At 44.3% G+C, this 576,716-nt stretch overlaps 1 protein-coding gene across 12 annotated transcripts; it reads left to right on the top strand.

Moving 5' to 3' along the window:
• Positions 1–147,948: 147,948 nt before the first annotated feature.
• OLFM3 (olfactomedin 3) lies at positions 147,949–555,259 on the top strand. 12 transcript variants are annotated; one of them, XM_068240008.1, is made up of 11 exons: positions 147,949–148,327; positions 189,400–189,547; positions 204,094–204,171; positions 254,254–254,336; positions 257,736–257,832; positions 261,202–261,315; positions 522,670–522,816; positions 536,574–536,729; positions 539,374–539,593; positions 545,593–545,699; positions 554,553–555,259. In XM_068240008.1, the coding sequence occupies exons 8-11, from the start codon at positions 536,583–536,585 to the stop codon at positions 555,228–555,230; spliced, it is 1,152 nt and encodes a 383-aa protein (XP_068096109.1). In that variant the 5' UTR covers positions 147,949–148,327; positions 189,400–189,547; positions 204,094–204,171; positions 254,254–254,336; positions 257,736–257,832; positions 261,202–261,315; positions 522,670–522,816; positions 536,574–536,582; the 3' UTR covers positions 555,231–555,259. The 12 variants fall into 12 exon arrangements, with proteins under 12 accessions (XP_068096109.1, XP_068096110.1, XP_068096113.1 ...); XM_068240009.1 differs by lacking the exon at positions 254,254–254,336; XM_068240012.1 differs by lacking the exons at positions 254,254–254,336; positions 257,736–257,832 and adding an exon at positions 191,952–191,978.
• Positions 555,260–576,716: the final 21,457 nt, after the last annotated feature.

Genomic DNA, 576,716 nt, shown 5'->3' with positions numbered 1-576,716 from the left:
TTGGGGGAAGGGAGTGTGAGAGGTATTTGGGATGGCGGTTTTGAAGAGGGATAAGGGGGATAGGTGGTCATCATGGGTACCACTCCTACACCCCCAAGTGAAAAGTCTGGAAACACGATGACCACCTGATAAATAATTGGGATCCATCTGGTTCCCTTTAGGCCTGGTTCAACATTGGGATCGCAAAAGGCAAATCGCAATCGCCTATGGAGTGTGATTGCATTTTTACCAAACAATTGTGGCTCCATGTTGCAGTGATTACGTTTTTCGAGTCTCATTCCACAGAATGAGAATGGCACTCTAACTGCCACTGAAATGTTGCACGCAGTGCACCTTTGCGATATAAGCACACTTCAGGCACTGCAAGGATTTACCACAGTGCTTTGCTGAATACCGGCTATCAGCAAAGAGCAGAAACGCTCCCCACCAAAAGCACACCAAGTGTGAACTGGCCCTTGAGAGAATTTGATTGGTGCCTAATACAAGATGTCCCTAATTAATTGATCTCCCTCTAAGATAGTTTATTATATTCTTTTTTGGTAGAGTACTTTGGCTAATCCAATTGGCTAAAAGTAAATCACATTTTGGCCAATAGGATTGTAAGCCGGCCCACCATGGCAAGGTAGACTCTTAGGGCGGGTTGGGGGAAGGGAGTGTGAGAGGTATTGGGGATGGCAGTTTTGAAGAGGGATAAGGGGGATAGGTGGTCATCATGGGTACCACTCTTACACCCCCAAGTGAAAAGTCTGTAAACACGATGACCACCTGATAATTAGTTGGGATCCATCTGGTTCCCTTTAGGCCTGGTTCAACATTGGGATCGCAAAAGGCAAATCGCAATCACCTATGGAGTGTGATTGCATTTTTACCAAGCAATTGTGGCTCCATGTTGCAGTGATTACGTTTTTCAAGTCTCATTCCACAGAATGAGAACGGCACTCTAACTGCCACTGAAATGTTGCACGCAGTGCACCTTTGCGATATAAGCACACTTCAGGCACTGCAAGGATTTACCACAGTGCTTTGCTGAATACCGGCTATCAGCAAAGAGCAGAAACGCTCCCCACCAAAAGCACACCAAGTGTGAACTGGCCCTTGAGAGAATTTGATTGATGATTACAAATTGTTGCAACCTGCAGTGTAGAACTCAGGAGCATATTTAAAATGATTTAAATATACCCCCAAGTTCTACTTATGGCCTCCTCCTCCCCACAGCCATACCAATCCTCACCAAAAAGTTACAAAGCACAAAAGCGCAAACAAAACAAAAAAGATGCAGGCCGACAATTGTAATTCTGGAAAATACCAATTGCACTAGCAAAAACCCGGCAATGTAATTTACATGTTCATGGCCTTGCTGTTGCTATTGCAAAATGGGCATGATACACTTTTTGAATATAACCATGCCTAATACAAGAGGTCCCTAATTAGTTGATCTCCCTCTAAGATAGTTTTATTATATTATTTTTTGGCAGAGTACTTTAGCTAATCCAATTGGCTAAAAGTAAATCACATTTTGGCCAATAGGATTGTAAGCCGGCCCACCATGGCAAGGTAGACTCTTAGGGCGGGTTGGGAGAAGGGAGTGTGAGAGGTATTGGGGATGGCGGTTTTGGTGAAGGAAAAAATAAATAGGTGGTCATCATGGGTACCACTCTTAAACCCCCAAGTGAAAAGTCTGGAAACACGATGACCACCTGATAAATAATTGGGATCCATCTGGTTCCCTTTAGGCCTGGTTCAACATTGGGATCGCAAAAGGCAAATCGCAATCGCCTATGGAGTGTGATTGCATTTTTATCAAGCAATTGTAGCTCCATGTTGCAGTGATTACGTTTTTCTTGTCTCATTCCACAGAATGAGAACGGCACTCTAACTGCCACTGAAATGTTGCACGCAGTGCACCTTTGCGATATAAGCACACTTCAGGCACTGCAAGGATTTACCACAGAGCTTTGCTGAATACCGGCTATCAGCAAAGAGCAGAAACGCTCCCCACCAAAAGCACACCAAGTGTGAACTGGCCCTGGAGAGAATATGATTGGTGCCTAATACAAGAGGTCCCTAATTAGTTGATCTCCCTCTAAGATAGTTTATTATATTCTTTTTTGGCAGAGTACTTTAGCTAATCCAATTGGCTAAAAGTAAATCACATTTTGGCCAATAGGATTGTAAGCCGGTCCACCATGGCAAGGTAGACTCTTAGGGCGGGTTGGGGGAAGGGAGTGTGAGAGGTATTGGGGATGGCGGTTTTGAAGAGGGATAAGGGGGATAGGTGGTCATCATGGGTACCACTCCTACACCCCCAAGTGAAAAGTCTGGAAACACGATGACCACCTGATAAATAATTGGGATCCATTTGGTTCCCTGTAGGCCTGGTTCAACATTGGGATCGCAAAAGACAAATCGCAATCGCCTATGGAGTGTGATTGCATTTTTACCAAACAATTGTGGCTCCATGTTGCAGTGATTACGTTTTTCAAGTCTCATTCCACAGAATGAGAACGGCACTCTAACTGCCACTGAAATGTTGCACGCAGTGCACCTTTGCGATATAAGCATACTTCAGGCACTGCAAGGATTTACCACAGTGCTTTGCTGAATACCGGCTATCAGCAAAGAGCAGAAATGCTCCCCACCAAAAGCACACCAAGTGTGAACTGGCCCTTGAGAGAATTTGATTGGTGCCTAATACAAGATGTCCCTAATTAATTGATCTCCCTCTAAGATAGTTTATTATATTCTTTTTTGGTAGAGTACTTTGGCTAATCCAATTGGCTAAAAGTAAATCACATTTTGGCCAATAGGATTGTAAGCCGGCCCACCATGGCAAGGTAGACTCTTAGGGCGGGTTGGGGAAAGGGAGTGTGAGAGGTATTGGGGATGGCAGTTTTGAAGAGGGATAAGGGGGATAGGTGGTCATCATGGGTACCACTCTTACACCCCCAAGTGAAAAGTCTGTAAACACGATGACCACCTGATAATTAGTTGGGATCCATCTGGTTCCCTTTAGGCCTGGTTCAACATTGGGATCGCAAAAGGCAAATCGCAATCGCCTATGGAGTGTGATTGCATTTTTACCAAGCAATTGTGGCTCCATGTTGCAGTGATTACGTTTTTCAAGTCTCATTCCACAGAATAAGAATGGCACTCTAACTGCCACTGAAATGTTGCACGCAGTGCACCTTTGCGATATAAGCACACTTCAGGCACTGCAAGGATTTACCACAGTGCTTTGCTGAATACCGGCTATCAGCAAAGAGCAGAAACGCTCCCCACCAAAAGCACACCAAGTGTGAACTGGCCCTTGAGAGAATTTGATTGATGATTACAAATTGTTGCAACCTGCAGTGTAGAACTCAGGGGCATATTTAAAATGATTTAAATATACCCCCAAGTTCTACTTATGGCCTCCTCCTCCCCACAGCCATACCAATCCTCACCAAAAAGTTACAAAGCACAAAAGCGCAAACAAAACAAAAAAGATGCAGGCCGACAATTGTAATTCTGGAAAATACCAATTGCACTAGCAAAAACCCGGCAATGTAATTTACATGTTCATGGCCTTGCTGTTGCTATTGCAAAATGGGCATGATACACTTTTTGAATATAACCATGCCTAATACAAGAGGTCCCTAATTAGTTGATCTCCCTCTAAGATAGTTTTATTATATTAATTTTTGGCAGAGTACTTTGGCTAATCCAATTGGCTAAAAGTAAATCACATTTTGGCCAATAGGACTGTAAGCCGGCCCACCATGGCAAGGCAGACTCTTAGGGTAGGTTGGGAGAAGGGAGTGTGAGAGGTATTGGGGATGGCGGTTTTGGTGAAGGAAAAAATAAATAGGTGGTCATCATGGGTACCACTCTTAAACCCCCAAGTGAAAAGTCTGGAAACACGATGACCACCTGATAAATAATTGGGATCCATCTGGTTCCCTTTAGGCCTGGTTCAACATTGGGATCGCAAAAGGCAAATCGCAATCGCCTATGGAGTGTGATTGCATTTTTATCAAGCAATTGTGGCTCCATGTTGCAGTGATTACGTTTTTCTAGTCTCATTCCACAGAATGAGAACGGCACTCTAACTGCCACTGAAATGTTGCACGCAGTGCACCTTTGCGATATAAGCACACTTCAGGCACTGCTAGGATTTACCACAGAGCTTTGCTGTATACCGGCTATCAGCAAAGAGCAGAAACGCTCCCCACCAAAAGCACACCAAGTGTGAACTGGCCCTGGAGAGAATATGATTGGTGCCTAATACAAGAGGTCCCTAATTAGTTGATCTCCCTCTAAGATAGTTTATTATATTCTTTTTTGGCAGAGTACTTTAGCTAATCCAATTGGCTAAAAGTAAATCACATTTTGGCCAATAGGATTGTAAGCCGGTCCACCATGGCAAGGTAGACTCTTAGGGCGGGTTGGGGGAAGGGAGTGTGAGAGGTATTGGGGATGGCGGTTTTGAAGAGGGATAAGGGGGATAGGTGGTCATCATGGGTACCACTCATACCCCCACAAGTGAAAAGTCTGGAAACACGATGACCACCTGATAAATAATTGGGATCCATTTGGTTCCCTGTAGGCCTGGTTCAACATTGGGATCGCAAAAGGCAAATCGCAATCGCCTATGGAGTGTGATTGCATTTTTACCAAACAATTGTGGCTCCATGTTGCAGTGATTACGTTTTTCTAGTCTCATTCCACAGAATGAGAACGGCACTCTAACTGCCACTGAAATGTTGCACGCAGTGCACCTTTGCGATATAAGCACACTTCAGGCACTGCAAGGATTTACCACAGTGCTTTGCTGAATACCGGCTATCAGCAAAGAGCAGAAACGCTCCCCACCAAAAGCACACCAAGTGTGAACTGGCCCTTGAGAGAATTTGATTGGTGCCTAATACAAGATGTCCCTAATTAATTGATCTCCCTCTAAGATAGTTTATTATATTCTTTTTTGGTAGAGTACTTTGGCTAATCCAATTGGCTAAAAGTAAATCACATTTTGGCCAATAGGATTGTAAGCCGGCCCACCATGGCAAGGTAGACTCTTAGGGCGGGTTGGGGGAAGGGAGTGTGGGAGGTATTGGGTATGGCGGTTTTGAAGAGGGATAAGGGGGATAGGTGGTCATCATGGGTACCACTCCTACACCCCCAAGTGAAAAGTCTGGAAACACGATGACCACCTGATAAATAATTGGGATCCATCTGGTTCCCTTTAGGCCTGGTTCAACATTGGGATCGCAAAAGGCAAATCGCAATCGCCTATGGAGTGTGATTGCATTTTTACCAAACAATTGTGGCTCCATGTTGCAGTGATTACGTTTTTCTAGTCTCATTCCACAGAATGAGAACGGCACTCTAACTGCCACTGAAATGTTGCACGCAGTGCACCTTTGCGATATAAGCACACTTCAGGCACTGCAAGGATTTACCACAGTGCTTTGCTGAATACCGGCTATCAGCAAAGAGCAGAAACGCTCCACACCAAAAGCACACCAAGTGTGAACTGGCCCTTGAGAGAATTTGATTGGTGCCTAATACAAGATGTCCCTAATTAATTGATCTCCCTCTAAGATAGTTTATTATATTCTTTTTTGGTAGAGTACTTTGGCTAATCCAATTGGCTAAAAGTAAATCACATTTTGGCCAATAGGATTGTAAGCCGGCCCACCATGGCAAGGTAGACTCTTAGGGCGGGTTGGGGGAAGGGAGTGTGGGAGGTATTGGGGATGGCGGTTTTGAAGAGGGATAAGGGGGATAGGTGGTCATCATGGGTACCACTCCTACACCCCCAAGTGAAAAGTCTGGAAACACGATGACCACCTGATAAATAATTGGGATCCATTTGGTTCCCTGTAGGCCTGGTTCAACATTGGGATCGCAAAAGGCAAATCGCAATCGCCTATGGAGTGTGATTGCATTTTTACCAAGCAATTGTGGCTCCATGTTGCAGTGATTACGTTTTTCAAGTCTCAATCCACAGAATGAGAACGGCACTCTAACTGCCACTGAAATGTTGCACGCAGTGCACCTTTGCGATATAAGCACACTTCAGGCACTGCAAGGATTTACCACAGTGCTTTGCTGAATACCGGCTATCAGCAAAGAGCAGAAACGCTCCCCACCAAAAGCACACCAAGTGTGAACTGGCCCTTGAGAGAATTTGATTGATGATTACAAATTGTTGCAACCTGCAGTGTAGAACTCAGGGGCATATTTAAAATGATTTAAATATACCCCCAAGTTCTACTTATGGCCTCCTCCTCCCCACAGCCATACCAATCCTCACCAAAAAGTTACAAAGCACAAAAGCGCAAACAAAACAAAAAAGATGCAGGCCGACAATCGTAATTCTGGAAAATACCAATTGCACTAGCAAAAACCCGGCAATGTAATTTACATGTTCATGGCCTTGCTGTTGCTATTGCAAAATAGGCATGATACACTTTTTGAATTTAAAGAGAACCCGAGGTGTGTTTAAAGAATGTTATCTGCATACAGAGGATGGATCTGCCTATACAGCCCAGCCTCTGTTGCTATCCCAAACCCCCCTAAGGTCCCCCTGCACTCTGCAATCCCTCATAAATCACAGCTGTGCTGTGAGGCTGTGTTTACATCTGTAGTGTCAGTCTCAGCTGCTCCCCCGCCTCCTGCATAGCTCCGGTCCCTGCCCCCATCCCTTCCCTCCAATCAGCAGGGAGGGAAGGGATGCAGGCAGGGACTGGAGTTCTGCAGGAAGCAGGGAGAGCAGCAGACTGACACTATAGAGATAAACACAGCCAGCTCTGACAAGCTGTTTGTCAGCAGCATGGCTGTGATTTATGAGGGATTGCAGAGTGCAGGGGGACCTTAGGGGGGTTTGGGATAGCAAAAGAGGCTGGGCTGTATAGGCAGATCCAGCCTCTGTATGCAGATAATATTCTTCAAACCCACCTCGGGTTCTCTATAACCATGCCTAATACAAGAGGTCCCTAATTAGTTGATCTCCCTCTAAGATAGTTTTATTATATTATTTTTTGGCAGAGTACTTTGGCTAATCCAATTGGCTAAAAGTAAATCACATTTTGGCCAATAGGATTGTAAGCCGGCCCACCATGGCAAGGTAGACTCTTAGGGCGGGTTGGGAGAAGGGAGTGTGAGAGGTATTGGGGATGGCGGTTTTGGTGAAGGAAAAAATAAATAGGTGGTCATCATGGGTACCACGCTTAAACCCCCAAGTGAAAAGTCTGGAAACACGATGACCACCTGATAAATAATTGGGATCCATCTGGTTCCCTTTAGGCCTGGTTCAACATTGGGATCGCAAAAGGCAAATCGCAATCGCCTATGGAGTGTGATTGCATTTTTACCAAGCAATTGTGGCTCCATGTTGCAGTGATTACGTTTTTCTAGTCTCATTCCACAGAATGAGAACGGCACTCTAACTGCCACTGAAATGTTGCACGCAGTGCACCTTTGCGATATAAGCACACTTCAGGCACTGCAAGGATTTACCACAGTGCTTTGCTGAATACCGGCTATCAGCAAAGAGCAGAAACGCTCCCCACCAAAAGCACACCAAGTGTGAACTGGCCCTAGAGAGAATATGATTGGTGCCTAATACAAGAGGTCCCTAATTAGTTGATCTCCCTCTAAGATAGTTTATTTTATTCTTTTTTGGCAGAGTACTTTAGCTAATCCAATTGGCTAAAAGTAAATCACATTTTGGCCAATAGGATTGTAAGCCGGTCCACCATGGCAAGGTAGATTCTTAGGGCGGGTTGGGGGAAGGGAGTGTGAGAGGTATTTGGGATGGCGGTTTTGAAGAGGGATAAGGGGGATAGGTGGTCATCATGGGTACCACTCCTACACCCCCAAGTGAAAAGTCTGGAAACACGATAACTACCTGATAAATAATAGGGATCCATCTGGTTCCCTTTAGGCCTGGTTCAACATTGGGATCGCAAAAGGCAAATCGCAATCGCCTATGGAGTGTGATTGCATTTTTACCAAACAATTGTGGCTCCATGTTGCAGTGATTACGTTTTTCGAGTCTCATTCCACAGAATGAGAACGGCACTCTAACTGCCACTGAAATGTTGCACGCAGTGCACCTTTGCGATATAAGCACACTTCAGGCACTGCAAGGATTTACCACAGTGCTTTGCTGAATACCGGCTATCAGCAAAGAGCAGAAACGCTCCCCACCAAAAGCACACCAAGTGTGAACTGGCCCTTGAGAGAATTTGATTGGTGCCTAATACAAGATGTCCCTAATTAATTGATCTCCCTCTAAGATAGTTTATTATATTCTTTTTTCGTAGAGTACTTTGGCTAATCCAATTGGCTAAAAGTAAATCACATTTTGGCCAATAGGATTGTAAGCCGGCCCACCATGGCAAGGTAGACTCTTAGGGCGGGTTGGGGGAAGGGAGTGTGAGAGGTATTGGGGATGGCAGTTTTGAAGAGGGATAAGGGGGATAGGTGGTCATCATGGGTACCACTCTTACACCCCCAAGTGAAAAGTCTGTAAACACGATGACCACCTGATAATTAGTTGGGATCCATCTGGTTCCCTTTAGGCCTGGTTCAACATTGGGATCGCAAAAGGCAAATCGCAATCACCTATGGAGTGTGATTGCATTTTTACCAAGCAATTGTGGCTCCATGTTGCAGTGATTACGTTTTTCAAGTCTCATTCCACAGAATGAGAACGGCACTCTAACTGCCACTGAAATGTTGCACGCAGTGCACCTTTGCGATATAAGCACACTTCAGGCACTGCAAGGATTTACCACAGTGCTTTGCTGAATACCGGCTATCAGCAAAGAGCAGAAACGCTCCCCACCAAAAGCACACCAAGTGTGAACTGGCCCTTGAGAGAATTTGATTGATGATTACAAATTGTTGCAACCTGCAGTGTAGAACTCAGGAGCATATTTAAAATGATTTAAATATACCCCCAAGTTCTACTTATGGCCTCCTCCTCCCCACAGCCATACCAATCCTCACCAAAAAGTTACAAAGCACAAAAGCGCAAACAAAACAAAAAAGATGCAGGCCGCCAATTGTAATTCTGGAAAATACCAATTGCACTAGCAAAAACCCGGCAATGTAATTTACATGTTCATGGCCTTGCTGTTGCTATTGCAAAATGGGCATGATACACTTTTTGAATATAACCATGCCTAATACAAGAGGTCCCTAATTAGTTGATCTCCCTCTAAGATAGTTTTATTATATTATTTTTTGGCAGAGTACTTTAGCTAATCCAATTGGCTAAAAGTAAATCACATTTTGGCCAATAGGATTGTAAGCCGGCCCACCATGGCAAGGTAGACTCTTAGGGCGGGTTGGGAGAAGGGAGTGTGAGAGGTATTGGGGATGGCGGTTTTGGTGAAGGAAAAAATAAATAGGTGGTCATCATGGGTACCACTCTTAAACCCCCAAGTGAAAAGTCTGGAAACACGATGACCACCTGATAAATAATTGGGATCCATCTGGTTCCCTTTAGGCCTGGTTCAACATTGGGATCGCAAAAGGCAAATCGCAATCGCCTATGGAGTGTGATTGCATTTTTATCAAGCAATTGTGGCTCCATGTTGCAGTGATTACGTTTTTCTAGTCTCATTCCACAGAATGAGAACGGCACTCTAACTGCCACTGAAATGTTGCACGCAGTGCACCTTTGCGATATAAGCACACTTCAGGCACTGCAAGGATTTACCACAGAGCTTTGCTGAATACCGGCTATCAGCAAAGAGCAGAAACGCTCCCCACCAAAAGCACACCAAGTGTGAACTGGCCCTGGAGAGAATATGATTGGTGCCTAATACAAGAGGTCCCTAATTAGTTGATCTCCCTCTAAGATAGTTTATTATATTCTTTTTTGGCAGAGTACTTTAGCTAATCCAATTGGCTAAAAGTAAATCACATTTTGGCCAATAGGATTGTAAGCCGGTCCACCATGGCAAGGTAGACTCTTAGGGCGGGTTGGGGGAAGGGAGTGTGAGAGGTATTGGGGATGGCGGTTTTGAAGAGGGATAAGGGGGATAGGTGGTCATCATGGGTACCACTCCTACACCCCCAAGTGAAAAGTCTGGAAACACGATGACCACCTGATAAATAATTGGGATCCATTTGGTTCCCTGTAGGCCTGGTTCAACATTGGGATCGCAAAAGACAAATCGCAATCGCCTATGGAGTGTGATTGCATTTTTACCAAACAATTGTGGCTCCATGTTGCAGTGATTACGTTTTTCAAGTCTCATTCCACAGAATGAGAACGGCACTCTAACTGCCACTGAAATGTTGCACGCAGTGCACCTTTGCGATATAAGCATACTTCAGGCTCTGCAAGGATTTACCACAGTGCTTTGCTGAATACCGGCTATCAGCAAAGAGCAGAAATGCTCCCCACCAAAAGCACACCAAGTGTGAACTGGCCCTTGAGAGAATTTGATTGGTGCCTAATACAAGATGTCCCTAATTAATTGATCTCCCTCTAAGATAGTTTATTATATTCTTTTTTGGTAGAGTACTTTGGCTAATCCAATTGGCTAAAAGTAAATCACATTTTGGCCAATAGGATTGTAAGCCGGCCCACCATGGCAAGGTAGACTCTTAGGGCGGGTTGGGGAAAGGGAGTGTGAGAGGTATTGGGGATGGCAGTTTTGAAGAGGGATAAGGGGGATAGGTGGTCATCATGGGTACCACTCTTACACCCCCAAGTGAAAAGTCTGTAAACACGATGACCACCTGATAATTAGTTGGGATCCATCTGGTTCCCTTTAGGCCTGGTTCAACATTGGGATCGCAAAAGGCAAATCGCAATTGCCTATGGAGTGTGATTGCATTTTTACCAAGCAATTGTGGCTCCATGTTGCAGTGATTACGTTTTTCAAGTCTCATTCCACAGAATGAGAATGGCACTCTAACTGCCACTGAAATGTTGCACGCAGTGCACCTTTGTGATATAAGCACACTTCAGGCACTGCAAGGATTTACCACAGTGCTTTGCTGAATACCGGCTATCAGCAAAGAGCAGAAACGCTCCCCACCAAAAGCACACCAAGTGTGAACTGGCCCTTGAGAGAATTTGATTGATGATTACAAATTGTTGCAACCTGCAGTGTAGAACTCAGGGGCATATTTAAAATTATTTAAATATACCCCCAAGTTCTACTTATGGCCTCCTCCTCCCCACAGCCATACCAATCCTCACCAAAAAGTTACAAAGCACAAAAGCGCAAACAAAACAAAAAAGATGCAGGCCGACAATTGTAATTCTGGAAAATACCAATTGCACTAGCAAAAACCCGGCAATGTAATTTACATGTTCATGGCCTTGCTGTTGCTATTGCAAAATGGGCATGATACACTTTTTGAATATAACCATGCCTAATACAAGAGGTCCCTAATTAGTTGATCTCCCTCTAAGATAGTTTTATTATATTAATTTTTGGCAGAGTACTTTGGCTAATCCAATTGGCTAAAAGTAAATCACATTTTGGCCAATAGGACTGTAAGCCGGCCCACCATGGCAAGGCAGACTCTTAGGGCGGGTTGGGAGAAGGGAGTGTGAGAGGTATTGGGGATGGCGGTTTTGAAGAGGGATAAGGGGGATAGGTGGTCATCATGGGTACCACTCCTACATCCCCAAGTGAAAAGTCTGGAAACACGATGACCACCTGATAAATAATTGGGATCCATCTGGTTCCCTTTAGGCCTGGTTCAACATTGGGATCGCAAAAGGCAAATCGCAATGGCCTATGGAGTGTGATTGCATTTTTACCAAGCAATTGTGGCTCCATGTTGCAGTGATTACGTTTTTCTAGTCTCATTCCACAGAATGAGAAGGGCACTCTAACTGCCACTGAAATGTTGCACGCAGTGCACCTTTGCGATATAAGCACACTTCAGGCACTGCAAGGATTTACCACAGTGCTTTGCTGAATACCGGCTATCAGCAAAGAGCAGAAACGCTCCCCACCAAAAGCACACCAAGTGTGAACTGGCCCTGGAGAGAATTTGATTGGTGCCTAATACAAGAGGTCCCTAATTAATTGATCTCCCTCTAAGATAGTTTATTATATTCTTTTTTGGTAGAGTACTTTGGCTAATCCAATTGGCTAAAAGTAAATCACATTTTGGCCAATAGGATTGTAAGCCGGCCCACCATGGCAAGGTAGACTCTTAGGGCGGGTTGGGGGAAGGGAGTGTGGGAGGTATTGGGGATGGCGGTTTTGAAGAGGGATAAGGGGGATAGGTGGTCATCATGGGTACCACTCCTACACCCCCAAGTGAAAAGTCTGGAAACACGATGACCACCTGATAAATAATTGGGATCCATCTGGTTCCCTTTAGGCCTGGTTCAACATTGGGATCGCAAAAGGCAAATCGCAATCGCCTATGGAGTGTGATTGCATTTTTACCAAACAATTGTGGCTCCATGTTGCAGTGATTACGTTTTTCTAGTCTCATTCCACAGAATGAGAACGGCACTCTAACTGCCACTGAAATGTTGCACGCAGTGCACCTTTGCGATATAAGCACACTTCAGGCACTGCAAGGATTTACCACAGTGCTTTGCTGAATACCGGCTATCAGCAAAGAGCAGAAACGCTCCCCACCAAAAGCACACCAAGTGTGAACTGGCCCTTGAGAGAATTTGATTGGTGCCTAATACAAGATGTCCCTAATTAATTGATCTCCCTCTAAGATAGTTTATTATATTCTTTTTTGGTAGAGTACTTTGGCTAATCCAATTGGCTAAAAGAAAATAACATTTTGGCCAATAGGATTGTAAGCCGGCCCACCATGGCAAGGTAGACTCTTAGGGCGGGTTGGGGGAAGGGAGTGTGAGAGGTATTGGGGATGGCAGTTTTGAAGAGGGATAAGGGGGATAGGTGGTCATCATGGGTACCACTCTTACACCCCCAAGTGAAAAGTCTGGAAACACGATGACCACCTGATAATTAGTTCGGATCCATCTGGTTCCCTTTAGGCCTGGTTCAACATTGGGATCGCAAAAGGCAAATCGCAATCGCCTATGGAGTGTGATTGCATTTTTACCAAGCAATTGTGGCTCCATGTTGCAGTGATTACGTTTTTCAAGTCTCAATCCACAGAATGAGAACGGCACTCTAACTGCCACTGAAATGTTGCACGCAGTGCACCTTTGCGATATAGCACACTTCAGGCACTGCAAGGATTTACCACAGTGCTTTGCTGAATACCGGCTATCAGCAAAGAGCAGAAACGCTCCCCACCAAAAGCACACCAAGTGTGAACTGGTCCTTGAGAGAATTTGATTGGTGATTACAAATTGTTGCAACCTGCAGTGTAGAACTCAGGGGCATATTTAAAATGATTTAAATATACCCCCAAGTTCTACTTATGGCCTCCTCCTCCCCACAGCCATACCAATCCTCACCAAAAAGTTACAAAGCACAAAAGCGCAAACAAAACAAAAAAGATGCAGGCCGACAATCGTAATTCTGGAAAATACCAATTGCACTAGCAAAAACCCGGCAATGTAATTTACATGTTCATGGCCTTGCTGTTGCTATTGCAAAATGGGCATGATACACTTTTTGAATATAACCATGCCTAATACAAGAGGTCCCTAATTAGTTGATCTCCCTCTAAGATAGTTTTATTATATTATTTTTTGGCAGAGTACTTTGGCTAATCCAATTGGCTAAAAGTAAATCACATTTTGGCCAATAGGATTGTAAGCCGGCCCACCATGGCAAGGTAGACTCTTAGGGCGGGTTGGGAGAAGGGAGTGTGAGAGGTATTGGGGATGGCGGTTTTGGTGAAGGAAAAAATAAATAGGTGGTCATCATGGGTACCACGCTTAAACCCCCAAGTGAAAAGTCTGGAAACACGATGACCACCTGATAAATAATTGGGATCCATCTGGTTCCCTTTAGGCCTGGTTCAACATTGGGATCGCAAAAGGCAAATCGCAATCGCCTATGGAGTGTGATTGCATTTTTACCAAGCAATTGTGGCTCCATGTTGCAGTGATTACGTTTTTCTAGTCTCATTCCACAGAATGAGAACGGCACTCTAACTGCCACTGAAATGTTGCACGCAGTGCACCTTTGCGATATAAGCACACTTCAGGCACTGCAAGGATTTACCACAGTGCTTTGCTGAATACCGGCTATCAGCAAAGAGCAGAAACGCTCCCCACCAAAAGCACACCAAGTGTGAACTGGCCCTTGAGAGAATATGATTGGTGCCTAATACAAGAGGTCCCTAATTAGTTGATCTCCCTCTAAGATAGTTTATTATATTCTTTTTTGGCAGAGTACTTTAGCTAATCCAATTGGCTAAAAGTAAATCACATTTTGGCCAATAGGATTGTAAGCCGGTCCACCATGGCAAGGTAGATTCTTAGGGCGGGTTGGGGGAAGGGAGTGTGAGAGGTATTGGGGATGGCGGTTTTGAAGAGGGATAAGGGGGATAGATGGTCATCATGGGTACCACTCCTACACCCCCAAGTGAAAAGTCTGGAAACACGATGACCACCTGATAAATAATTGGGATCCATCTGGTTCCCTTTAGGCCTGGTTCAACATTGGGATCGCAAAAGGCAAATCGCAATCGCCTATGGAGTGTGATTTCATTTTTACCAAACAATTGTGGCTCCATGTTGCAGTGATTACGTTTTTCTAGTCTCATTCCACAGAATGAGAACGGCACTCTAACTGCCACTGAAATGTTGCACGCAGTGCACCTTTGCGATATAAGCACACTTCAGGCACTGCAAGGATTTACCACAGTGCTTTGCTGAATACCGGCTATCAGCAAAGAGCAGAAACGCTCCCCACCAAAAGCACACCAAGTGTGAACTGGCCCTTGAGAGAATTTGATTGGTGCCTAATACAAGATGTCCCTAATTAATTGATCTCCCTCTAAGATAGTTTATTATATTCTTTTTTGGTAGAGTACTTTGGCTAATCCAATTGGCTAAAAGTAAATCACATTTTGGCCAATAGGATTGTAAGCCGGCCCACCATGGCAAGGTAGACTCTTAGGGCGGGTTGGGGGAAGGGAGTGTGAGAGGTATTGGGGATGGCAGTTTTGAAGAGGGATAAGGGGGATAGGTGGTCATCATGGGTACCACTCTTACACCCCCAAGTGAAAAGTCTGGAAACACGATGACCACCTGATAATTAGTTGGGATCCATCTGGTTCCCTTTAGGCCTGGTTCAACATTGGGATCGCAAAAGGCAAATCGCAATCGCCTATGGAGTGTGATTGCATTTTTACCAAGCAATTGTGGCACCATGTTGCAGTGATTACGTTTTTCAAGTCTCATTCCACAGAATGAGAACGGCACTCTAACTGCCACTGAAATGTTGCACGCAGTGCACCTTTGCGATATAAGCACACTTCAGGCACTGCAAGGATTTACCACAGTGCTTTGCTGAATACCGGCTATCAGCAAAGAGCAGAAACGCTCCCCACCAAAAGCACACCAAGTGTGAACTGGCCCTTGAGAGAATTTGATTGGTGATTACAAATTGTTGCAACCTGCAGTGTAGAACTCAGGGGCATATTTAAAATGATTTAAATATACCCCCAAGTTCTACTTATGGCCTCCTCCTCCCCACAGCCATACCAATCCTCACCAAAAAGTTACAAAGCACAAAAGCGCAAACAAAACAAAAAAGATGCAGGCCGACAATCGTAATTCTGGAAAATACCAATTGCACTAGCAAAAACCCGGCAATGTAATTTACATGTTCATGGCCTTGCTGTTGCTATTGCAAAATAGGCATGATACACTTTTTGAATATAACCATGCCTAATACAAGAGGTCCCTAATTAGTTGATCTCCCTCTAAGATAGTTTTATTATATTATTTTTTGGCAAAGTACTTTAGCTAATCCAATTGGCTAAAAGTAAATCACATTTTGGCCAATAGGATTGTAAGCCGGCCCACCATGGCAAGGTAGACTCTTAGGGCGGGTTGGGAGAAGGGAGTGTGAGAGGTATTGGGGATGGCGGTTTTGGTGAAGGAAAAAATAAATAGGTGGTCATCATGGGTACCACTCTTAAACCCCCAAGTGAAAAGTCTGGAAACACGATGACCACCTGATAAATAATTGGGATCCATCTGGTTCCCTTTAGGCCTGGTTCAACATTGGGATCGCAAAAGGCAAATCGCAATCGCCTATGGAGTGTGATTGCATTTTTATCAAGCAATTGTGGCTCCATGTTGCAGTGATTACGTTTTTCTAGTCTCATTCCACAGAATGAGAACGGCACTCTAACTGCCACTGAAATGTTGCACGCAGTGCACCTTTGCGATATAAGCACACTTCAGGCACTGCAAGGATTTACCACAGAGCTTTGCTGTATACCGGCTATCAGCAAAGAGCAGAAACGCTCCCCACCAAAAGCACACCAAGTGTGAACTGGCCCTGGAGAGAATATGATTGGTGCCTAGTACAAGAGGTCCCTAATTAGTTGATCTCCCTCTAAGATAGTTTATTATATTCTTTTTTGGCAGAGTACTTTAGCTAATCCAATTGGCTAAAAGTAAATCACATTTTGGCCAATAGGATTGTAAGCCGGTCCACCATGGCAAGGTAGACTCTTAGGGCGGGTTGGGGGAAGGGAGTGTGAGAGGTATTGGGGATGGCGGTTTTGAAGAGGGATAAGGGGGATAGGTGGTCATCATGGGTACCACTCCTACACCCCCAAGTGAAAAGTCTGGAAACACGATGACCACCTGATAAATAATTGGGATCCATTTGGTTCCCTGTAGGCCTGGTTCAACATTGGGATCGCAAAAGGCAAATCGCAATCGCCTATGGAGTGTGATTGCATTTTTACCAAGCAATTGTGGCTCCATGTTGCAGTGATTACGTTTTTCAAGTCTCAATCCACAGAATGAGAACGGCACTCTAACTGCCACTGAAATGTTGCACGCAGTGCACCTTTGCGATATAAGCACACTTCAGGCACTGCAAGGATTTACCACAGTGCTTTGCTGAATACCGGCTATCAGCAAAGAGCAGAAACGCTCCCCACCAAAAGCACACCAAGTGTGAACTGGCCCTTGAGAGAATTTGATTGATGATTACAAATTGTTGCAACCTGCAGTGTAGAACTCAGGGGCATATTTAAAATGATTTAAATATACCCCCAAGTTCTACTTATGGCCTCCTCCTCCCCACAGCCATACCAATCCTCACCAAAAAGTTACAAAGCACAAAAGCGCAAACAAAACAAAAAAGATGCAGGCCGACAATCGTAATTCTGGAAAATAACAATTGCACTAGCAAAAACCCGGCAATGTAATTTACATGTTCATGGCCTTGCTGTTGCTATTGCAAAATAGGCATGATACACTTTTTGAATTTAAAGAGAACCCGAGGTGTGTTTAAAGAATGTTATCTGCATACAGAGGATGGATCTGCCTATACAGCCCAGCCTCTGTTGCTATCCCAAACCCCCCTAAGGTCCCCCTGCACTCTGCAATCCCTCATAAATCACAGCTGTGCTGTGAGGCTGTGTTTACATCTATAGTGTCAGTCTCAGCTGCTCCCCCGCCTCCTGCATAGCTCCGGTCCCTGCCCCCATCCCTTCCCTCCAATCAGCAGGGAGGGAAGGGATGCAGGCAGGGACTGGAGTTCTGCAGGAAGCAGGGAGAGCAGCAGACTGACACTATAGAGATAAACACAGCCAGCTCTGACAAGCTGTTTGTCAGCAGCATGGCTGTGATTTATGAGGGATTGCAGAGTGCAGGGGGACCTTAGGGGGGTTTGGGATAGCAAAAGAGGCTGGGCTGTATAGGCAGATCCAGCCTCTGTATGCAGATAATATTCTTCAAACCCACCTCGGGTTCTCTATAACCATGCCTAATACAAGAGGTCCCTAATAAGTTGATCTCCCTCTAAGATAGTTTTATTATATTATTTTTTGGCAGAGTACTTTGGCTAATCCAATTGGCTAAAAGTAAATCACATTTTGGCCAATAGGATTGTAAGCCGGCCCACCATGGCAAGGTAGACTCTTAGGGCGGGTTGGGAGAAGGGAGTGTGAGAGGTATTGGGGATGGCGGTTTTGGTGAAGGAAAAAATAAATAGGTGGTCATCATGGGTACCACTCTTAAACCCCCAAGTGAAAAGTCTGGAAACACGATGACCACCTGATAAATAATTGGGATCCATCTGGTTCCCTTTAGGCCTGGTTCAACATTGGGATCGCAAAAGGCAAATCGCAATCGCCTATGGAGTGTGATTGCATTTTTACCAACCAATTGTGGCTCCATGTTGCAGTGATTACGTTTTTCTAGTCTTATTCCATAGAATGAGAACGGCACTCTAACTGCCATTGAAATGTTGCACGCAGTGCACCTTTGCGATATAAGCACACTTCAGGCACTGCAAGGATTTACCACAGTGCTTTGCTGAATACCGGCTATCAGCAAAGAGCAGAAACGCTCCCCACCAAAAGCACACCAAGTGTGAACTGGCCCTAGAGAGAATATGATTGGTGCCTAATACAAGAGGTCCCTAATTAGTTGATCTCCCTCTAAGATAGTTTATTTTATTCTTTTTTGGCAGAGTACTTTAGCTAATCCAATTGGCTAAAAGTAAATCACATTTTGGCCAATAGGATTGTAAGCCTGTCCACCATGGCAAGGTAGATTCTTAGGGCGGGTTGGGGGAAGGGAGTGTGAGAGGTATTTGGGATGGCGGTTTTGAAGAGGGATAAGGGGGATAGGTGGTCATCATGGGTACCACTCCTACACCCCCAAGTGAAAAGTCTGGAAACACGATAACTACCTGATAAATAATTGGGATCCATCTGGTTCCCTTTAGGCCTGGTTCAACATTGGGATCGCAAAAGGCAAATCGCAATCGCCTATGGAGTGTGATTGCATTTTTACCAAACAATTGTGGCTCCATGTTGCAGTGATTACGTTTTTCGAGTCTCATTCCACAGAATGAGAACGGCACTCTAACTGCCACTGAAATGTTGCACGCAGTGCACCTTTGCGATATAAGCACACTTCAGGCACTGCAAGGATTTACCACAGTGCTTTGCTGAATACCGGCTATCAGCAAAGAGCAGAAACGCTCCCCACCAAAAGCACACCAAGTGTGAACTGGCCCTTGAGAGAATTTGATTGGTGCCTAATACAAGATGTCCCTAATTAATTGATCTCCCTCTAAGATAGTTTATTATATTCTTTTTTGGTAGAGTACTTTGGCTAATCCAATTGGCTAAAAGAAAATAACATTTTGGCCAATAGGATTGTAAGCCGGCCCACCATGGCAAGGTAGACTCTTAGGGCGGGTTGGGGGAAGGGACTGTGAGAGGTATTGGGGATGGAAGTTTTGAAGAGGGATAAGGGGGATAGGTGGTCATCATGGGTACCACTCTTACACCCCCAAGTGAAAAGTCTGGAAACACGATGACCACCTGATAATTAGTTGGGATCCATCTGGTTCCCTTTAGGCCTGGTTCAACATTGGGATCGCAAAAGGCAAATCGCAATCGCCTATGGAGTGTGATTGCATTTTTACCAAGCAATTGTGGCACCATGTTGCAGTGATTACGTTTTTCAAGTCTCATTCCACAGAATGAGAACGGCACTCTAACTGCCACTGAAATGTTGCACGCAGTGCACCTTTGCGATATAAGCACACTTCAGGCACTGCAAGGATTTACCACAGTGCTTTGCTGAATACCGGCTATCAGCAAAGAGCAGAAACGCTCCCCACCAAAAGCACACCAAGTGTGAACTGGCCTTCGAGAGAATTTGATTGGTGATTACAAATTGTTGCAACCTGCAGTGTAGAACTCAGGGGCATATTTAAAATGATTTAAATATACCCCCAAGTTCTACTTATGGCCTCCTCCTCCCCACAGCCATACCAATCCTCACCAAAAAGTTACAAAGCACAAAAGCGCAAACAAAACAAAAAAGATGCAGGCCGACAATTGTAATTCTGGAAAATACCAATTGCACTAGCAAAAACCCGGCAATGTAATTTACATGTTCATGGCCTTGCTGTTGCTATTGCAAAATGGGCATGATACACTTTTTGAATATAACCATGCCTAATACAAGAGGTCCCTAATTAGTTGATCTCCCTCTAAGATAGTTTTATTATATTAATTTTTGGCAGAGTACTTTGGCTAATCCAATTGGCTAAAAGTAAATCACATTTTGGCCAATAGGACTGTAAGCCGGCCCACCATGGCAAGGCAGACTCTTAGGGCGGGTTGGGAGAAGGGAGTGTGAGAGGTATTGGGGATGGCGGTTTTGAAGAGGGATAAGGGGGATAGGTGGTCATCATGGGTACCACTCCTACATCCCCAAGTGAAAAGTCTGGAAACACGATGACCACCTGATAAATAATTGGGATCCATCTGGTTCCCTTTAGGCCTGGTTCAACATTGGGATCGCAAAAGGCAAATCGCAATGGCCTATGGAGTGTGATTGCATTTTTACCAAGCAATTGTGGCTCCATGTTGCAGTGATTACGTTTTTCTAGTCTCATTCCACAGAATGAGAAGGGCACTCTAACTGCCACTGAAATGTTGCACGCAGTGCACCTTTGCGATATAAGCACACTTCAGGCACTGCAAGGATTTACCACAGTGCTTTGCTGAATACCGGCTATCAGCAAAGAGCAGAAACGCTCCCCACCAAAAGCACACCAAGTGTGAACTGGCCCTGGAGAGAATTTGATTGGTGCCTAATACAAGAGGTCCCTAATTAATTGATCTCCCTCTAAGATAGTTTATTATATTCTTTTTTGGTAGAGTACTTTGGCTAATCCAATTGGCTAAAAGTAAATCACATTTTGGCCAATAGGATTGTAAGCCGGCCCACCATGGCAAGGTAGACTCTTAGGGCGGGTTGGGGGAAGGGAGTGTGGGAGGTATTGGGGATGGCGGTTTTGAAGAGGGATAAGGGGGATAGGTGGTCATCATGGGTACCACTCCTACACCCCCAAGTGAAAAGTCTGGAAACACGATGACCACCTGATAAATAATTGGGATCCATCTGGTTCCCTTTAGGCCTGGTTCAACATTGGGATCGCAAAAGGCAAATCGCAATCGCCTATGGAGTGTGATTGCATTTTTACCAAACAATTGTGGCTCCATGTTGCAGTGATTACGTTTTTCTAGTCTCATTCCACAGAATGAGAACGGCACTCTAACTGCCACTGAAATGTTGCACGCAGTGCACCTTTGCGATATAAGCACACTTCAGGCACTGCAAGGATTTACCACAGTGCTTTGCTGAATACCGGCTATCAGCAAAGAGCAGAAACGCTCCCCACCAAAAGCACACCAAGTGTGAACTGGCCCTTGAGAGAATTTGATTGGTGCCTAATACAAGATGTCCCTAATTAATTGATCTCCCTCTAAGATAGTTTATTATATTCTTTTTTGGTAGAGTACTTTGGCTAATCCAATTGGCTAAAAGAAAATAACATTTTGGCCAATAGGATTGTAAGCCGGCCCACCATGGCAAGGTAGACTCTTAGGGCGGGTTGGGGGAAGGGACTGTGAGAGGTATTGGGGATGGCAGTTTTGAAGAGGGATAAGGGGGATAGGTGGTCATCATGGGTACCACTCTTACACCCCCAAGTGAAAAGTCTGGAAACACGATGACCACCTGATAATTAGTTCGGATCCATCTGGTTCCCTTTAGGCCTGGTTCAACATTGGGATCGCAAAAGGCAAATCGCAATCGCCTATGGAGTGTGATTGCATTTTTACCAAGCAATTGTGGCTCCATGTTGCAGTGATTACGTTTTTCAAGTCTCAATCCACAGAATGAGAACGGCACTCTAACTGCCACTGAAATGTTGCACGCAGTGCACCTTTGCGATATAAGCACACTTCAGGCACTGCAAGGATTTACCACAGTGCTTTGCTGAATACCGGCTATCAGCAAAGAGCAGAAACGCTCCCCACCAAAAGCACACCAAGTGTGAACTGGCCCTGGAGAGAATTTGATTGGTGCCTAATACAAGAGGTCCCTAATTAATTGATCTCCCTCTAAGATAGTTTATTATATTCTTTTTTGGTAGAGTACTTTGGCTAATCCAATTGGCTAAAAGTAAATCACATTTTGGCCAATAGGATTGTAAGCCGGCCCACCATGGCAAGGTAGACTCTTAGGGCGGGTTGGGGGAAGGGAGTGTGGGAGGTATTGGGGATGGCGGTTTTGAAGAGGGATAAGGGGGATAGGTGGTCATCATGGGTACCACTCCTACACCCCCAAGTGAAAAGTCTGGAAACACGATGACCACCTGATAATTAGTTCGGATCCATCTGGTTCCCTTTAGGCCTGGTTCAACATTGGGATCGCAAAAGGCAAATCGCAATCGCCTATGGAGTGTGATTGCATTTTTACCAAGCAATTGTGGCTCCATGTTGCAGTGATTACGTTTTTCAAGTCTCAATCCACAGAATGAGAACGGCACTCTAACTGCCACTGAAATGTTGCACGCAGTGCACCTTTGCGATATAAGCACACTTCAGGCACTGCAAGGATTTACCACAGTGCTTTGCTGAATACCGGCTATCAGCAAAGAGCAGAAACGCTCCCCACCAAAAGCACACCAAGTGTGAACTGGTCCTTGAGAGAATTTGATTGGTGATTACAAATTGTTGCAACCTGCAGTGTAGAACTCAGGGGCATATTTAAAATGATTTAAATATACCCCCAAGTTCTACTTATGGCCTCCTCCTCCCCACAGCCATACCAATCCTCACCAAAAAGTTACAAAGCACAAAAGCGCAAACAAAACAAAAAAGATGCAGGCCGACAATCGTAATTCTGGAAAATACCAATTGCACTAGCAAAAACCCGGCAATGTAATTTACATGTTCATGGCCTTGCTGTTGCTATTGCAAAATGGGCATGATACACTTTTTGAATATAACCATGCCTAATACAAGAGGTCCCTAATTAGTTGATCTCCCTCTAAGATAGTTTTATTATATTATTTTTTGGCAGAGTACTTTGGCTAATCCAATTGGCTAAAAGTAAATCACATTTTGGCCAATAGGATTGTAAGCCGGCCCACCATGGCAAGGTAGACTCTTAGGGCGGGTTGGGAGAAGGGAGTGTGAGAGGTATTGGGGATGGCGGTTTTGGTGAAGGAAAAAATAAATAGGTGGTCATCATGGGTACCACGCTTAAACCCCCAAGTGAAAAGTCTGGAAACACGATGACCACCTGATAAATAATTGGGATCCATCTGGTTCCCTTTAGGCCTGGTTCAACATTGGGATCGCAAAAGGCAAATCGCAATCGCCTATGGAGTGTGATTGCATTTTTACCAAGCAATTGTGGCTCCATGTTGCAGTGATTACGTTTTTCTAGTCTCATTCCACAGAATGAGAACGGCACTCTAACTGCCACTGAAATGTTGCACGCAGTGCACCTTTGCGATATAAGCACACTTCAGGCACTGCAAGGATTTACCACAGTGCTTTGCTGAATACCGGCTATCAGCAAAGAGCAGAAACGCTCCCCACCAAAAGCACACCAAGTGTGAACTGGCCCTTGAGAGAATATGATTGGTGCCTAATACAAGAGGTCCCTAATTAGTTGATCTCCCTCTAAGATAGTTTATTATATTCTTTTTTGGCAGAGTACTTTAGCTAATCCAATTGGCTAAAAGTAAATCACATTTTGGCCAATAGGATTGTAAGCCGGTCCACCATGGCAAGGTAGATTCTTAGGGCGGGTTGGGGGAAGGGAGTGTGAGAGGTATTGGGGATGGCGGTTTTCAGGAGGGATAAGGGGGATAGATGGTCATCATGGGTACCACTCCTACACCCCCAAGTGAAAAGTCTGGAAACACGATGACCACCTGATAAATAATTGGGATCCATCTGGTTCCCTTTAGGCCTGGTTCAACATTGGGATCGCAAAAGGCAAATCGCAATCGCCTATGGAGTGTGATTTCATTTTTACCAAACAATTGTGGCTCCATGTTGCAGTGATTACGTTTTTCAAGTCTCATTCCACAGAATGAGAACGGCACTCTAACTGCCACTGAAATGTTGCACGCAGTGCACCTTTGCGATATAAGCACACTTCAGGCACTGCAAGGATTTACCACAGTGCTTTGCTGAATACCGGCTATCAGCAAAGAGCAGAAACGCTCCCCACCAAAAGCACACCAAGTGTGAACTGGCCCTTGAGAGAATTTGATTGGTGCCTAATACAAGATGTCCCTAATTAATTGATCTCCCTCTAAGATAGTTTATTATATTCTTTTTTGGTAGAGTACTTTGGCTAATCCAATTGGCTAAAAGTAAATCACATTTTGGCCAATAGGATTGTAAGCCGGTCCACCATGGCAAGGTAGATTCTTAGGGCGGGTTGGGGGAAGGGAGTGTGAGAGGTATTTGGGATGGCGGTTTTGAAGAGGGATAAGGGGGATAGGTGGTCATCATGGGTACCACTCCTACACCCCCAAGTGAAAAGTCTGGAAACACGATAACTACCTGATAAATAATTGGGATCCATCTGGTTCCCTTTAGGCCTGGTTCAACATTGGGATCGCAAAAGGCAAATCGCAATCGCCTATGGAGTGTGATTGCATTTTTACCAAACAATTGTGGCTCCATGTTGCAGTGATTACGTTTTTCGAGTCTCATTCCACAGAATGAGAACGGCACTCTAACTGCCACTGAAATGTTGCACGCAGTGCACCTTTGCGATATAAGCACACTTCAGGCACTGCAAGGATTTACCACAGTGCTTTGCTGAATACCGGCTATCAGCAAAGAGCAGAAACGCTCCCCACCAAAAGCACACCAAGTGTGAACTGGCCCTTGAGAGAATTTGATTGGTGCCTAATACAAGATGTCCCTAATTAATTGATCTCCCTCTAAGATAGTTTATTATATTCTTTTTTGGTAGAGTACTTTGGCTAATCCAATTGGCTAAAAGAAAATAACATTTTGGCCAATAGGATTGTAAGCCGGCCCACCATGGCAAGGTAGACTCTTAGGGCGGGTTGGGGGAAGGGACTGTGAGAGGTATTGGGGATGGCAGTTTTGAAGAGGGATAAGGGGGATAGGTGGTCATCATGGGTACCACTCTTACACCCCCAAGTGAAAAGTCTGGAAACACGATGACCACCTGATAATTAGTTGGGATCCATCTGGTTCCCTTTAGGCCTGGTTCAACATTGGGATCGCAAAAGGCAAATCGCAATCGCCTATGGAGTGTGATTGCATTTTTACCAAGCAATTGTGGCACCATGTTGCAGTGATTACGTTTTTCAAGTCTCATTCCACAGAATGAGAACGGCACTCTAACTGCCACTGAAATGTTGCACGCAGTGCACCTTTGCGATATAAGCACACTTCAGGCACTGCAAGGATTTACCACAGTGCTTTGCTGAATACCGGCTATCAGCAAAGAGCAGAAACGCTCCCCACCAAAAGCACACCAAGTGTGAACTGGCCTTCGAGAGAATTTGATTGGTGATTACAAATTGTTGCAACCTGCAGTGTAGAACTCAGGGGCATATTTAAAATGATTTAAATATACCCCCAAGTTCTACTTATGGCCTCCTCCTCCCCACAGCCATACCAATCCTCACCAAAAAGTTACAAAGCACAAAAGCGCAAACAAAACAAAAAAGATGCAGGCCGACAATTGTAATTCTGGAAAATACCAATTGCACTAGCAAAAACCCGGCAATGTAATTTACATGTTCATGGCCTTGCTGTTGCTATTGCAAAATGGGCATGATACACTTTTTGAATATAACCATGCCTAATACAAGAGGTCCCTAATTAGTTGATCTCCCTCTAAGATAGTTTTATTATATTAATTTTTGGCAGAGTACTTTGGCTAATCCAATTGGCTAAAAGTAAATCACATTTTGGCCAATAGGACTGTAAGCCGGCCCACCATGGCAAGGCAGACTCTTAGGGCGGGTTGGGAGAAGGGAGTGTGAGAGGTATTGGGGATGGCGGTTTTGAAGAGGGATAAGGGGGATAGGTGGTCATCATGGGTACCACTCCTACATCCCCAAGTGAAAAGTCTGGAAACACGATGACCACCTGATAAATAATTGGGATCCATCTGGTTCCCTTTAGGCCTGGTTCAACATTGGGATCGCAAAAGGCAAATCGCAATGGCCTATGGAGTGTGATTGCATTTTTACCAAGCAATTGTGGCTCCATGTTGCAGTGATTACGTTTTTCTAGTCTCATTCCACAGAATGAGAAGGGCACTCTAACTGCCACTGAAATGTTGCACGCAGTGCACCTTTGCGATATAAGCACACTTCAGGCACTGCAAGGATTTACCACAGTGCTTTGCTGAATACCGGCTATCAGCAAAGAGCAGAAACGCTCCCCACCAAAAGCACACCAAGTGTGAACTGGCCCTGGAGAGAATTTGATTGGTGCCTAATACAAGAGGTCCCTAATTAATTGATCTCCCTCTAAGATAGTTTATTATATTCTTTTTTGGTAGAGTACTTTGGCTAATCCAATTGGCTAAAAGTAAATCACATTTTGGCCAATAGGATTGTAAGCCGGCCCACCATGGCAAGGTAGACTCTTAGGGCGGGTTGGGGGAAGGGAGTGTGGGAGGTATTGGGGATGGCGGTTTTGAAGAGGGATAAGGGGGATAGGTGGTCATCATGGGTACCACTCCTACACCCCCAAGTGAAAAGTCTGGAAACACGATGACCACCTGATAAATAATTGGGATCCATCTGGTTCCCTTTAGGCCTGGTTCAACATTGGGATCGCAAAAGGCAAATCGCAATCGCCTATGGAGTGTGATTGCATTTTTACCAAACAATTGTGGCTCCATGTTGCAGTGATTACGTTTTTCTAGTCTCATTCCACAGAATGAGAACGGCACTCTAACTGCCACTGAAATGTTGCACGCAGTGCACCTTTGCGATATAAGCACACTTCAGGCACTGCAAGGATTTACCACAGTGCTTTGCTGAATACCGGCTATCAGCAAAGAGCAGAAACGCTCCCCACCAAAAGCACACCAAGTGTGAACTGGCCCTTGAGAGAATTTGATTGGTGCCTAATACAAGATGTCCCTAATTAATTGATCTCCCTCTAAGATAGTTTATTATATTCTTTTTTGGTAGAGTACTTTGGCTAATCCAATTGGCTAAAAGAAAATAACATTTTGGCCAATAGGATTGTAAGCCGGCCCACCATGGCAAGGTAGACTCTTAGGGCGGGTTGGGGGAAGGGACTGTGAGAGGTATTGGGGATGGCAGTTTTGAAGAGGGATAAGGGGGATAGGTGGTCATCATGGGTACCACTCTTACACCCCCAAGTGAAAAGTCTGGAAACACGATGACCACCTGATAATTAGTTCGGATCCATCTGGTTCCCTTTAGGCCTGGTTCAACATTGGGATCGCAAAAGGCAAATCGCAATCGCCTATGGAGTGTGATTGCATTTTTACCAAGCAATTGTGGCTCCATGTTGCAGTGATTACGTTTTTCAAGTCTCAATCCACAGAATGAGAACGGCACTCTAACTGCCACTGAAATGTTGCACGCAGTGCACCTTTGCGATATAAGCACACTTCAGGCACTGCAAGGATTTACCACAGTGCTTTGCTGAATACCGGCTATCAGCAAAGAGCAGAAACGCTCCCCACCAAAAGCACACCAAGTGTGAACTGGCCCTGGAGAGAATTTGATTGGTGCCTAATACAAGAGGTCCCTAATTAATTGATCTCCCTCTAAGATAGTTTATTATATTCTTTTTTGGTAGAGTACTTTGGCTAATCCAATTGGCTAAAAGTAAATCACATTTTGGCCAATAGGATTGTAAGCCGGCCCACCATGGCAAGGTAGACTCTTAGGGCGGGTTGGGGGAAGGGAGTGTGGGAGGTATTGGGGATGGCGGTTTTGAAGAGGGATAAGGGGGATAGGTGGTCATCATGGGTACCACTCTTACACCCCCAAGTGAAAAGTCTGGAAACACGATGACCACCTGATAATTAGTTCGGATCCATCTGGTTCCCTTTAGGCCTGGTTCAACATTGGGATCGCAAAAGGCAAATCGCAATCGCCTATGGAGTGTGATTGCATTTTTACCAAGCAATTGTGGCTCCATGTTGCAGTGATTACGTTTTTCAAGTCTCAATCCACAGAATGAGAACGGCACTCTAACTGCCACTGAAATGTTGCACGCAGTGCACCTTTGCGATATAAGCACACTTCAGGCACTGCAAGGATTTACCACAGTGCTTTGCTGAATACCGGCTATCAGCAAAGAGCAGAAACGCTCCCCACCAAAAGCACACCAAGTGTGAACTGGTCCTTGAGAGAATTTGATTGGTGATTACAAATTGTTGCAACCTGCAGTGTAGAACTCAGGGGCATATTTAAAATGATTTAAATATACCCCCAAGTTCTACTTATGGCCTCCTCCTCCCCACAGCCATACCAATCCTCACCAAAAAGTTACAAAGCACAAAAGCGCAAACAAAACAAAAAAGATGCAGGCCGACAATCGTAATTCTGGAAAATACCAATTGCACTAGCAAAAACCCGGCAATGTAATTTACATGTTCATGGCCTTGCTGTTGCTATTGCAAAATGGGCATGATACACTTTTTGAATATAACCATGCCTAATACAAGAGGTCCCTAATTAGTTGATCTCCCTCTAAGATAGTTTTATTATATTATTTTTTGGCAGAGTACTTTGGCTAATCCAATTGGCTAAAAGTAAATCACATTTTGGCCAATAGGATTGTAAGCCGGCCCACCATGGCAAGGTAGACTCTTAGGGCGGGTTGGGAGAAGGGAGTGTGAGAGGTATTGGGGATGGCGGTTTTGGTGAAGGAAAAAATAAATAGGTGGTCATCATGGGTACCACGCTTAAACCCCCAAGTGAAAAGTCTGGAAACACGATGACCACCTGATAAATAATTGGGATCCATCTGGTTCCCTTTAGGCCTGGTTCAACATTGGGATCGCAAAAGGCAAATCGCAATCGCCTATGGAGTGTGATTGCATTTTTACCAAGCAATTGTGGCTCCATGTTGCAGTGATTACGTTTTTCTAGTCTCATTCCACAGAATGAGAACGGCACTCTAACTGCCACTGAAATGTTGCACGCAGTGCACCTTTGCGATATAAGCACACTTCAGGCACTGCAAGGATTTACCACAGTGCTTTGCTGAATACCGGCTATCAGCAAAGAGCAGAAACGCTCCCCACCAAAAGCACACCAAGTGTGAACTGGCCCTTGAGAGAATATGATTGGTGCCTAATACAAGAGGTCCCTAATTAGTTGATCTCCCTCTAAGATAGTTTATTATATTCTTTTTTGGCAGAGTACTTTAGCTAATCCAATTGGCTAAAAGTAAATCACATTTTGGCCAATAGGATTGTAAGCCGGTCCACCATGGCAAGGTAGATTCTTAGGGCGGGTTGGGGGAAGGGAGTGTGAGAGGTATTGGGGATGGCGGTTTTCAGGAGGGATAAGGGGGATAGATGGTCATCATGGGTACCACTCCTACACCCCCAAGTGAAAAGTCTGGAAACACGATGACCACCTGATAAATAATTGGGATCCATCTGGTTCCCTTTAGGCCTGGTTCAACATTGGGATCGCAAAAGGCAAATCGCAATCGCCTATGGAGTGTGATTTCATTTTTACCAAACAATTGTGGCTCCATGTTGCAGTGATTACGTTTTTCAAGTCTCATTCCACAGAATGAGAACGGCACTCTAACTGCCACTGAAATGTTGCACGCAGTGCACCTTTGCGATATAAGCACACTTCAGGCACTGCAAGGATTTACCACAGTGCTTTGCTGAATACCGGCTATCAGCAAAGAGCAGAAACGCTCCCCACCAAAAGCACACCAAGTGTGAACTGGCCCTTGAGAGAATTTGATTGGTGCCTAATACAAGATGTCCCTAATTAATTGATCTCCCTCTAAGATAGTTTATTATATTCTTTTTTGGTAGAGTACTTTGGCTAATCCAATTGGCTAAAAGTAAATCACATTTTGGCCAATAGGATTGTAAGCCGGCCCACCATGGCAAGGTAGACTCTTAGGGCGGGTTGGGGGAAGGGAGTGTGAGAGGTATTGGGGATGGCAGTTTTGAAGAGGGATAAGGGGGATAGGTGGTCATCATGGGTACCACTCTTACACCCCCAAGTGAAAAGTCTGGAAACACGATGAACACCTGATAATTAGTTGGGATCCATCTGGTTCCCTTTAGGCCTGGTTCAATATTGGGATCGCAAAAGGCAAATCGCAATCGCCTATGGAGTGTGATTGCATTTTTACCAAGCAATTGTGGCACCATGTTGCAGTGATTACGTTTTTCAAGTCTCATTCCACAGAATGAGAACGGCACTCTAACTGCCACTGAAATGTTGCACGCAGTGCACCTTTGCGATATAAGCACACTTCAGGCACTGCAAGGATTTACCACAGTGCTTTGCTGAATACCGGCTATCAGCAAAGAGCAGAAAAGCTCCCCACCAAAAGCACACCAAGTGTGAACTGGCCCTTGAGAGAATATGATTGGTGCCTAATACAAGAGGTCCCTAATTAGTTGATCTCCCTCTAAGATAGTTTATTATATTCTTTTTTGGCAGAGTACTTTAGCTAATCCAATTGGCTAAAAGTAAATCACATTTTGGCCAATAGGATTGTAAGCCGGTCCACCATGGCAAGGTAGATTCTTAGGGCGGGTTGGGGGAAGGGAGTGTGAGAGGTATTGGGGATGGCGGTTTTCAGGAGGGATAAGGGGGATAGATGGTCATCATGGGTACCACTCCTACACCCCCAAGTGAAAAGTCTGGAAACACGATGACCACCTGATAAATAATTGGGATCCATCTGGTTCCCTTTAGGCCTGGTTCAACATTGGGATCGCAAAAGGCAAATCGCAATCGCCTATGGAGTGTGATTTCATTTTTACCAAACAATTGTGGCTCCATGTTGCAGTGATTACGTTTTTCAAGTCTCATTCCACAGAATGAGAACGGCACTCTAACTGCCACTGAAATGTTGCACGCAGTGCACCTTTGCGATATAAGCACACTTCAGGCACTGCAAGGATTTACCACAGTGCTTTGCTGAATACCGGCTATCAGCAAAGAGCAGAAACGCTCCCCACCAAAAGCACACCAAGTGTGAACTGGCCCTTGAGAGAATTTGATTGGTGCCTAATACAAGATGTCCCTAATTAATTGATCTCCCTCTAAGATAGTTTATTATATTCTTTTTTGGTAGAGTACTTTGGCTAATCCAATTGGCTAAAAGTAAATCACATTTTGGCCAATAGGATTGTAAGCCGGCCCACCATGGCAAGGTAGACTCTTAGGGCGGGTTGGGGGAAGGGAGTGTGAGAGGTATTGGGGATGGCAGTTTTGAAGAGGGATAAGGGGGATAGGTGGTCATCATGGGTACCACTCTTACACCCCCAAGTGAAAAGTCTGGAAACACGATGAACACCTGATAATTAGTTGGGATCCATCTGGTTCCCTTTAGGCCTGGTTCAACATTGGGATCGCAAAAGGCAAATCGCAATCGCCTATGGAGTGTGATTGCATTTTTACCAAGCAATTGTGGCACCATGTTGCAGTGATTACGTTTTTCAAGTCTCATTCCACAGAATGAGAACGGCACTCTAACTGCCACTGAAATGTTGCACGCAGTGCACCTTTGCGATATAAGCACACTTCAGGCACTGCAAGGATTTACCACAGTGCTTTGCTGAATACCGGCTATCAGCAAAGAGCAGAAACGCTCCCCACCAAAAGCACACCAAGTGTGAACTGGCCCTTGAGAGAATTTGATTGGTGATTACAAATTGTTGCAACCTGCAGTGTAGAACTCAGGGGCATATTTAAAATGATTTAAATATACTCCCAAGTTCTACTTATGGCCTCCTCCTCCCCACAGCCATACCAATCCTCACCAAAAAGTTACAAAGCACAAAAGCACAAACAAAACAAAAAAGATGCAGGCCGACAATCGTAATTCTGGAAAATACCAATTGCACTAGCAAAAACCCGGCAATGTAATTTACATGTTCATGGCCTTGCTGTTGCTATTGCAAAATAGGCATGATACACTTTTTGAATATAACCATGCCTAATACAAGAGGTCCCTAATTAGTTGATCTCCCTCTAAGATAGTTTTATTATATTATTTTTTGGCAGAGTACTTTAGCTAATCCAATTGGCTAAAAGTAAATCACATTTTGGCCAATAGGATTGTAAGCCGGCCCACCATGGCAAGGTAGACTCTTAGGGCGGGTTGGGAGAAGGGAGTGTGAGAGGTATTGGGGATGGCGGTTTTGGTGAAGGAAAAAATAAATAGGTGGTCATCATGGGTACCACTCTTAAACCCCCAAGTGAAAAGTCTGGAAACACGATGACCACCTGATAAATAATTGGGATCCATCTGGTTCCCTTTAGGCCTGGTTCAACATTGGGATCGCAAAAGGCAAATCGCAATCGCCTATGGAGTGTGATTGCATTTTTATCAAGCAATTGTGGCTCCATGTTGCAGTGATTACGTTTTTCTAGTCTCATTCCACAGAATGAGAACGGCACTCTAACTGCCACTGAAATGTTGCACGCAGTGCACCTTTGCGATATAAGCACACTTCAGGCACTGCAAGGATTTACCACAGAGCTTTGCTGTATACCGGCTATCAGCAAAGAGCAGAAACGCTCCCCACCAAAAGCACACCAAGTGTGAACTGGCCCTGGAGAGAATATGATTGGTGCCTAATACAAGAGGTCCCTAATTAGTTGATCTCCCTCTAAGATAGTTTATTATATTCTTTTTTGGCAGAGTACTTTAGCTAATCCAATTGGCTAAAAGTAAATCACATTTTGGCCAATAGGATTGTAAGCCGGTCCACCATGGCAAGGTAGACTCTTAGGGCGGGTTGGGGGAAGGGAGTGTGAGAGGTATTGGGGATGGCGGTTTTGAAGAGGGATAAGGGGGATAGGTGGTCATCATGGGTACCACTCCTACACCCCCAAGTGAAAAGTCTGGAAACACGATGACCACCTGATAAATAATTGGGATCCATTTGGTTCCCTGTAGGCCTGGTTCAACATTGGGATCGCAAAAGGCAAATCGCAATCGCCTATGGAGTGTGATTGCATTTTTACCAAACAATTGTGGCTCCATGTTGCAGTGATTATGTTTTTCTAGTCTCATTCCACAGAATGAGAACGGCACTCTAACTGCCACTGAAATGTTGCACGCAGTGCACCTTTGCGATATAAGCACACTTCAGGCACTGCAAGGATTTACCACAGTGCTTTGCTGAATACCGGCTATCAGCAAAGAGCAGAAACGCTCCCCACCAAAAGCACACCAAGTGTGAACTGGCCCTTGAGAGAATTTGATTGGTGCCTAATACAAGATGTCCCTAATTAATTGATCTCCCTCTAAGATAGTTTATTATATTCTTTTTTGGTAGAGTACTTTGGCTAATCCAATTGGCTAAAAGTAAATCACATTTTGGCCAATAGGATTGTAAGCCGGCCCACCATGGCAAGGTAGACTCTTAGGGCGGGTTGGGGGAAGGGAGTGTGGGAGGTATTGGGGATGGCGGTTTTGAAGAGGGATAAGGGGGATAGGTGGTCATCATGGGTACCACTCCTACACCCCCAAGTGAAAAGTCTGGAAACACGATGACCACCTGATAAATAATTGGGATCCATCTGGTTCCCTTTAGGCCTGGTTCAACATTGGGATCGCAAAAGGCAAATCGCAATCGCCTATGGAGTGTGATTGCATTTTTACCAAACAATTGTGGCTCCATGTTGCAGTGATTACGTTTTTCTAGTCTCATTCCACAGAATGAGAACGGCACTCTAACTGCCACTGAAATGTTGCACGCAGTGCACCTTTGCGATATAAGCACACTTCAGGCACTGCAAGGATTTACCACAGTGCTTTGCTGAATACCGGCTATCAGCAAAGAGCAGAAACGCTCCCCACCAAAAGCACACCAAGTGTGAACTGGCCCTTGAGAGAATTTGATTGGTGCCTAATACAAGATGTCCCTAATTAATTGATCTCCCTCTAAGATAGTTTATTATATTCTTTTTTGGTAGAGTACTTTGGCTAATCCAATTGGCTAAAAGTAAATCACATTTTGGCCAATAGGATTGTAAGCCGGCCCACCATGGCAAGGTAGACTCTTAGGGCGGGTTGGGGGAAGGGAGTGTGGGAGGTATTGGGGATGGCGGTTTTGAAGAGGGTTAAGGGGGATAGGTGGTCATCATGGGTACCACTCCTACACCCCCAAGTGAAAAGTCTGGAAACACGATGACCACCTGATAAATAATTGGGATCCATTTGGTTCCCTGTAGGCCTGGTTCAACATTGGGATCGCAAAAGGCAAATCGCAATCGCCTATGGAGTGTGATTGCATTTTTACCAAGCAATTGTGGCTCCATGTTGCAGTGATTACGTTTTTCAAGTCTCAATCCACAGAATGAGAACGGCACTCTAACTGCCACTGAAATGTTGCACGCAGTGCACCTTTGCGATATAAGCACACTTCAGGCACTGCAAGGATTTACCACAGTGCTTTGCTGAATACCGGCTATCAGCAAAGAGCAGAAACGCTCCCCACCAAAAGCACACCAAGTGTGAACTGGCCCTTGAGAGAATTTGATTGATGATTACAAATTGTTGCAACCTGCAGTGTAGAACTCAGGGGCATATTTAAAATGATTTAAATATACCCCCAAGTTCTACTTATGGCCTCCTCCTCCCCACAGCCATACCAATCCTCACCAAAAAGTTACAAAGCACAAAAGCGCAAACAAAACAAAAAAGATGCAGGCCGACAATCGTAATTCTGGAAAATACCAATTGCACTAGCAAAAACCCGGCAATGTAATTTACATGTTCATGGCCTTGCTGTTGCTATTGCAAAATAGGCATGATACACTTTTTGAATTTAAAGAGAACCCGAGGTGTGTTTAAAGAATGTTATCTGCATACAGAGGATGGATCTGCCTATACAGCCCAGCCTCTGTTGCTATCCCAAACCCCCCTAAGGTCCCCCTGCACTCTGCAATCCCTCATAAATCACAGCTGTGCTGTGAGGCTGTGTTTACATCTGTAGTGTCAGTCTCAGCTGCTCCCCCGCCTCCTGCATAGCTCCGGTCCCTGCCCCCATCCCTTCCCTCCAATCAGCAGGGAGGGAAGGGATGCAGGCAGGGACTGGAGTTCTGCAGGAAGCAGGGAGAGCAGCAGACTGACACTATAGAGATAAACACAGCCAGCTCTGACAAGCTGTTTGTCAGCAGCATGGCTGTGATTTATGAGGGATTGCAGAGTGCAGGGGGACCTTAGGGGGGTTTGGGATAGCAAAAGAGGCTGGGCTGTATAGGCAGATCCAGCCTCTGTATGCAGATAATATTCTTCAAACCCACCTCGGGTTCTCTATAACCATGCCTAATACAAGAGGTCCCTAATTAGTTGATCTCCCTCTAAGATAGTTTTATTATATTATTTTTTGGCAGAGTACTTTGGCTAATCCAATTGGCTAAAAGTAAATCACATTTTGGCCAATAGGATTGTAAGCCGGCCCACCATGGCAAGGTAGACTCTTAGGGCGGGTTGGGAGAAGGGAGTGTGAGAGGTATTGGGGATGGCGGTTTTGGTGAAGGAAAAAATAAATAGGTGGTCATCATGGGTACCACGCTTAAACCCCCAAGTGAAAAGTCTGGAAACACGATGACCACCTGATAAATAATTGGGATCCATCTGGTTCCCTTTAGGCCTGGTTCAACATTGGGATCGCAAAAGGCAAATCGCAATCACCTATGGAGTGTGATTGCATTTTTACCAAACAATTGTGGCTCCATGTTGCAGTGATTACGTTTTTCGAGTCTCATTCCACAGAATGAGAACGGCACTCTAACTGCCACTGAAATGTGGCACGCAGTGCACCTTTGCGATATAAGCACACTTCAGGCACTGCAAGGATTTACCACAGTGCTTTGCTGAATACCGGCTATCAGCAAAGAGCAGAAACGCTCCCCACCAAAAGCACACCAAGTGTGAACTGGCCCTTGAGAGAATTTGATTGGTGCCTAATACAAGATGTCCCTAATTAATTGATCTCCCTCTAAGATAGTTTATTATATTCTTTTTTCGTAGAGTACTTTGGCTAATCCAATTGGCTAAAAGTAAATCACATTTTGGCCAATAGGATTGTAAGCCGGCCCACCATGGCAAGGTAGACTCTTAGGGCGGGTTGGGGGAAGGGAGTGTGAGAGGTATTGGGGATGGCAGTTTTGAAGAGGGATAAGGGGGATAGGTGGTCATCATGGGTACCACTCTTACACCCCCAAGTGAAAAGTCTGTAAACACGATGACCACCTGATAATTAGTTGGGATCCATCTGGTTCCCTTTAGGCCTGGTTCAACATTGGGATCGCAAAAGGCAAATCGCAATCACCTATGGAGTGTGATTGCATTTTTACCAAGCAATTGTGGCTCCATGTTGCAGTGATTACGTTTTTCAAGTCTCATTCCACAGAATGAGAACGGCACTCTAACTGCCACTGAAATGTTGCACGCAGTGCACCTTTGCGATATAAGCACACTTCAGGCACTGCAAGGATTTACCACAGTGCTTTGCTGAATACCGGCTATCAGCAAAGAGCAGAAACGCTCCCCACCAAAAGCACACCAAGTGTGAACTGGCCCTTGAGAGAATTTGATTGATGATTACAAATTGTTGCAACCTGCAGTGTAGAACTCAGGAGCATATTTAAAATGATTTAAATATACCCCCAAGTTCTACTTATGGCCTCCTCCTCCCCACAGCCATACCAATCCTCACCAAAAAGTTACAAAGCACAAAAGCGCAAACAAAACAAAAAAGATGCAGGCCGACAATTGTAATTCTGGAAAATACCAATTGCACTAGCAAAAACCCGGCAATGTAATTTACATGTTCATGGCCTTGCTGTTGCTATTGCAAAATGGGCATGATACACTTTTTGAATATAACCATGCCTAATACAAGAGGTCCCTAATTAGTTGATCTCCCTCTAAGATAGTTTTATTATATTATTTTTTGGCAGAGTACTTTAGCTAATCCAATTGGCTAAAAGTAAATCACATTTTGGCCAATAGGATTGTAAGCCGGCCCACCATGGCAAGGTAGACTCTTAGGGCGGGTTGGGAGAAGGGAGTGTGAGAGGTATTGGGGATGGCGGTTTTGGTGAAGGAAAAAATAAATAGGTGGTCATCATGGGTACCACTCTTAAACCCCCAAGTGAAAAGTCTGGAAACACGATGACCACCTGATAAATAATTGGGATCCATCTGGTTCCCTTTAGGCCTGGTTCAACATTGGGATCGCAAAAGGCAAATCGCAATCGCCTATGGAGTGTGATTGCATTTTTATCAAGCAATTGTGGCTCCATGTTGCGGTGATTACGTTTTTCTAGTCTCATTCCACAGAATGAGAACGGCACTCTAACTGCCACTGAAATGTTGCACGCAGTGCACCTTTGCGATATAAGCACACTTCAGGCACTGCAAGGATTTACCACAGAGCTTTGCTGAATACCGGCTATCAGCAAAGAGCAGAAACGCTCCCCACCAAAAGCACACCAAGTGTGAACTGGCCCTGGAGAGAATATGATTGGTGCCTAATACAAGAGGTCCCTAATTAGTTGATCTCCCTCTAAGATAGTTTATTATATTCTTTTTTGGCAGAGTACTTTAGCTAATCCAATTGGCTAAAAGTAAATCACATTTTGGCCAATAGGATTGTAAGCCGGTCCAACATGGCAAGGTAGACTCTTAGGGCGGGTTGGGGGAAGGGAGTGTGAGAGGTATTGGGGATGGCGGTTTTGAAGAGGGATAAGGGGGATAGGTGGTCATCATGGGTACCACTCCTACACCCCCAAGTGAAAAGTCTGGAAACACGATGACCACCTGATAAATAATTGGGATCCATTTGGTTCCCTGTAGGCCTGGTTCAACATTGGGATCGCAAAAGACAAATCGCAATCGCCTATGGAGTGTGATTGCATTTTTACCAAACAATTGTGGCTCCATGTTGCAGTGATTACGTTTTTCGAGTCTCATTCCACAGAATGAGAACGGCACTCTAACTGCCACTGAAATGTTGCACGCAGTGCACCTTTGCGATATAAGCATACTTCAGGCACTGCAAGGATTTACCACAGTGCTTTGCTGAATACCGGCTATCAGCAAAGAGCAGAAATGCTCCCCACCAAAAGCACACCAAGTGTGAACTGGCCCTTGAGAGAATTTGATTGGTGCCTAATACAAGATGTCCCTAATTAATTGATCTCCCTCTAAGATAGTTTATTATATTCTTTTTTGGTAGAGTACTTTGGCTAATCCAATTGGCTAAAAGTAAATCACATTTTGGCCAATAGGATTGTAAGCCGGCCCACCATGGCAAGGTAGACTCTTAGGGCGGGTTGGGGAAAGGGAGTGTGAGAGGTATTGGGGATGGCAGTTTTGAAGAGGGATAAGGGGGATAGGTGGTCATCATGGGTACCACTCTTACACCCCCAAGTGAAAAGTCTGTAAACACGATGACCACCTGATAATTAGTTGGGATCCATCTGGTTCCCTTTAGGCCTGGTTCAACATTGGGATCGCAAAAGGCAAATCGCAATTGCCTATGGAGTGTGATTGCATTTTTACCAAGCAATTGTGGCTCCATGTTGCAGTGATTACGTTTTTCAAGTCTCATTCCACAGAATGAGAACGGCACTCTAACTGCCACTGAAATGTTGCACGCAGTGCACCTTTGCGATATAAGCACACTTCAGGCACTGCAAGGATTTACCACAGTGCTTTGCTGAATACCGGCTATCAGCAAAGAGCAGAAACGCTCCCCACCAAAAGCACACCAAGTGTGAACTGGCCCTTGAGAGAATTTGATTGATGAGTACAAATTGTTGCAACCTGCAGTGTAGAACTCAGGGGCATATTTAAAATGATTTAAATATACCCCCAAGTTCTACTTATGGCCTCCTCCTCCCCACAGCCATACCAATCCTCACCAAAAAGTTACAAAGCACAAAAGCGCAAACAAAACAAAAAAGATGCAGGCCGACAATTGTAATTCTGGAAAATACCAATTGCACTAGCAAAAACCCGGCAATGTAATTTACATGTTCATGGCCTTGCTGTTGCTATTGCAAAATGGGCATGATACACTTTTTGAATATAACCATGCCTAATACAAGAGGTCCCTAATTAGTTGATCTCCCTCTAAGATAGTTTTATTATATTATTTTTTGGCAGAGTACTTTGGCTAATCCAATTGGCTAAAAGTAAATCACATTTTGGCCAATAGGACTGTAAGCCGGCCCACCATGGCAAGGAAGACTCTTAGGGCGGGTTGGGAGAAGGGAGTGTGAGAGGTATTGGAGATGGCGGTTTTGAAGAGGGATAAGGGGGATAGGTGGTCATCATGGGTGCCACTCCTACACCCCCAAGTGAAAAGTCTGGAAACACGATGACCACCTGATAAATAATTGGGATCCATCTGGTTCCCTTTAGGCCTGGTTCAACATTGGGATCGCAAAAGGCAAATCGCAATGGCCTATGGAGTGTGATTGCATTTTTACCAAGCAATTGTGGCTCCATGTTGCAGTGATTACGTTTTTCTAGTCTCATTCCACAGAATGAGAAGGGCACTCTAACTGCCACTGAAATGTTGCACGCAGTGCACCTTTGCGATATAAGCACACTTCAGGCACTGCAAGGATTTACCACAGTGCTTTGCTGAATACCGGCTATCAGCAAAGAGCAGAAACGCTCCCCACCAAAAGCACACCAAGTGTGAACTGGCCCTGGAGAGAATTTGATTGGTGCCTAATACAAGAGGTCCCTAATTAATTGATCTCCCTCTAAGATAGTTTATTATATTCTTTTTTGGTAGAGTACTTTGGCTAATCCAATTGGCTAAAAGTAAATCACATTTTGGCCAATAGGATTGTAAGCCGGCCCACCATGGCAAGGTAGACTCTTAGGGCGGGTTGGGGAAAGGGAGTGTGAGAGGTATTGGGGATGGCGGTTTTGAAGAGGGATAAGGGGATAGGTGGTCATCATGGGTACCACTCTTACACCCCCAAGTGAAAAGTCTGGAAACACGATGACCACCTGATAATTAGTTGGGATCCATCTGGTTCCCTTTAGGCCTGGTTCAACATTGGGATCGCAAAAGGCAAATCGCAATCGCCTATGGAGTGTGATTGCATTTTTACCAAACAATTGTGGCTCCATGTTGCAGTGATTACGTGTTTCAAGTCTCATTCCACAGAATGAGAACGGCACTCTAACTGCCACTGAAATGTTACACGCAGTGCACCTTTGCGATATAAGCACACTTCAGGCACTGCAAGGATTTACCACAGTACTTTGCTGAATACCGGCTATCAGCAAAGAGCAGAAACGCTCCCCACCAAAAGCACACCAAGTGTGAACTGGCCCTTGAGAGAATTTGATTGGTGATTACAAATTGTTGCAACCTGCAGTGTAGAACTCAGGGGCATATTTAAAATGATTTAAATATACCCCCAAGTTCTACCTATGGCCTCCTCCTCCCCACAGCCATACCAATCCTCACCAAAAAGTTACAAAGCACAAAAGCGCAAACAAAACAAAAAAGATGCAGGCCGACAATTGTAATTCTGGAAAATACCAATTGCACTAGCAAAAACCCGGCAATGTAATTTACATGTTCATGGCCTTGCTGTTGCTATTGCAAAATGGGCATGATACACTTTTTGAATATAACCATGCCTAATACAAGAGGTCCCTAATTAGTTGATCTCCCTCTAAGATAGTTTTATTATATTATTTTTTGGCAGAGTACTTTGGCTAATCCAATTGGCTAAAAGTAAATCACATTTTGGCCAATAGGACTGTAAGCCGGCCCACCATGGCAAGGCAGACTCTTAGGGCGGGTTGGGAGAAGGGAGTGTGAGAGGTATTGGGGATGGCGGTTTTGGTGAAGGAAAAAATAAATAGGTGGTCATCATGGGTACCACTCTTAAACCCCCAAGTGAAAAGTCTGGAAACACGATGACCACCTGATAAATAATTGGGATCCATCTGGTTCCCTTTAGGCCTGGTTCAACATTGGGATCGCAAAAGGCAAATCGCAATCGCCTATGGAGTGTGATTGCATTTTTATCAAGCAATTGTGGCTCCATGTTGCAGTGATTACGTTTTTCTAGTCTCATTCCACAGAATGAGAACGGCACTCTAACTGCCACTGAAATGTTGCACGCAGTGCACCTTTGCGATATAAGCACACTTCAGGCACTGCAAGGATTTACCACAGAGCTTTGCTGAATACCGGCTATCAGCAAAGAGCAGAAACGCTCCCCACCAAAAGCACACCAAGTGTGAACTGGCCCTGGAGAGAATATGATTGGTGGCTAATACAAGAGGTCCCTAATTAGTTGATCTCCCTCTAAGATAGTTTATTATATTCTTTTTTGGCAGAGTACTTTAGCTAATCCAATTGGCTAAAAGTAAATCACATTTTGGCCAATAGGACTGTAAGCCGGCCCACCATGGCAAGGCAGACTCTTAGGGCGGGTTGGGAGAAGGGAGTGTGAGAGGTATTGGGGATGGCGGTTTTGGTGAAGGAAAAAATAAATAGGTGGTCATCATGGGTACCACTCTTAAACCCCCAAGTGAAAAGTCTGGAAACACGATGACCACCTGATAAATAATTGGGATCCATCTGGTTCCCTTTAGGCCTGGTTCAACATTGGGATCGCAAAAGGCAAATCGCAATCGCCTATGGAGTGTGATTGCATTTTTATCAAGCAATTGTGGCTCCATGTTGCAGTGATTACGTTTTTCTAGTCTCATTCCACAGAATGAGAACGGCACTCTAACTGCCACTGAAATGTTGCACGCAGTGCACCTTTGCGATATAAGCACACTTCAGGCACTGCAAGGATTTACCACAGAGCTTTGCTGAATACCGGCTATCAGCAAAGAGCAGAAACGCTCCCCACCAAAAGCACACCAAGTGTGAACTGGCCCTGGAGAGAATATGATTGGTGGCTAATACAAGAGGTCCCTAATTAGTTGATCTCCCTCTAAGATAGTTTATTATATTCTTTTTTGGCAGAGTACTTTAGCTAATCCAATTGGCTAAAAGTAAATCACATTTTGGCCAATAGGACTGTAAGCCGGCCCACCATGGCAAGGCAGACTCTTAGGGCGGGTTGGGAGAAGGGAGTGTGAGAGGTATTGGGGATGGCGGTTTTGGTGAAGGAAAAAATAAATAGGTGGTCATCATGGGTACCACTCTTAAACCCCCAAGTGAAAAGTCTGGAAACACGATGACCACCTGATAAATAATTGGGATCCATCTGGTTCCCTTTAGGCCTGGTTCAACATTGGGATCGCAAAAGGCAAATCGCAATCGCCTATGGAGTGTGATTGCATTTTTATCAAGCAATTGTGGCTCCATGTTGCAGTGATTACGTTTTTCTAGTCTCATTCCACAGAATGAGAACGGCACTCTAACTGCCACTGAAATGTTGCACGCAGTGCACCTTTGCGATATAAGCACACTTCAGGCACTGCAAGGATTTACCACAGAGCTTTGCTGAATACCGGCTATCAGCAAAGAGCAGAAACGCTCCCCACCAAAAGCACACCAAGTGTGAACTGGCCCTGGAGAGAATATGATTGGTGCCTAATACAAGAGGTCCCTAATTAGTTGATCTCCCTCTAAGATAGTTTATTATATTCTTTTTTGGCAGAGTACTTTAGCTAATCCAATTGGCTAAAAGTAAATCACATTTTGGCCAATAGGATTGTAAGCCGGTCCACCATGGCAAGGTAGATTCTTAGGGCGGGTTGGGGGAAGGGAATGTGAGAGGTATTGGGGATGGCGGTTTTGAAGAGGGATAAGGGGGATAGGTGGTCATCATGGGTACCACTCCTACACCCCCAAGTGAAAAGTCTGGAAACACGATGACCACCTGATAAATAATTGGGATCCATCTGGTTCCCTTTAGGCCTGGTTCAACATTGGGATCGCAAAAGGCAAATCGCAATCGCCTATGGAGTGTGATTGCATTTTTACCAAACAATTGTGGCTCCATGTTGCAGTGATTACGTTTTTCGAGTCTCATTCCACAGAATGAGAACGGCACTCTAACTGCCACTGAAATGTTGCACGCAGTGCACCTTTGCGATATAAGCACACTTCAGACACTGCAAGGATTTACCACAGTGCTTTGCTGAATACCGGCTATCAGCAAAGAGCAGAAACGCTCCCCACCAAAAGCACACCAAGTGTGAACTGGCCCTTGAGAGAATTTGATTGGTGCCTAATACAAGATGTCCTAATTAACTGATCTCCCTCTAAGATAGTTTATTATATTCTTTTTTGGTAGAGTACTTTGGCTATTCCAATTGGCTAAAAGAAAATCACATTTTGGCCAATAGGATTGTAAGCCGGTCCACCATGGCAAGGTAGACTCTTAGGGCGGGTTGGGGGAAGGGAGTGTGAGAGGTATTGGGGATGGCAGTTTTGAAGAGGGATAAGGGGGATAGGTGGTCATCATGGGTACCACTCTTACACCCCCAAGTGAAAAGTCTGGAAACACGATGACCACCTGATAATTAGTTGGGATCCATCTGGTTCCCTTTAGGCCTGGTTCAACATTGGGATCGCAAAAGGCAAATCGCAATCGCCTATGGAGTGTGATTGCATTTTTACCAAGCAATTGTGGCTCCATGTTGCAGTGATTACGTTTTTCTAGTCTCATTCCACAGAATGAGAACGGCACTCTAACTGCCACAGAAATGTTGCACGCAGTGCACCTTTGCGATATAAGCACACTTCAGGCACTGCAAGGATTTACCACAGTGCTTTGCTGAATACCGGCTATCAGCAAAGAGCAGAAACGCTCCCCACCAAAAGCACACCAAGTGTGAACTGGCCCTTGAGAGAATTTGATTGGTGCCTAATACAAGATGTCCCTAATTAATTGATCTCCCTCTAAGATAGTTTATTATATTCTTTTTTGGTAGAGTACTTTGGCTAATCCAATTGGCTAAAAGTAAATCACATTTTGGCCAATAGGATTGTAAGCCGGCCCACCATGGCAAGGTAGACTCTTAGGGCGGGTTGGGGAAAGGGAGTGTGAGAGGTATTGGGGATGGAGGTTTTGAAGAGGGATAAGGGGATAGGTGGTCATCATGGGTACCACTCTTACACCCCCAAGTGAAAAGTCTGGAAACACGATGACCACCTGATAATTAGTTGGGATCCATCTGGTTCCCTTTAGGCCTGGTTCAACATTGGGATCGCAAAAGGCAAATCACAATCGCCTATGGAGTGTGATTGCATTTTTACCAAACAATTGTGGCTCCATGTTGCAGTGATTACGTGTTTCAAGTCTCATTCCACAGAATGAGAACGGCACTCTAACTGCCACTGAAATGTTGCACGCAGTGCACCTTTGCGATATAAGCACACTTCAGGCACTGCAAGGATTTACCACAGTACTTTGCTGAATACCGGCTATCAGCAAAGAGCAGAAACGCTCCCCACCAAAAGCAAACCAAGTGTGAACTGGCCCTTGAGAGAATTTGATTGATGATTACAAATTGTTGCAACCTGCAGTGTAGAACTCAGGGGCATATTTAAAATGATTTAAATATACCCCCAAGTTCTACTTATGGCCTCCTCCTCCCCACAGCCATACCAATCCTCACCAAAAAGTTACAAATCACAAAAGCGCAAACAAAACAAAAAAGATGCAGGCCGACAATTGTAATTCTGGAAAATACCAATTGCACTAGCAAAAACCCGGCAATGTAATTTACATGTTCATGGCCTTGCTGTTGCTATTGCAAAATGGGCATGATACACTTTTTGAATATAACCATGCCTAATACAAGAGGTCCCTAATTAGTTGATCTCCCTCTAAGATAGTTTTATTATATTATTTTTGGCAGAGTACTTTGGCTAATCCAATTGGCTAAAAGTAAATCACATTTTGGCCAACAGGACTGTAAGCCGGCCCACCATGGCAAGGCAGACTATTAGGGCGGGTTGGGAGAAGGGAGTGTGAGAGGTATTGGGGATGGCGGTTTTGAAGAGGGATAAGGGGGATAGGTGGTCATCATGGGTACCACTCCTACATCCCCAAGTGAAAAGTCTGGAAACACGATGACCACCTGATAAATAATTGGGATCCATCTGGTTCCCTTTAGGCCTGGTTCAACATTGGGATCGCAAAAGGCAAATCGCAATCGCCTATGGAATGTGATTGCATTTTTATCAATCAATTGTGGCTCCATGTTGCAGTGATTACGTTTTTCTAGTCTCATTCCACAGAATGAGAACGGCACTCTAACTGCCACTGAAATGTTGCACGCAGTGCACCTTTGCGATATAAGCACACTTCAGGCACTGCAAGGATTTACCACAGAGCTTTGCTGAATACCGGCTATCAGCAAAGAGCAGAAACGCTCCCCACCAAAAGCACACCAAGTGTGAACTGGCCCTGGAGAGAATATGATTGGTGCCTAATACAAGAGGTCCCTAATTAGTTGATCTCCCTCTAAGATAGTTTATTATATTCTTTTTTGGCAGAGTACTTTAGCTAATCCAATTGGCTAAAAGTAAATCACATTTTGGCCAATAGGATTGTAAGCCGGTCCACCATGGCAAGGTAGACTCTTAGGGCGGGTTGGGGGAAGGGAGTGTGAGAGGTATTGGGGATGGCGGTTTTGAAGAGGGATAAGGGGGATAGGTGGTCATCATGGGTACCACTCCTACACCCCCAAGTGAAAAGTCTGAAAACATGATGACCACCTGATAAATAATTGGGATCCATTTGGTTCTCTGTAGGCCTGGTTCAACATTGGGATCGCAAAAGACAAATCGCAATCGCCTATGGAGTGTGATTGCATTTTTACCAAACAATTGTGGCTCCATGTTGCAGTGATTACGTTTTTCGAGTCTCATTCCACAGAATGAGAACGGCACTCTAACTGCCACTGAAATGTTGCACGCAGTGCACCTTTGCGATATAAGCATACTTCAGGCACTGCAAGGATTTACCACAGTGCTTTGTTGAATACCGGCTATCAGCAAAGAGCAGAAACGCTCCCCACCAAAAGCACACCAAGTGTGAACTGGCCCTGGAGAGAATTTGATTGGTGCCTAATACAAGAGGTCCCTAATTAATTGATCTCCCTCTAAGATAGTTTATTATATTCTTTTTTGGTAGAGTACTTTGGCTAATCCAATTGGCTAAAAGTAAATCACATTTTGGCCAATAGGATTGTAAGCCGGCCCACCATTGCAAGGTAGACTCTTAGGGCGGGTTGGGGAAAGGGAGTGTGAGAGGTATTGGGGATGGCGGTTTTGAAGAGGGATAAGGGGATAGGTGGTCATCATGGGTACCACTCTTACACCCCCAAGTGAAAAGTCTGGAAACACGATGACCACCTGATAATTAGTTGGGATCCATCTGGTTCCCTTTAGGCCTGGTTCAACATTGGGATCGCAAAAGGCAAATCGCAATCGCCTATGGAGTGTGATTGCATTTTTACCAAACAATTGTGGCTCCATGTTGCAGTGATTACGTGTTTCAAGTCTCATTCCACAGAATGAGAACGGCACTCTAACTGCCACTGAAATGCTGCACGCAGTGCACCTTTGCGATATAAGCACACTTCAGGCACTGCAAGGATTTACCACAGTGCTTTGCTGAATACCGGCTATCAGCAAAGAGCAGAAACGCTCCCCACCAAAAGCACACCAAGTGTGAACTGGCCCTTGAGAGAATTTGATTGATGATTACAAATTGTTGCAAACTGCAGTGTAGAACTCAGGGGCATATTTAAAATGATTTAAATATACCCCCAAGTTCTACTTATGGCCTCCTCCTCCCCACAGCCATACCAATCCTCACCAAAAAGTTACAAAGCACAAAAGCGCAAACAAAACAAAAAAGATGCAGGCCGACAATTGTAATTCTGGAAAATACCAATTGCACTAGCAAAAACCCGGCAATGTAATTTACATGTTCATGGCCTTGCTGTTGCTATTGCAAAATGGGCATGATACACTTTTTGAATATAACCATGCCTAATACAAGAGGTCCCTAATTAGTTGATCTCCCTCTAAGATAGTTTTATTATATTATTTTTTGGCAGAGTACTTTAGCTAATCCAATTGGCTAAAAGTAAATCACATTTTGGCCAATAGGATTGTAAGCCAGCCCACCATGGCAAGGTAGACTCTTAGGGCGGGTTGGGAGAAGGGAGTGTGAGAGGTATTGGGGATGGCGGTTTTGGTGAAGGAAAAAATAAATAGGTGGTCATCATGGGTACCACTCTTAAACCCCCAAGTGAAAAGTCTGGAAACACGATGACCACCTGATAAATAATTGGGATCCATCTGGTTCCCTTTAGGCCTGGTTCAACATTGGGATCGCAAAAGGCAAATCGCAATCGCCTATGGAATGTGATTGCATTTTTATCAAGCAATTGTGGCTCCATGTTGCAGTGATTACGTTTTTCTAGTCTCATTCCACAGAATGAGAACGGCACTCTAACTGCCACTGAAATGTTGCACGCAGTGCACCTTTGCGATATAAGCACACTTCAGGCACTGCAAGGATTTACCACAGAGCTTTGCTGAATACCGGCTATCAGCAAAGAGCAGAAACGCTCCCCACCAAAAGCACACCAAGTGTGAACTGGCCCTGGAGAGAATATGATTGGTGCCTAATACAAGAGGTCCCTAATTAGTTGATCTCCCTCTAAGATAGTTTATTATATTCTTTTTTGGCAGAGTACTTTAGCTAATCCAATTGGCTAAAAGTAAATCACATTTTGGCCAATAGGATTGTAAGCCGGTCCACCATGGCAAGGTAGACTCTTAGGGCGGGTTGGGGGAAGGGAGTGTGAGAGGTATTGGGGATGGCGGTTTTGAAGAGGGATAAGGGGGATAGGTGGTCATCATGGGTACCACTCCTACACCCCCAAGTGAAAAGTCTGGAAACACGATGACCACCTGATAAATAATTGGGATCCATTTGGTTCCCTGTAGGCCTGGTTCAACATTGGGATCGCAAAAGACAAATCGCAATCGCCTATGGAGTGTGATTGCATTTTTACCAAACAATTGTGGCTCCATGTTGCAGTGATTACGTTTTTCGAGTCTCATTCCACAGAATGAGAACGGCACTCTAACTGCCACTGAAATGTTGCACGCAGTGCACCTTTGCGATATAAGCATACTTCAGGCACTGCAAGGATTTACCACAGTGCTTTGCTGAATACCGGCTATCAGCAAAGAGCAGAAATGCTCCCCACCAAAAGCACACCAAGTGTGAACTGGCCCTTGAGAGAATTTGATTGGTGCCTAATACAAGATGTCCCTAATTAATTGATCTCCCTCTAAGATAGTTTATTATATTCTTTTTTGGTAGAGTACTTTGGCTAATCCAATTGGCTAAAAGTAAATCACATTTTGGCCAATAGGATTGTAAGCCGGCCCACCATGGCAAGGTAGACTCTTAGGGCGGGTTGGGGAAAGGGAGTGTGAGAGGTATTGGGGATGGCAGTTTTGAAGAGGGATAAGGGGGATAGGTGGTCATCATGGGTACCACTCTTACACCCCCAAGTGAAAAGTCTGTAAACACGATGACCACCTGATAATTAGTTGGGATCCATCTGGTTCCCTTTAGGCCTGGTTCAACATTGGGATCGCAAAAGGCAAATCGCAATTGCCTATGGAGTGTGATTGCATTTTTACCAAGCAATTGTGGCTCCATGTTGCAGTGATTACGTTTTTCAAGTCTCATTCCACAGAATGAGAACGGCACTCTAACTGCCACTGAAATGTTGCACGCAGTGCACCTTTGCGATATAAGCACACTTCAGGCACTGCAAGGATTTACCACAGTGCTTTGCTGAATACCGGCTATCAGCAAAGAGCAGAAACGCTCCCCACCAAAAGCACACCAAGTGTGAACTGGCCGTTGAGAGAATTTGATTGATAATTTACAAATTGTTGCAACCTGCAGTGTAGAACTCAGGGGCATATTTAAAATGATTTAAATATACCCCCAAGTTCTACTTATGGCCTCCTCCTCCCCACAGCCATACCAATCCTCACCAAAAAGTTACAAAGCACAAAAGCGCAAACAAAACAAAAAAGATGCAGGCCGACAATTGTAATTCTGGAAAATACCAATTGCACTAGCAAAAACCCGGCAATGTAATTTACATGTTCATGGCCTTGCTGTTGCTATTGCAAAATGGGCATGATACACTTTTTGAATATAACCATGCCTAATACAAGAGGTCCCTAATTAGTTGATCTCCCTCTAAGATAGTTTTATTATATTATTTTTTGGCAGAGTACTTTGGCTAATCCAATTGGCTAAAAGTAAATCACATTTTGGCCAATAGGACTGTAAGCCGGCCCACCATGGCAAGGAAGACTCTTAGGGCGGGTTGGGAGAAGGGAGTGTGAGAGGTATTGGGGATGGCGGTTTTGAAGAGGGATAAGGGGGATAGGTGGTCATCATGGGTGCCACTCCTACACCCCCAAGTGAAAAGTCTGGAAACACGATGACCACCTGATAAATAATTGGGATCCATCTGGTTCCCTTTAGGCCTGGTTCAACATTGGGATCGCAAAAGGCAAATCGCAATGGCCTATGGAGTGTGATTGCATTTTTACCAAGCAATTGTGGCTCCATGTTGCAGTGATTACGTTTTTCTAGTCTCATTTCACAGAATGAGAAGGGCACTCTAACTGCCACTGAAATGTTGCACGCAGTGCACCTTTGCGATATAAGCACACTTCAGGCACTGCAAGGATTTACCACAGTGCTTTGCTGAATACCGGCTATCAGCAAAGAGCAGAAACGCTCCCCACCAAAAGCACACCAAGTGTGAACTGGCCCTGGAGAGAATTTGATTGGTGCCTAATACAAGAGGTCCCTAATTAATTGATCTCCCTCTAAGATAGTTTATTATATTCTTTTTTGGTAGAGTACTTTGGCTAATCCAATTGGCTAAAAGTAAATCACATTTTGGCCAATAGGATTGTAAGCCGGCCCACCATGGCAAGGTAGACTCTTAGGGCGGGTTGGGGAAAGGGAGTGTGAGAGGTATTGGGGATGGCGGTTTTGAAGAGGGATAAGGGGATAGGTGGTCATCATGGGTACCACTCTTACACCCCCAAGTGAAAAGTCTGGAAACACGATGACCACCTGATAATTAGTTGGGATCCATCTGGTTCCCTTTAGGCCTGGTTCAACATTGGGATCGCAAAAGGCAAATCGCAATCGCCTATGGAGTGTGATTGCATTTTTACCAAACAATTGTGGCTCCATGTTGCAGTGATTACGTGTTTCAAGTCTCATTCCACAGAATGAGAACGGCACTCTAACTGCCACTGAAATGTTGCACGCAGTGCACCTTTGCGATATAAGCACACTTCAGGCACTGCAAGGATTTACCACAGTACTTTGCTGAATACCGGCTATCAGCAAAGAGCAGAAACGCCCCCCACCAAAAGCACACCAAGTGTGAACTGGCCCTTGAGAGAATTTGATTGGTGATTACAAATTGTTGCAACCTGCAGTGTAGAACTCAGGGGCATATTTAAAATGATTTAAATATACCCCCAAGTTCTACCTATGGCCTCCTCCTCCCCACAGCCATACCAATCCTCACCAAAAAGTTACAAAGCACAAAAGCGCAAACAAAACAAAAAAGATGCAGGCCGACAATTGTAATTCTGGAAAATACCAATTGCACTAGCAAAAACCCGGCAATGTAATTTACATGTTCATGGCCTTGCTGTTGCTATTGCAAAATGGGCATGATACACTTTTTGAATATAACCATGCCTAATACAAGAGGTCCCTAATTAGTTGATCTCCCTCTAAGATAGTTTTATTATATTATTTTTTGGCAGAGTACTTTGGCTAATCCAATTGGCTAAAAGTAAATCACATTTTGGCCAATAGGACTGTAAGCCGGCCCACCATGGCAAGGCAGACTCTTAGGGCGGGTTGGGAGAAGGGAGTGTGAGAGGTATTGGGGATGGCGGTTTTGGTGAAGGAAAAAATAAATAGGTGGTCATCATGGGTACCACTCTTAAACCCCCAAGTGAAAAGTCTGGAAACACGATGACCACCTGATAAATAATTGGGATCCATCTGGTTCCCTTTAGGCCTGGTTCAACATTGGGATCGCAAAAGGCAAATCGCAATCGCCTATGGAGTGTGATTGCATTTTTATCAAGCAATTGTGGCTCCATGTTGCAGTGATTACGTTTTTCTAGTCTCATTCCACAGAATGAGAACGGCACTCTAACTGCCACTGAAATGTTGCACGCAGTGCACCTTTGCGATATAAGCACACTTCAGGCACTGCAAGGATTTACCACAGAGCTTTGCTGAATACCGGCTATCAGCAAAGAGCAGAAACGCTCCCCACCAAAAGCACACCAAGTGTGAACTGGCCCTGGAGAGAATATGATTGGTGCCTAATACAAGAGGTCCCTAATTAGTTGATCTCCCTCTAAGATAGTTTATTATATTCTTTTTTGGCAGAGTACTTTAGCTAATCCAATTGGCTAAAAGTAAATCACATTTTGGCCAATAGGATTGTAAGCCGGTCCACCATGGCAAGGTAGACTCTTAGGGCGGGTTGGGGGAAGGGAGTGTGAGAGGTATTGGGGATGGCGGTTTTGAAGAGGGATAAGGGGGATAGGTGGTCATCATGGGTACCACTCCTACACCCCCAAGTGAAAAGTCTGGAAACACGATGACCACCTGATAAATAATTGGGATCCATCTGGTTCCCTTTAGGCCTGGTTCAACATTGGGATCGCAAAAGGCAAATCGCAATCGCCTATGGAGTGTGATTGCATTTTTACCAAACAGTTGTGGCTCCATGCTGCAGTGATTACGTGTTTCAAGTCTCATTCCACAGAATGAGAACGGCACTCTAACTGCCACTGAAATGTTGCACGCAGTGCACCTTTGCGATATAAGCACACTTCAGGCACTGCAAGGATTTACCACAGAGCTTTGCTGAATACCGGCTATCAGCAAAGAGCAGAAACGCTCCCCACCAAAAGCACACCAAGTGTGAACTGGCCCTGGAGAGAATATGATTGGTGCCTAATACAAGAGGTCCCTAATTAGTTGATCTCCCTCTAAGATAGTTTATTATATTCTTTTTTGGCAGAGTACTTTAGCTAATCCAATTGGCTAAAAGTAAATCACATTTTGGCCAATAGGACTGTAAGCCGGCCCACCATGGCAAGGCAGACTCTTAGGGCGGGTTGGGAGAAGGGAGTGTGAGAGGTATTGGGGATGGCGGTTTTGGTGAAGGAAAAAATAAATAGGTGGTCATCATGGGTACCACTCTTAAACCCCCAAGTGAAAAGTCTGGAAACACGATGACCACCTGATAAATAATTGGGATCCATCTGGTTCCCTTTAGGCCTGGTTCAACATTGGGATCGCAAAAGGCAAATCGCAATCGCCTATGGAGTGTGATTGCATTTTTATCAAGCAATTGTGGCTCCATGTTGCAGTGATTACGTTTTTCTAGTCTCATTCCACAGAATGAGAACGGCACTCTAACTGCCACTGAAATGTTGCACGCAGTGCACCTTTGCGATATAAGCACACTTCAGGCACTGCAAGGATTTACCACAGAGCTTTGCTGAATACCGGCTATCAGCAAAGAGCAGAAACGCTCCCCACCAAAAGCACACCGAGTGTGAACTGGCCCTGGAGAGAATATGATTGGTGCCTAATACAAGAGGTCCCTAATTAGTTGATCTCCCTCTAAGATAGTTTATTATATTCTTTTTTGGCAGAGTACTTTAGCTAATCCAATTGGCTAAAAGTAAATCACATTTTGGCCAATAGGACTGTAAGCCGGCCCACCATGGCAAGGCAGACTCTTAGGGCGGGTTGGGAGAAGGGAGTGTGAGAGGTATTGGGGATGGCGGATTTGGTGAAGTAAAAAATAAATAGGTGGTCATCATGGGTACCACTCTTAAACCCCCAAGTGAAAAGTCTGGAAACACGATGACCACCTGATAAATAATTGGGATCCATCTGGTTCCCTTTAGGCCTGGTTCAACATTGGGATCGCAAAAGGCAAATCGCAATCGCCTATGGAGTGTGATTGCATTTTTATCAAGCAATTGTGGCTCCATGTTGCAGTGATTACGTTTTTCTAGTCTCATTCCACAGAATGAGAACGGCACTCTAACTGCCACTGAAATGTTGCACGCAGTGCACCTTTGCGATATAAGCACACTTCAGGCACTGCAAGGATTTACCACAGAGCTTTGCTGAATACCGGCTATCAGCAAAGAGCAGAAACGCTCCCCACCAAAAGCACACCAAGTGTGAACTGGCCCTGGAGAGAATATGATTGGTGCCTAATACAAGAGCTCCCTAATTAGTTGATCTCCCTCTAAGATAGTTTATTATATTCTTTTTTGGCAGAGTACTTTAGCTAATCCAATTGGCTAAAAGTAAATCACATTTTGGCCAATAGGATTGTAAGCCGGTCCACCATGGCAAGGTAGATTCTTAGGGCGGGTTGGGGGAAGGGAATGTGAGAGGTATTGGGGATGGCGGTTTGGAAAAGGGATAAGGGGGATAGGTGGTCATCATGGGTACCACTCCTACACCCCCAAGTGAAAAGTCTGGAAACACGATGACCACCTGATAAATAATTGGGATCCATCTGGTTCCCTTTAGGCCTGGTTCAACATTGGGATCGCAAAAGGCAAATCGAAATCGCCTATGGAGTGTGATTGCATTTTTACCAAACAATTGTGGCTCCATGTTGCAGTGATTACGTTTTTCGAGTCTCATTCCACAGAATGAGAACGGCACTCTAACTGCCACTGAAATGTTGCACGCAGTGCACCTTTGCGATATAAGCACACTTCAGGCACTGCAAGGATTTACCACAGTGCTTTGCTGAATACCGGCTATCAGCAAAGAGCAGAAACGCTCCCCACCAAAAGCACACCAAGTGTGAACTGGCCCTTGAGAGAATTTGATTGGTGCCTAATACAAGATGTCCCTAATTAATTGATCTCCCTCTAAGATAGTTTATTATATTCTTTTTTGGTAGAGTACTTTGGCTATTCCAATTGGCTAAAAGAAAATCACATTTTGGCCAATAGGATTGTAAGCCGGTCCACCACGGCAAGGTAGACTCTTAGGGCGGGTTGGGGGAAGGGAGTGTGAGAGGTATTGGGGATGGCAGTTTTGAAGAGGGATAAGGGGGATAGGTGGTCATCATGGGTACCACTCTTACACCCCCAAGTGAAAAGTCTGGAAACACGATGACCACCTGATAATTAGTTGGGATCCATCTGGTTCCCTTTAGGCCTGGTTCAACATTGGGATCGCAAAAGGCAAATCGCAATCGCCTATGGAGTGTGATTGCATTTTTACCAAGCAATTGTGGCTCCATGTTGCAGTGATTACGTTTTTCTAGTCTCATTCCACAGAATGAGAACGGCACTCTAACTGCCACTGAAATGTTGCACGCAGTGCACCTTTGCGATATAAGCACACTTCAGGCACTGCAAGGATTTACCACAGAGCTTTGCTGAATACCGGCTATCAGCAAAGAGCAGAAACGCTCCCCACCAAAAGCACACCGAGTGTGAACTGGCCCTGGAGAGAATATGATTGGTGCCTAATACAAGAGGTCCCTAATTAGTTGATCTCCCTCTAAGATAGTTTATTATATTCTTTTTTGGCAGAGTACTTTAGCTAATCCAATTGGCTAAAAGTAAATCACATTTTGGCCAATAGGACTGTAAGCCGGCCCACCATGGCAAGGCAGACTCTTAGGGCGGGTTGGGAGAAGGGAGTGTGAGAGGTATTGGGGATGGCGGTTTTGGTGAAGTAAAAAATAAATAGGTGGTCATCATGGGTACCACTCTTAAACCCCCAAGTGAAAAGTCTGGAAACACGATGACCACCTGATAAATAATTGGGATCCATCTGGTTCCCTTTAGGCCTGGTTCAACATTGGGATCGCAAAAGGCAAATCGCAATCGCCTATGGAGTGTGATTGCATTTTTATCAAGCAATTGTGGCTCCATGTTGCAGTGATTACGTTTTTCTAGTCTCATTCCACAGAATGAGAACGGCACTCTAACTGCCACTGAAATGTTGCATGCAGTGCACCTTTGCGATATAAGCACACTTCAGGCACTGCAAGGATTTACCACAGAGCTTTGCTGAATACCGGCTATCAGCAAAGAGCAGAAACGCTCCCCACCAAAAGCACACCAAGTGTGAACTGGCCCTGGAGAGAATATGATTGGTGCCTAATACAAGAGCTCCCTAATTAGTTGATCTCCCTCTAAGATAGTTTATTATATTCTTTTTTGGCAGAGTACTTTAGCTAATCCAATTGGCTAAAAGTAAATCACATTTTGGCCAATAGGATTGTAAGCCGGTCCACCATGGCAAGGTAGATTCTTAGGGCGGGTTGGGGGAAGGGAATGTGAGAGGTATTGGGGATGGCGGTTTGGAAAAGGGATAAGGGGGATAGGTGGTCATCATGGGTACCACTCCTACACCCCCAAGTGAAAAGTCTGGAAACACGATGACCACCTGATAAATAATTGGGATCCATCTGGTTCCCTTTAGGCCTGGTTCAACATTGGGATCGCAAAAGGCAAATCGAAATCGCCTATGGAGTGTGATTGCATTTTTACCAAACAATTGTGGCTCCATGTTGCAGTGATTACGTTTTTCGAGTCTCATTCCACAGAATGAGAACGGCACTCTAACTGCCACTGAAATGTTGCACGCAGTGCACCTTTGCGATATAAGCACACTTCAGGCACTGCAAGGATTTACCACAGTGCTTTGCTGAATACCGGCTATCAGCAAAGAGCAGAAACGCTCCCCACCAAAAGCACACCAAGTGTGAACTGGCCCTTGAGAGAATTTGATTGGTGCCTAATACAAGATGTCCCTAATTAATTGATCTCCCTCTAAGATAGTTTATTATATTCTTTTTTGGTAGAGTACTTTGGCTATTCCAATTGGCTAAAAGAAAATCACATTTTGGCCAATAGGATTGTAAGCCGGTCCACCATGGCAAGGTAGACTCTTAGGGCGGGTTGGGGGAAGGGAGTGTGAGAGGTATTGGGGATGGCAGTTTTGAAGAGGGATAAGGGGGATAGGTGGTCATCATGGGTACCACTCTTACACCCCCAAGTGAAAAGTCTGGAAACACGATGACCACCTGATAATTAGTTGGGATCCATCTGGTTCCCTTTAGGCCTGGTTCAACATTGGGATCGCAAAAGGCAAATCGCAATCGCCTATGGAGTGTGATTGCATTTTTACCAAGCAATTGTGGCTCCATGTTGCAGTGATTACGTTTTTCTAGTCTCATTCCACAGAATGAGAACGGCACTCTAACTGCCACAGAAATGTTGCACGCAGTGCACCTTTGCGATATAAGCACACTTCAGGCACTGTAAGGATTTACCACAGTCCTTTGCTGAATACCGGCTATCAGCAAAGAGCAGAAACGCTCCCCACCAAAAGCACACCAAGTGTGAACTGGCCCTTGAGAGAACTTGATTGGTGCCTAATACAAGATGTCCCTAATTAATTGATCTCCCTCTAAGATAGTTTATTATATTCTTTTTTGGTAGAGTACTTTGGCTAATCCAATTGGCTAAAAGTAAATCACATTTTGGCCAATAGGATTGTAAGCCGGCCCACCATGGCAAGGTAGACTCTTAGGGCGGGTTGGGGAAAGGGAGTGTGAGAGGTATTGGGGATGGCGGTTTTGAAGAGGGATAAGGGGATAGGTGGTCATCATGGGTACCACTCTTACACCCCCAAGTGAAAAGTCTGGAAACACGATGACCACCTGATAATTAGTTGGGATCCATCTGGTTCCCTTTAGGCCTGGTTCAACATTGGGATCGCAAAAGGCAAATCACAATCGCCTATGGAGTGTGATTGCATTTTTACCAAACAATTGTGGCTCCATGTTGCAGTGATTACGTGTTTCAAGTCTCATTCCACAGAATGAGAATGGCACTCTAACTGCCACTGAAATGTTGCACGCAGTGCACCTTTGCGATATAAGCACACTTCAGGCACTGCAAGGATTTACCACAGTACTTTGCTGAATACCGGCTATCAGCAAAGAGCAGAAACGCTCCCCACCAAAAGCACACCAAGTGTGAACTGGCCCTTGAGAGAATTTGATTGGTGATTACAAATTGTTGCAACCTGCAGTGTAGAACTCAGGGGCATATTTAAAATGATTTAAATATACCCCCAAGTTCTACCTATGGCCTCCTCCTCCCCACAGCCATACCAATCCTCACCAAAAAGTTACAAAGCACAAAAGCGCAAACAAAACAAAAAAGATGCAGGCCGACAATTGTAATTCTGGAAAATACCAATTGCACTAGCAAAAACCCGGCAATGTAATTTACATGTTCATGGCCATGCTGTTGCTATTGCAAAATGGGCATGATACACTTTTTGAATATAACCATGCCTAATACAAGAGGTCCCTAATTAGTTGATCTCCCTCTAAGATAGTTTTATTATATTATTTTTTGGCAGAGTACTTTGGCTAATCCAATTGGCTAAAAGTAAATCACATTTTGGCCAATAGGACTGTAAGCCGGCCCACCATGGCAAGGCAGACTCTTAGGGCGGGTTGGGAGAAGGGAGTGTGAGAGGTATTGGGGATGGCGGTTTTGGTGAAGGAAAAAATAAATAGGTGGTCATCATGGGTACCACTCTTAAACCCCCAAGTGAAAAGTCTGGAAACACGATGACCACCTGATAAATAATTGGGATCCACCTGGTTCCCTTTAGGCCTGGTTCAACATTGGGATCGCAAAAGGCAAATCGCAATCGCCTATGGAGTGTGATTGCATTTTTATCAAGCAATTGTGGCTCCATGTTGCAGTGATTACGTTTTTCTAGTCTCATTCCACAGAATGAGAACGGCACTCTAACTGCCACTGAAATGTTGCACGCAGTGCACCTTTGCGATATAAGCACACTTCAGGCACTGCAAGGATTTACCACAGAGCTTTGCTGAATACCGGCTATCAGCAAAGAGCAGAAACGCTCCCCACCAAAAGCACACCAAGTGTGAACTGGTCCTTGAGAGAATTTGATTGGTGATTACAAATTGTTGCAACCTGCAGTGTAGAACTCAGGGGCATATTTAAAATGATTTAAATATACCCCCAAGTTCTACTTATGGCCTCCTCCTCCCCACAGCCATACCAATCCTCACCAAAAAGTTACAAAGCACAAAAGCGCAAACAAAACAAAAAAGATGCAGGCCGACAATCGTAATTCTGGAAAATACCAATTGCACTAGCAAAAACCCGGCAATGTAATTTACATGTTCATGGCCTTGCTGTTGCTATTGCAAAATGGGCATGATACACTTTTTGAATATAACCATGCCTAATACAAGAGGTCCCTAATTAGTTGATCTCCCTCTAAGATAGTTTTATTATATTATTTTTTGGCAGAGTACTTTGGCTAATCCAATTGGCTAAAAGTAAATCACATTTTGGCCAATAGAATTGTAAGCCGGCCCACCATGGCAAGGTAGACTCTTAGGGCGGGTTGGGAGAAGGGAGTGTGAGAGGTATTGGGGATGGCGGTTTTGGTGAAGGAAAAAATAAATAGGTGGTCATCATGGGTACCATGCTTAAACCCCCAAGTGAAAAGTCTGGAAACACGATGACCACCTGATAAATAATTGGGATCCATCTGGTTCCCTTTAGGCCTGGTTCAACATTGGGATCGCAAAAGGCAAATCGCAATCGCCTATGGAGTGTGATTGCATTTTTACCAAGCAATTGTGGCTCCATGTTGCAGTGATTACGTTTTTCTAGTCTCATTCCACAGAATGAGAACGGCACTCTAACTGCCACTGAAATGTTGCACGCAGTGCACCTTTGCGATATAAGCACACTTCAGGCACTGCAAGGATTTACCACAGTGCTTTGCTGAATACCGGCTATCAGCAAAGAGCAGAAACGCTCCCCACCAAAAGCACACCAAGTGTGAACTGGCCCTTGAGAGAATATGATTGGTGCCTAATACAAGAGGTCCCTAATTAGTTGATCTCCCTCTAAGATAGTTTATTATATTCTTTTTTGGCAGAGTACTTTAGCTAATCCAATTGGCTAAAAGTAAATCACATTTTGGCCAATGGGATTGTAAGCCGGTCCACCATGGCAAGGTAGATTCTTAGGGCGGGTTGGGGGAAGGGAGTGTGAGAGGTATTGGGGATGGCGGTTTTGAAGAGGGATAAGGGGGATAGGTGGTCATCATGGGTACCACTCCTACACCCCCAAGTGAAAAGTCTGGAAACACGATGACCACCTGATAAATAATTGGGATCCATCTGGTTCCCTTTAGGCCTGGTTCAACATTGGGATCGCAAAAGGCAAATCGCAATCGCCTATGGAGTGTGATTGCATTTTTACCAAACAATTGTGGCTCCATGTTGCAGTGATTACGTTTTTCTAGTCTCATTCCACAGAATGAGAACGGCACTCTAACTGCCACTGAAATGTTGCACGCAGTGCACCTTTGCGATATAAGCACACTTCAGGCACTGCAAGGATTTACCACAGTGCTTTGCTGAATACCGGCTATCAGCAAAGAGCAGAAACGCTCCCCACCAAAAGCACACCAAGTGTGAACTGGCCCTTGAGAGAATTTGATTGGTGCCTAATACAAGATGTCCCTAATTAATTGATCTCCCTCTAAGATAGTTTATTATATTCTTTTTTGGTAGAGTACTTTGGCTAATCCAATTGGCTAAAAGTAAATCACATTTTGGCCAATAGGATTGTAAGCCGGCCCACCATGGCAAGGTAGACTCTTAGGGCGGGTTGGGGGAAGGGAGTGTGGGAGGTATTGGGGATGGCGGTTTTGAAGAGGGATAAGGGGGATAGGTGGTCATCAAGGGTACCACTCCTACACCCCCAAGTGAAAAGTCTGAAAACACGATGACCACCTGATAAATAATTGGGATCCATCTGGTTCCCTTTAGGCCTGGTTCAACATTGGGATCGCAAAAGGCAAATCGCAATCGCCTATGGAGTGTGATTGCATTTTTACCAAACAATTGTGGCTCCATGTTGCAGTGATTACGTTTTTCTAGTCTCATTCCACAGAATGAGAACGGCACTCTAACTGCCACTGAAATGTTGCACGCAGTGCACCTTTGCGATATAAGCACACTTCAGGCACTGCAAGGATTTACCACAGTGCTTTGCTGAATACCGGCTTTCAGCAAAGAGCAGAAACGCTCCCCACCAAAAGCACACCAAGTGTGAACTGGCCCTTGAGAGAATTTGATTGGTGCCTAATACAAGATGTCCCTAATTAATTGATCTCCCTCTAAGATAGTTTATTATATTCTTTTTTGGTAGAGTACTTTGGCTAATCCAATTGGCTAAAAGTAAATCACATTTTGGCCAATAGGATTGTAAGCCGGCCCACCATGGCAAGGTAGACTCTTAGGGCGGGTTGGGGAAAGGGAGTGTGAGAGGTATTGGGGATGGCGGTTTTGAAGAGGGATAAGGGGATAGGTGGTCATCATGGGTACCACTCTTACACCCCCAAGTGAAAAGTCTGGAAACACGATGACCACCTGATAATTAGTTGGGATCCATCTGGTTCCCTTTAGGCCTGGTTCAACATTGGGATCGCAAAAGGCAAATCACAATCGCCTATGGAGTGTGATTGCATTTTTACCAAACAATTGTGGCTCCATGTTGCAGTGATTACGTGTTTCAAGTCTCATTCCACAGAATGAGAATGGCACTCTAACTGCCACTGAAATGTTGCACGCAGTGCACCTTTGCGATATAAGCACACTTCAGGCACTGCAAGGATTTACCACAGTACTTTGCTGAATACCGGCTATCAGCAAAGAGCAGAAACGCTCCCCACCAAAAGCACACCAAGTGTGAACTGGCCCTTGAGAGAATTTGATTGGTGATTACAAATTGTTGCAACCTGCAGTGTAGAACTCAGGGGCATATTTAAAATGATTTAAATATACCCCCAAGTTCTACCTATGGCCTCCTCCTCCCCACAGCCATACCAATCCTCACCAAAAAGTTACAAAGCACAAAAGCGCAAACAAAACAAAAAAGATGCAGGCCGACAATTGTAATTCTGGAAAATACCAATTGCACTAGCAAAAACCCGGCAATGTAATTTACATGTTCATGGCCATGCTGTTGCTATTGCAAAATGGGCATGATACACTTTTTGAATATAACCATGCCTAATACAAGAGGTCCCTAATTAGTTGATCTCCCTCTAAGATAGTTTTATTATATTATTTTTTGGCAGAGTACTTTGGCTAATCCAATTGGCTAAAAGTAAATCACATTTTGGCCAATAGGACTGTAAGCCGGCCCACCATGGCAAGGCAGACTCTTAGGGCGGGTTGGGAGAAGGGAGTGTGAGAGGTATTGGGGATGGCGGTTTTGGTGAAGGAAAAAATAAATAGGTGGTCATCATGGGTACCACTCTTAAACCCCCAAGTGAAAAGTCTGGAAACACGATGACCACCTGATAAATAATTGGGATCCACCTGGTTCCCTTTAGGCCTGGTTCAACATTGGGATCGCAAAAGGCAAATCGCAATCGCCTATGGAGTGTGATTGCATTTTTATCAAGCAATTGTGGCTCCATGTTGCAGTGATTACGTTTTTCTAGTCTCATTCCACAGAATGAGAACGGCACTCTAACTGCCACTGAAATGTTGCACGCAGTGCACCTTTGCGATATAAGCACACTTCAGGCACTGCAAGGATTTACCACAGAGCTTTGCTGAATACCGGCTATCAGCAAAGAGCAGAAACGCTCCCCACCAAAAGCACACCAAGTGTGAACTGGTCCTTGAGAGAATTTGATTGGTGATTACAAATTGTTGCAACCTGCAGTGTAGAACTCAGGGGCATATTTAAAATGATTTAAATATACCCCCAAGTTCTACTTATGGCCTCCTCCTCCCCACAGCCATACCAATCCTCACCAAAAAGTTACAAAGCACAAAAGCGCAAACAAAACAAAAAAGATGCAGGCCGACAATCGTAATTCTGGAAAATACCAATTGCACTAGCAAAAACCCGGCAATGTAATTTACATGTTCATGGCCTTGCTGTTGCTATTGCAAAATGGGCATGATACACTTTTTGAATATAACCATGCCTAATACAAGAGGTCCCTAATTAGTTGATCTCCCTCTAAGATAGTTTTATTATATTATTTTTTGGCAGAGTACTTTGGCTAATCCAATTGGCTAAAAGTAAATCACATTTTGGCCAATAGAATTGTAAGCCGGCCCACCATGGCAAGGTAGACTCTTAGGGCGGGTTGGGAGAAGGGAGTGTGAGAGGTATTGGGGATGGCGGTTTTGGTGAAGGAAAAAATAAATAGGTGGTCATCATGGGTACCACGCTTAAACCCCCAAGTGAAAAGTCTGGAAACACGATGACCACCTGATAAATAATTGGGATCCATCTGGTTCCCTTTAGGCCTGGTTCAACATTGGGATCGCAAAAGGCAAATCGCAATCGCCTATGGAGTGTGATTGCATTTTTACCAAGCAATTGTGGCTCCATGTTGCAGTGATTACGTTTTTCTAGTCTCATTCCACAGAATGAGAACGGCACTCTAACTGCCACTGAAATGTTGCACGCAGTGCACCTTTGCGATATAAGCACACTTCAGGCACTGCAAGGATTTACCACAGTGCTTTGCTGAATACCGGCTATCAGCAAAGAGCAGAAACGCTCCCCACCAAAAGCACACCAAGTGTGAACTGGCCCTTGAGAGAATATGATTGGTGCCTAATACAAGAGGTCCCTAATTAGTTGATCTCCCTCTAAGATAGTTTATTATATTCTTTTTTGGCAGAGTACTTTAGCTAATCCAATTGGCTAAAAGTAAATCACATTTTGGCCAATGGGATTGTAAGCCGGTCCACCATGGCAAGGTAGATTCTTAGGGCGGGTTGGGGGAAGGGAGTGTGAGAGGTATTGGGGATGGCGGTTTTGAAGAGGGATAAGGGGGATAGGTGGTCATCATGGGTACCACTCCTACACCCCCAAGTGAAAAGTCTGGAAACACGATGACCACCTGATAAATAATTGGGATCCATCTGGTTCCCTTTAGGCCTGGTTCAACATTGGGATCGCAAAAGGCAAATCGCAATCGCCTATGGAGTGTGATTGCATTTTTACCAAACAATTGTGGCTCCATGTTGCAGTGATTACGTTTTTCTAGTCTCATTCCACAGAATGAGAACGGCACTCTAACTGCCACTGAAATGTTGCACGCAGTGCACCTTTGCGATATAAGCACACTTCAGGCACTGCAAGGATTTACCACAGTGCTTTGCTGAATACCGGCTATCAGCAAAGAGCAGAAACGCTCCCCACCAAAAGCACACCAAGTGTGAACTGGCCCTTGAGAGAATTTGATTGGTGCCTAATACAAGATGTCCCTAATTAATTGATCTCCCTCTAAGATAGTTTATTATATTCTTTTTTGGTAGAGTACTTTGGCTAATCCAATTGGCTAAAAGTAAATCACATTTTGGCCAATAGGATTGTAAGCCGGCCCACCATGGCAAGGTAGACTCTTAGGGCGGGTTGGGGGAAGGGAGTGTGGGAGGTATTGGGGATGGCGGTTTTGAAGAGGGATAAGGGGGATAGGTGGTCATCATGGGTACCACTCCTACACCCCCAAGTGAAAAGTCTGAAAACACGATGACCACCTGATAAATAATTGGGATCCATCTGGTTCCCTTTAGGCCTGGTTCAACATTGGGATCGCAAAAGGCAAATCGCAATCGCCTATGGAGTGTGATTGCATTTTTACCAAACAATTGTGGCTCCATGTTGCAGTGATTACGTTTTTCTAGTCTCATTCCACAGAATGAGAACGGCACTCTAACTGCCACTGAAATGTTGCACGCAGTGCACCTTTGCGATATAAGCACACTTCAGGCACTGCAAGGATTTACCACAGTGCTTTGCTGAATACCGGCTTTCAGCAAAGAGCAGAAACGCTCCCCACCAAAAGCACACCAAGTGTGAACTGGCCCTTGAGAGAATTTGATTGGTGCCTAATACAAGATGTCCCTAATTAATTGATCTCCCTCTAAGATAGTTTATTATATTCTTTTTTGGTAGAGTACTTTGGCTAATCCAATTGGCTAAAAGAAAATAACATTTTGGCCAATAGGATTGTGAGGCCCACCATGGCAAGGTAGACTCTTAGGGCGGGTTGGGGGAAGGGAGTGTGAGAGGTATTGGGGATGGCAGTTTTGAAGAGGGATAAGGGGGATAGGTGGTCATCATGGGTACCACTCTTACACCCCCAAGTGAAAAGTCTGGAAACACGATGACCACCTGATAATTAGTTCGGATCCATCTGGTTCCCTTTAGGCCTGGTTCAACATTGGGATCGCAAAAGGCAAATCGCAATCGCCTATGGAGTGTGATTGCATTTTTACCAAGCAATTGTGGCTCCATGTTGCAGTGATTACGTTTTTCAAGTCTCAATCCACAGAATGAGAACGGCACTCTAACTGCCACTGAAATGTTGCACGCAGTGCACCTTTGCGATATAGCACACTTCAGGCACTGCAAGGATTTACCACAGTGCTTTGCTGAATACCGGCTATCAGCAAAGAGCAGAAACGCTCCCCACCAAAAGCACACCAAGTGTGAACTGGTCCTTGAGAGAATTTGATTGGTGATTACAAATTGTTGCAACCTGCAGTGTAGAACTCAGGGGCATATTTAAAATGATTTAAATATACCCCCAAGTTCTACTTATGGCCTCCTCCTCCCCACAGCCATACCAATCCTCACCAAAAAGTTACAAAGCACAAAAGCGCAAACAAAACAAAAAAGATGCAGGCCGACAATCGTAATTCTGGAAAATACCAATTGCACTAGCAAAAACCCGGCAATGTAATTTACATGTTCATGGCCTTGCTGTTGCTATTGCAAAATGGGCATGATACACTTTAAGAATATAACCATGCCTAATACAAGAGGTCCCTAATTAGTTGATCTCCCTCTAAGATAGTTTTATTATATTATTTTTTGGCAGAGTACTTTGGCTAATCCAATTGGCTAAAAGTAAATCACATTTTGGCCAATAGGATTGTAAGCCGGCCCACCATGGCAAGGTAGACTCTTAGGGCGGGTTGGGAGAAGGGAGTGTGAGAGGTATTGGGGATGGCGGTTTTGGTGAAGGAAAAAATAAATAGGTGGTCATCATGGGTACCACGCTTAAACCCCCAAGTGAAAAGTCTGGAAACACGATGACCACCTGATAAATAATTGGGATCCATCTGGTTCCCTTTAGGCCTGGTTCAACATTGGGATCGCAAAAGGCAAATCGCAATCGCCTATGGAGTGTGACTGCATTTTTACCAAGCAATTGTGGCTCCATGTTGCAGTGATTACGTTTTTCTAGTCTCATTCCACAGAATGAGAACGGCACTCTAACTGCCACTGAAATGTTGCACGCAGTGCACCTTTGCGATATAAGCACACTTCAGGCACTGCAAGGATTTACCACAGTGCTTTGCTGAATACCGGCTATCAGCAAAGAGCAGAAACGCTCCCCACCAAAAGCACACCAAGTGTGAACTGGCCCTTGAGAGAATATGATTGGTGCCTAATACAAGAGGTCCCTAATTAGTTGATCTCCCTCTAAGATAGTTTATTATATTCTTTTTTGGCAGAGTACTTTAGCTAATCCAATTGGCTAAAAGTAAATCACATTTTGGCCAATAGGATTGTAAGCCGGTCCCCCATGGCAAGGTAGATTCTTAGGGCGGGTTGGGGGAAGGGAGTGTGAGAGGTATTGGGGATGGCAGTTTTGAAGAGGGATAAGGGGGATAGGTGGTCATCATGGGTACCACTCCTACACCCCCAAGTGAAAAGTCTGGAAACACGATGACCACCTGATAAATAATTGGGATCCATCTGGTTCCCTTTAGGCCTGGTTCAACATTGGGATCGCAAAAGGCAAATCGCAATCGCCTATGGAGTGTGATTGCATTTTTACCAAACAATTGTGGCTCCATGTTGCAGTGATTACGTTTTTCTAGTCTCATTCCACAGAATGAGAACGGCACTCTAACTGCCACTGAAATGTTGCACGCAGTGCACCTTTGCGATATAAGCACACTTCAGGCACTGCAAGGATTTACCACAGTGCTTTGCTGAATACCGGCTATCAGCAAAGAGCAGAAACGCTCCCCACCAAAAGCACACCAAGTGTGAACTGGCCCTTGAGAGAATTTGATTGGTGCCTAATACAAGATGTCCCTAATTAATTGATCTCCCTCTAAGATAGTTTATTATATTCTTTTTTGGTAGAGTACTTTGGCTAATCCAATTGGCTAAAAGTAAATCACATTTTGGCCAATAGGATTGTAAGCCGGCCCACCATGGCAAGGTAGACTCTTAGGGCGGGTTGGGGGAAGGGAGTGTGGGAGGTATTGGGGATGGCGGTTTTGAAGAGGGATAAGGGGGATAGGTGGTCATCATGGGTACCACTCCTACACCCCCAAGTGAAAAGTCTGGAAACACGATGACCACCTGATAAATAATTGGGATCCATCTGGTTCCCTTTAGGCCTGGTTCAACATTGGGATCGCAAAAGGCAAATCGCAATCGCCTATGGAGTGTGATTGCATTTTTACCAAACAATTGTGGCTCCATGTTGCAGTGATTACGTTTTTCTAGTCTCATTCCACAGAATGAGAACGGCACTCTAACTGCCACTGAAATGTTGCACGCAGTGCACCTTTGCGATATAAGCACACTTCAGGCACTGCAAGGATTTACCACAGTGCTTTGCTGAATACCGGCTATCAGCAAAGAGCAGAAACGCTCCCCACCAAAAGCACACCAAGTGTGAACTGGCCCTTGAGAGAATTTGATTGGTGATTACAAATTGTTGCAACCTGCAGTGTAGAACTCAGGGGCATATTTAAAATGATTTAAATATACCCCCAAGTTCTACTTATGGCCTCCTCCTCCCCACAGCCATACCAATCCTCACCAAAAAGTTACAAAGCACAAAAGCGCAAACAAAACAAAAAAGATGTAGGCCGACAATCGTAATTCTGGAAAATACCAATTGCACTAGCAAAAACCCGGCAATGTAATTTACATGTTCATGGCCTTGCTGTTGCTATTGCAAAATGGGCATGATACAATTTTTGAATATAACCATGCCTAATACAAGAGGTCCCTAATTAGTTGATCTCCCTCTAAGATAGTTTTATTATATTATTTTTTGGCAGAGTACTTTGGCTAATCCAATTGGCTAAAAGTAAATCACATTTTGGCCAATAGGATTGTAAGCCGGCCCACCATGGCAAGGTAGACTCTTAGGGCGGGTTGGGAGAAGGGAGTGTGAGAGGTATTGGGGATGGCGGTTTTGGTGAAGGAAAAAATAAATAGGTGGTCATCATGGGTACCACGCTTAAACCCCCAAGTGAAAAGTCTGGAAACACGATGACCACCTGATAAATAATTGGGATCCATCTGGTTCCCTTTAGGCCTGGTTCAACATTGGGATCGCAAAAGGCAAATCGCAATCGCCTATGGAGTGTGACTGCATTTTTACCAAGCAATTGTGGCTCCATGTTGCAGTGATTACGTTTTTCTAGTCTCATTCCACAGAATGAGAACGGCACTCTAACTGCCACTGAAATGTTGCACGCAGTGCACCTTTGCGATATAAGCACACTTCAGGCACTGCAAGGATTTACCACAGTGCTTTGCTGAATACCGGCTATCAGCAAAGAGCAGAAACGCTCCCCACCAAAAGCACACCAAGTGTGAACTGGCCCTTGAGAGAATATGATTGGTGCCTAATACAAGAGGTCCCTAATTAGTTGATCTCCCTCTAAGATAGTTTATTATATTCTTTTTTGGCAGAGTACTTTAGCTAATCCAATTGGCTAAAAGTAAATCACATTTTGGCCAATAGGATTGTAAGCCGGTCCCCCATGGCAAGGTAGATTCTTAGGGCGGGTTGGGGGAAGGGAGTGTGAGAGGTATTGGGGATGGCAGTTTTGAAGAGGGATAAGGGGGATAGGTGGTCATCATGGGTACCACTCCTACACCCCCAAGTGAAAAGTCTGGAAACACGATGACCACCTGATAAATAATTGGGATCCATCTGGTTCCCTTTAGGCCTGGTTCAACATTGGGATCGCAAAAGGCAAATCGCAATCGCCTATGGAGTGTGATTGCATTTTTACCAAACAATTGTGGCTCCATGTTGCAGTGATTACGTTTTTCTAGTCTCATTCCACAGAATGAGAACGGCACTCTAACTGCCACTGAAATGTTGCACGCAGTGCACCTTTGCGATATAAGCACACTTCAGGCACTGCAAGGATTTACCACAGTGCTTTGCTGAATACCGGCTATCAGCAAAGAGCAGAAACGCTCCCCACCAAAAGCACACCAAGTGTGAACTGGCCCTTGAGAGAATTTGATTGGTGCCTAATACAAGATGTCCCTAATTAATTGATCTCCCTCTAAGATAGTTTATTATATTCTTTTTTGGTAGAGTACTTTGGCTAATCCAATTGGCTAAAAGTAAATCACATTTTGGCCAATAGGATTGTAAGCCGGCCCACCATGGCAAGGTAGACTCTTAGGGCGGGTTGGGGGAAGGGAGTGTGGGAGGTATTGGGGATGGCGGTTTTGAAGAGGGATAAGGGGGATAGGTGGTCATCATGGGTACCACTCCTACACCCCCAAGTGAAAAGTCTGGAAACACGATGACCACCTGATAAATAATTGGGATCCATCTGGTTCCCTTTAGGCCTGGTTCAACATTGGGATCGCAAAAGGCAAATCGCAATCGCCTATGGAGTGTGATTGCATTTTTACCAAACAATTGTGGCTCCATGTTGCAGTGATTACGTTTTTCTAGTCTCATTCCACAGAATGAGAACGGCACTCTAACTGCCACTGAAATGTTGCACGCAGTGCACCTTTGCGATATAAGCACACTTCAGGCACTGCAAGGATTTACCACAGTGCTTTGCTGAATACCGGCTATCAGCAAAGAGCAGAAACGCTCCCCACCAAAAGCACACCAAGTGTGAACTGGCCCTTGAGAGAATTTGATTGGTGCCTAATACAAGATGTCCCTAATTAATTGATCTCCCTCTAAGATAGTTTATTATATTCTTTTTTGGTAGAGTACTTTGGCTAATCCAATTGGCTAAAAGTAAATCACATTTTGGCCAATAGGATTGTAAGCCGGCCCACCATGGCAAGGTAGACTCTTAGGGCGGGTTGGGGGAAGGGAGTGTGGGAGGTATTGGGGATGGCGGTTTTGAAGAGGGATAAGGGGGATAGGTGGTCATCATGGGTACCACTCCTACACCCCCAAGTGAAAAGTCTGGAAACACGATGACCACCTGATAAATAATTGGGATCCATCTGGTTCCCTTTAGGCCTGGTTCAACATTGGGATCGCAAAAGGCAAATCGCAATCGCCTATGGAGTGTGATTGCATTTTTACCAAACAATTGTGGCTCCATGTTGCAGTGATTACGTTTTTCTAGTCTCATTCCACAGAATGAGAACGGCACTCTAACTGCCACTGAAATGTTGCACGCAGTGCACCTTTGCGATATAAGCACACTTCAGGCACTGCAAGGATTTACCACAGTGCTTTGCTGAATACCGGCTATCAGCAAAGAGCAGAAACGCTCCCCACCAAAAGCACACCAAGTGTGAACTGGCCCTTGAGAGAATTTGATTGGTGATTACAAAATGTTGCAACCTGCAGTGTAGAACTCAGGGGCATATTTAAAATGATTTAAATACACCCCCAAGTTCTACTTATGGCCTCCTCCTCCCCACAGCCATACCAATCCTCACCAAAAAGTTACAAAGCACAAAAGCACAAACAAAACCAAAAAGATGCAGGCCGACAATCGTAATTCTGGAAAATATCAATTGCACTAGCAAAAACCCGGCAATGTAATTTACATGTTCATGGCCTTGCTGTTGCTATTGCAAAATGGGCATGATACACTTTTTGAATATAACCATGCCTAATACAAGAGGTCCCTAATTAGTTGATCTCCCTCTAAGATAGTTTTATTATATTATTTTTTGGCAGAGTACGTTGGCTAATCCAATTGGCTAAAAGTAAATCACATTTTGGCCAATAGGATTGTAAGCCGGCCCACCATGGCAAGGTAGACTCTTAGGGCGGGTTGGGAGAAGGGAGTGTGAGAGGTATTGGGGATGGCGGTTTTGGTAAAGGAAAAAATAAATAGGTGGTCATCATGGGTACCACGCTTAAACCCCCAAGTGAAAAGTCTGGAAACACGATGACCACCTGATAAATAATTGGGATCCATCTGGTTCCCTTTAGGCCTGGTTCAACATTGGGATCGCAAAAGGCAAATCGCAATCGCCTATGGAGTGTGATTGCATTTTTACCAAGCAATTGTGGCTCCATGTTGCAGTGATTACGTTTTTCTAGTCTCATTCCACAGAATGAGAACGGCACTCTAACTGCCACTGATATGTTGCACGCAGTGCACCTTTGCGATATAAGCACACTTCAGGCACTGCAAGGATTTACCACAGTGCTTTGCTGAATACCGGCTATCAGCAAAGAGCAGAAACGCTCCCCACCAAAAGCACACCAAGTGTGAACTGGCCCTTGAGAGAATATGATTGGTGCCTAATACAAGAGGTCCCTAATTAGTTAATCTCCCTCTAAGATAGTTTATTATATTCTTTTTTTGGCAGAGTACTTTAGCTAATCCAATTGGCTAAAAGTAAATCACATTTTGGCCAATAGGATTGTAAGCCGGTCCACCATGGCAAGGTAGATTCTTAGGGCGGGTTGGGGGAAGGGAGTGTGAGAGGTATTGGGGATGGCGGTTTTGGTGAAGGAAAAAATAAATAGGTGGTCATCATGGGTACCACGCTTAAACCCCCAAGTGAAAAGTCTGGAAACACGATGACCACCTGATAAATAATTGGGATCCATCTGGTTCCCTTTAGGCCTGGTTCAACATTGGGATCGCAAAAGGCAAATCGCAATCGCCTATGGAGTGTGATTGCATTTTTACCAAGCAATTGTGGCTCCATGTTGCAGTGATTACGTTTTTCTAGTCTCATTCCACAGAATGAGAACGGCACTCTAACTGCCACTGATATGTTGCACGCAGTGCACCTTTGCGATATAAGCACACTTCAGGCACTGCAAGGATTTACCACAGTGCTTTGCTGAATACCGGCTATCAGCAAAGAGCAGAAACGCTCCCCACCAAAAGCACACCAAGTGTGAACTGGCCCTTGAGAGAATATGATTGGTGCCTAATACAAGAGGTCCCTAATTAGTTGATCTCCCTCTAAGATAGTTTATTATATTCTTTTTTTGGCAGAGTACTTTAGCTAATCCAATTGGCTAAAAGTAAATCACATTTTGGCCAATAGGATTGTAAGCCGGTCCACCATGGCAAGGTAGATTCTTAGGGCGGGTTGGGGGAAGGGAGTGTGAGAGGTATTGGGGATGGCGGTTTTGAAGAGGGATAAGGGGGATAGGTGGTCATCATGGGTACCACTCCTACACCCCCAAGTGAAAAGTCTGGAATCACGATGACCACCTGATAAATAATTGGGATCCATCTGGTTCCCTTTAGGCCTGGTTCAACATTGGGATCGCAAAAGGCAAATCGCAATCGCCTATGGAGTGTGATTTCATTTTTACCAAACAATTGTGGCTCCATGTTGCAGTGATTACGTTTTTCTAGTCTCATTCCACAGAATGAGAACGGCACTCTAACTGCCACTGAAATGTTGCACGCAGTGCACCTTTGCGATATAAGCACACTTCAGGCACTGCAAGGATTTACCACAGTGCTTTGCTGAATACCGGCTATCAGCAAAGAGCAGAAATGCTCCCCACCAAAAGCACATCAAGTGTGAACTGGCCCTTGAGAGAATTTGATTGGTGATTACAAATTGTTGCAACCTGCAGTGTAGAACTCAGGGGCATATTTAAAATGATTTAAATATACCCCCAAGTTCTACTTATGGCCTCCTCCTCCCCACAGCCATACCAATCCTCACCAAAAAGTTACAAAGCACAAAAGCGCAAACAAAACAAAAAAGATGTAGGCCGACAATCGTAATTCTGGAAAATACCAATTGCACTAGCAAAAACCCGGCAATGTAATTTACATGTTCATGGCCTTGCTGTTGCTATTGCAAAATGGGCATGATACAATTTTTGAATATAACCATGCCTAATACAAGAGGTCCCTAATTAGTTGATCTCCCTCTAAGATAGTTTTATTATATTATTTTTTGGCAGAGTACTTTGGCTAATCCAATTGACTAAAAGTAAATCACATTTTGGCCAATAGGATTGTAAGCTGGCCCACCATGGCAAGGCAGACTCTTAGGGCGGGTTGGGAGAAGGGAGTGTGAGAGGTATTGGGGATGGCGGTTTTGGTGAAGGAAAAAATAAATAGGTGGTCATCATGTCATCATGGGTACCACTCTTAAACCCCCAAGTGAAAAGTCTGGAAACACGATGACCACCTGATAAATAATTGGGATCCATCTGGTTCCCTTTAGGCCTGGTTCAACATTGGGATCGCAAAAGGCAAATCGCAATCGCCTATGGAGTGTAAATGCATTTTTACCAAGCAATTGTGGCTCTATGTTGCAGTGATTACGTTTTTCTAGTCTCATTCCATAGAATGAGAACGGCACTCTAACTGCCACTGAAATGTTGCACGCAGTGCACCTTTGCGATATAAGCACACTTCAGGCACTGCAAGGATTTACCACAGTGCTTTGCTGAATACCGGCTATCAGCAAAGAGCAGAAACGCTCCCCACCAAAAGCACACCAAGTGTGAACTGGCCCTAGAGAGAATATGATTGGTGCCTAATACAAGAGGTCCCTAATTAGTTGATCTCCCTCTAAGATAGTTTATTATATTCTTTTTTGGCAGAGTACTTTAGCTAATCCAATTGGCTAAAAGTAAATCACATTTTGGCCAATAGGATTGTAAGCCGGTCCACCATGGCAAGGTAGATTCTTAGGGCGGGTTGGGGGAAGGGAGTGTGAGAGGTATTTGGGATGGCGGTTTTGAAGAGGGATAAGGGGGATAGGTGGTCATCATGGGTACCACTCCTACACCCCCAAGTGAAAAGTCTGGAAACACGATAACTACCTGATAAATAATTGGGATCCATCTGGTTCCCTTTAGGCCTGGTTCAACATTGGGATCGCAAAAGGCAAATCGCAATCGCCTATGGAGTGTGATTGCATTTTTACCAAACAATTGTGGCTCCATGTTGCAGTGATTACGTTTTTCGAGTCTCATTCCACAGAATGAGAACGGCACTCTAACTGCCACTGAAATGTTGCACGCAGTGCACCTTTGCGATATAAGCACACTTCAGGCACTGCAAGGATTTACCACAGTGCTTTGCTGAATACCGGCTATCAGCAAAGAGCAGAAACGCTCCCCACCAAAAGCACACCAAGTGTGAACTGGCCCTTGAGAGAATTTGATTGGTGCCTAATACAAGATGTCCCTAATTAATTGATCTCCCTCTAAGATAGTTTATTATATTCTTTTTTGGTAGAGTACTTTGGCTAATCCAATTGGCTAAAAGTAAATCACATTTTGGCCAATAGGATTGTAAGACGGCCCACCATGGCAAGGTAGACTCTTAGGGCAGGTTGGGGGAAGGGAGTGTGAGAGGTATTGGGGATGGCGGTTTTGAAGAGGGATAAGGGGGATAGGTGGTCATCATGGGTACCACTCCTACACCCCCAAGTGAAAAGTCTGGAAACACGATGACCACCTGATAAATAATTGGGATCCATCTGGTTCCCTTTAGGCCTGGTTCAACATTGGGATCGCAAAAGGCAAATCGCAATCGCCTATGGAGTGTGATTTCATTTTTACCAAACAATTGTGGCTCCATGTTGCAGTGATTACGTTTTTCTAGTCTCATTCCACAGAATGAGAACGGCACTCTAACTGCCACTGAAATGTTGCACGCAGTGCACCTTTGCGATATAAGCACACTTCAGGCACTGCAAGGATTTACCACAGTGCTTTGCTGAATACCGGCTATCAGCAAAGAGCAGAAACGCTCCCCACCAAAAGCACACCAAGTGTGAACTGGCCCTTGAGAGAATTTGATTGGTGATTACAAATTGTTGCAACCTGCAGTGTAGAACTCAGGGGCATATTTAAAATGATTTAAATATACCCCCAAGTTCTACTTATGGCCTCCTCCTCCCCACAGCCATACCAATCCTCACCAAAAAGTTACAAAGCACAAAAGCGCAAACAAAACAAAAAAGATGTAGGCCGACAATCGTAATTCTGGAAAATACCAATTGCACTAGCAAAAACCCGGCAATGTAATTTACATGTTCATGGCCTTGCTGTTGCTATTGCAAAATGGGCATGATACAATTTTTGAATATAACCATGCCTAATACAAGAGGTCCCTAATTAGTTGATCTCCCTCTAAGATAGTTTTATTATATTATTTTTTGGCAGAGTACTTTGGCTAATCCAATTGGCTAAAAGTAAATCACATTTTGGCCAATAGGATTGTAAGCTGGCCCACCATGGCAAGGTAGACTCTTAGGGCGGGTTGGGAGAAGGGAGTGTGAGAGGTATTGGGGATGGCGGTTTTGGTGAAGGAAAAAAATAAATAGGTGGTCATCATGTCATCATGGGTACCACTCTTAAACCCCCAAGTGAAAAGTCTGGAAACACGATGACCACCTGATAAATAATTGGGATCCATCTGGTTCCCTTTAGGCCTGGTTCAACATTGGGATCGCAAAAGGCAAATCGCAATCGCCTATGGAGTGTAAATGCATTTTTACCAAGCAATTGTGGCTCCATGTTGCAGTGATTACGTTTTTCTAGTCTCATTCCATAGAATGAGAACGGCACTCTAACTGCCACTGAAATGTTGCACGCAGTGCACCTTTGCGATATAAGCACACTTCAGGCACTGCAAGGATTTACCACAGTGCTTTGCTGAATACCGGCTATCAGCAAAGAGCAGAAACGCTCCCCACAAAAAGCACACCAAGTGTGAACTGGCCCTAGAGAGAATATGATTGGTGCCTAATACAAGAGGTCCCTAATTAGTTGATCTCCCTCTAAGATAGTTTATTATATTCTTTTTTGGCAGAGTACTTTAGCTAATCCAATTGGCTAAAAGTAAATCACATTTTGGCCAATAGGATTGTAAGCCGGTCCACCATGGCAAGGTAGATTCTTAGGCCGGGTTGGGGGAAGGGAGTGTGAGAGGTATTTGGGATGGCGGTTTTGAAGAGGGATAAGGGGGATAGGTGGTCATCATGGGTACCACTCCTACACCCCCAAGTGAAAAGTCTGGAAACACGATAACTACCTGATAAATAATTGGGATCCATCTGGTTCCCTTTAGGCCTGGTTCAACATTGGGATCGCAAAAGGCAAATCGCAATCGCCTATGGAGTGTGATTGCATTTTTACCAAACAATTGTGGCTCCATGTTGCAGTGATTACGTTTTTCGAGTCTCATTCCACAGAATGAGAACGGCACTCTAACTGCCACTGAAATGTTGCACGCAGTGCACCTTTGCGATATAAGCACACTTCAGGCACTGCAAGGATTTACCACAGTGCTTTGCTGAATACCGGCTATCAGCAAAGAGCAGAAACGCTCCCCACCAAAAGCACACCAAGTGTGAACTGGCCCTTGAGAGAATTTGATTGGTGCCTAATACAAGATGTCCCTAATTAATTGATCTCCCTCTAAGATAGTTTATTATATTCTTTTTTGGTAGAGTACTTTGGCTAATCCAATTGGCTAAAAGTAAATCACATTTTGGCCAATAGGATTGTAAGACGGCCCACCATGGCAAGGTAGACTCTTAGGGCAGGTTGGGGGAAGGGAGTGTGAGAGGTATTGGGGATGGCAGTTTTGAAGAGGGATAAGGGGGATAGGTGGTCATCATGGGTACCACTCTTACACCCCCAAGTGAAAAGTCTGGAAACACGATGACCACCTGATAATTAGTTGGGATCCATCTGGTTCCCTTTAGGCCTGGTTCAACATTGGGATCGCAAAAGGCAAATCGCAATCGCCTATGGAGTGTGATTGCATTTTTACCAAGCAATTGTGGCACCATGTTGCAGTGATTAAGTTTTTCAAGTCTCATTCCACAGAATGAGAACGGCACTCTAACTGCCACTGAAATGTTGCACGCAGTGCACCTTTGCGATATAAGCACACTTCAGGCACTGCAAGGATTTACCACAGTGCTTTGCTGAATACCGGCTATCAGCAAAGAGCAGAAACGCTCCCCACCAAAAGCACACCAAGTGTGAACTGGCCCTTGAGAGAATTTGATTGGTGATTACAAATTGTTGCAACCTGCAGTGTAGAACTCAGGGGCATATTTAAAATGATTTAAATATACCCCCAAGTTCTACTTATGGCCTCCTCCTCCCCACAGCCATACCAATCCTCACCAAAAAGTTACAAAGCACAAAAGCGCAAACAAAACAAAAAAGATGCAGGCCGACAATCGTAATTCTGGAAAATACCAATTGCACTAGCAAAAACCCGGCAATGTAATTTACATGTTCATGGCCTTGCTGTTGCTATTGCAAAATGGGCATGATACAATTTTTGAATATAACCATGCCTAATACAAGAGGTCCCTAATTAGTTGATCTCCCTCTAAGATAGTTTTATTATATTATTTTTTGGCAGAGTACTTTGGCTAATCCAATTGGCTAAAAGTAAATCACATTTTGGCCAATAGGATTGTAAGCTGGCCCACCATGGCAAGGTAGACTCTTAGGGCGGGTTGGGAGAAGGGAGTGTGAGAGGTATTGGGGATGGCGGTTTTGGTGAAGGAAAAAATAAATAGGTGGTCATCATGTCATCATGGGTACCACTCTTAAACCCCCAAGTGAAAAGTCTGGAAACACGATGACCACCTGATAAATAATTGGGATCCATCTGGTTCCCTTTAGGCCTGGTTCAACATTGGGATCGCAAAAGGCAAATCGCAATCGCCTATGGAGTGTAAATGCATTTTTACCAAGCAATTGTGGCTCCATGTTGCAGTGATTACGTTTTTCTAGTCTCATTCCATAGAATGAGAACGGCACTCTAACTGCCACTGAAATGTTGCACGCAGTGCACCTTTGCGATATAAGCACACTTCAGGCACTGCAAGGATTTACCACAGTGCTTTGCTGAATACCGGCTATCAGCAAAGAGCAGAAACGCTCCCCACCAAAAGCACACCAAGTGTGAACTGGCCCTTGAGAGAATTTGATTGGTGCCTAATACAAGATGTCCCTAATTAATTGATCTCCCTCTAAGATAGTTTATTATATTCTTTTTTGGTAGAGTACTTTGGCTAATCCAATTGGCTAAAAGTAAATCACATTTTGGCCAATAGGATTGTAAGACGGCCCACCATGGCAAGGTAGACTCTTAGGGCGGGTTGGGGGAAGGGAGTGTGAGAGGTATTGGGGATGGCAGTTTTGAAGAGGGATAAGGGGGATAGGTGGTCATCATGGGTACCACTCTTACACCCCCAAGTGAAAAGTCTGGAAACACGATGACCACCTGATAATTAGTTGGGATCCATCTGGTTCCCTTTAGGCCTGGTTCAACATTGGGATCGCAAAAGGCAAATCGCAATGGCCTATGGAGTGTGATTGCATTTTTACCAAGCAATTGTGGCTCCATGTTGCAGTGATTACGTTTTTCTAGTCTCATTCCACAGAATGAGAACGGCACTCTAACTGCCACTGAAATGTTGCACGCAGTGTACCTTTGCGATATAAGCACACTTCAGGCACTGCAAGGATTTACCACAGAGCTTTGCTGAATACCGGCTATCAGCAAAGAGCAGAAACGCTCCCCACCAAAAGCACACCAAGTGTGAACTGGCCCTGGAGAGAATATGATTGGTGCCTAATACAAGAGGTCCCTAATTAGTTGATCTCCCTCTAAGATAGTTTATTATATTCTTTTTTGGCAGAGTACTTTAGCTAATCCAATTGGCTAAAAGTAAATCACATTTTGGCCAATAGGACTGTAAGCCGGCCCACCATGGCAAGGCAGACTCTTAGGGCGGGTTGGGAGAAGGGAGTGTGAGAGGTATTGGGGATGGCGGTTTTGAAGAGGGATAAGGGGGATAGGTGGTCATCATGGGTACCACTCCTACACCCCCAAGTGAAAAGTCTGGAAACACGATGACCACCTGATAAATAATTGGGATCCATCTGGTTCCCTTTAGGCCTGGTTCAACATTGGGATCGCAAAAGGCAAATCGCAATCGCCTATGGAGTGTGATTGCATTTTTACCAAGCAATTGTGGCTCCATGTTGCAGTGATTACGTTTTTCTAGTCTCATTCCACAGAATGAGAACGGCACTCTAACTGCCACAGAAATGTTGCACGCAGTGCACCATTGCGATATAAGCACACTTCAGGCACTGCAAGGATTTACCACAGTGCTTTGCTGAATACCGGCTATCAGCAAAGAGCAGAAACGCTCCCCACCAAAAGCACACCAAGTGTGAACTGGCCCTTGAGAGAATTTGATTGGTGCCTAATACAAGATGTCCCTAATTAATTGATCTCCCTCTAAGATAGTTTATTATATTCTTTTTTGGTAGAGTACTTTGGCTAATCCAATTGGCTAAAAGTAAATCACATTTTGGCCAATAGTATTGTAAGCCGGCCCACCATGGCAAGGTAGACTCTTAGGGCGGGTTGGGGAAAGGGAGTGTGAGAGGTATTGGGGATGGCGGTTTTGAAGAGGGATAAGGGGATAGGTGGTCATCATGGGTACCACTCTTACACCCCCAAGTGAAAAGTCTGGAAACACGATGACCACCTGATAATTAGTTGGGATCCATCTGGTTCCCTTTAGGCCTGGTTCAACATTGGGATCGCAAAAGGCAAATCGCAATCGCCTATGGAGTGTGATTGCATTTTTACCAAGCAATTGTGGCTCCATGTTGCAGTGATTACGTTTTTCAAGTCTCATTCCACAGAATGAGAACGGCACTCTAACTGCCACTGAAATGTTGCACGCAGTGCACCTTTGCGATATAAGCACACTTCAGGCACTGCAAGGATTTACCACAGTACTTTGCTGAATACCGGCTATCAGCAAAGAGCAGAAACGCTCCCCACCAAAAGCACACCAAGTGTGAACTGGCCCTTGAGACAATTTGATTGGTGATTACAAATTGTTGCAACCTGCAGTGTAGAACTCAGGGGCATATTTAAAATGATTTAAATATACCCCCAAGTTCTACTTATGGCCTCCTCCTCCCCACAGCCATACCAATCCACACCAAAAAGTTACAAAGCACAAAAGCGCAAACAAAACAAAAAAGATGCAGGCCGACAATCGTAATTCTGGAAAATACCAATTGCACTAGCAAAAACCCGGCAATGTAATTTACATGTTCATGGCCCTGCTGTTGCTATTGCAAAATGGGCATGATACACTTTTTGAATATAACCATGCCTAATACAAGAGGTCCCTAATTAGTTGATCTCCCTCTAAGATAGTTTTATTATATTATTTTTTGGCAGAGTACTTTGGCTAATCCAATTGGCTAAAAGTAAATCACATTTTGGCCAATAGGACTGTAAGCCGGCCCACCAAGGCAAGGCAGACTCTTAGGGCGGGTTGGGAGAAGGGAGTGTGAGAGGTATTGGGGATGGCGGTTTTGGTGAAGGAAAAAATAAATAGGTGGTCATCATGGGTACCAATCTTAAACCCCCAAGTGAAAAGTCTGGAAACACGATGACCACCTGATAAATAATTGGGATCCATCTGGTTCCCTTTAGGCCTGGTTCAACATTGGGATCGCAAAAGGCAAATCGCAATGGCCTATGGAGTGTGATTGCATTTTTACCAAGCAATTGTGGCTCCATGTTGCAGTGATTACGTTTTTCTAGTCTCATTCCACAGAATGAGAACGGCACTCTAACTGCCACTGAAATGTTGCATGCAGTGCACCTTTGCGATATAAGCACACTTCAGGCACTGCAAGGATTTACCACAGTGCTTTGCTGAATACCGGCTATCAGCAAAGAGCAGAAACGCTCCCCACCAAAAGCACACCAAGTGTGAACTGGCCCTGGAGAGAATTTGATTGGTGCCTAATACAAGAGGTCCCTAATTAATTGATCTCCCTCTAAGATAGTTTATTATATTCTTTTTTGGTAGAGTACTTTGGCTAATCCAATTGGCTAAAAGTAAATCACATTTTGGCCAATAGGATTGTAAGCCAGCCCACCATGGCAAGGTAGACTCTTAGGGCGGGTTGGGGAAAGGGAGTGTGAGAGGTATTGGGGATGGCGGTTTTGAAGAGGGATAAGGGGAATAGGTGGTCATCATGGGTACCACTCTTACTCCCCCATGTGAAAAGTCTGGAAACACGATGACCACCTGATAATTAGTTGGGATCCATCTGGTTCCCTTTAGGCCTGGTTCAACATTGGGATCGCAAAAGGCAAATCGCAATCGCCTATGGAGTGTGATTGCATTTTTACCAAGCAATTGTGGCTCCATGTTGCAGTGATTACGTTTTTCAAGTCTCATTCCACAGAATGAGAACGGCACTCTAACTGCCACTGAAATGTTGCACGCAGTGCACCTTTGCGATATAAGCACACTTTAGGCACTGCAAGGATTTACCACAGTGCTTTGCTGAATACCGGCTATCAGCAAAGAGCAGAAACGCTCCCCACCAAAAGCACACCAAGTGTGAACTGGCCCTTGAGACAATTTGATTGGTGATTACAAATTGTTGCAACCTGCAGTGTAGAACTCAGGGGCATATTTAAAATGATTTAAATATACCCCCAAGTTCTACCTATGGCCTCCTCCTCCCCACAGCCATACCAATCCTCACCAAAAAGTTACAAAGCACAAAAGCGCAAACAAAACAAAAAAGATGCAGGCCGACAATCGTAGTTCTGGAAAATACCAATTGCACTAGCAAAAACCCGGCAATGTAATTTACATGTTCATGGCCTTGCTGTTGCTATTGCAAAATGGGCATGATACACTTTTTGAATATAACCATGCCTAATACAAGAGGTCCCTAATTAGTTGATCTCCCTCTAAGATAGTTTATTATATTCTTTTTTGGCAGAGTACTTTAGCTAATCCAATTGGCTAAAAGTAAATCACATTTTGGCCAATAGGATTGTAAGCCGGTCCACCATGGCAAGGTAGACTCTTAGGGCGGGTTGGGGGAAGGGAGTGTGAGAGGTATTGGGGATGGCGGTTTTGAAGAGGGATAAGGGGGATAGGTGGTCATCATGGGTACCACTCCTACACCCCCAAGTGAAAAGTCTGGAAACACGATGACCACCTGATAAATAATTGGGATCCATCTGGTTCCCTTTAGGCCTGGTTCAACATTGGGATCGCAAAAGGCAAATCGCAATCGCCTATGGAGTGTGATTGCATTTTTACCAAGCAATTGTGGCTCCATGTTGCAGTGATTACGTTTTTCAAGTCTCAATCCACAGAATGAGAAGGGCACTCTAACTGCCACTGAAATGTTGCACGCAGTGCACCTTTGCGATATACGCACACTTCAGGCACTGCAAGGATTTACCACAGTGCTTTGCTGAATACCGGCTATCAGCAAAGAGCAGAAACGCTCCCCACCAAAAGCACACCAAGTGTGAACTGGCCCTGGAGAGAATTTGATTGGTGCCTAATACAAGAGGTCCCTAATTAATTGATCTCCCTCTAAGATAGTTTATTATATTCTTTTTTGGTAGAGTACTTTGGCTAATCCAATTGGCTAAAAGTAAATCACATTTTGGCCAATAGGATTGTAAGCCGGCCCACCATGGCAAGGTAGACTCTTAGGGCGGGTTGGGGAAAGGGAGTGTGAGAGGTATTGGGGATGGCGGTTTTGAAGAGGGATAAGGGGATAGGTGGTCATCATGGGTACCACTCTTACACCCCCAAGTGAAAAGTCTGGAAACACGATGACCACCTGATAATTAGTTGGGATCCATCTGGTTCCCTTTAGGCCTGGTTCAACATTGGGATCGCAAAAGGCAAATCGCAATCGCCTATGGAGTGTGATTGCATTTTTACCAAACAATTGTGGCTCCATGTTGCAGTGATTACGTGTTTCAAGTCTCATTCCACAGAATGAGAACGGCACTCTAACTGCCACTGAAATGTTGCACGCAGTGCACCTTTGCGATATAAGCACACTTCAGGCACTGCAAGGATTTACCACAGTACTTTGCTGAATACCGGCTATCAGCAAAGAGCAGAAACGCTCCCCACCAAAAGCACACCAAGTGTGAACTGGCCCTTGAGAGAATTTGATTGGTGATTACAAATTGTTGCAACCTGCAGTGTAGAACTCAGGGGCATATTTAAAATGATTTAAATATACCCCCAAGTTCTACCTATGGCCTCCTCCTCCCCACAGCCATACCAATCCTCACCAAAAAGTTACAAAGCACAAAAGCGCAAACAAAACAAAAAAGATGCAGGCCGACAATTGTAATTCTGGAAAATACCAATTGCACTAGCAAAAACCCGGCAATGTAATTTACATGTTCATGGCCATGCTGTTGCTATTGCAAAATGGGCATGATACACTTTTTGAATATAACCATGCCTAATACAAGAGGTCCCTAATTAGTTGATCTCCCTCTAAGATAGTTTTATTATATTATTTTTTGGCAGAGTACTTTGGCTAATCCAATTGGCTAAAAGTAAATCACATTTTGGCCAATAGGACTGTAAGCCGGCCCACCATGGCAAGGCAGACTCTTAGGGCGGGTTGGGAGAAGGGAGTGTGAGAGGTATTGGGGATGGCGGTTTTGGTGAAGGAAAAAATAAATAGGTGGTCATCATGGGTACCACTCTTAAACCCCCAAGTGAAAAGTCTGGAAACACGATGACCACCTGATAAATAATTGGGATCCACCTGGTTCCCTTTAGGCCTGGTTCAACATTGGGATCGCAAAAGGCAAATCGCAATCGCCTATGGAGTGTGATTGCATTTTTATCAAGCAATTGTGGCTCCATGTTGCAGTGATTACGTTTTTCTAGTCTCATTCCACAGAATGAGAACGGCACTCTAACTGCCACTGAAATGTTGCACGCAGTGCACCTTTGCGATATAAGCACACTTCAGGCACTGCAAGGATTTACCACAGAGCTTTGCTGAATACCGGCTATCAGCAAAGAGCAGAAACGCTCCCCACCAAAAGCACACCAAGTGTGAACTGGTCCTTGAGAGAATTTGATTGGTGATTACAAATTGTTGCAACCTGCAGTGTAGAACTCAGGGGCATATTTAAAATGATTTAAATATACCCCCAAGTTCTACTTATGGCCTCCTCCTCCCCACAGCCATACCAATCCTCACCAAAAAGTTACAAAGCACAAAAGCGCAAACAAAACAAAAAAGATGCAGGCCGACAATCGTAATTCTGGAAAATACCAATTGCACTAGCAAAAACCCGGCAATGTAATTTACATGTTCATGGCCTTGCTGTTGCTATTGCAAAATGGGCATGATACACTTTTTGAATATAACCATGCCTAATACAAGAGGTCCCTAATTAGTTGATCTCCCTCTAAGATAGTTTTATTATATTATTTTTTGGCAGAGTACTTTGGCTAATCCAATTGGCTAAAAGTAAATCACATTTTGGCCAATAGAATTGTAAGCCGGCCCACCATGGCAAGGTAGACTCTTAGGGCGGGTTGGGAGAAGGGAGTGTGAGAGGTATTGGGGATGGCGGTTTTGGTGAAGGAAAAAATAAATAGGTGGTCATCATGGGTACCACGCTTAAACCCCCAAGTGAAAAGTCTGGAAACACGATGACCACCTGATAAATAATTGGGATCCATCTGGTTCCCTTTAGGCCTGGTTCAACATTGGGATCGCAAAAGGCAAATCGCAATCGCCTATGGAGTGTGATTGCATTTTTACCAAGCAATTGTGGCTCCATGTTGCAGTGATTACGTTTTTCTAGTCTCATTTCACAGAATGAGAACGGCACTCTAACTGCCACTGAAATGTTGCACGCAGTGCACCTTTGCGATATAAGCACACTTCAGGCACTGCAAGGATTTACCACAGTGCTTTGCTGAATACCGGCTATCAGCAAAGAGCAGAAACGCTCCCCACCAAAAGCACACCAAGTGTGAACTGGCCCTTGAGAGAATATGATTGGTGCCTAATACAAGAGGTCCCTAATTAGTTGATCTCCCTCTAAGATAGTTTATTATATTCTTTTTTGGCAGAGTACTTTAGCTAATCCAATTGGCTAAAAGTAAATCACATTTTGGCCAATGGGATTGTAAGCCGGTCCACCATGGCAAGGTAGATTCTTAGGGCGGGTTGGGGGAAGGGAGTGTGAGAGGTATTGGGGATGGCGGTTTTGAAGAGGGATAAGGGGGATAGGTGGTCATCATGGGTACCACTCCTACACCCCCAAGTGAAAAGTCTGGAAACACGATGACCACCTGATAAATAATTGGGATCCATCTGGTTCCCTTTAGGCCTGGTTCAACATTGGGATCGCAAAAGGCAAATCGCAATCGCCTATGGAGTGTGATTGCATTTTTACCAAACAATTGTGGCTCCATGTTGCAGTGATTACGTTTTTCTAGTCTCATTCCACAGAATGAGAACGGCACTCTAACTGCCACTGAAATGTTGCACGCAGTGCACCTTTGCGATATAAGCACACTTCAGGCACTGCAAGGATTTACCACAGTGCTTTGCTGAATACCGGCTATCAGCAAAGAGCAGAAACGCTCCCCACCAAAAGCACACCAAGTGTGAACTGGCCCTTGAGAGAATTTGATTGGTGCCTAATACAAGATGTCCCTAATTAATTGATCTCCCTCTAAGATAGTTTATTATATTCTTTTTTGGTAGAGTACTTTGGCTAATCCAATTGGCTAAAAGTAAATCACATTTTGGCCAATAGGATTGTAAGCCAGCCCACCATGGCAAGGTAGACTCTTAGGGCGGGTTGGGGGAAGGGAGTGTGGGAGGTATTGGGGATGGCGGTTTTGAAGAGGGATAAGGGGGATAGGTGGTCATCAAGGGTACCACTCCTACACCCCCAAGTGAAAAGTCTGAAAACACGATGACCACCTGATAAATAATTGGGATCCATCTGGTTCCCTTTAGGCCTGGTTCAACATTGGGATCGCAAAAGGCAAATCGCAATCGCCTATGGAGTGTGATTGCATTTTTACCAAACAATTGTGGCTCCATGTTGCAGTGATTACGTTTTTCTAGTCTCATTCCACAGAATGAGAACGGCACTCTAACTGCCACTGAAATGTTGCACGCAGTGCACCTTTGCGATATAAGCACACTTCAGGCACTGCAAGGATTTACCACAGTGCTTTGCTGAATACCGGCTTTCAGCAAAGAGCAGAAACGCTCCCCACCAAAAGCACACCAAGTGTGAACTGGCCCTTGAGAGAATTTGATTGGTGCCTAATACAAGATGTCCCTAATTAATTGATCTCCCTCTAAGATAGTTTATTATATTCTTTTTTGGTAGAGTACTTTGGCTAATCCAATTGGCTAAAAGTAAATCACATTTTGGCCAATAGGATTGTAAGCCGGCCCACCATGGCAAGGTAGACTCTTAGGGCGGGTTGGGGAAAGGGAGTGTGAGAGGTATTGGGGATGGTGGTTTTGAAGAGGGATAAGGGGATAGGTGGTCATCATGGGTACCACTCTTACACCCCCAAGTGAAAAGTCTGGAAACACGATGACCACCTGATAATTAGTTGGGATCCATCTGGTTCCCTTTAGGCCTGGTTCAACATTGGGATCGCAAAAGGCAAATCACAATCGCCTATGGAGTGTGATTGCATTTTTACCAAACAATTGTGGCTCCATGTTGCAGTGATTACGTTTTTCTAGTCTCATTCCACAGAATGAGAACGGCACTCTAACTGCCACTGAAATGTTGCACGCAGTGTACCTTTGCGATATAAGCACACTTCAGGCACTGCAAGGATTTACCACAGAGCTTTGCTGAATACCGGCTATCAGCAAAGAGCAGAAACGCTCCCCACCAAAAGCACACCAAGTGTGAACTGGCCCTGGAGAGAATATGATTGGTGCCTAATACAAGAGGTCCCTAATTAGTTGATCTCCCTCTAAGATAGTTTATTATATTCTTTTTTGGCAGAGTACTTTAGCTAATCCAATTGGCTAAAAGTAAATCACATTTTGGCCAATAGGACTGTAAGCCGGCCCACCATGGCAAGGCAGACTCTTAGGGCGGGTTGGGAGAAGGGAGTGTGAGAGGTATTGGGGATGGCGGTTTTGAAGAGGGATAAGGGGGATAGGTGGTCATCATGGGTACCACTCCTACACCCCCAAGTGAAAAGTCTGGAAACACGATGACCACCTGATAAATAATTGGGATCCATCTGGTTCCCTTTAGGCCTGGTTCAACATTGGGATCGCAAAAGGCAAATCGCAATCGCCTATGGAGTGTGATTGCATTTTTACCAAGCAATTGTGGCTCCATGTTGCAGTGATTACGTTTTTCTAGTCTCATTCCACAGAATGAGAACGGCACTCTAACTGCCACAGAAATGTTGCACGCAGTGCACCATTGCGATATAAGCACACTTCAGGCACTGCAAGGATTTACCACAGTGCTTTGCTGAATACCGGCTATCAGCAAAGAGCAGAAACGCTCCCCACCAAAAGCACACCAAGTGTGAACTGGCCCTTGAGAGAATTTGATTGGTGCCTAATACAAGATGTCCCTAATTAATTGATCTCCCTCTAAGATAGTTTATTATATTCTTTTTTGGTAGAGTACTTTGGCTAATCCAATTGGCTAAAAGTAAATCACATTTTGGCCAATAGTATTGTAAGCCGGCCCACCATGGCAAGGTAGACTCTTAGGGCGGGTTGGGGAAAGGGAGTGTGAGAGGTATTGGGGATGGCGGTTTTGAAGAGGGATAAGGGGATAGGTGGTCATCATGGGTACCACTCTTACACCCCCAAGTGAAAAGTCTGGAAACACGATGACCACCTGATAATTAGTTGGGATCCATCTGGTTCCCTTTAGGCCTGGTTCAACATTGGGATCGCAAAAGGCAAATCGCAATCGCCTATGGAGTGTGATTGCATTTTTACCAAGCAATTGTGGCTCCATGTTGCAGTGATTACGTTTTTCAAGTCTCATTCCACAGAATGAGAACGGCACTCTAACTGCCACTGAAATGTTGCACGCAGTGCACCTTTGCGATATAAGCACACTTCAGGCACTGCAAGGATTTACCACAGTACTTTGCTGAATACCGGCTATCAGCAAAGAGCAGAAACGCTCCCCACCAAAAGCACACCAAGTGTGAACTGGCCCTTGAGACAATTTGATTGGTGATTACAAATTGTTGCAACCTGCAGTGTAGAACTCAGGGGCATATTTAAAATGATTTAAATATACCCCCAAGTTCTACTTATGGCCTCCTCCTCCCCACAGCCATACCAATCCACACCAAAAAGTTACAAAGCACAAAAGCGCAAACAAAACAAAAAAGATGCAGGCCGACAATCGTAATTCTGGAAAATACCAATTGCACTAGCAAAAACCCGGCAATGTAATTTACATGTTCATGGCCCTGCTGTTGCTATTGCAAAATGGGCATGATACACTTTTTGAATATAACCATGCCTAATACAAGAGGTCCCTAATTAGTTGATCTCCCTCTAAGATAGTTTTATTATATTATTTTTTGGCAGAGTACTTTGGCTAATCCAATTGGCTAAAAGTAAATCACATTTTGGCCAATAGGACTGTAAGCCGGCCCACCAAGGCAAGGCAGACTCTTAGGGCGGGTTGGGAGAAGGGAGTGTGAGAGGTATTGGGGATGGCGGTTTTGGTGAAGGAAAAAATAAATAGGTGGTCATCATGGGTACCAATCTTAAACCCCCAAGTGAAAAGTCTGGAAACACGATGACCACCTGATAAATAATTGGGATCCATCTGGTTCCCTTTAGGCCTGGTTCAACATTGGGATCGCAAAAGGCAAATCGCAATGGCCTATGGAGTGTGATTGCATTTTTACCAAGCAATTGTGGCTCCATGTTGCAGTGATTACGTTTTTCTAGTCTCATTCCACAGAATGAGAACGGCACTCTAACTGCCACTGAAATGTTGCATGCAGTGCACCTTTGCGATATAAGCACACTTCAGGCACTGCAAGGATTTACCACAGTGCTTTGCTGAATACCGGCTATCAGCAAAGAGCAGAAACGCTCCCCACCAAAAGCACACCAAGTGTGAACTGGCCCTGGAGAGAATTTGATTGGTGCCTAATACAAGAGGTCCCTAATTAATTGATCTCCCTCTAAGATAGTTTATTATATTCTTTTTTGGTAGAGTACTTTGGCTAATCCAATTGGCTAAAAGTAAATCACATTTTGGCCAATAGGATTGTAAGCCAGCCCACCATGGCAAGGTAGACTCTTAGGGCGGGTTGGGGAAAGGGAGTGTGAGAGGTATTGGGGATGGCGGTTTTGAAGAGGGATAAGGGGAATAGGTGGTCATCATGGGTACCACTCTTACTCCCCCATGTGAAAAGTCTGGAAACACGATGACCACCTGATAATTAGTTGGGATCCATCTGGTTCCCTTTAGGCCTGGTTCAACATTGGGATCGCAAAAGGCAAATCGCAATCGCCTATGGAGTGTGATTGCATTTTTACCAAGCAATTGTGGCTCCATGTTGCAGTGATTACGTTTTTCAAGTCTCATTCCACAGAATGAGAACGGCACTCTAACTGCCACTGAAATGTTGCACGCAGTGCACCTTTGCGATATAAGCACACTTTAGGCACTGCAAGGATTTACCACAGTGCTTTGCTGAATACCGGCTATCAGCAAAGAGCAGAAACGCTCCCCACCAAAAGCACACCAAGTGTGAACTGGCCCTTGAGACAATTTGATTGGTGATTACAAATTGTTGCAACCTGCAGTGTAGAACTCAGGGGCATATTTAAAATGATTTAAATATACCCCCAAGTTCTACCTATGGCCTCCTCCTCCCCACAGCCATACCAATCCTCACCAAAAAGTTACAAAGCACAAAAGCGCAAACAAAACAAAAAAGATGCAGGCCGACAATCGTAGTTCTGGAAAATACCAATTGCACTAGCAAAAACCCGGCAATGTAATTTACATGTTCATGGCCTTGCTGTTGCTATTGCAAAATGGGCATGATACACTTTTTGAATATAACCATGCCTAATACAAGAGGTCCCTAATTAGTTGATCTCCCTCTAAGATAGTTTATTATATTCTTTTTTGGCAGAGTACTTTAGCTAATCCAATTGGCTAAAAGTAAATCACATTTTGGCCAATAGGATTGTAAGCCGGTCCACCATGGCAAGGTAGACTCTTAGGGCGGGTTGGGGGAAGGGAGTGTGAGAGGTATTGGGGATGGCGGTTTTGAAGAGGGATAAGGGGGATAGGTGGTCATCATGGGTACCACTCCTACACCCCCAAGTGAAAAGTCTGGAAACACGATGACCACCTGATAAATAATTGGGATCCATCTGGTTCCCTTTAGGCCTGGTTCAACATTGGGATCGCAAAAGGCAAATCGCAATCGCCTATGGAGTGTGATTGCATTTTTACCAAGCAATTGTGGCTCCATGTTGCAGTGATTACGTTTTTCAAGTCTCAATCCACAGAATGAGAAGGGCACTCTAACTGCCACTGAAATGTTGCACGCAGTGCACCTTTGCGATATACGCACACTTCAGGCACTGCAAGGATTTACCACAGTGCTTTGCTGAATACCGGCTATCAGCAAAGAGCAGAAACGCTCCCCACCAAAAGCACACCAAGTGTGAACTGGCCCTGGAGAGAATTTGATTGGTGCCTAATACAAGAGGTCCCTAATTAATTGATCTCCCTCTAAGATAGTTTATTATATTCTTTTTTGGTAGAGTACTTTGGCTAATCCAATTGGCTAAAAGTAAATCACATTTTGGCCAATAGGATTGTAAGCCGGCCCACCATGGCAAGGTAGACTCTTAGGGCGGGTTGGGGAAAGGGAGTGTGAGAGGTATTGGGGATGGCGGTTTTGAAGAGGGATAAGGGGATAGGTGGTCATCATGGGTACCACTCTTACACCCCCAAGTGAAAAGTCTGGAAACACGATGACCACCTGATAATTAGTTGGGATCCATCTGGTTCCCTTTAGGCCTGGTTCAACATTGGGATCGCAAAAGGCAAATCGCAATCGCCTATGGAGTGTGATTGCATTTTTACCAAACAATTGTGGCTCCATGTTGCAGTGATTACGTGTTTCAAGTCTCATTCCACAGAATGAGAACGGCACTCTAACTGCCACTGAAATGTTGCACGCAGTGCACCTTTGCGATATAAGCACACTTCAGGCACTGCAAGGATTTACCACAGTACTTTGCTGAATACCGGCTATCAGCAAAGAGCAGAAACGCTCCCCACCAAAAGCACACCAAGTGTGAACTGGCCCTTGAGAGAATTTGATTGGTGATTACAAATTGTTGCAACCTGCAGTGTAGAACTCAGGGGCATATTTAAAATGATTTAAATATACCCCCAAGTTCTACCTATGGCCTCCTCCTCCCCACAGCCATACCAATCCTCACCAAAAAGTTACAAAGCACAAAAGCGCAAACAAAACAAAAAAGATGCAGGCCGACAATTGTAATTCTGGAAAATACCAATTGCACTAGCAAAAACCCGGCAATGTAATTTACATGTTCATGGCCATGCTGTTGCTATTGCAAAATGGGCATGATACACTTTTTGAATATAACCATGCCTAATACAAGAGGTCCCTAATTAGTTGATCTCCCTCTAAGATAGTTTTATTATATTATTTTTTGGCAGAGTACTTTGGCTAATCCAATTGGCTAAAAGTAAATCACATTTTGGCCAATAGGACTGTAAGCCGGCCCACCATGGCAAGGCAGACTCTTAGGGCGGGTTGGGAGAAGGGAGTGTGAGAGGTATTGGGGATGGCGGTTTTGGTGAAGGAAAAAATAAATAGGTGGTCATCATGGGTACCACTCTTAAACCCCCAAGTGAAAAGTCTGGAAACACGATGACCACCTGATAAATAATTGGGATCCACCTGGTTCCCTTTAGGCCTGGTTCAACATTGGGATCGCAAAAGGCAAATCGCAATCGCCTATGGAGTGTGATTGCATTTTTATCAAGCAATTGTGGCTCCATGTTGCAGTGATTACGTTTTTCTAGTCTCATTCCACAGAATGAGAACGGCACTCTAACTGCCACTGAAATGTTGCACGCAGTGCACCTTTGCGATATAAGCACACTTCAGGCACTGCAAGGATTTACCACAGAGCTTTGCTGAATACCGGCTATCAGCAAAGAGCAGAAACGCTCCCCACCAAAAGCACACCAAGTGTGAACTGGTCCTTGAGAGAATTTGATTGGTGATTACAAATTGTTGCAACCTGCAGTGTAGAACTCAGGGGCATATTTAAAATGATTTAAATATACCCCCAAGTTCTACTTATGGCCTCCTCCTCCCCACAGCCATACCAATCCTCACCAAAAAGTTACAAAGCACAAAAGCGCAAACAAAACAAAAAAGATGCAGGCCGACAATCGTAATTCTGGAAAATACCAATTGCACTAGCAAAAACCCGGCAATGTAATTTACATGTTCATGGCCTTGCTGTTGCTATTGCAAAATGGGCATGATACACTTTTTGAATATAACCATGCCTAATACAAGAGGTCCCTAATTAGTTGATCTCCCTCTAAGATAGTTTTATTATATTATTTTTTGGCAGAGTACTTTGGCTAATCCAATTGGCTAAAAGTAAATCACATTTTGGCCAATAGAATTGTAAGCCGGCCCACCATGGCAAGGTAGACTCTTAGGGCGGGTTGGGAGAAGGGAGTGTGAGAGGTATTGGGGATGGCGGTTTTGGTGAAGGAAAAAATAAATAGGTGGTCATCATGGGTACCACGCTTAAACCCCCAAGTGAAAAGTCTGGAAACACGATGACCACCTGATAAATAATTGGGATCCATCTGGTTCCCTTTAGGCCTGGTTCAACATTGGGATCGCAAAAGGCAAATCGCAATCGCCTATGGAGTGTGATTGCATTTTTACCAAGCAATTGTGGCTCCATGTTGCAGTGATTACGTTTTCTAGTCTCATTTCACAGAATGAGAACGGCACTCTAACTGCCACTGAAATGTTGCACGCAGTGCACCTTTGCGATATAAGCACACTTCAGGCACTGCAAGGATTTACCACAGTGCTTTGCTGAATACCGGCTATCAGCAAAGAGCAGAAACGCTCCCCACCAAAAGCACACCAAGTGTGAACTGGCCCTTGAGAGAATATGATTGGTGCCTAATACAAGAGGTCCCTAATTAGTTGATCTCCCTCTAAGATAGTTTATTATATTCTTTTTTGGCAGAGTACTTTAGCTAATCCAATTGGCTAAAAGTAAATCACATTTTGGCCAATGGGATTGTAAGCCGGTCCACCATGGCAAGGTAGATTCTTAGGGCGGGTTGGGGGAAGGGAGTGTGAGAGGTATTGGGGATGGCGGTTTTGAAGAGGGATAAGGGGGATAGGTGGTCATCATGGGTACCACTCCTACACCCCCAAGTGAAAAGTCTGGAAACACGATGACCACCTGATAAATAATTGGGATCCATCTGGTTCCCTTTAGGCCTGGTTCAACATTGGGATCGCAAAAGGCAAATCGCAATCGCCTATGGAGTGTGATTGCATTTTTACCAAACAATTGTGGCTCCATGTTGCAGTGATTACGTTTTTCTAGTCTCATTCCACAGAATGAGAACGGCACTCTAACTGCCACTGAAATGTTGCACGCAGTGCACCTTTGCGATATAAGCACACTTCAGGCACTGCAAGGATTTACCACAGTGCTTTGCTGAATACCGGCTATCAGCAAAGAGCAGAAACGCTCCCCACCAAAAGCACACCAAGTGTGAACTGGCCCTTGAGAGAATTTGATTGGTGCCTAATACAAGATGTCCCTAATTAATTGATCTCCCTCTAAGATAGTTTATTATATTCTTTTTTGGTAGAGTACTTTGGCTAATCCAATTGGCTAAAAGTAAATCACATTTTGGCCAATAGGATTGTAAGCCGGCCCACCATGGCAAGGTAGACTCTTAGGGCGGGTTGGGGGAAGGGAGTGTGGGAGGTATTGGGGATGGCGGTTTTGAAGAGGGATAAGGGGGATAGGTGGTCATCAAGGGTACCACTCCTACACCCCCAAGTGAAAAGTCTGAAAACACGATGACCACCTGATAAATAATTGGGATCCATCTGGTTCCCTTTAGGCCTGGTTCAACATTGGGATCGCAAAAGGCAAATCGCAATCGCCTATGGAGTGTGATTGCATTTTTACCAAACAATTGTGGCTCCATGTTGCAGTGATTACGTTTTTCTAGTCTCATTCCACAGAATGAGAACGGCACTCTAACTGCCACTGAAATGTTGCACGCAGTGCACCTTTGCGATATAAGCACACTTCAGGCACTGCAAGGATTTACCACAGTGCTTTGCTGAATACCGGCTTTCAGCAAAGAGCAGAAACGCTCCCCACCAAAAGCACACCAAGTGTGAACTGGCCCTTGAGAGAATTTGATTGGTGCCTAATACAAGATGTCCCTAATTAATTGATCTCCCTCTAAGATAGTTTATTATATTCTTTTTTGGTAGAGTACTTTGGCTAATCCAATTGGCTAAAAGTAAATCACATTTTGGCCAATAGGATTGTAAGCCGGCCCACCATGGCAAGGTAGACTCTTAGGGCGGGTTGGGGAAAGGGAGTGTGAGAGGTATTGGGGATGGTGGTTTTGAAGAGGGATAAGGGGATAGGTGGTCATCATGGGTACCACTCTTACACCCCCAAGTGAAAAGTCTGGAAACACGATGACCACCTGATAATTAGTTGGGATCCATCTGGTTCCCTTTAGGCCTGGTTCAACATTGGGATCGCAAAAGGCAAATCACAATCGCCTATGGAGTGTGATTGCATTTTTACCAAACAATTGTGGCTCCATGTTGCAGTGATTACGTGTTTCAAGTCTCATTCCACAGAATGAGAATGGCACTCTAACTGCCACTGAAATGTTGCACGCAGTGCACCTTTGCGATATAAGCACACTTCAGGCACTGCAAGGATTTACCACAGTACTTTGCTGAATACCGGCTATCAGCAAAGAGCAGAAACGCTCCCCACCAAAAGCACACCAAGTGTGAACTGGCCCTTGAGAGAATTTGATTGGTGATTACAAATTGTTGCAACCTGCAGTGTAGAACTCAGGGGCATATTTAAAATGATTTAAATATACCCCCAAGTTCTACCTATGGCCTCCTCCTCCCCACAGCCATACCAATCCTCACCAAAAAGTTACAAAGCACAAAAGCGCAAACAAAACAAAAAAGATGCAGGCCGACAATTGTAATTCTGGAAAATACCAATTGCACTAGCAAAAACCCGGCAATGTAATTTACATGTTCATGGCCATGCTGTTGCTATTGCAAAATGGGCATGATACACTTTTTGAATATAACCATGCCTAATACAAGAGGTCCCTAATTAGTTGATCTCCCTCTAAGATAGTTTTATTATATTATTTTTTGGCAGAGTACTTTGGCTAATCCAATTGGCTAAAAGTAAATCACATTTTGGCCAATAGGACTGTAAGCCGGCCCACCATGGCAAGGCAGACTCTTAGGGCGGGTTGGGAGAAGGGAGTGTGAGAGGTATTGGGGATGGCGGTTTTGGTGAAGGAAAAAATAAATAGGTGGTCATCATGGGTACCACTCTTAAACCCCCAAGTGAAAAGTCTGGAAACACGATGACCACCTGATAAATAATTGGGATCCACCTGGTTCCCTTTAGGCCTGGTTCAACATTGGGATCGCAAAAGGCAAATCGCAATCGCCTATGGAGTGTGATTGCATTTTTATCAAGCAATTGTGGCTCCATGTTGCAGTGATTACGTTTTTCTAGTCTCATTCCACAGAATGAGAACGGCACTCTAACTGCCACTGAAATGTTGCACGCAGTGCACCTTTGCGATATAAGCACACTTCAGGCACTGCAAGGATTTACCACAGAGCTTTGCTGAATACCGGCTATCAGCAAAGAGCAGAAACGCTCCCCACCAAAAGCACACCAAGTGTGAACTGGTCCTTGAGAGAATTTGATTGGTGATTACAAATTGTTGCAACCTGCAGTGTAGAACTCAGGGGCATATTTAAAATGATTTAAATATACCCCCAAGTTCTACTTATGGCCTCCTCCTCCCCACAGCCATACCAATCCTCACCAAAAAGTTACAAAGCACAAAAGCGCAAACAAAACAAAAAAGATGCAGGCCGACAATCGTAATTCTGGAAAATACCAATTGCACTAGCAAAAACCCGGCAATGTAATTTACATGTTCATGGCCTTGCTGTTGCTATTGCAAAATGGGCATGATACACTTTTTGAATATAACCATGCCTAATACAAGAGGTCCCTAATTAGTTGATCTCCCTCTAAGATAGTTTTATTATATTATTTTTTGGCAGAGTACTTTGGCTAATCCAATTGGCTAAAAGTAAATCACATTTTGGCCAATAGAATTGTAAGCCGGCCCACCATGGCAAGGTAGACTCTTAGGGCGGGTTGGGAGAAGGGAGTGTGAGAGGTATTGGGGATGGCGGTTTTGGTGAAGGAAAAAATAAATAGATGGTCATCATGGGTACCACGCTTAAACCCCCAAGTGAAAAGTCTGGAAACACGATGACCACCTGATAAATAATTGGGATCCATCTGGTTCCCTTTAGGCCTGGTTCAACATTGGGATCGCAAAAGGCAAATCGCAATCGCCTATGGAGTGTGATTGCATTTTTACCAAGCAATTGTGGCTCCATGTTGCAGTGATTACGTTTTTCTAGTCTCATTCCACAGAATGAGAACGGCACTCTAACTGCCACTGAAATGTTGCACGCAGTGCACCTTTGCGATATAAGCACACTTCAGGCACTGCAAGGATTTACCACAGTGCTTTGCTGAATACCGGCTATCAGCAAAGAGCAGAAACGCTCCCCACCAAAAGCACACCAAGTGTGAACTGGCCCTTGAGAGAATATGATTGGTGCCTAATACAAGAGGTCCCTAATTAGTTGATCTCCCTCTAAGATAGTTTATTATATTCTTTTTTGGCAGAGTACTTTAGCTAATCCAATTGGCTAAAAGTAAATCACATTTTGGCCAATGGGATTGTAAGCCGGTCCACCATGGCAAGGTAGATTCTTAGGGCGGGTTGGGGGAAGGGAGTGTGAGAGGTATTGGGGATGGCGGTTTTGAAGAGGGATAAGGGGGATAGGTGGTCATCATGGGTACCACTCCTACACCCCCAAGTGAAAAGTCTGGAAACACGATGACCACCTGATAAATAATTGGGATCCATCTGGTTCCCTTTAGGCCTGGTTCAACATTGGGATCGCAAAAGGCAAATCGCAATCGCCTATGGAGTGTGATTGCATTTTTACCAAACAATTGTGGCTCCATGTTGCAGTGATTACGTTTTTCTAGTCTCATTCCACAGAATGAGAACGGCACTCTAACTGCCACTGAAATGTTGCACGCAGTGCACCTTTGCGATATAAGCACACTTCAGGCACTGCAAGGATTTACCACAGTGCTTTGCTGAATACCGGCTATCAGCAAAGAGCAGAAACGCTCCCCACCAAAAGCACACCAAGTGTGAACTGGCCCTTGAGAGAATTTGATTGGTGCCTAATACAAGATGTCCCTAATTAATTGATCTCCCTCTAAGATAGTTTATTATATTCTTTTTTGGTAGAGTACTTTGGCTAATCCAATTGGCTAAAAGTAAATCACATTTTGGCCAATAGGATTGTAAGCCGGCCCACCATGGCAAGGTAGACTCTTAGGGCGGGTTGGGGGAAGGGAGTGTGGGAGGTATTGGGGATGGCGGTTTTGAAGAGGGATAAGGGGGATAGGTGGTCATCATGGGTACCACTCCTACACCCCCAAGTGAAAAGTCTGAAAACACGATGACCACCTGATAAATAATTGGGATCCATCTGGTTCCCTTTAGGCCTGGTTCAACATTGGGATCGCAAAAGGCAAATCGCAATCGCCTATGGAGTGTGATTGCATTTTTACCAAACAATTGTGGCTCCATGTTGCAGTGATTACGTTTTTCTAGTCTCATTCCACAGAATGAGAACGGCACTCTAACTGCCACTGAAATGTTGCACGCAGTGCACCTTTGCGATATAAGCACACTTCAGGCACTGCAAGGATTTACCACAGTGCTTTGCTGAATACCGGCTTTCAGCAAAGAGCAGAAACGCTCCCCACCAAAAGCACACCAAGTGTGAACTGGCCCTTGAGAGAATTTGATTGGTGCCTAATACAAGATGTCCCTAATTAATTGATCTCCCTCTAAGATAGTTTATTATATTCTTTTTTGGTAGAGTACTTTGGCTAATCCAATTGGCTAAAAGAAAATAACATTTTGGCCAATAGGATTGTGAGGCCCACCATGGCAAGGTAGACTCTTAGGGCGGGTTGGGGGAAGGGAGTGTGAGAGGTATTGGGGATGGCAGTTTTGAAGAGGGATAAGGGGGATAGGTGGTCATCATGGGTACCACTCTTACACCCCCAAGTGAAAAGTCTGGAAACACGATGACCACCTGATAATTAGTTCGGATCCATCTGGTTCCCTTTAGGCCTGGTTCAACATTGGGATCGCAAAAGGCAAATCGCAATCGCCTATGGAGTGTGATTGCATTTTTACCAAGCAATTGTGGCTCCATGTTGCAGTGATTACGTTTTTCAAGTCTCAATCCACAGAATGAGAACGGCACTCTAACTGCCACTGAAATGTTGCACGCAGTGCACCTTTGCGATATAGCACACTTCAGGCACTGCAAGGATTTACCACAGTGCTTTGCTGAATACCGGCTATCAGCAAAGAGCAGAAACGCTCCCCACCAAAAGCACACCAAGTGTGAACTGGTCCTTGAGAGAATTTGATTGGTGATTACAAATTGTTGCAACCTGCAGTGTAGAACTCAGGGGCATATTTAAAATGATTTAAATATACCCCCAAGTTCTACTTATGGCCTCCTCCTCCCCACAGCCATACCAATCCTCACCAAAAAGTTACAAAGCACAAAAGCGCAAACAAAACAAAAAAGATGCAGGCCGACAATCGTAATTCTGGAAAATACCAATTGCACTAGCAAAAACCCGGCAATGTAATTTACATGTTCATGGCCTTGCTGTTGCTATTGCAAAATGGGCATGATACACTTTAAGAATATAACCATGCCTAATACAAGAGGTCCCTAATTAGTTGATCTCCCTCTAAGATAGTTTTATTATATTATTTTTTGGCAGAGTACTTTGGCTAATCCAATTGGCTAAAAGTAAATCACATTTTGGCCAATAGGATTGTAAGCCGGCCCACCATGGCAAGGTAGACTCTTAGGGCGGGTTGGGAGAAGGGAGTGTGAGAGGTATTGGGGATGGCGGTTTTGGTGAAGGAAAAAATAAATAGGTGGTCATCATGGGTACCACGCTTAAACCCCCAAGTGAAAAGTCTGGAAACACGATGACCACCTGATAAATAATTGGGATCCATCTGGTTCCCTTTAGGCCTGGTTCAACATTGGGATCGCAAAAGGCAAATCGCAATCGCCTATGGAGTGTGACTGCATTTTTACCAAGCAATTGTGGCTCCATGTTGCAGTGATTACGTTTTTCTAGTCTCATTCCACAGAATGAGAACGGCACTCTAACTGCCACTGAAATGTTGCACGCAGTGCACCTTTGCGATATAAGCACACTTCAGGCACTGCAAGGATTTACCACAGTGCTTTGCTGAATACCGGCTATCAGCAAAGAGCAGAAACGCTCCCCACCAAAAGCACACCAAGTGTGAACTGGCCCTTGAGAGAATATGATTGGTGCCTAATACAAGAGGTCCCTAATTAGTTGATCTCCCTCTAAGATAGTTTATTATATTCTTTTTTGGCAGAGTACTTTAGCTAATCCAATTGGCTAAAAGTAAATCACATTTTGGCCAATAGGATTGTAAGCCGGTCCCCCATGGCAAGGTAGATTCTTAGGGCGGGTTGGGGGAAGGGAGTGTGAGAGGTATTGGGGATGGCAGTTTTAAAGAGGTATAAGGGGGATAGGTGGTCATCATGGGTACCACTCCTACACCCCCAAGTGAAAAGTCTGGAAACACGATGACCACCTGATAAATAATTGGGATCCATCTGGTTCCCTTTAGGCCTGGTTCAACATTGGGATCGCAAAAGGCAAATCGCAATCGCCTATGGAGTGTGATTGCATTTTTACCAAACAATTGTGGCTCCATGTTGCAGTGATTACGTTTTTCTAGTCTCATTCCACAGAATGAGAACGGCACTCTAACTGCCACTGAAATGTTGCACGCAGTGCACCTTTGCGATATAAGCACACTTCAGGCACTGCAAGGATTTACCACAGTGCTTTGCTGAATACCGGCTATCAGCAAAGAGCAGAAACGCTCCCCACCAAAAGCACACCAAGTGTGAACTGGCCCTTGAGAGAATTTGATTGGTGCCTAATACAAGATGTCCCTAATTAATTGATCTCCCTCTAAGATAGTTTATTATATTCTTTTTTGGTAGAGTACTTTGGCTAATCCAATTGGCTAAAAGTAAATCACATTTTGGCCAATAGGATTGTAAGCCGGCCCACCATGGCAAGGTAGACTCTTAGGGCGGGTTGGGGGAAGGGAGTGTGGGAGGTATTGGGGATGGCGGTTTTGAAGAGGGATAAGGGGGATAGGTGGTCATCATGGGTACCACTCCTACACCCCCAAGTGAAAAGTCTGGAAACACGATGACCACCTGATAAATAATTGGGATCCATCTGGTTCCCTTTAGGCCTGGTTCAACATTGGGATCGCAAAAGGCAAATCGCAATCGCCTATGGAGTGTGATTGCATTTTTACCAAACAATTGTGGCTCCATGTTGCAGTGATTACGTTTTTCTAGTCTCATTCCACAGAATGAGAACGGCACTCTAACTGCCACTGAAATGTTGCACGCAGTGCACCTTTGCGATATAAGCACACTTCAGGCACTGCAAGGATTTACCACAGTGCTTTGCTGAATACCGGCTATCAGCAAAGAGCAGAAACGCTCCCCACCAAAAGCACACCAAGTGTGAACTGGCCCTTGAGAGAATTTGATTGGTGATTACAAAATGTTGCAACCTGCAGTGTAGAACTCAGGGGCATATTTAAAATGATTTAAATACACCCCCAAGTTCTACTTATGGCCTCCTCCTCCCCACAGCCATACCAATCCTCACCAAAAAGTTACAAAGCACAAAAGCACAAACAAAACCAAAAAGATGCAGGCCGACAATCGTAATTCTGGAAAATATCAATTGCACTAGCAAAAACCCGGCAATGTAATTTACATGTTCATGGCCTTGCTGTTGCTATTGCAAAATGGGCATGATACACTTTTTGAATATAACCATGCCTAATACAAGAGGTCCCTAATTAGTTGATCTCCCTCTAAGATAGTTTTATTATATTATTTTTTGGCAGAGTACGTTGGCTAATCCAATTGGCTAAAAGTAAATCACATTTTGGCCAATAGGATTGTAAGCCGGCCCACCATGGCAAGGTAGACTCTTAGGGCGGGTTGGGAGAAGGGAGTGTGAGAGGTATTGGGGATGGCGGTTTTGGTAAAGGAAAAAATAAATAGGTGGTCATCATGGGTACCACGCTTAAACCCCCAAGTGAAAAGTCTGGAAACACGATGACCACCTGATAAATAATTGGGATCCATCTGGTTCCCTTTAGGCCTGGTTCAACATTGGGATCGCAAAAGGCAAATCGCAATCGCCTATGGAGTGTAATTGCATTTTTACCAAGCAATTGTGGCTCCATGTTGCAGTGATTACGTTTTTCTAGTCTCATTCCACAGAATGAGAACGGCACTCTAACTGCCACTGATATGTTGCACGCAGTGCACCTTTGCGATATAAGCACACTTCAGGCACTGCAAGGATTTACCACAGTGCTTTGCTGAATACCGGCTATCAGCAAAGAGCAGAAACGCTCCCCACCAAAAGCACACCAAGTGTGAACTGGCCCTTGAGAGAATATGATTGGTGCCTAATACAAGAGGTCCCTAATTAGTTAATCTCCCTCTAAGATAGTTTATTATATTCTTTTTTTGGCAGAGTACTTTAGCTAATCCAATTGGCTAAAAGTAAATCACATTTTGGCCAATAGGATTGTAAGCCGGTCCACCATGGCAAGGTAGATTCTTAGGGCGGGTTGGGGGAAGGGAGTGTGAGAGGTATTGGGGATGGCGGTTTTGGTGAAGGAAAAAATAAATAGGTGGTCATCATGGGTACCACGCTTAAACCCCCAAGTGAAAAGTCTGGAAACACGATGACCACCTGATAAATAATTGGGATCCATCTGGTTCCCTTTAGGCCTGGTTCAACATTGGGATCGCAAAAGGCAAATCGCAATCGCCTATGGAGTGTGATTGCATTTTTACCAAGCAATTGTGGCTCCATGTTGCAGTGATTACGTTTTTCTAGTCTCATTCCACAGAATGAGAACGGCACTCTAACTGCCACTGATATGTTGCACGCAGTGCACCTTTGCGATATAAGCACACTTCAGGCACTGCAAGGATTTACCACAGTGCTTTGCTGAATACCGGCTATCAGCAAAGAGCAGAAACGCTCCCCACCAAAAGCACACCAAGTGTGAACTGGCCCTTGAGAGAATATGATTGGTGCCTAATACAAGAGGTCCCTAATTAGTTGATCTCCCTCTAAGATAGTTTATTATATTCTTTTTTTGGCAGAGTACTTTAGCTAATCCAATTGGCTAAAAGTAAATCACATTTTGGCCAATAGGATTGTAAGCCGGTCCACCATGGCAAGGTAGATTCTTAGGGCGGGTTGGGGGAAGGGAGTGTGAGAGGTATTGGGGATGGCGGTTTTGAAGAGGGATAAGGGGGATAGGTGGTCATCATGGGTACCACTCCTACACCCCCAAGTGAAAAGTCTGGAAACACGATGACCACCTGATAAATAATTGGGATCCATCTGGTTCCCTTTAGGCCTGGTTCAACATTGGGATCGCAAAAGGCAAATCGCAATCGCCTATGGAGTGTGATTTCATTTTTACCAAACAATTGTGGCTCCATGTTGCAGTGATTACGTTTTTCTAGTCTCATTCCACAGAATGAGAACGGCACTCTAACTGCCACTGAAATGTTGCACGCAGTGCACCTTTGCGATATAAGCACACTTCAGGCACTGCAAGGATTTACCACAGTGCTTTGCTGAATACCGGCTATCAGCAAAGAGCAGAAACGCTCCCCACCAAAAGCACACCAAGTGTGAACTGGCCCTTGAGAGAATTTGATTGGTGATTACAAATTGTTGCAACCTGCAGTGTAGAACTCAGGGGCATATTTAAAATGATTTAAATATACCCCCAAGTTCTACTTATGGCCTCCTCCTCCCCACAGCCATACCAATCCTCACCAAAAAGTTACAAAGCACAAAAGCGCAAACAAAACAAAAAAGATGTAGGCCGACAATCGTAATTCTGGAAAATACCAATTGCACTAGCAAAAACCCGGCAATGTAATTTACATGTTCATGGCCTTGCTGTTGCTATTGCAAAATGGGCATGATACAATTTTTGAATATAACCATGCCTAATACAAGAGGTCCCTAATTAGTTGATCTCCCTCTAAGATAGTTTTATTATATTATTTTTTGGCAGAGTACTTTGGCTAATCCAATTGACTAAAAGTAAATCACATTTTGGCCAATAGGATTGTAAGCTGGCCCACCATGGCAAGGCAGACTCTTAGGGCGGGTTGGGAGAAGGGAGTGTGAGAGGTATTGGGGATGGCGGTTTTGGTGAAGGAAAAAATAAATAGGTGGTCATCATGTCATCATGGGTACCACTCTTAAACCCCCAAGTGAAAAGTCTGGAAACACGATGACCACCTGATAAATAATTGGGATCCATCTGGTTCCCTTTAGGCCTGGTTCAACATTGGGATCGCAAAAGGCAAATCGCAATCGCCTATGGAGTGTAAATGCATTTTTACCAAGCAATTGTGGCTCTATGTTGCAGTGATTACGTTTTTCTAGTCTCATTCCATAGAATGAGAACGGCACTCTAACTGCCACTGAAATGTTGCACGCAGTGCACCTTTGCGATATAAGCACACTTCAGGCACTGCAAGGATTTACCACAGTGCTTTGCTGAATACCGGCTATCAGCAAAGAGCAGAAACGCTCCCCACCAAAAGCACACCAAGTGTGAACTGGCCCTAGAGAGAATATGATTGGTGCCTAATACAAGAGGTCCCTAATTAGTTGATCTCCCTCTAAGATAGTTTATTATATTCTTTTTTGGCAGAGTACTTTAGCTAATCCAATTGGCTAAAAGTAAATCACATTTTGGCCAATAGGATTGTAAGCCGGTCCACCATGGCAAGGTAGATTCTTAGGCCGGGTTGGGGGAAGGGAGTGTGAGAGGTATTTGGGATGGCGGTTTTGAAGAGGGATAAGGGGGATAGGTGGTCATCATGGGTACCACTCCTACACCCCCAAGTGAAAAGTCTGGAAACACGATAACTACCTGATAAATAATTGGGATCCATCTGGTTCCCTTTAGGCCTGGTTCAACATTGGGATCGCAAAAGGCAAATCGCAATCGCCTATGGAGTGTGATTGCATTTTTACCAAACAATTGTGGCTCCATGTTGCAGTGATTACGTTTTTCGAGTCTCATTCCACAGAATGAGAACGGCACTCTAACTGCCACTGAAATGTTGCACGCAGTGCACCTTTGCGATATAAGCACACTTCAGGCACTGCAAGGATTTACCACAGTGCTTTGCTGAATACCGGCTATCAGCAAAGAGCAGAAACGCTCCCCACCAAAAGCACACCAAGTGTGAACTGGCCCTTGAGAGAATTTGATTGGTGCCTAATACAAGATGTCCCTAATTAATTGATCTCCCTCTAAGATAGTTTATTATATTCTTTTTTGGTAGAGTACTTTGGCTAATCCAATTGGCTAAAAGTAAATCACATTTTGGCCAATAGGATTGTAAGACGGCCCACCATGGCAAGTTAGACTCTTAGGGCAGGTTGGGGGAAGGGAGTGTGAGAGGTATTGGGGATGGCAGTTTTGAAGAGGGATAAGGGGGATAGGTGGTCATCATGGGTACCACTCTTACACCCCCAAGTGAAAAGTCTGGAAACACGATGACCACCTGATAATTAGTTGGGATCCATCTGGTTCCCTTTAGGCCTGGTTCAACATTGGGATCGCAAAAGGCAAATCGCAATCGCCTATGGAGTGTGATTGCATTTTTACCAAGCAATTGTGGCACCATGTTGCAGTGATTAAGTTTTTCAAGTCTCATTCCACAGAATGAGAACGGCACTCTAACTGCCACTGAAATGTTGCACGCAGTGCACCTTTGCGATATAAGCACACTTCAGGCACTGCAAGGATTTACCACAGTGCTTTGCTGAATACCGGCTATCAGCAAAGAGCAGAAACGCTCCCCACCAAAAGCACACCAAGTGTGAACTGGCCCTTGAGAGAATTTGATTGGTGATTACAAATTGTTGCAACCTGCAGTGTAGAACTCAGGGGCATATTTAAAATGATTTAAATATACCCCCAAGTTCTACTTATGGCCTCCTCCTCCCCACAGCCATACCAATCCTCACCAAAAAGTTACAAAGCACAAAAGCGCAAACAAAACAAAAAAGATGCAGGCCGACAATCGTAATTCTGGAAAATACCAATTGCACTAGCAAAAACCCGGCAATGTAATTTACATGTTCATGGCCTTGCTGTTGCTATTGCAAAATGGGCATGATACAATTTTTGAATATAACCATGCCTAATACAAGAGGTCCCTAATTAGTTGATCTCCCTCTAAGATAGTTTTATTATATTATTTTTTGGCAGAGTACTTTGGCTAATCCAATTGGCTAAAAGTAAATCACATTTTGGCCAATAGGATTGTAAGCTGGCCCACCATGGCAAGGTAGACTCTTAGGGCGGGTTGGGAGAAGGGAGTGTGAGAGGTATTGGGGATGGCGGTTTTGGTGAAGGAAAAAATAAATAGGTGGTCATCATGTCATCATGGGTACCACTCTTAAACCCCCAAGTGAAAAGTCTGGAAACACGATGACCACCTGATAAATAATTGGGATCCATCTGGTTCCCTTTAGGCCTGGTTCAACATTGGGATCGCAAAAGGCAAATCGCAATCGCCTATGGAGTGTAAATGCATTTTTACCAAGCAATTGTGGCTCCATGTTGCAGTGATTACGTTTTTCTAGTCTCATTCCATAGAATGAGAACGGCACTCTAACTGCCACTGAAATGTTGCACGCAGTGCACCTTTGCGATATAAGCACACTTCAGGCACTGCAAGGATTTACCACAGTGCTTTGCTGAATACCGGCTATCAGCAAAGAGCAGAAACGCTCCCCACCAAAAGCACACCAAGTGTGAACTGGCCCTTGAGAGAATTTGATTGGTGCCTAATACAAGATGTCCCTAATTAATTGATCTCCCTCTAAGATAGTTTATTATATTCTTTTTTGGTAGAGTACTTTGGCTAATCCAATTGGCTAAAAGTAAATCACATTTTGGCCAATAGGATTGTAAGACGGCCCACCATGGCAAGGTAGACTCTTAGGGCGGGTTGGGGGAAGGGAGTGTGAGAGGTATTGGGGATGGCAGTTTTGAAGAGGGATAAGGGGGATAGGTGGTCATCATGGGTACCACTCTTACACCCCCAAGTGAAAAGTCTGGAAACACGATGACCACCTGATAATTAGTTGGGATCCATCTGGTTCCCTTTAGGCCTGGTTCAACATTGGGATCGCAAAAGGCAAATCGCAATGGCCTATGGAGTGTGATTGCATTTTTACCAAGCAATTGTGGCTCCATGTTGCAGTGATTACGTTTTTCTAGTCTCATTCCACAGAATGAGAACGGCACTCTAACTGCCACTGAAATGTTGCACGCAGTGCACCTTTGCGATATAAGCACACTTCAGGCACTGCAAGGATTTACCACAGAGCTTTGCTGAATACCGGCTATCAGCAAAGAGCAGAAACGCTCCCCACCAAAAGCACACCAAGTGTGAACTGGCCCTGGAGAGAATATGATTGGTGCCTAATACAAGAGGTCCCTAATTAGTTGATCTCCCTCTAAGATAGTTTATTATATTCTTTTTTGGCAGAGTACTTTAGCTAATCCAATTGGCTAAAAGTAAATCACATTTTGGCCAATAGGACTGTAAGCCGGCCCACCATGGCAAGGCAGACTCTTAGGGCGGGTTGGGAGAAGGGAGTGTGAGAGGTATTGGGGATGGCGGTTTTGAAGAGGGATAAGGGGGATAGGTGGTCATCATGGGTACCACTCCTACACCCCCAAGTGAAAAGTCTGGAAACACGATGACCACCTGATAAATAATTGGGATCCATCTGGTTCCCTTTAGGCCTGGTTCAACATTGGGATCGCAAAAGGCAAATCGCAATCGCCTATGGAGTGTGATTGCATTTTTACCAAGCAATTGTGGCTCCATGTTGCAGTGATTACGTTTTTCTAGTCTCATTCCACAGAATGAGAACGGCACTCTAACTGCCACAGAAATGTTGCACGCAGTGCACCATTGCGATATAAGCACACTTCAGGCACTGCAAGGATTTACCACAGTGCTTTGCTGAATACCGGCTATCAGCAAAGAGCAGAAACGCTCCCCACCAAAAGCACACCAAGTGTGAACTGGCCCTTGAGAGAATTTGATTGGTGCCTAATACAAGATGTCCCTAATTAATTGATCTCCCTCTAAGATAGTTTATTATATTCTTTTTTGGTAGAGTACTTTGGCTAATCCAATTGGCTAAAAGTAAATCACATTTTGGCCAATAGTATTGTAAGCCGGCCCACCATGGCAAGGTAGACTCTTAGGGCGGGTTGGGGAAAGGGAGTGTGAGAGGTATTGGGGATGGCGGTTTTGAAGAGGGATAAGGGGATAGGTGGTCATCATGGGTACCACTCTTACACCCCCAAGTGAAAAGTCTGGAAACACGATGACCACCTGATAATTAGTTGGGATCCATCTGGTTCCCTTTAGGCCTGGTTCAACATTGGGATCGCAAAAGGCAAATCGCAATCGCCTATGGAGTGTGATTGCATTTTTACCAAGCAATTGTGGCTCCATGTTGCAGTGATTACGTTTTTCAAGTCTCATTCCACAGAATGAGAACGGCACTCTAACTGCCACTGAAATGTTGCACGCAGTGCACCTTTGCGATATAAGCACACTTCAGGCACTGCAAGGATTTACCACAGTACTTTGCTGAATACCGGCTATCAGCAAAGAGCAGAAACGCTCCCCACCAAAAGCACACCAAGTGTGAACTGGCCCTTGAGACAATTTGATTGGTGATTACAAATTGTTGCAACCTGCAGTGTAGAACTCAGGGGCATATTTAAAATGATTTAAATATACCCCCAAGTTCTACTTATGGCCTCCTCCTCCCCACAGCCATACCAATCCACACCAAAAAGTTACAAAGCACAAAAGCGCAAACAAAACAAAAAAGATGCAGGCCGACAATCGTAATTCTGGAAAATACCAATTGCACTAGCAAAAACCCGGCAATGTAATTTACATGTTCATGGCCCTGCTGTTGCTATTGCAAAATGGGCATGATACACTTTTTGAATATAACCATGCCTAATACAAGAGGTCCCTAATTAGTTGATCTCCCTCTAAGATAGTTTTATTATATTATTTTTTGGCAGAGTACTTTGGCTAATCCAATTGGCTAAAAGTAAATCACATTTTGGCCAATAGGACTGTAAGCCGGCCCACCAAGGCAAGGCAGACTCTTAGGGCGGGTTGGGAGAAGGGAGTGTGAGAGGTATTGGGGATGGCGGTTTTGGTGAAGGAAAAAATAAATAGGTGGTCATCATGGGTACCAATCTTAAACCCCCAAGTGAAAAGTCTGGAAACACGATGACCACCTGATAAATAATTGGGATCCATCTGGTTCCCTTTAGGCCTGGTTCAACATTGGGATCGCAAAAGGCAAATCGCAATGGCCTATGGAGTGTGATTGCATTTTTACCAAGCAATTGTGGCTCCATGTTGCAGTGATTACGTTTTTCTAGTCTCATTCCACAGAATGAGAACGGCACTCTAACTGCCACTGAAATGTTGCACGCAGTGCACCTTTGCGATATAAGCACACTTCAGGCTCTGCAAGGATTTACCACAGTGCTTTGCTGAATACCGGCTATCAGCAAAGAGCAGAAACGCTCCCCACCAAAAGCACACCAAGTGTGAACTGGCCCTGGAGAGAATTTGATTGGTGCCTAATACAAGAGGTCCCTAATTAATTGATCTCCCTCTAAGATAGTTTATTATATTCTTTTTTGGTAGAGTACTTTGGCTAATCCAATTGGCTAAAAGTAAATCACATTTTGGCCAATAGGATTGTAAGCCAGCCCACCATGGCAAGGTAGACTCTTAGGGCGGGTTGGGGAAAGGGAGTGTGAGAGGTATTGGGGATGGCGGTTTTGAAGAGGGATAAGGGGAATAGGTGGTCATCATGGGTACCACTCTTACTCCCCCATGTGAAAAGTCTGGAAACACGATGACCACCTGATAATTAGTTGGGATCCATCTGGTTCCCTTTAGGCCTGGTTCAACATTGGGATCGCAAAAGGCAAATCGCAATCGCCTATGGAGTGTGATTGCATTTTTACCAAGCAATTGTGGCTCCATGTTGCAGTGATTACGTTTTTCAAGTCTCATTCCACAGAATGAGAACGGCACTCTAACTGCCACTGAAATGTTGCACGCAGTGCACCTTTGCGATATAAGCACACTTTAGGCACTGCAAGGATTTACCACAGTGCTTTGCTGAATACCGGCTATCAGCAAAGAGCAGAAACGCTCCCCACCAAAAGCACACCAAGTGTGAACTGGCCCTTGAGACAATTTGATTGGTGATTACAAATTGTTGCAACCTGCAGTGTAGAACTCAGGGGCATATTTAAAATGATTTAAATATACCCCCAAGTTCTACCTATGGCCTCCTCCTCCCCACAGCCATACCAATCCTCACCAAAAAGTTACAAAGCACAAAAGCGCAAACAAAACAAAAAAGATGCAGGCCGACAATCGTAGTTCTGGAAAATACCAATTGCACTAGCAAAAACCCGGCAATGTAATTTACATGTTCATGGCCTTGCTGTTGCTATTGCAAAATGGGCATGATACACTTTTTGAATATAACCATGCCTAATACAAGAGGTCCCTAATTAGTTGATCTCCCTCTAAGATAGTTTATTATATTCTTTTTTGGCAGAGTACTTTAGCTAATCCAATTGGCTAAAAGTAAATCACATTTTGGCCAATAGGATTGTAAGCCGGTCCACCATGGCAAGGTAGACTCTTAGGGCGGGTTGGGGGAAGGGAGTGTGAGAGGTATTGGGGATGGCGGTTTTGAAGAGGGATAAGGGGGATAGGTGGTCATCATGGGTACCACTCCTACACCCCCAAGTGAAAAGTCTGGAAACACGATGACCACCTGATAAATAATTGGGATCCATCTGGTTCCCTTTAGGCCTGGTTCAACATTGGGATCGCAAAAGGCAAATCGCAATCGCCTATGGAGTGTGATTGCATTTTTACCAAGCAATTGTGGCTCCATGTTGCAGTGATTACGTTTTTCAAGTCTCAATCCACAGAATGAGAAGGGCACTCTAACTGCCACTGAAATGTTGCACGCAGTGCACCTTTGCGATATACGCACACTTCAGGCACTGCAAGGATTTACCACAGTGCTTTGCTGAATACCGGCTATCAGCAAAGAGCAGAAACGCTCCCCACCAAAAGCACACCAAGTGTGAACTGGCCCTGGAGAGAATTTGATTGGTGCCTAATACAAGAGGTCCCTAATTAATTGATCTCCCTCTAAGATAGTTTATTATATTCTTTTTTGGTAGAGTACTTTGGCTAATCCAATTGGCTAAAAGTAAATCACATTTTGGCCAATAGGATTGTAAGCCGGCCCACCATGGCAAGGTAGACTCTTAGGGCGGGTTGGGGAAAGGGAGTGTGAGAGGTATTGGGGATGGCGGTTTTGAAGAGGGATAAGGGGATAGGTGGTCATCATGGGTACCACTCTTACACCCCCAAGTGAAAAGTCTGGAAACACGATGACCACCTGATAATTAGTTGGGATCCATCTGGTTCCCTTTAGGCCTGGTTCAACATTGGGATCGCAAAAGGCAAATCGCAATCGCCTATGGAGTGTGATTGCATTTTTACCAAACAATTGTGGCTCCATGTTGCAGTGATTACGTGTTTCAAGTCTCATTCCACAGAATGAGAACGGCACTCTAACTGCCACTGAAATGTTGCACGCAGTGCACCTTTGCGATATAAGCACACTTCAGGCACTGCAAGGATTTACCACAGTACTTTGCTGAATACCGGCTATCAGCAAAGAGCAGAAACGCTCCCCACCAAAAGCACACCAAGTGTGAACTGGCCCTTGAGAGAATTTGATTGGTGATTACAAATTGTTGCAACCTGCAGTGTAGAACTCAGGGGCATATTTAAAATGATTTAAATATACCCCCAAGTTCTACCTATGGCCTCCTCCTCCCCACAGCCATACCAATCCTCACCAAAAAGTTACAAAGCACAAAAGCGCAAACAAAACAAAAAAGATGCAGGCCGACAATTGTAATTCTGGAAAATACCAATTGCACTAGCAAAAACCCGGCAATGTAATTTACATGTTCATGGCCTTGCTGTTGCTATTGCAAAATGGGCATGATACACTTTTTGAATATAACCATGCCTAATACAAGAGGTCCCTAATTAGTTGATCTCCCTCTAAGATAGTTTTATTATATTATTTTTTGGCAGAGTACTTTAGCTAATCCAATTGGCTAAAAGTAAATCACATTTTGGCCAATAGGATTGTAAGCCGGCCCACCATGGCAAGGTAGACTCTTAGGGCGGGTTGGGAGAAGGGAGTGTGAGAGGTATTGGGGATGGCGGTTTTGGTGAAGGAAAAAATAAATAGGTGGTCATCATGGGTACCACTCTTACACCCCCAAGTGAAAAGTCTGGAAACACGATGACCACCTGATAATTAGTTGGGATCCATCTGGTTCCCTTTAGGCCTGGTTCAACATTGGGATCGCAAAAGGCAAATCGCAATCGCCTATGGAGTGTGATTGCATTTTTACCAAGCAATTGTGGCTCCATGTTGCAGTGATTACGTTTTTCAAGTCTCATTCCACAGAATGAGAACGGCACTCTAACTGCCACTGAAATGTTGCACGCAGTGCACCTTTGCGATATAAGCACACTTCAGGCACTGCAAGGATTTACCACAGTACTTTGCTGAATACCGGCTATCAGCAAAGAGCAGAAACGCTCCCCACCAAAAGCACACCAAGGGCTTGATTCACAAAGCGGTGCAAAGTGTTTGCACGCCTGTGAAAAGCCCTTTATCACGCCTAAACTCAGTTTAGGAGTGATAAGAAGAAACTCGCGCGATCTCCCGCGCGCAAAGTTTTGCGCGCGTAGCGCATCGCGCCGCGCGCCCAGTGTGCCCTGCTTCGCGCGCAGCGTCCATTGAGCCCTATAGGACTTTGCGCCCGCACCGCGGTGCGCTACGCGCGCAAAACTTTGCGCGCGGGAGCCTCGCGCGAAGAGCAGCACAAATCGGTGATAACTCAGCTTTGCACCGCTTATCACGCCTAAAGTCTTTTAGGCGTGATAACTGAGTTATCACCGCTTTGTGAATCAAGCCCCAAGTGTGAACTGGCCCTTGAGAGAATTTGATTGGTGATTACAAATTGTTGCAACCTGCAGTGTAGAACTCAGGGGCATATTTAAAATGATTTAAATATACCCCCAAGTTCTACCTATGGCCTCCTCCTCCCCACAGCCATACCAATCCTCACCAAAAAGTTACAAAGCACAAAAGCGCAAACAAAACAAAAAAGATGCAGGCCGACAATCGTAATTCTGGAAAATACCAATTGCACTAGCAAAAACCCGGCAATGTAATTTACATGTTCATGGCCTTGCTGTTGCTATTGCAAAATGGGCATGATACACTTTTTGAATATAACCATGCCTAATACAAGAGGTCCCTAATTAGTTGATCTCCCTCTAAGATAGTTTTATTATATTATTTTTTGGCAGAGTACTTTGGCTAATCCAATTGGCTAAAAGTAAATCACATTTTGGCCAATAGGACTGTAAGCCGGCCCACCATGGCAAGGAAGACTCTTAGGGCGGGTTGGGAGAAGGGAGTGTGAGAGGTATTGGGGATGGCGGTTTTGGTGAAGGAAAAAATAAATAGGTGGTCATCATGGGTACCACTCTTAAACCCCCAAGTGAAAAGTCTGGAAACACGATGACCACCTGATAAATAATTGGGATCCATCTGGTTCCCTTTAGGCCTGGTTCAACATTGGGATTGCAAAAGGCAAATCGCAATGGCCTATGGAGTGTGATTGCATTTTTATCAAGCAATTGTGGCTCCATGTTGCAGTGATTACGTTTTTCTAGTCTCATTCCACAGAATGAGAACGGCACTCTAACTGCCACTGAAATGTTGCACGCAGTGCACCTTTGCGATATAAGCACACTTTAGGCACTGCAAGGATTTACCACAGTGCTTTGCTGAATACCGGCTATCAGCAAAGAGCAGAAACGCTCCCCACCAAAAGCACACCAAGTGTGAACTGGCCCTTGAGAGAATTTGATTGATGATTACAAATTGTTGCAACCTGCAGTGTAGAACTCAGGGGCATATTTAAAATGATTTAAATATACCCCCAAGTTCTACTTATGGCCTCCTCCTCCCCACAGCCATACTAATCCTCACCAAAAAGTTACAAAGCACAAAAGCGCAAACAAAACAAAAAAGATGCAGGCCGACAATCGTAATTCTGGAAAATACTAATTGCACTAGCAAAAACCCGGCAATGTAATTTACACGTTCATGGCCTTGCTGTTGCTATTGCAAAATGGGCATGATACACTTTTTGAATATAACCATGCCTAATACAAGAGGTCCCTAATTAGTTGATCTCCCTCTAAGATAGTTTTATTATATTATTTTTTGGCAGAGTACTTTGGCTAATCCAATTGGCTAAAAGTAAATCACATTTTGGCCAATAGGATTGTAAGCCGGCCCACCATGGCAAGGCAGACTCTTAGGGCGGGTTGGGAGAAGGGAGTGTGAGAGGTATTGGGGATGGCGGTTTTGGTGAAGGAAAAAATAAATAGGTGGTCATCATGGGTACCAATCTTAAACCCCCAAGTAAAAAGTCTGGAAACACGATGACCACCCGATAAATAATTGGGATCCATCTGGCTCCCTTTAGGCCTGGTTCAACATTGGGATCGCAAAAGGCAAATCGCAATCGCCTATGGAGTGTGATTGCATTTTTACCAAGCAATTGTAGCTCCATGTTGCAGTGATTACGTTTTTCTAGTCTCATTCCACAGAATGAGAACGGCACTCTAACTGCCACTGAAATGTTGCATGCAGTGCACCTTTGCGATATAAGCACACTTCAGGCACTGCAAGGATTTACCACAGTGTTTTGCTGAATACCGGCTATCAGCAAAGAGCAGAAATGCTCCCCACCAAAAGCACACCAAGTGTGAACTGGCCCTGGAGAGAATATGATTGATGCCTAATACAAGAGGTCCCTAATTAGTTGATCTCCCTCTAAGATAGTTTATTATATTCTTTTTTGGCAGAGTACTTTAGCTAATCCAATTGGCTAAAAGTAAATCACATTTTGGCCAATAGGATTGTAAGCCGGTCCACAATGGCAAGGTAGACTCTTAGGGCGGTTTGGGGGAAGGGAGTGTGAGAGGTATTGGGGATGGCGGTTTTGAAGAGGGATAAGGGGGATAGGTGGTCATCATGGGTACCACTCCTACACCCCCAAGTGAAAAGTCTGGAAACACGATGACCACCTGATAAATAATTGGGATCCATCTGGTTCCCTTTAGGCCTGGTTCAACATTGGGATCGCAAAAGGCAAATCGCAATCGCCTATGGAGTGTGATTGCATTTTTACCAAACAATTGTGGCTCCATGTTGCAGTGATTACGTTTTTCGAGTCTCATTCCACAGAATGAGAACGGCACTCTAACTGCCACTGAAATGTTGCACGCAGTGCACCTTTGCGATATAAGCACACTTCAGGCACTGCAAGGATTTACCACAGTGCTTTGCTGAATACCGGCTATCAGCAAAGAGCAGAAATGCTCCCCACCAAAAGCACACCAAGTGTGAACTGGCCCTTGAGAGAATTTAATTGGTGCCTAATACAAGATGTCCCTAATTAATTGATTTCCCTCTAAGATAGTTTATTATATTCTTTTTTGGTAGAGTACTTTGGCTAATCCAATTGGCTAAAAGTAAATCACATTTTGGCCAAAAGGATTGTAAGCCGGCCCACCATGGCAAGGTAGACTCTTAGGGCGGGTTGGGGAAAGGGAGTGTGAGAGGTATTGGGGATGGCAGTTTTGAAGAGGGATAAGGGGGATAGGTGGTCATCATGGGTACCACTCTTACACCCCCAAGTGAAAAGTCTGGAAACACGATGACCACCTGATAATTAGTTGGGATCCATCTGGTTCCCTTTAGGCCTGGTTCAACATTGGGATCGCAAAAGGCAAATCGCAATCGCCTATGGAGTGTGATTGCATTTTTATCAAGCAATTGTGGCTCCATGTTGCAGTGATTACGTTTTTCAAGTCTCGTTCCACAGAATGAGAACGGCACTCTAACTGCCACTGAAATGTTGCACGCAGTGCACCTTTGCGATATAAGCACACTTCAGGCACTGCAAGGATTTACCACAGTGCTTTGCTGAATACCGGCTATCAGCAAAGAGCAGAAACGCTCCCCACCAAAAGCACACCAAGTGTGAACTGGCCCTGGTGAGAATATGATTGGTGCCTAATACAAGAGGTCCCTAATTAGTTGATCTCCCTCTAAGATAGTTTATTATATTCTTTTTTGGTAGAGTATTTTGGCTAATCCAATTGGCTAAAAGTAAATCACATTTTGGCCAATAGGATTGTAAGCCGGCCCACCATGGCAAGGTAGACTCTTAGGGCGGGTTGGGGAAAGGGAGTGTGAGAGGTATTGGGGATGGCAGTTTTGAAGAGGGATAAGGGGGATAGGTGGTCATCATGGGTACCACTCTTACACCCCCATGTGAAAAGTCTGGAAACACGATGACCACCTGATAATTAGTTGGGATCCATCTGGTTCCCTTTAGGCCTGGTTAAACATTGGGATCGCAAAAGGCAAATCGCAATCGCCTATGGAGTGTGATTGCATTTTTACCAAGCAATTGTGGCTCCATGTTGCAGTGATTACGTTTTTCAAGTCTCATTCCACAGAATGAGAACGGCACTCTAACTGCCACTGAAATGTTGCACGCAGTGCACCTTTGCGATATAAGCACACTTTAGGCACTGCAAGGATTTACCACAGTGCTTTGCTGAATACCGGCTATCAGCAAAGAGCAGAAACGCTCCCCACCAAAAGCACACCAAGTGTGAACTGGCCCTTGAGAGAATTTGATTGATGATTACAAATTGTTGCAACCTGCAGTGTAGAACTCAGGGGCATATTTAAAATGATTTAAATACACCCCCAAGTTCTACTTATGGCCTCCTCCTCCCCACAGCCATACCAATCCTCACCAAAAAGTTACAAAGCACAAAAGCGCAAACAAAACGAAAAAAGATGCAGGCCGACAATCGTAATTCTGGAAAATACTAATTGCACTAGCAAAAACCCGGCAATGTAATTTTTACGTTCATGGCCTTGCTGTTGCTATTGCAAAATGGGCATGATACACTTTTTGAATATAACCATGCCTAATACAAGAGGTCCCTAATTAGTTGATCTCCCTCTAAGATAGTTTTATTATATTATTTTTTGGCAGAGTACTTTGGCTAATCCAATTGGCTAAAAGTAAATCACATTTTGGCCAATAGGATTGTAAGCCGGCCCACCATGGCAAGGCAGACTCTTAGGGCGGGTTGGGAGAAGGGAGTGTGAGAGGTATTGGGGATGGCGGTTTTGGTGAAGGAAAAAATAAATAGGTGGTCATCATGGGTACCAATCTTAAACCCCCAAGTAAAAAGTCTGGAAACACGATGACCACCTGATAAATAATTGGGATCCATCTGGCTCCCTTTAGGCCTGGTTCAACATTGGGATCGCAAAAGGCAAATCGCAATCGCCTATGGAGTGTGATTGCATTTTTACCAAGCAATTGTAGCTCCATGTTGCAGTGATTACGTTTTTCTAGTCTCATTCCACAGAATGAGAACGGCACTCTAACTGCCACTGAAATGTTGCATGCAGTGCACCTTTGCGATATAAGCACACTTCAGGCACTGCAAGGATTTACCACAGTGTTTTGCTGAATACCGGCTATCAGCAAAGAGCAGAAATGCTCCCCACCAAAAGCACACCAAGTGTGAACTGGCCCTGGAGAGAATATGATTGATGCCTAATACAAGAGGTCCCTAATTAGTTGATCTCCCTCTAAGATAGTTTATTATATTCTTTTTTGGCAGAGTACTTTAGCTAATCCAATTGGCTAAAAGTAAATCACATTTTGGCCAATAGGATTGTAAGCCGGTCCACAATGGCAAGGTAGACTCTTAGGGCGGTTTGGGGGAAGGGAGTGTGAGAGGTATTGGGGATGGCGGTTTTGAAGAGGGATAAGGGGGATAGGTGGTCATCATGGGTACCACTCCTACACCCCCAAGTGAAAAGTCTGGAAACACGATGACCACCTGATAAATAATTGGGATCCATCTGGTTCCCTTTAGGCCTGGTTCAACATTGGGATCGCAAAAGGCAAATCGCAATCGCCTATGGAGTGTGATTGCATTTTTACCAAACAATTGTGGCTCCATGTTGCAGTGATTACGTTTTTCGAGTCTCATTCCACAGAATGAGAACGGCACTCTAACTGCCACTGAAATGTTGCACGCAGTGCACCTTTGCGATATAAGCACACTTCAGGCACTGCAAGGATTTACCACAGTGCTTTGCTGAATACCGGCTATCAGCAAAGAGCAGAAATGCTCCCCACCAAAAGCACACCAAGTGTGAACTGGCCCTTGAGAGAATTTAATTGGTGCCTAATACAAGATGTCCCTAATTAATTGATTTCCCTCTAAGATAGTTTATTATATTCTTTTTTGGTAGAGTACTTTGGCTAATCCAATTGGCTAAAAGTAAATCACATTTTGGCCAATAGGATTGTAAGCCGGCCCACCATGGCAAGGTAGACTCTTAGGGCGGGTTGGGGAAAGGGAGTGTGAGAGGTATTGGGGATGGCAGTTTTGAAGAGGGATAAGGGGGATAGGTGGTCATCATGGGTACCACTCTTACACCCCCAAGTGAAAAGTCTGGAAACACGATGACCACCTGATAATTAGTTGGGATCCATCTGGTTCCCTTTAGGCCTGGTTCAACATTGGGATCGCAAAAGGCAAATCGCAATCGCCTATGGAGTGTGATTGCATTTTTACCAAGCAATTGTGGCTCCATGTTGCAGTGATTACGTTTTTCAAGTCTCGTTCCACAGAATGAGAACGGCACTCTAACTGCCACTGAAATGTTGCACGCAGTGCACCTTTGCGATATAAGCACACTTCAGGCACTGCAAGGATTTACCACAGTGCTTTGCTGAATACCGGCTGTCAGCAAAGAGCAGAAACGCTCCCCACCAAAAGCACACCAAGTGTGAACTGGCCCTTGAGAGAATTTGATTGGTGATTACAAATTGTTGCAACCTGCAGTGTAGAACTCAGGGGCATATTTAAAATGATTTAAATATACCCCCAAGTTCTACTTATGGCCTCCTCCTCCCCACAGCCACACCAATCCTCACCAAAAAGTTACAAAGCACAAAGGCGCAAACAAAACAAAAAAGATGCAGGCCGACAATCGTAATTCTGGAAAATACCAATTGCACTAGCAAAAACTCGGCAATGTAATTTACATGTTCATGGCCTTGCTGTTGCTATTGCAAAATGAGCATGATACACTTTTTGAATATAACCATGCCTAATACAAGAGGTCCCTAATTAGTTGATCTCCCTCTAAGATAGTTTTATTATATTATTTTTTGGCAGAGTACTTTGGCTAATCCAATTGGCTAAAAGTAAATCACATTTTGGCCAATAGGATTGTAAGCCGGCCCACCATGGCAAGATAGACTCTTAGGTCGGGTTGGGAGAAGGGAGTGTGAGAGGTATTGGGGATGGCGGTTTTGGTGAAGGAAAAAATAAATAGGTGGTCATCATGGGTACCACTCTTAAACCCCCAAGTGAAAAGTCTGGAAACACGATGACCACCTGATAAATAATTGGGATCCATCTGGTTCCCATTAGGCCTGGTTCAACATTGGGATCGCAAAAGGCAAATCGCAATCGCCTATGGAGTGTGATTGCATTTTTACCAAACAATTGTGGCTCCATGTTGCAGTGATTACGTTTTTCTAGTCTCATTCCACAGAATGAGAACGGCACTCTAACTGCCACTGAAATGTTGCACGCAGTGCACCTTTGCGATATAAGCACACTTCAGGCACTGCAAGGATTTACCACAGTGCTTTGCTGAATACCGGCTATCAGCAAAGAGCAGAAACGCTCCCCACCAAAAGCACACCAAGTGTGAACTGGCCCTTGAGAGAATTTGATTGGTGCCTAATACAAGATGTCCCTAATTAATTGATCTCCCTCTAAGATAGTTTATTATATTCTTTTTTGGTAGAGTACTTTGGCTAATCCAATTGGCTAAAAGTAAATCACATTTTGGCCAATAGGATTGTAAGCCGGACCACCATGGCAAGGTAGACTCTTAGGGCGGGTTGGAGGAAGGGAGTGTGAGAGGTATTGGGGATGGCAGTTTTGAAGAGGGATAAGGGGGATAGGTGGTCATCATGGGTACCACTCTTACACCCCCAAGTGAAAAGTCTGGAAACACGATGACCACCTGATAATTAGTTGGGATCCATCTGGTTCCCTTTAGGCCTGGTTCAACATTGGGATCGCAAAAGGCAAATCGCAATCGCCTATGGAGTGTGATTGCATTTTTACCAAGCAATTGTGGCTCCATGTTGCAGTGATTACGTTTTTCTAGTCTCATTCCACAGAATGAGAAAGGCACTCTAACTGCCACTGAAATGTTGCACGCAGTGCACCTTTGCGATATAAGCACACTTCAGGCACTGCAAGGATTTACCACAGTGCTTTGCTGAATACCGGCTATCAGCAAAGAGCAGAAACGCTCCCCACCAAAAGCACACCAAGTGTGAACTGGCCCTTGAGAGAATTTGATTGGTGATTACAAATTGTTGCAACCTGCAGTGTAGAACTCAGGGGCATATTTAAAATGATCTAAATATACCCCCAAGTTCTACTTATGGCCTCCTCCTCCCCACAGCCATACCAATCCTCACCAAAAAGTTACATAGCACAAAGGCGCAAACAAAACAAAAAAGATGCAGGCCGACAATCGTAATTCTGGAAAATACCAATTGCACTAGCAAAAACCCGGCAATGTAATTTACATGTTCATGGCCTTGCTGTTGCTATTGCAAAATGGGCATGATACACTTTTTGAATATAACCATGCCGAATACAAGAGGTCCCTAATTAATTGATCTCCCTCTAAGATAGTTTATTATATTCTTTTTTGGCAGAGTACTTTGGCTAATCCAATTGGCTAAAAGTAAATCACATTTTGGCCAATAGGATTGTAAGCCGGCCCACCATGGAAAGGTAGACTCTTAGGGCGGGTTGGGGGAAGGGAGTGTGACAGGTATTGGGGATGGCGGTTTTGAAGAGGGATAAGGGGGATAGGTGGTCATCATGGGTACCACTCCTACACCCCCAAGTGAAAAGTCTGGAAACATGATGACCACCTGATAAATAATTGGGATCCATCTGGTTCCCTTTAGGCCTGGTTCAACATTGGGATCGCAAAAGGCAAATCGCAATCGCCTATGGAGTGTGATTGCATTTTTACCAAGCAATTGTGGCTCCATGTTGCAGTGATTACGTTTTTCTAGTCTCATTCCACAGAATGAGAACGGCACTCTAACTGCCACTGAAATGTTGCACGCAGTGCACCTTTGCGATATAAGCACACTTCAGGCACTGCAAGGATTTACCACAGTGCTTTGCTGAATACCGGCTATCAGCAAAGAGCAGAAACGCTCCCCACCAAAAGCACACCAAGTGTGAACTGGCCCTTGAGAGAATATGATTGGTGCCTAATACAAGAGGTCCCTATTTAGTTGATCTCCCTCTAAGATAGTTTATTATATTCTTTTTTGGCAGAGTACTTTAGCTAATCCAATTGGCTAAAAGTAAATCACATTTTGGCCAATAGGATTGTAAGCCGGTCCACCATGGCAAGGTAGATTCTTAGGGCGGGTTGGGGGAAGGGAGTGTGAGAGGTATTGGGGATGGCGGTTTTGAAGAGGGATAAGGGGGATAGGTGGTCATCATGGGTACCACTCCTACACCCCCAAGTGAAAAGTCTGGAAACACGATGACCACCTGATAAATAATTGGGATCTATCTGGTTCCCTTTAGGCCTGGTCCAACATTGGGATCGCAAAAGGGAAATCGCAATCGCCTATGGAGTGTGATTGCATTTTTACCAAGCAATTGTGGCTGCATGTTGCAGTGATTACGTTTTTCGAGTCTCATTCCACAGAATGAGAATGGCACTCTAACTGCCACTGAAATGTTGCACGCAGTGCACCTTTGCGATATAAGCACACTTCAGGCACTGCAAGGATTTACCACAGTGCTTTGCTGAATACCGGCTATCAGCAAAGAGCAGAAACGCTCCCCACCAAAAGCACACCAAGTGTGAACTGGCCCTTGAGGGCTTGTTTCCACTATCGCGAATCCGCATGCGTCCAACACATGCGGATTCGTACATGGTATGAAAGTGAATGGGCCTGTTTCCACAGTTGCGTTGGTGATGTGCGTTTTTTTGAGCGGTGAAAAAACGCACAAAAGAGCCAACGAATTCGCCTGAGAGTGGAATGCATGCGAATTGCATGCAATGTATTTAATAGGGAAATCGCATGCGTTTTTCCCATGCGTTTTTTGCCGGTACCGATGTAAATTCACACAGGCAGTGACATGGTTAAAATCGCATATACCCTCACCTATGCGAATTCGTATGCGAATTCGCGGCAAAAACGCATGGGGAATCGCATCCGCAAGCGATTTCATCAGCGGTGGAATCCAGGCGATTCTGCACTGCAATAGTGGAAACAAGCCCTGAGAGAATTTGATTGGTGCCTAATACAAGAGGTCTCTAATTAGTTGATCTCCCTCTAAGATAGTTTATTATATTATTTTTTGGCAGAGTACTTTGGCTAATCCAATTGGCTAAAAGTAAATCACATTTTGGCCAATAGGATTGAAAGCCGGACCACCATGGCAAGGTAGACTCTTAGGGTGGGTTGGGGGAAGGGAGTGTGAGAGGTATTGGGGATGGCGGTTTTGAAGAGGGATAAGGGGGATAGGTGGTCACCATGGGTACCACTCCTACACCCCAAAGAGAATAGTCTGGAAACACGATGACCACCTGATAAATAATTGGGATCCATCTGGTTCCCTTTAGGCCTGGTTCAACATTGGGATCGCAAAAGGCAAATCGCAAACGCCTATGGAGTGTGATTGCATTTTTACCAAGCAATTGTTACTCCATGTTGCAGTGAATACGTTTTTCGAGTCTCATTCCACAGAATGAGAACGGCACTCTAACTGCCACTGAAATGTTGCATGCAGTGCACCTTTGCGATATAAGCACACTTCAGGCACTGCAAGGATTTACCACAGTGCTTTGCTGAATACCGGCTATCAGCAAAGAGCAGAAACGGTCCCTACCAAAAGCACACCAAGTGTGAACTGGCCCTTGAGAGAATTTGATTGGAGCCTAATACAAGAGGTCCCTAATTAGTTGATCTCCCTCTAAGATAGTTTATTATATTATTTTTTGGCAGAGTACTTTGGCTAATCCAATTGGCTAAAAGTAAATCACATTTTGGCCAACATTATTGTAAGCCGGACCACCATGGCAAGGTAGACTCTTAGGGTGGGATGGGGGAAGGGAGTATAAGAGATATTGGGGATGGCGGTTTTGAAGAGGGATAAGGGGGATAGGTGGTCATCATGGGTACCACTCTCAAACCCCCAAGTGAAAAGTCTGGAAACACGATGACCACCTGATAAATAATTGGGATCTATCTGGTTCCCTTTAGGCCTGGTTCAACATTGGGATCGCAAAAGGCAAATCGCAATCGCCTATGGAGTGTGATTGCATTTTTACTAAGCAATTGTGGCTCCATGTTGCAGTGATTACGTTTTTTCGAGTCTCATTCCACAGAATGAGAACGGCACTCTAACTGCCACTGAAATGTTGCACGCAGTGCACCTTTGCGGTATAAGCACACTTCAGGCACTGCAAGGATTTACCACAGTGCTTTGCTGAATACCGGCTATCAGCAAAGAGCAGAAACGTTCCCCACCAAAAGCACACCAAGTGTGAACTGGCCCTTGAGAGAATTTGATTGGTGCCTAATACATGAGGTCCCTAATTAGTTGATCTCCCTCTAAGATAGTTTATTATATTATTGTTTGGCAGAGTACTTTGGCTAATCAAATTGGCTAAAAGTAAATCACATTTTGGCCAATAGGATTGTAAGCCGGCCCACAATGGCAAGGTAGACTCTTAGGGCGGGTTGGGGGAAGGGAGTGTGAGAGGTATTGGGGATGGTGGTTTTGGTGAAGGAAAAAATAAATAGGTGGTCATCATGGGTACCACTCTCAAACCCCCAAGTGACAAGTCTGGAGACATGATGACCACCTGATAAATAATTGGGATCTATCTGGTTCCCTTTAGGCCTGGTTCAACATTGGGATCGCAAAACTGAAATGTTGCACGCAGTGCACCTTTGCGGTATAAGCACACTTCAGGCACTGCAAGGATTTACCACAGTGCTTTGCTGAATACCGGCTATCAGCAAAGAGCAGAAACGTTCCCCACCAAAAGCACACCAAGTGTGAACTGGCCCTTGAGAGAATTTGATTGGTGCCTAATACATGAGGTCCCTAATTAGTTGATCTCCCTCTAAGATAGTTTATTATATTATTGTTTGGCAGAGTACTTTGGCTAATCCAATTGGCTAAAAGTAAATCACATTTTGGCCAATAGGATTGTAAGCCGGCCCACCATGGCAAGGTAGACTCTTAGGGCGGGTTGGGGGAAGGGAGTGTGAGAGGTATTGGGGATGGCGGTTTTGAAGAGGGATAAGGGGGATAGGTGGTCATCATGGGTACCACTCTCAAACCCCCAAGAGAAAAGTCTGGAAACACGATGACCACCTGATAAATAATTGGTATCTATCTGGTTCCCTTTAGGCCTGGTTCAACATTGGGATCGCAAAAGGCAAATCGCAATCGCCTATGGAGTGTGATTGCATTTTTACCAAGCAATTGTGGCTCCATGTTGCAGTGATTACGTTTTTCGAATTCTCATTCCACAGAATGAGAACGGCACTCTAACTGCCACTGAAATGTTGCACGAAGTGCACCTTTGCGGTATAAGCACACTTCAGGCACTGCAAGGATTTACCACAGTGCTTTGCTAAATACTGGCTATCAGCAAAGAGCAGAAACGCTCCCCACCAAAAGCACACCAAGTGTGAACTGGCCCTTGAGAGAATTTGATTGGTGCCTAATACATGAGGTCCCTAATTAGTTGATCTCCCTCTAAGATAGTTTATTATATTATTGTTTGGCAGAGTACTTTGGCTAATCAAATTGGCTAAAAGTAAATCACATTTTGGCCAATAGGATTGTAAGCCGGCCCACCATGGCAAGGTAGACTCTTAGGGCGGGTTGGGGGAAGGGAGTGTGAGAGGTATTGGGGATGGTGGTTTTGGTGAAGGAAAAAATAAATAGGTGGTCATCATGGGTACCACTCTCAAACCCCCAAGTGAAAAGTCTGGAAACACGATGACCACCTGATAAATAATTGGGATCCATCTGGTTCCCTTTAGGCCTGGTTCAACATTGGGATCGCAAAAGGCAAATCGCAATCGCCTATGGAGTGTGATTGCATTTTTACCAAGCAATTATGGCTCCATGTTGCAGTGATTACGTTTTACGAGTCTCATTCCACAGAATGAGAACGGCACTCTAACTTCCACTGAAATGTTGCACGCAGTGCACCTTTGCGATATAAGCACACTTCAGGCACTGCAAGGATTTACCACAGTGCTTTGCTGAATACCGGCTATCAGCAAAGAGCAGAAACGCTCCCCACCAGAAGCACACCAAGTGTGAACTGGCCCTTGAGAGAATTTGATTGGTGCCTAATACAAGAGGTCCCTAATTAGTTGATCTCCCTCTAAGATAGTTTATTATATTCTTTTTTGGCAGAGTACTTTGGCTAATCAAATTGGCTAAAAGTAAATCACATTTTGGCCAATAGGATTGTAAGCCGGACCACCATGGCAAGGTAGACTCTTAGGGCGGGTTGAGGGAAGGGAGTGTGAGAGGTATTGGGGATGGCGGTTTTGAAGAGGGATAAGGGGGATAGGTGGTCATCATGGGTACCACTCCTACACCCCCAAGTGAATAGTCTGGAAACACGATGACCACCTGATAATTAGTTGGGATCCATCTGGTTCCCTTTAGGCCTGGTTCAACATTGGGATCGCAAAAAGCAAATCGCAATCGCCTATGGAGTGTGATTGCATTTTTAACAAGAAATTGTGGCTCCATGTTGCAGTGATTACGTTTTTAGAGTCTCATTCCACAGAATGAGAACGGCACTCTAACTGCCACTGAAATGTTGCACGCAGTGCACCTTTGCAATATAAGCACACTTCAGTGCCTGCAAGGATTTACCACAGTGCTTTGCTAAATACCGGCTATCAGCAAAGAGCAGAAACGCTCCCCACCAAAAGCACACCAAGTGTGAACTGGCCCTTGAGAGAATTTGATTGGTGCCTAATACAAGAGGTCCCTAATTAGTTTATCTCCCTCTAAGATAGTTTATTATATTATTTTTTGGCAGAATACTTTGGCTAATCAAATTGGCTAAAAGTAAATCACATTTTGGCCAATAGGATTGTAAGCCGGACCACCATGGCAAGGTAGACTCTTAGGGCGGGTTGGGGGAAGGGAGTGTGACAGGTATTGGGGATGGCGGTTTTGAAGAGGGATAAGGGGGATAGGTGGTCATCATGGGTACCACTCCTACACCCCCAAGTGAAAAGTCTGGAAACACGATGACCACCTGATAATTAGTTGGGATCCATCTGGTTACCTTAAGGCCTGGTTCAACATTGGGATCGCAAAAGGCAAATCGCAATCGCCTATGGAGTGTGATTGCATTTTTACCAAGCAATTGTGGCTCCATGTTGCAGTGATTACGTTTTTCGAGTCTCATTCCACAGAATGAGAACGGCACTCTAACTGCCACTGAAATGTTGCACGCAGTGCACCTTTGCGATATAAGCACACTTCAGGCACTGCAAGGATTTACCACAGTGCTTTGCTGAACACCGGCTATCAGCAAAGAGCAGAAACGCTCCCCACCAAAAGCACACCAAGTGTGAACTGGCCCTTGAGAGCTTGTTTCCACTATTGCGAATCCGCATGCGTCCAACGCATGCGGATTCGCACATGGTATGAAAGTGAATGGGCCTGTTTCCACAGTTGCGTTGGTGATGTGCATTTTTTTGAGCGGTGAAAAAACGCACAAAAGAGCCAACGAATTCGCCTGAGAGTGGAATGCATGCGAATTGCATGCAATGTATTTAATAGGGAAATCGCATGCGTTTTTCCCATGCGTTTTTTGCCGCGAATTCGCATAGGTACCGATGTAAATTCACACAGGCAGTGACATGGTTAAAATCGCATATACCCTCACCTATGCGAATTCGTATGCGAATTCGCGGCAAAAAACGCATGGGGAATCGCATCCGCAAGCGATTTCATCAGCGGTGGAATCCAGGCGATTCTGCACTGCAATAGTGGAAATGAGCCCTGAGAGAATTTGATTGGTGCCTAATACAAGAGGTCCCTAATTAGTTGATCTCCCTCTAAGATAGTTTATTATATTATTTTTTGGCAGAGTACTTTGGCTAATCCAATTGGCTAAAAGTAAATCACATTTTGGCCAATAGGATTGTAAGCCGGACCACCATGGCAAGGTAGACTCTTAGGGTGGGTTGGGGGAAGGGAGTGTGAGAGGTATTGGGGATGGCGGTTTTGAAGAGAGATAAGGGGGATAGGTGGTCATCATGGGTACCACTCTCAAACCCCCAAGTGAAAAGTCTGGAAACACGATGACCACCTGATAAATAATTGGGATCTATCTGGTTCCCTTTAGGCCTGGTTCAACATTGGGATCGCAAAAGGCAAATCGCAATCGCCTATGGAGTGTGATTGCATTTTTACCACTATAACTGCCACTGAAATGTTGCACGCAGTGCACCTTTGCGATATAAGCACACTTCAGGCACTGCAAGGATTTACCACAGTGCTTTGCTGAATACCGGCTATCAGCAAAGAGCAGAAATGGTCCCCACCAAAAGCACACCAAGTGTGAACTGGCCCTTGAGAGAATTTGATTGGTGCCTAATACAAAAGGTCCCTAATTAGTTTATCTCCCTCTAAGATAGTTTATTATATTATTTTTTGGCAGAATACTTTGGCTAATCCAATTGGCTAAAAGTAAATCACATTTTGGCCAATAGGATTGTAAGCCGGCCCACCATGGCAAGGTAGACTCTTAGGGCGGGTTGGGGGAAGGGAGTGTGACAGGTATTGGGGATGGCGGTTTTGAAGAGGGATAAGGGGGATAGGTGGTCATCATGGGTACCACTCCTACACCCCCAAGTGAAAAGTCTGGAAACACGATGACCACCTGATAATTAGTTGGGATCCATCTGGTTACCTTTAGGCCTGGTTCAACATTGGGATCGCAAAAGGCAAATCGCAATCGCCTATGGAGTGTGATTGCATTTTTACCAAGCAATTGTGGCTCCATGTTGCAGTGATTACGTTTTTCGAGTCTCATTCCACAGAATGAGAACGGCACTCTAACTGCCACTGAAATGTTGCACGCAGTGCACCTTTGCGATATAAGCACACTTCAGGCACTGCAAGGATTTACCACAGTGCTTTGCTGAACACCGGCTATCAGCAAAGAGCAGAAACGCTCCCCACCAAAAGCACACCAAGTGTGAACTGGCCCTTGAGAGCTTGTTTCCACTATCGCGAATCCGCATGCGTCCAACGCATGCGGATTCGCACATGGTATGAAAGTGAATGGGCCTGTTTCCACAGTTGCGTTGGTGATGTGCATTTTTTTGAGCGGTGAAAAAACGCACAAAAGAGCCAACGAATTCTCCTGAGAGTGGAATGCATGCGAATTGCATGCAATGTATTTAATAGGGAAATCGCATGCGTTTTTCCCATGCGTTTTTTGCCGCGAATTCGCATAGGTACCGATGTAAATTCACACAGGCAGTGACATGGTTAAAATCGCATATACCCTCACCTATGCGAATTCGTATGCGAATTCGCGGCAAAAAACGCATGGGGAATCGCATCCGCAAGCGATTTCATCAGCGGTGGAATCCAGGCGATTCTGCACTGCAATAGTGGAAACGAGCCCTGAGAGAATTTGATTGGTGCCTAATACAAGAGGTCCCTAATTAGTTGATCTCCCTCTAAGATAGTTTATTATATTATTTTTTGGCAGAGTACTTTGGCTAATCCAATTGGCTAAAAGTAAATCACATTTTGGCCAATAGGATTGTAAGCCGGACCACCATGGCAAGGTAGACTCTTAGGGTGGGTTGGGGGAAGGGAGTGTGAGAGGTATTGGGGATGGCGGTTTTGAAGAGAGATAAGGGGGATAGGTGGTCATCATGGGTACCACTCTCAAACCCCCAAGTGAAAAGTCTGGAAACACGATGACCACCTGATAAATAATTGGGATCTATCTGGTTCCCTTTAGGCCTGGTTCAACATTGGGATCGCAAAAGGCAAATCGCAATCGCCTATGGAGTGTGATTGCATTTTTACCAAGCAATTGTGGCTCCATGTTGCAGTGATTACGTTTTTCGAGTCTCATTCCACAGAATGAGAACGGCACTATAACTGCCACTGAAATGTTGCACGCAGTGCACCTTTGCGATATAAGCACACTTCAGGCACTGCAAGGATTTACCACAGTGCTTTGCTGAATACCGGCTATCAGCAAAGAGCAGAAATGGTCCCCACCAAAAGCACACCAAGTGTGAACTGGCCCTTGAGAGAATTTGATTGGTGCCTAATACAAGAGGTCCCTAATTAGTTGATCTTCCTCTAAGATAGTTTATTATATTCTTTTTTGGCAGAGTACTTTGGCTAATCCAATTGGCTAAAAGTAAATCACATTTTGGCCAACAGTATTGTAAGCCGGACCAACATGGCAAGGTAGACTCTTAGGGTGGGTTGGGGGAAGGGAGTGTGAGAGGTATTGGGGATGGCGGTTTTGAAGAGGGATAAGGGGGATAGGTGGTCATCATGGGTACCACTCTCAAACCCCCAAGTGAAAAGTCTGGAAACACGATGACCACCTGATAAATAATTGGGATCTATCTGGTTCCCTTTAGGCCTGGTTCAACATTGGGATCGCAAAAGGCAAATCGCAATCGCCTATGGAGTGTGATTGCATTTTTACCAAGCAATTGTGTCTCCATGTTGCAGTGATTACGTTTTTCGAGTCTCATTTCACAGAATGAGAACGGCACTCTAACTGCCACTGAAATGTTGCACGCAGTGCACCTTTGCGGTATAAGCACACTTCAGGCACTGCAAGGATTTACCACAGTGCTTTGCTGAATACCGGCTATCAGCAAAGAGCAGAAACGCTCCCCACCAAAAGCACACCAAGTGTGAACTGGCCCTTGAGAGAATTTGATTGGTGCCTAATACATGAGGTCCCTAATTAGTTGATCTCCCTCTAAGATAGTTTATTATATTCTTTTTTGGCAGAGTACTTTGGCTAATCAAATTGGCTAAAAGTAAATCACATTTTGGCCAATAGGATTGTAAGCCGGTCCACCATGGCAAGGTAGACTCTTAGGGCGGGTTGGGGGAGGGGAGTGTGAGAGGTATTGGGGATGGCGGTTTTGAAGAGGGATAAGGGGGATAGGTGGCCATCATGGGTACCACTCCTACACCCCCAAGAGAATAGTCTGGAAACACGATGACCACCTGATAAATAATTGGGATCCATCTGGTTCCCTTTAGGCCTGGTTCAACATTGGGATCGCAAAAGGCAAATCGCAATCGCCTATGGAGTGTGATTGCATTTTTACCAAGCAATTGTGACTCCATGTTGCAGTGATTACGTTTTCGAGTCTCATTCCACAGAATGAGAACGGCACTCTAACTGCCACTGAAATGTTGCATGCAGTGCACCTTTGCGATATAAGCACACTTCAGGCACTGCAAGGTTTTACCACAGTGCTTTGCTGAATACCGGCTATCAGCAAAGAGCAGAAACGGTCCCCACCAAAAGCACACCAAGTGTGAACTGGCACTTGAGAGAATTTGATTGGTGCCTAATACAAGAGGTCCCTAATTAGTTGATCTTCCTCTAAGATAGTTTATTATATTATTTTTTGGCAGAGTACTTTGGCTAATCCAATTGGCTAAAAGTAAATCACATTTTGGCCAACAGTATTGTAAGCCGGACCACCATGGCAAGGTAGACTCTTAGGGCGGGTTGGGGGAAGGGAGTGTGAGAGGTATTGGGGATGGCGGTTTTGGTGAAGGAAAAAATAAATAGGTGGTCATCATGGGTACCACTCTCAAACCCCCAAGTGAATAGTCTGGAGACACGATGACCACCTGATAAATAATTGGGATCTATCTGGTTCCCTTTAGGCCTGGTTCAACATTGGGATCGCAAAAGGCAAATCGCAATCGCCTATGGAGTGTGATTGCATTTTTACCAAGCAATTGTGGCTCCATGTTGCAGTGATTACGTTTTTCGAGTCTCATTCCACAGAATGAGAACGGCACTCTAACTGCCACTGAAATGTTGCACGCAGTGCACCTTTGCGGTATAAGCACACTTCAGGCACTGCAAGGATTTTTCACAGTGCTTTGCTGAATACCGGCTATCAGCAAAGAGCAGAAACGCTCCCCACCAAAAGCACACCAAGTGTGAACTGGCCCTTGAGAGAATTTGATTGGTGCCTAATACAAAAGGTCCCTAATTAGTTGATCTCCCTCTAAGATCATTTATTATATTTTTTGGGCAGAGTACTTTGGCTAATCAAATTGGCTAAAAGTAAATCACATTTTGGCCAATAGGATTGTAAGCCGGCCCACCATGGAAAGGTAGACTCTTAGGGCGGGTTGGGGGAAGGGAGTGTGAGAGGTATTGGGGATGGCGGTTTTGAAGAGGGATAAGGGGGATAGGTGGTCATCATGGGTACCACTTCTACACCCCCAAGTGAAAAGTCTGGAAACACGATGACCACCTGATAAATAAATGGGATCCATCTGGTTCCCTTTAGGCCTGGTTCAACATTGGGATCGCAAAAGGCAAATCGCAATCGCCTATGGAGTGTGATTGCATTTTTACCAAGCAATTGTGGCTCCATGTTGCAGTGATTACGTTTTTCTAGTCTCATTCCACAGAATGAGAACGGCACTCTAACTGTCACTGAAATGTTGCACGCAGTGCACCTTTGCTGCAGTTCCCATAGAGGATGGTAGGCCTAGCGCTAGATAAATTTGGAGTGCACTCCTATTATTCAAGCATAAGCAACAGTTACCAATAGCATATTCCTTCGGAACCCCCTTTATGTAAACTCAGGATGCTATTAATCCTCTATAGGTATCCGGGTCATGTGCCATATGTCACGGATAGTGTATGATGAACAGACTTCAGCCTCTTACTTTAACTCCCCTTTTTATATGCAGAGCATACCCAGCAATTTTTCTAAGCAGACCGGCACTCGCCGGGACTCACCTGTCCTTTTGTAGAAGCGTATTACGCTATAATGGCGGGTACTTCCGGCATTAGCAACGTCCATATGCCAGGTTCCCTTGCGTGCCACTCTCTGCTGCCATCCGTTTATGTGCACTGGTTACTTCTGCCGTTCGGGCGTTTTGAAGCAGGACCCAGGACGCTGAGAAGAGAGAGCTAGGCCATACACAGAGATCCGTCACAAGATCGCAGCCTCACATGCCCGTTTCACCCGGCGTCGGGTTTCTTCACACAGGTAGGTACCTTCAATATAGGCTAGATAGGTAGCTGACCCCAGTATAGGTTAGATAGGTAGGTACCAGCAATATAACTTAGATAGCTAGCTGCCCCCAGTATAGGTTAAGGTTAGATAGGTAGGTGCTCGTAGTGCAGGTTAGATAGGTAGGTGCCACCCAGTATAGGCTAGATAGGGAGGTACCCCCAGTATAGGCTAGATAGGTAGGTATCCCCAGTATAGGCTAGATAGGTAGGTACTACAGTATAGGCTAGATAGGTAGGTATCCCCAGTATAGGTTAGATAGGTAGGTGCCCCCAGTATAGGCTAGATAGGTAGGTGCCCCCAGTATAGGCTAGATAGGTAGGTGCCCCCAGTATAGGCTAGATAGGTAGGTGCCCACAGTATAGGCTAGATAGGTAGGTGCCCCCAGTATAGGCTAGATCGGTAGGTGCCGCCAATATAGGTTAGATAGGTAGGTACCCCCAGTATATGCTAGATAGGTAGGTGCCCCCAGTTTAGGCTAGATAGGTAGGTACCCCCAGTATAGGTTAGATAGGTAGGTGCCCCCAGTATAGGCTAGATAGGTAGCTGTCCCCGTATACGTTAGATAGGTAGGTTCCCCCCGTATAGGCTAGATAGGTAAGTGCCTCCAGTATAGGTGAGATAGGTAGGTGCCCCCAGTATAGGTTAGATAGGTAGGTGCCCCCAGTATAGGCTAGATAGGTAGGTGTCCCCGGCATAGGCTAGATAGGTAGCTGCCCCATATAGGCTAGATAGGTAGGTTCTCCCCATATAGGTTAGATAGGTAGGTACCCCCAGTATAGGTTAGATAGGTAGGTGCCCCCAGTATAGGTTAGATAGGTAGCTGCCCCCAGTATCGGCTAGATAGGTAGGTACCTTCCTCCCCCCCATAATGGAGGGGGGAGTCAGCCGAGGGGAGAGCGACCCGACCTCTCCCTTCGTCTCCCCGGCCGCCCTCCGTGATCCCCCTCCGATGCTGAGTAAAGCGCAGCAGGAAGCAATGTAGAGAGCAACTCACCTGCCTGCGTTCTAATCGCCAGTCACTAACTGCTGGTCTCCTCCTCTGCATAGCCGCTTATACACACTATACTTTCTGCTAAACAGGTACCCCCAAACAGGAAGTATAGTGTGTATAAGCGGCTATGCAGAGGAGGAGACCAGCAGCTAGTGACAGGCGATTGGAACTCAGGCAGGTGAGTTGCTCTGTACATTGCTTCCTACTGCGCTTTACTCTGCATCGGAAGGGGAGCACGGAGGGCAGCACGGGAGAAGAAGGGAGGGAGAGGTCAGGCCGCTCTCCCCACAGCTGCAGCTCCCCCTCCATCACTGCGACCTTCCCTCCCTCAGTGGTCAGGGCGGCTGCACGGCCCTACAAAACGGGCCTGATCCTGACTCTATGGAAGGAGTTAATAAGCCTGATGTAGAGAATATAACCTTGTGAGACAATCATAAACATAAAGAAAAAGGAACAATAATAAGAAGATATAAGATGGAACAAAATAGGACACAACTATGTAAATAAAACTGTTCCCCATTGTAGAATGGAATCTCCACTTTCACACATAGCATACCGGTACTTGATCAGATAATGACTCAGATGCTTCCAGTTAGTTGTTATGCCTGGTACATACACACCATGCAATTTCCCGTCAGATAGACGGGTCCAATCGATGATTTCTGACAGGTCCTATCTGATTTTTCATCATTTTTCTGATGCATTTTTCGTAGAAGTGTTTAGAAAGTTGATTGGAAAAATGATCTGAAATCAGATTGGACCTATTGGAAATTATCGTTTTGATCTGTCTATCTGAAGGAAATTGCATAGTGTGCCCCAGGCATAACACCTATAGGATGTAGTCTTCCCAGTGAGTAAATCCTGCTACACACTTTCAATTATCTTTGGCCAATCACTACCTAACCTTACCGACTCCATGCACTATGTGAGCCAACAGATATTGGATTTAATGAGCAGATTGTGTAGGTAAACAATCATACTACATATAGGTCAGTGTTCTCCCCAGGCTCTTTTAGCCGGGTGCTCCACCTGGCTAGTTTTGGTGAGCACCCGACTGTCAACGGCTCATCTCCTCCTCTACTGTAAGCAGAGAAGCGCCGGCCCTGCATTCTGTCATATCACCCCACCCGGCTACTTTTTCATGCCACCCGGCTGGAAACATTTTCTGGGGAGAACACTGTAGGCTAGGTTCACACTTGGTCTGTTAACGTATCTGTGGCTCCGTTTTCTGGCCAGATCAAAACTGTAGCCACGGATACCAGTGTTAAAAGATAGCAGCTCTCTTCACCCATAAAAAAAAAATGGATCTGTCTGCGTTCAGGGGGGCCCGTTTTTAAAACCTGAACGAATGGTCCGGATTTGCAACATTTTCAAGGACCCCGAATACACGGAGGGGTAGTGAAAATCAATAAGAAAACGGATACCCTGCTACACAGGCAGTTTTGGACACAGAAACTGATCCGTTTTTGTGTCACAGTCTGTGGGTGAGAGGGGGCCACCATGCTAGAGGGGGAAGCAGCCATGACGGGGGTGGCAATGGGCAGCACCCCCCCCCCCTTCACCTGGGTCCCCCACTCCCGCTCTCCCTCCAGCTAGTAGTGATGCTCAAATACCCCTTTTCAAAATTCGAGTTAGGTCGAATTCGAATAGTAAATTATTCGAGGTCAGTCGAATATTCGAGTCGAATAATTTTTACTATTCGATTCGACCTCGGACTTCGAGCTCACTATTCGAGTCGGTATTCGAGCTCACTATTCGAGCTGACTATTCGAATTGGCCTTAAATAGCTTCCCAACACTTGTTTTGAGGGTTAATGATGCAAGAAACATATTTTTTTCCAAGTGACAACAGCAAGTGATTATGTGGGGATGTTCCTTTAAAAAAAAAAAAGGTGAAAAGAGAAGTTGTGTCCAGAATTTTGTTCAGTACTGTATATACTTCTTCTTCTTCTTCTTCTTCTTTATCTTCTATATCTTCTTCTTCTTCTTCTATATCTTCTTCTTCTTCTTCATCTTCTTCTTCTTCTTCTTCATCTTCTTCATCTTCATCTTCTTCATCTTCTTCTTCATCTTCTTCATCTTCTTCATCTTCATCTTCTTCATCTTCTTCTTCATCTTCTTCATCTTCTTCATCTTCATCTTCTTCATCTTCTTCTTCATCTTCTTCATCTTCTTCATCTTCATCTTCTTCATCTTCTTCTTCATCTTCTTCATCTTCTTCATCTTCATCTTCTTCATCTTCTTCTTCATCTTCTTCATCTTCATCTTCTTCATCTTCTTCTTCTTCTTCTTCTTCTTCATCTTCTTCTTCATCTTCTTCATCTTCATCTTCTTCATCTTCTTCTTCATCTTCTTCATCTTCTTCTTCTTCTTCTTATTCATCTTCTTCATCTTCTTCTTCTTCTTCTTCATCTTCTTCATCTTCATCTTCTTCTATATCGTCTTCTTCTTCACTTATTTCTCTTTTCATTTTTTTTTTTTTTAAAGAAATGCAGCTATTTTTGAGCGTAACAACAAATAGCTGGTGGCGCACGCATGTTGGAAGCGCCATTGTATGTGCTCCCTGGCAGTGGAAACACACAGACAGCAGGAGGTAAATTTAGCAGCAGGAGGAGGAGGATGAGTGTGTGGCAGCATGCAGTCAATGAGGCAGGCAGCGTGACATAATAGCCCTGGTACCTAGCGGTGATACCAGGGCCGTAAATAAACACAACAGGAGGTCCCAGACAGCGGTCGTGCAGCCCACATTGTGTCCAATACACAACTGGGACAACACAGTTTTCAACCCGGGCACCTCAGAAAAATTAAACCTTTTTTTGTAATGGTTTTGTAGTTTTGGTTTTACAACCAATTACACAGATATATAGCTATTTATTGACGTAATAGCTGGTGGCAGAGTGGCAGCAGAAGGTAAATCTGTGTACCCTGGCGGTGGGAAACACAGACAGACAGCAGCAGCAGCAGGAGGAGGAATGGAGGAGAGTAATTATGTGAGCAGCTATTGTTTGACGTAATAGCTGGTGGCAGTGTGGCAGCAGAAGGTAATTCTGTGTACCCTGGCAGTGGGAAACACAGACAGACAGCAGCAGCAGGAGGAATGGAGGAGTAGTGTGAGTGTGGCAGCAGGTAGGCAGCGTGACATAATAGCCCTGGTACCTAGCGGTGATACCAGGGCCGTAAATAAACACAACAGGAGGTCCCAGACAGCGGTCGTGCAGCCCACATTGTGTCCAATACACAACTGGGACAACACAGTTTTCAACCCGGGCACCTCAGAAAAATTAAACCTTTTTTTGTAATGGTTTTGTAGTTTTGGTTTTACAACCAATTACACAGATATATAGCTATTTTTTGACGTAATAGCTGGTGGCAGAGTGGCAGCAGAAGGTAAATCTGTGTACCCTGGCGGTGGGAAACACAGACAGACAGCAGCAGCAGCAGGAGGAGGAATGGAGGAGAGTAATTATGTGAGCAGCTATTGTTTGACGTAATAGCTGGTGGCAGTGTGGCAGCAGAAGGTAATTCTGTGTACCCTGGCAGTGGGAAACACAGACAGACAGCAGCAGCAGGAGGAATGGAGGAGTAGTGTGAGTGTGGCAGCAGGTAGGCAGCGTGACATAATAGCCCTGGTACCTAGCGGTGATACCAGGGCCGTAAATAAACACAACAGGAGGTCCCAGACAGCGGTCGTGCAGCCCACATTGTGTCCAATACACAACTGGGACAACACAGTTTTCAACCCGGGCACCTCAGAAAAATTAAACCTTTTTTTTTTTTTAATGGTTTTTTGGTTTTTGGTTTTACAACCAATTTAGCTATTTTTGGACGTAATAGCTGGTGGCAGAGTGGCAGCAGAAGAAGGTAATTCTGTGTACCCTGGCAGTGGGAAACACAGACAGACAGCAGCAGCAGGAGGAGGAATGGAGGAGTAGGCGAGCAGCTATTGTTTGACGTAATAGCTGGTGGCAGAGTGGCAGCAGAAGGTAAATCATCTGTGTACCCTGGCAGTGGGAAACACAGACAGACAGCAGCAGCAGCAGCAGGAGGAGGTATGGAGGAGCAGTGTGAGTGTGGCAGCAGGTAGGCAGCGTGACATAATAGCCCTGGTACCTAGCGGTGATACCAGGGCCGTAAATAAACACAACAGGAGGTCCCAGACAGCGGTCGTGCAGCCCACATTGTGTCCAATACACAACTGGGACAACACAGTTTTCAACCCGGGCACCTCAGAAAAATTAAACCTTTTTTTTTTTTTAATGGTTTTTTGGTTTTTGGTTTTACAACCAATTTAGCTATTTTTGGACGTAATAGCTGGTGGCAGAGTGGCAGCAGAAGAAGGTAATTCTGTGTACCCTGGCAGTGGGAAACACAGACAGACAGCAGCAGCAGGAGGAGGAATGGAGGAGTAGGCGAGCAGCTATTGTTTGACGTAATAGCTGGTGGCAGAGTGGCAGCAGAAGGTAAATCATCTGTGTACCCTGGCAGTGGGAAACACAGACAGACAGCAGCAGCAGCAGCAGGAGGAGGTATGGAGGAGCAGTGTGAGTGTGGCAGCAGGTAGGCAGCGTGACATAATAGCCCTGGTACCTAGCGGTGATACCAGGGCCGTAAATAAACACAACAGGAGGTCCCAGACAGCGGTCGTGCAGCCCACATTGTGTCCAATACACAACTGGAACAACACAGTTTTCAACCCGGGCACCTCAGAAAAATTAAACCTTTTTTTTTTTTAATGGTTTGTTTGGTTTCGGTTTTGCAACCAATATAGCTATTGTTTGACGTAATAGCTGGTGGCAGAGTGGCAGCAGAAGAAGGTCATTCTGTGTACCCTGGCAGTGGGAAACACAGACAGACAGCAGAAGGGCAGTACACAGCAGCCCACTGTAGGTGTAAAATGTGTGGCTGCAGGCGACGTAATAGTCAAAGTGAACCAGGCTGGCTTAGTGAGCAGGAGCCAGGAGGTGGTAAAGGGTGGTAAGGCACATTAACGATGGTTCCGGCAGCCAGTTCATGTCCCCCTCTCGCCGACAACAGGGGCCAGGAACTCGCCTTCCACCCACGCCTGGTTCATCTTGAGAAACGTCAGTCTGTCCACAGACTTGTGAGACAGACGTGAGCGTTTCTCGGTGACCACGCCACCAGCTGCACTGAAGCAGCGCTCGGACAGCACGCTGGAAGGGGGGCAGGACAGCACTTCCAGGGCGTACTGCGCTAGCTCGCTCCAGATCTCCATGCGCTTGACCCAATACTCCATGGGATCAACAGGGGCATCGCTGTCAAGCCCGCTGTATGACCCCATGTAGTCAGCCACCATGCGGGTCAGGCGCTGGCTGTGACCGGAGGAGGATGCTGCTGCATGCATCTCCTCTCTAGTCACTGCTGCCGGAGCCTCTACAGTCCTGTAGAGCTCGTGGCTGAGAGACAGCAGGTCTGTGGGGCGCTTGCTGCTGCTGGATGCAGGCACCTGCTGCTGCCTCTGTGCTGGCTGCTGGACAGTGGGGGTGGAAGGCTGGGGGAAGGCTTCCTCCAAGCGCTCAACAAGGGCCTGCTGCAAGCTCCTTATTTGTTGCGCTGGGTCTCCTCCTGCAGGCGGCAGGAACTGGCTCAACTTCCCCTTGAGGCGTGGGTCCAACATCATGCTGATCCAGATGTCCTCCCTCTGCTTCATCTGGATCACCCTGGGGTCCCTGCGCAGGCACGCCAGCATGTGCGCTGCCATTGGGAAGAGGCGGGCCACGTCTGCTGGCACATCGACGTCAGTGCTGTCCTCATCCTCCTCCTCTGCCGCCTCATCCTCTCTCCACCCCCGCACCAACTCAGCTGCGCTGTGCTGATCCCCCTCATCAGCAGCCAGGTCAGGGACCTCCACCAAGTCCTCCTCCTCCTCCCCCTCAGAGGTGGACTGCGCAGCTGGTTGCCGCTCCTGCTGGTCCAAGGCTGCCGCTCCCTGTTCCAGCAAACCATCGAGGGCCCTGTTCAGCAGAGAAACCAGGGGCACCCACTCGCAGACCATAGCATGGTCCCTGCTCACCATGTTTGTGGCCTGCAGGAAGGGAGCCAGCACAAAGCACACCTGCTGCATGTGCCTCCAGTCATCATCGGGGACGATGGACGGGATGTTGCTGGTCTTGTCCCTTCTCCGAGCGGCGGAAACAGTGGCCAGGGCAAGGTACTGGTTGACAGCGTGCCTCTGTTCAACCAGACGCTCCAACATCGCCAGGGTGGAGTTCCAGCGAGTCGGAACGTCAATGATCAGCCGATGGCGTGGCAGATCCAGCTCCTTTTGCACGTCTTCCAGGCTCGCACAGGCTGCAGCCGAGCGCCGGAAGTGACGCACAACATTCCTTGCCGTTTCCAGCAGTTCGCCCATCCCCTGGTAGGTGCGCAGGAACTTCTGCACCACCAGGTTCAGCACGTGGGCAAGACAGGGGATGTGGGTCAGGTTTCCCCTGTCTATGGCAGCAACCAGATTGGCCCCATTGTCGGACACCACCTCTCCGACTCTGAGGCCTCTGGGGGTCAGCCAAATCCTCTCCTGCTCCTGGAGTTTGGCCAACACGTGGGCTGCCGTCAGCTTGGTCTTGCCAAGGCTGACCAAGTGCAGCAGCGCTTGGCAGTGGCGGGCCTTCACGCTGCTGCTGAGGCGGGGGGTTTGGCCAGGTGTGGCGGAGGATGGCAGAGGATCGGAGGAACCCGCTGCAGTTCCCCTGACCCTGCGGGGTGGCACCACCCACTGTGTTGCTGCTGCTGCTGCTGCTGTGCCCGCTGCTGCTCTCCCATCCTCACCCCCTTCCACCAAGCTGACCCAGTGGACAGTGAAGGACAGGTAGCGGCCTGTCCCGAAGCGGCTGCTCCAGGAGTCCATGGTGACGTGGACCCTTTCACCAACCGCGTGCTCCAGCCCTCGCTCCACATTGGCCATCACAAAGCGGTGCAGTGCTGGAATGGCCTTGCGGGAGAAAAAGTGTCTGCTGGGGAGCTGCCAGTCTGGGGCTGCACAAGCAAGCAGCGCCCGCATGTCGCTCCCCTCCTGCACGAGCGTGTACGGCAGGAGTTGGGAGCACATGGCCCGTGCCAGCAAGCCGTTCAGCTGCCGCACGCGACGGCTGCTGGGAGGCAGAGCCCTAACCACCCCCTGGAAGGACTCGCTCAAAAGGCTCTGGCGTGGCCTTTTGCTGACACGGGAATCACCAGACACAGCGGAGGAGGCCACTGAGGACTGGCTGCCAGAACAGGCCTCAGTGTCGGCGGCAGGAGTTGCAGAGGGGGGAGGAGCAGTGCGTTTCCGCACTCCTGCTGGTGCTGCTGGAGGAGCAGGAGGGCGGGTGGCTGCTGTTGCTGCTGCTGAAGGCTGTGCAGTGATGGGTGTGGTGCCACTGCCAGCACCAGATGCCTTCAGCCTCTGGAACTCCTCATGCTGGTGGAAATGTTTAGCCGCAAGGTGGTTGATCAGCGAGCTGGTGCTGAACTTTAAGGGGTCTGCACCTCTGCTCAACTTCCGCTGACAGTGGTTGCAAGTGGCGTACTTGCTGTACACAGTGGGCATGGTGAAAAAGCGCCAGATTGGTGACAGAAACATCCCCCTACGGCATGGAAGCGCTGCTGCCTGTCTCCCTGTGGTGGTTGGGGGGGGGGCTTGGGTGCGGCTGGTGGTGGTACTGGCTGATGCTGCTGCTGCTGCTGCTGCTGCTGAGCCTGAGACACCAGCAGGCTGTGGGTCGCTGCCAATGCTTGCAATGATGCGCCTCCTTGCAAGGCCCACAAGCGCATCCTCCTCCTCCTCCGAGCTGCTGAGGACGACATCCCCTGGAGGTGGTGGCACCCAGTCTCTGTCTGTCACCGGGTCATCAACATCATCCTCCCCCTCCTCAAACATGTCCTGCTGGGATGATGACCCCCCAAACTCCTCTCCTGATGCATGGATGGGCTGCTTGACTGTCGCCACAGTCTTGCTGTCCAATCCCTCATCCCCCAAAGTGCCCATCAGCATCTCCTCCTCCAAATCGCCAACAACAGCAGACAATTGACTCATCATGCCTGGGGTCAAAAGAGTGCTGAATGACAGGTCGGCGACTGACGGTGAACTGGCCTCCTCCCCAGACCCTGCTGGGCGGCTGCTGCGAACAGGGGTGGTGGTGGTGGTGGTGGTGAGGGTGGAGGCCTCGGATGCAGAGCTGATGGCGGGCTGCTCATCCTCCGTCATGAGTTGCACCACAGTGTCTGCATCCTTTTCCTCAATGGGACGTTTCCGACCCGGCTGGAGGAAAATCGGAGCAGGTGCTACACGCTGCTGCTGCTGTGTCTCTGCAGCGTGAGTTGCAGATGCTCCTGCTGGGCGGCGCCCAAGGCGTCCACGGCCAGTGGCTATGGGAGGAATGTTAGCCACTGACGCTGCTGCTGCTGCTGCGGAACTGTGCATGGTGGCGCGCCCGCGGCCGCGGCTTGCCACAATGCTGCTCCCTCTCCTCCTGATTCCCTTGCTGCCCTTCCCCCTACCCAAACCGCGCTGGCTGCCACTTCCAGACATCTTCAATGTTTTGGGCGTATAGACAAAAGTTTTTTAAAAGGGCGGGTGAAAAGTGGGGTACTTTAATGGAGTGGGTTGGTTGGTGAGGTGACTGAGTGAGTGTCCCCTAGTACAGTAAGTAAGTAGTAACAGTCAGGAAGTAAAACTAGCAGTTACAATAATCAGTAGTAATCACAAGTAAATTTAGTGTGTGAACACTCAGACAGTGAGTGCACGCAGGCAGGAGCTAGTAGCCTATGAACACAGTGACTAAGTGTCCTAGACTCCTAGTACAGTAAGAGTAAGTAGTAGCAGTAAGAAGAACTAACTAATTACAATAATCAATCAGCGATCAGAAGGAAATGGAGTGTGGGTGTGTGTACACTCAGACAGTGAGTGCACGCACGCAGGAGCTAGTAGCCTATGAACACAGTGACTGAGTGTCCTAGACTCCTAGTACAGTAAGAGTAAGTAATAACAGTAAGTAGAACTAACTAATTACAATAATCAATCAGCGATCAGAAGGAAATGGAGTGTGGGTGTGTGTACACTCAGACAGTGAGTGCACGCAGGCAGGAGCTAGTAGCCTATGAACACAGTGACTGAGTGTCCTAGACTCCTAGTACAGTAAGAGTAAGTAATAACAGTAAGTAGAACTAACTAATTACAATAATCAATCAGCGATCAGAAGGAAATGGAGTGTGGGTGTGTGTACACTCAGACAGTGAGTGCACGCACGCAGGAGCTAGTAGCCTATGAACACAGTGACTGAGTGTCCTAGACTCCTAGTACAGTAAGAGTAAGTAATAACAGTAAGTAGAACTAACTAATTACAATAATCAATCAGCGATCAGAAGGAAATGGAGTGTGGGTGTGTGTACACTCAGACAGTGAGTGCACGCAGGCAGGAGCTAGTAGCCTATGAACACAGTGACTGAGTGTCCTAGACTCCTAGTACAGTAAGAGTAAGTAATAACAGTAAGTAGAACTAACTAATTACAATAATCAATCAGCGATCAGAAGGAAATGGAGTGTGGGTGTGTGTACACTCAGACAGTGAGTGCACGCAGGCAGGAGCTAGTAGCCTATGAACACAGTGACTGAGTGTCCTAGACTCCTAGTACAGTAAGAGTAAGTAATAACAGTAAGTAGAACTAAATAATTACAATAATCAATCAGCGATCAGAAGGAAATGGAGTGTGGGTGTGTGTACACTCAGACAGTGAGTGCACGCACGCAGGAGCTAGTAGCCTATGAACACAGTGACTGAGTGTCCTAGACTCCTAGTACAGTAAGAGTAAGTAGTAACAGTAAGAAGAACTAACTAATTACAATAATCAATTAGCGATCAGAAGGAAATGGAGTGTGGGTGTGTGTACACTCAGACAGTGAGTGCACGCACGCAGGAGCTAGTAGCCTATGAACACAGTGACTGAGTGTCCTAGACTCCTAGTACAGTAAGAGTAAGTAATAACAGTAAGAAGAACTAACTAATTACAATAATCAATTAGCGATCAGAAGGAAATGGAGTGTGGGTGTGTGTACACTCAGACAGTGAGTGCACGCACGCAGCAGCTAGTAGCCTATGAACACAGTGACTCAGTGTCCTAGACTCCTAGTACAGTAAGAGTGAGTAAGTACAAGTAGTAACAGTAAGTAGAACTAACTAATTACAATAATCAATCAGCGATCAGAAGGAAATAGAGTGTGTGTTGTGTGTGTACACTCAGACAGTGAGTGCGCACACGCAGGAGGTAGTAGTAGCCTATATGAACAGTGACAGTGAGTGTCCCTACGGGTACAGTAAGAGTAAGTAGTAAGTAAGTACAACTAACAATAATCAAACAGTAATGAGAAGGAAATAGAGTGTGTGTACACACAGACAGTGAGTGAGTGCACACACGCAGGAGCTAGCTAGTAGCCTATAAACAGTGACAGTCAGTGAGTGTCCTACTCCTAGTACAGTATAACTACAATACTATTAGTAAAGGACAGCAGAAATACTGGTATAGAATATGAGAGAAATAAACAGAGGACAGCTGCCCACAGAGGCAAGGCCCCCCTGAGGCCTAAACCTGTAAGCTTGCAGCAGCTGCCTGTCTCTAATGTAACACACAAGCTACTAACTAAAATACAATGTCTATCTAACTAACAACAATATAGGTGTATATGGCAGGTGTAGGTGAGCAAAAACGCTAGGTAAATGACCACAATAGAGCACTTGCTAAGCCAAAGCACAAAGGAGCAACTCTCTCTCTGTACAAGTCTCAGGCAAGCATGGAGAAACGGAACATGGCGGCCGCTATTTATAGGGTAGGGGCTGGCCAGGGTCCCCCTCTGTGATTGGCTGCCGTCAGAGGGCCTGGGAGCCCTCTGATTGGCTCTAAGGACATCAATCTGGGCTATGACGCTATTCGAGCTCGGTACCGAGCTCGAATAGCGCCGGGTGGCTCGAATAGCTCGAATAGTGAATGGGCTATTCGAGTGTACTCGGATAGCCCATTCGAATAGCTCCAGCTATTCGGAGCTCGAATACCGAGCTCGAATAGCTGAAAAAGAGCTCGAATATTCGAACTACTCGAATATTCGAGCTCTGCTGAGCACCACTGCCAGCTAGTTTAAAAAATGTATATGTAGCAAGCCCGAGCACGGAACTTACTTCCTTGCATCCCACCGCTGCCGCTTCACTTCCTGTAATGCCGTCCAAGGAATAACAGAGGACGGCATTACAGGAAGTGATGCGGCAGCGGTGGAACGCAAGGAAGTATGTTCCAGGGCTGTGGAGTCGGTACAAAAATCTTGACTCCTCAGTTTATGAAAACACGACACCAACTCCGACTCCGGGTACCCAAAATGGCCCCGACTCCTCGACTCCTTAGTCTAATACTTAACAGGGCTGTGGATTTTCTACAAAAATCATCCGACTCCGACTCCTCAGTTTATGAAACCACAACTCCGACTCCAACTCCGACTCCCCAAAATTGCCCCGACTCCTCGACTCCGACTCCACAGCCCTGGTAAGTTCCCTGCATGCCGCTTGCTACATTAGATTCATTTTAAATGATTTCAATTTTTGAAACTAGCTGGAGGGAGAGCGGGGGACCCAGGTGTGGGTGGGGGGGGGGGGGGGACGACAACCCACCACCCCGCTGACATTTCCACAGACTGGAAACATCCCCTGTGGCTACACCTTAGCCTCCATTTTGTTTAGAAAAAAAAATCAGATCCGTTTAAAACGGATTTGATCCTGAACAGACAAGTGTGGACCTAGCCATAGGTGGTATAATTGGTCAGTTATTGGCCAATCATAATTGAAAGTGTTTACCAGGCTTAAGAAACTAGTCCTTCATTCTAGTGGTAGCTCATGCCTACTCCGTTAGGTGGGTTCATAGCTGATATCCCAGTAGCCCCAGATATTCTGGAACCCGAACTCTTGTTCTTGTACTAAACATGTCAAACGTTCCATCGTTTTGCCATGATTGGCCCGCTTGGTGTTAGTAGTTTTCAGATCATCAAATCATTATATTTGTGATCTGTTTATATAACTTTCTATTTGGCTACTAATTACCATAGTTTCTGTGTACAGATCACAAAAATAATGATTCATTCTGAAATCTATTGGAAATCTGTTCCTAGTGTGTGGCACACATCAGATAGATTCCTGTCAGATTGGACTTGACAGGCATCTGCAAGAAATCTATCCGATGGTCAAATCTGCTGCAAATCTATAAGTGTATGGCCACCTTTAAGCAGGCCATACACTGGCTCGATTCGCGGCCGTTTCGACAGCAGATTCGATCCTGGGATCGAATCTGCTGCCAATCGTTCGCGGTAAACGCAGCCGCCGATCCGATTTCCTCCCAAAATCGGATAGGTCCGTCGATCGCGCCGTGCGGGAAATTACCCTCGATCGCCCGCGGGTAAAGTGCGTGTCGCTAGCGGTGGCCGATCCGATCAGGTATACATTACCTGAAGCTGGCTCCCGGGCGTCTTCTTCGCGCTGCACGGCTCTGTTCCGGCTCCATCCATCCCGGCGCTTCCTGTGTCATTGCAGTGACCAGGAAGTTCAAATAGAGGGCGCTCTATTTAAACTTCCTGGTCACGGAGTAACACAGGAAGCGCCGGGATGGAGCCGGAACAGAGCCGTGCAATGCGGAGAAGATGCCCGGGAGCCAGCTTCAGGTAATGTATACGGGGGGACAGGCGGCAGGAGCAGCTCAGCAGATGGTGAATCGGTTTCAGGCTGAAATCGATTCACAATCTGTTTGCAGTAAAGGCAGCCATACGATCCCTCTCTGATCAGATTCGATCAGATAGGGATCTGTCAGCTGGTCGATCTAATGGCACATCGACCAGTGTATGGCCACCTTTACACTCAGCTCATACTTAAGTTGGCCATACACTCATTAGATTAGCAGCAGATAGATCATCAGATAGATTTCTGATCTATCTGATGTGTTTAGGAACATTTTTTACTAGGAACAGATTTCCAATAGATTTCAGTATGAAATCTATTGAAAATCGATCTGATGGCATTTTTTTTGCCATCAGATTTCTATTAGGTCCCATGCAAAATAAGCAATCTCAACAGATCGACCTAGATTTTCCAGCATGTCAGATCGATTGAAATCCATCGAAATCGTCCGCAAATCGATCGATCGATCAATTGGCCGCTAATCGCCTCAGTTTATGGGCCCCTTCAGTGCTTAAAACTGACTGAGGCTGAGTGCACACATAACAGAGCGGGAAAGGTTGCATTTTCTGTTATGTGTGGGGTTTTTTGTGTGCATTTTTAGTACGTTTGCGTTTTTTCCTTGCAGATCCGTTTTTCAAGCGTTTTGTGTGCGTTTTTATGCGTTTGTGTTTCACATATACAAAACCCATATGCGTTTTGTATGCGCTTTTCAATTGCGTTTTATGCTAATCACTAGCTAACCACCAGGAAGTGGAAATACATCAGAATTTTTTTAAAAATAAAAACGCATATAAAACGCTTGGAAAACACATAAAAACCGCATTGACTTTTATTGTGTGCGTTTTTGAATATTATGCAACAAAACCTGCATTTGAAAAACGCATGTTTGAAAACGCATATGCGTTTTATATGACTTTTTTCCTGCGATTCATCGACTTCCATTAGCGACAAAAGCGCAGCGTTTGTTCTGCAATGATAGCGTTTCTGCTAAGTGTGCACCTAGCTTGTGTGTTCTCTATTCCATATACTTATTCTTCCTATATGCATCCTCTGTGTATAACCAGCTGAGTACTGTGAGGTCATCAGGTAATCCCAGCATCCTCTATACCCAGCTGAGTATTGTGAGGTCATCAGGTAATCCCAGCATCCTCTATACCCATCTGAGCATTGTGAGGTCATCAGGTAATCCCAGCATCCTCTATACCCATCTGAGCATTGTGAGGTCATCAGGTAATCCCAGCATCCTCTATACCCATCTGAGCATTGTGAGGTCATCAGGTAATCCCAGCATCCTCTATACCCATCTGAGCATTGTGAGGTCATCAGGTAATCCCAGCTTCCTCTATACCCATCTGAGCATTGTGAGGTCATCAGGTAATCCCAGCTTCCTCTATCTATACACATCTGAGTATTGTGAGGTCATCAAGTAATCCAAGCATCATTTATGTGTACCCAGCTGAGTATTGTGAGGTCATCAGGTGGGAAAAAACCAGCTGTAACAGTTTTCATCTTGAAAGACAATTTACAGCATGTCAGGACTGTATGCATATAATTGATCATCTATTCTGTACTAGGGATGTGATTATATTTACTTCTTTTAATAATTCACACTAATGTAATGCTCCCTGTGTGAGGTTTGTTGGCTTTTTTGTATATAATGACTTTGCATACATTTTCAATAAAACATTGAAGCAAAAAAAAGTATATATGTGACTCTGATATTTTTTAGCTATTTGACAGGTATATATAGCCATAATTTCTGATATCATTTGATATATCAGTTTACATTTTTTTCTCTGGCTACTATATATATATACAGCTTCATTGCCATACCGCTTCATTACCATAATTGCTGTATTGAAATCCTTAGGTGACTCTATGAATATTGTTTAAATAATTAAAAAAAAAACAATAATTACTAATACATTCCTTCCGTCTTCGGTTGTGGCATCGGAGCTGCGATCAGCGGCAGAGGCGCCCCGCTCGGCTCAGCGGTCTCCAGGCGAGTGCCTCCCTCCCGCAGCGGAGCTTTCTTATACAGCAGGCACATAGCGGACCACGTTGAGAACAGACACAGCCCCCGCGCGCCGCTGAGCCAGACTTGTGCTTCTTCTCCCGCCTTTTCGCGGGGTTTTCAGGCGATCGGCGACCCCCAAACCCGGGACCACCCGCATGTCTCCATCTCCGGACTCCCCCCAGAAGACCCGAACAGGAATCCCGGAGGAATGCCGCCGCTTTCATATGGAAATCCCCCGATCCATGGGCGCCCCCTGGCGGTCACAGCGCTAGCGGCGGGGAAACAGCTGTTTGGGAGCAGATTGCGGGGCTGAGAGGCGAGTTCGTTACTGGGGGTGGAGGAGGGGTCTCTGGCAGACACCTGTAATGCTATTCGGGGCCTCCAGGGGGCGGTGATGAGGAGCTATGAGGAGTAAAGTGTGACCGAAAAAGCACAGAGCCTGTCACGTGACCCCTGAGCTGTCGGAACTGTTGCTGTGACTCGCCGTAGAGGGTCACGTGCAGAGGGGAGGGGCTCTGGGACCACCCTCCGTTCCCCACACCACACATGCCTTTGATTATGTACAATAAAGGTCCCCTGTTGTCCGCAAGAAGCCACGCCCCCAGTCGCGAGAAGCTCCGCCCCCAGTCGCGAGAAGCTCCGCCCCCATCCAGGACACTTTGGAGAGGCAGCCCTGACAGGAATTTGGGAGCAGGTGAGAATGTGCATCCCCGATAACAGCACCCTCACTGATCCCCCCCCCCCCCCCCACACACACACACACACACAGCAGTCACCCACACTGACCCTCCCCCCAGCACCCACAGTAACTTCTCCCTCATCCACACACCCACATTGACATCTCCCTCCCCCAATTACCCACACTGACCATTCCCCCCGGCACCCACAGTAACTTCTCCCTCATGCACCCCCCCCCCCCCCCCCCCCACACACACACACTGACATCTCCCTCCCCAATCACCCAATCACACACAGTGACACCCCCAGCACCCACAGTAACTTCTCCCTCATGCACCCCCCCCCCCCCCCCACACACACACACACACTGACATCTCCCTCCCCAATCACCCAATCACACACACTGACACCCCCAGCACCCACAGTAACTTCCCCCTCATGCACCCCCCCCCCCCCACACACACACACACACACTGACATCTCCCTCCCCAATCACCCAATCACACACAGTGACACCCCCGGCACCCACAGTAACTTCTACCTCATCCACTTCCCCCCCCCCCCCCCGCCCCCACCATACACACACACACTGACATCTCCCTCCCCAATCACCCAATCACACACACTGACACCCCCAGCACCCACAGTAACTTCTCCCTCATCCACTCCCCCCCCCATACACACACACACTGACTTCTCTCTCCCCCAATCACACACACTGACACCCCCGGCACCCACAGTAACTTCTCCCTCATCCACTTCTCCCCCCCCCCCCCCATACACACACACACTGACCTCTCCCTCCCCCAATCACACACACTGACACCCCCGACACCCACAGTAACTTCTACCTCATCCACTCCCCCCCCCCCCATACACACACACACACACTGACATCTCCCTCCCCCAATCACACACACTGACACCCCCCCCCACCCCCGGCACCCACAGTAACTTCTCCCTCATCCACTCCCCCCCCCCCCCCCATACACACACACACACACTGACCTCTCCCTCCCCCAATCGCACACACTGACACCCCGCCAGCACCCACAGTAACTTCTCCCTCATCCACTCCCCCCCCCCCATACACACACACACACACACACACACACTGACCTCTCCCTCCCCAATCACCCAATCACACACACTGACAACCCCCAGCACCCACAGTAACTTCTCCCTCATCCACTCCCCCCCCCCCCATACACACACACACTGACCTCTCCCTCCCCAATCACCCAATCACACACACTGACAACCCCCAGCACCCACAGTAACTTCTCCCTCATCCACTCCCCCCCCCCCCCCATACACACACACACTGACCTCTCCCTCCCCCAATCACACACACTGACACCCCCGGCACCCACAGTAACTTCTACCTCATCCACTCCCCCCCCCCCATACACACACACACTGACCTCTCCCTCCCCCAATCACACACACTGACACGCCCCCCCACCCCTGGCACCTACCGTAACTTCTCCCTCATCCACTCTTCCCCCCCCATACACACACACACTGACCTCTCCCTCCCCCAATCACACACACTGACACCCCCCCACCCCCGGCACCCACAGTAACTTCTCCCTCATCCACTCCCCCCCCCCCCCCATACACACACACACTGACCTCTCCCTCCCCCAATCACACACACTGATGCCCCCCACCCCCGGCACCCACATTAACCTCTCCCTCATCCACTCCCCCCCCCCATACACACACACACACACACTGACCTCTTCCTCCCCAAACACACACACTGACACCCCCCACCCCCGGCACCCACAGTAACTTCTCCCTCATCCACTCCCCCCCCCCCATACACACACACACTGACCTCTCCCTCCCCCAATCACACACACTGACACCCCCCCCACCCCCGGCACCCACAGTAACTTCTCCCTCATCCACTCCCCCCCCCATACACACACACACACACTGACCTCTCCCTCCCCCAATCACACACACTAACACCCCCCCACCCCCGGCACCCAGAGTAACTTCTCCCTCATCCACTCCCCCCCCCCCCCCATACACACACACACTGACCTCTCCCTCCCCTAATCACACACACTGACACCCCCCACCCCGGCACCCACAGTAACTTCTCCCTCATCCACTTCCCCCCCCCCCCATACACACAGTGACCTCTCCCTCCCCCAATCACACACACTGACATCCCCCCACCCCCGGCACCCACAGTAACTTCTCCCTCATCCACTCCTCCCCCCCATACACACACACACTGACCTCTCACTCGCCCAATCACACACACTGACCACTCCCCCCGGCACCCACAGTAACTTCTCCCTCATGCACCCCCTCCCACACACACTGACCTCTCCCTCCCCCAATCACACACACTGACACCCCCCAGCACCCACAGTAACTTCTCCCTCATCCACTTTCCTCCCCCCCATACACACACACACTGACCTCTCCCTCCACCAATCACACACACTGACACCCCCCAGCACCCACAGTAACTTCTCCCTCATCCACTTCCCCCCACCATACACACACACACTGACCTCTCCCTCCCCCAATCACACACACTGACACCCCCCCCCACCCCCGGCACCCACAGTAACTTCTCCCTCATCCACTCCCCCCCCCCCCATACACACACACACTGACCTCTCCCTCCCCCAATCACACACACTGACGCCCCCCACCCCCGGCACCCACAGTAACCTCTCCCTCCTCCACTCCCCCCCCCCCCATACACACACACACACTGACCTCTTCCTCCCCAATCACACACACTGACACCCCGACACCCACAGTAACTTCTCCCTCATCCACTCCCCCCCCCCATACACACACACACTGACCTCTCCCTCCCCTAATCACACACACTGACACCCCCCACCCCGGCACCCACAGTAACTTCTCCCTCATCCACTCCCCCCCCCCCCCCATACACACACACACTGACCTCTCCCTCCCCAATCACCCAATCACACACACTGACAACCCCCAGCACCCACAGTAACTTCTCCCTCATCCACTCCCCCCCCCCCCCCCATACACACACACACTGACCTCTCCCTCCCCCAATCACACACACTGACACCCCCCCCCCCCCACCCCCGGCACCCACAGTAACTTCTCCCTCATCCACTTCCCCCCCCATACACACACACACTGACCTCACCCTCCCCTAATCACACACACTGACACCCCCCACCCCGGCACCCACAGTAACTTCTCCCTCATCCACTCCCCCCCCCCCCCCCCCCCCATACACACACACACTGACCTCTCCCTCCCCAATCACCCAATCACACACACTGACAACCCCCAGCACCCACAGTAACTTCTCCCTCATCCACTCCCCCCCCCCCATACACACACACACTGACCTCTCCCTCCCCCAATCACACACACTGACACCCCCGGCACCCACAGTAACTTCTACCTCATCCACTCCCCCCCCCCCCCATACACACACACACTGACCTCTCCCTCCCCCAATCACACACACTGACACGCCTCCCCACCCCTGGCACCTACCGTAACTTCTCCCTCATCCACTCTTCCCCCCCATACACACACACACTGACCTCTCCCTCCCCCAATCACACACACTGACACCCCCCCACCCCCGGCACCCACAGTAACTTCTCCCTCATCCACTTCCCCCCCCCCCATACACACACACACTGACCTCTCCCTCCCCCAATCACACACACTGACGCCCCCCACCCCCGGCACCCACATTAACCTCTCCCTCATCCACTCCCCCCCCCCCCATACACACACACACACTGACCTCTTCCTCCCCAAACACACACACTGACACCCCCCCACCCCCGGCACCCACAGTAACTTCTCCCTCATCCACTCCCCCCCCCCCCCCATACACACACACACTGACCTCTCCCTCCCCCAATCACACACACTGACACCCCCCCACCCCCGGCACCCACAGTAACTTCTCCCTCATCCACTCCCCCCCCCATACACACACACACACACTGACCTCTCCCTCCCCCAATCACACACACTAACACCCCCCCACCCCCGGCACCCAGAGTAACTTCTCCCTCATCCACTCCCCCCCCCCCCATACACACACACACACTGACCTCTCCCTCCCCTAATCACACACACTGACACCCCCCACCCCGGCACCCACAGTAACTTCTCCCTCATCCACTTCCCCCCCCCCCCATACACACAGTGACCTCTCCCTCCCCCAATCACACACACTGACATCCCCCCACCCCCGGCACCCACAGTAACTTCTCCCTCATCCACTCCCCCCCCCCATACACACACACACACACTGACCTCTCCCTCCCCCAATCACACACACTAACACCCCCCCACCCCCGGCACCCAGAGTAACTTCTCCCTCATCCACTCCCCCCCCCCCCATACACACACACACTGACCTCTCCCTCCCCTAATCACACACACTGACACCCCCCACCCCGGCACCCACAGTAACTTCTCCCTCATCCACTTCCCCCCCCCCCCCATACACACAGTGACCTCTCCCTCCCCCAATCACACACACTGACATCCCCCCACCCCCGGCACCCACAGTAACTTCTCCCTCATCCACTCCTCCCCCCATACACACACACACTGACCTCTCACTCGCCCAATCACACACACTGACCACTCCCCCCGGCACCCACAGTAACTTCTCCCTCATGCACCCCCTCCCACACACACTGACCTCTCCCTCCCCCAATCACACACACTGACACCCCCCAGCACCCACAGTAACTTCTCCCTCATCCACTTTCCTCCCCCCCATACACACACACACTGACCTCTCCCTCCACCAATCACACACACTGACACCCCCCAGCACCCACAGTAACTTCTCCCTCATCCACTTCCCCCCACCATACACACACACACTGACCTCTCCCTCCCCCAATCACACACACTGACACCCCCCCCACCCCCGGCACCCACAGTAACTTCTCCCTCATCCACTCCCCCCCCCCCATACACACACACACTGACCTCTCCCTCCCCCAATCACACACACTGACGCCCCCCACCCCCGGCACCCACAGTAACCTCTCCCTCCTCCACTCCCCCCCCCCCATACACACACACACACTGACCTCTTCCTCCCCAATCACACACACTGACACCCCGACACCCACAGTAACTTCTCCCTCATCCACTCCCCCCCCCCATACACACACACACTGACCTCTCCCTCCCCTAATCACACACACTGACACCCCCCACCCCGGCACCCACAGTAACTTCTCCCTCATCCACTCCCCCCCCCCCCCATACACACACACACTGACCTCTCCCTCCCCAATCACCCAATCACACACACTGACAACCCCCAGCACCCACAGTAACTTCTCCCTCATCCACTCCCCCCCCCCCATACACACACACACTGACCTCTCCCTCCCCCAATCACACACACTGACACCCCCCCCCCCCACCCCCGGCACCCACAGTAACTTCTCCCTCATCCACTTCCCCCCCCATACACACACACACTGACCTCACCCTCCCCTAATCACACACACTGACACCCCCCACCCCGGCACCCACAGTAACTTCTCCCTCATCCACTCCCCCCCCCCCCCATACACACACACACTGACCTCTCCCTCCCCAATCACCCAATCACACACACTGACAACCCCCAGCACCCACAGTAACTTCTCCCTCATCCACTCCCCCCCCCCATACACACACACACTGACCTCTCCCTCCCCCAATCACACACACTGACACCCCCGGCACCCACAGTAACTTCTACCTCATCCACTCCCCCCCCCCCATACACACACACACTGACCTCTCCCTCCCCCAATCACACACACTGACACGCCTCCCCACCCCTGGCACCTACCGTAACTTCTCCCTCATCCACTCTTCCCCCCCATACACACACACACTGACCTCTCCCTCCCCCAATCACACACACTGACACCCCCCCACCCCGGCACCCACAGTAACTTCTCCCTCATCCACTTCCCCCCCCCCCATACACACACACACTGACCTCTCCCTCCCCCAATCACACACACTGACGCCCCCCACCCCCGGCACCCACATTAACCTCTCCCTCATCCACTCCCCCCCCCATACACACACACACACTGACCTCTTCCTCCCCAAACACACACACTGACACCCCCCCACCCCCGGCACCCATAGTAACTTCTCCCTCATCCACTCCCCCCCCCCCCATACACACACACACTGACCTCTCCCTCCCCCAATCACACACACTGACACCCCCCCACCCCCGGCACCCACAGTAACTTCTCCCTCATCCACTCCCCCCCCCCATACACACACACACACACTGACCTCTCCCTCCCCCAATCACACACACTAACACCCCCCCACCCCCGGCACCCAGAGTAACTTCTCCCTCATCCACTCCCCCCCCCCCCATACACACACACACACTGACCTCTCCCTCCCCTAATCACACACACTGACACCCCCCACCCCGGCACCCACAGTAACTTCTCCCTCATCCACTTCCCCCCCCCCATACACACAGTGACCTCTCCCTCCCCCAATCACACACACTGACATCCCCCCACCCCCGGCACCCACAGTAACTTCTCCCTCATCCACTCCTCCCCCCATACACACACACACTGACCTCTCACTCGCCCAATCACACACACTGACCACTCCCCCCGGCACCCACAGTAACTTCTCCCTCATGCACCCCCTCCCACACACACTGACCTCTCCCTCCCCCAATCACACACACTGACACCCCCCAGCACCCACAGTAACTTCTCCCTCATCCACTTTCCTCCCCCCCATACACACACACACTGACCTCTCCCTCCACCAATCACACACACTGACACCCCCCAGCACCCACAGTAACTTCTCCCTCATCCACTTCCCCCCACCATACACACACACACTGACCTCTCCCTCCCCCAATCACACACACTGACACCCCCCCCACCCCCGGCACCCACAGTAACTTCTCCCTCATCCACTCCCCCCCCCATACACACACACACTGACCTCTCCCTCCCCCAATCACACACACTGACGCCCCCCACCCCCGGCACCCACAGTAACCTCTCCCTCATCCACTCCCCCCCCCCATACACACACACACACACACTGACCTCTTCCTCCCCAATCACACACACTGACACCCCGACACCCACAGTAACTTCTCCCTCATCCACTCCCCCCCCCCATACACACACACACTGACCTCTCCCTCCCCCAATCACACACACTGACACCCCCCCCACCCCCGGCACCCACAGTAACTTCTCCCTCATCCACTTCCCCCCCCCATACACACACACACTGACCTCACCCTCCCCTAATCACACACACTGACACCCCCCACCCCGGCACCCACAGTAACTTCTCCCTCATCCACTCCCCCCCCCCCATACACACACACAGTGACCTCTCCCTCCCCTAATCACACACACTGACACCCCCCACCCTGGCACCCACAGTAACTTCTCCCTCATCCACTTCCCCCCCCCCCCCCCCCCGACCCCATACACACACACACTGACCTCTCCCTCCCCCAATCACACACACTGACACCCCCCCACCCCCGGCACCCAGAGTAACTTCTCCCTCATCCACTCCCCCCCCCATACACACACACACTGACCTCACCCTCCCCTAATCACACACACTGACACCCCCCACCCCGGCACCCACAGTAACTTCTCCCTCATCCACTCCCCCCCCCCCATACACACACACAGTGACCTCTCCCTCCCCCAATCACACACACTGACACCCCCCCACCCCCGGCACCCACAGTAACTTCTCCCTCATCCACTCCTCCCCCCATACACACACACACTGACCTCTCCCTCGCCCAATCACACACACTGACCCCCCCCACCCCCGGCACCCACAGTAACTTCTCCCTCATCCACCCCCCCCCCCCCCATACACACACTGACCTCTCCCTCACTCAATCACACACACTGACACCCCCCCACCCCATACACACACACACTGACCTCTCCTTCCCACAATCACACACACTGACACCCCCCAACCCCGGCACCCACAGTAACTTCTCCCTCATCCACTTCCCCCCCCCCCCCCATACACACACACACTGACCTCTCCCTTCCCTGACACCCACACTGACCTCTCCCAGCACCCATCCTGACCTCTACCTCTCCCCAGCACTCACACTGAGTTCTCCCTCCTCTAGCACAAGTGGCATAGGAATCACAATAGGAGCCATAGTGGATGCTATGGTGCCCTATTCTCTTTTCCGGCGATTAGGGGGGGTGCTGCGAGCCTCATGGAGACCCATGGTGGTCCCCCTGAAGTGTACAGCTAGCAAAGGGGGGACATTTCACCCTGGGCCGGCTGCACCGATGCACTAGAAAATGCAGCTATAACACAACGACCACACGATTAGCTCCGCCCCCACATCTGTACCAGTCCACCTGGCTGTCATGCCTTCTTGCTGCTTTCTGTGTTGGGTGCCAGAGATGTGATGCTCCTGACATGCTCCTGCTATTTGCTGCTGTGGTGCTGTGCTCCACCCCTCCGTCCTGAAACTTTCAATTTGGAAACCGTGGTGCAAGTGCCACATGTAACATTGCTGCATTTTCCATATGGGATAAAGTGCTGCATTTTCCATACGGTCTAACGTGCTGCATTTTGTATATTGGCTAATGTGCTGCATTTTATATATGGGTCAATATGCTGCATTTTGTTTATTGGTTAAAATGCTGCATTTTATTTCAGGACTAACGTTGCTGCATTTTGTATATGGTCTAAAATGCTGCTTTTCCATATGGTTTAACGTGCAATGTGCTGCATTTTGTATATTGGCTAACGTGCTGCATTTTATATATGGACCAATATGCTACATTTTGTATATGTGCTAACATGCTGCATTTTGTATATTGGCTAAAATGCTGCATTTCATATCAGAGGTAACGTGCTGCCTTTTTCATATATCAGAGCTAACGTGCTTATTTTTTCATATGGGCTAACATGCTGCATTTTGTATATTGGCTAACATGCTGCATTTTGTATATTGGCTAACATGCTGCATTTTAATATATGGACCAATATGATCCATTTTGTATATTGGCTAAGATGCTGCATTTTATATCAGGGCTAATTTTATATATGGGCTGCATTTTGGGCTAACGTGCTGTATTTTGCATATGGGCTAGCGTGCTGTAATTTGTATATGGGCTAGCATGCTGCATTTTATGTATGGTTCAAGATGCTGCATTTTCTATGTGGGCTAATGTGCTGCATTTTGTACATGGTTTACGATGCTGCATTTTATATAAGAGCTAACATGCTTCTTTTTCTATATGGGCTGCATTTTCTATATGGGCTAACGTGCTCATTGTATTTTTGGGCTAACCTACTTATTTTCTATATAGGCTAATGTGCTGCATTTTATATATGGACTGCACTTTTTACATGGGCTTACGTGCTACATTCTCTATATGGGCTAACATGCTGCATTTTCTATATGGGCTAACATGCTGCATTTTATATAAGGGCTAACATGGTTCATTTTATATATAGGCTAACTAGCTGATGACCCGGCGTTGCCCGGGTATGTATTTGGCTGGTGTTGGCTCTCACCACTTTTTCTAACCCTAACACTCAATTGCTCAATTACCTAGTTTGTGAGCTTTGTGGTCTTTGACATCAATAATTTGCATTGAAATGAAACAAATCTTATTGAATTTTTTAAAATTGATTTTCTCAAAAACTACAAGTCCAATTTGAATTTTTTTTTGACTTGTTCCTATGGAAACACAGAATCCATGCCGTTCGTATCGGCAGGTCGTTCTGTATTCCCCTTGAAAATCATTAGGTGAATTTTGATTAGCTTTTGTAGGCTCCACCCACTTTTTTGAATATTAATCCCAGTCACTCGGTGACCAACTGGGCAGAGTTTCCGCGTTCCATCGTGCACTCCACTGACGTCACTTCCTGCAAGGCCGTCCACTTACAATGCAGTGGGCGGCGTTGCCGGAAGTGACGTCAGTGGAGCACGCGATGGAACGCGGAAGAGGTGAGTGATTCCCCCGCCCGTTGCCTCTTCATCATATGCAGGCTTGTACTTAACGCTGGAGGAGGAGCGCAGATCGGGGGACCCAGGCGAGGGACCCCTCTCCGCCGCTAGGCCCAATACCCCCTTTCTGCCTGCTACCCCTCTAGCTCAGCAGGCGGCCCCCAGCGTCCATGGACAGGCGGGTGCCGCCCCCCCAGATCTGCCGCCTGAGGCAAATGTTTCACCCCGCCTCATGAGCGGGCCGGCCCTGCCTGGCAGGCAGCACAGACATGGAGCTGTACATGAATTTTTTGAATTTTTAAGCTCTTGTTACTCTTTAAGTGTATGTTACATTAGGACAACACTGTTTGGTATCTAGAGTGTTTAAGCTAATGCTGAACTTCCTCTTCTCATTTGTCAAATATTCCTCTAGCAAAATAATTCCAAATCTAGGTGTGCAGTCCCTTAGTTCCATCAGGAAACAAAGAGAGCATATACAAGCATTTAGTAGCATCATGTATGAAAAAGGGTCGGGTTCAAGATATATATATACACACACACACACACACACACACACACACATATTATATATATATATATATATATATATATATATATATATATATATATATATATATGCATTGATCGCTTTATTTGCCTGGTTTTTGGTTTTATTGGGGTGTTGTGTATTTACAGTAATTACAATAGGGGGGCAGAGAGAGATGGTGTGTGGAAAGAGGGTGAGTTCTGTTTTACTCATGTGAAGAGTAAGAGAGACATGAAGGAAGAAACAGTGGATAGACAGTCATATACTCAAGACGGTGGAGTAAAAATCATGGTAGTGATGGCCGGACATCAAAATCCCATGCCAATATTGTTTGTGGAAATAATCATTTCACTTAGGGAGGAGGCTGGCACCTGGCAGTCCCCTTCTTGAAAAATCGGCTGGCAGGGAAAGGGCTAAATGAGATCCACTGCATAATCATTCTTGACTGGACTACCAGACAGAAACAAAGTTAAATTATCACTGGGTTGCCTATACATACTATTTATTTTTGAGTGGAAAGTGGCAAGACTATCTGACAGGTGTAGAAGTCTGGCAATAGAAGAAAAGACAGCGCTGGGCACTCAAGCTGATGCTTAAGGTTTATTTTCCACAGATACAAACAGACATTGCAGGCAGAGGGAGAAAAAAACGAAGTCTAACAGCCGTTTCACGAGCCTATAGCTCGCTTCCTCAGAGACCAACCATAGTACAGAACATGTCCCTTATTTATATGTAATAAATTTTACGTTTACTCACCGCCAGCCAGTCCGTTCAATGGGCGTCCACGAGCGCGCCGGGAGCCGCAGTGTTTAAGGTCCCGCCCCTTCCGGGTGCATGCCGGGCCACCGCCGTCCAATCAGGACCTTCGGATCTTGCCCAATCAGGAACCTAGGCTTTCGCCCAATCCGCTTACCCAGCCGCTGCTACGTAGATCAGGCTGGCGGATGTAAACAAAAAGGGAGCCGGGGAACGTTGCCATGGAGACACAGGCCGCTGCTAAATACAGCGGTTCCTGTGTAATTACTTTCCTCTCCACCAAATTGCACAAATATCACCCAAACTCCAGGGATTCATGTTCTGCAAGAAAAACAGAAAAAACATAGTTACACATAGGGAGTAATTACATTTAAAACATTCCATAATTATAAAGAGTTACAAAACCAGATAAAATCATTCATAAAAAACGACAGTGAGGCAGGCCAGCGGACCCCATAGAGCCTGGAAACTACCATTCTCCTAACTCTTAACATCAGCACACCTAATATCTTTCGAGGAAGCAATACAGTTCATTTCTTTCATTGAGTCCAAGTCGCCCACAGGCTTTTGATCGTGAGATAAACCTGGCTTCTTCCTGCCTTAACAACTTTTCATGGTCGCCTCCTCTATGTGGGGGGTCCACAGTTTTTAGACCCAAAAAGCGCAGTCTTCCCCTTACACCTCCATGTTCTTCCCACATATGATCGATCAACCGCCCGGCCCCCTTTTTTGACTTAAGGGATGCAACATGTTCCTGAAACCTTGTACACATTTGGCGAGTTGTCATGCCTATGTAGAAGCGGTTACAGGGGCATAGTACAGCATATACCACGAACATAGACCGACAGTGTATAAAATCCTTGATTTTAAATCTCTCCCCCCCCCAGGGTCACCTCTTTTCTCGGGACAAATTGGGAGCAGTGGTTACAATTTCCACACTTGAAATTTCCTGTCGGTCTTGATCTGGTGAGCCAATCTATTTGTTTCTCCTCTCTGAACTCGCTACGTACCAGCATGTCGCCAATGGTTTTTGGTCTACGAAAAGTCACTAGTGGTTTTTCATTGATCACCCCACTCAAATCTGAGGTACCTCTCAAATCACCCCAATTTTTTGAGATGCAAGTGCGGATATTACCTGCCATGGGGGAATAATCAAAAACCAGGGGCACAGCAACCCTATTGCCATCTTGCTTCCGATCCATAGCCCTTCTTCTCCTTCTTCCTCCCCCCTCTATCAGATCCAGCCTGGATCTTCCATCAGCCTTATGAAAGGCTTCAACAATCAGTTCAAGAGGATAACCCCGTGCCAAGAATCTCAGCCCGAGGTCATAACTCTGTTTCAGAAAATCATCCTCTTTGCTATTATTCCTTTTCAGGCGAACAAACTGACTGTATGGGATGGATTTGACCACATGTCTGGGATGGAAACTGGAATACAGGAGTAGGCTATTAGTGGCTGTTGGTTTGCGGTGCCCCTTACTCAGTAACTTCCCACCTTCTGAAAACAGGGTTAGGTCCAAAAATTCCAAACTTTTTCCACCCCACACCCCTGTAAATCTCATATTATAATCATTTTCATTGATCCAAACCAGAAATTCCTCAAAGCGACCTTTTGTATCCTTCCAAATCAGCAGGACATCGTCCATATATCTTAGCCAGGTCCCCATGGCGTGGCGATAGGGGTTCCTCTCATCATAGATTACTTTTTCCTCCCAAGCTGCCAAGAAAATATTAGCAAACGTTGGGGCTATAGATGTCCCCATCGCCACGCCGGAGGCCTGTCTATACCAGCGATCCTGAAACAAAAAGGCATTGTGGGTCAAGATGAAATGCAAACAATCACCCATATACTCTGCCCAATTATCATCTTTACCTCGATCAGTTAAGAATTTTTTCAAAACTTTAACCCCCAACTCTTGGGGTATACGAGTATACAGGCTTTCTACATCAATCGAGACCAGGTTAAAGTTCTCCTGCCAGTCCAACTGAGGCAATCGTCTCAGGACCTCCAAAGTGTCAGCCAAGTATGACGGAATGCCCTCCAAGAAGGGGTGTAATTTGTATTCCAAATATTTTGATAATGGTTCAGTAAGAGAACCTTTGGCTGACACTATTGGACGTCCTGGTGGTCTTTCCAAATCTTTATGGACTTTTGGCAGGAAATACCAAACCGGCCTCCTAGGGAAAGGTGGAAAAAGCCCATCCCCTATCTTCTTGGTAAACCAACCCTCCTCCACTCCCCTTCGTAATAAAGACTGTAACAATTTCTTGTATTGGACCAGGGGGTCCCTGGATAATCTTTCATAAAAAGCATTTGTCCCTTCCAACTGTCTTAAAGCCTCTTCCACATAATAAGTGCGGGACAAGATAACCAGGTTACCCCCCTTATCTGCCTTTTTAATAACCACCCTAGGGTTACTTTTCAACCATTTTAGGGCTCTTTGTTCTACGGGGGATAGATTTGACCTCTCGGTCGGATAAAGGAGGGCCTGCATTTCACTCTGTACCCTGATATCAAATTTATCAATGGCAGAGCCAGGTGTACTCAAGAATTCTCTTGTTGACTTACACGGTCTAAAGGGTTCACATTGTTGATCCATTTCCTCAGTCCCTTGTGTATCCATTGGGGTCAGTCCCTGCCCCTCTATACACAAGGATAACAATGTCTGTAGATTCGCTATGTCCTGTGTTGAAAAGTCTTTATTTGGAAAGAAACCTAAGTCTCCAGTTACTTCCACTGAAGTCGAAGTGTCCTCCTTCCACATATTCTGTTTGGAAGTGATATTCAATCTTCTAATTGCACAATACCAGTCCACCTCAAACTGGAAAGGATCAAAGGGTGTGTAGATGGCAAAGTTGAGGCCCTTTGAGAGTAGACTATGGCATCCCTCTGGAAGTGTTTCACCCGAGAGGTTGAGGATTTGAAGGTCCTCTTGCCGGCACATTGTAGCTATTTCTTCCGGTAATAACCCCTCCCACGGGTGTTTCTTCTCCAAGTCACTCTTTTCTCTTGAGACCTTCCTGCGCCTTCGGCCTCCCCTCCGGGTCCTTCTTCTAAAGGGACCTCTGTATGTACTTGACTCCTCTCCGTTTGTTTTAAGGCCGATTTAGGAGTACCTTTCTTAGATGAGGGCCCCTCAGAGCTAGAATCCGACCCAGAGTCGGTGGTCCAGTAGCCTCTGTTCTTCCTGTTGCGCTTCCTACCACGTGATCTAGCTCGTGGATTTTGCTGTCCCCAGTTAAAGATCAGGCCTTTGGCAAAGTCGTCTTGGTCCCTGCGAAATTTCGGCAGCTTCCTCTCTTTGATACTGTCTTGTAAGGGTGCTAATTTGTCATCAATTTTCTTAGTAATCTCCTGATACTGTTGCGGAGTTGTCAATTTGGCCAATTCCCTTTTTACAGTATCAATCTCAATTGTAGTTTTGTTGTATTCCACTTCCGTACGGTTCAATACAATCTTTTGGAGTTTAAGTGCATTATCGAGTTGTTGGTTATTCCAGAGCTTCATGAAATCCACATCTGATTGATATTCGGCCTTCTCACTGTAGTTGCGAAAACCTCTGGCAGCTATCTCTTTGTCGTCATACCGTTTCAACGTGGCCACAGTCCAAAAAAGTTTGACCTCACGTTCCGATATGCGGTGAAGTTTCTGTTCCACTACTTTAACTCCCAATGCCTTGCTAGCATCCGTTCCTTGTGCAGTGTCAGTAAGAAAAGTCAGCCAATCGGTTCTTCCAGCCAAGACCGCAGTGGAGCTCGGGAGTACCCCACTCACCGATGTAGCTGGTATAGACCCTCCACTATGTCCTGCGTCTTGCATTGGTGCCACGGCTTATAACAATATGTATTTCACCAGAAGGAGAGAGAATTCCAAGAATCGCCGGCACCCAACAGGCTGCTGCACAGTACCTGGATTCCAAAAGCTGGCTTGGTGCTCACAACAAAGACATCAATATGGCAATAGAAGAAAAGACAGCGCTGGGCACTCAAGCTGATGCTTAAGGTTTATTTTCCACAGATACAAACAGACATTGCAGGCAGAGGGAGAAAAAAACGAAGTCTAACAGCCGTTTCACGAGCCTATAGCTCGCTTCCTCAGAGACCAACCATAGTACAGAACATGTCCCTTATTTATATGTAATAAATTTTACGTTTACTCACCGCCAGCCAGTCCGTTCAATGGGCGTCCACGAGCGCGCCGGGAGCCGCAGTGTTTAAGGTCCCGCCCCTTCCGGGTGCATGCCGGGCCACCGCCGTCCAATCAGGACCTTCGGATCTTGCCCAATCAGGAACCTAGGCTTTCGCCCAATCCGCTTACCCAGCCGCTGCTACGTAGATCAGGCTGGCGGATGTAAACAAAAAGGGAGCCGGGGAACGTTGCCATGGAGACACAGGCCACTGCTAAATACAGCGGTTCCTGTGTAATTACTTTCCTCTCCACCAAATTGCACAAATATCACCCAAACTCCAGGGATTCATGTTCTGCAAGAAAAACAGAAAAAACATAGTTACACATAGGGAGTAATTACATTTAAAACATTCCATAATTATAAAGAGTTACAAAACCAGATAAAATCATTCATAAAAAACGACAGTGAGGCAGGCCAGCGGACCCCATAGAGCCTGGAAACTACCATTCTCCTAACTCTTAACATCAGCACACCTAATATCTTTCGAGGAAGCAATACAGTTCATTTCTTTCATTGAGTCCAAGTCGCCCACAGGCTTTTGATCGTGAGATAAACCTGGCTTCTTCCTGCCTTAACAACTTTTCATGGTCGCCTCCTCTATGTGGGGGGTCCACAGTTTTTAGACCCAAAAAGCGCAGTCTTCCCCTTACACCTCCATGTTCTTCCCACATATGATCGATCAACCGCCCGGCCCCCTTTTTTGACTTAAGGGATGCAACATGTTCCTGAAACCTTGTACACATTTGGCGAGTTGTCATGCCTATGTAGAAGCGGTTACAGGGGCATAGTACAGCATATACCACGAACATAGACCGACAGTGTATAAAATCCTTGATTTTAAATCTCTCCCCCCCCAGGGTCACCTCTTTTCCCGGGACAAATTGGGAGCAGTGGTTACAATTTCCACACTTGAAATTTCCTGTCGGTCTTGATCTGGTGAGCCAATCTATTTGTTTCTCCTCTCTGAACTCGCTACGTACCAGCATGTCGCCAATGGTTTTTGGTCTACGAAAAGTCACTAGTGGTTTTTCATTGATCACCCCACTCAAATCTGAGGTACCTCTCAAATCACCCCAATTTTTTGAGATGCAAGTGCGGATATTACCTGCCATGGGGGAATAATCAAAAACCAGGGGCACAGCAACCCTATTGCCATCTTGCTTCCGATCCATAGCCCTTCTTCTCCTTCTTCCTCCCCCCTCTATCAGATCCAGCCTGGATCTTCCATCAGCCTTATGAAAGGCTTCAACAATCAGTTCAAGAGGATAACCCCGTGCCAAGAATCTCAGCCCGAGGTCATAACTCTGTTTCAGAAAATCATCCTCTTTGCTATTATTCCTTTTCAGGCGAACAAACTGACTGTATGGGATGGATTTGACCACATGTCTGGGATGGAAACTGGAATACAGGAGTAGGCTATTAGTGGCTGTAGGTTTGCGGTGCCCCTTACTCAGTAACTTCCCACCTTCTGAAAACAGGGTTAGGTCCAAAAATTCCAAACTTTTTCCACCCCACACCCCTGTAAATCTCATATTATAATCATTTTCATTGATCCAAACCAGAAATTCCTCAAAGCGACCTTTTGTATCCTTCCAAATCAGCAGGACATCGTCCATATATCTTAGCCAGGTCCCCATGGCGTGGCGATAGGGGTTCCTCTCATCATAGATTACTTTTTCCTCCCAAGCTGCCAAGAAAATATTAGCAAACGTTGGGGCTATAGATGTCCCCATCGCCACGCCGGAGGCCTGTCTATACCAGCGATCCTGAAACAAAAAGGCATTGTGGGTCAAGATGAAATGCAAACAATCACCCATATACTCTGCCCAATTATCATCTTTACCTCGATCAGTTAAGAATTTTTTCAAAACTTTAACCCCCAACTCTTGGGGTATACGAGTATACAGGCTTTCTACATCAATCGAGACCAGGTTAAAGTTCTCCTGCCAGTCCAACTGAGGCAATCGTCTCAGGACCTCCAAAGTGTCAGCCAAGTATGACGGAATGCCCTCCAAGAAGGGGTGTAATTTGTATTCCAAATATTTTGATAATGGTTCAGTAAGAGAACCTTTGGCTGACACTATTGGACGTCCTGGTGGTCTTTCCAAATCTTTATGGACTTTTGGCAGGAAATACCAAACCGGCCTCCTAGGGAAAGGATTTCATCTTGACCCACAATGCCTTTTTGTTTCAGGATCGCTGGTATAGACAGGCCTCCGGCGTGGCGATGGGGACATCTATAGCCCCAACGTTTGCTAATATTTTCTTGGCAGCTTGGGAGGAAAAAGTAATCTATGATGAGAGGAACCCCTATCGCCACGCCATGGGGACCTGGCTAAGATATATGGACGATGTCCTGCTGATTTGGAAGGATACAAAAGGTCGCTTTGAGGAATTTCTGGTTTGGATCAATGAAAATGATTATAATATGAGATTTACAGGGGTGTGGGGTGGAAAAAGTTTGGAATTTTTGGACCTAACCCTGTTTTCAGAAGGTGGGAAGTTACTGAGTAAGGGGCACCGCAAACCAACAGCCACTATTAGCCTACTCCTGTATTCCAGTTTCCATCCCAGACATGTGGTCAAATCCATCCCATACAGTCAGTTTGTTCGCCTGAAAAGGAATAATAGCAAAGAGGATGATTTTCTGAAACAGAGTTATGACCTCGGGCTGAGATTCTTGGCACGGGGTTATCCTCTTGAACTGATTGTTGAAGCCTTTCATAAGGCTGATGGAAGATCCAGGCTGGATCTGATAGAGGGGGGAGGAAGAAGGAGAAGAAGGGCTATGGATCGGAAGCAAGATGGCAATAGGGTTGCTGTGCCCCTGGTTTTTGATTATTCCCCCATGGCAGGTAATATCCGCACTTGCATCTCAAAAAATTGGGGTGATTTGAGAGGTACCTCAGATTTGAGTGGGGTGATCAATGAAAAACCACTAGTGACTTTTCGTAGACCAAAAACCATTGGCGACATGCTGGTACGTAGCGAGTTCAGAGAGGAGAAACAAATAGATTGGCTCACCAGATCAAGACCGACAGGAAATTTCAAGTGTGGAAATTGTAACCACTGCTCCCAATTTGTCCCGGGAAAAGAGGTGACCCTGGGGGGGGAGAGATTTAAAATCAAGGATTTTATACACTGTCGATCTATGTTCGTGGTATATGCTGTACTATGCCCCTGTAACCGCTTCTACATAGGCATGACAACTCGCCAAATGTGTACAAGGTTTCAGGAACATGTTGCATCCCTTAAGTCAAAAAAGGGGGCCGGGCGGTTGATCGATCATATGTGGGAAGAACATGGAGGTGTAAGGGGAAGACTGCGCTTTTTGGGTCTAAAAACTGTGGACCCCCCACATAGAGGAGGCGACCATGAAAAGTTGTTAAGGCAGGAAGAAGCCAGGTTTATCTCACGATCAAAAGCCTGTGGGCGACTTGGACTCAATGAAAGAAATGAACTGTATTGCTTCCTCGAAAGATATTAGGTGTGCTGATGTTAAGAGTTAGGAGAATGGTAGTTTCCAGGCTCTATGGGGTCCGCTGGCCTGCCTCACTGTCGTTTTTTATGAATGATTTTATCTGGTTTTGTAACTCTTTATAATTATGGAATGTTTTAAATGTAATTACTCCCTATGTGTAACTATGTTTTTTCTGTTTTTCTTGCAGAACATGAATCCCTGGAGTTTGGGTGATATTTGTGCAATTTGGTGGAGAGGAAAGTAATTACACAGGAACCGCTGTATTTAGCAGCGGCCTGTGTCTCCATGGCAACGTTCCCCGGCTCCCTTTTTGTTTACATCCGCCAGCCTGATCTACGTAGCAGCGGCTGGGTAAGCGGATTGGGCGAAAGCCTAGGTTCCTGATTGGGCAAGATCCGAAGGTCCTGATTGGACGGCGGTGGCCCGGCATGCACCCGGAAGGGGCGGGACCTTAAACACTGCGGCTCCCGGCGCGCTCGTGGACGCCCATTGAACGGACTGGCTGGCGGTGAGTAAACGTAAAATTTATTACATATAAATAAGGGACATGTTCTGTACTATGGTTGGTCTCTGAGGAAGCGAGCTATAGGCTCGTGAAATGGCTGTTAGACTTCGTTTTTTTCTCCCTCTGCCTGCAATGTCTGTTTGTATCTGTGGAAAATAAACCTTAAGCATCAGCTTGAGTGCCCAGCGCTGTCTTTTCTTCTATTGCCATATTGATGTCTTTGTTGTGAGCACCAAGCCAGCTTTTGGAATCCAGGTACTGTGCAGCAGCCTGTTGGGTGCCGGCGATTCTTGGAATTCTCTCTCCTTCAGGTGTAGAAGTCTCATTGAAGTCTTTTCACTAGTGGGTAGTACATTTGAGTGCCCAGACAGTGTATGTAGATTTTACTGGATGTTACTTAAACTATGTCAAGGGCATTATGTAGTTTGCGCGAAGCACATTAGACACACATGTGTGCTGCTTGTGTAACTTACATTTTACAAACAGTGTAACCAGGGGCGTAACTAGAAATCCCCGGGCCCCCCTGCAAAAAAAAAAATCCCGGCCTCCCCCTGCCCGCTCAGGGCCTTTTGGGGGGACAGGAGGGGTCGTAACATAAGAGGAGAGTTTGGCAGATCAGCGGGGAGTGGGGACATTCCTCCCCCCTCCCTCACCTCGGTCTCTCCTCTTAGCGCTCCCCCTCCTGCAATCATTAGTGGCAGCGGGCGGCTGCGGCAGGCTGGATACATACCTCCATCGCGCAGGAGGTTTCCGATCAGTAAGAGCTTCATGCTACCAGCTGTTTACACAGGAAGTAACATGAAGCAATTACTGATGGGAACCTCCAACGCAATGGAGGTATGTATCCAGCCTGCCACCGCAACCCGCTGCCTCAAACAGGGCCGGTTCAAGTAACAATTGGGCCCTAGGGCAAGATTAGCCTGGGGGCCCCCCAACAGACACCCCGACCAAAAAGCATCATTAGAGGTCATTTGTTGCAGCCAAATTTCCCTCCTGGGCCCCTGAGCTGGCTGCTGACCCTCCCCCAATCACCTTCCAACTTAACAGACTCTGCAGAGTCCCTGGGGAGCAACGATTAAGATTGGGAGGGACACCTTGGGGGCCCCTACAGGCCCTGGGGCAATTACCAATTTTTTCCTATGGTAGCTCCAGCCCTGGCCACTAATGATTGCAGGAGGGGGAGCGCTAAGAGGAGGGGGGAGGAATGTCCCCCCTCCCCGCTGATCTGCCACACTCTCCTCTTATGTTGCGACCCCTCCTGCCCCCAAAAAGGCCCTGAGCATCCTCTATTGTTACGCCCCTGAGTGTAACGCACACTACATAAGCAATGCATGTGTCGGGTGTAGTGTGTGTATAACACAAGTTATACACATTGCGTAAGTGTGTAGCTCTCTGTAAAATTTGCATGTGCTGTCTGTGCATACAAATTTTAATCACCATTAGTGAATAAACCTCATTGGACCTAATGCATGAACCTATGGTAAAATTATCGTGCATTGCCTACACACAGCAATATTACCAGTACTAACACCAGCAGCGTACCAAACATTGCACAATTAGTGTGACCCACAGTACACGAGTAGTGTGATCATTGCTGTGATAACACACGTTAAACAAGGTACCCAAGTAATGTGGCTAAGGCCCGTTACACACTTGCGTTGGAATTGCAAATGAATCCATGAAAACGGATCTGATCACCGGTCGATCGGATCTGTTTTCACTCCGTTGCCACTCCATTTCCATTACGCTGCTGCCGTTCAGCTGCCCCACATCCCCACCAGACCCCCACCCCCAAAGTGTATTTTTCTATTTAGAACGGTCTTGTTTTCTCATTGCCCTTAATGCAGCACTAAAGCTTATGTTTCCCTTCTGCTGGGCTCATCGGTCTGGAAAATTTGGTGCTGCAAGAAACTTGCGTTCCATTCAGCGCATCGTGCGGAACGGATCCGTTTGAACGGACGTATGTGGATCCATAGGTTAACATTAGATCCATTAGAATCCGTTAGGATCCGTTCCGGGAATGGAACTTTTTTTTAACCATGAATGGGGCCTATTGCTAATTGTGCAACACATAGTACTCTGCTAGCGTTAGTACCATGCAATATTACTGTGGGTTCATGCATCAGGCCCATTGAGAGCTAAAGGATTCACTTGTTTGCACCACTTGCCTCTAATGTTTGTGCAATAAAATATTGGGTTAACAGCCACCCTTTTCTTTTTGTCTATGCAGTTTTCATTGTTGTATGATATATTCTGTTGAATCAAATCTCTAAAGCAATGTCTGATTACATTTTGAAACAGAGGGAGAAATCTATTCAGAAAACATCTTTTGATACTGTAGGGTATGGACAGACCATAGAAAAGAAAAAATGATTTTCATATAACTTGATTAAGGTTTTCTCCACTCTGTTTACTCTATAGACTTTTGTACGCTCTAACATGTACAGAAAACAGATGTACCTTTCTTACAGCACAATGTAAATAGATATTTACAATACATTAATGGAGAAAGGAGGAATACAGTGTACATCAATTTTAAGCTGGAAGTTAAATAAGCTGTACACAGTGAATTATTTTTATGTTGTAGATTACGTTTTTATCACATTTCACTTTGCACTGTCATGCTTAGGCCCAAGTGCAGGAAATGCAGTGTTTTATTTTTGTTGTTTTTTTTTTTTTTTTTTTAGATTGATTGAATCTTGCACAGGACAAAAGGAAAACATACAGAAATTCTCCCTGTATGTATTTAGAGAGTTTAGCCTGTTTATTTCCCCCTCATTTGTGTCTAATCACAAGTTGTAATTTGATCTCTCCCCTGTGTCACATGACTGCCATGGCAGAGATGGCAGATAATCTCATTGGAAAGCACAGGATGTTAAAAATATATCTGCTTCCGTGAATCGGGAAGTAGAAACCATACAGATTTATTTTAGGATTTGTATCAGCTGTAACAAAGAAACGTTTTTGTTTAACCACTTTACCCCCGCCAATACAGATTTCTCCGTCCCTTTTTCCATCCTTTAACCCCCAGGGCCGGAGAAATCCGTACTTTCCGCGCTCCCGCCGCTGCCCGCGCTCCCGCTCGTAAACACGCCGCCCGCCACTAGTAAACACGCCGCCGCCCGCTCGCCCGGAGATCAATGAACGGGAAAATCCATTCCCGTTTGTTGATCTAAGCCCCGCAATGATCCACTACTCTCCGATGGGCAGCGCGATCATTGTGAAAAAAAACAAACACTCACACCCTCCTAGTACTTCCTGCGAGCGTCCAGAAGGACGCTCGCAGGTCACAATAAACAAAAAGTTACTGTTGCCATCTTGTGACCAAATAGTAAAACTACACCCTAAGCATTTTTTACATATAAATAAATTAGTGTTACACAAAAAATTAACTCATTACCTCCCACACTACCCATTTTTTTTTTTTTTTTGTAATTAAAAAAAAAATTAAAAAAATTTACAATTAAAAAAAATACATAAATAGTTACCTTAGGGACTGAACTTTTTAAATATTTATGTCAAGAGGGTATCACACTGTTACTTTATAAACTATGGGCTTGTAATTAGGGATGGATGCAAAACTGAAAAAAAATGCACCTTTATTTCCAAATAAAATATTGACGCCAAACATTGTGATAGGGACATAATTTAAACGGTTTTATAACCGGGACAAATAGGCAAATACATTTCATGGGTTTTAATTACAGTAGCATGCATTATTTAAAAACTATAATGGCCGAAAACTGAAAAATAATAAAAAAATTTCCCACATTTTTCCTATTTTCCCATTAAAACACATTTAGAATAAAATAATTCTTGGCATAATGTCCCACCTAAAGAAAGCCTAATTGGTGGTGGAAAAAAACAAGATATAGTTCATTTCATTGTGATAAGTAATGATAAAGTTATAGACGAATGAATGGAAGGAGCGCTGAAAGGTGAAAATTGCTCTGGTGCTCAGGGGGTAAAACCCCTCAGTGGTGAAGTGGTTAAAGGATATTATGCTGTTGCTTATCTTTTAGAGAAAAGAGGACATTGTGAGTTCAGGTTCGTTTTAAAGGAAGCCTGAGATGGTAGATAGTGCAGCATTTATACTTACCTGGGGCTTCCTCCAGCCCTATGGGGTTCGTAGACTCCCACGCCATCCTCCTTGTCCGCTCTGATGTCCCTTGGTCACCCCCGTAGTTTGGACAGTCCTGGCCAATCACGCTTTTCTGGGCATTCGTGGCCCGGTTGCGTGCATACCTCTGCTACATGGTAGCAAGATAGGGGAATGTTGCAGACCGGGCCACGCATGCAATGAACAGCACAACTGGCTGCAACTGGCCAAATTACGTAAGGTTTCCGGGGAACAGTGTGGACTGGAGAACTCAACCGCTGCCCAGGACCCTCTTAAGTTTTGCATCCACACTCCCCACAGAGCTGATTCTCTGCCTCTAATACTTTTAGTCATAGTCATAGTCCTTCAGGTGGGTGATTCAGAAACTACTGATGCTTGAAAGATCAACATGCATTGTTTAAAAGGAAGTAAATATGGCAGCCTCCATATCACTCTCACTTCAGTTGTACTTTACTTTAAACAACTGCCCTCTGCTGACTTTACAGTAGGTTCAATTTCTTGCACTGCCTGGGCTAGGGTAACTGCATGTTAGGATAACTGACTAAAACTTTAAATAACCCTTAAAAAGTACCTGAGGGAGAAAAAGAAGCACCTGAGGGGGAAAAAAGCTTTACCCAGGCAAGACAAGGCCAAGTTTTAAGCATTTCCAAAATGTCAGTATGGCATTCATTAACCAGGATCAGATTTTGTAAGGCCCACATAGTCCAAGACCTGGGGTGGCTTTTGTAAAAGGGCTAGCTAGACATAGAAGAGGAGGGACTACATATATGTAAAATTGTAGCGCAACACATGGAAGAGGGGAGCTGCTACCCAAGAGAGCTTTACATGAAAGAGGGGGGCTGCTGTGCATGGATGTTACACATGGAAGGGGAGTCACAAGAAAGTGGGCTAAAGTGCAGAAAAATTGTAAATCTGGCCTTGCCCTCTACATTACTTTAGTGATCTGTGACTATTGCTGTGTTTTCTACTTGTGGACCCGTTTTATCTGCCTGTACATTTTCCTCTAGTTTAGTTGCCACAGCTGACCTTCAACGTAGAAGTAATCATACTGAGATTTTAAGCCTGTCAACATCTCTGAAGAAAATGCCACTATACTGGTATGACAGTTTTTGTGGTTTGATACCCTTTTATATTTGCCATAAAAGCGTCTTAAAGTTCAATTAAAGTAGCTAAGCTCAAATGCACACGTGCTACTTGCCACACATAGTGGTATTACTATAAATATGGCCACTAATGATCCAATCCTTTTCATCCAATTTACCAAATCTATGTAGTATAAGGGTAAATTGAGTGAATATATTGAATGGATAATTAAGGCAGTTCTCTTATATTACATAGAAATGGTAAGATTGCATGAAAAAGGTTGGATCATTAGTGATTACCTTTAGGGAACCTGAAGCAAGTAAAATTATTTAAAATAAACACATGACGTAGCTGCAAATTAATATTACATACTAACCTCATCGCCAGTTCCTCTCAGAAGCTCGCCATTTTCTTCTTACAGTGATCTCTAAAGGTAGCCATACACTGGTCGATTTGCCATTAGATCGACCAGCTGACAGATCCCTATCTGATCGAATCTGATCAGAGAGGGATCGTATGGCTGCCTTTACTGCAAACAGATTGTGAATCGATTTCAGCCCTGAATCTGTGGAGCCGCCGCTGCCGCCTGTCAACCCCCCCCCCCCCCCCCCCCGCGCGCATACATTACCTGACGCTGGCTCCCGGGCATCCTCCCAGCATCTTCTCCACGCTGCACCCGCTCCATCCCGGCGCTTCCTGTGTCACTCCGTGACCAGGAAGTTCAAATAGAGCGCCCTCTATTTGAACTTCCTGGTCACTGCAGTGACATGAAGCGCCGGGATGGAGCGGGTGCAGCACGGAGAAGATGCGGAGAAGACGCCCGGGAGCCAGCGTCAGGTAATGTATACCTGATCGGATCGGCCGCCGCTAGCGACGCGCTCCCTACCCGCGGGCGATCGAGGGTAATTTCCCGCACGGCGCGATCGACGGACCGATCCAAATTCGGGAGGAAATCGGATCGGCGGGTGCGTTTAGCGCGAACGATTGGCAGCAGATTCGATCCCAGGATCGAATCTGCTGTCGAAACGGCCGCGAATCGGGCCAGTGTATGGCCACCTTTACAGTTCTGACAATATTTTGTCAGAACTGAAATATACCAGTTGCTGTCAGTTATATACTGTATCAGTAGCTGTCAGTTACAACTGAATGTGCAAGGTAATGTCCATGTTTCCCTATGGCTCAAGTGGGTGATATTACAGTTTAAAAGTGTGCTGACCAGGAAGCTGTTATGGGGTAATGGCCATTTATAAAATGGAGGACAGAGATTTCCATTGATCACATTTAACAAACAGAACACAGGAAAGGAGAAAGAGATTGAGCTGTAGACTACACAGGATGTAAGTATGACCTGTGTATGGTTATTTTGACTTTTTATTTTCAGTTCAGGTTCTCTTTAAGGGGGGCAGTCACTGCAACGGAAGGAGGGCCTAAAGCTGTAGGGACCCCCGACTACTTACCCTACTCTCAATACAAACACAGAGACAAGGCACAGAATATTTACATTACTCTTTTCTCCTGGCGGACTCAAAGTACTCAAGCCACAGTCACTAGGGCATGCTCAGTACGCAGTTGCAGTGTTAGGGAGTCTTGCCCAAGGTCTCTGTACTGAATAGGTACTGATTTACTGAACTGGAAGATCCATACTCCAGATCACATGTGGCATATCTTATTATTGGTGGAAAGATCATGATGGCCATGCTTGTCTTTTGACCCCTGGCAGATTGTCTTCCAGGCTGTGGGGTCGCCAAGGGGAAATGAGGGTAAGTGTTGCAGTGATAGTAAATGAAAGCCACTAATAGCCAATTAATTAGCCAGCAGCTGTGAGATCAACATACTATTCTTCCATGGTTATTCCTGACAATATGCACTAATGTGCATTAATCCAATCTTACAATCTCCCAGGTGCATGTCATCACATATTCAAAATAACAGGATGATTTGCCATTGATTGAATGAGGAATAATCATGTCATAGAAAGCAATTCAGCTTCTCCTTTCATCATTTCAGAACAATATCAATGTGACATTATTTACAATTGGTTGTTAAGGAGCTCTTTGTATATTATCTTAATGAACAGAACTGTTTATTGGCCCTTTTCTGCCAAATACCAAAGGTCGTGCATGGCACTCAAGATTTCAGTTTAATACCATAGCAACTCCGGTACTGAAGTCACTATGGAGTTCAAAGAACAGATCTCTCTCCCCATCCTGAAAAATTCTCTGAGATTCTTAGATTCCTGACAACGCTTTGTATGTTATATAACAAATTCACAAGAAACCGGGATAAATTGTATATGCAATTGTATTAGTCATCCACCTTAAAACATATTACAAATACTACCCGTTTCCCACTATTGCACCAACCCAACCCACTAAACCCCCTATGTGGAACACCACCTGGCCAGTCCAAATTACCTAAAGCTTGTTTTCTTCGTTATTGGGCCCAACAACACTGATGTATTATTTCTTCATGTTTTCCATGTTACAGATATCTGCATAACGTTCTTCTTAACTAAGGATGATTACTTTCCAAAACACGTGTTGTATTCATCAATTTGGCTCAGTTACTCACGCTTCCTGGATCCTGGATTGGCTTATATGGTGTCCAAGGGTTTATCTTATGGCCATATGTGAAATCGTGTTCCCGACCTGTACACCGCAAATGATGTCACCTCATAGCTATCCACTATTACGCGGCCTTTACATGCGCCAGGGTACTTGTCACCTGTAGCAGTCCTTTGCCTTATGCCTCCAGGTGTTGCTTAGACCGGGATTGAAATTTAGGGGAATTTATCAATTGAAAATAAGCCCCAGGAGGGGGGATTTTGATAAGATACTCCTACAAAAGGAGTGTATGTGGATATACAAATGCAAAACATTATCCCCGAGGGGACTCAATGTAGACTGCAATTTAGGGGTGTTCCTATAAATGCATGTTCCCAGGCCCTTAAAATGAAAAAAATATGAATATAATTTGGATATAGGATGTCCTGTGTGTGGGGGGGTGGGTGCCGGGCTTTCTTTCAGTGGAGACCCTCCTCTCTCCGCAAAAAAAGTGTGAAGTGTAATAGAAAGGAAAATAAATGCAAACCCTATTAGGTTTAATAAGGTAAAAACAAAATAGTTCCATTACGATTCACAGGCTAGAAATAAATAAAAATTGGGTGAGTAATGCCTATTAAAACCACAAGATGGAGTAGGTGGACACCATATTAATATAGATTACAAAGTGATGGGAAATGGGACTGCTGTTATAAAAGGAACCACAAGAGGGAGCATTGAGAATTTTTGAATTTTTTGGTCTTGAGAAAGTCAGAAGGACTGATGAAATGCGTAGACCTATTTTAGCCCTACCTAGCCACCGTACCAGCGAAGAGGCAGAGTGATACCAGCGGCATCAGCCGCCATTGATGTCACAGCGGCGGCCAATTTCAAAGACGCACAGGGGGAAACAGAGTTGCCCGAAAGCCTCAGGAGGAGCGGGGACGCCCGCACCGGGCTAAGCAACACGTGGAGGCATAAGGCAAAGGACTGCTACAGGTGACAAGTACCCGGGCGCATGTAAAGGCCGCGTAATAGCGGATAGCTATGAGGTGACATCATTTGCGGTGTACAGGTCGGGAATACGATTTCACATATGGCCATAAGATAAACCCTTGGACACCATATAAGCCAATCCAGGATCCAGGAAGCGTGAGTAACTGAGCCAAATTGATGAATACAACACGTGTTTTGCAAAGTAATCATCCTTAGTTAAGAAGTACGTTATGCAGATATCTGTAACATGGAAAACATGAAGCAATAATACATCAGTGTTGTTGGGCTCAATAACGAAGAAAACAAGCTTTAGGAAAGTTGGACTGGCCAGGTGGTGTTCCACATAGGGGGTTTAGTGGGTTGGGTTGGTGCAATAGTGGGAAACGGGTAGTATTTGTAATATGTTTTAAGGAGGATGACCAATACAATTGCATATACAATTTATCCCGGCTTCTTGTGAATTTGTTATATAAGGTTTAAACTGTGCACAGCATAAACATTAGGTTTTTTAGAAGTAACGCTTTGTATGTGTTTGTGTGTGTGTATATATATATATATATAAAGTGGGATGCGAAAGTTTGGGCAACCTTGTTAATGTTCATGGTTTTCCTGTATAAATCGTTAGTTGTTACGATAAAAAATGTCAGTTAAATATATCATATAGGAGACACACACCGTGATATTTGAGAAGTGAAGTGAAGTTTATTGGCTTTACAGAAAGTGTGCAATAGTTGTTTAAGCAAAATTAGGCAGGTGCACCACAAAAAAGAAATGAAATCAATATTTAGTAGATCCTCCTTTTGCAGAAATTACAGCCTCTAAATGCTTACTGTAGGTTCCAATGAGAGTCTGCATTCTGGTTGAAGGTATTTTGAACCATTCCTCTTTACAAAACATCTCTAGTTCATTCAGGTTTGATGGCTTTCGAGCCTGGACAGTTCTCTTTAACTCGCACCACAGATTTTCAATTATATTCAGGTCTGGGGACAGGCAAGCAAATTTGAGTTCCAATAATTAGTTCTAAAGTTTTGGAATCAAAAAAATGACAACAGTGCCCAAATTTATGCACCTGCCTAATTTTATTTAAACAATTATTGCGCACTTTCTGTAAATCCAATAAACTTCATTTCACTTTTCAAATATCACTGTGTGTGTCTCCTATATGATACATTTAACTGACATTTTTTATCGTCACAACCAACGATTTATACAGGAAAATCATGAAAATTAACAAGGTTGTCCAAACTTTCGCATCCCACTGTATATATGACTGTAGAGGCTATAGAGACTGTACTGACTAGATCAGCCTTTCTCAACCTTTCTACCCTGGAGGAACCCTGCAAATAACTTTTGGATCTCAAGGAACCCCTGCAAACAATGTTTTGCTCTCGAGGAACCCCTGCATTTATTTCTTTAAAAGTATGTGTGGCTGTTTATTTCACTACCTCCATTACATTGCCACTCATTATACTGTCTCCTGAGCCCTCAATTTAGTGCTTCTTGTTACAGTATCACCTACTATAATGTGCTTTATTATACTTCCCCCCCACGATGGGGAAAAATGCCAAGGAACCCTGGTTGAAAAAGCCTGGACTAGATCATACAAAGGTAATTGTTGAAATTACAGCCTCAAAAAGCCCAACTCTATCAGGATCACAAGTTAAAATAGCTGTGTTGAAGCAAAGTGACTTACCAAATGTTTTTTTTATGTGCCAAATGCACTTGCTGCTGTGGTACAGAATAGCTCCAGCCCTTTCTGGATTTAAAAGTAACTTGAAGCTAGGGGTGTATGGAGGCTGCCATATGTATTTTCTTTTAAACAATACCAGTTGCCTGGCTGGCAGTAATGCTGATCTCTTTGGCTGCAGTTATATCTGATTTGCATATCTGAAACACTCTGAAACAAGCATGCAGCTAATCATATCAGATTTTGTGTCAGACACACCTGATCTGTATGCATGTTTAGGGTCTATGGCTAAAAAGTATTAGAGGCATAGGATCAGCAGGACTAAAAGGCAACTGGTATTGTTTAAAGGGGAACTGAAGAGAGAGGTATATGGAGGCTGCCATGTTTTTTTTTCCTTTTAAGCAATACCAGTGGCCTGGCAGCCCTGCTGATCCTCTGCTTCTAATACTATTAGCCATAGCCCCTGAACAAGCATGCAGCAGATCAGGTGTTTCAGACTTTAAAGTCAGATCTGACAAGGCTAGCTGCATGCTTGTTTCTGGTGTTATTCAGATACTACTGCAGAGAAAAAGACCAGCAGGGCTGCCAGGCAACTGGTATTGATTAAAATGAAATAAATATGGCAGCCTCCGTATACCTCTTACTTCAGTTCCCCTTTAAAAGAAAATTAATATGGAAACCTTTGTATACCTCTCACTTCAGGATTCCTTTAACTCATGGGTGGTTAAATCGGGGTTTGCAACGTAACATCCAAAGGAGACAGGACAATATATGTCTGACTACATGTTCCAGAATTCTTGCATTGTGGAAGATACCATCCATGTGCATGAAAAAGGTGGACTTTCAGTTTAGATGGCAAATGGCAAGCAATGGTAAGACCTCAATCCTGTAAGCGAAAGCTAGAAGCAGGAGACATATTAAAGCAGAACTGTAAACTTGTAAAAAAACCAAACTGTTTCACTTACCTGCGGCTTCCCCAGGACCCCAGCAGCCGTCCTGCTCTGCCCCGGCCCTGCACAATCCTCCGTTCTCCCATTGTGGCTATGTTTAATTACCGTTGACTTGTAAGTCGATGGCAACTTAGCCTGCATGCCCCGGGCTACGCAGAGCTTTCTTCGTGTTCCAGCACGCAATAGTGTCCTGTGCTAAACTTAATGGTGACTAAACTTATTCACCGCCGGAGAAGGGAGGACCGGCGAGGGACAGGACGGTTGCTGGGGGCTTGGGGAAGCTTTTTTTACAAGTTTACAGTTTTGCTTTAAAGGGAAGGTTCAGGGAGGGTGGGGAAAAAATAAAAATCAATTTCCACTTACCTGGGGCTTCCTCCAGCCCGTGGCAGGCAGGAGGTGCCCTCGCCGTCGCTCCGCAGGCTCCCGGTGGTCTCCGGTGGCCGACCCGACCTGGCCAGGCCGGCTGCCAGGTCGGGCTCTTCTGCGCTCCAAGTCCTTGTACTTCTGCGTCCCACGCCGGCGCTCTGACGTCATCGGACGTCCGCCGGGCTGTACTGCGCATGCATTAGTAATTTAATAAGTGTCATTAATTCTGAAATCACAACCACAATGGCACATTCTTCTGTGAACATAACATAAGGATAAATGGTGAGCACGTAAAAAGTATTACATGCAGGAAGTCCATCAAGAAGAGAGTGTCAGCAAATCTTTATAAGAGGAGAGCCCATCACCTCATTTATATTCAAGGCAATGTAAGCCCGGAACATTGAGATGTACCAAAATCCCTAAGACTGAATTAATTGGACCAGCACAATATAAGAAATGTCTGTAATATTTCTAGATTCCTAGCACTTTCCCTCTTTCATATACCTTTTAGTAATTCCTCACAACCCTGTATAGGCAATTAGAGAACTACTATTTGGGCATATAATGCAATGTAATGGGGAAAAAAGCAAAGACCCTCCTCTAGTCTAAAGAAGATTTGGTTGTGTTTTAAAGCTCCAGTTCAACACCAGATTTTATATGCATATAGGAGAACATTATTTTAATTAATAGTGTATACAATTTTTTGTAAAAGTTTTGTAAAAAAAAAAATGTAGTTTTGGGGAAAAACACAAACTACCTGCTTTACCATTCATAGATCCGCAGGGACTCATTATTGTCTGATCCCACCAACTCAGCCTGAAAACCTCCCCCTTTAGTCACAGGGTATGAGGTACTATTGTTTTCCTATACTTTTTCTTTTTAGTTACATTTCAGTTACATGGAGAAAGACCCATCGGGGGTTAGGTCTATTTTCTGACAAAAACGTGACCTACATATCTGAACAAGCTGTTTGCAATATTTCTGTATCTTAGGACATGGCCGTAGAAGCAGTGACATCACAAGGAGGGGCAGGGGGTGGGAGCTGTACCTGCATGTCATTGCTGAAGGGGTGAAACCCCAACAGAGGCGATTTCCACCACTCGACGGATTAAAGGGTGGAGCTACGGGCAAAGTAGGGGAGTCGCGAGGTGAAAGTGCGGAGCTGCGGGTAAATGAGCAATGGCCAGTCAGGTGAAGGGGAAGAGCTACAGCCAGGAGTCTCATTGTGCAGAGTGCAGTGCACATCTTGGGGTGAATTCTCCCTGTGCTGCAAACTCTGAGCTGGGGGTGCCCTCTATATTTGGTGGGGGTCACCTGGCTAGCTATACTGTGGTGAGGGGTCATCCGGCTAACTATAATGGAGCGGTCATAAGGCTACCTATATTGACATACAGTGTCACCCTCCCCACCCAGTGTCACCCACTTACCACCTATTGTCTCTTCCCCACTCAGTATCACCCTCCTCCCACCCAGTGTCACCCACCACCCACCTAGTGTCACCTTCCACACTCAGTGTTACCCTCCTTTTACCCAGTGTCACCTTCCTCCCACACTCAAGTGTCACTCTCCCCACCCAGTGTCACTCTCCTCCCACCCAGTGTCACCCACCTTCCACCTACTGTCAACCTCCCCACCAAATGTCAATTCCCACACTCAGTGCCACCTTCCTTTCACCCAGTGTCACCCACTCATTGTCATCTTCCCTACCCAGTGTCTCCTTTCCCACCCAGTGTCACCCTCCTCCCACCTATTGCCACCCACCTAATGTCACCCTCCCCATCCAGTGTCACCTTCCACACTCAGTGTCAACCTCCTCTCACCTAGTGTCATCCTCTTCCCACACTCAGTGTCACCCTCCCCACCCAGTGTCAACCTCGTCCCACCCAGTGTCACCCACCTATCACCCAGTGCAACTCTCCCCACCCAATGTCACCCACCTCTCAACCAGTGTCACCCACCTCCCACTTAGTGCCCCCTCCCAATCCAGTGTCACCTTCCACACTCAATGTCACCCTCCTCACCCACCCAGTGTTACCCCCCACCCAGTGTCACCCTCCCCACCCAATATCACCAGACACACACCCAGTGTCGCCCTCCTCTCACCCAATGTCACCATACACCCACCCAGTGTCACCCTCCCCACTCAGTGTCACCCTCATCCTAACCAGTGTCACCCTCCCCACCCAACATCACCCACCCAGCAGCGCCCAGTGTCACTCTCCCACCCCACTCAGCAGCTCCATCCCACCCCACCAGCACCCAGTGGAGGGATCATTTGATGCTCTTTTGTCTGAGGTAACATTTGCTGAATTTCAAATATGTAGGGTAATGTATGCGTATTTCACATGTGTCAGAGGTACTGTTTGCCGCATTTCACATTTGTTTCATTTCATGTGTGGGAGGTAATATTTACTGCATTTCAATGTGTGTGGGAGGTAATGTTTGCTGCATATTATGTGTCGGAGGTAACGTTTGTCTCATTGCAAGTGTCGGGGGTATCGTTTTCTACATTTCATATGCAGGAGGTAAGGTTTACCTCATTGCATGCGTGGGAGGTAAAGTTTGTAGCATTTTATGTGTCAGAGGTAACATTTGCCTTATTGCTTACATGTATCGGAGGTACTGTTTGCTGCATTTCATGTGTCAGAGGTAACGTTTTCCTCATTGCATGTGTGGTAGGTAAAATTTGATGTCTTTCATGTGTCGGAGTAAACATTTGCTTCATAGCATGTGTGGGAGATAAAGTTGGCAGCATTTCATGTGTTAGAGGTAATGTTTGCCTCATTGCATGTGTGGTAGGTAAAGTTTGCTGCATTTCATGTCTCGGAGTCAGAGGTAACGTTTGCCTCATTGCATGTGTCAGATGTATCGTTTGTTGCATTTCATGTGTCGGAGGTAACGTATGCCTCACTGCATGTGTTTGCTGAAACGTTTGCTGCATTGGGGTATTGTTGCAGAATTTGACATTTTGAGGGCTCATGAAACTAAATGGTATGCTAATAAATGAACCAAAAGAAATACATTGGCAAATTGATATGTTATGCTGGCCACTTTATTAGGTACATCTTGCTAGTACTGGGCTTGACCCCTTTTTTGTCTTTTAACCTGCCTTATTCTTCTTGGCATTCTTCAGAGATTTTGGTCCACATTGGCATGATAGCATCAAGCAGTGTCCACAGATTTATTGTCTGTACATCCATGATGATGAGAATCTGCAAAAGTATTGAAGAAAGGGAGCTCTGGGCTAACTTCCATATATATATAATTATTTAAGTTATTGGTAATTCATGATGCAAAAAAGACAGACAAACATTTAAAATGTTTGTCTGTCTTTTTTGCATCATGAATTACCAATAAATTAAATAATTATATATATATGGAAGTTAGCCCAGAGCTCCCTTTCTTCAATACTTTTGCATTGTCTGATTATTAAGGTGAGACGGGCGCTATATATTGTTATATAGTACTGGGTTTGATATCCTGTTTGCTGGTGTTGTTTTTTTGATGAGAATCTCCTGTTACACCACATGAGGGAAACACCGCTTTCTTCTGTGTTTGGGGAACATTGTCCAATTATCTTTATGGTCACTGTGCCCAATGTGATTTTGGAGGAAACACAGGACACTGCCTTACTACTACATTATTACATTACAGTAAGCACAACCCGCCTTATGTCATGGACACACCCATTTTTCACCCTGGTGTGCTTTACACGTTGTACTAACTCCTTTCCTTTTTGAGGGTGGGGGTGTGTGTCTGTAAATAATCAGCACCAGGTGTCAAATAGCCTAGCTATGCCACTGCATAGAAGGTGTAACTTTACACGTGGTGTGCTTTACACGTCGCACTCACTCCTCTTCTTTTGGGGGGATGGGGGTGGGGGTGTGTGTCTGTAAATAATCGGCACTGGGTGTCAAATACCCTAGCTACGCCACTGAATAGAAGGTGTAACAAAGTACCTTTGTTCCCACACCCTCGCCACTACCTATCATCTCACGTGCCATATATTAAAGCTAAGACAAGATCTCAAAATTCCCTTCCTGTACTCGAGTGTTAATGGACGAGCTGTCCAATAGCACTCGGATACAGGAAGACAATCTTAAGATCCCCCCCATCCCCCCCCCCCCCCCAATCCCCTCCACTGATTTAATTATTTAGGTTTGATTTTTATTATTTGCTTTAAAGTGAAACTGAAGAAAAAGTGATCTGGAGGCTGACATAGTTATTTCATTTTAGACAGTGCAGATTGCCTGGCTGTCCTGGTGATCCTCTGCCTCTAATATAGTTAGCCATAGACCATGAACAGGCATGCAGATCAGATGTTTCTGACTGAAGGCTGAGTGGATTAGTCATACGCTTGTTTCAGGTGTGTGATGCAGACACTTCTGATGCCAGAAAGATTAGCAGCAAGACTGTCAGACAATTGGTATTGTTTTAAAGGAAATGAATATATATTCCGTATCCGTCCCTTCCTCACACAAGATGCCACCAAAATGCTTGTTCATGCCTTAATCATCTCCCGCCTAGATTACTGCAACACCCTGCTCTGTGGCCTACCAAAAAACAGGCTAGCACCTCTCCAATCCCTTCTAAATTCAGCGGCCCGCCTCATTCACCTTTCCACACGCTCTTCCGATGCAGCCCCACTGTGCCATTCTCTCCACTGGTTACCCATTACCCAGAGGATCCAGTTCAAACTCCTGACTCTAACATACAAAGTCCTCCACGAGTTGTCTCCTCCATACATCTCCTCACTACTCTCAAGATATTGTCCCTCCCGCAACCTTCGCTCCTCCCAAGAAATTCTCCTGGCCTCTAAGCTGATCACCTCCTCTCATGCTCACATCCAGGACTTTACGCTAGCATCATCCCTTATCTGGAACTCTCTTCCACAGCCTGTATGTCATGCTCCAAACCTGGACATCTTCAAACGCACTCTTAAAACACACCTTTTCAGACAAGCTTATACCATTCTATAGCCCTTTATTTACTTATCTGTCACAATGTAATCAGAGGCAAAGAATCACTGCCTCATCCATCTTCCAACCCCTTACCTAGTGTGTCCCCCACAACCCATTAGAGTGTAAGCTCGCAAGGGCAGGGTCATCCTCCTAATGTTTACTGTTCTTGTAACAATATTTGTGCTGCTTGGAACTCTGCTGTACATTTGTTAGTTGTATCTATGTTCCCCTTGTCGTCTTATTGTGCTTTGTAAAGCGCTGCGGAATATGTTGGCGCTATATAAATAAAAAATTATAATAATAATACATATGGCAGCCTCCATATGCCTCTCACTTCAGGCTCCCTTTAAGAGTGAGTGAGGGCATTTCAATGACTTGCTGCAGAGTTTCATACTAGAGCTAGGTACACACATGCAATCACTGTAATCTTCATACAGCTCCATTTGTTAAGAGTTTGTAAATGTAGCAACTGTATTAACATATCAGAACAAAAGCATCCCTCTATGTGTCCTAATGAATAGTATAGCTTTCCTCTCTTTATGCATTTGAACTTGACTTTTCCTGACAAATAAATCAATGATACAAGAACTTCAAGGCAGGACCTAAAACGCTCATAAGTTGGTGAGGGAAAAAGAGCTATATATCACAATAGCATTATTGAAATAGAATTAATAGCTGTTCTGCCTCTGCTCCTAAATTTCCTAACAGCTTTCAGTTCCCTGAGTTGGCAGCCAATTAGACTGATGTGTAAATTACATACTAAATAGTTAATACTGATTTCTTTTCTTCTTAATAAATGCAAATTCTTCCTTGAAACTGGCAGGGGTATGGCCATAATTACAGCTTAGACACAGCATTTATAAATTATCCAGTTTTCACATGCATGTCAGACTGGATACCCCACACACATTCTCCCTTATAATAATCCCAACATCCTCTATTCATTCCAGAGTGGCCACAGTATGCTGGATGACATGAAAGGTTAGTATAGTCATTTCAAGGACCCTTAAGCCTTCACACAAGAATGCATAGCTAGCTTGCTTTAATGAAATAAATATCTGGTAGTTAAAGGGTAACTCCTCTGTTTCTGACAAAAAGTTAATCCCTTCAGTTTAGCTATATACATTGTATGAATTAATGGCAAGCTTTATTTCATCGTCCTTGTACATAAACATGAGGCTGGATGGTGTAATGGTTAAAGAGACTCTGTAACAAAATTTTCAGCCTTATTTCTTCTATCCTATAAGTTCCTATACCTGTTCTAATGTGGTCTGTTTTACTGCAGCCTTTCCTAGTTGCACAGTGGTTGTATTATCTCTGTTATATAATCTAGTCTTCTTTCCTCTGACAGCTTTGTCGAGCTCAGGCACTCAGGCAGGAATGTGCTGCTCTCCTTGTGATAGGATAGAAGCTATACACACCCTCTCCATGCCCCCTGCAGGCTATATTTGAGTCACAGACTGAGCTCCTCTCAGCCTATCGCATGCCATGTCTTTTGTTTGTAAACACTGCCTAAATCTGGTAATTACAAGCCAGGATTGCAGCAGGGAGTGGCAGAAGCAGCACAGAGTGGCCCAGGAGAACATAATGCATAGAATGGTATGCTTTTTATTGTAAGAATTTTAGAGTACAGATTCTCTTTAAGGGCTCTGCCTCTGACACAGGAGACCAGGGTTCGAATCTCGGCTCTGCCTGTTCAGTAAGCCAGTACCTATTCAGTAGGAGACCTTAGGCAAGTCTCCCTAACACTGCTACTGCCTATAGAACACATCCTAGTGGCTGCAGCTCTGGCGCTTTGAGTCCACCAGGAGAAAAGTGCAATAAATGTTGTTTGTCTTGTCTTGTCTAGAATTGTGTCAATGAAATCCTAACAAAGATGCTGATATGAGGGTGTCTCTGCTTGCTGCCAGTCAGTAGATTTGTGCAGGTGTGCAAAATGAGTAGCAGCCTCGTACTTTGTGCGGCTGATTACCAGTGTAGACAAATGGGTCCTTTCTCGACAGATTAGATTTTTATAAACAGAGAAAATGTTTCAGGCTTGCAAAGAGAAGAAATTCTAACTTAAATGAGTTTTGGAAAGCCACACATTAAATTAAAATAGAAATATGCAAGGCAATTGCACTTGAAAACATCAAAGCACTGATAGGTGTTTGTCGAAATTTTCTATAAAAAAGAGTTTTACTTTAAATACCAATTTTGTTTTACCACTTTGTCCTACTATCAGAAGTGGCTCTTCTTGGGTGTAGGCCTAAGAAAACACATGATCCTCCACAGGAAAAACTGAAAGGAGAGGAGCATTACCTCTGAGGGAACCAAATGATTTCACAGTTCCAGATCTATAATGTAATGAGGGACACTTAAAGGAGTTCTGTGGAGTAAAAAATAACAAAACAAAAACAGACACTTACCTGGGGCTTCTATCGGCCACCTGTAGCTGTCATGTTTCGTGCCGTCATCCTATGATAATCCGTTCCCCGCCGCTAGTCCCGGTCTAATTATCTCTTCAGCGAGGCTGCGCGGCCGTGGCTGAGCTCCTGCTCGCATCTCCGGGAGCTTACTACGCATGCGCAGTACGAGAAAACCTTGTACTGCGCCTGTACAGTAAGTTCCCAGAGACGCAAGCAGGGGCACGCATTCTTCGACTTGTTAGATGAATAATTCACCGGCGCCGGCGGAGGGGAATGAAGGATCGTAGGAGGACAGCGTGGGACATGACAGCTACAGGGGGCCAATAGATGCCCCAGGTAGAACCTCTTTAAGTGACAAGCCAATATACTCTGTGCACCACTGCTGAAGGTGTCTGTACTACTGTATATAAATACCAAATAATAATAATAGCATGGGATGCATCTTTAAATATTTTAAAATGTGCTTGCACAGAACACTGGAGGCCACAAGAGCGCAATTGCGAGTGGCGAAGCCGCACACTAGCGCACTCGCACAGGCACAGAAGATCCCGACCTGGCGAGTTTGCATCTTTAACAGAGGGGATCCTGGGACACCGGCGCTGCTGCGAGGGACAGATCGGCTGCCAGGGGCTGGAGAAAGATTATTAGTTGCCTGGGGGAGGTTTATTAGTTGCCAGGGGGAGGGTTATTAGTTGCCCAGGAGGAGGGTTATTAGTTGTGAGCGGAGGTTATTAATTGCCCAAGGGGGTAGGTTATTAGTTGCCAAGGAGGAGGTTAATAGTTGCCAGGGGAGCGTTCAGTGTGAAAGTAGGGAGAGGTTAGGTCATAGTGAAATATTTGCAAATATTGCTAATATTTAACTATATCAATCAGGTTGTAGAATATCACTAAATTTACCTTTATTCTACTACCACAATTAAATTGTAAATTATTGTGGTTTTTTGGTGTTGTTTAACGCCATGCCTAAATTTCAAATGTACTGCATTGTACTGTATGCCTCTATAAGCCCAGGAGGGTGATGAGTATTATTCTACATTCACTTCTAGGGCATATACCTGTGATTATATACACTATTTTCTGAAAGATTGGAAGCTGCTGTACATGTGACAAGCTGTCTAAATCCCTCTGTCATCTTGGTACTGATTTAGTTAATTTTTTCCTGAGTATTCTCCCAGGAGATGTTTCTTCATCTTATCTACAAAATACCTTTTCCGCAGCTAGCAGTGTAAAAGAATTACAAAGTAGGTGAGAAAAGTAATATCAGACTTAGGTTATTTAGAACAACTTATTTCAAGTACTTGTTTGCTTGCTGGGAGCTGGAAATGTATTTTATTAATAAGGTGTGAAAACACCTCCTGTGGGAAAACTGTGGAGAAAAGGTAATTAAATCAGGGCACTTGACTACCGATTAGTACCAGCAAAGCATGATATTGTTGGAAGATTCTTGAAACTAACCCTATCATAACAAGACCAGACTGAAAGCTCCTAATTTACACAATGAAAGTATGAACAGCAGGGAACATCCAGAGAATCCAAATTATCTTCCAAACCTTCATTCCAAAAACCGCATCAAAGACTACAGTTTACAAACCATACAGGTGATCCAGCAAACAACTCATTCATTTGATACATAAGAGTAAACAGCAGAAAGAGGTTACATAGTTTGGTTGAAGAAAAAAAAAAACATTTGTCCATCAAGTACAACCAGAAAAAAAATATAATATTGATGTGTACAATGCTGTACTGCACCCTCACATATCCTAATTGATCCAGATGAAGGTAAAAAAAAAACCCAAAAAACAAGGCTTGGGTTAATTAGTCTTAAAGTGTACCTGAGGCGATATGTGACATCATGATATAAACATGTATGTATGTATGTACAGTACAAAACATTAATAACCAGGCTGCGTTACTTGTTTTATTTTTCTGCCTGAAAGAGTTAACGTCTAGGCATGGAAGTGACAGCTACTGTCTTGTCGGCAGTTTGTCAGGAATATAGTAAACATCACTGATAAGCAAATTACAGCCATAAAAGTTTTCCTGGCAGAATACAGCTTCTGAGGGCAGGGAGAGATAAAATACATGAACTAGTGACCTTTTTCTAACTCGGGAACACTTAATAGGCTGCCACTGATTAGAGACCATAAAACATTCAACCTACTTTGTAAATGTTTAAATATACAAGAAAACCCTGGGATACATTAAAAAAGGTCATTTTTAGAAGTAGGAGGATACATATAATTATTTATCACATCAGTTTATTTTCACCTCGGATTCACTTTAAAAGGGGAAACAATTCCTTCCTGACTCAATCAGATAAAATTCCTTACTGCCATTGGCTGGGTACTGTGCAGAATAAAGTCTATACACAAAGATAAGTGCAGAATGTATAGAATACAGGATACCCTCCCCTTTAACAAAATACACTTCCCAAAAGCCTTGATACTCAACAGGGTAATAATAATGTGATGTGTGTACTTGTGTTTTAGATTCCAACATCTTCTCTGAGTGGACTCCATTGTCATTGAAGGATCCCTTTGACCCATTGTAGGGGGTGTGGCAAACACAAAATTCCCCATCTTCTCTTCCCGGGCTGGGGGGACAAGACAATCATCTTGGAAGCCGAGAGCCTTGTAGGTAAGTATTAGGGTGGCTTTGGGGTCGTTATAGATGCATTTTTTTTATTAGTTTATGTAAAGCGCTTTGGTATTCTACACATTTTCTTGACAATTCTGCTCAGGTTGCAGTAGAATTCTTCCATTATTATTACATGTTAGAGTGAAACATGCATACAAGAGTTTGAAGCTGATATTGCTGTTCACTGCCCCATTATGCTGTTTCTTTTTATAAACTCATTTATGGAATATTGTTGCTAACTGCTAAAGAAAGAAATGGCTTATCATCAGTCCTCATGTCTAAACAAAATCCCAAAGTACAGGAAGGACCAAATAATCTTTCTGTTCATTACATTATCTATTGAAAATGTTTCAGTTATTGGTAAACTGCCAACTTCGATTTACTCAGAACAAACTTGAATAATACAAATCAAGAATATTGTGCTTCGGAACGCCAGTTCAATGTACTGAAGACAAAAAAAAATATTTATATATACAAAGAGTTTTTGTGCCTTAGCTGGCGATGGACGCTAGGTTAACGGGGAAAGGATAAGTAGGATGCTGCAATATACCTGGCGGGGAGATGGTTATACTGTATGTAGAGCTGTATATTTGCAATTTTACATGCATGGGCATTACTGCTTTTATTATGTTTTAGTAATTAGGTGGTTTTACACACAATAGTCCTCTCTGAGGTTACCTGCAGAGTTGTGACCTAAAGAGCCCACTTGGCGGACATTGGCTGATGTAAAAAAGAGACATTCTAGTGAGCAGGAGAAATGAGGGGGAGCGCCTGACTGAGCCCACAGGTGGCGGACCTTCCTATAATTTTGCCCTCTCACTGGAAAGCAAGTGTGTCTGTCACAAAAGGGTGATACTATGGGTTGTCTTAGCTGCGCTATGGGTTGTCTTATGTTTATTTAAAGAGACACTGAAGCGAAGAAAAAATTATGATATAATGATTTGTATGTGTAGTACAGATAAAAAATAAAACATTAGGAGCAGAGACATAAGTCTAATATTTTTTCCAGTACAGGAAGAGTTGAGAAACTCCAGTTGTTATCTATTCAAAAGAGCCTTTGAGCTCCACGACTTTCAAAGTCACAGAGAGCTCTGTCTTCTGAAGCTTATTATCTCAAGTGTCTGTCAATGTATTTTCTTTTTTACTGCAGAGAAGGGTTCAAAAGTTCACTGGCCTGCTCTGTAAAATCATTTAGAATGCTGAATAGTGTGTAAACTGCAAATATTAGAGAATGATGCAATGTTATTAAAAAAACAACAACAAAAAAAACAACTATATAACTAAAAAATAAAAATATAAGAATATTTTCTTTGCTACTAATGTTCTAGTAATTATCTGTACTACACAACCAATTCATTAAATCACGTTTTTTTTCCGCTTCAGTGTCTCTTTAAAGGTGTTTCTCTATAATCAGGAAGCTACGTCTGATTAAGAGGACTGTGTGAGGATTTGGAGCTTGAGCGCTACTGTATACAACACTGGCTAAAAGAAAGGGATTGAAGTGATTTAAGGACAGTACGCTCCACTGGTAGTAAACATACATAGACAGGCCTTCTCAACAAAGGTGATAGGACAAGTTGAAGTGCAGCTTTATTTGTTATTTTTGTATCCAATTTTACATTAGGTTATACATATATTTGTAGTTTTGACTTGTAATGTATTGCTACTGAAGATTCAAAAGTAATGAGCCAATGAAACACCAAATATATTTTCCTTCAGGTTGCTATTATGCAAATGTGCGAAGTTTGCTGTACAAGTATGTTTAATTTACATATTCATTTATATTCAAGTGTAAACAATAAATATGAAATATAAAGTAATCTTCTGCATAGAATTCATCACTTCAGCATAAACTAATATACTTACCTCTGAATGAAAGCTAATATCCACTTATAATTCTTCCTCACCCCCATCTACCACTAAAAAGTGTTCCCACCTCACAAGAAATAACCCTCATACCCACCTAAAAAGGCCATCACCTTTGGCAAATCATGTGACATCCTGATCATGAGTGGATAGCATTCCTCCGGGAGTTTGGATGATGTCCTATCTTATTTGCCACACTCCTTTCACACAAGAATGGGGAGGATTGGTTGAACAACAGGCCAGCCTTGCCCATCCTAAAACTATTCCTCCTGTGCCACATTGTGGAAAGTCTAAGCTATTAACTTCCCCAAAACTGTCATTTCAAAGAAAAGGTAACATTTGAGAACATTGATAACTAAATATTGGATGGTGATATATTTAAATCTGTGCCTGAAGCTCAGTTTAAATTATAAATAAATTAAAATTGCACTAGTAATAAAACTAGTAAAATACTGAGATGCTTGCTTTTTTTTAACCTTTGAAATGAGAGTGGCTTTTTGACGTTTACCATAGGAAGCCATTATGTTTTCTTTTATAGTGTACGTCAGAACATTTCAGATCTAAGGTAATAACCTTTTGTCACTGGAGTTTATCTGAATTTTATACTTGTTTGAAGCGATTCATTTAATGCTGTTTATTCTGCATTGAATGAGTAATGTATGCATTTCTCTTATTTATTTGCAATGCCTCTATGTTAAAAAACTGTTTTATTTCATTAACTGGGCAATTACTCATGGCCTAAATATTTACATCCATATAGAGCAGTATTTTTGGTTTACATTCCTATTTCCTCCTTTTACTATGCATGTATGCATGTATTTGTTTATATGGTATGGAATATTAATACTGATTTACATATTAGTAATTCCAGAATGAATTAATAGAGCTGATGTATTAGTATAGGATATTTAAATTACTGTAATTAATTTGGAATGCATTTAAATATTTAGTGCAGCATAGCATAAAATCATTATATCGTCACCAGTTGAGAAAACTGTTTAGCATAACTGATACTATGTGATAAAGTACTGAGCATGATCACAAAAGATAACCATAAAGACCATAATGTGTTAAAAGAAAAAAGAAAAAAAAAAAAAAGGAAATTCAGAAACAAAAAAAAATGAAGTTCACAGCTGTTTGTTATTTTTAGTGCAGATGTGAGCCAGCTTGACAGTTGCACACACTGGTTGAATAAAGAATCTCCTACTAGTTCCATTGATCTTATGTTCCTTGCAATTTCATTATATATTTCCTCCTTCGTTTGTAGTCCCCATTACATTAAGATGCAGTGTGGTCCAGAGGTAAGACCTCGTATGACCGTACCAGGACTTCCGAATAATAGTCTAAACAAAACACAAAAGCTAAAAATTACATACTGGTAAACATAAATAAACCACATAAGGCTCTATCTGCTTCCCTAACTTGCCAGCGTTAAGGGCTGGTGAGTTTTAAAAACCTGATCCTATTCCACTTTGCACCTATCAGGGTGGTAGAAAAACTCACTTGGGCAATTTTATTTGCACCCAATCCGGAGCAGCACAGGTACCAAGCAGGCGCTAAAATGTCTCACATTTTAAGCCCCTAACGATTAAATGAAAAAAAAAATCTTTCTTCTGAATTCCTTTTTTTCATCAGTCGCCTTTTCTTTAGAAAACTGGCACTCCTGTGCTGGGCAACCCCCGGCGTCGCTCCTCACTGCAGCTCTGCTAAGCACCCTTGGCACTGTTGCAACTTGCCCCCACAGAATTGACACTGTCACGACCACCCTCTATTCATCACCAGGACTTCACTACACTACAATACAAAGAGCTCTGATGATGTATCTTTACACCTGCTACCAGGGCACCCCATTGGTCCACAGTCTGGACCAATGAGAATCGACCCTGATGAGGATTTTCATTGGTCATAATAGCTGACCAATGCGGATCCCACTCAGTTAAGATTCACATTGGTCCAGACTGTTCACCAATTTGGAGGCACGAAGGCTTGTTTAAAGATGCTTTGCCAAGGCTACTGAATTGTAGAGTGGCAGAGTCCACGTGAGGAGTGGTAAGATAGGGTGATAGCGACAGTTTTGGCTGGGATGTGTAGTGATGGGCCCGGGTATCTAGTGGCGGTGAACAGTGGCTTTGTAAGAGAGGGGAAATATTTCTGCCCCTTTCTTACAGAGCCTTCCATATCATGTACCGTGTGGGCTGGTATAGCTTAGTAAGGAGATGCCACACATGAATTGGTTCAGCCATCCTGACTATATCAGCATGCATGTGTGAGAAGAGCTGAATAAAAGCTTGGGGAGGGGGCTATATGTATTTTCTTTCTTTAATAAATTAAAAAATAACACGATTTACCTCCTTAAACTTTGATTTAAAGGGGGTTGTAACATCCAAAAGTAAAAAAATTGCCAAAAAATCGTTAGTGCCCCAAAAATATATGTAAACCCATTTTTTTTCTAAAATAAGTCCCTATAAGTCCTCCAATTTTTATTTTTACTTGATCTGAGTGCCTTTGCCTAACTGTAAGAACTGTGCAGTTTCAACCGGTTTTGGGAAACTGAACTTTTTTTTAACTACAGTAACAAGCTTATCTCAGCCTGCAAATAACAGAAAGTTTCCTATTTCGGATAAGATAAGACACTATGACCAGAAGGTAATTGAACCCCCCTCCCCTTTGGAGAGTTTACACAGGGATGTAAGCCTGTTGCCTAGGTGATGTTTGCTGTGGGAGGAACAGTGAGCTGTGGTAGTAGGGAGACGAAATTATCACTGAGCTGGGTTTAAAAAAGAAAAGGCCAGAAATGATGTCACATTTGGTATCACAGAAAAACAGTAAAGATGGAAACCAGCAGACATATTATTTTCTTTTTTTTCATATCACATTTTTCCTAAATCTGACAGTGTACAAAAGTAACATCATGATAGTCAAGCCAAATAAGTAATTTCTTAGTGGATGATTTGTTTGTTTGTTTTTTCAGTTAATATGGAGTTTCAACCCACTCTTATTTTCCCCTATGCAGGTTGGTACAGCCAGAATGCCTCAGCCATGTCAGCCTGCATGATCCATTATCTGACACATTTTCTTTAACAATTGAAAAAATAGGCTGTAATTTCCCCAGGGGATTCTGTGACCCCTAGCTAGCTGTGCAAGGATTTAAAGGACACCTGAACTAAATATAAACTGGCTATACCTGGGGATCTGTTTTAGTTCCTTATAATCTTCCTGTCCACATCTCTGTGCCAGCTGCCCTTTGTTTGTTCTGCTTCCCCTCCAGCACATGCTGTTTCCTCTCTTCTCATGCATGGTAGCTGTGGTCCAGTGCAACCTGGGCATGTACAGTTTGGAAAAAATTGTACATGCCCAGTAGAGATGTCGCGAACATAGAATTTTCTGTTCACAAACAGGCAAATCTGGCAAACTGCCATAGACTTCAATGGGCAGGCAAATTTTAGAACCTACAAAGACTGTTTCGGGCCACAAAAATTAATGAAAAAGTTTTTTCAAGGCATCTAACACCTGGACAGGGGCATGCCAGAGGGGGATCCATGCCAAAAGTCTCACCAAAAATTATGAAATTGATGCAAAATCGGGTTTCAATCCCTAAAGGGCAGGAATCACATTATGCACAGCTTTGGATGTCAGTGGACTGTGGAGTGTCACAAACAGAGAAATGCAATAGTACTATCAGAATACAGTAAAGTAATAATGCAGTGGAGTGGTTCTGTGTGTGTAACTTAATGAGGCAACAGCAGTAGTGTGCACACAGCTCTGGGTGTCAGTGGGCTGTGGAGTGTCATACAAAAAAAACAAAACACAGGAGACCGATGTGCTAGCCCTCAATAGGGCTGTTTGGAGTGCTTTCACGGCAAGTGAAGAACAAGAACACAGGCCTAGCTAATGCTTTCCCTACTTATCTGCAGCAAGTCTGTCCCTGCTCTCACTAACAGTCAGCAGCCAGCAGAGAATTGATCCAATATGGCGACCACAACTGCTTTTTGATAGGGGGGGGGGGGTCCAGGAAGGGGTGCTAGCTGATTGGCTGCCATGTGTCTGCTGACTGTGAGGTAAGGGGTCAAAGTTTAGCTCAATGATAATGTACGGGGGGGGGGGGGCGTATTGAACACGCCAAATGTACGCTGTTCACAGCATCTTCCCCAAAGCAACAAATATACAGCATACATTCTAACTGCATTTATCCAAGATTACTTAAAGTGATCCTTAAGCCCCCCCCCCAAAAAAAGACTTTTACTCACCTGTGGCTTCCAATAGCCCCCTGAAGCTGTCCGGTGCCCTCGCCGTGTCCCTCCGATCCTCGTGTCCCCGCCAGCAGCCACGTCCAGTTTCGCCGTCAGGAGCCCTCTATGCTGCTATATGCTTCATGCTATATGCTATAGCAGCATAGAGGGCGCAATTGTGGCTGGGAACACAAAGAATTACTCGCGTTCCCAGCCTGTCGGCTCCTGACGGCGAAACCGGAAGTGGCTGTCGGCGGGGACACGAGGATCGGAGGGACACGGCGAGGGCACCGGACAGCTGCAGGGGGCTATTGGAAGCCCCAGGTGAGTAAAAGTCATTTTTTTTTACTTAAGGATCACTTACTTCTGTAAAAGTATAATCACATGAATGTGACTTTAGTTGTGCATATTTCATCCTCCGGGTATAGCTTCCATTGACTCATTGAAAGTAGTCACCTAGTAGCCCCATCCCGGTAGGCACTGTGCTGTCACAGTGTGTGACAAACAGAAAGCTGCCATTGCAATGCATGCTATGGATCAGATTACAAAGCAGCTAGCAGGCTGTTTACTACTAGCACAATTCTAAATGTTTCTGAATTAGCATTATTTATATTGCCACATTTATGAAAGTGAACATAATAAGGAGATATCAGCTTTCTGTAGGGTCTTTGGTACCTCAGAAAAAAAGGTCCTCCACCCCACAGATAGTAGCATTAGGTTGCCTTTGCTCCCCCAAGATAGCAGCATCAGGTAGTCATAGTTTCTTCCCCCTAGATAGCAGTATTGGATGGTATTTGTGCCCCCCCCCCCTTCCTTGCCCCCAATTCCCTGCTGAGCGATGGTAGCAGAGAGTTTTCATCTCTATGGCCAGTTACTGAAAAATGGGGGAGTGTGCCAGCTGGACAGACGAGAACACTCTATTCATGAAATCGGGGCCAGGGCGCGCAGGGGCAACTTGAAGAGAACCCGAGGTGGGGTTCTAAGAATGATATCCGCACACAGAGGCTGGGTCTGCCTATACAGCCCAGCCTCTGTTGCTATGTAGTGTCCCCCCCAAGCCCCCCCCTGCGCTCTGCTATGCCCCCATAAATCAGAGCCGTGCTGTCGACATGCAGTGGGCTGTGTTTACCTATATAGTTTCACACTCACCACTCCCCCCGCCTCCTGCATAGCTCCGGTCCCCGCCCGCGTCCCTTCCCTCCAATCAACGCAGAGGGAAGGGACGCGTGCGGGGACCGGAGATATGCAAGAGGCGGGGGAGCGGCGAGAGTGACACTACATAGGTAAACACAGCCTGGGATTTATGGGCTCATAGCAGAGCGCAGGGGGGGCCTGGGGGGACACTACATAGCAACACAGGCTGGGCTGTATAGGCAGACCCAGCCTCTGTGTGCGGATATCATTCTTAGAACCCCACCTCAGGTTCTCTTTAACCACTTGCCGACCGCCTACTACCTATGGGCGTCAGCAAAGTGGCAACCCAAGGACCGCCTAACGCAAATCGGCGGCGGCACCTGGGGGACTGATCATCCGGGGATGCACGCGCATCTGCCGGCATTAGGCTCCGCCCACCAGCGACATCGACCCGCCGGCCAATTAGCAGGTTGTTAACCCTCGATCTGCCACTACAAAGTGTATAATACACTTTGTAATGTATACAAAGTGATTTATACAGGCTGCCTCCTACCCTGGTGGTCTCAGTGATCGAGGGACCACCAGGGTAGAAGGCAGCTGTGTATGTATGCACCCAAGCACACTGGTCCTGCCCCCTGATCGCCCACAGCACCCCTCAGACCCCCCTGATCACCCCCTCAGATCACTGTTTGCACCCAATCACCCCCCTAATCACCCATCAATCACCCCCTGTCACTATCTGGCAATGGTATATTTTAGATCAGGTCCTAAACTGCCCCCTGGGGGCTCCTGATCACCCCCCACACCCTCAGATCCTCCCCAGACCCCTCCCTGTGTACTGTATACATCTATTCTCCCCTGTAATCACCCACTGATCACCTGTCAATCACCCATCAATCACCCCCTGTCACTGCCACCCATCAGATCAGACCCTAACCTGCCCCTTGCGGGTACCTGATCACCTGCCCACACCCTCAGATCGCCCGCAGACCCGCCCTTAGATCACCTCACAAGTGCATTGTTTACATCTGTTCTCCCCTCTAATCACCCACTGATAACCCATCAATCACCCCCTGTCACCACCTGTCACTGCTACCCATCAGATCAGACCCTAATCTGCCCCTTGCGGGCACCCAATTACCCACCCACACCCTCAGATCGCCCTCAGACCCCCCTGATGACCTCCCCAGTTCATTATTTACATCTGTTCTCCCCTCTAATCACCCACTGATCACCCATCAATCACCCTGTCACCCCCTGTCACCACATGACACTGCTACCCATCAGATCAGACCCTAATCTGCCCCTTGCAGGCACCCAAACACCCGCCCACACCCTCAGATCGCCCTCTGACCCCCCCCCCCCCTGATCACCTCCCCAGTGCATTGCTTGCATCTATTCCCCCCTCTAATCACACCCTGAGACACCCATCAATCACCTCCTGTCACCCCCAGCACACTTACCCATCAGATCAGGCCCTAATTTGCACCGTGTGGGATCCTGATCACTCGGCCAAACCCCCAGATCCCCCTCAGACCCCCTTTCGATCACCTCCCCATTGCATTGATTGCATCTATTCTCCCCTCTAATCACCCCCTGAGACAACCATCAATCACTTCCTGTCACCCCCTAGCACTCCTATCCATCAGATCTGGTCCTAATCTGCCCCCTGCGGGCTTCTGATCACCCGGCCAAATCCTCACCCACCCCACCCCCCACCGCAGTGACAGAATTTTTTTTTCTGATCACTGCTGGTCTCTACGACTTAATTGTGGCTGAGACCAACCGCTATGCTGCACAATACGCAACCGCCAATCCAAGAAGCTACCATGCCCAGCCTTTTCGGTGGAAACCACTCCAAGTTTCCAAATGTAACATTTTTGGGGCCTTCTCCTTAACATGGGTCTAGTCAAAAATAATGTATTGCGGTCTTATTGGTCTACACACCCAATACATCACATGCCCATGTTCTCTGCTGCCATGTCCAGGTCACGATTTGAGAACATCCTGCGCTTCCTGCACTTCAGTGCCAATACAACCTGTCATCTAAGAGGCCACCCTGCTTATGACCGGTTCCACAAAATTTCGCCCCTCATAGACCACCTGTCATCAAAATTTGCAGATGCTTATACCCCTGAACAGTCATTTTGAGGCATTTGGTTTCCAGCCTACCCCTCGCGGTTTCGGGTCCCTAAAATGCCAGGGCAGTATAGGAACCCCACAAGTGACCCCATTTTAGAAAGAAGACACCGCAAGGTATTCCGTTAGGTATATGATGAGTTCATAGAAGATTTTATTTTTTGTCACAAGGTAGTGGAAAATGACACTTTGTGAAAAAAAAATAAAAATCAATTTCTGCTAACTTGTGACAAAAAACAAAATCTTCTATGAACTCACCATAATCCTAATGGAATACCTTGGGGTGTCTTCTTTCTAAAATGGGGTCATTTGTGGGGTTTCTAAACTGCCATGGCATTTTAGGGGCCCTAAATCGTGAGGAGTAGTCTAGAAACCAAATGCCTGAAAATGACCTGTGAAATCCTAAAGGTACTCATGGGATTTTGGCTGCAAAAAAGTGTCACACATGTGGTATCGCCATACTCAGGAGAAGTAGTATAATGTGTTTTGGGGTATATTTTTACACACACCCATTCTGGGTGGGAGAAATATCTCTGTAAATGGACAATTGTGTGTAAAAAAAAATAAAAAAATTGCCATTTACAGAGGTATTTCTCCCACCCAGCATGGGTATGTGTAAAAACACACCCCAAAACACTTTATACTACTTCTCCTGAGTATGGCAATACCACATGTGTGACACTTTTTTGTAGCCTAGGTGCGCTAAGGGGCCCAACGTCCTATGAGTACCTTTAGGATATACTATACTGCCCTGGCATTTTAGGGGCCCTAAACCGTGAGGAGTAGTCTAGAAACCAAATGCCTCAAAATGACCTGTGAAATCCTAAAGGTACTCATATGACGTTGGACCTCTTAGCGCACCTAGGCTGCAAAAAAGTGTCACACATGTGGTATCACCGTACTCAGGAGAAGTAGTATAATGTGTTTTGGGGTGTATTTTTACACATACCCATGCTGGGTGGGAGAAATGTCAATTGTGTGTAAAAAAAATCAAAAAATTCTCATTTACAGAGATATTTCTCCCACCCAGCATGGGTATGTGTAAAAATATACCCCAAAACACATTATACTATTTCTCCTGAGTACGGCGATACCACATGTGTGACACTTTTTTTGCAGCCTTTTTGTCACAAAGTGTCATTTTCCGCTAACTTGTGACAAAAAATACAATCTTCTATGAACTCACCATGCCTCTTAGTGAATACTTTGGGATGTCTTCTTTCCAAAATGGGGTAATTGGGGGGGGGGGGGGGGGGGGTATTTATACTATCCTGGAATTCTAGCACCTCATGAAACATGATAGGTGCTCAGAAAGCATCTCATTGCACCGCCAAAAACAGGCCTTCAGGGAAAACTGTGTTAGTACACGATGTTTCCCGTGTGGCCACCAGCCAAGCAGGAAGTGATGCATGCTCGCGGTCACTTCCTGCTTCAGGTATGTGGAAGCGTATTGTAAAAATATGCTTCCTCGCATGCGCACCGCAACGCCAACTTTAAAAGAAAAAGTGTCACCATAGACTAACATGACTTCTGGGCCGACACAGATCGCTATTTCGCACAGTAACGTAGCTTGGCGTGAGCGTTAAATTTGGCACTTCTGGCTCAGCATACCGGCACGTGGGAAATATGAAATCCCCCATAGGGTGTAGTGCATGGGGTGTTGAGACACCCTGGAAAGAAGAGACAAAACAAAAATCGGGAGCCCAAATGGTGTAGTATGTCAGTAACACTGAAAACAATATAACAATAAAAGGGCTACTCACAAAGGTGGGTTGTGGGGGGCAACCAAACACAGGAAGCAGGTAGAAATAATGAACCCGTCTCCACTCAGGGTGTCCCAGACTGGGACTGGTGGTGATCGCTTCTTCTTTAAAAGACAATAACTGCTTTACACATGGCCCGTTTTTTTAACCACAACAGGTGTGTGTGTGTGTGGGGAGGGGGGTCCTCACTAAGCACAATTAGGGTAAAGAAGCGCCCAGGAGTTTATAAACAACAGTAAAAACGATAAATGAGGTGGCTTACCTCATTAAGGACATTCTCATAGGAAAAAGAGAATTTTATTTTTGCAAAACTAAAATTCTCTTTTTCCTATGAGAGTGTCCTTAATGAGGTAAGCCACCTTATTTATCATTTTTACTGTTGCTTTTAACTCAGTTTTATAAACCCCTGGGCGCTTCTTTGCTCTCATTGTGTTGTTCCCCATAGGTTTACATTAGGCTGCGGTAGCAATGCTACACACAAAACTACATTACGCCATTTTAAAAATAATTTGGGTTCCATCTTTTGACGACACCCAAATTACTGCCTGAGCACCGCTATAGTCATAATTCACATTGCGGCCTATGGCAGCGCATGGTGCGCCCAAATTTCCCTGTGCCTTTAACAGCTCTGTTCTTTGCAATATTTGGTTCATTCAGCAAGGACTATGCAAGTCCCAAAACTTGCCCGGCCTATGACAAAATGAGATAAAGATTGTCGGCCGGAGTTATTGTCATTGGCCATTTTGGCCAACTTTTATCTAGTGTGTGTGCATAACCTTCAATGATTTGATTGACTTTCAATTTTCAATAAATTACCTGCCATTCTTCAATACACATTGTATATAGTGATGTCACTGCCAATTCCTTATCAGGTGGACACAAAGATATAAAAGTGTGTAAGTTTTCCTTGTTTACTTGATTCTGTACACAAGTTTGTAGAACATTATTTGGCCATACTAATAAGACTACAGTACTATAACATTAAAAATAAATGAACAAATAAAAGGTATGATGCCCTAAATGTTTTCTTGTACAGTCCTTTTTTATGAGGTTTTAACTGACACACATTTTTTATACAATAAATTGCATTTCAGGATTGTTTTTTCCATGTGGTTTGAGCTTCATACTATCTCTCGCACAATGTGTATATTTAGCTGTCCTTATAAAGGAAATAGCAGTGGTTTTGTGGTTAATGTAACATGTCATTGTGTAGCGCCGCGTGTGAAGCCAGTGGTTTCCTATGATCAATGATGATAGCTCACATCAGTGGATCATATAAGAGGGGGAGTGCAATGGCTCATCACTTCCAAGATGCAGGACTAGATAGTGAGGGAAACTGAAGACAATGCAAAAACTCAGCTTTAATAACTCAAAAAGCAGCGATGACAGCAGAAGTATTGTAAACCACAAAAAGCAATTAGTTATACCTTTCAGCTATGTAGACACCATTCAGCAATGTTACATTTTTGTTACTCAGAATTAGGCTATATTCACAGTGACACGTTGTGGTGTGTTGCGTTGGACAATACAATCACATTGCTAACGCGTTGCAATTATATCATAATGGTACGTACAAACACAAAGCACGAAGTTACACGACCGCTTATTGTGCATGGTAACAGTTGCAGTGAGGCATACTTTGCATGCGTCACATCACAAACACCCCATTGCCCATATGCAATTCAGTTTTTCTCCTGACCTTTCTCCTAGGAGATAATTGTTCAACTTCTTTTTAAAATAACGTTTCAGCACTTTGCAACTGAAAAAGTACCAAAAGTAGGTGAAAAGTACCATGAAAATTATTTTAAATATTTTCTTGTTTACTGATAGTTTAAAAGTTCTTATTATATTGGCAAGGTTTTAAAATATCGCCTAGGAGAAAAAGGTAATTGCATATGGGCCCAAGTGTTGTAACATGACCTCTCCATTGCATTACAATCCTGTTTTACAGGCTATTCGCCACGATATGTCACTGTGAACCTAGCCTTAAAGGGAACCTTAACTGAACAGGGGGTAAAGAGTTTCAATTACCTGGGGCTATTACCAGCACCCTGCAGCAGTCCTGTGCCCTCGGAGCCGTTCTGGAATCCTCCGGTCCCCCGCTGTCACTTAGTTTCGTTTTTGACGACTCACCAGTCGGCCGGCCGCCATGCGTATTATTGGACGCATTCCCTACTGCATTAGTACTGTTGCGGACCGCAACGCGCACAAAAATACGCGTTGCTGCATATCTACACGTGCGGAAAGCGGCAGCGCTAATTGCAGTAGGGAATGCGTCCAATAATACGCATGGCGGCCGGCCGACTGGTGAGTCGTCAAAAACGAAACTAAGTGACAGCGGGGGACCGGAGGATTCCAGAGCGGCTCCAAGGGCACAGGACTGCTGCAGGGGGCTGGTAATAGTCCCAGGTAAGTGAAACTCTTTACCCCCCCCCCCCCCCCCCCCATTCAGTTAAGGTTCCCTTTAAGCTTGGTACGCACTTTTAATTTTAATTGTCCAATGAGTGTCCAACTTTACCCTCCCCATGTAGTATGAGGGCAAACAAATTTTGAGTACTACAGACAGATTGTGTAGGTAAACTCTTATACTACATGGAGGTGGTAAATCTGACCAGTGATTGGCCAATCAAAATTGAAGACGTGTACCTGGCTTCAAAGCTTCAGTATACCTTCAGTTATGTGTAGGCTATTGTCATAACAATGTTCTGTCCCTACATTATTGAGTTATGTAAGTTTTGTTCTAAATATACTTACACTTGATTGTTCTTTGATTGTTGAGAGTTTTCCTCCTTACTAGCCTAATGGTCTCAGCAATGTTGTTATTGGGTTGGCCAAAAGATACTGTTTCAACTCTGTAACTGTTAGCTTGTTTGTGAAAGCTGACATTCCACTGTGCTATCGTGTATGATGTTCTTTATTTGAGGTTTTAATCATTGTATGCTGCTCAAGTGTTGTATACTTTGTAAAAAGTTTTCTTTTTTCAAATAAAAATTCAAAGTGAAAAAATAAAAAAAAGAATTGTTCAGAGTCGATTTGGGACATCAATGAGGTTAATTGGTATTTGGATCGCATTTATCTGATCGATCAGTCGATTCTTTAATAAAAATTGTACCGTTAGTAAGCACCTTTAGTCCATTCAGCTTCTCCACACTTTTCCAGGCACAAATCCATGATCCTGATTTGATTCATAGGAGGAGTAGGCCAGCAAAGATGATTGATTTCCAAAGGGAGACTTTTCCTGGAATGAGAATTCTTGAAAAGCATAGCACCAATTTGTCAAGCAATCAATTTGTATCTGTCTGATACAGGGTAACATCTCACTTTTGCTTCCTGTGTAGCCTGATCATAATCATCCAGTCAGGCAAGTAGAAATTAGTCACCAGATAAAGTATACACTTGTTTTTTTTTCATGCAGGAGAAGCTCTTATCGTAGAATTGATCATCTGTATGGTGAGATGTTTGGACAAAGTGAATAATCGCATGGGAACAGAAGGTGGGCCTAAACAGAAAGTATCCATTACATTTATTAAAAATAATACAGATATAGAAAATGCCATGCACATTTGTTTGTACAAGCCCTAGAGTAGATGCCAATAATCTATAAGCAGGAAAAGGTAGGTTTAAATGTCACATTGTCTGGTCACACTGTACTTCAATATGTTGAAACAGACATGCAGAAATGTGGCCACACTCCATACATTTTTTTTTAAATTTAAATTCAAGGATTACAATTAATTTTTTTTCTGATTGATTGTAACATTTGGAAAATCTGACCAATGTACCACACATGTGTTCACTGTTTCCCCAATTATGAAAACAAAAATGATTGAAAACTCTAGGGAAATTGCTTGGGTGTATTTATTAAGAAAATGACAATCTACACTACACCATGCAATTTTTATAAAACTTTATGAGAAAAATTCACCATTCCTGATCGAGTTATATAGAAGCAAAATGGGAAATTCAATCGGATTTCTTGCTCGCATAAAAAAAAAGTTTTAGATTTTTGGGAAGTCTAATCGTTTTTATCTAATTTCCGTAATTCAGATCATTTTGTTGTATCGTGTGTCGCCACCTTAAAGAACCCCGAGGGGGGGAGCGGCGCTAACAGACAGGCGAGAGGTAAACATTGTGCTGGCGACATGCTGCGTGTCGCCAGCACAGTGGGGGGTATAGGGGGGTCCTGGAGGCACACCATGGGGCAACAGAGGCTGGTGTTAGTGTGCACAACCAGCCTCTGTGCCCCACTAGCATAAGTAAATCCCACCTCGAGTTCTCTTTAGGAGTGGGATCTACAAATTTACAGTAAGAAGGACAAGGGAAAATACAAAGTAGGGCCTTTGTACTATCCAGAGCAGCAGTAGAAAAAAATCTTACATTATTCAGCCTTTTATTGTTGTGTTACATTACAGAACCAAAATACTGGTAGCAAAAATCACTGTTGCAATAAGAAGTATGTTTTCAAACAACTAGAAGGAAACTGTGCAATTGCAACTTGTGAAAAGCAAGAATACAATCGTAGCCAGTGAACAGAAGCTGTGCAATTGCAGTCAGTGGACAGCAGCAGTGTGATTATGGTGGGTGAAAAGCAGCTGTTCAAACTGCAGTCAGTGAACAGGAGATGTACATTTGCAGTCAGTGAACAGCAACAGTGTGATTGCGGTGACTGAAAAGCAACTGTCTGAACTGCAGTCAGTGGACAACAGTTGTGTGAGGACAGCAGCTGTGTGACTGCAGTCAGTGGACAGCAGCTGTGTGATTGCAGTCAGTGGACAGCAGTTGTGTGAGGACAGCAGCTCAGTGATTGCAGTCACTGGACAGCAGTTGTGTGAGGACAGCAGCTGTGTGATTGCTGTCAGTGAACAGCAGCTGTGTGATTGTGGTAAGTGAAAAGCAGCTGTTCAAATTGCAGTCAGTGAAGAGGAGATGTGCATTTGCAGTCAGTGAACAGCAGCAGTGTGATTGTGGTGAGTAAAAAGTGACTGTCTGGACTGCAGTCAGTGGACAGCAGCTGTGTGAGGACAGCAGCTGTGTGATTGCAGTCAGTGGACAGCAGTTGTGTGATTGCAGTCAGTGGACAGCAGCTGTGTGATTGCAGTCAGTGGACAGCAGCTGTGTGATTGCAGTCAGTGGACAGCAGCTGTGTGATTGCAGTCAGTGGACAGCAGCTATATGAATGCAGTCAGTGGACAGCAGCTGTGTGATTGCAGTCAGTGGACAGCAGCTTTGTGATTGCAGTCAGTGGACAGCAGCTGTGTGATTGCAGTCAGTGGACAGCAGTTGGGTGAGGACAGCAGCTGTGTGATTGCAGTCAGTGGACAGCAGCTGTCGGATTGCAGTCAGTGGACAGCAGCTGTGTGATTGCAGTCAGTGGACAGCAGCTGTGTGATTGCAGTCAGTGGACAGCAGCTGTGTGGTTGCAGTCAGTTGACAGCAGCTGTATGATTGCATTCAGTGGACAACAGCTGTGTGATTGCAGTCAGTGGACAGCAGTTGTGTGATTGCAGTCAGTGGACAGCATCTGTGTGATTGCAGTCAGTGGACAGCAGCTGTGTTATTGAAGTCAGTGGACAACAGCTGTGTGAGGACAGCAGCTGTGTGATTGCAGTCAGTGGACAGCAGTTGTGTGATTGCAGTCAGTGGACAGCAGCTGCGTGATTGCAGTCAGTGGACAGCAGCTGTGTGATTGCAGTCAGTGGACAGCAGCTGTGTGATTGCAGTCAGTGGACAGCAGCTGTGTGGTTGCAGTCAGTGGACAGCAGCTGTATGATTGCATTCAGTGGACAACAGCTGTGTGATTGAAGTTAGTGGACAGCAGTTGTGTGATTGCAGTCAGTGGACAGCAGCTGTGTGATTGCAGTCAGTGGACAGCAGCTGTGTTATTGAAGTCAGTGGACAACAGCTGTGTGAGGACAGCAGCTGTGTGATTGCAGTCAGTGGACAGCAGCTGCGTGATTGCAGTCAGTGGACAGCAGCTGTGTGATTGCAGTCAGTGGACAGCAGCTGTGTGATTGCAGTCAGTGGACAGCAGCTGTGTGAAGACAGCAGCTGTGCGATTGCTGTCAGTGGACAGCAGTTGTGTGAGGACTGCAGCTGTGTGATTGCAGTCAGTGAACAGCAGCTGTGTGATTGCAGTCAGTGGATAGCAGTTGTGTGAGGACAGCAGCTGTATGATTGCAGTCAGTGGACAGCAGCTGTGTGATTGCAGTCAGTGGACAGCAGTTGTGTGAGGACAGCAGCTGTGTGATTGCAGTCTGTGGACAGCAGCTGTCGGATTGCAGTCAGTGGACAGCAGCTGTGTGATTGCAGTCAGTGAACAACAGCTGTGTGATTGCAATCAGTGGACAGCAGCTGTGTAATTGCAGTCAGTGGACAGCAGCTGTGCGATTGCAGTCAGTGGACAGCAGCTTCGGGATTGCGGTCAGTGGACAGCAGCTGTGTGATTTCAGTCAGTGGACAACAGCTGTGTGATTGCAGTCAGTGGATAGCAGTTGTGTGATTGCAGTCAGTGGACAGCAGCTGTGTTATTGCAGTCAGTGGACAGCAGCTGTGTTATTTAAGTCAGTGGACAACAGCTGTGTGAGGACAGCAGCTGTGTGATTGCAGTCAGTGGACAGCAGTTGTGTGATTGCAGTCAGTGGACAGCAGCTGTGTGATTGCAGTCAGTGGACACAGCTGTGGGATTGCAGTCAGTGGGCAGCAGCTGTGTGATTGCAGTCAGTGGACTGCAGCTGTGTGAAGACAGCAGCTGTGCGATTGCTGTCAGTGGACAGCAGTTGTGTGAGGACAGCAGCTGTATGATTGCAGTCAGTGGACAGCAGCTGTGTGATTGCAGTCAGTGGACAGCAGTTGTGTGAGGACAGCAGCTGTGTGATTGCAGTCTGTGGACAGCAGCTGTCGGATTGCAGTCAGTGGACAGCAGCTGTGTGATTGCAGTCAGTGGACAACAGCTGTGTGATTGCAGTCCGTGAACAGCAGCTGTGTGATTGCAGTCAGTGGACAGCAGCTGTGTGATTGCAGTCAGTGGACAGCAGCTGTGTGATTGCAGTCAGTGGACAGCAGCTGTATGATTGCAGTCAGTGGACAGCAGCTGCGGGATTGCGGTCAGTGGACAGCAGCTGTGGGATTGCGGTCAGTGGACAACAGCTGTGTGATTGCGGTCTGTGGACAGCAGCTGTGTGATTGCAGTCAGTGGACAGCAGCTGCGGGATTGTGGTGAGTAAAAAGTGACTGTCTGGACTGCAGTCAGTGGACAGCAGCTGTGTGAGGACAGCAGCTGTGTGATTGCAGTCAGTGGACAGCAGCTGTGTGATTGCAGTCAGTGAACAACAGCTGTGTGATTGCAGTCAGTGGACAGCAGCTGTGTAATTGCAGTCAGTGGACAGCAGCTGTGCGATTGCAGTCAGTGGACAGCAGCTTCGGGATTGCGGTCAGTGGACAGCAGCTGTGTGATTTCAGTCAGTGGACAACAGCTGTGTGATTGCAGTCAGTGGATAGCAGTTGTGTGATTGCAGTCAGTGGACAGCAGCTGTGTTATTGCAGTCAGTGGACAGCAGCTGTGTTATTTAAGTCAGTGGACAACAGCTGTGTGAGGACAGCAGCTGTGTGATTGCAGTCAGTGGACAGCAGTTGTGTGATTGCAGTCAGTGGACAGCAGCTGTGTGATTGCAGTCAGTGGACACAGCTGTGGGATTGCAGTCAGTGGGCAGCAGCTGTGTGATTGCAGTCAGTGGACTGCAGCTGTGTGAAGACAGCAGCTGTGCGATTGCTGTCAGTGGACAGCAGTTGTGTGAGGACTGCAGCTGTGTGATTGCAGTCAGTGGATAGCAGTTGTGTGAGGACAGCAGCTGTATGATTGCAGTCAGTGGACAGCAGCTGTGTGATTGCAGTCAGTGGACAGCAGTTGTGTGAGGACAGCAGCTGTGTGATTGCAGTCTGTGGACAGCAGCTGTCGGATTGCAGTCAGTGGACAGCAGCTGTGTGATTGCAGTCAGTGGACAACAGCTGTGTGATTGCAGTCCATGAACAGCAGCTGTGTGATTGCAGTCAGTGGACAGCAGCTGTGTGATTGCAGTCAGTGGACAGCAGCTGTGTGATTGCAGTCAGTGGACAGCAGCTGTATGATTGCAGTCAGTGGACAGCAGCTGCGGGATTGCGGTCAGTGGACAGCAGCTGTGGGATTGCGGTCAGTGGACAACAGCTGTGTGATTGCGGTCTGTGGACAGCAGCTGTGTGATTGCAGTCAGTGGACAGCAGCTGCGGGATTGTGGTCAGTGGACAGCAGCTGTGTGATTTCAGTCAGTGGACAACAGCTGTGTGATTGCAGTCAGTGGATAGCAGTTGTGTGATTGCAGTCACGGGACAGCAGCTGTGTTATTGCAGTCAGTGGACAGCAGCTGTGTTATTTAAGTCAGTGGACAACAGCTGTGTGAGGACAGCAGCTGTGTGATTGCAGTCAGTGGACAGCAGTTGTGTGATTGCAGTCAGTGGACAGCAGCTGTGTGATTGCAGTCAGTGGACAGCAGCTGTGTGATTGCAGTCAGTGGACAGCAGCCGTGTGATTGCAGTCAGTGGACTGCAGCTGTGTGAAGACAGCAGCTGTGTGATTGCTGTCAGTGGACAGCAGTTGTGTGAGGACTGCAGCTGTATGATTGCAGTCAGTGGACAGCAGCTGTGCGATTGCAGTCAGTGGATAGCAGTTGTGTGAGGACAGCAGCTGTATGATTGCAGTCTGTGGACAGCAGCTGTCAGATTGCAGTCAGTGGACAGCAGCTGTGTGATTGCAGTCAGTGGACAACAGCTGTGTGATTGCAGTCCGTGAACAGCAGCTGTGTGATTGCAGTCAGTGGACAGCAGCTGCGGGATTGCGGTCAGTGAACAGCAGCTGTGGGATTGCGGTCAGTGGACAACAGCTGTGTGATTGCAGTCTGTGGACAGCAGCTGTGTGAATGCAGTCAGTGGACAGCAGCTGCGGGATTGCGGTCAGTGAACAGCAGCTGTGGGATTGCGGTCAGTGGACAACAGCTGTGTGATTTCAGTCAGTGGACAACAGCTGTGTGATTGCAGTCAGTGGATAGCAGTTGTGTGAGGAGAGCAGCTGTATGATTGCAGTCAGTGGACAGCAGCTGTGTGATTGCAATCAGTGAACAGCAGTTGTGTGTGGACAGCAGCTGTGTGATTGCAGTCTGTGAACAGCAGCTGTCGAATTGCAGTCAGTGGACAGCAGCTGTGTGATTGCAGTCAGTGGACAGCAGCTGTGTGATTGCAGTCAGTGGACAACAGCTGTGTGATTGCAGTCAGTGGACAGCAGCTGTGTGATTGCAGTCAGTGGACAGCAGCTGTGTGATTGCCGTCAGTGGACAGCAGCTGTGTGATTGCAGTCAGTGGACAGCAGCTGTGTGATTGCAGTCAGTGGACAGCAGCTGCGTGATTGCGGTCAGTGGACAGCAGCTGCGTGATTGCGGTCAGTGGACAGCAGCTGCGTGATTGCGGTCAATGGACAGCAGTGGCGGGATTGCGGTCAGTGGACAGCAGCGGCGGAATTGCGGTCAGTGGACAGCAGCTGTGTGATTGCAGTCAGTGGACAGCAGCTGTGTGATTGCGGTCAGTGGACAGCAGCTGCGGGATTGCGGTCAGTGGACAGCAGCTGCGAATTGCGGTCAGTGGACAGCAGCTGTGTGATTGCAGTCAGTGGACAGCAGCTGTGTGATTGAGGTCAGTGGACAGCAGCTGTGTGATTGCAGTCAGTGGACAGCAGCTGCGGGATTGCGGTCAGTGGACAGCAGCTGTGGGATTGCGGTCAGTGGACAACAGCTGTGTGATTGCAGTCTGTGGACAGCAGCTGTGTGATTGCAGTCAGTGGACAGCAGCTGCTGGATTGCGGTCAGTGGACAGCAGCTGTGTGATTTCGGTCAGTGGACAACAGCTGTGTGATTGCAGTCAGTGGATAGCAGTTGTGTGAGGATAGCAGCTGTGTGATTGCAATCAGTGGACAGCAGCTGTGTAAAGACAGCAGCTGTGTGATTGCAGTCAGTAGACAGCAGTTGTGTGAGTGCAGTCAGTGGACAGCAGCTGTGTGATTGCAGTCAGTGGACAACAGCTGTGTGATTGCAATCAGTGGACAGCAGCTGTGTGATTGCAGTCAGTGGACAGCAGCTGTGTGAGTGCAGTCAGTGGACAGCAGCTGTGTGATTGCAGTCAGTGGACAGCAGCTGTGTGATTGCAGTCAGTGGACAGCAGCTGTGTGATTGCAGTCAGTGGACAGCAGCTGTGTGAGGACAGCAGCTGTGTGATTGCAGTCAGTGGACAGCAGCTGCGTGATTGCAGTCAGTGGACAGCAGCTGCGTGATTGCGGTCAATGGACAGCAGTGGCGGGATTGCGGTCAGTGGACAGCAGCGGCGGGATTGCGGTCAGTGGACAGCAGCTGTGTGATTGCAGTCAGTGGACAGCAGCTGTGTGATTGCGGTCAGTGGACAGCAGCTGTGGGATTGCGGTCAGTGGACAGCAGCTGCGAATTGCGGTCAGTGGACAGCAGCTGTGTGATTGCAGTCAGTGGACAGCAGCTGTGTGATTGAGGTCAGTGGACAGCAGCTGTGTGATTGCAGTCAGTGGACAGCAGCTGCGGGATTGCGGTCAGTGGACAGCAGCTGTGGGATTGCGGTCAGTGGACAACAGCTGTGTGATTGCAGTCTGTGGACAGCAGCTGTGTGATTGCAGTCAGTGGACAGCAGCTGCAGGATTGCGGTCAGTGGACAGCAGCTGTGTGATTTCGGTCAGTGGACAACAGCTGTGTGATTGCAGTCAGTGGATAGCAGTTGTGTGAGGATAGCAGCTGTGTGATTGCAATCAGTGGACAGCAGCTGTGTAAAGACAGCAGCTGTGTGATTGCAGTCAGTAGACAGCAGTTGTGTGAGTGCAGTCAGTGGACAGCAGCTGTGTGATTGCAGTCAGTGGACAACAGCTGTGTGATTGCAGTCAGTGGACAGCAGCTGTGTGATTGCAGTCAGTGGACAGCAGCTGTGTGAGTGCAGTCAGTGGACAGCAGCTGTGTGATTGCAGTCAGTGGACAGCAGCTGTGTGATTGCAGTCAGTGGACAGCAGCTTTGTGATTTCAGTCAGTGGACAGCAGCTGTGTGATTGCAGTCAGTGGACAGCAGCTGTGTGAGGACAGCAGCTGTGTGATTGCAGTCAGTGGACAGCAGCTGTGTGATTTCAGTCAGTGGACAGCAGCTGTGTGATTGCAGTCAGTGGACAGCAGCTGTGTGGTTGCAGTCAGTGGACAGCAGCTGTGTGATTGCAGTCAGTGGACAGCAGCTGTGTGATTGCAGTCAGTGGACAGCAGCTTTGTGATTTCAGTCAGTGGACAGCAGCTGTGTGATTGCAGTCAGTGGACAGCAGCTGTGTGAGGACAGCAGCTGTGTGATTGCAGTCAGTGGACAGCAGCTGTGTGATTTCAGTCAGTGGACAGCAGCTGTGTGATTGCAGTCAGTGGACAGCAGCTGTGTGATTGCAGTCAGTGGACAGCAGCTGTGTGGTTGCAGTCAGTGGACAGCAGCTGTGTGATTGCAGTCAGTGGACAACAGCTGTGTGATTGCAGTCAGTGGACAGCAGTTGTGTGATTGCAGATGGTGAACAGCAGCTGTGTGATTGCAGTCAGTGGACAGCAGCTGTGTGATTGCAGTCAGTGGACAGCAGCTGTGTGATTGCAGTCAGTGGACAGCAGCTGTGTGATTGCAGTCAGTGGACAGCAGCTGTGTGAAGACAGCAGCTGTGCGATTGCTGTCAGTGGACAGCAGTTGTGTGAGGACTGCAGCTGTGTTATTGCAGTCAGTAGACAGCAGCTGTGTGATTGCAGTCAGTGGATAGCAGTTGTGTGAGGACAGCAGCTGTATGATTGCAGTCAGTGGACAGCAGCTGTGTGATTGCAGTCAGTGGACAGCAGTTGTGTGAGGACAGCAGCTGTCGGATTGCAGTCAGTGGACAGCAGCTGTGTGATTGCAGTCAGTGGACAACAGCTGTGTGATTGCAGTCTGTGGACAGCAGCTGTGTGATTGCAGTCAGTGGACAGCAGCTGCGGGATTGCGGTCAGTGGACAGCAGCTGTGGGATTGCGGTCAGTGGACAACAGCTGTGTGATTGCAGTCTGTGGACAGCAGTTGTGTGATTGCAGTCAGTGGACAGCAGCTGCGGGATTGCGGTCAGTGGACAGCAGCTGTGTTATTTCAGTCAGTGGACAACAGCTGTGTGATTGCAGTCAGTGGATAGCAGTTGTGTGAGGATAGCAGCTGTATGATTGCAGTCAGTGGACAGCAGCTGTGTGATTGCAGTCAGTGGACAACAGTTGTGTAAGGACAGCAGCTGTGTGATTGCAGTCTGTGGACAGCAGCTGTCGGATTGCAGTCAGTGAACAGCAGCTGTGTGATTGCAGTCAGTGGACAGCAGCTGTGTGATTGCAGTCAGTGGACAACAGCTGTGTGATTTCAGTCAGTGGACAGCAGCTGTGTGATTGCAGTCAGTGGACAGCAGCTGTGTGATTGCAGTCAGTGAACAACAGCTGTGTGATTGCAGTCAGTGGACAGCAGCTATGTAATTGCAGTCAGTGGACAGCAGCTGTGCGATTGCAGTCAGTGGACAGCAGCTTCGGGATTGCGGTCAGTGGACAGCAGCTGTGTGATTTCAGTCAGTGGACAACAGCTGTGTGATTGCAGTCAGTGGATAGCAGTTGTGTGATTGCAGTCAGTGGACAGCAGCTGTGTTATTGCAGTCAGTGGACAGCAGCTGTGTTATTTAAGTCAGTGGACAACAGCTGTGTGAGGACAGCAGCTGTGTGATTGCAGTCAGTGGACAGCAGTTGTGTGATTGCAGTCAGTGGACAGCAGCTGTGTGATTGCAGTCAGTGGACACAGCTGTGGGATTGCAGTCAGTGGGCAGCAGCTGTGTGATTGCAGTCAGTGGACTGCAGCTGTGTGAAGACAGCAGCTGTGCGATTGCTGTCAGTGGACAGCAGTTGTGTGAGGACTGCAGCTGTGTGATTGCAGTCAGTGGATAGCAGTTGTGTGAGGACAGCAGCTGTATGATTGCAGTCAGTGGACAGCAGCTGTGTGATTGCAGTCAGTGGACAGCAGTTGTGTGAGGACAGCAGCTGTGTGATTGCAGTCAGTGGACAGCAGCTGTGTGATTGCAGTCAGTGGACAACAGCTGTGTGATTGCAGTCCATGAACAGCAGCTGTGTGATTGCAGTCAGTGGACAGCAGCTGTGTGATTGCAGTCAGTGGACAGCAGCTGTGTGATTGCAGTCAGTGGACAGCAGCTGTATGATTGCAGTCAGTGGACAGCAGCTGCGGGATTGCGGTCAGTGGACAGCAGCTGTGGGATTGCGGTCAGTGGACAACAGCTGTGTGATTGCGGTCTGTGGACAGCAGCTGTGTGATTGCAGTCAGTGGACAGCAGCTGCGGGATTGTGGTCAGTGGACAGCAGCTGTGTGATTTCAGTCAGTGGACAACAGCTGTGTGATTGCAGTCAGTGGATAGCAGTTGTGTGATTGCAGTCACGGGACAGCAGCTGTGTTATTGCAGTCAGTGGACAGCAGCTGTGTTATTTAAGTCAGTGGACAACAGCTGTGTGAGGACAGCAGCTGTGTGATTGCAGTCAGTGGACAGCAGTTGTGTGATTGCAGTCAGTGGACAGCAGCTGTGTGATTGCAGTCAGTGGACAGCAGCTGTGTGATTGCAGTCAGTGGACAGCAGCTGTGTGATTGCAGTCAGTGGACTGCAGCTGTGTGAAGACAGCAGCTGTGTGATTGCTGTCAGTGGACAGCAGTTGTGTGAGGACTGCAGCTGTATGATTGCAGTCAGTGGACAGCAGCTGTGCGATTGCAGTCAGTGGATAGCAGTTGTGTGAGGACAGCAGCTGTATGATTGCAGTCTGTGGACAGCAGCTGTCAGATTGCAGTCAGTGGACAGCAGCTGTGTGATTGCAGTCAGTGGACAACAGCTGTGTGATTGCAGTCCGTGAACAGCAGCTGTGTGATTGCAGTCAGTGGACAGCAGCTGCGGGATTGCGGTCAGTGAACAGCAGCTGTGGGATTGCGGTCAGTGGACAACAGCTGTGTGATTGCAGTCTGTGGACAGCAGCTGTGTGAATGCAGTCAGTGGACAGCAGCTGCGGGATTGCGGTCAGTGAACAGCAGCTGTGGGATTGCGGTCAGTGGACAACAGCTGTGTGATTTCAGTCAGTGGACAACAGCTGTGTGATTGCAGTCAGTGGATAGCAGTTGTGTGAGGAGAGCAGCTGTATGATTGCAGTCAGTGGACAGCAGCTGTGTGATTGCAATCAGTGAACAGCAGTTGTGTGAGGACAGCAGCTGTGTGATTGCAGTCTGTGAACAGCAGCTGTCGAATTGCAGTCAGTGGACAGCAGCTGTGTGATTGCAGTCAGTGGACAGCAGCTGTGTGATTGCAGTCAGTGGACAACAGCTGTGTGATTGCAGTCAGTGGACAGCAGCTGTGTGATTGCAGTCAGTGGACAGCAGCTGTGTGATTGCCGTCAGTGGACAGCAGCTGTGTGATTGCAGTCAGTGGACAGCAGCTGTGTGATTGCAGTCAGTGGACAGCAGCTGCGTGATTGCGGTCAGTGGACAGCAGCTGCGTGATTGCGGTCAGTGGACAGCAGCTGCGTGATTGCGGTCAATGGACAGCAGTGGCGGGATTGCGGTCAGTGGACAGCAGCGGCGGAATTGCGGTCAGTGGACAGCAGCTGTGTGATTGCAGTCAGTGGACAGCAGCTGTGTGATTGCGGTCAGTGGACAGCAGCTGCGGGATTGCGGTCAGTGGACAGCAGCTGCGAATTGCGGTCAGTGGACAGCAGCTGTGTGATTGCAGTCAGTGGACAGCAGCTGTGTGATTGAGGTCAGTGGACAGCAGCTGTGTGATTGCAGTCAGTGGACAGCAGCTGCGGGATTGCGGTCAGTGGACAGCAGCTGTGGGATTGCGGTCAGTGGACAACAGCTGTGTGATTGCAGTCTGTGGACAGCAGCTGTGTGATTGCAGTCAGTGGACAGCAGCTGCGGGATTGCGGTCAGTGGACAGCAGCTGTGTGATTTCGGTCAGTGGACAACAGCTGTGTGATTGCAGTCAGTGGATAGCAGTTGTGTGAGGATAGCAGCTGTGTGATTGCAATCAGTGGACAGCAGCTGTGTAAAGACAGCAGCTGTGTGATTGCAGTCAGTAGACAGCAGTTGTGTGAGTGCAGTCAGTGGACAGCAGCTGTGTGATTGCAGTCAGTGGACAACAGCTGTGTGATTGCAATCAGTGGACAGCAGCTGTGTGATTGCAGTCAGTGGACAGCAGCTGTGTGAGTGCAGTCAGTGGACAGCAGCTGTGTGATTGCAGTCAGTGGACAGCAGCTGTGTGATTGCAGTCAGTGGACAGCAGCTGTGTGATTGCAGTCAGTGGACAGCAGCTGTGTGAGGACAGCAGCTGTGTGATTGCAGTCAGTGGACAGCAGCTGCGTGATTGCAGTCAGTGGACAGCAGCTGCGTGATTGCGGTCAATGGACAGCAGTGGCGGGATTGCGGTCAGTGGACAGCAGCGGCGGGATTGCGGTCAGTGGACAGCAGCTGTGTGATTGCAGTCAGTGGACAGCAGCTGTGTGATTGCGGTCAGTGGACAGCAGCTGTGGGATTGCGGTCAGTGGACAGCAGCTGCGAATTGCGGTCAGTGGACAGCAGCTGTGTGATTGCAGTCAGTGGACAGCAGCTGTGTGATTGAGGTCAGTGGACAGCAGCTGTGTGATTGCAGTCAGTGGACAGCAGCTGCGGGATTGCGGTCAGTGGACAGCAGCTGTGGGATTGCGGTCAGTGGACAACAGCTGTGTGATTGCAGTCTGTGGACAGCAGCTGTGTGATTGCAGTCAGTGGACAGCAGCTGCAGGATTGCGGTCAGTGGACAGCAGCTGTGTGATTTCGGTCAGTGGACAACAGCTGTGTGATTGCAGTCAGTGGATAGCAGTTGTGTGAGGATAGCAGCTGTGTGATTGCAATCAGTGGACAGCAGCTGTGTAAAGACAGCAGCTGTGTGATTGCAGTCAGTAGACAGCAGTTGTGTGAGTGCAGTCAGTGGACAGCAGCTGTGTGATTGCAGTCAGTGGACAACAGCTGTGTGATTGCAGTCAGTGGACAGCAGCTGTGTGATTGCAGTCAGTGGACAGCAGCTGTGTGAGTGCAGTCAGTGGACAGCAGCTGTGTGATTGCAGTCAGTGGACAGCAGCTGTGTGATTGCAGTCAGTGGACAGCAGCTTTGTGATTTCAGTCAGTGGACAGCAGCTGTGTGATTGCAGTCAGTGGACAGCAGCTGTGTGAGGACAGCAGCTGTGTGATTGCAGTCAGTGGACAGCAGCTGTGTGATTTCAGTCAGTGGACAGCAGCTGTGTGATTGCAGTCAGTGGACAGCAGCTGTGTGGTTGCAGTCAGTGGACAGCAGCTGTGTGATTGCAGTCAGTGGACAGCAGCTGTGTGATTGCAGTCAGTGGACAGCAGCTTTGTGATTTCAGTCAGTGGACAGCAGCTGTGTGATTGCAGTCAGTGGACAGCAGCTGTGTGAGGACAGCAGCTGTGTGATTGCAGTCAGTGGACAGCAGCTGTGTGATTTCAGTCAGTGGACAGCAGCTGTGTGATTGCAGTCAGTGGACAGCAGCTGTGTGATTGCAGTCAGTGGACAGCAGCTGTGTGGTTGCAGTCAGTGGACAGCAGCTGTGTGATTGCAGTCAGTGGACAACAGCTGTGTGATTGCAGTCAGTGGACAGCAGTTGTGTGATTGCAGATGGTGAACAGCAGCTGTGTGATTGCAGTCAGTGGACAGCAGCTGTGTGATTGCAGTCAGTGGACAGCAGCTGTGTGATTGCAGTCAGTGGACAGCAGCTGTGTGATTGCAGTCAGTGGACAGCAGCTGTGTGAAGACAGCAGCTGTGCGATTGCTGTCAGTGGACAGCAGTTGTGTGAGGACTGCAGCTGTGTTATTGCAGTCAGTAGACAGCAGCTGTGTGATTGCAGTCAGTGGATAGCAGTTGTGTGAGGACAGCAGCTGTATGATTGCAGTCAGTGGACAGCAGCTGTGTGATTGCAGTCAGTGGACAGCAGTTGTGTGAGGACAGCAGCTGTCGGATTGCAGTCAGTGGACAGCAGCTGTGTGATTGCAGTCAGTGGACAACAGCTGTGTGATTGCAGTCTGTGGACAGCAGCTGTGTGATTGCAGTCAGTGGACAGCAGCTGCGGGATTGCGGTCAGTGGACAGCAGCTGTGGGATTGCGGTCAGTGGACAACAGCTGTGTGATTGCAGTCTGTGGACAGCAGTTGTGTGATTGCAGTCAGTGGACAGCAGCTGCGGGATTGCGGTCAGAGGACAGCAGCTGTGTTATTTCAGTCAGTGGACAACAGCTGTGTGATTGCAGTCAGTGGATAGCAGTTGTGTGAGGATAGCAGCTGTATGATTGCAGTCAGTGGACAGCAGCTGTGTGATTGCAGTCAGTGGACAACAGTTGTGTAAGGACAGCAGCTGTGTGATTGCAGTCTGTGGACAGCAGCTGTCGGATTGCAGTCAGTGAACAGCAGCTGTGTGATTGCAGTCAGTGGACAGCAGCTGTGTGATTGCAGTCAGTGGACAACAGCTGTGTGATTGCAGTCAGTGGACAGCAGCTGTGTGATTGCAGTCAGTGGACAGTAGCTGTGTGATTGCAGTCAGTGGACAGCAGCTGTGTGATTGCAGTCAGTGGACAGCAGCTGTGTGATTGCGGTCAGTGGACAGCAGCTGTGTGATTGCGGTCAGTGGACAGCAGCTGTATGATTGCGGTCAGTGGACAGCAGCTGTGTGATTGCAGTCAGTGGACAGCAGCTGTGTGATTGCAGTCAGTGGACAGCTGCTGTGTGATTGCAGTCAGTGGACAGCAGCTGTGTGATTGCAGTCAGTGGACAGCAGCTGTGTGATTGCAGTCAGTGGACAGCAGCTGTGTGAGGACAGCAGCTGTGTGATTGCAGTCAGTGGACAGCAGTTGTGTGATTGCAGTCAGTGGACAGCAGCTGTGTGAGGACAGCAGCTGTGTGATTGCAGTCAGTGGACAGCAGTTGTGTGATTGCAGTCAGTGGACAGCAGCTGTGTGATTGCAGTCAGTGGACAGCAGCTGTGTGATTGCAGTCAGTGGACAGCAGCTGTGTGATTGCTGTCAGTGGACAGCAGCTGTGTGAAGACAGCAGCTGTGCGATTGCTGTCAGCGGACAGCAGTTGTGTGAGGACTGCAGCTGTGTGATTGCAGTCAATGGACAGCAGCTGTGTGATTGCAGTTAGTGGATAGCAGTTGTGTGAGGACAGCAGCTGTATGATTGCAGTCAGTGGACAGCAGCTGTGTGATTGCAGTCAGTGGACAGCAGTTGTGTGAGGACAGTAGCTGTGTGATTGCAGTCTGTGGACAGCAGCTGTCGGATTGTAGTCAGTGGACAGCAGCTGTGTGATTGCAGTCAGTAGATAGCAGTTGTGTGAGGACAGCAGCTGTATGATTGCGGTCAGTGGACAGCAGCTGTGGGATTGTAGTCAGTGGACAACAGCTGTGTGATTGCAGTCTGTGGACAGCAGCTGTGTGATTGCAGTCAGTGGACAACAGCTGTGTGATTGCAGTCTGTGGACAGCAGCTGTGTGATTGCAGTCAGTGGACAGCAGCTGCGGGATTGCGGTCAGTGGACAGCAGCTGTGTGATTTCAGTCAGTGGACAAGAGCTATGTGATTGCAGTCAGTGGATAGCAGTTGTGAGAGAGAGGACAGCAGCTGTATGATTGCAGTCAGTGGACAGCAGCTGTGTGATTGCAGTCAGTGGACAGTAGTTGTGTGAGGACAGCAGCTTTGTGATTGCAGTCTGTGGACAGCAGCTGTGTGATTGCAGTCAGTGGACAACAGCTGATTGCAGTCAGTGGACAGCAGCTATGTGATTGCAGTCAGTGGACAGCAGCTGTGTGATTGCGGTCAGTGGACAGCAGCTGCGTGATTGCGGTCAGTGGACAGCAGCTGTGTGATTGCGGTCAGTGGACAGCAGCTGTGTGATTGCGGTCAGTGGACAGAAGCTGCGGAATTGCGGTCAGTGGACAGCAGCTGTGTGATTGCAGTCAGTGGACAGCAGCTGTGTGATTTCAGTCAGTGGACAACAGTTGTGTGATTGCAGTCAGTGGACAGCAGCTGTGTGATTGCAGTCAGTGGACAGCAGCTGTGTGATTGCAGTCAGTGGACAGCAGCTGTGTGATTGCAGTCTGTGGTCAGCAGCTGTGTGATTGCAGTCAGTGGAGAGCAGCTGTGTGATTGCAGTCAGTGGACAGCAGCTGTGTGATTGCAGTCAGTGGACAGCAGCTGCGGGATTGCGGTCAGTGGACAGCAGCCATGGGATTGCAGAGTAAGTTACCTGATCTGCAGGGTTTAGAGGATCAGGTGGCCGCAAAAACCACCGCTCCCTGCCGCTCCTGTTGGTCGCAACGGCCCACGTTCACTTGCCTGACATATAGGTCACAATTCTGCCCTGAGAGACTGTGTGTCTCTCATAGCATGCAGGGAGGTGGGGGAGCTACAGGGGGTGCGGCCAGGGGGAGAGAGCTGCCCAATGGCAGCTCTGTAAACCCTGTAGAGAGCGGCGGTGTTGGGACACAGCAGCATGTCATGAGGCAGAGAACATGCCTCTGTGTCCCATCTGCACCACAAAGATCCACCTCGGGTTCTCTTTAAAGTCACAACGCAGCATTACAACGCAACGCAAAAAAAGTGGTAACGCACATTAACGCTGCATTACCATCGCATACAGTAGGTACAGGAAAGCATACAGGCAATGAAAAGTATGCTTTCCTGTACCTGTTAAAGTGTGCATTTAGAGGTAACGCACTGCAGCAGTGTGTTACCATAACGCTACACGTTAAAATGCGACACTAACGATGCACCGTGAACAACCCATAGGATTAGCATTGCAGTGCAGTAGGCTGCGTAATAAGACTTTATAAAGCAGCTCTGCAACGTCCCACTGTGAATAAGATCCGAAAGAGCCCTTAGTGTGAAATGGCCCTTATAATTCAATTTTTTCCCCCTCTAGATGTACAGAATCAAATCTAGACTCACGTAAATGATGAATTCACTGCAGGCAGTATAAGGAATTTTATCTGGAGATGTGAAAATGAGAATCTGTAAACTGTACATTATATAAATGTTGCCTTGGATGTGAAGCATAATTTGAATCAGTTGGAATATTTCCAAAATCCAAGCTGGCTGCAGATTGGAAGAGGAAAGTAATTTTTAATAACATTAAATGAGAAAATGGCTCATGAATCAGTGACATAAGGTATATAATGTTTTCAGCACAAGTAGAGTTAATCATTCAATAAATGAAGATGGCAGCAGCAATTTGATGCAATTGCTTTGACATAAATGGGGAAAATTTCCCATGACAATCTGACCTTTGTGGTGAACAGGTCTAGTGCAAGCTGCTGCTTACTATAAGGAAACGCTGCAGAAAACCCATCAAGAGATGGATAAGAAACCTCCAGATTTTCCTAACTCTATAGAACTGTTTCATTTTCCTGAATAATTTGCTAGTCACAACAGATGCCAATGAGAATAGACTCTTCTGAAACTTAGCTACCTACAGTATATTTGCATTATATGTTCATAGAGGGTAGGAACACACTAGGGAGAATCGCATATGCATTTTCCATAGCACATAGTGGGAAACGCATATGCGATTCTGCCTAGTGTGTTTCTACCCTTATGCTATGTACACACTTTTGTTTTGTTGTTTGCAAGAAACGATAATTACCAGATGAACAGTATTGGAACGATTGGAATGCAACAATGGAATACAGCAATCATCATACACATATTAACCTCCCTGGCAGTATGATTGCGGCCGCGGGAGGGTTTTTTTAACCTCTTTTTTTTTTTCTTAGCGCTAGGCTAGCTACATGCTTCCCCCCTCCCTGCGGCATCCCCCCGTACATTTTGATCGCCACGTATGTCCATCCGGAAATCCTGTTCTGAACGGGATTTCCATGAGGGCTTCCCCTGTCGCCATGGCAACGGGCGCGATGACGTCACCGACGTCATCGAAGTTGTGACGTCGGAGGGAGTCCCGATACACCCCTCAGCGCTGCCTGGCACTGATTGGCCAGGCAGCGCACGGGTCTCAGGGGGGGCACCCTCTGACGTGGCGGGTAGCGGAGGATCGGCGATAGTAAGTAACACACAGCTAGCAAAGTGCTAGCTGCATGTATAAAAAAAAAAATTATGCAAGTCGGCCCAGCGGGGCCTGAGAAATCCTCCTGCACGGCTTACCTCGTGTCCAGCACGGGGTTACCGCTAAGGCCCGGTTCACATTAGCGGTCGCCGTCCGGAATCGCCGTGCCGGAGCCGGACCGCATGCGGAATGGACGGAACGGACGCACGGCATAGCAATGAAAGTCTATGCGTCCGTTCACATGCGTCCGTTTCGTCCGGAGCCGGACCGGATCCAGACTCTGGCATAAGATCCAACATGCGCTATTTTTTGGTCCGGCTCCTCCGGCAGGCGTATCCGGAGCGGAGCCGGACTGTTGCATCCGGCCAATACAAACCAATGAGAACCGGAGAGCGCACAACACACTGGCTATAAAAACCGGACGTTCTACCCCACTTCCTATGCTTTTTCTAGTGGCCATTTTGGATGGGGACCACATGGGCCCAGCGTTCACAGAGTGGAGCAGCAGGGATTTAATGCTGGAGCTCTTTGGCAGCAACATGTCTGATGATATGTCTGATAACGAGGAGGTGAGGCCTTCTCCCCACATAGTAGTAGGTGAACAACAGGAAGGAGAGAATTCCCAGGTACGAGTAAAAAATGACTGGATCCATGGTCCCAACTGCAGTCTCTGTATCCACGGATGGTCTCCACACGTCCACCTGTCTCCAACAATGACCCCAGAGCTTCTGCTGACCTCCCAGACCCCAGGTATTTACAGGTTGTTATCTCTTTAAGAAACCGGATCCGGACCGCAACCGTGTTCATACCGCACGGAAAACGGATGCAAACGGACCGGATCCGGACCTGATCCGGATAGGAACCGTACGGATCCGGTCCGGATCCGGTCCGGATCCGGTGCGGTCCGTACATCCGTTCCGGTTTTTACAAAACCGCAAGTGTGAACGGGGCCTTAGGAGGTTAACGACCATTCTCGCAGAAAAGAACGATAAGAGGGAAAGTTGCGTATATATTTATATAAAATAAAATAAAAAAAACACAAACATGAGGCTACAACAGATAAAAATATAGGATAGTTAACTTGAAAACAGAGTTTATGTAAAATTTGTAATGTAACAATCGTTACGGGCCGCGCTACACAGGAACTACGGAAGCTGGACAAAATCCAATGCAGGCGCATTGGCCCTTGTAACGATCATGCTCAGCAGATAACTGTACACACCATACTTTTCTAAAGATTTTCGTTCGTTCAATATGATCCGTCCTGTTGGACTTTTCCATCATGCCGATATCGTTCTTTTGTCGTTATACATAATGATCGTTTGGTAAACTTCTTTACCCGATTGTCGGCAGACCGATCATTAAGCTGCTTTTAGAAGTGACCATAGTTGCAAGTGTGTACGTAGCATTAGACTGCAATATGTGCTCATTCAGACGATTGGTCTAAAAATGCAAATGCTAAGCAGTGGTTTTGCTGTTTAGTCACTAATAGGGATGATCAATGAGATGCAAATATTCCCAAGTTCATTTAGATTTATGTACATATTTATGCAAATATATGCAGCTTGAAAATGGACCAATCAATTTCAAGCTGTGTGGGATTTGATTGGTCCATTTTCAAGATGCATATATTGGCATACAAATTTACATAGTCCTACATTAACTCGGAAACATTTGCATCTCATTGATCATCCCTATTCACTAAGGCCCCATTCAAACTGGAATGAAAAAGTCACATCGTATGCTATGCGTACGTTGAGTCACATACAGTCAATGAAGAGTATGCTTAACTGCCACTGCCAACATGGGCATCATGTGGAAATGCATCCTATTCTCACACTAGCTGCATCTTTTTCTCACACTAACCTTCCCTGCATCTATGCCTAACACTAACCTTCCCCCTACCCAAGCCTAACACTAACCCAAACCATGCCTAAGGCCTGAGTTTACAGTGGGCTGTGTTTCCTGTAAAAATAAGAACACAATGAAACAAAAAAATGCAACGAACATGCTGTGTGCATGGCATAAAGTCAATGAAAAGTATGCTTCACTGCCACGGTTAATGCATGTGTTATATGGTAACGCACTGCATGCTCCGCATTGGGATACCACACTCTGTTAGATGGCACTGCACTAGACGCACTGTGAACATAGATTTAAAGAACAACTGTAGCAAGCAGTATATGGAGGCTGTCATATTTATTTCCTTTTAAAGGAATCATCAGCTAAAATAACAAAAATTAGCTTTACTCACCTGGGGCTATCTCCAGCCCCTTGCAGCTGACTGTCCCACGCTGACAGTTCCTCTCTCCGCCGCCATCCTGGGCTCCCCGCTCGGTGCAGAGGGCGACCTTGAGGTGTGAAGCGCCACTGTCAATCAAGGCCACGTTGTCCATGGCTTACTGCGCAGGCGGAGGGACAGTCATCGTGGGACAGTCAGGTGCAAGAGGCTGGAGAAAGCCCCAGGTGAGTAAAGCTGATTTTTGTTATTTTTGCTGATGATTCCTTTAACCACTTGAGGACCGCCCCCAGCCGATGGGCGGTGGCAAAGACTGGGCCTAAATGACCGCAATACGCCCATCGGCGGGGCTATGCGGCGATCGCGTCATTTGTGACATTGTAGCCCACCGGCCGTTCGGAAGCACCGGCGGGTTACTAGCTGCCCGATCGCCGATAACTAAATGTATAATAGGCTTTGTAATGTATACAAAGCCTATTATACAGGCTGCCTCCTGCCCTGGTGGTCCCAGTGTCCGAGGGACCACCAGGGCAGGCTGCAGCCACCCTAGTCTGCACCCAAGCACACTGATCTCCTCCCCCTTCCCTCTGATCGCCCACAGCACCCCTCAGACCCCCCCTGCCCACACCCCAGACCACTGTTTGTACCTAATCACCCCCCTAATCACCCATCAATCACTCCCTGTCACTATCTGTCAACGCTATTTTTTTATGCCCTAAACTGCCCCCTGCTCCCTCCTGATCACCCCCACCCCTCAGATTCTCCCCAGACCCCCCCCCAAGTGTACTGTATGCCTCTATCCCCCCCCCCCCCCCGTAATAACCCACCGATCACCTGTCAATTACTCATCAATCACCCCCTGTCACTGCCACCCATCAATCAGCCCGTAACCTGGCCCTTGCGGGCAATCTGATCACCCACCCACACCATCAGATCGCCCGCAGATCCGACGTCAGATCACCTCCCAAGTGCATTGTTTACATCTGTTCTCTCCTCTAAACACCCACTAATTACCCATCAATCACCCATCAATCACACCCTATCACCACCTGCCACTGTTACCCATCAGATTAGACCCTAATCTGCCCCTTGCGGGCACCCAATCACCCGCCCACACGCTCAGATTGCCCTCAGACCCCCCTTATCAATTCGCCAGTGCATTATTTACATCTGTTCTTCCCTGTAATAACCCACTGATCACCTGTCAATCACCTATCAATCACCCCCTGTCACTGCCACCCATCAATCAGCCCGTAACCTGCCCCTTGTGGGCAATCTGATCACCCACCCACACCATCAGACCGCCCGCAGATCCGACATCAGATCACCTCCCAAGTGCTTTGTTTACATCTGCTCTCTCCTCTAAACACCCACTAATTTCCCGTCAATCACCCCCTATCACCCACTGTTACTGCCACCCATCAATCAGCCCCTAACCTGCCCCATGCAGGCAATCTGATCACCCAACCATACCTTCAGATCGCCCGCAGATCTGACGTCAGATCACCTCCTAAGTGCATTGTTTACATCTGTTCTCTCCTCTAAACACCCACTAATTACCCATCAATCACCCATCAATCACCCCCTGTCACCACCTGTCACTGCTACCCATCAGATTAGACCCTAATCTGCCCCTAGGGCACCCAATCACCCGCCCACACCCTCAGAACGCTCTTAGACCCCAGCCCTGATCACCTCGCCAGTGCATTGCTTGCATCTTTCCCCCCCCTCTAAGCACACCTTGAGACACCCATCAATCACCTCCTGTCACCACCTGTCACCCCCTAGCACACCTACCCATCAGACCAGGCCCTAATTTGCCCCGTGTGGTCTCCTGATCACTCGCCAAACCCTCAGATCCCCCTCAGACCCCCTTCCGATCACCTCCCCAGTGCATTGATTGCATCTATTTTCCCCTCTAACCTCCCCCTGAGACACCCATCAATCACCTCCTGTCACCCCCCCTAGCACTCCTATCCATCAGATCAGGCCCAATACAACCTGTCATCTAAGAGGCCACCCTGCTTATGACCGGTTCCACAAAATTTGCCCCCTTATAGACCACCTGTCATCAAAATTTGCAGATGCTTATACCCCTGAACAGTCATTTAGACATTTGGTTTCCAGACTACTCACGGTTTTGAGCCCGTAAAAATGCCAGAGCAGTATAGGAAGTATAGGAACCCCACAAGTGACCCCATTTTAGAAAAAAGACACCCCAAGGTATTCTGTTAGGTGTATGACGAGTTCATAGAAGATCTCTTATTCTTTTGCATGTTTGTCACACTTAATGTTTCTGCTCATCAAAAACAGTTAACTATTAGTCAAAGATAACATAATTGAACACAAAATGCAGTTTTAAATGATGGTTTTTATTATTTAGTAAGAAAAAAAACCTTCAAATCTACATGGCCCTGTGTGAAAAAGTAATTGCCCCCTTGTTAAAAAATAACTTAACTGTGGTTTATCACACCTGAGTTCAATTTCTGTAGTCACCCCGGTTTCAATCAAGAAATCACTTAAATAGGAGCTATCTGACACAGAGAAGTAGACCAAAAGCACCTCAAAAGCTAGACATCATGCCAAGATCCAAAGAAATTCAGGAACAAATGAGAACAAAAGTACTGTAATTGAGATCTATCAGTCTGGTAAAGGTTATAAAGCCATGTCTAAAGCTTTGGGACTCCAGCGAATCACAGTGAGAGCCATTATCCACAAATGGCAAAAACATGGAACAGTGATGAACCTTCCCAGGAGTGGCCGACCGACCAAAATTACCCCAAGAGCGCAGAGAAAACTCATCGGAGAGGCCACAAAAGACCCCAGGACAACATCTAAAGAACTGCAGGCCTCACTTGCCTCAATTAAGGTCAGTGTTCACAACTCCACCATAAGAAAGAGACTGGGCAAAAACAGCCTGCATGGCAGATATCCAAGGTGCAAACCACTTTTAAGCAAAAAGAAATTAAAGAGAACCCGAGGTGTGTTTAAAGAATGTTATCTGCATACAGAGGATGGATCTGCCTATACAGCCCAGCCTCTGTTGCTATCCCAAACCCCCCTAAGGTCCCCCTGCACTCTGCAATCCCTCATAAATCACAGCTGTGCTGTGAGGCTGTGTTTACATCTGTAGTGTCAGTCTCAGCTGCTCCCCCGCCTCCTGCATAGCTCCGGTCCCTGCCCCCATCCCTTCCCTCCAATCAGCAGGGAGGGAAGGGATGCAGGCGGGGACTGGAGTTCTGCAGGAGGCGGGGAGAGCAGCAGACTGACACTATAGAGATAAACACAGCCAGCTCTGACAAGCTGTTTGTCAGCAGCATGGCTGTGATTTATGAGGGATTGCAGAGTGCAGGGGGACCTTAGGGGGGTTTGGGATAGCAACAGAGGCTGGGCTGTATAGGCAGATCCAGCCTCTGTATGCAGATAATATTCTTCAAACCCACCTCGGGTTCTCTTTAAGGCTTGTCTCAATTTTGCTAAAAAACATCTCAATGATTGCCAAGACTTTTGGGAAAATACCGTGTGGACCGATGAGACAAAAGTTGAACTTTTTGGAAGGTGCGTGTCCTGTTACATCTGGCGTAGAAGTAACACAGCATTTTAGTAAAATATGGTGGTGGTAGTGTGATGGTCTGGGGTTGTTTTGCTGCTTCCAGGACCTGGAAGGCTTGCTGTGATAGATGGAACCATGAATTCTACTGTCTACCAAAAAATCCTGAAGGAGAATGTCCGGCCATCTGTTCGTCAACTCAAGCTGAAGTGTTCTTGGGTGCTGCAGCAGGACAATGACCCAAAACACACCAGCAAATCCACCTCTAAATGGCTGAAGAAAAACAAAATGAAGACTTTGGAGTGGCCTAGTCAAAGTCCTGACCTGGATCATATTGAGATGTTGTGGCATGACCTTAAAGAGACTCTGTAACAAAATGTTCATCCTTATTTATTCTATCCTATAAGTTCCTATACCTGTTCTAATGTGCTCTGTCTAACTGCATCCTTTCCTAATTGCACTGTGTCTGTATTATCTCTGTTATATGATCTAATCTTCTCTCTTCTGTCGGCACAGTCAGGCTGAGGCAGTCAGACTGGAATGTGCAGGGCTGCTTGTGATTAGCTAGAAGCTATACACACCCCCTCCAGGCCCTCTGCAGGCTCTGTATGACTCACACACTCTGTTTATGTGAGCCTATCAGAAGCTGTTTAGTTTGTTTGTAAACACTGCCTAAAACTGGCAATTACAAGCCAGGATTGCAGCAGGGAGTGGCAGAAACAGCACAGAGGGACCCAGGAGAGCATAATAAATAGAATGGTATGCTTTTTATTGTAAGAATTTTAGAGTACAGATTCTCTTTAAAAAGGCGGTTCATGCTAGAAAACCCTCAAATAAAGCTGAATTACAACAATTCTGCAAAGATGAGTGTGCCAAAATTCCTCCAGAGCGCTGTAAAAGACTCGTTGCAAGTTATCGCAAATGCTTGATTGCAGTTATTGCTGCTAAGGGTGGCCCAACCAGTTATTAGGTTCAGGGGGCAATTTCTTTTTCACACAGGGCCATGTAGGTTTTGAGTTTTTTTTTCTCACTTAATAATAAAAACCATCATTTAACACTGCATTTTGTGTTCAATTATGTTATCTTTGACTAATAGTTAACCGTTTTTGATGAGCAGAAACATTTAAGTGTGACAAACATGCAAAAGAATAAGAAATCAGGAAGGGGGCAAATAGTTTTTCACACCACTGTATGTCATTTAGAAAGGAAATTGAATCATGTTTACCTAGCATCAGGCCCGGCTGAGTTCAACATAGCGTGTGTACATAGCTAAAGACTTTGAGCATATTGTCCAAATAGTGAGGCTATCATAGAATAAAAGTTGATTACAAATGTACCTGGGTGGTGTGCTTCAGTCCATCCTTGCTAGCAGGATGCTCCTGTGTGGACTAGTCACAGAATGGTCAATCTAGCCCCCAGCCTATGTCTGGTGGGGAAAGGGGGAGAAGGGCCTTGCCTCCAACAATGTACTACATCTCCCCTGTTGCTCAGCTATACTATAGCTGTAATAAATATTTGTTGATTGCTATTGGCAACAACACTAAACCTTTGTTTGGCACCATATTACAGAAATTGTGATAACTTGACACTCGTCACAGCAGCAGCAAAGGAGATAGAACTGATTAGATGTCTTCAAAGTTTAAGGAGTTTATTCAGCAAAACAAATATACAGATGTGTTCATCAGCAATCTTCGTTACATGTTCGTTACCTCAGCAAAGCAATCAGTCTGTAGTAAGTCATCTTAGGCATTTCATGCTCTTGATCCATTCCTTGTGAATAGACCAGGCCTTCTCTTACGAACATCTATGCTACGTTGCGCTAAGACAGCACTTAGCCTATATACAGCATACAGATAAATAACTGGAAGTTACAAGAAGTTAGGAAGTGAATAGAAGTAAAAGGTAACTAGAAGAAAATGGAAGTGGCTTCCTGGAGCCCATGTCGGCTATTTTATACTAGCCTCTAGTCTAAACAGTTAACTTTGACACCCCCTGGCAGGGACGGACCAATTACCCATTGCATCCCAACCCTGCAATTGGCTGATAAGAACATGTGATGGATGATGCTGTCCGCGCCTGCTCAGATGGGAAAAGTCAAATATGTCTTTTCCTCCCCTAATACCCTGAAAATGAAGTAATATGTCCCAAGACCATTGTTAAATGTATTGTGAAAAATGTTTCCATAACAATGGCTCATGTTTTCTGATGCCGTCCGCTAGTCTGGCATATGCACTGAATATCTCTTCTACAGCCTTGCAGAAGACACACAGAAAATTCTACTAAACCTCAGAACTATAATTCCTCCAAATGTCTTTATGCCATGTAAAGAGTGACACTCTGCATAGCAGGTCCTTTTCCTAAAACCAGTTATCTAGTAACTGAGGGCTCCGAATTCAAGCACATCATACTTAAATTCCAACAATAGTCAAACAGACACCACTATTTCTGGTGTACATATTAACCTCCTACCACTTGGCTATACTAAAGCTGAGCGTCCATTTACATAATGACTCTAGTCCGAACTGCCAGCGCCTATGGGTGTTCAGCTATGCAACAGCCAAGTGTGCAATATAGCGACACTGCTGTTTTTGTAGCCTCAGTCACCCTGACATTCCCCGCTGCTAGCTGGCGTTCAGGTATATAACAGCCAAACTCTGATGCCTTGCGTCCAGACGACTTTGCTGGTGGCCAAATCACAAGGTTTGTTGTGCGCCCAAATTCCCTGCTTTAGGAGGTAGGCAGGAGGAATACAAATTATTTTAGTTTTTTGCCATTATTTAGAAGAACAGTGCTGTAGAAGCTTGTTTTCATGGACCCTAAAGAGTTACAGACCAACAGGGACGGTGGAAATAAATCACTTTATTTACAGACTGTAAATTTACTGACGATTTGCAACACTGGCAGGGCGAAATGAATAGCACAGCTGTGGCTTTTCTCTTGTAGTCAATACAGCAGCAGTTTGAAGTCAGGTAACTGGTCTCACGTATGTGCAGTGATTCTCTCTCCTCTCGGGGTTCCTCTGCCTAGGCAGGTTTCTGCATTGTGTTCTGCTTGTCTGTCCTACCTCCCTCTGACTGTCCAAGCAGCAAAAGGAACAGAGCAATCACCCACCCACTACATCCAAACGACAACTGCTTTCCCCGTCGCTGAGCGGTGTCCTTTCTCCTCTTAACTGTTACTATGCCTGCAGGAGGAGGCAGCGATCTGCTCATTCAGACTAGCGACACCCGGGGGACAATTTCCCTCCTCCGTGCGAGGTGAAGGGAGGTCTGTTAAGTACCTTAGCGTACTAAACAGACGTGAGACTACCCCCAGTAGGCACAGAGTCTCTGCGGACTGGCACACAGCAGGCAGGAGAGCCCTGAACCCTGGCTGGGTGGCACTGGTGGAAACAGGCGGTGGAGTTTGGCACAGGATCCAAGAAAAACTAAAGGACAAGCAGTCCAGAGAGTATAACGTGGATTTCTGTGTGACAGGCAGCCTGTATAAAGGAGAAGAGTACCCGAGATTTTTTCAATTCCTTTTTTCCTAGGACAACTGATCTTCTATAGAAGATACACCCCAAAAATCCCACCAGTGCTCGTGTGATGTCACATCCGTTGCCCAGGTCTGAACACCTCTCCTAGAAGCTCCCCTCCTTCTTTTCTCCGTCCTTTCCCCCGATTCTAGCCTTCTGCTGGGCTCCAAACTTTGGCTGGCGGATCAGCACCAGGGACAGCGCAGGATGGACAGCAGAGAGCAGTGCTGATGTGCTGGTCAGACCGGGGAGCAACATCATGCAGACTCCTCAAAGCCTTCTGATCGTCACCCTCCTGGCTCTGCTGAAGCCTTCCAAGGTACAGTAAACCCCCTGGTAGACAGCTCCATGCTCCTCCTTGCTGGCAGGTCCCCGAATGTTTTATGGTGCATGCGATGGTGTTTCATGCCATGGTCCAGCCGTGCCATTTTCTGGGAAGACGTCCATGTTAAGACAGATCAATTCGTGTGTTGGTATGACAGACAGTGGGCACAGTGTGAATTTTTGCTGTAGTTTGGGGCAGAGGTGCCTCCTTGTCTTTGGACGACATGCACTGGTCTGGGATCAGTCATAGTGTATCTTATGGCTGGTCAGTGATGACTGCAGAGAAAGACTGGGAGGGAGTCTAACAGGGAGGCTATAAGAACTTTATTTATGATGCTTTGCATTGTAGGATAGCCCATCTGTACAACCCAAATAACTTCCCAGTGAAAGCAATAGATAGCAGAGGAAAACTGCTCCTGACAGCAGCATTACCATGCTCTAATCTGTTTACTGCTCCAGGCTGGAGGCTGGCCAGACCTTGCTGAATTTCACACCAAAGCAGAATGCCAACTAATCCCAGCTCTCAGCCTGCTTAGACTTTAGGCGGACCCTCATATGTAGGTGCTGGGAGATCCAGCTGACATATAATTTGCTTCACAGAGGCAGGAAGCTAACCTCTGAGAGCATGTAGAAAGGTAAAAATATAGCAGCTCTGCCATGTGATGTGCAAGTCTAATTATATCTTAATGAAGTGTAATGGGTTTGACATTTGAAGTTAAGGAAGTAAAAGCTTGGTGGTCCTGGCTTGGGAATGCAATCAGCAATGCATGCAGTTTTATTTTATCTGAAATGAGTTGGAAAGCAAAGTCATGCAACGTTTAGGTAAACAGCTCATTCCAGCCCTGGTGCATCTGAAATCCAATTAGACTCCCATGTATAATTTTAGATGAATACATGAATATCCTATCCCAGCAAGTGTAGTCCCCAGTGCATTGTGCTATAGACATCTTGATGTATGCCGTGTGCATTTAATGTGACCGTTTCTTCATGTTTTCATGATGACTGATTAATATCAATGTCTCTGTTCATTTAGATGTTTGTATTTTTCTGTAGGCTTACATGTATTTACTTGTGCACTAAAGTGCTGAACAGAAAGGTATGCTTACGTACAAGACTAAAAATGAATCTATCTATTAAAATGGACATTCATAGATGAGGAATTGGTATAGACATACAGCTTATGAGATTGACATTTTGATATTCTGACAGTAGTAATTCAGCTATCTCATTGTTTTTTGTTTTGTTTTTGTTTTTTTGGGAAGGTTTTTGTTTTATTTATTCGCCTGTTCACTATGAAAAATTGATCATTTGCAGTTAATAATTCACCATAGTGTGGTCCTGTTTAAAGGCTTCATTTATCCCAATTAATGCCAGAACAAATTTTGAGCAAGATAACACAAATCAGCTTTACCTACAACCCCCCAGCACCCCCCCCCCCCCTCACACATTTTTCTGGTGTCTAGGAGGTCTTAAGTTATACCATGCATTGATTGAATCTGAAAGGGACATTCTTTTTGTTGCCAATCTGAGCAATCATGTTTCATTCTGTCATACTACAAATAGTTACTTGACTATACTATACTACGCATTCAAATAATATGTTCCAGCAACTACGCTTGAGCTGAAGAGAATTATATGAGCCTTGCTCGCTACTATAAGTGTATCATAAGATAATAAAGCAAGGATGTAGCATTTTACTGTTTGTTTGTTTGTTTTTTCAATTATTATTATTATTATTTGATTATAGTAGTCATTCGTTTTGCAGGTATGACCTCAAGTTCATTTTAATTTCTGTTGTTCACAAGTTGAAAATCAGCTACACTGTCAGTCTTGCACTACACTAGCTAATACAGGTGCAAGATGGGAATGGCTGTCTAAATAGTGGGTTCCACTGACCAGTGACAGCGTCAAATTCACTGTCATTGGCAGAAAATAGCAGCCTTGGCTTGTGGACAGTGAGTAGTAGACAGATTTTAGCTTGTTTTGTAATGCAGCTTAGTTCTGACTCTATACAAGAATGTGGTTTTGTCTTTACGACCAATTAGCATAAATCATTAAAACTGTAAAGCAGTGAATGCCAGACATAAACCGAGAACTCCACAGAAATCAGCTTCTCAAGAAAAGAGGCATTTTCTGTAGAAAGGTAAATTACTGTTGTGTGATTTTGTTAGAAGATAGCAGCTTAGGAAGTGGACCTTTGTTATGGGACAGACTCATAGCTCTCCTCTAAAGCACCTTGGAAGTGTATTCCGAAACCTATATGTAATAACATGGGTGGTATTCTGTGCATGCAAAACATGCTTTTTTCATGCCATTTACATCTTCAACAAAGTTTATCAAGTTCTTGTAATAATTTGGGTCACCAAGACAAATAGAGCCAGGATTAAATCACTTAATTTTCTCTGATGCCTCCTGACAAGCTAATTGCCCAGGTTTATATTGTATCCATGCCAGGGCTTTATACACATTACAGCAAGTTGAATACACGTGAGACACTTTATTGAAGATTGGTGATTTAAAAAACAAAATATCCACTGAAATCCCCATTGCACTCAATGAGCTGGTAAAGAGGTTCTTTGTACCCAAAAGGTTCAGTTCACACTGGCAATTAAAACCGGTCCAGTCACATAGCTGAACGCATCGTAACGGATGCAAACGGATCCAATGTTAACCTATGGAACCATTCACATTGGTCTGTTTGGATGGATCCGTTTTGCACACTCCACTGAACGGACCACAAGTTTGGCACTGCAGCGATTTTTCCGGACAGCGGAGTCAAGCGAAACAGAAATGGACACTGAAGCACTGCATTGGGGGTCAATGAGAAACGGATCCTGTGGTACACACTGGCTTAAAAACGGAACGTTCTATCCATTCTATCCATCAAAATCTACTTTGGTAATGGGGGTGTGGGGGGATATGGGGGAACCAACTGAACAGGAATGGAATGGAAATGCATCCATTAAATGGAAATCATATCTGTTTTCACGGATCTGTTTAGCAGAGAAGTGACAGTGTGAACGAACGACACGTTATTGGTGGTGAGCAATATACACCACGTGACACTGTTGCTGACTGCTGTGAATGGTGTGTGGTGCATTCATTGTGAATAAAGGGGGCCACACATTCACCAAGTACAATGTTTCCCGCCTGGACATTTTCACCATATCAGGTTGCTCTTTGCATAAATAGGCATATTAATGTGAAAAGGGCAGTCTAGGTATCAGCAGTGATGTGGCAACCTATAATAGCGTGGACTGCTCTAGTAGTGTTAAAAAATGCTTAGTAGTTTACTAACTGCTGTATCCGGTCCTGAAAAGCAAAAAACCCACATAAGCAAATCATGACAGGTCATTACTACATATGGGGAATAATATGTTAATAATTACAACTTACATGCAGATGGGCCGCGTATCTATGTGTACCCCGCCAGTGAGCTGGTTACAGGGTGAGCCGAAAAATGGTTCACCCTGCTGCTGCTCAAATCCCCAGCAGCATTAAATACTATTCCCCCTCCAAGTAATAGCAGGTCAGAGGGAGGAGTAATTTGGGGTCCGGAGATCACAAGAACCCAGAATTAGCATAACGCGCAATGCGCAGTATAACATTCCTGCTATGGCGGCGCCTAGTTTCGTCTCTTAGCACTGATCACCGTGCACCAAAGCCACCTGCTATGGATGGGCCAATTAGATGCACTTTTTGCTCTTTTTCATTGGCCTAATTCTAAAGAGCATTTGCATTAACCCCTTAAAGGAGTCATCAGGCGAATTAAAAAAAAAAAAGCTTTACTCACCTGGGGCTTTTTCCAGCGCCTAGCAGCCGACTGTTCCACGCTGTCATCTCCGCTCCCCGCGGCTGTCCCGGTCTCCGTTCTCGGTCCGGAAGCTGACCCCGAGGTTATCCGTACTGTTCAGTAGTTCTGCGCCTGCACAGTAAGCCCCGTACAACGTGGGCTTGATTGACAGCGGCGGTTCGCACATGCGCAGTGCGGACGACCTCGGGGTCGGCTTCCGGACCAAGAATGGAGACCGGGACAGCGGCAGGGAGGGGAGGTGACAGCGTGGGACAGTCGGCTGCTAGGGGCTGGAGAAAGCCCCAGGTGAGTAAAGTTTTTTTTTTTTTTAATTCGCCTGATGACTCCTTTAAGCCAAACTGGACGTATATACACGTCCAGTCACAGTGTATTTGTGGAGAGTGCACCACTAGTTTGTTACTAAATGAGGCACATGTGGTATCATTTTAACCGGAACGAGTTGTAGAATACAACTGTGTGTTTTAAAGCTTGGATCCACGTTACATAAGAAATAGGTAGGAACAAACTCAATCCAATATAAAAAAGTCATTTTAAAATTATGATCAAACTTGGGAAAGTTTTAGTGAAACTACACAAGACATATGTGGTAACATTTTAACCATGATCAGTAGTAGAATAGACTTTAGGGTGTTTTAGGGTTAAGGGCTATATCTTGTATATTCTTTTTAGTAACAAACTGAATCAAAAGCAATACAATTTTAATATATTGTGTACCAATACTTGTAAAATGTAAACACAGTGACAGAATATAAAAGAAAATAACTATATTTCTACCTTAGGAACTAGTTTTTTTAAAATATATATGCATGAGGGTATATTACTGTTATTTTTGCAAATAAGATCTTGTAATCATTGATAGGGTACAATTAGAAAGAAAAAAACTGCAAAATAGAAAAAAGACACCTTTATTTCCAAATACAATATTGTCACCATACATTGTGTTAGGAACATAATTCAAAAGTTGTAATAAACAGGATAGATAAGCAAATAAAAATTGTGGGTTTAACTTATAGTAAGCACTGTTTATTGTGAAGCTATAGTAGATGTAAATGGAAAAATGTGTGTTTTTTCCATTTTCCATAATTCTCCCTTTAAAATGCATAGAAAATAAGGTAATTATTAAACAAAAATATCACTCACTAAAAGGCTAATTTGTCCTGGAAAAAAACAACAATATATAGATCATTTAGGTGTGATAAGTAGTAATAAAGTTATTTGCAAATGAATGGGAGCAGCACTGATATGTAAAAATTGCTCTTGTCCTGAAGTGGTTAAACTTGTATGCAAGCTGGAATTATTAACCTCCAATTGACCTTACCTTCTTACCCTTTAGTTAGTCATGGGGCATTTGGGTGATATGGCACAGGAGTTCCATAGTTGTGCTTAGTCCATCCAATGCATTTTCATTACAAGAGGTGATTTCCCTGGAGTCTCCTTGGGTGACAACAAGTATGGGCTGGAATGTGGGATGAAAGCTGCACTTCTGGAGAGCAGGCAAGGCTCTGTCTTTTTTGGCATATGATTATCCTTTCCATTGTTGATAGGCAAAGGTGGATACTTGCGGGGAAGGGGGGAGGGGTTTCATTTAAAAATAATGTTTCCATTTATTTTCTACCAGAGGGGAATCTAGCAGTGGAATGTGGGAATCTAGCAGTGGAATGTGGGAATCGAGTAGTGGAAAGTTCAATCTTTTCATTCAGCACTACTGGTCACCTGTTCTAATTGTAAATTACAAGCTGACATGTGAACATTTATTTTAAGACCTACCTTTCAGATATACTAGGCTGTAGCTATCAATCTGGATCAGATTGCAGCTAATGAATCCGTTTGACACACCTCTTTTCAATAATACATGGACGCAGATTAATTAAAGTGCCACTAACGCAAAAAAAAAAATTGTACAATTTAAAATACATATGTAAATGTAATTACTGTATAATATGTGCACTTGTACTATAGATTACTTTTCTCTTATGTTTCTGTATCTTACAGTAGGCATTAAAATCTGACAGATCTGGCACGTTTTGGAGTAGTCTATCTCCTTACGTGGGATTCTCAGGGTTCTCTCTTTTGTTTTTCAAAAGCATTTACTGAATGGAAGATGCTCAGTTCAACTGTCAATAGTGTGAAAACATGTAGGGAAGCTGGTGAACATCTTTGTATAGGTATTTTACAGGCAGAGCTTTTTGTAAAAAAAAAATATAAGAGATATTCTTGCAAGTATGTACTCAGATGTATTTTCTATTTTTCAATAGTATATGATGGTAGTCCTTTAAGGTTGGAAAAAAGAGCCTGTGTGATCTGGGAAATCTGGACCGGATGCTTTAAAAATTGTCTCTTTAACAGATAGCAAAATATTTTAGTCCTCACCCTTGTTATGGCTAAAAGGAGAGTAGAATAGTGATGGTGCAGTTGTAGTACATTGGAATCTCTTTATAGAAAACTCCAAGGGACCGGGTAAAGTAGTTTACTATATCAGAAGTTTGCTATATCAGAAAATGTCATACTTAAGCATTAAGTATACTATCGTACTGTATCTTAATTCAATCAGTAATGTAATTCAAAGTCAAGCGAGCATAGAAAGCATCTAAGCTAGATTAAAATGCGCAGTGCTCGGTATGCAGGTATTTGCATGCTATAAGCACACAACAGCAGCTTGTGCAGGAAGCATAGGTCTCACCAGTTAATGTATGTACAGTACTGATAGTGTGCACCTCTGCTCACATTCATGCACAATTCCACATCAAATCTTTGTTGAAATGCAAACACTGAGTATTGGGTATGGTTTTCTCCTCACTCATATCTGTACTGTAAACTATGGCAGAGATAAGCTTGTATAAAAAAAATCAAAATTAATAGTTCAGGTGGTAAAACTCATTATTGGTCAAAACTTCAAGTTCAACTTCCCGAATCAGATGTGGCACTTGTGCTGTTGTGAAGTCGCAGCCGAATCGCGGGCTATAGTAAACTGCAGCATGCCATCCATGACAAAAAATCCCTTTTACCAAGGAGATTAATTTCATCCAGTTTTGCCTGGACACTCCGAGTTGAGTTGGGTTTATTGTTTCCACCTGCTTTAAGTGGTTGGTTGCCCCTGCTGCAACCCCTCCCCCCTTTTTGAATAGCCCCTTATTTGATAAACTCATATCCATTTTATTATAAACATACTACGCTATCTGGGCTCCTGTTGTCTCTGTGTCTTTTATTTTAGGGTGTCAAGACACCCCTTCCCCCCATGCTCACATGTGAGGTTTGGGGAGAGGTGATCACCATGCCCCAACAGAAGAGTAGTCACCTGCGGGGAGGAACTCCATGGGGAGGGATACATAACTGCATCCAGTGACACATTCCTGAATCCAGTAACACATGGCTGCATCCAGTGAAGAGTGAATATACTGTACCTAGTTACCAGAGTTGGTAACATGAAACAGATGAAAAGTTATGTTTACATAAATACTTACTAGGCTGACAAGGTTTATGCTGATTGGAAGTTTCAAATAATCAGCCAGTGGTTTGTACTAAAACAAAGAGCAGGAAATCTAAAGAAATATGTTCTATTTCAACAATTTCAGTTTAGCTTATGATGTGTGGAATGGGCGGTGATCATTTTCAAAGCAATGTGATTTATAGTCTTTGTGACCTATTTATACAATGTGAGGTCTTGATAGAAGCACTTAATGTTGTACTAAACATTACCCTCTATAAGTGTTTGAATTTTATGCTATAGGTAGGGTTTATAATTTTTATTTATGAGACTATATCGGCTAATAAAGTCCTAGTTCAGCCTCCTATCTTCAATGTATATGATAGTAAATGTGTATTAATTAGCAATGCACCTCATTATGCACACATATCAGAATTGCGATGGGTACACAGTCTTGGCAAGGCAGGATCTAGTAAACATCATACCAGACCATGCAGCGAAAGTATCTGTTTGGTTATATGAACAAGAGAGGGAAAGTAAGGTAGGGAATGCATTAAACTAGAGATAGACCAGGAAAATCCATCCTGACAGATCCTTAATCCCACAAGCAAGCTCCGGCACAGGGCATAGCTGCAGATCCTCCAGACGCAGGACCACATGTATTCAGACTGGACAGCAATTATCTAATGTCTGCATGCAGTCTGAGTGGCTAGTGAGCGAAACTGAACAGGACAGTGAGGAGTGAGCTGGCATTATACCATGGACCTAGAAGTACTATTACACCAAATACTCTGGTGGTGGCACAGTTAAAAGCCATATAACAGCCTGGGCATGCCCCTCCTGGAAGGCACTGCAAGAGCTCATGGGCTTCTGCAGTGACAGTTTTCTCAAAGGAGGTTGACATCCAATCCAAGTGATGAATTAAAAAAAAAAACATGTGCCAACTTAGAAAACCCGAGCCGAACACGTAGTTAAAAAACAAATACTTTCCGAAGAAGAGGGAAGCATCTGGATAGTGTAGAGGCTTCCATTGTCCTGTGTGCCAGAACCCTCATGAACATCAGAGCCATGCTCCTCTTCTGGCATGAGCGAGGCTGTCAGCAGCCACATGAGCACGGCTATGACTGTACAGTGTCACGGAGCCACTCATGCACGAGCACCTCTGCCTTACTGCGCAGGTGTTGCTGTACTCACCAGGCATAATACAGCCATGCTCATGCCTGAAGCCCTTGTGGAATTCTTCAGGGAAGGGTCCGGGATCAGCAATGGGGTACCAGAGGACAGTGTGGGAAGCCTCTATAGCATACATGTCAACATGGGTTTCTCCACTTTGCATTATGTTTGGCCCACCCTAGACCACCAGGGAAGCAATATTGGAGGTAAAGCCCTAGAACACCAGGGAAGACAGAGGAGGAGGTAGGGAAAGGCACTAGACACCAGGGAAGTGTATAGGGGAAGGTGGGGGCCTTTTGACACCAGGGAACTGTATAAGGGAGGGAGGACCGCCAGACACCAGGGAACTGTATAGTGGAGGGAGGAGAGCCATTGGACACCAGGGAACTGCATAAGGGTTGGCACCCCTGCTCTATAGGATCCAGTGGCATCCCTCTTCTTAGGAACGTATGTGTTTTCATACCCGAGGTTTTCCTCGGGTACACTTTAAACTTCTATTTATATTCTTTGCAAAGGGTGGAGGTGAGCAGTGTTTGTAAATTGGAGAGCGGCTCTCATAATATGTAACATAGCATGCAGTAACTGCCAGCAGTGAATGTTAATACAGCTTCTGTCAGTCTGGCGCACTGAAGCTGTGTACACACTTTTTTCTTCGATAGAAACAAATGTTCCTGATCATATCGACTTAAAATCTATGGTGTGTACAATTGATCCAGTATCACTCTTAAAGTGAACCTAAACTGAAAAAGATGTGGATGTTTCCTTTTAAAATAATAACAGTTGCCTGACTCTCCTGCTGGTCCTGTGTCTCTAATACCTTTTGCCACAGCCCCTGAACAAGCATGCAGATCAGGTGCTCTGACTGAATTCAGACTGGATTAGCATGCTTGTTTCAGGTGTGTGATTAAGCCACGACTGCAGCCAAAGAGATCAGCAGGACTGAAAAGAAATGTGTATTGTTTAAATGGAATCATCCATATCCCTCTCAGTTTAGGTGCACTTTAAGGAATCAGGCAGGATAAATCATCTCACCCAGTGCCTCTTTGTTCCTGTGAGAAATTCAAGCGGCGTTTTCACAAGTGGGTGGGGTTCATTTAAATGTAAACAAAGCTTAAGATCCTTAAATGCTGATTGGTTAGCAGGGGTTGCGCAGTGCTATTTGCTTTTTTGTCTTAAATGACATCCGAGGTGAAAATAAAGTAATGAGATAAACATTTTCATCTATACTGCTTATTCTAAAAATGACTTTTTGAGTTATCCCACAGTTTTATTTTATATTTAAAACTACTTTTTAAGTTTTTACTGTTTCATGGCCTCTTCTCAATGACACATTCATTGAAGTATGCCAGAGCTAAAATCTATGAACTATTGATCCTTTTTTATCTCTTTCCTGCTCTCAGAAGTCTTTTACATCCAGGAAAGTGTTTTAAGCCTGCAATTATTCATCAGTGAGGATTACTCTGTAGTCCAACCCGCTTCCGACCCAGACAAAAACTGTCACTTGCATACCTGATTTTGAACTATTTCAGCCGAAGAAAGAAAAAAAGGAACACAGCATAGTTAATTATGTGCTTGGCACTGTACATACACACGTCTATCTCATCAAGTCACGTGTCACCTTGGATATCCTTTAACAAGTGATGGCCCTAATAACATTGCTTAAAACAACCTAAAAGTGTTCTATAATATGCTGCTATAGCTTTCCATATGGTATTTGTCTTTACCTATAGTGATTATATTTCAGAACCGCTGTAATAATAATAAACTGCTCAAAAAAAGCCTTTATGCAGAATTGCCTTCACCACATTTCTTTCATGCAGAGGACAAATGGAATGTACAACCCCCATGATATTTTTTAGCATGCCCATGCCAGTTTGAGCAAGTCTGGACTGACCTCCTTTGCTGCAGAGAGCAGGTTTTATTTGATCTTGTGATTTCACTCACACTCTTTACATGGCCAGAATTTTAATCCATTTAGTCCATTATTCAGAACGGAGCTGAATTTACAGCACTTTCTGTAAGTAAGGTCTAATGGTACATTTTTTGCCACCTACCCTTCTACATTTACTACTGTTTTTTTATACTTTATTAATATAATTATGCTTTTGTTGCTGTTAGTATTTTTTAATGCAAGGCAGCAGCACTTTACAGTACAGTAGTTTGGCAGAGTCATGGAGGGCATTCCCAGTTTTGCTGCTACAACATTTAGAATGAATTGGCACGGAAAGGATTGCATTGATTCAGCTGTTAAAAAGGTTGATAGTTGGTCGGTGTTCCTGCAGTGAGCTAGTTACAGCGCCTAATGTACTGACTACTTTGCTTCCAGTTAAAGAGAGTCTGAAGTGAGAATAGATCTCGCTTCAGACCTCATAGCTAGCAGGGGCATGTGTGCCCCTGCTAAAACGCCGCTATCCCGCGGCTTAACGGGGGTCCCTGTCCCCCCAAATCCCCTCCGTAATGCGGGGGAGCGCTTCCGCATTGGGGCAGGGCTAACCGCCGCAGCCCTGCCCCACGCGCGTCTGTCAGACGCGTATCTCCGCCTCTCTCCCGCCCCTCTCAGTCTTCCTTCACTGAGAGGGGCGGGGGAGAGGCGGCGATGCGCGTCTGATAGACGCGTGTGAGGCAGGGCTGCAGCCGTTAGCCCTGCCTCTAGGAAGGGCTAATCTGCGACCAAGAAGACGACCAAGGTTTGCGGGGGGTGGGTTGGGGGGACAGGGACCCTCGTTCAGCCGCGGGATAGCGGCGTTTTAGCAGGGGCACACATGCCCCTGCTATATATGAGAGCTGAAGCGAGATTTAGTCTCGCTTCAGTGTCTCTTTAAACGAAGGTGGTATTTATGATATACATTTTCTCTGGATGTTGCCAGGTTATTATCTTGTTTATTTTACAAGTATAATCTTTTTAATTTTCTTTCTTTTCTTTATCATTTACCTTTCATAAATGCGGACTTTGTGTTGTGTAGGCAGCAGGGATCGGGAATCGATCATGTGGGTGAGGGACCTAGCTACAGACCATGCCCTCCCCTGCTTAAAACGTCATGCCCGCCCCCCTTCCTATGTTACTGTTTATTACCCCCCCCCCCCCTCAGATATTGATCATCTGATACCCAGCAGGTTGGGGTCCTGGGTTTCCTTCCTTCCCTCCAGGTCTCCTGTCCCACAGATCAGCACAGCAGTTGAGATCAGGCTTACCTCTTCCGGTGTTAGATGCGCTCCTACAATAGCCAGTAGGTATCCTCAACCAGAGGACCAAAAATAGTGGCAAAGGACACCTAGTGGTTGCAGCTAGAGCGCATCAGGGATCCGACCAAGCAAAAGGTAAGCCCCATCACTACCGCTGTGCTGATCTGTAGGTCTGTTAAAGGGAGGCAACAGCCAAGGGACCATGGGACGCAGGTCCTGGTGGAGGAGGGAAGGAAGTAGTTCAGGTCACCCACCCTGCAAGTCCTCTTGGAATAGTCGGGGCTGCATCCTTATAGTTATGCTTAAGTTTGGAAGCAGCAATATTGTCAGCACTGATGAGGATGCTGGAAGCTGGAACCCATGACAGAGCCGAGGGAGCCCGCTTGTAGCCTATATCAAAACTCGGGCGCCCTTATCTACACCTTGTAGCCCATATTTCCAGAAATAACATTGATGTCTATGGCGGCGCCCTTTTCATACAGGCAGCTCGGGCGCCCTTTTCAACCGATCCCACTATAACACCTAGAAATGCTCAGTGTAGTAATGCGGTGCATTAACATCAGTCACAAGGATGGCTACAACAGGTGGCATGGCAATGGCAATAAGTATTTCATATTCTTACTTACTCCTTTCCTCAGAGGGATGAAAAGTGACGCACGACAGAACGGACAAGTGTGAGGGCAGTGTGTAAAGGCAGTTTGTATGGACAAGTGTAAGGGCAGGGTGTGAGAGCAGTGTGTAAGCGCAGCGTGTAAGAGCAGTGTGTATGGACAAGTGTATGGGCAGTGTGTATAGACAAGGGTATGGGCAGTGTGTATAGACAAGGGTATGGGCAGTGTGTATGGGCAATGAGTATGGGCAGTGTGTATCGGCAATGAGTATGGGCAGTGTGTATGGGCAGTGTGTATGGACAAGGGTATAGGCAGTGTGTATGGACAAGGGTAGACAAGACACAAGACAAATAGACAAATAACATTTATATTGCGCTTTTCTCCTTGCGGACTCAAAGCGCCAGAGCAGAGCAGCAGCCACTAGGGCGCGCTCTATTGGCAGTAGCAGTGTAAGGGAGACTTGCCAAAGGTCTCCTACTGAATTAGTGCTGGCTTACTGAACAGGCAGAGCCGAGATTCGAACCCTGGTCTCCTGTGTCAGAGGCAGAGCCCTTAACCATTACACCATCAGCCAACTGCAGTGGGCAGTGTGTATGGACAAGGGTATGGGCAGTGTGTATGGACAAGGGTATGTGCAGTGTGTATGGACAAGTGTAAGAGCAGTGTGTATGGACAAGTGTATGGACAAGTGTATGGGCAGTGTGTACGGGCAATGAGTATGGGCAGTGTGTATGGGCCAGTGTGTATGGTTCAGTGTGTATGGGTAGTGTGTATGGGCAGTGAATATGGGCAGTGTGGATGGGGCAGTGTGGATGGGACAGTGTGTATGGGCAGTGTGTAAGGGTAGTGTAAAGGAACTAGACAGAAATGGAGCGCGCCATAGAGCATTAATCAAAAAGGATAGTTTATTTGCAATTAAAAGTTATACTCACAAGAGAAATAGTGCAAATCGCATTTCAGCGGACAGCCAGCCGCTTAACCTCAGCAGTGGAGGATGGTGCACTGTGGCCAGCAGCGCGGGTCCCGGTGGCCTGGGTTCCGTCTCGCTGGGAGGTGGGCGTGGCTGATCGTCAGCGTGCGTGTGACGTCATTACGCGTTTCGGCGCACGGCGCCTTCGTCAGTGGGTAGTGTGTATGGGCAGTGAGTATGGGCAGTGTGTATGGGGCAGTGTGTATGGGCAGTGAGAATGGACAAGTGTATGGGCAGTGTGTTTACGTGCAGCAGCTCAGTGCACAGCAACACACACCCTTAGGGTTCATCTCCACTTGTTCTGGCCTGTGTCTCCGAGACACGTGGAAGCAATTGTTGTGATGCAATTACATATCCAAATCCCTATAGCCATACAATTCATGGCTGTGGGGATTCACATGTGCAATGCAAAAAATCCTGCAAACCATCCAATTTTTCCCCCCGCACGCCAATTTGACAGTAGGCTATTCATTTCACTAGATTGCAATTTCCCATCTGAATTCACATGTTGGGAAACACTGTGAATCACCCCTAGTGGAAATGACCCCAGTGGCCTTATTTCCACTGTACAGTGCAGATGGCCACGCACATCAGTCCACGCACCTGCGATGTTCTCCATTGCACCAATGCTGCTCCTCCAATAACAGACAGTGGATTGGACAACACTGCACCGCTGACCAAAATGCATACAGCAGTGCCTTGTTACAACACACTGCTTCATAGTGTATAAGTGGGAACATCTGATGTCCTTGCACACCTTGCAACACATTGCTGAAATGTGCACAGCAGTGCAAGTAGCGGAGCGAGCGCTTTATGTGGTAATCAGGATTTCTGCAGTTTCCACTCATAAAGCTGTTTTACTATTCTTCTGTTTCTGTGGGTATAATAACAATGATATAATAACAGATTCTGCCACTGGCATATTGGGCTCAGAGAGGTATAATGAAATATGTGGGTAGAGGACTATTTCAGGCTGTGGTTTTTGTCTTATAAAATAAAAGCGTACGCAGTGCTAGAAGCAGCGGTGTGTGGCATCCCACAGCTATAAATTAGTTATCAGATTTTGACAGTTTATGAAAACTAATAAAAACCATGAAGTTTTTTTTTATGTATAGAGTTTTGGAAATTGAGAACCATTTTATGTGGCAACTAGTAAAAAGGCCCGCCCGTTAAAAAAAACGGGCACTAGGTCACAGACGCTACCCCCGTAATGCGCGCACATACGCGTCCCGCTTACTCGTTCCCATCACTGTCTGAAGTATATTCACACAGGGAGCTGCTTGCTTCGCAGTTGAAAAAAGCTGTTATTTCCCACAATGCAATGAGAACCTTTGTGAACCCCACCCAGCAAACTGTCTGATCCGGCCCTGTGTCCTAACTGCCCTAGCTGCGCTCATGCTCAGTACAAAAAGGAAGGGACACACAACCATTCAGTTGATGAAGCAGGGGCACTTGCATTTTATTGTATAGGATGGAATCCTGTGTAGAGAGATCCTCTCTGTACAAGGTGATGTGGAATGTTTGTCCTTTTGGGCAGCTTCACAAGCAGGAGAGAGCAATGTCTCTCAGGAGATTTGGGCGCCCGCCAGTGGCGTAGCTAAGGAGCTATGGGCCCTGATGCAAGTTTTACATTGGGGCCCCTCAAGCACTCTATACATAACAATTGATGTGACACACCAAAACTGGCCAATGGCAACTACAGTGCCAGAGGTGCAAGAAGGGGGTGGGGAACAGCTTGTTAATGATTACTACTTTTCAAAGTATCTAAAGAAGTGATCATTATGAGCACAGGACCAATAAAAAGCTAATACTGCAGTTCAGGGAAGGCCCCTCGGTGCCCCACTGGCCTAAGGGCCCAGAAGCGGACGCAACCCCTGCACCCCCTATTGCCACACCCCTGGCGTCCGCTAGCCGTGGAAGTTTGGGCACCGCCATATTGTGCATTGTAATAGCAGTATTGAGGGAAAATTTGGGCACCGGCACCCAAATTACTCCTTAATTCTCCTACTTCAATGGGCACCTACTGCGGCGCCCGAAAAATTATGTTTATTAATTTATTTTTTGCGGTGATTGGCCGGGGGTGAGAGGAGTGGCAAGTGACCGGGGGTTTAAGGTTGGGGATGGGGGTGGTTAAGGTTAGGCGTGGGGGTGTGGTAAAGGTTAGGCATCAGGTTGGATGTTTGTGTGGGGGCTCAAATAGGGTGTTTGTGCAAGGGGTGGGTGGAAGGTTGCAGTTAGGGTTAGGAATCAGCTAGGGTGTTTGTGTGTGTGTGTGTGTGTGTGTGTGTGTGTGTGTGTGTGTGTGTGTGTGGTGGGAGGGATTAGGACTAGGCATCAGGAATGTTGTCTGTATGGGCGGGGCGGTTAGGGTTAGGTGTCAGGCGGGAGGGATCTGTGTGAGAGTAGGGTTATGTTTAGCCATAGTAAAAAAAAATGATATTTTACAATCCTTCTTTACACTTTAATAGTAGAATATCCTACTATCCGCTTTCCTGAGTATCCAAATATTCAGGCACTTTTTTAATATATATATTTAGAATACACCATCCACTTTCCACTGAAATTTAAAGGACACCTGAAGTGAGAGCTATATTGGATTCTGCCATATGGATTGCCTTTTAAACAATACCAGTCTCCTGGCATCCTGCTGATCTTTCATGCATCTGTAGTGTCGGAATCACACACCTGAAACGAGCATGCTTCAAATCCAGTCAAGCTTCAGTGAAACATCTGATCTGAAATCCTTGTTCATGTTCTATGGCAAACATTATTAGAGGATCAGCAGGACAGTCATACAATCTGCATTGTTTGAGACCAACTGGTTGGCTAGATGGCTGTTTCTCATTCCTGGCGCTTTTTATCACCACAGTCATGCATCATTGTGCCATAACCAAGTGCCAGGAGTAAAAAGAAAGGTTTGGCGCCCCAGCGCCAACTGTTACACTTGCATGAACCCTGTATGCTATCCTCCCGTCTCCTATTTATTATGAGTGCCTGCTTGCATTTACATTTAACCACTTGAGGACCACAGTGGTAAACCCCCTCAAAGACCAGGCACATTTTTACTAAAATGGCCACTGCAGCTTTAAGGCCAAGCTGCAGGACCGCACAACACAGCACACGAGTGATTCCCCCCCCCCCCATTTTCCCCCCACCAACAGACCTCTCTGTTGGTGGGGTCTGATTGCTCCCAAGTTGTTTACTTTTTAAAAAATAAATATTTATATCTTTTCCAATTATTTTTTCCTATTTATTTATTTATTTCAAATCCCTCCCTCCCCCCAACCGGCCAATTACGGCGATCGGCTGTCATAGGCTTCTGCCTATGAGAGCCGATCACTCTCTTGTCTCCCAGGGGGACAGCCGTATCACACGGCTGTCCCCAGTACAGCGCTGCTGCTGATCGCAGCGCTGTGCATGTAAATAGGCGGCAAGTCTACAGTCTCTCGAGTGGCAATCGGTGCTCGGAGACTGAAGGCGGGGCAGAGCTCCGCCCCTCGAGCAGGAGATGCGCGCGCAACCTGCGCGCGATCTCCTGCAAAACAGAGCCCCAGAACTTGACGCCCATCGGCGTTAGGCAGTCAGCAAGAAGTTAATGTCGGTTGTGTGCAAAGCAGGTGGTTTCGGTGCACGGAGCTCACCACTGGACGCCGAAACCAGGCGCCCCATAGAAGCAGTGTAATGCTGCGCGGGGCACGTAATGGTAATTTGGGGCTCCGGCAGTTGCCAGACCCCGAATTACATCTCTCTCTGAATTGTGAAGACTCAGAGGGGGGAATAGTATTAAACGCCACCGGTGAGTTTTGCGGCAGCAGGGAGAGCCGTCTTTCATCTCTCCCAGCGCCCAACTCACCGACGGCCGTACAATACGTATGCATTGTATGAAGCATGGATTTGCAACAATTAAAGTCACTGTCTGATAATTTTGATTGGCCTATTTCAAGATGGAATTACAGTATTAGCTTTTCATTTACCATGTCTTTTGATCAGATATGCCATGGTCAATAAATCACTAGCGGGTTTAATCAAACTGATTGAATCTGCTGCCGATATTGCTCCTTGAGTACTGATCATTGGAGGAGCACTCTATGACTTGGGTCACCAACAAATCTAGCTACATGTTGTGACCAACATTGTGTCAGGGCAAACACAGGCTAATTTATCAAGACAGATGTAAATAAAACCCTTAACATTGTAACATCTTGTCTAGGTGGACATATAAAAAATCAATTTAGATGCTGATCTGGTTAACGTGGCTTGGGCATTAATACCAATGTTATGTCGATCCTCCTCTCCCCTCCTATCAGCCAGGGATGTAGGAGGGTTAATGATGTTGTAGGGAGGGAAGAGACCATTATGCATGCACAAGATAAAACAGAGCAATATTTAAAAACTTGGTCTCCATGAATACTTTACAATTACAAGCACTCTGACGACTCCAAGAGGAAATCTCAGTAAATTTACTGACCCAGTAGATCACACTTTTTAAAACCAGCGCAATTCTTCTTCTTTCTTTTTCTTTTATTTCTTCTCTTGTTTTACCCTAATATTTTTAAGAGGGGTGATTGTAGCTAGCTCCCCAGAATGTTAATTTCATTGATTGTATCTTGACTTTTCCCAGCCACATAGGACATCTAGTATTCATGTGAAGTTCCTTATTTGTTTTCAAATAATAGTGGCTGAAATAATTTTGAATTTCTGAATGGACATACCTGCTGAATATTATTTGTCCTACTCAATGGATACAGATAATGTTGATTGTTATGGGGTTAAACCCCTATTAGATGCTAACAGTATTTCTCAGAAGATACATTCAATCCATTCAATATGATTATGTGAAGCTACTGTATTGATGATGTTTTAATAAATCTTTGAAATGCAAAAAAAAAACTGGAGTCAATTTTGTCGAGGCAGGGCTTTTTGATGTCCGCTGCATGCTGCTTGGCGTGGCTATAGCAGTAATGCTATAGTCTGCGCTCCGCGCACAGGTAAATTGGGGTTCCAGCGATTGCTGGACCCCAAATTACTTCTCCCTCTGAGTTGCTATGACTCAGAGAGGGAATAGTAAAGCGGAATGTATGCGGCAGCAGGGTGGGCCGTCATTTGGCTCACCCTGTGCCGCAAAGCCCTGCGTCATGCTTGCCATGTACACAATTTTGCAGAATTTGCCCATAGCACCAATTTACTACCTTTATCTAATACTTCAAATGAAAGCTGATTAAAGGGAATCTGAAGTGAAAATTAACTTATGAGATAAGGAATTGTGTAGAACAGCTAAGAAACGGAACATTACTAGCAAAGAACAGAGTCTCATATTGTTTCCAGTACAGTAAGAGTTAAGAAACTTAACTTGTTGTTATCTATGCAAAAGAGCTTCTCTGAGCTCTCCAACTAATTTAGTCAGAGAGCAATGCTATTTTCTGAAGCACTTATCTCAACCTGTCTCTCGCTGTTTCTTGTTAAAGGTTTTTCTGCCAGGAAGTTCAAAGGGTCATTAGCTCTGCTCTGTTTCATCATTTCAAATACAGAGTGTAATTTGTAAACTGCAAACATTAGAGAATAATGCAATGTTATAGAAAAAAAAACTACCGGTATATAACTTAAAATAAAAATGAGACTATTTTCTTTGCTACTAATGTTCTATTAATTATCCGTACTATACATACAATTCATTATATGATACTCTTTTTTCGCTTCAGTGTCACTTTAACTGCAGTTTTCTTTGACGTTGTGATGATACAATTGTTCCAGAAAAAGAATGCTAGCTTGCTTGCCTTCCTTTTTCAATACTTCTTGTTAGCTATAATGCTCACATTTGTATAGACATAGATAAAGCAGATCACACTTTGGTGTCTACTGCAGTATGTCACAAGAGCTTCTCCTTTTCTCCCATAAAGACTGAGAAAGAAGTGTTTCAGTGAATATTTCTAATGCTGCTATGCTTTTGTCATTATGGATAGAGTGCAAGGTCTTTTCTCCCTGTGACTTGCAATATTCCTGGCTGTCAGAGTCACAGGCACGTGAATGAGGTGTGGTACAGTGTAAGTCTTCATTCATGTCAGCATCACTACACACCTGCCCTGTGGCAGTCTTTGGCTGCTATGGTGGAGATTGACGGCTAAGCACAAATAAAATGTCAGGTGCCATTTCATTAATGTTCAGCTGTACCATTCCTGCTAAGCCCCAGTGGCTTCACTTCACTCTATCTCACTGGTATTAAATGCTGGGCCTCAAAATAAATGAGGAAAAAAACTATAACCTTTTCTACACTGAGGGAACGATGCTGCTTATGCATGATTCGTTGTGTATAAAAGGCATGAGGGGTCAGTGATCTAGCTAACACCAGGAAAGTTCTGCCACTGGAAAACAACCTACAGTATCACCACCAAGCTATGTCTAACCCTGCAGTACGCCACATCAATAGTGTCACACACACTGCAACATTTTAGATGTTTGTTTATTTGAATAGACTGGCTGATGATTTTGTGGTACGATTGAGTGCAAGCCCCTCCCGCCCAGAGGAAATATCTCTGATGGACCCCTAAACACCAATCACAGCAGATTTTATATTGAAAGAGGATGGTATATTCTGCTCTGCTCTCATTGGCTAGTCATCATTTATTATTTACAAGCATGACATAATTCAAAATGGCAATAACAGTGTTTATTCAGTGGTTCTAGAGAATACTTTGCTGCAAATCACAGTGATGTGTTCTTCACAAAAAAGACTCCTGTCTTTCATAGACCCCTCCCCTCTTGATTATTCTCCTCCCCATCCAGTCTAGAACTTCCCTTCCCATCTGTTGTAGCCACTGGACTAGTCCTCTTTCCATAGACTAAACAAATGATCATACAGGTGTACCAATCACCTCTATGGCTTAAATAACAGGTTGTTTAATTTGTGTTTGATTGTGAGTATCAAGGTGGATGTATGCTTTAAGTGAATCTATCAGTCAGAAGAGATTTTCTATTGGTACATCGGCACTGCATTTCTGACTGTAGCCTATATTTAAAGGAATACTTACAGAAAACCTGAACTGAAAATTAAAAGTCAAAATAAGCATACACAAGTCATACTTACCTCCCATGTAGTCTACTCCTCAGTGTCTTTCTCCTGTCCTGCATCCTGTTTGTTCACTGTGATCAAGGGAATTTTCCGTCCTCCATTTTGAAAATGGCCATTACCCCATAACAGCTTACTGGTCAGCAGGTCAGCACACAGTTAAACTGTAACATCACCCACTTGAGCCATAGGGAAACATGGACATTACCTGGTACATCACTTTTCCTCTCAGCTATAACAGACAGCAACTGATATTTTACTGACAGCAACTAATATATTTCAGATCTGACAAAATATTGTCAGAACTGGAAGGGATAATTGTCAGAAGAAAATGGTGAGCTTCTGAGAGGAACGGATGGCAAGGTAACTATGTAATGTTCATTTGAAGTTACCTCATGTGTTTATTTTAAATATTTTTACTCAGTACGGGTTCTCTTTAAGTAAAAAAAAAATGATTTTTACTCACCTGGGGCATCCCTCAGCCCCATGAAGCTGTATGGTGCCCTCGCAGCCTGGCTCCGATCCTCCTGTCCCTGCCGGCGGCTACTTCTGAGTTCGGTGACAGGCTGGGAACGCGAGTGATTCTCCGCGTTCCCAGCCGCTATATCACCCTCTATGCTGCTATAGCGTATAACATATACGCTATAGCAGCATAGAGGGTGATATAGCGGCTGGGAACGCGGAGAATAACTCGCGTTCCCAGCCTGTCGGCGGCTGTCGCCAAACCCGGAAGTAGCCGCCGGCGGGGACAGGAGGATCGGAGCCAGGCTGCGAGGGCACCATACAGATTCAGGGGGCTGAGGGATGCCCCAGGTAAGTAAAAATCATTTTTTTATTTTGACTTAAGTATTCCTTTAACCACACAATGGCCTCAATTCACTATGCAGTTTAGACTAGTCTACTGATGGTTTTTAGTCTACTGATGGTTTGGTGTAAATCAGTTGCATCAAGAGGGAATTCACTAATAATAACCGAATGTTTTAAACCTGTTTTCAGACCTGGTTTAAAACATTTGTTAATTAGGTCGGTAAAGCAGGGAAAATGATCAAAAGATGCAATTCACAAACAAATAGCTATGACTGACATCCTTCTCCTCTGATGAGCTCTCCTCTGGAGACAATTAAACTCCTGCATAATTAATTCGAAAGTTTCCATCCTCACATCTAAAATACCTTGCATAACCGACAGAAATCAGCTGGTCTAATCTCTGTCAGAAAAATTGGGCGTGGTTACTCATTGTTTGCCTTTGTGAATAGCATCTTTTGATAATTTCCCCTGCTTTACCGACCTAATTACCGAATGTTTTAGACCAAATCTAAAAACAGGTCTAAAACATTACACCAAACCATCAGTAGACTAGTCTAAACTGCTTAGTGAAATGAGGCCTATATCTTTATGGCACCTCATAAAGACATCTGCATGAATGTACACAGCAGTCCAGGTGGCAGGAGAGATGTACAGCTACATTATGCATTCTGTGTCATGGCTGCAGGTAGAGTCTGGATGGGACCACACTGAAAACCAAGTACTGAGGAGGATTGTGATTCTGCTCAGCAGTCTATGGTGTGATTTCAAGCTGGGGGTCATTTGTTGGCACCAACTGGGTGTGTAGAAAAGATGTGGGGGTGTGACTGGAATAGATGTGAAGATTGCAATAGACAAGCAGTCGAAGTACTGAAGGGAGGGACTTTGGACAGTAAAACTGACGCTTGCTTAATCCGCGCCTCAGCGAAGCAGGTCATCTGGGCCAGCACGGCTATAGCTTCAATGCCATAGTACCACCCCACGTAAGGGTAATTCCAGGGTTCCAGTGATTGCCAGACCCCAAATTACTTCTCATTCTGAGTTGCTGGGAGGGAGAATAGTACTTAACTCCGCCCGGTGATTCAGAGGCAGCAGAGTGAGTTGTCATTCGGCTCGCCCTGTGCCCAACTGACTGGACGGTTTACTAATACATGCTCAACATCACAATAGCCTTGTATGGCTATTATGTTGGTCCCTATGCCTTTATGCTTGACTGTTTACAAGGTTCTGTAAAATAGTACCTTCATCATCCATGGGCAAAAAATGAAAAATAGAATAAATAGCCTGCTCTGTGAATTACTGCACTTAGTATCGTTATATTGGATAATCAGTTAATGCACTTATGCTGGGAACACACGGCATGATTTTCTGTGCGATTGATGGATCAGATAGATAAAATCCTGCATGTCCAATATTGCTCCCAATCGTTCCCGTGCTCGATTTCTCATAGCGGGGAATGGAAAAAGATAAGAGAAAAAACTAATTGAGATAAGAGAATTGAGTGCGGAATTGTGCTGAAAAAAACGATCGGGTTGTAAAATCGCACGGAAAAACGTAACGTGTGTACCCAGCATTAGTATCATTATATTGGATAATCAGTCATATAAAACAGGTGTGTTAAATTGACAGCATTCATTATGTATAAATAATTTACAGGTATTGTCAATTGTAGGCTCAAAAGACCAGGTGACCTTCAAGTGTTGAATTTGGGATCCTGCATTCGGAAAGCCAAATTACTGGTATTTTGCAGCTGTTTATCTTCCCTGTACTAAATGAACTTCCAATAACTGTTTAGGCTTCTTGTTGCAGAGGTATGAATTTGTTGTATTTATTGTGGCTTGCATATTTCTCTATGCAGTAAGATACATATTATACTACTGCTATGGCAATCAATAAGAAACTGTTCTGTCAGTGCTAAGCAAACACCCCAAATCATGTTCTTAAGTTTAATTAGCAACTTCAGTATTCAACGACTGCATATGAAAGCTATTGGAATCTCTGTGATGGTGCTAATGAGGGTCATAGGAAGCGTCCCCTTGTACAGAAGCAAGTGTACAGACTTGTAATGCACATGAAGATAGAAGCGCAGGAATGTAGATTATTAGAGCTAGCATTGTGATATATCGGGACTGATGTCATCTCTGCCTTCTTATGTGCTTTCTGATCCATTCGTTTCAATACATTTTAAAAGCAATGCAAAGAAACCTTGGTCAGAATTTAGGAATCCGCCACAGTTATGAAACAATATTCAGTGCAGAAATGTATTGTCGGCACACTGTTGTTTATTTCGAGTGCAGTGTTGAAAAGGGCAATTTCTGCGCCCGCTATTTGTAGGCACAGTTTGTATAGCGGGTGGCCCCAGCACCCAAATTTCTGATCATAGCCCTTATTACCATAGGCGCCTATGGGGCACTCAAACATCCCTGGTGCACAATATTTATTGTATGTAAAGACAAAAATGTTGCAGATATTGGTGTCCTTCTGGTAGGGGACGGGGGTTAAGTTTAGGCATAGGTGAGGGTGTTGGTTAGGGTGTGGCAATGGTGGTGGGTTCAGTTAGACTTAGGCATCAGTGAGGTGGGAGTAGGTTAGGGTTAGGCATTAGTCATTTTTTTTCTGTTCAATGCCTCAGCACACACAGACAGCATCCAAGCTAAATCAATATGCATAGTGCTCAATATGCAGGGATTGGCATGCAATAAGCATACAACAGCAGCTTGTACAGGAAGCATAAATCTCACCAGTTAATGCGGGGAACATGCAGTGAAAGTAGTGTGCTCCACTGTCTATATATTTCTGTGCAGCCTGGATGATACTATAGTTGCAGCCATGCATGAGCAATTCACAGATGACAGGCAATGCCCTCAGTAATAGAGTGACCATATTTTTGCGGGTCCAACCTGGGACGGGGGACGGGAGTGGGGGGGGGGGGTGGCACGCGCCGTGGCGACAAGTGGCGGGACTGAGGAGCGCGCAGCATCGAAGACTGGGGGCGGGGGGCTGCAGCGAAAAATGGGCATGGCCATGACATTGTATGGGCAGAGCTAACATAATGATGTAACAGCAAGGCATAAGAAAGCAGTGTTTACGCCATGATGTGGTCAAATGAGACTTCGCATCATGGATGTGTAGAAACTGTGTGATGCTAATAGTATACCGTAACCACAAAGCAGCAAACATAGCCATCTATGACCATTAAATAATAAATGCAGTAACAGTTACCCCGGACACCAGAAAATAAACGCAATGGGCAACATGTCAGCACAAAATAAACGCAATGCGGGCAACATGTCAGTACAAAATAAACGCAATGCGGGCAACATGTCAGTACAAAATAAACGCAATGTGGGCAAACATGTCAGTACAAAATAAACGCAATGTGGGCAAACATGTCAATACAAAATAAACGCAATGCAAGCAAACTTGTCAGTACAAAATAAAAGCAATGCGGGCAACATGTCAGTACAAAATAAACGCAATGCGGGCAACATGTCAGTACAAAATAAACGCAATGCGGGCAAACATGTCAGTACAAAATAAACGCAATGTGGGCAAACATGTCAATACAAAATTAACGCAATGCGGGCAAACATGTCAGTACAAAATTAACGCAATGCGGGCAAACATGTCAGTACAAAATAAACGCAATGCGGGCAAACATGTCAGTACAAAATAAACGCAATGCGGGCAAACATGTCAGTACAAAATAAACGCAATGCGGGCAAACATATCAGTACAATATAAACGCAATGTGGGCAAACATTTCACCAGAAAATACACGCAATGGGAGCACATTTCACCTGGAAAAGAAAGCATTTACTCACCTGGCAGAAGTCTCCGGCCTCTGGCGCGCTGCTCCCAGGACCATCTTGCTCCTGCTCCTGTCTCCCATGCTGACAGGGCTACGGCAAGATGGCGCCCAAAGCCCTGTACTGGAGACGCAAATAGTCTCCAGTACAGGGCTTCGGCAGCCATCTTGCCGTAGCCCTGCTCGCCTGCCGGTGTCGGAACACCGGAAGACTAAGGAGGCTGGAGCGGGGCTGCAGGCAATGAACTGGCACGGCGTCTATAGACGCCGCTGCCAGTTCATGCAGAAACAGTGGCCAGAGTCCCGAGGCCGGGCCGCCCCGCTGCTAAAAGCGGGACGTTTCCCGGGACCTCATGCAGCCTGGGACAGCGAACCCCGAATCCGGGACGCGTCCCGGGCAATCCGGGACATCTGGTCACTCTACTCAGTAATCAGGCAGCGGCTTACACAGGAAGCATAGATCTCACCAGTTAATGCAGGTACAGCACTGATAGTAGTGTGCTCCACTGTCTATATATTTCTGTGCAGCCTGGATGATACTGTAGTTGCAGCCATGCATGAGCAAGTCACAGATGACAGGCAATGCCCTCAGTAATCAGGCAGCGGCTCACACAGGAAGCATAGGTCTCACTGGCCAGCGCTTTTAAGATAATCCATTGCAGCCCCAGAGTAGAGTGCAGATAGTGAGCAGGCTACAAGTGTCTGTCAGCCCGCCCACCGACCACAGCTCATAGGTCCCTCACTGACATATGACATGTGCGCCCCCCCCCACTTTACACTATAGCTGGATACAGAATAAACAGGTTTACTATAACAAAAGTTCTGTTATGTCAAGGTTTACTATACCAGGCATTACTCCCATATACTTATAATGGGACTTGGCCAAGACCTGGACACTTAGTTTACTACACCCAAATGTTTACTATAACATAGTTTGCTATAACGAGATTATACTGTATACTGCGGCTTATAACATTCGTCAGTTTCATTTTTTGGATATTTATTCATCAGCTTATGAAGTTTTTAGTGTCTTCACTTCATGTAACTGCTCATTCAGGCTGCATTCAGAGTGCTGTCTGTCAGTATCACAGTAATATTAGTCTCACGCCTCCTGATTACTTGGCTTCTTTGCATTTGGATGCAGCAATAAATCCAAAATATGATCACAATAAAAATCCCTGTCTTTTGCTGTTAGTACACAGGTCTGGAATATCGATGAGTTCTCCTTTTCTGAATCTCAGGCATAATAACCGTGATAAAGTTCTGCATTGTTCATAGGTTGTGTATACGCTCTGCTAAGATTAAGGTAATATTTCTTGCAAATTTGCAGGCAGATAATCAGCTGCAGAGATTTAAGTCTTTGAAGGCCGGCATATTTCGTGGATGAAAGGCCTGTAGTAATGCAGAAATTTCTAACAATGGGAAAGGTAACCATTACATACCATATACCAGATACATAAACATACATACCATATATATATGGTATATACATGGCATCTAGGGATGAATTTCAGGGCTTGTTCCCTTTCAAAGTGGTATACTGCAGTGTATACTGCTGATCATTCCCTCTTACTGCCATTGCCTGGGGTACCTTTTCAGCACTAATCTGCCCCTGTTCAGGACTGCCCATCCCTCCCCACCCCGGTCACAGTATTTTTGCTAATCTCCATCACAGGGGGCAGAGCAAGATCATCCACCAGGAATCCTAGGCGTGCCTGTGCCTGGAACCTAGTGGGTGTCAAGGAGCCCTCCAGCCACCTTCTCTCACCTTTCTCCACTTCAGACCACAAGGGAGCCCCAAATATACTACCTTGCTTAGGGTCCCATTACATCTTAATCCATCTCTCACAGGGGGAATAATACATTACCTCCATCTGGCAACGGGACAGGTTCTCTTCACTCCTTTTCAGTGTACAAGAGCTGTAAAGCCAATCACCATGTGGCTTCCATCTCTGCATATCATGTGACAGGGACGGAAGCCGCACAGTATTTATGTATACGCCACTTGTACACTGAAGAAGAATGAAGAGGACCTGTCCCAACGAGGTAGTGTATAAGGCTCAGCTGCCACCACTGCTCTGCGTTATGTACAGGAGTGCCCCCCCCCCCCCCCCAAATGAAGGGGGTTTCAGGACCTTTGTTACATCTCTGCCCCTGTTCACACTCAGGGAAGAGTAGAGTGGAATGAGGTCAGGCTGCACAACACATAATTGTAGGCAAAAGTGGTGTCACCATTGTGTACCACTCATAGTGTGAGTGGGGCTTAAGTCTCATGCACATGTTCAACCACTCATACCCTTTACGATTGCTAACCTTTCATTAGGGAGAGTGTTTTGAATATTGTTTAGCTACAGCATCTGTTGTGCTGTTACATGACGAGTGGAGGCGGCACAACAGGCTGCAAATACCTGAACAGCATCCTACGGCACAAGTATTAAAAATGCACAATGTGCTCATTAGTTTTTTGGGTACTTATGTATTATCCCGTCTGTAAAGTTTGGCAGCTTTTTGTTAAAGTTCTGTCATCCCTTAGCCAGATCTAACCATTTTTGGAAAGCTGAGAGTCTAGGCTTTCCTTTGCACTGGGTTCCAAGTAAATGCGATGCCCCGTACCCAAGTTGGGGGGGGGGGGGGAGTTGAGTATGGGTGTCTCCTGCACTTTGCTGCAGAGAGAGCAGTGGGATTGAGTCTTCTGCCCATGCCATTAAGACAGAGAGGAGATGAGGGTGCATAGCTGCGCTACTCCTTTATCTGTAATGAGAGACCCAAGGCATGTAGCATAAATTTTGAAGTCACAGCTTTATGCTGTGAAGAAAGAAGACCTACCGGGTGTGCTGCTCATCATCATGAGGGGTTTGTCCTGTACTTCTGTATTTGCACTTTCTGCATCCAAGTTCAGGGGACACCCCTCTTTCAAAACCCCATAACTTGGTAACTGAGCATCATACCGACTCGGGACCGGGTGCAACAGAAAGCCGGGTCTTTCAGCATTCCAAAAATGGTCAGATCTTCCAGGGGAGCAAACAGAACTTTAACAAAATGCTGCCAAACTTTCCAGATGGAAAAATACGTAAGTACCTTTTTTTAATTTAGTGATGCGGGGGTAGCTGTAAACACAGTAAATTTGGCTAATATTGCCCAAAATTATGGCATCACCTGAAAAGGGGGGATGAAGCTTGCATGGGTACAACTTTCTCTCCCATTGTATCAAAGTATCCTCTATAATAAAACCTAACTGTCCCTGCGTCATCCTCCTGTCCCTGTGTCCCTGCTTCCAGACTTGACAGTTTGCCATCTGAGAACCTCATTGAGTGGACAGCCTTCCGCGATCCTCATCGAGCCCTCCGATTCTCGCTGGGGCCTTCTTCCTCTTCGGGGCTGTGCTTCTGTGCAGATGCAGGCCGTACTTTGCACTTGCCACAGCTGTACGTGGAGGGGAGCGCAGCCATGAGCATTATTTTTGACAATGCTGTAAAATATCTTCTAAAAGTCTCAGCACAGGAATGGAGGGGTTTAAGAATATCAGGGAAGCCTCTGTATTTTCTAGAGGCTTCTTTTTTTTTTCTTTTCCTCGCTTCAGTTACCCTTTAAGCAAATGTTATCAGTGTCCCTTAAACTCATCTAAAGTGACTTAAGGTAGCCATACATTTATCAACATTTCATTGTTTGACAGAATGATCAATATTTTTGTTGTTGTTGTTCAAAAAAATATTTTGTGGATTGAGAAGAAATTATTCGAAACCCCACACACTGGTAGCAATATTGGGTAGATTTCATTATTGATCGAATATGTGTTTTGTTCACTCAAAGTTGAAATGATATTGATGTGAAAGCATTTGGATGTCATAAGTGATGTCATAAGCATCAGCCCCTACTACGAAACAACAACAACAAACAACAAATAACATTTGTAGAGCGCTTTTCTCCCGTAGGACTCAAATCGCATAAGCATGGCTCAGACCATCGTGGTACAGAGGAAGAATTGTATAAGTCCGGAAATGCCAGGCTAAACAGGTGGCCTTTTAGTCTGGATTTGAATAGCTCCAGGGATGGTGCTGTCTTTACTGGGTGTGGCAGGGAGTTCCAAAGAGTAGGGGCAGCATGACAGAAGGCTCTATCTCCAGATTTTTTCAGGTGCACTCTGGGAGTGACCAAGTTTATAGAACTTGCTGATCTGAGGTTGTGAGTGGTGTGGTGCAGCTTCAGCAAGTCCTTCATGTATCCAGGGCCCAGATTGTGCAGGGATTTGAATGTCAGCAGTCCAATTTTGAAGAGTATTCTCCATTCTACTGGTAGCCAGTGCAGTGAGCGAAGGATCAGTGTAATGTGACAGTGGCGAGGCTGGTTTGTTAGCAATCTGGCAGCATCATTCTGCACTAATTGCAGGCGATGCAGGTCCTTTTTGGGGAAACCAATCTAAAGTCGATCAAAAGTAGCCAAAATGACAGCTGATTCCATTGCAATTGACTGAAATTTTCCATCCTGCTACACAGAATTTAGTTTCACAGAATTTAGTTTTTCAGAATATTGTTTTAGCAGTCAAACAGCCAAAAGCATATTCCATTCACCCTCAATTCGATTTAAGTATCAGGTCTTGAGGTTGGTCAAACCCAAAAATTGATAAGTGTGTGGCTAGCTTTAGTTATAGTGACACAATAAAAGCAGTCATTTTTATGTTTACAGTATTAGTATCTTGTAGTATGTATTAAATACATTATGTCTCTGACTCTGGTATATGCTTTTGTTATATCCCTATGTCTCTGGTAAATCCTTTTGTTTTCCTGTATTTCATCCAGCCAGGTCTCCCGATAGTCTGTATGAGTGGCCATGCTGTGGATGACAGGCAGGTGGCAGCAGTAAGCTGTGAAACTCCCCAGTCTGACTAGACTCTAGCTTTCAACAAGGACTAGGTAAATTTGGTATAAATATTCAGCTCTCCGCATAGCTCTTGATTTTGCTGACAGATGTTTTCTGCAGTGCCGTACAACTAGGGAGCAATAAATATGTAATTATCACGTACATATCTAGAGGTACACATTTTGGTGAGGGGCCAGTTTAGAAGAGCTTACACCATAAAGTAAGAAGAGTGGTAATTATAGTTTTATTATACGCACTCCGCATATACTGAAGCAAGAAATGGAACAAGCATAGCACAGGCAGAACTTGATGCGTAGCTGGCAGTTAATTCTTCACAGGCACTTCTCTCTTGCTTTAAAGATTCATATTATTGGAGTGTCTTCATTTTATGGACAGTTTGGCTATTAGCCGTTTACGTTGTATGCAAATATCCACATCTAAAATGACATGGCTGTATATATGTATAAGCCTTTGTAACTACTGATTACCTTTAACCCATTAGCAAGTTCAAATGAAATGTTATGTTTAAAAGCTACTGGTGCAGTGTGAGCCTCAGTCGGCATACGCAGCCAAACGAGTGCGTGGCAGTAAGCAGTTATAATAACCTGTTCCGGATGACTTCTTCTCTTACTCCACTGATGGCTCTTAACCTCCGGCAGGTCTTCTGGGTCCTGATCACATGATATGACATGTAATCGGAATCCAGGAGACCATGTCATTGTTACAATGCCACCCGGTGGTGGAAAAGGGGTGATGGAAGAGACTCTTGCATTATCCCTCTTCTACCACCGGGTGGTGCTATAACACTGACACGGTCTTCCCGATCACGTCATATCATGTGATCAGAACTGAGAAGACATGTCTGGAGTACATCGCTGTAGCCTGGAGGAAGAAGAAACTGATCCAGCCGTCCGGACACATATGTATGAAAGCTCCCTGCCACCACTCTACCTTACCGTCACATACCCTGCTGAGCTGGCCAGGCTGGGGAAGGCACATTTCCTCAGCGGCAGGTATAATTCGACCCTGCAGCCGAATAAAGTTTTACTTTAATGGGCAGGCAAATTTTAAAACCTATAGGGAATGTTTCTGGCCACAAAAGTGATAAAAAAGTTGTTTTAAGGGGGCCTACTACCTGGTCCGTGACATGCCGGAGGTGGATCCATGGCAAAAATCCCACCAAAAATCACTTAGTTGACACAAAATCATGTTTTAATCTCTAAAGGGCAGAAATCACAGTACATTCCTACATTTTTGGAGATAAGTGCTTTAAAACATCTGGCGTGCGTACACGGCAATAAGGTAGTCTAAGGTTCACACTGACAGATGAAACGCCACGTTTAACGCACCGCAAACAATCGCAATGAGCTTTAGTGATAATGTCAGGTAAACAAATGATTGTTTTTACTAGTTGACACCTCCAGGACATAAATGTTAGTCCTCTCGGCAGCAGTGTTTGTGTAGTTGCCACCGTGCTTGTGCGCACGTTCGCGGGAGTGCAGGCGATCACGGTTTTCCAGCCCATACGGTCGGGCTGAGGTAGTTCAATGAAAGTTAAGTAACCAAAAAACCAATGATTCTGCACTGAGGCTTTATACAGGGGGCATTAGTGGATACTAGATGCCAGTAGTGGTGGTGAAGGATTATGGTCGGTGCACTAACATGGGCTAATGCTACAAGGCTGCATCTTCCTTTGTAAAAATACTACTTTTTCTGAAAGTTATAGTTTTGTGTCGGTAATTTCAGGGACCTAGGTGGGCTCGCGGGACAGCAGGCAGTGCACAGAGGTATGTAAAACCTTTCTGAAAATACCTCTGTGTTTAGTTGATATTGTTGCAGAGAGTGTGGGTCAGAAATGCTTTATTAAAACAAACCAAAGTGAACCCAAGGACAAAAATGAAGATACTTACCTTTGTAGAGGGATCCTCCTCGAGGCCACTGCCCGGGACCCTCTTGAAGTTGACGTCTCCACTCCCTGCTGTGCACGAGTGTGAATGTGCTGCATCTGCATGAGTAAAGGTTGGCCAATAACGGTCCAATTTCTAGCGAGAAAGCGTTCGAGCGATCAACTAATTCTGATCGGAAGAAAAATAGTTCACTACACCATCAAAGAACCAATCTGTGCTTCCTATCTATCACAACCAACAAGAAAATCCAAATTTTGGTTTGACGAAAATCCAATCGGACGACTATTTTTATAATTGTTCATAATCGATTGTGCCCATCACCTCAGATTATTTACAACCAACTCGATCAGAATTTCTGATCGCTCAAACGAATTGTCGCTAGAAGTTGGACAGTTAGTGGCCACCTTTAGACCGCCCTTGCGCTGTGACACTGAGCCACTCATAGACTTACTGCGCAGATGCAGCCATTCTATCACAGACACAGCTCTTGTTGGATATGTTCCAGGGGTACGTACGCAGCAACTGTGGGGGGCAGGAGAGTATGAGAAGCTTCTGCAGGATCCAGAAGCTTCCTTCTTAGGTAAGTATATGTTTTGTTTATTTTGTACTTTAAAACCTGGCCAGGTTTACTGGCATTGCAGCCAAAAAGAAATCCCATAGGCCCCGTTCATGCTAACCGCAAACCGCTGGCGTTTTAAAAAACGTTAGTCCTATTGTAGTCTATAGCAGTGTCTTCACTGCCTCGATCGCAGGCGTTTTGCGATTATCGCTAATCGCAAACACGTTACCTGCTGCGGTTTGCCAGCGATTCTGGAGTGATTGCGATTAGCATGTATAGAACCAAAAATCTGGATCGCTCCCAAAACGCTACTTTGTCCAGAGATGTTTATCACAGAAAAATCACCCCCGCAAAACGCTAGCGGTAATCGCTAGCTTTTTGCGATTCCTAGTATGAACGAGCCCATAATCCTGTTCCATCCATGCTAATATGATTTGTTTGATATTTTCATATGAATGAGTTAAACGCTTTCTTCTAGCTATAAAACATGTTCAATCTTTCGGAGATATTTTTAGCAGCTTGTGGTGGATGTGCAACAGTGTCCCTGTAGTTTGATGTACAAGTCCTCCCTGTCTTTCCCATGCATCAATTCATGTCACTAAACATTTGCACCGGATGTCACATGAGTGACAGCAAACATTTTGTGAGAGAGCCTCCCAGAGGGAGACAAACAGCTTAATTGTTGTGGGATTGCAGGAAGACATGTGCAGTGGAGGGTTTGGGTGTTCTGTAGGCATCACTCATCCTCACCCCGCGAGAATAATAAAGAGCTGCTAGCTATCCCCACCTGTATAGAGCTGTTACCGACTCCTTTTAATTAGTGCACAGCTTACAATTGCACAGGATGGCAAGAGACCTTTCTGTAAGTCTGAGAACATGGAAACAAGCAGCCTCTCTGCAGAGATCTGTTCATTGACAAACTGCATCATTTACTTCTAGCGCCTGACTCAAATTCAGGAAACTCATCCATCAAAACTCCCAGGTTTGACACGGATTGTTGAATGGGGGGAAGATTTCCAGCAGCATGACACGGGGGGTTGAGAGAGTCACACAGTTTAATCAATCACTTTATCATTTTCAGCACAACTTGCTTCTTCTATCTCACCTCTATAATTCTTTGTCTTGCCGTGACCATGACGAGTGCAGAAAAAAATACAGTCCAAGCCTGGATAGCCATTCTTTTGCTCTGCTTGCGTGCTGAAAAAAAACCCCTCTAAAATAGGTTATACAAAACAGAATGTGATACAAATGGGAGGTTTATTTTTCCTGCAAGGAAAGTTCATCCTTGCAGAGGTGTAGTACTAGCTATGGTTTTCAGAACCTGGGGACAAAGACAGTTCTTGGGCCCCACCCCCTCCAGGTAGCAAGAAATTGGGTGTGGCCGCGCATCCGGGTCATGGGTGGAGCCAAATGTACAAATGCTGTTTAGGTAGCCAGATGTGCCCCCCTACAGATAACCAGATGTGCCCCTAGAGATAGCCAGATGTGCCCCCTTCCCCATTCAGATAGCCATATGTGTTAATAAAAGCAGAAGACTCTTCGGCTCCATCGTTCCAGTGATGGATGACATCATCTTTCCTTTGCAGCGCACACTGCAGAGGAGAGATGACGGAACGTGGGGACTGGTGAGTCTTTTTCTGTTAACATTTCTGCATTCATCTGCAGACGGAGGGAGAGAAACGGGGGCACTTTGGCAGCCCGTGGAGTACGGTGGTTGTGCAAAGTGCTTTCACAGTGCTGTGCGACATATGTCCCCTCTTGCCCCCCCATAGCTACACCTCTGCATCCTTCAAACCAGTTTTGTAGGTTTTGGTTGCTGCCAGAAGCTGTTTGGGCTCTTGGTTTATTTTGGTGCTGAGTGTCTGCTCTATTATATATCCTTTTTGCCCATGCTGAGATCACAGTGTCAGAGGCCACACACTGACAGCTGCTGACTAGTGTTGGGCGAACATCTAGATGTTCGGGTTCGGGCCGAACAGGCCGAACATGGCCGCGATGTTCGGGTGTTCGACCCGAACTCCGAACATAATGGAAGTCAATGGGGACCCGAACTTTTGTGGTTTGTAAAGCCTCCTTACATGCTACATACCCCAAATTTACAGGGTATGTGCACCTTGGGAGTGGGTACAAGAGGAAAAAAAAATTTAGCAAAAAGAGCTTATAGTTTTTGAGAAAATCGATTTTAAAGTTTCAAAGGGAAAACTGTCTTTTAAATGCGGGAAATGTCTGTTTTCTTTGCACAGGTAACATGCTTTTTGTCGGCATGCAGTCATAAATGTAATACATATAAGAGGTTCCAGGAAAAGGGACCGGTAATGCTAACCCAGCAGCAGCACACGTGATGGAACAGGAGGAGGGTGGCGCAGGAGGAGAAGGCCACGCTTTGAGACACAACAACCCAGGCCTTGCATGAGGACAAGAAGCGTGCGGATAGCATGCTTTGTACCACCATGCAGTCATAAATGTAATAAAGATAAGTGGTTCAATAAACAGGGACCACGCAGCAACGCTAACCCAGCAGCAGCACACGTGATGGAACAGGAGGAGGCGCAGGAGGAGAAGGCCACGCTTTGTGAGACACAACAACCCAGGCCTTGCATGAGGACAAAAAGCGTGCGGATAGCATGCTTTGTACCGCCATGTAGTCATAAATGTAATAAAGATAAGAGGTTCAATAAACAGGGACCACGCGGCAACGCTAACCCAGCAGCAGCAGCAGCAGCAGCACACGTGATGGAACAGGAGGAGGCGCAGGAGGAGAAGGCCATGCTTTGTGAGACACAACAACCCAGGCCTTGCATGAGGACAAAAAGCGTGCGGATAGCATGCTTTGTACCGCCATGTAGTCATAAATGTAATAAAGATAAGAGGTTCCATAAACAGGGACCGGCAACGGTAACCCAGCAGCAGCAGCAGCAGCACACGTGATGGAACAGGAGGAGGCGCAGGAGGAGAAGGCCACGCTTTGTGAGACACAACAACCCAGGCCTTGCATGAGGACAAAAAGCGTGCGGATAGCATGCTTTGTACCGCCATGTAGTCATAAATGTAATAAAGATAAGAGGTTCCATAAACAGGGACCGGCAACGGTAACCCAGCAGCAGCAGCAGCAGCACACGTGATGGAACAGGAGGAGGCGCAGGAGGAGAAGGCCACGCTTTGTGAGACACAACAACCCAGGCCTTGCATGGGGACAAAAAGCGTGCGGATATAGCAGCAATGCTTTTTGCCGCCATGCAGTCATAAATGTAATACAGATGAGAGGTTCAATAAACAGGGACCGGAAACGCTAAACCATCCCAGATGTTCATCGGTCATGTTACTTGGTTGGGGTCCAGGAGTGTTGCGTAGTCGTTTCCAATCCAGGATTGATTCATTTTAATTTGAGTCAGACGGTCTGCATTTTCTGTGGAGAGGCGGATACGCCGATCTGTGATGATGCCTCCGGCAGCACTGAAACAGCGTTCCGACATAACGCTGGCTGCCGGGCAAGCCAGCACCTCTATTGCGTACATTGCCAGTTCGTGCCAGGTGTCTAGCTTCATGCCCGGTTTCAGGTCCAGCGGTGCCAGCCACAAATCCGTCTGTTCCTTTATTCCCCTCCAAATTTCCTCCCCTGTGTGCTGCTTATCCCCAAGGCAGATCAGCTTCAGCAACGCTTGCTGACGCATGCCAACAGCTGTGCTGCACTGCTTCCACGATCCTACTGCTGCTGGTGCTGGGTTAGCATTTCCGGATGAGGTACAGCTTTGAGATGCGTTGGAGGAGAAGGAGTCAGAGAGGTAGGTGCTGCTGTTGTTATCCAGCTGTTTGCGGCGTGGGCAACACCCGCGCCGTAGCAGGTGAGGAATCGCTGCCAGGCTCCACAAGGTTCACCCAGTGCGCGGTAAGGGAGATGTATCGACCCTGGCCGAACGCACTCGTCCAGGTGTCAGTGGTGAGGTGAACCTTGCAGGCAACGGCATTCTTCAAGCTTCGGGTTATTTAGCTGACCACGTGCTCATGCAACTCAGGCACTGCAGAGCGCGCAAAGTGGTAGCGGCTGGGAACCACGTAACGTGGGATGGCCACTGACATCATGCCCTTGAAGCTGTTTGTCTCCACCACTCGATATGGCAGCATTTCGCAGGCCAGAAGCTTGGCTATGCTGGCTGGCTGTTACTGCCACGGCCCGGGGGTCATTTGCTGGCAATTTCCTCTTGTGCTCAAACATCTCAGAGACAGACAACTCAACCGTAGCGCTGCACACCGAAGGGCTGTTGGTTGTTGTGTTTGATGAACACTGGGAGACCTCAAGAGCACTAGTCCGGAAAGTGACAGTGTCAGCATCGTCTGATGTTTGTGAATGTTGTGAACCACGCAATGGCTGGGCTACTGCTGCTGCTGAGGCGGGTCTGGTGGTGAGTCTGGTGAACCCAAGGGAGGCAGTGTTGCTGGTGGTACCCTGTCCTGCCGCGTTTGCCCACAGAGTGGGATGTTTGGATAGAATGTGGCGGCTCATGCTGGTGGTGGAGAGGTTGTTAATACTTTTCCCCCTGCTCAGGCGGGTCTTGCACACCTTGCAAATCGCCATGGTAACATCCTCAGTGCAGTCTTCAAAGAAAGCCCAGACTTTAACTGGCTGAGGACTCGGACCTCGTGCGTGATGTGCTGGTGCTGCTTAACCCACTGCTGGACGCTTGAGAGGTCATCCAAGTAATTATCTGGTCCTGTTCTTTTGGATCTGTGAGGGTTGTTGTCCTGGACAACATGGGCAGTATTGAGTGGGTTTTCTTGGGTGCTCCCCTGTGGCCTGTACGTGAACCGTCAGGGGAAACACCTCTTCCCTTGCCCCTCCCTCTTTCACCGGATTTCTTCCTCATTTCACTTATCCTTAAAGTACACGCTGACTGGCAGCAGTACAGTGGCAGTACAGAAATGCTATACAGTGGTGGGTGAGCGGTGTACCACTATTGTCAGCAGTGACACAGAGCACAATGCTATACAGTGGCGGGTGAGCGGTGTACTACTGTTCCCAGCAGACACAGAGTGGAAGTAAACACAATGCTATATAGTGTGGCTGAGCCGTGTACACAGAGTGGCATTAAACACAATGCTATATAGTCTGCTATATAGTCACCCCGAACAGGGTGATGTTCTGCAGAACCCGAACAGTGGCAAACACTGTTCGCCCAACACTACTGGGAGGGAACGCAGATTTTAGTACCTAAACACACGATACAACATGTTTTCCGGGGTCGGACTCTGAGGCACATACAGATGGTCCCGATCATCATCCTCATCATACAACTCTTCTCCTGAGTCTGACCCACCCACCACCTCTGCCACCCCAACATCCCCAGACACAGACCCCTCATCGTCCTCAATATTAACTTGGGATGCTGGCCTGAGCCAGACCTCCTCCTCCACATCAGGCCCCATCATCTCCTCAATGGCAGCCCTCATTAATCGCTCTGGCGACGGACTGATGGACACAACGTTCTCCTCCGGGGAGGGCTGCTGCTGACCACTGGCTGCTGGGGTGGATGTTATAGCTTGCGTGGGGCGTTGGCTGTTGCTGTTGTTGGGAGTGCTGCTCACAGCGGAGGTCTCTGGGGAACTCATGTTGAGCTCATATAGTGGTTGACGGTGAGTGGAGTATTACTGATCCCAGCAATATACACACTGACTGGCAGAGTACGCAATGCTATATAGTGTGGCTGAGCGGTGTACACAGAGTGGCAGTAAACACAATGCTATATAGTCTGGCTGAGCGAGCGGTGTACTACTGTTCCCAGCAGAATCAGAGTGGCAGTAAACAATGGTATATAGTCTGGCTGAGCGGTGTACACAGAGTGTCAGTAAACAATGGTATATAGTCTGGCTGAGCGAGCGGTGTACTACTGTTCCCAGCAGAATCAGAGTGGCAGTAAACAATGGTATATAGTCTGGCTGAGCGGTGTACACAGAGTGTCAGTAAACAATGGTATATAGTCTGGCTGAGCGGTGTACACACAATGCTATATAGTCTGCTATATAGTGTCAGTAAACAATGGTATATAGTCTGGCTGAGCGAGCGGTGTACTACTGTTCCCAGCAGAATCAGAGTGGCAGTAAACAATGGTATATAGTCTGGCTGAGCGGTGTACACAGAGTGTCAGTAAACAATGGTATATAGTCTGGCTGAGCGAGCGGTGTACTACTGTTCCCAGCAGAATCAGAGTGGCAGTAAACAATGGTATATAGTCTGGCTGAGCGGTGTACACAGAGTGTCAGTAAACAATGGTATATAGTCTGGCTGAGCGGTGTACACACAATGCTATATAGTCTGCTATATAGTGTCAGTAAACAATGGTATATAGTCTGGCTGAGCGAGCGGTGTACTACTGTTCCCAGCAGAATCAGAGTGGCAGTAAACAATGGTATATAGTCTGGCTGAGCGGTGTACACAGAGTTTCAGTAAACAATGGTATATAGTCTGGCTGAGCGGTGTACACAGAGTGTCAGTAAACAATGGTATATAGTCTGGCTGAGCGGTGTACACAGAGTGGCAGTAAACACAATGCTATATAGTCTGGCTGAGCGGTGTACACAGAGTGGCAGTAAACACAATGCTATATACTCTGGCTGAGCGAGCGGTGTACTACTGTTCCCAGCAGACACAGAACAGTAAACAGAATGCTATATAGTGTGGCTGAGCGAGCGGTGTACCACTATTCCCAGCAGACACAGAACAGTAAACAGAATGCTATATAGTGTGGCTGAGCGAGCGGTGTACCACTATTCCCAGCAGACACAGAACAGTAAACAGAATGCTATATAGTGTGGCTGAGCGAGCGGTGTACCACTATTCCCAGCAGACACAGAACAGTGAACAGAATGCTATATAGTGTGGCTGAGCGAGCGGTGTACCACTATTCCCAGCAGACACAGAACAGTGAACAGAATGCTATATAGTGTGGCTGAGCGAGCGGTGTACCACTATTCCCAGCAGACACAGAACAGTGAACAGAATGCTATATAGTGTGGATGAGCGAGCGGTGTACCACTATTCCCAGCAGAGCAGACACAGAACAGTAAACAGAATGCTATATAGTGTGGCTGAGCGAGCGGTGTACCACTATTCCCAGCAGACACAGAACAGTGAACAGAATGCTATATAGTGTGGCTGAGCGAGCGGTGTACCACTATTCCCAGCAGACACAGAACAGTGAACAGAATGCTATATAGTGTGGCTGAGCGAGCGGTGTACCACTATTCCCAGCAGACACAGAACAGTAAACAGAATGCTATATAGTGTGGCTGAGCGAGCGGTGTACCACTATTCCCAGCAGACACAGAACAGTAAACAGAATGCTATATAGTGTGGCTGAGCGAGCGGTGTACCACTATTCCAAGCAGACACAGAACAGTGAACAGAATGCTATATAGTGTGGCTGAGCGAGCGGTGTACCACTATTCCCAGCAGACACAGAGTGGCAGTAAACAGAATGCTATATAGTGTGGCTGAGCGAGGTACACAGAGTGGCAGTAAACAGAATGCTATATAGTGTGGCTGAGCAAGCGGTGTACTACTATTCCCAGCAGACACAGAGTGGCAGTAAACAGAATGCTATATAGTGTGGCTGAGCGAGGTACACAGAGTGGCAGTAAACAGAATGCTATATAGTGTGGCTGAGCAAGCGGTGTACTACTGTTCCCAGCAGTGACACAATGACAGGGGGGACCCTGGCTAGCGTGGCTGGAGCGCGAACTACCCTGCCTGCCTACCCAAAGCTAAACCCACAGACAAATGGCGGAGATATGACGTGGTTCGGGTATTTATTTACCCGAACCACGTGACCGTTCGGCCAATCAGAGCGCGTTCGGGTCCGAACCACATGACCCGTTCGGCCAATCACAGCGCTAGCCGAACGTTCGGGGAACGTTCGGCCATGCGCTCTTAGTTCGGCCATATGGCCGAACGGTTTGGCCGAGCACCGTCAGGTGTTCGGCCGAACTCGAACATCACCCGAACAGGGTGATGTTCTGCAGAACCCGAACAGTGGCGAACACTGTTCGCCCAACACTACTGCTGACCTCAGCACAAACTCTATGATGCTAATTTAATGTGGTGTATATTGCTTGTCATAGAGATAGTAGCAATCAACTCCCAAGTTATCGAGTAAAATGCTAGTCTAGAGGGTTTCATTGATTAAAGATAGCTTAGTGTCAAGCACCACTGTTGATCTAGGTTACTTTTAAGCTACTTCAAGGTTAATGGTTAGATATGGAGAATAAAGGTCTGGGTTAAGGGACCACTATCATAAAACGAATGAACAATAAACGTATATGCATATGTATTAAATATGAATAAATATATATATTCTATTCATTCAACTGTAAAATGCACCATGAATGACATTCTTCCTCTGTTGCTGTCACTTTCAGTCGGTAATCTGACAAATCGGAATGGTCTTGGATTAGTACATTTCCTATAGAGGATTCTTAGGGTTTCCTTTGTTTTTTTGTTGTTGTTTTTTTTACAAAAGCACTCCATGTAAAGGATCTATACAAAGATGGCTACTTGCTTGCACACTATTTTAACAGTTGGACTGAGCAACTGCTCTTCTGTAAGTTCTTTTTAAAATAAAGGAAACCTTGACAATCCTGCATGAGCTGATGGACTAGTCCAAAACCAGTCAAATGTGTTTAACTACCTACTTTAAAGTGATCCGCTTTGGGATCAAAATAAGATATTTACCTGTAGAGAGTGAAGCCTCAGGATCCTTCTGAGACTTCCCTCGGTGCTCCAATATCCCCTTTGCTGAGTGCGACTCCTGACCAGATTGGGGCCACGCTCCTCCTCCGTTACGAGCACTGCAATGCATGCGCAGTAGAATGGAGCTGCTCATAAATGCAGCTACTGCATGGCCACGCTATAGGAAGTGGAGGTGCATGGCATGGATATAACAATTCTTTGCCGCTAATCTTCTGGGGGGCCACATTCAGCAGTGGGGGCCATCAGAGCACTAAGGGAAGCCTTAATAGAATCCTTTGGCTTTCCTCTCTTTAGGCAAGTATCTCATTTTGTACTTGAGCTTTGGCTTGGGTACACTTTAAGAGACAACAACATAGGAAAAAAGTTATTTATAGCTCACTTTACTCTGGCACAAATGTACATCCTATGTGTATGCATTTTAAATTGTACAATTTTTCATGATATTTGTCCTTTTACCCTTTAGAAGCAGTTCAATACACATTATTAAAGCTGAGATCACATATGCACACATGGGCAATCTGCAAAGCACTAGTTCACAAAAGTATGAAAATGGAAATATTTTGAAAACGAAATATTAGAAAACTAGACTGAAAGATGAGAAACTTTGCAATCTGCCTATTGCTAATGAGACATTTTCCATTGTATCTAGCACATCCTCATTAGTGCTGAATCAAGCAGTTTCTGAACAATATTCTCCAAAGTACTCTTAACATTAATTTTGCTTCTTTCAGTATGCCGAAACTATCCTTAACGTCAACCTTATCCTCACTGTAACCTTATTACCTCAGCAGTCCAGTACCGCTGGTGCTTACAGGGAAAGCTGTATTGAGTGAAAAAATGATTACATTGCAGCAAACCTGATAAAATCAATGTATGGGTATGAGACAAGAAACATCCCACAACCGTTAGGAGCACACGAATATCACATACAAATATATATAATAAGCACCTATGCACCTCCAGTTATAATAACCTGTACATGGCGGCAGGTCACGTGATGGGAGATGCCACTGAAGCCATGTAGACCATTATGCTGAACAAGGATGAAGGGCTATCACTTTGCTCCGGACTCTGCAGTACACAGGGTCTGCTTTGGGTCTCCATGATGCCCTTGGTGGACCCCCTTATTGCCTGTAGCACAACCATTGCATGTAGCAATCAGTGGCATTAGCAGAGCTTGTTTTTGTATTATAAGCTCCGCATTCAGTTGATACCAAATGGATCACTTTTGAAATACATGGTCAGAAGCCCCTCCATCTGCCATTTCCTGCTGCATAGACTTTCAGAGCAGGAGAGTGCAGTTATCTTACAGCGCTGTCTGTGCGATCGCGTCTCCTCCACTTCCTGGTAAGTTAGCAAGTGCCATGCAGCCAATCAATCACTATGCGTCTTCAGTCCCCACATGGTTATTGGCTGGCTGCATGGCACTTTCTAACTTACAAGGAAGTGGAGGAGATATAATCGCCGGGATCAGGTAATGTATAAAGCTTCTGGTGTGCATTCTGCCTATTACATTATTAGTCACAGGTCTGGTCCCACCTTGCTCAGCCGCACCTGGTGGAGGCTATTGTAATACTACTGATGCTGAGCAACAAAACTGCTTTTAATTATTTCAGCTGAGCAGTTTAAGATTGCATGACCAATGTTGTATACATGGTTCTTAGAGCGGTATTATTCTACTGAAAAAAAAAACAACTTGTAGTTTAACACTTTGCTCTTAATTTGACCTTTGAAGTAGAATTTTAGGATTTTTTATTAGTAATTATGTGCTCCCCTTTCCCCAATGATTAGATAAAAAAACCCTAAATACCTTTTACCTAGATACCTTATTTACATTTGCAAAGCTCACAGTATCATGACCGCAGTGAAAGGGTACCCAACCACATATCTCTCTCAAGTCACTGAAGAAAGCTAAAGGGCATTGGAGTGACTTCACTTCTGCTTCACAACTCCTGCAGGGAGTAGTGAAAGACAAGGATCTCACCCTGCTCACATTATTGCTATTGAAAATTCAGTTGTAAGGAATTACATTTTGATATGACACTACTAGCGTTCAATGAATGCCCAGGGCCCAAGGGGCACAGGAGCAGCTTACAAATAACATCAAAATACCTTGGAGATTTGTTTTAACCACTTGAGGACCTAGGGCTTTCTACCCCTTAAGGACCGGCCACTTTTTTTCCATTCAGACCACTGCAGCTTTCACGGTTTATTGCTCGCTCATACAACCTACCACCTAAATGAATTTTGGCTCCTTTTCTTGTCACTAATAAAGCTTTCTTTTGGTGCTATTTGATTGCTCCTGCGATTTTAACTTTTTATTATATTCATCAAAAAAGACATGAATTTTGGCAAAAAAATGATTTTTTTAATTTTCTGTGCTGACATTTTTCAAATAAAGTAAAATTTCTGTATACATGCAGCGCGAAAAATGTGGACAAACATGTTTTTGATTAAAAAAAACCCATTCAGTGTAAATTTATTGGTTTGGGTAAAAGTTATAGCGTTTACAAACTATGGTGCAAAAAGTGAATTTTCCCATTTTCAAGCATCTATGACTTTTTTGAACCCCTGTCATGTTTCATGAGGGGCTAGAATTCCAGGATAGTATAAATACCCCCCAAATGACCCCATTTTGGAAAGAAGACATCCCAAAGTATTCACTGAGAGGCATAGTGAGTTCATAGAAGATATTATTTTTTGTCACAAGTAAGCGGAAAATGACACTTTGTGAAAAAAAAAAAAGTTTCCATTTCTTCTAACTTGCGACAAAAAAAAAATGAAATCTGCCACGGACTCACCATGCCCCTCTCTGAATACCTTGAAGGGTCTACTTTCCAAAATGGGGTCATTTGTGGGGTGTGTTTACTGTCCTGACATTTTGGGGGGTGCTAAATTGTAAGCACCCCTGTAAAGCCTAAAGGTGCTCATTGGACTTTGGACCCCTTAGCGCAGTTAGGCTGCAAAAAAGTGCCACACATGTGGTATTGCCGTACTCAAGAGAAGTAGTATAATGTGTTTTGGGGTGTATTTTTACACATACCCATGCTGGGTGGGAGAAATATCTCTGTAAATGACAATTTGTTAACTTTTTTTACACACAATTGTCCATATACAGAGATCTTTCTCCCACTCAGCATGGGTATGTGTAAAAATACACCCCAAAACACATTACACTACTTCTCCTGAGTACGGCGATACCACATGTGTGGCACTTTTTTGCACCCTAACTGCGCTAAAGGGCCCAAAGTCCAATGAGTACCTTTAGGATTTCACAGGTCATTTTGAGAAATTTCGTTTCAAGACTACTCCTCACGGTTTAGGGCCCCTAAAATGCCAGGGCAGTATAGGAACCCCACAAATGACCCCATTTTAGAAAGAAGACACCCCAAGGTATTCCGTTAGGAGTATGGTGAGTTCATAGAAGATTTTATTTTTTGTCACAAGTTAGCGGAAAATGACACTTTGTGAAAAAACACAATTAAAATCAATTTCCGCTAACTTGTGACAAAAAATAAAATCTTCTATGAACTCGCCATACTACTAACGGAATACCTTGGGGTGTCTTCTTTCTAAAATGGGGTCATTTGTGGGGTTCCTATACTGCCCTGTCATTTTACGGGCCCTAAACCGTGAGGAGTAGTCTTGAAACGAAATTTCTCAAAATGACCTGTGAAATCCTAAAGGTACTCATTGGACTTTGGGCCCTTTAGCGCAGTTAGGGTGCAAAAAAGTGCCACACATGTGGTATCGCTGTACTCGGGAGAAGTAGTACAATGTGTTTTGGGGTGTATTTTTACACATACCCATGCTGGGTGGGAGAAACACCTCTGTAAATGACAATCTTTTGATTTTTTTACACACAATTGTCCATTTACAGCGGTATTTCTCCCACCCAGCATGGGTATGTATAAAAATACACCCCAAAACACATTGTACTACTTCTCCCGAGTACGGCGATACCACATGTGTGGCACTTTTTTGCACCCTAACTGCGCTAAGGGGCCCAAAGTCCAATGAGTACCTTTAGGATTTCACAGGTCATTTTTGTTTCAAGACTACTCCTCACGGTTTAGGGCCCCTAAAATGCCAGGGCAGTATAGGAACCCCATTAATGACCCCATTTTAGAAAGAAGACACCCCAAGGTATTCCGTTAGGAGTATGGTGAGTTCATAGAAGTTTTTATTTTTTTGTCACAAGTTAGCGGAAATTGATTTTAATTGTTTTTTTTCACAAAGTGTCATTTTCCGCTAACTTGTGACAAAAAATAAAATCTTCTATGAACTCACCATACTCCTAACGGAATACGTTTGGGTGTCTTCTTTCTAGAATGGGGTCATTTGTGGGGTTCCTATACTGCCCTGGCATTTTAGGGGCCCTAAACCGTGAGGAGTAGTCTTGAAACAAAAATGACCTGTGAAATCCTAAAGGTACTCATTGGACTTTGGGCCCCTTAGCGCAGTTAGGCTGCAAAAAAGTGCCAATCATGTGGTATCGCCGTACTCGGGAGATGTAGTATAATGTGTTTTGGGGTGCATTTTTACACATTACACAATTGTCCATTTACAGAGAGATTTCTCCCACCCAGCATGGGTATGTGTAAAAATACACCCCAAAACACATTATACTACTTCTCCTGAGTACGGCGATACCACATGTGTGACACTTTTTTGCAGCCTAGGTGCGCTAAGGGGCCCAACGTCCTAATCACAGGTCATTTTGAGGCATTTGTTTTCTAGACTACTCCTCACGGTTTAGGGCCCCTAAAATGCCAGGGCAGTATAGGAACCCCACAAGTGACCCCATTTTAGAAAGAAGACACCCCAAGGTATTCCGTTAGGTGTATGGCGAGTTCATAGAAGATTTTATTTTTTGTCATAAGTTAGTGAAAAATGACACTTTGTGAAAAAAAAAAAAATCAATTTCCGCTAACTTTTGACAAAAAATAAAATCTTCTATGAACTCGTCATACACCTAACAGAATACATTGGGGTATCTTTTTTCTAAAATGGGGTCTGTTTCTGGGGTTCCTATACCGCCCTGGCATTTTACGGGCCCAAAACCGTGAGTAGTCTGGAAACCAAATGTTTCAACATGACTGTTCAGGGGTATAAGCATCTGCAAATTTTGATGACAGGTGGTCTATGAGGGGGCGAATTTTGTGGAACCGGTCATATGCAGGGTGGCCTTTTAGATGACAGGTTGTATTGGGCCTGATCTGATGGATAGGAGTGCTAGGGGGTGACAGGAGGTGATTGATGGGTGTCTCAGGGGGTGGTTAGAGGGGAAAATAGATGCAATCAATGCACTGGGGAGGTGATCGGAAGGGGGTCTGAGGGGGATCTGAGGGTTTGGCCGAGTGATCAGGAGCCCACACGGGGCAAATTAGGGCCTGATCTGATGGGTAGGTGTGCTAGGGGGTGACAGGAGGTGATTGATGGGTGTCTCAAGGTGTGATTAGAGGGGGGAATAGATGCAAGCAATGCACTGGCGAGGTGATCAGGGCTGGGGCCTGAGGGCATTCTGAGGGTGTGGGCGGGTGATTGAGTGCCCTAGGGGCAGATAGGGGTCTTATCTGATAGGTAGCAGTAACAGGGGGTGATTGATGGGTAATTAGTGGGTGTTTAGGTTAGAGAACAGATATAAACACTGCCCTTGGGAGGTGATCTGACGTCGGATCTGCGGGCGAACTATTGGTGTGGGTGGGTGATCAGATTGCCCGCAAGGGGCAGGTTAGGGGCTGATTGATGGGTGGCAGTGACAGGGGGTGATTGATGGGTGGCAGTGCCAGGGGGTGATTGATGGGTGGCAGTGACGGGGTGATTGATGGGTGATTGACAGGTGATCAGTGGGTTATTACAGGGAAGAACAGATGTAACTAATGCACTGGCGAATTGATAAGGGGGGGTCTGAGGGCAATCTGAGTGTGTAGGCGGGTGATTGGGTGCCCGCAAGGGGCAGATTAGGGTCTGATCTGATGGGTAACAGTGACAGGTGGTGATAGGGGGTGATTGATGGGTGATTGATGTGTAATTAGTGGGTGTTTAGAGGAGAGAATAGATGTAAACACTGCGCTTGGGTGGTGATCTGATGTCGGATCTGCGGGCGATCTATTGGTGTGGGTGGGTGATCAGATTGCCCGCAAGGGGCAGGTTAGGGGCTGATTGATGGGTGGCAGTGACAGGGGGTGATTGATGGGTGGCAGTGACAGGGGGTGATTGATGGGTGATTGACAGGTGATTGACAGGTGATCAGTGGGTTATTACAGGGAAGAACAGATGTAAATATTGCACTGGCGAATTGATAAGGGGGGGGTCTGAGGGCAATCTGAGCGTGTAGGCGGGTGATTGGGTGCCCGCAAGGGGCAGATTAGGGTCTGATCTGATGGGTAACAGTGACAGGTGGTGATAGGGGGTGATTGATGGGTAATTAGTGGGTGTTTAGAGGAGAGAATAGATGTAAACACTGCGTTTGGGTGGTGATCTGATGTCGGATCTGCGGGCGATCTATTGGTGTGGGTGGGTGATCAGATTGCCCGCAAGGGGCAGGTTAGGGGCTGATTGACGGGTGGCAGTGACAGGGGGTGATTGATGGGTGATTGACAGGTGATTGACAGGTGATTGACAGGTGATTGACAAGTGATTGACAGGTGATCAGGGCGGATAGATGCATACAGTACACGGGGGGGGGGGGTCTGGGGAGAATCTGAGGGGTGGGGGGTGATCAGGAGGGGGCAGTGGGCAGGGGGGGAGATAAAAAGAAAAATAGCGTTGACAGATAGTGACAGGGAGTGATTGATGGGTGATTAGGGGGGTGATTGGATGCAAACAGGGGTCTGGGGGGTGGGCAGGGGGGGGGTCTGAGGGGTGCTGTGGGCGATCTGGGGCAGGGGGGGGGGAGAAATCAGTGTGCTTGGGTGCAGACTAGGGTGGCTGCAGCCTGCCCTGGTGGTCCCTCGGACACTGGGACCACCAGGGCAGGAGGCAGCCTGTATAATACACTTTGTAAACATTACAAAGTGTATTATACACTTTGTATGCGGCGATCGCGGGGTTAACATCCCGCCGGCGCTTCCGTATAGCTGGCGGGATGTTGCGGCGGGCGAGCGGTGACAGGCGCCGGTGGAGGATCGCGTCACGGATGACGCGATCGCTCCGCCCATGCCCTTAAATGGACCGCCTCCTCTGTGGGTGAGCCGGTCCTTAAGGGCTCCACTTCCCGGCCGCCTCTGTGCGTTAGGCGGTCGGGAAGTGGTTAAACCCCATCTTCAGCAAAACATTTAAAAACGTTTGCTACTATACAGAAAATTTAGAACTGTTGTCAGTTTGTTACTTCTGTCTGTGTCCCTACTACAGACACACCTGCATACATCAGAGCAGTATGGTGGTGTTGGCATAGACGATCACTTTGCAGAGTCCCCAGTACAAATTTGAGCTACAACACCATCTTCATGGTGTTTGTATGTTTCTCTCATGTTTGCATGGGTTTTCTAATACCGCTATACTTTCCTAGTCGTTTTGGGTCACCCGGAGCTGCTTGGGTACTCTTCCAATCTAGTATGGAACTCATGGTTATACCAAGATTTGATTTAACTAAGGTCAACATGGGGTTGTTGGTGGTGGTAGTGTGGTGGTGGTAAGTGTGTGTGTGTGTGTGTGGGGGGGGGGGGGGGGGGGGGTACTAGGTAGGGAATTCTAGTTTTTTGTCTTCAATAGAAAGACCCATACTGTATCTATGTACAGTGCTGACCATAATTATTCGTACCACTGGAAAATTTTGACTTAGAGGAACAAGAGGAATTATTGTGGAAAAAAAACATTTTTTCAGCTTTTATTTACAATTGAGGAGAAAAGTGTCCAGTCCAAAATTATTCATATCCTCCTCAATAATCAATAGAACAAGAAAAAATTAAAATATAGAGGTATAACGCGCCACTTCAAATTATGTCCAAAAACACATATTTATTGCACATTCAATAGGACACATGTGCTCTCACGAACAAAAGAGTACATCACAAACATTAATTATAAAAAATAATCTGTACAGAAATTAAAACAATGAGGTTTCCACCATGGTCATATAAGCATACCCATCAATGCCTAGGTATAGTACCATACGCTGGCATAGTATGTGCGTCAGGCGGACTACATGTACAAGAGTGACCAGCTGTACAATCTCTGATCGAGCAAGCCCCGGGTAGGATACACCGCACCTAGGTGAGGACAATTGGGCCCATAAAGAACAGCTTCATGACATGTCAGAAACCAGGACTGTCCCCCTTTGGAGCCTAATGACTAACTGCATCAGCAGCAGCTGCTGATCCTCCTAAAACGCAAGTACTCATATAACCGTACTGTATTCTATCTCAAGTGAGGAGAGGCATACAAAATAGAGGAGAACTGTTTACAGTAGCCCATGACTCGCAAAGTAGTGGCTGGAAACATCGCTACATCCACTTCTATTGTAGGCTATATCAGTTGGTGAACTATATAAACCAGCAATCAAAGGCTGAGCAAGTGAACATCTTCAGCATATTATGGAGCAAAGCTAGTCTTGAGTATACAGTATGTATGGTACTATACCTAGGCATCGATGGGTATGCTTATATTGCCTTTTGATTTTTTCGGAGACATGGCTGGACCCATCCATACCAGACGCTGCAGTTGAGCTTGCAGGTCACACGCTTCGCTGTGCTGATCGAACGCATGATTCTGGCAAGAAAACAGGTGGAGGACTATGTGTTTATATCAATAATGCTTGGTGCACTAACGTAACCATAATCAACAAGTCTTGTTCACCTGATGTGGAATATCTAATGCTGAGATGTCGACCGTTTTACCTACCCAGGGAACATACAGTTATTATAATTATGGCAGTGTACATTCCACCTCATGCCAATACTAAGTCAGCAAATGAACAACTGTTTGATGTCATTAGTAAGCAACATAACTCACACCCTGATGCAATTTTCATAATTGCTGGAGATTTTAACCAAGCAAATCTTAAGAAGGTATTTCCCAGATTTTATCAGCATGTGGACTGTAAAACCAGAGGAGAAAACACCTTGGATCATTTCTATACAAACATAAAAAGTGGCTATAAGATCACCCCATGCCCCCCACTGGGACAGTCTGATCATCTATCTTTGTTTCTTATTCCCACATACAAAGCCATTATCAACACTGCTAAACCAATTAGCAAGTCTGTTAAAGTCTGGCCTGAGACTGCCGTCTCTCAGCTCCAAGATTGCTTTGAAAATACAGATTGGGATATTTTCTTTCATGAAACAGACCTGGAGACGAGTGCTTCCTCTGTATTATCATATGTTAATTTCTGTGTGGACACCATCACTGTCAACAAAAGAATTACGGTTTACCCAAATCATAAACCATGGATAACAAAAGAACTCAAGGAACTTCTAAAGAATAGAAACAAAGCTTTTAAAATACAGGACAAAGAAGCATATTCTTCAGCCAGAGCAAGTCTGAAAAAAAGGCATACGAAATGCAAAACTTAAATACAAACAAAGGATTGAGGAAAACTTTGAAAATGACTCAAACCCAAAGAGGATGTGGCAAAGCATTCAACTATTCACAGATTACAAAAAGAAGAATAGCACTCAATATACACTGGACAATAACATCCCCAGCCTAGCAGAGGAATTTAACAACTTCTTTGCTAGATTTGAAAAAGACAACAATCGGCCACCAGTCAACTTTGGGCCCACTACAGACTCACAGCCTTTAATCCTTCACATACATGAAGTGCAGCAAGCACTCACAAATATCAACACCAGGAAAGCTGCAGGTCCAGATGGTGTGCAAGGATGAGTGCTCCAGGCCTGTGCTGGTCAACTAGCGAAAGTTTTTACACAAATATTCAACCTCTCTCTGTTCATGGGTGTAGTCCCATCATGCCTTAAATCTACAACCATTGTGCCAGTCCCAAAAAATCCTAGGATAACCTGTCTTAATGATTATCGACCAGTTGCTCTAACCCCTGTCATCACCAAGTGCTTTTTTGAACGACTGGTAGCCACACACATCAAGGCCTCCATCCCAGAAAATCTAGATCAACACCAGTTTGCTTACCGAACAAATAGATCGACTGAGGATGCCATCTGTGTAGCTCTCCATGCTGCCCTCTCACACATGGAAAAGCCCAACGCCTATGTTAGGATGCTCTTTGTTGACTACAGCTCAGCATTTAACACCATTGTACCTAGCCAGCTGACCAACAAACTCCATGCACTAGGTCTTGCTCCCTCCATATGTACTTGGTTATTGGACTTCCTTACTAATCGCCCTATCCATACCTCAAACATAATTGTTAAGTTTGCAGATGATACGACTGTCATTGGGCTTATATCAGACAATGAGGAAGCTGCATACAGAGAAGAAGTTAGGAATCTGACTGCATGGTGCGACATTAACAACCTGTTATTAACCACTTCCGAGTTTCGGGTGGTTTGGCTGATCTGTGCTGCGGGGGCTCTTCAGCCTGCAGCACAGATCAGATAGCAGGCAGGGCGATCAGACTTCCCCCCTTTTTTCCCCACTAGGGGGATGTCCTGCTGGGGGGGTCTGATCGCCGCCACTCTGCTGTGCCTTGCGGGCCGGGGGCTCCTCAAAGCCCCCCTCTGCAGTGCTATTCCTCCCTCTGCCTCCTTCCCTCCCTCCCCTTTTCATTATGGGCTGTGCAGGACGGAAATCCGTCCTTGGCCGCCTCAGATAGGCTTCAGCCTATCAGATGCCGGCGATCCCTGGCCAATCAGAGGCCGGGGATCGCCGATCTCCTCTACGGCGCTGCTGCGCAGCAGCGCCGTATGTATGTAAACAGTGGGGAATATCTTCCCCGCGGGGAATATCTTCCCCGCGTGTTTACATTTACCCTGCGAGCCGCGATCGGAGGCTCGCAGGGTGTTCACAGAGACACCCTCCGTGAACAGACATGGAACGTCCGCTCATACGAGCGGCCGCTTCCATGGAAACCGCTTCAGGATTCAGGGGCGTACTTATGCGTATGCAGAATCCTGAAGTGGTTAAATACAAAGAAGACCAAAGAAATTATTCTGGACTTTAGGACCACCAAAAAGACCACTCACCTACCGCTAATGATCAATGCAGAGGCTGCGGACAGAGTTTCCAGCTTCAAATTTTTGGGAGTCACCCTCGCAGAGAACCTGTCCTGGGCTGACAATGCTTTAGCTCTAACTGGCAAAGCACAACAACGGCTCTACTTTTTGAGAAAGCTAAGGAGTGCTAACCTCCCACAGAAGCTGCTGGTTAATTTCTACAGATGCACTATAGAAAGCGTTCTGACCAATTGCATGATGACCTGGTACAACAGCTGCACGAAGGCTACTAGAAAAGCCCTGCAGCAAGTTGTTAAAACAGCAGAAACCATTATTGGCACTGAAATACCATCAACTATAAATATAGGGAGTTGAGATTAGCAGTATCAAATTTATTAATCAATCAATTTGCACATATCAAAAATTACATAATTATATCCACAAGATTAAAAACAATTAAAACTCACAACCTATAGCTCCAACCTATGCAAGATATTTCATTATGGGCAATTATCACTCCAGGTGCACCTGTATATACCGGTATATGCACATATATCTCTTCAGGCCCCTTTAAATCCTGTTTGGTTGGACTATAGAATGTCAACCACTCAAAAACGCAGTATCTTCAATCCACCCTGTATATTAATTTATGTATGTATAAGCCTCTTGTCCATATATAGGGAACACCCCCATTACATGTAGCAACCTGCTACAAAACCTTGCTTGCCTTAACTGCCACCGGAGCGTCCAATCATAGAAATGACATTTGGTAGGAGTATATTCTGACAACAGCAGACAACTGCGCTGGCTGGCTTTACAAAGCCACCTTGTGTTGGTTCAGGTCGGTCAACCAGGCCTGGTACTCACATGCCCTGTCGGGTTAGCAGGGATTTGATCGTTGTTGCAGCAATATTTCCAGACGTGTAAGAGTTCTCCTTGCGGCCAGGCGGCTGGAACGCCGCATTAGCAGGGTAACCGGGAGTCAGGCTAAGCTAAGGAAGAGGGGTGGAGGCACGGGGTGGATCGCTGTGGCCAGCGTGGTGGCGGGGTGACGTCACAACACGTGACGCGTTTCGCCAATAGACTTCTTCAGACGTGTATAGGCGGAAGTAAGGGCGCATCATACTTATAGTCGTTTTAGATGCCGCCCTCTTCCGTTGCGTATTACGTAGATATTTCTTATGTTGACTACTGAATCAAGAGCACCATCTAGTGTCTATTTTGAAAAAGACAGGCCAAGCGAACCCAATTAGGAAAATTAGGTATATTTTTATAGGAATACCTTTAAATTCATATCACAGTTCATACCATTTGGTTGCATGGAACCACACCTGTAGATCCAGAAAGATTCTTTTTTCAGAAGCTGGCGGTCAAAGTCACCCCTTCTTGAGCTTATATTTAGTTTGTATATTCCTTTTGCCTTTAAACATCTTGGATCAGAATTATGAAACGTTTTAAAGTGCATAGCTACTGGACTTTTCTCATAATTCGATTTAATGTTATTAACATGTTCTTGTATCCTATCCCTCATAGGTCTATAGGTTTTACCAATATAGATCTTATTACAGCTACATCTCAGCTGATATATGACCTTATCTGTACCACAATCTATGTATTCTCTAATCTTGAAAATCTCAGAACCGTCATAATTAGGAAAAGCATCTCCCTTTTCCATATATGGGCACATAGGGCAGTTACAACAACGAAACATCCCCTTTTTATTTCTTCTCACGACTCCTGGTCGATTCTTGGGTTTAAACTCACTACTCACCAGCACATCCGAAAGGTTCCTGCCTCGTCTTGCTGCCATATGGGGATAATCACCCACCAAATCTTTAATGATCGGGTCCCTATTTAGCAAATGCCAATGTTTTGAAAGTACCGTATATCTCTGACCTCATTGTAATGGGATCCATAGGTTCGCTTGGCCTGTCTTTTTCAAAATAGACACTAGATGGTGCTCTTGATTCAGTAGTCAACATAAGAAATATCTACGTAATACGCAACGGAAGAGGGCGGCATCTAAAACGACTATAAGTATGATGCGCCCTTACTTCCGCCCATACACGTCTGAAGAAGCCTATTGGCGAAACGCGTCACGTGTTGTGACGTCACCCCGCCACCACGCTGGCCGCAGCGATCCACCCCGTGCCTCCACCCCTCTTCCTTAGCTTAGCCTGACTCCCGGTTACCCTGCTAACGCGGCGTTCCAGCCACCTGGCCGCAAGGAGAACGCTTACACGTCTGGAAATATTGCTGCAACAACGGTCAAATCCCTGCTAACCCGACAGGGCATGTGAGTACCAGGCCTGGTTGACCGACCCGACCCAACACAAGGTGGCTTTGTAAAGCCAGCCAGCGCAGTTGTCTGCTGTTGTCAGAATTCATTCCTGCAAAATGTCATCTCAATGATTGGACGCTCCGGTGGCAGTTAAGGCAAGCAAGGTTTTGTAGCAGGTTGCTACATGTAATGGGGGTGTTCCCTATATATGGACAAGAGGCTTATACATACATAAATTAATATACAGGGTGGATTGAAGATACTGCGTTTTTGAGTGGTTGACATTCTATAGTCCAACCAAACAGGATTTAAAGGGGCCTGAAGAGATATATGTGCATATACCGGTATATACAGGTGCACCTGGAGTGATAATTGCCCATAATGAAATATCTTGCATAGGTTGGAGCTATAGGTTGTGAGTTTTAATTGTTTTTAATCTTGTGGATATAATTATGTAATTTTTGATATGTGCAAATTGATTGATTAATAAATTTGATACTGCTAATCTCAGCTCCCTATATTTATAGTTGTTGTTCTATACCAAGTTAATAGGTGAGACAGAGAGCAACAAATATATTTTTCAGGTTTATATCCCACAGTAATTTTTGGTTTACTGAACTACCATCACTGGAACTTTTGTATAATACTCGCAGCGTGACAAGGGCCAAAAACATTATCAAGGACAACACTCACCCTGGAAATGCCTTGTTTGAGCTCCTTCCATTAGGTAAACGTTTTAGATCAATCCGCTTACACACAAACAGACTGAAAGACAGCTTTTTCCCATCCGCCATAAACTTGATGAACTCGGAATCCTCTCTGAAATAATTAACACTGTGTACAAATTGTTTAAACATCTGTAATACCTGGCATACTTGTATAATTTCTTCTCTTCCTTGTTACTATCACTATGTTCCCTATATGCACCGTGGGGTTGTCATGAAAAGTAATTTCGTTGTGTTACACAATGACAATAAAGTGAATTGAGTGAATTGAATTGAATTGAATTATATGACCACGGTGAAAACCTCATGGTTTTAATCTCTGTACAGATTATTTTTATAATTAATCTTTGTGATGTACTATTTTGTGCTTGAGAGCACCTGTGTCCTATTGAATGTGCAATAAATGTGTTTTTTGGACATAATTTGAAGTGGCGCGTTATACCTCTATATTTAAATTTTTCTTGTTCAGCTAATCCCGGTTGCGCCCACCCTTTGATGTCCATAAAACGACATTTTATCCATTGATTTGTGCACTACTATTCCCAGCATGCCCACCAGAAAAACGTCTGTATTTAATCAATATAACAGCCTTTATTAGCTATTAAAGTAATCAAACGCTTCTTATAATTGCAGACCGCATTTTTGCATGTCTTCACAGGTATTTTTGCTAATTTATCTTTAGCAATGAGCACCAAATCTTTCAGGTTGGAGGGTCTTCTTGCCATCACTCTGATCTTTAGCTCCCTCCACAGATCCTCAATTGGATTCAAGTCAGGACTTTGGCTGGGCCACTCCAAAACTTTAATGTTGTTTGATAACCATTTCTTCACCACTTTTGCTATGTGTTTTGGGTCATAGTCATGCTGAAATGTCCATTGGTGGCCAAGGCCAAGTTTCTCTGCAGACTACCTGATGTTGTCATTGAGAATCCTCATGTATTACTCTTTTTACATGGTGCCCTTTACTGTGATTAGGTTCCCGGTTCCATTGGCTGAAAAAACAACCCCAAAGCATTAGGTTCCTACCACCATGTTTGACAGTGGGGATGGTGTTCTTTGGGTTGAAGGGTTCTCCTTTTTATGCCAAATGAAGGAAACATAATTGTGACCACCAAACAATTACATTTTTGTTTCACAGAAGACCAGAAGTCTTCTTTTTTGTTCAGATAAGCACTTGCAAAGGCCAAGCAAGCTTTTGTGTGCCTTATCTGGAGAAGTGGTGTCCTCCTTGTTCTGCATCAGTGGAACCCTGCAGTGTGCAGTGTCTGTTGGATTGTCTGCCTTGAGACATTGCCACCAGCAGAGTCCAGATTCACCAGGATGGCCTTGGTGGTGATCCTTGGATTCTGTATCACCTCTCGCACTATCCCCCTGGCCAGCACAAGTGTCACTTTTGGCTTCCAACCACATCCTCTGAGATTTTCCACAGTGCAGAACATCTTATATTTTTTAATAATACTACACTGTAGTCACTGGAATTGGAAAACATTTAGAAATGGCATTGAAGCCCTTTCCTTACTTGTGAGCAGCCACAATGTGCAGCTGCAGGTCCTCACTTAGCTCCTTTGTCTTAGCCTTGACTGTCCACAAACCAACTGCAGAGAGCTGCTGTTTTTCACCTATTGAATTGATTAAAACAGCTGTTCAAAATTAATCAGGGTAATTTGGATGCATTAGAACAGCTTGGACTATTTGGAATGGTATAGAACTTTGGATTTTCCCACAGACTGTGACAGTTTGTGAAGGGTATGAATAATTTGGACTGGACACTTTTTGCTCAAATTTAAATAAAAACTGAAAAATGTTTTTTTTTCCCCACAATAATGCCTTTTGTACATCGTCTTATTGTCTTTTGGGAGACACTTGTGTCATTTCCCATCAAAAAATTACATGCTGGTTGAATAAAAGTAACTTTAAGTCAAGATGTGCCAGGAGTATGAATAATTATGGGCAGCACTGTACATGAGGAAGAGTTTGGAAGTATGAATACTTGATAATAGTATAAATTGTTTTTTAAACTGTACATTCGTTAAAAAGAAAAGATATTACGGACATACGGCTTTGGCAAGTTTGTTTATTGTTCAATTGGAATTCTTTTTGCAAGACAAAATGTACAAGTTTGAACACTTACTCTGTGCATAAATAAATACTTTAAAAAAAACCTACGCGATACTTTAGAAGATAAAATTATGCATGAAATATTTTCCGGCAACTGGACCATCTGTAATTTGATGTTTCAGTAAGAACAGCAGTGGGCAATTCAAACTTCAACATGAGAGCTATTAAGCTGTTCCATTTTGTCCTGATAACATTACTGGAAAACATTAGAAGGCAGAATAAGCACAATAAATATATTTGATGCTGCACAGCTTTCTCTGTGCTTTAATATTCGTTAAAATACACATATTTACATTGAGAAGGTATATTTTTTTCAGAAACAAGAACGTTTTTAAAAATGGTTTTAAAAAATTCTTGATAAGTTAGGCTAGCCACACACTGATTGCCACCCCATGTGGCAAAAATGATAGATCTCTTTCTGATCAGAGAGGGATCGATTCCTACCACACATATCGATTTTCAATACATATCAGCAGAAAATCTTTTGAAACAGACTTAAACGATCTAATGCATCTCCCATTCCCGATTGACAGAGATTTTCCATCCTGTCCGATCAATAATTTTGAGTGAAGATTGTTAATAATTTGTTTCATGTTTCTGGAGGTGCGTTTAGCTTTCAGGGACAACAAATATTCAGCAGTGATCTATTGTGGGAGATCTCATATGCTCACTTCAACCTGAAAAATCGCAAATACCTTCTTCTTTAAGAAGGTAAATTTCGTGTTTTGCGAACAAATCGTAACTTCACATACCAGCCTATCCACAAAGATGATGGTGGTGGGTGCAGGGCACTAGAGCCTTATGGCCCTTTTGCGCTATCTGGGCCTCTACGGAGGCAGTCTCCGTAGAAGCGCACATAGCGCCAAACGCCTGTAAGGCTCTAGTGCCCTGCACCCACCACCACCATCTTCATGGATAGACCTGGTATGTGAAGTTACAATTTTTTCGTACACACTTTGTATGCATCATGTTTTAATGTACCGAAGTTTGATTAAAAACAGCTATTAGCAGTGCTGGCTATCCCTTTTCTTCCTTTATCCAAAGACTGCATACTGTAACCTGCGGAAATACCAGGCACTATACCCCCCCCCCCCCCAATCACAGTAACCATACTGTCATTGCAGTGCCAGCAGCTCCATCCTATCTTCGCTTGAAATTCCTGTTTTTGCATAGCGTTTTTAGACATAGGGCTTTTTTTTTCCTTTTTAGCCCCTAACACACTGTAACAAACTTACCTGGTGTGGTCTCTACAAGCTGCTCTCATAGTTTGGAGTAGCTGGAGGAAGCTTCCTCTTCCTCTTTGATCAAAGGCATCCCCAGCTTTCCTGTAGATGTGAATCAGAATGATGGCATAACCGGCTCCCATATAGATGTGGGTCGGCGTGTTGTTCTGGCAGGACGCGCGCAGCTCAGAGCTGTCTTTATATGCTGAGGAGGCATGTCTGATGGGGTGTCAGCGGTGATATCATCAGCTGACACCTTTTTGCAGGAGGTTCTGTCATATCTGGGGGCTGAGCTTGTGCTCTGCCTCCTGGGTATTTAAGGCCAGAGTATTCACTTGCTCATTGGCCTTGATACTAATCAGTACGCTAGTTCTTGGCCTAGCTAGCTACTATTTTGAGCTACATTTATATATTGTTTAGATGCACAATATATATGTACTCTAGTTAGTCAGTCTTGTATTTGTAGTTATATTATATATTTTCGTAATATATTGTAGTAACACCTGATTGCATATTTATCTGTGTACCAACTCTTTGCCTGCCTCATGACCTCGCTCTTGTCTTGTCCTTCTGTACCACTGCCATCAGATACACGTGTTCGACTCGGCCTGTCCCTGATTTCATTATTTCCTGATCCTTACAATATACGACTGACTTATGTGTATGACCTTGCCTGTTTATTGACTACTTTATTGCCTTGCTACTCTGTACCTCGATACTTCTGACTTTGTGTACGACTACGGCCTGATCCTGACTACGCTTTACGTACTACTGTTTGTGTATACACGTGTACGTCACCTCATCACGTATCAGCGTGATATTATCAAGGCCCACAAAAAAATATAATGGAGGAGTTGTGAGACCAGATTTTGACACTCGCAGGCGCTGTTAACCACCTCACTGAGCAAGTTGCTACTCAGCAAACACAGTTGACCCAGCTGTCTAACACACTCGCTCAAATAAATTTGTCCGCTAATGTCAATAATCAGCAAACTCCTCCACTGGCTCCTACTCCACCAATTATGGAGCCAAAAATGCCGTTACCAGAAAAGTTTACGGGTTCACGTTCTGATTTCAGTAATTTCCGTAACAGATGTATGTCGTACTTTGAGGTCAGGTCTAGATCTATGGGAACAGAGTCCCAGAAGATTACGCTGATTAATACCTTAGTGCAGGGTGACTCACAAACCTGGGCCTATGGATTAAATCCAGATCATGTAGCTCTCACATCGGTTGAAAGTTTTTTTGATGCCATGGCAACCATATATCCCGATATTTCAGCCACAGCTGCTTGTAAATTACGAGACTTACGTCAGGATAGGCATACTGTTGAGGAGTATGTGGCTGAGTTTAGGAAATGGTCTGTATCTGTTAAATTGGGTGGGGCAGCACTCTTAGACCAATTTCTTGTCGGCCTAGCCGATTCTGTAAACGATTTATTAGTGAGCCATCCTGAGCCTAGGAATCTAGAGGATGCTATTTCTCTGGCCTTCAAGGTTCACAGATGGATTAGACACCGACATCAGGGAAAAGTCTATTCCATCTCAGGGAACCTCAGGTCAGGTGAAGAACCCATGTATCTGGGCTTCTCCAGATTGTCACCGGCGGAGAAGCTTAGGAGAAGGCAGGAGGGACTCTGTATGTATTGTGGTGAGAAGGGTCATTTGGTTCAAACTTGCTCTGCAAAGAAGGCTCTGGAAAACTCCAGCGCCTAGGTGAAGTTGGGGAACTTCACTTGGGCGAGCCGGTTTTTCCCCTCAAAATGAAAAAGATTTTATTGCCAGTTACTATACATTTGGGACGATAAGTCGTTCCAATCAGAAACCATTTATTGATTCCGTGCGGCAGGTATCTTTATTGATGCCACTTTTGCAGAAAATCTGTATTATTACAGTATTTGGTGGATTGGACGGGATATGGCCCTGAAGAAACATACTGGGTTCCTGCATGGCAAATTCATGCCAATGAATTCATTTAGGAATTCCATTGTCAACATCCTGGTAAGCCAGGTGGGGAGTGTCCGGAGTCCACCCCTCGAGGGAGGGGGGTGTAATGTAACAAATTCACCTGATGTGGTCACTGCAAGCTGCTCTGATAGTTTGGAGCAGCTGGAGGAAGCTTCCTCTTTGATCAAAGCCATCCCCGACTTCCCTGTAGAGGTGAATCAGAAGCACCAGAATCAGAAGCACCAAAAAAGCACTAGCATTTTTTAGAGTGATTTTACCAATTAAAAGGGAGTTTGGGCCCTACTTTCCTCTATAAAATCGCTTCAAAAAAGCTGCATGCAGAGTGATTGGCATTCACTTTCATCAGCAAAACACTTTTGGAATTGCTGGTGACCCCTAGAAAGCATAAATCCCAGCTGAAAGCGCTCTAGTGGGTGCCATGCCTAAAATAATTAGGGCTATTTTTAGCTACATAAGTGATTAACGAAAATGCCGATATTCTTTTCACATTCATTTTACCAAAAATAATGTAAAATTTGACTTTCGAGCAAAAATGCCTCTGAAGATTATTTTATCCTATGTTTGTGGGCACACTGATCACATGGGAAGGGAGAGACACACACTATTACAGGTCAGTCCTCTCCTTGATAGTTTGCAGAATGAGGGGAAAAGCAACTGGCATCCAAACCCACCGACCACTTCTCTCCTTTAACATAAACAGACACATTCATGTACCCCTGTTCTTGCTAGTGCAGGCTGTTCTCCCAATTCACAATGTCCATACCAGCAGAAGACAGTTTTAGGCTCTGTGCACATTTTGTGTGATACAAGTGGTATAGCAATAGGGAATGTGTGACTATTGGTGTCAGCAAGTAACAGAATTCTGATTATTAGGTGATTTGCAGTATCACCTGTAATGCAGATATATACCTGATTATATGATGATCTGCAGAATCACCAATAATACAAGTATACAAACAGCTACTGTGATAGTAAAGTATGGTGCTTGGTGCAACAGTAGTACTGATAGGTTTAGCTATGCCACACCAGAGGAGCTGGTGGGCACTAACAGTACTGAACCCCTCACCAGAGACAAGGGCCCTCTGGTGAGAGTAAAGTAGTCAGACTAAACAAGTTGGCAACAGACTGGCAGATACGGTACAAAGACAGAAGGCAAAGGCAAGTAGGTTATAACAGGCAGAGTCAGCAACAAGATCAGATGGGCAGAAGTACAGAATCACTGAGAGTAAGAATGGTCAGGACGAGCAAGAGTCATACATAGATAATACAATATCAAATTATGATTATGGTTATCAAAATCCTATCACTGTGTGAAATCCCCGGTTTCCTCCCGGATCAAAGCACACCAGATCTATCTAAGGTCTGAGCGCTAACACAAAGTATTCGCAACAGCAGACAAGTTGCGAGTGATTCCGGGAGGCTTAAGAAGAAGAGGTGACCCCCTCCGGCACGCCCCCTCTCATCAACCAATGAGGAACGGCGAGCGTCTCCTCTGACGTCAGCCGACCGGCCGGTCAGCTGACGCGCCTCCTCCCCGCATAAAGGTCTCGTCTGTGCGCGCACGCACGCGACATTGCAACCTTATGTGCTGCTGACAAACCCGTCCTCGGCGTGCTAGACGCCCGAGGACCGGACAGATTGCTAGGCAGAGAGATGGAGGCAGTGTTTAAACGACTGAACCGAACTCGATTGCTCAATCCTAGGCAAGGAGAGTAAGCGCCGGTGCACTCCTCCACGCAGGTACACCACCTCTGCTACACAACGTGATACTTATATTCAAGTAGAAGGAGGCACTCCACAGGCTTGAACTTGCGTTCAGTTTATTGCATGTCGTTACACTACATGTTTCGGGCTCCGCCCTTCATCAGGTGTAACCACCCACTACCTCCACCTTCATTTTATATCCCTGACCCCACCCCTTAAGGGTGGGTCAGGTTCACCATAAGTGAGTACATATTCACATTAAATAATCACCTGTTCCTTCACAGGTTCTATATCTGCTCTATACATACATATAGAATCTACTATATGAAGAACATGAAAAAAATAAAAAAATGAATAATGAAAAAATATGTAAATTAATGAACAAAAAAGTCACTTGCACAGGGCACTACCCCTCAAGGTCTACCCTGGATAATCTGATGAGAGACTACGCTCTTGACATGTTAGTTCAGTTATTTCCATAGATATATTCCATTCTACATACAGTTACTTGTCAGTTTCATGGAGTACATCAGCACAGTTCATTTCCTGCAAAGAAATCATAGAAAACATTTTAAGTTTACTTGTTCGTTCAGACCTCTCGGTGATACAGACTCTAATGTTCTAATCCATCTAATTTCCTTCTGGAGCAGCAATCGTTCTCTATCTCCCCCTCTAGGTAACGGTTCTACTTGATCTAATACTAGCCATCTTAGTTGAATCACATTGTGGCCATGTTCTACAAAATGTCTGGATACTGAAGTCTCATGACGTTTTTCCCCTTTGGCATATCCTTTTATATTGTTTTTGTGTTCCTGTATGCGGGACTTCACCCCCCTGGTGGTTTTACCCACATAGAACAGTCCACAGGGGCATTTAAGAGCGTAAACTACGTGTTCGCTTTCGCAAGTATAGTACCCAGTACATTTGACCTTTTCACCTGTGCGGGGGTGTGGGAACCAGTCACCTTTGATTACAGCTCCACAGCAATTGCATGATAGGCAAGGAAAAGTCCCTATCCTCTTTGCTCCCAGGAACCTCAATCTCTTTTTTCTGGACAAGTCTTTGTTACTCACTATCTCACCAATTGTCTTCCCTCTTTTATAAGCAAATACAGGGTAGTCCTTGAACAGGTGGCCACAATCTCTATCGTTCTGCAATATGGACCAGTATTTCCTCACAGCTTTACGGACAGTACTTGACAAATCGTTGTATAGTAACATATAGGGGATTCTCTGTTGTCTCCTCTTTTCTGGTCTACTCTGAAACACCAGCTGATTTCTGTCCTTAGTTCTTATCTGTTCTTTGAGGTTCTTTAGTATTTCTGTCTTGTATCCTTTTGCCCTAAATTTCTCAATTAACTGATCTGCCGCTCTCATATAATCTTCCTCTGATGAGGAGATCCGTCTTGCTCTAAGGAATTGACTCCGTGGTATAGCTTTCTTGCAGTTGGGCTCATGGTAACTGTCTGTTCGTAATAGGCTATTCCTATCTGTGGCCTTGCTGTATAGGCTGGTGACTAATTTGCCCTCTTTCTTACCAATCACTACATCTAAATAACTGATAGATATCTCTGATGTCTCTGCTGTGAATTTAATGGTACTGTGGGAGGAATTAACTTCCATCATAAATTCTGAAAATAGTTCTTGTGAACCATCCCAAATCAGGAAAATATCGTCCACAAACCTGTAATATGCACTGATATGCCTGCTATATTTCCTGTTGTTCAAAAATAAATCTTTTTCCAGGTTGTTCACAAAAATATTTGCAAAAGTTGGGGCCACCGGACTTTCCATGCTTGTTCCCTGTCTTTGAATGTAAAAAGAATCTTCGAATTTAAAATAATTTTTGCGTAGTATGATTTCCAGACAATCAAGCATAAAGTAAATTTCTCTATTGGGCATGGTAGTCTCAAGGAGTAGCTTTTCCACTGCATTCATTCCTTCTTGGTGAGGAATAGAAGTGAATAAACTTTGAATGTCTAGTGTGCACAACAGTGCTTTCTCAGGTATGTCTTGCAATACATGCAGTCTTTGCAGTAAGTCATTCGTATCTTTCAAACACGTAGAAATATTGGTTACTAGTTTCTGCAAAGTTGTGTCCACATATTGTGCTAATGGGTATAGTATGGAACCTCTACTGGCAACAATGGGTCTACCCGGGGGTTTTGTTGGATTTTTATGTACTTTGGGCAGTAGATATAATAAAGGCACTTGCGGGTGTTCAACAGTGAGAAAGTTGGCCATAGATTTGTCAATAAGCCCTTCCAGCAAAGCGTCACATATTAGATTGTCAATTCCTTTCTTAATATCCCAGGTGGGGTCGTATGCACAGTTGTCATAGTGACCAGGACATTCTAGTTGTCGTTTAGCTTCAGCTATATAGCTACTGGAGAACGAAGTTCGTGAATTGACTGATGGAGCTTCCTATGATGTAATGGACAATGACATGGAAATGGGACTAGCAGAAATGAAGAAAACTATAGTTACCAGGAAACAATCCAAGAAAGAGAGAGATGCTGAGGACTACAGGAATGGCCGGGTCTACACGTGGCGTGAGGATAGACGGAGAACGCGCACACAGCAAGCCGGGGATCGAGGACCTACAGGAAGCGGCAGAGGTCAACCTCGGGGAACTTCCGGATCAAGGAGGTGGAAACCGCAAACACAGTGGGAGAGACGCCATACACGCACCGCAGACAGCGTTACTGAAGGCGAATCCAATGGCGCGGAGAGCGCCGACTCAAGCAGCATGCCATCTCAGCAGGTTTTTCGCAAGGCCAAGGGGAACCTCAGACCAGGCAGAGCCGAGCCAGACGAGGCGGCAGACGCAAGTCTAGGGCGCCGCAATCCACGCCAACCGATCCTAAGAGACCAGTACCCGAGAAGGACCCAGCACAGTCAGAGGTAAGCAACCTCGTTTTAAACATCTCTGATGCTGTATTATCTAAAGCAGAACTTTCTGTGTTAAACAAGGGGACGGGGTTTGTTCCCACCTATAAATCAGATGAATTGATGGCAGAAGTGGACTTATACAGATTTGTCAGACTGTTGAAGTTAAAGGTGCACTTCAAAGATAAGCCTGAAGTGATCAGCACTAGTTTGCATAAAAAAAGTGACTGGTCTCCTGACATTGACAATGCCTCAATTAATTTGTTTGAGAAATTGGTAATGGTGGAAATCGATAAAGGTCACAGAAAACAGAATTATGTCAAAGACAATCTGACATATGATGAAAGAAAGGCACTACATTCTCTGAGTGACAGAAAGGAGATCATTATTTTGAGAGCTGATAAGGGAGGAGCCATTGTAGTAATGAATCGCAGCGACTATATAGCTGAAGCTAAACGACAACTAGAATGTCCTGGTCACTATGACAACTGTGCATACAACCCCACCTGGGATATTAAGAAAGGAATTGACAATCTAATATGTGACGCTTTGCTGGAAGGGCTTATTGACAAATCTATGGCCAACTTTCTCACTGTTGAACACCCGCAAGTGCCTTTATTATATCTACTGCCCAAAGTACATAAAAATCCAACAAAACCCCCGGGTAGACCCATTGTTGCCAGTAGAGGTTCCATACTATACCCATTAGCACAATATGTGGACACAACTTTGCAGAAACTAGTAACCAATATTTCTACGTGTTTGAAAGATACGAATGACTTACTGCAAAGACTGCATGTATTGCAAGACATACCTGAGAAAGCACTGTTGTGCACACTAGACATTCAAAGTTTATTCACTTCTATTCCTCACCAAGAAGGAATGAATGCAGTGGAAAAGCTACTCCTTGAGACTACCATGCCCAATAGAGAAATTTACTTTATGCTTGATTGTCTGGAAATCATACTACGCAAAAATTATTTTAAATTCGAAGATTCTTTTTACAGTCAAAGACAGGGAACAAGCATGGGAAGTCCGGTGGCCCCATCTTTTGCAAATATTTTTGTGAACAACCTGGAAAAAGATTTATTTTTGAACAACAGGAAATATAGCAGGCATATCAGTGCATATTACAGGTTTGTGGACGATATTTTCCTGATTTGGGATGGTTCACAAGAACTATTTTCAGAATTTATGATGGAAGTTAATTCCTCCCACAGTACCATTAAATTCACAGCAGAGACATCAGAGGTATCTATCAGTTATTTAGATGTAGTGATTGGTAAGAAAGAGGGCAAATTAGTCACCAGCCTATACAGCAAGGCCACAGATAGGAATAGCCTATTACGAACAGACAGTTACCATGAGCCCAACTGCAAGAAAGCTATACCACGGAGTCAATTCCTTAGAGCAAGACGGATCTCCTCATCAGAGGAAGATTATATGAGAGCGGCAGATCAGTTAATTGAGAAATTTAGGGCAAAAGGATACAAGACAGAAATACTAAAGAACCTCAAAGAACAGATAAGAACTAAGGACAGAAATCAGCTGGTGTTTCAGAGTAGACCAGAAATGAGGAGACAACAGAGAATCCCCTATGTGTTACTATACAACGATTTGTCAAGTACTGTCCGTAAAGCTGTGAGGAAATACTGGTCCATATTGCAGAACGATAGAGATTGTGGCCACCTGTTCAAGGACTACCCTGTATTTGCTTATAAAAGAGGGAAAACAATTGGTGAGATAGTGAGTAACAAAGACTTGTCCAGAAAAAAGAGATCGAGGTTCCTGGGAGCAAAGAGGATAGGGACTTTTCCTTGCCTATCATGCAATTGCTGTGGAGCTGTAATCAAAGGTGACTGGTTCCCACACCCCCGCACAGGTGAAAAGGTCAAATGTACTGGGTACTATACTTGCGAAAGCGAACACGTAGTTTACGCTCTTAAATGCCCCTGTGGACTGTTCTATGTGGGTAAAACCACCAGGGGGGTGAAGTCCCGCATACAGGAACACAAAAACAATATAAAAGGATATGCCAAAGGGGAAAAACGTCATGAGACTTCAGTATCCAGACATTTTGTAGAACATGGCCACAATGTGATTCAACTAAGATGGCTAGTATTAGATCAAGTAGAACCGTTACCTAGAGGGGGAGATAGAGAACGATTGCTGCTCCAGAAGGAAATTAGATGGATTAGAACATTAGAGTCTGTATCACCGAGAGGTCTGAACGAACAAGTAAACTTAAAATGTTTTCTATGATTTCTTTGCAGGAAATGAACTGTGCTGATGTACTCCATGAAACTGACAAGTAACTGTATGTAGAATGGAATATATCTATGGAAATAACTGAACTAACATGTCAAGAGCGTAGTCTCTCATCAGATTATCCAGGGTAGACCTTGAGGGGTAGTGCCCTGTGCAAGTGACTTTTTTGTTCATTAATTTACATATTTTTTCATTATTCATTTTTTTATTTTTTTCATTTTTTTCATGTTCTTCATATAGTAGATTCTATCAGGGCCGGCCTTAGGTTTCACAGCGCCCTGAGCGTAATCAGATATTGCCCCCCCCCTCCCCATTCATCCTCTTCACGTGCATATAATAGGCAGATCCCCCCCTTAGTGTATATAGGCTACTTGTCTTGCATATGTAGGCAGATCCCCCTTTAATGTATATATAGGCAGATTCTCCCTTAGTGTATATAGGCTTAGGCTACTAGTCTTGCAGCTGCAGATCCCCTTTTAGTGTATTTAGGAAGCCAATCCCCCCCCCCTCCCCTCTTAGTGTATCTAGCATAGGCATATTCTCCCTTTCGCGTAGGGAGGTTGGGGATGGGGAGCCTTACTTTTTTGCTGGTCTTCTATTCTTACTGTCTGCAGAGCAGTGCCAGTGTAGCTGCTGGAATTCTGGGAGCAGTAGAGGAGGACTTGTCGTCACTCAGGACACTGTCACAGGGCTGGTGGCACATGTACTGCGTGCTTCTCTGCAGCAGCCTGAGCCTCAGGGCACCTCCGCCCATGCTGATTCCTGACATATCGCGGGGCCTGGCAGAGTCTCGCACTCCAAGAGGCAGCCAGAGGCGTATCTGGGTAATACGGTGCCTATGGCAAACACTGAAATTTCTCCGCCCCCCCCCCCCCAACACATCACAGTCACATGCCATCAGATAATTCATCTAGTAATCCTATGCCATCAGATAATTCATCAAGCAGTCTCATGCCATCAGAAAATTCATCAAGCAGTCTCATGTTATCAGATAACTCATCAAGCAGTCTCATGTTATCAGATAATTCATCAAGCAGTCTCATGTTATCAGGTAATTCATCAAGTAATCACATGACATCAGATAATTCATCAAGTAGTCTCATGCCATCAGATAATTCATCAAGCAGTCTCATGCCATCAGATAATTCATCAAGCAGTCTCATGTTATCAGATAATTCATCAAGTAGTCTCATGCCATCAGATAATTCATCAAGCAGGCTCATGCCATCAGATAATTCATCAAGCAGTCTCATGTTATCAGATAATTCATCAAGTAGTCTCATGCCATCAGATAATTCATCAAGCAGTCACATGCCATCAGATAATTCATCAAGTAATCACATGCCATCAGATAATTCATCAAGCAGTCACATGCCATCAGATAATTCATCAAGTAGTCACATGCCATCAGATAATTCATCAAGTAGTCACATGCTGCCCAATAAAAATAAAGTTGCAACAGTCAACCAGATAAAATAATTACGGTAAGTAGCCAGGTACCTCACAATAAAAACATTACATAGATAGATGCCTCAAGATAAAACAATTTAGTAGCCAAGTCCACCCTGGATACATAAATTAAACAGCCATGTTCACAAAATAAAAGCATTAGATAGCTATGTGCCCATACATATCAGTAGGTAGAAAAATGTGCCCCTAGATGTTAGGTAGCCATAGCGGACCCCCAATTGCTGGCTGGGTGCAGGGTATTTGCTGGGTGCTGGTTAGGGCAGTGTGCAGGCTGGTGGCTGGGTGCAGGTTAGGGCGCTGTGCAGGATGGGTGCAGGGGCAGGGTGCTGGTTAGGGCAGTGTGCAGGCTGGTGGCTGGGTGCAGGGTGGGCAGTTGTGGCTAAGGCAGGGTGGGCAGTTGTGGCTGAGGCAGTTTGGGCAGTTGTGGCTGGGTGGGCAGTTTGGGTGGGTAGTTGTGGCTGGGTGGGTAGTTGTGGGTGGGCAGTTGTGGCTGGGTGAGTAGTTGTGGCTGGGTGGGCAGTTTGGGTGAGTAGTTGTGGCTGGGTGGGCAATTTTGGCTGGGTGGGCAGTTGTTGTGGCTGGGTGGGCAGTTGTTGTGGCTGGGTGGGCAGTTTGGGTGAGTAGTTGTGGCTGGGTGGGCAGTTTGGGTGGGTAGTTGTGGCTGGGTGGGTAGTTGTGGGTGGGCAGTTGTGGCTGGGTGAGTAGTTGTGGCTGGGTGGGCAGTTTGGGTGAGTAGTTGTGGCTGGGTGGGCAGTTTTGGCTGGGTGGGCAGTTGTTGTGGCTGGGTGGGCAGTTTGGGTGAGTAGTTGTGGCTGGGTGGGCAGTTTGGGTGAGTAGTTGTGGCTGGGTGGGCAGTTGTGGCTGGGTGGGCAGTTGTTGTGGCTGGGTGGGCAGTTTGGGTGAGTAGTTGTGGCTGGGTGGGCAGTTGTGGCTGGGTGGGCAGTTTGGGTGAGTAGGTGTGGCTGGGTGGGCAGTTGTGGCTGGGTGGGCAGTTTGGGTGAGTAGTTGTGGCTGGGTGGGCAGTTTTGGCTGGGTGGGCAGTTTGGGTGAGTAGTTGTGGCTGGGTGGGTAGTTGTGGCTGGGTGGGCAGTTGTGGCTGGGTGGGCAGTTTGGGTGAGTAGTTGTGGCTGGGTGGGGTGGGCAGTTGTTGTGGCTGGGTGGGCAGTTGTTGTGGCTGGGTGGGCAGTAGTTGTGGCTGGGTGGGCAGTTGTGGCTGGGTGGGCAGTTGTTGTGGCTGGGTGAGTAGTTGTGGCTGGGTGGGCAGTTGTGGCTGGGTGGGCAGTTTGGGTGAGTAGTTGTGGCTGGGTGGGTAGTTGTGGCTGGGTGGGCAGTTGTGGCTGGGTGGGCAGTTTGGGTGAGTAGTTGTGGCTGGGTGGGCAGTTGTGGCTGGGTGGGCAGTTGTTGTGGCTGGGTGGGCAGTTGTGGCTGGGTGGGCAGTTGTGGCGAGTAGTTGTGGCTGGGTAAGCAGTTTGGGTGAGTAGTTGTGGCTGGGTGGGCAGTTGTGGCTTTGTGGGCTGTTTGGGTGGGTAGTTGTGGCTGGGTGGGCAGTTGTGGCTGGGGCAAGTTACAGACCTCAGAACTCACGGCGACCGGTCCCCGCAGCCTGTCCCCGACAGACCTGTCTGGCAGTCCAGACCTCAGATGCGGCGACAGTGCACGCTACCCGCGCTCAATGTATTCCAAATGTGAAAGTGACGTCAGCGGTCAATGACGTCAGTTCCGCATTTGGAATACCTTCAGTGTGGATAGCCTGCGCAGCCAGCCACTCTGCTGTCGCCGCGATCTGAGGTCTGTCGGGGACAGACGGCGGGTGCAGAGGCGGCAACGGGAGGGGAGGCTCAGTGGCAAAGGTGCAGCTGAAACGCCAGCAGTTTGCTGGTCTTCGCCCCCAGCGGCACCAGGGGGTGGAGCAAGACGCACAGCAAGAGGGACCCATCTGGAGCCCGCAGCAGCCAAATAATGCATGCGGCCAGGCGGCAGGAGCGCCCCCTGGAGGCCGGCGCCCTGAGCGATCGCTCTGGTCGCTCAGGTCAAAGGCCGGCCCTGGATTCTATATGTATGTATAGAGCAGATATAGAACCTGTGAAGGAACAGGTGATTATTTAATGTGAATATGTACTCACTTATGGTGAACCTGACCCACCCTTAAGGGGTGGGGTCAGGGATATAAAATGAAGGTGGAGGTAGTGGGTGGTTACACCTGATGAAGGGCGGAGCCCGAAACATGTAGTGTAACGACATGCAATAAACTGAACGCAAGTTCAAGCCTGTGGAGTGCCTCCTTCTACTTGAATATAAGAGAGATGGAGGCAGCTGCGGTGGTATAGGTGGTATCGCTGTTCACCGCAGCTGTCTCTTTCTTGTTTGTTACAGTACCCCCCCCCCCCCCCCATCGAGGCGTGGACTCCGGACACGTCCTGCCTGGCTTCTCAGGATGCAACTCATGAAACTTTTCCCTAAGTTCCTCAGCATGCATGCAACAACTCGGCACCCAAGACCTCTCCTCAGGCCCATACCCCTTCCAATGGAACAAGGTACCGAGTTACGCACCTGACGAGAATCCAAAATCTGTTCAATCACCCACTCAGGTTCACCATCAATCACCACAGGGGGGGGGGGGGGGGGGGAGAGAGAGGAATCCACATGCACAGCCGGCTTCAACAGAGGCACATGGAACGTTTTTTACACCATTCATACTGGGTGGCAGGGAAATGACATAAGAGACATTATTAATCTTTTTAGAAACAGGGTATGGGACTATAAACCTGGGGCCCAGCTTAGCTGAAGGCTGTTTCAGGGCCAGATGTCGGGTTGAAACCCACACCATGTCTCCTGCCATGAATTCCCATTCCACTGACCGCTTTTTATCTGCCTGCTTTTTCTGGGTCTGAAAGGCCTTTTCCAAATTCCTCTTAACCATACTCCAAGTCTCCTTTAATGCTCCCTGCCAATCTTCCAGAGCAGGAAAAGGGGAAGAAACTACTGACAACTGGAACAATTTTGGGGATCTCCCCATTACCACCTGAAAGGGAGAAAAGCCAGAAGAAGAACTTTTCAAGTTGTTATGTGCGAATTCTGCGAATGGTAAGAATTTTGCCCATTCCAATTGGGCATCAGCCACATAGTATCTAAGGACTGGTTAACCCTTTCAGTTTGTCCATTGGTCTGTGGGTGGTAGCCGGAGGAAAATGACAGGTTCATCCCCAGATGATGACAAAAGGCTCTCCAGAATCTGGACACGAACTGAACTCCCCTATCTGACACCACATTCTGCGGGATGCCATGCAACCGGAAAATGTGCTGAATGAAGAGATCCTCCAATTCTTGGGCAGAGGGGAATCCATCCAGAGGAATGAAATGAGCCATCTTGCTGAACCTGTCGACTACCACCCAGATGACCGTTTTTCCTTCGGACCTGGGGAGTTCTCCCACAAAGTCCATGGACAAATGGGTCCATGGCTCCTCAGGCACCGGCAATGATTGCAGAGTGCCCACAGGCTCCTGACAGGATGGCTTGTTCCTGGCACAAGTGGAAAAATCCTTCACAAATTCTTTACAATCGATAGCCAACGATGGCCACCAGACACATCTGGAAAGCAAATCCTGTGTCCGAGCAGTCCCAGGGTGCCCTGCATTCTTATGTGCATGAAACAACTGCAAGATCTGCAGGCGAAAGGGAAGTGGTACAAATAGAACCCCCTCAGGTTTCCCCTCGGGAACATCTTGTTGATAGGGGGCTAAAGTGGTGGACCAATCTTCCCAAGTCTCAGTGGCCGCTAAGACCACTTTCTCTGGAAGAATGCTCTCAGGGGTTGGTGACTGAACTGTCTCGGGCTCAAAAGATCTAGACAGGGCATCTGCTTTAACATTTTTACTACCTGGCTTATAGGTGATCACGAACCTGAATCTCGAGAAAAATAGGGACCAGCGAGCCTGTCGAGGACTAAGTCTCTTAGCCCCTTCTATGTATTCCAAATTCTTATGGTCCGTATAGACCATGATTGTATGTTCTGCCTCCTCGAGCCAATGACGCCATTCCTTAAATGCAAGTTTAATGGCCAGAAGCTCCCTGTTTCCAATATCGTAATTTCTCTCAGCGGAGGAGAACTTATGTGAGAAAAAAGCACAGGGATGCAACCTGCCTTGATAACCAGAGTGTTGTGACAGTACAGCCCTGACCCCAACCTCTGATGCGTCCACCTCCACAATAAAGGGGAGAGTGATATCCACATGCCGCAAGATAGGAGCGGAACAAAACAGCTGCTTTAATGATGAAAAAGCTGAGTGTGCTTCTGCTGACCAGTTATAAGTATCCGCCCCTTTCTTGGTGAGCTTGGTGAGAGGTGCCACTACAGAGGAGAATCCTTTAATAAATCTTCTATAATAGTTAGCGAAGCCTATGAATCTCTGGAGTGCTTTCAACCCCACGGGTTGTGGCCACTTCAGAACGGCAGAGACCTTTCTTGGATCCATGGAAAGACCAGAGGTAGAAATGATATACCCCAAAAATGGAACTTCAGACACCTCAAAAAGACATTTCTCTAACTTAGCATACAGGGAATGCTGCCTAAATTTTCTCAAAACAAACTTTACATGTTCCCTATGTTTTGTCAGGTTAGGTGAGAAGATCAGTATTTCATCCAAATATACCAGAACAAACTTCCCCATGACTTCTCTGAACACCTCATTGATCAACTCCTGGAACACGGCAGGGGTGTTACACAACCCGAAGGGCATGACAAGGTACTCGTAGTGCCCGTCGGGCGTGTTAAACGCCATCTTCCATTCGTCACCCTCCCTTATGCGTACCAGGTTGTATGCCCCTCTCAAATCGAGTTGAGAGAAGATACTAGCATTAGTCACCTGGGAGAATAAATCATCAATCAGAGGGAGTAGGTAACGATTTTTTACGGTAATCTTGTTCAATCCCCGATAATAAATACACAGCTGAAGGCCACCGTCCTTCTTCTGGACAAAAAAGAACCCTGCTCCGGCTGGAGACCTAAAAGGACGGATAAACCCTTTGGCCAGGTTTTCTTTAATGTAATCCTGCATAGCAAGTTTTTCAGGACCAGAAAGGTTATACAAGTGACCCCAGAGTTTAGGCGTGATAAAGGGCTTTTCACTAGCGTGCTAACTGTTAGCACCGTTTTGTGAATCAGGCCCATAGTCTTAAAAAATTCCTGGACTGAAGATAGCGCCTCATGTTCACTGGGAAGACGGTATGCCCATGTCTGTTAATCCCCTGATAATAAGGTTTTAATAAGGTCACCCTCTGACTTTCTGTTCCTGATGAAATAGGTCTCATCTCAAAGTAAGAGAGACAACGATTTCTGAAATTCTGAAAGTCAGACTTGTGCCCTGAAAACTTTGCAGGGAGAGGCATTTTCAGATCAACAACAGGAGGGGACTGCACTGGTGCGGTTGCTGGCTGGAGAGCTTGCACTACTCCATACAGCTGGGTGATCTGTGTCTGTTGGGTATTGACCAGCATGGTTAAATTGTTTACTGCTGTAGTCAAGGCCCCAACTTGGCTGCACAGTGCGTTCATAGGCATTTTTGGTCTGCTGTTCTGTAACGATTGGTGTCAGCAAGTAACAGAATTCTGATTATTAGGTGATCTGCAGTATCACCTATAATGCAGATATATACCTCATTATATGATGATCTGCAGAATCACCAATAATACAAGTATACAAACAGCTACTGTGATAGCAAAGTATAGTGCTTGGTGCAACAGTAGTACTGATAGGTTTAGCTATGCCACACCAGAGGAGCTGGTGGGCACTAACAGTACTGAACCCCTCACCAGAGACAAGGGCCCTCTGGTGAGAGTAGAGTAGTCAGACTAAACAAGTTGGCAACAGACTGGCAGATACGGTACAAAGACAAAAGGCAAAGGCAAGTAGGTTATAAAAGGCAGAGTCAGCAACAAGATCAGATGGGCAGAAGTACAGAATCACTAAGAGTAAGAATGGTCAGGACGAGCAAGAGTCATACATAGATAATACAATATCAAATTATGATTATGGCTATCAAAATCCTATCACTGTGTGAAATCCCCGGTTTCCTCCCGGATCAAAGCGCACCAGATCTATCTAAGGTCTAAGCGTTAACACGAAGTATTCGCAACAGCAGACAAGTTGCGAGTGATTCCGGGAGGCTTAAGAAGCAGAGGAGACCCCTCCGGCACGCCCACTCCCATCAACCAATGAGGAGCAGCGACCGTCTCCTCTGACGTCAGCCGACCGGCCGGTCAGCTGACGCGCCTCCTCCCCGCATAAAGGTCTCGTCTGTGCGCGCGCGCACACGACATTGCAACCCTATGTGCTGCTGACAAACCCGTCCTCGGCGTGCTAGATGCTCGAGGACCGGACAGATTGCTAGGCAGAGAGATGAAGGCAGCTGTGGTGGTATCGCTGTTCACCGCGGCTGTCTTTTTCGTGTTTGTTACAGGATGTGGACAGGGGCATAACTACAGGGGAGCTGCCTCTGCAACTGCAGGGAGGCGCAGATCTGTAAAGGGGCCCCAGCTACTACTTCACTCCCTCTGATAAAGGGGTCCATCCTTCAGATCAAGTGTTTCTGTGGCTACACTTGTTATGGGTGTGAAGATTATGATGACCACACTTGTGTTATGACTTTGTAAGATGGACCCCCAGGCTGTAAGGATCACCGGAGGTAGGCAAGGGAAAGAGTGTGAATATTGGGAGGTCCCATCAAAGTTTTGCTGGGGGGGGGGGGCATGATTTGTAGTTACGCCCCTGGATACAGAAGATGCACACCCACCAGGGCCCCTTGACCTGAGGGCTCCACATGGAGCACTTCTTCAATCACTGCATCAACTCTTCATTGGTGCTGTAGTGGTAATGCTGATCACCTCTATATGTGCATTGTATAGTAGTTATCATGTACAAAGCATTCTTTTTCCTCTGCTTACACCTCTGTCGCACAGAGCTTGTCCTTAGAGAGCCAGCTTTGGTGATCTGTATCATGCAATTATTATATATACATTGCTTAGCTGGGGCTATTTCACACAGGGGGCCCAGTGAAAAGATTCTACTGGGGCCCGTGGGTATCTACTGCCATAGGATCCTAATCTTAGCTGATCATACTAAGGCTGAGTTTACATTGAATCGGTTGCTGTCAACTGTAACGTAACAGACAACTGATAAGAAGAAATTTTACATTTCCCTATGGCTCAGTTTACATCTATGGCTCATAACATTGATGTAAACTGAGCCATAGGGAAACATGTAAAATTCCCTCTCATCAGTTGTCTGTTTGCGTTATAGCTGATTCAGTGTAAACCCAGCCCTAGAACCGTTTACAGAACTATCTTGTTTGTAATGATGTTTTGCAGGGATAAAGCTCTAGTGGCCTTCTTATTCTCAACCAGTCATGTAACTTTATTGTATAAAAACTTAGCTGACATAATGTCAATATTCCATCAGCAGAACCAGTACATAACAGTGTTACTAGACGAGTCTGGCAAAGTCAGGCCACATTCACAAACATATGCTTGCCTTATAAAACGAATGGTTGCATTGCTGTTCTGGGCTTAGAACAGCTTTGTTACATAATACTGTCACTTTGTTCCTGTGAGTCATAATGAAAAACAGTATTAAATTATTTTTTATCAGTACGGTAATGTTTACATTGTTGTTGAAGAGGTCACTGTGGTTCAACCTCTGTCATAAATCAGAGAGCCTCTCTAAACCTTAAACCTCAGTCAGTGGCACATCAATAGGGAATGCAGAGGTTTCAACTGCATTGGGGCCCTTGGACAAGAGGGGCCGACTAGGGTCCCTCTCTCAACTGCAGTATTAGCTTATTAGCTTTTCAATGGTTCTACACTGGTAATGATCCTGTCTATGTGTGCTTTGAAAGTGATAATCATTAACTGTTCCCCTCCTCTGCTTACACCTCTCATTCTGTGGATGTCCTTGGCTGGTTTTGTGGCGCCATATGAATTGTTATGTATACACTGCTTGGGGGGCCCAGTGTAGAACTCGCACTGCAGCCAAAAGCTCCTAAGATACACTACTGATGTCAGTTTTGTAGAAAAGGAAGATGCGCACGTTGCCCACAAAGCTTCATTTATGGATGTATCCAAAGTGACAAATAGGACACATAGCTGATGTGTTTCAGAAAAAAACTAGTCCTTATTCATGAATAATAGAAAAATGGTCTAGAAAAGGCAGCAAAAATATTCATTTTTTTTTCAGACCTTTTAATAAATTTTGACTAGCATCAGTTGCTGAGTATTTTCTTTGCTATAACGCCAGATGTTCTATAGTATAAGAAACCAGTGTGGCTAAATCCCTAAAAATAAGGCCGATTATAATGACAGGTAGAGCTACTAAAGACCAAACCTGTCACTAATACTTCTGCAAAAAAAAATCCAGCTACTTGTCTACTCTCAATGGTAAGAGATCTGTTAAAAGAAAATGCCACATTTACAGTAAATGCAATTAAAGCATCTGTACATGTCTGCAAGTGCCTTACAATGATGAAATGTGGTTACATTCTTAAAATGTGGAAAGTGGTAATCTAATCCATAATGGATTACAGGCATTTTATTACATTTGTCCCTTCAGAAATTACCATAACAGAAGTATTTTGAAGTAATGCTCTCGGGACTTTATTTTTTTTCCCAATGCTAATATTCCATCATAGCTTACTATATGTCGATGGTTCATGTGATTGTACCAACCCTAGACTCATCTAAAAGACAAAAGGAGACCAGAAGGCCAATGGTGCACAATCACGTAAGATTTGGAAAAGCAAATTGCTAAGAATGTATTTACTCACAAAGGTGGCTTGCAAATCCTTGCATCCACTGTGAGAGCAGGTGGGTAATTAACCGCCCTTGCTTGGTTTTCCAGGTCTGTGGCAGGAATTGGGTGGTTGGCTGGTCACACTCTACATGTTTAGGACAAACTAAAAAACTATCACCTCTATGACAAGACACTTAAAACATGGGTGCTTGCTACACAGACATAGCAGTTAAGACACCTGTTGTTGTTTTTTACTGACCTGAGGTGCAAAAACAAAAATGTGAACATACAGACAAATCTTGAATTGGGAATGGCCCATTGACTTTCATTGTATGTACATCATTTCAAGCTTTCAAGCTATGCAGCAAAAATAAACAATTTTATATGTGTGCGCCCTGCCTGAGTGTGCTACTTGGAGGCATGGAAATATTGTGCATAACAAATAAAATCATATTTTATTTGTTATGCACAATAAGACTAAATCAACCTGGAGCTCTTGCAGGCCACAAGTTAAATTGGTGGTTGAAAGGTTAAAGAAACTTACTGATCCCTAGTAAATGTTTGAGTTGTTTTTATACATATGTATAAATAGCAGATTTATATCTAATGTAGTGCAGTAATATTTTTACTCACTAGTTGGTTATGACTTTGTACCCTTAGCTTAATTTGCAAAATGTTTGCAACTCTACTTTACTTTTTCATATGTATATATGAAGCAGTTTGACAACATTCATTTGCATATATTATGATTTTATCGATAAAATGCCCTTAAGTACTTTGCATTTCCAGGGAGAAAACCGCTCTAGGAAACCATATGAAAACACAAATAGTAATTTTCTGCAATAAATGCCATTGGAAAATTAGTTTAGCTGTGCAATTCCTCTAACTGAGTAATAAGTCCTCTAGCAGCCCAATCCCTATCTAGTATTTACCCAGCACATTTATCTGATTCAATTATATTCTGTTGCAAAAGTTAATTAGGTTTTCAGATATCATTCTGTAATTAAGTGCTTTTGGACGCTTCATACAAGCTAGTAACATCACATTAACCCAATGGGACAGAAGTCAACAGAGGTGCATATTTATCGTATAGATAATGTCTGTCTTACTACCACAGTTATTTTTTTCTGGGAGAAAAAAATAAAAACCTAGCTAACCTTGGTGTTTTCTATCTTTGAGTAATGGGGCTTCACTGCAAAATGAACTAATACCGCCACATCCATAAAAACAGAAAAAGGGCATTATTTAAAATGTCAGAATAGAAATTAACCACTTCAGGACCAGAGAAATTTTCCCCGCCCATTTGATTCTCATTAATTTGCATAGATGAATATCTACGCCCCAGGAGCAATAAGAGAACAAAATTGAGCATCATCCCAATCAGTAACAGAGACCCCATTCCCATGAGAAATCTTTACCTTTTCTCTATTATACGTCAGTGTGGTTGATATTGAGGTGAAACCGGCTCCAAAAGTATGATGTCATGGCCATGACCATCACAGCTTCCTCTCTGTAAACCTTGTTGCATTGTGGGAAATAATGGCTGTTTCCACCTGCCAAGCAAACAATATCTCCCCCAGAGCCGGCCTTTGGGGGTGGCTAGTGGGGCAATCGCCCCAGGCCCCGCGCCTGAAGAGGCCCCGCACCCTCTGCAGCGGTGGGGAGAGCGGGCAATTTAGTTAAAACTCACGCGTCTTCCTCTGATCATCACAGCTACCATCTATTTCCTCTTCCAGCATCTGTGTATTGGTAACAGCGCCCCCTATGATGACTTGACCGCATGTCACCACAGGGGGAGCTGTTACCAATACACAGATGCTGGGAGAGGAAATAGATGGTAGCTGTGAGGATTGGATGAAGACACGTGAGTTTTAACTACTATGCCCGCTCTCCCCACCGCAGCAGCCACCTTCATATCTAACCTGTACTGCGGGGCACTTACCTATCTAATCTATACTGCAGGGCTTCTACCTATATAATCTATACTGCAGGCACCTATCTATCTAATCTATACTGCAGGCACCTATCGTATCTATACTGCAGGCACCTTCCTATCTAATCTATACTGCAGGCACCTACCTATCCAATCTATACTGTAGGCACCTATCTAATCTATACTGCAGGCTGGCACCTATCTATCTAATTTATACTGCAGGCACCTATCTAATCTATACTGCAGGCACCTACCTATCTAATCTATACTGTAGGCACTTATCTAATCTATACTGCAGGCTGGCACCTATCTATCTAATTTATACTGCAGGCACCTATCTAATCTATACTGCAGGCACCTACCTATCGAATCTATACGGCAGGCACCTATCGAATCTATACTGCAGGCTGTCACCTATCTATCTAATTTATACTGCAGGCACCTATCTTATCTGTACTGCAGGGCACCTACCTATCTAATCTATACTGCAAGCATCTATCTAATCTATACTGCAGGCTGGCACCTATCTATCTAATTTATACTGCAGGCACCTACCTATCTAATCTATACTGCAGGTACCTGCCTATCTAATCTATACTGCAGGCACCTATCTAATCTATACTGCTGGCTGGCACCTACCTATCTAATCTATACTGCAGGCACCTACCTATCTCATCTATACTGCGGGGCACCTACCTATCTAATCTATACTTCAGGCACCTATCTAATCTATACTGCAGACACCTTCCTATCTAATCTATACTGCAGGCTGGCACCTATCTAATCTATACTGCAGGTTGGCACCTATCTATCTAATTTATACTGCAGGCACCTATCTAATCTATACTGCAGGCACCTACCTCTCTAATCTATACTGTAGGCACCTATCTAATCTATACTGCAGGCTGGCACCTATCTATCTAATTTATACTGCAGGCACCTATCTAATCTATACTGCAGGCTGGCACCTATCTATCTAATTTATACTGCAGGGACCTATCTAATCTATACTGCAGGCACCTACCTATCTAATCTATACTGCAGGCACCTATCAAATCTATACTGCAGACTGTCACCTATCTATCTAATTTATACTGCAGGCACCTATCTTATCTGTACTGCAGGGCACCTACCTATCTGTTTTATCTTGATTTAGGCGAAAGCTTGAGAGTGATTCATAGGCAGAAATGGTGTCGTGTAGGTTTGGCAATGAAATAAGGGGGTTTGTGATAGTGAGCAGGATATCATCCGCAAATAGAGAGATTTTGAATTCGTGTTTTTCTATCTGGACACCTGAAATGTTTGTATTTTGTCGTATGGCGCTGGCCAGAGGTTCAATGCTAAGGGCGAAAAGCAGTGGGGAAAGGGGGCAGCCCTGCCTTGTGCCATTGCGGATCTGGAAGGGGGTATGTGAGGCCATGGGGAGTTTTATGGTGGCTGAGGGGGAGGAGTAAAGAAAATGTAAAATATTTAGAAAGGGTCCGTCAAATCCTTGATGTTGCAGGACGTGGAAAAGAAAAGGCCATGAGAGGCAGTCAAAAGCCTTCTCTGCATCAAGGCTAAGAAGCAGAGAAGGCCTACCTGAACGGGCCATAAGGGAGATGAGATCAATGGCTCGCCGAGTGTTGTCTCCTGCTTGTCTGTTTAATATGAATCCCACCTGGTCATTATTTATTAGCCTTGGTAGTATAGCGTTTAGTCGACTGGCTAATGTTTTAGTGATGATTTTGAGGTCTGAATTTAAAAGTGAGATGGGTCGATAGCTCTGTGGGAGTTGTGGGTCCTTTCCTTCCTTGGGGATTACTGTCAGTAGGGAGTTTAGGAAAGTAGAGGGGGGAGATTCACCCGTCATGATTTTATTTGCTAGGGATGTCAGATGGGGGACTAAGACCATTTGGAAGTTTTTATAGTAGGAGTAGGGAAGGCCGTCAGGGCCTGGTGACTTTGAGGAAGGAAGAGATTTAAGTGTATCTAGAATTTCTATGTTGGAAATTGGAACGTTTAGTGATGCGCGTTCCTCATCAGTCAGCTTAGGGAGTTGGAGATTTTCTAGGAAGGAAGAAACTCTGTCTGTGTATGTAGGGTCTAGAGAGGGATCAGGTAGATTATATAACTGTTCATAATATGAAGTGAAAAGTTGTGCAATTTTAGTTGGGTTATAGTGAGTGGTGCCTTCACTATCCTTCATGGCGTGGATCGCCTGAGAAGATCCCCTGGGGTTAAGTTTGCGGGCAAGGATAGTGTGGGGTTTGTTTCCTCGTTCGAAAAACAGCTGTCTCGACCATTTCAAGCTTTTTTCCAGTTGGGAGGTCTGGAGGGACCTGATATCAAGCTTTAGTTTTTGTATATTTGAGAAGAGGTCTTGGGAGGGGGATTGTTTATATAAGGTATATGCATCTTTGAGGGCCTTTGTGAGTTCGGTCAATTTCCGTGAGGAGATCCTTTTGCGTTTAGAACCCTCAGCAATAAAATGGCCCCTAACAAAGGCTTTGTGTGCTTCCCAAGCCATCCCCAATGAAGAGACAGAAGGGATATTGGTGGTAAAGAAGGACTGAATTTCTTCTGACATTTTGGTGTGGAATGTTTTGTCCCGTAGTAGAGATTCATTAAGTCTCCACTGCATAGGTTTATGTGGCGTGTGTAGCCAATCAAGTTCAATTAGGACGGCATGATGGTCTGACCAAGCAGTGGGGGAGATGTCTGCTGTGATTAGGGATGGCAAGGTAGGCATTTTGGTAAAAAAGTAATCAATGCGGGAGTGTGTTGCATGGGGGGGGGGGGGGGGGAGAAAAAAGTATAGTCCCTGGATGTAGGGTTCGAGATTCTCCATAAATCTAAAAGGCTATATTTTCGGATCAAGGCCCTGAATTTCCTAGAGAGGCGATCATGTGAGGGGAATGATGGTGAGTCTAGGGGTATTGACCTGTCATTAACAGAGGAGAATGCTAGATTGAAATCCCCCCCTAATAGAAGGGAGCCATTAGTCACTTTAAATAATTTAACAAAAAAGCTTGTCAGAAAAGAAATTTGGTTGGAGTTTGGTGCGTTTACATTAGCCAGTGTTATAGGTCTACCCGATAATGTACCCAGCAAGATCAAATAGTGACCTTTTGGATCCTTTATGGTTTTAGTTATTTGTAGAGGGAGGCCTTTTTTATACACAATTGCTACTCCCGCCCTTTTTTTGGGTCCCGAGGCTAGATACACTTCCGGGTATGCTCTGTTATAAAGACGTACGGAGTCTCGCGAGGATATATGCGTCTCTTGCAAGAATGCGATATCGATCGCAAGTCTCCGCAAGTCTCGTAGTAAAGAGTTTCTTTTTTGAGGTAAATTTAAGCCCTTGCAATTTAAGGTAAGTAACTTAACCATTATCTATATAAATTCTGTATCTATCAAAACAAACATTAATCATTTGGTGTGAAGCAATAAGATAAAACATAAGGGAAAAACATAGTAGCCAATAAACATTTTCATAATGTGGGAGGAGTGAAAGTAAATAGCATAGGCCACTGAATGAAACGTGGCTACATTTTGCAGCAACTAAAGGTAGTTGCACTATCGAGAGTTGAGTGAGAGTTCCTGGTTCCTCCCGGGACCAGATGGCCTCAGAGTCAACTCCCCTGAGGAGCATGAAGGCGAAACAATTAGGTCGGCACATAACTCAAAACTGGGTGCCCATAATGTTAAACAACATAGAAAATGATAGGTTAATCCGGGATCCTTTGCTCTGGCCTGTGGCCAATACTCACGATGGACGAGTAATGTAAATGTATCTGTGGGATTCTCAAGATGGTTGGGAGTCCATTCTTTCCAGTGGGCCAGGATAGGTGAGGCTTCGGGCAGGTGCGCTTGTTGAGTGAGAGATGTGACGCATCTTTCTGGGAGGTGAATTATCAGAAGGAGAACGCAGGTAGTCAGTAGTGGTGTTACTTGGGGGTGGGCGGATTCCCATCTGCTTCAGAAACATGGGGGCATCGTCGATATCTGAAAGCGTGAAGAAAGATCCATTCCTGTTTACCATTAAGCGGAAAGGAAAGCCCCATCTATAGTCAATTTTCGCGTCTCTTAGGAGTTGGGTGATGGGCTTGAAAGCCCTGCGTTTTGCCAGGGTGATGAGGGATAAGTCTGTAAAGATGGAGAGGTCGTCCCCTTTAAATGAAAGCGGAGACGCTTTGCGTGCTGCTTTTAGAAGGGCCTCTTTTGCCTCATAGTAATGCATGCGAATTATTACATCTTTGGGCCTTTGTGAAGCAGTCTGCCTCTCCCCTAGCGAGCGATGAGCACGATCCATTCTCCAGAGTTCAATGGGGATATCTGGTGCTAATGTTTTAAAAAGATCAGTCAGATAAGGGCTCAGTTGGTCAGGGCTCACAGACATAGATATACCTTTAATTCTCAGGTTCTGTCTCCTATCCCGGTTTTCCTGGTCTTCCTGCGCGTTTCTTAAGAATTTAATGTCAGACTGCATCAGTTTCTGATCTTCTTCTATATCCTTGTGCTTTATATTAAGGGCGTCCATTTTTCCCTCTAGTGTGCTAGTGCGTTCCCCCAGGCTATTCATGTCCCTTTTCAGGTCGTTTACTGCTGTGAGGATTACCTGTTGGAGGGAGTCGTGGAGGGAGCGGTAGTGTCTTTCTAGAGTGGCCTCCAGTAGATCAGCCGTCAGGGGAGCCGAAGATGGGGACTGTGGGGCCCGTGAGGCCTGCTGAGAGAGAGCTGCGTCAGGCTGTTCAGCGAGGCCGGCGCCATCTTGGCTGTCTGGAGTGCGGAGGTAGCGTTCCATGGCTCCTGTCTGCGGGGCCGTTTTGGTGCCCGATTTCGCCGCCATCTGGCTGCCTGAGTGTTCGGAGGGGGATCCCGGATCTGTGCCGCGCTACAGAGGCGGAGAGGAAGCTGTAAGCGGCGGTGAGTGGGCTGCGTGGGGCCGGAGCTCCGAGTCTATGCGGCCATATTGCTTTAGCCGCGCATGCGTCCTCTGGGGCACCTACCTATCTAATCTATACTGCAGGCACCTATCTAATCTATACTGCAGGCTGGCACCTATCTATCTAATTTATACTGCAGGCACTTATCTAATCTGTACTGCAGGGCACCTACCTATCTAATCTATACTGCAGGCACCTATCTAATCTATACTGCAGGCTGGCACCTATCTATCTAATTTATACTGCAGGCACCTATCTAATCTATACTGCAGGCACCTACCTATCTAATCTATACTGCAGGTACCTATCTAATCTATACTGCAGGCACCTACCTATCTAATCTATACTGCAGGTACCTATCTAATCTATACTGCAGGCTGGCACCTATCTATCTAATTTATACTGCAGGCACCTATCTAATCTGTACTGCAGGGCACCTACCTATCTAATCTATACTGCAGGCACCTATCTAATCTATACTGCAGGCTGGCACCTACCTATCTAATCTATACTGCAGGGACCTTCCTATCTAATCTATACTGCAGCCACCTTCCTATCTAATCTATACTGCAGGCTGGCACCTATCTGTCTAATTTATGCTGCAGACACCTATCTAATCTGTACTGCAGGGCACCTACCTAACTAATCTATACCGCAGGCACCTATCTAATCTATACTGCAGGGTACCTATCTAATCTATACTGCAGGCTGGCACCTACCTATCTAATCTTTACTGCAGCCACCTTCCCAGGGGCGTAGCAATAGGGGGTGCAGAGGTAGCGACCGCATCGGGGCCCTTGGGCCAGAGGGGCCCCGAGGGGGCCTCCCTCAAGTAAAGTATTAGCTCTCTATTGGTCCTGTGCTCATAATAATCTCTTCTATAAATACTTTGAATAGTGGTAATCATTAACAAACTGTTCCCCATCCCCTTCTTACACTTCTGACACTGTAGTTGCCATTGGCAGGTTTTGGTGCGCCGTGTCAATTATTATGTATAGGGTGCTTGGGGGGCCCCATTGTAAAACTTGCATCGGGGCCCACAGCTCCTTAGCTACGCCACTGCACCTTCCTATCTAATCAATACTGCAGGCTGGCACCTACCTATCTAATCTATACTGCAGACACCTTCCTATCTAATCTATACTGCAGGCTGGCACCTACCTATCTAATCTATACTGCAGCCACCTTTCTATCTAATCTATACTGCAGGCTGGCACCTATCTATCTAATTTATACTGCAGACACCTATCTAATCTGTACTGCAGGGCACCTACCTAACTAATCTATACCGCAGGCACCTATCTAATCTGTACTGCAGGGTACCTACCTACCTATCTAATCTGTACTGCAGGGCACCTACCTGTCTAATCTATACTGCAGGACACCTACCTACCTAATCTATACTGCAGGGCACCTTCCTATCTAATCTATACTGCAGGCTGGCACCTATCTGTCTAATTTATACTGCAGACACCTATCTAATCTGTACTGCAGGGCACCTACCTAACTAATCTATACCGCAGGCACCTATCTAATCTATACTGCAGGGTACCTATCTAATCTATACTGCAGGCTGGCACCTACCTATCTAATCTATACTGCAGCCACCTTCCTATCTAATGTATACTGCAGGCTGGCACCTATCTATCTAATTTATACTGCAGACACCTATCTAATCTGTACTGCAGGGCACCTACCTAACTAATCTATACCGCAGGCACCTATCTAATTTATACTGCAGGGTACCTACCTACCTATCTAATCTGTACTGCAGGGCACCTACCTGTCTAATCTATACTGCAGGACACCTACCTACCTATCTAATCTATACTGCAGGCCACCTACCTATCTAACCTATACTGCAGGCACCTATCTAATCTATACTGCGGGGCACCTACCTATCTAATCTATACTGCGGGGCACCTACCTATCCCCCGCATACTCTAAGGCCATCTCTGATCTCCCCCTCATCAGTATCTCCTCCTCTGTGCATATATAAATATAAAAAACAACCTTTTAGCCTAACATAGTCAGTGCATGTGTTTGTAGATAAGGGCAGTTGGAGGTGTTCATTTTCTATCTTGCCTTCCAGCAGTAAAAATGATAACCTCCAGGGTCATGGTGGATTAAGCAACATTAACTAATTGCATGGTGAGCATTTGGCACTTTGTTATCTTTCTTCTATTTTTTAACTTCTCATTTTACAATGTCTTGATTTATTTTTTACCCCTACTATCATCTTTCTGTAAAGTTCCTTTTTAACATACAGGAAAGCATCTATCTATCTTATCTGCATGTGTACGGCAATATGATGCGTGGCAGAGGGGAGGAGAACATTAGAGAAGGAAGAAGCATGCCCAGAATGGACCCGCAGGCTTCTGGTTCCCAGGTCACAGTGCGACGTTCTGCAGATGGGCAAACTGGGAGGAGGAACATTTTGCAAACTGCCCGATGAATGTATGCTATGCGTGGGTTTGCTTAAATGCATACCCACAGCCTGTACTCAGGGTCCCTTTAAAGTCAGAATTCACGAAATCCCTAAAAGTAAATTCCGAGCATTACACAAAAATATGTTTGTGCAATTCTCAAACTTTGTTTTCATAAGCAGCAAGAAATGTCCACTGAACATGCTCAAGAGACATGGACTTCCAAAAATGCAAAACTCCACCACACAACCCCCTACCCTTCCCCCTTCCTTCCCATAACTTTTTTTTTTCAGCATAAATGCATGTGTTTATGATCCTTTTACATTCATGGATTTTCTAAAAATTGGGCAGGCATCTTCAAATAAATGATGGACAGCAAGCCCAGAAGACTTCAGCTAATGGTTCATGGTGGGATTGTGGTATGATGGCAGATATTCTATGTACTTTCTTCTTTCCACACAGCCGCACTTAACGCAAACATTGATGTAAATTTAACAAGCTCTGTACATACTGTTGATTACTAACAATCATCTCTTGAAGTTATCTGCCAGGTAGATTGCTCGAAATGCCAGAGAACTGTCGGTAATCATTTAATTTTGCCATCTTTTGCAGTTCCTTTTTTGAACAATAATTACTCGACCTGTTTTTTATTGTTTGTTTTGAATGTTTTCCATATATCATGTGTAGGAGGCTTAAAAGTCAGCTCGCATTGTAGAAGGGAGATGTAGAGCTGCCACTGGAGACGGGAAGACACATGGAACTTACAGGTGAAGATAATTTCATTGTTCAGTCTGTTCCTGGGAAATGGTTCCACCCCATGATAAAATCATTTGTGTTTTCCAATAAGAAGAAAGCCACCAACAAAATCCAAAAACTTCCCCAGCTCTGGAAAAAGCAATAGGATGGAGGTGGTTGAGTGCAGAGAGAAACAGTGATTCAGTGACAGTAATTATAATATTGCATGAGGACGGCACGGCATGAGAGGTCTAGGCATAGCTAAGCACTTACACTTTATATCGAAAAAATAAGACTGCATTTACAGTTATGTCATTTTCTGATTATTTGTCACCAGAAACAGATCACTCACAAAGGCGCCTGTCTGCCTGACACATACTTCTGGAAATCTTGTTAATAGAAGATAACAGAGACATGTGATGCCCAAGCAAACATGCAGCACTTTTTAAAGATACTGGATACAGTTGATCAGTGCACTACCAGAATTGTAACCCCTGCTTTTCTTAATTGTAAAGTAAATGGAGAAGGTCTCATAATGTCTAACGTACTAGGTGTGATACAGTCAAACTTTTACCTTGAAAAAAAAACAGCGGGAGCCCCAATGGTGTAGTAAAATAGTACAGACTGAGGTACAAGTACTTTGAGACTTTATACTCACAAAATAAGGTTTCCAAGCCAGGCAGCCAACCAACCAACCAAGAAAGCAGGTGGGAGAAAACAACTGGCTCTACTCAGGTAAACAGGTCTCTCTGAATGCGGTCGCTTTCTTGAAAAAAGGGGAAATTCCTTTACCAGTACTGATAGTGGGATTACCCTCCTCCAAACGAGGTAAAAGACTCAATGGGGGAAAGATGCACCCAGGAGTGATAAAATGTATTAGAAACCATAAGATTGAAAAGTGGGAGGTGGCTTACCTCAGAGGCACTCAATGTTCATGTGGAAGTTTAAGCTTGCACTGAATTTTTGACCTGATGAAATTAGTTGTAAGTACTCCCGAAAGGCATTACTGTAGTGCAAAATACATTTCCTGCTAATACACTTGACTTTTGTGTCATCTCTGAGGAACGCCACCTCCCACATTTTTTATTTAAGTCTGTTTTTTTAAATAAATGTTATCATTTCTGTTTTGCCTCTTTCTCCAGTTGTATCATAAGTAAGTAATCTGATGGTCTTTATTCTTATTAATGTCATTTGCAAACCATTTCCTAGTGGCGTAGGTTGTTTTTGCCTGAAGTTTGTATATTAGCTGTCTTGGATTCCAGTCTCAGACACTCTTCCAAATACGTTCAAAGCAATCTATCAGAAACAAAATATAGCTGCAAAATTAATTGTCTGCTCAAAGCCTTTCCAAAATTGTTTCAAGCTTGGCTGACAGTATGTTAATGGCACTCCTTAAAGCACCTGGCATTTTGTACCTATTAAGCTAAGTAGACAAAATGTATTCTTGTTTGTCTTAGTTATTTATAACATCATTGTTCTTGTCATTAGACATCAAAGATGAAATAGAAATAAATGAGCATTAACGCAATTATTAATAATAGAAAGAAAGATGAAAATATTTCAGTCTGTTGAACGGTATTTCCTGAGAGGAACAAAGGGAAAATAATCAATATTTATTTCATAAGACGAGCATCCCTGTAGATTTTTTCAATCTATGTAGTATAATAATGTGATTAACGGTGATATTTCCACATTTCAGTATTTCTCTTACTGTATTTAACAATAAGTAGAACCATATACCTCCATATTATGCAGGAAAACAGAGGCGCCAAAAGGATAAAAGGAAGCTAAATGAGCTTAAAAACCAAATTCTTGGTAAATAGAGGAGGCAGTGGTGGACTTACCTCCTCCAAGTAGTCACACAGTGACTGTAGTAAAAACAGTCAATATATTTTATTTATGAACTCTAAATATGCAACACGTTTCGCAGGTTTGATCCCGCTTCATCAGGCAGTAAGAACGGAGCAATAGCATATGTGGTCAGTAGAAGAGCCAGGCACCTCTGTGATACCCCCATAGCACAACCATGTCTCATCTCCCTATCACCCATAACGAATATGGCTATACCCTTTTATTTAAAAGTATTGCAGTGTTCTTCTTGTGAACAAGTTTTACCATGCTGCCCTTCATAATTTCGATGTAATCCTTAATGTTCTCCCCCCCCCATATTCCCCTACAGCAGGATCATCCACAAGGCAACCTAGGCAGGTGCCCGGGGCCTAGTCAGTTTCAGGGAGCCCAACTCCCACTTTCTCTGTCCTATCTAATACCTCATATTGCCAAAAGTGCCATCAGGATGAGCCAAAGCTACTACCTTGCCTAGGGCCCCATTTCATCTTAATTCATCATTGTTTCCCCCTATAAAAACTAGTGCCATGTAGTCCGGTGTGCTGCCCCCTACAACAAATGTTTGTAATTATGCCAAGCCCCAACATGCTTCCCTGTGCCAGTCTATGCAGGCAGGGAAGGACTCCAGTGAAAAATCAGTTTTTGCTCCATTCTACCAAAGCAAAAACAGGGTGGGACTCCAGCATGGGACTACGTTGCTTGAACAATGCTAGTGCACATGTTCCAGGATTTGAAGTGTAGCTCTTACAAAGCCTCCCTTCTCCATATCCAGGACAACAGGCTTATCACCCCAAGACAACAGGATCAATAATACCCCCCCCCCCCCATCCCCCTTCTGGTGCCCAGTAGAAGATGAGGACAACGTCCCTCACACATGTGGGTTGTGTCTTATGGTAGAATTGAACTAAAAGGACTTCAAGATATCCCTCACCTGAGTGGTTTGGTATAGGACTACATTAATAATGAATCCCTTACGTAATCCAGGAAAGAGTTTAATCATAATAGTATTAAAAAAAAACAAATAAAACTGTGTAAAAATAGTTTACTTTTTCACAGTGTTGGGTGTTTTTATTACACATAACTCTGCAGGAATGGGTAAGTGTTACTGATCTGAAGTACCCTTGTATTTATCCAAGACCCTTGTGGGGGTTCAGATATCTGGAAGCCCTCTTTTTAAAGTAGGTTCCAGGATTACCCATAAATCCCTCCCTCCTCCTCCCGAGATCTATGTACACATGTCAGGGTAGTTAGCCCAGATCCTACCTTAGCACAGGAGTTTGAGTTGCGCTCCTTGTACTCGATATGGACATGGAGTGTTTGCAGAAGGGAAAGCTTTCTGACCCTCCCCTGCAGAGCATGTGACAGATGATGTGGGCTGGATTCTTTCAGGTACCAGAGCCCCACACTGGACAGTTTAGGCAGTTGACAGTACCATCCTGCAGGAGAGACAAGGGGTTAATAGACAAATAGTAAACATATAAATAGTTTTAAGGATAAATAATTAAAAAGCACCATTTTGAGCTGGGTGATATATATATTATCACCTATTTTATTTGTGTACAGCTGGACAAGCTACTGTTATTATGTGTGTTATTACCAAGGGTGCCATGGTAATTTGGGTGCCAGAGATAACCGCTAATACAATATTGGTAAAATCACCCATATTCTACTATTAGGCAGTTTTTACTGATATTTTACTATCACAAAACTTGACCTTATTCTCACACGAGCCCTCCCTGTTCCAATGCTTAACCCTAATTGACCCCCCCAACTAATGCCTAACCCTAGCATCCTCGCCACCTTTGCTGCTCAATACACCCTCCCCTCCACTATTTATTGGACTCTAACCGCAGTCCCAATATTTTTAGCGGGCACCCACAGCACCCAAATTACCCCCTAGGCGCTACTATAGCCAGAATTAATATTGTGATCTATGCAGTGCCTATTTTAGCACAGTGCCCCTGGCACCCAGTTTATCTCCGTGGGGTATTATTGCTCAGAACCTTTTTTTTGGGGGGGGGGAGGGGGAGGGATTTTGAGATTGCAGATTTGCATGCATTAGACATCAGTGACCATTGCCACTAGCAAATGTTGGAAATTAATCAGGCCTAGTTATTCTGAAGGTAATAGAGTTGAAGGAAGATCCACAGCTAAGCAAGTAGGATTTTTATAAGAGAACATAATTACCAGTCTTCATAATAGACAATCATGATAGACATCTTTTAAGTCAAGCTACCTGTTCTGCATAATGGTATCAGACTAGATCCAAGTTATGTATTTTTTTATTATGGTAATACATTCTTCAGGATGCCACCAGTATCTGTTAGACGACTATATACACAAGGCAAGGCTGGCCAGGGCTACTACAATGTGATGCCATTAGGGTAAAAAAGTCGTAATTTTTCTACTTATGCAAGATGTCTACATCAAAATCACTCAACACTACTGCAATGGGATCTCTTGTTTGCTGTACTTTTTCTGGAAGGGTACACCAGTTTGTTCAGACAGACAGGATGCTGAAAATGAAAGTTGCATAGAAATTAGAAAGGTAAAGCCTATAGCCAAATGGAGGCAGGCTGCTTCGTCAGAGTGCAGATGTACCACAGATGCCGATAGTGTTAAAGAGCAAGATGCTTTCAAGTGTGCCCGGGGCGGTATGAGACGTGATGAGCTAAACATGTATGTACAGTACAAAACATATTACTAACCAGGTTGTTTTACTCGATTTATTTTGGTGCCTGAAAGAGTTTTAGGCATGAAAGTGACAACTTCTGTCTTGTCTGTAACTTGTCGGGACTATAGTAAACATCACTAATAAGCAAATTACAGCCATAAAAGTTTTCCTGGCAGATTACAACTTCTGAGTGTAGGGAGAGATAAAATACCTGAACTATTGACCTTTTTCTAACTCTGGAACACTTAATAGGCTGTCATTGATTAGAGACAGTAAAACATTCAAACTACTTTGTAAATGTTCAAATATAAAAGAAAACCCTGGGATACTTAAAAAAGTCATTTTTAGGAGTAAGAGGATAAATATAATTGTTTATCTCATCATTTTATTTTCACCTCGGGTTCACTTTAAGCCTAGTCATATGTCAGTTTGGGTGGCCGCCGAGGACGGTTACACTAGATTGTTTCTTTTATCCCAGCATGTGAATTTTTTTACGTGTAATGTGACAGCTTTTATAACACCGCTGGCACTTGCCTAATACCATGCCAAATGTTGCTGTTTTATAGTGTATTACTACTTCTTCCTCTGGAAACTGCCTAATGCATATATTAATGTACACAGAGACAAATCCACATGCTCTGTCTACACAAGTAGCTTTGCCTGTGCGTAAGCAATATAAACATTGTACTCATTTACCATTTCCATTAGCATCTGTGAAGCAGATCATCTCCCGGCTCGATGGGCAAATTCTTCCTACATCTGTTATCCTTCCAGTGATATACGCTGAGAACTAAATAGGTCTCTGTGAGAACCTTACACAAAGCTTTGAAGGCGATTAGAGGCTCAGCATCAAAGGACTATTGCCATCCCTCAAACAAAGGTGGATATTTATCAAATGTTATTGGAAAGGAAACAATTTCCTCTGTAATGTGTAAAAAGAACACATTTATGTCTTCTGCACAGAGATATGCAAATGAGAACATTCACTTTGCAATCTTATCAGCATTCCTTCATTTGTTCCTTACTGGTAATATGTGCTGCTTTCTATGTAAATAAGAATGCTGACATTCTACAACACTCCCTTCCAGATATTTTTTTTCTTTTCAATGTTAGATACCCTTCACTTTCCTGGACACCTGTTACTGTGGAAGTTGAGGGAGAAATCTTACACCCCTGGGCCCCTTCATACAAAAAGACATTTTCCTTCCTCTCTACTTTTTTGTTTTTAATGAGGAAAACTTTACAAAAAAAGTTATTTCCATTCATAATTGCAGAGGTGGTTTCTTGAGGCACTGAGTTTTTGACCTGACTAAGTGGGCATTTATTCTTTTAAAGTTTTTCTAGTTAATTTTTAATCTATAGGGCTTAACCCTCCTACCTTTGCACGATTTTGAAGGACCACTAAGACTCTTTTCATTGGTGCACCGCCTCCACTCTCAATGTTTTGCACCAAGCTTGCAGATGCAGCAGTGTGATTAACATTAGACATTTCCAGTGCAATAACAAAAAAAAACATTGCTAAAGTGCTTTTCTCCTTTAGGACCCAAAGCACATAGGCTTGTCTCAGATCAGTGTATAGTTGCAGTTTGTGATGCGTTACAGGGGAAAAGCTATGATATTATAAATGCCAAACTAAACAGGTGGTTGTACTTTATTGATTTAAACGTCTTTAGGGTTGAAGCTGTCTTGATCTGATGTGGCAAGGCATTCAAAATGATAGGGGCAGCATGACAGAAGGCTCTGGCTCCAAAGGTTTTGAGTTGGATAATGAGAGTGGACAATTTATTAGATCCTGTTGACCTGAGTTTGTGGAAGGAGCAAGTTCTTCAGGTTTACAGGACCTAGATCATGTAGAGATTTGAAAGTTAGTATGCCAATTTTGAAGAGGATTCTCCTTTTTAAGGATAGCCAGTGAAGTGAACAAAGGATTGGTGTTAGGTGGCAATGGTGGGGTTGGTTTAACAGCCTTGCAGCAGCATTTTGTACTAGCTGCAGGCGGTCATAGGCAAGTTCAGGGGGGGGGGGGGTGACAGCTTCCCAGAATCCCCCCTCATACCAGGGCCGGTGCAGTGTCTGGGGACAGGCACAAGTTGAGATGCCAGAATATTTGCAGGCATCCTGCAGCTCACAGCCCGCCGCCTTTCTTTCTCTGCTACAGTTGTCTTTGGATGGAGCAGCAGCGTGTGTACAGAGAATGGAGCAGATTTGGGGAACTTCACAGAGCCAGGTATGAGCACAGCCCTGTGCCCTGCTGTGTGAATGCTTGATTTTCTCCTTCATTACCAATGTCGGTCAGCTGTCCTAATTATTACCTGTGTCAAAACTGCTCCTGGTCAATCTCATTTTCAATCAGGAGCAGATCGGACATGTCATAAATAATCATCAGATCCTGTCAGTTGCATGGGAAATTGCATTGTGTGTACCCAGCATGATGTCCTACCCTATTATTATACTGTATTGTGCGTGGGCGTGGCTGAGGGAGACCTTTCAGGAATCTCCCCCTTGAAAATCCTGGGTTTGCCCCTGGCGGTGTAGGTCTTTAATGGGAAGGCCTGCATAGAGGGCATTGTAATAGTCCAGCCATGATCTGATGAAGGTGTGAACTAAAGTTGGAAGATCTTGTGAAGGAAGCAGGTGCTTCATTTTTGCAGTGTCTCTTAGGTGAAAAAAAGAATGTTTCACAATAGCTGAAATGTGATTCCTGAAGTTGAATTCCCCATTAATTAGTGCACGCAAGTTGCGCAAGATGTTACAAAACATAAATTATCGATCTGAGGTAGATATTGATCAGTTACTTCATCCACAACTTATTGAACACTGAATGTGTAACTTAAAATATTGAAAAAAGCCCCTGTATTAAGTAGCAGCACAGTAAGGTATTTACTGGCTTTTTATGTCGAGAGGATTTCCACTCTGTTGTTTTTTTTTTAGCTCGGACAACTCAGTGCATGTTCATTGTCGAAAAGAGATGGTCTATAGGACGTAAATAATTTTTTTGCACTTAATTCAAATATGTCCAGTTTCAAGTATACAATTTTCATGAAATTTACAAGCAAGCCAAAATGATTTTTTATCTCATTGACCTTCTCTGGTGTTTAACTGTCAACCCGTTACTGCTATATGGGTAAAAGTGGACATTCACTGCCACACCCCAACTCTAATTACTGTTCCTCTATCAAACATAATGTAATCCTACTTGGGTTAAATATAAATCTAGCATCACCACCAGTGATTAAAACTCCCCCTTCTTGCTCCATGTCTGTTACAACTTTTTATCCACAGACCTAGCATGATGCCTCCCACCCCTAGTGCTTAATACCTTACCACTTCCAAACCTAGCATTGATGTCTTAGCGCCTCATGCTTTTATACATGTATAAAAAAAAATAAAACTAAAAATTACTGATACATAAGAGAAAGAAAAAAGTAGGAAGAGTGAGGCCAGTTTCACACTAGAAACCAGCTTTTTAGGTGTGGTGCGCTCAGATGATCACATTGCACAGTAATGTTAAAAATAGTCTTCAGAGATTTCAAGGGCAAAGCACAGTAATCTCTATACTGGTTGCAAGCTAAGCCATAAGTGAGGCTGGCTAGTGCCCACTTCCTGTGTTGGAAATACAAAGTGCACGGAAGTGTATTGGCAAAATATGCTTCTGTGCATGCGTGCCGCAAATGGGAAACAGTTTAAAACATCTGCAGCGCCATAGACTTACATGGTCGCTGATAACACGCTGTTGTCGTTACATCAAATTGGGTACTTTGCGGCACATTGCACCGCAGGAAGTATTAAATGCCCTATAGGTTTTCATTGCTTTAGCGTTACCCTGAGGTAAAAAAGGGTAACACGACGCAATGAAAACATCCCAGTGTGAACGGGGCCTAAGAGTTAATAGTTAAAAAATAAATCACTCCTGCTTTTTAGATTAACATGACATTCTGCATGAGACGCTGTTACCAGTGGTCTTCTGGGAACGCTTTATTGCCTGCCGCAGGGGGAGCAATGAATCATCTTTTTGATGCGAGAAAATATTCCCCTCTCATTGAGCTAATAGTCGCTGTACCATCCCAACAACATATACAGCTCCCACAAGCACTATAGTAACTGTCATTTGATTTCCTGAAGAGATGCAGAAACATCATAGCAGCTGAAGGACCCCTCTCCGGTTTCAGACAGGCACAGCAGAGGACAGCTTCTGCTGTGCCTGTCTGAAACTGGAGAGGGGTCCTTCAGCTACGATGTCTGTATCTCTTCAGGAAAGCAGATGAGTTTTACTACCGTGCTCAGGAACTGAATATGGCGTTGGGATGGTCCAATCAGGGCAGCCATCAGGGGGGTACAAGAGGGACAGTAGTATGGGGCCTAGGAAGGGTCTGGGGCCCAAACAGTGGCAGTGCCACTCGGGCCTCTGCTGGCAATGATTCTACCGTGGCATAACAGGAGTTGTGTGGTCATCTCCCTCTTCCCTGCTGTGTGATTGTGGAACACGCATCAATGCAGGGGGAGGTTGTTATGGGCGACAGTCAAGCTACTTTGACTCTACCCCACATACCATGGCTCCACCCCCACACAATCTGCCTATCACTTCGTCTGCAGCTATAATCAACCTATCAGATTGTTATTTGGTGTGAGGGGGGCCCTGTAGATTTGCCAAATATGGGGCCCAGAAAATTCTGATGGCAGCCCTGGGTCCAATGACTATCAGCTCAAGGACAGGGGAATCTTTTATTGCATCAAAAGGATGATTAATTGTTCTCCCACTGCAAGCTTAACCATTAACCCTTACTCTTCCTACTACTTTCTTTCTATTTTGTATCAGTATTTTTTAGTTTTAGTTTTTTTTATACATTTCGCTATAATAGTCCTGGTTCAGAAACATTATCAGACATAACTGATTGCTTTTCCCAATTGCCGATTTTTCCCATGATTCTTATCTAGCCAGGAACAAATGAAAGTAGAGTAACTGCACCAACGTATGTTTATATGGATAAATGGAGTCCCTAGACAGAACTCATCCCTTCATCTACCTGATGTATCTGTGCCTTTTTAAACTTCAGCTCTCTCTTTTGCTTTCAGCCAGTACATATTACTGTGCTGCATGGAGGTAAAGAGTGAGTTAATTGCATAATTCTTTCTAATAATTCAATTACATTGACATGCTCTAAAACGTGTGCTGCACAGTGCTGAACAGGTGGCTGGATGCTCATTTTATGGAGCCTTTCATGCATGCACAATAGACCCTCAGAGCAGTGGGACAGCCAGAGAAACTGACAAAGATCCCTACAGGACAGGAGATGTGTGATTGAGCTGGCCCAGAGCCAGAGCAGCATGGATCTTGCCAGCGTGTTGTAACTATTCAGGAACTGGGCAGCCAGAGGGAGAAAAGGGAGAGCACTGCAGGAGAATACCTACTGATACACATGAGACTAGAATTATTATATTTGGTCCTGTGTCTATTGGAAGAAAAAGATCCCATAACATCTACAAAAGTAACTAAATCCTCAGTGTTGTCATATAATTTAAAGTTGAATCCAAAGTCTAGTGTTTTTAGTCAATGGGATGACAATTAGGTGATGGCAGAATCTAGTTTATTTAAAGAGTACCTGTAGTGAAAAAAAAGTGCCCCTTAAGGGATACGTACCTCGAGAGGGGAAAGCCTCTGGATCCTAACCTCAGCAGAGTGGATCCAGTGCTGGGACCCCCCAAAGATCCACTTGTGGGTCCTTGTTAGTGGTGTGCACATGCGGACTCAGGTGGCAATAGTCAAGCTCGATCAGGCCCGCTCTTCCGTGCAGGCAGACATCTCTGTAACAGAGGGACAGAGAGGGACGGGGAAGCCTCATTAGGATCCAGAGGCTTCCCACTCCCAACGTATCCGCTTTTTTAATTATTTTAAAGGGACTCCGAGCAGTGCAGAAACTATGGAAAGATGCATATCATTTTAAAGCTCTCTTTCTCCTCTTTCCAATGATATATAAACCACCACCCTACGCCTTTTAGTTTTCGCTATTTTCGCAATTGAAATTGCCGCGACCGCGATTTCAATCGTGAAAATAGAGAAAACTGAAAGGCGTAGGGCGACGATTTAGGTGTCGCCAGAAAGAGGAGAAAGAGAGCTTTGAAGTGATATCCATCTTTCAATAGTTACATTGTATTACACAGGGCGACTTCTTCCTAAAGTCAGCAGCTCCATTCTGCTGAATGGAGCTGCTGACACTGGGGAAAGTGTCGTCCTGTGTAATACAAGTAACTATGGAAAGATAGATATAATTTTAAAGCTCTCTTTCTCCTCTATCTGGCGACACCTAAATCGTCGCACTACGCCTTTTAGTTTTCTCCATTTTTGCGATTGAAATCGCGGCCGTGGCAAATTCAATCTCGAAAATAGCGAAAACTAAAAGGCGTTGGGCAGCGGTTTATATATCATTGGAAAGAGGAGAAAGAGAGCTTTAAAATGATATGCATCTTTCCATAGTTTCTGCACTGCTCGGAGTCCCTTTAACTTACAGGTTTTCTTTAAAGAACATTTATCCAACAAAGCATAATCACACATCCAGCATAATCACACATACAGCACTTTAGTGAATGCATATCATGGCTTAAAAAAGTTTGTGTTTCAGGACCTCCAAGAAGACTTGTTTATGTCCAAAAAGCTGGAACCATCTCTAAGGAGTTTTGTCTCCACCAGTCAACAATCAAACAGATTGTGTACAAAAGATGGAAATTCAGGACTGTTGGTAAATTACCCAGAGGTTGTAGACTAGCAGAGACAACTCTTACTGCAAGGCATGTTATGCCTTGAGGTTACAAAGTTAACCAGTTTAACTTCTAAGCAACTGGTCATTGACCAATGTTGATGGTCATAACGAGACCACCATCAGGAGAACACTGAACAGCAATTGTGTGTATGGCCAAATCTGAAGGGAAAACCACTTTGGTGGCAGGATTCTGGAGGGTCAAAATGGCAGTAGGACTGTCAGGCTAGCGGACAAGAGTGACAGTGAGACCAATGGACCTACACAAATGTATTTGACAAGATTTTTCACGTAGTTGTGATATGTTATTAATACTTGTACTATTGCTTTAAGATCGAATATTCTGTAGAAAATGCACTTACTGATAACTAAATAGAGTCAATTTCAGAAGACTAAGACTTTCTTATTGTAATTTCATGGTACATGTAGAGATGTGAATACTTCATTATTAAAAGACCACCGTCTATATACTAGTTATATAATTTCCTGCCTCTAAAAATCCTGTATTATTAGAAATTACAAAACCAAACCACATACGACTCACTGAGAATTTATATTTACTTATTACATATTTATAAAAATGTTTAGCATTCATTTAAATAGGAACTTCAGAGATGAGTTTAATATTGTAGACATTCTGTAATATTGAACAAACTAGGTTAGAAATATCCTCAGCATAATGGCCCAGGGTGCTTAATTTTCTCCTTATTGCTTTTTTACGCAACAGTGCTATCAAGTTGTTAATCAAACTGGACTTTTCTCTGACTACAACCCTGCCTCCTTGAGGCTCACAGAGCAATGACCACTTAGGGTCGGTGGCAGTGCACAGCATTTACCCCTGGGATCCACCGCATCTTGCATTGAAATACATTTTAGCGTTCATCTCAATGGGTTTATTTTACAGTTGATTGTCGGCATTCACGGCCTGGTTGATAGAGTTTCATGAGACGCTGCATGTTGGCTACATTTGCGTTTTCATGTTCCCCTAGGGCATACATGTTAAACTCTGGCCCGCTGGCAAAATCTGGCACTCAGAGCCATTAAATCTGGTCCTCAAGTGGCTTCCCCACTTCGCATTATGTTTGGCCCACTCTAGACCACCAGGGAAGCTATACTGGAGGTGAAGCTCTAGATCACCAGTGAAGCCATATGGGAGAGGTAGGGGTACAGTGACCAGATTTTTGTAGGCTCAACCTGGGACAGGGCGACGGGGAAAAAATTGGGGGGCTGCCGCGCCGACAACATTCTATGGGCGGAGCTGACGTAATGATGTAACAGCGAGGCATAAGAAAGCAGTGTTTACACCATGATGTGGTCAAACGAGGATTCGCATCATGGGTGTGCAGAAACTGCGTGATGCTATTTAATAGTATACCGTAACCCCAAAGCAGCAAACATAGCCAACTATGACCATTAAATAATAAATGCAGCAACAGTTACCCCAGACACCACAAAATAAACGCAATGGGCAACATGTCAGCACAAAATAAACGTATTGCGGGCAACATGTCAGCACAAAATAAACGCAATGGGGGCAAACATGTCAGCACAAAATAAACGCATTGTGGGCAACATGTCAGCACAAAATAAACGCATTGCGGGCAACATGTCAGCACAAAATAAATGCAATGGGGGCAAACATGTCAGCACAAAATAAACGCAATGGGGGCAAACATGTCAGCACAAAATAAACACATTGTGGGCAACATGTCAGCACAAAATAAACGCATTGCGGGCAACATGTCAGCACAAAATAAACGCATTGCGGGCAACATGTTGGCACAAAATAAACACATTGCGGGCAACATGTCAGCACAAAATAATTGCATTGTGGGCAACATGTCAGCACAAAATAAACGCATTGCGGGCAACATTTCAGCGCAAAATAAACGCATTGTGGGCAACATGTCAGCACAAAATAAACGCATTGCGGGCAACATTTCAGCACAAAATAAATGCAATGGGGGCAAACATGTCGGCACAAAATGAACGCATTGCGGGCAACATGTCATTACAAAATAAGTGCATTGCGGGCAACATGTCAGCACAAAATAAACGCAATGGGGGCAAATATGTCAGTACAGAATAAACGCATTGCGGGCAACATGTCAGCACAAAATAAATGCAATGGGGGCAAACATGTCAGCACAAAATGAACGCATTGTGGGCAACATTTAATTCAGCACAAAATAAACGCATTGCGGGCAACATAGCAAAAAATAAACGCAATGGGGGCAAACATGTCAGCACAAATTAAACATAAAAATATTTGGGCACATTTCACCTAGAAAAAAAAGCATTTACTCAGATGCCAGAAGTCCCCTCACGCAGCCGGCCTCTGGTGTGTGTGCAGCTCCACCGGCCGATCCTCCTTCAGTCTCCCGCGCTGACAGGCTGAGCAGGGCTACGGGCATCCGGAGGCGGAGCCCTGTACTGGAGACACTAATAGTCTCCAGTACAAGGCTCCGCCTCCAGACGCCATCTTGCCGTAGCCCTGCTCTGCCTGTGCCTGCCGGAGGACAATGCAGGCTGCTGGAGCGGGGCTGCGGGGAATAACCTAGCGCAGTACGGTGGCTAGAGTCCCGAGGCCGGGACGTCCCGCTGCTAAAAGCGGGACGTTTCCTGGGACCTCATGCACCTGGGACAGCGCCCCCTGAAGGCGGGACGTGTCCCGGGTAAAGCGGGACGTATGGTCACCGTAGGTAAGGGGGACACACTAAACACTAGAGAACGGTATAGGGAAGTGCCTCTAGACACCAGGGAACTGTATGGGGGTTGAAGGGGGGCCATTAGACGCCAGGAAACTTTATAGGGGAGGAATGTGGCCAGTAGACATTAAGGTTGGCCCGCGACTAGGTCTCATAGTACAATTTTGGCCCACTTTGCATTTGAATTTGACACCCTTGCCCTAGCGACTTAAAACGCGATGACAAAACGCTAGCAATTGTTACTAAACTGCTTTTAGTAGCAGAAAAAAGTTTTTAGCGTCGGCTGCCGACAGCCGTCCGTCTGAACCATCCCTAAGTAATAATAATTTAGTGGCTAATTTAGTGGCTAGATTAGCATCAGACCTATTTGAGGGACCGTTAAGGAAATAAAAGGGACAGGTTTATATATGGTATAAAAAGCTCAGTTACAATAGTTGTTATTTCCTTGGGAAACAGTGCGTTAACACTTAGGTATAACTGTTAGGTAGTACTGTGTTAATTTTGTTTTCAAAATTACACATTAAAAACTGTAATCTAGTGGGTTTTAATTATGCGCTTACGATAGTTTAAGGAGTATTTTGTAGGGAATAAAATCATGCGTGCTGCATATATTTCATTTTTTAAACATCATAAATTGCTGAATAAATGGGTTAATTTTCTTGCTTGTACTGGTTTTTGAAACTTAATTGGATTATAATTTGCAAAACATTATATTGTTTCTATTTCTTCTTTATTGTGCTGTAAATATGCCTATGAAAACAAACAGATCATTTGGTACTTTTCTGGAGTTTACTAACAAAAAGACACATTTCTCATATGAAAAATCTCAAGTTATTAAATTAAACCTGTAAAGTTAGATACTTAGCTACGTAGAGGGAAGCCCCTAGATCAGACTTTCTCAATTAGGGTTCCCTGGAACCCCAGGGTTCCTTGAGTACTCTGCAGGGGTTCCTTGGCATTTTCCCCCATCGTGGTGGAAGTATATAGAGCACACTATAATAGGTGGTACTGTAACAAGAAACACTAATTTGGGGGTTAGGAGACAGTATACTGAGTGGCAGTGTAATAGGGGGTAGTGAAATAAACAGCCACACATACTTTTAAAGACCATGCCTCCTGCAAAATAAATGCATGGGTTCCTTGAGATCAAAACATTGTTTTCAGGGGTTCCTTGGGATCAAAAAGTTATTTGCAGGGTTCCTCCAGGGTAGAAAGGTTGAGAAAGGCTGCCCTAGATAGTCCCGAGGCTTCCCGATCCCTCCACAAGGCCATGGTTGCTGTACAGGGTCCCCCTGAACATATCCAGCAAGAGCTTGTCTGATGTTTTTGTGGCCACACTGCACTTCATGTATGAGCGTGATTGTACTATGAATGCACAAGTATGACCACGCCTGCACATTGGCACAAAGTCGCTCATCCACAACCAGCTTTGTGCCACTGCTGTGGTGCGACCATAGTTGTGCATGTGCTGTATGGTCACAATCGTACGCGGAGGGGAATATGACCATGAACAAGAAGAAGGTACCAGCCAGTGGGGTTGAGAGGGACATAAGAAGCCTCTGGTTAATCATCCATCTCAGAAGAGAACATATGAATAACTTTTATAGGGTCAGCTGGATCGCGTACTGATAAAGCTGGTGTCTTTGATGTGGATTTGAGCCCTTTGACAAGGGTTTGAATTTCGGCTCAAGCCAGTATGTAAAACACTAAGGATTCTTTAGGAAAGGCTCCCTAATAATCCTGGTTGCCCGTGGAATGGGCCTTAAGTCGTTGCAGCTCTGGTGCTTTGGGTCTGCCAGAAGAAAAAAGCATGATATACATGCTCTGTACATCATTTTGTCTTTATTTACAGAAGACAAACCAAACCAATTCACTTTTTCTCCTAAGTTTTCTCCAAAGTGATATGTTTACATGATAAATGTCTTTTAAGCCCCCAGCAAGTAAGAAAATACTCTGAATAATTTTGACAGTACTTTTTCAACTTCTTTACGGTACTTATTCAATTTCAGAGTGCAAACGTGATTGTAAATAGAAGATAAAACATGTTCTCCTAGGTGAAAACTGAAAATAGTGAATTGCATCAGGCCAACTTACTGTAGATTTCAGTTTTACTTTGAAACCAGAAGTCTCCTCTTTACTAGAGTAAGAAGCCCAAACTCTGTGGGTATGTATCTGGTCCTGATGTCTACAATGAGGTTGCTGCTGGCTTAACCCATTAGCAGTTTCAAACTAAATATTTTGTTTGAAACTGCCATGCTCTTTAAACCTCTGGTGCAGCCAAATGAGCAGGCAGCAGGGAGCAGTTATAGTTACTTGTTCCGGACAGCTTCTTCTCTTCCTCCACTTGTGGCTCTAAACTTCCAACATGCCTTCTGGGTCCCAATCACATGATATGACATGTGATCAGGATCCAGGAGACAGTGCCACCTAGTGGTGGAGGAGGAGTGATGAAGAGATGAAAGGGACTCTTCCATCACCCCTCTTTCACCACTGGGTGGAGCTGTAACACTGACAAGGTCTCTTGGATCCTGATCACATGTGATCGAAACCAAGAGGACATGTCGGAGTTACATCACCACCGTGGTGGAGGAAGAAGAAGCTGATCCAGCCATCCGAACAGGTAACTTTAAAAGCTCCCTGCTGCCCACTCTGCATACCCTGCCTAGCCTGCTAGACTAGGGAAGACACACTTCCCCAGCGACAGGAAAAATGTGGCTCTGCAGCCACATACAGTTTTACTTTATTTCACTGCTAAAAGACTGAAGAAAAGCCAAGGGGGGAAAAAAAGCTGCAGGCTTGATGAGCACTCAAGGGGCACTAAATGAAAGTCATAATAGAGGGCTAACAACCTCAAAAAACTGCTAGAAAAAACTGTAGGAGGAGCCCTAAAGATGCTTAGAATCGAATTAACGATTATAAGATTAGGAGTAGTTTGATATTACCCCCATCAAAGAACAAACCGCATGAGGTAGATACAATATTTATTGATGCACATAAGACACTGCGCTTCACGGGTGCTGGTCCACTGCCTCAGGTCAATACAAAGGGCCTATATTAAAAACATAAATATATGTTCTAATAGCCCACAACAATATAACTTAGGTTGCATTGTGCTTAAAAGATAGCTAAAACAGTAACAATAATATTCTCATAAAAGGAAATAAAAAGAAATAAAACATATAAATATCCATAATACACAATACGGGAGATTTCCCTGAAAGTCTACAGTCGATAGGAACACAATTATGTTGTTTTGGAACAGTAATCAATAGTCCATAAAATACAAAATTAAATGGTGGGGGTATGTACCATACCCCCACCATGGCTGGAAAGTGTAATGGTTAAGGGCTCTGCCTCTGACACTGGAGACCTGGGTTCGAATCTCGGCTCTGTCTGTTCAGTAAGCCAGCACCTATTCAGTAGGAGACCTTAGGCAAGTCTCCCTAACACTGCTACTGCCTATAGAACGCGTCCTAGTGGCTGCAGCTCTGGCGCTTTGAGTCCGCCAGGAGAAAAGCGCGATATAAATGTTCTGTGTTTGTTTGTGTTTGTTTGTACAGCCACATACATAATGAGCAATCTATTACAAAAATGAACAACCTTTTAAGAAACGTATAAAGTACAAAAAGAAAAGGAGGATGCAGGTAGGTAGACACCAAGTAGTCCACCAGTATATTCAGGGACACAGGGATTTAGTAAAGACCACATGTCACCAGATTTTGTAACCATAAATATACATATACATTTTTTTTTGCATAAAGCCTGACTGTGAAACAGTATGTACCACGGTCAGACTTTATGCATAAAAAATGGCACAATAAAGAAATTCTAATCTGGTACAAAAGGAGGAACACTATTGTAATTATATCATAACATTATATTATAACATTTAACTTTCATTGTGAGTCCTAAGAGGTCTAGAGGGAGTTAACCCAAGCTAGTGTACACACAACTGCAGTGCTCATGGTAATGAGGCTTTTATTAAGATGCTACCCCACTATGTCTAGAGTATTCAGACCAGATCAGTAAATTGCTCATTAAGGTCCAGGCTGCAGACACATTATCCAAGGCGCATCTCTCAGACAATAAACACAAATGGGCCATCACCACTAATGCACGGCACAAGTGTGGATCTGTACAGCCATTACTACCAACACAGTAAGGAATCTGAGGTTGCACAGGAAAGTAGGTGTCAGTCTGTGCTTCCTGGAGCAGAGAATGTTGTTTTCAGTACAGTACATCTATTCAGCTAAAACATTTTTATCTTTGCAAGGATCATTCTTCCTTGACTTCTGAAGCTTCCATCTATTTTCACAGTGTAGCTGTGTATGAACAGAGGGATACTGAATTCTTACAAGTACAAGGGTGATCTTCAATGGAAAGAAAATGTATCATAGTAAGCACGTGTGCGGGCGCTCATGTGCGCATGTTTTGTATCGTGTGTGTGTGTGTGTGTGTGTGTTTTCTCACCTAGTACTAAAAGCTTTTTCTGTTAAGCGTAGACATGCATATTTCATATGAACCATTTGTAGTCAGCAGATGGCACATGCCCAGCAAGAGCTAGAGGAATACGAAGCTCACTTAAAATGTACCTGACATGACTACGATGTGATGAAATAAATGTTTAAATATAGTACTAATCCAACTTAGTAATTGCCTGCATTCTCCTTTTCTTTTCTTTCTTTTTTGAATTCTTTAAGGGTTAATAATTGTGCTCTCTCTGTAGTCCTAAAGTGCAAGTGCTTTAGTCACTGTTTTTGGCCGCTATTTGTGATACAATTTTCTGGCGTTCGCAAGCGCTGTATTTTGGATAAGTTATAGCTACATGTCGGGTCCATACATCAGCTTCCATGGAGTTGTCCCGCCCCTTGCACATAATGTCATCGCTTCTGTGCTTGGGGGTGGGGCTACAAGCTGGCACATGAACCAGGCATGTAGGTAAAAACTTGATTCAAAACACCACAAGTACACACAAAATTGCTACAAAATCACTTTTGAACAGTGATTCATCCACAGTAGATATGTCTCAGATCAATACATAGCTGCAGGGTGGAATGCATTACATAGTAAAAGTTATGTGTTCATAAATGCTATGCTAAACAGATGGCTTTTCAGTTTGGACTTAAGTGTCTCCAGTATTAGATCTGCAGTAGACAGTGGGATGTGGGGATGGGTGGAAAAACAAGGGGTGGGGGGAGAGCGCACTCAGGTTGTCATTCAATAAAAATGGCCAGCCGGCCATGGAATATTCTCACCTGGATCTGTGGCTGACTGTCCCATACGTGGTGGCCAGCAGAAAGGCTTTGTCCCACTTGCACCAGGGACCAAGTCTTGGCAGAAGTCCTCCTCCACAAGGCGTGCAGACGATAGCCTCCTTCAGAGCTGTAGTAGCAGGCCGCTGCTCTGGTATATTTTCCACCTAGCCTGAGTGCTGTGATGCCGCTATAGGCGGCTGCACTGTCAGGCGTTTCAGAAGGCTCAACCCTCTTTCATAATGCTAAAACTAGGTCACTGCTCCCACAACACCCACATCTTACTAATCAGAATCCCAAGAAGAAACATCGGAAATACAAGTACAACAAAAGAGGGGGTGCAGGAGGAGGGCAGGTCGAAAACATAAGAAATTAGGATCCCGGGGCACCTACTCCAATGTCGTTAAACTTTCTAGTATCCAGCTATCCGACACCCAGCTTTCTCTTCTTTCGAGGGGTCTTTCTTTCTCACCGTCTTGTCATTTTGATGTCTTTTGCACTATGCTAGACATCAACAAATTTGTCAGGAACCTGATGGTGAGAAAGCATTTCTTGGAACTTGGTGATTTAGAGGGTGGTATGGGGGCAGCTGCGGGGCCCCTTGTCTGTGCTGCCCCGGCGCCTGGGGGGGTCCCTCCCTTCTAGGGGGCCTCAACCGCCCTCACCCTGGAACAAGTGTCCAGGGTAGAGGGCGGCCCAGTCACCGGGGCGGCTTTGGGCCCCGTATCCATCTCCAAACCATTCTTTTACCCTGTACAGGCTAGAACGACAGCAGTTGACACCTTTCAGGACTTGGTGGAAAGTGAATTGGTTCAGCTACAAAGAATTTCTAGAGCAAGCTCAGATCTCAGTAGACAGGAGCGAGATGCGCTCCAGTCCCTCCAAAGTGATGATTCAATTGTAATTCGTAATGCGGACAAAGGAGGGGCTGTGGTCGTCTTGGACTCGGCTATGTACAAGGCTGAAGCTTTACGACAACTAGGAGATGTGCACACTTACCAGGTCCTGGCGGGTGATCCTACCCATCGGTTCCAGGCAGAACTTAAAAAATTATTAAACCTGGGTTATTCCCTGGGGGTGTTTACAGAGAAGGAGAGAGACTATCTCATGGTGGATAAACCAGTGATCCCCATTTTCCACCACCTCCCAAAGGTACACAAACCGGACGTTCCCCCCAGGGGCCGACCTATTGTTGCAGGCATTGGCTCCTTGGGGGAGCGTCTGGGTCAATGGGTAGATGGTTGTCTCCAACCTCTGGTCCAACGGTTACCCGGCTATTTACGTGATACAACACACTTACTTAATAGCTTGGAGCCTTTGGAGTGGTCTAGCCAATATACATGGGTTACGATGGACGTGGCTGCGCTCTACTCTTCTATCCCCCATGATCTCGCCCTCAAAACACTGGACTTTCATATCCAGAAGTATGGCTCATTTTCTATTGTTACTAGGGACCTCCTCATGTTGGCGGTGGATCATCTATTGACCCATAATTATTTTATGTTTGATGGGGTTTTCTACCTCCAGAGGTGCGGAGCTTCAATGGGAGCCAAGTTCTCCCCATCCCTGGCGAATTTGTTCATGGGGTGGTGGGAGGAGCTCCGCATCTTTGGGGGGGAAAACCCCTTTTTTGATCATATTTTTTGGTATGGAAGGTATATAGATGATCTGCTGCTGATATGGGGCGGTCCCTCAGATGTTCTGCCTGATTTCTTGACATACTGTAATCATAACAGTTTCAATTTATCTTTTACTATGTGTTACAGTCCTACTGAGATTGATTATTTGGACCTGACTTTGTGTGGTTCTGAGGTCTCAGGCAGAATCATCACTAAGTCTAAAACTTTTAGGAAAGCCTGTGCTGGGAATTCCCTTCTGTTGGCTTCCAGTTGCCATCCAAGCCATACATTGAGGGCGATCCCTTATGAGGAGATGGTTAGAGCTGCTCGCAATTGCTTCGACTTTAGCGCCTTGGGACGGGAGTTGGATTTAGTGGGGGAGAGACTTCGGGAGCGGGGGTACAAAAGCTCATTAATTGAAAAGGCGAGACAGCAGGTGCTAAAGAAGAATCGTCAGGATCTTCTGGGTTCCGAGGGCGGGACTAGCGGACAAGAAATTTGGCCTTTACAACTCCTTATAGTTTGGAGTATAATAAGGTTATTAACATTATAAAAAAATATTTGCCAGTCCTGCATTCGGATCCCAAACTACGTAGGATCCTGGGGGAGGGTTGTACTTTCTCCGCACGCTGTGCTCCCACTTTGGGGACCCACCTCTCTCCGAGTCTTTTTTCCAGTTCTCCCAGATCTGTTCCAACGTGGTTGGCCTACAAAGGTTCTTTTAGGTGCGGGTACAGCACCTGCAGGTACTGTTGCGTCCACAATCAGACACATGAGATTTTCTCTATCTCCAAGGGGGAAAGATTTGAGATGAAGCAATATATAAATTGTAACACTAGTAATGTAGTTTACCTTATCACTTGTGTCGCTTGTGGACTGCAGTATGTGGGGTGCACTACCCGCCCCCTGAGGCAACGCATCTCGGAACATTTTAATGGCCCAGCTAGGTGTATTAGAAATGAGACATACATTTCTCAAGTCTCGTGTGTCCAAGCATTTCCTGAAAGAACATCGGGGCGATATGGGTAGTTTCACTTTTCAGGGTATAGATAGGGTAACACGCCCACCCAGAGGAGGTGACCTATACAGATCCCTTCTGAAACGGGAGGCTTTATGGATATGGAGACTAGGCACACGTATACCAACAGGCCTAAACTCCAGAATGGATGTAAGTCTCACTTATGACATAAGAGCTTAATTCTTGTGCCCTTTCCATGCTTTTTCTATGTTCTTTGACTTTACCTGCCCTTCCTCTTTCTCTCTTTTCCTCAAGCTGTATATTTATCTAGATGCCTAACCATGTCATCATTGGTTTTTTAACAAGATATTTTCTATACATTTCATGTTTACATATTGGCTATGCCATTTTATATGTATATTGTGTGTGTCACTTTAAGAGCTAAGGCCATGCCCATTGGGGGCTGGCACTTGACTATTTAAACTTGTGATGAATATGTGTATGCTGGCTATGATTAAGGAGCCTTTGAGCTCCGATACGCGTCAGCCTTTTTGTATCTACTGATGTGCTAATAAAATTGAAGGAATTTTTTATACCCATCCATGGTGCAGCGGGATATTTTGTTTGCCTGTACGTTTTGAGACTCATGATCCCTGCTCCCTTGGATTACATATCGGTGGTTGTAGCGTTCCTTCTCTCTACACTGTAGGTGAAAATATACCAGAACAGCGGCCTGCTACTACAGCTCTGAAGGAGGCTATTGTCTGCACGCCTTGTGGAGGAGGACTTCTGCCAAGACTTGGTCCCCGGTGCAAGTGGGACAAAGCCTTTCTGCTGGCCACTCCGTATGGGACAGTCAGCCACAGATCCACGTGAGAATATTCCACGGCCGGCTGGCCATTTTTATTGAATGACAACCTGAGTGTGCTCTCCCCCCACCCCTTGTTTTTCCACCCATCCCCCACATCCCACTGTCTACTGCAGATTATATACCACCTAGAGTGGCACCCAAGAGAGCAGCACCATCTGATGACAACTACACAGACTTGCACAGTATTGTCAAGATCGCTTCCTCTGTCCAACACAGGGGTTTAGGCTCCTTTCCTCTTCACAGTATTGAATCTGTCTTTATTGGGTGTAGCAAGGAGTTTCAAAGGGTTGGAGCAGCATGGCAAAAGGCTCTGTCTCCAAAGGCTTTGGGGTTGAGGGGATTTAAAGTTATTAGATCCTGATGATCTGAGGTTATATGAAGTTTGATGCAGTTGCAACAAAACTTTTCCAGTATCCAGGGCCTAAATTGTGTACAGATTTGAATGTTAGTTGGCCATATTTCAAGAAGATGCTCCCTTTGGGTAGCCAGTGGAGTGAACAAAGGATTGGTGTTATGTGGCAATGGCAGGATTGGCTTGGTAAAAGCCTTTCAGCAGCATTCTGTACTTACTGCAGATAGTGTAGGAATTTAATTAGAAGGCCTGTATAGTCCTGAATGTCTTAAACAAGTGCTTCTAATATCTATATATGCTATAGAATGAAGTACAGACTAAAGAGCAAGCTCATGGTGAATCAGAACTCATTGGAGTGTGTGAGGGGCTACATATTTTATATTTTAGCAGTGATGCACTGGGAGACATCTCGGAGCTCACTCCAACCTGAATTATGGCAAATACTTTCTGTTTTAAGAAAGCAAACTTGTTTTCCATAGCATTTTAGTAAGGTGGCTTTTTGGACCATTGTAGCCCCTTACACACTCCAATGAGTTCTGGGTCACCATGAGCTTGCTGGTTAGTCTGTACCTCTGGGTGTTTGAAGTCCTGCTCCATAAAGCCACATTAATCCATGCCATGCACTGATGAGTATCAATCAATCCGAAACAGTCTGTATGCATGTTAGATTATTGTGGCTCTGTACAATTACCAAGTTGACACATCATTGCATTCCAGCGGATCTGGAGGTGTGTTTACCTTCTAGGAACGACAGTGGTTGATTTTCATATTTCAGCAGAGATGCACTGGGAGACATCTCGGAGCTCACTCCAACCTGAATTATCACAAATACTTTCTGTTTTAACCATTTATGCCACCTGGACGTGATCCTCACACCCAGGCGACTGCTCTGCTTCTGATGCGTGCTTCGGCACACTCTCGTGCACGCGCCTGCATGCCCCCATGCCGCCCCAGGTAACTCGGAGATCAATGAATGGGAACATTGATCTAAGTCCCCAGCAGGAAAACCGACGGCCTCTTATCAGAGGCCGCGATCTTTCTGAAAAAAAGTTTCCCATCCTCTTCTTGCTTCCTGGAAGCGAGAAGAACCAAAAAAAATAAACAATCTCAATGTGGCCATCTTGTGGCCAAATAGTAAAACTACATCTACATACATTTGTCGATACAATAAACACACGTTATTACATTTAAAATTAACTGTTTATTTCCCACACCGAAAATTAGCCAAATAAAATTGTTCATGGAAAAAAAAAATTACAATAAAAAAAAAAATAGTTACCTAAGGGTCTGAACTTTTTAAATATACATGTGAAAAGGGTATATTACAAACATTTTTTTAAATTATAAAAGTTTGTAAATTGTGATGGATACAAAACCTAAAAAATGCACCTTTATTTCCAAATAAAATATTGGCGCCATACATTGTGATAAGGACAAAATTTAAATGGTGTAATAACCAAGACAAATGGGCAAATAAAAGGCATAGGTTTTAATTATGGCAGCATGTATTATTTTAAAGCTATAATGGCTGAAAACTGAGAAATAATGAATTTTTCCATTTTTTTCTTAACATTCCTGTTAAAATTCATTTAGAAAAAAATAATACTTAGCAAAATGTACCACCCAAAGAAAGCCTAATTGGTGGCAGAAAAAACAAGATATAGATCAATTCATTGTGATAATTAGTGATAAAGTTATTAGTGAATCAATGGGAGGTGAAAATCGCACTGTTGCATAAGGTAAAAAATCCCTGCAGGCTGAAATGGTTAAGAAAGCAAACTTTTGTTTTCTATAGAGTAAAGAGAAGAACTTGACCACCAGCATTGATTTTTTTTAAGGAAAGACAAACATAATCGGACAAGATTTTGCAGTTTCTTAGATTTTAAAAAGTTTGTTGATTGAAAGGCACAGATACACATAGAACTGTCACCTGATCTGGACATTCCTGGATCCGACGACTACTGTCATGTGTACGCGTGCCTTAAGGGTGTAGTACCTTATTTTAATCCAGAGATGTCACTGCTATCGTTTCTGTTGTCAATCATATTGGCAGCTGTCTTTTCTCATAAAGCAATGGACACAGTGACAGCCACAAGGGATAGAACTATAAATATGCCACTACTCACTATAACCAACATAGATTTTTATGGAACTGATTCTGTAATTTATTTATTTTTTCTTTTTAAGTGTTTTGGCATATAGGCCATTTGGCTGTAGGTTGTAACAGCAAATCTCTTGGTAGCGGTTTCTGTAATAAAAAAAAAAAAGTATAGTTATGCCTGGGACAGAAACACTGTACACCATTAGCAAATTGCATTACCCAGTGTATAAACCTCGGGCTTTGAATATGCACGCTATGCACTGTATTTGAATTTGAATGTGCTGTGTGTCAGCTAGAGCAAGGTCTTTGATTCCTAGAGGGCAAATTCTGTTGCTAGTTTATCGATTGAATCTGAATCTTCATTTTGGGACCTAAAGCCGCTAATCCCCATCCTCATGGGGAGATTAGAATCTTTCTATTCCTCACTGCTCTGTGGGTGACAGATTTCCATTTTCCAGATTTAGTTTATTGGAGTCACTTGTTTGAAGTCAAATTCTTACTGTTCTCAAGGACAAAATGAATGAGATTCCAAGGGTTTGACTACTTATCCCAAGTCAAGAAATGTTTTCTAACTATATTAAGTTAATTTCAGTCAGATCTTGACAGCATATATGAGCAACATGGCTGATTCTGCTTTTTCTTCTCCCTTGTAAGGAATAAAAACGTTAATCTTCAAACAATTGTAGATTCATAGAGCACCTATAGCAACAGGAAATGCTTCAGGAAACATAGGTGACATAAAGCTGTGTGCATTTGGTATACTGTATATACGCGTGTATAAGCCTAATTTTTCAGCACAAAAAATATGCTTAAAAGTTGCCCCCTTGGCTTATATGCGAGTCAGTGGAGCAGGACAGATAGTGGAGCAGGTTTTGTTACTAGCATTGGAGCGTAAGAATCATGCACTTGCTCTTTCCATCTGGCTCCCTGCTGTTTCCGTGCCCCATATCCCCTGCAACATGGTGTGCAGAGCGCACTGCTCAAGACTACCTTTGTCCCCTGGCATGTGGAGCAGAGCATGTCAGCAACCTTTCAGCGGTGCAATGATCAATAGTTCTTCCTGTGTGACATCCTGAGACACAGCTGTATCATCCTTGGGGCACATCTGGCTATGGGGAGGGGAGCTGACTTGTACTGGGGGCACATCTGGCTTCTGTGGTGGGGTCTATACTGGGGAGGGGGCTTATACGCGAGTCAATCACTTTTTCCTGTTTTCTTATGTAAAAGTGGGTACCTCGGCATATACACGGGTTGGCTTATATGCGAGTATATACGGTATATTATTTTGTAGGATTTTTTTAATAGCTTTCTTTTTACTTTAGGATACAACCGGTAATTGTTAACAAGATAATGTGTGCAGTACACACAAAACCATTTGTATCATGATTCAAAATGAATCTTGTGCATTAAAGAGACACTGAAGCAATAAAAAAAATTATGATATTATGATTTTTATGTGTAGTACAGCTAAGAAATAAAACATTAGGAGCAGAGACATAAGTCTAATATTGTTTCCAGTACAGGAAGAGTTAAGAAACTCCAGTTGTTATCTATGCAAAAGAGCCATTGATCTCCAAGACTTTCATTGAGCTCTGTCTTCTGAAGCGTGTTATCTCAACTATCAGTCACTGTATTTTATTTTCCGCTCCAGAGGAAAGTTCAAAAGTTCACTGGCCTGCTCTGTAAAATCATTTAGAATGCTGAGTAGTGTGTAAACTGCAAATATTAGAGAATGATGCAATGTTATAAAAAAACACTATATAAGTGAAAATAAAAATATGAGAATATTTTCTTTGCTACTAATGTTCTAGTAATTATCCGTACTACACAACCAATTCATTATATCATCATTTTTTTTGCTTCACTGTCTCTTTAAGAGTCAGCAGCAATTAAAAAACTAGAGAAATATTTTGGGTCTACATATATCCAGAGCCAGATCTTGGAAAAGCCACAATGGCCCGGGCTTTGGGTGGCTGCAATCCTAGGAGGCAACTGGACATGGTATGGTGGCTGTTTCATATGAAACAAGAGGCTGATAATAGAGAAAAAGAGGCTGCAAATGGAGACTAATATGTGGAAGTGGAGAGGTATTGCCCAAGGAAGCTATACAGGAAAAAAGGGATTACAGAATATAGATGTTACACATGGAATAAGGGGCTGTGCACAGAATGCTGCAAATGAAATAGGGGTTGCAAGAAAGTTGTCCTAGGGTTAGAAAAAGTATAAAAAAAAGTTGTGCATTAAAAAAAAGTATCACTGTGGCAGGCTCCAAAGACAAGCTACAAATGAGGACCAATGCAGAGGAAAAAGGTCAGTGGGCCCGAGACTACATCCCTTCAAGTGAACCTAAAGTAAAGAAACTTTGCTTCAGTTGAGATACTTACCTATGTAGATGGAAGGTTCTGGATACCATAAAGCATTCGTTGTCCTTTCTTCAGCCTATCATTACAGCACCATGCCTCGCTGAAGTTACTTAATATGCATAGGGACGTATCCCACAGAAAAATTAAAAAACACACATAGCGTAGCAGAGGGTATCAATAATCACAGTCTTATGAATCTATATGATAATGGTCACAACAATTCAATACAATAATATGACAGGCAACCTGTACCTGTGGGTAGCACAAGTTAGAGAATGCAGATATGAAAATCACAATTTATATTACAGGTAAGGTATGGCCAAAAAAACACACATTGTGAATGATGGCACAGTGGACCCAGTGAAAGTGCCACAAACTGATATGAAGGAAATGAACCAATAACAAACACCAACATGCAAAAAAGAAAAGTATGGAGTGAAAAAAAACGCTTGCCCGCAGGGTCAGGTGCAGCAAAGACCCTCAGCACCACTGCTGCATGAATCTCATGCGTTCAGCAGCTGATCTGCTTCTTCAGAGATATGGTTATTTTTACTGGGGGTCCCTTATATATCCCCCAATGCTACCAGACTATATTATTGTATTGAGTTGTTGTGGCCATTATCATATGGACAGGGGCGTATCTGGGTGACATAGTGCCTATGGCAAACACTAAAATTGCGTGCCCCCCCTCTCCCCCCACCCATAATGCAATGATACAAGTCTGCCCAGTATAGGTTGCTAGAGTTAATCCCCAAGTAAAAGTAACCAGAGGTAGCACCCTAGTATAGGTAGCCAGAAGTAATTCACCCAGTATAAGTAGACCCATGGTTACGTTGCCCTCCCAGTATATGTAGTTATAGATGTCTCCCCAGTATAAGTAGCCTTCTTTAGCATAAATGGTAAGAGGTGTCCCCCCAGTATAAGTAGTCCCTCAGTATAGGTAATGAGAGGTTCCCCTCAGAATAAGTAACCCCCCAGTATAGTTTTGGCAGGTGTCCCCCAGTATAAGTAGACCCCCCCAGTATAGGTAATGGAAGATGTCCTCCAATATAAGAGCAGGTACAAATGCCTGAGAGGCATCCCTCAGTATGGTGGTGAAGCATAGGGGAGGAGGAGGCAGCCATGGCGCCCATGGTGCTGTGGCGCCCATGGCACAAGCCATGCCTGCACCCCTCTAGATACGCCTCTGCATATGGATTCATAAGACTGGAATTATTGATACCCTCTACCATGTTGTGTGTGTTTTTAATTGTTTTTAATTTTTTTGTGGTATACATCCCTAATAAATGTATTATTATTCACTTGACTTTTGTCTTGATAGTCATTTACTGCTAGATTAGAGGTGTCAAACGCAAATACAAAGTGGGCTGAAACTGTATACTGAGACAAGTTGCAGGCCAGCCTCAATGTCTACTGGCCACCTTCCTCCCTTATAAATGTCCCAAATTGGCCCCCTTCCTCTCCTATGCAGTTCCCTGGTGTTTAGTGCATTGCCCCTCCCCATGTGGCTTCCCTAGTAATCTAGGGCTTTACCTCTGATATAGCTTCCCTCGTGGTCTAGAGTGGGCCAAACCTAATGCAAAGTGGGTAAACCACTTGAGAGCTAATTTTATTGGCTCTGAGGGCCAAATTTGGCCCGCGGGCCGGAGTTTGACATGTATGTGCTAGATGGATGGCTTTTTTGTATGTACATGTTTGCTTCGCATCCCTGGCTTTCTTTATTGTGCTCTATATATTTAATTGAACTTGATATTCTTAATCAATATGTCAAATACCTCTTCGGGACTCCCCGTGCAAGCATCAAAGTACTTCTGTCCCCGAGTGCTTCTAAAGGTGAGCCAGTCTGTTCTGCACACTCTTAAGTTCAGGTTTGCACATGTGCAGTACAGATGCTTCCATCTTTGGAAGCACTTGGGGACACAAGTATGTTCGAAGCCTACCAAGGAGTACCGGAGACATGTAGATTCACCAGGGCACAGCAGTGGAATGATGAGACAGAGAGAACGCCAGGAAGGCTCTATGTCTTCCAGAGCTTTCCCTTTACATGGGTATGTACTGTATCTAACCTGAATTGAGTTTCCTCACTTCAGATTCTCTTTAAGGTATTGAAAACAAAATTATACAGTCTAAGAGCAATTCAAATACCGTGAGATGGCATGGTCATGTAATAGCCTGAATGAATAACAAAAGCTTTGTTTGCTGTGTACTTGTAAAGGTTTATTTTTTCTGAATGCAATGTTTATACGTCTGCTATGTGTCAGGCATTGTAGAGGTTAAGTCTGCAGACAAACAGGGTAGTCGGCTCGCCATGGTGGTGTGGTGGGACTCATTGCTATTCATCTCCTGCCACTGCTCCAGCCAGGGCTGACAGGGCATTGTGAATTGGCGCTCTGGGCCACCTGATATTGTGAAGGCACATAATGCAGTGATAATAGATTATTCCACACTTGGAGTCAGGAGTGATGAACATCATGCTAAAGAAAGCTGTCCAGAAGAAGGTGAATTCCTGGCACTTATGAAATGATTCAGCTGTTTGACCTCAAGGTCCTTACTGTAGGTCCTTCATCAAGCAGTCAAGTAATTCTCTACTTAGAACATTATTATGGATCTGTATGCATGCACTGTGTTTTATGACAGCAACTAGCATTACTCTGTATCGAAGCTCCGATCCAGGAGAACGATGACCGTATCCAACTTGTGACTTTTGAGTTACACTTTTACTTCAGTTGTTTTCATTTTCAACCTGAAAGATTGCTGTATGTTTAAGGTTATTGAAAATAAATTCCACACAAAGAACAATATCGTACCACAATATACAGGAATGTATTTGTTTGGTATCTGTGTTTTGTTTGTGCAATTTCTAAAGTTCATTGAACTTGGGAAGGTAATTCATGGCAATGGAAAATGACAGTGTTTAAGCACCATCCCAAGCACACTTTTCCTAGATCTGTGTAGGCAATACGCTTGTCTGAAGTCTGTTTGTTGCCAAAAAGCCCTCTTAATATTTCCTATTCAAAACATCAATTTGTCCTCTTAAAACAGAAGGTATTTGTGATTATTCTACTTGGAGTGAGCATATGAGGTCTCCCACAATGCATCACTGCTGAATGTGAAACCTATCAATTTCCTGTCTCTGAAAGTCAAAACACACCTGCAAAACTTCTGGAATGCAATGATGTGTCAGCTTGTTAATTGAGCGGAGCCACAATAATCCAACATGCATATAGACCAGGCATGGGCAAACTTGGCCCTCCAGCTGTTACGGAACTACAAGTCCCACAATGCATTTGCCTTTATGAGTCATGACTGTGGCTGTAAGACTCCTGTAATGCATTGTGGGACTTGTAGTTCCTTAACAGCTGGAGGGCCAAGTTTGCCCATGCCTGATATAGACTGTTTCAGACTAGTCGGTCCTCATCAGTGCATGGCATGGGTGCATGTGGCTCTATGTGGTTATGGTGTAATAGTAGCCTTCAGCTCCATATAAAGTAGTGAAAGCCTCCCCACTGCCTGAATTCCACATCAGTGACATCTCCTCCCAGAATATTTCTCCATTGCATGGGGGGAGTGAGCGTAGACAAAATTGAGCAGGGCTACAAATGTATTGTTCCATGGCATGCCTTAGCTTTCCTACAACATGTCCTATGTGTTGTGTTGCAGTTTTATAGTACCATCTGTACTCTGGTACAACTTTCTAGTTTTCCTATAGTGGCCTCCAGCTTTCCAGTGTCACCCATTCTGTGTTGCAGTTCCCCTATGCTTTACTTGCAATGTCAAAGCATTCTATTTCCCCTATAGTGTGCACCAGCTTTCCATTATGCCCCCTATACTGACGTACAGATTTGCAATGCCCCCATAGCATGTCCTAGCTTTTTAGTCCCCTCAAAGTATGTCCCAAATTTCCAGTGCCCCTAGAATGTGTCCCAGTCTTCTGTTTCCTCCACACTGTATCGAAGCTTAATAGAGCAGAGCTCTCTGTAGTGTGTTCCAGCTTTTCAATGCCCACCATAATATGCCCCAGCTTTCTAGTTGGCCCATTGCATGTCCCAGCATTCTAGTGCCTCATATTTTTCCAAAAATAAGGTTGCATTATAAAATTGTGAGGGCCTAGTTGGTTATATATTATGAGGAGGGGTGAGGGTTGCTGCCTCAATGCTACACCGATTGTAAATTTACAGTTTAGCGCACATTATCCATTCAGTGTCACAGTAAATCAAGTAAAAGTTCTTTTTGGTGTGATCTCTTCTTAATATTCCACCACCAACAACACCCAACAGGAAACGCACTCACCAAAAGCAGTGCGACCACTGCCAGACTGGTCAAACAGCGCTCTATTCCAGGGAACCTCAGCACATCAGGTCCTGGTCCTTATGCTACTTTCCACATTCCACTTGATACTTGTCCATAACCTCTTAGTAGAAGAAACTCCCTTTTGGCACAGTTGGTTTGGCCCCGGCAGCTTCTGCTTATAGGATAATCAATTACCTCGAAACCTGACGGTGAGAGCGCGGGATGAGCGGCTGCAGGAGGCGGGGGAGGAGCGCGGCGTCACGTGAACCGCACAGCTGCTTCCTCAATGCTACACTGTCTACCTCTGTTATTCAACGAATATGTTGCATAATTATGTTATTTTGAGAACGTGCATATGCTGTTTTTTACTGTATGACTGAACTGTTTCCACACAATACCCTTACTGGACATGTCACACTTCACCTGCATGCTTGGTCTGTTCAGGAATTCACTAAATAGCAAAGCAGGGATAAAAACTATGACAATGTCTTAACTTGCAGTTTTACAAGCAAATCATCATTGGCAGTTTCCATGTTTCAGTCCTGACTGGTTTCCTTTAAACCTCTTTACTCAGCAGTTAGGAGATTTTGCAGTCACCAGTGTTTAGGAATGTCCTCTACAGTATCGGATTACCTGATCTTCAATGGTCGAAACAATTCACACAGAATAGCTGATGGCAGTGAAAAGACTGTGCAATTCCCGCAGCCTGCACAATGACTGGAAATTATTACTTTGACCCAATATCACATCCAAAGACATCTAAAGCAGAAATAAATACATGAAGTGAGGGTTGAGTTCATTGAGAAAACTTAAGAGAAAAAGTGAATTGGATCAGGCCTCTTGTGTCCCTACGAATGTCTGTTTTACTTTTGTTATCTCACCTATTTATTTTATCTGCAGCCAAATTAACTTAAAGCCGAGATTCGGGAAGAATTAGGGACCATTTCCACTACATGTGGTCACCACACCGCATCACACACCGAAAGCAAAATGAAACCAGTTCACGTCAATGGAGTAGTTTCCATTGACGCAAATTTACCTAGGCAGTCCAGCAGGATGCGACGCAGGGGAAATTATGGATAGAATGCTGCAGATTTCCACATCATGCATCCGATTCTCCATTGCCGTTGACGAGAAGTGCTTGTGGCTGGATGAGATGCGTCAGGGCTTGATTCAGTTCCAAATGGGAAACAAACCCCACCCTGATCAGTAAAACGGTTTCACTGTATTCTCCACATGGTTCCATTCTAATATAATATACAGTATCTTAGCTAAAGGTGAAAAGGTGAAAATAAACCAATGAGATCAACAATTGTATTTATCCTCCTGCTCCTAAAAATGACATTTTCATATATCCCATCGTTTTATTTTATATTTAAACATTTACAAAGTAGATTGAATGATTGTTTTTTTTTGTCTCTTCTCATTGGCAGTCTATTAAATAGAGTTAAATTACATGAACTATTGACTTTTTTCTATCTCTCACCTGCCCTCAGTTGTATTCTGCCAGGAGAATTTTTATGGCTGTAATTTGTTATCAGTGAGGTTTACTACTGTATATTCCTGAAAAGGTGCTGACAAGATAGAAGCTGTCACTTGCATGCCTGAAAATTAACTTTTTCAGGCAGCAAAATAAAATAAGGAAAACAGCCTAATTAAAATATTGTAAGCATAGCAAAGTATAAGTTCAGCAAAGTCCCCGTGATGAGGAACTCAGGCAACCGGAAGTCTCAACTAACCAGCATGCCTGAGGGACTTTGTTTTGGGGATTTTAGGGGTGTTTGCAGGCTTAAAATACTCAATGAGCATCCATCAACGTCCTGTAGCCTTCCTGTTGCTCCTACAGGGCTCCTAGCGGCTTCTGGGGTCCATACACGGCTCCCGCTTCTGTGCATGGAGGAAAGCTGATACAAGCCCACAAGGAGCAACAGGAAGGCTACAAGACATCCCTGGAGGCTCGATGAGTATTTGGGGGGGGGGGGGGGTTGATTTGTACTTTTTCAGACAATTGCTCAAGCAACCAGCAAGCACAGGTATCCGGCATGAGGCAATCCCCGCTGGTGCCGGATACTAGGGACTTTGTTGTATACTGACACATTAAAGAAGAACTGATATAAAGACGTAATTCTCAAAAATGATAATTGACTCACTGCCATGGTGGTCCTTTGGTTTGAGTAGTTTACGTTCCTCACCTGCAACAGAATATTGCTAGTTTAGGTAAATTCAGGCAGAATGAAGTCAAAACACCAGATCTGAAAACTTGCTTTGGATCAATGATTCTGAAAATATTAAAAGCAAAGGATTACCATGGCAGCCAGGTAATTAGCATGTTTTAAAATAGAGCTGGCGACAGTAGTTTTTACGATCTGCCTAGGGCTACTTGAAACTAGTGCCAGGAGAGACATTCTACATAACTCCCCTGATGCTATAAAACTGTGAAGTCAAGTACATCTACTGTGAATCTAACGCTAAGGTTATCACGACACCTTCCATTGTATGTTTTATAATTTAAAGCATGCTTTATCTGATTGTGCAAAAACCATCTGAGAAAGGAAGGAGCGCTCTAAGTGTGTTACCAATGGTTTGAACTTTATTGCGCATTAAAAGTGAATACTCACAAAATGAAGAATTCAAATTTGCATGTCAGCGGGAAGGCCACCCGCTATACCTCTGAAGCGTATATAACTACGCATCCCCGTGCGCGTGACGTCATCTGACGAAGGCGCAGAGCGCCGATATGCGTAATGACGTCACACGCACCTCATCCATAGGAACTGCCTACCGCCTCGCAAGACGAGCCTCATGGAAACATCGAACACTGCGCTGCTGGCCACAGCGTGTGCAGCTTTGCTGCAGAGGGGTATAGCGGGTGGCCTTCCTGCTGACATGCAAATTTGAATTCTTCATTTTGTGAGTATTCACTTTTAATGCGCAATAAAGTTCAAACCATTGGTAACACACTTAGAGCGCTCCTTCCTTTCTCAGATGGTTTTTGCACAATCAGATAAAGCATGCTTTAAATTATAAAACATACAATGGAAGGTGTCGCGATAACCTTAGCGTTAGATTCACAGTAGATGTACTTGACTTCACAGTTTTATAGCATCAGGGGAGTTATGTATAATGTCTCTCCTGGCACTAGTTTCAAGTAGCCCTAGGCAGATCGTAAAAACTACTGTCGCCAGCTCTATTTTAAAACATGCTAATTACCTGGCAGCCATGGTAATCCTTTGCTTGATTCACAAAGCGGTGCTAGCCTACTTAGCACGTCTAAAGTCTTTAGACGTGCTAACCAGGGTGCTAAGTAGGTTAGCACCGAATTATCTGATTCCGAAATTCGGTGCTAACCTACTTAGCACCCTGGTTAGCACGTCTAAAGACTTTAGACGTGCTAAGTAGGTTAGCACCGCTTTGTGAATCAAGCCCTTAGAGCGCTCCTTCCCTTCTCAGATGGTTTTTGCACATTCCCTATTCGGAGCAGCACATCGTGTGATTGCCTGGTTTGGACAAGTGATATATTGGATCTGACTGGTTCTGGTTATCTGGAGTTGAAGCGCAAGCAACACTTTTTTTTCTTTATCTGATTGTGCCAGATTCTGCTAAGATCTAGCATGTTCAGGGTTAGCATTCCACTCAGACCATGAAATAAACACACTCAGCCCTACCATTTCTGTAGAATTGTTGAATTGTTCCTCTATGTGTCATTTTTTGTGTAACTGTGACAAGCAGGTGAAATGACATTAACTAACCCACAAATCTTAACTCGCCAAACTGCCCCAGTGAGAATATTTTTGTTCTATTTTTCATTTGTGCCGAACGCTATCGGTGACATAAGGTACCACTTTGTAAATTCACAGCCCTCTTGGGTACGCCCCTTTCTCTCATAAGGGCTTGGGGAACTTCTCCGTACAGCTCCTGCTGTTTTTACTGCTTTCCATTTAGCAGTGTTCTCATCTCAGGGAGATGTTGTCTGAATCTGAAATATTTTACGAGTTATTACAAAACAGAAGGAGCATTTTGGAGCAGAAGCAGTTACGGTTTTAGAGAAAACAAACATAAGCAGTGTATGCACAGGATTGTGTGTGAAAGTGGGCCCTTGATTTCCAGATAAAAAGAGTACTTAACATACAACATTGGCGAATTGAGGCTAAGGCCACAGTGGGAGCTGCATTGCGGAGTTACATTGCAGAGCTGCGTTGCGGAGTTACGTTGTGGAGCTGCATTGCGTTCCCCGTAAAAACAGAAAAGCAATGGAGCAAAAAAGTTGCATTGCATTTTATGGGAGCCTTGCATGGCATACAGTCAATGAAAAGTATGCTTTACTGTCACTGTTAATGCTTGCGTTATGCGGTAACACACTGCATGCTCGGTGTTGGTATGCAGTAGTCCGTTGGATCGCGTTGCAGTGCGACTTTCTGTGTTAAAAAGTTATGTCGCCAGTTATGTCGCAACAACCCACTGTTAACTTAGCCTTGGTGCTGAGTTCTATGATATCTAGGTTTTTTTTTAGCTCGATCATGGACACTGCTACAGTTTACCCGCTGGTGGCATCATTTGTGTGAACTGCCATAGACTTTCGCTACTCATCAGCAGATCGCCGTTTCCAGTCTTTGGACAGTGACTGCAGTTCTCTGGCCCACCTATGGGTAGTATCATGAGTTGTATAAATATGCAAATTATTGCTGTAGTACTTTGGTCCACCTGTGAGTGGCACCAGGACTTCTGATGTCTATGTTAATTAAGTGACAGATTGGACAGCCTATTTAAGGCCCGTTTGTGCTCCAGACCAGTGCCAGAGTATTCAGCTCCTAGGCTCTGAGTGGCCAGAGTGTCGGGCCAACCCTTGATCTTGTTCCTGATCTTGTTGATCTGTTTTGTCTTCTGTTGTTGCTGACCCTTCCTCTCTTCCTTTGATCAATTAGGATTGTGTCATTTACTGGTGTTTGTGTGTGTGGTGGGACTTTTGCTGTTCTTCTGTTCAATGTTTGCAGTGTTCTCACTCATCAGTATATTTGTAAATAGTGCACAACCATTAATAAACATCACTTCACTACTGCCTGGGTATCTGACCCTGTGTAATCGCTGGCAAAAGTGGTTATCCCATTTGTCTGTGCAAATCCGTTACACTGTGTGCTGTTTCTTTGACGGTCTTGTGTTTGTAATCGACAGTCCTTAGACGTCTATCCTACATACAGCACTGCATTATATGTGGTTTCTATATAAATAAAGGATATCAATAAGGCTGAGGTCACACTGCAAAACACTTTCACAATTGCTAAGCGCTTAGTGATAGTAATTTTGCAATACGATTTTCAAAGCAATTTCTGAAGGAAAGTGTGCTTTTGTACATTCCTTTACATTGAATCATGATGAAGAGTGCTACATGCAGCAGTATTCTTTAGCCTAATTGCAATGCTGCTGTGGGAAGGGGACACCCTTATAGGGTGACGCTAGACTAGTGCTTTGCCGATCGTCGGACATAGCAGCAGGTATATCCCAATCACCTCTGTTATGCACCAGCTTTAAAGGAAACTACAACTATATTGTGGGCATTTATACCTACCTAGGGCTTCCTCCAGCCCAATGAGGTATGTGGGCTCCCTTGTCGTCCTCTCCGGCCACTCCGTTCACTTGTAATTTCTCCTGGAGAGGACGGCGCAGGTGCAGAACGCACCTGGACACAGGAACACAGCGGGGTGGGCACCCGCAGGGGGGGGGGGCACCCGCGCACCCGTGCACCCTGGGCTGGACATGTGCAGAAGCACATGACTTTGTCCTAAAGTAGACAGGATCACATGGCCTGTTGTCTTTCACAGTGTCTCTACTGGTGGTCCTGGCTGCAATAGCCATCATTTATTTCCCTTGCTTCTTTTAATGATTCTGGCTGCCATACGCATTCATTGAGATACATGCTAGGAAGTTCATGCATTTAAAATTCATGTATCTCAATCATTGTGTATGGCAGCCAGAATCATTAAAAGAAAAAAGGGAAATGCAGCAGATATAATGGGAAGGCAAGGATACTCATATCAGCAGTAACTCAAAAAACAGGAAAAGTGTTTGGTAAGGACAGTCTGCTAAAATAAAAGCATGCATATTAGTGGGACCTCTAAGTGAATAGTTGGGCTAGGTACACAGCACACAAAATTATGCCAGAAAGACCTACAGACATGTCGAGGTATCCAATATTATTATTTATAGGACCTGTTCAGACTTGTCCATCGTCTTCGCTGTGCTAGCCGAATACAAAAATGTGCTTTCTTAAAACAGAAAGTATTTGCAATAATTCAGGTTGGCGTGAGCTCCAAGATGTCTCCCCATGCATCACTGCTGAATATATGCAAATTACCCATTGTTGTGTCTGTAAGCTAAACACACCTCCAGATCCACTGGAATGCAATAACGTGTCAGCTTTTTAATATAACAGAGGCACACTAATCCAACATGCAAACAGACTGTTTTGGATTTATTGATCCTCATCAGTGCATGGCATGGATTAATGAGGCTCTATTGAGGAGGACTTGAAACACCCAGAGTTACAGACTACCCAGCAAGCTCATGGTGAACTAGAACTCATTGGAGTGTTTGAAGTACTGCGCATGCGCGATTAAACTGTGCATGCAGTACTGTCACGCCGGCCGCCGTGATGACGCAAGGCGGCCGGCTTGGCGATGACAGCCGTGACGTTTGAGGAAGAAGACAAGACAAGACAAATAACATTTATATTGCACTTTTCTCCTGGCGGACTCAAAGCGCCAAGAAGGAGCCCGACACTCGGGCCCAGTGTCACTGGGAGCTGCCGGGCAGCCATTTCTGGCCAGGCCCTTGGAAAAGAGCCAGATGGACGCTGTGGGACCTCCCGACCTACGGTGGGCTGCAGAAAGCCCCAGGTGATTTCCAATTTCGTTTTTATTCAGAGCTCGGAGTCCCTTTAAGGGGCTACAATGGACCAAAAAGCCCTCTTACTAAAATGGTATAGAAAACAAAAATGTTTTCTTCAAACAATCAATCTGAAACAGTCTCTATGCATGGTGGATTGCTCTGTAATATTAACAAGCTGACACAGCATTGCATTCCAGTGGATCTGGAGGTGTGGCCAGCTTCTAGGGACAACAATGGATAATTTGAATGTTTCAGCAGTGATGCACTGGGAGACATCTCGGAGCTCACTACAACCTGAATTATTGCAAATACTTTCTATTTTAAGAAAGCAAATTTTAGTTTTCCATAGCATTTTAGTAAGAGAACTGTTGGAAATACTGCAGCATTAGCTGATATTCACTTATGACACATCACTCTAAAAACGGGTATTTTTCGTGCTTTGTTCATGCAGCATTCCACATTGAATTTGCTGAGTTGTTATTCGTTATCCTCAGGTAATTTCTGTTAACAGCATTTTTGCTTTCTGCTGATTCTATAGTCAACTTGTATTCCTACAGCCTGTGGTCAGTGAGGTGGATCCATTTTACTGAGTTTTCTGGTTAGAAGAATTACATTGTTCTTGGAATATATTTACAGTCTAGTGTTTTCTAGCAGATTTCTAGCTGCAAATGTAAGGTATCCTTGCCCAGTGTCGTAGCAATAGGGGATACAGAGGTTGCCTCCGCACCAGGGCCCCTGGACCACAAGGGCCCAGTTGGGGCCCTCCTTCATCCATCTTATTAGCTTTCCATTGTTGTTATGCTAATAATAAACAAATCTGTATATGCAATGCATAGTGATGTATGGATACAGAGGTGCGTTTTCGACAGAGGTTCCTGGCTCTTCTACTGACCACATATGCTATTGCAGCGTTGTTATTGCCTGATGAAGCAGGATCAAACCTGCGAAACGTGTTGCATTGTCCCCCGGCGTATGTAGATAAACTTGTTGTATTTGACAAACACATTGGCTATTTTTGTGTCTGCTTGGAGGAGGTAAGTCCAGCACTGCCTCCTCATGTTTTCAACTTTATAGATACTTTTATCCTTTTAGCTCCTCTGTATCCATGCTATATTAAGTCCCCCCTGGTGGAGGGGTGTTACCCCCTTTTTCCCTCATCTATGGAGAGCGACTTGTTACTCCTGAGTGGGCTCAGGTCTAATCTCCCCACCTGCCTATACAGTGGTGGTTGTCCTTTTGGTAACCCTGGTTTGTGATTATAGCTTATTACTCTATCCTACTTCGTTTCAACTACCAGTACATACTACACTATATTTGAGTCTTGGTATCCCTACTCTGTGTATTGCATAGTGGTAATCCTTAAAGGGAACCTGAAGTGAAAAAAAAAACATGATATAAAGATTTCTATATGTAGTACAGCAAAAAAAAGTTATATAACTGTAAATAAAAATATAAGACGCTTTTCTTTGCCACTAATGTTTTATAGATTACCCATACTACACATACAATTTATTATATCATACACTAATTATTATTATTATTTTTTTTTTGCTTCAGTGTCACTTTAAACTGTTTTCTTACTCTAAATACACCTGTAAGATCCGGTGGCCACTCATGGCGGCGGAACGCTGAGACCCACGCTGAGGTGCAAGCCTCTGGGTCTCGACAAGCATCGGACGTCACTGGAGCGCATGGCGCTCGGCTCCCATTGTATAAGCAGCGAACACGTTCTCAGTACACGTTCCGCCGCTGTAAACATTGACCATGTGTGCACATTGCGTGTCAGCCTTCCTGCTGACACGCTGCCCTTTGATTGGTTACTTTGGATTCCTTTGTTTTCTGATTGGTTAGTCCTTGTATAAAGCTAAAGTGAGCATCCTCTGTCATTGCCGTGATAGCTTATGCTTTGGCTTGTTGACGAGATTGCGCTCACACACCTGATTAATCTTGTTGCTGACTTTGCCTGTATCCTGACCAAGCTTTGTTCTCAATTGATTCCTGTTGCCAACCACTGCTTGTTCCTGACCACATATTCTGATTGGATTAATTCTTGCTGACTCTGCTTGTACTTGGGTTTGCCTGATTGCCGCTTGGATTAACCCCTGCTTGTTAAAGGACTCGCATGAACTCAGCCTGGACCGACATCGGCTTGAACTGACCATGCTACCTGTAAAGTGTTTGAACTACCTACCTTCCCCAGCCTGCAGTCACCTGGCTATCATCTGGACTGCCTCAGCCTTCAGGCCTCAGGTGACTATATCACTTGTGAACACTGTGCCTTGTATTACTCATAGTGCTTTGTTTGGTGAATACTATCTGTCAGCCTGTATGCTACATCTACCTGCAGGGTTATTGTAGTTCTGAGCTAGGTAGGAGTTTGTGCAGGTGTTACAGGCTGGGCTATAGGTCAGTCATATGGGCATACAGCCTAACCTATAGTCATTGACCAGACAAGCCTGACAACCCCACTCTGTCACTGCAGCTGTCCTTGGTAGGTTTTGGGGCTCCATATCAATAGAGTGCTTGGGGCCCCATGTAAAACTTGCACTGGGACCCCGAGCTCCTTAGTTACACCATTGCCCTTGCCCCTAGTTTAAGGATCTTAAACATTTAACATGGCTAATAAGGTGAAAGAAGCAGCCAAAACGTGGGTGAATTATATTTATTATTATTGATTTATAAAGCACCAACATATTCTGTAGCGCTGTACAAAGTAGGAAAACAAACAAGGGGTACATAATGATACAGACAATGATATACATCAAATATGGACACAGGTACAAACTTCAGAACCGGTGGTTACATTGACAGATGTAGCATGATGAATAAAATGTATAATAGAGTGCAAGCTATGAAATGAACAAAATCCAAGGCACATAAGGGTGAGTGAGCCCTGCCCTTAGGAGCTTACAATCTAATGGAATGGGGGGTCTAAAGAATGAGACTGCTATTGCACCGTCATGATGTTAAAACAAGATGGTGGTACCCACTAGTGTAATTTTCTGGATATGACTGTCTCACCAAAGATGTTAGAGAACATAAAACAAACACAACCATTTCACCTCGAAGCGTTTTTAAAAATAATGAAAATGTATTTCATTTTTCTATGGGAAGGTGTATAATAGGGTATTTGGATGTGGTTTTACTTTTTGGCCACAAGAGTTACAAGAGTTAGAGTTTGGCCACAAGAGTTACAAGAGTTAGAGTTTGGCCACAAGAGTTTGGCCACAAGAGATACAGAGTTAGTGTGTTCTAAAAATAGAAACAGAACCAAGGGTTTGTATTTGTTTATATTTGTGTAAATACAGGGACGTAGATACTCGTGCTGGGGGAGGTGAAAAGATAGTTAGTTTTTTTGTTTTGTTTTGTTTTTTTACTGAAAAGGATAGTAAATGCTATATTTAGGCATAGTTTGATCCCTCGACACTCTGTAAGGGTGAAGGATCCTTTTTGCACACAGTTATCAGAAGCAGAAGAAGGAATTCTCATTTTAGGACAGCTTTATGTTGTAGAAGAATGAATGTAGTTCAAATGTTGCATCAATTCATAATTCAACAATAGGTTCTCATTACCTTTAATGGAAATGTTAAACTTTATCTATAATTATGTTCCATATGCAAGTGAATGATGAAAAGTATTTTTGACTTGAGCCCCATACAGACACTATATATAAATCCCAAGGTCTGCCTAACCTTTATTAAACTGATGCCTTCTCCAAGCCAGCCCCCCTCCCCCCTGCCACCCCCCACCTCCCTAGTCTCTGAACTTTTTCCATGAGCCCAAATGGGAGGAGGATTGAGTGGCAGACCAACCACGCCCCTCCTTCCCACATTCCTAATTGAGACAGTGGTGATTGGTAGCTTAGCCAATAGCCACACCTCTTATACCTCAAGAATGCTTGGAGAACATGAACAGCAAAAATATTAAAAAAAAAATAAAGGCCTATAAGTGTGTTTGGCTCTGCTAGAATTAATTTTAAAAAGGGGAATTAAGGCATTAGTTGATTTAAAAGGAAAAGTAAATTGGAAACCAATCAGGCACAGGGGAAGTGGGAAGGAGGGATTGGCAGCCGCATAGTGCTAGTCCGTAAACACCCGGGGGAAGGGATGATATTACAATTGATTTTCTGCTGAAATATAATGACATTGGGTGATGTAAGGCAGTATGCTTTTCAATCAGGGAGATATTGATTATTTGCCAGACATATACCCATATTTCAGCAGCCACTGTGGATACCACATGCACCAATTATTCATACCCTACATAGGATAATTTCATAGGTTGTTTTTTTTTTTTATAAACCTATATTTAATTGGTGGATTTGAGAATTGGATACTTTAGGCCCACTGTCAGTGGTGTGTGTACCTTTCAAGTTTGGCCATTATGTACTAAAAATGGGATATTTGAGTCACGGAACTGTGAAACGCACGTCAGACTGTAGTATAGACCGAATCTTTAGACTGACCATTGGAGCATGTGGTTTTATGATTATTTATTCATCCCAGTATTTTACCTGCAATAAAATATGGCTAGGAAACATTTCATACAATGCAAAACCACGTGTGAGCAGCATGCACTGGCAGACACTCTACTGTTTATTGTAGATGGCTTTTGGGAGTGTTTTTCTAATGCTTTTAATGTCTGTTTGAAGCCGTTTCTTTGGCTCTCTGGAGATGTAAATTCTGTTAAGCCTGGGCAAGTTAAGAGCTGTAGTTTTATAATTGCTGCTTTATCTGAAGACTTCATACTAAGAAAAAAAATTAAACTTCATAAACATAAGGTGACGCCAACTGTAGTAGACTCTATGGACACAAAACATTAATGTGTACAGACACCTTAATCTAATGTAGTATCTCCACATAACCTAAACATTGTGGACCAAACACATTTCACAAATGTATTCAATCACAATATACAGTACTGAGATGCACAGAGAAGAAATAAAGAAAGAGAGATAGATAAACAAACAAACAGATATATGCATGGACAGACACACTAATGTCTGGTGCAATTTCCCAGATAGATAGATAGATAGATAGATAGATAGATAGATAGATAGATAGATAGATAGATAGATAGATAGATGCAAGAACAGACCGACAAATAGGATGGATAGATAGATAGATAGATAGATAGATAGATAGATAGATAGATAGATAGATAGATAGATAGATAGATAGATAGATAGATAGATGCAAGAACAGACCGACAAATAGGATGGATAGATAGATAGATAGATAGATAGATAGATAGATAGATAGATAGATAGATAGATGCAAGAACAGACCGACAAATAGGATGGATAGATAGATAGATAGATAGATAGATAGATAGATAGATAGATAGATGCAAGAACAGACCGACAAATAGGATGGATAGATAGATAGATAGATAGATAGATAGATAGATAGATAGATAGATAGATAGATAGATAGATGCAAGAACAGACCGACAAATAGGATGGATAGATAGATAGATAGATAGATAGATAGATAGATAGATAGATAGATCAATGACAAACCACCAGTACTAATGGCAGCAGCGTGCCAAGTGTTTCACAGTTAGCGTGACCCGTGGTATATGGATAACCCAAGCAATGCTATGGTAATGCATGTTAAGCAAGTGCCACAATGTGTGTTACTATACAATACTGGCGTTTTTACCGGCGGTTCTTGCATCAGGCCCATAGATAATTTGATAATTGATAATAAATACATTTTTAGAAAACAAGGTGTTCCTCAATGTATTTTTACAATGAAAAGGATTGTACTTAGGATTCTATGATTATACCCTTTTGAACCTCTTTCACACTGTTCTCTTTATGAATGAAACACATAAATATTGAGTTGTTTTTGTCTAATTATACATATAAATCATTTATATAGAAGAAATGTGTTTTTCTGTATGTTGTCTGTGCAGAATGTGTGGGTGGGGAACAGAGGAAGACACTGAGGCCAATTTATTAAGTTCCAGAAGAGACAAGTGTGGTCCCTGAGCGTCCAGTGAAAAATGGCACGGGATAAATAACGATGCATGGATAAAGTTATTTAAAACGCTATTTAGATCATTTTGGATCATTTTGAGTATGATCCATTGACCACAACTCTTTGTTTTCTGTCCATTTGCCAGTTCCCTATCCATGCACACAGACTTTTACCCAGTCCTTGCATCCTCAACTTTTGCACCAGACTTCACGAGTCAGGTTCGGGGTGGAAAAAAAGAAGCTAGGAGTAGTAACCCAATCTGGACGTCCTGCTTCCATGTAGCCTCTTCCCTAGACTTCTGTTGGTGGTCTATCCTGGCTTAATGTTTGTCCAGATGAGATACAGTTGTGTATTTAGATTGTAGAGCTGTTCATTATATGTATAAAGGCCTGAAGAAGGGTAGTTGACCCAAAACAAATTGATGTTGTTGCCTTCTCAATTATATGCACTTTATCATGTGATTGAAGATTTTGTATACAAATTTCTGGACTTTTTAGAATATAAAAAGAAAAGGTATTTTTTACAATTTTTGGTTTCTTGAGTTTTTCAGCTATATCCCTGATAATATAATAGTGCTTGTGGTGGTGATTGTGGTTCACCTTCAGGGATTTTTCTGTTTTTACTCTCCCGTATACAATATCACTGATGTAAGGCAGCCGCCGGCAGGTATGCAAAGACAGTGCAGCATGGCGGCATTTCAGCACACCACCCCCGTTATCCAGACGCTGGCAACCATACTTCTTCTGGTCCTTGGAGGCTCTGGATCCCTCGGGTGAGATTGCCGTTTGACGTCATGACGACAGACGCCGATATCACCATAGGGGTACAGCGCCACCTGGATGATGGAGGGAGAATTGCAGCTCTGGTCCCAGGGAGGTGAGTCTGTGCAGGAGCTGCCGCAGATCTCACTGCGGTATGAATTCTTCCTGCTTTTAGGGTCTAAAAGCTCGTGAAAAAATTGCAATCATACCACCAAGGGAGATTCATTTAATAAAAAAAAAAAAAACACCTAATATATTTTCTTTATTTTTAAAGAAAGTCATGGTCACATGACTACAGCTGATCCCTTTGACCTCCATCTTAACTGTATTACGCAAAGTCATAGTCCTTGTTTGGTTCCCATAGTGGTGAATGGAAGGGGATGTCTTCCATAATAGTAATGGATCAGACCTTGCCTGGCTGTCTGGAATACAGAAGAGAGTTGAAGTGTCCTCAGCTTTGACTTTCAATTTTAAAAACTTAAAGCACTTATTTGAACTTTAGATGTTGGCAATTATTTACTGTAATTTATTTATTCCTGCAACTGGACTTTAAGCCCTGTATGTAATTTATGAGATTTGTACAAGCGTCATCACTAGAAAAAACAATTATACCTAAATAGATTTTCAATACTAAAATCTTCAATAACTGCGGAAATGTGATTTGTTAATCTGCGGGTCAGAGTCTCCGGACCAGGCCAGCCCTCTTGTTTGAGGTTTAATTCAATTTTAATGACAGCTATGAAAGTTAATAATGAACTGCAAATCAAGCTGGGAACAGGTCATAAACTGCAGTATGAGGTCTGTTTTGTTTTCCTGACCCGACATCATTAATGGTCAGCAAGGAAATCTGAAAACCATCAAGCAAGTCATGCAGGTAGATCTGAGCTGGATAATGCTTTGAAATATTAGGACTCTGAAGAGTAAATTAACCAGTTCTGGTCTGCGCTTATTGAAATCTAAGCTTGGCAGCTGCTATCCTTTCTAGGGTGTAGATTTCAATCACTCATGCTGCACAGTCGCCATTCACAACACTGCTTGTCGCTGCAGCCCGCTTGCTCACCTTTCATTATGTCAGCAGGGCTCCGTACACCGGTTGGCTCCTGACCCCTGATTACTATGAGCCAACCACAGTAATCCCTGTTTAAAATGGTCCTTAAAGGGCCTTAATGGTCCTTAAAGAGAACCCGAGGTGGGTTTGACAAATCATATTAGGACACAGAGGCAAGTTGTGTATACAATGACCAGCCTCTGTGCCATTTCATTGCTCCTCCAGCTCCCCCCTCCCCAGCTCTGCTGTCCCCCAATAACAAAAGTGCCAGGCTAGCAACATGCAGATTGTTGCTAGCCTGCAATTTACCTCATGCTGCCACTCACTGCCACTCCCCTGCCTCCTGTATAGCGCGGCTCCCTTCCTGTGTCCCTTCCCTCCCCGCCACTGTAAGCCAATTGAAGGAAGCTTATGGAGGCAGGGAGGGAAGGGACACAGGCAGGGAGCCGCGCTATACAGGAGGCCGGGGAGCGGCGGTGAGTGGCAGCATGAGGTAAATAAGAGGCTAGCAACAATCTGTGTGTCGCTAGCCTGGCGCTTTTGTTGTTATTGAGGGACACCAGAGACGGGGGGGGGGGGAGCTGGAGGAGAAATGAAATGGCACAGAGGCTGGTCATTGTATACACAACTTGCCTCTGTATCCTAATATGATTTGTCTAACTCACCTCAGGTTCTCTTTAAAGTGTACCCTAGGCGATGAATGACATGATAAGATAAATATGTGTATATTCAATACAAAATATATTACTAACCAGGCTGTTTTACTTATTTTATTTTGCTGCCTGAAAGAGTTAATTTCTAAGCATGGAAGTGACAGCTTCTATCTTGTCGGTGCCTTGTCGGGAATATAGAAAACATCACTGATAAGCAAATTGCAGCCATAAAAGTTATCCAGGCAGAATACAACTTATGAGGGAAGGGAGAGATAAAATGCATGAACTATTGACCTATTTCTAACTCTGGGACACCTAATAGGCTGCCACTGATTAGAGACAGTAAAACATATAACCTACTTTGTAAATGTTTAAATATAAAAGAAAACCATGAGATACATAAAAAATTATTGTTTATATCATCAGTTTATTTTGACCTTGGGCTCACTTTAAGGGGCCAGAACTGTCTGATGCTGAAGTGGTTAATTTTCTTTCTTGTTTTTCAAAATGCAAGTTTTATAGGGAACATCTTGCTAAATGAGCCATGATGATTTTGACTTCTTGTGACAAGTACTCATAAACATATAGTGTGGTGTTCTTACTAATTTGTATGGAGAAATCTATATTTGGCTTTTTTTCTTCAGCTGAGCCTGTTTCGTCTGTAGCTTTAATTACAGTGCACTGTGAGATGAGCGGCAGATTACTACCTTATGTCTTACTGCTTTTCAATAAGACTAAATTGACTCTTTCAGATGTATCTAGTGACACCTACCGCATATCACCAACCACAACAGGTCACCTGTAATTTGCGTTTTCATGTCTAAAATTATTGTTTTGATTTTTTTCTTTCAAACTTTGAGTAATATAAAAACAATATGTGGTAAACAATAAAATACAGCATGCCAGGGTTGTGAGATCATGAGATGAAGTTCCCTTAAGCTGACCACACACCAAACAATTTTTTTCTTTTGCAGAGATGTAAAGCATGACATTGTATAGTGGGCATGCCTGCTATGTAATGCTGTAATTGGCATATGGCATGCCTTATCGCCTGTGCCAAAGAATGTCAATTTGGGTGTCCTCTATGTAATGCTGCAATTTTCATATCAGCATGCCTCTGCGCCCGATTTTATCAGGCCCCACTGGGTGCCAAAATGTTTGCGGCTTTTATAATGGGCACCTATGGCACCACCCTTTTTTCGTAAGGGCTCCTGCACCCCTTTTCCCGCTTTGCTTTTGCAATGCCTGTACACAAATGGGAGAGTTTGACAAGCCCAATAGGTTGGGCTTTAGTTACTGTCACTGGCAGTTAAAAAGAACTAAGCATATTTGTTTTAACATATTTTAAAGAGAACCTCAAGTGAGGAATATGGTGGCTGCAATTCGCAAATTCCAGTTGCCTGGCTGTCATGCTGGGGGCTGTTCTGGATACCTAAACTGGAAGGGGGGATGCTTTCTATACAGTGGAGCTAATCTGGCAACCTATATTTGGGTGATTTCTATACTGGGGGGGGGGGGGGCTGATCTGGCTACCTATACTGTGTGGGTGGCTACCTATCCTGAGGGGCTAAGCGGTCTACCTGTACTGGCAGGTGGAGTAATCTGGCTACCTATAAAGGGTTTACCTATACTGAAGGGCTATTATTGGCTTTATGTGGTTATTATGTTTTTATATATGGTACGCTTGCTGGGGGAGTGTATTAGCGTACCTGCGGCTCTGGATGAGTGAGCATAGTGACAAAATGCATTAGAGGAGAGCCTGGCGGTACGCAGATGCCAGCATGATTAAAGGGACATGCAGACGAGGGAGTGTGTTTGCTTTAGTCTGTGGCTGAGCCACACACATTGTATTGAGACCTGTTACTATTCTGTCACTATTTGAAGTAGCATAAAAAGCGGATCCTTAAACTTATTGGTGGTGTGGACAGCTTTACATACAGCTGGAGTCCAGTGTAAATCTGATGCGCCTGATATAAGCAGCCATCCGCTGAGTGTGATCACAGTGGGGAAGATTAGGATTGACCCTTCTGGTTGGAGTCCCATCCTGCTGGAGTGCTGGGTTACAAGTGGAGCTGTGAACTGAGTATGCAAATTCAGGCACTATGTGGATTGTTTTATTCATTTGAGGGTGATCCTGGAGTACTTGTCTTTGAAGGTTGGTGGATCGTGAGCACAGCAACTTTCTTGCAAAAAAAAAAAAAAAACAACCACAAAAAACTATAAATACTTTGCCCAAACTACAATCAGAAATGGGAAGGGCCAGGCAGGGGACCATTTCAAACCTGAAGATCCAGTTGCCAATGTCATCCAGGTATAGACCACCATGACTTGTTGATGAATTTGTCTTCCAAGGCTGGATTTATGCCATTTGTGCCCCTAGGCCAACTTTGAGTACTCCACCCGCTTCCCACATGCAGTAAGTGTCCTCCAATTCTGTATCCAGCCCCTTCATAACATCTGTGCACAGCACCCCCTCTCTTTCATGTACAGTTTTGGCAGTAGCTCCCCTCTTCCATGTGTTGCTCCCTATTTGCCACACCTTTTTTCTATCTTCAGTCTCCTCTTCCATATAGAGCTGCCCTTCTTCTATGTCCAGCCAACCCTTGAGACAGCAATCGCCCCAGGCCAGGACCTTTATGGCCTTTCCAGTAATTTGGCCTTGTTCTCTTCCATGTTGTGCCACCTAGCCCAACTTCAGGCGTACGTTAAAAAGGGGCGATGGGAAAAAAGGGCGCCGGGTTTTTAACGATAAGCATGGATTACGTTTAAAAATGTATTTCGTTTAAAAGTAATGTTTTTAAACGTTATAAATCATTAAATAATGTGCATTAAATCGGCAATTGTAAAAACGTTAATCTTTCGTTTAAATAGTGAAACGTATAATAACGTTTAAAAAAAAATTACTAAGTAACCCTCCCTGTACCTACCCCTAACCCCTAGACCCCCCTGTTGATGCCTAAACCTAAGACCCCCCCTGTTGGTGCCTAAGTAACCCTCCCTGTACCTACCCCTAACCCCTAGACCCCCCTGTTAGTGCCTAAACCTAAGACCCCCCCTGTTGGTGCCTAAACCTAAGACCCCCCTGTTAGTGCCTAAACCTAAGACCCCCCTGTTGGTGCCTAAACCTAAGACCCCCCTGTTGGTGCCTAAACCTAAGACCCCCTGTTGGTGCCTAAACCTAAGACCCCCCTGTTGGTGCCTAAACCTAAGACCCCCCTTTTGGTGCCTAAACCTAAGACCCCCTGTTGGTGCCTAAACCTAAGACCCCCCTGTTGGTGCCTAAACCTAAGACCCCCCTGTTATTTTTTTCGTTTAAAAATAATGTAAAAAAAAAAAAAAAAAAAAGTAATGTTTTTCGTTTAAAAATAATGTTTGGAAAAATATTGTACTGGTTTTCGTTTAAAAATAATATTTAAACATGTATAAATCATTAAATAATGTGTAATCATGAGAAACAGTAATAAAACATTAAGTCTCCGGGCGCCGCTTTTAAAACGTTAGTTTTCTCCGGCGCCCTTTTTTCCTACCGGGCGCCCATTAAACGATATTTATTATAGAAGTGAATGGCGGCGCCCGATTTGTCCACTAGCCTCACGCGCCCGAATTTACTGTTTCCCAACTTCAGTGCTGATTTTAGGGCTAAGCCTAAGTACTTGGGTTAGGCAGCTGGGAAGTGGAGAATGTGTACAGGAAGAGGCCTTTTACACTAAGGAGCTAGTTAGCCATTAAAGCACGTTTATTCCATTGTGATGTATGCAAAAACAAAACGTTTGCAGAAAATCAATTTTATTGCTGGTTTTTATAATTCCCCTTTTATTAATTGCAATTATGAAAATTAAAAGCGAGCAATCATTTTCTTACAATGCACCATGCTATACATTTCTATAAAACAGATTAAATGTAATACGCGTTAAACATGTTAATTTCACAGAAAGAACTTAAAAACCCATTTTGGTAATAGAGGAGGCAGTGGTGGACTCACCCCCTCCAAGCAGAACACACGACTGTGGATTTTCAGTCAAAACAATTTTATTGGATACTCCAAATAAAGTGCAACGCGTTTCACGGGATACAAACCCGCTTCATCAGGCAATAACAGATAGGAGTAAACAGCTGTAACAGAGACAATAGAGTAAATGAAACTGTAGTGCTTTGGCAAAATTCATTCTGATTATTCGGACATTGATTTGGCTATGAATATATTTCAATATTGAAATATATTCATAGCCAAATCAATGTCCGAATAATCAGAATGAATTTTGCCAAAGCACTACAGTTTCATTTACTCTATTGTCTCTGTTACAGCTGTTTACTCCTATCTGTTATTGCCTGATGAAGCGGGTTTGTATCCCGTGAAACGCGTTGCACTTTATTTGGAGTATCCAATAAAATTGTTTTGACTGAAAATCCACAGTCGTGTGTTCTGCTTGGAGGGGGTGAGTCCACCACTGCCTCCTCTATTACCAAAATGGGTTTTTAAGTTCTTTTAGTGTTTTTTATCCTATTGGCGCCTCTGTTATCCTATTATCTACATCAAGTCCACCCTTGGTGGAGGGTTGTACCCTTCCTTCTTCAACTACAGAGAGCGACTTTTTAATCCTGAGTGGGGTCAGGACAATCTCCCCACCTGCTTTGACAGTGGTTGCCTACTTGGTAACCCTGGTTTGTGAGTATTAAATTAATATTATTACTCTATCAATTATACCTTACCAGTACATACTACACTATATTGGGCTCTTGGTGTTCTCTCTTTTTCTCATGTTAATTTCACAGCACAACAAGTACTACAATGATCAAAACAACTTTTATACTTGTCACCATGTTTCATCTTTCATTTCTTTGTATAGGCAGGTTAAATGCATTCTTCAGCAAAGCAAGTATGGTAATCTGACTGCCGGTAGCATGCTGTAGTATGCTAAGTGTTTCTATCTCCCTGATTATACAACAATCTACAAGAAGTATTATCATAAACGAAATCATTTATTTTCCTTTTACCTGTTAAACACAACCCAGATTTCGCTCTCTGTTCTGCTGCAGGGTTAGATATTAGATAAGCAAGACACGGGAATCTTATGTTCTCTGAACTTTTCATATGTGTGTGTCTTTTATGCAGACTGGAGGACCTGGGCTACTTTCTTATTCATAGAAATATGCATTTACATAAATTGCAGAAATAGGTTGTCGAAAAGCTTTAGACCTGAAATGGTACAATAGAGGGTTGTTATCTACATCTGCACGTTTCCGCATACCTTGCTATAACGTCAAGTCTTCACATAAGATTGTTATTTCTCGACTGAAGTATGCTTTAAATTATAGTTAAAATTAAAACGTAGCTATTGCAGAGTAGAGGATGCAGACACAAGTAGCATATAGTTGGGGTTCTGTACCAACCACTCCATTTAGAAAGTGGTAAGAACAGTAGACTGAGAGCTACCACAGGTTGCACTAATTGCGCAATGCACAGTACTCTGCTGGCATTAGTACCGGTAATATTGCTGTGTGCACGGAAGCTTTACCGGAGTTCAGTGATTCAGGAACTCAGAGTGATGGTCAGTTTCTATCTTGAAGAGCTGTATAAAATGTCAGCATTCAGTATTACATAAATGCAGGAAATAAAAGTGCATAACAGCAGATAAAGTAACTCTTACATCACTGATCCCTGTTGTCTTGTCTCCCATCAGTCTCAGTTATCTCAGATCCCTGCTCCTTTTATCATGCTCTCACTGATGCCTACTGTCCCATCCTGCTTCACCACCACTGATCACTGCTATGTCCACCATCAATGTCCCCATGCTTCTACAGAGAGGCAACTGAGGTTCCAGCAGTGCACTGCAAGTGTAAGAAATGTGATGCTGCTCATTCAAATGAAATGCCTTGTGCTATCTGCATTCTTCCTGGATACCTTTCACAGAAGTTGTGAATGCAGTTGATGGGCCCCCTCGGACAGCTGCTAGCATTGGCCTTCAGGCAATTGCCTTATGTTTGCCCTTGATTTCCCTCCAGCCTCATCCTGGCTTATTTATTTACCCCTCTTCACCATTTTTTTACGCCCAGTGACTCCTACCCCAAACCTTTCTGCTGTCACACTGATCTCAGTTTCCCCCTGCCCTTCAATTATCCTCTGGCACCAGTATACTTACAGCCTTTCTGTCTACTGTCACTTATCTCTGCTGTTTCCTGTCCCTTCTATCTGCTCTATCAACAATCACCCTGTGCTTCCTGTTACATCATCCTCTGCCACCACTATACTTGCAGCCTTTCTGTCTGCTGTCTCTTATCCCTGATACGTCCGGCTAGTGAAGTCCAGTTCATGAATGATTAGTTCATTTGAACAGGTTCTTTCCTGTGAGTTGAGTGATCCAACTCATCACACTGAACGATTCAGTTCAGTGGATGAAACAGGAATTGCAGCTGCTGAGCTGTAAGGAGTGAGTGAATGAGAGGAGGAAATCCTCCCAGCTTACTCATTTTCCATTCTGAACAGTTCCTTGGCTCAATGATTCAAAGAAGGAACTAATTAGTTCATGATCCGGATCTTTTCAATGAACTGATTCAAATGAACCGGTTCATTGAAAAGATCCAAACTTCCCTTCACTACTTCCTGCTGTATACTTTTGCTCCATCAATTATTATTATCTTCTTCCTGTTACATCCTCCTCTGCCATCAGTGCAACTTGCTGCCTGTCTGCTGTCACTTATCCCTGCTGTCTCCTGCCCTATCCTTTTTCTTAATCTCCAAAGTCCCAACCTGCTGCATTGTAACTCATCCCTGTGGTCTCTTGTCCCATCCTGCTCTTCTGTCACTTGTAGCTTCTCCCTCCTTTACTTGTGGTGATTGCAGTTAATTAGCAAGAGTGTTTCCCAGCACAGGCATTAGGATTATCTGAGAAACCATTACATTTTATATATTCCCCTAACCTTCTACTGTGCAAAAGTAGCACTTTTGTTAGTCATATTTAATGCTTGTATATCTTTCAAAAGCATCCTGAGTATTCTGTATCAGATGAGCTAAGTAATGGAATGCCCAGTATTACGTTTAATTTGCTCTGTATGCACTGAGAAAAATAACAGACTACAACTTTACGAAGAAAATAACTTATACTTGTTATACTAGTTTTTGAGAGGGCTAATCTTCAAGCTTTTAAAAAAAACAAAACACTTCTTTAAAGAGGAACTTAAGTGAAAAAGGGAAAACCATAAATTTATACTTTGCAAAGTAAGAAGATAAAAAAAAAAATAGAAGAAAGATCAAGAAATTGATATTTGCAATGTAATTTGTTCATGCTGTTCGATCCACAATCAGCCTGCACAGCTGTTATTTCTGACAATACAACAAGGCTCACAGACAGGAAACTGTCAGGACAATGGTCATGACATCACACTGTGGGAGGGGTTTCACCACAATATCAGCCATACAGACACCCCTGATGATTAATTCAAGAAAAGGTAAAGATTTCTCATGGAAAAGGGGCTATCAGCTATTGAGTGGAATGAAGTTCAGTCCTGGGTTACAATTCCTCTTTAACTTGTTGCCGACCGGCTAACGCCAATGGGCGTGGCGGCAGCCCCAGGACCACCTAATGCCAATTGGCGTCAAGTCCTGGGGCTCTGTTTTGCAGGAGATTGTGCGCATCTCCTGCTCGGGGGGGCGGAGCTTGGTGCCCTCTCCAGTCTCCGAGCGGCTATTGCCGCTCAGGAGACTGTTAGACGGCGAAACCGCCATCTTCACACACAGTACAGCGCTGCGATCAGCAGCAGTGCTGTGCTGGGGACAGCCGTGTGACACGGCTGTCCCCCTGGGGGACAGGAGAGCGATCAGCTGTCATAGGTTGAAGCCTATGACAGCCGATCGCGTGATTGGCTGGCTGCAGGGAGGGAGGGAGAGGAATATGAGGGGGGGAAAAAAAGGTACATTTTGTTTAAAAAAAAAACAACAAAATATGTATTAAAAAACAAACGCCTGGGGGCGATCAGACCCCACCAACAGAGAGCTCTGTTGGTGATGGGAAAGGGGGGGGATCACTTGTGTGCTGTGTTGTGCGGCCCTGCAGCTTGGACTTAAAGCTGCAGTGGCCATTTTAGTTAAAATTGGCCTGGTCTTTTTTTTTGGGGGGGTGGGGGGGTGGGGGGGGGTTACCACTGTGGTCCTCAAGTGGTTAAACATATAGGAATGTATTGCGCACGATGAGTAGAGCATAGTGCAGTGTATAAAAAATAATGTAGCTGTCAGTCTTAACCAGGTATACCATAGCTAGTGATGTCTTGAGACTTTCTCCTCTAGACAAACTCTAGTCCGATTATCTACTTGGAAATGGCTTATTCCACTACACAGCATAAACATACTGTTTAGCCATGTGTCATCTAACCCAATCTATGTGTCACTTTTGAAGCTCTGACATTTTTCAGGAATCATGTTGATCCAGAAACAATGAAAGAAAACATTAAAGGCTTGACTGTTTTATCTTTGAATCTCTAGTTACTTTTCACTTTTATAATAATATTTAATTGGAACATGATGAAAAAAAATTAAATAAAATCATTGTACAATAATAAAAAGCAAAATATGTCTGCCTGAAGTTCACTTATAAAAGCTCACCCATCCATTTTCCCGTTCGGGACAAAATAAGGTAGTGGCAGTCCCCACCCGTTTTCTAACACTATCTGGTGTCCTCTTGCAGCTGGAGACCACGTACGTCATGTGAATACATCTTTTAGCCATCCCCTCTTGACTGAGAGTGGATGAAGTGGGCCTTGCATGCAACATCTTTATTCTCTATCTCCCACCATAGGTGATTTACTGTTGTAAATCTCATCAACTTAACTGAAAGAATGAGCTACTTTTTCTTTATTAGTTTGGGCCTACCTGATAGGACTGTTTGGCATCTGCCTCACCTGGCTTCAGAAGCAATCACTTGTGTATTTATGTTTTCGTCTACTTTTGGACCACAGTGGTAGAATGCCAAAGGGTACTCAGAGTAAATGCCAAAGCGTACTCAGTGAGCACTTGTCCTTTCTGGAGATAGTCAGTTCTCATAGAAGATATTCTACTACAAAGAGAATCCATGGAGCTGTTCATGATTTATTTATTAGGAGATCAATACTGTAGAATCTGCCTATAGGAGGCAAGTTTGAGGCATGTGAAAGGAGTACAAATCATTGACCTAATAAAATTGATCTCTATGCCTCTCCATAGATTTCATTTGCAGGAGTAAAGATACCCATACATTACTCAATTTATCGAGTGGTTAAGAAATTGACTTAAAGAGACCCTATACGAAAAAAAGTCCCCCTGGAGGGTACTTACCTTGGGAGGGGGAAGGCTCTGGATTCTATCGAGGCTTCCCCTGTCCTCCTGTGTCCCATGGCGGTCTCGCTGCAGCTCACTGAATGCACAGCCGACAATTTGTCATGCTGTGCAATATTTACCTTTCCCTGGTCCCGCGGGGGTGCTGTTGCGGCTCTCGGCTTGTAAATAGGCGTAAAAAGCCAATCTCAGTTGGGTTTGCTCTACTGCGCAGGCAGTAGAGTGAACCCAACTGGGATCGGCTATTTCTGCCTATTTCCGAGCCAAGAGCCGCTACTACGCATGTGCTGGAGCTGGGAAGGTTAACATTTCCATACCCACAGTTCGGAGAGCTCTATCGCTGCCACTGTGGGGCAGAGGAGCATGGGGGAAGCCTCGATAGGATCAAAAGGCTTCCCCCTTCCGAGGTGAGTCCCTGGGGGCATTTTTTTAAATACAGATTCTCTTTAATTCTGCAACCAGCTACAGTGTGGTTGATTGAAAGTTGATCCACTAGTGGCCCACACACTACAATTTTGCACCCTTATGCTCTGAAACCCCCAAAAATTGATACTGAGTTAATCGAATCGATCGATTATGTGAACTGTAGCCAATTCCTTTACGATCGACCAATATTTTGTATTCTGCCTGATGCCAAGTAAATTAGTCAATACAACCAGATATCAGCCAATTTGCATCAATGGAGCAGAATGGAACATAATTGATTTGTTCCCAATCTGTTATTATCCAATTAAATGGTCGATCCTCCAGGAAAATCATGTAATGTTTGGGCACCTTAATTTTTCTAGGAGAATTTGTTATATATGTTACGGCCAGAACCCGAAGTGTGGCCACGTCGCGTTCTGGCCAGCCACTTCGGGTTCTGGCCGGCCAATGTGCGAAGTGGCCGCAGTGCAGCAGCCAATGTTAGAAATGTAATGATTACACTAAGCACAATGTATTTTACGGCCGTCTCGCTGCGGCCAAATGTATTACAACTTGCTTAATTTAATTAAATATAGCTGGCGACAATGTAATAGATGAAGCCGCCGGCTTCCGCACTGTCTCCTCCTCCCCCCGATCCCCTGCCTCTCTCCTCTCCCTGCCTCCTATACATTACGGAGCAGCCGGCGGGGACACACGTGTCCCCGAGGGTCGTTCGTCGCGGCATGGAATCCTGCCGTTCCTGCAGAGCAGGTGCAATGTCGGCAGCCTCCCCACTCTGCTGCCCTGCTGTGACGAACGACTCTCAGGGACACGCATGTCCCCGGCTGCTCCGTATTGTATAGAAGGCAGGGAAAGGAGAGGGGGGGGGGGGAGGAGGAGGCAGTGAGAAAGCCGGCGGCTTCATCTATTACATTGCCGCCGGCTATATTTAATTAAATTAAGCAAGTTTCCCGCTGCGCTGCGGCCACTTCGCACATTGGCCGGCCAGAACCCGAAGTGGCTGGCCAGAACGCGCAGTGGCCACACTTCGGGTTCTGGCCGTAACATATATAACTTATATATATGTTCACCCCAACTGATACCCCTCTCTATCCAATGGATATGAAAAGAAGGGCACTTCTGTCACAGCAGATCCTCCACTCTTATCATCATAATAGGTGAGGACTTTGTCATTATCATCATACTATCTGTTCCCTGAGATTTATCAGTCTGACTGTCTTGGTTAGTGACTTTTATAGCTTCAAAACGGCTCATATTGAGAAATCGTAGTGACTGACTTAAAGACAACTGAAATGGACTCCCTGCTACGAAAGGAATATAAAAACGCATTACATCTTCATTTGCTTAAAAACACATTTTGCAAATCGCTAATTTTAGTACTTTTGTGTTGTTTGAAGATGTAGTATAGGCTGAAATTTCCTATTAACTGGAAGAAAAGTAAAAGTGACAGGTTGGTAGTAAAACAATTTTGTTTGTGATAGAATCCATGTTAAGCAGATGGAATCCATGTTAAACAAAGGAAAATCTTTCTCATCTCCAAGCCATGGAATAGAATTTGCATTGCTTAGTAACCTGTAGAAAACAATTTCTAATCAATTTCAGTTGCCAGTAAAAATCCCAGGACTTCAGCTATTGTTTTTTGTTGTTGTTGTTTATTGTTTTCCCCCTTTTAAAGCAAGTACTTCTACTACTAATCGTAACTGTATCAAGGATGATGATAATAAAATATTGACAATAGTAATCTAAGTGAGAAAGATAATACATTCCCGAAAGTAAGCAATAATCTGTGAATCATTATTATTATTAATTAAGTGCCTTGATGATATAAACATGTGTATGTACCGTGCCAAGCAAGCATACAAGTAACTAGGCTGCTCTCCTTTTCTTCTTTTTCTGCCATAAAAGAGTCTCTCTTCAGTCGGTACCTGGTTCAGACTATCTTAAACATCACTGATAAGGAATTACAGTCATAAAACTATTTCCTGGCAGAGAACAGTTTCTGGTTGCAGGGGATAGATATACAAGATCAATAGTTCATATATTTTCGTTTTGGGACACTAATACTGGGAAAGACTGTATAATTCATATGAGACAATACAGCATTAACTGCTTGTTTCAGGACATTGATTCTATGTCATAATTAGTGTTGCTGTAGGTTTTAGGATGAAGAATCTACGTCCTCTATTAAAACCACCACCGCACTTGCATGTGACCGGGCATGCTCTTGCACATGACCTTGCACACTCGTGCACATGCACGGTCCTGTAAAAGATTGCTGCTAGTGATAATAATGATCATTCAATTAAGTTAGGCAAGAAAAAAAAAAAGTTGTACAAGTTAAAATAAAAAAAGTGAAATTTAAATCTAAAAAAATAAAATAAAGTGAGGCGGCAAAAGACAGCAGAGAGTGTGCGGCTTTGATGCATGTAAGAGACCCGCAGTTCTGGAGCAGGTAAATATTACTCCACTCCCTATGCTACTGTGCAATGGTCAATGGTGTCAGGGAAAATGTGTGGGGGGATTGCGAGGAGGAGTTTGGATCCCAATGGGTCCGATGACAATTTTGCAGAGGGGCCCCCTGTGTTGTTGTTACACCCCTAAGTAAAGCATTCTTTGTACGTAGTATATGCTTCACTAAATGCGTTCCGTGTCATACGATGTTTCCCCTCTGTTGCATTGTGATCCTGTTACTAGAGAGTATATAGGCCCCAGTGGGAAACTTACCTAACTTTCTCCGGACAAGTAGACTTGAAAACTGGAGCAAAGATTAGCCTTGAGTTTTCACAAGTATCAGTTTTAAAGTTCTCAGCAATAATGATATTCAGGGAATAGACAAGATTTGTGACTATTATCTCGGCTAATCCATTTATAACTGGAAAAGAAAGAACAATAAAACAGGTCAGATTTGCAATGCAAGTTTTACATCACAAATCAAAACTTTGCATGAAATGTAATTTGTGTCAACTGTAATTTGCAAGTCGATCGGTAAAGAAGGCAAAAATGTGTTATTATTGGCTCTGTGCGGGATACGTACAAGGCTATGAAATGTATTCCTCTTACTCTAGGCCCTCTGGCAAAAGTCAGCGCCAATAAGGCTCTTGGATTTATAACTTTCTGTGTCTCTTTTGCTAAATCAATAAACTGCCTGTGCAACTTGCTGAGAATCTCATATCTTCCCCGGTGGTGGGGGCTCGGTGGAAGGTAATTTCACGGCTTTAGGCCTTCCGGGTGCAGCCAGCGGTTCTGCTTATAGTTGTAAAGTTGATTATTGCCTTAAATTGCTAGCTAACTAGTTTACCAGAGCATCAAGGGTGCGAACACTCCGGGGGACTGTCAAAAGTTTTACTAACTTTTCAGGCTGCTGGAAACAACTGATTCCAGTCAATGTTTTGTGGATAAAGCAAGCAGAGATGTCTGCTGAGCGATTCATTTGGAAGAAGAGGCCGTGTTGACGGAAAAGGATCGTTTCATTACACAGAACTACGGTGACAGTGGGGCGGATTTATCAAAGCAATTACAACTGTTTTTTTTTTTTTATTATTTCCTACCAATTTTGTTTTTTTAAAGTAATAATCTTCATGTTTTCTGCGTGCACATTATAACATAAGAACACTTTTGCACTTGTGATGCATGACATTTTAGAAATGTTGTAGTGGTAGAACGGTGCAAAACTGTCATAGAAATAAGAAGTGGTTGATTCCATTTCTAAAACTTGTGCAAAGCTGCCACACTGGGGAATTGAACTCTCAGATTGTACTGTGTCAGTGATGATCATTATCAGCTAATTATGATTAATCCAAATTTATGCTCATCACTATACTGTATGTGTTGTTACTCCCCATATGAATGATTTAAAGTGAACCCAAGGCGAACCTTAGCTCAAAAAACAGATACTTAGAAGAGGGAAGCATCTGAATCCTGTAGAGGCTTTCCATTTCATTCTCGCCCCTGCCGCGACTCGTCATGATCCTCTGAAAGATCCAGGTCGAGCTCCTCTTCCTGTGGTAGTGGCTGGACAGTGTAATGGTTAAAGTGAACCAGAGACGAAGCACCCTCATGTATTTTACCATATATATCAGTGGGAACATTAGAGAAAACACCTACCCTGCTCTCTGTTTCATCCTTCACTGCTCAGCCTGCCATCAGCCCTGATAAAATCCCCGACTGAACATTCAGTCTGGCTTTGCTCAGGAATCATTATACAGAGAGCAGGATAGGTGTTTTCTCTAATGTTCCCACTGATATACAGTATATGGTAAAATACATGAGGGTGCTTCATCTCTGGTTCACTTTAAGGGCTCTGACAAATGGTTAAGGGCTCTGACCTGGGTTGGAATCTTCTTATTGTGAACAAGGACAGGTGAATGACTCATGCAGCAGAGCTCAGGATGGACTGTACTTGGTGTCAGAATATTTCCTGGTCACATAGAAGGGTGTTACAATATGAATCATTTTTTAAGTGCCTGTTAAAATTGAAGCCAAAATGCCACACTTAGATACTGTTGGAGTTATTAAAATGATTACTTAAACTGCAGTACAGTAAAGCAACCACAAGATGTAACTGTCCATAATATGCAGCGTTAATCTGATGACATTGTGATTTCCTGTATTCAGTCTGTGTTCCTCACTGTTCTAAGTAAGCTTCATTACCTGATGGTTGTGTATGATTTCTCTACACATTTTCTCAGTAAAGAGTTCTGATTTGTTTTACTGGGTGCCTATCTGCATGTACCTACCACTCTGCTCCATCAGATATAAGATTGGAGTGTCAGCTATTGGATTGGATAGCCAGAAGCACTGCACCACCAGGTTATTGCTGCTACAGGAGTCATTTTGGTGCAGTGTTTAAGCAACTATGTAGCCAAAACAACTCACACTCAACACTGAAAAGGACAAAGTATCAGGACTGTTAGGGCTCAGACACACTATAAGCACTATTTTAAGCACTTGCGATTGATTAACGCTTTCTGAGCGCATTTTAAAAATCTCTCCCATTCACTTTCATAAAAATCACATAAAAATGTGCTTGCCGATTTTTGCTGTGATTTGAATGAAAGTGAATGGGATCGATTTTTAAAAAGCACTCAGAAAGCGCTAATCAATCACAAGCGCTCAAAGAAGCGCTTATTGTGTGTCTGAGCCCTAAGTGTTGCGGATAGGGTGGGGGGGGGGGTATTTTTTAATTGTTGAGGCTTAGAGAGGGTTAGGGGTCAAGAAGAGAGTTACGTTAGGTAGGGTTAGGTATTGGGATGAGGAACAGATGAAACGCTAGGCATGGAGGTGAGATTTAGGCTCGGTTCCCACTTCTGTAGAAAACATACCCATTCTCTGCACCTCCATTAAGCACAGAAAGTGGATCCTATTGCTAATAATAGGATCCGCTTCTCCTTATTGAAAAACAAAAACAAATCTGTGTGTTGCATCCAATGAGTCAATGGACCAATTAAAATCCTCCCTGTTGCTAGGTGGAGTTATTCTATTGTAAACCAATGGGGAGCTACATGCTCCTGCTGGCCTCCGGTCTGTTTATTGACTGAGGAGGAGTCAGCAGCACAGAAACCAGAAGAAACATGAGTATTTGGGTGGCGGCGGGCAATGGAGGGGAGCATATCCTGAGCGGAGGTGCTTTTATCGTGCTGTTTTGCATCCGCTCCAAGTGGGAACCAAGTCTTAGGTATCTGGAAGGGTATTAATTAGATTAGGATGTATGGAACAGAAATTTACATTTTAGGAAACCATTAGTGTTAGGGGAACAAGAACCACATCACCTGCTAAAAAAAAAGCAGCGTCATTACAGAATTAGCAAGAATATTTTACTAATATTCTTAATATCAACACACCAAATTTCCCTTCAGACAGTATCACGTGCCAGTTACAATAATCATTTCAGAATATTGTGAAGGTATGTACAAGCAGTGTTAGCAGGAAGTGGTCATAGTGTAAATGTAACCTCTGAATGACAGCCCCAAGTCAAACAATATCCCTAAACAGCTCTGAGGACCAGGAGAGTTATTAGTTTGTTGTCAGCGTTATGTCTGTCAGGAAAGTTAAATGCTCTGGTGTAAAAATGCAATTTCTGTTTTATCCATACTGAGTTTAAGAATGAGAGTAGATGATGGACGAGATAGCAGTACCACAGTCAGGGACATGAGAAATTAATGATGACTGTCACTGGACAGAAAGATGCAGCCATGTAGAAAAGTGGTTGAAGGAAAGGGTGACTGAGCCAGGAGGTTGGTAGGTTACAGCAATGTGGAATGCACACAGAATGGGTGAATCTGGAATGATGAAAGACAGAAGGTTCTGGGGGGAGTGAAAGAACAGTGCTGACAGAAACATGCCAACTTCGCCACAACTAGATCTGAGTGTATGACTGAACTGTAAACCCCCATATAAAGGCCCGTACCCACCTCACAGTTTTTCGATGATTTTTCTGATGACCAGCGATTTTTTTTTTGCAGTGACGAATGATCATTTCTGAGATTTCGCGATGTGGTTACAGGTGTGCGATTACGCAAATGTTGTTTAGCGACCTGCTGCTATGACAACCACCACGGGCGATCTGATCTTTAAGTACTAAGATCACTTGACTTCCCAATCACACCGTCGTGTGCCATTGCATGATGTCATTTGAAATCGCGTGTACCCTCCCGCAGGTAGATGGATCGGGGAGCACTCTTTTTGGACATCACTGGGATCCGTCTTCCTGGGTCGCGAGCTGAGTATTTAGCTTAACTGTGCAGCAGGTCAAAATAAGTAAGAGAAAAGTAACCATGTTTAAATGAAGCTCAGAAAAGTGAGAGAATGGTCATGGATATGTTCAACATTATGTGCACTGAGCAGGCATACAATGGGCTCTATTCATAAAAAAGATGTGGCGAAAAAACTCCTGGAGGTAAAATACCGCAGCGGTATTTTACACTTCTGGGTGGTCATTCAAAAAAATCTTGAAAGCTGCGATGCAAGAGCGGAGATCTCCCGCTGAAAGCTGGCGGTAAGCTGTCGGAAGGCATGCGGAAACACTTCAGCCGGCAGAGTCCCTCCGTGCACTGCTCTCTCTGGGAGGTCTGTCCCATTCACTTGTATGTAATCCGCAAAATCAGAGGAAGCGGTATTTCCCGTCCACATACCGCTTCCTCTAAACTTTATGAATGGCCATTTTGTTACTTTTTCTAGATAAATCTAGAAATACACTGGAGAAGGCGGAAATTTCTCGCTCTGCTGGGGGATTGTAGATTTTCATGCGGGAACAGCTTTTATGAATGCACACTTTGCTAAATGGACGGGAAAAATCCGCTGTTTTGAGCGGAAAACTTGCGGTAAGGTTTTATGAATAGAGCCCAATAAGGTGCTTACATTTAAGGTGATGCCGGTAATTACCTATTGTTACTAACATTATTTAACGTTTTAGGACATTTCTAACATGTTAAAACATCAGAATGCCCATAAGCCCTTAACACAGCAGGGGACAGAGGCTGCATTAAGCAATTATAAGGAGTGCAATCAAAGTTGTAAAAAAAAAAGAAATGAGGCTGGCAAAGATGAAAATGAAATTGCTTGGGATATCAAATCCAAAGAAGTTTAACAAGTATATCAACTCTAAAAACAGAAAGGTGGACTGTATTGAACTCCTAAAGGATGAGGTAGGAAACTCAATGGTGGACAACCAAAGTAGGGTGGAGCTATTGAATGCTTGCTTTGCTTCTGTCTTCACAAGAGAAACACAGTGGTTGCAAATTAAAGATGAGGAAGGGTCCCAGTCTATCAATTGTAATATTAAATACTTAAGGCAAGAAGAAGTGAAGGTAAGACAAAAAAAAAATCAAACTGATAAGGCACCTGGCCCAGATGGCACACATCCTTAGGTGCTAAGGGATTTAAGTTCAGTTACCAATTACTCCCTTTATCTGATGTTTTGTGACTCTCTTTCAAGAGACTCTCTTTCAATAGATTGGTGCACAGCCACACATTTTCCCATAATTTAAGAAAGGCAAAAAAAAATCAGATCCGGATGCAAACTATTTGAGGGGTTAAGAGATGTGATACAAGACTTTCTAGCAGAGGATAATCTAATTTCTCAGCATCCACATGAGTTTACTATGGACATGTATTGTTTGACTAACATGTTGAGCCTTTATGAGGTGGACAATACTAGCGTGGAAATTGGGAATGCTGTAGATGTGTTATACTTGGAATTTGCAAAGGCCTTTGATACTGTTCCTTACAACAGTCTGGTGCAAAAGAGGATGCAAGTACTGAGGAAGGATCAGTGTACATGGATAGGGAACTGGCTAATAGACAGAAAGCAAAGAAATGTGGTTAATGGATCATATTCAAAATGGGTGACCGATAGCAGTGGGGTACCACAGGGGTCTGTGCTGGGTCCAATACTCTTCAATTTATTTATGAATGACCTAGTAGATGAAGTTAGAAAATAATGTTGCTATTTTTTCAGATAATGCAAAATTGTGCAAAAATATCTCTCTCAGGAAAATAGTGGCATAATGCAGAAGGATCTGGATAGAATGGCTATATGGACATATAAATGGCAGATTATATTCAATGTTGAAAAATGTAAAGTGATGCCTTTTGTTCGTACCATGGTCAAGCTCTATACAAAATATGCATTTAAGGGCAGGGCAGTTTCTAGGCTGAAATTCACCCAGGGCGAGGGTGTAAAACTGGAGGAGATGCAATCACCGGAACAGGTAGTATATCAAGCCCCTACTCTCCCACTGAACCCCCCCCCTCTAAGGTTCCTAACCATAAGACCCCACCTGGTGCCTAACCCTTAACCACTCCACCCCTGTGCCTAATATTAACCACTCCACCCCCAGTGCCTAACCTCGACCACTCAACCTCCACTGGCTTGCCCAGCGCTGGGCAAAGTACGGCCCGCGTGCTGTATCCGACCTGTGTGTGTTTGATCTACGGCCCACTGACAGGCGGCCGGATTCCTCTCTTCTCCTCCCTCTTTCCCTTCAGAGTCGCGAGCGGGCGGTGGGAGATTTGAAACTTTCTTTAGTCACCTATTCCCGTGCTGCATCTCTATGGCAACAGGATGTCACATGACGGGACATTGGGATGTGCCAGCGTATTACATGTGACACCCTGCTGCCATGAAGACACAATGCGGGAATCAGTGATCAAGGTGAGCTTCAAATCCTCTGCCGCCCGCTCGCAACTCTGTAGGGAGGAGGGGGAGGGCTGGAATTTAAGGAATGCGGCCCATGGTCCGTAGCATGCGACCAGCAGTTTTACCAGCCCTGGCCTAACCTTAACCACTCCACCCCGACTGCCTAACCTTAACCAACACCCCACCTAACTTTAGCTCCCTAAACTACCACCTGCCGCCACAGGAAGCAATAGTAAAAGCTACAATTAGAGGTTATGAAATCAAATTATGGCACCCATTAAATAGCGGGTGATAGGTGCCTGGCGCCTGCTATTTATCAGGTGCCATAATTTAACTTAATTGCTGCTAATTGCAGCTTTTGCTATTGCCACCTATAATGGTGCTATTTTTATAGGCCATCATCTTGTGCTATTTTTTCAAGGCTCCAGTTATTTCATATGGCAGTTATATAATAATACATTTCATTAGCCTCATAACTGTCCCTGTTTTAGGTTTGGGATGTGTATATGTGAATATCTTGAATCATAAAACTGAGAAATCTGCATAACATGAACCAATAAGGTTTCAATGTATCAGGTTATTAGTATTATTAGTCATTAGTATTATTAATTATTATTATTAGTAGTAGTAATTGGTTTGTTGTTTTTTTGCTACCATTTAGTTAAATGTTCTATTTGAATCCGTTGCATTGGTAATGTGGTAAACTGGGAGGGCATCATCACTTTTCTACATTGTTTTGTGGAAACCCAAAATTAATTCTTTACCCATAATCTGCATATCAAAGATCAAAATTCCACTGATTGAGCCACCAGCCAGGCAACTGACTACAGGTCCCATTTCCATTTGTGAATGGGAGCCGAAGGGATGCGATATGGCTACGCATAACTACCACTCCCATTCGCGTCACTTCCGCATCCCCCAAATAGAGGAGATGGGGGCGGAATGCGGGCGTGTGAGAATCTGCAGCATGCTGCAGATTTTCTGATCGCTCCAGATAACCTGCACGCAATGGAAACTTCCATTGCCATGCTTTGGTTTCAATTCGTCCGTGGTGCAATGCAGCTATGTAGCCGCATTGCACTGCGTGTAGTGGAAATGTAAGAGGCGTGTAGAGGACTCATGTAAGAATAAGTTTGGCTTATTTCATAGTAACATATTGGTAAAAAGTATCAGAATTACCCGGTGATCCACAGGAGGATATAGTTCATTTAGCAATATTATACTTGTATTCATCACCAAATTACCACAGTACCCTTTTTAAATGGGCTAGTTATCAGGAATCTGAGGGACACGGAGTTACTCATGATATTATCAATTTGTAAAAAGTTGTCCAGTTGTAGCTACCTTATTTTTGTGCCTGCTTGTAGTAGGATACACATAAAAAAAAAAACCTTAAAAAAAAGGATCAAAGGAACATTTCAACTGGCTGTATTTGTCTCATTCATGATATCTGCTACTTGGAGCTCAATAGCACCTGTTTACACAGGAATTCAGGGGAGAGGAAATGAGATCAATGTCCCTGCAGATGTGGCTTTTCACATGTTACTGGCACCTTTGGTACAAAGCAGTATTCAATGGGAATTGTTGTTTTCATTTGTAAATGATGGCGGCAGTTCGATTACTCAGCATATTTCGGAGAAATCTCATCATATTGATATTTTTGATACAGCACTTATTCTTTTTCTGCACATCTGCAGCATGAGTCGCATCCTTAGAACGAATTATCTGAGGCAGTTATGTGATATCTAGAGATGGTCAATAAGATGCTAATAATTCTACGTTGAAACCAGTTTTATGTTGATTTCCTGAAATGTATGAAGCGTGAAAATGGACCAATCAAACGCTGCAGCTGCTGCATTTGATGGTTTCTTTCCCAAGCTGTGTAAAATCTGCACATTTCTACCAGAAAGAATGACAACTAAATCAGGTACCTGAGAGGGCGGGGGTCACATGTCATAGTGAGTGACACCCCCACTCCTCCTGCCTATTTCTGCTTTCATTGTATCAGTTCACCAGTCATGCAAGACTGAATATACTAAACACCTGAAGTGGAGCTTTAGACTAGTAGCATGGGAGAGTAATGAACACAGATTTGGGACTTCTTGTCACACAAAACAGCTCTACGTGATATTGAGAATGTATCTTCCTGTGCACAGCAGTCATACCTTTCTTTTCACATATCCCCACAGCCAGGGCTGGCACTACCGGAGGGGCAACCTTGGCACTCATGTACCCCAGGCCTCTGCAGATTTTCTGGTAGCATAGCAATTCACCAATCCTGGCGGACGCGCTACTCCATTAGTCCACGCACTCTCGTTTTTGGGAGTATTTGGAAATTAGTGAAAAGATGTAATAAGGACACAGATTATTGAGAGCTTCGTTGGCTGGAATTATGAGTTTGAAGTAGATCTTCTGGTTAAAGAGCTTAGCAGAGTGGGTTTAGGAGCAAGAGGAGAGGTGGATGAGTCAATCAGCAGAGTTCAGTATGGACTGGAAATGTGCTAGTCTGTAAGTTCATAGGTTGCAAAGGAGGATAGTACAATAACTAAGGTGGGAAATAGTATGGCCCGCTAGTAAGGCACATGACTGGGATCCATAAAGCACTTTCTTTGGATTGGGGTACTCTATGATATGGGACCCCTGCTGTGAGTTAGGATTTTTGTACTTCAAAATTTTAGTGGCTTGCGGAGCTTTTGTATAAGATAAGCAGTTTGCACTAATAAGTACGCTTCTGCATCCATCTGTTTATATGAGGAGAGCGTGTGTGGAGGAAGAGAGTTGATACATCTGGAGGGACATTCTTGTGAAGGTGGTTTTATTAGCAAGAGTTCTGTGACCAGTAGCGTAGCTTAGGAGCTCTGGGCGCCAGTACAAGCTTTACATTAGGTCCCCTCAAGCACTCTATACATAACAATTGATATGGAGCACCAAGACCTGCCAAGGACAGCAGCCATGTCAGAGAGGTGTAATCAGGGGAGGAGAACAGTTTATTAATGGTTACAACTAATAAAAGCACATGTAGAGATGATCATTACCAGCTAGGCACCAATAAAGAGCTAATAAAGTGGTTGAAGAAGGGCCCCTACTGGGTCCCTCTGGTTCAGGGGCCCTGGTGCGGTCACTACCTCTGCTTCCCCTATTGCTACGCCCAGGGCCGGATTTGTACTTCTTACCGCCCAAGGCCGACTATTACCAGCCGCCCCAACCGTATCCTACCACCTCTCTCCACACACATCCATCAAAAAATTTTTGGGCCGATGGTGTCCACTACTGGGGCTAGTGCCGAGGTCTCCATGACAACGTGAAGTGAATCAATCATGTCACACGGGGGAACTGGTCAATCAAGCGATCTACAGGTGATGGGCGTGGTAGGAGCCTTCCACCATACACACATAGTCAAAAGTAGCTCACAATTGGACATTGGGTGGGGTCAGCAACACGTAAAAGTGAGTCCTGTACCCACTGCTGTCTCCAGGGTAACAGCGCTGGCCAATCAATAATTAAGAAATGGGTACTGTGAGAGGCTGCCTTTTGTATTCTGTACTATTTGCTAGTGCTGCCCCTGGTCCTTTCATCCCCCACACCAAGGGTGTGAGACCCGGCCTTCTGTAACTGCCTGGAGCTGCTGCTATGTCATTGGACAAGGTCTGGCTTTTTGCTAGTCACACACTGTTCACAAACGTTTGGTTAACGGACTGCAGCTGCCTGTAGCACAGCACAGGCAGATGCCAGCTGGTACCAATAGTGCAGTTATCCTGACCACTTTCATTTGTTTGGACACTTGCAAATAATGCCCTGCAAATAATGCCCACTGTCTGCAGGCCGCCCCTTGTTTATCTGGTGCCCTAGGCCATGGCCTATGTGGCCTTGCCAGAAATCCGGAAATGGCTACGCCACCGTCGGCCATCTAGAAACAAAGGGATTGTGAACAATACAAGCCTTTTTTTTATTATGAACACCAGGGGGACTATAGAACCTGCCAGCGCTGGAGTTTGTATATCTATGGAGGCGTGGCTGTGTGTGTGACCTTTCTTTTCACTGACCTCGCTATAAATTCAGCCTTTGCTGCATTGGAGAAGCTGCTGTATGGTTAGGTGGGCAGTGAAAGTATGGCTGTGCATTTTAAAAACAAAATCTTTGGGTTTTTGGTAAAGCTTTGTAGAAACAAGCTTGGCATATGTTTTCTATGGTAAATTATAAAAAGAAAAAAAAGAAAAAATGGCCACTATGAAATTATTAGCTATGAACTGTCCAAGTTGTATGACAGAGGCCCATAGTTACAGTTACTTTGATACGTTTATAGCAGGGAGAGAGAGACTTACCCCTTGAGGATTATCACACAATGTTGTCCCTGCAACTCTACCCCTGACTTTTCCCCATTCAACCTCACATCCTCTTTTATGCTTGTTATTACTGCTTCTGTTTTTTTGCTGCATTCTTAATCTCCCTTCAACTTGTGCTTTCTTCTCTACTTATTCTTTACTTTTCATGAATTCCCTTCCTGATTTAATCTCTCTCAGAAGGGACTTAGTTTGAAAATCTGTGCACTTTTAAGAATTTTGCTTTATTTATTTTTTCATGACTGCAGAAAGTTAAAACAACATTGCAGAACGTGTATCTTTTATAGCTGAACAGTCAACAAAACTTTGTTTCCTTTTATCAAAGTGATCCTATACAGTGCTAGACAAACTTTATTTCTTTAATAATCTGGACCAAGTCATCTGTAAAATAACCTTTGAGGCTCACCAAAACTAAAATGACAGCTTATTTTAGTAACTTCATATTGAAGATGGCCATATTGGGGTTTTCTCCTCACAAGGCTTCTCTGCTCTCCTCCGTCCCCCGCCGTTATGTTCTAATGTCTCCTCGAAGCTACTTCCGGGTTGAGAGGGTCAGTGAGCAGTGCGCGGGCGCTGCCCAGCGTAGCGCCCGTGGTCCGGACGGAGCGCTCTGCCTACGTCACAACTACGTAACAGCTTTGAGGGGACATTGGAGGAGAACAGGGGGAGCGGTGGGCATGAGGAGAGACATGCTTGCTCCCCCCATTTCTAAATTTTGAACAGCGCTGAGGTATCCTTTAAAGGAAATATCCAGGGAGCTAAAAAAAAAAAAGACATTTACTTACCTGGGGCTTCCTCCAGCCCCTTGCAGCCGACATGTCCATCGCAGCAGCTCCGGTCCCAGCTGCCGGCCCAGGGTCCCCGCCAGAGCAGAGGCCAACCTTGCGAGGTTGTCCTTTAGTGCGCTTGTGCGAGTGACAGGTCGGCTGCACTGGGCTGGAGGAAGCCCCAGGTAAGCATTTGCCATGATGAAATAATCCCATCTACAAGTTGAATACGTCTTCAGCCCTCCTCTGGCAGCTTTGAAGATGAGTACTGCTCCAACGCGAGTCCGTGCGTGCCCATGCGAAGTACGGATGCACCCATCTTCTGAAGTACTTGGGGACACAAGTGCTTCCAAAGCCTTCTGAGAAGTCCCAAAGGTGCAAATTTTGAACAGGGGACAGTGGGGGGATGAAGAGATGAAGGGACCAGGTAGGCTTCATGAGATCCAGATTCTTTCCTCTTCTTACACGAGTATTAAAGTATTTTCTCACTGTGCTTCAGGATTGCTTTAAGCTTATTCTACCTGCTGACATGAGCCATGCCAGTGTGTGTGCTCCCAAACTCTGCATGCATAACTTAGATGTTACAGATTACATCACACTCCCTCAGTACCCCTATGTTTACTCCTAGGCAAAGCCCCTGATAAAAGGCCACATGCACCTTTTTACAGTATATTGCATATGTATATTTCTTCTACATAAAGTGTTATAAAAACTGTTTACACAGGTAGCTTTACATTGTACAGATCTGCTTTGAAGCCGATCTGCACTTTATATTTTTTGTCCTCCATCCAAAAGTGTCAACAGAACCCCTGAAGTTCCAGTAATTATGACATACTAAGGCATCTATCTTCTGGAGGTGGGCTGCCAGGTCATTGCAGTGGCCAGCAACCTGCAGTCATTACTGGCAAAAGACATGGCACTTTCTCTACTCACTCCCTCCTTACCAATAGTGGGTATGGCTATTACAGCCACTGATATTTTTTTTCTAGTATATCACTCAGCATGACCTAGGCCTTGTTTCTACTACAGGCTTGTGTTTTACCGTAATTTCCGCATGGGAGAATTTTTTTATTTTTTATTTTCCACAAATTTGCTTAGCATACATGACAACTTCCTACTCCTTTGCTACCTTTGAAAAACATGTGCACATTTGTATGCATTTGGTATGAGGAGTCTTTGAGAAGGATGATGCATAATTTGGATGCAAACCTGTACAGCATGCGAACAAATGCAGAACATTGTACATTATTTCCTGCAAGGCAATGCGAAAGAAAATTTGAATGCATGTACGTAGTCTTTCATAACATGCATATTTTCAGTATGTGTATATTTATGTAGAGTGGAAACGGGGCCTTAGACAAGTGGCCCAGTCTAGAGTGCAGGCATGGTGAGGCGGGAGCTGTGTGGAGGTTTCTGTGATGTGACAATTGTGCTTGTGATTGCTGGAAAAGTCTAGACAGTGGCATATGAAGTGGAAATTGTTGAAGTATCTTAGTTCTTTGGCTAGATATCAGAGTGTAGAGTACAGTAATAAGCTAAGGGGTCCATGAATTGACTTAAAGGACAACTGAAGTGAAAAGAATATGGAGGCTGCCATATGTATTTCCTGTTAAAAAAAATACCAGTTGCCTGGCAGTCCTGCTGATCTATTTGGCTGCAGTAATGTCTGCATCACACCAGAAACAAGCATGCAGCTAATCTTTTCAGATCTGACAATAATGTCAGAAACACCTGATCTGCTGCATGCTTGCTCATGGTCTATGGCTAAAATGTTTTTAAGCCCGTATTCACCATGCACTTTTTTTTCAATATTTTTTCCCGACGACCCGCGATGTTTTGAGCAACGAGGGGTCATTTCCACGATCTTGCAACGTGGGTACAGGTACGTGATCACACAACTTGTGCCGATAACGATTGTCACGGCAGATCAGATCTTTAAGATCCCCAACGATTCCATGAAAAGCACCGCGATCGCTTGACTTCCCATTCACGTCCGTCGTGTAACATTGGGTGATATTGCGAGAAGGAAGAGGAATCACCACAGCCTAGTTGTCAAGGGGACCTCACTGGAGTACATAGCTTTTGGCAGAGGATCAGCAGGATAGCCAGGCAACTGGTATGGATTAAAAGTAAATAAATTGGGCAGCCTACATATTCCTCTCAGTTGTCCTTTAAACAAGTAGAGCCAGACACATACAGTCTAGGTAGGGTTAAAGTAAAACTAATTCCAATGAACTGAAAGGACCCCAGAATAGAAAATGAAACTTAAAGAGGAACTCCAGCCTAAACAAACATACTGTCATTAAGTTACATTAGTTATGTTAATTAAAATAGATAGGTAATGTAATCTCTTACCCACCCTGTTTTAAAAGAACAAGCAAAGGTTTCATTTCATGATGGCAGCCATCTTTTTGGTTGAAAGGAGGTGGCAGGGAGCATGAGACAGTTCCAACTGTCCTGTGCACCTCTCCCAGTTGCTAGGCAACGTGAACAACAACATAGGAAATCCCATCATGCTCTGCACAGCATCAGGTAAAAAAGCCCGGTCTTTTTTTCTTTGATGGGTGGAGCTTAGGTAAAAATGCAGCCAAAAATGATACTTTGGTAAGAAAAACAAAGTTCTGATGCTGTGAAACTGTTAAAGAAACACCAAGCCTTTTCAGTTCTGCTGAGTAGATTTTTAGTCCGGAGGTTCACTTTAAGTACATTCTTTCATATTATTCCTCCTTTACTTATTGTTGCTTATATTGTTCATTTTTTTTCTCTGATAATTTTTATATACAATGTTTGCATTTCTTAAATACATTTTATAAAATCATTTTAGGCTATCCGCTGTTCTCAGTATACACAGCATCTTATTTATCTCTGGTTGCTACTGTAGAACTGCTGTGTTTTCGCATAACACAACGGGTGAAACAAAAGTTGTTTTACATAACTCTCTCTTTTCATGTCCTGGTCCTGGATAGGCATGTGGTGGTAAGCTAGTTGATTGTATGTTTGTGCGCACTGGTTGTCTGTTACCCTGTTTTTGGCTGGCTAGTACATCGATTGTGGTCCCAAGCAGTGTTGGTGTTCAAATTCGGAACATCATTCTGAATTCACCCAAGCATCACACTAGAGTTGGGCCGAACGGTTCGCCGGCGAACCTGGTTCGCGCGAACCTAGGTGGTTCGCGTGCGGGTACCGCACGCGAACTTTATTGCGGAAAAGTTCGCCCCATTGCGGTTCGCCCCATAATGCACTGAGGGTCAACTTTGACCCTCTACATCACAGTCAGCAGGCCCAGTGTAGCCAATTAGGCTACACTAGCCCCTGGAGCCCCACCCCCCCTTATATAGGCAGGCAGCGGCGGCCGTGGCCACTCGTGTGCCTGCATTAGTTAGAGTAGGGCGAGCTACTGCAGTCTCTCATAGGGAAAGATTAGTTAGCCTTAGCTTGTCCCTGGCTGCATACCTGTTCATTGATCCTGCCACTGCATACCTGTTCATTGATCCTGCCACTGCATACCTGTTCATTGATCCTGCCACTGCATACCTGTTCATTGATCCTGCCACTGCATACCTGTTCATTGATCCTGCCACTGCATACCTGTTCATTGATCCTGCCACTGCATACCTGTTCATTGATCCTGCCACTGCATACCTGTTCATTGATCCTGCCACTGCATACCTGTTCATTGATCCTGCCACTGCATACCTGTTCATTGATCCTGCCACTGCATACCTGTTCAGTGATCCTGCCACTGCATACCTGTTCATTGATCCTGCCACTGCATACCTGTTCTGTGAACCCACCACTGCATACCTGTTCTGTTCAGTGGACCCGCCACTGTATACCTGTTTAGTGAACCCGCCACTGCATACCTGTTCTGTTCAGTGGACCCGCCACTGTATACCTGTTCAGTGGACCCGCCACTGCATACCTGTTCTGTTCAGTGAACCCGCCACTGCATACCTGTTCTGTTCAGTGGAGTTTGGTGTGTCAGTGTGAAGCAGTACCTTAATTACACTCCCTGATTGATGTATACACATGCAAGATGTTTTAAAGCACTTTAGGCCTGTCATTTAGCATTCAATGTGATTTCTGCCCTTAAAACGCTGCTTTGCGTCAAATCCAGATTTTTCCCGGTGACTTTTGGCGTGTATCCCACTCCGCCATGCCCCCCTCCAGGTGTTAGACCCCTTGAAACATCTTTTCCATCACTTTTGTGGCCAGCATAATTTTTTTTTTTTTTCAAAGTTCGCATCCCCATTGAAGTCTATTGCGGTTCGCGAACTTTAACGCGAACCGAACCTTCCGCGAAAGTTCGCGAACCCGGTTCGCGAACCTAAAATCGGAGGTTCGGCCCAACTCTACATCACACTTCAGCACCAATCCTGCGGACAGCAGCAGGGGTGTTCACCTACTTGCACTTTATGGCGTGTTTTCATGGGACTCCGGGGAGCACACACACACACACACACACACACACACACACACACAACAGGAATAGAATAAGAGGTGCACAGGGATCTGTCTATTGTGCACCTCTCTGTACTTTTTCATTTCCTTTTTTTTCTTCTTTCTTTCATAGCAACTTTGGAGGTGGTGTAGTTTGTGTATAGGGCAATGGCTCTTAATGTTCTGTCAAGCCCTCCTTGCATTAAATATAGGCACTGATGAGCTTATATGCAATTCACTTTTTCATCTCCTATCTAAAATAACTTTTCATCACTTTGCAATTGAAAAAGTGCCAAAAACTAAGCAAAGCCACTATCAAAACTATTTTGAGCATTTTCTTGTTTTCTGGTGACTTAAAAGGCATTTTATTGAGAAGTTTAAAAATATCACCTAGGAAAAAACCCGGGAGAAATGTTAATTGCATGTGGGCCATTGTGTGTCTTGAGTCCCTTAGAAGGGGAGGTCAAGGAGATTATTATTATTATTATTCAGATTACCAGAAACTCCTTTTGCTTGTCATTTGTGGGAGTTCCTCCTAAGAATTGTTAAAAAAAAATAATCTAGAAGCGTAAAAGTGGCCCCACACACCCTACAATTTTTAAAATATCTTTTCAATTCAAGAAGTGCAAGCAATTTTTCTGACTGATTGAAACATTTAAAAAAAAAAATCTGACCAATGTACCTGTCAGGCTTGCCAGGTACTAGCTATAGGTCAGATCGTATGCCCATATGACTGGCATCTAATCCAGCCCTAACACCTGCGCAAAGCTCCTTCCTAACAACAAACTAAACCCCTGCAGGTAGATGTCACATATAACCTGGCCAGATAGCAAGACACCAAGGCAGCAATGGATGCAATACAGTATACTTGTAATAGTCACCTGAGACCTATAGAGCTGAGGTAATCAAGGTGCAGAATGTCAATAGAGATGCGTAGTCAGACAGGCCGAGATCAGGGCAGGCAGCAAACAGTCATAAGGGTAATTCAGGCAATTGGTCGGTGCAGGCAGCAGACAAGGGAAATCCAATAAACAAGCAGAGGTCAAAATCCAGATAATCCAATAACAAGAGCAGGTAAACAGAGTAGCCAGCAAACAAGAGCTAGAAGCTATCACAAGCAATGACAGAAAGCACTCAGCAGGTTTAAATATTACATGATGCAACCAATCAGTGGCCGGCCACATGCACACAACAGCCAATCACACGCAGGCATCAATCAGCTGACAGTGAGATCAGCTGACCCAGATGACCACAACAGGTCAGCTGACCCACCCAGTACTGATCAGCAAAACTTCCTGACAGTATCAGCCAAGGCACAGTGGTCAAGTGCACCACCTCTGATGTGGGAGACCAGGGTTCAATCCCAGGCAGGGTCAGCAACCAATATTTTATATTATTTACATAACCCCCCCCCCCCCCCCCTGAGTGTCAGCTGACTACCTCTGTCGCTACCTTAGACCATACTGCAGCCGAGAGGAGCGATTCCTTACAGTAACACACCTGTGTTCCATTTTTACCCAGTTATGAAAAAATGATTGAAAACTCAGAGAAAACTGCATGGAAGTATATGTAAGGAAACTGACAATCTACCCTTCACCATTCAATTTTCATAAAAATTGATCAGAAAAATCCAGTACTCCCAATAGACTTTGATCGAATAAAATAAAAAAAGCTTTTGATTTTTGGGAAAAATCCAATAGTTTTTATCGAATTGCTGTAAAATCGGATCATTTTATTGTATCACGTGTGGCTACCTTAAAGAGAATCTGTATTGTTAAAATCGCACAAAAGTAAACATACCAATGCGTTAGGGGACATCTCCTATTACCCTCTGTCACAATTTCGCCGCTCCTCGCCGCATTAAAAGTGGTTAAAAACAGTTTTAAAAAGTTTGTTTATAAACAAACAAAATGGCCACCAAAACAGGAAGTAGGTTGATGTACAGCATGTCCACACATAGAAAATACATTCATACACAAGCAGGCTGTATACAGCCTTCCTTTTGAATATCAAGAGATCATTTGTGTGTTTCTTTCCCCCTGCAGCTATCTTCCACTGAAGTGTCAGACTGTTTCTTCCTGCAGAGTGCAGACAGCTCTGCCTGTATGTAATTCCTCAGTATGTGAAAGCCCAGCCAGCTCAGAGGAGGATTTATCCAGTTAGTAAAAGATAAGAGAGAAGAGAGAAGCTGCTCTAATCTAAATAATACACAGGCAGTGTGCAGAGAGGGGCCTGGAGGGGGGAGATGCATCACAGAACAACAACACTGAAGAACTTGGCAGCCTTCCAGACACAGGCTGACAAGTCTGACAAGAGAGAGATAAGTTGATTTATTACAGAGATGGTGATAGTAGAACGTGCTGCAGTAAGCCAGAACACATTAGAATAGGTTTTGGAACTTGTAGGATGATAAAAAACAGGACGCAATTTTTGTTACGGAGTCTCTTTAAAGTGAACCTTAAGTCACCTATAAAAAATGAGATTTACTCACCTGGGGCTTCCCTCAGCCCCCAGCAGCCGATCGGTGCCCTCGCAGCCCCGCTCTGACGCTCCAGGACCCGCTGGCGAACAGGCCGCAATAGCAGCATAGGGGGCGATATACAGGCTGGGAACGCGAAGAATCACTCGCGTTCCCCTGCCTGTCGGCCGGTGACAGCCAAACCGGAAGTGTCCTGGAGCCTCAGAGCGGGGCTGCGAGGGCACCGATCGGCTGCTGGGGGCTGAGGGAAGCCCCAGGTGAGTAAATCTCATTTTTTATAGGTGACTTAAGGTTCACTTTAAGAGAGATTATTTCAATTATTCCATCATTGATATCAGTAACAATTCATCTTTGTGTACATTCTGCAACTCAGCAACAAGGAGAATATATTGATTAAAGAAATGTATAGACATGTAAATAAGTATAGATCTGCCTACATCTGCTTTTATGTTGTAAATATTTATTCTGGTTTTAGATTGCTCTGTTTACATTGGAAATGTGTCAGTGTGCAGGGATTACAACAAACAGCCCATCTAAAGTATGTAGAAAGGAGAGAGAGCGCACACTGTGATTTCTGTGGATGGGGAGCAATATAAAAGGTCTCTCTCACCTGGTTGAAGTGGCTGGAATGACCCTTATGGGTTAGCCAGCTGTCGTGCTTTTGTCACTTTTCAGCTGAGGACCTGGCATGGAATGATATCCTTGGAGGTGGTCATGGATCTTGGCCTGCATGTGGCAGCTGTAGGGTCAGAGATGCTTGAATCATGTGTTGCTGTAACCAACTAGTACAGTTTGGGATCCCCAGAAGTTATTGTAAGTAGAGAGTTAGAACAGCGGTGTTACCCGCAATGACAGACTGATGCTGTGTTAAATATATTTAAAACCGCATTAGTCTCTCATTGATAATACTTTTAAACACCTGGACTAATCCACAAATAGGCAACAAACCTCTGACAATCCTATCTGCCTGCCAGTGTATGTTAAAAGCTAAATGGATTGGATGGAATTTATGTGCATATAAAATAAAGTGAGCAGGCTGAACTTATGTTTGCCATTAATATTGACCATATATAAAACCACGCTACAAGCAAACAAAAAGTTGGCATAGTGGTTAGCACTCTTGCCTTGCAGCTTCCCAGTTTGCAGTCTCCGGTTCAAATCCCAGCCAAGGCACTATCTGCACAGTTTTATGTTCTCCCCGTGTCTGTGTGGGTTTCCTATGGGCACTCCAGTTTCCTCCATCATCCAAAAAATATACGCATAAATAAATTGGCTTCTCACTAAAAATTGACCAAAGACACATGACATGACTATGGTAGGGATACGATTGTGAGCCTCTGTGAGGAGGGACAGTTTGTGACTAGACTATATAATGTACATCACTGTGGAAGATGTCAGCGCTACAGTAATACTGTAACAGTATATGAATGCTAAATAATAAAAAGTGGAATCTCCTTTCACGGTGCTTAAAGGGACACTTTGCTGTAAATCACTTTATTTAAAAATAGCGTGTTGTTTACAATATTTTTATTTAAATGAATAATGTAATAAATCTAAATTTATCACAGAGGCTGGCATATTTATTGCTGGCAAGGAGCATAACCGCTGTTATTTTTACCACTCTTTGTTAAGAAGAAAAATCAGTTGTTCTCCCAATGCTCTGGGAGAAAAGGGCAAATGACATCATTACCATGGCAGTACATCACTGAAGGGGTGGAGCTACATACAAATATCCTGCTATAAATAATTATAAGAAGGGTTTCTGCCGCAGAAAACCAGGATAACCAAAGCCTCATACGCACGCCAGATGAAACTCAGCCAAGGAGCCTGTTAACAAACACCTATGCTGAGAATCTAGCGTATGTACAGTGGCCCCCAATGCTCTCTGATACCTCAGGCCAACCAATGATCATCTGCCTGGTGAATTGATTCGGCCGAGAGCATTGTTTTCCCCACTCACCCTGCCTACTGCGTGAGGTCCCTCCTCTGTCATTATGTCGGCCCTCCTCCCCATGCATAGCTACAGAACACGTTGCTAGCTAGCTAAGATAATAATGCATCTGTGCAGTGTTGGCCCTGCATTGTCACTGAAGGGAACCGGGCGACACGCCTTATACTTGTGTACGAGACTTAAGGTAGAAATGGATCTCTTGTATAATTTAGTACAATCTGCTATGAGTCATGAAGTGTTCCTTTAAGTGGTTCCTTTAACCACTTGATGACCACAGGCTTTACCCACCCTAGTGACCAGGCTATTTTTTTACAAATTAGGCCTCTGCAGCTTTAAGGGCTCGCTGCTGGGCCGTACAACTCAGCACACAAGTTAATCCCCACTGACCCCTTTTCTGCCCAGAGCTTGCTGGGTTGTTTGTTTCTTATTTATTTGGGGTTTTTTTTATAATACATTTCACCACTTTTTTTTTTTATCCCCAGCCCTCCCTCCCCCCACCAGCCCGCCCTCCCCCCGCCAGCCAATCACCGGGATCAACTGTCATAGGCATCAGCCTATGACAGGCGATCGCTCCTGTGCCTCTCAGGGGGGTAGCTGTGTCACACTGTGCCATAGATCGCAGAGTTGTACGTTGTAAATCGTTGTAAATAAATAATTGTAAATAAATGTTTGGCCGTCTAGCGGCGAGACTAATGACGGAGCGGAGCTTCGTCACTCAAGTGGAGAAGCGCGCGGGATCTCCTGCAAAACCCCGCCCCAGGACTTCACGCCAATTGGCAGTTACCAATCAGCTAAATGAATCCTGGGTGATAAATACAAGGGTTTAACAATAGCCCTGGTGACCCATGACTATCTGGGTAATAGCAGCACTCAATCCTGTATGTAATGCAGAGCAGCAGCGGAGCATTATACATTACCTCCCTCCGGCAACGAGACAGGTCCTCTTCACTCCACTTCAGTGTACAATCACCGTACAGCCAATCGCCCTGAGGCTTCCTATCCTGCCACTGCAAGGAAGTAATGTATAACGCTCTGCTGCTGTTCTGCATTATGTACAGGAGTTGGACCCATGGGCCCTGGTAATGGAAATAAGATACGTACTATGACAGGGTGAGGGGGGCCAGCACTCTGTGGAGTAAAGGGGGCAACGCAATGGAGTTACGCCCCTGGACAAGAACATTACATCAGTACACTCCATTGTACAAAGCTGCAGTGATCCTGGGAGTAAGTTTGTTCTTGTTACAGAATAATGCAGATAACAACTACATTTGGAAGGTAAATAAACATTTGTGATGGTAGTTCAGCTTTAAAACAAGTGGAATGGATAAAGCTTGTGGCATTTCCCATTTATATAGATGGATGTTCAAGGAACGTTAAAGGTCAGGATCAACACTAAGTTCCACTTAAAGGATCTCAAGTGGAACTGCACTGATGCTGAGTTATGGTTTCATTTGAAGCATCCAGGCAGCGTTATCTGTGGTGTGCAGGGGAGTGGCTAAAAGCAGCATAATGCCAGTAAATAGATATTCATTTGCTTCGGTATCCAGCGGGACCTGTGCATATCCGGCATGCTGCCAAGATGCAGCTCCAGTCCCTCACTGACTCCTATATTTGTGTCAGCTCAGCCCTGATTATGTCAACCTAAATACAGCAAACAGGATATGACAGTAAAGGAAATACTCCCGAAATAAACAACTTAGCATTTAGGAATCACGATGGAGTCATAAAGTGGTTAATCTGTCCATTTGGAGCGTGTGATGTCTATCTGTTGGCTTCGATTCTAGATATTAATTAGCTTGATGTCCTCATTCATCTTTTTACTGTAAACACTGATTAATGTGTCAACCATCAGCTCTGTAAACATATTTTTTAGCTTTTCAAGAGTTCTGTCGCTTATGACTAGTCAGTGCCTTGCAAATAGTGAATAATAATAGTAATCACAGAGAACATAATTTACACCCTCTGACAGAATAACCATGTACTATAGTAGGATGTAGTAAATTATTCAGCATACCTACTTTTACTGCAATTTTCATGGTTTCAGTATCAGAAACACTTCCTATATCTCTATAGTGCTGTATATTGGCGTGTAGCCCTGCCATCCCAGAGCATTCTGGGAGACCAGGCATTAGTTTTACTGGCTTTGGAATTCTCCGAAACAAACATTCTGCATAGTTGCACCTGACAGGACTAAATGTGCTCCCACCTGTGATAAATTTCAGAATGTAATTTGTAAGGATTTTCCAGTGGACAAGCACTGACTAAATAATTTATAAATGAATATTAAAAAAAAAGGTATTCAATATATTGATCACATGGTTGTACTTTCTATTGTCATGGAATCATTCTCACTAGTGATCAGATCCTGTACTTGATACTCTTGCATGTGTACAGAGCTTATAGGTACCCATACATCTAGCCACTTGGCAGCCGATGGACCATCCGATTCGATAAATATTATCGAATCAGATGAAAATCGGTGCGCTAAGTGCATGTCCGATTGACAGTGCTACCTATTTCGAGCCGAGCATGTCAATCAGACATGCTGCAAGGTGTCAGCCCGTTGTGGTCGATTGGGTATGCAGCAGCAATGGTGAGCTATATCAGAATGAGCAATGAATGCAACGGAACCCCCTGCGCTGTTCCTCCATTTATAAATGTACATGTATGTGCAGAGGCGGGACAATGTCTACCAGCACCAAAGGCTCAGACACCAAAGTGCACCTCACCATCTCTCCTACCCCAGTCATCACACACTGATTGCTATTAGACTAGTTATCTGGCTTGCAGTCACTGCCATGTATCCTATTTCCTAATTTCTCTCTGCTTCAAACACAATAAGGGAATGATAGCTGAGTGAGTTGTGCGCCCCCTACTACACTGCGCTCTGAGGCTGGAGCCTCTCTCGCTTCTGTCCGGTCCTGTGTATGTGTGCATTTATATATGACCTGTCCAGTTTTATGGTGCCCATCCGTCTTCCGAATCTGCCGCTCTTCCATTGGCCCCATACATTTCTGTTAGATTTACCTGCCAGGTCGATTTTTTTTCAAACATGTCCGATCTTAATCCCCATTGATTTTCTGATCGATTTTTACAGAAGTGAATAGAAATCGATAAAAATTGATCGGAAAATTGATAGGAATTAAGATTGGACATGTTGAAAAAATTCGTTCTGGCAGGTAAGTCTAACAGAAAACTGTATTGTGTGTACCTAGCATTACCCTACTACAGTTGACATGTACTGTCATGTTGCGTGGTTGTGTAATGTAACCGTGGATGAGGCAATGGTATGAGCGCGATTCATGAAACATCCTAACAAGGACAATACATACCAATTCTTGCTTTGTAGATACACAATATTAGATTCATTTGACTTAATTACAATTGCAGTTTAACAGCAATAAACCAGATTTCATAGAGAACAAAATGTTTTTATTTTCTTAAACAATAGGTGTAAGCGACTCATTTTTGTATTGCTATTATAAAAGGAGATTTGGAGCCTTGTCAACCAGGCTGCCTCTTACAAGCTAATTTGTTTACTGCAGCCATTCACAAAATCATTTTCAAAGCTAATTAAACGGTGATTATGCCCACATAGTACTGTGTGCAGTACATATGCCTGATACTTTGCTGAATACCCGCAGTATATTTTCCAACACTCCTGATGTCCAAAGTGGGACATTAGCCATTAGCGTAAAAGGGGCAATTTGAAATTAGTTTCAAAATGAAAAGCCATCAATTTAATGGCGCACTTCAAACAGCGTTGAGTATTCAACCGTATAGCATCTGAAATATTGGACCTAAATCTGAAATCCAGGCACAAAATAGATAAACTATTCAGAGTGGTGCACATGCTGTCTTTATATACATACCGCTTATAATGATCTTACCAATGATATAACATGCTTTCCAAAAGCCTTCTTCATAGTCCCCATTGCAAGTTGAAATGAACCTGTGTCAAACTGTTTATAGAGTAAAACTCACACCTGAGTTGTAAATTGTGCCCACCACTTCCTTTCTCACTAAGCTGCTCCCATTGGCCAACTGCTACCATTTTTAGTAATTTGTATACAGGGGCGTCAACAAGGATAAAATTGATTAAAAACCATTTAAAAAGGGGGAAGTTGGTGGACTTACCTCCCTTGTAGGAAACAGACAATGGTAAGTTTACTGCAATTCACATTTATTACAATCTCCAAGGTGCAACGCATTTCGCGGGTAACAATCCCGCTTCATCAGGCAATCAACAGGAAAAAGCAGAAAGGGGTCTGTATACCTGCCAAGCGTCTTATTTCTCTCTGCTTCAAACACAATAGGGGAATAATAGTTGAGTGAGTTGTACTGGTGTAACGGTTGGGTGTCGCAACTCAGGTGTCCGATTATTTGGTGATCTGCAGAATCACCAATAATGCAGACGCTATACCTGATTATGTGTGATCTGCAGAATCACCAATAATACCAGTATAGCAGCACAAGGAGCTGAGTATGTAGTGCTTGGTGCAACCGTAACTTAATAGTTTAGCGAGGCCTCACCTGAGGGGCTGGTGAGGTACTATCAGTACATTGACCATGTAATAGAGTACAGTAACTTTAATAGTTAGCGAGACCTATCGGCACACTGACCGTGTAATAAAGTACAAACCCCGGCAAGCTGGAGATACTAAAACTGAAGAGATAGAATCCCCCGAGGAGCGGGTGATTCAGACAGCACTGCAGCCTACTGATCACCTGAGGGACAAGTGATTGAGACGGTACTGCAGCCTGAGCAGGAGGTACAGACAGTACTGTAACTAATGATCACCTGAGGAGCAGGCGATTCAGACTGTACTGCAGCCTAGGAGCAGGAGGTACAAACAAATCACTTCACCAGCGGAGCTACTCACCAGTGGCGAGGGCCCACTGGTGAGTAGAAAGGTCAGACAGGCAAGGGTTGGCAACAGAGAGGACAGTATCAGAGCAGAATCGTAAAGCAGAGGAGTAGTCGGTAATCGAGCAGAGGTTCAGCAACATTAGGCAGATAGGTAGAGGTACAGAATCAGCAAGCTTAGAGCAGAGTCAGAGTATAGCCAGAGTCTAACACAGAATATCAATTACAATATAAATAATATCCTAGTCTAGGTGTGAAGTCCTTGGTTTCAACACCTGGGATCTAGTCTAAGGTCTGAGCACTAACACAGGATGTATTCACGACAGCAGACAGTGTCAGAATGAAGCCCGGAGCCTTAAGAAGCAGAGGAGACCTCACAGACACGCCCCCAGCAGTCAGCCAATTCTGGGCGCCGTGAGGGTCAGCTGACGAGCCTCCTCTTAGCATAAGTCCCGTCTGTACGCGCGCCCGTGCAAGACGGTGACCCTTTGAGTAAACAGATGTTCCGTCCTCGGCGTCCTAGACGCCGGGAGGACGGGCAGCGGCACGGAGGCAGCTGCAGCGGCGGTGCTGTTCACTGCAGCTGCCTCGTTCATTACAGTACCCCCCCCCCCCTCTCTAGGCGTGGACGCCGAACACGCACCACCCGGCCTATCTGGATGTAGCCTATGAAACTACTCCCTGAGTTCCTCCGCATGCATGCGAGAGAGTGGTACCCAAGATCCCTCTTCTGCACCATACCCTTGCCAGTGGACCAGATACTGCAAAGAATTATGCACTCGCCGGGAATCCAAGATCTGTTCTATTTCGTATTCGGGCTCTCCATTGACTACCACAGGGGGGGGGGGGGGGGGGGTGGAATCCACATACACAGCAGGTTTTAAAAGTGACACGTGAAACGTCCTACCACCCCTGAAACTGGGTGGGAGCGACACCATGTAGGTAACATTATTCACTTTCTTAGAAACAGGATAGGGCCCTATAAATGTGGGACCTACTTTAACAGAGGGCTGCCTTAAGGACAGATGCAGAGTGGAAATCCACACCAAATCTCCCGGTGCAAACTTCCATTCCACAGAACGTCTTTTGTCAGCATGCTTTTTTCTGAAAGGAAAAAGCTTTTCTCAAATTTTCCTTCATCTTTTTCCAGATATCTTTCATGGACACAGACCAGAGTTCCAGAGCTGGAAATGGTGATGTCACCACCGGCAGTGGTGAAAATTTGGGTGGCCTCCACGTGACAATCTGGAATGGGGAAAAGCCTGAAGATATACATTTCAGATTAATGTGGGCGAACGCGGCGTAGGGTAAAAATGTAACCCAATCGGTCTGGGCATCAGCCACGTAACACCTGAGGAACTGCTCAAGGGCCTGATTCACCCTCTCGGTCTGACCGTTGGTCTGTGGGTGGTAGCCGGAGGAAAACGATAACTTCATCCCCATTTGATGACAGAAGGCTTTCCAGAAGCGAGAAGTGAACTGGACTCCCCTATCTGACACCACATCCTCGGGAATCCCATGCAGTCTGAAGATGTGGAGTATGAACAGTTCTGCCAGTTCCTGGGCAGAGGGGAGTCCGTTCAAGGGGACGAAGTGTGCCATCTTACTAAACCTGTCGACCACCACCCATATGACCATTTTACCCTCAGAGAGAGGCAGTTCGCCCACGAAATCCATGGACACATGGGTCCAAGGTTCCTCGGGTACTGGAAGAGCCTGCAAGGTGCCTGCAGGAGCTCGCCTAGACGTCTTGCTGCTGGCACAAACGGCGCAGCTTCCCACAAACTCTCTGCAGTCAGAACTGATTGAGGGCCTTCACACACTACGACTTAATAATTCCTGGGTACGAGCCACCCCAGGGTGACCAGCACTTTTATGGGCATGAAATGTCTGTAAGACCTTGAATCTAAACTGGAGGGTAACAAAAATAACCCCCTCTGCTTTGCCTTCAGGGATTTCCTGTTGAAAAGGAGCCAATTCCGATGCCCAATCCAACTCGACCGCTTCCCTGGAGGGTTCCAAATCCTGCTCAACAGTTTCAACTACTTGTGCTTCAGTAACTGCAAGGGGAACCTGCTCTAGACAGTGGATATGGCAGTATGGTGACCAGCCTATTAACTGTCTGGTACTCCAATCAATGTCCGCGGAGTGCTTCTTTAACCACGGCATCCCCAGGATGACCGTGGATGTGGACATCTCTAACACCAAAAACTGCATTTGCTCCCTGTGCAGGGCCCCAATCTGGCATAACAATACAGGTGTCTGAGTGATGGTGAGTGGTAGTAGAGAATCGTCTACAGCGGTAATCTTAATCTGTTCCCCGACAGGAGTTAAAGGAAACCCAAACTGATCAGCGAATCTTTTAGACATGACATTGACAGCGGAACCCAAGTCTATAAAAGCTTGGGTAGTGTGAACCTGACCCTCCCAGGTGATAGAACACGGAAGCAACACACATTTATTATTTAGAGGTAAGACTGGATCGCCTAGGGTAGTACCTCCAATTGATCTATATCTTGTTTTTTCCACCACCAATTAAGCTTTCTTTTGGTGATACATTTTGCTAAGAATTAATTTATTCTAAATCCATTTTAACAGGATTTAGAAAGAAATGGAAACAAATTCATTATTTCTCAGTTTTTGGCCATTATAGTTTGAAATGAATACATGCTACCATAGTTAAAACCCATGTATTTTATTTGCCCATTTGTCCCGCTTATTACACCATTTAAATTATGTCCCTATCACAATGTATGGTGCCAATATTTTATTTGGAAATTAAGGTGCATTTTTTCAATTTGCGTCCATCACTATTTACAAGCCCATAATTAAAAAAATTATATTAATATACTCCTTTGACCAGGCCTGGAAATCTGGGAAGGCCACAGATAAGAAGGGCAACATGACTTGGAGAGAGAAGAGGTCATATGTCAAAGTAAATCACCTCTTCTGCCCCCCCCCCCCCCCCCCCGCAGCGCAGCCAGCCAGCGCCCTGCTCTCCACGAATAGCTGAATTCCAGAGTTCCCCAATCCCTGCATCTCTCTCTCTCACTTCCTGATGTGTTATGAAAATCAGCATCTGCTGTCACCTCACCTGATGATCCATTGCTCTGTATGATGTACATACAAGTCGTGTGAGAAATACCAGGGATTTACATTACAAAGCAGATAGAACTAAGTTCCACTGAGTTTTAATGCAGGCATTCACAAACATAAGTGAGCTCTGCTAGTTTCTTCACCTCTTTTACAGCTGTGACACTGACCCCAGCAGTAGTTAATTACTTTATCTAACCCTAGTTTATGACTGTTTCTCTTTTTTTTTTCTAGCTAGCAGTGATCTCTTCTCTGTTTTAGTTAACTCTTTCCTGGCTCATTTTGTGTCCTTCAGCTCCTACCATCTATGAGAACTGCAGGAATAAAAATGTAGTTTGCTTCCCTTTCATTGCTAAACTGTCACGTGAGCTGTTACTACCTCTATGCTAGTGTGTATGGTTTGGCATCCTTCTACTGTACGTTCTTGTAGTAGTAAAGCATTGTACCATCTTAGCCATCAGCAAAAGCAGAATGTTTTGAATCAGGATGATACCATTTATTGGCTTAAAAGAAAAAGAGTAAGCTTTCTGCTAATAAGCCTTCTTCAGACTTTGTTCCTTTATACTGTCAATATGTTAGAGCACACCGCCATATGTACATTCAACATTCAAAAGAGATGCATGGATTTTTCAGCAAACATAAATAAATGTCATTCAGATGCTTTAAAGTGGAGCTGAACTCTGGTGAAAGCAGGCCTAGGTCACTGAAAAGGACAAATCCGGCCCTGCCTTTGACATGCATATTTAAAAAGTTCAGACCCTTAGGTAACTATTTATGTGTTGTTTTTTTAATTGTATTTTTTTTATTTTTTGTTATTAAAAATTTTATTTGGGTAATTGTTGGCAGTGGTGCTCAGCAGAGCTCGAATATTCGAGTAGCTTGAATATTCGAGCTCTTTTTTCAGCTATTCGAGCTCGAATACCGAGCTCGAATAGCTGCAGCTACTCGAATGGGCTATTCGAGTGAACTCGGATAGCCCATTCACTATTCGAGCTATTCGATCAAACAGCGCTATTCGAGCTCGAATACCGAGCTCGAATAGCGTCATAGCCCAGATTGATGTCCTTAGAGCCAATCAGAGGGCTCCCAGGCCCTCTGACGGCAGCCAATCACAGAGGGGGACCCTGGCCAGCCCCTACCCTATAAATAGCGGCCGCCATGTTCCGTTTTTCCGTCCTTGCCTGACTTTGTACAGAGAGAGATCTGCTCCTTTGTGCTTTGGCTTAGCAAGAGCTTTATTGGGGTCAACTACCTAGCGTTTTTGCTCACATACACCTCCTATACACACCTATATTGTTGTTAGTTAGATAGACATTGTATTTTAGTTAGTAGCTTGTGTGTTACATAGAGACAGACACAGCTGCTGCAGGCAAGCTTACACTGCTTTAGGCCTCAGGGCCTTGCCTGTGTGGGCAGCTGTCCTCCTGTCCTCTGTTAGTTTATTATACCAGTGTTTCTGCTGTCCTACCTTTACTACTGAGTGATTGTATTTTGTAGTAACTGTACTAGGACACTCACTGTCACTGTTTGTTCATAGCTCCTGCGTGTGTGCGTGCACAGTACACACACTCTATTTCCTTCTGATTACTATTGATTATTGTAATTTCTAGTTGTACTTACTAACTACTTACTACTAGGGACACTCAGTCACTGTTCATAGGCTAGCTCCTGCGTGTGTGTGTGCGTGCACTCAGTACACACACACACTCTATTTTCTTCTACTTAATCTGATTACTACTGATTATTGTATTTTCTAGTTAGTGTAGTCTAGGGGACACACTCACTGTTCACACTTATACTGATTACTGAATTATTGTATTTTGTATTAGTACTGTACTAGTAATCACTTAGCGATCTAATCACTTAGTGATTAGTGTCACCTCACCCACCAACCCACTCCATTAAAGTACCCCACTTTTTCACCCGCCCTTTTAAAAAACTTTTTTGTTTACGCCCAAAACATCAAAGATGTCTGGAACAGGCATGGTCGGAAGAGCCAATTTCCGATTCCGCGGTAATTCCGCATACCGCCACTACCGAAATTCCGCTTCCGCTACATTCCGGTGGAATTTAGCTACATTCCGCGGAATTCCGCGGTATTCCGCCACGTGCACTTTCCGTATTTTTAAACGGACTTCCGTAATTTTTAAACGGAATTCCGTAAATTTAGGAGGAAACACTCAATCGCTCATTTGAAATATCTATTGTTAATAAAGTTCATTTGTATTTTGTAAATTTGGATAAAAAAAATGTTGAAACCGTTATTTTAGCGCAGTAACTCTCCGCTGATTATGATTGGTCAACTCATTCCGCATCTCCTGATTGGTCAATTCATTCCGATTCCGATTTTGCCGGAATTCCGAATTCCGGATTGCAAATTCCGAATTCCGGATTGCAAATTCCGAATTCCGCGGAACCATGCGGAAACCCCAATTCCGGCGGAATTTCGGAATTTTAGCTTCCGCGGAATTCGGAAGCCCATGCCTGGTCTGGAAGTGGCAGCCAGCGCGGTTTGGGCAAGGGGAAGGGCAGCAAGGGAATCAAGAGGAGAGGGAGCAGCATTGTGGCAAGCCGCGGCCGCGCCACCATGCACAGTTCCGCAGCAGCTGCGTCAGTGGCTAACATTCCTCCTATAGCCACTGGCCGTGGACGCCTTGGGCGCCACCCAGCAGGAGCAACTCACGCTGCAGAGACACAGCAGCAGCAGCAGCGTGTAGTACCTGCTCCTATTTTCCTCCAGCCGGATCGGAAACGTCCCATTGAGGAAAAGGATGCAGACACTGTGGTGCAACTGATGACGGAGGATGAGCAGCCCGCCATCAGCTCTGCATCCGAGGCCTCCACCCTCACCACCACCACCACCCCTGTTCGCAGCAGCCGCCCAGCAGAGCCTGGGGAGGAGGCCAGTTCACCGTCACAAGTTGGCGACCTGTCACTCAGCAGTATTTTTACCCCAGGCACCATCAGGGTATTGTCTGCTGTTGTTGGCGATTTGGAGGAGGAGGTGCTGATGGGCACTTTGGGGGATGAGGGATTGGACAGCAAGACTGTGGTGACAGTCAAGCAGCCCATCCATGCATCAGGAGAGGAGTTTGGGGGGTCATCATCCCAGCAGGACATGTTTCAGGAGGGGGAGGATGATGATGATGATGATGATGATGTGGTGACAGACAAAGACTGGGTGCCGCCACCACCAGCACCAGGGGATGTCGTCATCAGCAGCTCTGAGGAGGAGGAGGAGGATGCGCTTGTGGGCCTTGCAAGGAGGCACATCATTGCAAGCATTGGCAGCAGTAGGCAGGTCCCACAGCCTGCTGGTGTCTCAGGCTCAGCAGCAGCAGCATCTGCCAGTACCACCACCAGCCGCACCCAAGCCCCCGCCCCAACCACCACAGGGAGACAGGCAGCAGCGGCTCCAGGCCGTAGGGGGTTGTTTTTGTCACCAATCTGGCGATTGTTGCAGCAGCAGCAACAGCAGCCACCCGCCCTCCTGCTCCTCCAGCAGCACCAGCAGGAGTGCGGAAACGCACTGCTCCTCCCCACTCTGCAACTCCTGCTGCCGACACTGAGGCCTGTTCTGGCGGCCAGTCCTCAGTGGCCTCCTCTGCTGTGTCCGCTGATTCCCGTGCCAGCAAAAGGCCACGCCAGAGCCTTTTGAGCGAGTCCTTCCAGGGGGTGGTTAGGGCTCTGCCTCCCAGCAGCCGTCGCGTGCGTCAGCTGAACGGCTTGCTGGCACGGGCCATGTGCTCCCAACTCCTGCCGGACACGCTCGTGCAGGAGGGGAGCGACATGCGTGCGCTGCTTGCTTGTGCAGCCCCAGACTGGCAGCTCTCCAGCAGACACTTTTTCGCCCGCAAGGCCATTCCTGCACTGCACCGCTTTGTGATGGCCAATGTGGAGCGAGGGCTGGAGCACGTGGTTGGTGAAAGGGTCCACATCACCATGGACTCCTGGAGCAGCCGCTTCGGGACAGGCCGCTGCCTGTCCTTCACTGTCCACTGGGTCAGCTTGGTGGAAGGGGGTGAGGATGGGAGAGCAGCAGCGGGCACAGCAGCAGCAGCAACACAGTGGGTGGTGCCACCCCGCAGGGTCAGGGGAACTGCAGCAGGTTCCTCCGATCCTCTGCCATCCTCCGGCACACCTGGCCAAACCCCCCGCCTCAGCAGCAGCGTGAAGGCCCGCTACTGCCAAGCGCTGCTGCAGTTGGTCAGCCTTGGGAAGACCAAACTGACGGCAACCCATGTGTTGGCCAAACTCCAGGAGCAGGAGAGGATTTGGCTGACCCCCAGAGGCCTCAGAGTCGGAGAGGTGGTGGCCGACAATGGGGCCAATCTGGTTGCCGCAATTGACAGGGGAAACCTGACCCACATCCCCTGTCTTGCCCACGTGCTGAACCTGGTGGTGCAGAAGTTTTTGCGCACCTACCAGGGGATGGGCGAACTGCTGGAAACGGCAAGGAACATTGTGCGTCACTTCCGGCGCTCGGCTGCAGCCTGTGCGAGCCTGGAAGACGTGCAAAAGGAGCTGGAGCTGCCACGCCATCGGCTGATCCTTGACGTTCCAACTCGCTGGAACTCCACCCTGGCGATGTTGGAGCGTCTGGTTGAACAGAAGCACGCTGTCAACCAGTACCTTGCTCAGGCCACTGTTTCCGCCGCTCAGAGAAGGGACAAGACCAGCAACATCCCGTCCATCGTCCCCGATGATGACTGGAGGCACATGCAGCAGGTGTGCTTAGTGCTGGCTCCCTTTCTGCAGGCCACTAACATGGTGAGCAGGGACCATGCTATGGTCTGCGAGTGGGTGCCCCTGGTTTGTCTGCTGAACAGGGCCCTTGATGCTTTGCTGGAACAGGGAGCGTCAGCCTTGGACCAGCAGGAGCGGCAAGCAGCTGCACAGTCCACCTCTGAGGGGGAGGAGGAGGAGGACTTGGTGGAGGTCCCTGACCTTGCTGCTGATGAGGGGGATCAGCACAGCGCAGCTGAGTTGGTGCGGGGGTGGAGAGAGGATGAGGCGGCAGAGGAGGAGGATGAGGACAGCACTGCCGTCGATGTGCCAGCACACGTGGCCCGCCTCTTCCCAATGGCAGCGCACATGCTGACGTGCCTGCGCAAGGACCCCAGGGTGATCCAGATGAAGCAGAGGGAGGACATCTGGATCAGCATGATGTTGGACCCACGCCTCAAGGGAAAGTTGAGCCAGTTCCTGCCGCCTGCAGGAGGAGACCCAGCGCAACAAATAAGGAGCTTGCAGCAGGCCCTTGTTGAGCGCTTGGAGGAAGCCTTCCCCCAGCCTTCCACCCCCACTGTCCAGCCAGCACAGAGGCAGCAGCAGGTGCCTGCATCCAGCAGCAAGCGCCCCACAGACCTGCTGTCTCTCAGCAACGAGCTCTACAGGACTGTAGAGGCTCCGGCAGCAGTGACTAGAGAGGAGGTGCATGCAGCAGCATCCTCCTCCGGTCACAGCCAGCGCCTGACCCGAATGGTGGCTGACTACATGGGGTCCTACAGCGGGCTTGACAGCGATGCCCCTGTTGATCCCATGGAGTATTGGGTCAAGCGCCTGGAGATCTGGAGCGAGCTGGCGCAGTACGCCCTGGAAGTGCTGTCCTGCCCCCCTTCCAGCGTGCTGTCCGAGCGCTACTTCAGTGCAGCTGGTGGCGTGGTCACCGAGAAACGCTCACGTCTGTCTCACAAGTCTGTGGACAGACTGACGTTTCTCAAGATGAACCAGGCGTGGGTGGAAGGCAAGTTCCTGGCCCCTGTTGTTGGCGAGAGGGGGACATGAACTGGCTGCCGGAAGAACCATCGTTAATGTGCCTTACCACCCTTTACCACCTCCTGGCTCCTGCTCACTAAGCCAGCCTGGTTCACTTTGACTATTACGTCGCCTGCAGCCACACATTTTACATCTACAGTGGGCTGCTGTATACTGCCCTTCTGCTGTCTGTCTGTGTTTCCCACTGCCAGGGTACACAGATTTACCTTCTGCTGCCGCTCTGCCACCAGCTATTACGTCAAACAATAGCTGCCCCTGCTGCCTGTATTTACCTTTAAAAAAAAAAAAAAGGTTTAATTTTTCTGAGGTGCCCGGGTTGAAAACTGTGTTGTCCCAGTTGTGTATTGGACACGATGTGGGCTGCACGACCGCTGTCTGGGACCTCCTGTTGTGTTTATTTACAGCCCTGGTATCAATGCTGCTAGGTACCAGGGCTATTATGTCACGCTGCCTACCTACCTGCTGCCACACTCACACTACTCTCCTCCATTCCTCCTGCTGCTGCCTGTCTGTGTTTTCCACTGCCAAGGGTACACAGATTTACCTTCTGCTGCCACTCTGCCACCAGCTATTACGTCCAACAATAGCTACTCTCATTACTCCTCCATTCCTCCTGCTGCTGCTGCTGTCTGTCTGTGTTTCCCACTGCCAGGGTACACAGAATTACCTTCTGCTGCCACTCTGCCACCAGCTATTACGTCCAACAATATCTATATCTGTGTAATTTGCTGTAAAAAAAAAAAAAAACAGTAAACCATTTAAAAAAAATAAAAGGTTTAATTTTTCTGAGGTGCCCGGGTTGAAAACTGTGTTGTCCCAGTTGTGTATTGGACACGATGTGGGCTGCACGACCGCTGTCTGGGACCTCCTGTTGTGTTTATTTACAGCCCTGGTATCAACGCTAGGTACCAGGGCTATTATGTCACGCTGCCTACCTACCTGCTGCCACACTCACACTACTCCTCCATTCCTCCTGCTGCTGCCTGTCTGTTTTTCCCACTGCCAAGGGTACACAGATTTTACCTTCTGCTGCCACTCTGCCACCAGCTATTACGTCCAACAATAGCTATATCTGTGTAATTTGCTGTAAAAAAAAAACAGTAAACCATTAAAAAAAAAAAAGGTTTAATTTTTCTGAGGTGCCCGGGTTGAAAACTGTGTTGTCCCAGTTGTGTATTGGACACGATGTGGGCTGCACGACCGCTGTCTGGGACCTCCTGTTGTGTTTATTTACAGCCCTGGTATCAACGCTAGGTACCAGGGCTATTATGTCACGCTGCCTACCTACCTGCTGCCACACTCACACTACTCTCCTCCATTCCTCCTGCTGCTGCTGCTGCCTGTCTGTGTTTCCCACTGCCAAGGGTACACAGATTTACCTTCTGCTGCCACTCTGCCACCAGCTATTACGTCCAACAATAGCTACTCTCATTACTCCTCCATTCCTCCTGCTGCTGCTGCTGTCTGTCTGTGTTTCCCACTGCCAGGGTACACAGAATTACCTTCTGCTGCCACTCTGCCACCAGCTATTACGTCCAACAATAGCTACTCTCATTACTCCTCCATTCCTCCTGCTGCTGCTGCTGTCTGTCTGTGTTTCCCACTGCCAGGATACACAGAATTACCTTCTGCTGTCACTCTGCCACCAGCTATTACGTCCAACAATAGCTATATCTGTTTAATTTGCTGTAAAAAAAAAAAAAAAAAGTAAACCATTAAAAAAAAATGAAAGGTTTAATTTTTCTGAGGTGCCCGGGTTGAAAACTGTGTTGTCCCAGTTGTGTATTGGACACGATGTGGGCTGCACGACCGCTGTCTGGGACCTCGTGTTGTGTTTATTTACAGCCCTGGTATCAACGCTAGGTACCAGGGCTATTATGTCACGCTGCCTACCTACCTGACTGCCTGCTGCCACACACTCATCCTCCTCCTCCTGCTGCTGAATTTACCTCCTGCTGTCTGTGTGTTTCCACTGCCAGGGAGCACATACAATGGCGCTTCCAACATGCGTGCGCCACCAGCTATTTATTACGCTCAAAAATAGCTGCATTTCTTTAAAAAAACAAAAAAAATATATATTCTTTTTATTAATACTTTGTGATATTATTTTTAGAGGTGTCTGGGTTGAAAACTGTGTTGTCCCCGTTGTGTATTGGACATGATGTGGGCTTCACGACCGCTGTCTGGAACCTCATGCTGTGTATTTACGGCCTGGTACCACCGCTAGGTACCACACAGCCTATTATGTCTCGCTGCCTGCCTCATTGACTGCCTGCTGCCACACAATCATCCTCCTCCTCCTGCTGCTGCTGCTGAATTTACCTCATGCTGTCTGTGTGTTTCCACTGCCAGGGAGCACATACAATGGCGCTTCCAGCATGCGTGCACCACCAGCTATTTATTACGCTCAAAAATAGCTGCATTTCTTTAAAAAAAAATATATAAAAGAGAAATAAGTGAAGAAGAAGAAGACGATATAGAAGAAGAAGAAGATATAGAAAAAGAAGAAGACGAAATACAATAATAATACAATAATACAATACAATAACATTTGTAAAGCGCTTTTCTCCCATAGGACTCAAAGCGCATAGCTGTGTCTCAGATTAATACAGGGTTTCAGGCTGGGTTGTGTTACAGAGGAGATAGTCAGATGTTCATGAATGCCAGACTGAAAAGGTAGGTTTTCAGTTTAGACTTAAATGCTTCCAGGGATGGGGCTGTCCTGATTGGGTGTGGCAGGGAGTTCCAAAGTGTAGGGGCAGCATGACAAAAGGCTCTGTCTCAAAAGGTTTTGAGGTGGACTCTGGGGGTGACCAAGGTGTTACGTCCTTTTGATCTAAGATTGTGGGGGGTGTGATGTAGTTGCAACAAGTCCTTCAGGTATCCAGGGCCCAGATTGTGCAAGGATTTGAATGTCAGTAAGCCAATCTTAAACAGAATTCTCCATTTTATCGGTAGCCAGTGGAGTGAGCTCAGGGTTGGTGTTATGTGGCAATGGCGGGGTTAGCTCGTTAACAGCCTTGCGGCGGTATTCTGTACTAATTGCAGGCGGCGTAAGTCTTTCTTATGCAGGCCTGTGTAGAGGACGTTGCAATAGTCTAACCTTGATGTGACGAAGGCATGAACTAGGGTTGGAAGATCCTCTGAAGGAATTAGGTGTTTAATCCTTGCAATATTCCTTAGGTGAAAGAAGGAATGTTTCACAACAGCTGAGATTTGATTCCTGAAGCTTAATTTCCCATCAATCAGTACTCCCAGGCTGCGCACACAGTCTGAGTTGTTCAGGTCTGAGCTCCCTATCCTTAGCGGTGTTGGTTGAGACTGGAGCTGCTTTGCTGTTGAGCCCTGGCCCTCGATAACAAGAACCTCAGTTTTGTCAGCATTAAGTTTTAGCCAATTATTATTCATCCACTCCTGAAGCTCAGCTAAGCATGCGTTTATTTGTGGAGTAGGGTCTGTGACATCAGGTTTGAATGACAAATATAGCTGGGTGTCATCAGCATAGCAATGATATGTCAGGCCATGTTTTTGTATGATTTCTCCAAGTGGCAGCATGTCTATGGTGAACAGTAAAGGGGATAATATTGCGCCCTGAGGTACACCGTATTTTAGTGGTACAGGGTTGGAGAGGAAGGGCCCTAAGGCTACCCTTTGTGTTCTGCCAGCCAGGAAGGAGTTGAACCACCGGAGAAGAATGCCATCTATGCCACAGTACTCTTGTAGCCTGTTGAGTAAGATTTCATGATTGACTGTGTCAAAAGCCGCTGAGAGGTCGAGCAAAATCAGGATGGAACATTGACCCTTGTCTCTTGCAATGAGCAGATCATTGCAAATCTGAGTGAGGGCTGTTTCACAGCTGTGATATTTCCTGAAACCAGATTGAAGAGGGTCAAGGATGTTGTTTCTGGAGAGCCTGGCTTCAAGTTGGAGGTAGACAGCCTTTTCAATAACTTTTCCCAGAAAGGGGAGGTTTGAGACAGGTCTGTAGCTGTTTAGAGCATCTGGGTCTAAGGATGGTTTCTTGAGTAGAGGCCTGACGATTGCTTCTTTCAGAGTAGAGGGAAACCACCCTTCTTGTAAGGAGCCGTTGACTATTTTGTGGAATGCCGGTGTAAATAGTTCAGGGCATTTCAACATGAACTTAGTGGGGCCAGGGTCCAGATCGCAGGTAGTCTGGCGAAGGTTTGAGAGGATATCCAAGATGTCTTTTTCAGTGATTACCTTAAAATCAGAGCATGGTGGTAGGCTATTTTTGCACCTGTTATATGGCTCTGCATGGGTTTCTGGGGCTGTGAATTGAATGGCAGATCGTATGGAGGAGACTTTGTCTGAGAAGAAGTGGGCAAATTTCTCGCACAGTTCCTGTGAAGGTCTGATGCTGGATTTCCTGCAAGATGGATTGCAGAGACTGTCAACCGTGCGGAAGAGTTGGGCAGGTCTGTTGGCTGCATTTGCAATTTCGTGAGACAGGAATAAGGACTTCTTTTTGTTAATCATCGTTTGATATTTTTCCAGGTGAGCAATTAGAGAAAGTTTGTCATCAGGAGACTGATGTTTGCGCCACCTTCGTTCCAGTCTGCGTCCCTGTTTCTTTAGTTCCTTTATAGAGTTGTCAAACCAGCGAGCGTGATGTAATGGTGCGGAACGTTTAATCTTTAAGGGAGCTATGGCGTCAAAAGTGGCTGAGACATCGTGGTTATATTTAAGGACCATGGATTCAAGGCCTAAGTTGTGATCTGTCAGTCCACCTAGATTGAGGCTGTTCTGAAGGTGTTGGGGTGTCAAACCTTTCAAGGAACGATATTTTATTAGTTCTTTCACTTGGTGTTTTGTAGCCGGTGCTGTAAAGGAGAAGTGGACAGTGTGGTGGTCTGACCAAACTACTGGATCAATTTCCACATTGGATATTAGGAGTTCTGAATGGAAAATGAGGTCCAAAGTGTGTCCTTTTTTGTGGAATAGAAAAATAATAATAAGAAGAGGATATAGAAAAAGAAGATATAGAAAAAGAAGATATAGAAGAAGAAGATGAAGAAGATGAAGAAGATGATGAAGATGAAGAAGATGAAGAAGATGAAGAAGACGATGAAGAAGAAGATGATGAAGAAGATGAAGATGAAGAAGATGAAGAAGATGAAGAAGAAGAAGAAGAAGATGAAGAAGAAGAAGATGAAGAAGAAGAAGATGAAGAAGAAGAAGAAGATGAAGAAGAAGAAGACCATGGATTCAAGGCCTAAGTTGTGATCTGTCAGTCCACCTAGATTGAGGCTGTTCTGAAGGTGTTGGGGTGTCAAACCTTTCAAGGAACGATATTTTATTAGTTCTTTCACTTGGTGTTTTGTAGCCGGTGCTGTAAAGGAGAAGTGGACAGTGTGGTGGTCTGACCAAACTACTGGATCAATTTCCACATTGGATATTAGGAGTTCTGAATGGAAAATGAGGTCCAAAGTGTGTCCTTTTTTGTGGAATAGAAAAATAATAATAAGAAGAGGATATAGAAAAAGAAGATATAGAAAAAGAAGATATAGAAGAAGAAGATGAAGAAGAAGAAGATGAAGAAGATGATGAAGATGAAGAAGATGAAGAAGATGAAGAAGACGATGAAGAAGAAGATGATGAAGAAGATGAAGATGAAGAAGATGAAGATGAAGAAGATGAAGAAGATGAAGAAGAAGAAGAAGAAGAAGATGAAGAAGAAGAAGATGAAGAAGAAGAAGAAGATGAAGAAGAAGAAGAAGATGAAGAAGAAGAAGATGAAGAAGAAGATGAAGAAGAAGATGAAGAAGAAGAAGATGAAGAAGAAGAAGAAGAAGAAGAAGAAGATATAGAAGAAGAAGATATAGAAGAAAATGAAGAAGAAGAAGATATAGAAGAAGAAGAAGATATAAAAGAAGAAGAAGATATAGAAGATAAAGAAGAAGAAGAAGAATAAGTATATACACTACTGAACAGAATTTTGGACACAACTTCTCTTCTCTTTCCACCTTTTTTTTTAAGGAACATCCCCACATAATCACTTGCTGTTGTTACTTGGGAAAAAAGATGTTTCTTGCATCATTCACCCTCAAAACAAGTGTTGGAAGTTATTTAAGGCCAATTCAAATAGTCAGCTCGAATAATGAGCTCGAATACCGACTCGAATAGTGAGCTCGAAGTCCGAGGTCGAATCGAATAGTAAAAAATATTCGACTCGAATATTCGACCGAATTCGAATAATTTACTATTCGAATTCGACCAAACTCGAATAATAAAAAGGGGTATCCGAGCATCACTGATTGTTGGTGTGGGAGGTAAACAGCTAATTTTTAAATGTAAAAAAATGTATTAATTTAATACAAAATGGATGTGGGTGTAGTTTTACTATTTGGCCACAAGATGGCCACAGAAAAATGTCCTGGAAGCGTGATCGTATGCTTCCAGGAAGCATTAGGAGGACGGAAAACTTTTTGTAACTCAGAAAAACTGCAGCCTCTGATGAGAGGCTGTCGGTTTTTCTGCGGGGGGCTTTGATAAATGAATGGGATCTATAATCCCGGCGGGAATGCGCGCAGCCTATCTGGACGAGAATGTTCATCCAGATAGGCTTAAGTGGTTAAAGGGCACCCGAGGTGACATTTGACATGATGAGATAGACATATTTATGTACAGTACCAAGCATACACATAACTAGGCTATGTTCCTTTTTTACTTTCTTTGCCTGAAAGAGTTAAAAATCAGATATGCAAGTCACAGTTTCTGTCTGGGTCGGGACCAGGTCGGACTATAGCGTAACCCTCACTGATAAGGAATTACAGTCAAAAAACAGTAAAAACTTAAAACTTAGATTTAAATATAAATTAAAACTGTGAGATACATAATAAAGTAATTCATAGGAGAAGAAGGATAAATACAATTGTTTATCTCATATTATTTTTCCACCTCAGATGTGCTTTAAGGCAGCTTCGGAATGTCTTTACCCTGCAGCTCAAAGTGTGTAGTGAGCAGTCATATGTTCTGATATGCCAGCCACCCACTACTCCACTTGTGATAGGAGAGTTAGGCTGCTCTGTGTATATCACATACAGGTGATGTATGCAGAGCTCAAGTCCTCTTCCATTAGACTGAGCTTTTTCAAATTAGAAGTTGTTCCGAGGTGTTATTGAAGGACCAAGGTACCCAATAAATTCTCTTTAAATACAAGTATTCATATGGGGAGTGGACCAAACAGAAGGATACATTTTACAATGGGTCCCTGGAGATGGCCTGCTGTGCAATGTTGTAAATCATGCTTCATTGTGCTTCAGCCTGAGTCAGAGTTTAATATTCAGTGTATAGTTTCTTCCACGCATATTTTTAATGAGATATTAAATTCTTCTCTGTTGGTGAAATGCCAGAGCGCTTGATAAATTAACTTCAGACATGTACAGCTAAGCATAATGTAAGCTTCTCGGACTATAGAAGTCTGTGATACATACTGGTATATTTTGAAAAAGAACGCACCCTGAGCACATCTATGTTTCAGCAATGGACATGACCAGCTTACATTTCAAAGCGTCACAAGCTAATTTGGACGCAGGCTTTGCTGAAAAAAATAATAGATTTAAAGGGTGCAGGAAATAACCAGTAGTAGAATACTTAATTCATAAAGTGAAATATAATCAGTAACATTTGCTAATATTTGACTGTGACCTAAACTTTCCTTACTCTCACACAGACCCCCCCCCCCCTCCACCCTATTGTGCCTAACCTTAACCTCCCCTGGTGGTGCCTAACCTTAATCTCCCCTGGTGGTTCCTAACCTTAACCTCCCCTGGTGGATCCTAACCTTAACCTCCCCTAGTGGTGCCTAACCTTAACCTCCTTGGTGGTGCCTAACCTTAACCTCCCCTGGTGGTGCCTAACCTTAACCTCCCCTGGTGGTGCCTAACCTTAACCTCTCCTGGTGGTGCCTAACCTTAACCTCCCCTGGTGGTGCCTAACCTTAACCTCCCCTGGTGGTGCCTAACCTTAACCTCCCCTGGTGGATCCTAACCTTAACCTCCATAGTGGTGCCTAACCTTAACCTCCCCTGGTGGTGCCTAACCTTAACCTCCCCTAGTGGATCCTAACCTTAACCTCCCCTAGTGGTGCCTAACCTTAACCTCCCCTGGTGGTGCCTAACCTTAACCTCTCCTGGTGATGCCTAACCTTAACTTCCCCTAGTGGTGCCTAACCTTAACCTCCCCTGGTGGTGCCTAACCTTAACCTCCCCTGGTGGATCCTAACCTTAACCTCCCCTAGTGGTGCCTAACCTTAACCTGCCCTGGCGGTGCCTAACCTTAACCTCCTCTGGTGGTGCCTAACCTTAACCTTCCCTGGTGGTGCCTAACCTCAACCTCCCCTGATGGTGCCTAACTTTAACCTCCCCTAGTGGTGTCTAACCTTAACCTCCCCTGGCGGTGCCTAACCTTAATCTCCCCTGGTGATGCCTAACCTTAACCTCCCCTGGTGGGTGCCTAATCTTAACCCCCCTAGTAAGCAACTACTCTTATGCTAGGTACGCACCATACAATTTTGTGTTAGATACAGTAGATAGTTCAATAGATAATTTCCGTTATGTCTGATACTATTTTTCATCATTTTTTTGGTCGATTTCTCATTGACTTGAATGGAAATTGATAAGAAAAGATGAGACAATGGAGCGGTAAATCGAGTGGAAAAACAAATCCAAAATCGATCGAACAAAAAAAAAACGCATCATGTGTACCATAAACCAAATGGCCCCCTAACCCTAACCTCTTCCCTACCTAACCTTAAACCCCGGCATCTAATAGCAGGTGCACAAATTAGCTTGCACTCCTTTTAGCTGTTGTACCTCTAGATTACACCTTCCTATACAAGGCATTAGCTACTCCATTCAAACATGTGCAGAACAAAGTGGGTCATAGAGGGCAATACACAACCATAAAAAAATCTGTAACAATTGGCTTGATTTTTCTGGACATTTAGGCAAACAAACGTCAGGTAAAAAGAGGACCTTGATATAATAGAAAGCTGTGCTATCATTAGTTGCCCACCACTCTCACCCACTCTCAGGTATTAAAAAATAAAATAACAGCCTTTGCTAATTGAGTTATGATTGCTATTTTGGTTTAAAAAAAAAGGCCCTTGCTTAATTTTATAAATACGGTACATTATTTACTTATGATTATTTATTGATTTTAAAAGCCACATTTGCATTCAAATGATACAGTGGGTTGCGAAAGTTTGGGCAACCTTGTTAATCATCATGATTTTCCTGTATAAATCGTTGTTTGTTATGATAAAAAATGTCAGTTGAATATATCAAAAAGAAGACCCACATATTGATATTTGAGAAGTGAAATGAAGTTTATTGGATTTACAGAAAGTGTGCAATAAATGTTTAAACAAAATTAGGCAGGTGCATAAATGTGGGCACCACAAAAAAGAAATGAAATTAATATTTAGTAGATCCTCCTTTTGCAGAAATTACAGCCTCTAAACGCTTCCTGTAGGTTCCAACGAGAGTCTGGATTCTGGTTGAAGGTATTTTGTACCATTCCTCTTTACAAAACGTATCTAGTTCATTCAGGTTTGATGGCTTCCGAGCATGGACAGCTCTCTTTAACTGACACCACAGATTTTCAATTATATTCAGGTCTGGGGACTGAGATGGCCATTCCAGAACATTGTACTTGTTCCTCTGCATGAATGCCTTAGTGGATTTTGAGCAGTGTTTAGGGTTGTTGTCTTGTTGAAAGATTCAGCCCCGACGCAGTTTCAGCTTTGTCACTGATTCCTGGACATTGGTCTCCAGAATCTGCTGATACTGCGTGGAATCCATGCGTCCCTCAACTTTTACAAGATTCCCAGTCCCTGCACTGGCCAAACAGCCCCACAGCATGATGGAACCACCACCATATTTTACTGTAGGTTGCAAGTGTTTTTCTTGGAATGCTGTGTTGTTTTTCCTCCATGCATAACGCCCCTTGTTATGCCCAAATAATTAAATTTTAGCTTCATCAGTCCACAGCACCTTATTTCAAAATGAAGCTGACTTGTCCAAATGTGCTTAACATGCCTCAAGTGGCTCTGTTTGTTCTGTGGGCAGAGACAAGGCTTCCTCTGCATCACTGCCGCGTACAGCATCTCCTTGTGTAAAGTGTGCCGAATGGTTGAGCGATGTGCAGTGACTCCATCTGCAGCAAGATGACGTTGTAGGTCTTTGATGCTGGTGTGCGGGTTGACTCTGACTGTTCTCACCATTCGTCGCTTCTGTATATCAAAGATTTTTCTTGGTCTGCCAGTTCGAGCCTTAACTTGAACTGAGCTTGTGGTCTTTAATTTCCTCAATATGTCCTAACTGTGAAAACAGACAGCTGAAATCTCTGAGACAGCTTTCTGTATCCTTCCCCTAAACCATGATGGTGAACAATCTTTGTCTTCAGGTCATTTGAGAGTTGTTTTGAGACCCCCATGTTGCTACGCTTGAGAAAAAATGAAAAGAAGAAGGAAACATACAATTGACCCCCTTAAATACTTTTTCTTATAATTTAATTCACCTGTCCCAGGGGTCACTGGGCTTACCAAGCCAATTTGAGGTCCAATAATTAGTTCTAAATGTTTTGAAATCAATAAAATGACAATGCCCAAATGTATGCACCTGCCTAATTTTATTTAAACAATTATTGCACACTTTCTGTATATCCAATAAACTTCATTTCACTTCTCAAATTTCACTGTGTATGTCTCCTATATGATACATTTAACTGACATTTTTTATCGTAACAACCAACGATTTATACAGGAAAATCATGACAATTAACAAGGTTGCCCAAACTTTTGCATCCCACTGTATTGTCATACTGTTTTGTGGGTTGTTACTTACAATGTTATGTTTGCAGATGTTGCTTTAATTAACTTACAACTCGCTTAAAGAGAATCTGTATTGTTAAAATCGCACAAAAGTAAACATACCAGTGCGTTAGGGGACATCTCCTATTACCCTCTGACACAAATTCGCCGCTCCTCGCCGCATTAAAAGTGGTTAAAAACTGTTTTAAAAAGTTTGTTTATAAACAAACAAAATGGCCACCAAAACAGGAAGTAGGTTGATGTACAGTATGTCCACACATAGAAAATACATCCATACACAAGCAGGCTGTATACAGCCTTCCTTTTGAATCTCAAGAGATCATTTGTGTGTTTCTTTCCCCCTGTTCTCATGCACTGAAGTTTCAGGCTGCTCTTTTCTTCCTGCAAACAGCTTTGCCCTTGTCTGTAATTCTTCAGTATGTGAAAGCCCAGCCAGCTCAGAGGACGATTTATCCAGCTTGTAAAAGATAAGAGAGAAGAGAGAAGCTGCTCTAATCCTAAATAACACACAGGCAGTGTGCATAGAGGGGCCTGGAAGGGGGAGTTCATAGCAGAACCACAACACTGAAGAACTTGGCAGCCTTCCAGACACAGGCTGATAAGTCTGACGGGGGAAAGATGCATTGATTTATTACAGAGACAGTGATAGTATAAAGTGCTGCAGTAAGCCAGAACACATTAGAATAGCTTTTTGAACTTGTAGGATGATAAAAAACAGGATGCAATTTTTGTTACGGAGTCTCTTTAACGCTACATTTTAGTAGGTGAGATCACTGAATGGGTGTGAGAGGAAGTTAATCATCTTAACTTGTTGATTGGCTGCCTGGCCTTTCTTAAAGTGAATGTTAAGCTGAAAAAAAAAGATACTCACCTATGGAGAGGGAAGGCGCTGGGTTCTATAGAGCCTTCCCTCTCCTCTCCTGGTCCTCCTGTTCCAGCACTGTCACCACGTAAGCAGTATCTAATTGATCGGTCAAATACTGCTACCACAGGAAACTTCGGAAGTCTTCAGGAGTCTGAGTACTCCCAAAGATGGACGGCTCCGTACTGTGCATGCACACACTCTCGTGTGCTCATGCATGCACAGTACAGAGCCACCTGTTTTCGGGAGCACTTTGGCTCCCAAAGACTTCTGAAGCCTCCCGCGGCAGAGGGGTTCAAACCGGGCTGACATTGCTGGAACACAGGGACCGTGAGAGGAGCAGGAAGGCTCTAAAAGTCCCAGAGCCTTCCCTCTTTATAGATCTTTTTATATCTGTTGTTGTTTTTTTCAGCTTAACATTAGCTTTAAGTGGCTCACAGATATTGTTTGTTACCATGCGAGTTATCTGAAACGTGTCAGGACTAAAGTGGGGGGTGAGGTGAAGGATCATCTTAGGAAAAAGCACAACGGGAGCCAAATAGCGCAATATGTCACTATTTTCAGAAATGAATGAATCAACAACAAGAAATATACTCACAAAGGTAGGTTGCAATAAGGGTCAACCAACCACTTGAGGCAGGAGGAGAGAATCAGCCCGTCTCCACTCAGGCAATACAGGTTTGGCCGGATGGATGCAATTAAAAATCGTTATGTTGTTTAATCCTCGTTAGTGTCATTGGAGAGATAAGCCACCTCTTATTTTCTTATTGTGCTTTTAACTAAGTTTTTTCCATCCTGGGTGCCTCTTCACCCTTGCTGTGCGTAAGGATTCAGGCTCTTACCTGTATGTACTAAATGTATTTTAACCATTTAAGCCTTCTGGACGTAGAAGCTAGGTCCAGAAGGCCATGTGCGCTCCCGCACCCTCCCGTGGCCAATCATGCACGTGCGCTCCCGGTCGCGGATCGTTAGCCCAGGAAACAATCAATCAGGACATGGTGCCCGATGATTGATTCCTCTCCCCCGCAGAAAAAGCGACCGCTTTCCTCGGAAGCCTCGCTTTTTCTGCCTCTTGCGTCCCCCTACGTCCCTCTAAGCGTACATGTTACACTTAGGGTGATGTCATGTAAAAAAAAACTCATGGGTGCCATCTTGTGGCCAAAAAGTAAAACTACATCTACATGTAAAAAAATGTAAATAAACATATATTTACATAAAATAATTAATATTTACATCCCACCCTCCCAAAAATTCCCAAATAAAATGTTTAATAAAAAAACAAAAAAACATTACAATAAAAAAAACATGTAAATATTTACCTAAGGGTCTAAACTTTTTAAATATCAATGTAAAGATGAAATATTTCTATTTTTTTTATTATAAGCTTGTAAATTGTGATGGATGCAAAACGGAAAAAATGCATTTTTATTTCCAAATAAAATATTGTCGCCATACATTGTGATAGGGACATGATTTAAATGGTGTAATACCCGGGACTATTAGGCAAATACAATACGTGGGTTTTAATTATGTAGGCGTGTATTATTTTAAAGCTATAATGGCCTAAAACTGAGACATAATTATTTTTTTCTGTTTTTTTCTTATTCTTCCTGTTAAAATGCATTTACAGTAAAGTGGCTCTTAGCAAAATGTACCACCCAAAGAAAGCCTAATTGGTGGCGGAAAAAACAAGATATAGATCAGTTCACTGTGATAAGTAGTGATAAAGTTATGGGAGGTGAACATTGCTCGGCTGCATAAAGTGAAAACGACTGAAGGCTGAAGTGGTTAATAAATCTCTTTGCCAGCATGCTTATTAGTGCTGATCGATTTGTCTTCAGGAGATAATAATCCGCACAATACTGGACAGCATATTATCCAACATAATTACAGGTCTATAATCAATACATTCTTTAGTAATTTGGCCTTAAACTAAATTAAACAGTTTGTATTAACATATCCACATAGCTAAGCTTGGGTGTTTTGAATGTTCACACCTCCCTCCTGTTAATATTTTATTACATTAGAGCTGGAATGTAAAAAACATTCTGCTAAGATGCAGAAAGATGCCACCATCCATACAGCCACAGAGGAGCAGCAGGGAACATATTTGGGCTTGCCATATTTTTGTGTAAACATTTAGTTATGATATTTAGGATTATTCTCAGATATCTTCTTGATCTAGTGTTATTAATATATAGCTTTGAGGCAGAGAAAGGCACATCAAGAGGGACTCAGGGAAAGTGTCATTTTATATAAACATGCTCCGATTGTAAGATCTACAGGTATTTGGAGAATGTTTTTAAGCCAAATGGCTCTCTCCATGTACACAAGTGGGAAATAAAACTGTGTGAAAAGATGCCTTGGAGGCACAGAGGAGAGAGAGGCAGAACATATTTTACTACTGACATCAGATAATGTTTCCTGAGAAAGTGGAATATGTGCATGTAGAGTTCAGGTGTATTTAACCAAAAAAAAGTCTCTCTAGTTACTGTATAGAACAAAAGTTATTCAGTGAGCAAACTCACTGATCATCTGTTCTGCTTAAAGGGAAGGTCCAAGCAAAAAAAAAAATTGAGATTCACTTACCTGGGGCTTCTACCAGCCCCATGCAGCCATCCTGTGCCCTCGTAGTCACTCACTGCTGCTCCAGTCCCCCCCTGGCAGCTTTCTGACCTCGGAGGTCAGGGCCGAATTGCGTACATTTTTACACATTCCCACTAGTGCAGGAACATTAACACATACATTTTTACGCGTTAGTGGTGAAACGCGTAAAGTTTTGTTCCTGCACTAGCTGGAATGCGTAAAAATGTATGCAATGTGGCCCTGACCTCCGAGGTCAGAAAGCTGCCAGCGGGGGACTGGAGCAGCAGTGAGTGACTACAAGGGCACAGGATGGCTACATGGGGCTGGTAGAAGCCCCAGGTAAGTGAATCTCATTTTTTTTTTTGCTTGGACCTTCCCTTTAAAGTGTACCTAACTAAGGAGATATGTGACATGATGAGATAAACGTGTATGAACTGTACAAAACATATTAATGACCAGGCTGTGTTACTTGTTTTATTTTGCTGCCTGCAAGAGCTAATTTCTAGGCATGGAAGTGACAGCTTCTGTCTTGTCAGTACCTTGTCAGGAATATAGTAATCATCACTCATAAGCAAAGTACAACCTTTAAAGTTTTCCTGGCAGAATACAACTTTTGAGGGCAGGGAGAGATAAAATACATGAACTATTGACCTTTTTCTAACTCTGGGACACTTAATAGGCTGCCACTGATTATAGACACTAAAACATTCAACCTACTTTGTAAATGTTTAAATATAAAAGAAAACCGTAGGATACTTTAAAAAAATCCATTTTAGGATTAGGAGGATAAATATTATTGTTCATCTCATCAGTTTATTTTCACTTCGGGTTTACTTAAAAGAGACACTGAAACGAAAAAAAAAAATTATGATATAATGAATTGGTTGTGTAGTACGGATAATTACTAGAACATTAGTAGAAAAGTAGCAAAATATTCTCATATTTTTATTTTCAGTTATATAGTGTTTTTTATAACATTACATCATTCTCTAATATTTGCAGTTTACACACTACTCACTCAGCACTCTAAATGATTTTACAGAGCAGGCTGGTGAACTATTGAACTATGCTCTGCAGAGAAAAAGAAAATACAGTGACTGACAGTTGAGATAACAATCTTCAGAAGACAGAGAGAGCTCTCTACTACTTTGAAAGTCCTGGAGCTCAATGGCTCGTTTGCATAGATAACAACTGGAGTTTCTTAAAGAGACTCCGTAACAAAAATTGCATCCTGTTTTTTATCATCCTACAATTTCCAAAAGCTATTCTAATGTGTTCTGGCTTACTGCAGCACTTTGTACTATCACAGTCTCTGTAATAAATCAATGTATCTTTCCCCTGTCAGACTTGTCAGCCTGTGTCTGGAAGGCTGCCAAGTTCTTCAGTGTTGTGGTTCTGCTATGAACTTCCCCTTCCAGACCCCTCTATGCACACTGCCTGTGTATTATTATTTAGATTAGGGCAGCTTCTCTCTTCTCTCATCTTTTACAAGCTGAATAAATCGTCCTCTGAGCTGGCTGGGCTTTCACATACTGAGAAATTACAGACAAGGGCAAAGCTGTTTGCATGAAGAAACGAGCAGCCTGAAACTTCAGTGCATGAGAACTGCAGGGGGAAAGAAACACACAAATGATCTCTTGAGATTCAAAAGGAAGGGTGTATAGAGCCTGCTTGTGTATGGATGTATTTTCTATGTGTGGACATACTGTACATCAACCTACTTCCTGTTTTGGTGGCCATTTTGTTTGTTTATAAACAAACTTTTTAAAACTGTTTTTAACCACTTTTAATGCGGCGAGGAGTGCCGAAATTGTGACAGAGAGTAATAGGAGATGTCCCCTAACGCACTGGTATGTTTACTTTTGTGTGATTTTACCAATACAGATTCTCTTTAACTCTTCCTGTACTGGAAACAATATTAGACTTATGTCTCTGCTCCAAATGTTTTATTTCTTAGCTGTACTACACATACAAATCATATCATTTTTTTTTCCGCTTCAGTGTCTATTTAACCACTTTAGCCCACAGTGTTGTTCACTTTATGCATCCGAGCAACTTTCACCTCCCATTCATTCACCAATAACTTTATCACTACTTATCACACTGAAATTATCTATTTATTGTTTTTTCTGCCACCATTTAGGCTTTCTTTGGGTGGGACATTTTGCTAAGAATTATTTTATTCTAAATCCTTTTTAACAGGAAGATTAAGAAAGAAATGGAAAAAAATCATTATTTCTCAGTTTTTGGCCATCATAGTTTAAAATTAATACATGCTACCATAATTAAAGCCCATGTATTTTATTTGCCCATTTGTCCCGCTTATTACACCATTTAAATTATGTTCCTATCACAATTTATGGCACTGATATTTTATTTGGAAATAAAGGTGCATTTTTTCAATTTGCGTGCATCACTATTTACAAGCCTATAATTTAAAAAATTATATTAACATACTGTTTTGACATGCATATATAAAAAGTTCAGACCCTTCGGTAACTATTTATGTTGTTTTTTGTTTTTTTAATTGTAATTTTTTTTTTTTGGTGTGGGAGGTAAAAAGCTAATTTTAAATGTAAAATAATGTATTTATTTATTAAAAATGTATGTGGGTGTAGTCTTACTATTTGGCCACAAGATGGCCACAGTTAAATAGTCCTGGAAGCGAACGATCACGCTTCCAGGAACTAGAATGAGGAAGGGGAACTTTTTTTAATCAGAAAGACCACAGCCTCTGATAAGGGTTTTGTCGGGGGGGGGGGGGGGGACTAACGGCACGCGGTGGGAGCGCGGGCCTCATTCAGCTGCAGCAGCACAGTCTATCTGGACAAACATATTCGTCCAGATAGGCTAGGCTGACCAGATGTCTTTTTTTCTCCGGACAGGTCCTCACAGGTTTTTGAAATGTCTGGGGTGAAGAGAGCCGAACACAGAGCGAGCCAGAAGAGCCGATTGAAGAGACAGAGAGACGAACACGAGCCGAGCGGCCAAGACTCAGTCCAGTGTTTTCCCCAGAGCCTATCAGCTGGGCAGTAGTGTTGTCCGGATCATGAACGATTCGGATCTTTGATTGAGTCGAGTCATCCGGATCATTACAATGAACGAATGATCTGGATGATTCGACTCACAAAAAAGATCCGGATCAAAGATCCGAATCGTTCATGATCCGGACAACACTACTGCCCAGCTGATAGGCTCTGGGGAAAACACGGGACTGAGTCTTGGCCGCTCGGCTCGTGTTCGGCTCTTCTGGCTCGCTCTGTGTTCGACTCTCTTCACCCGAGACATTTCAAAAACCTGGGAGGACCTGTCCGGGGAAAAGAGGACATCTGGTCAGCCTAAGATAGGCTTAAGTGGTTATAGACAGTTCAGAATTCCTTTTATGATTGCACTTCATTGAAATGCAGTTATAACAAATACATTTTAAATTATTTTGCCAAATATTTCATATTTAAAACAAAATTCAGAGCAGTCCGCACTGCAAACACGCCTCAGAGTGACTCACTACCTCTATCAGTCACTAGGCAGGTGTAGTGTGTGTAGTTAGAGATAAAAGCCTGACTTCTCACTTATCTGGAAGTAATGAGCCACTGTAATTTGAGCTGCCATTTGTGCAGAGGTTTGTGCTGTTCAGACAGGCTGTATGTAAACACAGAAGTTTAACCCTATCTGTGCTCCCAGCAAACCAGGAAGTAACTATACTGCAGCATCTCCTATGGAGCTCTATAAGATGTATACAAGAAAATGTTTTTCTGTAATGGTTATTATGCTGTTGCTTTTCTTTTAGAGCAGAGAGGAAATCCTGGGTTTAGCTTCGCTTTAAGTCATTGGCCTGACCAATTGCTAGAGCAGGAGAGGGTGGAGGAGTAGTGCATGTGGATGCAGGCTGTTTCCAGAGCACACATGGCTACCATTTCTGTATAATGCAATTGTGAAAAAGGAGGATGGCCTAGGGATGTGTAGCCACACTTCAGCTAAACCTTTTGATAATAGGGAAGGCCAAAGGTGCATACAAATGTACAGTTTGCACACATTTTGTGTTGCCGTCAAGATCAAATTTGAACCTGTTAGTGACACTGTCTTTGTCCCTGTAAAGTAGATTATGAAGTGAGCGGAATTCCCAGAGTAAGAGGCCCTTACAGGCCCTGACAGCAATTAAAATATGCCAACGGTTCTAGACCTTTATCTTACTTTATGCAAACCGGACTTGGGTTTTGTAGATCTGTAGATCAGGCTAGCGATCACCAGAGGAAGCACGCAGAAAGTAGACTTTTACAGGATCCCACAAAGGTTTTTATTCCTGTGTAATGCGAATAGAGTGTCTTTTTGGCATATTTGTTTATCTATTTGTTTATTTATTGTATGAAGCCCTTAAATTAGATTTTGATTTTTAATTTTGGTTTTATTAGAAACAATAAATATCACAAGTAGGATTTTCATTTTTCTGGAGGTTGGAAAGCTTGTAAGCATTTTTGCTGCAGTAAATCAGTAGTTTTACAAAAGCCTCCACACTTAGTGACTGAGTAACCAGTCCCTATTATTCTCTGTGGAGGAGCCCTATCTTTACTACATTGCAGATAATGCAAAACCTTTCTTTTCCTGATTTAAAGTGAACCCGAAATTAGAGTTTTATGGAGGCTGCCATATTTATTTCCTTTTAAGCAATACCACTTGCCTGACTGTCCTGCTGATCCTCTGCCTCTAAGAGGAACTCCAGTGAAAATAATGTAGTATAAAAAGTGCTTCATTTTTTACCATAATTATGTATAAATGATTTAGTCAGTGTTTGCTCATTGTAAAATCTTTCCTCTCCCCGATTTACATTCTGACATTTATTACATGGTGACATTTTTACTGTGGGCAGGTTATGTAGCTGCTCCTAACTGGTATTGTTTAAAAGGAAACAAATATGGCAGCCTCAATATCACTTTCACCTCGGGTTCACTTTAAAAAAGTACAAAGTGCTTATTAAGCTGTAAGACAATATATGTACAGAGTGTCTGTATTGTGTCAAAAAATCTAAAATCTAAAATCTGTGCATCTAAAAATCTGTTGTGTTTAAAAAAAAATCTAGCCACTTGGTCTAAAGGAGTTAACAGCAAGCTCTTCAGCAGGAATTGCTACTGCTGTTGGCCCAGGAACATCATGCTGTTCTGAACGCTGATTTCAATGAGGATATTATCAGCCTGATTTACTATAGAGAAATAAAACAGGTTAACTTTGTTAAAGCTAAACCAAACAAAACAGAACAGTAGCTCATGTGCAGGGCCATGCATAGGCAAAGGCTGGAGAGGTACTATTGATGATCTGCAACTCATGTATCTGGGACTGTATTGTACAGTCTGACTTACCCTCACGCACTTGGGCTGCGTGGTTTAGCATCAAGCACTTTACTTCCTTTCACCTGCACACATAGCACTTTACTTGATTCCTATTTATGCACTTGGTGATTTTTCATAATTAACAGATGCCATTTATACCTCTTTATAGTGTATGAATACATAGGACTTGTCTACTGTATATTACCGGATAAATTGTGATTTATATATGTATATATTAATATGTGTTCATTAAGGGGCAGATTCTTTTGTCTGTCACTCACTGGTTTTACTTGTTTGCTTTAGCCTGCTTCCCCCTAATAAGAGGAATTATAGTGTGAGCTTCTGACAGCCTCCTGAGGTTGTATGTGCATCTAATGATCAGATTCATGCCATGTTGCATTTTGCTGCATATTTTGACACAGATTGTAAAAACTGTCATATTGACTATAATTGGATGCGTATTGTGGTACAAAACTACTACAATTAATAAAATGTGTCATCATTATTATTATTATTATTAGTAGTAGTAGTAGTAGTATTAGTATTATTATTATCATCATCATTTTCATTATTATCAGTATACTTTGGAAGAAAGAATTCTGCATATGTGAGCCCAATCATGTCTGCAAATAAAGGCAATTTAATTTCTTGTGCAAATAGCCTCCATTGCTAGCCACATCTCCATTCTGAACAGGTAAATTGCAAATAGCCCTTAATGCTAGCGACAACCCCATATTTCAAATAAGCTGCAAGTCATTATTAATGCTACAACCCCATCCTACAAATACAGTGCAAATAATCTCTAATGCTTGCCACAACCCATCCTACAACTAGTGCAAATAAAAGCAGTGAGTCGGCGGTCCAGGACTTTTGGCTCTATCACAAAGTATCTGCAACGTGGTGCAAGGTATGTTCTCTAATCCATTTAAAACTGAGGATTCTGTAAGACTCTCTCTCTTCAGTTTCTGCGACGGGCTCCCCTGGATCTCCAGGGATTGCCATGGGAAAGAGGTGAGCTGGACGTTCCTCTTGCATCCAGTACTTGCCATTTGGAACAGATATAAGTATACTAAAATTGTCCTTGCACAATGGACCTTCATGCTCCTTGTTCAATATCCATCCTCCCCTCCTCCATGCCTGAAGAGCAAGATGATCGTTATATGGGACAGGAGACTCTGGCCACAATTACTCTGCATATATCCTTCCTCCAGGTACATGTCCCAACTTCCGGAAGACTTCTGTTTTTCTGGCAGCAACTGGCTCCTTTGGTAACAATTTAGGGGCTTTTTTAAGTCTCCAATCCTGGGTGTAAGGTGGGGTCTATGCTGGACCTTTGACAGAGTTTGAATCTCTGTACGCTGAGTCAGAGACCAGACCAATATGTTTTCACGATATATATGCTATTTTAGGAGATGGCAACACTAAAGAGCTCCCTTCCTTCTGCTCTTACTGGGAGCAGAATCTTAATACATTGAAAGTTGGTGCAAGGTATTTTCCTTCACTCATAAACTGTTAAGGTTCCTTTGGTTGCAAAAACTTAACTACAAAATTCTCTCAAAATGGTACTTGTGCCCCATTGTACCCCACATTCTCTAGCACTTGTTAGTGATGTCTAGGTACTGGGGGCTCTTAGAAGCCTATTTGGTGGTGCTGTGTTAAGGTATAGCCCCTTTGATATGTGGTCACGAAATGCTATCACGTGATGCTTCAATCTTCTTACTGAGGCGGCATTACTGTTTATGCTCCCAAGCTGTTATGCTAATATAAGTGAATTAAAAAAAATGCTCCTTAGGCATTATGTGTCAGCTGCCAGAACAACTATTGCTAGATTGTGGAAATGCACATGAGGGGTTTAAGGCAGTTGAAACATTAAGAGCGTGGGGCAACAATAGCTTTTTTTTTTTTGTTGGGGAGCAATAATAGCTTGTGGACAATAGCCCTGAATGACTTTTTCACCTGGAGAAGTTAGTTGCCTCTGCAGAAGTTCATAAGGCGATGGATGATCTGAATAGAGTTAAAGAGACTCTGTAACAACAAAAACCTCCCCTGGGGGGTACTCACCTCGGGTGGGGGAAGCCTCCGGATCCTAATGAGGCTTCCCACGCCGTCCTCTGTCCCACGGGGGTCTCGCCGCAGCCCTCCGAACAGCCGGCGACTGTGCCGACTGTCAGTTCAATATTTACCTTTGCTGGCTCCAGCGGGGGCGCTGTGGCGACTTTCGGCACGGAAATAGACGGAAATACCCGATCTCCGTCGGGTCCGCTCTACTGCGCAGGCGCTGGAAACTTGCGCCTGCGCAGTAGAGCAGACCCAACGGCGATTGGGTATTTCCGCCTACTTCGGCGCCGAGAGGCATCAGAGCGCCTGCGCAGGAGCCAGGAAGGTAAATAATGACGTCACCGCTGCCCGGACTGCACGGAGGGCTACAGCGAGACCCCCGAGGGACGCAGGACGGCGTGGGAAGCCTCATTAGGATCCTGAGGCTTCCCCCACCCGAGGTGAGTACCCCCCAGGGACCGTTTTGGCGTTACAGTTCCTCTTTAAGGCACTTTGCTGATTTTTCGCATATACTTGCTAGTTCTTAATGGTATCTGTGTTTTTCATTGACTCTCTAGTTGGATAATCTTATGACACTATGGAGGAGATATTTCCCTTTCTGGGACATTTTATAATCTCTCTAGGACATTCTTTGAGGACTATCGCTTGCTTGTGCAAGCTTTGCAACTGCATGCTATAAGTTTAGATCAATGACAACTTGGGTGCAAGGTTCTTTTCTGTTTTCATTATTTTTTCTTATTTTTGTTTGCTGTTATTTATCAATGCTGTACAAGTCAGTCGAGTATAATCTTGGCCTTCAGACTGTCAAACACAAAGGGATCTCGTTGAAGTTTTCTTTATAGTGTTGCATTCTTTTAACAATGTGTTTTATCCCACGGTGAACTTCTATCTGACTGACCTGTCGATACCTTCCCTCAGCCTGTTATATATATACTTAATGGCAGATTGTGCAGTTCAGTTTTTGTCTTTTTGTCCTGAAAATTTCTAAATAAGATTTAACGAGTTTTACCAGTTTAAACAAAACAACCCCTTCACATTCCAAACAATCAGACGTAAATATCTATGGATTGTGTTGCCCGTAATTGGAAAATGTACAAAAAGTCATAGTTGAATGGGCTTGCTTCAGTTCACTGGAGAGGATAGCTATTCTTAAATTACTATTTTACCCAGGATACTGCTCTTTATGTCTATGATTCCTGTGAAATTACCTGTGATCTTTTTTTATATGCTTTATGTCCATTTTCACAACATATTTATGGAACGCCAGAAGCTCAAGTCTGCCATACAGGATTTTAAAAACACACAAAGAGAGGGACAGGCTAGGCTAGGTCTACTGAATATTTAACTGTATCATCATGCAATAGCCCTCAGTCAAATACCTTGGACCTTTAAGCAGGGTTGCTCGTAAACTACGCCAGCGCGAATCTACGCGTCGTAGTACGCAACTACGCATTGTAGTTCGTAGGCGAAGTTTAAGAACTACACGTACGCATTTCCGCGTAGTCCTACGTCCCGCTATGCGAAGCTTCGCCCGCTACACGTAGTTGACATATGTATTGCGAAGTCAACTACGCGTGCGGTAACTGCATCTATATGGATCATTGCGCATGCGCAGAAATATTATTGCCCTTTTATACGCATACAATTCCACATTGGAAGGTGGAATGTACGCTTATATTAGTTTATATTTGCAAATAGGTTGAAGATTATTGCGGAAATTTTTCCGCATAAGGGCATAAGCGGTCGCATCAACTATGCTTCGCACTACGCGAAGCTTGCGTATTTTAACACGTAGTCTACGAAATGCAAACGTATTGAAGTTTCTGATTACATAGCCGTAGATTGCGAAGCGTATTTGCATAAAAATACGCGTAGTTCCAGCGTAGCGAAGTTGGGTGACTACGACCATCCCTGCCTTTAAGCAATTTTATTGGGACAAGTAGCCCAATAGGTAATCTGGGCACTGCCATATACCACAATGCACTACGTAGCCAGACTCTGAATAGTGACAGAGATAGCGGCGGCAATGCACAGAGTTTGACTATCATGTAGCTGAACACCGATGAGTGACTTTGTTGTGGTTTGTAAGTGGCACCAGGAGTTTGGCTATTGTGTAGCTGAACTCCGGGTAAGTAATTAGGCAGGTGGGGCTTGGCTATTATGTAGGCAAATATCACATTGGCCATTGATTAGTGTAAGGCGTTGGCAGGGGAGGTTAGTGTTAGGCATAGGTAGGAGGGAAGTTAGTGTTAGGAGTAGGTGGGGGGTTAGTGTAGGGCGTAGGTTGGGGAGAGTTAATGTGAGAAATTTGTTAGGGAAAAATTGAAATATTACCAATGTTGTACTATCGGTATGACCCAGCATGTTTCCTTTTCTAAATGTACACATATCTAAAACATGAAACGAGTGAGGACAGATGAGCAGAAAGTCCACCCTGTAACCTTTGGTTTTTCTGACATTTCTTAAAAATAAGACCTCCACAGGTCTAGTAAGTTAGGGGAGGTAGAAACAGGGATCAGCTAGTGTTAGTGTTAGACATAGAGGGGGGGGGGGGGTAGTGTTAGGCATTAAGGGGGAAGCTAGTGTTAGGCATGGAGGGGGGGAGGTTAGTGGTAGGCGTGGAGGGGGATGTTAGTGTTAGGTATGGAGAGGTGGAGGTTAATGTTAGGCGTGGAGGGGAGAAGTTAGTGTTGGGTGTGAAGGGGGAAGGTTAGTGTTAGGCATGGAGGGATGAGGTTAGTGTTAGGTGTGGAGGGGGGAGGTTAGTGTGGGGCATGAAGGGGTGAAGGTTAGTGTGTGGTGTGGAGGGGGGAGGTTAGTGTCATGCATGGAGAGGGGAGGTTAGTGTTATGTGTTTAGAGAGAGATTTTACTGTTAGATGTGAAGAAGTAGGTTGGTTTGAGGATAGAAGACTGAAGTTTGTAGAGGTATTACTGATACAGTAATTATTGGTAATATCCTGTGTCAAACATCCTAGCATTTACTCCAAATTTACACTCAGAATGGAAGCAGACAGCATTTTAAAAATATGAATATGAATTTCTACATGTTTTGGCTTTACATGGTTCAGTCCTCCTCAAATTGGATTCCACCATCTCTCAGGGACCGACTGCAGGGTTTCTGTACTGTGCATCCCGGCCATTATGAGGCGGGTGGGCTGACCTCATATGTTATGTGTTTTCCCAAAACACCTACTAAAAGTTGCCTGTATCCTTTCTCTGACAAGGTGATAGCATTAGTGAGTGATTTACTTCCTATACCAGCAACACAAAATCAATAGCAACATTTGGCAAATTACATTATTATCAATTTGAGTGTATAAATAAATAAAAAAGTAGGGCTGCCTTTTAAATGGGTTGCTGGAGATACGCCTGTGATTGCGTAGCGGCAGAGAAAATCAGATGAGTGGATTATGTGGAATCCAGAAGCCAACTGGGCAATTTAGCTGCCAATAAAGAGAAACATTTAATATCCCCCACTAAATATCAGGAAAAGCTGCCAAGTATAACAGGCGAAATATAGTTAGACGAATCTATGGCAAGACTTTTTATCCTCTGTTAAGCCATCAGCCTCTATTACAAAAAGTAATATACAACTAATAGCATAATTTGGAAGTAGGAGTGCAGTGAACAGCCAGAAAGGGTATTTGCAACTTTAATAATCCTAAACTCTAAACTATAGCAAGAAGCATTGCAATGTAGTAGAAGCTGATCTTCTAGAAGGCAGAATGTATCGCTGACTCTCCCGTCGGATGCTGTTTGTGGCTCTCTGCAGTTACTCCTCCCTCTTTTTTCCCATCTCTGGTGCTGATCAGTCACTATGAAAACTCATTAGCTTCCCCAGGATGGACTCTCCGCTCCTCACTTTAGGTGCTCTTCTCAGCACTATGGCAATGATCTCTAACTGGATGTCCCAGACCCTCCCCTCCCTGGTAGGACTAAATGCAACACGAATTCCCACCAGCAACTCCCTGGTAAGTGTGTGCACAGCATGCCTCTCTCATCCCACACCTGAATCCCTTCCCTGCTGCAACAGCATGCCTGCTTTTATTATCATTAACCCCTTCACTGCACAGAATGAATGATCACTGTATCGTAGCCTTATTGGGAGGTGTGAGGTATTTTCCCCCTCAGAGGATTTAGATGTAAAACAACAATGTACTAGTTTCAAGAATTTAGCAACAGCCCTAAGTTATAACAGTGCTGCTTGATGATAGGGGTAAATAGTATTCTCTATTCATAAGTTTCTTTTTTCTTTTCCTGTTGAGTGTCCTGAGGGACCATGTACACCCAGATGGCTCTGCAGCAATATGTTCAGTTTAAAAATGTACTTTTTTTTTTAATAAAGCTTTAACAGGTTGAATAGAACTTAACTCCTTGTGCATCCCCTCTCCCCTCCCCCCCCCCCCCCCCACAATCAGATGGCAAAAGAAGGTAATTTATTACAGGGTGCTCGGATTGGTAAGGGTTAACTTATACATAGATATGATTGCCAAATTAGCAGCGGCTCTGATTCCTCAATGCGAGATTTTAAAGTAGCTTCATTAAGTATTTAACGATGGATGTTTCAGCGGCGGATAGGTTTCAGCTGTGGGAGCGCAGAAAGAAGATTTCTCAAATCTCCCTAGAATAGGCAGAGAAGTCTACACTATATATATTTTATTTAATGCAACCTGATTCCCTAATAGAAATGATTACACTCTTTAGAGCAGGTCGCCTCTCCTGACACCTGCAAAGTATGATTTGACTAAAATGAGTTCATCCTGCTGGTGCACCGGCTTTCCAGTCTGACTACCGTTATATTGCACATCTCAATCTCTGCTTGTTGGACGGCTTCAATTGACAGCTTGAAGTTTAAGAGTTGGATGGATCAAAAAAAAAAAAAGTCCTTCATTCGACATAACTGAGAGCATTGGCAGTGTAACTCTGCTTCCCTTTATGTATTGTGGACAGACACAGTTACCAGTAAAATTCAGAATAACACCATCTGGGGGAACTGTTCAGTTTTCAGCATCTGTAGTAAAAATAAATTTGCTCTGAGTAGTCAGTACACAGCTAATAATCTCACTGCTCTCGCATGCAACATCGTGTTAGTCATATAACGAGTTGGAATGAGTTGGCGTAAAGCCTTGTTTGCAAGCTAAAGAAAAGTTGTCCGACACTATCATAACCTCTTCACTGCACAGAATGAATGATCACTGTATCGTAGCTTTATTGGGAGGTGTGAGTTACTTTCCCCCTCATAGGATTTAGATGTAAAACAACAATGTACTAGTTTCAAGTTTCTTTTTTTTTCCTGTTGAGTGTCCTGAGGGACCATGTACACCGAGATGGCTCTGCAGCAATATGTTCATTTTTAAAATGTACTTTTTTTGATAAAGCTTTAACAGGTTGAATAGAACTTAACTCCTTGTGCATCCCCTCTCCGATCTCCCCCCCCCCCCCCGCCCCCTTCCCCCAGCAATCAGATGGCAAAAGAAGGTAATTTATTACAGGGTGCTCAGAATGGAGAGGGTTAATGTTTACATATGATTGCCAAATTAGCAGCGGCTCTGATTCCTCAATGTGAGATTTTATAGTTTAGGATGATAAAAGTTGCTTTCTGGCTGTCTTGGGTTACAATCTAGTGTGTGTACAGCTGACATACAATGCCTTTTATATAGTCGCCATGGTTGACCATTATACAAAGAGTGAGTGCATTAGTGCCCATTATTCCTGTGCTGCAAGATACCACTCACTTATGCGCGACTTATCATTTATCCTCACCTTTCCATTGAGCTGGATGTTGGTACAGCACCGTTTCTTGAAATGTTGCCTTAATAATCTGCAATAATGAATGCAAACCTGTAAGAAGACAAAAGCAGGAGTTACGGTAGATACTTACCCAAGAAGAGGGAAGTTTCTGAATGATCCAAAGGCTTCTCCCATCCTCGTGCAGCCCACTAATGCTCGCCAGGATGTTCTTCTTCTTCATGGCCATACTCCTATCTGTGTATGAGCATGGCTGCACAGTGCAAGTGCACTGATGGCCCACGCCTGTTCAGGAGCGCAGAGCTGATTGTACATGGATGAAGACGCTGTGCATGAGTGGCTTCATGCTACTGCACAGTTGTGGGCCCTCACTGCACCTGTGCAGTGCAGCAACACTCGTACATGGACGGCAGCTGTGTCAACCTAATCGACAACCCCTTATCGGATAGGTTCAGAGGGTTTGATCACTGGATCTGTGGGTCGAGGAGGATGGCGGAAGCCTCTAACTTTGGCCTTTTTTTCCCCTACAGTTACACTTAATGGGGTTCTGTTGAGGGGGTTAAAAAGACAAAATCTGACACTTACCTGGGGCTTTTATTGGCCCCCTACAGCTGTCATGTCTCGCGCCGTCCTCCTCCGATCCTCCATTTCCCACTGCTGGTCCTGGTTTAATCTAGCGTCTACCTTGACTGCGGCTGCGCGGCCGAGGCCACGCGCGTCTTCGCGCTCTAACTGGGCAGGCGCAGTACAAGAAAACTTTGTACTGTGCCTGCGCAGTAAGCTTCCGATGACGCGCGCGGGAGTGAACATCTATTTAAACGAATATTAGACCGGGGAACCGAGGATCGTAGGAGGACAGTGAGAAACATGACAGCTGCAGGGGGCCGATAGAAGCCCCAGGCAAGTGTCGGATTTTGTCTTTTCAGCCCCTCCACAGAACCCCTTTAATGGACAACCTTGGTTGAGCATGTGTACAGGGCTTTGGGGCCATATTCTATTGCTGAACTCGTCAGCGCTAAGCACTGGCAAGTTCTTAACTTAGGCGATGGGGGCATCGCCTAATTTAATTAAACTTTAGACCCCCTAGGCGGAAAAGAACTCGCTTGGGCGATATAATCGCCCAGCGAGTTCTTACCACGGAATCCAATTACCCTTATCATGTCTCCGGGAAGCGATGCTTCCCGGCAGACATGAGCGTTAGCTTAGACCTGCAAAAAGCAGGTCTAAACTAGCTAACGCACATCGTCACCGCAGCATCTGGGGGTCTCCTTTAATAAGCAGACCCTCAGAGCTCCCCGTCGGGTCGCCGCACAGTTTAGAAGCCCTCGCGCAGCTCTGCAAAGGCTCCCCTGTCATACGTACCGCCGCCGATCACCCGCCGCCTCTCGCCGCAAAATCCGTCACGTAATTACAGTGTATCTAACACTGTAATTACTGTCCGCATAGAAGAAGCCCGGGCAAAGCATCTTTGAATCTGCAGCCGGGCTCCCCATTGGTCTGCTGTCTGAGCCATTTTATTGGTTCAGACAGCAGACCAATGGGGAGCCCGGCTGCAGATTCAAAGATGCTTTGCCCGGGCTCCTTCTATGCGGACAGTAATTACAGTGTCAGATACACTGTAATTACGTGACGGATTTTGCGGCGAGAGGCGGCGGGTGATCAGCGGCGGTAGGTATGACAGGGGAGCCTTTGCAGAGCTGCGCAGGGGCTTCTAAACTGTGCGGCGACCCGATGGGGAGCTCTGGGGGTCTCCTTATTAAAGGAGACCCCCAGATGCTGCGGCGGAAGATGTCAGCGATGTTCGGCGGGCGAGTGCGCATGTGTGGGGAGTGAGGCCGTGGTGCTGATGGACAGCACCACAGCGTAAACCTCACTCCCCATCGCTCGGTAAAAGGGAGCATCGCTCAGGCTTTCGCCTGAGTATTGCTCCCTAGCGATCGGCCATCGCGCAAAGAATATGGGCAATAGGATTTGCCGGTAATCCTCGCGCGATGGCAAGGTGATAAGTAGCTTGCATCTGCAAGCTACTTATCACCTTGAATAGGATATGGCCCTTAGACTTTAGCAAGAACATTATGGAAGTTGCTATTTTTTCTCAGCTTTAAAAAGTGTCAGTCTTGCTGATCTTTTGTCCTAAGTGGCTTCTCAATCACTCATCTGCAACAAGTATGCAGCCAATGAAGTCAGAGTAGAGGCAGAAGTTCTGAGCGGCATTTTCCTGTAAGTCACTTATTCAAAGACCAAAGGATCGGCGCAACATCCAGCGAAGTCACAATAATGTCTGCAATGGCAGCTTCAGTATTACTTTAATTTCAGTTTGCCTTCCTGTAAACCAGAGCCGGGTCATCCACAAGGAAAACCTAGGCAACTGCCTAGAGCCTGGAGAGAGTCTAGGGAACTGGTGGATGCTAGCCCCCACCAAATCTTACTAAAAAAAAAGCCAGGTGACCATCAGCTGTGTTCAAAAGCTATCTTGCCTAAGGCCCCATTTCATCTTAATTCTTTTTTGCTGCAATCTACCCCTACACAATAAACTGAAAGCAGTGTAAAAGTGGCCATACATGTGATCAATTTCCTGACAGATCCAATCACGTGATCAAATTTTTGGCACTGGTGGAGCAGTGTTTCTCATGTTTATGAGAAATTATGGGGAAGCATATCATCATCTGTTTGATCACCTGAGAGATTTGCAAGACTCTGATTTGCTGCAATTACTTCCTGCTTTAAGGCACCCACTGAAGCAGCACTTGTGCTTCCAAAGGTCCAACTGCTTTGTTCAGTGTTTTCATCTGCAATTTTGCGGCACAATTTTCCACCGTTTGCAAGCACTGTGTACAGCGTTTGTGATTTTTTGTTTCCTATTTTGAATAAAACTTTTACATATATGCCAGGTCCATGCACCGGCTTTCGAAGCGTCCCCCAGGCGCTTGCACGTAATTTAGTGGCTTCTGTGCAAGGGTGTGGGGCTACGTGGCAGAAGCCAATGCACGGACCCAACATGTAAGTAAAAACTGTATTAAAATTACACACGTGAACACAAAATCGCTTTTGAACAGCAATTCAAAAGTGATTTTGCATCACTCCTATACTTTGTACTGAAGCGCAAATCGCGTTAAAAATCCTGCAAGGCATGCAATCAGTATCGGACTGGGAGGTGGTCAAGCTGAGAAAATCCACTTGCTGGCCAAGCAGCAGTAATCATGTGTTGCTACAGACTTGCTACAGGTTTCTATTGGGAGTGGTAACATATGGTTTCTGGTGTTTGCCCAGCAGGTAGATTTCCTCAGTTTTATCACCTCCCTGTCTGACACTGCCTGCGATTGCAATTTCACTAACTGCATTTGCTCCTTTGGGCTGGCAGCCATTGGCTTTCAGTAGCCTAGTCCTTTTGGAATCTCTGGCAATTCCAAAGCGTGGCACAAGGCACTCTAATGGGCCATAGCCCTAAGACATGTTCTTGGTCAGCAAATCAAAGCCTTGCAAATTTGACATCTGTTGAAATTGATCAGATGCTTTACCATGAGTTCCAGTGCACACAGGGAGCTTTACTATTGACCATTCAATCATGATCAATAAACCTCTGTGTGTATGTGTTAGATCAATGGCCACAAAGCTTTTGTAGTGCATCAAGTGATACGACATTAGCAGGACCTAGCAGGAAACTTGATATGATTTCTTATGAAGTTTGACTGATCTCAATCAGGGATGCTCATCCAGATTCCGGATATCCGGGTAACCCGGATATCCAACCATTTTTACGCTATCCAGATCAGATTCCGGATCCCGGATAGCTATAGAAATCAGCATAGCTATCTGCGGATAGTTTGACGCATGACCCGGATATCTGGGATATCCAGATCCGAAATACTGTAACTAAGGTGAGGACGTCCTGGTGCCAATCAGAGGGCTCCCAGCAGAAACCCTAGCAACCAATCACAGAGGGGAACCCTGGCCAGCTCCACCTGACCTCATTGAGCCAATCAGAGGCCTCCCAGCCTAAGCCCTGGCACCCAATCACAGAAAGGAACACCTGCCAGCCCCCCTTGTATAATAAGGAGGGCTGCCATGATGAGACAGATCGTCCTGGCTTGCTGAATGCTTCCTGAGAGACATGCTCCAGTGCTGGTGGCCTAGCAAGGGGGCCTGTACACAATTATAAACCTAAAGCTGTTCATTGATTAACCCCTTCACTACTCTATAGTAATCGTTAATTAGCTTGATTGATGTCTCATAGTGTGACAGTTAGAGTGTGTGCTGCACAGCTGCAGTGCTGCTGGGCCTAGGGCTGTACACAGTGATAAGCTCAGCGATTAACCCCTTCACTCCACTACACTATTGTTAAAGCATTCATGTGTTAGTGTGCTCTCCTCTGCTGTCTGACTGTCACTCGGCACTTGCCAGTGCCTCGTGTCACGTGGCACTTGCCAAGTGTCACATGGCACTTGCCAAGTGTCACGTGGCCCTTGGCACGTGTCACATGGCACTTGCCAAGTGTCACATGGTCCGTATCACGTGGCACTTGCCACATGGCACTTGGCAAGTGAAATGTGACACGTGCTAAGCGCCACGTGACACTTGGCAAGTGCCACATGACAAGTGGCAAGTGACACGTGCCTAGTGCCACGTGCCAAGTGCCACGTGACACTTGGCAAGTGCCACATCCGGCATGCTCCTGGCACACGTTACACCTGCTGCTGCATTGCCCTGCTCCTGCTGCCTATGCAGCTCCCACTGCCAGGCCAGGGTGCCACAGGCCACTGATACCACCTTAACCCAATATAATTTAACATTTAACCCAAAACTTTGGACACAATGTGAGCTGCACGACCGCTGTCTGGAACCTAGGCCTAATGTTAATTGACAGCCTTTTTTTTTGGGGGGGGGGGGGTTGATTTTAAGTCCCCACATCATCAATTAGTGTTCCCCTTTGCAAAATACTGATGATACATGCCTCATTTACCCTCAAAACACCTTTTAAAGCTATTTAAAGGGCACTTCCGATATCTAGGTATCCGGATCCGGATCAATTCGGATTTTAAAAAGCACTATCCAAGCACCCCTGATCTCAAGTGGTGTAAGTTGGTAAGTCAGTTGTTATTCCCTGATCAGTTTTCTATCAGGTTGTTGTGATTGCTTGCTGGATTGGCCTACTAACCTGGGTATGTCTAGCCTTACTAATCAACTGGTCACTAAGCAATCATCTTGTCTAATAAGCTTACCAGTATACATCTACAATTTACATTTACAAGCTTCAGAAGATTTCCTGTTTAAGTAGGTTCTGTGTAAATTAATTTAGCAAGAAGCAGTAGAGTGTTGTACCATGTTACCATCAGTAAAAGCTAGAAGTTTTGAATCAGGATGATACCATTTATTGGATAACTTAGAGATAAGCTTTCGGTACACACACAGCTTATACTGTATACATTCTTCTCTGTATGTCCAATGTATATAAGCTGTGTTTTTTAAAAAATCTTGTCTGTATATGCAGGAACCGAGTTCAATGAAGGTTCATTATTAGCCGAAATCTTATCTCTAAGTTAGCCAATAAATGGTATTATCCTGATTCAAAACTTCTTAATTTGGCAAGTAAAATACATGAAAGCATGTTGTGAATATCTTCCTTTGGAGGAGTGATTAGAAAATTTGGATTTTTTTTTTCAGGCAGCTGCTCCTTACAAATATTTCCGGTGTGAGGGATTTGTGCTGTCTCTTCCTCTATTCCTGTACCATAGCAATGCGTATACACATTTATCTGTGCCAAGTGAACATGTTTATAGATCAGTCACTGACAGCTGCTGGCTGCACTGCCCTGAGGACAGTAGCATTGTGCCGACACATCTGCCCGCTGGTGTAGGACTGTATCTGGTATATACTAATTCTTAGGCAGAAAATCCCAACTTATTAAGGTTCACTGCAGGTTACTTCACTCCATGTGAGTTGTATGTCACCATTCTCTGAAACAATACTAATATTACACCTGCTTCCACACACTTGCCAGTAATAAAATACAGTAGCTGTGAAATAAGTTGTAAACAGTGTAACAAATAGAGTACATAAATGATGCTCCCACCAATTATTCATTTATGTACTAGTTCACCAAAGTATGATTAGAAGACATTCAAATTCATCACATAAATAGTTTGTTTTAAAAATGATCAAATTTTATGTTGAATAATTATCTGTTTCAATCACATTTTATTAAATAATGGGATTGTTTATTGACTTCTTGATTACATAGTTCAGTCATTTATTAAATTTGAAAACGTTATTGGTAACTGCTTTATTGAACTACACTGTTATATTTTTGTTACAATGACTTTACAGTTTTTATTATATTTATTAATAAGTGCAGCATGCTGCCTTACGTTCTATTTCTGTGTTGGCTTTCAGGAGTTTGGGGTGAGAGTGGGGGGAGATGCTGGCAAGTAGATACATTTCCTCTTAAATTTTTCTGCTTGACAGGCTGAGTATTGTGTTTGAAGTTTTCTTTCTATTTGCAGATGGGCAATTTTAGTTTTTTAATGCACTCCATTCATTATTTGCTTCGTTTTCAGTGTAGGACAGTATTTCGGTTGTAATAATCCTAACATTTATATAGTACTTTTATCCTGTTGAACTTAAAGCGCTCAAGAGCTGCAGCCACTAAGAACGTGCTCAAGGGACTACAGTGCAGTGTTAGGAAGTCTTGCCCAAGGACTTCTCACTGGAAGCAGGAAAAAAGAGCGCCGGAAGCTAGTGGACAAAAAGGGCACCGCCATTCACTCCCATAATAAATATTGTTTAATGGGCACCGAACAGGAAAAAAGGGCGCCGGAGGTTATTAACGTTTTATAACAGCTCCCGGAGATTATTAACGTTTTATAACTGTGCCCGTGACAAATCACATTTACAAATATATTAAACATATCCATCGTATGTAACTAAAACGTTATTTAAAATGTTATGACTTACTGTTTCTAAAACATTATTATTCACATAATAAAGCGATCAGTAAGTAAATGGTTATTTTTTTTACAGTCACTATTTGAAAAACTTTATTATCCACACAATAAAGCAATCACTAAGGGGGGGTCTTTGGGTTAGGCACCACGAGGGGGGTCTTAGGGTTAGGCATTACGAGGGGGGTCTTAGGGTTAGACACCACCAGGGGGGTGGTTAGGGTTAGGCACCACCAGGGAAGATTTAGGGTTAGGCACCACCAGGGGGTCTTAGGGTTAGGTACCTCCAGGGGGGGTCTTAGGGTTAGGCACAACCAGGGAGTGGTTAGGGTTAGGCACCACCAGGGGGGTGGTTAGGGTTGGGCACCACCAGGGGCGTGGTTAGGGTTAGGCACCACCAGGGGGGGTCTAGGGGTTAGGGATAGGTACAGGGAGGGTTCTGTGTGAGAGAAGGGTTAGGTTTAGCTGTAGTAAAATCTTAGTAATATTTAGTAATGTTTGACTACAGTTATTTTTCATTGTTACAAACAATATTTTCAGATTTTATTAAATGAAGAAACGATAAATGAAGGTTATACACAATATTATACAGTTATATTTATTATACATATATTATCGTTTTTAACGTAATTATAAGTTTCACTTTCAAAATAGGGAAGATTATCGTTTTTACAATTTGCGAAACTCATACACATGATTTAATGTTTTTTTTAATTAGTAAAACATTGTAAACGAAATACAACACATTATTTTTATAAACGTTATTGCCACTTATCGTTTACACCCCGCGCCCTTTTTTCCCGACGCCCTTTTTGCATGTACGCCTTCTTACTAAATAGGTACTGACCCTAGCCAGGTTTCAAACCCTGGTCTTCCATGTTAAAGACAGAGCCCTTAACCAGTACACCAGTGTTTCTAAAACCTGTCCTCATGACTCCCCAACGGTGAATGTTTTGCAGGCAACCTCACCTATGCAAAGGTGGGGTAATTAATGTCTCAGCTACATGGAATTCACCTAGCTGAGACACTAATTACTCCAACTAAGGTAAGTAAGGTGGGTAAGGTTGCCTGCAAAACATGCACCGTTGGGAAGTCACGAGGACAGGTTTGAGAAACACTGCAGTACACTATCCATTCACTACTAGTTGCCTTGCCTGCAGTATTCATCTGAAACGACTCTTGACTAAAAGAGGAACTCCAGTGAAAATAATGTAATTAAAAAAGTGCTTCATTTTTACAATAATTATGTATAAATGATTTAGTCAGTATTTGCCCAATTTAAAATCTTTCCTCTCCATGATTTACATTCTGACATTTATCACGTGGTGACATTTTTACTGCTGGCAGGTGCTGTCAGTGGAAGGAGATGCTGCTTTCTTTTTTGGCATTTGGAAATAGCTGTAAACAGCTATTATGTCCCACAGTGCAAGAAGGCTCCCACAGTATGATGTCAGAACTACGGTCCTGACATCTTGCTGTGGGAGGGGTTTCACCACAATATCAGCCATACAGAGCCCCAATGACCATAAAGATTTCTCATGGGAAAGGGGGTATCAGCTACTGATTGGGGTTGAAGTTCAATTCTTGGTTACGGTTTCTCTTTAAGGAAGCCAAATAAATCATGCCCTTAAATTAATATTATCTAAAAAAAAATAGATATAGCTTATGTCCTTGAACTCGTGTGCAATTGAGAAAACAAGCAATAAGAGGAGATCCCACTTCAGTAACTCAAACCCCACCCCACCAAAGAAAGGGAACACCACCAAAGTGGGACCAGGCTGCAGTAGACGAAGCAGGTCATTATGTCGCTGGTGACGCGTCAATAAAATGGGCGCCTCATAGGCTGCAATGTTAGGTCTATGACTAAAGACACATCGCTGTCTGAAACAAGTCAGTCATTTTGTCTGTCCAGTTTTGCTATTCAATAAAAGTTTTTATTGAAGCCACTGAAGAGTTGCAGATTTGTTTAACTATATGTATTGTGTACCTTGGAATGAAGGCCTTCTCCAGCACCTGCATGGAATGTTTGCAGCATGGATACTGGCAGAGGGCAAATTTAGCAGCAAAGGTTGCCCTTTTTTGGGCACAGGGGGATTGTCAAGGTTAGGCAACCATAGAGGAAGTGTTTTAGTGAGAATGGGATCAGGTTAGGCGATAGTAAAATATTGGTAAAAAATTACCAATATTTTACTATTTTACTATAGTAATTACAAAGAGCCTAAATAGTAGAATATTGGTCATTTTACCAATAGCCTACTAGCGGCTATCCCCGATGCCCAAATTACAGAACACCCTTTTTTGTAGAGGAACAACACAAAGCCACCACAGAGGAGTTCCTCCAAGTTAGTCTTAACTCACTTCGGCCTGGTGCACACCAAAAACCGCTAGCAGATCCGCAAAATGCTAGCAGATTTTGAAACGCTTTTTCTTATTTTTCTGTAGCGTTTCACCTAGCATTTTGCGGTTTTGTGAAGCGTTTTTGGTGTAGTAGATTTCATATATTGTTACAGTAAAGCTGTTACTGAACAGCTTCTGTAACAAAAACGCCTGCAAAACCGCTCTGAACTGCCGTTTTTCAGAGCGGTTTGCGTTCTTCCTATACTTTACATTGGAGGCAGAATCCAAAAAATGCCTCACCCCGGGAGTATGCGTTTCAGCAAAACGCCTCCCGCTCTGGTGTGAACCACCCCATTGAGATACATTGACCAAGCGTATCCGCAGCCGCAAGCGGCTGCAAAAACTCCAAGAAATCCGCTCGGTGTGCCCCAGCCCTTCGAGGTGAGATCAAGGGGTTTATTGAACACAAGTATCTAGCGCTCCGGGATAGATGTAGGAAGCTACATTTCGAATTTGGTAACAAAAGCGAAAGTTTATTGGCAAGCAATTACACCCCAGATCCCTTTTAAGTCATCATATTACGGCCATTAGTGATGCCTTGGGAGTTCCTATCCATAATACCTCTGGTATCACCTTCTCCTTTAGAGCATTTAACGCGGATGGTATAATATCCAGCAAGCAGAAGATCCCATTTCTATGGAAGGAATTGGTAGTCCGCAAGCAGAAATATGTAAACAGTACTGTTGCGGAATACCATTAGACATTAGCCAGACCCGTCATTTGCCTTGCTCTTTGCCCAACTGCCTGGTGCCATTATAAGTCTGGGGCCTGACAGCTTCACAGTGCGATTTTATAAAAAGTTAATTTCCCTCTTATCTCCTTTTTATGTTAAGGTTTGTAATGCCTTCTATCCCATGTGCATTTTCCCAAAATAATGGCCATTCTTACACATTTACAAGTCTGGATTTTCTTCTTAATATTATTAAACATTTCAACACCATATTCTTTCACTCTTCTTTTGCCTCAGGGCATCATTCAGCACCACTGTACCAATTGAAAGTGTACTTTTCTGTAGAGTATGGTAAAGTATACTTCACATCTACCATATTTTTGGACCACAAGATGCTCCTGACCCTAAGCTGCAATTAGGTTTAGAGAACAAACATGGAAAAAAGGGAGATCAGGATCATAGGAGGCAGCAAAACCAATCATGAGGCGGTTGCTCTCTCCTTTGTTGCCCCGAGTGTACCACAACTTGAGTGTACCATAACTTGCAGGAAGATTATCAAGGTTATAAGAGAGAGGCCTTTTTGGAGACTGGATACTTGGAACTGGCAGCATGATAGAAGTGACCTTATAGAAGGGACAAAAGAAGAGCAGTCCTCTGATAGCGTCCCTTCCATCAGGATCTATAGGTAATAGCTTGCAGAGACACCTTCAGACCATAGGACGCAATGACCCCCCCCCCCCCCACACTCCCACTTTTGGGGGAGAAAAAGTGCAGGTTATGGTCTGAAAAATATGGTCTATTCCCAATTGCTTCCCAGACACTTTACAAATGGGTGAAAGTAAAAGTGTAATTTTTTAATGTGTAGCATAACTGTACTTACACGTAAAATGACAGTTATCTATTTGCCCACAAAGTGCATGAAAACTAAACTGGACTCACTGCCTAAGGTGCTGTGATACAAAAACCTGTCCTCTGCATCATAATGCCCTTCAGTCCACAACAGCAGTTTTAAAGAACATTAGTGGTCTTCTGTCTGTCTAAAGGGTCTTTCCCATGGACAGCTGACAGTGGTGCATGCAGAGGCAAGCATTCAAAATTAGAGGTTGTCTCATGCATGCACATCTGAACTTCTAGCAGCCACCCAGTAGACATGACATGCGTCTGTCTTTTACTTACTGCACATTAGCTGGCACCACCTGTCAACCTGTCAACCAATGAAGCGGGTGTGGTTATAAACGTCTCCATTGGTTTGCATTGTACAGCAACCAGAATGCACTTGTTTCAGGCAATTGGGTGACTGCATGGTGCACCAAACGCCATGTTTTACTGACATCATGAAAGAGCCCTTAAGGGACTCGGAGGTGGACATGCAGGCAACAGAAAACTGAACTTGTGCATAGGAGAACTGTACAATTATCCTGTGAGGAACTTGATTTGATGAAGAGGGAAAAGCACTAATGGTGATGGTGGGGGTATAGTATGCAATCTTAGACACACCATGTAGACAGCATCTTAGACACCTAGCGGTATATTCACTAAACTGGGATAATCAGAATAGTGTGCGTAAAGTATTACACATGGTGCATTGCAAGACAGTAATACTGCATACACTCGTTCATAGGGTTTAAGGCACCTAATGATTATATTGTGAATAATGCATATGAAAATCATGAATAACGGGTACAAATGCATCTAATGGAAAACATGTTACCGTTCATGCTTTACTTATAGTATATGGGTAACATATTGCTGCATATTAGTAATGGACAGTAATTAGTGCACGGTAATAGTTTGCGCATCTAAATACTATATTAGAAACACTTTACCACAGTTTAGTAAATGCACACCCTGGTTGCCCATTTAGAAATAGGGCAACCAGGGTGTGTATTAATTAAACATATATGTGTTGATATAATTTTAGGATGACAAATGTTTTTGTTCTCAGATTTGATCACTGTCATCTATGAGTGATTGGCAGACAGTACCCTAATTTACCCACATTTGTGTTCTGTAGCTCAATTCACTTGAATGGAGTAAGAGGTCACCAGAAGTAGAGGTGGACCAGACAGCCTGACCCTCGGCAGAAGGGTAGAAAACACTACTGTTTACACCCTATGGCTTTTGCTACAATAAAAGTGACCACTGTTTGCAGGGGTATAGCTGGAATTCATAACAATTCATAACAAAATTTAGTTAGTCCAGCATTATTATCCAGAAGTAACTCCCCCCCCCCCAAAAAAAAATATATGTATATATATATATATATATATATATACATATATATATATATATATATATATATATATATATACATGTATATACATATATATATATACATATATTTTTTTTTTGGGGGGGGGGAGTTACTTCTGGATAATATATATTGCCCCCTAGTTTGGTAGTATGGGTAGTCAGAGGGCCTCTCAATATTGATGCCTGAAGAAGGTAGATTGCTGATGGAGAGGTGAGTTCTCACCTGCACAACTGTGCACCTTGGGGGGCCCACTGTGGACCCCCTTATTGCTTCCAGTCATGATGCTGGGCTCCCTGGGCTATGGGCCCCATAGCATCTACTATAGTGGACCCTACGCCACTGAGTGGTAATCATGCTTATTGCTGACAAACATAAGCCAAACTGAAAAATAGCACTATTTTTCTTGTGGTTAGCTGATCCTCTTTTTTTTTTATAAATAGCCCCCCCCCCCCCCTAGTCTACCCCCACTGTGTTACACTCAGTGTCTAGTAGTGATGTGCTATCTCTTTTTAGTCAGTGATAGATTGTGCTGTTACAAGATCTTCCCTCCATATTTGCTTGGATGCTGTTCACTGCTTAAGTAGTGTGTTTCAGAAATCAGACTCTAACGCCCTGAGGGCATCTGCATTCAGTTTATTCTGTCTTGTACAGCCATTTCCACCCATCACTGTCTGCTATAGAAGCTTGGCTTTTGCGGTAAGGAGGTAAATGAACACTGAAATGTTTAGTAAAGGAAACACTTTAGAAAGGTTTTATAGAAATGCTCTTTCACACAACACTCCAGGGTAAATTGTCTCTTGAGAAGGTTCTTGGAAATTGCTGAAGTCGGATATGGATATTTCTATGCAGTTTAATTGTTGTAACTGTTTCAGTGTCAAAGTGCACACAGGCATAGTGCTACAGCAATACAGCAATAAAGAGAGCAATCTGCTAGATGGTATATTTATTTTTTTTGCAACAGGTCAGTCTCTTGTTGGTATAATATAGTGTTTGGCTTCTGTGAAATATTTCCGGTATTGTTCTTGGAACTCTCGAGTTTTATTACCGATGCTCAAAGATGAAGCTATCACAGTAATGGATTCTTCCAGGAGGATTAGTTAACTGATACTCTGCGCACCCTCAGTGCGCATTAAGCCACTAGCTGGAGCCACACGCCAGCCAGGAAATGCTTTAGCATAAATTATGTAAACGGGGATAAGTTGTTAATACTGATGGCTCTTTGTAAATGATTTGCTGGATCAGTTCGAGAAATGAGGGTATAAATTGCACTGTTATCAAACGGTCATTATGCCAAGAGATGAAACTACCGGTACATTATACAGGTTAGTCTAAATGGTGATTTATTCTATATCGGATGTTGTTTTAACTTGTATTTCTCACCACACTGTAATTATTAAAGACAAGCATTTAAAATGCAATAATGATAATAACAGTAATAATAATAATTTAGAATTTAGTTTGGTTTAGATGTCATTATAGAAATGTAGGGGTACAAATGTAGCAAGGTTTAAACCCACATCCACAACATAGTTAGATATATCTTCTCTAATTACAAAAATAAAAATGGCAATCTTTACTAAACGCGGTTTTTCTATGCGCAAAAGAGGGTCTTTTGCATCTGAAATCAAAAATACTTGAAGTATACCTCAGACGGGGAAGAAGTGGATTTTTACTTCCCTGCGGCTTATTCCAGCCCCCTGTTGTCTGTCAGCTCCCTTGATGTACACCTGGTCTGATTGGTTAGGCTGCTATAACCTCCATTAACCACTTAAGGACCATAGGCATACATCCCCCTAGTGACCAGGCTATTTTTTACACATTAGGCCACTGCAGCTTTAAGGGCTCACTGCCGGGCCGTAAAACTCAGTACACAAGTGACCACCTCCCCTTTTCTGTCCACCAACAGAGCTTTCTATTGGTGGGGTCTGATCCCTGCCAGCATTTTTACTTTTTATTTTTTATTTATTTGTATTTTTTTTATTTTTTATTTATTTGTATTTTTTTAAATAAATATTACTTTTTTTTTAATTATTTTATTATAACCCCGCCCTCCCTCCCCTTGCTAGCCAACAACAGCATAGGCTTCAGCCTATGACAGAAGATCGCTCCTGTGAGTCTCAGGGGGACAGCCATGTCACATGGCTGTCCCCTGTACAGCACTGCCGTAGATCGCAGTGCTGTACCATGGCACAACACCCACACATGTAACCTCAGAAAAGAAACTCGAGCAGCCGAACGGAAATGGAGGAAATCACGTCTTAATTCTGACTTCCTAGATTACCAAAGAAGGCCAAACTGCTACTTTTCCACACTGCCCTCTCTGAGGCTAAACAAAGGTACTTTGCAGCACTGATTGGAACCCAAGCTTCCAACCCTTGACGGCTTTTTGCTACCTTTAGTTCCCTCCTCAACCCCACTCCTGCCCCTCCCAGCTCCTCCCTCTCAGCCAACGGCTTTGACAACCACTTCACCACTAAAATTGCAACAATATGCAATGATATTTCCCTCCTCCATCCCTCCCTTCCCAACGCCTCTCAGGTTATCCCCTTGCCTTCCCTCCCTGCTGCTCCCCTGTCTCATCCCCCCCTCACCTCCTTTGCTCCTGCCACCATTGATTAAGTCAGTCTGCTGCTAGCGGCTTCCCCCCCACCTCCTCCCCCTGCGATCCTGTGCCTGCAAATACCCTTCGTCCCCACTTCCCTGACCTGGCCCCAGTCCTCACCTACTTGTTCAATCTCTCCCTTTCCACAGGCACCTTCCCCAAAGCGTTCAAACAGGCCACTGTACTTCCCCTGCTGAAAAAACCCTAACTCGACCCATCCCTACACTCAAACTACCGACCAATCTCCCTCCTTCCCTATGCTTCTAAACACCTCGAACGTCTAGTCCACCAACGCATTACCCAATACATCAACACCAATACCCTACTTGACCCCCTACAGTCTGGATTCCGACCTGCACACTCAACTGAAACAGCCCTCGCCAAGGTGGTCAACGACCTTACCCTTGCCAGGGCCAAATGCAGTTATTCCATCCTGCTCCTCCTTGACCTCTCTGCAGCATTTGACACTGTTGACAACCCCCTCCTCCTCCAATCACTACAGCCCATGGGCATCCATGATCTTGCCATGGCCTAGATCTCCTCCTACCTATCCAATCGCTCCTTCACAACTTCCTTCAATGGCTCCTCCTCAACCCCTGCCCCCTCTCAGTCGGGGTCCCCCAGTGCTCTGTTCTGGGCCCCCTTCTTTTCTCCATATACACTTCCTCAATTGGTAAGTTTATCTCCTCCCTGGGCTTCAAATACCACCTTTATGCCGATGACACACAGATTTACCTCCATACCCCCGATCTCTCATCCACCACCATAAAAAAGGTCTCCTCGTGTCTCTCAATAATTTCCTCCTGGATGTCTGCTAGGTTCCTGAAGCTTAACCTAGACAAAACAGAGCTCCTGATCTTTCCACCCCATGCTGCTGCATCCCTCCCAGATTTCTACCTCACAATCGACAACACAACCATTTGCCCTACCTCCCAGGCCCGCTGTCTGGGTGTCACCTTGAACTCTGACCTCTCCATCACACACATCCAAAACATCACCAGAGCCTGCAATTTCCACCTCCGTAATATCTCCAAGATCCGCCCCTTCTTAACCCCGGACACAACCAAACTGCTCATCCATGCCCTTATCATCACCCGCCTTGATTACTGTAACTCCCTCCTTTCTGGCCTCCCCTTGGAATGTACTGCCCCCCTTCAACCAGTGATGAACACGGCTGCAAGACTCATCCATTCTTCGCACCACTCCGCATCCACATGTCCCCTTTGTGAATCCCTGCACTGGCTCCCTATCCGTTTCAGGATAACTTTTAAGATTCTATGCCTGGCGTATAAATCTGTGCACAAAACCTGCCCTACCTACATCTCGGAGTTTGTTCACAGGTATACACCAGGTCGCCCCCTCCGATCCTCCAACGACCTTCGCCTCACCACCCCACGCATCTCCCACTCCCATGCCCGCCTGCAGGATTTCTTAAGAGCCACCCCCACCCTCTGAAATGCCCTTCCACCACCTATCAGACTTGCTCCCTCTTTCAAAACATTCAAGCAAGCCCTCAAAACCCACCTCTTTCTGATGGTCTACCCACCTCCCACCACACAGTAACTCTCTACTGAGTATTTGACAGCCCCACCTAGTGTTTCAACCCCACCCTTTAGATTGTAAACCTCTGGCAGGGTCCTCCTTTCCCTAGTATAATCTACAGGATCATGTGCTCCTGTCCTATGACAGCCTGTACTTGTATTACTGGGCCTACCTAACCAGCCCATATCGCATGATCATGTATTTTGTACAATTTGCATGTATAACTTTTCTCTATGTTATATAACCTTGTTATGTCTGTCATCCTTGTATCATTGTATATATTTATTGTCAGGGGCGTAGCAATAGGGGTTGCAGAGGTTGCGACCGCATCGGGGCCCTTGGGCCAGAGGGGCCCCTAAGGTCCCACCCTCAAGTACAGTATTAGCTCTCTATTGGTCCTGTGCTCATAATAAGCACTTCTATAGACACTTTGAATAGAGGTAATTATTAACAAACTGTTCCTTATCCCCTTCTTGCACCTCTGACACTGTAGTTGCCATTAGCAGGTTTTGGTGCGCCATATCAATTGTTATGTATAGAGTGTTTGGGGGGGCCCCATTGTAAAACTCGCATCGGGGCCCACAGCTTCTTAGCTACGCCACTGTTTATTGTCCAGCGCTGCCTAATATGTTGGCGCTTTATAAATACAATAAATAATAATAATAATAAATAGACGGCGGTTTCACTGTCTAACAATCTCCTAGCGGCGATCGTTGCTGGGAGGCTGATGACAGAGCAGAGCTCCATCATTCAAGCGGTGATGCGTGCGCATTGGCGTGCGCGATCCCCTGCAATCTCCGCCCCCAGAACTTCACGCCAATTGGCGTTGAGTGGTCCTGGGGCGACCGCCGCGTCCACGCCATCTGGCGTGGAGGGGTTGTTAAAAAGTTAAAGGCAGCGACTGGCTGAGTTGGGTACTGCACATGCACTGTACAAGCTGTGCACTTTCTTGATCCTGAACCTGAGGCAGGGAGTGTTCCATGCATTTGTAGTTCGGAATGGTGCATGTGCAGTGGCCCTTGGGTCACTAATTTGGCTGCAGCAGCACAATGGATTGGGGGGAACCAAGTGAGCTGATAAACTACAGGCGATTGGAAAAAGCCACTCCCCCCCTCCTGCCTTAAGTTTTGTTTATACCTGGTTTATCAATTTTTTTAATCTTAAGGAAAACTCGAGACTAAGCTCGGAATCAGAAACACATATTTGCCTAAGGAGAGGGAATCTTCAAGATCCTATAGAGGCTTCACACTCTATCCTCTGGGCCTTCGCCGCTTCCCGGGACCCTTCAGCTGATTGGGGCTACTCACCAGTAGCAAGAATCTTCTCGTGGAACAGGGCTCCAGAGGATGCAGTGGGAAGTCTCTATAAGATTCAGAGGCTTCCCTCTTCTTAGGTAAGTGTGTGACTTTGTAACCAATCTTTGTCATTAGCAAGGGTACACTTTAAAAACTTACTATAATAATCCCTTAAGGGAACGCCACGGTGAGAAATGGGCGTGGCCATGACATGATGTGGGTTAAGCCAACTGCTTGAAGCTATCGTGTCGATACGGATCAAAAATATCTGAGAAATGCCATGAAGAATTAAGGAAGTTCTAATGCGAAAAAAGGTACAACTCAGTACTAGCAAGACATACCTAATAAAGACGATAGCAAAATATATCAATTTTGTGGTCATTGTGTTTCTTTTGGTTCATGAATTAGCATACCATTTAGTAATCATGGTAGTAATCATCAATAGAACAACAATAACCCCAAGGTATGAATGCCCTTTTCCCCATAACCAGCATAAGTAGCCCTTGGATATTATATAGCCACCCTCCCCTCAGTATAGGTAGCCAATGTAGCCCCCTGGATAGGTACCCCCCTCACCTAAGCATAGATAGTTCCCTTGATAGAAAGTCCTCTTCCCTCAGTAAAGGTAGCCAATGCAGACCCTAGATTGGTAGCCCCCTCCCCTCAGCATAGGTAGCACCCAGGATAGGTAGCCCCTCTCCCTTCAGCATAGTTAGCCCTCTGGATAGATGGCCCCCATCCTCAGTAAGGGTAGTCAATGTAGTCTACCAGATAGGTTGCCTTCCCTCCCCTCAGCATAGGTAGCCTCTCTCCCCTCAGTGTAGGTATTTAATGTAGCCCCCTGTATAGAGGTCACCCTCCCTTCCCATCTGCATAGGTAGCCAAGGTAGTCCTTAGAATAGGTAGCCGACCCCCGCCCTAAGTCTAGGTAGCCAATGTAGCCCTCCTGATACGTAGCCCACCTTTCCTCAGCATATGTAGCCCTCAGGATAGGTAGCCTCCCCTCCTTCATTATAGGTTGCACTCTATAATAGTAGCCCCCTACCCCCCAGGAGAGGAAGCCAAGTAAGGTCCTGTACACACTGCTGCACTTGTGCTACACTTTTAAAATCAAATGCGTTTTTTATTGCAAGGTCTTTCGAAAAATCATGAAAATCGTGAAGACCTGTACACTGGTGCAATGTGATTTTTCTATTTTCATGAAGGCTTTGCGATTTACAAATGCATGCGATTTTAAAAATGCAGCACAAGCGCATTAGTGTGTACAGGCCCTTAGCCCCTACAAGTAGTAGCAAAGATATAAGGTATAGGTAAAGGTATAATTCCCTCACCTCCATATAGGTAGCCCCCTTCCTAAGACACTCACAGACCTCAGATCAACGGTGATCAGAAGACAGGAGAGTAGTTTAGATATGCATCTGTGGTCCAGGAGTCTGGATCTGGATATGAGGGCTTTGCCCTGGATCCCTGTGTGTCTTAGAAAATCCTTGGTCTATATGCCTTTGTTGGTGAGGAATGTGCTGGCAGTTTGGGATAGTCAGCTGTTGGTTGGTGGATTCCCCTCGTCCATCTCTTCCATCCCAGGCCCTCTCACTTCTGTTTTTGACAACTTGGGTTAGAGTAAAAGTAAAACGTTTCTTGGACTTAATAAAAGAGAATGGCCTTTAATGGGAAAACTTCTGGTTAGGGGGACCCCCCCTCTCATCATGGACATGCTACTGGAGAGTAGGAGTAGCCCTCAACTCTAAGACTGGCTACAATATCATCAACTATGTAGTTTTACTAAATCGATCTTGTTATCCTCTCAGATAATGAGGAGTTGCACGGCCTTTGAGAACCTGTACATCACTGATGTCAGACCTGAACATGTTTTATCTAAAATTGACCAGGTCGTTTTGGAGTTTTCTCCCAGCCAATTAAATCATATTTGTTCTCAATGGGAAGCAGACCTGGGAAAATGGTTCTCATCTAAAGAATGGAAAAAGGCGCTGATAGTGACCCATGGGTCCTCAAGGTCAAGTAAGTTACAGGAAAAGAATTATAGGCTCCTGACTTGCTGAATTCGTACTCCAGCACAGTTCTCAAGATGGCAGAGAGGATCCTCAGCAGCATGCTGGAGATGTGAAAAAGAGATGGGGGATTATATGCATATGCGGTGGGGATGTGATTATTTTTCGAGCTTTTGGAAGCTTGTGCTTGAGTGGTTTGAGGAGATGAATCTATGTAAAATAAATTATTCTCCAGAGATTGCTTTATCATCCATGTCTCCAGGCCCAATAAAGGGGTATATTCTTGGTCATTTGATTGCTTCAGTTAGATATTTGATAGCTAAACATTGAAAACTAGATGCCCAATTGGGGGCAGTAGACCTAGCTGAGGCCCTCAATGATACAATGAGAATGGAGGAATTGGTATTATCGGCTCTAAATAAGTCAGAAAGCCAATGGGCTGCATGGTTGGAGTTTAGTGAGAGGCTCTAGGCTTTAGGGAGAGGCTCAATGTATAACTGGAGATTTGACGATGTTGTTTTTATGAAGATCCTGGGTGAAGATTTCTTGTTTAAAGTTCCAGGAGACGATCGTATACATACGATGGACCTAATTCGACTTGTATTCCTGCTCCCTTCTTGTTCTGATCTTTTTCTTTCTTTTCTGTGTTCTTTCTTCTTTAGTTTCTGTTCCAGGAAATATATCTTAATATAAAAGTTAGGTTTGGAGTGCCTCATGGAGTGTTAAGTAAATAGTTTTTTGGGAGAGATGGGATTATATTGGTATGACTTGCGACTGTAAGGGGTTTACGTAATTAAGATCCCTGTTCTGTTTCCGGTGTTGGCTCCACATTGTTTTTGTGAAGTTGTTTGTGCATAACTTTGACCCAATAAAAATTTTGATTGTGGAAAAAAAGAAGACAGGAGAGTGGTGCATGGTGACCGCACGGCAAACTTTAAATGCAAGAAGTGGCTGATGACATCACTTCCGCATCTAAAGTCCTCTGCAGGCACAGTGCGCTGCTCTCCTGTCTTCTGATTGCCCCGGATCTGAGGTCTGTGAGAAAAGAATGTCTTGGCAGCAGGAAGCTCAGCACAGGGGAGAAGGAGGGGTGCACCTAAGCCACAGGCAGCAGAGTAGTACGGAGGTGCAAGCCACTGAGGTCCCCCATCATAGGGAGGCCCCAAGCCGCCGCTTACCTCGCTTGTGCCTAGTGGTGGCCCTGATACTTAACTCACCCAGACTGCTGTCTCCATACCAATGTGCTCCGTGCAGAGTTCCATTACCTGACATTTCCGGTCTTCAGAGTCGAAGTTCCAGTTTAGAGGGTGGAAGTGTCAGAAGATGGAAAGCAGCAACCATGGAGCCCATCAGAAGGTAGGTGGCGGCCTAGGTGAGTTAACCCCTGCATACACGGTGCCCTCCACCCACTCCATAACGATTCAGCTTTTAGCTAAATTGTACGTGCTCATCCCTGACTGCAGCTACATGCAGCACCCACATCAAGGTAATGTTTTCTTTTATTTTTTTTTATATATACTTTATTAAATAGAACTGCATTACCATTAGTTGGAACACTGTAAATCAAATTACTATGATGCTTTATAAACTGACATAAATCTCAGAGTAAATATTTAAAATATATCCCTGGGCAGCTTACCTGTATCAGCGCAGCAGCTTTTCCTGCTATTGGGCACTGGGCAGGTGAGCGCTTCATCACTGCAGATGGTCAGTATTCAGCTTAGTGAATTTGTGTAAGCCATCGCCAGCTGCTTGTCATGCATTCTCCTGGATGTTTTTTTCTTAATGTGTATTCTAATTTACAGTGTATTAGTACTTCACACTGTATTTGTAATAATCCCCTAAATGACCTTCAGTGACTCCACTTTACTAAGACATGTTTGGTAAAATATAAAGGGTCAGTAAAATACTGTATTTGGTATTTTAGACTTCTTTTTCTAATTCACTAAGGCCTCTTTTTTACAGGTGGCTGAACTGCTTGTTTGTTGAGCAGTTCAGCTCCCAACTGCTGACCACAAACACCATTCGGCAGTAATTACATGCAGCCAAATGGCAGGGTTTGGTAAAGCTGCATGTGTCATGTTTGAGCCATGCTTAGATGCAACATCATGGAGGTGGCCACGTGTCCACTGCTCATGCTAAGCGCTACTAAGTGCCCGACCAGTGGAAAGAAGTAGCTGACAGGCGGGGAATTCCCTACCTTCAGCTGCCTGTGGAAAAGAAGTTTAATATTCTCACATATGCTTTAATAGTTTGGTAATTTGCCGAAAAACTGCTTGACAATCCACTAAGATTTTTACCTCATGCAGTATTTAATTTGTTATTTTAAGGAATCATGTAGTATTTCCTTTGATATTTAATGGATTATTGCAGTGCACAGAAAATGGGTAAAAGATGTGATACGGATAGCATTTTTTTTTATTATTATACTGACAAGTGCAAGTCTTAAGGTGCATAAAATAACATAAAATTTGTATCAGTTAAAAACATTAATATCTTATTAGGGACTGTATTTTTAATTATTATACTGTATAACATGAAATTTGGGAAATATGTTTTTATTATTGATTTTCTTATTTTTTCTGAATAGTTTAAGCAGTTTTCACCTTTTTTCTGCTCTGTTTTCTCCCCTTTTCAACTTGCCGAATGGCTGTTTGTTATTTTACTGACAGCTCCAGGCTGGAAGTAAAATACCAAACATCTCCCTTGTTTTACTGTCTTCTATTCTTCAGTTCTTCGGATCAGCTGGATAGTGTACTGTTTAAAGAGAAACTCCGACCAAGAATTGAGCTTTATCCCAATCAGTAGCTGATACCCCCTTTTACATGAGAAATCTATTCCTTTTCACAAACAGGTCATCAGGAGGTGCTGTATGACTGATATTGTGGTGAAACCCCTCCCACAAGAAACTCTGAGGACCGTGGTACTCCTGGCAGTTTCATGTCTGTGAACTTTGCTGCATTGTGGGAAATAGCTGTTTACAGCTGTTTCCAACTGCCAAAAAAGCATGCAGCAGCTACATCACCTGACAACAGTAAAAATGTCACCATGTTATAAATGTCAGAATGTAAATCTGGGATTTAAAAGATTTTACAATGGGCAAACACTGACTAAATCATTTATACATAATTATTGTAAAAATGAAGCACTTTTTTAATTACATTATTTTCACTGGAGTTCCTCTTTAAGGGTCTTGCCTTTGTTTTGGGATTCAAACCCTTTAGATCAGGGTTTGAATCCCAGCTCAAGCCGGTACATAAAACAGTTAGGAGTCTTTAGATCGAATGATCTCGGTTGTCCGTGGAGTGCGCCCCAAGTGGCTGCAGCTCTTGTGCCTTGAGTCTTCCAGAAGAAAAGGACAATATAAATATCCTGTGTTTTGTTAATTGACATTAATAAAGTATTTACTGAATAGTAAGGTAAATAACCAACTTGTGAGGTAATTTCAATTTTTTATTCGTTAACAGCCTTAGTAAATTGACATTTCTCAGCAGGGGCGTAGCAATAGGAGTTGCAGAGGTAGCGACCACATCGGGGCCCTTGGGTCAGAGGGGCCCCGAGGAGCCTTCTCTCAAGCACAATTTTAGCTCTCTATTGGCCCTGTGTTGGTAATAATCACTTCTACAGATGCTTTAAATAGTAGTAATCATTAACAAACTGTTTTCTATTCCCTACTTGCACCTCTGACACTATTGTTGCCCTTTGCAGGTTTTGGTGCACCGTATCAATTGTTATGTAGAGAGTGCTTGGGGGGCCCCATGTAAAACTTGTACCAGGGCCCATAGCTCCTTAGCTATGCCACTGTTTCCCAGAATGTTCAGTAGAATCAGCTGTTTTCTGCTTTACCCAATGCGGTAATGCTTAATGAATTAAAGCCATTGTGTTATAAATCCAGGCCAGATTTTCTGATCTCTGATGATCTCCAGCCACACCCCTTTAGTTATGCAGTAGTGTTACAAGAGATGGCCAATGAGATGCCACCAATTTCAACTTGATGTAGCATTATGCAAATTCTGTATGCAAATATATTCTTCTTCAAAATGGACCAATCAAATTAAACCTAGTATAGGCACCCTAGTATTCTGCACAAGAAGATGAGCAGTGTAATTTCACCATCTATCCACTCCATCAGTGCATATTGGCAAGCTAGGAAATAAATATAACCTACTACATATGGCAATTGTAGCCTTCTGAGGTTCTCTCTTTCTATTCCCCCTGCAAAATGTGAGAACATGGTTTACTAAAAGCGTTTGCATTGTGTAGCGAACTTTCTATTTGCATGGCCACATGGTGAGCTACTAATAAGAGATGCAGAGCATATGCAGTTTAACTAAAACAAAACCATTTACAAGGAAGCAGTTGCAGTTTGCGGTTTTCTTTGATGATAAATGACCTGTTTCTGGACTAAATCTGTCAGACAAGATTTGCGCAGTAGGCGCATGTTGCAGACCTGTTGTTCCCTGGCAAGGGATCTGTCCATACAAATGGCTGTCAGCAAATGTATGTAAGCAGACACAGCACTGATCATTTATCATTGTCTTCTTAAAGTAAGATTCCAAACGGAATTTAATAAATATGTTGTTATAAGCACACAAGAAAACTACATATGGATACTGAGCATCTAATCATTTTAAATTGAACAATGGTAGAGAGAAAAATGATATTTGAAAATAAAATTGCCCTGTATACCTATAAACGGCTATATAAATATAGCCGTGAATTTGCTGGAGTAAATGCCAAATTCACTTTTTTTAACTAGGACAATGTTAAAATGGTTGCCTAAACAATAAATTGAGGCTTCATCCTACCCATATTCTGGGTGAAAGATTGGGATAGCTAAGTCTCCCTGGGTTAATTCACAGGCTTATTTTTTCTTTTCATCTCATTAATTTATCTTGTCTCATGAATTATCTCCCGTTGGCCCTTATTCAATTCACTGTTTCTCCTAAGTTTTCTCCTAGGTGTTTTTTTTCATACCTTTATCAATAAAATGCCATTTAAACTGTACCTGAGCCGAAGCTCGGGTACAAATTGAGATACTTACCTAAAGATAGGGAAACCTCAGGGTCCTATTGAGGCTTCCCTCCCTGCTCTGATGTTCCCCGTTGCTGAGTGTGGCCCCCCAGAAGATTAGCGACAAGGCATTGTCGCTTATCATATCAGGGCAGCACAGCTCCCCTTCTTGCAGCCCTCAGGCTCCATGCTACTGCGCATGTGAGGCCATGCTTGCATGTCTACTGCGCGGCCACCCTGAAAGAAGTGGAGCTGCATGGCCTCAATGTGGAGAGGGGCCGCGCTCAGTGATGGGGGGGGCATCGGACCACTGAAGGAAGCCTCAATAGGATGCAGAGGCTTCCCTCTCTTCAGGTGAGTATCTTATTTTGATCCTGAGCTTCAGCTCTGGATCACTTTAAGCCACCAGCTAGCGAGAAAATACTAGAATAATTTTGACAGTGCGTTCAATTACTCTATGGAACTTTTAATTGCAGAATACTGAAAAGTTAATTTAAGCAGAAGATGAAAAGGTATCTCCTTGGAGAAAACTGAGGAGAAAAAGTAAACACTATAGGTCTCCTCTCCTGTAGTACTTTGCATGATGCCCTCCTCTATTATTATGCTCCCAGCTATATGACTCTGTATTGTGGTGCACCAAGTTAGAATGCACCTCTTTGACAATGCTTCATCATAGTGTCCTCCCTTATAGTTCTGTCACAATACTCCCCTTATGGTGGCCTTAGTTCTTGTTCCTCCCATAAAGGAAAACATAGCTGGCTACATGGGATTTACTACCATCTTGTAAAAGTCTTGATATATTCTCTGAGAAAGTATTTCGATTGCAAAATAGTGATAAATGAAGGGTGAAGATGGGGGGCGCCTGGTGTAAGATTATATTTTACTTACCTGAGGCTTCCCCCAGCCCCTGTAGTTATACAGCTGATACAGTGAAACCCAACCCTCCACCCCCCTTATACAGTGAAAGTGCAAATAACATAACTCACCATACACACACCCACGCACACACAACCAAAATTATAACATACTGACATTATGGTAGTGGAGGGGGGGGGGGTTCGTTGCATATATATCATTGCACTTCTAACGAAGCCCGCAAGGATGAAACATGATGAATTTGTATGTATTAGGTGGTGTTAAGCTGTCTCACCAATACTGTCTGCTGGAGTGTAAGCAATAGACAGACTGGTCACTTAGGAGGTGGTTGCATCTATTGATATGGGTGTTGGAGAGTGTATACCTCCCATTGAATGCATGGCCATTCACACCTATTGTAACCACACTACCTATATCGAATACACTCTTTTTCCCACTATGCTGCTATTGTGTAGCTCACACTTGAACTGTATCGCGATCTGTGAACACAGTTTTCTGTATCCTCCTGTCAGTGCTATTTACACGTGTGGCTGCTATTTTCTATTTTAACAAACCAATAAAAGCTAAGTTTTAATTGTGTTTAGGGGTTTGTGCCTTGTTGGGAATATGTTGTATGTTTTATATATTCACCAGTGAGTGGATCCTCTCCTTATCTACCACAGTCTTTAAACTTATTTTAAAATTACCGTTATTTCATCTCTATTCTTACACTAACTCTCCTAAACAATATTATCGGCTTCTGACACTAATTTAAAAGATCATAGTGGTTTCTAAAGAAAACTGTATCTACATTATCGTAATGTATCCGCACTATGGCAAGGCAATTCCTTATTTTCTTCTTTTTAATCTAGCCCTCAAATTGGATGCACATAGTCTTTACATTTTAGAGTGAGATCTTCGTCACTTACCCCCAAATAATGGCTCTTCAGTGAATTACAGCCCTGAGCTCATTAACTTATAGAGAATCAGAGAGAACTCAGGAGAATTAGGAGTTATGTGAAGTCCGGGCCCAGTAGTGATATTGGCTGGGCTGAGATGGATTGGTTGTCAGGGGAAATTCTGCTGTACAGAATGAGTGTTTCTATGAATGTTTAACAAAGAATCACCCTTAACAACCAACTCTATTCAAAGCCAGGTCCATCATTCTCATATGCTTGAACTTGACTGGATATCTGAAGTGAAAACAGGTATAATGAATACTTCTCTATGTTATGGATCAAGGCATAGAGTGCTTGACAACTCTCCTGTGACAGTAATAAATTAAGCAGCAACAGTAGAAAAAAATAAATGCAATAAAATGATTAAACATAATAACGAGAAAACCCTCACATGCAAATGCATCCATAAATATGATGTATAGTACCCACGTACTAACAATTACCACATCTCTCATAAATAATACACTCTATTACACTATATGCATCAGGTATTCTGATACATGTTGGATGTTTATGACTAATTTTAGCACCATTACTTTGGTTTATTGCTAAATTGTTGAAGTAATAAAAACACTAAAAGCTTTTTTAGGGTTAAGTGCACCTATAAACAAAAGTACACTTATCAATTGGCCTCTGAGAACCATTCCACAGGCTGTTACCACATGAGAAGCTGACCAGGGAGATAAATTGCCGACTTGGCTGTAGTTACCGCCAACACATGTCAGTAAATTGTCAGCAAATGTCAATTCATAAAGCCTGCAACAAGCGGTAAGCCTAGCGGTAGTTACCGACACCTCTAGTGAGGCGTTAACAAGTTACCAACAGCTCTGACAGCTTTGATGAATGCAAAGTGCAGAGAGCCGAAGTCTGTTTGAGTCATCTGTGGAGAGAGCCAGAGAGCCGTCTGTGTGAGTCATTTGAGCAGGCAGGGAAAGACTGGGTGACTCATCTGTCTGAGTCATCAATGGAGAGAGCCAGAGAGCCGTCTGTGTGAGTCATTTGAGCAGGCAGGGAAAGACTGCGTGACTCATCTGTCTGAGTCATCAGTGGAGAGAGTCAGAGAGCCGTCTGTGTGAGTCATTTCTGCAGGGCAAAGAGAGAATCGAGACACTGCTCTACTCTACCGCTCAATGGGCTGCGGTAATTTACCGACCTCCAAGGGCAGCTGGGGAAATCTTTATGAATTAGCACACAGACCGGGAAAATACAGCGTGCGGTATTTTCCCGACAAGATTTTTTTATCGCACTGCTTTTTATGAATCGAGGCCTATGTTGTCAAAGGTGCTTTGTAAGCGAGGAGGAAGTTTTTCTCAAAGATGTTTGTTTCGGCACACTGCAGAGGAAGAAGACAACAGCATTTTTTAAAATGTCCGTGTTATTACAGCATGTATATTAGGCTTTATTGTTTATAGTACATTTAGGGATTATATTACTCTTATGTAGATGAATGTAATGGAATGGGGGAAAGATTAATTAGTATGTGTAAATTAGGTGTAATTTTGTGTCTTCAGTCTCATCTGATCTCAAGCTTATCAGAGGCGTGCTGGGAAACATGCCCCAATTTACAGCTAACACAACTGTGTCAAGGAAAACGCTATATCTGATCTTGTCTTCATAAACAAAGTGCCACACTCCGAGCAATTACTGATGGAGATTATGTCCAGCCACTGTCTCCTATTAAAACAAATTGATTCTCTGCCTCTCTACAAAATTCAACATTTCACATCAGTTACCAGGGGGTTCACAGTATAATACAGCTACGGCATCTGTTATCTGTGTCCAGTTTAAAACTGTACTGGTTAGGGAGGAATTTCTTTCCTCTCCGCAGATAAACCAGTGGATTGTATTTATTATTTTTCTTGTTCAATGCAGAGAAATGCTACCTTGGGCCGCTGTGTTTAAGAATCATTTAAATTGATATATTTCTTATTTTCATTATTTTCTCTTATATTCCGAAAAATACGGTAACTTTTTCTCCTGCAAGATATTTATTTTTTTATCTTCTCTGCAATTGAAAAGGCACCAAAAATAAATGAAAAAGTACTATGGAAATTATTTTAAAGGGACTCCGAGCAGTGCAGAAACTATGGAAAGATGCATATCATTTTGAAGCTCTCTTTCTCCTCTTTCCAATGATATATAAACCGCCACCCTACGCCTTTTAGTTTTTGCTATTTTCGTGATCGAAATCGCGACCGCAGCAATTTCGATCGGGAAAATAGCGAAAACTAAAAGGCGTAGGGCGGCGGTTTATATATCATTGGAAAGAGGCGAAAGAGAGCTTCAAAATTATATGCATCTTTCCATAGTTTCTTCACTTTTTGGAGTCCAGCATTTTAAAACACAGGACGACACTTTCCCCAGTGTCAGCAGCTCCATTCAGCACAATGCAATGAAATACAAGGAACCCAGGGGGAAATAATTACAAACATCATGCTGGTAGGTGTGAGGATATAATTAATTAGTTGTGGGTTTGCTTAAAGGCATACCTACAGGCACTGCTCGGAGTCCCTTTGGTATTTTCTTGCTTGTTGGTTTTGGCTGGATAGTGTACTGGGTAAGGGCTCTGCCTCTGACACAGGAGACCTGGGTCCAAATCTCGGCTCTTCCTTTCAGCACCTATTCAGTAAAGAGTCCTGGGCTAGACTCCCTAACACTGCTACTGCCTAGCGCTTTGAGTCCGCCAGGAGAAAAGCGTAATATAAATGTTATCTTATTGATAAGTTGAGAAAATATCACCTAGAAGGAAACTTTGGAGAAAAAGTGAATTGCATATGGCCCTAGGGCCCATATGCAAATCACTTTTTCTCCTGAGCTATCTCCTAGGATATAATTTTCAACTTCTCTTTAAAATAACTTTTCAGCATTTTATTGAAAAAGTACCGGTACCTTAAAGTGGTTAAGGTTCTTTCAAAATTATGTTTAGTATTTTCTAGCTTGCTGGTGATTTAAACGGTGATTTATGACAAAGTGTGAAAATATCAGCTCAGGAGAAAAAGAGAAATGCATATGGGCCATATTTTTGTTCTGTTAATTTAATGGTTATACTGAACTAATATGGTTATTTGCCTTCCCTACCCCCATAGGCCTTCCCTGGCTCAATTGGATTGAAATGGTCTACACCCTTGAGCCATTTCCTGTCCCTTTTTCCTACCCTCCTATTCCCTATAACCCTCTGCATACTCCCAAAATTTGGCAATTTATCCTATGTAAGGCATTCTATGTTGTTCTGGTCTTTTTTTATTATTATTATCATTGATGCTCCCCCTGTGGGGATTTACTGAAGTAGGATGGACCTTTTTGCTCATGCTTTATAAGATTTAATGGACACCCTTTGAAACTAAAGGACAACTGAACTAGAGGGATATGGAGGTTGATATAAGCAAAAGCCTGAGTATCCTGGGAACTGATAAAGGAGTCCAAAGGTTCCTAATATGAACCAAATCAAGGCCACAATCCTCCCTCAACACTATTTTAACCAGTTGCCGCCCGCGTCACGCCGATGGGCGTGGCCGCAGCAGCAACCCCAGGACCGCGTAAAGGCCTGGGGCTCTGTTTTTCAGGAGATCGCGCGCAGGCTGCGCGCGCCTCTCCTGCTTGGGGGGTGGAGCTCCGCCCCGCCTTCAGTCTCCGAACGGCTATTGCCGCTCAGGAGACTGTTAGACGGCGTGGTCGCCGTCTATTTACATGTACAGTGCTGCGATCGGCAGCAGCGCTGTACTGGGGGACAAGAGAGCGATCGGCTCTCATAGGCAGAAGCCTATGACAGCCGATCGCCGTAATTGGCTGGGGGGAGGGAGGGAGGACATTTAAAGAAACAGTGTTTTTTATTAAAGAGCGATCAAACCCCACCAACAGAGAGCTCTGTTGGTGGGGAGAAAAGGGGGGGGGGAATCACTTCTGTGCTGTGGTGTGCGGCCCTGCAGCATTTTACCAAAAAGGGCCTGGTCACTAGGGGGGTTTAGCCCTGCAGTCCTCAAGAGGTTAATGGTGTTGACATGTGCTGCAGTGTCCACTTCTGCAAAGTGTTTATTCTTCTTTATTCTTAAAGGATACCCGAGGTGACATGCAACATGATGAGATAGACATGTGTATGTACAGTGCCAGGCACACAAATTACTATGCTGTGTTCGTTTTTTTTCTTTCTCTGCCCGAAAGAGTTAAACATCAGGTATGCAAGTGACAGTTTCTGTCCGGGTCGGGACTGGATCGGACTATAGCATTACTCTCACTGATAAGGAATTACAGCCATAAAACACTTTCCTGGCAGAAAACAGCTTCTGAGAGCAGGAGAGAGATAAAAATGGTCAGTAGTTCACAGATTTGAGCTCTGGCATACTTCAATGCATATGTCACTAAGCAGAGACAATGAAACAGTAAAAACTTAAAAATGAGATTTAAAATATAAAATAAAACCGTGGGATATCTAAAAAAAAGTCATTTTAGGAGGAGGAGGATAGATACAGTTGTTTATCTCCTCAACTTATTTTCACCTCAGATGTCCTTTAAGGTGCCCATTAATGGTACAATCTCCCAAAGGATTGACCAAATGATCAATTCGATCGATTGCCGGTAATGGTGTAATTCAACTGTGTAAGTGTTCTATCAATCAGTTTTGACAATTCAAATTTTCAAATGATTCTTTTCGTCTGATCGGATTGCTTATCATTTTCCAATTGTTACCGACCGATCGCAATGATCAGATCTGACAATAAATCGTTTGGTAAATTGGATTGTTAATGGGCACCTTTGCACAGCATCTGTAAATACTAGAAATATGTCTTTTAAGTCAGATGTTGAACGTCAGTCCTTACATTGGCATATCTACAATATCTTGTGTTGCCTTTCTTGCAACAGACTGAATAGGTTTTATTGCAAGAGGTGTCCTGGGTTTACTTTATGATATATGTTGAATGAAAATGATGGAGCTGCACAATGCATGCATATGTAGGCACATGCTTTAGTTAATGAGATGGCTAAGTGTGATGTTCACATTGTGAAAGTTTCCCCATCTATATGATAATGGATTGCTCATATAAAAGAGTAATAAGCTGTGCAAATGCTGTACGGAGCAAAAACATGGCCAGGTGTGGAATCTTTCAAATGCAACTAATTATCTATAGAAAATCAGACAGTAGAAAATGAACACTGCTGTTAGCTGATCGTTCTTAAAATTCAAATAGAAATAATCACGTATTTAGCCCATAGTCAGCAAGTCAAGAGTATAACCCATCTTTGCTGAAACATGGCATTTGTTATTCTAATACGTTAGAACCCATCTCTCGACCCTTCAGTGCCCTCTAGCTACAAGCTTGTCTCCATTCTTCCCTTGTCATCTATTAACATGTTTACTCAGAGTTGGTTAGCTACCTGTGTGCTAATTCTCATCTAGGATCAGCTTTAATCTAGTTTCCAAACTTTCCACCTTAACCACTCTACTGAAACCACTCAAATCAAATCAAAAATGTCTTTATTGGCATTACCAAGATACATACAGGCATTGCCAAAGCAAGGGGAAATGGGGGACATGAAAAAGGGTGAGTCCTGGGGGTTGGGGGAAGGGTAGAGGTATAATGGCTAAGCAGTTTGTGGACATTTTTTAGATTTACAGTTAATGTATGCTCCTCTCAGTCTGTGTCATGCTGTGACATAGTGTGCAGTGATTGTCACGGTGGATTACTCTTCTCCCAGTAGGATGTAGAGTTTTCTCTCATCCAGTGAAAGTCTGAAAAACGTATGACTGTAAAGTTACTAATGGCTTACACTTTGCTAAGACTAAAGGCTCCTATTGTATACTCAATCTACTTCACTTGTCTTTATCAATTGACGCCATCAACCATCATTTACATTATCATTCAGATGATGGGGGTCTGGGATACATGTTGATCTTACGGGGGAAGAAAAAAAGAACAGGAGAGAACCAGAATCCCCTTATGGTGTAGTATGTAAAGTAATGCAGAAAGGAAAGATAACAAATAGGGTACTCAAAAAAAACCAAAAAACAACAAGTTGCAGAATAGCAACCACAGATTTTCAGTTGAAAGTGCTGGAACCAACCACCAAGACTTGGCTTGACTTGCTTCGGTGTTGTTAAGTTGCACTACAGAAAAAATGGATAGTAGATGGGAAAATATAACAACAACAAAAACTGTTCCCATGGGAATTCAGAGGTCTAACACTGACGGGATACCCTCACACTAACCAGTTTATCACTTCCTGCCATCTCGTCAAAAAACACCTCAATAATATTGTAGTGTACACCCTCTTCATTTCCCTATCAAGCTATTTCAGTACTCTACTAGGCGGCCTACCAAAGAATTACCTGGCACCTCTCTTATAAACACTGCTGCTTGACTCAAAAATCTCTACAGTTCAAGTTCCTGGCTTTACCAACAAAGATCTCTCTGATCTAAATCCCAAATATATTGCTACCCCCATTTCCAGATACCATCAAACATTCAACCTACCCTATGCCAATGATCTCCTCCTCTCTGGTCACCTTCTCCCACTCCCATGTCCAGGATTTCTCTTATGCCTTTCCTTTCCTCTGGAACTGATCTGGGAGCTGGTGGAGGGAGCATAACCTGCAGAGTGTGGATAGGAGCCTGGAAGTCCAGTAGTTGCAGGAAAACCTGGTGGTCTTCACATGACTGCTAGATGAAATAATACATTATGAAATCCAATACTTATTTTGTAAACAATAGTGACCGAAAGCCCAACCATGGCTGCACAAATTAACTTGTGTGGACAAAACTTCATTGTCTCCACCACAGTAGGCCTCCTGATGCTTGGCAGGCTTCTTTACTTTGCAGGAATAACAGGGAGTACAGCCACTAAAATGATCACTTACCAGCTAAACACTCACAGCAGCCCTGGAGGAGAACAGATCTGCAAATAAAACATTAGGAAATGGCTTATTAACCTCCCTGGCGGTAAGCCCGAGCTGAGCTCGGGCTATGCCGCGCAGGGAGCTATCTCAGCCCCTGGTGGGGCGATTTTCGTCATGTAAAGTGCTGTGCGCGCAGCTAGCACTTTGCTAGCCGAGCGCACAGCTCGATCGCCGCCGCTCTGCGGCGATCGCCCGCACGCAGCGGCAGAAGAGCCCCCCCCCCCCCCCGCCAGAGCCCTGCGCTGCCCGGACCAATGAGTTCCAGGCAGCGCTATGGGCTGGATCGAGTGCGCCTGGCGACAGGAGAAGCCAAACAGGGGAACGCGTTGTATACGCGCTCCCCTGTTTGCCATTGATGCCGGCGACGATCGCACTAGAGGGCCACATGCGCCCTCTAGTGGTGTTTCATGTAGCTACCACTCTGGTAGCTTTACATGAAACAAAAAAAAAAAAATAATGATTTTTTTGCCAATTTGAAAAAAAAATTAACCGCCAAGGAGGTTAAAAGCCATTCACACCCAGCATGCAACCTCTTCACTGAGCACTTCATACAGAGCAGCAACAGGTTCAAACTATATGAAATGTAAAATCCCCTACAGTTGTTACATTCTGTTGCTATTATACTCTGCATATGGTGTCCTTTAGAGCACTGAGAGTGATCATATATATTAGTATAGATCAGGGGTCTAGTCCTGGGAAAAGAAGTGAGTGGACTCACTTGGAGAACCCCTGCGCGGTGCACCAAAAATGGGCGTGGTCAAGCACACCGTGGGCGTGGTCATGGGTGGGGCCAAATATACATGACCTTAGCAGTGATGTAAAAGGTCTGCCGAGGAAGTTTGAGCTCTGCCGTAGTGTATCACCCAAAAATAGATGTAATCTGACAGCATTTCACCAAAAAGACACATAATCTGGTAGAAGTTCCTCCAAAATACAGATAATATGGAAGTGGTTCCCCCAAAATAGACAATGTGGCAGCAGCAGTTCCACCAACATACACATAATTTGGAAGCAGTTCACCAAAATACGCGAAACCTGGCAGCGGATCACCCAAAATACACGTAACACCCAAAGGACATATAATCTGGCAGTAGTGGTCCCCCAAACATACACAATCTGGCAGCAGTTCCCCAAAATACACGTAATCTGGCAGCAGCCGTTCCCCTAACATACACATAATCTGGCAGCTGTTCCCCAAAATACATAACAGCGGTTCCACAAAAATGCAGATAATCTGACAGCAGTTCCCCCAAAATAGGTACCCCCAGCATAGGTAGCCAGGTCTATAGGTGTCCCCAGTATAAGTAGCCATGAGTATAGTAGTCCCCAGTATATGTAGCCAGAGGTATAGTTGCCTAGTATATGTAGCCAGGGGTATATGTGCCCAATATGTGTAGCCAGGGGTATATGTCTAGAAAAAGAAACGGAGCGCACAATAGTGCATTACCTGTGTTTATTAATAATGACAGATTAAAAGTTGTACTCACAAGGTGTCAGAGATAAAAACGCTTCTCAGCGGTAAAGCCAACCGCTAATTGTCCCAGACAGGGCGGCAGCAGCGCACTGTGGCCAGCAGCGCGGGACCCGATGGTCGGGAAGAGCCGTCTCGCTGTGGGGATAGGCGTGGCTATGGAAAGCTATGCGTGCAGCGTCATTACGCGTTTCGGCGCTCTGCGCCTTCGTCAGATGACGCCTGCACGCTACACGGAAGGTTATAAGCCAACCTCCGTGTGTTACCATGGTGACAATACACCTCCGGAGAGGAGCGCAAGGATTTTTTGTCACATTTCCAGGGGTATATGTGCCCAGTATATATAGCCAGGGGTGTATGTGCCCAGTATATATAGCCAGGGGTATATGTGCCCAGTATATATAGCCAGGGGTATATGTGCCCAGTATATGTAGCCAGGTGTATATGTCCCCAGTATATGTAGCCAGGTGTATATGTGCCCAGTATATGTAGCCAGGTGTATATGTCCCCATTATATGTAGCCAGGTGTATATGTGCCCAGTATATGTAGGCAGGGGGATATGTGCCCAGGTAGCCAGCAGGAGGGGAGCAGCGCAGAGAAGGAGAGCTATGGGGACAGCGGGGATGGGCGGACATCTCCACCCCCCCATCCCTCACCTTCGTGCTCCCCTTCCTACCTTTCCCCTCCGGCATTTTGAAGTGTTGGGCTCGGCGGCGAAAGTGGGCGGAGACTTACCTCGTTCCAGCCGCAAGGGACGCTTCACTCTGTGTGCGGCTAGTCTGGTCTTCTAGCCGCACACAGAGCTGAGCGTCCCTTGCGGCTGGAAGAATGTGGTAAGTCTCCGCCCACTTTCGCCGCCGGGCTGACATTTCAAAACGCCGGAGGAGAGAGGCAGGAAGGGGAGCACGAAGGTGAGGGAGGGGGGGGGGGGGAGATGTCCACCCATTCCCGCTGTCCCCATAGCTCTCCTTCTCTGAGCTGCTCCCCTCCACACAAGCCTCTGAAGAATAAGTGGGTGGACGCCGTTCACCCGCGTCCACGCAGGACTCGACCCCTGGTATAGATGTAAAAATTGCCAAAATATATATATATATATATATATATATATATATATATATATATATATATATATATATATACAGTACAGGACTCGAGGGATGGGACCGTGATGGAAGATATGTTTCCCCTTGTTTTGAACAAGATTTCAGCAAGGCTTGGTGTACAGAGGCGCCAGAGTAGAATAAAAATGTTTAAAAACCGTCTAAAAGAGGGGGATGTTCAGGTGGACTTACCTCCCTCAAAAATATAGAACTCAATTGAGTCACAATATATCAATACAAAAAAACGTTTTAATTAACTCCACTTAGTGCAACGCGTTTCGCAGGTATGGTCCTGCTTCATCAGGCAAACAGGAGTATAACTATAAAACAAACAGAAATATATACAAACATAATGACCCATAGAAATAGCTTAAAGTAAAAGGCGCAGTATAAAAACATGAGAAGACACGGTTAAATTGTAACATTTTTGTTCGCAGTGTAGTAAAACTCGCTCTATGTCTAAAAATCGCATCTAATTAATCATAAAATATCCACAAGAATCCAAAATGTAAACAAAAGTTAGTAAATCTCCATAATTGTCCATTGACATGTTAAAGTTCATCAGCTTCTAGATTAAAGGATAGTCAGTTTAGTGAGTATAACATATAATACTATTTTATGGCCCTAGAGCTAACTTGCCAGAAAAATTGCTAACAGTCTATATTGATATAAAAAAAATAAAATTAAAATTTCCACACCTCAGCAAAAGTGACTTACCTCAATGGGTCTAGATGCAGAAGTGAGCGCCTCTGTGTAGATGTTTGAGGAGGCTCTGCTTATATAGGGAGTGTAGTTGCACTAATTGATCCTAATGAACCAATCAAAAACTGCCATGTCAGCAAGGTGTGTCAATAGAGGCACACCTGGAAGTGGTCATGAGGCAGGAATGCATACATGGATATTAAGAAAGCACGGTAGCCTAGTGGCTAGCACTCTCGCCCTGCAAGTGCTGGGTCCCTGGTTCTATTCCCAGCCAAGTTAACATCCAGTATTAGTTGTTAAAAATGTTAAAATAAATATCATATTACACTGGAAGAGTATATACATTAACACCATTTTTTGTGGTAATCAGGTAACAGTGTCACCATCTAGTGGTGAAAGTATATATGATTGCCCAGGTTATGTGCAAATAGCAATGCTGGAAAAATTGTAATAAGTGCTCTGAATTTGATAAAAACAACATAGGAATCAAACACAAGTTAACATAGCAATTATAAAAATTATGAAAACAATACACATACACACATATATATATATATATACACACACATACATACATACATATATATATATATATATATACACATATATATACATACATACACACATACACATAAAATACTATTAAACAGATTAAATGGGTGGAGTTAAGATCATAAATTGAATAAGTAAAAGAGAGGACCATTAAAATAGTAAAAAAAATTGTGAGTACTAAAAATCAGGTTTTTATAGAATTATGTGGGAGGTTGGATCAGAAGATTTTCTCAAGAACCTCATTTAACCCCATGGGTACTAAGGTCTTCAGAATTTGGATCCAGTACATCTCCCTATGCCGCAATGTCTCAAAAGCATTGGTGGTATTGGTGGGTAGGGCTTCTATTAGGGTGATCGTGAACAGGTGGGGGTTTTTTTGGTGATGGGTACCAAAGTGGCGGGACACGCTGTGCAGTGCGTAGTTGTTGATTATATTTCTCTTGTGTTGCCCAATGCGGCTCCTGGTGGTCTGGGTAGTACGTCCGATATATTGTAATTTACACGGGCATGAAATTAGATAGATTACATTCCTTGTTTCACATGTTATAGTCTGTTTTATTGTATACTGGGTATTGGTTATGACTGATTGGAAAGTATCTGTTTGAGTAATGAAGGTGCAAGCCTGGCAACGGGGCTTTTTGCAGGTATAAGATCCTGGGCGTGTGGTAGATTGTCCTGGGGTGGTGGAAGGGGGGTTCTTTAATCTACTTGGGGCCAGTAAATTTCGGAGGTTGGGGGCTCTCCTAAAGGTTAATGTGGGATTCTTGGGAATGGTTTTCCCTAGATAAGGGTCCTGTAGCAGTATTTCCCATCTGGAATTGAGTATGGTTCTGATGCTCTTATGTTGGGAGCTGAATTTTGTAATGAATCTTGGAAAGAGGGCAGAGGAGGTGGTTGTATGGGTGGGTTGTGATGTGGATGGTGGGTTGGGGATGGTGGCTCTTTGTTTGGCATCTCTGATTAGTTTACGTGGATATTGACGTTCTCTGAATTTTTCTGTAAGTGTTTTTGATTGTTCGTTGTAATCTTTCCTGTCTGTGCAGTTGCGAAATATTCGTCTGTATTGGCTATATGGAGTGTTGGTGGTCCAGGGGCGGTGATGATGACTGTCAAAATGAATGTAATTATTAGCATCGACTTTCTTGAAGTGTGTTTTGGTCTTGATGATATTTGAATCGATAAACAGGATGAGATCGAGGTATTCTATGGAAGTGTGACTGTATTGGGAGGTAAATTGTAGTCCCGCTGGGTTTATATTCAAAAATTCTACAAAATGTGTTATGAGTGATGGATCGCCTTGCCAAATGAATATCAGGTCATCAATGTATCGACGGTAGAAAATTATATTGGAAGAGAAGGGGTTGTTATGGGTGAATTTTAAATGCTCTAAATAGCCCATTGCTAAGTTGGCATAGGAGGGTGCGAAAGAACTTCCCATAGCTGTACCTGTTTGTTGATGATAAAATCTATCTGAAAAAGCAAAAGTATTATGTTTCAATATGAACTCAGCACAACCAATCAAAAAGGCTTGTTGTGCAGTTGGCATGTTGGGGTTGTTCCTTAAAAAGAATTCTAGTGCTGTAAGTCCAAAGGGGTGCGGTATATTGGTATATAAGGAGGTCACATCGCAAGTCAACCATATGTAATTGGATTGCCAGTTGATATCTTTCAGTAGATGGATGAGATGTTGTGAATCTTTTAAGTATGAGGGGAGGGTCTGTACGTGGGTTTGTAGGTGTTTGTCTAGGAACCGGGATAGATTACTGGTAACTGATTCTATTCCGGAGATGATTGGTCGACCTGGTGGTTTGTTAAGTGTTTTGTGGATTTTAGGTAAGTAATAGAAAAACGGTATCTTGGGGTGTTGGTTAATGATAAATGCTCTTTCATTTTTAGTTAAAATGCCGTTAAGGTATGCTGTATTGATAAAAGTTTTTAGTTTGTTGTTATATTCCAGGGTAGGGTCATAGTCGAGGGGTGTGTAATGGTCGGTATTGTTGAGTAGTCTAAATGATTCTTCTAGGTAATCAGATTTATTGAGCAGGACCACTCCTCCGCCCTTATCTGCTGGTTTGATGATTATGTCATGATTGTGTTGGAGGGTTTTGAGGGCTCTGTTTTCTAAACGATTAAGGTTGGAAGTATGGATGGGTGTTTCAAGGTCCAGTTTTTGTAGATCCTCAAGTACCAGAGAATAAAATGTAGAGATGAAGTTGCCTTTGGATGCTGTGGGGTAGAATCTAGACTTTCCTTTCAGTTGAGTAGTGATGTATTTCTCTAGGGCTAGTTCACCTGGGACTAGAGTACAGGTAGGTATGTTCTCATTGTTAGTGATGATAAGGGCTGTATCGGGATCAGAAACAGATTGTTTTTTTATGGCAAAATGCCGCTTTAATGTCAGTTTCCGTATATAGGCATTCAAGTCAGAAAAAAGTTCTGACATGTATGAATTGTTGGTGGGACAAAAAGACAAACCCTTCTGGAGTAGTTCAGTTTCATGTGAAGTGAGCGTGTGGGTGGACAGATTGAATATAGATTTCATATTATTGGCTGGGTAATCTTGGTTCAGAATCGGTTTCTCTTTTCTCCTTTTGCCTCTGCATCCTCTCTTTCTGGGCTTGGGGGGGGGCGTTTCAGAGTGATCTTCGGTTTCAAAAGAACCCTGTTGCCTGTGGGGCTGGGCATGGGGAGCAGTAGGGAGTTCTGGGAGAGGGTAGAGGGAAGGTCTAAAAAAGAGACCGTGGTTGTGATGGTTGTATCAAGATTTTCATCCCCCCCGGAGGTGGGGCTGGTCTCATGAATTGCATTGAACTGATCATTAATAATGTCCGCCCCAAGGAGTGTATCCACAACAGGAGCGTTGGGGCTGGGAACAGCTGGTTGGGGAGTGGACATGTTGTCCTGGGCTTGTGTCTGTGAGTCGTAAATGCTCAGTTGGGAGGCTCTTAAATCATCAGGGGGCTCTGATTGTTGGACTTGAGGAATGTTGCATGTTTCTGTTCCACCAGTAGGTTTGTGACCTTGGGAGAGAGAAGCTGGGGGGGCGCCATTGAGAAATTTGTACATAGGGAGTTCATTGATTTTAAAAAATGTTTTTGTGGGCTTAAGGCCTGCTGCTTTTTTACTTTTGGTTTTGGTGTTGGGGTTCCTTGGAGGTTTGGCTTTGACCACAGGTGGGTTGGTTGGTGGTAGAGTCTGGTCTTGAATTGAGATGGTTGGAGCCGCAGAGGGCAAGATATTATTGATGGACAGTGTGGGGATGTCTACCATAGGTGTTTTTTTAAAAAGCGTTTTTTCCAACATAGTGGTGTGGGCAAAACTGAACTTGGGGGGATTGTAGGAGGGTGGAGGGGGGATTGGTGTGGTTGGTGCCTGTGTGGGTGGTGGGAATGTGGGTGGCGGTACTGGATGTGGAGGTGGGTAGGGTGGGAAAATCCGTGATTGGGGTACCGGGACTGAGAGACTCATAAGAGGTGGCAGGCGTGAAGGTGCAGGGGGTGCTGGTAAAGGTGTCGGATAGGCTGGGGGGAACCTGGATTTTCTTTCCCTTTCTCTATGCTCGGCATAGGCCAGCCTATCTCGATTCAATTTTTTAAGCTTTGTGTCTATTGTTTCAATTTCAAATTTTTTAATTTTGGATACAAGGTTGGACATGAGTGCTGGGTATTGCTTGCTTTTTGAATGAAGGGCAATAGTAGATTTGAGGCTATTGATGATAGGCTGTAAGCCAGCAATAATGGTCTTTCTTTTAGCAATAATTCTCTCCATCATCCCCCCTGTGCAAACCTCAAGGTAAATGTACCACTCATCACTGTACACAAGGTCTTTGGGAAAGGTGGAGAGAGTTTTGATTCTGATGCCATCCGGTGATATTTTTTCTTCTATATATGTCTGCTGCATGGCAATGTCGGCCAAGTTAAAGAATTCATCTTTTAGAGAAGTTTCTAGTTCTTGAAATATAGGTTTCAGGTCGATTTCTGGGATTGGTGGGTTGTTGTCCGGCTCAGCAGGGGTATCAGTATTATCAACAGATGTGTGTATTTTGAACTGTGCCAGAAGGCAGTTTCTGTGTATGGCTCGGTCTTCTATAAACTCCATATCGGGACTGCAATCGATCTGTCGCTCTAACGTGACCCAAGTGTGACGTAGAGGAAGGAATGTGCTTGGAAGAACAAAGAGAAATCGAGAGCCCAATATGGTGTAGTATTGTTAAGTTGGTTGTGGTTTAAAGCAAAATATTAAGATATACTCACAAACATGGGTTACCCATAGGCAACCACTTCAAATGCAGGTGGGGAGTATTAGAACCTGACCCCACTCAGGTTATTAAGATGTCGCTCTCTGTAGATAGGAAACGGGGTAGCACCCCTCCACCGAGGGTGGAATCAAGATTTCAGCAAGGCTTGGTGTACAGAGGCGCCAGAGTAGAATAAAAATGTTTAAAAACCGTCTAAAAGAGGGGGATGTTCAGGTGGACTTACCTCCCTCAAAAATATAGAACTCAATTGAGTCACAATATATCAATACAAAAAAACGTTTTAATTAACTCCACTTAGTGCAACGCGTTTCGCAGGTATGGTCCTGCTTCATCAGGCAAACAGGAGTATAACTATAAAACAAACAGAAATATATACAAACATAATGACCCATAGAAATAGCTTAAAGTAAAAGGCGCAGTATAAAAACATGAGAAGACACGGTTAAATTGTAACATTTTTGTTCGCAGTGTAGTAAAACTCGCTCTATGTCTAAAAATCGCATCTAATTAATCATAAAATATCCACAAGAATCCAAAATGTAAACAAAAGTTAGTAAATCTCCATAATTGTCCATTGACATGTTAAAGTTCATCAGCTTCTAGATTAAAGGATAGTCAGTTTAGTGAGTATAACATATAATACTATTTTATGGCCCTAGAGCTAACTTGCCAGAAAAATTGCTAACAGTCTATATTGATATAAAAAAAATAAAATTAAAATTTCCACACCTCAGCAAAAGTGACTTACCTCAATGGGTCTAGATGCAGAAGTGAGCGCCTCTGTGTAGATGTTTGAGGAGGCTCTGCTTATATAGGGAGTGTAGTTGCACTAATTGATCCTAATGAACCAATCAAAAACTGCCATGTCAGCAAGGTGTGTCAATAGAGGCACACCTGGAAGTGGTCATGAGGCAGGAATGCATACATGGATATTAAGAAAGCACGGTAGCCTAGTGGCTAGCACTCTCGCCCTGCAAGTGCTGGGTCCCTGGTTCTATTCCCAGCCAAGTTAACATCCAGTATTAGTTGTTAAAAATGTTAAAATAAATATCATATTACACTGGAAGAGTATATACATTAACACCATTTTTTGTGGTAATCAGGTAACAGTGTCACCATCTAGTGGTGAAAGTATATATGATTGCCCAGGTTATGTGCAAATAGCAATGCTGGAAAAATTGTAATAAGTGCTCTGAATTTGATAAAAACAACATAGGAATCAAACACAAGTTAACATAGCAATTATAAAAATTATGAAAACAATACACATACACACATATATATATATATATACACACACATACATACATACATATATATATATATATATATACACATATATATACATACATACACACATACACATAAAATACTATTAAACAGATTAAATGGGTGGAGTTAAGATCATAAATTGAATAAGTAAAAGAGAGGACCATTAAAATAGTAAAAAAAATTGTGAGTACTAAAAATCAGGTTTTTATAGAATTATGTGGGAGGTTGGATCAGAAGATTTTCTCAAGAACCTCATTTAACCCCATGGGTACTAAGGTCTTCAGAATTTGGATCCAGTACATCTCCCTATGCCGCAATGTCTCAAAAGCATTGGTGGTATTGGTGGGTAGGGCTTCTATTAGGGTGATCGTGAACAGGTGGGGGTTTTTTTGGTGATGGGTACCAAAGTGGCGGGACACGCTGTGCAGTGCGTAGTTGTTGATTATATTTCTCTTGTGTTGCCCAATGCGGCTCCTGGTGGTCTGGGTAGTACGTCCGATATATTGTAATTTACACGGGCATGAAATTAGATAGATTACATTCCTTGTTTCACATGTTATAGTCTGTTTTATTGTATACTGGGTATTGGTTATGACTGATTGGAAAGTATCTGTTTGAGTAATGAAGGTGCAAGCCTGGCAACGGGGCTTTTTGCAGGTATAAGATCCTGGGCGTGTGGTAGATTGTCCTGGGGTGGTGGAAGGGGGGTTCTTTAATCTACTTGGGGCCAGTAAATTTCGGAGGTTGGGGGCTCTCCTAAAGGTTAATGTGGGATTCTTGGGAATGGTTTTCCCTAGATAAGGGTCCTGTAGCAGTATTTCCCATCTGGAATTGAGTATGGTTCTGATGCTCTTATGTTGGGAGCTGAATTTTGTAATGAATCTTGGAAAGAGGGCAGAGGAGGTGGTTGTATGGGTGGGTTGTGATGTGGATGGTGGGTTGGGGATGGTGGCTCTTTGTTTGGCATCTCTGATTAGTTTACGTGGATATTGACGTTCTCTGAATTTTTCTGTAAGTGTTTTTGATTGTTCGTTGTAATCTTTCCTGTCTGTGCAGTTGCGAAATATTCGTCTGTATTGGCTATATGGAGTGTTGGTGGTCCAGGGGCGGTGATGATGACTGTCAAAATGAATGTAATTATTAGCATCGACTTTCTTGAAGTGTGTTTTGGTCTTGATGATATTTGAATCGATAAACAGGATGAGATCGAGGTATTCTATGGAAGTGTGACTGTATTGGGAGGTAAATTGTAGTCCCGCTGGGTTTATATTCAAAAATTCTACAAAATGTGTTATGAGTGATGGATCGCCTTGCCAAATGAATATCAGGTCATCAATGTATCGACGGTAGAAAATTATATTGGAAGAGAAGGGGTTGTTATGGGTGAATTTTAAATGCTCTAAATAGCCCATTGCTAAGTTGGCATAGGAGGGTGCGAAAGAACTTCCCATAGCTGTACCTGTTTGTTGATGATAAAATCTATCTGAAAAAGCAAAAGTATTATGTTTCAATATGAACTCAGCACAACCAATCAAAAAGGCTTGTTGTGCAGTTGGCATGTTGGGGTTGTTCCTTAAAAAGAATTCTAGTGCTGTAAGTCCAAAGGGGTGCGGTATATTGGTATATAAGGAGGTCACATCGCAAGTCAACCATATGTAATTGGATTGCCAGTTGATATCTTTCAGTAGATGGATGAGATGTTGTGAATCTTTTAAGTATGAGGGGAGGGTCTGTACGTGGGTTTGTAGGTGTTTGTCTAGGAACCGGGATAGATTACTGGTAACTGATTCTATTCCGGAGATGAACAAGGGTCCTTTCTAGAAGCAGGTGTGGACAGAGGAAGGAGCACGGGTAGTTTTGGCAACCACCGGTTGCCCTGTTTTTGTTCTGGTTGCAGGGTCTCGATGCTCTCGAACAGCAGGGAAGGAACTGGGCGGGCCATCCTGATCCATTCCTCTTTTTCAGTGCAGTCAGGCCAGGATAAGAGTGCTCTGTGAAGGGGGCGGGGTGGCTAGAGTATGCAGCAGGTGAGCTGCTAGCTGGATGGAAGATTGGTGAACACAAGGATTGCTGTTTGTGTTTTACCTAAAGACCTGTTTTACAAGGTTGGATTGTTCAGAAACGGTGGACTTTTCATGGACTGTGGACTCTTCCAACAGGCTGAAGTAAGCCTAAAACAAATTGAAGTTATGTTTTCTGAGAAGAAAGCATATTTGTTCATTTGTTTGTTGCTGAGTCCTTAATAAACTGGACTTTCATTTACGTTACTGTTTCCTGCGTGCTAGCTGTGATCCCTGTGATCCCAGAGCTACCCCCGAAACCTGAAACGTCACAATCTATCTATCTATCTATCTATCTATCTATCTATCTATCTATCTATCTATCTATCTATGTATATATATATATACTTGTCATGCGCATGTTAGTGGAGGGGGGGGGGGGGCACTGGAATGGTTTACAGAGATGTTGCTCCCTCATAAACAGATTTCAGATAACGTAAAAATACCATGAAGGTGGGGGAAGTATAACAATTACAATTTGGAATAATGAATATCATTGCTTGATGATTATGCAAATCTAATACATGTTGTAATTAAGTTTATTAAATTTATTAAACATCCTGTGAAAATGTCTGCATAGGGACTAAAGCTGCAAATTCTTTTAGGCTCAAGAAAAAAATGAAAAAAGACAGCTTGAAAATAAGGTCTGTGCTGACTTAGGGGCACATGTATAAAAGTGTGATTAAGTTGCCATGCGTAGGTAGTGCACAGCAATTTTACCATTACTTGTTGTTAGCGCAGATTGCTGTTAGCGTGACCCACATTACCTGGGTAGGTTGCAGGACACCTATCTAATCTATACTGCAGGGTACCTACCTATCTAATCTATACTGTGAGTGTGAGTGTGTGTGTGTGTGTGTGTGTGTGTGTGTGTGTGTGTGTGTGTGTGTGTGTGTGTGTGTGTATCCACAGCATATGTCTCTAGGCCCCGCATATGACGCTCGACCCAGGCCCCGCATACTCTAAGGCCACCTCTGATGCTGCTACCACCATATTAGACAGTGGGGATGATGTGTTCTGAGTGATGTGCAGTGTTAGTTTTCTGCCACACATAGCGTTTTGCATTTTGACCAAAAAGTTCCATTTTGGTCTCCTCTGACCAGAGCTCCTTCTTCCACATGTTTGCTGTGTTCCCCACAAACTGCAAACGGGACTTCTTAAGCTTTCTGTTAACAATGCCTTTCTTCTTGCCACTCTTCCATAAAGGCCAACTTTGTGCAGTGCACGACTAATAGTTGTCCTATGGACAGATTGCCCCACCTAAGCTGTAGATCTCTGCAGCTTGTCCAGAGTCACCATGGGACTCTTGACTGCATTTCTGATCAGCGCTCTCCTTGTTTGGCCTGTGAGTTTAGGTGGACGGCCTTGTCTTGGTAGGTTTACAGTTGTGCCATACTCCTTCCATTTCTGAATGATCGCTTGAACAGTGCTCCGTGGGATGTTCAAGGCTTTGGAAATCTTTTTGTAGCCAAAGCCTGCTTTAAATTTCTCAATAACTTTATCCCTGACCTGTCTGGTGTGTTCTTTGGACTTCATGGTGTTGTTGCTCCCAATATTCTCTTAGACAACCTCTGAGGCCGTCACAGAGCAGCTGTATTTGTACTGACATTAGATTACACACAGGTGCACTATATTTAGTCATTAACACTCATCAGGCAATGTCTATGGGCAACTTACTGCACTCAGACCAAAGGGGCTGAATAATTACGCACACCCCACGTTGCAGTTATTTATTTGTAAAAAATGTTTGGAATCTTGTATGATTTTCATTCCACTTCTCACATGTACACCACTTTGTATTGGTCTTTCACGTGGAATTCCAATAAAATTGATTCATGTTTGTGGCAGTAATATGACAAAATGTGGAAAACTTCAAATGAGCTGAATACTTTTTGCAAACCACTGTATTTCCTGGAATCCCATAGCCATATTTTGATTTAATGAGTTAAAAATCCAGGTTTAAAGTTTTGATTGCTTCTAATGAATGAAGACAGTATTTTAAAAGTTTATGCAGCTCACGTACAGAAGTGTTTTCTGACATACAGGTGTTGTATGACTTCTAAATCATTCACTGGAAACTACAGTCCAACTGCAGAAAAAAGTCGTAATTTTTTTATTTACCTTTACAGTGAGAAAAAGAAAGTAAGGAACACAGGCTAGTTCTAAGTAGGATTAGGACTGTACATAGACATGTTTATCTCATTATGTTACATGTAATTTTAGGGTCCCTTCACAGCAGCGGTCCCCACAGGTCTGGGTCTACATACTTCAGACTCCTGGGGGGCTGGAACATTCATAAAATGATGTTAAAAAACATTACATTGAATATTGATATTAATTCGTATGTATTGATTTCCCCCAATCATGCCCGGAGGAGAACTCCCAAGCAGCAGCCAATCAGTCTTGCGGCGCCCAAATAATGTCTTTGTGCACCAGACAGTCAAGCATACCCAGGTGACAACTTGCCATCCAGTGGGACAGCAGTGTCACCTGATGCAGAATTGGATTGGAAGCCAGCAAATGACTGCTTGCTGGCTTCTACAGTATGTGGATTGGTGGTGCCAGCACTGTGGGATGCCGATATTAAAAGGTGCAGTGGGCCACATCTATAAGTTATACATTTTGTGTTTGGGGGCCAGTGAAAAAGCCGCAGGGGGGCACATTTTGAGGACCACTGCCTTACAGTATTAGAAGGATGAAAAGGACAGCCAGGCAAATTGCATTGTTTAAATGGAAATAAATATGGCAGCTTCCACATCCCTCTCCTTTCAGTGTTACATTAAGGGCCCTTTTCCACCTGCAGTCGCTAGCGTTCACGCTGAACGCTAGCGATTGCTGAATCGCAAAACCGGTGATTCCCTGACGTTTTGCGGCCGCGATTTTGCTATGCTATGCACTGCATAGCAAAATCACTGCAAATATCGCTCCGCCGCGCGTTCGCGTTCGGGTAAAAAACGAATCGCGGTAGTGGAAATGATCTACCGCGATTCCTTTGTTAAAAAGCAAACCGTAGCGATTGTAAAATCGCTAGCGGTTTGCGACTTTGCGATTCAGCCAGCGCAAACGCGCTGGTGGAAAAGGGCCCTTATGCTGTTGATTTTCCAAGCAAGAAATAGTTTATGTGCCACAATGAAATGTTATTGTACGTATTTTAAGAGTTAACTTGTGTTCTAACATTGCACATTTTATACGTGATTTCATCAACCATCTAAATGCAATTTAAGAATTCCCTAAAGCTGGTGTTTGTTTGGCGGTTATTAAGCTTTTTTCTTTTCTTACGTCTTGCATGAAGGTGAGAACTTGTTATGAAAAAAAATGGAGTATCAGAGTGCAAAGATTTGCTACGACATAAGTGACAAGTTTGGCAATTTGCTTCTGGCAGCCTGCCATGAAAAGAATGTTCAGGATGTTGAGAATTCTAGAAGGGATTATAGAAATGAGAATAGAGGATGTCATACAAGGAATACAGTATACTGAGGTAACAGTAAAAAAGGGCGCAGGAGGCTAGTGGACAAATCGGGCGCCGCTATTCACTCCCATAATAAATATCGTTAACTGGGTGCCGAACGGGAAAAAAGGGGGCCCGAGAATAATAACGTTTTCCAAGGGCGCCCGAAGATTTTTAATGTTTTATAACTGCTTGTGATGATTTACGTTTCCTATTTCAATAAAACATTATTTTAAATGTTATCCCTTACTGTTTGTAAAACATTATTATTCACAAAATAAAGCGATCAGTACGTAACGTAAATTGTAATATATTTTATCCCTTACTGTTTCTAAAACATTATTCTACACACAATACAGTGATCACTAAGGAGGGTCTTAGGTTTAGGCACCACCAGGGGGGTCTTAGGTTTAGGCACCATCAGGGGGGTCTTAGGTTTAGGCACCATCAGGGGAGTCTTAGGTTTAGGCACCACCAGGGGGGTCTTAGGTTTAGGCACCACCAGGGGGGTCTTAGGTTTAGGCACCACCAGGGGGGTCTTAGGTTTAGGCACCACCAGGGGGGTCTTAGGTTTAGGCACCATCAGGGGGGTCTTAGGTTTAGGCACCATCACGGGAGTCTTAGGTTTAGGCACCACCAGGGGGGTCTTAGGTTTAGGCACCACCAGGGGGGTCTTAGGTTTAGGCACCACCAGGGGGGTCTTAGGTTTAGGCACCACCAGGGGGTCTTAGGTTTAGGCACCACCAGGGGGTCTAGGGGTTAGGGGTAGGTACAGGGAGGGTTACTTACTAATTTTTTTTTAAATGTTATTATACATTTCACTTTTTAAACGGAAGATTAACGTTTTCACAATTGCCGATTTCATGAACATTATTTAATGATTTATAACTTTTTAAAAACGAATATTTAAACGAAATATAGTACATTATATTTTTAAACGTTATCCATGTTTATCGTTTAAAACCCCGTGCCCTTTTTTCCCAGCGCCCCTTTTTAACGTACGCGTATACTGAAGGCAGCCAATGCCAGAGGCTCGTCTGTGTTCACGTAAAGGTGATAGATCAATGGTGGCCAACTTATTAGCTATAGAGAGCCTAAAGTGTGCATCAGAGGGCTGCACATTATATTCCAAGCTGTTCAACACTGATCTTGACCTTGTGACCCAGCTAAAGGTAACATTCTACAATCCTTAAAGGCCGTTTACTGACTCTGGGTCCCTATATAAGGTTTTCCCAGATACAGCAGATACAGTTGCCTTATATGGCCATTAATGACCAAATCGGGCAACAATCCCTTTTATGCAGATTCTCTACTAAGACCTCTGGCTATTTGTTATTGTCCATGTCCAATCAATTTTGTTCCTTCCTTGAAAAGGCCCGTGCCCACAACGCGATTTCTATGACAATTTTTCCAACGACTAGAGATCTTTTGAGTGACGAATGATAATTTCCATGATCGCATGACAAGGGGACAGGTGTGGGATTACTAAAACGATGTTTGGCGAAGCGCAGCGATAACGACCATAATGGATCCTTGAGATGCCCAACTGATTGCCATTGGAGGGTGCTAGCACCTTGGGAATGTTATTATTTTGTTTTTCATGTTATTTATATAACAGAACACATTTAGATGGTTTCCATCTTGTGATGTAATCAGATTCCCCAAAGTTCACCTTTGTACTGACATTTCAAGATCACTAAACCTTTCCTTATTCTCACTTCAGCTCTCCCTCTATTAAAGCCTAACCCTTACCGAACCCTTCTCAATCTCCACCGATATCAACACTGCAGTCGCCACTAAAATCCCCCTCTGCTGATATACGCGCCTAAAACTATATTAATCGGGAGCTGCCAGTGCCCAAATTACCTGTGCTATAGCCACAATTTACATGGTGGTCTATGCGGTGCCCATTGTACCGAAGTGCAAATTAACTGTTTTGCTGCAATGCAGGCCCAGGGTGACAGGTTGCATTCCAGAGCTGTAGAGGGTTCCAAAGGAGAGTTAACAAGCTGTAGGTCATATAAATGGAAATATATTATACAAGAATTGTCCAGGAAATCACAAACAGTTATATAAGAATATAAATCAGAATGATGATTCATTTGGATGCTGCTATCCCTCACTGTGTGGTCAGCAGGCTCATGAAGAGACTGAGCTTCTAAGGTATTGCTTAATTGGAGAGCCGGGACAAGCCACGATTTTGCACAAAAACAATTTACCAGCAAAAAATGCAATTTCTAGTTGGCAAAAGCTTCACCAAGACTAATGTTTCCTACCTTATTTTGCTGGAAGTGAAGAATACATCAGGAAAGACGCCATAAACAGCCACTTCCTAATGAATATTGAGGGAGAGAAGCACTCCCAGAAGCCTCTCCCATACTCTGAAATATCCATTCATAGGCTCTCAAGAACACTGAGGCAAACAAAAGCACTGAACAGCTAAAAGCTATACCTGCTCAAATAAAGCATGGCCTCTTATGGATTCTGGTACATGAGAAATAGCAAAACCTGAACTTTTAGGCAGTTGCAATTGATTTTTAAAATGATCTGGAGGTAAAATTCAGAAGTGAGGATAGCAGCTTCCAAGAGGGTCACATGTGAAAGCCAAAGGGGTTTGCATACCTTATTTAGTACACTTTTGAAAAGCAGTTTTGGTGAGCAAATGTGTAGAGTAACAAAGTATAGGAAAGTATGTACTAACTGTCCATCAAATAAATAATCAGTTCAAAAATGCCATTACACTTTCCTGTCTGTCAGGCACTGCTGGCATCGTCGCTGTGTGCCACCCGTTGGACCAGTTGTATCATATGTTTTATTCTCCATTCAAATGGAGAAAAGGATGGCAACAGTGATGGTAATGGTGAGTTCCGTGGCACGTGACAATGTCAGCAGTGCTTGGCATGCAGTGCGGACGTCGGGTGAGCAGAGATGCCCATCAGCTGAGGACCCTTCAATTGAGATTTATGTGAGAAGGAAAAAAAAGTAAAAGAAAAAAGAAGTGACAAATTAAAGACAGAAGATTTTTTTCCCCCTAATAAAGTGTTTTATTATTCTATTAGTAAACCCTTAATAGGTATAGGTTCAAAAGTGACCCACTATACCTATTTATCTGGAAGAGTTTGGACATCTGGGGGAAGGGTCCCCTTATTAAAAGAGGCTCCCATATTCTACATAAGACTCCCCAGTTTATGCAACCCTTCCACCTCCTGGGCACCGGAAGTGAGGAAAAGCCATTTGTCCATGACATGATCTCTGTAGGAGAGGTAGAAGCTTTGTCGCCCCTCTTACAGAGCTCTCCATATCATGTACCATGTGGGCTGGTATGGCTAAAATGGCAGATATGTTCCTTTATTACATACATCTGAAATCAGAAAAGGATGATCTCCTTTGTGTTAAACGATAATGCTTTCTCCCTAAGCATAATTGCACTATGTGCTCCAATCCATATTTATGCGTTATCTTTCCTCCTGGTACAAAAATGTATATTAACGTATTTGGAATGCTATAAAGCAGCATTTTGCACTTCAAATATGTTAGGAAAGTATGTAAAAACGTGTGAAGCAGGGCAATCAGCAAAGGTGAAGCGCAAATTATGGCAACTCGCAGAGACCAGACTGGATGCTTGAAGTAATGGTTCACTTTGATCTCTGCTTTGTTGTTAAAGGCTGACTGAGTTTACTTAAATGAACTCTCCTGTTCTTGACGTCCATGTACAAAGCCTTCTACCCTGTGTGTTGTGTTGTTTTTATCTAATTTATTGAGATAACTGTTCACACTGAGCAACTATTGATCGTGTTGCTCATCATGAATGTTAAGCAACCTCTGCACCTACAATGTATGATAATGATATATGTGTCAGGTTTTTCCAATCTGTGAAGGAGGGTTAAACATACAGTATGTCTGTTGCAATATGATACACATATGCACTCCCTGTGCAATTGCTAAAATTACTACTAAGGCAAACAATCAAACAGCTTGCCACTGGCTATTTACACAAGATAGGTAGCATAGGCACAAGTGTAAAAAGACGTCCCACTCAGAACCATGTTACACATAGCCAGGGGAAAACATGATTCCAGAAAGAATGGGATTGCTTTCTACAATGTATCTATAATGTGGCTTTGATGTGTTAGAGGTGCATTTATCATGATTATACAAAGTATTCTCAATGAAAGCAGGCAAAACTAAAAAATCAGCAGAACATGCTATAGATACATATGTGCCATTCAACAAACAACAAACCAACAGTAAAGGAAACCTGTGAGTTCAAAAGCCTTATAAAAAAGTATTTTACCTGAAGCAGTAACCCCCTCCCCTTCTGTCCAGGCCATTTTTGCTGCTCTCCTCTGCACCTTTCTACATTTTTATCTACTTTGAAAAATCTTTGTCTTCTTTCCAGATGGATGGGACCTCAGCACTATTTCCGGGTCCTTGCTCCTGTACTGAGCCAGGAATGTGTTGAGGGGACACTGGAGAACAGTTGTCGCAGGTGGACACGATTTAGGCTGCAATAGCCATTGCAGCTAATCTCGCCTTTTTCTGTTTGGTCCATTCAACAAGCGGCTTGTTGAGTATTTGGGGATTGATTTACAGGCTGATGGGGGTCTCCGGATGTGTAAAGAAGGCATACAGATACAGGCATGTCAGTAGCCAAGGAACATGCCTGTGTTCTCCATTCACTATAGAAAGTCCATTGTAGGTACACTCCTAATGCAACTACATTCTGCTATGGAAGTTAGACAACTTGAAAATATGTATCCTTTAACTTATCTCTATCAGACACATTATGACTGCCAAAAAGTGTTTTTTTTTTGTTTTTTGTTTTTTTCTTTAACTAGAGCCATTTTCAAGGAAGGGAGAGACTTTACATATGGTCCATTTCATAAATCCAGCTAAACCTTGGCAACATTACTACTGCAGGGGTTTAGTAGCTTAATCAAATAGGTTTTACCCACTCATGTTGGTACTGTAAGAAAATAGAGGACACCTTGGAGGACAGAACTGAAGGTAGCATCTAGTTTTCAGAAAATGGCTCACCCTGAAGTGGGGATTGTAATTCTCCTTAACTGCCTGCAGTACAACATAGTAAATAAGGCATACATCCACATCTCCATTGGAGGGGAAAGATTCTGGCTAATCATACAAGTTGAATACACTATGCTGGCAATAATGATGGCAGTTACAAGCAGAAGCATATTTATTGGCCTCTGTAGCCACAGGGAGAGGGTGTGTGGGCATGGCCCCCTCTTTCCCAAGCAGGTACTGTATATTCTGGCATATAAGACTACTTTTTAACCCTTGAAAATCTTCTGAAAAGTCAGGGGTCGTCTTATATGCCAGGGGTTAATGATGCCGGTTGATACGCCCTATCCTGTTACCATCTCTCAGATCCCGCTGCTGAGGACTGTAGTGAAGCGGCGCAGGTGAGCATGTACGAGATCTGAGAGGCAGAGAAGGAGGTAAATAGGATACAAGGGTGGGCCAGAAGGGTGAAAGAGGCATATTTTATGGGCACAGAGCGATCTATTCTTTCATACCGCTCTAATAAACAGGTAGACAAGGAGAGCTGACCAATCCACTTAGGGAGAGGGAGAGTTGACCAATCCAACCAGTCAATCACCTATATACTGCACCAGTATCTGTTCATACATAGCACCAGTATATGATTTTTTTTCATTTTTATTTGGTGTGCGTTGGAAGAGGGGTAGTATTATACGGCGAGTATATCCCAAACTCTATATTTTAACTGGAAAAGTTGGGGAGTCGTCTTATATGCCCAGTCGTCTTATACGCCGGAATATACGGTATTGTTGTGGCCTTACTTGTTATATATGGACTAGGTGACCTAAGCCCGTTTAAAAACAGGCTCTAGGTTTGTTGCCGCCTCACTTACAGCGGGCATACGCGTGCGCGCCTGCTTGTTATTTTACCACTTGCAGATGGGCCTTTTGGCTGTGAGGAACAAAACAGGGTAGATTTACTGGAGGCCCATGATTTGAAATTACAGCACTTGTTACTAGAAAAGAAAAGGGGAGTCTAGCCGGGAGAAGGGTGCTCCTTGTGTGTAAAGGTAAACCAAGTGAGAGGCATACACTGTTATTGGGTCTCTCACCTTGGATGTTGTCTGAATCTATTGTATAACACAGGGTTTCATACCTGCTACCGACCATGAGTCCTTGTAGTCCCACTCCTATTGCTGGACACCAACCAACGGATTGTAGATGCCTCTCAACACCTCTGGCTAAACTCAATCACAGATTGCTGATACTGTTATACAACAGATTTAGCACTGCTCTCCCTGCTTGTCCTTCCCTGTCATCTGTATTTTGCAGATCCTGTTCCTATAGGATCCCTATGAGCTACACTGATTGTCCTCCCCCTTCTTCCGAATGGAGTTGTCATCTCTACGGCGGTTGCGAGAAAAACTCTCCAAAGGTCTCCCACTATTGTCTGTGGAAAAGTCTTCTCTGCATCTTTCACAGTTCTTTCATGGACTATTGCTTGATTCAGACTCTGAACAGGAGCTCTTTTGACAGATGAGAGGCCGTCATCTGATGTGCTTAACCGCAACAGCGTTCAATCACTTTCCATAACATGACTTCTTTCTATGGAAATGTCCCCTCCAACTTCAGCTTTAAGAGAAACTTTGACCCAAGATTGAACTTCATCCAAATCAGTATCTGACACCCCCCTTCCCATGATAAATCTTTACCTTTTCTTGAATAGATCATCAGGGGTGCCTATATGGCTAATATTGTGGTGAAACCCCTCCCACACTGTGATGTCATGACCAAGGTCCTGACAGTTTGCTGTCTGTGAATCTTGTTGCATTGTAGGAAATAACACCTTTTTTCAACTGCCAAGCAAGCAATTTCTCCCTATGTGCATAGAACTCTCAATAAACAAAAGTTCTGCACATATCATCTGGCAGAACTAAAGATGTCACCATCTTTCAAAAATGTAACTCTGAGCGAGGAAAGATTTTACAATGGTCAAACACTAACTAAATGATCTACAAATGAATATTGTAAAAAAATAAGCAACTTTATTAATGATGTTATTTCCACTTCACGTATAACAGTACCACCGCAGCTGCTTCTGGTACGCTGCCTGCCAGTCTCCCTGTGCCTCGGGCGTCTAGCACGCCGAGGACGGGCGTGGGTGGTCGCCGCTTGTCGGCTGCGGGGGATGGTGGGGCCACCGTGGGCATGGCTGGGTCCCTGCCTGCCAGGTTTACCGCGTCTCAGGCTAGTACGCCGGGGACACGTGTCTCTACTGTCCTCAGGGCACATTAGCACATGCGCGCGCTCGCCGTCAGGACCTTTATGCCAGGAGGAGGCGCGTCAGCTGACCAGCTGGTCGGCTGACATCAAGGAGCACGTTAGCCTCTCCTGATTGGCTGAGACTGATGGGCGTGTTTGGAGGGTCTCCTCCGCTTCTTAAGCCTTTCGGCTTCACTTGCAATTTGTCTGCTGTCGTGAATACTTCGTGTTAGCACTCAGACCAGGGGAGGACTGGCCAGGGGCGAAGGGGGGAGATTTCCCCCCAGGCTGCCTCTCATTTCATGATTTAGGGCTGGTACAATGCCTGGGGCATTCAAGTTTTTGTATAAGGGAATGTGAACCACTAGGTTGGCTGAGGGAAATAAACGACCAATTACAGAGCAATTAGAGGGCGGGAAAACTGGTAAATATACACAGCATGATGCAGAGCAAAGGCTTGCCTACAGAGTCCATGGGAACAAATATGTCTGGTCTCTCACCATGGTTAACTGCATGTGCACAGCTACATAAGATATTGTCTAGGTTAAAACGTTTTTTACAGTCCCTAGACTCCAGAAGGGCTGCTTACAAGACAGTCCCTAGACTCCAGGAGGGCTGCTGGCAGACAGTCCCTAGACTCCAGAAGGGCTGCTTGCAGGACTTGTGTGAGAGATGAAAACCCTGACCGTTGTAACTCAAAATGTATTATGTGCCCCTGATGCAAGTGCATTTATACTTTACCTGTGACGCTGTCTCTTGAGTGTCCTTGCTGTATTTCCCACATGACTACCAGCATATATGTGATGTCATTTGGACTGGGGCTTCTGTGAAAATGGGCCTCTAGTTTGTGTTTTCCCCCAGGCCAAAAGGTCCCATTTTTCCCCTGGCTCAGACCTTATTCAGTTCCCTAGTGTGTTAGAACCGGCAGGAGCTGGGAATTCACACTAAGCTTAGGATCTGTTTGATAGCTTAATTTGTACTAATTGTGTATAATCTGTGCATGACTCTGGCTAGCTCTGACCAACCTTACTGTTAGTGATTCTGTACTTTAGCTTATCTGATCCTGTTGCCAACTAAGCCTGTTTAACACTCTGTCTCTGTCTCCTGATTCTGTACCTTTGCCCATCTGATCTAACTGCCAAACTCTGTCTGGATACCATTCTGCTTTTGCCTGTCGATTCTGTACTGTAATCTGTCTGTATGTTGCCGAACCAATCTGTCTGACCACTCTACTCTCACCAGGGAGCCCTTGTCTCTGGTGAGAGGTGCTGTACTACAGTGCCCACCAGCTCCTCTGGTGAGGTATTGCCAAAACTGTTAGTACATACTGTTGCACCAATTACTACACGCAGTGCAATAAAATAGTGCTACTTACTTGTACACTTAGCATCTGTTTCGTAAATCTGTATTATTGGTGATTCTGCAGATCACCATATAATCAGGTATATATCTGCATTATATTATTATTATCTGCAGATCACCTGATAATCAGAACTCTGATCTTGCTAGCACCAATCGTTACACATAGATGTAAATTGAAATTGTATCTATGGGGCCCAGAGGAACCCCAGTGAATTTTCCGAACGTTCTTCTGTAAAGGTTTACAGTTTTCATTATGTAAAGAAATGACTCCATAACCAAAAGATACATGATCCCCAAGATTCTTAAGAAGATACGGTAACGTCTGGCAAAATCATTAAATCGCTAATTTCTAAGCACCGTAACATTTGCAAGTCTAATACCATCAGTCGGAGAGGAGAGAGCTCTGGGACAGAGGAAAATGGAGTCTGTAGTGTTGTGATAAGATCACAGTATGCTGCTCTGTGCCGTGCAGCAAGTGCGGATGCAGCATAGCCTCTTCTCTCTTTGAAACATTATGAGCTTGTTCGTTGCCGGAGGGAAGGCTGGTGTTCTGACATATGCAGAAAACCACAAGAAACAGATGATTCCCCAATGAGTCCTCTCATAACATATGCTAAAATGAATTATAAGTTCATAGCATTTAATATAAGAATGATTAGAGCGAAGAAGGAAATCTATCCAAGGGAGGTTTATTACTATCATTTATTTATACTGAGCCTCACACTGCATGTTGATAGAGTTCTGAGTATGCCCTGCCTGTCAGCTTTCAGTCTATGTGTTTTCTCAAAACTTTCATATTAAAGTTAGATTTTGCTGGAGACAAGTTGTGCACTACCCAGCAATGGGAATACAGAAAGGATTGCTTTATAGGTAATAGGGGATGCCTGTAAACAGAGATGGATTAAGATGAAATAGGACCCTAGGCAAGGTAGTAGCTGTGGTTCCTCCTTATGGTCCTAAGAAGGGAGAAGGGTCAGAGAAAGAGGCAGTTGGGCCCCTTGACACTCATTAGGCCCCAGATACCTGCCTAGGTTGCCTTGTGGATGATCCTGCTCTGCCTGTAACAGTATCTTCCAGACCAGTGTTTCTCAACAAATACAGTCTTTCTGAAGCACTTAAAGGGGAACTGAAGAGAGAGGTATATGGAGGCTGTCATGTTTATTTCCTTTTAGACAATACCAGTTGCCTGGCAGCCCTGCTGATCCTCTGCCTCTAATACTAATAGCCATAGCCCCTGAACAAGCATGCAGCAGATCAGGTGTTTCAGTGGTTCAGACTTATAAGTCTGATCTGACAAGACTAGCTGCATGCTTGTTTCTGGTTTTAATCAGATACTACTGCAGAGAAATAGACCAGCAGGGCTGCCAGGCAACTGGTATTGATTAAAAGGAAATAAACATGACAGCCTCCATATACCTCTCTCTTCAGTTCCCCTTTAAACAGCCAAGAAACAGTGAGAGACAGATTAAGATAAGGTTTTACTGCAGGATTTTTTTTCAAAGGGTCATTACTTCTGCTTTGTTTTATAGCTTAAAAGACCGAGTCCGGTTATAAAACTACAACTGTGACAGTATGATGCAATGTTTACAAAAAGCTATATAACTGAAAATAAAAATATGCGACTCTTTTCTTTGCTACAAATGTTTTATTGCTTATCTGTACTACACATACTTCAGGTTTGCTTTAATGCTGGTGTTTGGTTTCTTATGATTCTATTTAATATAAATTAGATAGGTGCCTGCAGTACAGATTAGATAGGTAAGTAGGTGCCCCGCAGTATAGATAAATTAGGTAGGTACCCCGAAGTATAGATTAGATAGGTGCCTGCAGTACAGATTAGATAGGTAGGTAGGTGCCCCGCAGTATAGATAAGTTAGGTAGGTACCCCGAAGTATAGATTAGATAGGTGCCTGCAGTACAGATTAGATAGGTGCCAGCCTGCAGTATAAATTAGAAAGGTAGGTGCCCTGCAGTACAGGTTAGATAGGTGCCTGCAGTGTAGATTAGATAGGTGCCTGCAGTACAGATTAGATAGGTGCCAGCCTGCAGTATAGATTAAATAGGTGCCTGCAGTATAGATTAGACAGGTAGGTGCCCTGCAGTACAGGTTAGATAGGTAGGTGCCCCGCAGTACAGGTTAGATAGGTAAAAATCTATTAACCCTTCGCACTCTCGCATGCAAATGTTCAAACAAATGCATTCACAGATTCACTCATCCAGGCACAACTGTTTTCCTTACAGCTAAGTTAAAAGCCGGGGTTTTAGTTCACAGAAGAATGCATTCTTATGCTTAGTCACCTATACTGCGCAGAAGTACCCAGGTAAACATAGGTGTCCTAACTCTGGCCCTGTAACATGCATAGTGCAGACATGCAAACACATTAATTGCATCAAACCTATCAATGGATTAGGAGCACACATCCTGACGTCCTCTCCTGGGACAGATAGCGCATCTTACCAGTCGCACAAGGGAGCTAACGTTATGTGTCCATGTGCACCATGCACATACACCAGCATAAGCTGTGTGCATGCTGACAAACACATACAGGGGAAGGAGGGAGTGCACTGAATTAGACCCTAGCCACAGGGGTCAGTAACAAGAACAAAATACATATATCCAGGCACATCGCCTCTAGTTAGGACATTAAATACGTTAAGGACGTTAGATAGGTAGGTGGCTGCAGCGGTGGGGAGAGCAGGCATAGTAGTTAAAACTCACTTTTCTTCCGCCGATGCTCACAGCTTCCATCTCCTCCCTGTCCCGACATCTGTGTATTGGTAACAGCTCCCCCTGTGGTGACATGCGGTCACGTCATCACAGGGGGCGCTGTTACCAATACGTCTGATGCCGGGACAGGGAGGAGATGGAAACTATGAGCATCAGCGGAAGACATGTGAGTTTTAACTACTATGCCCGCTCTCCCAACCGCCACAGAGAGTGCAGGGCCTCTTCAGGTGTGGGGCCTGGGGCGATTGCCCCACTTGCCACCCCCAAAGGCCGGCTCTGCAGGAAGATATTGATTTTATGCCACAGGTACTAAAAATGTATTAGTATTCAGCTACCTTAAAGTATACCTGACCTGTGGCAAAGCTACCTAAGGTAGGCACAGAGGTATGTCCATGCTGGATCCACATACAGTATGTCTGTGCGTTGTACGGTTTTCCCCTCTGTGCTTACTTTAGGCAGTCTTGCCTCGGGCCAGGTGTCCTTTAAACTGGTTCAGGACCAGCCGTGGTTAAAACTCATGGCTGCCTAAGCCTGATACAGTATCGTTATAACGCTTCCCGATCCCATCCACGGGACACAATAGCACATCCCCGCTGGCACAGAACTCAGCTGTCTACAGACAGCTGTGCTCCGTAACTTGGTCGGGAGCCACTTTCATTGGCTCCTCCTGATCACTGTGAGCCAATCATAGTGATCAGGAAGTGCAAAAATAAAAAAAAGGCTCTGTTCCTTAAAGGGACCAGAGCCTTTGGTCTGTAATCAGTTAAAGTGACTGACTTTCCACACAATACTTATAGGTGTATGTGGCACCTAAATGGTGGGATTTAAATGCGCTCATCCTAAATTGTAGTGCACAAACATAACATACCACTTGTGTATGCCTTGATGGACACTGACTATCTCTAACCTTTATCAGTTGCCATCACTATGGCCATGTGAGCACATGTCCTTGTCAGTTGTGCTCTTACATGATAATTTAGTTATTACTAGTCTACCTAAGCCCGTATAAAAACAGGCTCTAGGTAGGAAAATGATCTCCGCCCACCCGGCGCGCGCGCGCACCCGCTGCCCTGCTCCCTGGCCTCACCTCCCGTCCCAATGGCTTTCTGTACTGCGCACATGCGCAGGAACAGTTAGGTTTTATTGTATAGGATGCTGCAAGTTTTTCGTGCATAATTATGCTGAAGCTAAACACCTAATGTGATCCTCCTCATCTCCTGCCAGTGCAGGTTGGCAATTATATAGTAGCCTACCTTTACTCTGTAATACAAGAAAAGCATTTGGCTTGTGACCACCATCTGTTTGAGCGACTCTACAGTTTAGCCTGGTTATCATTATCCTCAGGACACCTCTATAGCTTGCCATACCCCCATTAGCCATCATTTAATCAGACAGTAAGTGGTCTGAGAGATACTGAGCTGTCTCTTGAGTGAGTCTGGATCATTATTACGAGCTGTTATTAATAATAACTGCAGCTCAAAGGTTCTGCGATCCTCAATCATATCATTATTATTGTAGTGTAGTACTAAATTCTCACTCTGCAAGTGTCAAGCGTCACCTGCTGCCTGCAAATTTGATATCCAGCTGTGCTGAAACCAGACCGGAAAATGGGATTGTGAGTTAAGGATACATATTGCCCTGCGAGCACACATTGCTCTGTGTTTATAGGCTTTGACAATATAATACTCTTCACAGTATGGCTGCAGTCTGCTCACTCTGCATGGATAGGCAATCAAACACTGTGTGATCACCAGAATTGCACAATCGTAAAAATTAATAATGGAGAGAACTGAAATGTAACACATTTTTAATTATAGGACTAATTTATTTTTATGCATTTGATTAACTGTTGTATATCATGAGTTTTAAGGCCTTATCCCCTACTGGTGCATTTAGTCATTTATTTAACGTACAACAGGACAGTAGAGATGGCCCGAACGCTTCCCGGCGAACTTCCGGGGTTCGCGATCGCGGAGAACCGCAAACTTTTCCGGAAGTTCGGTTTGCCCCCATAGTGCATCATGAGGGTCAACTTTGACCCTCTACATCACAGTCAGCAGGCACATTGTAGCCAGTCAGGCTACACTCCCTCCTGGAGCCACTCCCCCCCCCCCCCTTTTAAAAGGCAGGCAGCGTCAGGCTTTGGACTCACTCGTGTGCCTGCATTAATTAGAGAAGGGAAAGCTGCTGCAGACTCTCATAGGGAAAGCTTAGTTAGGCTCTTGTAGGCTTGTTAGATTGCTCCTTGCTGATTCTTATTGTTAAAAAAGCACCCCTCAACAGCTCTTTTGAGAGCTAATCTTGTTCTTGTGATTTTTTTTTTTGTTTGTGTGTGTCCCACTGACACTTGTGTTGCATAGACAGCCTTGGTAATTCCTACTGTGTGTGCCACTACCAGGCCCAGCACATTCAGTGACTACCTGTGTGTGTGAGACAGGTGTACATTGTAATACCCATCACTGCATATACCTACCTGTTATTCACTTCAGTCAGTGCACCCACCTACCTACGTGAGTGCACGCAGTGCCACTTTGCCTGTCCAGTACCTGTCTGTGTGTGACAGGTGCACATTGTAATACCCATCACTGCATATAACTACCTGTTGTTCACATCAGTCGGTGCACCCACCTACGTACGTGAGCGCACGCAGTGTCACTGTGCCTGTCCGGTACCTGTCTGTGTGTGACAGGTGCACATTGTAATACCCTCACTGCATATACCTACCTGTTGTGTTCAGTGCACCCACCTACCTACGTGAGTGCACGCAGTGTGATATACCACTTCGTGCATACCTGTTAACTGCACCTGTGTGACTGCACATTGTATTATTCAAGTCAGTGCATACCTTTCACTTCATCCCCCCAATCTGGACAAAACAAAAGGCAGAGGCAGGCCACCTGGCAGGTCTGTTTGAGGTTGCACTGTTGTGATTTCGTGCGGCCCTCGACCAAAGTACAGTGTTCAGAAGAAGGCACGTGCCATCAACCCCCAATATTGTCAGGACGTAGTTGACTAATTAACACAGAACACCTTATCTTTCTCAGCTTTCAGCTTCTGCACGGAAGCGTGACATATCTTTCTCCTCCTGCTCTGATTCTGGCACCCCACTTAACACTCAGTCGGCCGCCACCACCAAAGTGCCATCACCCCAGGGCTCAGTGGTGTGGAAATTTTTGTGTGTGTCGGCCTCAGATGAGAGCAATGCCATCTGTACTCTCTGCCACCGAAAATTGAGCCATGGAAAGACCTAGACCCGCGTAGGGCACATGATTACAAAGCACAAACTGCAATGGGATGACCACCTGAGGAAAAGCAGCACACAAAAGCAAAGCCACACACCGCAGTGTAAGATAACATCATGCAATTATTTCTCAAAAAAGGCGATACCTAAACAGTACCGCAATGTTGAAAGCCAAGTGGTGACATCTCTGGCACACAGCGTTGGGTCAAGGGTCCATCTGACCACGGATGCCTGGTCTGCAAAGCATGCTCAAGCCTGCCCGAAGGCTAAGTCAGTTCCCACACACAGTATCTCTGCCTGCACTAGTGATCGAACAGTGCTCGGCACTGTTCGTTATTCCCCGAACATTCGCCTGTTCGGGTCGAGCACAGCCGAGCACCGCGTGGTGCTCAGCCGCGCTGTTCGGTCTCCTCCCCTCGCTTATTGGCGCCTTGCAGGTAGCCAATAAGTGGCGACAATGCTTTTTTCCACAGCTGTGGTCACACAGCCTAACTGGCTGTGACCATAGCTGTGATTGGCCGAGCGGGTCACGTGGTTGGGTATATAAATACCCGAATGCGCGGCTTGCTCTGCCATTCGCATTGGGGTTTAGCTTGGGGTAGGTAGGAGACAGAGCTAGCGGTTAGGTGCCAGCACTGCCAGCCAGGCCAGCCACAGTGCCCAAGCCTCACCACCACTGCCAGCAGCAGCCACAGTGCCCCAGCCTCACAACTGCCAGCAGCAGCCACAGAGCCCCTGCCTCACCACTGCCAGCGGCCCAGCAGCAGCCACAGAGCCCCTGCCTCAGTCACCACTGCTAGGCATTGGCATTTGGCAGCAGCCACAGTGCCCCAGCCTCACCACTGCCAGCAGCAGCCACAGAGCCCCTACCTCACCACTGCCAGCGGCCCAGCAGCAGCCATAGAGCCCCTGCCTCACCACTGCCAGCGGCCCAGCAGCAGCCATAGAGCCCCTGCCTCACCACTGCCAGGCATTGGCATTTGGCAGCAGCCACAGTGCCCCAGCCTCACCACTGCCAGCAGGCACTGCCAGCAGGCACTGCCAGCAGCCACTGTGCTTTCAGTTCTTTCAGTGCCAGCTGGGAACAGTTGTGCCCATAAAAAACACAGTTTATTGAATTTTACTGTTGCTTATTGTTGGAAAAAAAAACAGTACTTTCAGTGCCAGCTGGGAACAGTTGTGCCCATAAAAAACATTTATAATTTGGTTTATTGGCTTTATTGGCAGTCAAGTATAATTGGTGCACTGCTCTGCAAACATGAGTCCCTGCTTTTATTCTGAGCCTAAGATCTATGTATAAATGCCCCCCCCCCCCCCCCACACACACACACACACACACACTATTTCCAACCCATTTTGCAGAAGTTTCCCTCATTTTGCAAGTTTTTTCAGGCCTGCGCCAGGTAAGTGAATCAAGCCCAGTGTGATTTCTGCCCTTAAAACGCTGCTTTGCGTCAAATCCAGATTTTTCCCTGGGACTTTTGGCATTTATCTCACTCCACCATGCCCCCCTCCAGGTGTTGAGACCCCTTGAAACATCTTTTCCATCACTTTTGTGGCCAGCATAAGTGTTTCTAGTTTTCAAAGTTCGCCACCCCATTGAAGTCTATCGCGGTTCAAGAAAGTTCGCGCAAACTTTCGCGGAAGTTCGCGAACCGAAAATCGGAGGTTCGGGCCATCTCTACAGGACAGCATGGAATTATAGCAATTTACTATACACACATAGTATTTTGGTTCATTATCAAAGTTTTAAATAGCCAGCAAGTTCCATTTCGAGGATATTATGTAATTAGCTGTAAGATGTACATGAAAGGTAAGCTAGATATTGATCTGTGTTTGAAGGAAAAGGTCCCAGGGGATTGCTGGTGCAGGTCAGCAGCTCCACTGTCGCACAGATGTATTTGGGATCTGAGAGAAGGATTGTAGCTTAAACTCCAGTTCTGCAAACCCAGACCAGGTTTTAGGACCAGCAGAAGCAATTACTGCATCTCTCAGAATACGGTCAGGGCCGGATTTATGGCAAGGCCTCCTAGGCAAAGGCCTAGGGCGCCAGAATTTCAGCATCTTTTAGGGCGGCTGGGGGGTAGTAAAGTGTTTACAGTGCACACAGTGAGCAAGCAACATCAAAGCGCCTGACCGCGCTATTCATGCCGCCCGTCTGGCCTCCCCTGCACTCTCCTCCACTTCCTCTTGCCAGTTCCTCCACTCTGCTAAAGGCAGCCAGACCCAGCACATCCGCAACCGCCCAGCATTAGTTTGCACATAACAGGCTAGCAGCGGGCGGCCGCAGGCAGGCTGGATGGCTGGGTCTGGTTCCATGTGACTCACTCATCACACGTAGCAACAGGGATTAAAAGTCCTGGTGGTACACGAGAGGCTCAGGCAGGCAGCGATCAGATGGAGCCTCTGCCCTTATTCCCTCATCAGCTCTAGAGGAGGGTGAGCTTTAGATTTGACCAAACGGGGAGCGAGCAGGAGGGAGGTCACAGGCTGGGGAGGCTCTTCTGACCCTTTTTGCAGAGGCTCTATCATATTTACCCCTTTGTGCACCCACTATTTCCTTCCTTCCTCCAGAAGGTTTGCTTGGCTCTCCACCCCTTCCCTCAGCATCATGGTACCAAAGTATGGAGCAGACATGCTGGAGGAGGAAGACAATAGTGCCTGCACGGAGAGGTAAATAGGAAAAAGCCTCTGCCTGCACTGCCACTGTCAGCTCTGCACGGGGGATATTCTGTGCAAGTACACTGTGTACTTGTAACCAATCGTGCTGCAGCCTTTCCTTCATGGTCTCTGCAGGCAGCGTCACGAATGTCAGATAAGACTGGCTGACTGGCTGCTCTGCAATACGAATCTGCTGTCTGTCTTGCATGGCTGCATTCTTAAACTTACCAGGGACAAGGCAATGTTTGGGGGAGAGAACACTGGGGGTGCAGACATTGTCCTTCTGTGCTGTGTGTGGGATTTTGGTGGGGGCTGCAAAGGCAGAATGATTATGTTCTGCAAATATACTTTTTCATATGGCATATACTTGTAATCTAACTAGGCTGACAAAATAGTTGTATTATTGCACTGCCCACCCTGTATCTTCTCTCTCTCTAGGCTAGTGCTCTCCAGTGGCGCACCTAGGGCATTTGGCGCCCGGTGCTGGGTATTAAAAGACACCCCCCCCCTTTAAAAATGGGCGTGGCCACAACCGGCAAAAAATTGGGCGTGGTCATGACCGCATGAGGGCGGAGCTAACTGTAATTTAAAGTATTAGCTAATATAGTTGCCCCCAGTATAGCTAGTACAGTTGCCCCCAGTATAGCTAGTACAGTTGCCCCCAGTATAGCTGCCCCAGTGAAGCTAGTATAGTTGCCCCCAGTATAGCTAGTATAGTTGCCCCCAGTATAGATAGTATAGTTGCCCCCAGAGCTGCCCCAGTATAGATAGTATAGTTGCCCCCAGTATAGCTAGTTTAGTTGCCCCCAGTATAGTTGCCCCAGTATAGCTAGTATAGTTGCCCCCAGTATAGTTGTCCCCAGTATAGCTAGTATAGTTGCCCCCAGTATAGCTGCCCCCAGTATAGCTAGTATAGTTGCCCCCAGTATAGCTGGTATAGTTGCCCCAGTATAGCTAGTATAGCTGCCCCCAGTATAGCTAGTATAGCTGCCCCCAGTATAGATAGTATAGCTGCCCCCAGTATAGATAGTATAGCTGCCCCCAGTATAGATAGTATAGTTGCCTCCAGAGCTACCCCAGTATAGCTAGTATAGTTGCCCCAGTATAGCTAGTATAGTTGCCCCCAGTATAGCTAGTATGGTTGCCCCAAGTATAGCTAGTTTAGTTGCCCCAGCATAGCTAGTATAGATGCCCCCAGTATAGCTAGTATAGATGCCCCCAGTATAGCTAGTTTAGTTGCCCCAGTATAGCTAGTATAGATGCCCCCAGTATAGCTGCCCCAGTATAGCTAGTATAGATGCCCCAGTATAGCTAGTATAGTTGCCCCAGTATAGCTAGTATAGTTGCCCCAAGTATAGCTAGTTTAGTTGCCCCAGTATAGATGCCCCCAGTATAGCTAGTATAGCTGCCCCCAGTATAGCTAGTATAGATGCCCCCAGTATAGCTAGTTTAGTTGCCCCCAGTATAGCTAGTTTAGTTGCCCCCAGTATAGCTAGTATAGATGCCCCCAGTATAGCTAGTATAGTTGCCCCCAGTATAGCTAGTATAGTTGCCCCCAGTATAGCTGCCCCCAGTATAGCTAGTATAGTTGCCCCCAGTATAGCTGCCCCCAGTATAGCTAGTATAGATGCCCCCCCAGCAGGACACAGGAGGGGGACCCATTTAGAGGGAGGTAGGAATGTTGCCGGGCTCCCCTCCCTGCATCCCCACACCCCCCTCGCTAATCAGCCCCGCGGGCTGGAGCCTAGATCGCTTCTGCCCAGTTGGCGCTACTTCCATGGTGACACCCAGTGTGGCATGTTCCTCCCTGATTACTATGCCACTGCACTGGGGATGCAGTCACACAAAGTACAAAAAACTTCTGTACCAACCCTCACGTCAGGTTATCTTCAGGGTCACTGGCATACAACTTCTGTTTGCTATTCACCAGGCACATTCGCTCATGAGTGACACCTGTCAGATGCCCAATGGCTCACTTCTGCCGCTCACGTATCCAGGCCAATCCTGCATCTCCAGCACTTGAGTCCACCTCACTCCAGAACCTCAGCAGCTTTTCTGTAACATCACACTCAGCAGCCTTTCTGCTGCACAGCCCACCGTATTCAGGGCCGGATTTCTACTTTTCAATACCCAGGCCAGCGATCACCAGCCGCCCCTCCCCCCCCAATCTAAATGAAGCATGTGCATGTGTTTGATTATAGCGCATACATATTTAAAAGCTAAGTCCCTAAGGTTACAATTTATGTATTATCTTTTCAATTTTGTCACTTTTGTTTGTTTGTTTTTTTGTTTTTTATTTTTAAAAATGTTTTATTTTGGTACAGATTATAGGAAAATGACAATTGTATTGCTTTTGATTCAGATTGGCACTAAAAAGAATTCACATTACATAGGTTTCAGCACTAAAACACTCCAAATTCTATTATCTTACTCCTGGTTAAAATTATAACCACATACATAATCAGATTGCTTTTTTGGGCACACAGCAGACTGTTAACCATGAGTAGCACCAATGGTTTTTTCAAGGCTATTTTTTTCACAAAATGTAATAATGTCATTCTTTCTTATCAAAACCCCTGCAGCACCAGAGCATTCGATAAAAGTCATAAATATCACCATTCTAAAAACTAGAGACCCAGGCTACACAGATATTGCTATTTTGTTGCTTTTAGGCTTATGTTGTTTTGCCGAATTTTGAAAATAACTTTGAAAATGGTATTTTATTAAAGGTTTCTTCCACTTTGTCACTACAAAGAATCTACATGGCATGGGCCTCAGCCCTAAAATTACCAAATTCTTTTCTCTGGCGTGTCACTGTTAAAATGACAAACTATATACATAATCATATATTTTTTGGGCATACAGCAGACTGTTAACCAACCATGAGCAGCACCAATGGCTTTTTCAAGGCCATTTTTTTCACTAAATGTAAAAATGTCAATCTTTCCTATCATTGCTATATATTATATACATTTGGCTTCATGTGTTTTTGCTGAAATTTGACCATACCTTTGAAAATGACATTTTATTTGCGTTGGATGGATTTGCTCCTACCTATGTTCTATGTGACATGAGTTCAAGCTTTGAAACACACCAAAATGTATTCTACAGCTCATCATAGTTAAATGATACAATATTCAGTGGGTTGCAAAAGTATTCGGCCCCCTTGACGTTTTCCACATTTTGTCATATTACTGCCACAAGCATGAATCAATTTTATTGGAATTCCACATGAAAGACCAACACAAAGTGGTGTACACATGAGAAGTGGAATGAAAATCATACAAGATTCCAAACATGTTTTTACAAATAAATAACTGCAAAGTGGTGTGTGCATAATTATTCGGCCCCCTTTAATCTGAGTGCAGTCAGTTGCCTATAGACATTGCCTGATGAGTGCTAATGACTAAATAGAGTGCACCTGTGTGTAATCTAATGTCAGTACAAATACAGCTGCTCTGTGACGGCCTCATAGGTTGTCTAAGAGAATATTGGGAGCAACAACACCGTGAAGTCCAAAGAACACACAAGACAGGTCAGGGATCAAGTTATTGAGAAATTTAAAGCAGGCTTAGGCTACAAAAAGATTTCAAAAGCCTTGAACATCCCACGGAGCACTGTTCAAGCGATCATTCAAAAATGGAAGGAGTATGGCACAACTGTACACCTACCAAGACAAGGCCATCCACCTAAACTCACAGGCTGAACAAGGAGAACGCTGATCAGAAATGCAGTCAAGAGGCCCATGGTGACTCTGGACAAGCTGCAGAGATCTACAGCTCAAGTGGGAGACTCTGTCCATAGGACAACTATTAGTCATGCACTGTACAAAGTTGGCCTTTATGGAAGAGTGGCAAGAAGAAAGGCATTGTTAACAGAAAGCATAAGAAGTCCCGTTTGCAGTTTGCCACAAGCCATGTGAGGGACACAACAACCATGTGGAAGAAGGTGCTCTGGTCAGATGAGACCAAAATGGAACTTTTTGCCAAAATGCAAAACGCTATGTATGGCAGAAAAATAACACTGCACATCACTCTGAACACACCATCCCCACTGTCAAATATGGTGGTGGCAGCATCATGTTTGGGGGGTGCATCTCTTCAGCAGGGACAGGGAAGCTGGTCAGAGTTGATGGGGAGATGGATGGAGCCAAATACAGGGCAAACTTGGAAGAAAACCTCTTAGAAAATGCAAAAGACTTGAGACTGGGGCGGAGGTTCACCTTCCAGCAGGACAATGACCCTAAACATAAAGCCAGGGCGACAATGGAATGGTTTAAAACAAAACATATCTATGTGTTAGAATGGCCCAGTCAAAGTCCAGATCTAAATCCAACCGAGAATCTGTGGCAAGATCTGAAAACTGCTGTTCACAAACGCTGTCCATCTAATCTGACTGAGCTGGAGCTGTTTTGCACAAATTAATGGGCAAGGATTTCAGTCTCTAGATGTGCAAAGCTGGCAGAGATATACCCTAAAAGACTGGCAGCTGTAATTGCAGCAAAAGGTGGTTCTACAAAGTATTGACTCAGGGGGCCGAATAATTACGCACACCCCACTTTGCAGTTATTGATTTGTAAAAAATGTTTGGAATGATGTATGATTTTCGTTCCACTTCTCACATGTACACCACTTTGTATTGGTCTTTCATGTGGAATTCCAATAAGATTGATTCATGTTTGTGGCAGTAATATGACAAATTGTGGAAAACTTCAAGGGGGCTAAATACTTTTGCAACTCACTGTATACCTCACTTAGTAACAAACTGTTGGTGCAGCAACCCATTATACACAAGGTGCACTATTTTATTTTATTTTTTTACTCTAATTGTTACACTGCCATTGTTTATTTGCATAGCCCCTGCTCGTGAAGTGTTGCTGAAAATTTCCCAAGTGTCTTTATAATTTGAACATTACATTTTATTTTTTGTTTTAAGTTGTATTGAGTTTGTCCTAACCAATTTTTTATTTGACATGAGTCCATGTTTTTTAGGGAATAAGGAAAAGAATTGAAAAATATATATAGAAATAAGGGTAAGAAGCGAGGGTAAAGTGGAGGTAAAGTACTGAAAGGTAGTGAAAGTGGGGATCAGAGAGACCCCTAGGGCTAAATTGTTAAGAAGAGGGAGGATCAGGGGTTAATGGGCAGCTATGGGGATAATAGGTTATGTATGGGGGCGAAATTTATAAAAAAAAAATAGAAAAAGGCCTACCACGTCTCAGTATCAGTCTCTCTCCCAGCTCCTGTCACCACAGAACACTGAGTGATAGAGATAGCTCGAACGGTTTGCCGGCAAACGTGAACCGGCGAACTTCCGGGGTTCGCGATTGCGGAGAACCGCAAACTTTTCCGGAAGTTCGATTCGCCCCCATAGTGCATCATTAGGGTCAACTTTGACCCTCTACATCACAGTCAGCAGGCACATACACTCCCTCTTGGAGCCCCACCCCCCTTATAAAAGGCAGGCAGCGTCAGGCATTGGATTCACTTGTGGTGTCTGTAGTAATTAGAGAAGGGAGAGCTGCTGCTGCAGAGAGAGCTATAGGGAAAGCTTAGTTAGGCTCTTGTAGGCATAGCCAGCCTTTGATATGAGCGACCGGAGCGGTCGCTCAGGGCGCCAGCTTCCAAGGGGGCGCCTATAGCTGGTTGCCTATACTGAGGGCACTTACACCTGATTTCCTATACTGAGGGCACCTATAGCTTTACTGAGGGCACCAACACCTGGCTACCTATACTGGAGGCACCTACGCCTGGCTACCTATGGGGGGGATGGAGACCTTCAACTGACTTCCTATACTGGGGGCACCTACACTTGGCAACCTATATTGAGGGCACCTACACATGAGATCCTATACTGGGGTCACCTATACCTGGCTACCTACCTATACTGAGTCTGAGGGCGTTTTTTTTTTGGGGGGGGGGCGCACTGCGGCTATAACGTGTGGTGCAAATTGTCAGTGCTGTGCTTTCATTCTAAATGGGGGGAAGGCGGCTAACTGTCCCACTGATTGTTTTTATTAATATTCCTGAAAGGTTCTAGCCTTCATTTTTAAGTGTATTCAGGATAATGCACTCTTTCCATCCATTCGTGGTTGTTAATAGTATTTTTTCTATTATACATACCGTACGTGACGTGTCAAAGAGATCTGAGCATTTGGCGTGATGTGTCACAACATCAAAAAGGTTGGGAACCACTGTTCTAGGAGATATCTCAGGAGAAAAGGGGAATTGCATATGGGCCTGTGTGTGTATACGTGCATGCGTGTGTGTGTGTATATACACGCGGGAAGAGGATGAAGGGGGGGACACAAAAATCAGGTTTCGCTCAGGGCGCTGTGAAACCTAAGGCCGGCCCTGCTTGTAGGCTTGTTAGCTTGCTCCTTGCTGATTCTTATTACTAAAAAAAAGCACCCCTCAACAGTTCTTTTGAGAGCTAATCTTGTTCTTGTGATCTATTTTTTTTTTTTTTGCCCACTTGCATTATATACAGCCCTGTCAGTCAGTCGCAGCAGGCCTTTGGTGGTAATTCCTACTGTGCCACTACCAGGCCCAGCACATTCAGTGACTACCTGTGTGTGTGACAGGCAGCTGCACATTTTTAATCCCAATCACTGCACCTGTTCACTGTTCAGTGCACCTACCTACCTTTACCTATGTGAGTGCACACATACTTAATACCACCAGTCATTGCACCTGTTCACGGTACCTGTGTGTGTGTGTGTGACAGGCAGCTGTACATTTGTAATCCCAATCACTGCAACTGTTCACTGTTCAGTGCACCTACCTACCTATACCTACGTGAGCGCATGCATTGTTAATACCACCAGTCATTGCACCTGTTCACGGTACCTGTGTGTGTGTGTGTGTGTGTGTGTGTGACAGCTGCACATTTGTAATACAAATCCTTGCATACCTGTTCACTGCATCTGTGTGACCACACGCTGTTTAGTATACCAGTCCGTGCATACCTGTTAACTGCACCTGTGTAACAGCTGCACATTGTATTGTAATACCAGTCACTGCATACCTTTCACTGCACCTGTGTGACTGCACATTGTATTAGTCAAGTCAGTGCATACCTTTCACTTCATCCCCCCTGATATGGACAAAACAACAGGCAGAGCCAGAGGCATACCCAGAGGCAGGCCACCCAGCAGTTCTGTTCGAGGTCGTGCTGACGTGATTTCGTGCGGCCCTGGCCCAAAGTACAGGGCTCAGAAGAAGACACGTCCCATCAACTCCCAAGATTGTCAGGACGTGGTTGACTATTTAACACAGAACACCTCATCTTCCGTAGCCACCAGCGCTGCTACAAGTACCACATCCGCTACATTTGACACTTCGCAGGAGTTATTTGGGGGCGAAATCACTGATTCACAGCCATTATTGTTACAACAAGATGAAGGCGCTAATCAAGTTACACCACCTCATATGTCTGAGTTAAGCGACACTATGGACGTAACGTGTGAGGAGGAGGATGCTGTTGGTGTAGTTTTGGAGGTGTTTGATACAAGCGAAGCTGGGGAGGATAATTATGATGATTATGATGATACGGATGCCACGTGGGTTCCCAATAGAGGAGATGAACAGGGGGACAATTCAGAGGGGGAGTCAGAGAGGAGTAGGAAGAGACGAGTTGCTGAAAGAAGCAGGGGGAGCATGTTGTCAGAAACAGCTGGTGGCAGTGTCTGCCACCATGTATCGCCACCTATGGACAGCCAGCCAACATGCCCTTCAACGTCAGCTGCTGACACCACCACAGTGCCCACACCCCAGGGTGGTTCAGCGGTATGGACATTTTTTAGTGTGTATGCCAAAGATCAGAGCAATGCCATCTGTACTCTCTGCCACCAAAAATTGAGCCATTGAAAGGCCAACACCCACGTAGGGACAACTGCCTTACGAAGGCACATGCAGAAAAGGCACAAACTGCAATGGGAAGACCACCTGAGCAAAATCAGCACACAAAAGCAAAGCCACCCTCCTTCTCCTCTTCCTCCTTCAGGTGCATCATCTTCTTCAGCCGCTTTCTCCCATGCACCTTCACAATCACAGCCAACCTCCTCCACTCCACCTCTCACCTTGAGCACCTCCTGCTCCTCTGCCCACAGCAGAGGGCAGGTACATTACTTATACAGCCCATTGGGTCAACCTGGTGACCGCTGGCAAGCAGGGAGTACATGGCTGTGCAGCGGACCAACTTGTGACACCTCCACGGCTTGCTGGCAGGCCTGCTGCCACCCCCTCTCCTTCTCCTCCTACTCCTCCTGCTACATCCTCTTTGCTGTCGTTGTTTTCCTCCTCCTCCTCCTTGGCTGAGTGGCAGCGCAACTCTACTGGTGCTGTGATCTCCTCTCCAGCTACACAGCCCCAGCTCCCCAGGGCCTATGCTGCATGCCAGGTACGACGGTGTCACGCTATCTTAGACATGTCTTGCCTCAAAGCGGAGAGTCACACTGGAGCAGCTCTCCTGGCTGCTCTTAACAAACAGGTGGATCAGAGCTGACCCCGCACCATCTGAAGATCGGCAATGTGGTTTGTGACAATGGCAGCAATCTCATTTCGGCTTTAAATTTGGGAAAGTTGACACATGTACCCTGCATGGCACATGTGCTCAATCTCCTAATCCAGAGATTTGTGTCCAAGTACCCAGGCTTACAGTACATCCTAAAGCAGGCCAGGAAGTTGTGTGGGCATTTACACGGCCATGGCACGCTTTGCCGATATTCAGCGGAGAAACAACTTGCCGGTGAGGTGCTTGATTTGCGATAGCCCGACTCGCTGTAATTCGACCCTCCTGATGTTCGACTGCCTGCTACAACAGGAGAAAGCTGTCAAACAGTATCTCTACAACTACAGTCAAAGGACACGGTCTGGGGAGATGGGGATGTTCTGGCCGAAGTACTGGACACTCATGTGAAATGCCTGCAGGCTCTTGCGGCTGTTTGAGGAAGTGAAAAACATGGTGAGTCACAGTAAAGGTGCCATCAGCGACTTGATCCCGTATGCCTTCTTCCTGGAGCGTGCCGTGCGTAGAGTGATGGATCAAGCTGTGGATGAGCGTGAACAGGAACACTTACAGGAGGAAGCATTGTGGGATCAATTCTCATCAGTACCAGATGTTTTCTCAACACCTGCAGCAGCACAGAGGGGGGTGGAAGGGGAGGAGGAAGAGTCGGGTGGGGAAGAGAAGTCAGATGATGAGGAAGGTGTTTTTTTTTTTTTTGAGGAGGCAGCAGAAGAACAACCGCAGCAGGCGTCACAGGGGGCTTGTGCTGCTCAATGCTCCCGTGGTATTGTTCGTGGCTGGGGGGAGGAGGAGAACTTACCTGACATCACTGAGGTAGAGCAAGAGGAGTTGGATAGTACGTCTGGATCCAACTTTGTGCAGATGGTGTCTTTCATGCTGTCCAGCCTGTTGAGGGACCCCCGTATAAAAAACCTCAAGGGGAATGAGCTGTACTAGGTGGCCACGCTACTAGACCCTCGGTATAGGCACAAAGTGGCGGACATGTTACCAACTCACCTGAAGGCAGAAAGGATGCTGCACATGCAGAACAAGCTGGCAGCTATGCTTTACAGTGCGTTTAAGGGTGATGTCACAGCACAACGGAATAAAGGTGCCCCTTCAAGTAATCCTCCTCCCATGTCCACGCAGGCAAGGACAGGACCCTCTAGCGATCTCATGGTGATGTCGGATATGCGGACATTCTTTAGTCCAACACCTCACCTTAGCCCTTCCGGATCCACCCTCCACCAACACCTCGACCGGCAGGTAGCCGACTACCTGGCCTTAAGTGTGGATGTAGACACTGTGAGCAGCGATGAACCCTTGGACTACTGGGTGCGTAGGCTTGACCTGTAGCCAGAGCTGTCCCCATTTGCCATGCAAATTCTGTCTTGGCCTGCCTCAAGCATCCTGTCAGAAAGGACCTTCAGCACAGCTGGAGGCATTGTCACTGAGAAGAGAAGTTGCCTAGGTCACAAAAGTGTTCAGTACCTCACCTTTATCAAAATGAATGAGGCATGGATCCCGGAGGGTTACTGCCCGCCTGAAGACTAAGTCAGTCCCCGCACACAGCATCTCTGCCTGCATGCCGTGTGACTGGCTGCCTGCCCCAAGACTAAGTCGGTCCCCACACAGCATCTCTGCCTGAAGGCCGCTTGACTGCCACCACCAACAGGGTCCACCAGGACTCCAGGCGGATTCCTGAATTTTTAAGGCGGCTGCTAGCAGCAGCCGCTATAATAATTTTTTGGTGCGTGTACATGCCTGCTTAATTTTTTCTGGCTGCACTGCAGCTGCAACAACAAAGCAAAAGGCATGTACATGTGTTAATTCCCCTTCGTGATCATTACCTTGCCGCGGTGAAGGGGTTTGCGTATCAGAATGAAGCAATGACCGACGGCTATATGAGTGTGTTGGGGTTGGAGGGCACACCTGACCCAAGAAAACAGATAATAAGGTCGTTGCTTCATTGTGTACAGACCAAAGTCGATCAGCCGGACACTCAGTCACTCAGCCTGACCATATGGGCTTGAAAACCGCTATCGCCTGTACTCTGGCCATGGTGCGCACCAGTCCAGCACGGCTGTCACTACACAAACAGCGGTTTGCGGTGCGTTACACAGTGAGTTTGGTGTGTCAATGTGAAGCAGTACTCTAATTACACTCCCTGATTGGTGTATACACATGCAAGATGTTTTAAAGCACTTTAGGCCTCCAATTTAGCAATAAAATGTGATTTCTACCCTTAAAACGCTGCTGTGCGTTAAATCCTGATTTTTCCCGGGACTTTTGGAGTGTATCCCACACCGCCATGCTCCCCTCCAGGTGTTAGACCGCTTGAAACTTCTTTTCCATCACTTTTGTGGCCAGCATAAATGTTTCTAGTTTTCAAAGTTCGCCTCCCCATTGAAGTCTATTCGCGAAAGTTCGCATGTTCGTGAACGTCTGCGGAAGTTCGCGAACCGAAAATCAGAGGTTCGGGCCATCTCTACTAATTGACAACAATCTGTGGTGATAAATGAGTTGAGCGAGGGACTTCTTTACTAACATTTTTAAGAATGCACATTGTTACTGATTGTAACTATATGCATTCTTTACTAAAAGCATCAGATTGGCTCAGGAAACACATGTTCCCATTCACCAATCCTTCCACTACAAGTCCTGCCGCTGATTAACAGGACGTGCTGTTAGGTCTTGGCAGCATTATCGGCGCTGAAACTGGATGCATAAAAACATCCAGTTTGAGTGAACGAGTTAAAGTACCCCTGAACCTGGGACAAAAAAATACTGAGGTCCATGGTGGGCTAGATTACCTTTTTTTAAAGTCTCTCGGTGCTGATCATTGTCCTTGGGGTCTGTAACGATCGGTGTAACACAGAGAGGGTCTGATTATTGGTGATCTGCAGTATCACCAAAAATACAGATATATACCTGATCATTGATGATCTGCAGTATCACCGATAATCAGATATATTACTAACCTCTGGACACCTGAGAGATAGGAGTGTTTGGTGCAACAGTAATACTTTGAGAACAATATCAGGAGAACAGGTACAAAGCAGTCAGGAATACTGCTAGAGTATGAGTACCTTTCAGCAGCCTGAGAATCTCCCGCAGGGAGGAGTCAGACTGGGAGAGGAAGGACCAGAGCGGGAGTGACACCAATAGATGGATGTCACTGACTGATCTGTGAACTATCTCTTAACTGAGGAGATAGCTCTCAAGGTCGGACAAGCCAGGTCGGCAACACACGGACATACAAAGTACAAAGACAGAAGGCTGATTCGGTAATCCTCCTAAGGCAAGCAGGGTTTGGCAACAGAGTATCAGATATAGCGAAGTACCAAATCAGTGAACAGAAGAGTGGTCAGGAAAGCAGAAAGTCATAACAGATAATAAACAATGCCTAGTCTTGGGTGTGAGCTCCGTGATCATCAACACCCTGGAACTAGTCTGAAGAATAACAGAATGGTAACACAAGTCCCTAATCTTGGGTGTGAGGTCCTTGTTCATCAACACCCTGGAACTAGCCTGAAGTATAACAGAATGATAATACAAGTCCCTAATCTTGGGTGTGAGGTCCTTGATCATCAACACCCTGGAACTAGTCTGAAGTATAACAGAATGATAATACAAGTCCCTAATCTTGGGTGTGAGGTCCTTGATCATCAACACCCTGGAACTAGTCTGAAGTATAACAGAATGATAACACAAATCCCTAGTCTTGGGTGTGAGCTCCTTGATCATCAACACCCTGGAACTAGTCTGAAGTATAACAGAATGATAACACAGATTCTGACAATAAGGTCTGAGTGCTTCCACGTAGTGATCGCAACGGCAGACAACCAGTGAATTACCAGCACCCAGTATATATAGCCCAGCGCTCCCCAGCGCCTCCCCTAAGTGCTGGACCAATGGGAACTGGTTGAATCGTCAGCTGACCGGCTTGGTCAGCTGACTCCCTTCTGACTGTCATAAAAGTTCTGCCTCTTAACACGCATGCGCGTCCTTCTGAACCTGTGTGGACTATTAGTCCCAGCCACACCAGACATGTCTTGCGTACCACCCGCCGCGCTGGACGCGGAACCAGCCGCACCGCTATCAGGGCATGCGGCGGTTTCTCAGCGTTCAGCCATACTGGAAGATGTAGGCCTACACGTGCCAACCACGCGTTGGATGGGGAATCAGCCGCGTTGGATGCGGAATTAGCTGCCTTGTTCTGAGCACACACGGCGGCTTTTCCGTGTTTTCTCACAGGGTCCCTCCTGTTTCCTGTCCTCAGTCGCCTTAATATTCAACTAAATCCTCCAGTCAAATATGAAAACAAGGAAGCTCCCCCTAGCGACAGCGCATAAATCAGAACTGTGCAGGTGCACGTTCCAAACTTCAAGCACAGAGAAAGCAAGCTCTCATCCACGAGCACTTTCTTTCACTGCGCATGTGCAGCTTGAAATTTGTGCCTGCTTACTATCTCTGTACCACCCGGGTTCAGTTCAAGTGGTATTTTAGAGAACTCAGTTGTTGGTGGAGCATTCTTTTTCTTAGCTCTTTTCTATCCTTTGGATCTGTGAACAGTTTAGAGGAATGTTCTAAGAATTGTAGTAGTACAACTTCAGGCATTTGATGTCAGTAGTTCCCTTATTTCCCCGTGTGAGCTGTTTCTTTTCTGATTGCTCAGTAAAAATGCAATGATTCCCAAAGTTTGGTCCTGGAACAGAAGCAGAAGTCAGGCACAACCCTGTGTTTGATCATTTTAGACAGCAACACAACTATTATGTCTAACAGTAGCCTCCTCTGAATCCGCTCTAAAATCTCCAAAGTGCTGTGAACTGATTTTAACCTTTGTTCAAGTTAATACTGCAGTAGAAGGATGCTGGCTTTACTTAAGTATAATGTACACCTGTCATAAAAGAGCTTATGGAGGCTGTCATAGCTTCTTTAAAAAAATGCTAGTTCTCTGGCTGTAATGATATAGGGTAGAAGAGATCCTCATGGTTTATAGAACAATGAAAGACAGGAAGGGCTTACCTCCTCTAATAAGATCATGCCTCGGTGTGCATATAAAGAAAGGAAATTAATAAGTTTTGCAGGGGTCACCTGCTTCATCAGGTTCAAGTGTGCCTCCTATTTCTTTGCAATCAGACTAAATGTCCCTGGTAGACTCGGGACACTTGAACCTGATGCAGTATGTGACCCTTTTAAACCTCAACATTTATTAGTGTCAGTAAACTTCTTTATTCCATATACATATTAAGTCATTTTTTTTTTGAGAAAGTAAGACCTTCCGTGTTGTATAATATTAGGATGCCTATCATGTCTTCTACCCAAGGCTAGATTTACACTTTATTCGCCCCTAAGCCAAGTTACTTGTGACTCCCCTTCTGATTCCATGTAAACCACTGTTTTTCTTTTATGTACCACTGGCTTGGGCAGCAGCTTCCCTCTTGAGTTCTCCATTCCTTTCCTATATATAGCCTCCACTAACATATACAGCAATCCCTATTCCATGTTTAGCCACTCCCTTGGGCAGGCACTGCCCAAAGCCCAAGCATTTGTGGCCTTTCCAGAAATGTTGCCCTGCGTATACTGTTGCAATAACCCTCATGTCTCTCGTTTTAAGACTCGGTGCTAGGGAGCACTCAGTAGGGCTCGTTGTGAGATGTCCCTCTCCTGGATTCACATCTTAGTGCAGCTGCAGCCATGCTCAGATTTGACATGATGTGGTTACCTACTGTTATATTATCGCACCACATGTTATGCTATCAGTGAAAATTGGATTGCAATTGCATCACAAAAGTATAAAAGGGTACCTGCGATTAATTTGCTGGTGCCTTTGCACTTGGATCACAAAATGCAGCAAATCGCTTCTAGCTTAAACAGCCCTAAGCCATGTAGTAAGTACTAAGCAGCTTATTTGTTCTAGGGGAGACACTCCAAAGTACATCTAGCCACAAGGCAAGCATAGCAGCCAGAAAACTAATATTCTTAGTCAAAGCAGTAGGTGTCAACAGTAGGGGCTCGTTTACCCTGGAGGCGTTTTTGGATTTTTTAAAGCAATCGCCCTGAAAGCGCTTACACCATGCTGTCCTATGTGCTAGTTTACATTAGGGCGATCCGTCTGCTTTCCACTCAGAGAAGCGATGCATGGACCATTTTCAGGAAGATTTTGCTACAATGGAAGGTATAGGAAAAACGCAAAACGCTCACAAGATCACTTTGTGCCACAACTGCATCGCGATTTTAAGAATAAATACATTGTATTTATTATTTTCCGGATCAAAGAGTTCACTTCCTGACTGACGTCAGGAAGTGAAAAAACGGAATCGCTCTGCAAAAATGCATACAAAAACGCTTTCCAAAAATGTCCAAGGAACAGAAATCGCCTGGAAGGGGGAAAAAAATTGCTTCAAAAAACATCCAACGCAATCGAAACGCAATGTGAACGAGGCCTAGGTGTTTTGCTTTGATGATCCTCAAAGACTTGATGCATGTTGGAGTAGGTACTCGTGCAGTGAATAATGGACTGTCTGCAATAAATTCTCTTGTGGTTTAAAGTGTACCTTCAGTCAAGCAAAGAGTTAAGCAGGCCATACATGCACCAATTTTTACCGGCAGATTCAATAACTGTGATCTAATCTGCCAGTTATCTGCAATGCAACAATCTACATCGATAGTAATTTTGAACAATGCACTGCAAAAATGATTAGACTTAAAATTGGTCCCGATGGTACATTTCAGTTGATTGGATGCGGCAGTAGATCGATGGACTATAGAGTAGCACTGTATCAAAGTTCAACGCTACAGTTCAATAGATTTAAATATTGTGCCGTTACTGAATCATGCAGAAACAAACTCTATGCTGTGTTTGCCTAGTTTTATCATCTGCAATTAGTGTTCAAAGAACAAAATGTTGCTCCTGCACAGTAATAAACGTTTGTGGTATGTACTTGATAACCTTCCCAGCAAAGTAAACCAGTCTATTAAAATTTTCAGTAACTTTATGACATAACTGTTTTTCTATATAGCTTTTACAGTGCGGATCATTATTTAGAGCCCAAGGGGAAACTTTGACTATAGGGCCATTTTAAACAGCTATACAGAATTGAAGACAGTTCAGTTTTGAATAAATGAAACAATCTCTATATTATCTTTGTGTGCTGTCCTCATGCAATAGGCTTGTTCTATGAAAACTGTACCAATGGAAAATGTTGTTTTATTAATAACTCGAGTATGTACTGGATTTTTTCAGTGCTCTTTAATATCTTCAAAGATTTAGAATTTATAGCTGTTGCCTAAAAAAAGAATCCCAGGAAGTAGTGTTTTTATTTATGTATTCTATATTAGCATTTAAAGGGGACTTGGATGCTTTTGTATATTTTCACATTGAGCTGAAGTGATGCATTGTGGCAGGACCTTCTTGCTCACATCAAGCTATTAAATTGCAAACATCTTCAAAACTATAGGACATATCCTATTACTTAACTCCTTAACACTAAGCACTGGCAAGTCTGAATTCCTATTCTCCTCAGCACCAGGCAATGTGTTAATAAACTCGCTTAGGTGATTTTCTCACCCAGCGAGTTCTTCGCACCTTATCCTATTTCCCTTTACATGTTGCTGGGAAGCAATGCTTCCTGTTAGACATAAGCGTTAGCTTAGACCTGCTAAGGAGCAGGTCTGAATTGCCTAGTGCATGTCTTCCACCAGTGTAACCAAGCATCTGGGAGTCTCCTTTACTAAGTAGACCATCTGAGCTTCCCATCCTTGCTGCTGCAGCTCCAAACTCCCTTGCAGCTCAACCAGGCATCCCTGGCCCCGATACTACTCACCCCACAATGCTGCATAACATCTGCTGCCCCATACTCACATCACTCTGTAATACTGTGAGCCCCAGCAAAGTATCTTTGAAGCTCCAGGTCTGGACCAATGAGAACTGTCCCTGAGGAGGATGTTTCTTGGTTTATTAAACTGACAAATGAAAATCCTCCTCAGGGATGATTCTCATTGTACCAGACTGTTGACCAATGGTGCTGAAGAACAGCACCACAGCACAAAACCTCGCTCTCCAGGGCTCGGCACACAGGAGTTTTACTCAGGTGAATAGCTAGTATTCGCCTGAGTAATGCTCTTAACGCTCGGCCATCACATGGGTGAAGCTGGCAATTGGATTTGCCGGTAATCCTTGTGCAATGGCCAGGTGATAAGTAGCTCACACACTGCAAGGTACTCATCACTTAGAATAGGATATGTACCTATATTTGGTATAGGCAGAGGATGGTGATAAAATGTTCTCTGTGCTTTGGGTTAAGGTACAACGAAGGTTAAACAGTTGAACTTGATGGACCTGTCTTTTTACAAATATGCAACTATGTAAAATAAAGGAAGATTGGAATTTATTTTAGCGAACTTTAAAACATGAATTTGTTGTTGTGCCTTTTCTTTTAAGACTGGAATGTATCATGGCTCACAAATACTTATTTACAATTTTCTTTCACCACTGACAGACACAAATAAGCCCCCGGGAAGGTTGGCAGGTTTACAGTTCAGCGCAGGACCCTGACGGCCGCTGCATCTGCACCGTGGTGGCTCCGGAACAGAACCTGTGCTCTCGAGATGCCAAAAGCAAACAGCTACGCCAGCTTTTAGAAAAGGTCAGTGTGCCATCATCTGTTTCACAGAACACAATCACCGCTGTTTCTCTGGTCTATGGAACTATTGCTGAATGTTTTGTTGTATGGAGTGTATTGTATTTTCCAGAGATGAGATAAAAAAAAAGTATACAAAAAAAGAAAAAAAAAAAGGTCTAGTGCTAAGTTTTGCTAGGTTTTAATCCATAAAACTGACTATTCTGTTTAGACCACGTAAACTGAATTTACTTAGTGCCTCCTCCTCAAAATATTTGCATTGCTAGTCCTGCTGGAGAGTGCAGAGGGAGTGCAATTTCCATAATTATTATCAATCCAATGGGAGGTGGGTGAGCAAGTGTTAGTCAAATACATGACTCAGTATTCTTTGTCATTTGCATGGACCTTAGCTGTACATTCATGCCCATGTTCTGCCTTCAAGCATTACTGTGTATCACTGCAGATTAGCTCCAGGAACAGGAAGTGAAGCAGGTGTTCATGATGTTTAGTGCCAGGTGCCGAAACTAGGTGCCACATAGCAGTAATGTTCTACTGGGCAGGGCGTGTAACAGGGATGTTGCTAGGATCCTAAGAGATCCGGGGCACTTCATCTGGAAAAATGGGTGTGGCCACGCCCCGGTATGTTGGTGTGGTCATGGGTGGAGCAAAATTTACATGATCTTAACAGCGGTCTAAGTAGGCCTGCCCAGCAAAATGATCAATTAAGCTCCCCTCTCCATTAATACAAAAAAAATGCAGCATATCACATAAATAGGCAGTGTGACTTAAATTTAACTAGGCAGTTACCTGGCTTCTGTGCTGGATGGTCTGGCTTGCTGCTGGGGGAGCTGGCCTGCTGCCAGTCCCCCCATAGCATTCCCTGACTTTCTAGTGGACCCCCTCCCATGCTCCCACGGGCCTCCTATTGAGGCGCCACAACTCCCATCATGCCCCCATAGAAGAACCTCAGCTCCCTGCATGCCCCCATAAAGGCATCACAGCACCCAATATGCCCACATAGAGGCACCATAGCAGCCAGCATACCCCCACTGGTGTGAGCTGTGGTGCCATGCTGAGTGCTATTGTCATGCTGAGCACTATGCCTCTATGGGGCATGCTGGGTGCTGTACTGCCATGGTGGGTGCTGTGATGCCATGCTGGGTGCTGTGGTGCCTCTGTGGTGCAAGCTGGGTACTGTGTGGTGCCATGCTGGGTACTGTGGTGCTTCTTCTCTGCCTGGGGAAGATCTGGGGCACCCCAGAATAGATCCGGGGCATGTGCCACTGATCTTTGGGCCCCTAGCGTGTAAGAGTAACTACACCTCCCTCCAAGTTGCAACGACTAGGAGGGGGAATAGTATTTAACGTCGCCATGGAGTTTAGCTGCAGCAGTGAGAGACGTCATTCCACTTGCTGTGCGCCCAACTCACAGACGGTGCACTAATACGTACGCACAAGAAGACAGCTAAATGACAAAACACAGGGCAGATAACATTTCTTTACAAAATTATTTTACTTTCTTTAAAGAGGAACTCCAGTGAAAATAATGTAATAAAAAAAGTGCTTCATTTTTACAATAATTATGTATAAATGATTTAGTCAGTGTTTGCTCATTGTAAAATCTTTTCTCTCCCTGATTTACATTCTGACATTTATTACATGGTGACATTTTTACTGTGGGCAGGTTATGTAGCTGCTGCTAGCTGTTTTGGCTGTTAGACAACTGTAAACAGCTAATTCCTGTCTGTGAACCTTGTTACATTGTAACAAACTGCCAAAAGTACCACGGTCCCAGAGCTTCTTGTGGGAGGGGTTTCAGCACAAAATCAGTCATACAGCGCCCCCTGATGGTCTGTTTGTGAAAAGCAATATATTTCTCATGTAAAAGGGGGTATCAGCTACTGATTGGGATAAAGTTCAATTCTTGGTTTGAGTTTCTCTTTAAGTTCTGTGATTCAGATAGTTCAGTGTTATACAGCATAGCCAGAACATCTTGTTCTTTGAATATATATATAAACTAGCTGGTTGCCCGGGTATGTAAATGGCTAGTGTTAGCTCTGCCCACTTTTTCTAATCCTAACACACAATTACTCAAGGATGACCTAGTTTGTGAGCTTTGCGGTCTTTGACATCAATAATTGGCATTGAAATGAAATAAATCGAATTGGCAGTGGCTCCACTCCTTTGATAATCAATAGGTGAATTTTGATTAGCTTTTGTAGGCTCCACCCACTTTTCTGAATATTAATCCCAGTCACCCAGTGACCAACTGTGCAAAGTTTAAGAACCCTGCTATTGACAGTGTAAGAAATACAAAAGTTTGCTTTCTTAAAACAGAAAGAATTTGCGATAATTCAGGAGTGAGCTTTAAATGTCGCCCAGTGCATCTCTGTTGAATATATGCAAATTAACCAATGCTACCCTTAAAAGCTAAACACACCTCCAGAACCGCTGGAATGCAATGATGTGTCAGCTTGTTAATTTGTACAGAGCCATAATAATCCAACATGCACACAGACTGTTTTGGATTGTTTGATCCTCATCAGTGCATGGCATGGATTAATTTGGCTCTATGCAGTAGGGCTTCTAACACCGAGAGATACAGACAAACCAGCAAACTCATGGTGACCCAGAACTCATTAGAGTGTGTAAGGGACTACAATAGTCCTAAAAGCCCCCTTACTAAGATGTTAAGAAAAACAAAAGTATGCTTTCTTAAAACAGAAAGAATTTGCGATAATTCAGGTTGGAGTGAGCTTGAGATGTCTCCTAGGGCATCACTGCTGAATATATGCAAATTAACCATTCTACCCTTAGAAGCTAAACACACCTCCAGAGTAACAGTGTAAGAATGTCTGCAGTTTACATTTTCCAGTGAAATTTGTATTTGTCTCTTTTTGGTTATGGGAATAAAAAGTATCCTATACTTTATTCCAGGTAATGTACTATGTGTGTGCCAAATTTCATTCAAATCCGTTCAGCCGTTTTTGCGTGATCGAGTAACAAACATCCAAACATCCAAACATCCGAACTTTCCCATTTATTATATTAGTAGGATATATATATATATATATATATATATATATATATATATATATATATATTGTCATCATATTATTATTATTTTTTGTATCACAACAACATAATCAAGACAAAGCCCCTCCACAAGCTCTTGACTGGGCAGTGAAGGTCAGGAGCTCCTTGTTCAGCTCCTATTTCTGCTACCATAATCAGCACACATTGACACCACTAAGTACAATGAGGTACAGCCTGATTGGTTTTCAGTGCAGCTTCCCTCCTTTCAGACTGTGACATGTTCTTCATCAGATGATGCCAGATCAGAGCAGGTATTTTTATTAACGTCCCTGGAGGTATGATTATTTCTAGATTTTAGTGTCTAAAAGCGGTACAATTTTTTCACACGCTTTTATGCTGGGTACACACCATACAATTTTCTGGAAGATTTACCTGCCAGATTGATTTTTTCCAACCTGTCCGATCTGAATTTTGATCTATTTTCTGATCTATTTTCCTTTCGATTTCCGTTCACTTTTATGGAAATTAATCGGAAAATTGATCAGAAAATCGATTGAAATTCAGATTGGACATGTTGGAAAAAATCGATCTGCCAGGTAAATCTGCCAGAAAATTGTATGGTCTGTACCTAGCATTAGATGCTAAAAGCAGGAAGAAAATCATACCACAGTGAGATCTGCAGCAGCCCCTGCACAGAATCACCTCCCTGGGTTGCAGCGCTACAATTCTCCCTCTGTCCTCCGGATGGCGCTGTACCCCTATAGTGACTTTGTAGTCTGTTGTCATGATGACAAACAATGATCTCACCGAAGGGATGGAGAGCCTCCATAAACCGGAAGAAGAATGTCTGCCAGTGTCTGAATACCAGGGGAGGTGAGTTACAACGCCCGCTGCGCTGGACTGTCTCTGCCTACCTCCTGGCGGCTACCTCGAGTCAGGCTCGGGATTACTGCTCCTGGCTTCTTTTTTCCACCCCAAGCCTGACTCGGGGTTACCGCCAAGGAGTTTAAGAGGAAATAAGTATGGCAGCGTCCTTATACCTCTCCTTTCAGGTTCCCTTTAACAAAATGCTTGAGAAACGCAGCGGAAATTTCCATTAGCAGGTTTTTTCAATTTATTTATTTTGCCATCAGTAATAGCCAGCCTATATCTACCATTTTTATTTTGAAATAAAAATACCAGGCTTTTCCATGGAATGCGGTTTGTTGGCACATGATTTATTGAGCCCCAGTAATATATTACTGAACAGAACACATGTTTTTAGACACAAGTAGAAACGCACAAGGCCAGGCATTTATCAGTCAGGAGAGAGCTATTGAAAATGTGCACAAGAATCAAGATAAAAAGAATGATGATACCGAGAACACTTACTAAAATAGAAATATGGGGAATAGTACGATGGAAACAGAGGAAATAAGGTGAAGAGATGGTGTCTTGTATAACAGAAGAAGTTGTGTGTGGGGGACTCTTACTGCTGCCTCTACAGGATATTTATTACCTGGTAGAATCTCTGCAGGATATCATTACCTGAATTCTCCCCATATCTGCCCCCCCACTCTCCCCCCCCCCCCCCCCTCATTTCTGCTGCTGTGAGTGCTGCTCAGAAAACCAATTGATTTGTTAAACCAGAAGGTAATGTTCTCGTGTTTCACAACAGCAGACACCCATAACATAGATGAGGCTGCTGTCTGTGCCCAGTGCAGACAGTCTCAGTTCTGCTCCAGCAGCTAATGAATGCACGGTATTACCAGTATTAACACATCATCTGCCAAGAAAAAGTCTCATTAGTGCTCTAAAACAGCAATAAAGTAGTAACACAGATTAAAGGAGCCCACTTTTCTAAATTAATATTAGGACTGTTTTTAACAGTACAGGTAGTCCCCGGTTAACGAACGAGATAAGGACTGTAGGTTCATTCTTAACCTGAATCTGTTCTTAAGTCGGAACATTGTGCCATCTCTGTCCCCGTACCTCCTCTGTGCCCCCGTATGCCTCCAGTGTCCCCCTCTGTGTCACCTCTGCCCTTTGTACCTGTTTATACAAGTTTAAAAGCCATTTTTTTCTTTGATTTTTTTTTAAATCAATTTTCTCAAAAACTACAAGTCCAATTTGAAAAAAATGTTTTGACTTGTTCCCATGGAAACAGAGAATCATGCCGTTCGTATCAGTGGGTCATTCGTAAGTCATGAGTTGGAGACTACCTGTACAGTATAATCTCATTATAGTAAACTTCAAGGGGACCAGGAAAAGTGGTTACTATATCAGGAGTTGTCCCATAAATGGCCCAGCATGCCCTAGTACATTTTTTGCTGCAAAGGACCAACTCTGTCCTCCCATTGGAGGTACAGTACAAGCACTTGCACATTTGATGGACTACAAGGTTGAGTAAACCTATGCAAACACAATGTTCGCTTAAAAATGTCAGAAAGAGAGTGTGGTTACTGCTGTTCAACAACAGAGAGATGGTAAAAATATTAAAAAAAAAATTGTGTTTATGTTTTCATGGATATCGTACCACTACATTACTTTAAGAAGCTGGGAGATGGGCCCTGTAGTCCCCCTTCCCAGTAAAGTCAGACCTAACTCTAGTATTCTACTCTAACTTTAAAGACCATTTATATAAATCATATTTGATCTCCCCATCTTACACTGAAGAGCTCCCCCTCTACCCCCATAGCTCCCTTCATTATAATCATCCAAAGTTCCAGTGATTACATCACACTGGGGCTTCTGACAAAGTCTATGCATCTCCTAGTGGTGGATTGATTCAGCAATTATAGCAGCCCAGGTTTCCCATTGCCAGCAGTGAGAGAGGATATGGAGATCATGTCCCTCACTCACTCCCGTCATTGTAAGCTGGAGAAAAGGGATGGCTTTTCTATTTCTTCTCCCTCAATCAACCCCACTCCTACTCCCCTGCCTTCATATTGGTCATTGGGCCACTGCTTCAGCATGTCTATCGGTAAGTGAGGGCATGCATTTAGCAGGTGATGTGGTGGAGGTGTGTCTGTGACATGGCAGCAATGTGGGGTTATCTGGAATGTAGCACAGGGGGTTTTGAAATGAGAAAGGGATGATGTGTAGTAATATAAGGTAACGGGAACACACCTCAATACAAACAAGGTTGTGTTCATGTAACAGATTAATTTTACGGGATCAGATTGGATCTAGAGCAATTAACATCTTTATGCTGGGAATACACATTACGTTTTTTGGGAAGAATCGTTCCGATAGATGCCTTCGATGATAAAATTCTGACATGTCCGATTTTCCGCTCGATTCCCTTCCACTCGATTTCTCATAGAAGTGAATGGAAAAAAGATAAGAAAAACGAATGGAAGATAAGATAATTGAGTAGAGAATCGAATGGCTAATAGATCGCGCGCTGAATCGAACGCGAAAATTTTTAGAATTGCCTTCTTCTTTTCTTACTACTTTTTAATTATTAGAGATAAGAGAGACTCAAACTAAAAAAAAAAAAAAAAAAAAAAGAAACAGAGAAAGGGTACACACCTTTAAACCACAGGTGAAAATACCACAAAAGAATCCCAAATAATCCAAACAAGTGTTTTAAAGGTCAAAAATACAAAATGATGTAACCGCTGATAATTCATTCAGGAATAAGTTCTTCAGGATTACGCAATCTCTGCATTAGGCATGTTCTCAAGTACTTTTATGGATAGTATGTACAAAATTCTGTAATTTTACATTTTAAACTTTCAAGGTTGTCTAAAGGTACATATAAAAACAAAACAAAATAAGAAGAAAACTCCCTAATTTTAGTAACATTTACAGAGCTGTTGTTGAGATAGGCAGGTGGAACGTCTGTTGTGTGAGAACAACGAGTGAACACCTGAAAGAAAGTGGAAGCTCTGTGTGCATAAAGATGATTTAACCAGAGATGTTGAGAATGTTGTGTGTTGCATTTAACAGTGTACTGCAGTATTTTTTCTTTAATCACCTGGCAAGTCTAGAAAATCACAACTGCTTAGCGCTTACAGACTGGTTTGATGTTCACTTAAGTGGAAAACTAAAAAATGTTTTGATGATCACTTAAAGGGACCCCGAGCAGTGCAGAAACTATGGAAAGATGCATACCATTTTGAAGCTGTCTTTCTCCTCTTTCCAATGATATATAAACCGCCACCCTACGCCTTTTAGTTTTCGCTATTTCTGCGATCGAAATCGCGGCAGCCGCGCTTTCGATCGCAAAAATAGCAAAAACTAAAAGGCGTAGGGCGGCGGTTTTTGTGTCGTTGGAAAGAAGAGAAAGAGAGCTTCAAAATGGTATGCATCTTTCCATAGTTTCTGCACTGCTCGGAGTCCCTTTAAATAAGTTTAATGTCAATATATTACATAGTGGTTCCAGGGGTCTAGTCCTGGAAAAAGAAGTGAGTGGACTCACCCCAAAAACGAAAATGGGCCTGGTTAAGCATAGCGTGGGCGTGGTCATGGGCGGGGCCAAATATACATGGCCTTAGCAGTGGTATAAAAGGTCTGCCAGGGAAAGTTTGAGCTCTGTCGTAGTGTATCCCCAAAAAGTAGATGTAATCTGACAGCATTTCACCAACAATACACATAATCTGGCAGAGGTTCCTCCAAAATACAGATAATATGGCAGTGGTTCCCCCAAAATAGACAATCTGGCAGCAGCAGTTCCCCCAACATACACATAATCTGGAAGCAGTTCCCCAAAATACGTGAAACCTGGTAGTGGATCACCCAAAATACACGTAAAATACATGTAATCTGGCAGCAGTGGTCCCCCAACATACACAATCTGGCAGCGGTTCCCCAAAATACACGTAATCTGGCTTCAGCGGTTCCCCAAAAATACATATCCGAAAGCAGTTCTCCCAAAATAGGTACCCCCAGTATAGCTAGCCAGGTCTATAGGTGTCCCCAGTATAAGTAGCCATGTGTATAGTTGTCCCCCGAATAGGTGGCCAAGTGTATAGATGTCCCCAGAATAGGTAGTCAGGTCTATAGGTGTCCCCAGTATAGCCAGGTGTCCCCAGTATATGTAACCAGGTGTTCAGGTGTCCCCAGTATAACCAGGTGTATAGGTGTCCCCAGTATATGTAGCCAGGTGTATAGGTATCCCCAGTATAGCCAGGTGTATATGTCCCCGAGTATATGTAGCCAGGTGTATATGTCCCCAGTATATGTTGCCAGGTGTATAGGTGTCCCCAGTATATGTAGCCAGGTGTATAGGTGTCCTCAGTATATGTAGTCAGGTGTATAGGTGTCCCCAGTATATGTAGCCAGGTGTATAGGTGTCCCCAGTATACGTAGCCAGGTGTATAGTGGCCCCAGTATATGTAGCCAGGTGTATAGTGGCCCCAGTATATGTAGCCAGGTGTATAGTTGCCCCAGTATATGTAACCAGGTGTATAGTGGCCCCAGTATATGTAGCCAGGTGTATAGTGGCCCCTGTATATGTAGCCAGGTGTATAGTGTCCCCAGTATGTGTAGCCAGGTGTATAGTGTCCCCAGTATATGTAGCCAGGTGTATAGTGGCCCCAGTATATGTAGCCAGGTGTATAGTGGCCCCAGTATATGTAGCCAGGTGTATAGTGGCCCCAGTATATGTAGCCAGGTGTATAGTGGCCCCAGTATATGTAGCCAGGTGTATAGTGGCCCCAGTATATGTAGCCAGGTGTATAGGTGCCCTCCCAGCTGGAGGGGAGCAGTGCAGCAGAGAGGAGCATTGGGCAGAGCAGCGAGGAAGGGCGGAAGTTTTCCCCCCCCCCCTCCCTCACCTTAGGGCTCCTCTCCCTGGCTCTCCCCTCCATAACATTGAGGCTGTGGCTGTCGGCGGTGTCTGGCAGCGGCGGCGGTGGGCGGGACTTACCTCCTCCAGTGTTCCGGCGAGTGGACGCTGTGGCTATGCGTGCAGCTAGTCTGGTCTAGTGAAGACCAGACTAGCTGCACGCACGCACGCACAGCGTCCATTTGCCGGAACACTGGAGGAGGTAAGTCCCGCCCACCGCCGCCGCTGCCAGCCACTGCCGCCAGCCACAGCCTCAATGTTATGGAGGGGAGAGCCAGGGAGAGGAGCCCTAAGGTGAGGGAGGGGGGGGGGGGAACGTCTGCCCTTCCCCGCTGCTCTGCCCAATGCTCCTCTCTGCTGCGCTGCTCCCCTCCAGGGTGCTATGGGGGACGGCGTCCACTCTGCAATAATAGTAAGTGGACGTCGTCCCCCCGCGTTCATGCAGGACTCGACCCCTGAGTGGTTCCATGTCAGTGGTGTAACCATAACCTCTGCGACCACTGTGATCAAGAGGTGGGCTGGGGCACACTTCTTCTCCCACATAACTTGCAGAGTGGATCAGAGTGTATTTACCCGCTCCAGCGCTGCATCCAGTCTCCCCTTCTTCCATCTCCTGATGTCACGTGAGGTGATTGGAAGCCGAGTGATGCAGGTGATGCAGCATACAGTGGGTGGCTGTTGGGAGGAAGAGGACACCTGACTCAGTGCTGCTGCAGGTAAATATACACTACCCTACTGCTGTTACTCTGCATGGGGGGGGGGGGGTGTCTGTGTATGACTTGCCACATGTGGGGTCTTCGGAGGTGGGGTGGGGGGGACGGCGTTACGTCCCAGATCTATATACATACACAGATGCTGTTTCTTTCCCTGAATTTGTTTTCTTCTGCCTTATCCAACCACATAAAAACTGCAGTTTAACTGACTTCTGCAACACTGCTCTTCTGAGGAATCACTTTTGTAAATCGGTAAACTCAATGGAGAGAAGACAGTATGAGTCATCAGAAGGGAGGGGGCAATTTCCTGGGCAAGAAAAAAAAATCTGTGGTTTTATTATACCCATCTGCATCGGGATGCAATAGGGGATCTGTTGCAGGGTCACATTAAAATATAATAAATAAATCGATTAATGATGTTTAATTTCCCTTTAAACAATGTTACTGCAGTGACTTTACTGTGCGCCAGCCTTTTTTCTTTACTTTAACATATGTCCCTCAGGCTCTGTAGCTCTATTCTGTATATTAGGTAATAAGAATTCCCCCAGAAGGACTCATTAAAGACACAAGGTTACTGCAGACAAACACGTTACTGGATATTATAAAAATTGGCAGTCAAATAGATAAGAAGGAAAATCTTTACAAAAGATCCTGGCATCAAGTAAATAGTACCAGCTGCCAGGAAATATATGTACGTCTTGGCTGAAGGGGGTCCTGGAGGACCCAATTTGATCGCGATAGTTTTAGCAGAGTATTAGCCACAGAGTAAAGCAGAAAACTTTGCAGTTAAGTGACAAACTTTATCGACTAACCCAGTTGATTAAACTTTCTTTTGGAACATGTCAACTATTGTGAAAGCTTGCATTATCAGTCTATTAAATAAGCCAATAAACTGCAGAACCTTAAAGCCCAGTTCAACTCAAAAGTGAATTGATCAAATTCCCAAAGCAGCCATGTTAATTAGTGCAAGTTATAATTGAGTACGTTTATATGCTTTGTGTTTTCAGATCTATCAGTGGAATATGTTTGGACAGTGGTATAACCAGACATTATGGGGACCCTATAGCAAACTTTTCATGGCACCATCATATCTAGGCACTCTTGAGCAATGCTACCTGCCCCTACCCTATGGATATCAGTTGGTTGGTCAATTTACATTCTCATGTAATGTACACTGTGTATAGTCCATGAGCACTGAGACAAAGTCAGAGGGTGGAGCAACAAAGTGAAGTTAGCATTGAACACATCAAGTACCATCTGGGCCCCTCTTCTCCAGGGCCCATAGCAGTTGCTATGGCTGCTATGGCTATTGCTGCGCCTCTGTGTTTGGAGTAGAATACCTGGATTGCCTTTACACTCTTGCGCTGGTCAGTCATGAGCTCACACTTTGTAGTTTTCACTTGGGAGTTTCTCTTGTTGTTCTTCAAGTATTACCTTTAGAACACTGCCCTGACTCTCTGTGCCTATGCATGCACACTCCCATTTTCAGCTGTCAAAAATCTCAGTGCTAAACAGCAACTATCCAGTAGGACTAAAGCTGTATATACACACATAATTACTGTTGCCGACAGGGATCAGAGCTTGTTCTCTCAAGCGCCAGTTTGCAGCTTAGTGCTATACAGTCATGTTGCTAGCCTACAGGCTTGTGATGCGGTTTGTTGCTATGGAACTACTGTAGTCATAGGGATGACACACTGTGGTCAATGGGGCAGGAATAGTAAGAAGGAGAAGAGTGCGAGCACTTGTGCTTGGCCACGATGATCCAGACCTCTTGGCATTGCATCAGGGAAGATCAGGGCCCCAAACACTAGATTCTTTGGAGAGACAGCTCCGACTGTCCACCTAGGCTGAGAATCATCTGCTATATGTACAAGGCTTTAGACAAAGCTTCTGCACTGAAAGAGCACTTTGCTGGCCTTGACACAACAGCACACATAGAAGTGCCTAAATGGACAATGTTATTATTAACCTAAATATGCAGACATGAAACTCTAGAAAAAAAATGGACTCTTATACTGACTTACTGATTGAGATAGCGATTGCACTGAGTAAGATTATGAAATTCTGCATTATTTTAGCTTTTAGGTATTGCAGTTTAGCTTTAAGCTACGCACACACACTGGTCTGAAGTCGACCATGGTGGACAATAATGACCAACATGGCAGAGAATCAGGAGTCAGACCAGAGTGTGTACAGTAGCCGCACAATGGGATTGATTCAATAAACCGTGATAACTCATATCATGGCTACACTAGAATTTTTGCGTGCGTTTTCACACGCAATCATGAATTTCCGTGTGCAATCGCGAATTTACACGTCAAAATTCGCGATTACACGTGAAACGGTATCACGTTTTAGTGAATCAAGCCCAATGTCTGCTAAAGAGCCAGCTTGCCAAATTTTTATCGATCAACACCACCCAAGCAACGCACTATTGCATTATTCTCCTTACTCCCCCTCCATCATGCACGACTCATTATCCTCTGCTCCTCACCTCCTGCTTAGCAACAGACACTTCGCTAGCCACTAGCCAGGAAACGGATGACTTGTCTGTACAGCGTCGGCTATGCTTCATCACCCAGCATGGATCAGTACACTATCCCTTGGGCAACAGAGATCCCCTGAAGCGATTGTGGGTTGTATCTCCTCATCTATTCAATGCTAAAGAAAAGAACACAAGACGTAGAACAGAATTCTCTGTATTTTTGTGGACGAACGTTTTTCCCATAGCAAATCCTCAGAAGCAAGTTTGCTTTCAAAGAAAGGCTTGCAGTTTTTCTAAAATTAAAATGAAATTATGTTATGTCTCATTTCAGAGGCAAATGGTGCCTAACTGAGTTGTTGAAAAAGACATTTCCAATGTAGCGAAAGCTCTATAAGCACATCAGTTCCAGACTCAGAAACAATACACTTTTCATATTAGGAGCTACATTTTGATTAGAGTGCTCATTGAAATGATTTTTTTTCTATTCAGCTCAGGTGTTTTATTCATTCCTGGCTCAGCTGCATTGCAGAAAATTGGGTGAAAATAATTGGGAATTTGTCTGACTTGAGAAATTAGAAAACAGGTGAGGAAATATCACATTATTTACAGCAGATGAATGAGAATAGAGCAGGGATGATTGTCTATGAATGCTAATCATATTCATACAGTAAGAATCACGCTCCCCGGAGAATGTACTGATGTGGCAATCAGTTCTGCTCCAGCCCACTAACCATTATGGATCAGGAGCTCGAGCACAAACTCATACAGATGAAAGACAAATTGATTTTAAACTACCTAGTTCAAAACCAATTAGGCTATCTGTTTCTTGTCATCAATAAGTGTTTTACTGTGACACACTTTCTACCTCAAGTATGAAAATGTCTGCTGACCCGGACTTTTAGTGGTGCAGATAGAATAAAGTGGCGTGATTATGGCAGCAGCTCTGTCCAAAGTCGCATCCCCACAGCTTAGCCTCATTTCAGACCTGCAAGGATTAGGAACAGAGCTGCATAATGCAGTTATCAGGTCTCTCCATCCTTCAGGTAAGTATTGCTGGTATCAAAAATTGAGAAGGTCATGGACAGGGGCGTGTCTGGGCACTATAGCACCAATGGAAAACACTGAAGTTGTGCCCCCCCAACCCCACCAATACTAATAGGTAGCTAGATGTGCCCCCACAGCATTATGTAGCAAGAGGTGCCCTCAATTTTAGGACAGAGGTGTCCCTCCAGTATAGGTATGGAGAGGTATCCTCCCCAATATAGGTAGGCAGAGCTGCCCAGTATAAGTTGCCCCCCCCCCCCCCCGTGTAGGTAGTGATATGTGTCCCCAGTCCCCATGGTGGTGCAGCATGAAGGCAGGCATGGTGCCCATAGCACTGTGGTGCCCATGGCAAGAGCCATGTCTGCACCCATCTAGATACGCCACCGGTCATGGAACATTAGGCGTGGGGAAGCTAGTATTGAGCCTGGTACATACCATACAATTTCCACTTCAGAACCTACTTCTGATCATGTAAATTATTGGATTGGGAAAAAAATATACAACCTACTGATTTGTAACAACCGATCCCAAACTCAAAATGTATTTCTCGATCTCTTGCTCGATTGGAAGTAGTTCAGACATGCTGGAAATTATTGAACGAAATATTGAATAATAGCACTCCAAAATACAGACCAGTCTTGACAGCATTGCCTATATACTGGCACATTATAATTGTCTACTAATAATTGAAATCACTTGTGTACTAATAACAATAGTTCTACTGTGTCTTACAGGTGCAGAACATGTCACAGTCAATAGAAGTCCTGAACCTTCGCACTCAGCGAGATTTCCAGTATGTACAAAAGATGGAGACCCAAATGAAAGGTCTAAGGTCCAAATTTAGACAGATCGAGGAAGATCGTAAAACACTTTTAACTCGCCACTTTCAGGTAAGAACAGTGAAATACATGTTTAAACACCAATATGTGAAAAATAATGTAAGCTGGAATAATGTTTATTCCTAAGTAGTGGACACTTTGAGGTCGCATTCACAGTGGGACGTTATGGTCACACGTTATAAAGTCTTATAACGCAGCTTATCGCACTGCAATGCTAATCCTATGGGCCGTTCACAGTGCAATGTTAAAGTCACGTAAAAAAAATGTTGGTTGTGGTAACTCACTGCTTGCAGTGCTTTACCCCTTAACGCAGACACATTGCGACTTTGAAACGCAACGTCCCACTGTGAATACAGCCTGTAGGTTTTGAGAGTTGATCACACTCTGATTTATGCTTCTGTTTGGTTTTACAACTATTTTTTTGAATTGCGGTGGGATGCAATGCACCAAACACATCCCACCGCAAGGCAAAAAAATGACAAACATATATCCCTACGGCAGAGTGCAGCGACAGGGTCATATGCACAGTGCTGCCCCCTGCTCAGTGACCTACTCCCTGCTGGGCGGGAAGTAAGCCACTGGGATTCCCTGGGAATCCCGTCGCCCCACGCATGCTCACTGCGACACACCGTGCTCCATCGTTTACACTACGTGTGTTGCAATAGACCATGCTTACAGCATGGTGCTAGCAGTTACACGCTGTCACCCTTGCGTCATCTCAGATACTTCCACACACCAAAAAGGACCACAAGAAGGGCTTGTTCATACCTAGAGCGTTTTTGCTATTTTTTATGCGCCGGCGATTTTGAAAAATTCCTTAAAAGCGTTTGTGCAATAAATCTTTATGGGACTGTTCACATCTGTGCATTTTGTCAGTTTTCCGCTGACCAAAGCGCTGACTGCACCAATTTTTGGGCGATTTTGCTACAATGGAAATTATAGGGAAAACGCTAAATGCTCACGCCCGCACTTTTAAGAACAAATACATTGGGCTTGATTCACTAAGACAAATAGCATGCCTTATCAGAGTTAATGCACCTTATCAGAATTAAGGTGCCTTATAGGTGCCTTATCGGAGTTAAGGTGCCTTATCAGAGTTAACATTACTTATCAGAGTAGCATAGCGAACGCTACAAACTTATGCCTGCTAATTGGCAATGATGAGAGCTCCACTTGTCCTGCCCTGAGCCCCTGCAGATCCAATCACAGTGAAGCATACCAATGAAAATGTAAGTACAAAAAGATGGCCAATATAGACAAAAAGTGCCAGTGTGAACCTATACAGCATATCCACCAAGGCTATAATGCAACAGAAATTATCAATAAGAAGTATTATAGAGGAAATACCACGTCTGCAGTAAATAGGAGCAGGAACTAAAGTGAAGTGATGAGAGACACAGAGTAGTGAGAGGGCAGGACGAGTGGAGCTCGTCATTGCCAATTAGCAGGCATAAGTTCGTAGCGCTCGCTATGACACTCTGATAAGTCATGTAAACTCTGATAAGACACCTTAACTTTTATAAGGCACCGATAAGGCACCTTAACTCTGATAAGGCATGCTATTTGTCTTAGTGAATCAAGCCCATTGTATTTATTGTTTTCCGGCTCAAATAGTTGACTTCCTGACTTGCATCAGGAAGTGAAAAAAGAAATCGCTCTGCAAAAGCGCTTTACAAAAAATCATAGAGTGCTTAACTACGCTGGGACGTGGGAAAAAAAATCACCCTCAAAATCGCAAAACGCGGCCGTCAGCGATTTTGATTTTAGATGTGAACAAAGCCAAAGTGTGGATGTCTTCCTAGACTTTCATTGCTTTTGCGGCCGCTTTCAAAATAGGGTAACACAATGCAGGTTTACTCTGCTAGTGTAAAAGGGGCCTCATAGTTATTCTCCTGTATCTCAGATCATGTTTCACTAAAGCCAGCAAAACTGATATCCTAAAAAACAATAGATTGCTTTTTAAATCTGGGAAAATTAAAGTTCTGTTTTCCCTACAAGAAGCCTGTTTAACCACCCTGGCGTTCTGATTAAATCGCCAGGGTGGCTGCGGGAGGGTTTTTTTTAAATAAAAAAAAAACTATTTCATGCAGCCAACTGAAAGTTGGCTGCATGAAAGCCCACTAGAGGGCGCTCCGGAGGCGATCTTCCGATCGCCTCCGGCGCCCAGAATAAACAAGGAAGGCCGCAATGAGCGGCCTTCCTTGTTTTGCTTATATCGTCGCCATAGCGACGAGCGGAGTGACGTCATCGACGTCAGCCGACGTCGTGACGTCAGCCGCCTCCGATCCAGCCCTTAGCGCTGGCCGGAACTTTTTGTTCCGGCTACGCTGGGCTCAGGCGGCTGGGGGGACCCTCTTTCGCCGCTGCTCGCGGCGAATCGCCGCAGAGCGGCGGCGATCAGGCAGCACACGCGGCTGGCAAAGTGCCGGCTGCGTGTGCTGCTTTTTATTTCATTAAAATCGGCCCAGCAGGGCCTGAGCGGCAGCCGCTGGCGGTGTTGGACGAGCTGAGCTCGTCCAGACCGCTCAGCTGGTTAATTCAATTAAACTGCTGTACAGCAAATATACATTTATATATGATATGTAATAAAAAGAGCAATAATTCTGTTTGTAAGTTATAGCACCTAAATAATTATGGGCATAAATGGATTTATATATTTTATACTAAGCGTTCACTGGTTCTTAATTTATTTCAGGATCTTAAGGAAAAGATGGATGAGCTGCAGCCATTAATTCCAGTTTTAGAACAGTATAAAACAGACGCCCGCCTCATCACACAATTCAAAGAGGAGATCAGAAATTTAACCGGAATTCTGACCAACATCCAGCATGAGATAGGAGCATTTGACTATGAGGAGCTGCACCAGAGAGTGCTCGGACTGGAGACCCGTCTCAGAGATTGCATGAAGAAACTGAGTAAATTCAAACTTTTCATAATTATTTTTCCTATAAACTGCAGTTCTTACTTATCCTCACAGAAGCAGATATTTTCCAATTTACTGCCCAAACTCACATGACAAGTGATTTCTCAAAGCACACATGGTATACTGATGGGTGAATTGCAGAGAAGGCCAGGGCCGGGCCGAGGCAGAGGCGAGAGAGGTTCCAGCCTCAGGGCATAATGTAGGAAGGTGTGCACAACTCACTCAGCTATCTTCCCCCATTGTGTTTAAAGCAAAGGGAAATAAGAAAAGGGGATACATGGCAGTGACTGCAAGCCAGATAAGTAGAGATTAAGGTGTTGGGGCCCTGAGGCGCCTCTCAGGCCCGGTTCACGTTAGTGTTTCATGCCAAAACTGTCAGTTCCAACGGATACGTTGTCCGTTCGAATGGATTCATTGCGGACCGGTTTAAATCCGTTTCGGTCCGTTTCAGTTCCGTTTGTATGTGTTTTGCATCCGTTTTGTGTCAGTTTCCGTTTTAAAGGGGACGTTCTAAAATTAGCATTATAAGCTATATATACACCAGAGCTCTGAATGATCTGTAAATACATTGTGGTCATTGTTGAGGAGAGAGCTTGCTGTTTGGACACCTACTATGTGGGATGGAGGCCTGCTCTTTGCAGGAGATGGTGAGTGCACCCTCTACTCCTTGAAAGGTTGCCCCTGCACTTGGACAATCAGGTCCTCGATGCTGTATGGCCTGATGTCTTCCATTTCTTTTCAGAAATCCACAAACTGGGATGAATCCCACTCCTGCAGCACCTCTAGGCCCATGAGCCAAACAAACAAGCCAAGACGGCCACTGTACCATAGAGCTGTACCATAGAGAGTACACAGGAAGCAGCTAAAAAAGGTCCATTTTTATAGCTAGTCTGTTGATAAGTTCCGTTTTCTATTGGTTCCTATTGCCCTGCAAAACCTTCTGTTTCAGGTCCGCAGGGAACAACAGTCCGGAAAATTAGGGCCTGCTGCATTTTTTTCGATCCGGGGACCGGAACGTACGCAACGTATCCGTATGAACGGAAGGATGTGTACTGTCCCAAAGATTAACATTGGATCAGTTCGTGTCCGTTTGTACAGTATACTGTCTGGTTCCGATCTGCAAAAAAAACGCTAATGTGAACAGGGCCTCAGTCTAACAGCAATCAGTGTGTGACGGCTGGGGTGGGATGGATGGAGGGGCGCACTTTGGTGTCTCAGCCTTGGGTGCTGGAGGACCTTGTCTCGGCTCTGGGGAAGGCTATAAAGAATTAAATATTTAAGTAGTTTATGGTTAATTAAAGGATTACTGTGAATCTGACAATTCACCTAAACAAGTTAAATTAGAGTGTAGTGTTTGAATTTGGGATCTTGCATTGGGAAACCCAAATAATGCTGAATACTTCAGCACCCAACTAAAGGACATGGCCATGGGAGGGGTCACTCATGTGCAGTTCGTGCTGCGCTTCGTGTGACTTCGATGCTCCCTCCTTCCAGCTTAGAAGGAGGATGCATTGGAATCGTGTGAAGCGTGATGTCCAGTGATGTTCAACACAGGTATAGTATTATTATGCCTTTATATAGCACTGACATTTTCCTCAACACTTCATTCAGAGTCCATAGGCATTTCACTAACAGACCCTAAGAGGGACTCAAAATCTAACCCTAACCATACTTATAGTCTAACACCTATAGCAATATAAGACCAAATTGGGGGAATAAATCAGTTTATTAGTATAATTTTGAAATGTTGCAGGAAACTCACACAAACTCCATGCAGATAGTTTCCCGGTCAAGTTTTGACTATGCAACCTAGCACAGCAAGAGAAGAGTATTAGCTACTATGCTACTCTGACGTATAAATGTAGCTCTGATGAATACAGTGTACAAAAAAGCAATGTTTATATCCACTAAAACAGGTGTCTGTAGAATAATGTACAAGCAAAGTTTTATATATAAAATGGAGAAACCATCAGAGCAATGGGTCATACGATAATTTTCTATAGGGATTGTTCAAAGATCACTAAAGTTATACTAGAAACTAGGCAGAGTGGAAAGAGGAGTCCCAACACTTCAATGTGCACCTGACAGCTTTCTCAAGGTAGAGTGTTTGCACTAACTGATCAAATACACCTCTTAACGAAACTCAGTTAAAAATTCCCTTTGTACTTTGTGCATTCCTAGTTTGTGTATAGGTTTGTATTTATTACAAAAAAAGGTCAACATATTGTTTAAAGCAAACCTAAATTGATAATAATATTGAGATAGTTAACTGTATGAGCAGTACTAATGGTAACTAGAACATAAGTAACATAGAACAGACTCTTCAATTTTTATATTCAGTTTGTAACCCTTCAGTGCACCATAGTTGGCATTGCGATTTATGGTGGTGCTTTGCTATGACAACCACCACTCGCACCCTAATGACCTCATTTACCCCACATTCATCACATTAGGAAAGTTTTTTTGTCATTTCTCTGACTTGAAGCAAATTTTGCTGTATGCAGCTTGGAATTGGGTAAATTCAAAACTCTTCCTGTACTGGAAAACAACATGAGACTTTTTTCTTTGCTACTAATGTTCCAGTTCTTAGCTGTGCAGCTGTACTACGAATACAGTTCATTATATCTTAAAAGACATCTGAGGTGAAAATAAACTGATGAGAAAAACAATTGTATCTATCCTCAGCCTTCTAAACATGACCTTTTTTCAGATATCCTACAGTTTTATTTTATATTTAAATCAAGTTTTTACTGTTTGATTGTCTGTGCTCAATGACACCTTCATTGAAGTATGTCAGAGCTCAAATCTATGAATTATTGACCCTTTTTATCTCATTCTCGCTCTCATAAACCATTTACTGAAAGTGTTTTATGGCTGTAATTACTTATCAGTGAGGGTTATAGGAGGTGCTATAGTCTGATCCAGTCTGACCCGGGCAGAAATTGTCACTTGCATACCTGATGTTTAACTTTTTCAGGCAGAGAAAAAAAAAGGAACACGGCCTAGTTATTTGTGTGCTTGGCACTGCACATATATATGTCTATCTCATCATGTCACATGTCACCTCAGTTGTCCTTTAAGTTTATTTTCACTTCGAGTTTGCTTTAAACACATATAAAACTTGGATACCAAGCCTCATCGTTGCAGAAATCAGGCAACTCTTCCATTTGTCAGTGTCATTGTCAGGTGTAGAACATATTTTGGTCACCATTGGATCAGGCATACTTATAGTGCCTTTTCTGCCCTTGGTCTCTGCAATATATACATAAATAAATCAATACATCAATACAAATAATGCTGCAGTGCAGGATTTTACTGCTGCTTAAAATGATATGCAAATCAGAAAGAAATAGAGGGGGGGGGGAGGGGGATAAAGAAAGAGATGCAGGGAAGGAAGGAAAAGCTTGCATCAGTTCACTGTTTCTCCTACTCATGCATGTGGTTAGTGGGTTCTGCTACAGTAGCTCCAGCACTGACATACTGTATTTTATACACCTATTTAAGAAGGATGCAAACCCATTTGTCTTGGATGTGATTTGTTATGTCTAGAACTGTTTGTAGACCCTTCTGGTTTTGTTTCTCAAATTGGTTATGATTTAACACCAGGAAAACAACATATGGCTTAGCAGTAAATCTAGTGTCCCCATTGAACTGTAATGCGTGTTTTTTCTGTGAAATTGTATTGAAAATGCCAACACACTTTTCAGACTGGGAAAGACAGAGAAGCAGAATGCCTTCCCTATTACATTGTAAGTGCTGGCTTTGCTAGATTTGTTACCAGAACTGTGACAAAAGAAAGGCTGTTTGGCTGTTGTGGATCCTATATCTATATATGGAGTTAGTGTGTTACATTAGCTGCCATGACATTTATAAATATTCTAGATAATTGTATATGCTAGATCTTTCCTGGCTACCATAACACATAACATAAATAAAGTGGCCAGATTTTTGCCTGCTGTTTTAAGAATACTCATAAATATACAATATAATGTAGTGATACGTATTACCACCATCTATGTATATCCTATATGCGGCGTTGGCCCATTAAAAAAAAACTGTTAATAAAGAATCTGAGGTGCTCAAAACTTCCTGAAGATGGCGCCCGCTGTGAGCCTTCCCCTCCCCAGTTGTGTAGCAATAGAGGATGGAGATGGCTGCACAACTGCAACAACCCACATTACTTTAGTAATGCTTAGGTGTTGCGAGTCATGCTTATTAGGCAGTGCACACTACACTGTCATTGCTAGTAATGGTAAAATTGCCATGCACTGCATGTGCACAGCAATCTCTAGAGTCCCAGGTTCAGACAGGACAGACTATGCATGGAGTTTGTATGAATTCCCCTGTTGCTACATAAGTTTTCTGCAAGCACTGGGGACTCCTCCCACAATCCTAAAACACACTGGCACCCCCCAAGGAATTCTGTACATCACTAAGAAAAATGTGTTAGCCAGGGGGCATTGCTAGCCCCAAAGATCAGTGGCACATGCCCCGGATCTATTCTGGGGTGCTCCTAATGTCCCCTTGGCGAGTCAGCTGTGGTACCTCAATGGCAGGCATGCGGGGAGCTGCGGTGCATCAATCAGGGGTATGCTGGGTGCTGTGGTGCCTCTATGTGGGCATACTGGGTGCTGTGGTGCCATGATGGGTGCTGTGATGCCTTTATGGGGGCATGCAGGGAGTTGCAGTTCTTTTATGGAGGCATGCTGGGAGTTGTGGTGCCTCAATGAGAGGCTCATGGGAGCATGGGAGGGGTCCACTAGAAGGTCAGGGAATATGGGGGACTGTCAGATAACCTGGCAGCAGGTCAGCCCGCCCAACAGAAAGCCAGAGCAGACTGCACAGAAGCCAAGTATTTCTGCCTAGTTACAGTATGTTTAAGTGACACTGCCTATTTATGTGATATGCTGCATTTATTTTTTTTAAAAATGAAGAGAAGGGCTTCATCCAACATTTTGCTGGGCGGGCCTACTTAGACTGCTGTTAGGTTCATGTAAATTTTGCTCCACCCATGACCACACCCACATTCTGGTGCATGGCCCCACCCATTTTCTGACTGAAGTGCCCAAAAGTGCCCCGGATCTCTTAGGAGCCTTCCAACACCCCTGGTGTTAGCGTTCTGTAAATGATGATGATTCATTATTATTGTTGCTTTACTGAATCTTTTCAACCTGGTCAACAGTGTTCTCTGAACTTACTATGAAACTATGTATAAAAGAATTGTATTGGGATCATTAACACTTTGTACAGGGCTACATTTGCTGCACAAAATGGGAATTCATTAACAAGTGTTTTCCCCCAACAGAGGCCTTTTAGAATTAAGCTGTATGAATATGCCACCTAGAGGCAATGCAGAATACTTTTATTGCTGAAATACAATTAAACCCCTAACCCTTGACTGTAACTTTGACTTGTTCAACCTGTTGTAGGTTGTGGGTCAGATGGGCCTCCCAGTGCCTTTGTCATTGCTTTGCCTGCTTTCATGAGTATGCCCTTCAAATTGACTTTTGCAAAATACAATGTCATGTTTGTGTTTTAGTCTAGAAAAGAATTATGAGAAATAACAAAGATAGTTTTGTTTATTTACATTACAAAGAGTAGTTTCAGTGGTGTAGGCCAGGGTGTTATAGATATCAGTATAGGAGATAAAACTGTTTCCTGATACATTGATCTTGGCTTTGCCCCTTTCCCTGCCAAGCCTTCCATATTAGTGTTTTAATGTAAAGGAGCACTTCCTTGACCAATAAGCAGCTCTGCTCAACTTAGCTTACTTTCACTTTTCATTTTCATTTTAAAGGAAATACGAGGTGAAAATAAACTGATGAGATGAACAATTGTATTTATCCTCCTTCCCTGTAAGTAATTTCTAATTATGTATTTTTTATGATAAGCTCAGCTTTTCCTGGCCAGATTTAGGACTTATTTTATAGGTTTTAGGGTTTGTCCATTTATGACCAAATTTGTTTTTTAATTTTTCTCTTTTGTTTTTAGCTTGTGGAAAACTGATGACGATAACAGGACCTGTAATGATAAAGAAGTCTGGGACTAGGTTTGGAGCCTGGATGACAGATCCTACAGCATCTGAGAAAAACAACAAAGTAAGTCATTGTACAACCATTATTTACACTGCACCATAAATAACATTGTCAATTTAGAAGTAAGAGGAATTATATGATATTTATGGTCTGTGCATATTAAAATTACATAGACTTGTATATAAGTTATTCCGTTATAATTATGGTTAGTATAAGAGCAGGAGCATAACTAAAATGTATGGGCCCCCCTGCAAAAACATAGCATGGGACTTCTGGGTCACTAGGTCCCCTCAACCCCCCTTCCACTGCAAGTGCAGCCATGCAGTAAAAAAAATATAAATATATAAAAAAAAAACACACACATACGCAAACCATCCCCCAACACCCCCTCCCGCCACGCAGAGAAGCACTGGGAGCGGGGTCTCTCCTCCATGCATCGCAGCCACACACTCTCTGCTGCCATGCTCTATTTCCCAATCACGTGTCTCACATCGGTCATGTGATTGATAGGTGGCTTATAGCAGTAAGAGAGTGTGCGGTATGTGAAGTATGGAGGACACCTGCAGTGCTGGAGCAGATGAATATTCTACTGCTCCCTGCACAACACTGCACTACTCTGCATGTGGGGGGGGGGAGGAGATGTTTGCCAACACAGCCCCTAGGCTCCTTTGCGCTTGCAGGGTTTGCGGAGGCTGCTGTTACACCCCTTAATAAGAACTTGAACAGTAAGTATCCTGGCTTCTTACTGTAAGAAGGAAGTAATCTGCAACTCAACCACTCAATCAGCTTTCAGTGGAAAAGCTTCATTTATTAGTGAATGAGAATCACAGTAAAGGAAAGTATAACATTTTGGACCAGTGCATCTGAGAAAGGGATGCACTGGCCCTAAATGTTGTGTTTTTCTGCTTGAGATCCAAGTTGTTTCTTTCTTCTGGTATGTAGATTATGGCAAACTTGGCATACGGGCTTTGATCTGGTTAAGTTCTTGTAACTATTAGCACTATATGGAGTTGCATATGCCACATCTGATACTTTATTACTTCATCTGTTGTTTATGAAGAATGATATGTGCTATTCTGGGGCCTACAAACTTGTATGACAAGTACATGTTATTAATGTACTATATACCAAACAAGGGCGGATTTGTACTTTTTACCGCCCTAGACCCACTATCACCAGCTGCCCCATAACCAACATCACTCTAATCTCCTCTAACGCGACACTCCCTCCCCCCAACACTTACATACATTCTCAGAAAATGTGGGGTTACTGAGACTCTCCATGGCCTTTTAGTCGGAGTGCTGCAGACAATAAAAAAGCAAAGGTACAATTAGAATGTTATTGTTAATTAAAAACAAAAATGTCATAGGAGGGTAGGAACCTTATCTCAAGCTGTCTTTTACGGTTTCTTGGCTGCTTAAGTGCTTTGGAAAATAGGAGTGGATTCGACCCAGTGGGTCGATGAACTCAGAGAATCTCTTTTGCATACAGTAGATAACAACTGAAGTTTTTTTTAACTCTTTCTGTACTGGAAAACAACATGAGACTTTTCTTTGCTATTAATGTTTTGTTTCTTAGTTGTACTACACATACAATGTATTATCTGCTACAGGTATTATTTGCTACAGGTTTGCTTTAGCCACTTGCCGACCGCCCACTACCTATGGGCGGCGGCAAAGTGGCATGCCCAGGACCACGTAACGCTGATGGGCGTCGGGTTCTGGGACTCTCCCGTGCCGGGGATCCGCCGGCAATAGGCACCGACCACCCGCGACGTCAACCCGCCAGCTGTTCGGAAGCGCCGGTTGGTTTTTTAACCCCTCGATCGCCGCATTACAAGCGTATAATACGCTTTGTAATGTATACAACGCATATTATGCAGGCTGCCTCCTGCCTTGGTGGTCCCAGTGATCGAGGGACCACCATGGCAGGCTGCAGCCACCCTAGTCTGCACCCAAACACACTGATCTGCCCCCCCTGCCCTCTGATCGCCCACAGCACCCCTCAGACCCCCCCCCTGCCCACCTCCCCAGACCCCTGTTTGCACCCAATCACCCCCCTAATCACCCATCAATCACTCCCTGTCACTATCTGTCAACGCAATTTCTTAGATTAAGCCCTTAACTGCCCCCTGGGGGCTCCTGATCACCCCCCCCACACCCTCAGATCCTCCCCAGACCCCCCCCCAGACCCCCAGAGTACTGTATACATCTATCCTCCCCTATAATCACCTGTCAATCACCTGTCAATCACCCCCTGTCACCACCTGTCACTGCTACCTATCAGATCAGACCCTAACCTGCCCCTTGCGGGCGTCTGATCACCCACACCCTCAGATCTCCCTCAGACCCGCCGTCAGATCACCTCCCAAGTGCATTGTTTTCATCTGTTCTCTCCTCTAAACACCCACTAATCACCCATCAATCACCCCGTCACCACCTGTCACTGCTACCCATCAGATCAGACCCTAATCTGTCCCTTGCGGGCACCCAATCACCCGCCACACCCTCAAATAGCCCCCCAGACCCCCTCTGATCAATTCGCCAGTGCACTGCTTGCATATATTCTCCCTTGTAATGACCTACTGATCACCTATCAATCACCCTGTCACCCCCTGTCACCACCTGTCACTGCTATCCATCAGATTAGACCCTAATCTGCCCCTTGCGGGCACCCAATCACCCGCCCACACCCTCAGATAGCCCCCCAGACCCGCTCTGATCAACTCGCCAGTGCATTGCTTGCATATATTCTCGCTTGTAATCACCTACTGATCCCCTATCAATCACTGCGTCACCCCCGTCACTGCTACCCATCAGATCAGACCCTAATCTGCCCCTTGCGGGCAACCAATCACCCGCCCACACCCTTTGATAGCCCCCCAGACCCGCTCTGATCAACTCGCCAGTGCATTGCTTGCATATATTCTCCCTTGTAATCACCAACTGATTACCTATCAATCCCCCTGTCACCACCTGTCACTGCTACTCATCAGATTAGACCCTAATCTGCCCCTTGCGGGCACCCAATCACCCGCCCACACCCTCAGATAGCCCCCCAGACCCGCTCTGATAAACTTAACAGTGCATTGCTTGCATATATTCTCCCTTGTAATCACCTACTGATCACCTATCAATCACCCCGTCACCCCCTGTCACCACCTGTCACTGCTACCCATCAGATCAGACCCTAATCTGCCCCTTTGCGGGCACTCAATTACCCGCCCACACCCTCAAATAGCACCCCAGACCCCCTCTGATCAACTCGCCAGTGCACTGCTTGCATATATTCTCCCTTGTAATCACCTACTGATCACCTATCAATCACCCCGTCACCACCTGTCACTGCTACCCATCAGATTAGACCCTAATCTGCCCCTTGCGGGCACCCAATCACCCGCCCACACCCTCAGATAGCCCCCCAGACCCGCTCTGATCAACTCGCCAGTGCATTGCTTGCATATATTCACGCTTGTAATCACCTACTGATCACCTATCAATCACCCCATCACCCCCTGTCACTGCTACCCATCAGATCAGACCCTAATCTGCCCCTTGCAGGCAACCAATCACCCGCCCACACCCTCAGATAGCCCCCCAGACCCGCTCTGATCATCTCGCCAGTGCATTGCTTGCATATATTCTCGCTTGTAATCACCTACTAATCACCTATCAATCACCCCATCACCCCCTGTCACTGCTACCCATCAGATCAGACCCTAATCTGCCCCTTGCGGGCACCCAATCACACGCCCACACCCTGAGATAGCCCCTTAGACCCCTCTGATCACCTCCCCAGTGCATTATTTACGTCTGTCCTCCCCTCTAATCACCCATCAATCACCCCCTGTCACCATCAGTCACTGCTACCCATCATACCCATCAGATCAGACCCTCATCTGCCCCTTGCGGGCACCTAATGACCGGCCCACACCCTCAGACAGCCCTCAGATACCCACGATCACCTCCCCAGTGCATTGCTTGCATCTATTCCCCCCTCTATTCACACCCTGAGACACCCATCAATCACCTCCTGTTACCACCTGTCACCCCCTAGCACTCCTATCCATCAGATCAGGCCCTAATTTGCCCCGTGTGGGCTCCTGATCACTCAGCCAAACCCTCAGATCCCCCTCAGACCCCTTCCAATCACCTCCCCAGTGCATTGATTGCATCTATTGTCCCCTCTAATCACCCACTGAGACACCCATCAACCACCTCCTGTCACCAGTTGTCACCCCCTAGCACTCCTATCCATCAGATCAGGCCCTAATCTGCCCCCCTGTGGGCTTCTGATCACCCGGCCAAACCCTCACCCACCCCACCGCAGTAACAGAATTTTTTTCTGATCACTGCTGGTACGACTTAATTGTGGCGAGACCAACCATTATGCCACACAATACGCAACCACCAATCCAAGAAGCTACTATGCCCAGCCTTTACGGTGGAAGCCACTCCAAGATTCTGAACGTAACATTTTTTGGGGCCTTCTCCTTAACATGGGTCTAGTCAAAAAGAATGTATTGCGGTTGTCACGATTGTGGAACTTTCCCCCGTGATCAGCGCACAACGCGTGCGCTGACACGGCGGAGATCCTCCACAAGCGTATAATTTGCAGGAACCCAGCAAAAGGTGCTACGCACCTGTAGAGGGAAATTCCTGTTGGCAGATGGCGCTGGGGAGTGCAGAGGAACCAATCCTCTGTACCTCCACAAGTGCCAGACAGGAATTGTACGAAGCGCAGAATGCAATCGCAAGAGAGGCGATTGTGAATGAGATTGAGCAAAAGGGATAGGTTGTATGTGTGTGCGCCAATCCAGTCGCCACTCCGCGACCGCGCACACACACAACAGCAGATACGAAATAGGAACGCGATCGCGAGAGGTGCGATCGCGAGACGTGACACAAGGCAGAACAGAATAGAATACAAGGGTAGCAAAGGCACAGCAAATACAATAAGGAGATACGGAAAATAACAACCGCTAGCTAACCGCGAACACCGCACTCATTCGCAACAGTGCACGCGGTTATGCGCGATCTCCACGTGATAAGCACAATAGAGACAAGCACGCCTAACTAACCATAAACAGACAAACATGAAACAGGGGACGCGAGCGCTTGCTTAACGGTTACCTCACCGAGCCTGTAGCAAGCGCAGCGGACAAGACAGACACACGAAAAACAAGAACTAGGCAGGAAGGATCCACCGCTCTTCCGCCAGAGCAAGTGTGATCCAAGCAGGAACATAGATCAGAAAGATCCACAGCCGCTAACGCTAGCGGCTAGTGCGATCTCAGCAAGACAGAACGATTCGCTATCAACCGCCGTTGGTGACAGCGCAATCGCGACCGACAAGACAGAACAGAAGGATCCCCAGCGCTCGCACAAAGTAGCTAGCGCGATCCCAGGAAACAGAACAGAAGGATCCCCAGCGCTAGCACAAAGTAGCTAGCGCGATCCCAGGAAACAGAACAGAAGAGATAGCTGGTAGCAACCGCTGCACCAGCTATACTCCAAGAACATAGATCAGAACCATTTCCTGTCAACCACCATAGGGACAGGACAATGGCAAACAGGCAAGACAAGACAGAACAGGCAATACAGATAATACAACCTGACTGGGCTAGAAGGGGAGCCAAAAGCAACCCCCAGGAATTAACTATACTAGATAGCAATGGCTGACACTCCAGCAGTGTCCATCAGGAACTGAGCAAGGAAGGGAAATGACCAGCAAAGCATTCTGGGAAACATAAAGCTCTTATAGTGCCAGTCATCAAAGAAGGCAGGTAGGGGATTTGCATAACGAATGTATGCAAATTCCCCAGCAAGAGAACAGAACAGAAACTTGCAATGAAAAGACAGGTCTCTGTTCCAGAGACCTGCAGCCCACAGACTAGAGGAATGGACAAACAGCTGTCTGCCTGTGCAGCCAGCTGAGCGGATCATCACAGCGGTCTTATTGGTCTACGCACCCAATACATCACATGCCCATGTTCTCTGCTGCCATGTCCAGGTCACGATTTGAGAACATCCTGCGCTTCCTGCACTTCAGTGCCAATACAACCTGTCATCTAAGAGGCCACCCTGCTTATGACTGGTCCCAAAAAAATTCGGCCCCTCATAGACCACCTGTCATCAAAATTTACAGATGCCTATACCCCTGAACAGTCATTTTGAGGCATTTGGTTTCTAGACTACTCCTCACGGTTTTGGGCCCCTAAAATGCCAGGGCTGTATAGGAACCACACAAGTGACCCGATTTTAGAAAGAAGACTCCCCAAGGTATTCCGTTAGGTGTATGATGAGTTCATAGAAGATTTTATTTTTTGTCAAAAGTTAGCAGAAATTGATTTGTATTGTTTTTTTTCCACAAAGTGTCATTTTCCGCTAACTTGTGACAAAAAAATTGAATCTTCTATGAACTCACCATACTCCTAACTGAATACCTTGGGGTGTCTTTTTTCTAAAATGGTGTCATTTGTGGGGTTCCTATACTGTCCTGGCAATTTAGGGGCCCTAAACCTTGAGGAGTAGTCTTGAAACCAAATTTCTCAAAATGACCTGTGAAATCATAAAGGTACTCATTGGACGTTGGGCCCCTTAGCGCAGTTAGGATGCATAAAAGTGCCACACATGTGGTATCGCCGTACTCAGGAGAAGTAGTATAATGTGTTTTGCGGTGTATTTTTACATATACCCATGCTGGGTGGGAGAAATATCTCTGTAAATGACAATTTTTTGATTTTTTAACACACAAATTGTCCATTTACAGAGATATTTCTCCCACCCAGCATGGGTGTGTGTAAAAATACACCGCAAAACACATTATACTACTTCTCCTGAGCAGCCTAGGTGCACTAAGGGGCCCAACGTCCAATGGGTACCTTTAGGATTTCACAGGTAATTTTGAGACATTTGGTTTCAAGACTACTTCTCACGATTTAGGGCCCCTAAAATGCCAGGGCAGTATAGGAACATCACAAATGACCCCATTATAGAAAGAAGACACCCCAAGGTATTCCGTTAGGAGTATGGTGAGTTCATAGAAGATTTTATTTTTTCTCACAAGTTAGCGGAAATTGATTTTTATTGTTTTTTTTCACAAACTGTAATTTTCCGCTAACTTGTGACAAAAAATAAAATCTTCTATGAACTCACCATACTCCTAACGGAATACCTTGGGGTGTCTTCTTTCTATAATGGGGTCATTTGTGGTGTTCCTATACTGCCCTGGCATTTTAGGGCCCTAAACCGTGAGGAGTAGTCTTGAAACCAAATGTCTCAAAATGACCTGTGAAATCCTAAAGGTACTCATTGGACTTTGGGCCCCTTAGCGCAGTTAGGGTGCAAAAAAAGTGCCACACATGTGGTATCGCTGTACTCGGGAGAAGTAGTATAATGTGTTTTGGGGTGTATTTTTACACATACCCATGCTGGGTGGGTGAAATATCTCTGTAAATGGACAATTGTGTGTAAAAAAAATCAAAAAAATCTAATTTACAGAGCTATTTCTCCAACCCAGCATGGGTATGTGTAAAAATACACCCCAAAACACATCATACTATTTCTCCTGAGTATGGCGATACCACATGTGTGACACTTTTTTGCAGCCTAGGTGCGCTAAGGGGCCCAAAGTCATGTGATTACCTTTAGGCTTTACAGGGGCGCTTACAATTTAGCACCCCCAAAATGCCAGGACAGTAAACACACCCCACAAATGACCCCATTTTGGAAAGTAGACATCCAAAAGTATTCAGAGAGGGGCATGGTGAGTCCGTGGCAGATTTCATGTTTTTTTGTCACAAGTTAGCAGAAATGGAAACTTTTTTTATTTATTTTTTTGTCGCAACGTGTCATTTTCCAAAATGTGGTCATTTGGGGAGTATTTATACTATCCTGGAATTCTAGCACCTCATGAAACCTGACAGGTGCTCAGAAAAGTCAGAGATGCTTCAAAATGGGAAAATTCACTTTTTGCACCATAGTTTGTAAACGCTATAACTTTTACCCAAACCAATAAATATACACTTATTGGATTTTTATTTATCAAAGACATGTAGCACAATAAATTTGGACAAAAATGTATATAGAAATTTTACTTTATTTGAAAAATGTCAGCACAGAAATTTAAAAAAAAAAATCATTTTTTTTTTACAAAATTCATGTCTTTTTTGATGAATATATTAAAAACTAAAAATCACAGCAGCAATCAAATAGCACCAAAAGAAAGCTGTATTAGGGACAAGAAAAGGAGGTAAAATTCATTTAGATGGTAGGTTGTATGACCGAGCAATAAACCGTTAAAGCTGCAGTGGTCTGAATGGAAAAAAAGTGTCTGGTCCTTAAGGGGTTTTATGACTGCGGTCCTTAAGTGGTTAAGCAAACTGTACACACTGAATTTCTATAGACAAAGCTGTCTGGCTTAGACTAAGTTTCCATTTTAGCGATTTTACCACAAATTTTGCAACTAAAATTTGAAATAGCACAAAAATCAAATATTGTGAGTGGTTTTGTTTCTGTCTTATGCAAATTTTCATTTGCAACTGTATGCAAGAAAAAAGAGCCTGCTGCATTTTTTTTTTTTTTTGCATTCTGTATTCAGTTGTTTGTTAAAAAATCCCAAAAATGCTAATTTTCATGTTTTCTTACCAAAAAAATAAACTTGTTATGTTGTCACTTGTCACTAGCCAGAACATGAAAATTAAGGTCATTCCAAAAGATCACATGCGAAAATTCCCATAAATACACATATAAAATACCATGCGTTCTTTACATTTACATTTTGTACATGCGTTATTCAAAAATTGGATTCAATTTTCCTGATGTAAAAATGCAACGCTACAGGGAAAATGTAGCCTTAGTAAAAGCAACATTCTTTCGTTTTGTAAACACATAAATATCTATCCTATAATTTCAGGTTTGGTACATGGAAGGATTTACAAACAACAAGATTGTGCGAGAGTACAAGTCAATGGCAGATTTTGTCTCTGGAGAAGAAACAAGGACTTATATATTACCAGTAAAATGGGCCGGCACAAGCCATCTGGTGTACAATGGTTCACTGTACTTCAACAAGTACCAGAGCAACATCATCATCAAGTACAGCTTCAACTCTGGGAAGATTTTGGCCCAGCGCAGTTTAGACAACGCCGGTTTCAACAATGTTTATCCCTACACATGGGGTGGTTACTCTGACATTGATCTTATGGCTGATGAGTTTGGTTTGTGGGCTGTTTATGCAACCAATCAGAATGCTGGTAATATTGTTATTAGCCAGCTACGCCAGGATACATTGGAGGTATTAAAAAGCTGGAGCACAGGATATCCCAAGAGGAGCGCTGGAGAGTCCTTCATGATTTGTGGCACATTGTATGTCACTAACAACCATCTCACTGGGGCCAAGGTTTATTACTCATACTCTACCAAGTCCTCTTCATATGAGTACACGGACATCCCCTTTCATAACCAGTACTTTCACATATCTATGCTGGATTACAATGCCCGAGATCGTGCCCTCTATGCCTGGAATAATGGACACCAGGTGCTCTTTAATGTCACACTTTTTCACATCATTAAAACAGACACGGATGTGTGAGGTTCAATACAACCAGCATTCCACCCAAAGGCCCTTGTTCCTTTGTGTTCAATTGTTTTCTTGTTTACCATACACTATGTTTATTTTTTTATACAGCCATCTTCATTTGCATCTTAGTTTTATTTAAATATTTATTTATTTTTGATACTCTAGAATCTCCTTTTATAGTTACTCCTGGAGCCAAGAACAAGTCACAGTGTTGTGTATGTGGGCTTTTGTCGGTGCACATAACAGTTTATCTTTAAGATGGTGTACATTTACTCTAGAGATGAACTTAAAGTGTAGCCGAGGTGAGAGACGAGTTGTGTGGAGGCTGCCATGTTTATTTCCTTTAAAACAATACCAGTTGCTGTCCTGCTGATCCTCTGCCTAATACTTTTAGCCATAGACCCCTGAACAAGCATATGCAGATCAGGTGTTTCCTACAATATTGTTAGAACTGATAAAATTAGCTGTGTGCTTGTTTCTGGAGTACGTTAGACACCGCTGCAGCAAATAGATCAGCAGGGCTGCCAGGCGACTGGTATTATTTAAAAGGAAATAAATATGGCAGCCTCCATATCACAATTACCTAGGGATCACTTTAACTAAAGTAAAATGTTGCCACTTTAATTTTTACTTTGGTTTATTCAGTAAACATTGCCAAAGAAAGCTTTTAAGGTTCTTTAGCTATGTATGCTGCTCTCTCAACCATCTACCTTAATCAGATCTCAGATCACCATGCAAGTTTTCAGGTTCTTTTTTTTCCTTCTTAAAGGCAGGTTGCATAATAGTCCAATATAGGTATTTAGAAAAGCCTTTATCAATGGTTCTTAACAGTAGAGACTGTGCTCAAACAGAGTAAAATCTCCTTCCCCTTTTGTTATACCATCCAGTGCAACCTATTAATATGGATAGGGAAACTTCTAGTTAAAGGGCTTCTTTGGGAACTGCTAAAGAGGTCTTGAAGAGGCCAGAGTAAAGTAAATATAATGGTAGATGGATCATATGTCTCCCCTGTGGCATTTTCTGGACACCACCATTGGAATTTTTTGCCTCCTTGGAAATTAAATCGAACTCAAACTTTTGGGCAGCACACAATGAAAAGTGTTTATTCCACATAGTTGCTTAAGAAATTCACTGCTGTGTGTTCTATGTTTGGTTCAGCTCAAAGTGTCCAATTAGATCTTATCATCAGCTGTGAATCAGAGCTGTGAGCTCTCTGCTCATAAGTAAACACTGATGCGTAATGCTTTCAGTGTTACCAGGAATGTGAAACCAAGTTAAAACTTCACGTTTTTTTTAGAATTTCCATAAATTTTAATGACAATTTTTTTAACCCTGAAGTTTATCATGCTGTGGTTAATCTTTTAACCTCTTGACGACCGCAGTGTTAAACCCCCCTAAAGACCAGGCCATTTTTTTGTCAAATAGGCCACTGCAGCTTTAAGGCCAAGCTGCAGGAACACAACACAGCACACAAGTGATTCCCCCCCCCCCCCTCTTTTCTCCCCACCAACAAAGCTCTCTGTTGATGGGGTCTGATCGCTCCCCCTGTGTTTATTTTTTTGTCAATATTTTTCTTATTTCTTTTTTGATAAATATAGCTATCTATTTTATTTTTTTCCCTCCCTCCCCGCAGCCAGCCAATCATGGCGATCGGCTGTCATTGGCTTTTGCCTATGAGAGCCGATTGCTCTCTAGTGTCCTAGCGGGGCAGCCGTGTGACACGGCTGTCCCCAGTATAGCGCTGCTGCAGATCGCAGCGCTGTACAAGGTAATTAGGTAGTTTCACCGTTTAACAGTCTCCGAGCGGTGATCGAAGCCCCAGAACTTTACTCCAATCGGCATCAGGCTGTCCTGGGGCTGCCGCCACGGTCACGTCCATCGGCGTGACGCGGTCGGCAACCAGTTAAGACATAGAGGAAGTTGTGAAATTAATTCCACTTTGCGGTGTGGCATAACGGCCGCTTTTTTTAACATGACTTGCCACACTGCAATGCAGTGCTATGTAAAGTTCACAGTGTAGCAGATGCATTGTGGTATAATAGTGTGCTGCATTGTAAAGAACCACAGGAAGTGCATTACCGCAAAACACACGTTAACAGTGACAGTGAAGCATATTGTACATGTACTGTATACTGCACTGTATGTGATGCATAACATGAGGCAATAATGTGTGGCACCGCTTTCCGGATCCGTTTAGTTGCGTTCCTGCTGTTACAGCGAACACAACGCCCACTGTTAACGGCCAGGGGTGAAGTATCCACGGAAATTATTTACACTTTTATTTCAGTCAGACAGTAGCATAGCTATCAGTGATAACTACTTATAGACCATAAAACTACATGGCAGAGGAACACATTTCTTAGTGCAATGCATAATTTTTAAAAAAGGCCATTGTTCCAGATGGGAGCTGTAAATTGTTAAAAACTGTTATTCACCTAAGACAATAATTTTTAGCTTTTAAACACCAAAAGGAAACTTTACGATTCCAGAAAATACCTGTTTAGTGTTAGGTCTATAAATATACAGTAAATGTTTATCTCAAAAGTTTATTTTCAATTCTGGTTTGCCATAAAGAGAACCTGAGCCAAATATTTACCTAAGGTGAGGGAAGCCTCTGGATCATAATGAGGCGTAACTAGGCATCCTCTACCACTAGCTGGGATCATCTTACTGACCTGGGCTGTGCTCCTATGCTGACACATGCATCAGGTCTTGCTGACACATGCATCAGGTCTTGCTGACACATTACATGAGCAAACACTTGTTGGTAATCTTTGGAGGGTCCACACTTGGTGACGGGGGATAGAGGATGCTGAGGGAAGACAGAGATCCTTTCTAGCAAGCATGGAGCTGCCAGTGGAGTGTATGTTCTCAGCTAGGGAGTGGTTATATCTGCCGACCTTCCTCTTCTGCTGCAGGCATATTTACTGTTTGTGGCCAAGACTGTAGCTCAAAAGATTCTTATCATTATGAGTCTTTGCTGTAGTTGTAGTTGCAAAGAGTTAATCTTTTACCAACAGAGGGAAGATGTGAAAGAGGTCAGGTGTTCTATGCTCATAGGTACAGATTAGCTTCTCTCTAATTTCTCATAAATGTCTTGGGAAAAAAAGGAAGGAAGCCAAGATTTTTTGCTGTGTTTCCTTGTTTACTATCCTCTCATTTTTTTTCTCTTGATTCAGTTACTTATTTTATATGTTGAAGGTTATATTTAATGTAAAAATGAAGGCAGCTGAGCACAACTGTTTTACTCTACCCAGGTTCATAGACATATTCAGCTCAGCTCAGAATGATGCCTCTTGGTACCAAAGGGTATTTAGCAAATTTTTCCCCCTTTGTCTTATTTTTTTCTTTTAACATTTTATTATTATTGCTGCACAAGCAATACCAGCCTACATTGTTCTTTACATGAGACTACTCTGCAAGCAGTGCAGGAAAATAAAATCATCCCCTTTTCTAATACACCCTGATCTTTATCAAGGATTAGGGGCAACTCCCAATCTTTGATGTTCAAGTGAAGGTGGTGGTCCTGAGTCCTGAGGGCAATTTATGGATGAGGGGGTGGATCAAGTGATCTTGATGAGAAAAGACACAAGAAAAGGACAGAAGCTCAGTATAGTGTAGTAGGTCTTAGTGATAAGGTGAAGAATGGTAAATAGTAAACAAGATGCTCACAAACCTGGGTTGCCTGATAGCAACCACCATCGTGTGTAGAGAAAGCCCGTCCTGCATTCGGGTATGTGGAAGGTCCCTCTATAAACTGTCCATGCTCTCTAAAAAGCTTGAACCCGAGATTTTCATCATTAAAAGGAGGGTAATACAAATGTGGACAAGATGTAAGAGGTGCCCGATGAGGTGTAGAGGCTTAAAAAGTACTAAAAATCAAGAAGTATCTTGCCTCATAAAGACATCTTTAAAAGACGAGATGTAGAGGCTTAAAAAGTAATAAAAATCAAGAAGTATCTAGCCCCAAAAGACATCTTTAAAAGACGAGATTAATTTTGCTTACAGGAGATCTTAGCAAAAGCATCTTTGAATCATCCATTGGGGCTTCCTATTGTTTAATTGAACTGCCCAATGAGAATCCTTCTCCTGAACTGACCAATGAGGATAAGTAATTGCACTAGGCAAATACATATTTGCAAAGGCATAGAACATATTACATTTTGTATTAAATCAGCTGGTAAAATGTTTGGAATGCATACCAATAGTTAATTCCACAAGGGGATTCTATTTCAATTGGGATTTAATTGGGCTCGGTGCCATACATTGTGCACTACAGAAGTCAGTGCTCAAGACACATTTATACAAGTCTATAAAATGTATTTTGCATGCTAGAAATTGAACAGTTCAAGCCTGAGTTAATTTTAGTAATAAAATAATTAGAACAATGTAAAAATTGCTGATCAACTCCTGGCTTTGTCTTCACATAATTTGCAACAAAAAGTAACTTGGCAATCATTTGTGATACTGCCAAGGCCATTATTAATCAGGAAAATTAAAAGATAGGCCTAATTATAAAACACACTATTCTGCACATTATTACTGAACATTTATATAGAGCCACTATCGTCTGTGGTGCTGAACAAAGTAAAAAACAAAAACGGGAACTTAAAAATACAGATATTCGGTATACATGAAAGTACAGACATTAGTACAAAAATGGTAGTCAGTATGTAGTAATCATGGCCAATGTGTACAAGTTAACAAAGCATGCAATATTTTACAAGACAAAAAAGGGAAAGGGCTCTGCCCATGTGAGCTTACAATCTACAAGAATGGCAAGGGAAAAAAAGGTGGGGAAACACATACGTTTTTCATCCAGGGTTGCTGTATTTGTGGACTATATTGAGATAGGAGCACAGCTTGTCGAGAGTCTGAAAGTGAATCTAGGTTAGATTGTATGCTAGTCTGAAGAGGTACATCTTAAGGGAGCACTTGAAGGTTAAAAGGTTAGTAGAGAGACAGCTGTGCTTTGGAAGATGGTCCCAGAGTAGGGGAGATATTCAACAAAAGTCCTGTATATGCATTACAAATGCATTTTATATTCAAAACAAACAATTTCATGCTTTAGCTGCTGGACAATGCCATGCTTTTAGCTGCTGGTTGGGTTCTTGAAGAATTTCCACCAGCCTGGTAACATGAAAGGTATTGAAAGATTTAACTAAAAATAAAGTCAATGTTAATGCATGCACTCCATAGAGCCAAATTAATCCATGCCATGCACTGATGAGGATCAAACAATCTGAAACAGTCTGTATGCATGTTGGATTATTATGGCTCTGTACATATTTACAAGCTGACACAGCATTGCATTCCAGCGGTTCTGGAGGTGTGTTTAGCTTCTAAGGGTACAATGGTTAATTTGCATATATTCAGCAGTGGTGCCTGGGAGACATCTTGAGCTCACTCCAACCTGAATTATCGCAAATTCTTTCTGTTTTAGGAAAGCAAACTTTTGTTTTTCTTAATGCATAGTAAAGGTCATAACAAAGATCTCCCCCCAAACAGGTTTATCAATAAAAGTGCAATTAACAATGTTCTGCCTTTTTTCCATGACAGCAGTGTACATACAAGGATAAGTACATAATAAATCATTTGAAGAGACCAAAAGGTGTTTCTTAAAGATTAGCTTGAATTTTTAATATATCCAAAAAGTGCAAAAAGTTGATTCACAAATCTTCAAAAGAAGTTCATCTTAAGACACGACATCCCGTAAAAGGTGTGATATCAAAACAGTAAGATCAATTGTTTATTAGAAGATGACTACGTCAACTTGTTTCGGGTAGACCCTTCTGCAGGCTTTCACAAACAATTGTGTACATCTAAAATATAATATATAAAAGATACAACATTAAAATACAGTAACCAAAGGCTACTAGGTTCCAGCACCGAAAAAAGATGAAAAAGTAGGAAATATCTACAAGATATAAGTGAGAGCGAAAATGTGAAAAAGATATAGAGACTACCAGTGTAAGATGATTATAAAGAATCCCAGAAACCTAAAAAGGAGATAAGATCCAAAGGATTTGTCTCCTAATTTACATATTTTTTTACATCACAGACCAATTTTTTTTTTAAAGAATTAACTGCCGTATTCTTAGCCCCAAGCTTTCAGGGCCCTTATTCAATAAACTTTTTCTCCTGAGTTTTCTCCTAGGAGAAAATATTTCATCTTCTCTATTTAAAAATTAGATTTTATTACTGTACAACTGAAAAAAGTACCATAAAGAAGGTTAAAAAGTACTATCAAAATTATTTTGAGTATATTCTTGCTTGCTGATGGTTTGGCATTTTATTGACAAGTCTGAAAATATCACCTAGGAGAAAACTCAGCAGAAAAAGTTGATTGCATATGGGCCTGTATGTGTTAACTAGACTGGCATACTTAACTATAGTAGTGTCCAAGTGTACACTAGTGTATTTCATTTTCTACAGGGGCGGGTTGTAATCATTACAGTGAAATCTTTAAGGGCAACTGAAGCGAGAGGGATATGGAGACTGCCATATTTATTTCCTTTTAAATAATACCAGTTACCTGGCAGCCCTGCTGATCTATATGGCTGTAGAAGTGTCTGACTAAAATCAGAAACTAGCATGCAGCTATTCTGGTCAGATCTGACAATAATGTCAGAAACACCTGATCTGCATATTCATGCTCAGGGTCTATGGCTAAAAGTGTTAGAGTCAGAGGATCAGCAAGTTAGCCAGGTAACTGGTATTGCTTAAAAGGAAAAAAAAATGGCAGCCTCTATATCCCTTTTGCTTCAGTTGTCCTTTAAACCTCATACACAAGTTGGAGAAAAGCAATTTGAAACATCTGGCAAATGATAACTATCACCGTATCATGAAAAATGTAACCAAACGGTGCTAAACGGCAACGAAGAGCAACCGGTATAGCGTATTCAGGCTGATCCAACTGCCGGAGCAACTTTGACAGTTATTTGGCAGCTATCGTTCAGTCAGATGGTGTGTACAATGTCGTTCAAACAACATTGTTCTAGAGTGCATATGTTGTATGAAATGTCACTTCCGCAGACAGGATTGGCACAACATAATTCTTTGGAATATTGTGATGTTTAAACTACTTGTCCTTCCTTTTTCCCGGGTCATTTCATTTGAGTGACATTGCACTCTTGTGTGTGCCGACTTTAATCAAGCATGTGTAGGGGCCTTAATATGTGATATGGTATTTTAATTCTTTGAACGTTACTTATCTTGTTCTTTGCATAGTCCTGGTAGAGGTTAGAAGAGTTAATAAGCTGGGACCACCCCTTACTCCTCTATTATATCACTGAATAACTCACTGGCAGGTCTAATTACCCGTAATTATTAAACCCTGGAGCGGCCTCTACTAATAACTCATAACGATGGACAATTATTTGGTCTATTAATCACGCTGGCTCTCTTAAAGCATTGAGACTGTGAGCAAGTAGCCAGGAAGTGACACTCATTTTCTAACTGCAAAAAGCATCTTAAGAAAAAATATCTATGAAAAATTAGCTGTATTACTTTTCTTATTTTGCTGCTAAGCAGCAGGAACCTGAAACAGAATTCTAGTACATGAACTATATATACAGGTGAAACCAGTATATTTGTGAACTGTTTGATATAATGAATTGTATGTGTAGTACGGATAACAAATGGAACATTAGTAGCAATGTAAAAGTCTCTCATATTTTTATTTTCAGTTATATAGCTTTTTTTTTATAAAATTGCATCATGCTGTCATAGTTGCAGTTTAGAAACCACACTCTGTCTTTTAAGCTATAAACCAAAGCAAAAATATTGATCCTTTGAACTTTCCCACAGTAAAACATTATGTACAGTCGTCGTTCACTGTTTTTTTGGCTATTTAAGTCCTTCATAAAACAAGACTGTGTTCGACCCAGTGGGTGGAGGAGCTCAGAGAAGCTTTTTTGCATAGATAACAACTAAAGTTATTTTTTTATTTTTCCTGTACTGGAAAGCAAAACGATACTTTTTTTCTTTGCTACTAATGTTCTATTTCTTAACTGTACTACACATAAAATTAATTATCTCATAAGTTTTGTTTCGCTTCAAGTTTGCTCTACGTGTTGATTTTCCTTGTATCTGTGGTGCAGCCTGGTTGATTTATACATCTTATGATGCAACCATGTACGATTTAATAAACTCTTACAGAACAGAGTTACAAATGCATACAATACACATCATAACTACTGTAGACGATATTAGAAAACAGAGTCTTATACCATACACTATTGACTTGCCAGGGTTAAGAAACAAGTTATTAAAGCCTCTAGCACATTATTGCAGGAGCTGTGAATTTTAGCCCCAGTGTGTCAGTAATAGAATGAGTAAATATAAAAATAAAATAGAACACATAAAAAGTATATTTCAATCTGCAAAGTGCATTTCTTTGGAGGAGGAAAAAAAAATGAAAATTGTCTTGGCCTTCTGAGATCCAAAATAAGAAAAGACCTTGCCAGAAGTGTAGGGTCAATAAATATATATGATGCATCGTCACCAGGTATATTTTTCCTTTTATACGATGAAACTGTTAATCTATCTTAGCAATCATTCTGCAGCTGTGTAAAATTTGTTTTGAAAACTATTTTTCTAAACTACTTTTGGTATAATGAACTGAGGACATGTTTGCTTAGTAAGTTTGCCAGAGAATAGTTTAATTTTCCTTATGTAGATTATCTACACATAACTGTATTCTCAAATTTTTTGGGTTGAGGTTTGAAGAACGGGATGCTCATCTGCTCAGGCTGCTATTTTGAATAAGGAGTCCAGGTTGTTGCCCCTTTTTTTGAAGTGTCAAAATAGGTCTGTGGGACATAAGAGTTAGCATAAACAACTCAAGGCTTGCATAAAACATCACTCTTGTTATAAGGACACCAGCCAATGTTTAATTGTCTGTGGTGATAATTTTGGGTAAACAGCACTGTTTCTTGCATCTGAACAATCAGAATCTTAAAGCTTAATACTTAAGATGGATCGGGGAACCTCACAGCGACGCCTCCCGGAGAACGAGGTTATCCGATTCATCTTCCTACCCGCCAGAAAACAAGACAGTATGCAATGGGCAAACGCTGTTTGTCAGAAAAATCACTTAGTGGGTACAGGCCTTTAGACTTCTGAAGGCATTTTTCATAATTTACTCATCTTCATTGCCAATGTCCTGCAGGTTTTGTTTTTTTGTGCATTACTTTTGTTTTTTCTCCTGATCTTGTCTTTGTTTTGCTTATATCATTGTCGGTCCTGTATATTTTTGTGCTCCATTTGGTGGATACATTCTAGTCTTAGCAGAAATCTTTACAGTTCAGAATGATATTCCTACTACTGGTATTAAATTTCCATCAGAAGAATTTCAATAAGCAGTGCAAACTACATTTGTTGCTGAGAAGGTTCTACGAATGGTCGGTTGATGTACTCTTTCCCATCTGATCTGAGACTCAAGACCACTCCCTGAACTCTGAACTGCTGCATAACTGCTTGACAAAACACCATGAAGAGTGGATTTCTATTTTTCGAAATTGGTTTGTGTATTTTTGAAAACTATGAAAAAATGATTTCACAAATGAACATGAACCAGCACTTAACACTACCAAATTTGTATTCAGTCTTGTAGAATAAGTAAAACAAATATTTATCTGGAACCCTTAGGTTGTTTCTTTGTACATAATAAAATGGGATGATGGATTGAGACTTTGATGTAAAATAAAGGAGGAGTATCTTCACCATTTTGGACTGTGGGAAGTTCCTAAAGATTTGGATCAAGAACCAGCTCTCAATGTGATGTCGTGGTTGGAATGCTAATGGTTGGGCCCAATGCTGGAATGCTAATAGTTGGACTGAACCTTTTCTGCCTTATTCTGTTGTGCTATTGATGGTCATAAAGTGTAGAAGAATCTCTCATACAGTCATCAAGCATAAATCATTTTATAACAAATAAATTTGTAAATCCATAAATGATGTTGTTGATGTCTGATAGGGAGAACGATTATCATTTCAATAATGAACAAAACACATTGTTTGCTGTACTTGGTATGATGTAATATTTGCATATGAGTAACAAAAATGATAAATTTAATACATACCCGTGTATCATACTCTTTTTTGTAGACTTTTATAATTCAGTTTTGAACCACACATTAGAACTGTTGTAAGAACCATATACAGACACCCTCAGGTCCAGGAAAGCAGTGACATCATGCCTCTTGTGATATAGGTAGTCATGTTTATTATGAGTTTCTGCACGGAATGCCTGGGGGAGGAGACCTTCTAATATCGCTTCTCATTGATTATTGGTGGATGGAGGTACCAAAAAAAGATCCAAAAAATGTAAACTTGTAAAAAGTAGAGGAAGTATTTGGCTTACACCTCCTGAAGTAAGAGTCAGTAATTGTAATGACCTATCAAAGGTTTATTGCACAATATAAAAGATAATGTGTTTTACTGGTATTCTCCACTTCATCAGGTCAATATAAAATGTCCAATGGTACCACCAGTAGGTTGGCACGGCGATGGGGACAATACCATACTGGTTGTCTTGGACAGCTAGGGACCAGCTTGTTGCAGCTGACCATTTCATTATACCCACAACCACTGCCGGTTGCAGTAGCTTTTCTCCATGTACACCTTAGTAGGATATCCTCATAATTTGCTATATGTGACACCATCCTCCATTTGTCTTTGGCATTCTTCCACATACATTTCTGTGGGCCAGATGACCAAATTGCACCATTTGTCTGAGGGTTTGTACACTACATCCTTTCAGGACTTGAGCCGCTTCAAGGCTTGTCTTTCTGCATTGGTCAAGTTTGAACTGGACAGGGAGTACATGTGTTGCCCATGCCAGCCATAAGGGCATGTTTTATTGCTTGCTGCAACTTTTTACATTTGGATCAAATAAAAAGGAACGTTTTATATTGTATGTGAGGCTCCAGGCAGTCTCTTCTATCACCCAGTACATGCATCATTGCTTTTAGCCAGTGACTGCTGCATCTGCATTTAATAAGTGTATATATGGAACGGACTGACTGCAAGCTAATTGAAATCATATGGGTGTGCAGAGCAGGCTTTTTTTTTTTTTTTTTGATAAATACAAAAATAAAGCCTGGTGGCTGCAGTGGACATAGAGACACTCCCTCAAACCTTTGAAATGTTGTTACAATGACTGGCTCTTTTTTCATGAGATGTAAGCCAATTTTTAAAATGGACCTGAACTCAGAATTTCCTCTCTGCTCTAAAAGATACGCACTAACATAATAACCTTTAAACAAAAAAATGTCTTTGTTACAGCTGATACAAATCCTAAAATAAATCTGCACTGTTTCTTCTTCCTGATTCATGGAAGCAGACATATTGTCAACAGCCTGTGCTTTCAAATGGGCTTATCTGCAGTGGCAATCATGTGACACAGGGGAGAGATCACATTACAAATTGTGATTAGACACAAATGAGGGGGAATTAAACAGACTAAACTCTATAAATACATATATGGTGCATTTCTCTATGTTTTCCTTTTGTCCTGTGCAAGAATTCAGGTCCACTTTAAATTGCTCTATCTTTTATTCCTCCATCCACCAGTAATTTACTGTTAACACCTCTGTTAGGAAGAGTGTAATTTCAGTTTTCTCCCCGTTGAAATTTTGCCTATGCATACTCCCACCACCAAGGAGCCATCTAGGAATTTTGTAGAGCAATTACCAGGGCCATAAACCCTAAACTGAGCAGAAGCAAAATTCCCCTGTAAGTCTTGAAAATGGTTGCAATTGCTTGCAAACCAGAAAAGTGTAATTCTCCTAGCCTTTACATTATAAGGTGTTATTTGTGATTTTCACTATTGATTCCTGATACGCCTGGCATCCTTCCTTTGTATTTTCCAGTTCTCTGGGGGTTCCTGGGCCTGACTACTCATTGATGCAACTATGTTAAGACTCACGGGGCTATATGCAATTCACTTTTTCACCTGAATTTTTTCCTAGGTAATATTTTCACGAGTAAATAAAATGCCTTTTGTGCCACCAGTAAACAAACAAATACTCAAAATAATTTTGACAGTACTTTTTAACCTACTTTTTGGTATTTTTCCATTGCAAAGTGCTAAAAAGTGAATTTAAATAGAAGATATAAAATTATCTCCTAGGAGAAAAAATGAATTGTATATGGGCCACGGCACACTTTTTCTCCTGTGTTTTCTCCTAGGAGATAATTTTTCAACTTCTTTTTGAGATACCTTTTAAGCATCTTACTATTGAAAAAGTAGTAAATAGTAGATAAAGTACTATCAAAAATATTTTGAGTATTTTCTCCCTTGCTGGTGATTTAAAATGCATCTTATTGACAGGTGTGAACATATCAACTAGGAGAAAAAGTTAATTGCATATGGGGCCCAGGCCCATTTTTTTCATATCTTATCAATAAAATGCCTTTTAAGTTAAAAGCAAGCAATAAAATAGAACAATTTTGACAGTGCTTCTCCTTCAACTGACATCACTGTCACCATGGCCTCAATTCACTAAGCTTTAACACATTATCAAACGTTTGGTAATTTACCTCATGGGTAAAATCTAATTTTGAATTCACTAAGGTGTTATAGATTTGTTATCGATACTTTTTATCGATAAACCATTTGATAAATATACAACACCTTAGTGAATTCAAAATTAGGTTTTACCCATGAGTAAAATTATCAAACGTTCGATAAAGTGTTTGATAAAGCTTACTGAATTGAAGCCCATGTGATAAATGTCAGAATGTAAATCATGGAAAGGAAAGATTATACAATGGACAAAAACTCACTACATCATTTATACATAATTATTGTAAAAATTAAGCACTTTCGTTCATTATTCGGCGAACATCTCTGGGGCTTTTACTACTTCCGGGTCGCTCTGACCCGGAGTAGTACGCCTGCGCTGCCCGGCGAAGCGCGTCCTAGATCGCACTCCTGTTGCCGGGCACTCTCTGTGCATGTGCGTGACGTCGTTCATGACGTCACGCACATGCGCAGAGAGTGCCCGGCAACAGGAGCGCGATCTAGGACGCGCTTCACCGGGCAGCGCAGGCGTACTACTCCGGGTCAGAGCGCCCTGGAAGTAGTAAAAGCCCCATGTATTCAGAGATGTTCGCCGGCGAACGGTTCGAGAACCGTTCGCTACATCTCTACTAATAATGTAATATAATGACTAGCTAAAGGCAATCACTTAGATAAGGTTCAGGACACCAAGATCCATGAAAAAATATTTATGTATACCAGCTCAAAAAATAAAAACAATTAAAAACAAGCAGCCAGACCTGGTACACAAGTCCCTAAATAACAAAGGTAATAATTGAGTCGAGTGTAATAACAATAATTAATAAATAATTCTCCTGGGTATCCCTGTGATTGAATATGTAGCAGTGTCCCAATCTTGTAAATAATAGTGTGAAACTAGAGACTTCTGCTTCACAGAACAATATCCCAGGAGGAGTATATAATAATATATAGATGTGTAATAATCTCAAACAACTTCCTGCCAAAAAAGTGCCAGTGCTATATATGCTTTAGATATTAATCCAGTACTCTGTTGTACAAATCTTTCACAGTGATTAAGGTGCAAAATACAAAATAAATAGAACATTCAATCAATATACAAAAAATAGAAAAGTAGAAAAATTCTCTAGAGCCCATGTGGGCACACCAATATGATCAATAAAGTGAATACAATAATAAAATATCTGTGCAAATACAAAAGTGAAAAAATATGCAGCAAGTGGAGAAATATAATGACATGAGGTAATAGAAAATGAGCAGCTAGTGAGGTAAGATGGCGGCAGACAGCAAAGCTATAGACCGCCCAAAGTGCAATAAGTTAGCAGAGAAGATGAAAAGAGATGGCACAAGACTCACCTAATGTAAACAGTATCGGACCCAGGAATGGCTGCACAGCGCTACCCACACTGTCCCACTAGTTCCGCCGAAGCTGCCAAGGGACGATTTGAAAAGAAAGCTGGCGCGGTTTAAGTAATCCCCCTGGACGCGGACGCGTCATTGGCTCAACCCCACGTGCCGTCAATACGTCGCCACGTACGGCCAGCCATGCGTAAATTCGAACACATAGGAACAAGGTGATACGCATGAAAAGCCCTATTGGTGCCATCTAGTGGGCAGGTTGTATAATACATGAAGAATCAAATAGAAAAAATATTAGAGCCCGCAGATAGGGAAATTTGCCGCCACCCAGAAGAGAACTACAATTTAACGATTTACAATTTACTTTAGTTCATTACGTTATTTTCACTGGAGTTCCCCTTTAAGTATTTTCTTTCTTCCTGGTGGCTTCAGGCATTCCATTGGTACGATATGAAAATATCACTTAGGAGAAAAAGTGAGTTTATTAGAGACCAGGGCCCATATGCAATTCACTTTTTATCCTTTGTTTTCTCCTAAGTGAATTTTTCATACCTTGTTGTAAAATGCCTGTTAAACCATTACCAAGAGGGAAAATACTCAAAAAAAATTCTGAAGGTACTTTTTTCAACAACTTTTGGGAACTTTTTCAGCTGTGAAATGCTAAAAAGTAATTTTAAAGAGAACCCGAAAATTATCTCCTAAGAGATAACTCAGGAGAAGAAGTTAATTGCATATGGGCCCACAGATCCATTACCTACCTAGCCCCTTCCAGCCCCTGGAAGTCTCTGGCCATATACACTTAACTTTTTCACCTCCTAGTAGATAATTTTCATATTATCTTTAAACTAACTTTTGATCATTTTACAATTGAAAACGTGCTCAAAAGTTTGTGAAAAAGTACTATCACATTTACTTTGAGTATTTTCTTGCTTGCTGATGGCTTAAAAGGCATTTTATGACAAGTTGTGAAAATATCACCTAGGAGAAAACTGAGGTGAAAAAGTGAATTGTTTATGGACGACTGTGCCCCTCGCCACAGTTGGCATGGTGCCTTAAATACAACATTTTTACCCATTCAATGGTAAAGGATGTTTCTCTTGGCACAGAAGACATCATTGAATGTTTCAATACAAGAATAAAATTATACATTTTTGACCTCCTGGTACAGAACTCTGTCTAAACTACATAAGATATTCTCTACAGTCGATCCTAATTGCTGGAGATGCTTGGGTGCCTCGGGAGATATCCTACATATCATGTGGTATTGCCCTGATGTTAAACCATACTGGGTACAGGTCCAGGACCTCATATCTAAAATCTGGGGTGAGCCACTTCCATTCAAACTGGAAGTTTACCTACTACATGGATCCTCCTACTCCATAAAAAGTTATAAAATATCTATTCTCCCCCACCTAATAAATGCAGCACGTGCTGGGATCCCAGCCTTGTGGCAGAGCACTTCCCTGCCAACTGTCAAACAATGGTTCCTCAGACTTGAAAAGATCAAAGAGGTTGAAGAGATGATCCATATTGCCAACGATAAAAGTGATATGATCTCTCATGTGTGGGCTCTGTGGTTTGACTTCTAAGATTCCCATGAGTATAAAACAGTGATGAGTCTCCCGATTTGAAGTAATTTTGCCTCTTTCTGCTATTATGTTCTCCTTGATGACGATTTATTTAATGATGTACATTGGCCTTCTTTTCATTCTATTATCTGATGTATTAGATAAGTTAGGCGTAGCGATTAGGTTTCTGGCCAAATTCTCTGAGTTCTAATCCTTTTGCATTATAGCATTTCTTCTATTCTCCCTTTTTTATGTTGCTTTACAAAGGATATTCACATATAATGGTGCAACCTAAAGCTAACTAGGTATTCTTCCAACCACCTTTTGTATCTGCTTTTTGTATAGCCCAAACTATATCTACTGGATACCGATAACACTGTTTATGTCTCCTCTATGATATTCCTTAAATGTTCTACATTATATATAAGTTTTGTCATGGTACCCTTGTGTACTCTGTTGTTAACTTTTTTAGACCTCAATAAAATCAATATTGAAACAGAAAAATGATCTCCTACGAGAAAAAACCCAGGAGAAAAAGTAAATTGTATATGGGCCACGGTCTTCTGTTGTCCCCTCAGTAGCAGCTCAAGGTCACACTCCCGGTCACATGCGCAGAAGGTGCCATCCAAGCTGGGTTGCTGGCCACTATGGCAGGGACAGCAGAATATCGAGTGAGAGTGGAAAAGCGGCGAGAGACACAGAGACTTTTATGGGCTGGAAGAATTTCCCAGGTAAGTAAAGATGCATTCATTTCTTTGGCCTCATGTATCCTTTAAGCAGAGCAAAAGGTATAATACTTTTTGGCTAACCTTTTGTTTAGTGACGTTATGATACATATATAAAGGGACAGAGCAATATAGATCACATGTAGAAACCTTAACTATACTATGGATTTTGAAAATTGTTATACTAGGACTAAAGGATTCTCTTAAAAGTGCAGTATTTATGGAAGACGTGTAGCTGTTATCATCAATCACCTTCAGCAATGTAATGTTGTTAACAACTCTCTAAGTACAGGGGTACAGTCTAAAAAACAAGACCCATAATGCATCACTTTAGGACAGTGAGCTCAGCCACACAAATCAATCCCTTTTTTGTGTGACAGGTCTGCCTTCAGAACTGCTGGACTATATATAGCACAGTTTTTACTTGATTTTAGTCCACTTCATACAATTCTGGGATCACTTGTTTTTATCCTTTAACTAGAAACGAAATATATTAAAAATCTCCTGTTTGAAAAGTAATGAGAAATGGACTTGTCACTGTACACTTTTTCATTTACACCGTATCCCCAGTGTATGCAACAGTTGTCATGAATTTACTTTTTCATGCATAACCAATGTGCATATTTTACAATCATGAATTCCAATGTGCATGTTTAGAAAATATATTTTGAATAGTTAGAATTGCTGAATATTCAGTGTCTTATACATGCATATGCTTGTTCTCATCGTACCTTAGTAGATCTTCATACAGAAAATCGAAACAGCATTAGGTGTTTGATGTGGGTGAAACAGAACAAGAAGGTTCTTGTATTAACTTTTGTCTAGGAATTAACATACCAAGGTGAATCTAAGTGGATAAAACACAAGCTTCAAAAAATAGTATGTACCCTGCTTGTCTTTCCTTCACTGTTTAAATTAGCAAGGGTTGGTGCCCAGTGGCGTATCTAGAGGGGTGCAGGCATGGCTTGTGCCGTGTATTAATTCTAATATTTAGAGTACCATGGAGGCACAATTTCAGTGTTTGCCATAGGCGCTATGTTACCCTGATATGCCCCTGGTGGTGCCCATTCTCATAGTGATGAACACAAAACGTATTTAAAGAACGTACTACTGCTGTAGGCATCAATAAGGCTCAGCATGCTCAGAAACTCTGCAGTCTGCACTTATACAGGGGAATTTCAGAACAAAATTGTGGTGGACTTACTATTGCTTCATTTCAAGCATCCAACCCTGCACATATACTATACATGGAATTTCTATACATACAACTTATTTTCTTATGTGTCCTTTTTACCTTCTTGTGTAAAAGTTTGAAGTGGGTAGAAATAAAGTTCACTGCTCTGGTATAAATCACCTCCCATAATGGTCATAGTAGTAATTTTACTGAAAGAAACGTAGCTGTCATGACAGACACCATTTTTGTAAGGTAAGTTTTATTCATGTATATAATTTTTTACTCAAAAGACAAGACAACTATTAAAGTATAACAGAATACCCAAGCAGCTCGGGTTGACCCAAAACCCCTAGGAAAGTATAAGGGACTGAAAGAGACCGAAAAGCCCTCCTACTAAAAAGCAACGCTCAGTGTAATTTGTCTTCTTAAAGCAGAAGGTATTTGTGATAATTCAACTTTTAAAGAGCAACTGTGGTTACCCACAATGCATTACTAATGAATATGCAACTTATCTCTTTATACCCCTGAATCCAGGCTTACATCCAGAACTGCTAGTGTATAGAAAGCCTATTAAAGCGGAATATAACCCTGCATTTCAACTTTGCTCTAAAACATTATTTACAGTATATTATATGCAACCAGCATTTTTTTTTTTACTAGACCAGCATTGGAAGGGTTACACAGGGCTTTAAAGTTCCTTTAGATTTCTGCAGACGCATTCGAAGCTGAAAAGAGATACATTTTGTTTACAGAAATGTATCTAAAGGTGCGTACACACATGCGACTATAGTCGTTTGTAACGATCGTTCCCCGATCTTTACTAACGACGATCGTTACAAAAAACGAACCACCGACTATTAAGGCAAACGACGAACGAGCCAAATCGCTACAAAAGAAAGTTCTGTCTCGGCGGATTTTAACCAACGACGATCGTTTGCAAAAGTAGTACTAGGCTTGACATGCGCATTTCACTATTTCTCCCTGAAACTTCTCATTTTTATGCGCAGGCGCAATAGTTGCTTTACGTGATGTAACGTTCATTCTAATGATCAGATCGTTACACACATTTAAAAACTAACTTTACTCAGGTCATTCTTTCATCAATTAAAAGCTCGTTCGTCGTTCTCAACGAACGATCGTTGTCGCATGTGTGTACGTAGCATAAGTGTTGAATGACTCATCTCTCTGACTGAGAAGGAGCTTGGAGGACTGCCAAAGAGTGTGTAACTGTTTATCAATAGATACATAGAATGTAACAATCTGAACTTCTGCATATCTCTCCACGGAACTTGAAACGTCTGTGTTTAACCCTTCCAATGCTGGTCTAGTAAAAAAAAATGCTTTTTGCATATAATATGCTGTAAATAATATTTTAGAGCAAAGTTGAAATGCAGGGTTATATTCCGCTTTAAAGTATGTGATTTTAGTACAACCTGTAATAAATAGTAAGGAGGCAGCGGCAGCGAACCACGCTGCCACCGCAGCTGCCTCTATCTCCCTACTGAGCGGTACTCCCGTGCCTCGGGCGTCTAGCACGCCGAGGACGGGTATCTCATCAGCACATAGGGTCGCTGTAACGTGTACGCGCGCGCACCGTTGCAACCTTTATGCGGCAAGGAGGCGCATCAGCTGACCTGCGGGTCGGCTGACGTCACGCCATACGTCTACCTCTGCTGATTGGCTGGGCGTAGGGGGGGCGTGCCTCAGGGTCTCCTCAGGCTCTTAAGCCCGGAGGATTCAGTAGGTCCTCGTCTGCTGTTGCGAATACTTTGTGTTAGCGCTCAGACCTTAGATAGATCCGGTGTGCTTTGATCCGGGAGGAAACCCGGGATTTCACACAGTGATAGGAATTGTTGATAGCTATAATTATAATTGAATACTTTGTTTTATATGTGTATGACTCTTGCTCATTCTGACTATTCTTCCGCTCAGTGATTCTGTACTTCTGCCCATCTGATCTCGCTGCCGACTCTGCCTGTTATACCTTCTTGCCTTTGCCTTCTGATTTGTGATGCTCGGTGTAATGGAGCGCACACGCAGCACAAAGGGGACAGCGTGCTTCTGAGCCTCGTACTATGCGCCGGCCAGAAGCGAAGGGGGAAGGACATACTGCGCACACGGGGCACCGTATGTCCGGGGCAAAGTTATGTAAAGTCGCATCACACCGGGAGGGATACATGGAGAACGGCACAAGACGGAGGAGGGCAGGAGGAACGACTGGTATATGCTCATCACTACCTACACAGTGCTGCAGTTATTTTTACCACTACCCTTCGGTTGTGGTATCCTTTATGGCCGCACAACAGAGCACACGAAATGATCCCCCCCTTTTCCCCCCCACCAACAGAACTTCCTGTTGGCGGCGTCTGATCATCTCCTCCAGTGTTTTTTTATAAATATTATTATTATATTTTAAATAAAAATGTGTATTTTTTTTCTTTTTGAATACCCCGCCCACCCTCCCCCCACTGGCCAATCATTGTGATCGGCTGTCATAGGCTTCATGACAGCGGATCACCGCCGACACTTTGGAGGGGACAGCCATGTCACATGGCTGTCCCCAGTACAGCGCTGCCTTAGATCGCAGTGCTGTACTGCCCTAATAGACGGCAGTTTCGTCTAACAGTCTCCGAGCGGCGATCGCTGCACGGAGACTGAAGGCGGGGCAGAGCTCCGCCCCCCGAGCAGGAGATGCGCGCGCACCGTGCGCGCGATCTCCTGCTAGCCCCATAGAAGACCATTCATGCCAATGGGCGTGGAGCGGTCCTGGGGCTGCTGCACTGCTCATGCCAATTGGCGTGGAGCAGTCGGCAAGTAGTTAAAGGCTTAATTACACTAGGAAAGCTACCCTGCACATCTGATGGAATGGCAGCAAACAAAAATGAATAAGACAGAGGCCTGCATTGATTTAATGTGGGCCAATTAACATTAATCCATTTTTGATGTGTCCATTTTGTCCATTGAATTTCTATAGTGGAAAATTTCAGCAGGTAGTAGTAGTATTCCCTTTAATGTGGATGCAGAAACGTGACAGCAGTCTCTCACCTAGATAGTGAGAAAAAAAGAGGCCTAATGTACAATTTATTAATGCATTGCCATGCCCAAAACGTTAGAAAACTATGCTCACTCAACTTTGTTTGGGTCCCCAGTGAGAAATGTGTTGCTTTGAAGTGACCCCTAATACCTCATTCTTTTGATGCCGAGAAGCTCCTGACTAATCAGTCCAGGGGCAGATTTTCTAAGGTTGTCAAACATGAAGTAACACCAGTAAAAAAAGAATGTTCCATGCAAGCAGGTAATGTGTTTCTGTTTTAAAAAATCTGTTATTAGATGATATAAGTCTAATGAGCCTGTTCATAACAAAAGTGGCACAGAGCAGCATTCTGCATTGTCTCTTCTTTGTTACAATCCAGGCTCCCTATTAATTTATGCTACTAAATTCACACCAACCATCATGAGATATGGTGCAGTAACAAAAAATGCATTTTTGTGTTGTTGGGTGGTGCTCCACCATGGTAGTCCATCAAATGCTTATGTAAACAGGCCCTAAAACCCTCACTTGGTTCACAACAGAAGATAATGGCCTGTTGAAAGGTCAGTAATTTAGTAGCTGTATAACTGCAGCCATGTACACATAACCCTTTGTTAAATAAATCCAGGCTGTCCTGGGTGCACTATCACCCAAGTATGATGTAATGGTCCATTGGGCATCATCATAATACATTGTGAAAGCAAGTAAGTAGCAAATATACATCAGCTGTTGCTTTAAAGGGACTCCGAGCAGTGCAGAAACTATGGAAAGATGCATATCATTTTAAAGCTCTCTTTCTCCTCTTTCCAATGATATATAAACCGCCGCCCTACGCCTTTTAGTTTTTGCTATTTTCGCGATTGAAATTGCCGCGACCGTGATTTCAATCGCGAAAATAGAGAAAACTAAAAGGCGTACGGCGACGATTTAGGTGTCGCCAGAAAGAGGAGAAAGAGAGCTTTAAAATGATATCCATCTTTCCATAGTTACATTGTATTACACAGGGCGACTTTTTCCTAAAGTCAGCAGCTTCATTCAGCAGAATGGAGCTGCTGACACTGGGGAAAGTGTCGTCCTGTGTAATACAAGTAACTATGGAAATATGGATATCATTT

This window comes from Hyperolius riggenbachi, chromosome 6, assembly GCF_040937935.1.
Source record: "Hyperolius riggenbachi isolate aHypRig1 chromosome 6, aHypRig1.pri, whole genome shotgun sequence".
NCBI classification, from domain to species: domain Eukaryota; kingdom Metazoa; phylum Chordata; class Amphibia; order Anura; family Hyperoliidae; genus Hyperolius; species Hyperolius riggenbachi.
Note: the sequence above shows the minus strand (reverse complement) of the source record. Positions and strands in the feature narration are given on the sequence as shown.

Coding starts and splice junctions, on each gene's coding strand:
- OLFM3 (XM_068240005.1), top strand. CDS start 438,211: ATGGACTCTCCGCTCCTCACTTTAGGTGCTCTTCTCAGCACTATGGCA. Junction 536,730..539,373: donor TTTTAACTCGCCACTTTCAG/GTAAGAACAGTG, acceptor AATTTATTTCAG/GATCTTAAGGAAAAGATGGA. Junction 539,594..545,592: donor AGATTGCATGAAGAAACTGA/GTAAATTCAAAC, acceptor TTTTGTTTTTAG/CTTGTGGAAAACTGATGACG.